Source organism: Mustelus asterias, chromosome 21 (genome assembly GCF_964213995.1).
Source record: "Mustelus asterias chromosome 21, sMusAst1.hap1.1, whole genome shotgun sequence".
NCBI lineage: Eukaryota > Metazoa > Chordata > Chondrichthyes > Carcharhiniformes > Triakidae > Mustelus > Mustelus asterias.
The window spans coordinates 31,729,005-32,305,720 of NC_135821.1; the positions used below are offsets into that span (position 1 = coordinate 31,729,005).

Consider the following 576,716-nt stretch of genomic DNA (forward strand, 5'->3'; position numbering starts at 1 on the left):
GATCAGTGGTGGGGGGGTGGAGGGGTGAGGTCAGATCGTTGTCTGGTTGGGGGGCGGGTGATGGGGAGGAGGCGGGTCAGATGTATCTCTGGCGGGGGGGAGAGCTGATCGTTGCCTGGTCGGGGGGGGGGAGGAGGCGGGTCAGATGTTCTTCTGGAGGAGAGGGGGAGTGAGGTCAGACCATTCTCTGGGGGGGGGGGGGGGAGGCGGAGTGAGGCCAGATCGTTGTCTTGGGCGGGGAGGAGGGAGGTGGGTAAGATGTATCTCGGGAGGGGGGGGCAGATGTATCTCGGGAGGGGGGACAGATGGATCACTGGTGGGGGGGGCAGGGGGGTCTGCTGCCACTCTGTGGGCAATCGGTGGGGGGAGAAGGGGGCAGGGGTGGTGATCGGCCTGGGTAGTGGGGGGGTGGATAAGAGGGGCAGTGATATGTGTATGTGTCCCTTATCCACCCCCCCATTAGTGCCCCCCTTATCCACCCCCCCACTACCCAGACCGATCGCCACCCCTGCCCCCCTCCCCCCCCACCGATCACCCGTAGAGTGGCAGTAGACCCCCCTGCCCCCCCACCGGCGATCCATCTGCACCCCCCACCAGAGATCCATCTGCCCCCCCACAGATATCCATCTGCCCCCCCCCCCCCGAGATACATCTTACCCGTCTCCCTCCTCCCCACCCCCCCGCCCACCTCCCCAAGATACACCCTCGCTCCCGCTTTTCGCTCCCGGGCCGCTTTCTCGGCTTTCTGCAGCTCAGGAGCGATCTGACACGGGTGCGCTTTTTCCAATTTTTTTCTAACTGCCATGCGCGGTTCAGAGCTCCGATCGCTCCAGCCGCGCTAAGCCCCGCCCACAGCGCGAATGGGACTGGAGATGGCTGAGAGTGTATGGGGGCGCCTGAAAGCAGATTCCTTAGTCGGATCTGTACTACGCCCAAATTCGGCACTTAGAATGAAAATGGTAAAATCAGGCCCAAAGAGTAAGAATAAACAGGTCTTTTTCTGAATGGACTGGTGAATAGTGGGGTGTTACAGGTATCAGTGCTAGGACCCCAGCTGTTCACAATGTATATATTAATGATTCAGATGAGGGAACTAAATGTAATGGGGGTGATTTTCCCAGAAAGAAAATGAAGGAAAACGAGAGCTGTACCTGCCTGTTTTTTGGGTGTGCTCAGTTGAATAAATGTGTATCACAGAGTCTGCTGGGGGATTCCTGGCAGGAAGGAGGGGAGGGAGGGGCCTAATCCCACCCAAGAGGCCAGCATCAGGGCATTGAGCGGAACACTGCTCATGCGCAACTCCATCAGTCAGGAGATTGGCACATGTTCACTGGCCCCTCCCCCAACAGCAGCCTCTCCATTTCATCCCTGACTCCTCCCCCCGATTGCCAGCCTCCCCTCCCGCCCCCTCCCGCCCCCATGGCCAGCCCTGACCCCCCCCCCACCCCACCCCCTCTGATCCCTAATGCAGAGTGCACAGTGCGTCTCCCTACCATCACCAGCGCCAATTGGCCCTGCATCCCAGTAGACCCACACCCTTGGCAGTGCCCGATGGGTCTGCCCAAGGGACACATCCCCACCTCTGACCTCCTGGGGGGCCTCAATGGCCTCTGTCCCCGCCAGCGGGTGGTCACGCCTGGTCTACTTTGATGGGAACCAGCTTTAATCCCCACTGGTGGGAACCTCCCCAGCAGGTGGCGGGGGTGGGGGGAGGGGGCGTGGGGGGAACATTGGCAAGCCCGGACGATACTGTCCCAGGCTCGTTAATGATATTGAAAATGTGATTATCGGATGGGAATCAGCTTCAGTTTGATTTCTATCACAATGATTACCTTTATAAAAATGGCCTGGGAAAGTCGCGATTGGCTGGATGCCGGTTGCAAATCCCATGACAGGCCCCCCGCTGACATATCCCAGCCCGCTGCACGACACAAGGGGAAAATCACACCGAATATCTCCAAATTTGCAGATGACACAAAACTGTCTGGGAGGGTGAGCTGTGAGGAGGATGTAGACATGCTTCAGTGTGATTTGGACAGGCTGAGTGTGTGGGCAAATGCATGGCAGATGCAGAATAATGTGGATAATTGTGAGATTATCCACCTTGGTAGCAAAAACAAGAAGGCAGATTATTATCTGAATGGCTAGAGATTGGGAGAGGGGGAATTTGCAATGAGAGCTTTGGGTTTGATTTGATTTATTATTGTCACATGTATTAACATAGTGAAAAGTATTAATTCTTGTGCGCTATACAGACAAAGCATACTGTTCATAGAGAAGGAAAGGCGAGAGTGCAGAATGTAGTGTTACAGTCATAGCTAAGGTGTAGAGAAAGATCAACTTAATGCGAGGTAGGTCCTTTCAAAAGTCTGACAGCAGCAGGGAAGAAGCTGTTCTTGAGTCGGTTGGTACGTGACCTCAGACTTCTGTATCTTTTTTCCGACAGAAGAAGGTGGAAGGGAGAATGTCCGGGGTGCGTGGTGTCCTTAATTATGCTGGCTGCTTTGCCAAGGCAGCGGGAAGATTGGACAGAGTCAATGGATGGGAGGCTGATTTGCATGATGGACTGGGCTACACTCAAGACCTTGCGGTCTTGGGCAGAGCAGGAGCCATACCAAGCTGTGACACAACCAGAAAGATGCTATGGTGCATCTGTAAAGGTTGGTGAGAGCCATAGAGGTCATGCCAAATTTCCTTAGCCTTCTGAGAAAGTAGAGGTGTTGGTGGTACACAGACCATGTAAAAGCCCATTGACCTCGGGTGGGATTTTCTAGACTTGGGGTGAGTGTGGCCAGAAAATCCTGCCCAATATGTTTTCAAGAAGGAATGTGATATGGCTAATGGGGGGAAATCGGGAATAAGTTACTGAGTTGGATGATTGACCGTGATAATGAATGGTGGAGCAGGCTCCAAGAGCCAAACGGCCTGTTCCTGCACCTATATTGTTTTCTTTCTATGTTAATGCAGTGTTCATCCAGTGTGCTGTTAATAGAATGCGCCATTCATACAATGAGATATTAATACAGTGCGCCATTCATAAAGTGTGTTGCTAACACAGTATGCTGTTAACATATTATGCAGATAATAGTGTGCCGTTCACATAGTGTGCCCTTAATGCAGTGTGCAATTAATACAGTGTACCGTTAATACAGTGTGCCATGAATACAGTGTGCCATGAATACAGTGTGCCATTTATACAGTGTGCCATTAATAATGTGCCATTAATACAGTATGTCGTTAATACAGTGTTTCATTAATACAGTGTGCTACTAATACAGTGTGCCGTTAATGCAGTGTGTTGTTATTACAGTGTGCAATTAATACAGTGTGCTATTAATACAGCATGCCCTCAATGCAGAGTGCTATTAATAGTGTGTAGTTAATACAGTGTGGCATTAATACAGTGTGCCCTTAATGCAGAATGCCATTATTAGTGTGCAGTTAATACAATGTGTCGCTAATACAGTGTGGCATTAAGAGTGTGGCATTAGTACAGTGTGCTGCGTATACAGTGTGCCGCTTATACAGTGTGTCATTCATACAGTGAGCTGTTCATACATTGTGGCAACAATACATTGTACCATGAAGACAATGTGCCGTTAATAGTATGCTGTTAATACAGAGTTCCGTTAATACAATGTGTCATTAATACAGTGTTCTGTTGTAAAAGTTGGTGAGAGCCGTAGAGGGCATACAAAATTTCCTTAGTCTTCTGAGAAAGTAGAGGCGTTGGTGGTACACGGATCATGCAAAAGTCCATTGACCTCGGGTGGGATTTCCGGACTTGGGGTGAGTGTGGCCAGAAAATCCTGCCCAATATGTTTTCAAGAAGGAATATGATATGGCCAATGAAGGGGAAATTGGGAATAGGTAACTGAGTTGGAAGATCAACCATGATCATAATGAATGGTGGAGCAGGCTCAAAGGGCTCCTTCTCCTCCTACATTGTTTTGTTTTGATGTTAATACAGTGTTTTTTTAATAGTTTGCTGTTCATCCAGTGTGCTGTTAATAGAATGTGCCATTCATGCAGTGAGATGCTAATACAGTGTGCCATTAATATAGTGTGCTGTTAATACAGTGTATTGTTAATACAGTGTTCCGTTAATACAGTGTTCCATTAATATAGTGTGCCGCTAACACAATGTGCCATTAATGCAACGTGCCGTTAATACAGTGTGCCATGAAAATAGTGTGCCTTTAATACAGTGTTCTGTTAATACAGTATGTCGCTAATACAGTGTTTTATTAAGTGTTTCATTAATACAGTGTTCTGTTAATACATTGTGCCATTAATACAGTGTGCTGTGAATACAGTGTTTTATGTTAATATAGTGTGTCGCTAATACAGTGTGTCGTTAATACAGTGTTTTGTTAATACAGTGTGCCATTAATAGTGTGTCGCTAATACAGTGTGTCGTTAATACAGTGTTTTGTTAATAGTGTTTTGCTAATACAGTGTGTCATTAATACAGTGTGTCGTTAATACAGTGTGCCATTAGTACAGTGTGCTGAGAATACAGTGTTTTATGTTAATACAGTCTGTGGTTAATAGTGTTTCGCTAATGCAGTGTGTCGCTAATACAGTATGCCATTTATACAGTGTTTTCTGATAATACAGTGTGCCCTTAATACAGTGTGTCACTAATACAGTGTGTTGCTAACACAGTGTTCCATTAATACAGTGTGCTGTTCATAACATGTTCTGTTGATACCATGTGCCGAGAATACAGTGTGTCGCTAATACAGTGTTCTGGTAATACAGTGTGTCATTAATACAGTGTGCCGTTAATACAGTGTGTCACTAATACAGTGTGCAGCGAATATAGTGTGATGTTAATACAGTGTGCAGTGAATACAGTGTGCCATTAATGCACTGTGCTGTTAATAGTGTGCATCAATACGTGTACCATCAATTCAGTGTGTCGCCAGTAGAGTGTATCACTAATACACTGTTATTTTAATTCAGTGTGCAGTGAATAGCATGTGTCATTAATACAATGTGCCATTAATACAGTGTGCTGTTAATGCACTGTGCTGTTAATACTGTGTGCCGTTAATATCGTGTGTCGTTAATAGAGTGTGTCGCTAATACAGTGTTCCTTTAATAGTGTGTCGTTAATACAGTGTACCATGAGTACAGTGTGCCATTAATACACTGTGCTATTAATACAGTGTGTCATTGATACAGTGTGCCATCAATACAGCGTGCCGTCCATACAGTATGTCACCAGTACAGTGTGTCGCTAATACACTATGCTGTTAATACAGTGTGCAATGAATACAGTGTGCCATTAATACAGTGGGCCATTAATACAGTGTGCCGTTAATACAGTGTGCTGTTAATATAGTGTGTCGCTCTTACAGTGTTCCATTAATACAGTGTGCCGTTAATAGAGAGTGCAGTGAATACAGTATGCCATTAATACAGTGTGCTGTTAAGGCAATGTGCGACTAATACAGTGTGCCATCAATACAGTGTTCCGTTAATACAGTGTGCCATGAATACAGTGTTCCGTTAATAGTGTGCAGTGAATGTAGTGTGCCATTAACACAATGTATCATTAATACAGCGTGCAGTGAATACAGCATGCCGTTAATAGTGTGCCATCAATACAGTGTACCGTTAATACAGTGTGCCACTAATAGTATGCCGCTAATACAGTGTACAGTAAATACAGTGTGCAGTGAATACAGTGTGCCATTAACACAGTGTGCCATTAACACAGTGTGTCATTAATACAGTGTGCAGTAAATAGTGTGTCATTAATACAGTGCACAGTGAATACAGTTTGCCATTAATACAGTGTGCCGTCAACACAATGTGCCATTAATACGGTGTGCCATCAATACACTGTGCCGTCAATACAGTGTGCCATGAATACAGTGTGCAATGAATACAGTGTGCCATTAATACAGTATGCAAACAAACAAAGAACAGTACAGCACAGGAACAGGCCCTTCAGCCTTCCAAGCCCGTGCCGCTCCCTGGTCCAAACTAGACCATTCTTTTGTATCCCTCCATTCCCACTCCGTTCATGTGGCTATCTAGATAAGTCTTAAACGTTCCCAGTGTGTCCGCCTCCACCACCTTGCCTGGCAGCGCATTCCAGGCCCCCACCACCCTCTGTGTAAAATATGTCCTTCTGATATCCGTGTTAAATCTCCCCCCACCCCCCCTCACCTTGAACCTATGACCCCTCGTGAACGTCACCACCGACCTGGGAAAAAGCTTCCCACCGTTCACCCTATCTATGCCTTTCATAATTTTATACACCTCTGTTAGGTCACCCCTCATCCTCCGTCTTTCCAGTGAGAACAACCCCAGTTTACCCAATCTCTCCTCATAACTAAGCCCCTCCATACCAGGCAACATCCTGGTAAACCTCCTCTGCACTCTCTCTAAAGCCTCCACGTCCTTCTGGTAGTGTGGCGACCAGGACTGGACGCAGTATTCCAAATGCGGCCGAACCAACGTTCTATACAACTGCAACATCAGACCCCAACTTTTATACTCTAGGCCCCATCCTATAAAGGCAAGCATTCCATATGCCTTATTCACTACCTTCTCCACCTGTGACGTCACCTTCAAGGATCTGTGGACTTGCACACCCGGGTCCATCTGCGTATCTACACCCTTTATGGTTCTGCCATTTATCGTATAGCTCCCCCCTACGTTAGTTCTACCAAAATGCATCACTTCGCATTTATCGGGATTGAACTCCATCTGCCATTTCTTTGCCCAAATTTCCAGCCTATCTATATCCTTCTGTAGCCTCTGACAATGTTCCTCACTATCTGCAAGTCCAGCCATTTTCGTGTCATCCGCAAACTTACTGATCACCCCAGTTACACCTTCTTCCAGATCGTTTATATAAATCACAAACAGCAGAGGTCCCAATACAGAGCCCTGCGGAACACCACTAGTCACAGGCATCCAGCCGGAAAAAGACCCTTCCACCACCACCCTCTGTCTTCTGTGACCAGTTCTCCACCCATCTAGCCACCTCCCCCTTTATCCCATGAGATCCAACCTTTTGCACCAACCTACCATGAGGGACTTTGTCAAATGCTTTACTAAAGTCCATATAGACGACATCCACAGCCCTTCCCTTGTCAACCATTCTAGTCACTTCTTCAAAAAACTCCACCAGGTTAGTGAGGCATGACCTCCCTCTCACAAAACCATGCTGACTATTGTGAATAAGTTTATTCCCTTCTAAATGTGCGTACATCCTATCTCTAAGAATCCTCTCCAACAACTTCCCTACCACGGACGTGAAGCTCACCGGCCTATAATTTCCCAGGTTATCCTTCCTACCCTTCTTAAATAACGGGACCACATTAGCTATCCTCCAATCCTCTGGGACCTCACCTGTTTACCTTTCTGTTTGTGAACAGAATTCCCACTCACCTGAAGAAGGGGCTTAGAGCTCCGAAAGCTTGTGTGGCTTTTGCTACCAAATAAACCTGTTGGACTTTAACCTGGTGTTGTTAAACTTCGTACTGTGTTTACCCCAGTCCAACGCCGGCATCTCCACATCATGACCTCACCTGTGTCCAGTGACGAGACAAAGATTTGCATCAGAGGCCCAGCGATTTCATCTCTCGTCTCCCTGAGTAGCCTTGCAGTGAATACAGTGTGCAGTGAATACAGTGTGCAGTGAATACAGTGTGCAGTGAATACAGTGTGCAGTGAATATAGTGTGCCATTAATGGAGTGTGCCATTAATGCTGTGGACTCTCGCACACTGGGAATCTGACTGTGGGGCTTGCAATGAATTTTCAGGGAATCTCTGTCCTGCCAACAGAATGCAGTTTCCAGCCTAACTCTCTGAGCTGCAATAGAACCCAGTTCTTTGCTTTGAAAGGGTAGTGTTTCTTAGACAATGTGACTCTATGGCCCCATCCAGCTCACCCTCACCTCTCTCGTCAGCTCTCTTTCATCTCTGATTGAGAATCAGGACATGAAGAAAACCAAGGGTTAGTTTCTCAGATTCTGCCTCTGTTAGTCTGCTGGAACAAACCAGTTACAGTTATGATGCCACTTGGATCAGAGTGTCGAGCATGTGTACAATACAGGGACGCTGTACCAACTGAAACTCTCCCAGATGCACATTGCACATTCCCATCCGGACTCCAGAGACTTGGTTCACATTAACACAGCGCTAGGTGTCCTCTGTGTTACACACCTTCCTCTCATTAACTCTGTCCCATTGTTTTAAAAGACATTCCTTTTCTCCTGAATGGCTTGTCTGAATCCAATCCTCCATGTAATACTGTCTCACACTCACTCACACACACTCACAGAGCAGGAACTAGCTGATCAAAGCCAGGCTGACTGTGACAACAGGCCTCAATACCTCTGCACTGATAAATAGACAAAATCAGCTGAGATTTCTGCCCCGATCAGCACGGACCCCTGATGGATTGTGTGTGTGTGTGTGATTGCGTGTATGAGTGAGTGAGTGTGAGTATGTGTAAGAGTGTGTAAGTGTGTGTGAGCGAGTATGAGTGAGTGTGTGTGTGTGAGTATGAGTGTGAGTATGAGTGTGTGTGTATAAGTGTATGAGTGTGTGTGTGAGTGAGTGAGTATGAATGTGTGAGTGTGTGAGTGAGTATGATTAAGTGAGTGTGAGTGAGTGTGAGTGTGAGTGTGTGTGTGTGAGTATGAGTGTGTGTGTGTGTGTGTTAGTGAGTGTGTGAGTGTAAGTGAGTGTGTGTGTGAGTATGAGTGTGTGAGTGAGTGTGTGTTAGTGAGTGTGTGAGTGTGACTGAGTGTGAGTGTGTGTGACTGAGTGAGAGTGAGTGAGTGTATGTGACTGAGTGAGAGTGTGAGTGTGTGTTGTGTGTGTGACTGAGTGAGAGTGTGAGTGTGAGTGAGTGTGTGTGTGTGACTGAGTGAGAGTGAGTCTGTGTGTGAGTGTGTAAGCGAGAGAATGTGAGTGTGTGTGTGTGCATAACAGCTTGGAGGCAAGTTTAACCATTGGAAAACTGATTAAATTCATTTTCACCCTGACCATTTTTATTTTCCATCAGAGTCAAGGTAGGCAAGAGAAAAACTTTCTGAAACTTGATCAGAAAGAAGAAAGATTTGCATTTATATAGCAACTTTCACATCCTCAGGACATAGCAAAACACTAAACCTGAGCTTTTGGAAAATTGTACCATCCTGAGGCTGGTTCATCTACACTGTGGTGTTAACTGAGCCACACTGGCTTCTATTCCAGCAAAACCACCAAATCCTAATCTTCCTTTTCACATTCTCCCATGACCTCACTGCCAGTGAACCTCCCCATCCATCATCTCTGCAACCTCGACAAATCCTACAAACAGCTGCAGCAACCTCCGAGAACCCGCTGACCCTCCGAGCGTCCTGTGTATTGCTGATTTTAATTACAGCAAGTGACAGTCACACCTTCAGTTGTCTAAGCCCTAACCCTCTCCCTCCATCTGACGGCTGCGTTCTCACTCTTTATGAAGCTCCTTTAAACCTACTGTCAACAAGCTCTTGGCCACCTGGTCTCGATAGGGATGGGCGGGGGGGAGGGCTTGGCGGGGAGTGGGGGGGTGGAATTTTCCAGCCCTTTCCGCCAGCAGGATCTTCCAGTCACACCGAAGTCGACCCCCAGCGTGGGTTCCCTGGTGGTCAGACGGGCAAGAAACACGAATTGCCATCGACATCTATGGGACCGGAAAAGTCCACTGGCAGCCAATGATGAGCTGCCTCCGCGGCGGGAAAACACACTGGGAGGGGAGGGGGAGCACAGCTGTAAAATTCTGGCCAATATTTCGGTGACCCTGTGTCAAACTGTGCTTGATAATCGATACCGTGAAGTGCCTGTTGGACGTTTTACTGTTACAAGTGTTGTACAGACACAGGCTGTTATTTACAGTCAGGCTGCTCGGGTACAACATGGAATAGAACAAGTTAATCTGCAGCCGTGTATCAAATCAAACCACAACTGCCTGTTCAGCCACAAGCTGGCAATGGGCAGCTTCAGGATTGGAATCAGATCCTCTCGCAGTGACTGCTGCTTTCCACGGAACGCTCATGCTCTTTAATATCGATTTTTGTCATTTAAACCTTGTTAAAAAACTGGTCTTTGTATTAGCCACTGCCTGCATTCTGTCCCAGTCTTGTCAACCTTGTGAAGTGCTGTCAGAGCCACTGTTATGGAGAGCTGTGCTTTCATCTGATTACAGATCACTCTTAGAACAAACCACGCCACAAATAGACACAACTCACAGGTCAACAACCGAAACAATGCATTCATTTTCAAATTCACACAACTTTGGTCAGACACAGCCTGAAGAAACAGAGACACCCATATTCCTGTCTGCCTCAGAGATGGGATATTTTCTAAACATGAACCTGGATGGGGAGAATGTCTCTCTGCACCTGTAATTTTGGTTATTTTTAAATCCAGGGACTAAGCAGGAGCTTGCAAATAATGTAGTAAAACAGACTGCCTTTACATTCTTACCCAGAGCAACCCCATCAAACACTCCCAGGACAGGTACAGCACAGGGTTAGATACAGAGTAAAGCTCCCTCGACACTGTACCCCATCAAACACTCCCAGGACAGGTACAGCACGGGGTTAGATACAGAGTAAAGCTCCCTCTACACTGTCCCCATCAAACACTCCCAGGACAGGTACAGCACGGGGTTAGATACAGAGTAAAGCTCCCTCTACACTGTCCCCATCGAACACTCCCAGGACAGGTACAGCACGGGGTTAGATACAGAGTAAAGCTCCCTCTACACTGTCCCCATCAAACACTCCCAGGACAGGTACAGCACGGGGTTAGATACAGAGTAAAGCTCCCTCTACACTGTCCCCATCAAACACTCCCAGGACAGGTACAGCACGGGGTTAGATACAGAGTAAAGCTCCAGCTGTTTTCTGTGTCAGACCTAACCACAGATTCTCACTGTGAGTTCTGGCCATTTTGGATGAGATGTCCTCTTCCTATTGAATCATGAGCAGCATTAATATGAGTGTGCAGTTCCAGGGGGAGTTGGTATGAGTCTGATTCCAGTTTAGTCTTCCTATGTCCCTTAAAGCCAATAACACATACATACACATTAGATTTGATTTATTATTGCCACATTATTAGTATACAGTGAAACGTATTGTTTCTTGCTCAATATACAGACAAAGCATACTGTTCATAGAGAAGGAAACGAGACAGTGCAGAATGTAGTGTTACAGTCATAGCTAGGGTGTAGAGAAAGGTCAACTTAATGCAAGGTAGGTCCATTCAAAAGTCTGACAGCAGCAGGGAAGAAGCTGTTCTTGAGTCGGTTGATATGTGACCTCAGACTTTTATATCTTTTTCCTGACGGAAGAAGGCGGAGGAGAGAATGTCCGGGGTGCGTGGGGTCCTTAATTATGCTAGCAGCTTTGCTGAGGCATCAGGAAGTGTAGACAGAGTCAATGGATGGGAGGCTGGTTTGCGTGATGGATTGGGCTACACGACCTTTTGTCGTTTCTTGCAGTCTTGGGCAGAACAGGAGCCATACCAAGCTGTGATACAACCAGAAAGAATGCTTTCTATGGTGCATCTGTAAAAGTTGGTGAGAGTCGTAGCTGACATGCCAAATTTCCTTAGTCTTCTGAGAAAGTAGAGGTGTTGGTGGGCTTTCTTAACTATAGCGTCGGCATGGGGGGACCAGGACAGGTTGTTGGTGATCTGGACACCTAAAAACTTGAAGCTCTCGACCCTTTCTACTTCATTCCCAATGATGTAGACAGGGGCATGTCCTCCTTTACACTTCCTGAAGTCGATGACAATCTCCTTTGTTTTGTTGACGTTGAGGGAGAGATTATTGTTGCTGTACCAGTTCACCAGATTCTCTATCTCATTGCTGTACTTTGTCTCGTCGTTGTTTGAGATCCGACCCACTACGGTGGTGTCGGCAGCAAACTTGAAAATCGAATTGGAGGGGAATTTGGCCGCACAGTCATAGGTGTATAAGGAGTATGGCAGAGGGCTGAGAACACAGCCTTGTGGGGCACCGGTGTTGAGGATGATCGTGGAGGAGGTGTTGTTGCTTATCCTTACTGATTGTGGTCTGTGAGTTAGGAAGTTCAGGATCTAGTCGCAGAGGGAGGTGCCGAGGCCCAGGCCACGGAGTTTGGAGATGAGTTTCATCGGAATAATGGTGTTGAAGGCTGAGCTGTAGTCAATAAATAGGAGTCTGACATAGGTGTCCTTGTTATCTAGGTGTTCCAGAGTTGAGTGCAGGGCCAGGGAGATGGCGTCTGCTGTGGACCTGTTGCGGCAGTAGGTGAACTGTAGTGGATCCAGGTAGTCTAGGAGGCTGGAATTGATTTGTGCCATGACTAACTTTTCGAAGCACTTCATAATGATACACTTCATAATAATATCAAAGGGAAAGATCACTGTCTAATCCACAATAACAGCCAATCCACAAAACACGACTTTCCGAGAGTTTTCAGGTATTGTCGGAGAGTGTTCCAACTCTCTGAGAGTGCTCTGTCTCTCCTTCCCCAGTTCCTCACACTCCAGTAAATCAAGCATCAGTAACTATACTTCCTGCGCACTTGGAATTTTTAGAACATTTCAGTTTGTTTCAGACAGGGCAGCACGGTGGCACAGTGGTTAGCACCGCTGCCTCACAGCACCAGCGACTCGGGCTGAATTCCCGGCTTGGGTCACTGTCTGTGTGGAGTTTGCACATTCTCCCTGTGTCTGCGTGGGTTTCCTCCGGGTGCTCCGGTTTCCTCCCACAGTCCAAAAGTGTGCAGGTTAGGTGGATTGGCCATGCTAAATTGCCCCTTTGTGTCAGGGGGATTAGCGGGGTAAATATGTGGGGTTACAGGAATAGGGGCTGGGTGGGCATGTTGTTGGTGCAGACTCGATGGGCCGAATGGCCTCCTCCTGCACTGTAGGGATTCGATGATTCGATGCAGGAGAGAGGCAAGCTGAACTCCTTTATTTTCCTCGCTGTTTGTGAGTCGAGGTTTTAATATTTGAAATAGACTTTGGTGTTTCCCTAAGCCTTCTGTTTGTGAAGTCAATCTCACAGTGACTCAGAGCAAGCTCTTTATCGGGTCAATTCAGAAATTTTGGGGGCAATCGCACCGGAATTTGGTAGCGTGTTGGTTCAGGTGGGAATAACGGTGAAACAGCTGGTTTTCCCATCAGACCTGACCATACTCTGTCACAAACCAACAGCTGGGCAAGTGTCACACTGTCGTGGAGGGGGGGAGGGGCGTCAACACCCCGGTAACGCCTGGCCGCACTGAGACCAAGCACCCCGATCAGAACAGGAATAAACTTCTCCCAGCCCACCCTGGGGGTCTCAGGTTCCCCCGCCCCCTCACCCCGTACCCTAACCAGAGTCAGCACTTTCCCACCATTGGAACCGACACCTCTCCCCACCCCTACACAGTCAGTGCCAGCATCCCACGAACATCGGACCCCCTTCCCCCTCAACACACAGTCAGTGCTGGCAACTCCCCCCCCCCCTCCAAAGCATTGGACCCCTTTGCCCCTCCAACTCCCCACCTGCATAGTCAATGCTAGCACCCACCCCATCTCCAAATGGCCATCGCCAGCATCCCTTGCTCCCACGTCTACTCCCAGCCACCACCACCTACAAATGAATCTCCTCACCATGAAGTTCCAACTGGGGTATGCAACTAACACAACCCCTTGACACAGCTTGGCACTGCCAGGATGGCATGGCCATTTTCACCTCTATACTCCTGGGCAATCCCATGACAGGTTCACGTCTGGATGAAACCTGTTGTAAACTGTGCTGATGTGATGTCATGTGGCATGGTGTGAATAATCGGGGGGGGGGGGGGGGGGGGTTGGAGGGGGGCTCAATATCTGGTGGGGTGAGTGTGATTAATATGTAAATGATTTAAATGAATGTAAATCAGGCAAAGGCTGGCCAGATCCATGACTTCCGGGTTTCGCCCACACCGGCAATCTCCCAGACTGCGAGAGTGGTCTCAAGATCCCACCCATCATTCATTCATTCATTCAAATTCAGAGGATGGCCATCGCAACCTTCCATGCACACACATGCACACGCACATGCACACGCACACGTACCCTCACACACACATGCACATGCACACACACACATGCACCCTCACACACATGCACATGCACGCACACACATGCACACGCACATGCACACGTACCCCCACACACACATGTGCATGCACGCACACACACATCCACATATGACGTGCATGCTTATGTGCACACATGCATGTACATACATGCACGCGTGCACGCACACGCATGTGCATACGCATACACAGTCCTGCATGCACACACACACGCATGCACACACATACACACGTGTACACCCACACATGCACACACACATATATACTCACACATACATATGTGCACACACACACACACATACACACACTCTCACACACACACTCTCACACCAACACACACTCAGAAAGAAAGAATAACAAAAAATCTGAAGATATAGATAGTAATTCACATGAATGTCAGAGTCCTGTGATGGGTCTTTTGTCTGATAGTTAATGTTCAGGCAGGTTCAGCTAGCTAAAAGCAGGAGTGTCGAATTCTTTCAAAGTTGGTGATGATGCATCAAGATGAGATTGCTGTACAGAGACTTGGTCAGCTCTGATGACGGCAAAAACCTTCCAGAGAAGAAAGCTTTGTGGTTGTTTAGACTTGAGGTAGGCTTGTCGTCAGCCTGAAGTCCTGCTTTGGTGTTGACAGGCTGGATGTTTAACGGGAGACTGCCCTGGGAGTTCAGGAATGTAACATTTAAACTTTCCAAAGACCAAAGGAGCTTAGGTCATGTGGTATTGCTCATTGATAAGTCAGTTTTGGGTTAACAATCAATTTTGATATTTCTGATCAGAATCCATTGTTCAGCTTTGGAGGTTGATGGTGGCTATAGTGCCTCTGCAGGTATATGGATTTTGATGGCTCTTCCTTTATTATAAGTCCAGGCTGGGAAGACGGATCATCCGCTGTCCCCTTGTTTTATTGACTGTAATGTGTCCACACATTGATAGTGTGACGATGGCCATGGGGGATCATTAACAGATCTCCCAGTGGGCCTCGTAGAATATGATTTCCCCTATTAGACGAGTGGAGGCTCGCCCAATAGAGAAGGAGCAGCGGGGGTTTTGAATCCAGCAGGCTCCACTCAGGCCGGCAGTCGATAGAATTGGGGGTTGAGCTGCACTCTGTAGCCACTGAACAGCAGTCCCGGCACACTGTAAATAAAGGGTGATTGGTGATGGAAGACCAGTCTCGGTTAGATTAATACAGATAGGTGTGAGAGTCCACAAGGATGACGGTTGAGTTTTATGCTGTAATTACTGTTGGAAATTTCTATAACTGTAACCAACTTGTGAATCAGGTGACCTGTAGCAGACAATTTTCTTTGGTACAGCAAAGAAAGTCCATTTTTGAATAAGCAGAAAGTAAGGAGCTTGAGTTAAACAGTTTGTGATCTCTTTCATGTTATATGGACATGACGATTATTTGTGAGAAACATGCATTGAAACAATTTGTTCTTCCTTATTTGAACAGTATTACTGAATAGTCGCAGAGAGAATTCGCACAGTGGAGAGACCAACTTCAGAAAACAACCAAAATGTACAACGGGGCCACGAGTAAGGCAGCGCGGAGTGTGTTACGGAGTTCGAGTATAAGCGGGGAGATGTATGACATGGAGAAGAGCAGCGGCAGCCAGCAGGAACCGGTGGCAGATAATGCCATTAAGAAGAGGCGGTCCAGTCTTGGTGCCAAAATGGTCGCGATTGTCGGACTGTCGCAATGGAGCAAAAGTACAACTCAACTTAACCAGACCGGTAAGTTAAAGATTAAGCTGGTTTAAGAAGGTGATTGGGAAAGGGTGTACTGGCTAATTAAAGATTACCACACTCTGACCTACTGTACGATCCAGGTACAAAGCGCACTAATGTACAAAGCTCAGATTGGTGAGCTGAATGATGCAGCAGCCTGTACAGGAGGTAGGGAGGTTTGTAGAGGATGCTGGCTCCTCTTTCTTTGCTGGTGGAGCCTAGAGCAGGCCAGGGATGTATTGGCCAATTTCAGCTGGGTCGGCAATACAGGTGAGCCAACTGGATCCAACATCCCAAAGGGAAAAATGGGAAATCATCCCCAATTCCGATTCCAGGATCATTGTCCTGCTGACATGTACACATGGGTAAGCGTCAAACAAGGTCAACCTCACTCTGCCCAGCTCTGCAGAGTGAGGTTGACTGCCGCAGTCATTTTAAAGATTCATATAGAAACGTAAGGATGAGCATGAGGCCAGCGGAGGAGAAGTAAATCAGGAGGGAGAAGGCTACAAAGAGTTTTAGCAATTGTTGTCAACAAAGTCCTCCAGACTTGGAAGATATTTCTATAGTTTCAGAAGATGAAATGCTTTGAGAGCAGTTTGTGAATGGAATAAATTGTACGTTTGAATAATTTGAATAAACTGGGCCTTTGAAAGGATAGTGCTGATGACTTTGTTCATGGTGTTATTCCACTCCTTTCTCTGTGAAAGATATCAGCTGTGGTTCAGTGAAAGCACACCCCCCTCTGACTCTCAATGTTAAAGGTGCAAGTCCCACTCTCAGGGCACTCAGCCTATAATTCCCAGCACTAAAGGAGTGCTGCACTGTCAGAGATGCTTCTTTATCGATGTGACATTAAATTGAGGGCCATCTTCTCTCTCAGGTGAATGTAAAACAATGTGATATTGTTTATAGAGAAGAGTACTTGTGTTTATATAAATATATAACATTCCTGGACATTCTTATGTTTATATGAATCTAGAGTATAAAAGTAGAAGTGTTATTGCAATTGTATAGGGTGTTGGTGAGACCACATCTGGAGTATTGTGTCCAGTTTTGGTCTCCTTATTTGAGGAAGGATGTTGCGGCATTGGAGGCAGTTCAGAGGAGGTTCACCAGATTGATTCCGGGGATGAAAGGGGTTGATGTATGAGGAGAGATTAAAGTTTGGGCTTATACACGTTGGAGTTTAGAAGAATGAGAGGGGATTTGATCGAGGTATATAAAATTTTAAAAGGGATTGAAAAAGTAAATGTAGATCAAATGTTTCCTCTTGTGGGGCAAACTCGAACACAAGGTCACAGGTATCGGCTGAGAGGCGGTAGATTTAAAACTGAGATGAGGAGGAACTACTTCTCACAGAGGGTGGTGAGTTTATGGAACTCGCTGCCCCATCGCGCGGGGGAGTCTGAATCATTGAATCAAGAAGGAGATGGATATATTTCTAATAGAAAATGGAATAAAGGGCTGTGGGGAACAGGTGGGGAAGGTGGATTTGAGACCAGGAAGAGATCAGCCATGATCTGATTGAATGGCAGAGCAGGCTCGAAGGGCTGAATTTGCCTACTTCTGCTCCCAATTCCTATGTTCCTATATTCATACATGCCTTGCTCAGCACATTCAGTCTCCTGGGCCATCTCTACTGCTTTCTGCAGCAAAATCTGGGTTTCAGCGTTTTCTTTTGGATGTTGGGGTTGTTGATCCCACAAACCAAACGGTCCCTCAACATGTCTCCCAATGAAGGCCCAAATCTGTGCTCAACCAGCTGTCAAAGTCTGGCCACAAAGCCGGAGACTATCTCTCCTGCCTCCCCAACAGCAGAATTTGTACCTCTGCATGATAACAGAAGGTTAGGAGTTATAGCAATCCTTAACTCAATTGACTAACTGGTCGAAGGTTTTTGTGCCTGGAGCTTTGGGTGATGTGACATCCTCAGCAGATTGTAAGTCTATGGGCCACAGACTGTGAGCAGAATCACCTTCTGTTTCTCCTCAGCTACTAGTTCCTTCACCATGGAAAAATACTGCAGCCTCTCAATTTCCTGCCCCCAGTTCTTGATCTCGGGGTCAGATGGTGCTATTTTCCTGATTAGCAGCATTTTAAAAATTGAGTTTGTATCTTGTATACTTTGAACTCTGAGTGATCGCTCTCCTCCCCCTTTAATACTCCATTGTGGCTTTCAGCAACTGGTCCAGTTCGTCCTCGAGGCAACACAACGTGGCAAATAACAAAATAAAAGATTTGTTGACTGAGTGGAACTATTTGCAACTAATACCTGTCTACTCCCGACAACACCCCGACTCTAACTGAAATACTCCGGCCCCCAGGGATGCACACCCTCACTCCCTATTGGCCCAGGTTTGCACACTCGCGTTCCATTGGTTTTGGCCCGCTCACGTGGGCATGGAGGATCGTTCATCAAAGGGTCACACTAACATAACTTCCTTACTTAGAAAGCAGTGGTCCAAAGATGTGCGGGTTAGGTTGATTGGCCATGCTAAAATTGCCCCTTAGTATCCTGAGATGTGTAGATTAGCGGGTAAATATGTAGGGATATGGGGGTAGGGCCTGGGTGGGATTGTGGTTGGTGCAGACTCGATGGGCCGAATGGCCTCCTTCTGCACTGAAGGGTTTCTATGATTCTAAGAAGGGGTCATGAGATGTCCTTGGCAAAAATGTCCTTGGTTATCGTTTTTCTAGAGCCTTTCAAATATATCTTTTTTGAGAATGATGAAATCATAAAATCACAAAATGGTTATAGATCAGACGTAGGCAAAGAATACGAAGAACAAAGAGGAGGTGATGGCCTAGTGGTATTATCGCTAGACTATTAATCCAGAAACTCAGCTAATGTTCTGGGGACCCGGGTTCAAATCCCAGCATGGCGGATAGTGGAATTTGAATTCAATAAAAAAAATCTGGAATTAAGAGTCTATTGATGACTATGAAATCATTGTCGCTTGTTGGAAAAACCCATCTGGTTCACTCATGTCCTTTAGGGGAGGAAATCTGGCGTCCTTACCCCACCTGACCTACATGTGACTCCAGAGCTGCAGCAATGTGGTTGACTTTCAATTGCCCTCCAAGGGCAACTAGGGATGGGCAATAAATGTTGGCCAGCCAGCGACGCCCACGTCCCACAAATTAATTTTTAAAAAGTACAGCACAGGCCCTTCGGCCCACCAAGCCTGTGCCGACATATGCGCCTTTCTAAGCTAAAGACCTTCTGCCTCTCCACGCTCCGTATTCCTCTATTCCCTGCCTATTCATATATCTGTCAAGATGCCTCTTAAACATCGCTTCTACCACCTCCTCCGGCAGCGCATTCCAGGCATTTACCATCCTGTGTAAAAAAAACTTGATGTGGTGATGCCGGCGTTGGACTGGGGTAAACACAGTAAGAAGTTTAACAACACCAGGTTAAAGTCCAACAGGTTTATTTGGTAGCAAAAGCCACACAAGCTTTCGGAGTTTCAAGCCCCTTCTTCAGGTGAGTGGGAATTCTGTTCACAAACAGAGCATATAAAGACACAGACTCAATTTACATGAATAATGGTTGGAATGTGAATACTTACAACTAATCAAGTCTTTAAGATATAAACAATGTGAGTGGAGAGAGCATCAAGACAGGCTAAAGAGATGTGTATTGTCTCCAGACAAGACTTATATCTTAAAGACTTGATTAGCTGTAAGTATTCGCATTCCAACCATTATTCATGTAAATTGAGTCTGTGTCTTTATCTGCCCTGTTTGTGAACAGAATTCCCACTCACCTGAAGAAGGGGCTTGGAGCTCCGAAAGCTTGTGAGGCTTTTGCTACCAAATAAACCTGTTGGACTTTAACCTGGTGTTGTTAAACTTCTTACTAAAAAAAACTTGCCACTCACATCTCCTTTAAACTTTCCCCCTTTTACCTTAAACCTATGACCCCCTAGTAACTGACATTTCTACCCTGGGTTAAAGACTGTGACTATCCATTCTATCCACGCCTCTCATCGTTTTGTAAGCTTATATCAGGTCACCCCTCAGCATCTGAATTTCAAGTAAAAACAAACCAGGTTTGTCCAATCTCTCCTCATAGTTAATACCCTCCAAACCAGGCAACATATTGATAAGTCTTTTTGTACCCGCTCCAAAACCTCCACCTCTTTCTGGTAATGTAGTGAGATGCTGCGTCTTTGTAACAGTAACTCCAGCTGCCCACCCTTTTCTCTCAGCCAGCTAATTTGTTTTTCTTCAAATATTTCTCTAATTCCTTTTTGACAGCCTGGTTTGACTCTGCCTCCAGCACACTATCAGGCAATGCATGCCAAATTGTAACCATTGCCACGGAATAAAGATTTTCCTCGTGTTGCTTTTGCTAAATTTACTGTTCGTCATAAATCTATGCCCTCTGGTTTTTGACCCTTTCACCAATAGAAACAGTTTCTCCCTCTCTACCCTGTCTCGTCCCCTCATGATTTTGAATATCTTTATCAAGTCTCCTCTCAGCCTTCTCTTAAGGAAAGCAGTCCAAGTTCCTCCAATCCAGATAATTGAAGTCCCTCCTCACGGGGACTTTTCTCCTGAATCTTTTCTGCACTCTCTCCAACGTCTTCACGGTGACACAGTGGTTAACACTGCGCCAAAGATCCAGGTTCAATTCCGGCCTTGGGTGACTGTCTGTGTGGAGTTCGCATTTCCAGCCTGTGGGTGCCTGTGTGGGTGTCTGTGGCTGTCTGTGTGGGTTTCCTCCGGGTGCTCTGGTTTCCTCCCACAGTGCAAAGATGTGCAGACTAGGTGGATTGGCCATGCTAAATTGCCCCTTAGTGTCAGGGGGATTCGCAGGGTAAATACGTGGGGTTACGGGAATGGGACTGTTGCCAGTGCAGGCTCGATGGGCCGAATGGCCTCCTTCTGCACTGTCGTGATTCTTTGAAAGTCGTGCTGGTTAGGTGCATTGGCCATGCTGAATTCTCCCTCAGTGTACCTGAACAGGTGCTGGAGTGTGGCATCTAGGGGATTTTCACAGTAACTTCATTGCAGTGTTAATGTAAGCCGACTTGTGACATTAATAAATAAACTTAAACTTTATCCTTCCGAGAGTGTGGTGCCCTTTGACTCACCGCTCCAGTTGTAGGTGAATCAGTGACCAGCATTTACCGACTGCTCCAAAGCGGGACCCCCCACCCACACCTCCACCCCAGGGAGAATTTGGCCAACCAAAAATCTATTGATTTTCAGAGGGATCGGAAGATTCCAGTGATGGGTCTTAAAGTTAAAGTTTTATTTATTAGTCACAAGTAGGCTTATATTAACACTGCGATGAAGTTACTGTGAAAATCCCCTCATCACCACACTCCGGCACCTGTTCGGGTACACTGAGGGAGAATTCGGCATGGCCAATTCACCTAACCAGCACGTCTCTCAGACTGTGGGAGGAAACGGGAGCACCCGGAGGAAACCCACGCAGACATGTGCAGTCTCCGTACAGACAGTGACACAAGCTGGGAATACAGGTTTATCATAGATCACTTGTTTTTGAAGTCCAGGATTCCACCTGCCTTTTCAACAGCTTTCTTAACCTGCTCTACCATCTTTCCTTTGAGGTTATTTGTACCCCCAAGCCTCTCTGTTCCTGCATCCCTTTTAGAATTGTACCATTTAGGTTAGAAAGCCTTTTCTCATTCTTTTGACAAAAATGTAGCACTTCAATTCTCTGCATTAAACTTATGGATCTGTTGGTGATTGAGTTTGCCAAAGGTGCTATAAGAATGGGAATTCTTCCTTCTTGTCTTCCACAGAGATCTTCAATGGAACTAGGAAACCACAAATTTGACTATAACTTTACTCTTGAGAGTGGTGTAGAGTAAGGGTGTGTGTAAACTGTCTGTCGCAACAAGTTACAACCCAACCACTAGACAGCATCTCTGACTGTAGCAGTGTGTCATTTCCTAATTCCTCACTAACCTACCTATAATGAGTTGATGAGTGATAAAAATTTCTTTCTTGGGATGTGGACATGGTAGGAGCATTAATTCCTGCTTCCTAGTGCAGCTGCTTTGTGGATGGCTTGTGTTCTGTGGATGGTTTGTGTTCTGTGGATGGTTTGTGTTTTGTGGATGGTTTGTGTTTTGTGGATGGCTTGTGTTTTTTGTGGATGGTTGGATGGTTTGTGGATGGTTTGTGTGCTGAACGTATTGCCACGGTGCTGTTAGATCGGGAGTTTGAGGATTTTGCCCCGGTGATGATGAAGAAACAAAGACTGGATGGTGTGTGACTTGGAGAGGAAATCGAAGATGGTGGTGCTTCCTTGCACCCTTATCCTCCCAGGTGGTGGTCACGGGGTTTGGGAGATGCTGTTGCAGTGAGGGATAAAGCAGGTAGTAGTTTTGTGGTGGAGATTTGAACCATTGGTGGCCGGACTAAGGGTACCAAATACTGGTGAGCATGTGGAAGTCATGATGTGGAGATGCCGGTGTTGGACTGGGGTGAACACAGTAAGAGTTTTAACAACACCAGGTTAAAGTCCAACAGGTTTATTTGGTAGCTAATGGTATTTGCTACCAAATAAACCTGTTGGACTTTAACCTGGTGTTGTTAAAACTCTTACTGTGAGCATGTGGAATCCATGGAGTGACTGAGCCAAAGAGGGAGATCCATTAAAGGTGACACTACTACATTAGGGAGAGAGGAATAGAAGAATATAATTAGAGTTAGATGGAATTAGGTGAGAGGCTCATGTGGGGCATAAACACTGACATAGACCAATTAGGCTGACTGGCCTGTTCCTGTGCTGTAAATTTCATGTCAAGTTAAACATGAATTGTCACTGTCAGATAGTCTTTGCTGGGCTTGAACCCAGATACCAGAATGGAAAGGTTAAAGTGGAAATCACTGAAATACCCAGTACTCAGTAGATATGTTTAAAGGAGAACGACTGTTTTGAACATTAACTTTTCAAGTAAGGAGAACCTGTTAACATTCAAACTGTGAGCCCAGAGACTGTGAAGGTAATAAACCTCATCTGTTTTCCATGTCGAAAGCCTTCTCTACAGTTGCTTAATTAATTATAATGGGTATAGTTTATTTAAAATTCATTTACAACATGTGGCTGTCTGGCTGGCCAGCTTTTATTGCCCATCCCTGGTTGCCCCTGAGAAGGTGGTGGTGAGCTGCCATCTTGAACCGCCGCAGTCCATGAAGTGTAGGTACACCCACAGTGCTGTTAGGGATGGGACTCCAGGATTTTGACCCAGCGACAGTGAAGGAACAGCAAGATATTTCCAAGTCAGGATGGTGAATGACTTGGAAGGGAACTTGTAGGTGGTGGTGTTGCCATATATATGCTGCTCTTGTCCTTCTAGATGGTAGTGGTCATGGGTTTGGTAGGTGTCAAGCTTCTTGAGTGTTGTTGGAGCTGCACTCATCCAGGTAAGTGGAGAGTATTCCATTACTCTGCTGACTTGTCCCTTGTAATTGGTGGAGAGACCTTGGGAGAGAGAAGGTAACTTACTCGCCACAGTATTCCTAGCCTCTGACCTGCTCTGGTAGCCACAGTATTTAACTTGCTAGTCCAGTTCAGTTTCTGGTCAATGTTAAGTCCCTCAGGATGTTGATTCAGTGCTGGTAACACCATTGAATGTCAAGGCATGATGGTTAGATCCCCTCCGTTGGAGATGGTCATTGCCTCACACTTGTGTGGCGTAAATGTTACTTGCCGTTTGTCAGCCCAAGCCTGGATATTGTCCAGACATCGCTGCATTTGGAGATAGGCTGCTTCAGTATCTGAAGAGTTGCAAATGGTGCTGAACATTGTGCAAACATCAGTGAATGTCCGCACTTCTGACCTTATGATGGAAGGAAGGTTGTTTGATGAAGCAGCTGAAGATGGTTGGACACTCAGGGTAGTGTCCTAGGCCCAGATGAAATGATAACCTCCAACCACCACAACCATCTTCCTCTGTGCCAGGTATGATTCCTACCAATGGAGTGTTTGCCCCGAGTCCCATTTTGGCTAGGGCTCCTTGATGCCACACTCGGTCGAATGCGGCCTTGATGATTTGGGCTGTCACTCTCACCTCACCTCTGGAATTCAGCTCTTTTGTCCATGTTTGAACCAAGGCTGTAATGAGGTCAGGAGCTGAGTGACCCTGGCAAAACCCAAACTGGGCGTCACTGAGCAGGTTATTGCTGAGCTGGTGCTGCTTGATAGCACTGTTGATAACCCCTTCCATCACTTTACTGATGATTGAGAGTAGCAAAGGGCCCTCAGGTCTATCCTCAAAGGGCTGAGGCCTGTGGATTCCTGTCTTCAGTCCGTGTTTAGATAGAAAGGAAAGTCTTTGTTATTTTCAGATACTGAAGCATGTTTTTTGTTTATTCATTCAGGGGGTGTGGGTGTCACGGTTAAGATCAGCATTTATTGTTTATCAGAATCTCATTGTGAAGAATGTGTTCCGTTCATTTATGTCTGCAATGTAAATAAATTACTTTGTGGTTTGAAGTCTGTGTGACATCCTCCGACAGCACTCACTCTGTGTTATAAAAATAGTTTCATGTTAATAAATTTGATATCACAATACTCAGTGTACAGGGCACGTTACAATCTGGAATCGTACTATTTTTTAACTAGGTATTGGGCAGCAGTGGGTGCACTCCAGATTATAGAGATGTGAGGTTCGCTTACACGAGTGACTGCTTCACTGAACCATAGATAGGTCCTGGTCAATATTTATCTCATAACTAACATCATTACAATAAGTTCTCTGGTCATTACACCGTTGCTATTAATGGAACTCTGCTATGCACAAACTGACTGCACAATTGTTACATTACAATGCTGGATCCACTTGAATCTATTTCATTGACTTGTTCTCCCTTTGTTTGGTTTGGGAGTGAAGGGTTCAGATTCCTGATGGGCAAGGGATCTGGGAGTGAGGGATCTGAGGGCAAGGGATCTGGGAGCGAGGGATCTGGGAGCGAGGGATCTGGGAGTGAGGGATCTGGGAGCGAGGTATTTCGGAGCGAGGGATCTGGGAGTGAGGGATCTGAGGGCAAGGGATCTGGGAGTGAGGGATCTGGGGGCAAGGGATCTGGGGGCAAGGGATCTGGGAGCGAGGGATCTGGGAGCGAGGGATCTGGGAGCGAGGGATCTTGGAGTGAGGGATCTGGGAGCGAGGGATTTGAGAACTATGGATTTGGGAGCGATGTCCTTGCTGGGAGACCAGTTGGTGAAGTGGAGCAAATTTTAATCTAATCTAGAAGTAAAAGGGAGAAAATCCAAATAAACAAACAGAATGCACAGCAAGAGGGAAAAGTAGCAGCAGGTGAGATGGAGGACAAAGTAAAATGACTCTGATTGCCAAACAGATGCGATTTGGATTATATATACCTTACAGTATTGTGAATAAGATCAGTAGACAACAGGTACAAATGGGAGTGTGAACAGTCTCTTTCTACTCGGCAAACTCGTAGATCAGGAATTGAAAGCTGCTTTGGAAACATCATTGATTCTATAGGCTGTTTGGGATCATTATCACATTGATTGGAATATAATGACACTGGTATGATTCTGAATAGCCAGATGAGGATCAGTGCTGGGGCCTGGGCTGTTTACAATCTCTATCGGTGACTTAGATGAAGGCACTGAATGTATGGTTGCTAAATTTGCTGATGCACCAAGATAGGTTGGAAAGTAAATTGTAATGAGGAGGTAGAGAGTCCACGAAGGAACATGAACAGGTGAAGTGCATGGCAGAAATTTGTCAGACGGAGTACAATGTGGAAAATGTGAACTTGTGGCAGGAAGAATAAGAAAAGCAGCAGTTTATTTAAGTGGAGAGTTTGCAAAACTCAAAGGTCTCGAGTATAAGGTACAGAAGTCTGCTTACATGATTTACAAAATGTTGGTATGCAGGAATAGCAAGTGATTAGGAAAGCAAATGGAAAGTTGTCATTTATTGCAAAGGGAAAGGAATTTAAGGTAGGAAGGTTTTACTGCAGTTATGCAAGGCCTTGGTGAGACCACATCTGGAGCATTGTGTGCAGTTTTTGTCTCTTTATTTGAAAAAAAGATGTAATTGCATTAGAAGTAGTTCAAAGAAGGTTTGCTTGACTCATTCCTGGGATGAGGATCTGATCCAATGAAGAGAGTTTGAACAGGTTGGGCCGTATCCTTTGTAGGTTAGTAGAATGAGAGGTGATGTTATTGAAAGATATCAGATTCCAAAGGGAGTTAAGAGGCAGCTATCTGGAGAAACTAGGGGGACACAGTTTGAAATTGGAAGGAGATGAGAAGGATTTTTTTTCTCAGAGGATCTTTATTCTGTGGAATTCTCTTCCCTGGATGGGAATGGAGGCTGGGTCATTAAATTTAGAACATAGAACATTACAGCGCAGTACAGGCCCTTCGGCCCTCGATGTTGCACCGACCTGTGAAACCAATCTAAAGCCCATCTAACGTACGCTATTCCAATATCATCCATATGTTTATCCAATGACCCTTTAAATGCCCTTAATGTTGACGAGTCCACTACTGCTGCAGGCAGGGCATTCCACGCCCTTACTACTCTCTGAGTAAAGAACCTACCTCTGACATCTGTCCTATATCTATCACCCCTTAATTTAAAGCTATGTCCCCTCGTGCTAGCCATCACCATCCGAGGAAAAAGGCTCTCACTATCCACCCTATCTAATCCTCTGATCATCTTGTATACCTCTATTAAGTCACCTTTTAACCTTCTCTCTAACGAAAACAGCCTCAAGTCACTCAGCCTTTCCTCATAAGACCTTCCCACCATTACCAGGCAACATCCTGGTAAATCTCCTCTGCACCCTTTCCAATGCTTCCACATCCTCCCTATAATGCGGCGACCAGAACTGTACGCAATACTCCAAGTGCGGCCGCACCAGAGTTTTGTACAGCTGCAGCATGACATCATGGCTCCGAAACTCAATCCCCCTACCAATAAAAGCTAACACACAGTACACCTTCTTAACAACCCTATCAACCTGGGTGCCAACTTTCAGGGATCTATGCACATGGACACCGAGATCTCTCTGCTCATCCACACTACCAAGTATCTTACCATTAGCCCAGTATTCTGTATTCCTGTTACTCCTTCCAAAATGAATCACCTCACACTTTTCCGCATTAAACTCCATTTGCCACCTCTCAGCCCAGCTCTGCAGCTTATCTATGTCCCTCTGTAACCTGCCACTTCTCTCCGCACTGTCTACAACTCTACCGACTTTAGTGTCATCCGCAAATTTACTAACCCAGCCTTCTGCGCCCTCATCCAGGTCATTTATAAAAATGACAAACAGCAGTGGCCCCAAAACAGATCCTTGTGGTACACCACTAGTAACTGAACTCCAGGATGAACATTTCCCATCAACCACCACCCTCTGTCTTCTTACAGCTGGCCAATTTCTGATCCAAACCACAAAATCACCCTCAATCCCATGCCTCCGTATTTTCTGCAATAGCCTACCATGGGGAACCTTATCAAACGCTTTACTGAAATCCATATACACCACATCAACTGCTTTACCCTCATCCACCTCTTTGGTCACCTTCTCAAAGAACTCAATAAGGTTTGTGAGGCATGACTTACCTTTCACAAAACCGCATTGACTATCCCTAATCAAATTGTTCCTTTCTAGATGATTATAAATCCTATCTCTTATAATCCTTTCCAAAACTTTGCCCACAACAGAAGTAAGGCTCACTGGTCTATAATTACCAGGGTGGTCTCTACTCCCCTTCTTGAACAAGGAGACAACATTTGCTATCCTCCAGTCTTCTGGCACTATTCCTGTAGACAATGACGACATGAAGATCAAAGCCAAAGGCTCTGCAATCTCCTCCCTAGCTTCCCAGAGAATCCTAGGATAAAACCCATCCGGCCCACAGGACTTATCTATTTTCACACTTTCCAGAATTGCTAACACCTCCTCCTTATGAACCTCAATCCCGTCTAGTCCAATAGCCTGTATCTCAGTATTCTCCTCGACAACATTGTCTTTTTCCTGTGTGAATACTGACGAAAAATATTCATTTAGCGCCTCTCCTATCTCTTCGGACTCCACGCACAACTTCCCACTACTGTCCTTGACTGGCCCTAATCTTACCCTAGTCATTCTTTTATTCCTGACATACCTATAGAAAGCTTTAGGGTTTCCTTGATCCTACCTGCCAAAGACTTCTCATGTCCCCTCCTGGCTCTTCTTAGCTCTCTCTTCAGGTCCTTCCTGGCTAACGTGTAACTCTCAAGCGCCCTAACTGAGCCTTCCTGTCTCATCTTTACATAAGTCTCCTTCTTCCTCTTCACAAGAGATTCAACTTCTTTAGTAAACCACGGTTCCCTCGCTCGACCACTTCCTCCCTGTTATCAAGGACACGCAGTAGCTGTTCATTGAACAAGCTCCACATTTCAATTGTGCCCATCCCCTGCAGATTTCTTCCCCATCCTATGCATCCTAAATCTCGCCTAATTGCATCATAATTTCCTTTCCACCAGCTATAACTCTTGCCCTGCAGTATATACCTATCCCTTTCCATCACTAAAGTAAACATAACCGAATTGTGGTCACTATCACCAAAGTGCTCACTTACCTCCAAATCTAACACCTGGCCTGGTTCATTACCCAGTACCAAATCCAATGTGGCCTTGCCTCTTGTTGGCCTATCTACATACTATGTCAGGAAACCCTCCTGCACGCATTGGACAAAAACTGACCCATCTAAAGTACTCAAACTATAGCGTTTCCAGTCAATATTTGTAAAGTTCAAGTCCCCCATAAAAACTACCCTGTTACTTTCACTCCTATCCAGAATCATCTTTGCAATCCTTTCCTCTACATCTCTGGAACTTTTCGGAGACCTATAGAAAACTCCCAACAGGGTGACCTCTCCTTTCCTGTTTCTAACCTCAGCCCATACTACCTCAGTCGATGAGTCCTCATCAAATGTCCTTTCTGCCACAGTAATACTGTCCTTGACTAACAATGCCACACCTCCCCCTCTTTTACCACCTTCCCTGATCTTACTGAAACATCTAAACCCCGGAACCTGCAACGACCATTCCTGTCCCTGCTCTATCCATGTCTCCGGAATGGCCACAACATCGAAGTCCCAGGTACCAACCCATGCTGCAAGTTCACCCACCTTATTCCGGATGCTCCTGGCGTTGAAGTAGACACACTTCAAACCACCTTCCTGCCTGCCGGTACACTCCTGCGACCTTATTCATGACCTCACCACTCACATCCTCCTGTACACTGGAGCAACAATTCAGGTTCCCATCCCCCTGCTGAATTAGTTTAAACCCTCCCGAAGAGCATTAGCAAATATCCCCCCCAGGATATTGGTACCCCTCTGGTCCAGGTGAAGACCATCCCGTTTGTAGAGGTCCCACCTACCCCAGAATGAGCCCCAATTATCCAGGTATCTGAATTCTTTCCTCCTGCACCATTCCTGTAGCCACGTGTTCAACTGTTCTCTCTCTCTATTCCTCTCCTCGCTCGCACGTGGCACGGGTAACAAACTAGAGATAACAACTCTATTTGTTCCACCCTAACTTCCTGAATTTCTGCCTTACATCCCCATTTCTTTTCCTACCTATGCCTTTGGTGCCTATGTGGACCACAACTTGGGGCTGGTCCCCCTCCCCCTTAAGGATCCCGAAAACACGATCCGAGACATCTCGGACCCCGGCAACTGGGAGGCAACACACTAACCGCGAGCCCCTCTCGTTCCCACAGAATCTCCTATCTGTCCCCCTAACTATGGAGTCCCCAATGACTAATGCTCTACTCCTCTCCCCCCTTCCCTTCTGAGCAACAGGGACAGACTCTGTGCCAGAGACCTGTACCCCATGGCTTACCCCTGGCAAGTCGTCCTCCCCAACAGTATCCAAAACGGTATACTTGTTATACAGAGGAACGGCCACAGGGGATCGCTGCACTGACTGCTTCTTGCCCCTTCTAACAGTCACCCAAGTATCCTCATTCCTAGGAGTATGAACCAAATATAAATATATATTTATTCAAAGCTGAGTTGGACAGAGTTTTAATAAACAGGAGTTGGGGATGGTGGAATGTCTGGCAGAAAGCCAGAGAATCATACGGTGCAGAAAAGGCCCATTGGGTCTGCGCCAACAATAACTACCACTAAAGTCGCACTAATCCCATTTTCCTGCACTTGTCCCATATCCTTGAATGTTATGATGTTTCAAGTGCTTATCCAAATACTTTTTAAAGGTTGTAAGGTTTCCAGCCCCCACTACCTTCCCAGGCAGCGCATTCCAGATTCCCGCCACCCTCTGGCTGAATTTTGTTTTCTCAAATCCCTTCTGAATCTCCTGTCTCTTACCCTAAAACTATGTCCCTTTCTGATTGACCCCTCAACCAAGGGAACAGCTGCTGCCTATTCATCCTGTCCATACCCCTCAATCTTATACACCTTAATCATGTCCCCCTCAGCCCTCTCTGCTCTAAAGAAAACAATCCAAGCCTATCCAGTCTCTCCTTATAGCTCAAATGTTCCATCCCAGGCAACATCCTGGTGAATCTCCTCTGTACCCCCTCTAGCACAATCACATCCTTCCTATAGTGAGGTGACCAGAACTGTACACGGTACTCCAGCTGTGGTCCAACCAGTGTTTTGTACAGCTCCAACATTATCTCCTTGCTCTTATACTCTATGCCATGACTGATGAAAACAACTGTCCCATATGCCTTCCTAACTCTCCTATTCCCTGCTCTGCCACCTTCAGGGATCTGTGAATAAGTATCCCAAGATCCCGCTGTTCCTCTGAACTTCCTAGTGTCCTGCTAGGAACTAGTATTCATTGAATACTCCTTTGTCTTGTTACTTCTTCCAAAGTGCATCATCTTTCACAAAACAGTGTTTTGCGGCACGGTAGCACAGTGGTTAGCACTGCTGCTTCACAGCTCCAGGGACCTGGGTTCGATTCCCGGCTTGGGTCACTGTCTGTGTGGAGTTTGCACATTCTCCTCGTGTCTGCGTGGGTTTCCTCCGGGTGCTCCGGTTTCCTCCCACAGTCCAAAGATGTGCGGGTTAGGTTGATTGGCTATGCTAAAATTGCCCCTTAGTGTCCTGAGATGCATAGGTTAGAGGGATTAGCGGGTAAATATGTAGGGATATGGGGGTAGGGCCTGGGTGGGATTGTGGTCGGTGTAGACTCGATGGGCCGAATGGCCTCTTTCTACACTGTAGGGTTTCTATGATTTCTATGATAGTGTTAAATATAATCTGCCACTGCTCTGCCCATCTGACCAACCCACCTATATCTTCCTGTAACCTATGACCTTCTTCTTCACTATTAAACACCTGACCAATCTTGGTGTCATCTACAAACTTGCTTACCATTCCCCCACATTATCATCGATATGATTTTTGTATATAGCAAACAATAAGGGACCCAGCACTGAACCTTGTGGTCCGCCACTGGACACCAGCTTCCAGTCACTCAAACAACCTTCTACCACCACCCTATAGCAGGAATCTGGCAGAACAGGTGAGGGTTGGGGGGCATAAAATGCGCATGTGTTAACTTGGAAGAGTAATCAAACAAGCCAGTTTCTGATCCATCTCACCAAGTTTCCCTGAATTCCATGTTTCAACCTTCTCAATTAGTCTCCCATGTGAAACTTTGTCAAAGGTTTTTCTAAAATCCATATAAACTACATCAACTGCACTTTCCTCATCCACACACTCGATCACATTTTCAAAAGAATTCAATCAAATTTGCCCTCCCTCTGACAAAGCCATGCTGACTATCCCTAATTAACCCATACCTTTCCAAGTGGAGATTAATTCTCTCCTTCAAAATTTTTTCCAATAGTTTCCCAACCACTGACGTGAGACTCACGGGTTTGTAAAGATGGTAAAGTGGAGATGAGACAACATGAGCCATGATCTTATCGAATGGTGGACAGCTTGAAGGGCTGAATGGCCTTCTCCTGCTCTTAAGTCTTAGGTTCCTATTTTCCAACAAATGTTGTAATCACTAATCACTGACCCGCTAGTAAGTAGCCTGAAGGAGGAGTTGGAATCTGGAATATCCTACTTGAGGTGTTTTATGTATAAGCATATATTTCCGAATATGCACAGCAGGCACATACACAGAAAGGTTTAATCTACCCTAACTCACCAGGTGAGAACCTCATTGGATCAGGATTCCAATGTAAAATTGGGTAGGGTGTAAAGACCAACAATGCATTGAATTGCATCAATTCTCCAACTGGTGGAATAGTTTAAATTGGTCTTGATTGTCCTGCCTCTGTTGGGCAGGCAGGACATGATTCCAGGATCCTCACGCCCATTCCCATTACCAGCAATGTTTGGCGAGCATGGGTAGCAAATCTGAATGCAGCATTCCCTACCCCTGCCAGCTCCATTGCGGTGGCTCCCGATGGAGTCAGGCTGGGATTTGCAGGAGAGGTGGCTCACGGCCCCTCACAGAAGTCATCAACCGGGGAGGATCCTATTCTGGAGTCAGAAACTAAAACAAAACCATTAGGCATTCAACATGCCCTTTCCAAAAAAATCCCTCTCTGAACTTCTCCTAAAACATAATCAGACACATCGAGAGAAAATTCCTTGAAGAAACTTTTATTCCAGACCAAGTAAACTCATTGGCATTGAAAAAAAAACACTTGAAAGATCAAGATAACATTCAAACAAACCTAACAGTCCTCTTTGCAATTGAATAACCTGCCTCCCACAGAGCTGAATCGGCTTGTTCTTTAGAGATCAGACAAATAATCATAATGAGGCCATCTGGCAACTGTATTGAGAGCACCAGAGTAAAAAAGTGGCCATGGAGGTCACATGGGGATAGACCGAGCATGTCCAGAGCATATAACATGTTTGAGAGTTGCGGAGGGAGATGAGGGCGAGAGGGTGTTTAGAATAAACCACAAAACGCAAACATGCTTATTTGAGAGTTATTGAGGCGGATTCTCTTGGGAATCTGGACTATATTACAATCTTCTCAGATTTTCTAATTCCAGTTTCTCACTATTAGAACCCAAGAGGTCTGAGACCCATCTGTCTGAATGCGCTTGCTAGGAAGAGTAATCGAACAAATTAATTTTGTTAAAATATGCATATTTTATGCCCCCAACCCCTCACCTGTTCTGCCAGATTCCTGCTATAGGTTTTGGCAGCAGTTCACTGAAATAGCTATAAATTGGAGGCACCTCTGTTACATCTCTGGCTGCTGTTAGTAATAGGTTTACCTTCCCATGTGTTTGAATTGGTGTTTGCTGTTCATATTGCCCCAGTTCAGTCAGTAGTGTGAACTCCCCTCTCAATCACCACATATCGAGGTTGAGGAACCCAAATCTCTCCCCTCTTAATGCAGTTGCTCTGATTGGCTTCTCTCGAAGTGCTCACATGCTTTTTGTTTTGGTTTCAGTAGTTGTAGGAAATTGATGATAAAGGGACTGTTTGTGATGGCAACAAAACAACATGGACAAAGCTTGAGGGACCTCACAGTAGAAGCAGATTGTCTCCTCAGACCCGTGTATTTAAATCAGTAAGAGAGTCAGCAGCAATGGCAATTCTATCTTCTTTGTTTCTCTTGCTCTCTGCAGGCAGGGACAATGATACCAATTTTAGCATCTCCAACTGTGCCAGCTGAACCCAGGCTGGTAGAATCCAGACTGAATCCTGCGCATTGTCCACGGCTCAGTGCCACAGCAGGTCGATATCACTTTTTATCAGAATTGGAAAGACAGCTTGCTCAATGAGGGTCAGACTTCCCATTGGGACTGTTTCTTTTATGGGTGGATTGTGTAGGGGGGGGTGTTACACAACCAGAATGGAAAATCTCCAAAAATCCACGTCACATTTATCACAAATACAGAAAATATTGTGGTGGGGCAGTGGGATGCTCTTTCACCACATTCCTCCCTGCTTACAACCTCTTTAGTCACCAAGTTTAGACAACTCAACAATACCCACAAAGAAGCAAAATACTGCGGATGCTGGAAATCTGAAATAAAAACAGAAAATGCTGGAAAGACTCAGCAGGTCTGGCAGCATCTGTGGAGAGAGAAAAGCAGAGTTAACATTTTGAATCTGGATGACTCTTCCAAGTGAAAGAAGAGTCCTACTGACTTGAAACATTAACGCTGTTTGTCTCTCCACAGATGCTGCCAGACTGCTGAGTCTTTCCAGCATTTTCTGTTTTTCTCCCAACAATACCCATCACAAGAATAAAGACATCAAAGTCTTGATCACTGGTTGTAAGGGGAGAAAGATCAGTGCAGTTCCTCTCCTCCAATGTCAGCAAGATACCACAGACCAGCTATCTCCTTGTGGTGACTGCCTTTCAATTCTGAGATGGAGTGTGACCAATTTATTTCATGATTTTTCTTAAGCAATATATGTTTCATGCAGTCACACTATGATATCGTGGGACTGCTCTATAGAGTCAGAGACTTTGGAAAAGTTTCCTGTTAAAAATAAAAGCATAGTTTTGAATGAAGCTTTGTTACGATTGTGAGCAAGGGCTTTTCATCTCAAACCTTAAGGTTCTCGAAGTTACTTTTGCTTTCAGAATCTATTCCGCAAATTGCTAAATATTTGGATTATGCAGAAAAGTTACCTCCGAATCTTTTCTGAGACTGTTCTGTACAATGTTCAGACAAGAATGGAAAGGCAAAAAATTATGACTCAACTTTAACTCTGAATGAATGGGATTTTTGGTACCTTGTCAGTTTGAGAGAAGTTGCTTTCCATCAGCAGGACCAGCTCAGCAGCAAGACGCTCATTGCCCATTCAATACTGCCCAGAGAGTCCTCCGGAAAACAGCAGGGGAAAAGGTTGTTTTCCATTAGCCACCTGGCAGGATGCTGGTGGGAGTTTGTTCACTGCTCAAAGAGGCACAACCTGCAAAGGTTCAAGGATTTCCCCGAAGGAATTGTCTTTGCTGCCAAAAGTCAGTTTGGGGGTTCTCAGACTGAGGGAAATTACTCTTGATGGACACTAGATGCTATGACTCGGAAAAGCTGGGAAAAGCAAGCCCGTTGGAAGCTGGGAATGACTTTTGACAGAAAAGACTTTTTTGTGTATGGGACGTGGGCGTCGCTGTCTGGGACAGCATTTATCGCCCAAACCTGAGGGCATTTAAGAGTCAACCACATTGCTCTGGAGTCACGTGTAGGCCAGACCAGGTAAGGACAGCAGATTTCCTTCCCTAAAGGACATTAGTGAACCAGATGGGTTTTTACGACAATGGTTTCCATGGCCATCATTAGACTTTTTAATTCCAGATTTTTATTCAATTCGGTCTGCTGTGCTGGGATTCCATCCCAGCTCCCCAAAGCATCACCTGGCTCTCAGGATTACTAATCCAGTGAAAATAACACTAGGCCACTGCTTACCCACAATGGACATAATTTTCCCGCCCGTGGCAAGAGCAGAGAATATAGCGGGAGCAAAAAATTCAGAACATTGCAATTCTCCCAATGGTGGGTTAATGGTGGGTCGGTCCTCCACTGGCTGGTGGCACAAACACCATTTACATTCATTGGCATCTCATGAATCTTCATTAAAACAGCTGCTCACCTGCATCCTGTCGGACCATTCAACCTTGCATCATGCCAGCAGCAAATTACGTTGGTCTGAAACCCAATTGTTAAGGAGTAGCGTGCCGGAGGCACAAGAGACATTGAGGTTAACCTTTCTGCCACGGTGATGCACTGCTCCTGATGCGCTGTTCACCACTCTGCCGGGGCAGACCGGTTCCTGCCTCCATCTCCATGCCAAGCTGCTCTTCATGGACAGCACCGTGCTGCTGGACCCATGGACCCCTCCTGTGTTACTGAGTCAGATCAGTACAATGCCTGGGGTTAGTCCATAAGACTTTAAGAAATAGGAACAGGAGTAAGCCATTCTGCCCTTCAAGCCTGTGCTTCCATTTAATAATGGCTGATAATGGCCGATGTAAGACTCACTAAGTCCACTTTCCTGCTTTATCTTCATAACCCTTTATGTCCGTAACCACTGATTCCCCAACTGATTAAAAACCTATCGGTCTCAGCCTTGAAAACATTCAAGGACTCAACCTTACAGCTTCCCGGGGTAAAGAATTCCAAAGATTCATCACTCATTCAGAGAAGAAATTCTTCCGCAAATCCCTCTTAAATTAGCACCCCCTGTGCATGGAGAAGGAGGGGGAGGAGGTAGGGCTCACAATGGCAGGCAGAGGAGCAAGGAGGTGGATGAACGAGATGAACAATGGAAGGCAGAGGGAAGACCGAGAGGAGGGAAGCTGGACCCCGACGAGCTGCGTGAGGGTCAAAGGAATACCAACTTGTTTGGTGAGGCCACAACTGGAGCACTGTGTGCAGCTCTGGTCACCACATTACAGGAAGGATGTAACTGCTCTGGAGAGAGTGCAGAGGAGGTTTACAATAATGTTGCCAGGGCTGGAAACGTGTAGCTGTGAGGAGAGATTGGATAGGTTGGGGTTATTTTCCTTGGAACAAAGAAGGCTGAGAGGCGACTTGATTGAGGTGTAGAAAATTATGAGGGGAAGAGATAGAGTGGACAGAATAAAATTGTTTCCCTTGGCGGAGAATTCTAGAACCAGGGGACATAGATTCAAGATAATTGGCAGAAGGTGTAGAGGGGACACGAGGAAGAATTTTTTTACGCAAAGGATGGTGGGTGTCTGGAATTCACTGCCTGAGTTGGTGGTGGAGGCAGAGACCCTAAACACTATTAAAAAGTACCTGGATCTGTGCTGTAAGCTACAGGGCTACGGGCTGGGTGCAGGAAGGTGGGATTAAAATCATAAAATCCATAGAATCCCCACAGTGCAGAAGGAGGCCATTCGGCTCATTGAGTTTACACTGACTACAATCCCACCCAAGTCCTATCTCCGTAACCTCTGACACTAGGGGCAATTTAGCATGGCCAATCATCCTAACCTGCACATCTTTGGACTGTGGGAGGAAACCGGAGCACTCGGAGGAAACCCACGCAGACACGGAGAGATCGTGCAAATTCCACACAGGCGCAGTGACCTGAGGCAGGAATTGAACCCTGGTGCTGTGAGGCAGCAGTGCTAACCATTGTGCCACCGTGCCGCCCTTGACGCCGAGAAAGGACACCTGATAGTCCTCGGGCTGGCATAGACAAGATGGACTGAATGGCCTCCTTCTGTGCTGTAACTTTCCTATGATTCTATGGTTTACTGGAAGGAGAGGCACGAAAACTCCAGATGTGGTAGGTAGAGGTCCAAGTGGGGCATGGACACCTTGCAGGTGATGACCTCGAGGGGAGAGTAATGGAGCAAGGAACATATTTCCACTTGAGGCTGCTAGCCTTTCCCTCTGGGTTACTAACATCCTGCACAGTCTGGTGGAGACAGTGATCTGAGTGTGCTGGACTGGTGTTTAAATATAGCACCGGGACCTTTGGGGAGGCGATGGCCTAGTGGTATTATCGCTAGTCTAATAATCCAGAAACTCAGCTAACATTCCGGGGACCCGGGTTCGAATCCTGCCCACAGCAGATGGTGGAATTTGAATTCAATAAAAGATATCTGGAATTAAGAATCTACTGATGACCATGAAATCATCGTCAATTGTTGGAAAATCCTATCTGGTTCACTCATGGCCTTGAGGGAAGGAAACCTGCCGTCCTTACCTGGTCTGGCCTACATGTGACTCCAGAGTCACAGCAATGTGGTTGACTTTCAACTGCCTCTGAAATGTCTGAGCAAGCCACTCAAGGGCAACTAGGGATGGGCAAAAATGCTGACTAGCCAGCAATGCCCGTGTCCCATGAATGAATAAATTTTTAAAAAGCTTATGACGGGCAGATGAATCATTTACATCTAATTGAATATGTTGGATTGTCCATTCACATTGGCATCGGGACACGCTGATGTGAAACACAGCAGGACCCTCATGATATGCACCTGGCAAACAGAACCCAACAGAGCGCACAGCCCATAAGGGGAGAGGGTTATGTCCTGGCAGTGCCCCCGGCACTGTCCCCTGGCATTGCCCCGGCACTGTCCCTTGGTATTCTCCTCGTGTCTGCGTGGGTTTCCTCCGGGTGCTCCGGTTTCCTCCCACAGTCCAAAGATGTGCGGGTTAGGTTGATTGGCCATGCTAAAAGTTGCCCCTTAGTGTCCTGAGATGCGTAGATTAGAGGGATTAGCGGGTAAATATGTAGGGATATGGGGGTAAGGCCTGGGTGGGATTGTGGTCGGTGCAGACTCGATGGGCCGAATGGCCTCTTTCTGCACTGTAGGGTTTCTATGATTCTATGGTATTGCCTCCTGGCACTGTTCCCTGGCACTGCCCCCTGGCACTGTCCTTTGGCACAGCCCCCGGCACGGCCCCGGCACTGTTCCCTGGTACTGTCCCGGCACTGCCCCCGGAACTCAATGCCCACAATTCTACTTTGATATCTAGATACTTTAGTTAGTAACTATGTCAATGCCTACATTATGAATCTTCACAGAAATAATATAATTAATTCGCTTTTTCATAAAGTCTAGAACTAGTTCTTTGGTCTTGTTTTCGTTCAGATTAAGAGAATTGTTATTGTCCAGTTTTCCAAATCCAGCAAGTTCCATAGTTTCCTTCATTGTTCCTGATGAGAGCCACAAGTCCTGCTTCATCAGCTTACTTCAGGATTGTTATACCGTTGTACTCTGATCAACAATCATTTGCACAGAGAATGAAACGTAAACTGAAAAGCAGACAGCCTGAGGGGATCCACTGTGGTTAACATGGACTCTGAGTAAATCCTGCAGACAAACAGCCTGTAACTGACCAAAATGTGAAACAAAAGGATCTAAAAGACATTCTCACACAATTGCTTAGCTGGTTGGACTCAGTCAACTCATCAAACTGCATCGTCTTACCAGAACCACGATGAATGATTTCCAACAGCAAGGAACTGTATTTCATGACGAGTGATTTCCAAAAAAACCAGAGAGGAAAGATTACCGGCTGATGAGCACATTCTTTAAGAATGTTTCTGATCTGGGCGCTCTCTGTAGATTCACTCACTTCAATTTGTTTCCTATTAATGCTTCGAAATTATGGAGCAAAGTCAGCTGCAGAATCACATGCTCCTTAAATTCATCAATTTCAAACTGGCTCAAAAAATCTGATGTGGAGATGCCGGCGTTGGACTGGGGTAAACACAGTAAACACAGTAATGGCATTCACCTGAAGAAGGGGGTTAAGGCTCTGAAAGCTTGTGTGGCTTTTGCTACCAAACAAACCTGTTGGACTTTAACCTGGTGTTGTTAGACTTCTTACTAAAAAAATCTGCTCAGTTTATTCGCAGCATCACAAGGACTGACCGTGAGGACCATTGTGAAACCTGACATTTCATGCACACACTTCCTGGAGCTATAAAATTATTTGTCCAAGAACAGTTATGCAGCTTTTCTCTAATGGCATCTTTCACATCCTCAATTCCCTCTCTTACTTTTTGAGTTTTCATTCATACACTTTATCTTGGCCACTACACTAAACGCAATTTCTCTTTCCTTCATTATTGCTTCAAGTTCTTTGTAAATCAGGGTTTCTCATTTGGCTGAATCTTGATTGTTTTAGTTTGGGTGCAAAGCTGTTTCAAAATACAATATAATCATTTATAATACCTGGGTTCCTACCCTCCATAATAATTTCCCAATTCATGTTATCAAAGCAGATTTACAGATCACAGCTATATTACCCCAAACTTTAACCACCTTCCTGCTGGGTTTTACAGTTTAATTTTGTCAATCTTTAGGAAGGAGGTCCACAATGTTATGGTCAGAATCCCCAATTACTGCTCAGATCAAAGACTTGCCTGGGTCAGGGATAGAGCCAATGTCTTATCTTCACAAGTTGGTTTGCCAACACCCCGTGTTGGTGACAGAGAATGCCCCTCAGAGCCAAGTCACACTGATTGATGTCTGATTGACTCTGGTACGCCAAGCTTGGCTAATCATAAAGTACTGCAGCAGGAATGGCAAACACCTGTCACTAATACAACCAATACCGCTCCTTTATGATCCTACCTCACTCGCAACATCCTCTCACTTACGTGACATAACAAAAAGAAAAGGAAAGCGCACACTTTCATTTAGCACATTTAGGAGAGAACTGTATATAAAGTATTGGTTAGGCCACAGCTAGAGTACTGCGTACTCCTCTGGACACCACATTATAAGAAGGTTGTGATCATACTAGAGAGTACAGAGGAGATTTATGAGAATGTCACCAGGAATGGTGAATTCTAATAAGGAAAGAGAGGACAGGCTGGAATAGTTTCCTTCAGCACAGAGGAGGCTGAAGGGAGATTTAACTGAGATGTGTTAAGATTGGACAGGAAGGAGCTATTTCCAGTTTAGAGAGATCGATAACCATGGGGCAGAAAGTTAAAATCACTGGATTAGAGAGAAGTTGAGAAATCTTTTCACACGGAGGCAATATGTCTGAAGCTCACATGGTAGAGGTAGAAACAGTTAAGGGCCAGAATTCTACCGCGCCCCCCCCCCCCCACCCCCGCCCCCCCACCCCACCCGCCACAGAATCGGAGCAAGCGAGGGCGGGCAACAGAAATGTCCGTTGACCTCGGGAGGGATTTTATGGTTTTGGGACGAGCGAGGCCGTAAAACCCCGTCCAAGGTGCCGAAAAATTATTTGGATTTGGAAATGCTGAAACCTACAGGGCTATGGATTGCAAGTCAGGTTGGGTAGCTCTTTGATGACTAGCACAGATTGAATGGGCTGATTGACCCCATTTTGCAACATAAATTTCTGTGATTCTATTTAAGGCTTCAGAGCATCCCTAGAGCACTTCACAGCCAATGAATTATCTTTGAACTGTACACGCTGCTGTAAGGAAGGAAACAGTGCAGAAAATGTATGGACAGACAGATTCCAAACCACCCAAACTGGAGTTGTTGGTGATAAACATTGACCAGGAGTGTCCAACCTTTCTTCAAATAAAGCCATATGTCATTCCTAAACAGCATCTCTGACAGTGAAGCACTCCCTCAGTACTGCTCTGAAGTGTTAGTCTGGGTTATTTGCTCAAGTGGGACTTGGACCCACAACCTCCTGACCCTGCGGGAAAAGGATTGCAATTGAGAAGCTCTGCTGAGATTGCTGCTTTCCTGCCCAGTGTAAACTCTCCACACCACTGATACTTCCACAACACCAACATTATCTTACAGTTGTGTGTGAGTCAGAGTTGTTTTGAATGTTACTTTGCAAGGAAACAGGATTGGAGAATATTGATTCAGAGTGAGCAGACTATCGATTAAACCACTCAACTCCAGCTAATGCTACAAGAAACACGGGGCAGCAGGCCAGCAATTTGACCAATGGTGCCCTCGGAATCCAGGGTTTGGCTTGTTCTCCCATCCCCAGCTATTGGTGAACCGTTAAAGCACCTGAGCCACGCGGCACAGATTAGGACGAGACAACTTTTCCTTTGTGACTCAAACATAAAGAGGGCACAGAGCAGAGAGAGGCAGGAGATTTTCTCTGGAGTACAGATGGAATGCTGAAGAAAACATCCGCTGTTAAACTCTTACCACCTTATTAAAAATCCCCAGGAGCATGTGCAGGGGTCCTCCCTTACAACAGTGAATGGTAACATTCATTGGAAAACAGGTAAATCCTAAAGAAACCTCAACTAGACCCCAAAACCAATATGAAACATGGTGGCAGCTGGTAGTTTATGTTGACTGGTAGAGACCCAAAAAACGAATAGAGAAGACTGCGGAACTGAAAGGCATACCATTCCTTAGGAAAAGGACAGGACAGAATACTCAGCTGAGAATGGGGCATCATATTGCTGCAGATACAGACAGACATACAAACCCAGAGTCCAGCCAACAGCAGGTAAGATCACAGTCAAAAAACCAAACTACTAAAGCAGCAACAGATCCAAGGTTTTGGACAAGTATGAATATACACTGCCACTCGCAAGACTATTTAGAAGCATTGAGGCTCATAACAGACTCAACACCACGACATTTGGAGGAAGAGATTCTCCAGATTCAGTATAGCTTCAGGCTTGGTAAGAAGGAATAGAAGGATCGGGTCAGTACTTTACTCTACACACTAGGGGCCATAGCAGATGGTGTTGTTGAAAGACAGGGTATCGATGAGGCTTCGAGCTCATATAAAGAAGTCCTCCAGGCATTTTAGTCATATTTCAGTGTTTGAAAATATTTGATCATTGAGCAAGAGAAATGTAATAGGATGAGGCAAAATTCAGGTGAGTCACTGGACTCATTTGTAAAGGACCGACTTGCAGAGAATTGTGATCATGGGAATGAAAGTATCAGAGGTTCATTAATATGTGATTATATCGTGGTTGGTGTCTTAGATGAAATTATATCAGACCTGTCGCAACCAAGGGAAGCTGTAATTCTCACCAAATAGTGCTAATAATGTGACAGACCAAACGTTAACAGAACGATTGTTCATGGGGTAAGGTGATATCCCTTGGAAATAAATCAGTGAAGCCATTTAATATGTTGGACAAAGGGGATAAAGCCCAGTGAAGCAACAGCCCATGAAATCAGGAAAAAGGGTGCTAACCACCATGTTCCCAGTGTGGCAGGAAGCCCCTGAACAAGCAGAAAGAATGTCCAGCAGGGGGAGAAAGTGCCACAACTGTGGGAAGATGAGACGCTTTAAAAATGCCCACAGATCCAAAGTTCCTGTCGGTCAGAGGAAAAAAAGAGACAACAAGTGCTGTGGCCATTACTGAACACCACTTTGTTGCTATGGTTACTGGAGAGATGACCTCATGTTGGAACATGTGCTCAATCTCACTTGTCTGAGAGTGGATGAGGGACCTTCCTCGCTGTGAAGAGACAGATAACTTAGCATCTGCCTTAAGATTATGTCCTTAAGGAGATAATCCAAGAAGTGGAAGAGCTACAGGAAAAAAACCAAATAACCTTCCTAGAAGAAGTTAACAAAACAGAAAATAATTATTGGAGCATTAAATTAGAAACTGATGGCCACCCCACAGAATTCAAACTAGAAACTGGTGCACATGTTTCAGTATTATCTGATTAATTTAAATACCTTAAAATATCACATTGCAACTGGTTAGAGGATGGCTGTAATGTCCAAAAGGGACAAAACTAAAAATAATCGGCCAGCACCTGTTGAAATTATTGAGCCACTGTATGTTACAGAGCACCAGGAGACATCAATATTGAGCAGAAAAACATGCTGACACTGGACGCTCATTCACAAGATTGATGAAGTTGCTGAGCCTTTGAGATATTCAGGAATGAATTTCCATCCCTATTGGCAGGCTTAAGCAACATGAAATCAGAATACTACCGTAAGACCATAAGATATAGGAGCAGAATTAGGCCATGCGGCCCATCGAGTCTGCTCTGCCATTCAATAATGTCTGATATGGTTCTCATCCCCATTCTCCTACCTTCTCCCTGTAACACCTGATTCCCTTATTGATCAAGAACCTACCTATCTCTGTCTTAAAGACACTCAATGACCTGGCCTCCACAGCCCTCTGTGGCAATGAGTTCCACAGATACACCACCCTCTGGCTGAAGAAATTCCATCTCATCTCAGTTTTAAAGGAGCGCCCCTTCACTCTAAGATTGTGCCCTCGAGTTCTAGTCTCTCCCACTAGTGGAAACATCCTCTTCCCCATCCAGTCTATCTAGGCCTCTCAATATTCTGTAAGTTATAAGGACATAATCTTAAGGCAGATGCTAAGCTATCTGTCTCTTCACAGCAAGGAAGGTCCCTCATCCACTCTCAGACAAGTGAGATTGAGCACATGTTCCAACAAGAGGTCATCTCTCCAGTAACCATAGCAACAAAGTGGTGTTCAGTAATGGTCACAGCACCAAAGCCCAATGGTCCAATTGGAATTTGTGTGGATTTGACTCAATTAAACACGCCAGTCAGACATGAGGTCCAGCCCGTGGCATCAATAGATGAAATTCTCACCAAATTTGCAAAAACAATCCTCTTCACAAAATGAGATGTGTACAGCAGTAGTTGCTGCTGGATGAGGAATCCAGATTGCTAACTACATTTATCACCCCATATGGTCGTTATTGTTTAACAGTTTACCATTTGGAAATGGTTCTACACCTGAGATATTCTCAAATCCTGGAAGGCATGGAAGAATGCCTTGATAGGCTGAATGGCCTCTTGAATGGCTGAATGGACAACATTCTGCTACATACTTCATCAAAGGAAGAATATTGCCATTGGGTGAGAACACTCCCCAAAGTCCTCCAAGAAGCAGGTTTGACATTAAACGATAAATGGGAATTTGAAAAGCCTACGATAAAATTCTCGATCCACAGTGTGCAAGCTTCAGTGATTACAGTCAGCCCACAGAAAACCAAGGTCATTAGAGAGTTCCCGCCGCCCACAAACATCACAGAATGACAGTGATTCCTTGGCATGGTCAATCAAGTTCCTACTTAACCTGGAGTAAGGAAATGAGCTGTTATGGCTGCTGGTGAGACATAGTCACGGTGCTGGAATATGGAGCAGCAAAATGCTTTTGACTAGATCAAAAATCACCTAATTTCACCAGAAATTCTAACGTACTGTGATCCATAGTTTCCATAAACGTCAGCAATGGACCCATCATTTACAAGCTTAAGCACACAGCATCAGGGCAAGAGCAATCAATACTTTACTAAGAAGAATCGTCACAACAATATGGCATCCGGGTCAGTGTGGTGTCAGACAACGGTCCTGAGTCCATGAATGAAGTATTTCATAACTTTGTGCAGGAACATGGCCAGATGAGTGTGACTAGTTCACCTAGATATCCTCAGCTGAATGGAGAAGTAGAAACAGGAGCTCAAACAATCAAAGAATTGGTGAAAAAGAACAAAGATATTAACTCAGCTTTTCTTAATTACGGAACCTTCCCGCTAAATGGTTTTGCACCATCAGAAGTATTGATGGGAAGACAGCTGCAAACACAGCTTCCCGCGCCGCAACACACTATGACCGAACATTACCTCAGACAATCAGGAGAAAGTGAGGAGCAACAAAGTGACAGGAAAGCTCATACTTCAGGCACAGAGCACGAGACTGGAAAGTTCCTCAGCTCGGGGAGGGAGTGTGGATACAAAATCAACAGAAAGACGACAGGGATAGGACGGGGGAGAGGACCTGAGTAAGGTACTCTGTCAGAGAGTTGGTGCAGACTCGATGGGCCGAATGGCCTCCTTCTGCACTGCAGGGATTCTATTCTATGAACAAGTCACTCTGCAATTTACCAGCTCCAAAGTGCCTTTAAATAATGGTTAATGTTTTTACGATGTGGAGATGCCGGCATTGGACTGGGGTAAACACACTAAGAGTTTTAACAACACTAGGTTAAAGTCCAACAGGTTTATTTGGTAGCAAATGCCATTAGCTTTCGGAGTGCTGCCCCTTCGTCAGATGGAGTGGAAATGTGCTCTCAAACAGGGCACAGAGACACAAAATCAAGATTCGCATTCTAATCAGTATTCTGTAACTTGATTTTGTGTCTCTGTGCCCTGTTTGAGAGCAGATTTCCACTCCATCTGACGAAGGAGCAGCGCTCCGGAAGCTAATGGCATTTGCTACCAAATAAACCTGTTGGACTTTAACCTGGTGTTGTTAAAAGTCTAATAATGTTTTTACGCCAGTGAGCTTTAACTCTGGGCGAGTTTGAGCAGGGAACTTGTGCTTAGTATTGGGAATGCAGAAATCTAGGATAACACACATACAAAAGCAAAATGCTGAGAATGCTACAACTCTAAAATAAATGTAAATTTCCAACAGTAAATGTTGGAAATAATGAAGAGGCACCCCTGGTGGCATCTGTAGCGGTCGAAGCAGAACTAACATTTCAGGTCAATGACCTTTTATCAGAACTGGAAGGAAGTTCGAGATGTGCCAGATTTTAAGTAAGGTAAAACAAGAGATGAAGAATCAAAAAGAAGGTGGATGATGGGATGGAAATCTGGAGAGACTGCATGAGGATAGTGCAAGGAGTTCATAGAATTCCACTGTGCAGGAGAAGGACATTTGGCCTATCAGGTCTGCACTGACCATATCCCCATAACCCCATGCGTTTAACCTAGATAATCCCCCTGACACTAGAATCAATTTAGCATGGCCAATCCTCCTAACCTACACATCTTTGGACTGTGGGAGGAAACTGGAGCACCCGGAGAAAACCCACACAGAAACAGGGAGAATGTGCAAACTCCACATCGACAGTGACCCGAGGCCGGAATTGAACCCAGGTACCTGGAGCTGTGAGGCAGCAGTGCTAACCACTGTGCCACCGTGAAGCTGTTACTCGAACAGGTAAAGAAATAGATAATGGATCTGGAGAAAGTGCAAATGAAAAATCATTACCAGCACCTGTCATCCAGAAGCAAAGAGAAAAGCGCTACCACAAGCAGACATTCTGATCTGGCAGAGGGTGTAAACAGTGAGTTTCAGATGTCCGAGTGAGCCCCACATGGAACGGCACATTCCTGGACAAGCTGTACTGATAGATACATTCTGTACTGAGGGTGCAGCCAAATCCTGATAAACAAGTTGCTCTGTTTCGAAGAAATGGATTTCTGCAGCTCTCAGATCCAATTTGCCAGAGTTTGCGGTCTGGCCAATGTAATCAGTGACATTAGTGATCCAGACAGGGAAAAAAAAACATAAATGTTCCACAAAAGATATATTTGCTCTATTTGAGAGCAATTTGGCAAAGGAACATCCGTGCTGAGTGAGCTAAGCATCAAATGCAGGCTATTAGAGAACATTTTCTCTTGGATCAGACATTCTATATTCTAGGAATCACTGTGACAACCTGCAAACCAATCTTTGTTGTTATCCACAGGCAGCCCCAGAGCCAAGTCCCAGGAGAAGCTGTTAAACCACAGCAAGATCCTTCCTGCTGCAAAATTCAGTAGCAGTTTGATTTCACGATACCGGTCATTGCATCAGAGTCTGCGCAATGAGTAGCTTTGGATTTTAAACAGGCTAGCACCTCGATTAAAGTAGACCACCATGCCATGTGTATGAACTGTAACATCATTTCTAAAGGTGTGTGCCATCCTTTTATCTTTGTGACCAACAACAGCCAACATGTGCAGAGCACGCCTGACCAATAGCAATGTGACAATGACTCGGTAATCTGTTTCTGTGATGGTGACAGAGGGATAACTGCTGGTCAGGACTTTGGGGAAAATTCCCCTGCTGTCCTTAGTGCTATCGGATCTGTTACATCCACCCAGGAGGGAAGGCAGGTTCCTGCTCTAATTGGTACAAAAGGTGGCACCTCCGGCAATGCAGCAGTCCCTCGGTACTGCATTGGAGTATCAGCTTCGATTACACACATTGATCCCTTGTGATGGATGTGAACCCAGTGCTCTCTGATTCAGAATGTTGCTCACTGCATCCCAGGTGACCAAAGTCATGCAATAAAAGATGAATCTGCCTCATTTTGACATCTCTATAATGGTAGCTCAGTGATTAAAAGGGTCAGTTTAACTCCCCCTAATACTTGACTTGGTCAGTGGGGATGGCCACAAATATCCTGATAACAGCAGTTCCTCTCCCCCATTCCTGCACTCTGGATTGTCAGCTTGCTTCCCTGACATCCAGGCTCATGGTTCCATCCAGATAAACCTTGAGGCTCTCAAACTAGTTGTTAAACAACGCCCCCCCCCCGTCCCCGACCATTGTTTCAGGCTGAATTAGACTTTTCATGCCCTCAGCATCTTAATTGATCCTGTGAAGAGTTTCCCAGCATTCTCACCAAGACAGCTTTCCTCCAGCTCAGTAATAGCTCTGCTCCTGCCCTGAGTCCACATGCCAATGAAACCTTCATCCATGCCTTTGCAAGCTCTGGACTCGACTATTAGGTTGGCCTCCCATCCTGCATTCTGCGTAACCCTCAGCTCAGCTCAGACCCTGCTGCCTTTCTGCACCATGAGATACTCACTCACCTACAGAAACTTCAAACCTCCCAATGCTTCAGCTTTAACATGATCAGTCATGGAGTGAAATCTCCTGGTGATCCCACCACTCTTTGTCCCTGTAATCTCCGTCAGCACTCAGCCGTCGCCTCCCTTACTCTGGAATATTATCCTAAATCCCTTTATTTCTCCAGTTATTTCTCCGCCTTTAATACCCTGCTTAAAATCACGTTTTTGACGAATGTTTTGGTCCCTTCCTTTTGGCATTTGGTTTTGCCACTTCACACACGTAAAATCTTTGAAACTGGCAAAAGAGGTTGATAGGGTTGTTAAGATGGGATCCCTGGCTTTAGTGGTAGAGAGGGGCATGGAGGACAAAAGAAAGGAGCTTCACCTAAATCTTTATAACTCATTGGTTGGCTTCAGCTGGAGTATTTGATTCTTGACACTACGCTGTAGGAGGGATGTCAAGGAGAAGGTGCAGGGGAGTTTGATGAGACTAATGGAGAGATGGTCATGCCACAGTAATGTCGCTGGATGATAATAAAAAGAATTAAAGCAAAATACTGGGGATGCTGGAAATCTGAAATAAAAACAGAAAATGCCGGATAGACTGAGCAGGTCTGGCAGCATCTGTGGAGAGAGAACCAGGATTAACATTGTGAGTCCGATGTGGCTTTCCCATGAAATAATAAAAAAATATAGCACCAGTGATGTGGAACTCCAGTTACGTGGAGAGACTTAGAGCAGAGTAGGTTACGGGTGATTAATTTATAGCTGGATTTGATAGGGCAAGCAGGGAGAAATTGTTTTAACTGGTAGAAGGACAATTAACCAGAGCACTCAGATTGAAGGTAATTGGTAGGGAACCAGAGGGAAGATGAGGAGAAATTTATTTTACACAATTAGTCGTCATGATCTTGAAAGCACTACAACAGGATGGTGAAAGCAGATTCAATGGTAATCTTTAAAAAGGAATAGGATAAGTATTTGAATGGGAGAAATTTATATTTCTGTGGGGAATGAGCAGGGCAGTGGGATGAACAGAGGTTCTTTCAAAGAGCTAGGAGAGATGGGCTGAGTGGTCTCCTACGGTCCTGTATGATTCACTTTGAGCTGTTTATCTGCATTAAAATGTTACACTGACCCAGGTTGTTGAATCATACACTGAACAGCATTGGCCAGGGGCAAGCCAGGTGCCACTTCCATGTGGGACAATTGACCTCAGTGCCCAGGCCCCAGAGAGGGGATAGAAAGTTGCAATATAGTGACCTCTGCTGGAAAGTGAGTGCCTGTGCATGAATTCTGATTTGGTGTGAACGTGAGACCTGCCATAATTGAACAACGTGCATGTATTTGGTGCTCAGACTGACTGACTGGGCAAGCTGGGCAGAGGTGGCATCCTTTACTGACAGATAACCCGGAGAGAACCAATTTCGTCAGAGGGGCACGGTTTATTTATTTTTGCTCTTTGGGGCTTATCCATTTTCTGGATATTAATGAGATATGGTTTAGGCCAATAGAGTGAGCGATATTTACATTGAATCATTCAAATGGATAATATAAAGTTTATTTATTAGTGCCACAAGTAGGCTTACACTAACACTGCAATGAAGTTACTGTGAAATCCCCTAGTCAGCGCACTCCTACGCTGTTCGGCTACAATGAGGGAGAATTTAGAATACACCTAACCAGCACGTCTTTTGGACTGTGGGAAGAAACCCATACAGACACTGGGAGAACATGCAAACTCCACATAGACAGTGACCTAAGCCAGGAATCGAACCTGAGTCCCTGGCACTGTAAGGCAGCAGTGCTAACCGCTATGCCACCATGCAAAGAGTGGAGCCACCTTCTCTCTCCCAAGGTGAGTAGTTCTAATCTGGAACTGTCCCAACCTGGCAGACTTGCCTGAGTTTAAGGCATCCATTACACCCAATTTTCAGTCTTGGGGGGTGGGGGAGTCAGGCACACCGAGCCTAGAAGCAGACCGCAGCTGAACATGTTGGTAGGCGAGTGTTGAGGTGGATTGGTTTGAAGGCATGCTTCAGTCATCTGGGGTGTCATGTTTGACAATCTATTAGAGGTTTTCGAGGAGGTTACCAGGAAAGTGGATGAAGGGAAGGCGGTGGATGTGGTCTACCCGGATTTCAGCAAGGCCTTTGATAAGGTCCCTCATGGGAGGTTAGTTAGGAAGGTTCAGTCGCTGGGTATACATGGGGAGGTAGTAAATTGGATTAGACACTGGCTCAATGGAAGAACACAGTAAGACGTTTAACAGAAACTTGATGTCTGTGTCGATATGCGCGATCTTCTTGGAGATCCTCTCCACTTGGAGCCGGCAGTTTGCGGTGTCGATGGTAGTCATGATGTGGAGATGCCGGCGCTGGACTGGGGTAAACACAGTAAGAAGTTTAACACAGTAAGAAGTGTTAAACTTCTTACTGTGTTTACCCCAGTCCAACACCGGCATCTCCACATCAATGGAAGAAGCCAGAGAGTGGTTGTGGAGGATTGCTTCTCTGAGTGGAGGCCTGTGACTAGTGGTGTGCCGCAGGGATCAGTGTTGGGTCCATTGTTGTTTGTCATCTATATCAATGATCTGGATGATAATGTGGTAAATTGGATCAGCAAATTTGCTGATGATACAAAGATTGGAGGTGTAGTGGACAGTGAGGAAGGTTTTCAAAGCTTGCAGAGGGATTTGGACCAACTAGAAAAATGGGCTGAAAAATGGCAAATGGAATTTAACGCAGACAAGTGTGAGATATTGCACTTTGGAAGGACAAACCAAAGTAGAACGTACAGGGTAAATGGTGGGACTCTGAAGAGTGCAGTTGAACAGAGGGATCTGGGAATACAGGTACAGAATTCCCTAAAAGTGACGTCACAGGTGGATAGGGTCGTAAAGAGTGCCTTTGGTACATTGGCCTTTATAAATCGGAGTATCGAGTATAAAAGTTGGAGTGTTATGGTAAGGTTATATAAGGCATTGGTGAGGCCGAATTTGGAGTATTGTGTACAGTTTTGGTCAGGAAGGATGTAAATAAGGTTGAAAGAGTGCAGAGAAGGTTCACAAGGATGTTGCCGGGACTTGAGAAGCTGAGTTACAGAGCGAGATTGAATAGGTTGGGACTTTATTCCCTGGAATGTAGAAGAATGAGGGGAGATTTAATAGAGGTGTATAAGATTTTGATGGGTATAGATAGAGTGAATGCAAGCAGGCTTTTTCCACTGAGGCTAGGGGAGAAAAAAAACCAGAGGGCATGGGTTAAGGGTGAAAGGAGAAAAGTTTAAAGGGAATATTAGGAGGGGCTTCTTCACGCAGAGAGTGGTGGGAGTGTGAAATGAGCTGCCGGATAAAGTGGTAAATGCGGGGTCACTTTTAACATTTAAGAAAAACTTGGATGGGTTCATGGATGAGAGGGGTGTGGAGGGATATGGTCCAAGTGCAGGTCAGTGGGACTAGGCAAAAAATGGTTTGGCACAGACAAGGAGGGCCAAAAGGCCTGTTTCTGAGCTGTAATTTTCTATGGTTCTATCTCAGTTGATTTAGAAGCTGAGAGGCCCGTTAGCCCACACCTCTCATTTCCTTGCACTCCCCATGCCCTCCTCCATGCCAACTAATGTGCACCGCTCACCCCTACCCCTCATACCCTCTCCAAGCCCCATGCCATCTCCATAGCCACTTACCAAATAACCACTTTGGACAGACATCATGTGGAGATTAAATCAATGAAACTTCTGACAATCTCATAGAGCTCTCCCTCAAACACACTTAATTCCGAAAACAACTCGCATTCATAAAAACCATTCAAAGATGTTAAATCTCAAGTATTCAATCTGTTATGAAAACAAAGTATTATTCAACAGCCATATCAAAGGCAGCTAATCCTTTACTGTGCTCTTTAAACTGCCAATCAAAATGTGAACCCAGCCCACACCCTGCTGAAATAGGTGCTTTGGTAACTTTCGATTCTCCACCAAGCATTTACAATGATCTCAACTATAGTAGGAGCCCTTTATGTCAACAAAAGTTTCTATTAAAACTCCAGGAACAGGTGGAAATATGGGCCGCGAATCTCCCATTGCAAACTGCAATTTTTCTATTGGGTTGCAGTGGGAGACACGCGTCTCCGGCCTTAAGCAGGGATTTGCGCATGCGCCGAGAACGCATGCACATCTCCCAGAGCAGGCGAACAGTTGCCGGTCAGACCACGCTGGAAACCGGCGGGAAGGCAGGTAAGTCATTTAAACCTTTTTTGCATGTATTTGAAATATGTTTATTAGCTTATTATCAGGACCTTTCAGGTCCCGAATGAATCTCCCACCCCACCAGGAGTGCTTCATTCTGGCGGGATTCAGACGAGCTCCCCATGTTCGGGGAACTAGCGGAAGATCCCGCCAGAATGAAGGGGGGGCAACCAGAGATTGGGCAGCGGGGGGGGGGGCGGGATGCCCCCTGGGCCTGAGCCCATTGGCCCTGCCCAATGTGCAAAGTGCCCATGCCCAGGGGCCATCCTAGCACTGCCGATTGGGCATCGGGCAGTGCCAAGGGGGTGGGGCCTATTATGGGCAGGGCCTAGGGACAATCGGTGGAGGTGGGGGGTTCCCGCTGCCACTCTGCAGACAGGATTGGTCTGGGGTGGAGGGAGAGCAGTGATTGGGGCAGGCTGGGGGGGTTGGTCTGCCAGGGGGAGGCTGCCTCCGCAGGGGGTGGGGTCAGTTGGGGGGGGGGGTCTGCTGGGGTGAGGGGGGTGGGGGGGATTGCCACTGCTGGAGGGGTGGGCTGTACATCGGGGTGCTCCGGGATGGAGGGGGTCAGGGCTGGCCCGGGAATTGCTGTGGGGACCGCGATCGGGCCATGCGGGGGAGAGGGGGGGGCTGGAGGGGCAGCACTGCGGGGGTCCTGGGCTGACCAGCAATCGGGCTGGCCAGCAAATGGGGAGTCTGATAGATCGGGGCCACTGCGTGTGCGCAAAGTTCCAGAACTGTCAGACTCCGGCGGGAATAGGCCCCGCCCCCCAAACGGTTTTTAATGAGATTCACGATTGTGCCCTCTGCAGTGCACAGAGTCCAGAGATTCAGGTGAGAAACTGAACTGACAAAACAGTTGGGATTTAGAACAGTTCTCCCACCAATTCAGCACTTTTGGGAGAATCGTGGCCATGTTTTCTAATCTACACCAGATGGTCTGTCAATCAAAGCATTCCAGCAGAGGGTGCTATTTTAGCTATAATGGACAACAGCAGTCTTTTTATTCATGTTTAAAGGCCTGGGGAACTTAAAAAAAACCTCAGATCATGACACTTAAACAGAATGTATCTACCCTTGAACATCATCTATGTTTATGTTCTCAGTTTATGACTCCTGCACTCAAACAGCAAAAGCGGGCTTTCATCATAGAATCGTAGAATCCCTACAGAACTGAAGGAGACCATTTGGCCCATCGAGCCTGCACTCAGGCTCTATCCCCGTAATCCTGCTAATACCCCTGACATTATGGGGCAATTTTTTAGCATGGCCTATCCTCCACAGGGACAACGTGCAAACTCCACACAGACCGTCACCCGAGGCTGGGATTGAACCCGGGTCTTTGTTTGAAATCACAATGAATTTCTAATGGCCCCGCAGGTTTCAGGTTTCGCACCTGTGTGTGATTCACTCCCTGCCGCCTTTCCCCGCTGGCAAAAATGGAATCTATGGTAAATGGGGGTGTGGCCTCTGCAGCCAATTCCTGTCTGCCAATTTTAAAGGTCTCCAAAGTCGACCCAGCTCCATGGAAATTTAGCCCGAGGTGACAAGGCTGTGAAATTGCATTGACCATTGCTGTGTACGCTTAATTAATGGATGAGGTCATCATACCTCCCACTCTTTTTGTGCAATATTGAATACTAACAGCAATAGAATAGTGGCGGCACGGTGGCACAGTGGTTAGCACTGCTGCCTCACAGCGCCAGGGACCCGGGTTTGATTCCCAACTTGGGTCACTGTCTGTGCTGAGTCTGTATGTTCTCCCCGTGTCTGTGTGGGTTTCCTCCCACAGTCTGAAAGACGTGCCGGTTAGGTGCATTGACCATGCTAAATTCTCCCTCAGTGTACCCGAACAGGAGTCGGAGTGTGGCGACTAGGGGATTTTCACAGTAACTTCATTGCAGTGTTAATGTTAGCCTACTTGTGACACTAATAAATAAAGTTTAAACTCCTGTTCGGGTACACTGAGGGAGAATTTAGCATGGTCAATGCTAAAGATAGAGTGTTATAGGTAAGCCTAGTAGGTAGGGACATGTTCGGCGCAACTTGTGGGCCGAAGGGCCTGTTTGTGCTGTAGCTTTTCTATGTTCTATGTTCTATGTTCAATGCACCTAACCAGTGCGTCTTTCAGACTGTGGAAGGAAACCCACACAGACATGGGGAGAACATGCAGACTCAGCACAGACAGTGACCCAAGTTGGGAATCAAACCCGGGTCTCTGGCGCTGTGGGGCAGCAGTGCTAACCACTGTGCCACCATGCCGCCACTATTCAATGAACGATGTTATTATGGTGGGAAATGGTTGGAAGGACAAACTGAGAGGGAGAGTTTAGGTTTTTGAAGTGGCCAAAGCAATGGTATAGTAAGACTGTTCACAGCGACCATTTGAATGGTGCTCATGCCCCATCTTTGGTTAGTATGTTGGAGGTGAGCTCACAATCTCCATTGCTACATCATTCATAAATGCATCCATAGGCCATTGTCAAGAAGTAGCTGGATCACCCAGCTTGTCTCGAATATTAAATCTTCCCCAATTCGGCTAACCAACTTTAACTCTTTCCAGAGCAGCAGATCTTACCCTGCTACATTGTTGGTGATTGGTCAATCAACCAGGCACACCCCCTTGGAATATGACCATGCCCTCTAATCCAATCAATGGCCAGGGCTGAAGCTTGAGCAGTATCGACGATGTACATCTGACGTTTACCTTCTTCATTAGGAACTCCACCCCAAACACTCCCTCCCCTCAGTTTGGTTTGGTACATAAAGTGAACAGAGGGGGATGATGGTTGGATATCCCATTGTTGACATTTATGGATCTGTTTTTGCACATTCTCCCCGTGTCTGCGTGGGTTTCCTCCGGGTGCTCCAGTTTCCTCCCACAGTCCAAAGATATGCGAGTTAGGTTGATTGGTCATGCTAAATTGACTCTTAGTGTTAGGGTATTAACAGGGTAAATGTGTGGGGTTATGGGAATGGGTCCTGGGTGGGATTGTGGTTGGTGCAGACTCAAAGGGCTGAATGGCCTCCTTCTGCACTGTAGAGATTCTATAAAAAAATGTATTTGTTCTATAGATCTACTTTTAACTGTGTGTGTGAGAGTGTGTGTGTAAATGTGTGCGCAGGTGAGTGAGAAAGAGAAAGAGAGAGAGAGGCTTGAGGGGATAATGGGTTAAATAGTCTCTATCAGTTCACTGATGGTAAACCTTTGCTGTTGCGGAGTAGATGCTGTCTCAATGTAACACAGTTTCTCCCAGTCATTTAAGAACTGTTTCTATCTGACCAACCAGCAAGATTCAGCTGAGAAAAGCTCTTTGATCTCAGCACCAATTTTAAAATCAATTTAGATTTATTAAAAACACAAATGGGGTTAAATCCATGGCTTCAAGTTCAGCTGCTCCAGATATTAAGGAGAATTTGTCCTCATTACTGTTTTCTTTCCGATATAAACAAGCTGTTGTGTCTGGCAAAGCTCTGCCATTGATGCAGAGTGGCTGAGGTGGCCTTTTACGAGAGCAGTCATGAAAGATTCACAGTGTGAGCTCCTCCAGCCTCTTATAGACACTGTTGCCATGGTAACTTTGTGAATGGAAGACAATAAGGGATTGCAAGTAGGCAGCGATATCTGGCAACATAGCCTTCAGCTGGAGAGCTTTCTCTGTTTGAGAAATTGAATAAATGCTGAGTATTGTTTTCAAACTGTAAAGGGAGATGGATTATCTAAATGTTTCAAAGAGCTCACTGATGCACCAGTGGGTTGGGCACGATCTGCCGAGCTGCCACTCATTCTCTGTCAGCTAATGATCAGAGCACAAGGTGGCAAGGAGCAAGCAGAAAATATCCCAAGGGAGTAGAGCAACAATGAAAGGACAAGTTGCCTCAAGGCCTCCCTTCACACCCACGGAAATGATGCTAGTTACAGATTAACACATTGGTCAGTCGATTCATGTCAAACACAGCATATGAACCCACCTCCACTCACCTGGTGAAGGGGCAGCGCTCCGAAAGCTCGTGATTCCAAATAAACCTGTTGGACTTTAACCTGGTGTTGTGAGACTTCTTACCGTTTCCACCCCAGTCCAACGCCAGCATCTCCACATCAATGAAGACATGAAGAGAGGAAGGAGGCAGGAACCAGGATGAGAAAAGGGATTTGCTCTCAGTATTAATCTTCTAATCTTGCTGAAGATCTCAATCCCGTCACCTTCTTGAGCTTTAACTTCTCAAATCTCTGCAACAACCCAACATCACAACATTTCAGTGAATCTGCAATGCACCATTTATCTTTTACCTATAATGTGGTGCCCAAAACTGCACAATAAAGTTCATTCTGCAATGCTCTGATAAGACATGGTAGGGCGAATTTCCCGCTTTGCCCACCACGGGAATCGAAGCAGGTGAGGGGCGGACCATGGAAAGGTTGACCTCGGGCGGGATTTTCTGATTTCAGGGAGGGCACGGCCAAAATGGCCCTCCCAATATAAGCTAAGCAAATACACCCAAGGCCCAAATTACCACATGACAGAGAGACTCTCCATTCTGGCAAAAATCCCGGGGATGGCTGGAAATTTGACGTCCCACCCCAGAACATGAAATGTTCCACTTTTACGGGGGAGGGCGGGGAGCGGAATTGGACAGGGGCTCATACATGTGTGGTTTACAGATACAACTGGCCATTTAAGTCACCATATGTCACCATTGAAGTGGGGCTTTGGTAGGCCAGCAGTGTGAAACCCAGCGTGTGCAGGCTAGAGCAGGCAAGAGGAGGTCTAAGCTTGGTGGATTCATTTGGAAAACCAAGGTATCCCTTAGGAGAGGGAAGGCACCCCTTTGGCTATGGTTCTGGTGCACCTTAGGGAGAGGCAAGGCACCTCTTTGGACTTGTTAGAAGTGAACATAATCATGCATGCTTTACACACAAAATTATTGGAGCTGTTCAGCTATCAATGAACTGTCAAATGGTCAAAGCTGTCAAAGAATTGTCAAGAGATGCGAGGTGAGTTGGAGTGGAGGGCAAAGGGTAGTGGGCAGGGAACATGAGTTGACATTAAGTCAGCACTAAGTTGGTATAGGAGCTATAAAGGGCCATGGGGATGTGGTGGGCATGCAATATGAGGGGTCCATGGTTATGGGCAGTGGGCCATAGGTTGGCATGGGCAGTATAAGGATCATGAGAGTGGGTAGATCATAAGGTGAATCGGTTGGCATGATGGGGCTTAGAGAGTTCAAATGCTTGGCAGCTAACTGTCACTCATCCTCAACTGGTACATTCTCTATGGCAAAACCTCTACCGATCAGAGTCTACTTTTCAACCAGTCAGCACTGTCGTCTCAAACAGAGGAGTGCAGATGTATCAGAGGGCAGTGGAATTGGAGGATATTACAGAAAAAAGTAGGGGGTAAGACCATGAGGCAATTGAAAACAAGGGTGTGAAGATATTATACAGCATTGAGAATGAGGGGTTTTAATTATAAGAGCGTAAAAACATAAGAACTAGGAGCAGGAGTGGACCATCTGGCCCCTCGAGCCTGCTCCGCCATTCAATAAGATCATAGAACATAGAACATTGAAAAGCTACAGCACAAACAGGCCCTTAGACCCACAAGTTGCGCCGAACATGTCCCTACCTACTAGGCTTACCTATAACCCTCTATCTTACTAACTTCCATGAACTGATCCAAAAGTCTCTTAAAAAACCCTATCGAATCCACCTCCACCACCACTACTGGCAGCCGATTCCACACACCCACCACCCTCTGAGTGAAAAACTTACCCCTAATATCGCCTCTGTACCTACTCCCCAGCACCCTAAACCTGTGACCTCTTGTGGCAACCATTCCAGCCCTGGGTAAAAGCCTCTGAGAATCCACTCTATCAATACCTCTCAATATCTTATACCCCTCTATCAGGTCACCTCTCATCCTTCGCCTCTCCAAGGAGAAAAGACCTAGCTCTCTCAACCTATCCTCATAAGGCATGCCATCTAATCCAGGCAACATCCTTGAAAATCTCCTCTGCACCCTTTCTATGGGCTCCACATCCTTTCTGTAATGAGGCGACCAGAACTGGGCACAGTACTCCAGGTGGAGTCTGACCAGGGTCCTATACAGCTGCAGCATTATCTCCCGATTTCTAAACTCAATTCCTCTATTGATGAAGGCCAGTATTCCATACGCCCTCTTAATTACAGCCTCTACCTGCGACGCTGCTTTGAGTGTCCTCTGAACCCGGACCCCAAGATCCTTCTGATCTTCCACACTGCCAAGCGTCTTACCCTTAATATTATATTCTTTCATCCTATTCAACCTGCCAAAATGAACTACCACACACTTATCTGGGTTGAAGTCCATCTGCCACTTCTCCGCCCAGTCTTGCATCTCGTTGCAACTGCTGACATCCCTCTACACTACCCACAACACCACCAACCTTTGTGTCATCAGCAAACTTGCCAACCCATCCTTCCACTTCTTCATCCAGGTCATTTATAAAAATCACAAAGAGCAAGGGTCCCAGAACAGATCCCTGGGGCACTCCACTGGTGACCGACCTCCATGTTGAAAAAGACCCATCTACAACCACTCTTTGCCTTCTGTGGGCAAGCCAGTTCTGAATCCACAAAGCAATGTCCCCTTGTATCCCATGCCCCTTCACTTTCTCAATAAGCCTTGCATGGGGCACCTTATCAAACGATATTGTCAAAATCATGGCTGATCTTTTTGTGGACTCAGCTCCACTTATTCGCCCACTCACCATAACCCTTAATTCCTTTACTGTTCAAAAATGTATCTATCTTTGCCTTAAAAACATTCAATGAGGCAGCCTCAACTGCTTCAATGGGCAGGGAATTCCACAAATTCACAACCCTTTGTGTGAAGAAGTTCCTCCTCAACTCAGTCCTAAATCTGCTTCCCCTTATTTTGAGGCCATGCCCCCTAGTTCTAGTTTCACCCGCCAGTGGAAACAACTTCCCTGCTTCTATCTTATCGATTCCCTTCATAATCTTATATGTTTCTATAAGATCTCCCCTCATTCTTCTGAATTCCAATGAGTAAAGCCCCAGTCTACTCAGTCTCTCCTCATAAGCCAACCTTCTCAACTCCGGAATCAACCTAATGAATCTCCTCTGCACCCCCTCCAGTGCCAGTATATCCTTTCTCAAGGAATTATCCTAATGTAGACAAGGATAAGGATATTGTCAAGGGCAGAGAGGGGGAGAATTTTCTTGATCAGGTTGGCCCAATGAGGAGGGCAACATTGGGTCTGAGTTTAATGAATGACATGGAATCAAGTGAATCAAGTGTCAGTGGGGGAATATTTAGGGATCTGTGATCGTTATATCATAAGGTTTAAGTTAGCTATGGAAAAGGACAAGTAGCAATCCAGGATAAAGCTACAATTCGGAGAAGGACCAACATTATGGGGGTGGAAACAGGTCTGGCCCAGGTAAATTGGAATCAGAGATTGGCAGGCAAGACTTTAATGCAACAATCGACTGACTTTAGAGAGAAGATAGGTTGGGTAAAGTTGAGGTATTTTCCCATGAGTGGGAAAGGTGGTCAAACAAATCAAAGGCTCGGTGGATTATACTTTTCCAAGTCAGAGTGGTGAGTGGCTTGGAGGGGAACTTCCAGGTAGTGGTGTTCCAATGTGTCTACTGACATTGTCCTTCTAGATCGGTGGTGGGAAGCCTTGGAGGCCATGCGGCCCGTCTGGGTTCTGAGTGAGGCCCATGAGACATTTTGTTGACTGTCATCCACACACAGGATTGCCACACTCCACTGGTTTCCATCCACGTAGCCTTTTTCCCACCAGTGTGACTGAAACAATATGCATAAAGCAAGGACAAGTGAAGTGAGGTGCGTGCTGATTGCTCACAATGTTGACTGTGAGAGCCGCGTGCTCCCTCTGTGTCCAAAGTGTAAATATTTCTTTTATTTCAACCACTTGAAGTTGATGACAGTTCTATTAATATATAAATGATTAAACTATAACTTGTGAAATATTTGGCGCATAATAAATTATTCAATTTTATTCAAGGATCAGTTAGTGAACAAGCCCATTTTCAATCTTGCAGTTCATTGAGATGAAAGAGAGGGTCACTCATGCGGCCCACTCACCAGACTAGGTTGCCCATCTCTGTTCTAGATGGTAGAGGTCATGGATTTGGTAGGTGCTGCCAAATGAGTCTTGGTGAGTTGCTGCAGTGCATCTTGTAGATGGTACACATGGCTGCCACTGTTCATCAGTGGTGGGGGGTGTGAATGCTTGTGGATGTGGTGTCAATCAAGTAGGATGCTTTTCGCTGGGTGGTGTTACGCTTCTTGAGTGTTGCTGGAGCTGCACTATTCAGGCAGGTAGAAAGTATAGCATCACACTCCTGCTTTGTGCCTTGTAGATGGTGGACAGGCTTTGGGGAGTCAGGAGGTGAGTTACTCAACATGGGATTCCTCGCTTCTGACTTTCTCTGGCAGCTACAGTATTTATCCGGCTGGTCCAATTCAATTTCTGATCATGGAGAGTGTGGTGGAGAGATTCACACAGCGAGTGGCTAGGATCTGCAATGCACTGTCTGAGTGTGTGGTGGAGACAGATTCACACAGCGAGTGGCTAGGATCTGCAATGCACTGTCTGAGTGTGTGGTGGAGACAGATTCACACAGCGAGTGATTAGGAGCTGGAATGCACTGTCTGAGAGTGTGGTGGCGACAGATTCACACAGCGAGTGGTTAGGAGCTGGAATGCACTGTCTGAGAGTGTGGTGGTGATGGTCTCAATCATGGCTTTTAAGGAGAAATTGGTTCAGCACTTTGTCAAGAATGTGTGAATAGGAAAGCTATTCTTGCAGAGAGCTGGGATCAATATGATGGGCTGATTGGCCTCCATCTCTGCAGTAACCATCCTATGGTTTTATTCCATGATTGTAAAATCAAAGTGTTGCTGAGCAGAAGCCATTGTGGGTGAATGAGTGTAGGAATAAGAACCGGACTTAGTGTGAGTTAATACATGGACAACAGAGTTTTAGATGGCTTCAGATTTACAAAGGGTAGAATGTGAGAGAGTGGCCAGAATGCAATGATATAATTGAGACTTAAGGGTAAAAAAAGGCAGGAATGAGGGTTTCAGCAGCTGAGACAGGCTGAAGAAGCGGAACATTACATACCTTTGATCAACAAATAAGCTCTGTCAAAAGGATTTAAATTCATACTTTGCTTCAGTCTTCGCAAAGGAAGACATGAATAATGTACCAGAAGTGCTGAGAGAAACATGTTTTAGTGAGGAGCTGAAGGAAATCAACATTAGTAGAGAAATGGTTTTAGAGAAATTGATGGGATTGAAGGTGGTTAAATCTCCAGGTCCTGGTAATCTTTATCCCAGAGTACCTAAGGAAGTGGCCCTGGAAATAGTAGATCCATTAGTGGTTATTTTCCAAAACCCTTTGGACTCTGGACTGGTTCCTACAGATTGGAGGGTAGATAATGTAAGCCCGCTATTCAAAAGGAAGTAGAGAGAAAACAGGGAACTGTAGACCAGTGAGCCTGGGGAAGTTGCTGGAGTCTATTATCAAGGATTCCATATCACAGCATTTGCAAGGCAGTGGTATAATCAGATAAAGTCAGCATGGATTTACAAAAGGGAAATCATGCTTGGCGCATCCATTGGAATTCTTTGAGGATGTAACTAGTAGAGTTGACCGAGGAGAACCAGTGGATGTGGTTTATTCAGACTTTCTGAAGGCTTTGACAAGGTCTCAAGTAACAGACTACTATGCAAAGTTAAAGCACATGGGATTGCAGGTAATGTCTTGAGATGGATAGAAAGCTGGTTAGCAGATACGAAGCAAAGAGTTAGCATAAATGATTAGCAGTCAGTGGGGTTCCGCAGGGATCTGTGCTAGGACCCCAACTGTTCACATTATATATTAATGATTTGGAAGAGGGAACTGAATGTATTATCTCCAAATTTGCAGATGATATAAAGTTGGGTGGGAGGGTGAGCTGTGAGGAGGATGCAGAGATGCTTCAGCGTGATTTGGACAGGCTGAGTGTGTGGGCATCTGCATGGCAGATGCAGAATAATGTGGATAAATGTGAGGTTATCCACTTCGGTAGCAATAATAGGAAGATAGATTATTACTTGAATGGGCTTAAATTGAGAGAGGTGGATAACTTGGAGTCCTCATGCATCAGTCGCTGAAAGTAAGCGCGCAGGTACAGCAGACAGTAAAGAAGGCAAATGTTATGTTGGCCTTCATAGCGAGAGGATTTGAGTATAGGGACAGGAATGTTTTGCTGCAACTGTGTAGGGCATTGGTGAGGCCACACCTGGAGTGTTGTGTGCAGTTTTGGTGTCCCTATCTGAGGAAGGATGTCCTTGCATAGAGGGAGTACAGCGAAGATGAGATGGTCAAATGGGTGGATAAATGGCAGATAGAATTCAACTCCGAAAAGTGTGAGGTGATGCACTTTGGAAGGAGCAATCTGACAAGGAAGTATACTATGAAAGGTCTGACACTGGGGAGTTCCAAAGAACAAAGGGACCTTGGCGTGTTTGTCCATAGATCTCTGAAGGCTGAAAGGCAGGTTAATCGGGTGGTGAAAAAGGCATATGGCACACTCGCCTTTATCAATCGTGGCATAGATTACAAAAGCAGAGAGGTCATGATGGAGTTGTGTAGAAATTTGGTGAGGCCACAGCAGGAATACTATGTGCAGTTTTGGTCGCCACGTTATAGGAAGGACGTGAATGCACTGGAGGGGGTGCAGAGGAGATTCACCAGCATGCTGTCTGGGATGGAGCATTTAAGTTATGACGAGAGGTTGGATAAGCTTGGGTTGTTTTCTCTGGAGCAGAGAAGACTGAGAGGCGACCTGATTGAGGTGTTCAAGATTATGAGGGGCATGAACAGGGTGGATAGGGAGCAGTTGTTCCCCTTAGTTGAAGGGTCAGTTACGAGGGGACACAAGTTAAAAGTGAGAAGTGGGAAGTTTAGGGGGGATTTGAGGAAAAACCTATTTACTCAGAGGGTGGTGCCGGTCTGGAATGCGCTGCCTGGGAGGGTGGTGGAGGCGGGATGCATCACATCCTTTAAAAAGTCCCTGGATGAGTACTTGGCACGCCATAACATTCAAGACTGTGGACCAAGTGTTGGCAAGTGGGATTTGGTGGGCAGGTCAGGGCATTTCATGCGTCGGTGTAGACTCGATGGGCCGAAGGGCCTCTTCTGCATTGTAGTATTCTGTGATTCTGTGAAGGTTTACCAGGCTGCTTCCTGGGACGGAAGGTCTGTCATATGTGGAGAGACTAAGTCGGTTAGGATTATATTTACTGGAGTTTAGAAGAGTGAGAGGGGATCTCATAGAAACGTATAAAATTCTAACAGGGTTAGACAGGGTAGATTCAGAAAGAATGTTCCCTATGGAGGGAAAGTCCAAAACTAGGGGTCATAGTTTGAGGATAAGAGATAAACCTTTTAGAATTGAGGTGAGGAGAAATTTTTTTACCCAGAGAGTGGTGAATGTGTGGAATTCACTATCACCAGATGTAGTTGAGGCCAAAACATTGTGTAATTTCAAGAAGAAATTAGATATAGCTCTAGGGGGTTAAAGGTATCAAGGGATATGGGGGAAGGAGGGATCAGAATATTAAATTCGATGATCAGCCATGATCAAAATGAATGGGGAGCAGACTTGAGGGGCCAAATGGCCTACTCCTGCTTCTAGTTTCTATGTTGCTATGATAGATTCTTGATGAGCAGAGGGGCAGAAAGATGCATTCTTGTCAGAATCCTGACGAATGTGTTGTCTTTTCTACTAAGAAAGGGACTGATGTTTGTCAAATGCATGGTCTCTTGTAGACGGTATCGATTGGTTTTGGACAGATTCTTGATGAATGAAGCGACTGTTGTCAATGAGATGGAATCTTGTCAATGGGCGGTATGGTGGCACAGTGGTTAGCACTGCTGCCTCACAGCGCCAGGGACCCGGATTCAATTCCCAGCTTGGGTCACTGTCTGTGTGGAGTTTGCACATTCTCCCTGTGTCTGCATGGGTTTCTTCCGGGTTCCTCCAACATTGTGGGTTAGGTGGATTGGTATACCAAATTGCCCCTTAGTGTCAGGGGGACTAGCTAGGGTAAATACATGGGGTTATGGGGATAGGGCCTGGGTGGGATTGTGGTTGGTGCAGACTTGATGGGCCAAATGGCCTCCTTCTGCACTGTAGGGATTCTATGATTCTGTGATGAACATGAATAATGTTGCAATTGTGTCACAATGAAGCACAATCTCTAGCTGTAAGTGAGAGCAGCCGCAACCAGCTGGGGAAAGCACATTATTCTTAGGTATATATAACAACGGGCTTCTAGCTGGAGGGAGGAGAAGGTAAAGGGAGTCTGTATTTATGTTCTTGGGGTTTTGTGAATAAACCTATGGCCCCAGCTACCTCCTTTTCTCAGTGAAAGAGCGTGAATGATAACAAATAGGAATGTCAGTTTTACAAGTGGATGGACTCTGAATGAATAGACAGTCTCAAGGAGCTAACTATTATTACAGGTATACAACCTGTCCAACAAAATGGATTTTTTCATCAATGGATACTTGTGAAAATGATGGACTATTTTTGAATGGAATGCAATGTTGTCAAAAGGATAAAGTGTTGTTGGAGGTATTAAGCTTATCAAAGAGTCGCTATCTTGTCGAATTATGGACTCTTGTTGAAGGGACAGAGAACAGGTGAATGTTGGTGAAAGACGACAACTCTTTTTGAAAGGACAGACTCTTTTTAAAGGAACCAGTTCCTGTGAAATGGAAAGATTCTTGTCAAAGGGGCAGATTTCTGTAGAAGGGATAATATCCCACCCCGGCCCTATTCCTGTGGGATAGGCCTGGGTGGGATTGTTGTCGGTGCAGGCTCGATGGGTTGAACGGCCTCCTTTGGTACTGTAGGGATTCTATGATTCTATAGAATTGTAAAATGGTTACAACACTGGAGGGGGCCATTCAGTCCATTGTGCCCATGCTGGCCTTCTACAAGGGCAACTCAACTGGACCTACTTTCCTGCATTTTCCCTAGAGTCATGTCATTTCTTTCTCCTGGGGGACTTATGCACCCCCAGTTGAAAGCTACAATTGAATCTGCCATTGCCACACTCTCACACAGCGCGTTCCTGACCCTAATCACTCATTGCATAAACATGTTTTTCTTGACTTTGCTTTTGCTTCCTTCATCAACTATCTTAAATCCGAGTTCTCTGATTCTCAGTCTTTCTGCCGATGGGAACTGTTTTTCCCTCTCTACTCTGTGCAGATCCTTTATGATTTTGAATATCTCCATCAGCTCTTCTTTCCACCATCCCTTCTGCAAGGAAAACAGTCCCAGTTCCTCCAATATATCTGGGTAGCTGAGGTTACTCATCCTTGGAACCAACCTCAGGAACTCTCTCTAATGTTCTCGCATCCGTCTGAAATGTTGGTGCTCAGAATGGGGCAGCAAGGTGGTCCGCTCCATCAGCTAGCAGATGGGTTATGAATTCCCTGTTTTAATGAGGATAGGACATTAGCCTCTGACTTGGGGAACCTAACTAGATGTGATTCGCGTTGGCCAGAAAGAGAACTCTGCTGGATATGAATCCAGTGTTCAGAGACTTCACTCCACAGGGCCGTCAGGAGTGGGGCTGCAGATCATTCAGATAAAAACTCAAAACCAAATAATTTGACTTCATCTGGGTCACTCAACACTTTGGTGGAAAACTTTGCAGTTGTGTTTGTCTCCTTTAGATAGTTCGCTGGTTTGCTCGTGCTTGCTGTTTGTGTCAGAAACAACACTGAATTATTAAGGGTGAAAGAACTGAGTGTTCACTTTATGCAGCACTTTACACGTAGACCATTTCCAGCCTTAAAGTGGAAAAAAACTGCAGTTGTTCAGAGCCAAGTCCAGTTCCTTATCTGTGCGTCAGTTACTGTGTCCAGAATGGCTGAAGCAACCAAAATATTCTTTACATAATAACAGTGCATTATACACCAGAGAAATGTTTTTAAATACAGACTGGTGTCAGTCACAGCTTGGCTTCCCTGATACCCCTGAAGTTACTGTATTGATCCTCTGTTATTAACAATAACAGCCCCCAGTGACTCTGTGGCTCAGGGTTCACCTCATGTCAGCTACATTAGTGCACATCGATTTCACACCAGGAGTGTGAGAAAAGAAGGACTCTCTTTCCTATACTGAAGTTGAATTTGATGTTTCCGTTCCCCATCCCACCTACCCCCATTCTCATCTCAAAGATGCCGACTGTCTCGCAGTGATAGCACTCCCATCACCACGTCAGAAAGTCATGGCTTCAACTCTCATTTGACAGGCTTGAGTACATAATCTAGGCTGACACTGCAGTTGTAGTACTGAAGGAGCGCTGCAGTGTTGGAGGTGCCGTCTTTCAGTCGAGATGATCAAACACGGTCCTGTGTCTTCACTCACATCTGGAAAGTCCCATGGAACTATCCCAAGAAAGCCAGATGTTTTGGTGTTTTGACTAATAGTCCACTCCAGTCCTTGTGACCAAAAGAAAACCTATGAACTGGCCAATCATCTTATTGCTGTTTGTGGAACCTTTCTATACATTGAAACATAGGATAGTAGGAAATAGAAGCAGGGGTAGGCCATTTGGCCCCTCAAGCCTGCTTCGCCTTTCTAGTAGATCTTACCTGATCTTCTCAACACCAATATCCCTTGATGTATTTAATATCCAGAAATCTATCGACCTCTGTCATGAACATACTCAGTGACTGAGTTTCCACAGTCCTCCGGGGTAGAGAATTCCACCTCATCTCAGTGTGAAGTGGCCTGTCCCTCAATCTAAGACTGACTGTGTCCCCTGATTCTAGAGACCATTCCCCCCCCCCCGCCCACCCCTCCCCGCCCCCCTCCCCCCACCCACCCACCAATGGCAGAATGGCAATTTCATTCCGAATTGAGCTGAGGTGTGACTCAAAGAAAAAGTTGACGGAATTCCTGAAAACCAGTCTCTGTTCATAATGCCCTTAGTGATGATACCGAGTCATGTGATAAGGTGCTAAACAAAACGTGCTAAATAATATGAGTGCAGTATGATATTCAGACTGTTCCCCCTTGCGAAACTGATCACTTCATTCGCAGTGAAGAAACTGCAGGAGCCCCTTTCATGTGCTCAGATCCCAATGTAACAACTTGTCTGTCTGCTTTCTTTTAGCTCCCAAGAATATCTCTGCTGTCCTGTGCCAAGGGATCGTAGGACACTGGCTTGCGCCCATGATTGCCCCACGCGGTGAGTTCCCCATTTTGGCTGATAGATTAAAGGGGGAATGAGAAGTGACATGAGAAGGGACATTGATGGGATTACTGTTGCCTTAGGGGATGAGTGCACTGCCCACACTAGTGGTGAGTTAATGCCCACCTCTGGGCCTCACTCACCAACGCTGGTATTAACCATGGACGCACACATACCTGTGTGGGGTTGCTTGCCTGATCAAGGTACTCAACATTGGCAAAGTGGGGGTCCTGCTGAGAATCACCCCCCTTCCCTTGCCACCCTTGCCCTCCTCCCCCCTTTCCCTGCAAGCCCCCTTCCATCATCCCTCATCTACAGACTGGGATGCAGTGATGATACTAGGCCTCAGGTGGGTGCCGTACCAGTAACAGACACCGCCTTCCCCATTGGCGTTGCCGTTCAATCGAGTGTCGGCTTCTGATTGGACTGACACCCCTGAGGTCCTTGATCCTAGGGGAAGGCCCACTGCTGCCCTGTCAGATGCCTGAGTAGTGGATGGCACGGTGGGCTTTCCTGAACATGCGGGGGTCTCGCTGGCTGTCATGCTGCCAGACACGGTCCCCATTAAATACTGCCCAGTAATGGTGAACACTGAGCAACCCATCTCCCAACCTATTAAAACCAGCCAACCCTGAAAAAAGTCATTAACCCGACATTAACAAATACATTTTAATTATGCACATTTAATGTTGAGAGTAAAGTTCAGTTACCTAAATACAACCAATGAAGTACTTTCTTGAAGTGTAGTCACCGTTGTAATGTAGGAAAGGCAGCAGGAAATTTGCACACAGCAAGATCCCACAAGGAGCAATATGGTACCCGCCAGATAATCTATGTTTCAACTGATAAGGCAGACAAAGTCTTGGCCTAACATTTCATCCAAGGAAAGGCACCTCTGACAACACAGCACTCCCTTATTACTGCACTCGACTGTCAGACAGGTAACTGGAGTGGGATTTGAACCTGCAAAGTCTGATGCAGCGCTCAGTGAGAGTGCTACCATCCCGGGCACAGCTGACCCTTTTCAGAAAGGGAAGGAAGAGAACATGTTTTAAATTCTTCAAGAATGGACTTAAAAACAAGGCCTTAACAACTTCAGGATCATGAACGCACCTGAAGTGTGCCTGTTGTTACAGCACTGTGTTACTTAAATCAGGAATAAATAATCAGCCAGTGACAGTCACCTTAGGGCTTAAGTGTCTGGACCGCTTGTTTCCATGGGAACAAGCAGAAATAGTTCTGGGCTGCTGATCCCAGGAGTTAAATAAATCTTGTCACCACTTGGAGAACTTATTCAAAATGGTTTCAAGTTTTAAAAAAAAATCATGCCAATCACATCAGAAGAGAAACTAATAACTCGAGGTGACTCAATGTGGCAAGGAACAAGCTAAAGGAGTTATTGATTGAGAGGAAGTGTACACCGTGAAGGGTTTAACAGATACAGATACAGGGGCGGCACGGTAGCACAGTGGTTAGCACTGCTGCTTCACAGCTCCAGGGACCTGGGTTCGATTCCCGGCTTGGGTCACTGTCTGTGCGGAGTTTGCACATTCTCCTCGTGTCTGCGTGGGTTTCCTCCGGGTGCTCCGGTTTCCTCCCACAGTCCAAAGATGTGCGGGTTAGGTTGATTGGCCAGGTTAAAAATTGCCCCTTAGAGTCCTGAGATGTGTAGGTTAGTGGGATTAGCGGGTAAATATGTGGGGGTAGGGCCTGGGTGGGATTGTGGTCGGTGCAGACTCGATGGGCCGAATGGCCTCCTTCTGCACTGTAGGGTTTCTATGATTTCTATGAGGTCTGCACCGAACAACACCCTGACTCCCACTGCAGCCTCACAGCTCCAGGGACACACACCCTCACTCCCTGTCGGCCCAAGTTTGCACACTCACACTCCATTGACTCCGGCCTGGTCCATTGGCCTACAAAGCATCATTCATTAAAGGGGCCACACCGCCTCAGGAACAATTGGAGCTGTTGCCACGTGTGTAACCTCCTGTAACATTCCTCGTGCTAAAGACAAAAATCTGTCATCTGCAGGAGACCCTCCCCCCCCCCCGGATTGGAAGGTTGTGGGTCCAAGGCCCACACCAGGACTTAAACATAATCCATTTGATTTGATTTATTATTGTCACATGTATTAACATGCAGTGAAAAGTATTGTTTCTTGCGCGCTATACAGACAGAGCATACCATTCATAGAGAAGGAAACGAGAGAGTGCAGAATGTAGTGTTACAGTCATAGCTAGGGTGCAGAGAAAGATCAACTTAATACAAAGTAAGTCCATTCAAAATTCTGACGGCAGCAGGGAAGAAGCTGTTCTTGAGTCGGTTGGTACGTGACCTCAGAATTTTGTATCTTTTTCCCAAAGGAAGAAGGTGGAGGAGAGAATGTCCGGGGTGCGTGGGGTCCTTAATTATGCTGGCTGCTTTGCCGAGGCAGCGGGAAGATTGGAGAGAGTCAATGGATGGGAGGCTGGTTTGCGCGATGGATTGGGCTACATTCACGACCTTTTGTAGTTTCTTGCAGTCTTGGGCAGAGCAGGAGCCATACCAAGCTGTGATACAACCAGAAAGAATGCTTTCTATGGTGCATCTGTAAAAGTTGGTGAGAGTCGTAGCTGACATGCCAGATTTCCTTAGTCTTCTGAGAAAGTAGAGGCCCGTTGCTGGGCTTTCTTAACTATAGTGTTCGCATGGAGGGACCAGGACAGGTAAAAACTTGAACCTCTCATAGAAATCACAGAAATCATAGAAACCCTACAGTACAGAAATAGGTCATTCGGCCCATCGAATCTGCACCGACCATAATCCCACCCAGGCCCTACCCCCATTTCCCTACATATTTTACCCGCTAATCCCTCTAATCTACGCATCCCAGGACACTAAGGGCAATTTTTAGCATGACCAATCAACCTAACCTGCACATCTTTGGACTTTCAACCCTTTCTATTTTGTCCAGGCCAGAAGTGTAGTCCAATCTGATCAAGGGAAGTGCAGCCTTACAGAAATCCTGTCTGTCTGTTCAGCTGAGTGTCTGAGAGTCTGTAACACCAGTTAAAGAAAAGTAACAACTTTGTCAATGCATTGGAAATCATTCTTCACTCAATCCACACCACTGTACTTGATTAATCGTGATGTGGTGTAGCAGCAAAATGGCCACCGGGTTTGCCTATACAACCATAGTCAAAACGTCATTGAAACAAATCTAGATACGTATGAAAAATAATGGAACGGTTTGCAAAATGGCCACCTTTATCTTCAAGGGGGTCAATATTATGCTCCAGTTGTAGAAAGCTCTATTAGAGTCTAGCTGGAGTGCTGCATTCAGTTCTAGACATTGTCTCAGATGTATTAGCCTTGGAGAGGGTATGGTACACATTTACCGAACGATGCCAGGACAATAAGGTTAAATTATGACGGCAGGTTGCATTAATCAAACATGAGCTTCCTTGAGTATTCCTCGATTAAGGGGTGCTCCAATAGCTGTTTGAAGATGATTGAAGGATTTGATTGGGGTGATGGAGGCAAATCCTTTCCCCAAGTTGGGTGAGTCCACTCTAGGGGGCAGGATGTTAAAACTGGCACCAGGTCATTCCAGGCTGACGTCGGAAAACATTTCCTCTCACAAAGCTTTGGGGAAATCCGGAACTCTCCATCAGATTCCTGTTGAAGCTGGGAGTTAATTCATTATTTCAAAGCTGAGATAGGGGCGGCACGGTAGCACAGTGGTTAGCACTGCTGCTTCACAGCTCCAGGGTCCCGGGTTCGATTCCTGGCTCGGATCACTGTCTGTGTGGAGTTTGCACATTCTCCCCGTGTCTGCGTGGGTTTCCTCCGGGTGCTCCGGTTTCCTCCCACAGTCCAAAGATGTGCGGGTTAGGTTGATTGGCCAGGTTAAAAATTGCCCCTTAGAGTCCTCAGATGCGTAGGTTAGCGGGATTAGCGGGTAAATATATGTGGGGTTGTGGTCAGTGCAGACTCGATGGGCCGAATGGCCTCCTTCTGCACTGTAGGGTTTCTATGATTTCTTTGAGGTAGATTTTTATTCAGATAAGTAGGTGGAGTGAAAATACAGATCCAATAGAATGATGGAACAGGCTGAATGGCCTCCTGTTCCTGTGTAACAGGCTTGAGGGGCTGAATGGCCTCCTCCTGTTCCTGTGTAACAGGCTTGAGGGGCTGAATGGCCTCCTCCTGTTCCTGTGTAACAGGTTTGAGGGGCTGAATGGCCTCCTTCTGTTCCTGTGTAACAGGCTTGAGGGGCTGAATGGCCTCCTTCTGTTCCTGTGTAACAGGCTTGAGGGGCTGAATGGCCTCCTCCTGTTCCTGTGTAACAGGCTTGAGGGGCTGAATGGCCTCCTCCTGTTCCTTTGTGCCTCATGGGTATAAATGAATTTCCAAAAATGAAAATAATGAGCAGCGCTGTCCAAACACATTCTCATTTTATTGTGTAAGAAGGAATAACAGCCCAATGCCGTGAAATCCCAGCACTCTGTGGCATTGTAGATTCAGGATTTTGAGAATTCCAGGGGCCACATGTTACAGAGGAGTGGGTCGACATGCAGAGAAGCAAAGTCAGTGTGAAGCCGGCTCACTGCACATCGCCCACTCCCGTGGCTATGATGCCGTGTGGCCGGCTGAATGAGGACTCTCCCCCTTCCTGGGGAAGAAGGCCTTCCCTCAGCAGCTACTGGCCAATCAGATTGGCCGACTGCTCCAGGAGTGCCAGGAGAACATTAGTGGGCACTACCAGGGCTCAGGCCCCAGCAGAAGACCCACAGATCCCCTGCCAGGTAAGTCTGGGGACCTGAGCAGCGAGAGTTTGGGTGGTTTAGAGAGGGGGGCCAGGATGGGGGTGGTCTGTTTTATAAAGCAGGTGGGTAGGAAAAAAGGCAGGGGTATTATCTCGGGGGTGGGGGGGGGGGGGGGGGCTGCCCCTCTGATCCACAAAGGACAACCCCAAAGATAGCACCTCCCCTTCCTCCCCTCCCCTTTAAATAAAATGTTTTAAAACAGCCTGCCTTCTCCGGCCCATGTCACCCGCTTTATTCTTTTCACATCTCTCTCCTTCTGGCACAAGCCTCGCTGGAGTGCCCGGTTTTCTTGGGCAGCAGCACGGCCTGGACATTGGGCAGGACCGCACCCTGGCGATGGTGACTCCTGCCAGCAGCATGTTGAGCTCCTCGTCACTGTGGATGGTGAGCTGCAGGTGGTGGGGGCGGGTGGTGGGGGGTGGGGGGGGGGGGGGGGGGTGATGCGGGGGTCCTGTTGTCCAAGCTGTGTTGCCAGCCAGCTCGGGAATCTCAGTGGTCAGTTACTCCAGGACGACAGGATTGACACGCTCCGCTGACCATTACACAGCAGCCAGTGGGTACGGCCAGTGGGGCTCTGGTGGAATGGTCTTGGCCTTGGCATGCTCTTTGCCTGCGGTTTTACCGCGAGCAGACATACAGTTGTTGCCCGCTGAAAACCTTCACCAAGCGTTTAAAGGTTTGGGCAGCATATTATTGGGGTCAATTAGCTTGTCAACAAACTCAATTGACCCTTGATTCTTCATTGAAATATGTCAGGCAGGCTGTTGATTCCAGTACCCTGCTTCTGAATACAGGCCCAGCGGCGGGGAGGGGGCGGGGGGGGGCACATAAAATTCAGCCAAAGCTGCCTTTGCACTGTCTCGAATAAAGGAATTAAGGGTTATGGTGAGCGGGCGGGTAAGTGGAGCTGAGTCCATGAAAAGATCAGCCATGACCTTGTTGAATGGTGGAGCAGGCTCGAGGGGCCAGATGGCCTACTTCTGCTCCTAGTTCTTATCATAGAATCCCTACAGTGCAGAAAGAGGCCATTCAACCCATCGAGTCTGTAGCAACCACAATCCCACCCAGGCCCTAATCCCGTAACTCCACATACTTACCCTGCTACTCTCCTGACACTAGGGCTAATTTAGCATGGCCAATCAACCTAACCCACACATCTTTGGGAGGAAACCGGAGCACTCGGAGGAAACCCATGCAGACACGGGGAGAATGTGCAAACTCCACACAGAGAGTGACCTGAGGCCGGAATTGAAACTGGATCCCTGGTACTGTGAGGCAGCAGCGCTAACCACTGTGCCATCGTGCCGCCCCGTGTCCTTGGCACTGTGAGGCAGCAGCGCTAACCACTGTGCCACCGTGCTGCCCCGGCTCCTTGGCGCTGTGAGGCAGCAGCGCTAACCACTGTGCCACCGTGCCGCCCCGTGTCCTTGGCGCTGTGAGGCAGCAGCGCTAACCACTGTGCCACCGTGCTGCCCCGGCTCCTTGGCACTGTGAGGCAGCAGCGCTAACCACTGTGCCACCGTGCCGCCCCGGCTCCTTGGCGCTGTGAGGCAGCAGCGCTAACCACTGTGCCACCGTGCTGCCCCGGCTCCTTGGTGCTGTGAGGCAGCAGCGCTAACCACTGTGCCACCGTGCTGCCCTGGCTCCTTGGCGCTGTGAGGCAGCAGCGCTAACCACTGTGCCATCGTGCCGCCCCGTGTCCTTGGCGCTGTGAGGCAGCAGCGCTAACCACTGTGCCACCGTGCTGCCCCGGCTCCTTGGTGCTGTGAGGCAGCAGCGCTAACCACTGTGCCACCGTGCCGCCCAAGTAAAGTACGAGAAGCATTTCTGTATTAAGAGGAACTTTGATTTCTGAAAGGCTTGAGAAAAAGATGCCCTTTATCAGCAGTTAGTGTGCCTCAGCGCTTACTAAAAATCTGCTTCATCTCAGGGAAAGACAGAATGAGTTAAATCTTCACACTTGCCATCCTGTTACCTATCAGCAGTGCTATTTGCAGGATAAGCTTGCTTTAAAGCTTTGCCAGATCCTGTGTGTCTCCACAGACCTGCTGACTGTAGGGAGTCTGGTGCAATGCAGAAGAAATTACCATGGCAACAGGCAGGGCCAGGCTTGTTTACCTACAAGGTAAAACGGAGTGAAGCTCAGGCCAAGGGAAGGGTACAGCGGCGGCAGTGGAGTCAGGCGAATAATCCCAGCATCTCTCTGAGATTAAAGGGGGTTCTTGTCTCTCAGCCTGTCATACACTCATTCAGAGAAAGACAGCCACACTGTTTTGGGTTAAGTCAAGTGGGAAGGATGAGGACGGGAAGGGAGATGGGGGGGAACCCTTTCCCCAGGGAAATCAAAAACATTCAAACCCACCCTTGGGATCCAATATTGTCCAGGAGATTCCTGACAGATGCATTATTGACAATGGCTTATCGTCCTGGATTTTATTTAACAGCCAGCTGAAAGATCGCAGTCATACTGGGCTGATCATTCTATTTTTAGCTTGCACACTGTGCTGAATATGAACCAATATAAGACTGAGTTCAGACCAGCGACAGGGCCAGTTTATAATATTGCAAAAAATAACTAAAATATACCTTCAAAACAACAACTTTCACCACACATAGAAAACCTCAAACACTTTCGTTCTGCGAACCATCCTGACTCCATTTTCTCACACCATCTGCTCATCTTCCCATCTCATTCCCTTTTCTACCTAATCTAACAGATCTATCAGACCATTTCCCTAACCACTGTGTGTAAACCTTCTTTCGAATCTGGTGCTGCTCAGGATCCGGTTGGTTTTGAAAGAATGGGTCGCCGGTGCCCAAACAGATGTTTCAAGGACTGGATTTCTGCCAAACAAAATCTCAGACTTGTGGGGAGATACTGTGCCTTTAAGGAATGTATTTATATCAGCGATTTCTTGTAAGGGGTATGTGTAAAATTCACTTCTGCCTCCCATATGGTGCCAACTTGTCTGGGCACCAAGCAGCTCACATGTGGAGAATGCAAGATAATGATTGATTTTAGTTTGGGATGTGTTTGGTTTAATTGGAGTTAATGCATTTTTCTTTATTTTGGTTTCTCCTCTGGGGAGTGGGGTTTTCATCAGGTTGATTTGCAGAGTCACGTGAATGCACAGAGCTAAGCTTGCAGGGAAAACACACAGTTTGCTTTCAGAATCATATGGCGAGAAGAGGCTCTTCAGTCCATTTTATTTTGAAACAGTCAGTTTTCTGCCTGGTCCTGAAAGAAGCGAGAAGCGTCTTTCTGTCTGTCTGTCTCTCTCTCTGGAGGCTGCTGTTTTGGCTGTCAGAAGACAGGTGTTTCTCTCTCTCTCACTCTCTCCCCAGAGATGTTCAAATGGCTCGAGGACTGTTGATCAGTTAAAACACGAAAACCTGTGTTGTTTGCTAACTGATTGTGAAGAGGACTTTAAGTCTATAAGAGGAATATTGCTTGAATTGGAACTAATAGAGATAGGTTAACAGTTAAGAATTATAATTTGCCATGTTTCAATATTTCAATTGGTAAAAGTTAAGATAATTCATTTGTTATAGTTAATCTGTATTGTTAAATGAAGTTCGTTTTGATAAAAGCTTCGTATTGTGTCAATAGGATCACACTTGGAGTGAAACACCTTCCCCTCACACTAATGCCAAAATAGAGAGACTATTGGGGTCTAGTCAGACTTCACTGGGGTTTCTGCTCTGGTGCCCTATCGCTTGACATGTCGATATGACAGGACAGCAGCGAACCCTTTATTTAGCACGCCAGGCCAGGAGAGACCCTGACTGGACAGCCACCAGCTCCAGGGAGTTGAGAGGTAAAAAGGTTCAGACTGTCCCAGTAGACAAGTGGTCAGTTTAAGTTGTGGTGCACTATTTAGGACATACCTTTTAAATCTTTCTGGGCGAGTTTAGTTTTGAAACTCAGGGTATCACAAGCCACAAATTAACATAGAATAACAGGATATACTCATATAATTCACCTTCTACCACCCTGGGAGTCACATGATAGATAATAGAGCTGTTATGGTAATTAATTTCTATTGGTTAGGCTGCAGCAGAGTGTGACTGGAGCTGGGGAAATCCCCAGTGGTGGGAATCTTTGGAAATCACTGCCTGATGGAATGACTGGACCATGACACAGGAATGAACTGAGAGTCAGCACACACTGAATTAAACACTTACATTTATGAATCACCTTTCACCAGGTATGCGAGTTGGGAATGGTTTTTATGGAGATCCATGAGGGATACCGGAGAGTGATTGAGAGGAATGGGTGTGAGAGGGAAATAGGATAAGGATGAGTATAAGTGCTGCTCAGCTGGGGAGGAATTTCTGGGTGTCGTTGGCTGGGCCAGCATTTATTGACCATCCCTAATTGCCCTTGAACTTGGTGGGTCATTTCAGAGGGCATTTAAGAGTCACATGAAGGCCAGGTCAGGTAAGGATGACAGATTTCCTTCCCTAAAGGACATCAGTGAATCAGATGAGTTTTTACAATGATGGTCATTGACTTTTAATTCCAGATTTTTTATTGAATTCAAATTTCACCATCTGCCGTGGTGGAATTCAAACCCAGATTGCCAGGCCATTCGTCTGGGCCTCTGGATTACTCATCCAGTGGCAATGCCACGGCACCATCACCTGAGTGGCATGCTCTGCAAGAGGCTGCTGGGGAAGCCAGAGTGTGTGGTTGGGCAGCTGAGTGTTATGCCACTCACCTCTCATGCCCTCTCGAGGTCCTGGATCCTCTTGCTGCATTCCTGCAGGATGGGAGGACCACATACTGACCTCTTTGGCCGCTTGCCTGTGTGATTGGAAAGGTTGTTCTCTTCCTCCTGTCCTTCACCTCACCACAGTCCCTCAGATCCTGCGGCAGTAAGCGTGAGATACTTTACAAACAGCCTTCCCAGGTTTCCCCTGCTTTTCTCTGGATTCTGCATGCTCAAAAATGCAAATTCCTGTGAGCTCCAATTGCCATGGCCCATTCATTGGGAGCCATTCACCCATCCACCATGATTGGTCCAGGAATCTGGGTCCTGAAGGCAGGCTGCCAATCTAAAGGAAGCCTCAGTAAAACCCATCCATTGGGAAACTGGATTCCTGACCTGAAAACTGTCTGCCCATTCCAGGAGGAAAGATAAGGGAAATTCCTCCCAAAGTACTTGTTTAATGTCTCTGCCATTTCCTTATCCCATATTAGATTCTTACTGACCTCTGTCTCTGATTGGCCCACATTCACCATCACTGAGCTGTTGGTTTTTACATTTTTGAGAAACACTTACAATCTGTCTCTTCCTAGTTTATTCTCACATTCCATTTCCTTGTTCTTGGTGCTCCTTTGTTGAAAGTCCTCCCAATCCTCAGGCTTCTTACTCGTTTTGGGAATGTCATGAACCACCCTTGTCAGCCATTTTGTACTTTACGCAAAGGGACTGTTTTGGAATTGAATTGTTTTAATTACTTTTCTTTTAATGAAAGAGATGTGGTTTTGAGATTGAAGGTCTTTGAGGCAGGCAACTATCATCATTTTGATTACAGATGGTAGCTTTTGATGTGTAAATATACACAACTGTCAGAAATATAATGAGCAGAGAAGATCTTGCAGACATTTAGGCTGGAATGTTACCACCGTTCATGCAGTGAGATTTTCCCATCCCGCTGCAGTGAACGGGGATTTGGCTGGGCGCCAAATTCTCCGATCTCGTTGCAGTGGGAGTGTGGCATGAGTGGCCAGTAAGATCACGCCCATTGACTCTTCCATTGCTTACACTGTTCCATAAAAGGGGCTGAGCTGCACAGTTACCAAGTACGATCCCACTTCACTAGTCTCAGACACAATGACTGGCCGCCCTCCCTTCCTCCCCTCACCCCAGTTTACATTTGCCTGTGAGAACAGTGAATAATTGAGAAGATTGCTGTAACTTGGCTCCACCAGTTATTAACGAACAAAGGACATTCATTCACACCAACAACTATATACAGAGCATTGCAGATTTGATGCTGACAGTCATGTCTCCAGGATCTTTCAGGGTTCCCCTTTATCCATGTTGCCAGTTACTTTCTCTAATAAATTAGTCAAAAATTACCTTCCTTTCTTAAAACCATATTGACTGCCTGCTGGAATTTAATTGTTCTAAGAACCCTGTAATAACCTCATTAATGCAGTACTGCATTTCAGCGTTTTCCCTCTGATAGATGTGAAGCTAACTGGCCTGTCAGAGGGAAATTGCTGGAATTTGTTGGAAGGAGTTGTAGAGGGGCATTTAGAAATCCTCTTGCTAATGATCCTAATAAGGTCACAGTTAGTCTATTCCAATTGTAACTTGATTAGATTGGGGAATTCTTCACTCAGCCAGGACCCCATTGTCCAAGTGACCATATCTAATGGATTGGCTCCACCCAATTGATTGTTAATGGGGTAGGAATTGACCACTATTCATCCTCTTCAAGGCTTGCAGGTGAGTCTTGGTGCAGATTTTCAGACAGGTTGACTCCATTTGAATGGTTTTTGCAGTGATGCAAATGTACAGCCAAATTTATGGTTCCAAGTCATACGTTTTTAAAATCATCAATTAGGCTTTCCAGCCAGTAAGCACAAATTCATTTATTTATTTGTTTGTTTATATCATGGTTTCACAGCAGAATGCTTGGCTGAGCTCCAAGAATTAAGAGGTCTGAAGAGGCTAAAAGCTTTTTGAAATTGACACTATGAATGGTTATGTTTGATAGCTTTATGGAAAGGTAAGAGAAGCAATGTAATTTAAAGGATTGTTGAATGTTTATTTTATTTTGGTTGCTGAACTGGGACTTCTGGGATGTCCCCTGAGAAGCCATCAACCAGGTCAACATGCCACACTGCACTTCATCGACTGTGAAGCATTTTGGAATATCCTGAGGTTGTGAAAGACAAATACCCCTCCTCTTTATCCAATCGCGCCCTGGCGTCTACCCAAGGGGGGCAGTCAGGTTTAACAAATCACCCAAAAGGTGGCAACACTGACAGTGCCATGCTCCCACAGTGCTGCAGTGCCGTGCCCCCCCAGTGCTGCAGTGCCATGCTTCCCCAGTGCTGCAGTGCCGTGCTCCCCCAATGCTGCAGTGCCGTGCTCCCCCAGTGCTGCAGTGCCGTGCTCCCCCAGTGCTGCAGTGCCGTGCCCCCCCAGTGCTGCAGTGCCATGCTCCCCCAGTGCTGCAGTGCCATGCTCCCCCAGTGCTGCAGTGCCATGCTCCCCCAGTGCTGCAGTGCCGTGCTCCTCCAGTGCTGCAGTGCCGTGCCCCCCCAGTGCTGCAGTGCTGTGCTGCCCCAGTGCTGCAGTGCTGTGCTGCCCCAGTGCTGCAGTGCTGTGCTCCCCCAGTGCTGCAGTGCCGTGCTCCCCCAGTACTGCAGTGCCGTGCTCCCCCAGTGCTGCAGTGCCGTGCTCCCCCAGTGCTGCAGTGCCGTGCTCCCCCAGTGCTGCAGTGCTGTGCCCCCCAGTGCTGCAGTGCTGTGCTCCCCCAGTGCTGCAGTGCCGTGCTCCCCCAGTGCTGCAGTGCTGTGCTCCCTCAGTGCTACAGTGCCATGCTCCCCCAGTGCTGCAGTGCCCCTAGTGCTGCAGTGCCCCCAGTGCTGCAGTGCTGTGCTCCCCAGTGCTGCAGTGCCGTGCTCCCCCAGTGCTGCAGTGCCCTTAGTGCTGCAGTACCCCAGTGCTGCAGTGTCATGCTCCCCCAGTGCTGCAGGCCCCAGTGCTGCAGTGCCGTGCTCCCCCAGTGCTGCAGTGCTGTGCTCCCCCAGTGCTGCAATGCCGTGCTCCCCCAGTGCTGCAATGCCGTGCTCCCCCAGTGCTGCAGTGCTGTGCTCCCCTGTGCTGCAGTGCCATGCACCCTCAGTGCTGCAGTGCCGTGCTCCCCCAGTGCTGCAGTGCCGTGCTCCCCCAGTGCTGCAGTGCCGTGCTCCCCCAATGCTGCAGTGTCGTGCTCCCCCAGTGCTGCAGTGCCGTGCTCCCCCAGTGCTGCAGTGCCGTGCTCCCCCAATGCTGCAGTGTCGTGCTCCCCCAGTGCTGCAGTGCCGTGCTCCCCCAGTGCTGCAGTGCCGTGCTCCTCCAGTGCTGCAGTGCCGTGCTCCCCCAGTGCTGCAGTGCCGTGCTCCCCCAGTGCTGCAGTGCCGTGCTCCCCCAGTGCTGCAGTGCCGTGCTCCCCCAGTGCTGCAGTGCCGTGCTCCCCCAGTGCTGCAGTGCCGTGCTCCCCCAGTGCTGCAGTGCCGTGCTCCCCCAGTACTGCAGTGCCGTGCTCCCCCAGTGCTGCAGTGCCGTGCTGCCCCAGTGCTGCAGGCCCCAGTGCTGCAGTGCTGTGCTCCCCCAGTGCTGCAGGCCCCAGTGCTGCAGTGCTGTGCTCCCCCAGTGCTGCAGTGCTGTGCTCCCCCAGTGCTACAGTGCTGTGCTCCCTCAGTGCTACAGTGCCATGCTCCCTCAGTGCTACAGTGCCATGCTCCCCCAGTGCTGCAGTGCCCCCAGTGCTGCAGTTCTCCCAGTGCTGCAGTGCCCCCAGTGCTGCAGTTCTCCCAGTGCTGCAGTTCTCCCAGTGCTGCAGTGCCGTGCTCCCCAGTGCTGCAGTTCTCCCAGTGCTGCAGTGCCCCCAGTGCTGCAGTTCTCCCAGTGCTGCAGTTCTCCCAGTGCTGCAGTGCCGTGCTCCCCAGTGCTGCAGTTCTCCCAGTGCTGCAGTTCTCCCAGTGCAGCAGTGCCGTGCTCCCCAGCGCTGCAGTTCTCCCAGTGCTGCAGTTCTCCCAGTGCTGCAGTGCCCCCAGTGCTGCAGTTCTCCCAGTGCTGCAGTTCTCCCAGTGCAGCAGTGCCGTGCTCCCCAGCGCTGCAGTTCTCCCAGTGCTGCAGTTCTCCCAGTGCTGCAGTGCCCCCAGTGCTGCAGTTCTCCCAGTGCTGCAGTTCTCCCAGTGCTGCAGTGCCCCCAGTGCTGCAGTTCTCCCAGTGCTGCAGTGCCGTGGTCAGTCTGGATTTTGTGCTGAAGTTTCCAGAATGGGACTTGAACGACAGTCCTCTGACTAAAGAGGTACGAGTCGCAGTTGAACTCTGCACTTTCCAAATACAAAGGTTTCCTTTCTCTTTCTCAGTAAGTAACAGACGGGATGGATTTCATGCTCAGTGCATCGAACAGCCTGAAAGAAAATATGAACAAGATTTGCAAGTTTCTACAAACATATCTATGTAGCTTATTATAGAACAATTCACCCAGTGAATGCTCCTGGGTCTGAGACGAGTGTATCTATTGCAGTGTGTGAATCTTTAATTCATTTGACAGGTTACAGCAATATTCTGACACAAATTGTTAATATTCATTTGCATCACTTCATTTATCAACCTGACCCTGTAATCCTCAATCCCTCCCACCCAGCCTCTCCCCACATCCCTCACTCCCACCCACTGTCCCCCCATATCCCTCAATCCCATCCACCCAGCCTCTCACCACATCCCTCACTCCCACCCACTGTCTCACCATACCCCTCAATCCCACCCACCCTCTCCCCATATCCCTCACTCACACCCACTGTCCCCCCATATCCCTCAATCCCATCCACCCACCCTCTCCCCGTATCCCTCAATCCCACCCACCCTCTCCCCACATCCCTCAATCCCACCCACTGTCTCACCATATCCCTCAATCTCACCCACTGTCTCACCATATCCCTCAATCCCACCCACCGTCTCCCACATCCCTCAATCCCATCCACACACCCTCTCCCCGTATTCCGCAATCCCACCCACCCTCTCTCCATATCCCTCAATCCCACCCACTGTCTTCCCATATCCCTCAATCCCACCCACCCTCTCCCCATATCCCTCAATCCCACCCACCCTCTCTCCATATCCCTCAATCCCACCCACTGTCTTCCCATATCCCTCAATCCCACCCACCCTCTCCCCATATCCCTCAATCCCACCCACCCTCTCCCCATATCCCTCAATCCCACCCACCCTCTCCCCATATCCCTCAATCCCACCCACCCTCTCCCCATATCCCTCAATCCCACCCACCCTCTCCCCATATCCCTCAATCCCACCCACCCTCTCCCCATATCCCTCAATCCCACCCACCCTCTTCCCATATCCCTCAATTTCACCCACCGTCTCCCCATATCCCTCAATCCCACCCACCGTCTCCCCATATCCCTCAATCTCACCCACCCTCTTCCCATATCCCTCACTCTCACCCACCCTCTCCCCATATCCCTCAATCCTACCCACCCTCTCTCCATATCCCTCAATCCCACCCACTGTCTTCCCATATCCCTCAATCCCACCCACCCTCTCTCCATATCCCTCAATCCCACCCACCGTCTTCCCATATCCCTCAATCCCACCCACCGTCTTCCCATATCCCTCAATCCCACCCACCCTCTCCCCATATCCCTCAATCCCACCCACCCTCTCCCCATATCCCTCAATCTCATCCACCCTCTCCTCATATCCCTCAATCCCACCCGCTTTCTCCCCATATCCCTCAATCCCACCCACCCCCTCTCCATATCCCTCAATCCCACCCACCCTCTCCCCATATCCCTCAATCCCACCCACCCCCTCTCCATATCCCTCAATCCCACCCACCTTCTCCCAATATTCATTGGTAACATCATTACTGCAACCTCAGTGTTTCCAAAGCCATCACAAAGCATGGTTCAGCTGGGTGCTGTGGGAATTCACTAAGTTGTTGTCGCCAGGCAAGAGAAGTAACTGAGTGACTATCCAAGTGTAACAGAAAACTAATCACCTCTTGGAAAAATGTTCCAACCAAGTGCGGATGGTGAAGTGTCTCTCCTACTCTCCCACTCCAGATTTGACTGTTGCAGGGTTTTTTTTAAGACAGGATATACTTTGCTGTTTCTGTCGGAGTCTCAATAATTACACTTTGAGATTGGAAAGAATTATTCAGACAGGTTTCCTTACGTTAAACAAAGAATAAGATAAATGTATTGAAGCTATTTTCTGAGCTAAAACAAAACTAGGTAAATTGCAGCCACCATTCATACGTCACACTCATTGATCTGGGCCCTCACACACACCAGTACAGGTAGCAGAGTATGAGGATAGGCTTCTGGGATTGTGACAATTGATGAAAAGTAAAACAAAGAAGTATACAGTTAGCTATTCCTTGACTGCTTTTGATGCGATGGTTCACTGTTGTGCTGTTTTGTTGAGTTGTTCTCCAGGACAATGTTTTATGGAGCAGACTTCCATGTTTTTTTTTTAAAAGATCCAAGTTCGCATTGAGTTTTTTTTCTCAGGATGGTTACATTGCAAACCGAGCACCACACCCCAAAACAGGGAGGGAGCATATAGCTTCAACCTGTCTGTGTCCAATACACGTGTGGCTTTTGCTACCAAATAAACCTGTTGGACTTTAACCTGGTGTTGTTAAACTCCTTAGTGTGTTTACCCCAGTCCAACGCCGGCATCTCCACATCATGTGTCCAATACAGCATTGGTTGTTTCTCCTCTCACTCGGCAAGGGCCATTCAATTATATCGCTTGAAGTATCTTGCATATGCCAGAGAAATTCTATTTGTTCATGTCTGCTGCAGTGATTGCTTCAGAACTGCAAATTGCATTTTAATGTCTCATATCAGAAACGTTTGAAAAGTCTCAGGGTGGTGCGGCTCGACAGGGGATGGGGTCTTTGAGGTTCCCCAGGGGGTTGAGTGTCTGTTTTCACCCCACTCGGCGGATTGTGAAATTGTATTGCATTGCAGCAGACAGGGCAGTTTTCCCAGTGTCCTGTACCGGGTCCCAGTGTTTTAAACTCCAGACAGAAAAAGACAAATTAGAAATTGTAACTTCAAAAAGCGCAGCCTGGTGACAAAAATCAAAGTTCAAAGTCGAGTTGCCAGCCATGCAGATTACCCTGGGGTTTGCAGGAATTAGAGATTTATCCCCAGGACACAGCTGGAGAGGAAGATCACCAAGGCATTCAAACAAATTGTATTTCTTTTTAATATTTTGAATACTTTCATTGATGGGTTTGAGAAGTAAAGCTGAGTAGTTTAGTGGGAGGCACTGTTGGTGTTGGGACCCAAGTCAGAAATTCCAAGGTGCTTTATGAAGTCAGCCTAAACCATAGGTTTTGCACTTTGAATTTGGCACGGGTCAGCATAGGTTGTTTCACTCCAGGTATGATTCAAGTGACCCACTAGGAAGCTTTTATCAAACAAAGTTTATTTAAGAACACAGTTAAACTATAATAAGAAAATCAGCATAACTTTTACCAATTACAAAAGAACAACCATAATATTGTATAAACCTTCACAGCTAAATCTACTGTTCCAAATCAAATAACCCCCTCAAACATACACCCATCTCTGGGCTTGGCCAGGAAGTAAGTATGCTGACATGATGCTGGATTTGCAGCTTTTTAACGCCTCCTGTGAATTAGTCCTTTGGATGTTGGATTGAAACTCTTGGGGCTTCCCAGCCCTGGTACTTTCAGTCACCTCTGGAAAGACAGAGACACACTGCCTCCTTCAGTAACTTCAAGCACCAACCCAGAGACAGCAGAATTTTTACTCCAGAGACAAGAAACACTGTTTTCTGTCTCAAGTCCAAACAGCTTCTGACATAATGAAACTGAAACCTCGGAATTTTCCTGTGGGGGAATAAAGGTCCAAAGGCAGCACCTGACCTGTCAATCATTGTCCACCCAACAATTCCAAAAGGGTCATAAAATTCCAAAGACCAGCACACGCTCCGAATGCCCACACACATTCCAGATACCCACACACACTCCCAATACCAGCACATATGAACACTCCAAATACCAGCACACACACACTCTCCAAATACCAGCATTCACACACTCCCCAAATACCAGCACACACACTCTGAATACCAGCACACAAACTTCAAATACCAGCGCACACACACACACACTCCCAATACCCGCACGCACACACACTCCATATACCAGCACACACAGACACGCCAAATACCAGCACACACAGACACGCCAAATACCAGCACACACAGACACTCCAAATACCAGCACACACACACACACTCCAACTACCAGCGCACACACTCCAAATGCCAGCACATACACACACACTCCAAATACCAGCACACACTCTAAATACCAGCGCGCACACACACTCCAAATACCAGCACACACACACACACTCCAGATACCCACACACACTATGAATACCAGCACACACACACACTCCAAATACCAGCACACACACACTTCAAATACCAACACCCACCCCGAATACCAACACACACCCACCGCGAATGCCAACACGCACACACACACCGCGAATGCCAACACGCACACACCCCGAATACCAACACGCACACACACCGAATACCAACACAAACACACACCGAATACCAGCACACTCACATTCCGAATACCTACACACACATCCCCAATACCAACACACACACACCCCGAAAACCGACACACACACACCCCGAATACCTACACACACACACCCCAAATACCAACACACAGACACTCCGAATACCAGCACACACACACTCCGAATACCAACACAGACACACTCCGAATAGCAACACACACACACTACGAATACCAACACACACACACCCCGAATACCAACACACACAGACCCCGAATAACAACACACACACACTCCGAATACCAACATACACACACTCCGAATACCAACACACACACACTCCGAATACCAACACACACACACACTCCGAATACCAACATACACACACTCTGAATACCAACACACACACACACTCCGAATACCAACATACACACACTCCGAATACCAACACAAACACACACCGAATGCCAGCACACACACAGTCCGAATACCAACACGCGCATACTCCGAATACCAACACACACACACCCCGAATACCAACACAAACACACACCGAATGCCAGCAGAAACACACTCCGAATACCAACACACACACACTCCGAATACCAACATGCACACATACACTCCGAGTACCAGCACACACACACTCCGAAGACCAACACACACACACTCCGAAGACCAACACGCACACACCCCGAATACCAACACACACACACCCCGAATACCTACACATACACACTCCGAAAACCAGCACACACACACTCCGACTACCAACACACACACACACACCCCGAATACCAACACACACACACCCCGAATACCAACACACACACACCCCGAATACCAACACACACACACTCCGAATACCAACACACACACACTCCAAATACCAACACACACACACCCCGAATACCAAAACACAGACACCCAAAATACCAACACACACATACTCCGAATACTATCACACACACCCTGAATACCAGCACACACACTCCCTGAATACCTACACACACACCCCGAATACCGACACAGACACACTCCGAATACCAGCACACACACACTCCGAATACCAGCACACACACACTCCGAATACCAACACTCACACCCCGAATACCAACACACACACCCCGAATACCAACGCACACACACTCTGAATACGAACACACACACTCCAAATACCTGCAAACACACACCCCGAATACCAGCACACACACACACCCCGAATACCAACACACTCACACCCCGAATACCAACACACACACACTCTGAATACGAACACACACACTCCAAATACCTGCAAACACACACCCCGAATACCAGCACACACACACACACTCCAAATACCAGCACACACAGACACACTCACCCCGAATACCAACACACACACACTCTGAATATGAACACACACACTCCAAATACCTGCAAACACACACCCCGAATACCAGCACACACACACACCCCGAATACCAACACACACACACTCCGCATAACAGCACACACACACTCCGAATACCAACACAAACACACACCGAATGCCAGCACACACACAGTCCGAATGCCAACACACACACACCCCGAATACCAACACAAACACACACCGAATGCCTGCAGATACACACACTCCGAATATCAACATACACACACTCCGAACACCAGCACACACACACTCCGAATACCAGCACACACACACTCCGAATACCAACACACACACACTCCGAATACCAGCACACACACACTCCGAATACCAGCACACACACACTCCGAATACCAACACACACACACTCCGAATACCAACACACACACACTCCGAATACCAACACACACACACTCCGAATACCAGCACACATACACTCCGAATACGAGCACACACACACTCCGAATACCAGCACACACACACTCCGAATACCAACACACACACACTCCGAATACCAACACACACACACTCCGAATACCAACACACACACACACTCCGAATACCAGCACACATACACTCCGAATACCAGCACACACACACTCCGAATACCAGCACACACACACTCCGAATACCAACACACACACACCCTGAATACCAACACGCACACACCCCGAATACCAACACACACACACCCCGAATACCAACACACACACACCCCGAATACCAACACATACACACTCCGAATACCAGCACACACACACTCCGACTACCAACACACGCCCACCCTGAATACCAACACACACCCACCGCGAATGCCAACACGCACACACCCCGAATACCAACACACACACACCCCGAATACCAACACACACACACTCCGAATACCAACACAAACACACACCGAATACCAGCACACTCACATTCCGAATACCTACACACACATCCCCAATACCGACACACACACACCCCGAATACCGACACACACACACCCCGAATACCTACAGACACACACCCCAAATACCAACACACAGACACTCCGAATACCAGCACACACACACCCCGAATACCAACACAGACACACTCCGGATACCAACACAAACACACACCGAATGCCAGCAGATACACACTCCGAATACCAACACACACACTCCGAATACCAACATGCACACATACACTCCGAATACCAGCACACACACACTCCGAATACCAGCACACACACACTCTGAAGACCAACACACACACACTCCGAAGACCAACACACACACACCACGAATACCAACACACGCACACCCTGAATACCTACACATACACACTCCGAATACCAGCACACACACACTCCGAATACCAACACACACACACACACTCCGAATACCAGCACACACACACTCCGAATACCAACACACACACACACACTCCGAATACCAACACACACACACACACCCCGAATACCAACACACGCACACCCCGAATACCTACACATACACACTCCGAATACCAGCACACACACACTCCGACTACCAACACACACACACACACCCCGAATACCAACACACACACACCCCGAATACCAACACACAGACACCCAAAACACCAACACACACATACTCCGAATACTATCACACACACCCTGTATACCAGCACACACACACCCCGAATACCAACACACACACACCCTGAATACCAACACGCACACACCCCGAATACCAACACACACACACCCCGAATACCAACACACACACACCCCGAATACCAACACATACACACTCCGAATACCAGCACACACACACTCCGACTACCAACACACACCCACCCTGAATACCAACACACACCCACCGCGAATGCCAACACGCACACACCCCGAATACCAACACACACACACCCCGAATACCAACACACACACACTCCGAATACCAACACAAACACACACCGAATACCAGCACACTCACATTCCGAATACCTACACACACATCCCCAATACCGACACACACACACCCCGAATACCTACACACACACACCCCGAATACCTACAGACACACACCCCAAATACCAACACACAGACACTCCGAATACCAGCACACACACACCCCGAATACCAACACAGACACACTCCGAATACCAACACAAACACACACCGAATGCCAGCAGATACACACTCCGAATACCAACACACACACTCCGAATACCAACATGCACACATACACTCCGAATACCAGCACACACACACTCCGAATACCAGCACACACACACTCTGAAGACCAACACACACACACTCCGAAGACCAACACACACACACCACGAATACCAACACACGCACACCCTGAATACCTACACATACACACTCCGAATACCAGCACACACACACTCCGAATACCAACACACACACACACACTCCGAATACCAGCACACACACACTCCGAATACCAACACACACACACACACTCCGAATACCAACACACACACACACACCCCGAATACCAACACACGCACACCCCGAATACCTACACATACACACTCCGAATACCAGCACACACACACTCCGACTACCAACACACACACACACACCCCGAATACCAACACACACACACCCCGAATACCAACACACACAAAATACCAACACACACACACTCCGAATACTATCACACACACCCCGAATACCAACACACACACACACAAAATACCAACACACACCGAATACTATCACACACACCCCGAATACCAACACACAGACACCCAAAATACCAACACACACATACTCCGAATACTATCACACGCACCCTGAATACCAGCACACACACACCCCGAATACCAACACAGACACACTCCGAATACCAACACACACGCACTCCGAATACCAGCACACACACACTCCGAATACCAGCACACACACACTCCGAATACCAACACTCACACCCCGAATACCTACACAGACACACTCCGAATACCAACACACACGCACTCCGAATACCAGCACACACACACTCCGAATACCAGCACACACACACTCCGAATACCAACACTCACACCCCGAATACCAACACGCACACACTCTGAATACGAACACACACACTCCAAATACCTGCAAACACACACCCCGAATACCAACACACACACACCCCGAATACCAACACACACATACTCCGAATACTATCACACACACCCTGAATACCAGCACACACACACCCCGAATACCTACACACACACCCCGAATACCTACACACACACTCCGAATACCAACACACACGCACTCCGAATACCAGCACACACACACTCCGAATACCAGCACACACACACTCCGAATACCAACACTCACACCCCGAATACCAACACACACACACTCTGAATACGAACACACACACTCCAAATACCTGCAAACACACACCCCGAATACCAGCACACACACACACCCCGAATACCAACACACACACACTCTGAATACGAACACACACACACACTCCGAATACCAACACACACACACCCCGAATACCAACACACACACACCCCGAATACCAACACACACACACTCTGAATACGAACACACACACACACTCCGAATACCAACACACACACACCCCGAATACCAGCACAAACACACACTCCGAATACCAACACACACACACTCCAAATACCAACACACACACACACTCCGAATACCAACACACACACACCCGAAATACCAACACACACACACTCTGAATACGAACACACACACTCCAAATACCTGCAAACACACACCCCGAATACCAGCACACACACACACACCCCGAATACCAGCACACACACACCCCGAATACCAACACACACACACACAAAATACCAACACACACACTCCAAATACCTGCAAACACACACCCCGAATACCAGCACACACACACACCCCGAATACCAACACAAGCACACACCGAATGCCTGCAGATACACACACTCCGAATATCAACATACACACACTCCGAATACCAGCACACACACACTCCGAATACCAACACACACACACCCTGAATACCAACACACACACACCCCGAATACCTACACATACACACTCCGAATACCAGCACACACACACTCCGACTGCCAACACACACCCACCCCGAATACCAACACACACCCACCGCGAATGCCAACACGCACACACCCCGAATACCAACACACACACACCCCGAATACCAACACACACACACTCCGAATACCAACACAAACACACACCGAATACCAGCACACTCACATTCCGAATACCTACACACACATCCCCAATACCAACACACACACACCCCGAATACCAACACACACACACCCCGAATACCTACACACACACACCCCGAATACCTACTCACACACACCCCAAATACCAACACACAGACACTCCGAATACCAGCACACACACACTCCGAATACCAAGACAGACACAATCCGAAGACCAACACACACACATTCCGAATACCTACACACACATCCCCAATACCGACACACACACACCCCGAATACCTACACACACACACCCCGAATACCTACAGACACACACCTCAAATACCAACACACAGACACTCCGAATACCAGCACACACACACCCCGAATACCAACACAGACACACTCCGAATACCAACACAAACACACACCGAATGCCAGCAGATACACACTCCGAATACCAACACACACACTCCGAATACCAACATGCACACATACACTCCGAATACCAGCACACACACACTCCGAATACCAGCACACACACACTCTGAAGACCAACACACACACACTCCGAAGACCAACACACACACACCACGAATACCAACACACGCACACCCTGAATACCTACACATACACACTCCGAATACCAGCACACACACACTCCGAATACCAACACACACACACTCCGAATACCAGCACACACACACTCCGAATACCAACACACACACACACACTCCGAATACCAACACACACACACACACCCCGAATACCAACACACGCACACCCCGAATACCTACACATACACACTCCGAATACCAGCACACACACACTCCGACTACCAACACACACACACACACCCCGAATACCAACACACACACACCCCGAATACCAACACACAGACACCCAAAACACCAACACACACATACTCCGAATACTATCACACACACCCTGTATACCAGCACACACACACCCCGAATACCAACACACACACACCCTGAATACCAACACGCACACACCCCGAATACCAACACACACACACCCCGAATACCAACACACACACACCCCGAATACCAACACATACACACTCCGAATACCAGCACACACACACTCCGACTACCAACACACACCCACCCTGAATACCAACACACACCCACCGCGAATGCCAACACGCACACACCCCGAATACCAACACACACACACCCCGAATACCAACACACACACACTCCGAATACCAACACAAACACACACCGAATACCAGCACACTCACATTCCGAATACCTACACACACATCCCCAATACCGACACACACACACCCCGAATACCTACACACACACACCCCGAATACCTACAGACACACACCCCAAATACCAACACACAGACACTCCGAATACCAGCACACACACACCCCGAATACCAACACAGACACACTCCGAATACCAACACAAACACACACCGAATGCCAGCAGATACACACTCCGAATACCAACACACACACTCCGAATACCAACATGCACACATACACTCCGAATACCAGCACACACACACTCCGAATACCAGCACACACACACTCTGAAGACCAACACACACACACTCCGAAGACCAACACACACACACCACGAATACCAACACACGCACACCCTGAATACCTACACATACACACTCCGAATACCAGCACACACACACTCCGAATACCAACACATACACACACACTCCGAATACCAGCACACACACACTCCGAATACCAACACACACACACACACTCCGAATACCAACACACACACACACACCCCGAATACCAACACACGCACACCCCGAATACCTACTCATACACACTCCGAATACCAGCACACACACACTCCGACTACCAACACACACACACACACCCCGAATACCAACACACACACACCCCGAATACCAACACACACACACACAAAATACCAACACACACACACTCCGAATACTATCACACACACCCCGAATACCAACACACACACACACAAAATACCAACACACACCGAATACTATCACACACACCCCGAATACCAACACACAGACACCCAAAATACCAACACACACATACTCCGAATACTATCACACGCACCCTGAATACCAGCACACACACACCCCGAATAGCTACACAGACACACTCCGAATAACAACACACACGCACTCCGAATACCAGCACACACACACTCCGAATACCAGCACACACACACTCCGAATACCAACACTCACACCCCGAATACCTACACAGACACACTCCGAATACCAACACACACGCACTCCGAATACCAGCACACACACACTCCGAATACCAGCACACACACACTCCGAATACCAACACTCACACCCCGAATACCAACACGCACACACTCTGAATACGAACACACACACTCCAAATACCTGCAAACACACACCCCGAATACCAACACACACACACCCCGAATACCAACACACACATACTCCGAATACTATCACACACACCCTGAATACCAGCACACACACACCCCGAATACCTACACACACACCCCGAATAGCTACACAGACACACTCCGAATACCAACACACACGCACTCCGAATACCAGCACACACACACTCTCCGAATACCAGCACACACACACCCCGAATACCTACACACACACTCCGAATACCAACACACACGCACTCCGAATACCAGCACACACACACTCCGAATACCAGCACACACACACTCCGAATACCAACACTCACACCCCGAATACCAACACACACACACTCTGAATACGAACACACACACTCCAAATACCTGCAAACACACACCCCGAATACCAGCACACACACACACCCCGAATACCAACACACACACACTCTGAATACGAACACACACACACACTCCGAATACCAACACACACACACCCCGAATACCAACACACACACACCCCGAATACCAACACACACACACTCTGAATACGAACACACACACACACTCCGAATACCAACACACACACACCCCGAATACCAGCACAAACACACACTCCGAATACCAACACACACACACTCCAAATACCAACACACACACACTCTCCGAATACCAACACACACACACCCCGAATACCAACACACACACACTCTGAATACGAACACACACACTCCAAATACCTGCAAACACACACCCCGAATACCAGCACACACACACACACCCCGAATACCAGCACACACACACCCCGAATACCAGCACACACACACACCCCGAATACCAACACAAGCACACACCGAATGCCTGCAGATACACACACTCCGAATATCAACATACACACACTCCGAATACCAGCACACACACACTCCGAATACCAACACACACACACCCTGAATACCAACACACACACACCCCGAATACCTACACATACACACTCCGAATACCAGCACACACACACTCCGACTGCCAACACACACCCACCCCGAATACCAACACACACCCACCGCGAATGCCAACACGCACACACCCCGAATACCAACACACACACACCCCGAATACCAACACACACACACTCCGAATACCAACACAAACACACACCGAATACCAGCACACTCACATTCCGAATACCTACACACACATCCCCAATACCAACACACACACACCCCGAATACCAACACACACACACCCCGAATACCTACACACACACACCCCGAATACCTACTCACACACACCCCAAATACCAACACACAGACACTCCGAATACCAGCACACACACACTCCGAATACCAAGACAGACACAATCCGAATACCAACACACACACACTCCGAATACCAACACACACACACTCTGAATACCAACACACACACACCCCGAAAACCAACACACACACACTCCGAATACCAACGCACACACACCCCGAATACCAACACACACACACTCCGAATACCAACACACACACACTCCGAATACCAACACACACACACTCCGAATACCAACACACACACACTCTGCATACCAACACACACACACCCCGAAAACCAACACACACACACTCCGAATACCAACACACACACACCCCGAATACCAACACACACACTCCAAATACCAACACACACACACCCCGAATACCAACACACACACACTCCGAATACCAACACACACACACTCCGAATACCAACACACACACACTCCGAATACCAACACACACACACTCTGAATACCAACACACACACACCCCAAAAACCAACACACACACACTCCGAATACCAACACACACACACCCCGAATACCAACACACACACGCCCCGAATACCAACACACACACACTCCGAATACCAACACACACACACCCCGAATAACAACACACACACACTCCGAATACCAACATACACACACTCCGAATACCAACACACACACACACTCCGAATACCAACATACACACACTCCGAATACCAACACACACACACCCCGAATACCAACACACACACTCCAAATACCAACACACACACACCCCGAATAACAACACACACACACTCCGAATACCAACATACACACACTCCGAATACGAACACACACACTCCAAATACCTGCAAACACACAGCCCGAATACCAGCACACACACACACACCCCGAATACCAGCACACACACACACACCCCGAATACCAACACACACACACTCTGAATACGAACACACACACTCCAAATACCAACACACACACACTCTGAATACGAACACACACACTCCAAATACCTGCAAACACACACCCCGAATACCAGCACACACACACACACCCCGAATACCAGCACACACACACCCCGAATACCAGCACACACACACACACCCCGAATACCAACACACACACACTCTGAATACGAACACACACACTCCAAATACCAACACACACACACTCTGAATACGAACACACACACTCCAAATACCTGCAAACACACACCCCGAATACCAGCACACACACACACACCCCGAATACCAGCACACACACACACACCCCGAATACCAACACACACACACTCTGAATACGAACACACACACTCCAAATACCAGCACATACACACCCCGATTACCAACACACACACACTCCAAATACCTGCACACACACACCCCGAATACCAGCACACACACACTCCGAATACCAACACACACACACTCCGAATACCAACACACACACACTCTGAATACGAACACACACACTCCAAATACCTGCAAACACACACCCCGAATACCAGCACACACACACCCCGAATACCAGCACACACACACACGCCGAATACCAGCACACACACACCCCGAATACCAACACACTCACACCCCGAATACGAACACTCACACCCCGAATACCAACACACACACACCCCGAATACCAGCACACACACACACCCCGAATACCAACACACACACACTCTGAATACGAACACACACACCCCGAATACCAGCACACACACACACACACACCCCGAATACCAGCACACACACACACCCCGAATACCAACACACACACACTCTGAATACGAACACACACACTCCAAATACCTGCAAACACACACCCCGAATACCAACACACACACACTCCGAATACCAACACACACACACACCGAATACCAACACACACACACTCCGAATACCAACACACACACACTCCGAATACCAACACACACACACTCCGAATACCAACACACACACACTCCGAATACCGGCACACATACACTCCGAATACCAGCACACACACACTCCGAATACCAGCACACACACACTCCGAATACCAACACACACACACCCTGAATACCAACACGCACACACCCCGAATACCAACACACACACACCCCGAATACCAACACACACACACCCCGAATACCAACACATACACACTCCGAATACCAGCACACACACACTCCGACTACCAACACACACCCACCCTGAATACCAACACACACCCACCGCGAATGCCAACACGCACACACCCCGAATACCAACACACACACACCCCGAATACCAACACACACACACTCCGAATACCAACACAAACACACACCGAATACCAGCACACTCACATTCCGAATACCTACACACACATCCCCAATACCGACACACACACACCCCGAATACCTACACACACACACCCCGAATACCTACAGACACACACCCCAAATACCAACACACAGACACTCCGAATACCAGCACACACACACCCCGAATACCAACACAGACACACTCCGAATACCAACACAAACACACACCGAATGCCAGCAGATACACACTCCGAATACCAACACACACACTCCGAATACCAACATGCACACATACACTCCGAATACCAGCACACACACACTCCGAATACCAGCACACACACACTCTGAAGACCAACACACACACACTCCGAAGACCAACACACACACACCACGAATACCAACACACGCACACCCTGAATACCTACACATACACACTCCGAATACCAGCACACACACACTCCGAATACCAACACACACACACACACTCCGAATACCAGCACACACACACTCCGAATACCAACACACACACACACACTCCGAATACCAACACACACACACACACCCCGAATACCAACACACGCACACCCCGAATACCTACACATACACACTCCGAATACCAGCACACACACACTCCGACTACCAACACACACACACACACCCCGAATACCAACACACACACACTCCGAATACCAACACACACACACCCCGAATACCAGCACAAACACACACTCCGAATACCAACACACACACACTCCAAATACCAACACACACACACACTCCGAATACCAACACACACACACCCCGAATACCAACACACACACACTCTGAATACGAACACACACACTCCAAATACCTGCAAACACACACCCCGAATACCAGCACACACACACACTCCCCGAATACCAGCACACACACACCCCGAATACCAACACACACACACACAAAATACCAACACACACACTCCAAATACCTGCAAACACACACCCCGAATACCAGCACACACACACACCCCGAATACCAACACAAGCACACACCGAATGCCTGCAGATACACACACTCCGAATATCAACATACACACACTCCGAATACCAGCACACACACACTCCGAATACCAACACACACACACCCTGAATACCAACACACACACACCCCGAATACCTACACATACACACTCCGAATACCAGCACACACACACTCCGACTGCCAACACACACCCACCCCGAATACCAACACACACCCACCGCGAATGCCAACACGCACACACCCCGAATACCAACACACACACACCCCGAATACCAACACACACACACTCCGAATACCAACACAAACACACACCGAATACCAGCACACTCACATTCCGAATACCTACACACACATCCCCAATACCAACACACACACACCCCGAATACCAACACACACACACCCCGAATACCTACACACACACACCCCGAATACCTACTCACACACACCCCAAATACCAACACACAGACAATCCGAATACCAGCACACACACACTCCGAATACCAAGACAGACACAATCCGAATACCAACACACACACACTCCGAATACCAACACACACACACTCCGAATACCAACGCACACACACCCCGAATACCAACACACACACACTCCGAATACCAACACACACACACTCCGAATACCAACACACACACACTCCGAATACCAACACACACACACTCTGCATACCAACACACACACACCCCGAAAACCAACACACACACACTCCGAATACCAACACACACACACCCCGAATACCAACACACACACTCCAAATACCAACACACACACACCCCGAATACCAACACACACACACTCCGAATACCAACACACACACACTCCGAATACCAACACACACACACTCCGAATACCAACACACACACACTCTGAATACCAACACACACACACCCCGAAAACCAACACACACACACTCCGAATACCAACACACACACACCCCGAATACCAACACACACACGCCCCGAATACCAACACACACACACTCCGAATACCAACACACACACACCCCGAATAACAACACACACACACTCCGAATACCAACATACACACACTCCGAATACCAACACACACACACACACTCCGAATACCAACATACACACACTCCGAATACCAACACACACACACCCCGAATACCAACACACACACTCCAAATACCAACACACACACACCCCGAATAACAACACACACACACTCCGAATACCAACATACACACACTCCGAATACGAACACACACACTCCAAATACCTGCAAACACACAGCCCGAATACCAGCACACACACACACACCCCGAATACCAGCACACACACACACACCCCGAATACCAACACACACACACTCTGAATACGAACACACACACTCCAAATACCAACACACACACACTCTGAATACGAACACACACACTCCAAATACCTGCAAACTCACACCCCGAATACCAGCACACACACACACACCCCGAATACCAGCACACACACACCCCGAATACCAGCACACACACACACACCCCGAATACCAACACACACACACTCTGAATACGAACACACACACTCCAAATAACAACACACACACTCTGAATACGAACACACACACTCCAAATACCTGCAAACACACACCCCGAATACCAGCACACACACACACACCCCGAATACCAGCACACACACACACACCCCGAATACCAACACACACACACTCTGAATACGAACACACACACTCCAAATACCAGCACATACACACCCCGATTACCAACACACACACACTCCAAATACCTGCACACACACACCCCGAATACCAGCACACACACACTCCGAATACCAACACACACACACTCCGAATACCAACACACACACACTCTGAATACGAACACACACACTCCAAATACCTGCAAACACACACCCCGAATACCAGCACACACACACCCCGAATACCAGCACACACACACACGCCGAATACCAGCACACACACACCCCGAATACCAACACACTCACACCCCGAATACGAACACTCACACCCCGAATACCAACACACACACACCCCGAATACCAGCACACACACACACCCCGAATACCAACACACACACACTCTGAATACGAACACACACACCCCGAATACCAGCACACACACACACACACCCCGAATACCAGCACACACACACACCCCGAATACCAACACACACACACTCTGAATACGAACACACACACTCCAAATACCTGCAAACACACACCCCGAATACCAACACACACACACTCCGAATACCAACACACACACACACCGAATACCAACACACACACACTCCGAATACCAACACACACACACTCCGAATACCAACACACACACACTCCGAATACCAACACACACACACTCCGAATACCAGCACACACACACTCCGAATACCAGCACACACACACTCCGAATACCAACACACACACACCCTGAATACCAACACGCACACACCCCGAATACCAACACACACACACCCCGAATACCAACACACACACACCCCGAATACCAACACATACACACTCCGAATACCAGCACACACACACTCCGACTACCAACACACACCCACCCTGAATACCAACACACACCCACCGCGAATGCCAACACGCACACACCCCGAATACCAACACACACACACCCCGAATACCAACACACACACACTCCGAATACCAACACAAACACACACCGAATACCAGCACACTCACATTCCGAATACCTACACACACATCCCCAATACCGACACACACACACCCCGAATACCTACACACACACACCCCGAATACCTACAGACACACACCCCAAATACCAACACACAGACACTCCGAATACCAGCACACACACACCCCGAATACCAACACAGACACACTCCGAATACCAACACAAACACACACCGAATGCCAGCAGATACACACTCCGAATACCAACACACACACTCCGAATACCAACATGCACACATACACTCCGAATACCAGCACACACACACTCCGAATACCAGCACACACACACTCTGAAGACCAACACACACTCCGAAGACCAACACACACACACCACGAATACCAACACACGCACACCCTGAATACCTACACATACACACTCCGAATACCAGCACACACACACTCCGAATACCAACACACACACACACACTCCGAATACCAGCACACACACACTCCGAATACCAACACACACACACACACTCCGAATACCAACACACACACACACACCCCGAATACCAACACACGCACACCCCGAATACCTACACACACACACTCCGAATACCAACACACACACACACACTCCGAATACCAGCACACACACACTCCGAATACCAACACACACACACACACTCCGAATACCAACACACACACACACACCCCGAATACCAACACACGCACACCCCGAATACCTACACATACACACTCCGAATACCAGCACACACACACTCCGACTACCAACACACACACACACACCCCGAATACCAACACACACACACCCCGAATACCAACACACAGACACCCAAAACACCAACACACACATACTCCGAATACTATCACACACACCCTGTATACCAGCACACACACACCCCGAATACCAACACACACACACCCTGAATACCAACACGCACACACCCCGAATACCAACACACACACACCCCGAATACCAACACACACACACCCCGAATACCAACACATACACACTCCGAATACCAGCACACACACACTCCGACTACCAACACACACCCACCCTGAATACCAACACACACCCACCGCGAATGCCAACACGCACACACCCCGAATACCAACACACACACACCCCGAATACCAACACACACACACTCCGAATACCAACACAAACACACACCGAATACCAGCACACTCACATTCCGAATACCTACACACACATCCCCAATACCGACACACACACACCCCGAATACCTACACACACACACCCCGAATACCTACAGACACACACCCCAAATACCAACACACAGACACTCCGAATACCAGCACACACACACCCCGAATACCAACACAGACACACTCCGAATACCAACACAAACACACACCAAATGCCAGCAGATACACACTCCGAATACCAACACACACACTCCGAATACCAACATGCACACATACACTCCGAATACCAGCACACACACACTCCGAATACCAGCACACACACACTCTGAAGACCAACACACACACACTCCGAAGACCAACACACACACACCACGAATACCAACACACGCACACCCTGAATACCTACACATACACACTCCGAATACCAGCACACACACACTCCGAATACCAACACACACACACACACTCCGAATACCAGCACACACACACTCCGAATACCAACACACACACACACACTCCGAATACCAACACACACACACACACCCCGAATACCAACACACGCACACCCCGAATACCTACACATACACACTCCGAATACCAGCACACACACACCCCGAATAACAACACACACACACTCCGAATACCAACATACACACACTCCGAATACGAACACACACACTCCAAATACCTGCAAACACACAGCCCGAATACCAGCACACACACACACACCCCGAATACCAGCACACACACACACACCCCGAATACCAACACACACACACTCTGAATACGAACACACACACTCCAAATACCAACACACACACACTCTGAATACGAACACACACACTCCAAATACCTGCAAACACACACCCCGAATACCAGCACACACACACACACCCCGAATACCAGCACACACACACCCCGAATACCAGCACACACACACACACCCCGAATACCAACACACACACACTCTGAATACGAACACACACACTCCAAATACCAACACACACACTCTGAATACGAACACACACACTCCAAATACCTGCAAACACACACCCCGAATACCAGCACACACACACACCCCGAATACCAGCACACACACACACACCCCGAATACCAACACACACACACTCTGAATACGAACACACACACTCCAAATACCAGCACACACACACCCCGATTACCAACACACACACACTCCAAATACCTGCACACACACACCCCGAATACCAGCACACACACACTCCGAATACCAACACACGCACACCCCGAATACCTACACATACACACTCCGAATACCAGCACACACACACTCCGACTACCTGCACACACACACCCCGAATACCAGCACACACACACCCCGAATACCAACACACGCACACCCCGAATACCTACACATACACACTCCGAATACCAGCACACACACACTCCGACTACCAACACACACACACACACCCCGAATACCAACACACACACACCCCGAATACCAACACACAGACACCCAAAACACCAACACACACATACTCCGAATACTATCACACACACCCTGTATACCAGCACACACACACCCCGAATACCAACACACACACACCCTGAATACCAACACGCACACACCCCGAATACCAACACACACACACCCCGAATACCAACACACACACACCCCGAATACCAACACATACACACTCCGAATACCAGCACACACACACTCCGACTACCAACACACACCCACCCTGAATACCAACACACACCCACCGCGAATGCCAACACGCACACACCCCGAATACCAACACACACACACCCCGAATACCAACACACACACACTCCGAATACCAACACAAACACACACCGAATACCAGCACACTCACATTCCGAATACCTACACACACATCCCCAATACCGACACACACACACCCCGAATACCTACACACACACACCCCGAATACCTACAGACACACACCCCAAATACCAACACACAGACACTCCGAATACCAGCACACACACACCCCGAATACCAACACAGACACACTCCGAATACCAACACAAACACACACCGAATGCCAGCAGATACACACTCCGAATACCAACACACACACTCCGAATACCAACATGCACACATACACTCCGAATACCAGCACACACACACTCCGAATACCAGCACACACACACTCTGAAGACCAACACACACACACTCCGAAGACCAACACACACACACCACGAATACCAACACACGCACACCCTGAATACCTACACATACACACTCCGAATACCAGCACACACACACTCCGAATACCAACACACACACACACACTCCGAATACCAGCACACACACACTCCGAATACCAACACACACACACACACTCCGAATACCAACACACACACACACACCCCGAATACCAACACACGCACACCCCGAATACCTACACATACACACTCCGAATACCAGCACACACACACTCCGACTACCAACACACACACACACACCCCGAATACCAACACACACACACCCCGAATACCAACACACAGACACCCAAAACACCAACACACACATACTCCGAATACTATCACACACACCCTGTATACCAGCACACACACACCCCGAATACCAACACACACACACCCTGAATACCAACACGCACACACCCCGAATACCAACACACACACACCCCGAATACCAACACACACACACCCCGAATACCAACACATACACACTCCGAATACCAGCACACACACACTCCGACTACCAACACACACCCACCCTGAATACCAACACACACCCACCGCGAATGCCAACACGCACACACCCCGAATACCAACACACACACACCCCGAATACCAACACACACACACTCCGAATACCAACACAAACACACACCGAATACCAGCACACTCACATTCCGAATACCTACACACACATCCCCAATACCGACACACACACACCCCGAATACCTACACACACACACCCCGAATACCTACAGACACACACCCCAAATACCAACACACAGACACTCCGAATACCAGCACACACACACCCCGAATACCAACACAGACACACTCCGAATACCAACACAAACACACACCAAATGCCAGCAGATACACACTCCGAATACCAACACACACACTCCGAATACCAACATGCACACATACACTCCGAATACCAGCACACACACACTCCGAATACCGGCACACACACACTCTGAAGACCAACACACACACACTCCGAAGACCAACACACACACACCACGAATACCAACACACGCACACCCTGAATACCTACACATACACACTCCGAATACCAGCACACACACACTCCGAATACCAACACACACACACACACTCCGAATACCAGCACACACACACTCCGAATACCAACACACACACACACACTCCGAATACCAACACACACACACACACCCCGAATACCAACACACGCACACCCCGAATACCTACACATACACACTCCGAATACCAGCACACACACACTCCGACTACCAACACACACACACACACCCCGAATACCAACACACACACACCCCGAATACCAACACACAGACACCCAAAACACCAACACACACATACTCCGAATACTATCACACACACCCTGTATACCAGCACACACACACCCCGAATACCAACACACACACACCCTGAATACCAACACGCACACACCCCGAATACCAACACACACACACCCCGAATACCAACACACACACACCCCGAATACCAACACATACACACTCCGAATACCAGCACACACACACTCCGACTACCAACACACACCCACCCTGAATACCAACACACACCCACCGCGAATGCCAACACGCACACACCCCGAATACCAACACACACACACCCCGAATACCAACACACACACACTCCGAATACCAACACAAACACACACCGAATACCAGCACACTCACATTCCGAATACCTACACACACATCCCCAATACCGACACACACACACCCCGAATACCTACACACACACACCCCGAATACCTACAGACACACACCCCAAATACCAACACACAGACACTCCGAATACCAGCACACACACACCCCGAATACCAACACAGACACACTCCGAATACCAACACAAACACACACCGAATGCCAGCAGATACACACTCCGAATACCAACACACACACTCCGAATACCAACATGCACACATACACTCCGAATACCAGCACACACACACTCCGAATACCAGCACACACACACTCTGAAGACCAACACACACACACTCCGAAGACCAACACACACACACCACGAATACCAACACACGCACACCCTGAATACCTACACATACACACTCCGAATACCAGCACACACACACTCCGAATACCAACACACACACACACACTCCGAATACCAGCACACACACACTCCGAATACCAACACACACACACACACTCCGAATACCAACACACACACACACACCCCGAATACCAACACACGCACACCCCGAATACGTACACATACACACTCCGAATACCAGCACACACACACTCCGACTACCAACACACACACACACACCCCGAATACCAACACACACACACCCCGAATACCAACACACACACACACAAAATACCAACACACACACACTCCGAATACTATCACACACACCCCGAATACCAACACACACACACCCCGAATACCAACACACACACACACAAAATACCAACACACACACACTCCAAATACCAACACACACACACACACCCCGAATACCAACACACACACACCCCGAATACCAACACACACACACACAAAATACCAACACACACACACTCCGAATACTATCACACACACCCCGAATACCAACACACACACACACAAAATACCAACACACACACACACAAAATACCAACACACACACACTCCAAATACCAACACACACACACTCTGAATACGAACACACACACTCCAAATACCTGCAAACACACACCCCGAATACCAGCACACACACACACACCCCGAATACCTACACATACACACTCCGAATACCAGCACACACACACTCCGACTACCAACACACACACACACACCCCGAATACCAACACACACACACCCCGAATACCAACACACACAAAATACCAACACACACACACTCCGAATACTATCACACACACCCCGAATACCAACACACACACACACAAAATACCAACACACACCGAATACTATCACACACACCCCGAATACCAACACACAGACACCCAAAATACCAACACACACATACTCCGAATACTATCACACGCACCCTGAATACCAGCACACACACACCCCGAATACCTACACAGACACACTCCGAATACCAACACACACGCACTCCGAATACCAGTACACAGACACTCGGAATACCAGCACACACACACTCCGAATACCAAAACTCACACCCCGAATACCAACACGCACACACTGTGAATACGAACACACACACTCCAAATACCTGCAAACACACACCCCGAATACCAACACACACACACCCCGAATACCAACACACACATACTCCGAATACTATCACACACACCCTGAATACCAGCACACACACACCCCGAATACCTACACACACACCCCGAATAGCTACACAGACACACTCCGAATACCAACACACACGCACTCCGAATACCAGCACACACACACTCCGAATACCAGCACACACACACCCCGAATACCTACACACACACTCCGAATACCAACACACACGCACTCCGAATACCAGCACACACACACTCCGAATACCAGCACACACACACTCCGAATACCAACACTCACACCCCGAATACCAACACACACACACTCTGAATACGAACACACACACTCCAAATACCTGCAAACACACACCCCGAATACCAGCACACACACACACCCCGAATACCAACACACACACACTCTGAATACGAACACACACACACACTCCAAATACCAACACACACACACCCCGAATACCAACACACACACACCCCGAATACCAACACACACACACTCTGAATACGAACACACACACACACTCCGAATACCAACACACACACACCCCGAATACCAGCACAAACACACACTCCGAATACCAACACACACACACTCCAAATACCAACACACACACACACTCCGAATACCAACACACACACACCCCGAATACCAACACACACACACTCTGAATACGAACACACACACTCCAAATACCTGCAAACACACACCCCGAATACCAGCACACACACACACACCCCGAATACCAGCACACACACACCCCGAATACCAACACACACACACACAAAATAACAACACACACACTCCAAATACCTGCAAACACACACCCCGAATACCAGCACACACACACCCCGAATACCAACACAAGCACACACCGAATGCCTGCAGATACACACACTCCGAATATCAACATACACACACCCTGAATACCAACACACACACACCCCGAATACCTACACAGACACACTCCGAATACCAGCACACACACACTCCGACTGCCAACACACACCCACCCCGAATACCAACACACACCCACCGCGAATGCCAACACGCACACACCCCGAATACCAACACACACACACCCCGAATACCAACACACACACACTCCGAATACCAACACAAACACACACCGAATACCAGCACACTCACATTCCGAATACCTACACACACATCCCCAATACCAACACACACACCCCCCGAATACCAACACACACACATCCCGAATACCTACACACACACACCCCGAATACCTACTCACACACACCCCAAATACCAACACACAGACACTCCGAATACCAGCACACACACACTCTGAATACCAAGACAGACACACTCCGAATACCAACACACACACACTCCGAATACCAACACACACACACTCTGAATACCAACACACACACACCCCGAAAACCAACACACACACACTCCGAATACCAACACACACACACCCCGAATACCAACACACACACACTCCGAATACCAACACACACACACTCCGAATACCAACACACACACACTCCGAATACCAACACACACACACTCTGCATACCAACACACACACACCCCGAAAACCAACACACACACACTCCGAATACCAACACACACACACCCCGAATACCAACACACACACTCCAAATACCAACACACACACACCCCGAATACCAACACACACACACTCCGAATACCAACACACACACACTCCGAATACCAACACACAAACACTCCGAATACCAACACACACACACTCTGAATACCAACACACACACACCCCGAAAACCAACACACACACACTCCGAATACCAACACACACACACCCCGAATACCAACACACACACGCCCCGAATACCAACACACACACACTCCGAATACCAACACACACACACCCCGAATAACAACACACACACACTCCGAATACCAACATACACACACTCCGAATACCAACACACACACACACTCCGAATACCAACACACACACACTCCGAATACCAACACACACACACCCCGAATACCAACACACACACTCCAAATACCAACACACACACACCCCGAATAACAACACACACACACTCCGAATACCAACATACACACACTCCGAATACGAACACACACACTCCAAATACCTGCAAACACACACCCCGAATACCAGCACACACACCCCGAATACCAACACACACACACTCTGAATACGAACACACACACTCCAAATACCAACACACACACACTCTGAATACGAACACACACACTCCAAATACCTGCAAACACACACCCCGAATACCAGCACACACACACACACCCCGAATACCAGCACACACACACACACCCCGAATACCAACACACACACACTCTGAATACGAACACACACACTCCAAATACCAGCACACACACACCCCGATTACCAACACACACACACTCCAAATACCTGCACACACACACCCCGAATACCAGCACACACACACTCCGAATACCAACACACACACACTCCGAATACCAACACACACACACTCTGAATACGAACACACACACTCCAAATACCTGCAAACACACACCCCGAATACCAGCACACACACACCCCGAATACCAGCACACACACACACCCCGAATACCAGCACACACACACCCCGAATACCAACACACTCACCCCCCCAATACGAACACTCACACCCCGAATACCAACACACACACACCCCGAATACCAGCACACACACACACCCCGAATACCAACACACACACACTCTGAATACGAACACACACACCCCGAATACCAGCACACACACACACACACCCCGAATACCAGCACACACACACACCCCGAATACCAACACATACACACTCTGAATACGAACACACACACTCCAAATACCTGCAAACACACACCCCGAATACCAACACACACACACTCTGAATACGAACACACACACCCCGAATACCAGCACACACACACACACACCCCGAATACCAGCACACACACACACCCCGAATACCAACACACACACACTCTGAATACGAACACACACACTCCAAATACCTGCAAACACACACCCCGAATACCAACACACACACACACCCCGAATACCAACACACAGACACTCCGCATAACAGCACACACACACTCCGCATAACAGCACACACACACTCCGAATACCAACACAAACACACACCGAATGCCAGCACACACACAGTCCGAATGCCAACACGCGCATACTCCGAATACCAACACACACGCACTCCGAATACCAACACACACACACACCGAATGCCTGCAGATACACACACTCCGAATATCAACATACACACACTCCGAATACCAGCACACATACACTCCGAATACCAGCACACACACCCTGAATACCAACACGCACACACCCCGAATACCAACACACACACATCCCGAATACCAACACACACACACCCCGAATACCTACACATACACACTCCGAATACCAGCACACACACACTCCGACTACCAACACACACCCACCCCGAATACCAACACACACCCACCGCGAATGCCAACACGCACACACCCCGAATACCAACACACACACACTCCGAATACCAACACAAACACACACCGAATACCAGCACACTCACATTCCGAATACCTACACACACATCCCCAATACCAACACACACACACCCCGAATACCAACACACACACACCTCAAATACCAACACACAGACACTCCCAATACCAGCACACACACACTCCGAATACCAACACAGACACACTCCGAATACCAACACACACACACTCCGAATACCAACACACACACACTCTGAATACCAACACACACACACCCCGAAAACCAACACACACACACTACGAATACCAACACACACACACCCCGAATACCAACACACACAGACCCCGAATAACAACACACACACACTCCGAATACCAACATACACACACTCCGAATACCAACACACACACACTCCGAGTACCAACACGCACACACTCCGAATACCAACATACACACACTCCGAATACCAACACACACACACACTCCGAATACCAACATACACACACTCCGAATACCAACACAAACACACACCGAATGCCAGCACACACACAGTCCGAATACCAACACGCGCATACTCCGAATACCAACACACACACACCCCGAATACCAACACAAACACACACCGAATGCCAGCAGATACACACTCCGAATACCAACACACACACACTCCGAATACCAACATGCACACATACACTCCGAATACCAGCACACACACACTCCGAATACCAGCACACACACACTCCGAAGACCAACACACACACACTCCGAAGACCAACACGCACACAGCCCGAATACCAACACACACACACCCCGAATACCTACACATACACACTCCGAATACCAGCACACACACACTCCGACTACCAACACACACACACACACCCCGAATACCAACACACACACACCCCGAATACCAACACACACACACCCAAAATACCAACACACACACACTCCGAATACTATCACACACACCCCGAATACCAACACAGAGACACCCAAAATACCAACACACACATACTCCGAATACTATCACACACACCCTGAATAACAGCACACACACACCCCGAATACCTACACACACACCCTGAATACCGACACAGACACACTCCGAATACCAGCACGCACACACTCCGAATACCAACATACACACACTCCGAATTCCAACACACACACACTCCGAATACCAACATACACACAGTCCGAATGCCAACACGCGCATACTCCGAATACCAACACACACACACCCCGAATACCAACACAAACACACACCGAATGCCTGCAGATACCCACACTCCGAATATCAACACACACTCCGAATACCAGCACACACACACTCCGAATATCAACACACATACACTCCGAATACCAGCACACACACACTCCGAATACCAACACACACACACTCCGAATACCAGCACACACACACTCCGAATACCAACACACACACACTCCGAATTCCGACACATACACACTCCGAATACCAGCACACACACACTCCGACTACCAGCACACACACACACTCCAAATACCAACACACACACACCCTGAATACCAACACACACACACCCTGAATACCAACACACACACACCCTGAATACCAACACGCACACACCCCGAATTCCAACACACACACACCCCGAATTCCTACACATACACACACCGAATACCAGCACACACACACTCCGACTACCAGCACACACACACACTCCAAATACCAACACACACACACCCTGAATACCAACACACACACACCCTGAATACCAACACACACACACCCTGAATACCAACACGCACACACCCCGAATTCCAACACACACACACCCCGAATTCCTACACATACACACACCGAATACCAGCACACACACACTCCGACTACCAACACACACCCACCCCGAATTCCAACACACACCCACCGCGAATGCCAACACGCACACACCTCGAATACCAACACGCACACACCTCGAATACCAACACGCACACACCTCGAATACCAACACACACACACCCCGAATACCAACACACACACACCCTGAATACCAACACACACACACACACTCCGAATACCAACACAAACACACACCGAATACCAGCACACTCACATTCCGAATACCTACACACACATCCCCAATACCAACACACACACACCCCGAATACCTACACACACACACCCCGAATACCTACACACACACACCCCGAATACCTACACACACACACCCCGAATACCAGCACACACACAGCCCAAATACCAACACACAGACACTCCGAATACCAGCACACACACACTCCGAATACCAACACAGACACACTCTGAATACCAACACACACACACTCCGAATACCAACACGCACACACTCTGAATAATAACACACACACATTCCGAAAACCAACACACACACACTCCGAATACCAACACACACACACCCCGAATACCAACACACACAGACCCCGAATAACAACACACACACACTCCGAATACCAACATACACACACTCCGAATACCAACACACACACACTCCGAATACCAACACACACACACTCCGAATACCAACATACACACACTCCGAATACCAACACACACACACACTCCGTATACCAACATACACACACTCCGAATACCAACACAAACACACACCGAATGCCAGCACACACACAGTCCGAATACCAACACGCGCATACTCCGAATACCAACACACACACACCCCGAATACCAACATGCACACATACACTCCGAATACCAGCACACACACACTCCGAATACCAGCACACACACACACCGAAGACCAACACACACACACTCCGAAGACCAACACGCACACACCCCGAATACCAACACACACACACCCCGAATACCTACACATAAACACTCCGAATACCAGCACACACACACTCCGACTACCAACACACACACACACACCCCGAATACCAACACACACACACCCCGAATACCAACACACAGACACCCAAAATACCAACACACACATACTCCGAATACTATCACACACACCCTGTATACCAGCACACACACACCCCGAATACCTACACACACACCCCGAATACCTACACACACACACTCCGAATACCAACATACACACACTCCGAATACCAACATACACACACTGCGAATTCCAACACACACACACCCCGAATACCAACACACACACACACACACCCGAAAACCAACACACACACACACCCCGGATACCAACACACACACACACCCCGAATACCAACACACACAGACCCCGAATACCAACACAGAAACACTCCGAATACCAACATACACACACTCCGAATACCAACACACACACACCCCGAATACCAACACACACACACCCCGAATACCAACACACACACACCCGAAAACAAACACACACACACCCCGAAGACCAACACACACACACACCCCGAATACCAGCACACACACACCCCGAATACCAACACAAACACACACCGAATGCCAGCAGGTACACACTCCGAATACCAACACACACACACTCCGAATACCAACATGTCCACATACACTCCGAATACCAGCACACACACACTCCGAATACCAGCACACACACACTCCGCATACCAACACACAGACACTCCGAAGACCAACACACACACACCCCGAATACCTACACATACACACTCCGAATACCAGCACACACACACTCCGACTACCAACACACACACACACACCCCGAATACCAACACACACACACCCCAAATACCAACACACAGACACCCAAAATACCAACCCACACACACTCCGAATACTATCACACACACCCTGAATACCAACAGACACACACCCCGAATACCAGCACACACACACACCGAAGACCAACACACACACACTCCGAAGACCAACACGCACACACCCCGAATACCAACACACACACACCCCGAATACCTACACATAAACACTCCGAATACCAGCACACACACACTCCGACTACCAACACACACACACACACCCCGAATACCAGCACACACACAGCCCAAATACCAACACACAGACACTCCGAATACCAGCACACACACACTCCGAATACCAACACAGACACACTCTGAATACCAACACACACACACTCCGAATACCAACACGCACACACTCTGAATAATAACACACACACATTCCGAAAACCAACACACACACACTCCGAATACCAACACACACACACCCCGAATACCAACACACACAGACCCCGAATAACAACACACACACACTCCGAATACCAACATACACACACTCCGAATACCAACACACACACACTCCGAATACCAACACACACACACTCCGAATACCAACATACACACACTCCGAATACCAACACACACACACACTCCGTATACCAACATACACACACTCCGAATACCAACACAAACACACACCGAATGCCAGCACACACACAGTCCGAATACCAACACGCGCATACTCCGAATACCAACACACACACACCCCGAATACCAACATGCACACATACACTCCGAATACCAGCACACACACACTCCGAATACCAGCACACACACACACCGAAGACCAACACACACACACTCCGAAGACCAACACGCACACACCCCGAATACCAACACACACACACCCCGAATACCTACACATAAACACTCCGAATACCAGCACACACACTCCGACTACCAACACACACACACACACCCCGAATACCAACACACACACACCCCGAATACCAACACACAGACACCCAAAATACCAACACACACATACTCCGAATACTATCACACACACCCTGTATACCAGCACACACACACCCCGAATACCTACACACACACCCCGAATACCTACACACACACACTCCGAATACCAACATACACACACTCCGAATACCAACATACACACACTGCGAATTCCAACACACACACACCCCGAATACCAACACACACACACACACACCCGAAAACCAACACACACACACACCCCGGATACCAACACACACACACACCCCGAATACCAACACACACAGACCCCGAATACCAACACAGAAACACTCCGAATACCAACATACACACACTCCGAATACCAACACACACACACCCGGAATACCAACACACACACACCCCGAATACCAACACACACACACCCGAAAACAAACACACACACACCCCGAAGACCAACACACACACACACCCCGAATACCAGCACACACACACCCCGAATACCAACACAAACACACACCGAATGCCAGCAGGTACACACTCCGAATACCAACACACACACACTCCGAATACCAACATGTCCACATACACTCCGAATACCAGCACACACACACTCCGAATACCAGCACACACACACTCCGCATACCAACACACAGACACTCCGAAGACCAACACACACACACCCCGAATACCTACACATACACACTCCGAATACCAGCACACACACACTCCGACTACCAACACACACACACACACACCCCGAATACCAACACACACACACCCCAAATACCAACACACACACACCCAAAATACCAACCCACACACACTCCGAATACTATCACACACACCCCGAATACCAACACACAGACACCCAAAATACCAACACACACATACTCCGAATACTATCACACACACCCTGAATACCAACAGACACACACCCCGAATACCAGCACACACACCCTCCGAATACCTACACATACACACTCCGAATACCAACACATACACACTCCGAATACCAACACACACACACACACCCCGAATACCTACACACACACCCCAAATACCTACACAGACACACTCCGAATACCAACACACACACACTCCGAATACCAGCACACACACACTCCGAATTCCAACACAAACACACTCCGAATACCAACTCACACACACTCCGAATTCCAACACACACACACTCCAAATACCAACACACACCCACCCCGAATACCAACACACACAAACTCCGAATACCAACACAGACACACCCCGAATGCCAACACGCACACACTCCGAATACCAACACACACACACCCCGAATGCCAACACGCACACACCACGAATGCCAACACGCACACACCCCGAATACCAACACACACACACCCCGAATGCCAACACGCACACACCCCGAATCCCAACACACAGACACCCAAAATACCAACACACACATACTCCGAATACTATCACACACACCCTGAATACCAACACACACACACCCCGAATACCTACACACACACCCCGAATACCTACACAGACACACTCCGAATACCAACACACACACACTACGAATACCAGCACACACACACTCCGAATTCCAACACACACACACTCCGAATACCAACTCACACACACTCCGAATTCCAACACACACACACTCCGAATTCCAACACACACCCACCCCGAATACCAACACACACAAACTCCGAATACCAACACAGACACACCCCGAATGCCAACACGCACACACTCCGAATACCAACACACACACACCCCGAATGCCTACACGCACACACCACGAATGCCAACACGCACACACCCCGAATACCAACACACACACACCCCGAATGCCAACACGCACACACCCCGAATCCCAACACACGCGCACTCCGAATACCAACACACACCCACCCCGAATACCAACACACACACACTCCGAATAACAACACAAACACACACCGAATACCAGCACACACACACTCCGAATACCTACACACACACCCTGAATACCAACACACACACACACTCCGAATGCCAACACACACACACCCCGAATACAAACACACACACACCCCGAATACCAACACACACACACTCCGAATACCAACACACACACACTCCGAATACCAACACACACACACTCTGAATACCAGCACACTCACATTCCGAATACCTACACACACACACTCCGAATACCAACACACATACACTCCGAATACCAGCACACACACACTCCGAATACCAGCACACACACACTCCGAATACCAACTCACACACACTCCGAAGACCAACACGCACACACCCCGAATACCAACACACACACACCCCGAATACCTACACATACACACTCCGAATACCAACACACACACACTCCGACTACCAACACACACACATCCAAAATACCAACACACACACACTCCGAATACTATCACACACACCCCGAATACCAACACACAGACACCCAAAATACCAACACACACATACTCCGAATACTATCACACACACCCTGAATACCAACAGACACACACCCCGAATACCAGCACACACACACTCCGAATACCAACACACACACACTCCGACTACCAACACACACACATCCAAAATACCAACACACACACACTCCGAATACTATCACACACACCCCGAATACCAACACACAGACACCCAAAATACCAACACACACATACTCCGAATACTATCACACACACCCTGAATACCAACAGACACACACCCCAAATACCAGCACACACACACTCCGAATACCTACACATACACACTCCGAATACCAACACATACACACACACACCCGAAAACCAACACACACACACCCCGGATACCAACACACACACACACCCCGAATACCAACACACACAGACCCCGAATACCAACACAGAAACACTCCGAATACCAACACACACACACCCCGAATACCAGCACACACACACTCCGAATACCTGCACATACACACTCCGAATACCAACACATACACACACACACCCGAAAACCAACACACACACACCCCGAATACCAACACACACAGACCCCGAATACCAACACAGAAACACTCCGAATACCAACACACACACACCCGGAATACCAACACACACACCCGAAAACAAACACACACACACCCCGAATACCAACACAAACACACACCGAATGCCAGCAGGTACACACTCCGAATACCAACACACACACACTCCGAATACCAACATGTACACATACACTCCGAATACCAGCACACACACACTCCGAATACCTACACATACACACTCCGAATACCAGCACACACACACTCCGACTACCAACACACACACACACACCCCGAATACCAACACACACACACCCCAAATACCAACCCACACACACTCCGAATACTATCACACACACCCCGAATACCAACACACAGACACCCAAAATACCAACACACACATACTCCGAATACTATCACACACACCCCGAATACCAACACACACACACCCCGAATACCTACACACACACCCCGAATACCTACACAGACACACTCCGAATACCAACACACACACACCCCGAATACCTACACAGACACACTCCGAATACCAACACACACACACTCCGAATACCAACACACACACACCCCAAATACCAACACACACACACCCAAAATACCAACCCACACACACTCCGAATACTATCACACACACCCCGAATACCAACACACAGACACCCAAAATACCAACACACACATACTCCGAATACTATCACACACACCCTGAATACCAACAGACACACACCCCGAATACCAGCACACACACCCTCCGAATACCTACACATACACACTCCGAATACCAACACATACACACTCCGAATACCAACACACACACACACACCCCGAATACCTACACACACACCCCGAATACCTACACAGACACACTCCGAATACCAACACACACACACTCCGAATACCAGCACACACACACTCCGAATTCCAACACAAACACACTCCGAATACCAACTCACACACACTCCGAATTCCAACACACACACACTCCAAATACCAACACACACCCACCCCGAATACCAACACACACAAACTCCGAATACCAACACAGACACACCCCGAATGCCAACACGCACACACTCCGAATACCAACACACACACACCCCGAATGCCAACACGCACACACCACGAATGCCAACACGCACACACCCCGAATACCAACACACACACACCCCGAATGCCAACACGCACACACCCCGAATCCCAACACACAGACACCCAAAATACCAACACACACATACTCCGAATACTATCACACACACCCTGAATACCAACACACACACACCCCGAATACCTACACACACACCCCGAATACCTACACAGACACACTCCGAATACCAACACACACACACTCCGAATACCAGCACACACACACTCCGAATTCCAACACACACACACTCCGAATACCAACTCACACACACTCCGAATTCCAACACACACACACTCCGAATTCCAACACACACCCACCCCGAATACCAACACACACAAACTCCGAATACCAACACAGACACACCCCGAATGCCAACACGCACACACTCCGAATACCAACACACACACACCCCGAATGCCTACACGCACACACCACGAATGCCAACACGCACACACCCCGAATACCAACACACACACACCCCGAATGCCAACACGCACACACCCCGAATCCCAACACACGCGCACTCCGAATACCAACACACACCCACCCCGAATACCAACACACACACACTCCGAATAACAACACAAACACACACCGAATACCAGCACACACACACTCCGAATACCTACACACACACCCTGAATACCAACACACACACACACTCCGAATGCCAACACACACACACCCCGAATACAAACACACACACACCCCGAATACCAACACACACACACTCCGAATACCAACACACACACACTCCGAATACCAACACACACACACTCTGAATACCAGCACACTCACATTCCGAATACCTACACACACACACTCCGAATACCAACACACATACACTCCGAATACCAGCACACACACACTCCGAATACCAGCACACACACACTCCGAATACCAACACACACACACTCCGAAGACCAACACGCACACACCCCGAATACCAACACACACACACCCCGAATACCTACACATACACACTCCGAATACCAACACACACACACTCCGACTACCAACACACACACATCCAAAATACCAACACACACACACTCCGAATACTATCACACACACCCCGAATACCAACACACAGACACCCAAAATACCAACACACACATACTCCGAATACTATCACACACACCCTGAATACCAACAGACACACACCCCGAATACCAGCACACACACACTCCGAATACCAACACACACACACTCCGACTACCAACACACACACATCCAAAATACCAACACACACACACTCCGAATACTATCACACACACCCCGAATACCAACACACAGACACCCAAAATACCAACACACACATACTCCGAATACTATCACACACACCCTGAATACCAACAGACACACACCCCAAATACCAGCACACACACACTCCGAATACCTACACATACACACTCCGAATACCAACACATACACACACACACCCGAAAACCAACACACACACACCCCGGATACCAACACACACACACACCCCGAATACCAACACACACAGACCCCGAATACCAACACAGAAACACTCCGAATACCAACACACACACACCCCGAATACCAGCACACACACACTCCGAATACCTGCACATACACACTCCGAATACCAACACATACACACACACACCCGAAAACCAACACACACACACCCCGAATACCAACACACACAGACCCCGAATACCAACACAGAAACACTCCGAATACCAACACACACACACCCGGAATACCAACACACACACCCGAAAACAAACACACACACACCCCGAATACCAACACAAACACACACCGAATGCCAGCAGGTACACACTCCGAATACCAACACACACACACTCCGAATACCAACATGTACACATACACTCCGAATACCAGCACACACACACTCCGAATACCTACACATACACACTCCGAATACCAGCACACACACACTCCGACTACCAACACACACACACACACCCCGAATACCAACACACACACACCCCAAATACCAACCCACACACACTCCGAATACTATCACACACACCCCGAATACCAACACACAGACACCCAAAATACCAACACACACATACTCCGAATACTATCACACACACCCCGAATACCAACACACACACACCCCGAATACCTACACACACACCCCGAATACCTACACAGACACACTCCGAATACCAACACACACACACCCCGAATACCTACACAGACACACTCCGAATACCAACACACACACACTCCGAATACCAGCACACACACACTCCGAATTCCAACACAAACACACTCCGAATACCAACTCACACACACTCCGAATTCCAACACACACACACTCCAAATACCAACACACACCCACCCCGAATACCAACACACACAAACTCCGAATACCAACACAGACACACCCCGAATGCCAACACGCACACACTCCGAATACCAACACACACACACCCCGAATGCCAACACGCACACACCACGAATGCCAACACGCACACACCCCGAATACCAACACACACACACCCCGAATGCCAACACGCACACACCCCGAATCCCAACACACAGACACCCAAAATACCAACACACACATACTCCGAATACTATCACACACACCCTGAATACCAACACACACACACCCCGAATACCTACACACACACCCCGAATACCTACACAGACACACTCCGAATACCAACACACACACATTCCGAATACCAGCACACACACACTCCGAATTCCAACACACACACACTCCGAATACCAACTCACACACACTCCGAATTCCAACACACACACACTCCGAATTCCAACACACACCCACCCCGAATACCAACACACACAAACGCCGAATACCAACACAGACACACCCCGAATGCCAACACGCACACACTCCGAATACCAACACACACACACCCCGAATGCCTACACGCACACACCACGAATGCCAACACGCACACACCCCGAGTACCAACACACACACACCCCGAATGCCAACACGCACACACCCCGAATCCCAACACACGCGCACTCCGAATACCAACACACACCCACCCCGAATACCAACACACACACACTCCGAATAACAACACAAACACACACCGAATACCAGCACACACACACTCCGAATACCTACACACACACCCTGAATACCAACACACACACACACTCCGAATGCCAACACACACACACCCCGAATACAAACACACACACACCCCGAATACCAACACACACACACTCCGAATACCAACACACACACACTCCGAATACCAACACACACACACTCCGAATACTATCACACACACCCCGAATACCAACACACAGACACCCAAAATACCAACACACACATACTCCGAATACTATCACACACACCCTGAATACCAACAGACACACACCCCGAATACCAGCACACACACACTCCGAATACCAACACACACACACTCCGACTACCAACACACACACATCCAAAATACCAACACACACACACTCCGAATACTATCACACACACCCCGAATACCAACACACAGACACCCAAAATACCAACACACACATACTCCGAATACTATCACACACACCCTGAATACCAACAGACACACACCCCAAATACCAGCACACACACACTCCGAATACCTACACATACACACTCCGAATACCAACACATACACACACACACCCGAAAACCAACACACACACACCCCGGATACCAACACACACACACACCCCGAATACCAACACACACAGACCCCGAATACCAACACAGAAACACTCCGAATACCAACACACACACACCCCGAATACCAGCACACACACACTCCGAATACCTACACATACACACTCCGAATACCAACACATACACACACACACCCGAAAACCAACACACACACACCCCGAATACCAACACACACAGACCCCGAATACCAACACAGGAACACTCCGAATACCAACACACACACACCCGGAATACCAACACACACACCCGAAAACAAACACACACACACCCCGAATACCAACACAAACACACACCGAATGCCAGCAGGTACACACTCCGAATACCAACACACACACACTCCGAATACCAACATGTACACATACACTCCGAATACCAGCACACACACACTCCGAATACCTACACATACACACTCCGAATACCAGCACACACACACTCCGACTACCAACACACACACACACACCCCGAATACCAACACACACACACCCCAAATACCAACCCACACACACTCCGAATACTATCACACACACCCCGAATACCAACACACAGACACCCAAAATACCAACACACACATACTCCGAATACTATCACACACACCCCGAATACCAACACACACACACCCCGAATACCTACACACACACCCCGAATACCTACACAGACACACTCCGAATACCAACACACACACACCCCGAATACCTACACAGACACACTCCGAATACCAACACACACACACTCCGAATACCAGCACACACACACTCCGAATTCCAACACAAACACACTCCGAATACCAACTCACACACACTCCGAATTCCAACACACACACACTCCAAATACCAACACACACACACCCCGAATGCCAACACGCACACACCCCGAATCCCAACACACAGACACCCAAAATACCAACACACACATACTCCGAATACTATCACACACACCCTGAATACCAACACACACACACCCCGAATACCTACACACACACCCCGAATACCTACACAGACACACTCCGAATACCAACACACACACACTCCGAATACCAGCACACACACACTCCGAATTCCAACACACACACACTCCGAATACCAACTCACACACACTCCGAATTCCAACACACACACACTCCGAATTCCAACACACACCCACCCCGAATACCAACACACACAAACTCCGAATACCAACACAGACACACCCCGAATGCCAACACGCACACACTCCGAATACCAACACACACACACCCCGAATGCCTACACGCACACACCACGAATGCCAACACGCACACACCCCGAATACCAACACACACACACCCCGAATGCCAACACGCACACACCCCGAATCCCAACACACGCGCACTCCGAATACCAACACACACCCACCCCGAATACCAACACACACACACTCCGAATAACAACACAAACACACACCGAATACCAGCACACACACACTCCGAATACCTACACACACACCCTGAATACCAACACACACACACACTCCGAATGCCAACACACACACACCCCGAATACAAACACACACACACCCCGAATACCAACACACACACACTCCGAATACCAACACACACACACTCCGAATACCAACACACACACACTCTGAATACCAGCACACTCACATTCCGAATACCTACACACACACACTCCGAATACCAACACACATACACTCCGAATACCAGCACACACACACTCCGAATACCAGCACACACACACTCCGAATACCAACACACACACACTCCGAAGACCAACACGCACACACCCCGAATACCAACACACACACACCCCGAATACCTACACATACACACTCCGAATACCAACACACACACACTCCGACTACCAACACACACACATCCAAAATACCAACACACACACACTCCGAATACTATCACACACACCCCGAATACCAACACACAGACACCCAAAATACCAACACACACATACTCCGAATACTATCACACACACCCTGAATACCAACAGACACACACCCCGAATACCAGCACACACACACTCCGAATACCAACACACACACACTCCGACTACCAACACACACACATCCAAAATACCAACACACACACACTCCGAATACTATCACACACACCCCGAATACCAACACACAGACACCCAAAATACCAACACACACATACTCCGAATACTATCACACACACCCTGAATACCAACAGACACACACCCCAAATACCAGCACACACACACTCCGAATACCTACACATACACACTCCGAATACCAACACATACACACACACACCCGAAAACCAACACACACACACCCCGGATACCAACACACACACACACCCCGAATACCAACACACACAGACCCCGAATACCAACACAGAAACACTCCGAATACCAACACACACACACCCCGAATACCAGCACACACACACTCCGAATACCTGCACATACACACTCCGAATACCAACACATACACACACACACCCGAAAACCAACACACACACACCCCGAATACCAACACACACAGACCCCGAATACCAACACAGAAACACTCCGAATACCAACACACACACACCCGGAATACCAACACACACACCCGAAAACAAACACACACACACCCCGAATACCAACACAAACACACACCGAATGCCAGCAGGTACACACTCCGAATACCAACACACACACACTCCGAATACCAACATGTACACATACACTCCGAATACCAGCACACACACACTCCGAATACCTACACATACACACTCCGAATACCAGCACACACACACTCCGACTACCAACACACACACACACACCCCGAATACCAACACACACACACCCCAAATACCAACCCACACACACTCCGAATACTATCACACACACCCCGAATACCAACACACAGACACCCAAAATACCAACACACACATACTCCGAATACTATCACACACACCCCGAATACCAACACACACACACCCCGAATACCTACACACACACCCCGAATACCTACACAGACACACTCCGAATACCAACACACACACACCCCGAATACCTACACAGACACACTCCGAATACCAACACACACACACTCCGAATACCAGCACACACACACTCCGAATTCCAACACAAACACACTCCGAATACCAACTCACACACACTCCGAATTCCAACACACACACACTCCAAATACCAACACACACCCACCCCGAATACCAACACACACAAACTCCGAATACCAACACAGACACACCCCGAATGCCAACACGCACACACTCCGAATACCAACACACACACACCCCGAATGCCAACACGCACACACCACGAATGCCAACACGCACACACCCCGAATACCAACACACACACACCCCGAATGCCAACACGCACACACCCCGAATCCCAACACACAGACACCCAAAATACCAACACACACATACTCCGAATACTATCACACACACCCTGAATACCAACACACACACACCCCGAATACCTACACACACACCCCGAATACCTACACAGACACACTCCGAATACCAACACACACACATTCCGAATACCAGCACACACACACTCCGAATTCCAACACACACACACTCCGAATACCAACTCACACACACTCCGAATTCCAACACACACACACTCCGAATTCCAACACACACCCACCCCGAATACCAACACACACAAACGCCGAATACCAACACAGACACACCCCGAATGCCAACACGCACACACTCCGAATACCAACACACACACACCCCGAATGCCTACACGCACACACCACGAATGCCAACACGCACACACCCCGAGTACCAACACACACACACCCCGAATGCCAACACGCACACACCCCGAATCCCAACACACGCGCACTCCGAATACCAACACACACCCACCCCGAATACCAACACACACACACTCCGAATAACAACACAAACACACACCGAATACCAGCACACACACACTCCGAATACCTACACACACACCCTGAATACCAACACACACACACACTCCGAATGCCAACACACACACACCCCGAATACAAACACACACACACCCCGAATACCAACACACACACACTCCGAATACCAACACACACACACTCCGAATACCAACACACACACACTCCGAATACTATCACACACACCCCGAATACCAACACACAGACACCCAAAATACCAACACACACATACTCCGAATACTATCACACACACCCTGAATACCAACAGACACACACCCCGAATACCAGCACACACACACTCCGAATACCAACACACACACACTCCGACTACCAACACACACACATCCAAAATACCAACACACACACACTCCGAATACTATCACACACACCCCGAATACCAACACACAGACACCCAAAATACCAACACACACATACTCCGAATACTATCACACACACCCTGAATACCAACAGACACACACCCCAAATACCAGCACACACACACTCCGAATACCTACACATACACACTCCGAATACCAACACATACACACACACACCCGAAAACCAACACACACACACCCCGGATACCAACACACACACACACCCCGAATACCAACACACACAGACCCCGAATACCAACACAGAAACACTCCGAATACCAACACACACACACCCCGAATACCAGCACACACACACTCCGAATACCTACACATACACACTCCGAATACCAACACATACACACACACACCCGAAAACCAACACACACACACCCCGAATACCAACACACACAGACCCCGAATACCAACACAGGAACACTCCGAATACCAACACACACACACCCGGAATACCAACACACACACCCGAAAACAAACACACACACACCCCGAATACCAACACAAACACACACCGAATGCCAGCAGGTACACACTCCGAATACCAACACACACACACTCCGAATACCAACATGTACACATACACTCCGAATACCAGCACACACACACTCCGAATACCTACACATACACACTCCGAATACCAGCACACACACACTCCGACTACCAACACACACACACACACCCCGAATACCAACACACACACACCCCAAATACCAACCCACACACACTCCGAATACTATCACACACACCCCGAATACCAACACACAGACACCCAAAATACCAACACACACATACTCCGAATACTATCACACACACCCCGAATACCAACACACACACACCCCGAATACCTACACACACACCCCGAATACCTACACAGACACACTCCGAATACCAACACACACACACCCCGAATACCTACACAGACACACTCCGAATACCAACACACACACACTCCGAATACCAGCACACACACACTCCGAATTCCAACACAAACACACTCCGAATACCAACTCACACACACTCCGAATTCCAACACACACACACTCCAAATACCAACACACACCCACCCCGAATACCAACACACACAAACTCCGAATACCAACACAGACACACCCCGAATGCCAACACGCACACACTCCGAATACCAACACACACACACCCCGAATGCCAACACGCACACACCACGAATGCCAACACGCACACACCCCGAATACCAACACACACACACCCCGAATGCCAACACGCACACACCCCGAATCCCAACACACAGACACCCAAAATACCAACACACACATACTCCGAATACTATCACACACACCCTGAATACCAACACACACACACCCCGAATACCTACACACACACCCCGAATACCTACACAGACACACTCCGAATACCAACACACACACATTCCGAATACCAGCACACACACACTCCGAATTCCAACACACACACACTCCGAATACCAACTCACACACACTCCGAATTCCAACACACACACACTCCGAATTCCAACACACACCCACCCCGAATACCAACACACACAAACTCCGAATACCAACACAGACACACCCCGAATGCCAACACGCACACACTCCGAATACCAACACACACACACCCCGAATGCCTACACGCACACACCACGAATGCCAACACGCACACACCCCGAGTACCAACACACACACACCCCGAATGCCAACACGCACACACCCCGAATCCCAACACACGCGCACTCCGAATACCAACACACACCCACCCCGAATACCAACACACACACACTCCGAATAACAACACAAACACACACCGAATACCAGCACACACACACTCCGAATACCTACACACACACCCTGAATACCAACACACACACACACTCCGAATGCCAACACACACACACCCCGAATACAAACACACACACACCCCGAATACCAACACACACACACTCCGAATACCAACACACACACACTCCGAATACCAACACACACACACTCTGAATACCAGCACACTCACATTCCGAATACCTACACACACACACTCCGAATACCAACACACACACACTCCGAATACCAACATGCACACACTCTGAATACCAACACACACACACTCCGAAGACCAACACGCACACACCCCGAATACCAACACACACACACCCCGAATACCAGCACACACACACTCCGAATACCAACACACACACACTCCGAATACCAACATGCACACACTCTGAATACCAACACACACACACTCCGAAGACCAACACGCACACACCCCGAATACCAACACACACACACCCCGAATACCAACACACACACACTCCGAAGACCAACACGCACACACCCCGAATACCAACACACATACACTCCGAATACCAGCACACACACGCTCCGAATACCAGCACACACACACTCCGAATACCAACACACACACACTCCGAAGACCAACACGCACACACCCCGAATACCAACACACACACACCCCGAATACCTACACATACACACTCCGAATACCAACACACACACACTCCGACTACCAACACACACACATCCAAAATACCAACACACACACACTCCGAATACTATCACACACACCCCGAATACCAACACACAGACACCCTAAATACCAACACACACATCCTCAGAATACTATCACACACACCCTGAATACCAACAGACACACACCCCGAATACCAGCACACACACACTCCGAATACCAACACACACACACTCCGACTACCAACACACACACATCCAAAATACCAACACACACACACTCCGAATACTATCACACACACCCCGAATACCAACACACAGACACCCAAAATACCAACACACACATACTCCGAATACTATCACACACACCCTGAATACCAACAGACACACACCCCGAATACCAGCACACACACACTCCGAATATCTACACATACACACTCCGAATACCAACACATACACACTCCGAATACCAACACACACACACCCCGAATACCAACACACACACATCCAAAATACCAACACACACACACTCCGAATACTATCACACACACCCCGAATACCAACAGACACACACCCCGAATACCAGCACACACACACACCGAAGACCAACACACACACACTCCGAAGACCAACACACACACACTCCGAATACCAACATGCACACACTCTGAATACCAACACACACACACTCCGAAGACCAACACGCACACACCCCGAATACCAACACACACACACCCCGAATACCAACACACACACACTCCGAAGACCAACACGCACACACCCCGAATACCAACACACATACACTCCGAATACCAGCACACACACGCTCCGAATACCAGCACACACACACTCCGAATACCAACACACACACACTCCGAAGACCAACACGCACACACCCCGAATACCAACACACACACACCCCGAATACCTACACACACACACATCCAAAATACCAACACACACACACTCCGAATACTATCACACACACCCCGAATACCAACACACAGACACCCTAAATACCAACACACACATCCTCCGAATACTATCACACACACCCTGAATAGCAACAGACACACACCCCGAATACCAGCACACACACACTCCGAATACCAACACACACACACTCCGACTACCAACACACACACATCCAAAATACCAACACACACACACTCCGAATACTATCACACACACCCCGAATACCAACACACAGACACCCAAAATACCAACACACACATACTCCGAATACTATCACACACACCCTGAATACCAACAGACACACACCCCGAATACCAGCACACACACACTCCGAATATCTACACATACACACTCCGAATACCAACACATACACACTCCGAATACCAACACACACACACCCCGAATACCAACACACACACATCCAAAATACCAACACACACACACTCCGAATACTATCACACACACCCCGAATACCAACACACAGACACCCAAAATACCAACACACACATACTCCGAATACTATCACACACACCCTGAATACCAACAGACACACACTCCGAATACCGACACACACACATCCGAATTCCAACACACACACACACTCCGAATACCAACACACACCCACCCCGAATACCAACACAGACACACTCCGAATACCAACACGCACACACCCCGAATGCCAACACACACACACCCCGAATACCTACACACACGCACTCCGAATACCTACACACACACTCCGAATACCAACACACAGACACTCTGAAGACCAACACACACACACCCCGAATACCTACACATACACACTCCGAATACCAGCACACACACACCCCGAATACCAACACACACACACCCCAAATACCAACACACACACACCCAAAATACCAACCCACACACACTCCGAATACTATCACACACACCCCGAATACCAACACACAGACACCCAAAATACCAACACACACATACTCCGAATACTATCACACACACCCCGAATACCTACACAGACACACTCCGAATACCAACACACACACACTCCGAATACCAGCACACACACACTCCGAATTCCAACACAAACACACTCCGAATACCAACTCACACACACTCCGAATTCCAACACACACACACTCCGAATACCAACACACACCCACCCCGAATACCAACACACACAAACTCCGAATACCAACACAGACACACCCCGAATGCCAACACGCACACACTCCGAATACCAACACACACACACCCCGAATGCCAACACGCACACACCACGAATGCCAACACGCACACACCCCGAATACCAACACACACACACCCCGAATGCCAACACGCACACACCCCGAATCCCAACACACGCGCACTCCGAATACCAACACACACCCACCCCGAATACCAACACACACACACTCCGAATAACAACACAAACACACACCGAATACCAGCACACACACACTCCGAATACCTACACACACACCCTGAATACCAACACACACACACACTCCGAATGCCAACACACACACACCCCGAATACAAACACACACACACCCCGAATACCAACACACACACACTCCGAATACCAACACACACACACTCCGAATACCAACACACACACACTCTGAATACCAGCACACTCACATTCCGAATACCTACACACACACACTCCGAATACCAACACACACACACTCCGAATACCAACATGCACACACTCTGAATACCAACACACACACACTCCGAAGACCAACACGCACACACCCCGAATACCAACACACACACACCCCGAATACCAGCACACACACACTCCGAATACCAACACACACACACTCCGAATACCAACATGCACACACTCTGAATACCAACACACACACACTCCGAAGACCAACACGCACACACCCCGAATACCAACACACACACACCCCGAATACCAACACACACACACTCCGAAGACCAACACGCACACACCCCGAATACCAACACACATACACTCCGAATACCAGCACACACACACTCCGAATACCAGCACACACACACTCCGAATACCAACACACACACACTCCGAAGACCAACACGCACACACCCCGAATACCAACACACACACACCCCGAATACCTACACATACACACTCCGAATACCAACACACACACACTCCGACTACCAACACACACACATCCAAAATACCAACACACACACACTCCGAATACTATCACACACACCCCGAATACCAACACACAGACACCCTAAATACCAACACACACATCCTCCGAATACTATCACACACACCCTGAATACCAACAGACACACACCCCGAATACCAGCACACACACACTCCGAATACCAACACACACACACTCCGACTACCAACACACACACATCCAAAATACCAACACACACACACTCCGAATACTATCACACACACCCCGAATACCAACACACAGACACCCAAAATACCAACACACACATACTCCGAATACTATCACACACACCCTGAATACCAACAGACACACACCCCGAATACCAGCACACACACACTCCGAATATCTACACATACACACTCCGAATACCAACACATACACACTCCGAATACCAACACACACACACCCCGAATACCAACACACACACATCCAAAATACCAACACACACACACTCCGAATACTATCACACACACCCCGAATACCAACACACAGACACCCAAAATACCAACACACACATACTCCGAATACTATCACACACACCCTGAATACCAACAGACACACACCCCGAATACCAGCACACACACACTCCGAATTCCAACACACACACACTCCGAATACCGACACACACACATCCGAATTCCAACACACACACACACTCCGAATACCAACACACACCCACCCCGAATACCAACACAGACACACTCCGAATACCAACACGCACACACCCCGAATGCCAACACACACACACCCCGAATACCTACACACACGCACTCCGAATACCTACACACACACTCCGAATACCAACACACAGACACTCTGAAGACCAACACACACACACCCCGAATACCTACACATACACACTCCGAATACCAGCACACACACACCCCGAATACCAACACACACACACCCCAAATACCAACACACACACACCCAAAATACCAACCCACACACACTCCGAATACTATCACACACACCCCGAATACCAACACACAGATACCCAAAATACCAACACACACATACTCCGAATACTATCACACACACCCCGAATACCTACACAGACACACTCCGAATACCAACACACACACACTCCGAATACCAGCACACACACACTCCGAATACCAACACACACACACTCCGAATACCAACATGCACACACTCTGAATACCAACACACACACACTCCGAAGACCAACACGCACACACCCCGAATACCAACACACACACACCCCGAATACCAACACACACACACTCCGAAGACCAACACGCACACACCCCGAATACCAACACACATACACTCCGAATACCAGCACACACACACTCCGAATACCAGCACACACACACTCCGAATACCAACACACACACACTCCGAAGACCAACACGCACACACCCCGAATACCAACACACACACACCCCGAATACCTACACATACACACTCCGAATACCAACACACACACACTCCGACTACCAACACACACACATCCAAAATACCAACACACACACACTCCGAATACTATCACACACACCCCGAATACCAACACACAGACACCCTAAATACCAACACACACATCCTCCGAATACTATCACACACACCCTGAATACCAACAGACACACACCCCGAATACCAGCACACACACACTCCGAATACCAACACACACACACTCCGACTACCAACACACACACATCCAAAATACCAACACACACACACTCCGAATACTATCACACACACCCCGAATACCAACACACAGACACCCAAAATACCAACACACACATACTCCGAATACTATCACACACACCCTGAATACCAACAGACACACACCCCGAATACCAGCACACACACACTCCCAATATCTACACATACACACTCCGAATACCAACACATACACACTCCGAATACCAACACACACACACCCCGAATACCAACACACACACATCCAAAATACCAACACACACACACTCCGAATACTATCACACACACCCCGAATACCAACACACAGACACCCAAAATACCAACACACACATACTCCGAATACTATCACACACACCCTGAATACCAACAGACACACACCCCGAATACCAGCACACACACACTCCGAATTCCAACACACACACACTCCGAATACCGACACAGACACATCCGAATTCCAACACACACACACACTCCGAATACCAACACACACCCACCCCGAATACCAACACAGACACACTCCGAATACCAACACGCACACACCCCGAATGCCAACACACACACACCCCGAATACCTACACACACGCACTCCGAATACCTACACACACACTCCGAATACCAACACACAGACACTCTGAAGACCAACACACACACACCCCGAATACCTACACATACACACTCCGAATACCAGCACACACACACCCCGAATACCAACACACACACACCCCAAATACCAACACACACACACCCAAAATACCAACCCACACACACTCCGAATACTATCACACACACCCCGAATACCAACACACAGACACCCAAAATACCAACACACACATACTCCGAATACTATCACACACACCCCGAATACCTACACAGACACACTCCGAATACCAACACACACACACTCCGAATACCAGCACACACACACTCCGAATTCCAACACAAACACACTCCGAATACCAACTCACACACACTCCGAATTCCAACACACACACACTCCGAATACCAACACACACCCACCCCGAATACCAACACACACAAACTCCGAATACCAACACAGACACACCCCGAATGCCAACACGCACACACTCCGAATACCAACACACACACACCCCGAATGCCAACACGCACACACCACGAATGCCAACACGCACACACCCCGAATACCAACACACACACACCCCGAATGCCAACACGCACACACCCCGAATCCCAACACACGCGCACTCCGAATACCAACACACACCCACCCCGAATACCAACACACACACACTCCGAATAACAACACAAACACACACCGAATACCAGCACACACACACTCCGAATACCTACACACACACCCTGAATACCAACACACACACACACTCCGAATGCCAACACACACACACCCCGAATACAAACACACACACACCCCGAATACCAACACACACACACTCCGAATAGCAACACACACACACTCCGAATACCAACACACACACACTCTGAATACCAGCACACTCACATTCCGAATACCTACACACACACACTCCGAATACCAACACACACACACTCACAATACCAACATGCACACACTCTGAATACCAACACACACACACTCCGAAGACCAACACGCACACACCCCGAATACCAACACACACACACCCCGAATACCAGCACACACACACTCCGAATACCAACACACGCACACTCCGAATACCAACATGCACACACTCTGAATACCAACACACACACACTCCGAAGACCAACACGCACACACCCCGAATACCAACACACACACACCCCGAATACCAACACACACACACTCCGAAGACCAACACGCACACACCCCGAATACCAACACACATACACTCCGAATACCAGCACACACACACTCCGAATACCAGCATACACACACTCCGAATACCAACACACACACACTCCGAAGACCAACACGCACACACCCCGAATACCAACACACACACACCCCGAATACCTACACATACACACTCCGAATACCAACACACACACACTCCGAATACCAACACACACACATCCAAAATACCAACACACACACACTCCGAATACTATCACACACACCCCGAATACCAACACACAGACACCCTAAATACCAACACACACATCCTCCGAATACTATCACACACACCCTGAATACCAACAGACACACACCCCGAATACCAGCACACACACACTCCGAATACCAACACACACACACTCCGACTACCAACACACACACATCCAAAATACCAACACACACACACTCCGAATACTATCACACACACCCCGAATACCAACACACAGACACCCAAAATACCAACACACACATACTCCGAATACTATCACACACACCCTGAATACCAACAGACACACACCCCGAATACCAGCACACACACACTCCGAATACCTACACATACACACTCCGAATACCAACACATACACACTCCGAATACCAACACACACACACCCCGAATACCAACACACACACACCCCGAATACCAGCACACACACACTCCGAATTCCAACACACACACACTCCGAATACCGACACACACACATCCGAATTCCAACACACACACACACTCCGAATACCAACACACACCCACCCCGAATACCAACACAGACACACTCCGAATACCAACACGCACACACCCCGAATGCCAACACACACACACCCCGAATACCTACACACACGCACTCCGAATACCTACACACACACTCCGAATACCAACACACAGACACTCTGAAGACCAACACACACACACCCCGAATACCTACACATACACACTCCGAATACCAGCACACACACACCCCGAATACCAACACACACACACCCCAAATACCAACACACACACACCCAAAATACCAACCCACACACACTCCGAATACCAACACACAGACACCCAAAATACCAACACACACATACTCCGAATACTATCACACACACCCCGAATACCTACACAGACACACTCCGAATACCAACACACACACACTCCGAATACCAACACACAGACACCCAAAATACCAACACACACATACTCCGAATACTATCACACACACTCCGAATACCAGCACACACACTCCGAATTCCAACACAAACACACTCCGAATACCAACTCACACACACTCCGAATTCCAACACACACACACTCCGAATACCAACACACACCCACCCCGAATACCAACACACACAAACTCCGAATACCAACACAGACACACCCCGAATGCCAACACGCACACACTCCGAATACCAACACACACACACCCCGAATGCCAACACGCACACACCACGAATGCCAACACGCACACACCCCGAATACCAACACACACACACCCCGAATGCCAACACGCACACACCCCGAATCCCAACACACGCGCACTCCGAATACCAACACACACCCACCCCGAATACCAACACACACACACTCCGAATAACAACACAAACACACACCGAATACCAGCACACACACACTCCGAATACCTACACACACACCCTGAATACCAACACACACACCCCGAATACCAACACACACACACACTCCGAATGCCAACACACACACACCCCGAATACAAACACACACACACCCCGAATACCAACACACACACACTCCGAATACCAACACACACACTCCGAATACCAACACACACACACTCCGAATACCAGCACACTCACATTCCGAATACCTACACACACACACTCCGAATACCAACACACACACACTCCGAATACCAACACACACACTCCGAATACCAACACACACACACCCCGAATACCAGCACACTCACATTCCGAATACCTACACACACACACTCCGAAGACCAACACGCACACACCCCGAATACCAACACACACACACCCCGAAGACCTACACATACACACTCCGATTACCAGCACACACACACTCCGACTACCAACACACACACACACACCCCGAATACCAACACACACACACCCCGAATACCAACACACACACATCCAAAATACCAACACACACACACTCCGAATACTATCACACACACCCCGAATACCAACACACAGAAACCCAAAATACCAACACACACATACTCCGAATACTATCACACACACCCTGAATACCAACAGACACACACCCCGAATACCAGCACACACACACTCCGAATTCCAACACACACACACTCCGAATACCAACACACACCCACCCCGAATGCCAACACACACACACCCCGAATACCTACACACACGCACTCCGAATACCTACACACACACCATGAATACCAGCACACACACACTCCGAATACCAACACAGACATACTCCGAATACCAACACACACACACTCCGAATACCAGCACACACACACTCCGAATACCAACACAGACATACTCCGAATACCAACACACACACACTCCGAATACCAACACACACCCCGAATACCTACACACACGCACTCCGAATACCTACACACACACCATGAATACCAGCACACACACACTCCGAATACCAACACAGACATACTCCGAATACCAACACACACACACTCCGAATACCAGCACACACACACTCCGAATACCTACACAGACATACTCCGAATACCAACACACACACACTCCGAATACCAACACACACACACCCCGAATACGAACACACACAGACCCCGAATAACAACACACACACACTCCGAATGCCAACATACACACACTCCAAATACCAACATACACACACTCCGAATACCAACACACACACACTCCGAATACCAACACACACACACTCCGAATACCAACATACACACACTCCGAATACCAACACACGCACACACTCCGAATACCAACATACACACACTCCGAATACCAACACAAACACACACCGAATGCCAGCACACACACAGTCCGAATACCAACACGCGCATACTCCGAATACCAACACACACACACCCCGAATACCAACACAAACGCACACCGAATGCCAGCAGATACACACTCCGAATACCAGCACACACACACTCCGAAGACCAACACACACACACTCCGAAGACCAACACGCACACACCCCGAATACCAACACACACACACCCCGAATACCGACACATACACACTCCGAATACCAGCACACACACACTCCGACTACCAACACACACACACACACACCCCGAATACCAACACACACACACCCCGAATACCAACGCACTCACACCCAAAATACCAACACACTCACACTCCGAATACTATCACACACACCCCGAATACCAACACACAGACACTCTGAATACCAACACACACACACCCCGAAAACGAACACACACACACTCCGAATACCAACACACACACACCCCGAATACCAACACACACACACTCCGAATACCAACACACACACACACCCCGAAAACCAACACACACACACTCCGAATACCAACACACACAGACCCCGAATAACAACACACACACACTCCGAATACCAACATACACACACTCCGAATACCAACACACACACACTCCGAATACCAACACACACACACTCCGAATCCCAACATACACACACTCCGAATACCAACACACACACACTCCGAATACCAACATACACACACTCCGAATACCAACACAAACACACACCGAATGCCAGCACACACACAGTCCGAATACCAACACGCGCATACTCCGAATACCAACACACACACACCCCGAATACCAACATGCACACATACACTCTGAATACCAGCACACACACACTCCGAATACCAGCACACACACACCCCGAAGACCAACACACACACACTCCGAAGACCAACACGCACACACCCCGAATACCAACACACACACACCCAGAATACCTACACATACACACTCCGAACACCAGCACACACACACTCCGACTACCAACACACAGACACACACCCCGAATACCAACACACACACACCCCGAATACCAACACACTCACACCCAAAATACCAACACACACACACTCCGAATACTATCACACACACCCCGAATACCAACACACACACCCCGAATACCTACACACACACACTCCGAATACCAACATACACACACTCCGAATACCAACATACACACACTCCGAATTCCAACACACACACACCCCGAATACCAACACACACACACACACCCGAAAACCAACACACACACACCCCGAATACCAACACACACACACACCCCGAATACCAACACACACAGACCCCGAATACCAACACAGACACACTCCGAATACCAACACACACACACACCGAATACCAACACACACACACCCCGAATACCAACACACACACACTCCGAAGACCAACACACACAGACCCCGAATACCAACACAGAAACACTCCGAATACCAACATACACACACTCCGAATACCAACACACACACACCCCGAATACCAACACACACACACACACCCGAAAACAAACACACACACTCCCCGAATACCAACACACACACACACCCCGAATACCAGCACACACACACCCCGAATACCAACACACACACACTCCGAATCCCAGCACACATACACTCCGAATACCAGAACACACACACACACCCCGAATACCAACACACACACACTCCGAATACCAGCACACATACACTCCGAATACCAGAACACACACACACACTCCGAATACCAACACACACACACTCCGAAGACCAACACGCACACACCCCGAATACCAACACACACACACCCCAAATACCTACACATACACACTCCGAATACCAGCACACACACACTCCGACTACCAGCACACACACACACACCCCGAATACCAACACACACACACCCCAAATACCAACACACACACACCCAAAATACCAACACACACACACTCCGAATACTATCACACACACCCCGAATACCAACACACACACACCCCAAATACCAACACACAGACACCCAAAATACCAACACACACATACTCCGAATACTATCACACACACCCTGAATACCAACACACACACACCCCGAATACCTACACACACACCCCGAATACCAACACAGACACACTCCGAGTACCAACACACACACACTCCGAATACCAGCACACACACACTCCGAATTCCAACACACACACACTCCGAATACCAACACACACACACTCCGAATACCAACACACACCCACCCCGAATACCAACACATACAAACTCCGAATACCAACACAGACACACCCCGAATGCCAACACGCACACACTCCGAATACCAACACACACCCACCCCGAATACCAACACACACACACTCCGAATACCAACACAAACACACCCCGAATACCAACACACACAGACCCCGAATACCAACACAGAAACACTCCGAATACCAACATACACACACTCCGAATACCAACACACACACACACCCGAAAACAAACACACACACACCCCGAAGACCAACACACACACACACACCCCGAATACCAGCACACACACACCCCGAATACCAACACACACACACTCCGAATACCAACATGCACACATACACTCCGAATACCAGCACACACACACTCCGAATACCAGCACACACACACTCCGAATACCAATACACAGACACTCCGAAGACCAACACGCACACACCCCGAATACCAACACACACACACCCCGAATACCTACACATACACACTCCGAATACCAGCACACACACACTCCGACTACCAGCACACACACACACACCCCGAATACCAACACACACACACCCCAAATACCAACACACACACACCCAAAATACCAACACACACACACTCCGAATACTATCACACACACCCCGAATACCAACACACAGACACCCAAAATACCAACACACACACACTCCGAATACCAGCACACACACACTCCGAATTCCAACACACACACACTCCGAATACCAACTCACACACACTCCGAATTCCAACACACACACACTCCGAATACCAACACACACCCACCCCGAATACCAACACACACAAACTCCGAATACCAACACAGACACACCCCGAATGCCAACACGCACACACTCCGAATACCAACACACACCCACCCCGAATACCAACACACACACACTCCGAATACCAACACAAACACACACCGAATACCAGCACACACACACTCCGAATACCTACACACACACCCTGAATACCAACACACACACCCCGAATACCAACACACACACACACTCCGAATGCCAACACACACACACCCCGAATACAAACACACACGCACACACCCCGAATACCAACACACACACACACTCCGAATACCAACACACACACACTCCGAATACCAACACTCACACACTCCGAATACCAACACACACACACACTCCGAAAACCAACACACACACACTCCGAATACCAACACTCACATTCCGAATACCTACACACACACACTCCAAATACCAACATACACACACTCCGAATACCAACACACGCACACTCCGAATACCAACACACACAATCCGAATACCAACATACACACACTCCGAATACCAACACACACACACACTCCGAATACCAACATACACACACTCCGAATACCAACACAAACACACACCGAATGCCAGCACACACACAGTCCGAATACCAGCACACACACACTCCGAATACCAACACACACACACTCCGAAGACCAACACGCACACACCCCGAATACCAACACACACACACCCCGAATACCTACACATACACACTCCGAATACCAACACACACACACTCCGACTACCAACACACACACATCCAAAATACCAACACACACACACTCCGAATACTATCACACACACCCCGAATACCAACACACAGACACCCTAAATACCAACACACACATCCTCCGAATACTATCACACACACCCTGAATACCAACAGACACACACCCCGAATACTAGCACACACACACTCCGAATACCAACACACACACACTCCGACTACCAACACACACACATCCAAAATACCAACACACACACACTCCGAATACTATCACACACACCCCGAATACCAACACACAGACACCCAAAATACCAACACACACATACTCCGAATACTATCACACACACCCTGAATACCAACAGACACACACCCCGAATACCAGCACACACGCACTCCGAATACCTACACATACACACTCCGAATACCAACACATACACACTCCGAATACCAACACACACACACCCCGAATACCAACACACACACACCCCGAATACCAGCACACACACACTCCGAATTCCAACACACACACACTCCGAATACCGACACACACACATCCGAATTCCAACACACACACACACTCCGAATACCAACACACACCCACCCCGAATACCAACACAGACACACTCCGAATACCAACACGCACACACCCCGAATGCCAACACACACACACCCCGAATACCTACACACACGCACTCCGAATACCTACACACACACTCCGAATACCAACACACAGACACTCTGAAGACCAACACACACACACCCCGAATACCTACACATACACACTCCGAATACCAGCACACACACACCCCGAATACCAACACACACACACCCCAAATACCAACACACACACACCCAAAATACCAACCCACACACACTCCGAATACCAACACACAGACACCCAAAATACCAACACACACATACTCCGAATAATATCACACACACCCCGAATACCTACACAGACACACTCCGAATACCAACACACACACACTCCGAATACCAACACACAGACACCCAAAATACCAACACACACATACTCCGAATACTATCACACACACCCCGAATACCTACACAGACACACTCCGAATACCAACACACACACACTCCGAATACCAGCACACACACACTCCGAATTCCAACACAAACACACTCCGAATACCAACTCACACACACTCCGAATTCCAACACACACACACTCCGAATACCAACACACACCCACCCCGAATACCAACACACACAAACTCCGAATACCAACACAGACACACCCCGAATGCCAACACGCACACACTCCGAATACCAACACACACACACCCCGAATGCCAACACGCACACACCACGAATGCCAACACGCACACACCCCGAATACCAACACACACACACCCCGAATGCCAACACGCACACACCCCGAATCCCAACACACGCGCACTCCGAATACCAACACACACCCACCCCGAATACCAACACACACACACTCCGAATAACAACACAAACACACACCGAATACCAGCACACACACACTCCAAATACCTACACACACACCCTGAATACCAACACACACACCCCGAATACCAACACACACACACACTCCGAATGCCAACACACACACACCCCGAATACAAACACACACACACCCCGAATACCAACACACACACACTCCGAATACCAACACACACACTCCGAATACCAACACACACACACTCCGAATACCAGCACACTCACATTCCGAATACCTACACACACACACTCCGAATACCAACACACACACACTCCGAATACCAACACACACACTCCGAATACCAACACACACACACCCCGAATACCAGCACACTCACATTCCGAATACCTACACACACACACTCCGAAGACCAACACGCACACACCCCGAATACCAACACACACACACCCCGAAGACCTACACATACACACTCCGATTACCAGCACACACACACTCCGACTACCAACACACACACACACACCCCGAATACCAACACACACACACCCCGAATACCAACACACACACATCCAAAATACCAACACACACACACTCCGAATACTATCACACACACCCCGAATACCAACACACAGAAACCCAAAATACCAACACACACATACTCCGAATACTATCACACACACCCTGAATACCAACAGACACACACCCCGAATACCAGCACACACACACTCCGAATTCCAACACACACACACTCCGAATACCAACACACACCCACCCCGAATGCCAACACACACACACCCCGAATACCTACACACACGCACTCCGAATACCTACACACACACCATGAATACCAGCACACACACACTCCGAATACCAACACAGACATACTCCGAATACCAACACACACACACTCCGAATACCAGCACACACACACTCCGAATACCAACACAGACATACTCCGAATACCAACACACACACACTCCGAATACCAACACACACACAGCCCGAATACCTACACACACGCACTCCGAATACCTACACACACACCATGAATACCAGCACACACACACTCCGAATACCAACACAGACATACTCCGAATACCAACACACACACACTCCGAATACCAGCACACACACACTCCGAATACCAACACAGACATACTCCGAATACCAACACACACACACTCCGAATACCAACACACACACACCCCGAATACGAACACACACAGACCCCGAATAACAACACACACACACTCCGAATGCTAACATACACACACTCCAAATACCAACATACACACACTCCGAATACCAACACACACACACTCCGAATACCAACACACACACACTCCGAATACCAACATACACACACTCCGAATACCAACACACACACACACTCCGAATACCAACATACACACACTCCGAATACCAACACAAACACACACCGAATGCCAGCACACACACAGTCCGAATACCAACACGCGCATACTCCGAATACCAACACACACACACCCCGAATACCAACACAAACGCACACCGAATGCCAGCAGATACACACTCCGAATACCAGCACACACACACTCCGAAGACCAACACACACACACTCCGAAGACCAACACGCACACACCCCGAATACCAACACACACACACCCCGAATACCGACACATACACACTCCGAATACCAGCACACACACACTCCGACTACCAACACGCACACACACACCCCGAATACCAACACACACACACCCCGAATACCAACGCACTCACACCCAAAATACCAACACACTCACACTCCGAATACTATCACACACACCCCGAATACCAACACACAGACACTCTGAATACCAACACACACACACCCCGAAAACGAACACACACACACTCCGAATACCAACACACACACACCCCGAATACCAACACACACACACTCCGAATACCAACACACACACACCCCGAAAACCAACACACACACACTCCGAATACCAACACACACAGACCCCGAATAACAACACACACACACTCCGAATACCAACATACACACACTCCGAATACCAACACACACACACTCCGAATACCAACACACACACACTCCGAATCCCAACATACACACACTCCGAATACCAACACACACACACTCCGAATACCAACATACACACACTCCGAATACCAACACAAACACACACCGAATGCCAGCACACACACAGTCCGAATACCAACACGCGCATACTCCGAATACCAACACACACACACCCCGAATACCAACATGCACACATACACTCCGAATACCAGCACACACACACTCCGAATACCAGCACACACACACCCCGAAGACCAACACACACACACTCCGAAGACCAACACGCACACACCCCGAATACCAACACACACACACCCAGAATACCTACACATACACACTCCGAACACCAGCACACACACACTCCGACTACCAACACACACACACACACCCCGAATACCAACACACACACACCCCGAATACCAACACACTCACACCCAAAATACCAACACACACACACTCCGAATACTATCACACACACCCCGAATACCAACACACACACCCCGAATACCTACACACACACACTCCGAATACCAACATACACACACTCCGAATACCAACATACACACACTCCGAATTCCAACACACACACACCCCGAATACCAACACACACACACACACCCGAAAACCAACACACACACACCCCGAATACCAACACACACACCCCGAATACCAACACACACAGACCCCGAATACCAACACAGACACACTCCGAATACCAACACACACACACACCGAATACCAACACACACACACCCCGAATACCAACACACACACACTCCGAAGACCAACACACACAGACCCCGAATACCAACACAGAAACACTCCGAATACCAACATACACACACTCCGAATACCAACACACACACACCCCGAATACCAACACACACACACACACCCGAAAACAAACACACACACTCCCCGAATACCAACACACACACACACCCCGAATACCAGCACACACACACCCCGAATACCAACACACACACACTCCGAATCCCAGCACACATACACTCCGAATACCAGAACACACACACACACCCCGAATACCAACACACACACACTCCGAATACCAGCACACATACACTCCGAATACCAGAACACACACACACACTCCGAATACCAACACACACACACTCCGAAGACCAACACGCACACACCCCGAATACCAACACACACACACCCCAAATACCTACACATACACACTCCGAATACCAGCACACACACACTCCGACTACCAGCACACACACACACACCCCGAATACCAACACACACACACCCCAAATACCAACACACACACACCCAAAATACCAACACACACACACTCCGAATACTATCACACACACCCCGAATACCAACACACAGACACCCAAAATACCAACACACACATACTCCGAATACTGTCACACACACCCTGAATACCAACACACACACACTCCGAATTCCAACACACACACACTCCGAATACCAACTCACACACACTCCGAATTCCAACACACACACACTCCGAATACCAACACACACCCACCCCGAATACCAACACACACAAACTCCGAATACCAACACAGACACACCCCGAATGCCAACACGCACACACTCCGAATACCAACACACACCCACCCCGAATACCAACACACACACACTCCGAATACCAACACAAACACACACCGAATACCAGCACACACACACTCCGAATACCTACACACACACCCTGAATACCAACACACACACCCCGAATACCAACACACACACACACTCCGAATGCCAACACACACACACCCCGAATACAAACACACACGCACACACCCCGAATACCAACACACACACACGCTCCGAATACCAACACACACACACTCCGAATACCAACACTCACACACTCCGAATACCAACACACACACACACTCCGAATACCAACACACACACACTCCGAATACCAACACTCACATTCCGAATACCTACACACACACACTCCAAATACCAACATACACACACTCCGAATACCAACACACGCACACTCCGAATACCAACACACACAATCCGAATACCAACATACACACACTCCGAATACCAACACACACACACACTCCGAATACCAACATACACACACTCCGAATACCAACACAAACACACACCGAATGCCAGCACACACACAGTCCGAATACCAACACGCGCATACTCCGAATACCAACACACACACACCCCGAATACCAACACAAACGCACACCGAATGCCAGCAGATACACACTCCGAATACCAACACACACACTCCGAATACCAACATGCACACATACACTCCGAATACCAGCACACACACACTCCGAATACCAGCACACACACACTCCGAATACCAACACACAGACACTCCGAAGACCAACACACACACACCCCGAATACCTACACATACACACTCCGAATACCAGCACACACACACTCCGACTACCAACACACACACACACATCCCGAATACAAACACACACACACCCCAAATACCAACACACACACACCCAAAATACCAACCCACACACACTCCGAATACTATCACACACACCCCGAATACCAACACACAGACACCCAAAATACCAACACACACATACTCTGAATACTATCACACACACCCTGAATACCAACACACACACACCCCGAATACCTACACACACACCCCGAATACCTACACAGACACACTCCGAATACCAACACACACACACTCCGAATACCAGCACACACACACTCCGAATTCCAACACACACACACTCCGAATACCAACACACACCCACCCCGAATACCAACACACACAAACTCCGAATACCAACACACACACACCCCGAATGCCAACACGCACACACCACGAATGCCAACACGCACACACCCCGAATACCAACACACACACCCCCCGAATGCCAACACGCACACACCCTGAATCCCAACACACGCGCACTCCGAATACCAACACACACCCACCCCGAATACCAACACACACACACTCCGAATACCAACACAAACACACACCGAATACCAGCACACACACACTCCAAATACCTACACACACACACTGAATACCAAAACACACACCCCGAATACCAGCACACACACACACTCCGAATACCAACACACACACACACTCCGAATACCAACATACACACACTCCGAATACCAACACAAACACACACCGAATGCCAGCACACACACAGTCCGAATACCAACACGCGCATACTCCGAATACCAACACACACACACCCCGAATACCAACACAAACGCACACCGAATACCAGCACACACACACCCCGAATACCAACACACACACACCCCAAATACCAACACACACACACCCAAAATACCAACCCACACACACTCCGAATACCAACACACAGACACCCAAAATACCAACACACACATACTCCGAATACTATCACACACACCCCGAATACCTACACAGACACACTCCGAATACCAACACACACACACTCCGAATACCAACACACAGACACCCAAAATACCAACACACACATACTCCGAATACTATCACACACACCCCGAATACCTACACAGACACACTCCGAATACCAACACACACACACTCCGAATACCAGCACACACACACTCCGAATTCCAACACAAACACACTCCGAATACCAACTCACACACACTCCGAATTCCAACACACACACACTCCGAATACCAACACACACCCACCCCGAATACCAACACACACAAACTCCGAATACCAACACAGACACACCCCGAATGCCAACACGCACACACTCCGAATACCAACACACACACACCCCGAATGCCAACACGCACACACCACGAATGCCAACACGCACACACCCCGAATACCAACACACACACACCCCGAATGCCAACACGCACACACCCCGAATCCCAACACACGCGCACTCCGAATACCAACACACACCCACCCCGAATACCAACACACACACACTCCGAATAACAACACAAACACACACCGAATACCAGCACACACACACTCCAAATACCTACACACACACCCTGAATACCAACACACACACCCCGAATACCAACACACACACACACTCCGAATGCCAACACACACACACCCCGAATACAAACACACACACACCCCGAATACCAACACACACACACTCCGAATACCAACACACACACTCCGAATACCAACACACACACACTCCGAATACCAGCACACTCACATTCCGAATACCTACACACACACACTCCGAATACCAACACACACACACTCCGAATACCAACACACACACTCCGAATACCAACACACACACACCCCGAATACCAGCACACTCACATTCCGAATACCTACACACACACACTCCGAAGACCAACACGCACACACCCCGAATACCAACACACACACACCCCGAAGACCTACACATACACACTCCGATTACCAGCGCACACACACTCCGACTACCAACACACACACACACACCCCGAATACCAACACACACACACCCCGAATACCAACACACACACATCCAAAATACCAACACACACACACTCCGAATACTATCACACACACCCCGAATACCAACACACAGAAACCCAAAATACCAACACACACATACTCCGAATACTATCACACACACCCTGAATACCAACAGACACACACCCCGAATACCAGCACACACACACTCCGAATTCCAACACACACACACTCCGAATACCAACACACACCCACCCCGAATGCCAACACACACACACCCCGAATACCTACACACACGCACTCCGAATACCTACACACACACCATGAATACCAGCACACACACACTCCGAATACCAACACAGACATACTCCGAATACCAACACACACACACTCCGAATACCAGCACACACACACTCCGAATACCAACACAGACATACTCCGAATAGCAACACACACACACTCCGAATACCAACACACACACACCCCGAATACCTACACACACGCACTCCGAATACCTACACACACACCATGAATACCAGCACACACACACTCCGAATACCAACACAGACATACTCCGAATACCAACACACACACACTCCGAATACCAGCACACACACACTCCGAATACCAACACAGACATACTCCGAATACCAACACACACACACTCCGAATACCAACACACACACACCCCGAATACGAACACACACAGACCCCGAATAACAACACACACACACTCCGAATGCTAACATACACACACTCCAAATACCAACATACACACACTCCGAATACCAACACACACACACTCCGAATACCAACACACACACACTCCGAATACCAACATACACACACTCCGAATACCAACACACACACACACTCCGAATACCAACATACACACACTCCGAATACCAACACAAACACACACCGAATGCCAGCACACACACAGTCCGAATACCAACACGCGCATACTCCGAATACCAACACACACACACCCCGAATACCAACACAAACGCACACCGAATGCCAGCAGATACACACTCCGAATACCAGCACACACACACTCCGAAGACCAACACACACACACTCCGAAGACCAACACGCACACACCCCGAATACCAACACACACACACCCCGAATACCGACACATACACACTCCGAATACCAGCACACACACACTCCGACTACCAACACGCACACACACACCCCGAATACCAACACACACACACCCCGAATACCAACGCACTCACACCCAAAATACCAACACACTCACACTCCGAATACTATCACACACACCCCGAATACCAACACACAGACACTCTGAATACCAACACACACACACCCCGAAAACGAACACACACACACTCCGAATACCAACACACACACACCCCGAATACCAACACACACACACTCCGAATACCAACACACACACACCCCGAAAACCAACACACACACACTCCGAATACCAACACACACAGACCCCGAATAACAACACACACACACTCCGAATACCAACATACACACACTCCGAATACCAACACACACACACTCCGAATACCAACACACACACACTCCGAATCCCAACATACACACACTCCGAATACCAACACACACACACTCCGAATACCAACATACACACACTCCGAATACCAACACAAACACACACCGAATGCCAGCACACACACAGTCCGAATACCAACACGCGCATACTCCGAATACCAACACACACACACCCCGAATACCAACATGCACACATACACTCCGAATACCAGCACACACACACTCCGAATACCAGCACACACACACCCCGAAGACCAACACACACACACTCCGAAGACCAACACGCACACACCCCGAATACCAACACACACACACCCAGAATACCTACACATACACACTCCGAACACCAGCACACACACACTCCGACTACCAACACACACACACACACCCCGAATACCAACACACACACACCCCGAATACCAACACACTCACACCCAAAATACCAACACACACACACTCCGAATACTATCACACACACCCCGAATACCAACACACACACCCCGAATACCTACACACACACACTCCGAATACCAACATACACACACTCCGAATACCAACATACACACACTCCGAATTCCAACACACACACACCCCGAATACCAACACACACACACACACCCGAAAACCAACACACACACACCCCGAATACCAACACACACACACACCCCGAATACCAACACACACAGACCCCGAATACCAACACAGACACACTCCGAATACCAACACACACACACACCGAATACCAACACACACACACCCCGAATACCAACACACACACACTCCGAAGACCAACACACACAGACCCCGAATACCAACACAGAAACACTCCGAATACCAACATACACACACTCCGAATACCAACACACACACACCCCGAATACCAACACACACACACACACCCGAAAACAAACACACACACTCCCCGAATACCAACACACACACACACCCCGAATACCAGCACACACACACCCCGAATACCAACACACACACACTCCGAATCCCAGCACACATACACTCCGAATACCAGAACACACACACACACCCCGAATACCAACACACACACACTCCGAATACCAGCACACATACACTCCGAATACCAGAACACACACACACACTCCGAATACCAACACACACACACTCCGAAGACCAACACGCACACACCCCGAATACCAACACACACACACCCCAAATACCTACACATACACACTCCGAATACCAGCACACACACACTCCGACTACCAGCACACACACACACACCCCGAATACCAACACACACACACCCCAAATACCAACACACACACACCCAAAATACCAACACACACACACTCCGAATACTATCACACACACCCCGAATACCAACACACAGACACCCAAAATACCAACACACACATACTCCGAATACTGTCACACACACCCTGAATACCAACACACACACACTCCGAATTCCAACACACACACACTCCGAATACCAACTCACACACACTCCGAATTCCAACACACACACACTCCGAATACCAACACACACCCACCCCGAATACCAACACACACAAACTCCGAATACCAACACAGACACACCCCGAATGCCAACACGCACACACTCCGAATACCAACACACACCCACCCCGAATACCAACACACACACACTCCGAATACCAACACAAACACACACCGAATACCAGCACACACACACTCCGAATACCTACACACACACCCTGAATACCAACACACACACCCCGAATACCAACACACACACACACTCCGAATGCCAACACACACACACCCCGAATACAAACACACACGCACACACCCCGAATACCAACACACACACACGCTCCGAATACCAACACACACACACTCCGAATACCAACACTCACACACTCCGAATACCAACACACACACACACTCCGAATACCAACACACACACACTCCGAATACCAACACTCACATTCCGAATACCTACACACACACACTCCAAATACCAACATACACACACTCCGAATACCAACACACGCACACTCCGAATACCAACACACACAATCCGAATACCAACATACACACACTCCGAATACCAACACACACACACACTCCGAATACCAACATACACACACTCCGAATACCAACACAAACACACACCGAATGCCAGCACACACACAGTCCGAATACCAACACGCGCATACTCCGAATACCAACACACACACACCCCGAATACCAACACAAACGCACACCGAATGCCAGCAGATACACACTCCGAATACCAACACACACACTCCGAATACCAACATGCACACATACACTCCGAATACCAGCACACACACACTCCGAATACCAGCACACACACACTCCGAATACCAACACACAGACACTCCGAAGACCAACACACACACACCCCGAATACCTACACATACACACTCCGAATACCAGCACACACACACTCCGACTACCAACACACACACACACATCCCGAATACAAACACACACACACCCCAAATACCAACACACACACACCCAAAATACCAACCCACACACACTCCGAATACTATCACACACACCCCGAATACCAACACACAGACACCCAAAATACCAACACACACATACTCTGAATACTATCACACACACCCTGAATACCAACACACACACACCCCGAATACCTACACACACACCCCGAATACCTACACAGACACACTCCGAATACCAACACACACACACTCCGAATACCAGCACACACACACTCCGAATTCCAACACACACACACTCCGAATACCAACACACACCCACCCCGAATACCAACACACACAAACTCCGAATACCAACACACACACACCCCGAATGCCAACACGCACACACCACGAATGCCAACACGCACACACCCCGAATACCAACACACACACCCCCCGAATGCCAACACGCACACACCCTGAATCCCAACACACGCGCACTCCGAATACCAACACACACCCACCCCGAATACCAACACACACACACTCCGAATACCAACACAAACACACACCGAATACCAGCACACACACACTCCAAATACCTACACACACACACTGAATACCAAAACACAAACCCCGAATACCAGCACACACACACACTCCGAATACCAACACACACACACACTCCGAATACCAACATACACACACTCCGAATACCAACACAAACACACACCGAATGCCAGCACACACACAGTCCGAATACCAACACGCGCATACTCCGAATACCAACACACACACACCCCGAATACCAACACAAACGCACACCGAATACCAGCACACACACACCCCGAATACCAACACACACACACCCCAAATACCAACACACACACACCCAAAATACCAACCCACACACACTCCGAATACCAACACACAGACACCCAAAATACCAACACACACATACTCCGAATACTATCACACACACCCCGAATACCTACACAGACACACTCCGAATACCAACACACACACACTCCGAATACCAACACACAGACACCCAAAATACCAACACACACATACTCCGAATACTATCACACACACCCCGAATACCTACACAGACACACTCCGAATACCAACACACACACACTCCGAATACCAGCACACACACACTCCGAATTCCAACACAAACACACTCCGAATACCAACTCACACACACTCCGAATTCCAACACACACACACTCCGAATACCAACACACACCCACCCCGAATACCAACACACACAAACTCCGAATACCAACACAGACACACCCCGAATGCCAACACGCACACACTCCGAATACCAACACACACACACCCCGAATGCCAACACGCACACACCACGAATGCCAACACGCACACACCCCGAATACCAACACACACACACCCCGAATGCCAACACGCACACACCCCGAATCCCAACACACGCGCACTCCGAATACCAACACACACCCACCCCGAATACCAACACACACACACTCCGAATAACAACACAAACACACACCGAATACCAGCACACACACACTCCAAATACCTACACACACACCCTGAATACCAACACACACACCCCGAATACCAACACACACACACACTCCGAATGCCAACACACACACACCCCGAATACAAACACACACACACCCCGAATACCAACACACACACACTCCGAATACCAACACACACACTCCGAATACCAACACACACACACTCCGAATACCAGCACACTCACATTCCGAATACCTACACACACACACTCCGAATACCAACACACACACACTCCGAATACCAACACACACACTCCGAATACCAACACACACACACCCCGAATACCAGCACACTCACATTCCGAATACCTACACACACACACTCCGAAGACCAACACGCACACACCCCGAATACCAACACACACACACCCCGAAGACCTACACATACACACTCCGATTACCAGCACACACACACTCCGACTACCAACACACACACACACACCCCGAATACCAACACACACACACCCCGAATACCAACACACACACATCCAAAATACCAACACACACACACTCCGAATACTATCACACACACCCCGAATACCAACACACAGAAACCCAAAATACCAACACACACATACTCCGAATACTATCACACACACCCTGAATACCAACAGACACACACCCCGAATACCAGCACACACACACTCCGAATTCCAACACACACACACTCCGAATACCAACACACACCCACCCCGAATGCCAACACACACACACCCCGAATACCTACACACACGCACTCCGAATACCTACACACACACCATGAATACCAGCACACACACACTCCGAATACCAACACAGACATACTCCGAATACCAACACACACACACTCCGAATACCAGCACACACACACTCCGAATACCAACACAGACATACTCCGAATACCAACACACACACACTCCGAATACCAACACACACACACCCCGAATACCTACACACACGCACTCCGAATACCTACACACACACCATGAATACCAGCACACACACACTCCGAATACCAACACAGACATACTCCGAATACCAACACACACACACTCCGAATACCAGCACACACACACTCCGAATACCAACACAGACATACTCCGAATACCAACACACACACACTCCGAATACCAACACACACACACCCCGAATACGAACACACACAGACCCCGAATAACAACACACACACACTCCGAATGCTAACATACACACACTCCAAATACCAACATACACACACTCCGAATACCAACACACACACACTCCGAATACCAACACACACACACTCCGAATACCAACATACACACACTCCGAATACCAACACACACACACACTCCGAATACCAACATACACACACTCCGAATACCAACACAAACACACACCGAATGCCAGCACACACACAGTCCGAATACCAACACGCGCATACTCCGAATACCAACACACACACACCCCGAATACCAACACAAACGCACACCGAATGCCAGCAGATACACACTCCGAATACCAGCACACACACACTCCGAAGACCAACACACACACACTCCGAAGACCAACACGCACACACCCCGAATACCAACACACACACACCCCGAATACCGACACATACACACTCCGAATACCAGCACACACACACTCCGACTACCAACACGCACACACACACCCCGAATACCAACACACACACACCCCGAATACCAACGCACTCACACCCAAAATACCAACACACTCACACTCCGAATACTATCACACACACCCCGAATACCAACACACAGACACTCTGAATACCAACACACACACACCCCGAAAACGAACACACACACACTCCGAATACCAACACACACACACCCCGAATACCAACACACACACACTCCGAATACCAACACACACACACCCCGAAAACCAACACACACACACTCCGAATACCAACACACACAGACCCCGAATAACAACACACACACACTCCGAATACCAACATACACACACTCCGAATACCAACACACACACACTCCGAATACCAACACACACACACTCCGAATCCCAACATACACACACTCCGAATACCAACACACACACACTCCGAATACCAACATACACACACTCCGAATACCAACACAAACACACACCGAATGCCAGCACACACACAGTCCGAATACCAACACGCGCATACTCCGAATACCAACACACACACACCCCGAATACCAACATGCACACATACACTCCGAATACCAGCACACACACACTCCGAATACCAGCACACACACACCCCGAAGACCAACACACACACACTCCGAAGACCAACACGCACACACCCCGAATACCAACACACACACACCCAGAATACCTACACATACACACTCCGAACACCAGCACACACACACTCCGACTACCAACACACACACACACACCCCGAATACCAACACACACACACCCCGAATACCAACACACTCACACCCAAAATACCAACACACACACACTCCGAATACTATCACACACACCCCGAATACCAACACACACACCCCGAATACCTACACACACACACTCCGAATACCAACATACACACACTCCGAATACCAACATACACACACTCCGAATTCCAACACACACACACCCCGAATACCAACACACACACACACACCCGAAAACCAACACACACACACCCCGAATACCAACACACACACACACCCCGAATACCAACACACACAGACCCCGAATACCAACACAGACACACTCCGAATACCAACACACACACACACACCGAATACCAACACACACACACCCCGAATACCAACACACACACATTCCGAAGACCAACACACACAGACCCCGAATACCAACACAGAAACACTCCGAATACCAACATACACACACTCCGAATACCAACACACACACACCCCGAATACCAACACACACACACACACCCGAAAACAAACACACACACTCCCCGAATACCAACACACACACACACCCCGAATACCAGCACACACACACCCCGAATACCAACACACACACACTCCGAATCCCAGCACACATACACTCCGAATACCAGAACACACACACACACCCCGAATACCAACACACACACACTCCGAATACCAGCACACATACACTCCGAATACCAGAACACACACACACACTCCGAATACCAACACACACACACTCCGAAGACCAACACGCACACACCCCGAATACCAACACACACACACCCCAAATACCTACACATACACACTCCGAATACCAGCACACACACACTCCGACTACCAGCACACACACACACCCCGAATACCAACACACACACACCCCAAATACCAACACACACACACCCAAAATACCAACACACACACACTCCGAATACTATCACACACACCCCGAATACCAACACACAGACACCCAAAATACCAACACACACATACTCCGAATACTGTCACACACACCCTGAATACCAACACACACACACTCCGAATTCCAACACACACACACTCCGAATACCAACTCACACACACTCCGAATTCCAACACACACACACTCCGAATACCAACACACACCCACCCCGAATACCAACACACACAAACTCCGAATACCAACACAGACACACCCCGAATGCCAACACGCACACACTCCGAATACCAACACACACCCACCCCGAATACCAACACACACACACTCCGAATACCAACACAAACACACACCGAATACCAGCACACACACACTCCGAATACCTACACACACACCCTGAATACCAACACACACACCCCGAATACCAACACACACACACACTCCGAATGCCAACACACACACACCCCGAATACAAACACACACGCACACACCCCGAATACCAACACACACACACGCTCCGAATACCAACACACACACACTCCGAATACCAACACTCACACACTCCGAATACCAACACACACACACACTCCGAATACCAACACACACACACTCCGAATACCAACACTCACATTCCGAATACCTACACACACACACTCCAAATACCAACATACACACACTCCGAATACCAACACACGCACACTCCGAATACCAACACACACAATCCGAATACCAACATACACACACTCCGAATACCAACACACACACACACTCCGAATACCAACATACACACACTCCGAATACCAACACAAACACACACCGAATGCCAGCACACACACAGTCCGAATACCAACACGCGCATACTCCGAATACCAACACACACACACCCCGAATACCAACACAAACGCACACCGAATGCCAGCAGATACACACTCCGAATACCAACACACACACTCCGAATACCAACATGCACACATACACTCCGAATACCAGCACACACACACTCCGAATACCAGCACACACACACTCCGAATACCAACACACAGACACTCCGAAGACCAACACACACACACCCCGAATACCTACACATACACACTCCGAATACCAGCACACACACACTCCGACTACCAACACACACACACACATCCCGAATACAAACACACACACACCCCAAATACCAACACACACACACCCAAAATACCAACCCACACACACTCCGAATACTATCACACACACCCCGAATACCAACACACAGACACCCAAAATACCAACACACACATACTCTGAATACTATCACACACACCCTGAATACCAACACACACACACCCCGAATACCTACACACACACCCCGAATACCTACACAGACACACTCCGAATACCAACACACACACACTCCGAATACCAGCACACACACACTCCGAATTCCAACACACACACACTCCGAATACCAACACACACCCACCCCGAATACCAACACACACAAACTCCGAATACCAACACACACACACCCCGAATGCCAACACGCACACACCACGAATGCCAACACGCACACACCCCGAATACCAACACACACACCCCCCGAATGCCAACACGCACACACCCTGAATCCCAACACACGCGCACTCCGAATACCAACACACACCCACCCCGAATACCAACACACACACACTCCGAATACCAACACAAACACACACCGAATACCAGCACACACACACTCCAAATACCTACACACACACACTGAATACCAAAACACACACCCCGAATACCAGCACACACACACACTCCGAATACCAACACACACACACACTCCGAATACCAACATACACACACTCCGAATACCAACACAAACACACACCGAATGCCAGCACACACACAGTCCGAATACCAACACGCGCATACTCCGAATACCAACACACACACACCCCGAATACCAACACAAACGCACACCGAATGCCAGCAGATACACACTCCGAATACCAACACACACACTCCGAATACCAACATGCACACATACACTCCGAATACCAGCACACACACACTCCGAATACCAGCACACACACACTCCGAATACCAACACACAGACACTCCGAAGACCAACACACACACACCCCGAATACCTACACATACACACTCCGACTACCAACACACACACACACATCCCGAATACAAACACACACACCCCGAATACCAACACACACACACCCCAAATACCAACACACACACACCCAAAATACCAACCCACACACACTCCGAATACTATCACACACACCCCGAATACCAACACACAGACACCCAAAATACCAACACACACATACTCCGAATACTATCACACACACCCCGAATACCTACACAGACACACTCCGAATACCAACACACACACACTCCGAATACCAGCGCACACACACTCCGAATTCCAACACAAACACACTCCGAATACCAACTCACACACACTCCGAATTCCAACACACACACACTCCGAATACCAACACACACCCACCCCGAATACCAACACACACAAACTCCGAATACCAACACAGACACACCCCGAATGCCAACACGCACACACTCCGAATACCAACACACACACACCCCGAATGCCAACACGCACACACCACGAATGCCAACACGCACACACCCCGAATACCAACACACACACACCCCGAATGCCAACACGCACACACCCCGAATCCCAACACACGCGCACTCCGAATACCAACAAACACCCACCCCGAATACCAACACACACACACTCCGAATAACAACACAAACACACACCGAATACCAGCACACACACACTCCGAATACCTACACACACACCCTGAATACCAACACACACACCCCGAATACCAACACACACACACACTCCGAATGCCAACACACACACACCCCGAATACAAACACACACACACCCCGAATACCAACACACACACACTCCGAATACCAACACACACACTCCGAATACCAACACACACACACTCCGAATACCAGCACACTCACATTCCGAATACCGACACACACACACTCCGAATACCAACATACACACACTCCGAATACCAACATACACACACTCCGAATTCCAACACACACACACCCCGAATACCAACACACACACACACACCCGAATACCAACATACACACACTCCGAATTCCAACACACACACACCCCGAATACCAACACACACACACACACCCGAAAACCAACACACACACACCCTGAATACCAACACACACACACACCCCGAATACCAACATACACACACTCCGAATACCAACACACACACACCCCGAATACCAACACACACACACACACCCGAAAACAAACACACACACTCCCCGAATACCAACACACACACACCCCGAATACCAGCACACACACACCCCGAATACCAACACACACACACTCCGAATCCCAGCACACATACACTCCGAATACCAGAACACACACACACACCCCGAATACCAACACACACACACTCCGAATACCAGCACACATACACTCCGAATACCAGAACACACACACACACTCCGAATACCAACACACACACACTCCAAAGACCAACACGCACACACCCCGAATACCAACACACACACACCCCAAATACCAACACATACACACTCCGAATACCAGCACACACACACTCCGACTACCAGCACACACACACACACCCCGAATACCAACACACACACACCCCAAATACCAACACACACACACCCAAAATACCAACACACACACACTCCGAATACTATCACACACACCCCGAATACCAACACACACACACCCCAAATACCAACACACAGACACCCAAAATACCAACACACACATACTCCGAATACTATCACACACACCCTGAATACCAACACACACACACCCCAAATACCAACACACAGACACCCAAAATACCAACACACACATACTCCGAATACTATCACACACACCCCGAATACCTACACACACACCCCGAATACCAACACAGACACACTCCGAGTACCAACACACACACACTCCGAATACCAGCACACACACACTCCGAATTCCAACACACGCACGCTCCGAATACCAACACACAGACACTCCGAATACCAACACACACCCACCCCGAATACCAACACATACAAACTCCGAATACCAACACAGACACACCCCGAATGCCAACACGCACACACTCCGAATACCAACACACACCCACCCCGAATACCAACACACACACACTCCGAATACCAACACAAACACACCCCGAATACCAACACACACAGACCCCGAATACCAACACAGAAACACTCCGAATACCAACATACACACACTCCGAATACCAACACACACACACACCCGAAAACAAACACACACACACCCCGAAGACCAACACACACACACACCCCGAATACCAGCACACACACACCCCGAATACCAACACACACACACTCCGAATACCAACGTGCACACATACACTCCGAATACCAGCACACACACACTCCGAATACCAGCACATACACACTCCGAATACCAACACACAGACACTCCGAAGACCAACACGCACACACCCCGAATACCAACACACACACACCCCGAATACCTACACATACACACTCCGAACACCAGCACACACACACTCCGACTACCAACACACACACACACACACACACCCCGAATACCAACACACACACACCCCGAATACCAACACACTCACACCCAACATACCAACACACACACACTCCGAATACTATCACACACACCCCGAATACCAACACACACACACTCCGAATACCAACACACACACACCCCGAATACCAACACACACACACTCCGAATACCAACACACACACACCCCGAATACCTACACACACACACTCCGAATACCAACACACACACACCCCGAATACCAACACACACACACTCCGAATACCAACACACACACACCCCGAATACCAACACACACACACTCCGAATACCAACACACACACACCCCGAATACCTACACACACACACTCCGAATACCAACATACACACACTCCGAATACCAACATACACACACTCCAAATTCCAACACACACACACCCCGAATACCAACACACACACACACACCCGAAAACCAACACACACACACCCCGAATACCAACACACACACACACCCCGAATACCAACACACACAGACCCCGAATACCAACACAGAAAGACTCCGAATACCAACATACACACACTCCGAATACCAACACACACACTCCCCGAATACCAACACACACACACACCCCGAATACCAGCACACACACACCCCGAATACCAACACACACACACTCCGAATCCCAGCACACATACACTCCGAATACCAGAACACACACACACACCCCGAATACCAACACACACACACTCCGAATACCAGCACACATACACTCCGAATACCAGAACACACACACACACTCCGAATACCAACACACACATACTCCAAAGACCAACACGCACACACCCCGAATACCAACACACACACACCCCAAATACCTACACATACACACTCCGAATACCAGCACACACACACTCCGACTACCAGCACACACACACACACCCCGAATACCAACACACACACACCCCAAATACCAACACACACACACCCAAAATACCAACACACACAGACTCCGAATACTATCACACACACCCCGAATACCAACACACACACACCCCAAATACCAACACACAGACACCCAAAATACCAACACACACATACTCCGAATACTATCACACACACCGTGAATACCAACACACACACACCCCAAATACCAACACACAGACACCCAAAATACCAACACACACATACTCCGAATACTATCACACACACCCCGAATACCTACACACACACCCCGAATACCAACACAGACACACTCCGAGTACCAACACACACACACTCCGAATACCAGCACACACACACTCCGAATTCCAACACACACACACTCCGAATACCAACACACACACACTCCGAATACCAACACACACCCACCCCGAATACCAACACATACAAACTCCGAATACCAACACAGACACACCCCGAATGCCAACACGCACACACTCCGAATACCAACACACACCCACCCCGAATACCAACACACACACACTCCGAATACCAACGCACACACACTCCGAATACCAACACACACACACTCCGAATACCAACACACACACACTCCGAATACCAACACACACACACTCCGAATACCAACACACACACACCCCAAATACCAGCACACCCACTCTCCGAATACCAATAGACACACAACTCGAATACCAGCACACACACACCCCGAATACCAGCAGACACACAGCCCGAATACCGACACAAACACACTCCGAATACCAGCACGCACACACTCTGAATACCAACACACACACACACCCCGAATACCAACACACATATACTCCGAATACCAACACACATACACTATGAATACCAAGACACACACACCCCGAATACCAACACACACACTCCGAATACCAACATACACACACTCTGAATACCAGCACACACACACACCGAATACCAACACAAACACACACCGAATACCAGCACACTCACATTCCGAATACCTACACACACACCCCGAATACCAACACGCACACACTCCGAATACCAGCACACTCACATTCCGATTACCTACACATGCACCCCCTATACCAACACACACACACGCCGACTACCAACACACACACTCCGAATACCTACACACACACGCCCCAAATACCAACACACACACACTCCAAATCCCAGCACACACACACCCCGAATACCAACACACACACCTCGAATACCAACACACACACACTCCGAATACCAAAACACACACACACACCGAATACCAACACACACAACCCGAATACCAACACACACACACACCGAATACCAACACACACAACCCGAATACCAACACACACACACTCTGAATACCAGCACACACACACCCCGAATACCAGCACGCACACACTCCGAATACCAGCACACTCACATTCCGATTACCTACACACACACCCCCGATACCTACACACACCCCAAATACCAACACACACACTCCGTAAACCAGCACACACGCACTCCGAATACCAACACACACACACCCCGAATACCAACACACACACACTCTGAATACGAACCCACACACTCCAAATACCTTCACAGACACACCCCGAATACCAGCACACACACACACACCCCGAATACCAACACACACACACTCCGAATATCAGCACACACATTCCAAATACCAACACACACACACACCGAATACCTTAAAATACACACTCCGAATACGAACACACACACTCCAAATACCTTCACAGACACACCCCGAATACCAGCACACACACACACACCCCGAATACCAACACACACACACTCCGAATATCAGCACACACATTCCAAATACCCACACACACACACACCGAATACCTTAACATACACACTCCAAATACCAACACACACACTCCAAATACCTACACACACCCCGAATACCAACACACACACACTCCCAATACCAACACACACACACTCCGAATACCAGCAAACACACACCCAAAATACCAACACACACACATTCCAAATACCTGAACATATACACTCCAAATACGAACACACAGACACTCCGAATACCAACACACACACCCCAAAATACCAACACACACACACTCCAACTACCACCAAACACACACCCAAAATACCAACACACACACACTCCAAATACCTGAACATACACACTCCGAATACGAACACACACACACTCCAAATACCTGAAAACACACACCCCGAATACGAACACACACACTCCGAATACCAACACAGGCACACTCCAAATACCAGCAAACACTCTCCGAATACCAGCGCACACACTCCCCGAATACAAATACACTCACACTCCAAATACCTGAACATACACACTCTGAATATGAACACACACACACACTCCAAATACCAACACACACACACCCCGAATAACAACACACACACACTCCGAATACCAACACACACACACTCCAAATATCACCAAACACACACCCAAAATACCAACACACACACACTCCAAATACCATCACACACACACCCCGAATACCCACACACACGCACTCCGAATACCAACATACACACACCCCGAATACCAACACACACACACCCCGAATACCAACACACACTCACTCCGAATACCAACACACACACACCCCGAATACCAACACACACACACACCCCGAATACCAACACACACAGACCCCGAATACCAACACAGAAAGACTCCGAATACCAACATACACACACTCCGAATACCAACACACACACTCCCCGAATACCAACACACACACACACCCCGAATACCAGCACACACACACCCCGAATACCAACACACACACACTCCGAATCCCAGCACACATACACTCCGAATACCAGAACACACACACACACCCCGAATACCAACACACACACTCCGAATACCAGCACACATACACTCCGAATACCAGAACACACACACACACTCCGAATACCAACACACACATACTCCAAAGACCAACACGCACACACCCCGAATACCAACACACACACACCCCAAATACCTACACATACACACTCCGAATACCAGCACACACACACTCCGACTACCAGCACACACACACACACCCCGAATACCAACACACACACACCCCAAATACCAACACACACACACCCAAAATACCAACACACACACACTCCGAATACTATCACACACACCCCGAATACCAACACACACACACCCCAAATACCAACACACAGACACCCAAAATACCAACACACACATACTCCGAATACTATCACACACACCCTGAATACCAACACACACACACCCCAAATACCAACACACAGACACCCAAAATACCAACACACACATACTCCGAATACTATCACACACACCCCGAATACCTACACACACACCCCGAATACCAACACAGACACACTCCGAGTACCAACACACACACACTCCGAATACCAGCACACACACACTCCGAATTCCAACACACGCACGCTCCGAATACCAACACACAGACACTCCGAATACCAACACACACCCACCCCGAATACCAACACATACAAACTCCGAATACCAACACAGACACACCCCGAATGCCAACACGCACACACTCCGAATACCAACACACACCCACCCCGAATACCAACACACACACACTCCGAATACCAACACAAACACACCCCGAATACCAACACACACAGACCCCGAATACCAACACAGAAACACTCCGAATACCAACATACACACACTCCGAATACCAACACACACACACACCCGAAAACAAACACACACACACCCCGAAGACCAACACACACACACACCCCGAATACCAGCACACACACACCCCGAATACCAACACACACACACTCCGAATACCAACGTGCACACATACACTCCGAATACCAGCACACACACACTCCGAATACCAGCACATACACACTCCGAATACCAACACACAGACACTCCGAAGACCAACACGCACACACCCCGAATACCAACACACACACACCCCGAATACCTACACATACACACTCCGAACACCAGCACACACACACTCCGACTACCAACACACACACACACACACACACCCCGAATACCAACACACACACACCCCGAATACCAACACACTCACACCCAACATACCAACACACACACACTCCGAATACTATCACACACACCCCGAATACCAACACACACACACTCCGAATACCAACACACACACACCCCGAATACCAACACACACACACTCCGAATACCAACACACACACACCCCGAATACCTACACACACACACTCCGAATACCAACACACACACACCCCGAATACCAACACACACACACTCCGAATACCAACACACACACACCCCGAATACCAACACACACACACTCCGAATACCAACACACACACACCCCGAATACCTACACACACACACTCCGAATACCAACATACACACACTCCGAATACCAACATACACACACTCCAAATTCCAACACACACACACCCCGAATACCAACACACACACACACACCCGAAAACCAACACACACACACCCCGAATACCAACACACACACACACCCCGAATACCAACACACACAGACCCCGAATACCAACACAGAAAGACTCCGAATACCAACATACACACACTCCGAATACCAACACACACACTCCCCGAATACCAACACACACACACACCCCGAATACCAGCACACACACACCCCGAATACCAACACACACACACTCCGAATCCCAGCACACATACACTCCGAATACCAGAACACACACACACACCCCGAATACCAACACACACACACTCCGAATACCAGCACACATACACTCCGAATACCAGAACACACACACACACTCCGAATACCAACACACACATACTCCAAAGACCAACACGCACACACCCCGAATACCAACACACACACACCCCAAATACCTACACATACACACTCCGAATACCAGCACACACACACTCCGACTACCAGCACACACACACACACCCCGAATACCAACACACACACACCCCAAATACCAACACACACACACCCAAAATACCAACACACACACACTCCGAATACTATCACACACACCCCGAATACCAACACACACACACCCCAAATACCAACACACAGACACCCAAAATACCAACACACACATACTCCGAATACTATCACACACACCGTGAATACCAACACACACACACCCCAAATACCAACACACAGACACCCAAAATACCAACACACACATACTCCGAATACTATCACACACACCCCGAATACCTACACACACACCCCGAATACCAACACAGACACACTCCGAGTACCAACACACACACACTCCGAATACCAGCACACACACACTCCGAATATCAGCACACACATTGCAAATACCCACACACACACACACCGAATACCTTAACATACACACTCCAAATACCAACACACACACTCCAAATACCTACACACACCCCGAATACCAACACACACACACTCCCAGTACCAACACACACACACTCCGAATACCAGCAAACACACACCCAAAATACCAACACACACACATTCCAAATACCTGAACATATACACTCCAAATACGAACACACAGACACTCCGAATACCAACACACACACCCCAAAATACCAACACACACACACTCCAACTACCACCAAACACACACCCAAAATACCAACACACACACACTCCAAATACCTGAACATACACACTCCGAATACGAACACACACACACTCCAAATACCTGAAAACACACACCCCGAATACGAACACACACACTCCGAATACCAACACAGGCACACTCCAAATACCAGCAAACACACTCCGAATACCAGCGCACACACTCCCCGAATACAAATACACTCACACTCCAAATACCTGAACATACACACTCTGAATATGAACACACACACACACTCCAAATACCAACACACACACACCCCGAATAACAACACACACACACTCCGAATACCAACACACACACACTCCAAATATCACCAAACACACACCCAAAATACCAACACACACACACTCCAAATACCATCACACACACACCGCGAATACCCACACACACGCACTCCGAATACCAACATACACACACCCCGAATACCAACACACACACACCCCGAATACCAACACACACTCACTCCGAATACCAACACACACACACCCCGAATACCAACACACACACACACCCCGAATACCAACACACACAGACCCCGAATACCAACACAGAAAGACTCCGAATACCAACATACACACACTCCGAATACCAACACACACACTCCCCGAATACCAACACACACACACACCCCGAATACCAGCACACACACACCCCGAATACCAACACACACACACTCCGAATCCCAGCACACATACACTCCGAATACCAGAACACACACACACACCCCGAATACCAACACACACACACTCCGAATACCAGCACACATACACTCCGAATACCAGAACACACACACACACTCCGAATACCAACACACACATACTCCAAAGACCAACACGCACACACCCCGAATACCAACACACACACACCCCAAATACCTACACATACACACTCCGAATACCAGCACACACACACTCCGACTACCAGCACACACACACACACCCCGAATACCAACACACACACACCCCAAATACCAACACACACACACCCAAAATACCAACACACACACACTCCGAATACTATCACACACACCCCGAATACCAACACACACACACCCCAAATACCAACACACAGACACCCAAAATACCAACACACACATACTCCGAATACTATCACACACACCCTGAATACCAACACACACACACCCCAAATACCAACACACAGACACCCAAAATACCAACACACACATACTCCGAATACTATCACACACACCCCGAATACCTACACACACACCCCGAATACCAACACAGACACACTCCGAGTACCAACACACACACACTCCGAATACCAGCACACACACACTCCGAATTCCAACACACGCACGCTCCGAATACCAACACACAGACACTCCGAATACCAACACACACCCACCCCGAATACCAACACATACAAACTCCGAATACCAACACAGACACACCCCGAATGCCAACACGCACACACTCCGAATACCAACACACACCCACCCCGAATACCAACACACACACACTCCGAATACCAACACAAACACACCCCGAATACCAACACACACAGACCCCGAATACCAACACAGAAACACTCCGAATACCAACATACACACACTCCGAATACCAACACACACACACACCCGAAAACAAACACACACACACCCCGAAGACCAACACACACACACACCCCGAATACCAGCACACACACACCCCGAATACCAACACACACACACTCCGAATACCAACGTGCACACATACACTCCGAATACCAGCACACACACACTCCGAATACCAGCACATACACACTCCGAATACCAACACACAGACACTCCGAAGACCAACACGCACACACCCCGAATACCAACACACACACACCCCGAATACCTACACATACACACTCCGAACACCAGCACACACACACTCCGACTACCAACACACACACACACACACACCCCGAATACCAACACACACACACCCCGAATACCAACACACTCACACCCAACATACCAACACACACACACTCCGAATACTATCACACACACCCCGAATACCAACACACACACACTCCGAATACCAACACACACACACCCCGAATACCAACACACACACACTCCGAATACCAACACACACACACCCCGAATACCTACACACACACACTCCGAATACCAACACACACACACCCCGAATACCAACACACACACACTCCGAATACCAACACACACACACCCCGAATACCAACACACACACACTCCGAATACCAACACACACACACCCCGAATACCTACACACACACACTCCGAATACCAACATACACACACTCCGAATACCAACATACACACACTCCAAATTCCAACACACACACACCCCGAATACCAACACACACACACACACCCGAAAACCAACACACACACACCCCGAATACCAACACACACACACACCCCGAATACCAACACACACAGACCCCGAATACCAACACAGAAAGACTCCGAATACCAACATACACACACTCCGAATACCAACACACACACTCCCCGAATACCAACACACACACACACCCCGAATACCAGCACACACACACCCCGAATACCAACACACACACACTCCGAATCCCAGCACACATACACTCCGAATACCAGAACACACACACACACCCCGAATACCAACACACACACACTCCGAATACCAGCACACATACACTCCGAATACCAGAACACACACACACACTCCGAATACCAACACACACATACTCCAAAGACCAACACGCACACACCCCGAATACCAACACACACACACCCCAAATACCTACACATACACACTCCGAATACCAGCACACACACACTCCGACTACCAGCACACACACACACACCCCGAATACCAACACACACACACCCCAAATACCAACACACACACACCCAAAATACCAACACACACAGACTCCGAATACTATCACACACACCCCGAATACCAACACACACACACCCCAAATACCAACACACAGACACCCAAAATACCAACACACACATACTCCGAATACTATCACACACACCGTGAATACCAACACACACACACCCCAAATACCAACACACAGACACCCAAAATACCAACACACACATACTCCGAATACTATCACACACACCCCGAATACCTACACACACACCCCGAATACCAACACAGACACACTCCGAGTACCAACACACACACACTCCGAATACCAGCACACACACACTCCGAATTCCAACACACACACACTCCGAATACCAACACACACACACTCCGAATACCAACACACACCCACCCCGAATACCAACACATACAAACTCCGAATACCAACACAGACACACCCCGAATGCCAACACGCACACACTCCGAATACCAACACACACCCACCCCGAATACCAACACACACACACTCCGAATACCAACGCACACACACTCCGAATACCAACACACACACACTCCGAATACCAACACACACACACTCCGAATACCAACACACACACACTCCGAATACCAACACACACACACCCCAAATACCAGCACACCCACTCTCCGAATACCAATAGACACACAACTCGAATACCAGCACACACACACCCCGAATACCAGCAGACACACAGCCCGAATACCGACACAAACACACTCCGAATACCAGCACGCACACACTCTGAATACCAACACACACACACACCCCGAATACCAACACACATATACTCCGAATACCAACACACATACACTATGAATACCAAGACACACACACCCCGAATACCAACACACACACTCCGAATACCAACATACACACACTCTGAATACCAGCACACACACACACCGAATACCAACACAAACACACACCGAATACCAGCACACTCACATTCCGAATACCTACACACACACCCCGAATACCAACACGCACACACTCCGAATACCAGCACACTCACATTCCGATTACCTACACATGCACCCCCTATACCAACACACACACACGCCGACTACCAACACACACACTCCGAATACCTACACACACACGCCCCAAATACCAACACACACACACTCCAAATCCCAGCACACACACACCCCGAATACCAACACACACACCTCGAATACCAACACACACACACTCCGAATACCAAAACACACACACACACCGAATACCAACACACACAACCCGAATACCAACACACACACACACCGAATACCAACACACACAACCCGAATACCAACACACACACACTCTGAATACCAGCACACACACACCCCGAATACCAGCACGCACACACTCCGAATACCAGCACACTCACATTCCGATTACCTACACACACAGCCCCGATACCTACACACACCCCAAATACCAACACACACACTCCGTAAACCAGCACACACGCACTCCGAATACCAACACACACACACCCCGAATACCAACACACACACACTCTGAATACGAACCCACACACTCCAAATACCTTCACAGACACACCCCGAATACCAGCACACACACACACACCCCGAATACCAACACACACACACTCCGAATATCAGCACACACATTCCAAATACCAACACACACACACACCGAATACCTTAAAATACACACTCCGAATACGAACACACACACTCCAAATACCTTCACAGACACACCCCGAATACCAGCACACACACACACACCCCGAATACCAACACACACACACTCCGAATATCAGCACACACATTCCAAATACCAACACACACACACACCGAATACCTTAACATACACACTCCAAATACCAACACACACACTCCAAATACCTACACACACCCCGAATACCAACACACACACACTCCCAATACCAACACACACACACTCCGAATACCAGCAAACACACACCCAAAATACCAACACACACACATTCCAAATACCTGAACATATACACTCCAAATACGAACACACAGACACTCCGAATACCAACACACACACCCCAAAATACCAACACACACACACTCCAACTACCACCAAACACACACCCAAAATACCAACACACACACACTCCAAATACCTGAACATACACACTCCGAATACGAACACACACACACTCCAAATACCTGAAAACACACACCCCGAATACGAACACACACACTCCGAATACCAACACAGGCACACTCCAAATACCAGCAAACACACTCCGAATACCAGCGCACACACTCCCCGAATACAAATACACTCACACTCCAAATACCTGAACATACACACTCTGAATATGAACACACACACACACTCCAAATACCAACACACACACACCCCGAATAACAACACACACACACTCCGAATACCAACACACACACACTCCAAATATCACCAAACACACACCCAAAATACCAACACACACACACTCCAAATACCATCACACACACACCCCGAATACCCACACACACGCACTCCGAATACCAACATACACACACCCCGAATACCAACACACACACACCCCGAATACCAACACACACTCACTCCGAATACCAACACACACACACTCCAAATACCACCAAACACACACCCAAAATACCAAGACACACACACTCCAAATACCAACACACACACACCCCGAATACCAACACACACACTCCCCGAATACCAACACATACACACCCCGAATACCAACACACACACACCCCGAATACCAACACACACACACCCCGAATACCAACACACACACACTCCGAATACCAACACGCACACACCCAAAATACCAACACACACACACACCCCGAATACCAACACACACACACTCCGAATACCAACACGCACACACTCCGAATACCAACACACACACACACAAAATACCAACACACACTCACCCCGAATACCAACAGACACACACTCCGAATACCAGCACACACACACTCCGAATACCAACAGACACACGCTCCGAATACCAGCACACACACACTCCGAATACCAACACACACACACACCCCGAATACCAACACACACAGACCCCGAATACCAACACACACACACACTCCGAATACCAACACACACACACCCCGAATACCAACACACACCCACCCAAAATACCAACAGACACACACTCCGAATACTATCACACACACCCCGAATACCAACACACACACACACACACTCTGAATACCTACACACACACACCCCGAATACCAAGACACACACACTCCGAATACCAACAGACACACACTCCGAATACCAGCACACACACACCCCGAATCCCAGCACACACACACCCCGAATACCAATACACACACACCCAAAATACCAACACACACACACTCCGAATACTATCACACACACCCCGAATACCAACACACACACTCCCAAAATACCAACACACACACACTCCGAATACTATCACACACACCCTGAATACAACACACACACACCCTGAACACCTACACACACATACCCCGAATACCTACACACACACACTCCGAATACCAACACACACACACTCCGAATACCAGCACACACACTCCGAATTCCAACACACACACACTCCGAATACCAACACACACACACTCCGAATTCCAACACACACACACTCCGAAAACCAACACACACACACTCCGAATTCCAACACACACACACTCCGAATACCAACACACACCCACCCCGAATACCAACACACACAAACTCCGAATACCACGACACACACACTCCGAATACCAAGACACACACACTCCGAATACCAATACACACACACTCCGAATACCAGCACGCACACACCCCGAATGCCAACATGCACATACCCCGAATACCAACACACACACACCCCGAATGCCAACATGCACACACCCCGAATACCAACACACCCGCACTCCGAATACCAACACACACCCACCCCGAATACCAACACACACACACTCCGAATACCAACACAAACACACACCGAATACCAGCACACAGACACTCCGAATACCAACACACACACACTCCGAATACCTACACCCACACCCCGAATACCAACACACACACCCCGAATACCAGCACACACACACTCCGAATGCCAACACACACACACCCCGAATACCAACACACACACACTCTAAATACGAACACACACACTCCAAATACCTGCAAACACACACCCCGAACACCAGCACACACACACACACTCCGCATAATAGCGCACACACACTCCAAGTACCAACACAAACACACACCGAATACCAACACACACACTCCGCGTACCAACACACACACACCCCGAATACCAGCACACACACACTCCGAATGCCAACACACACACACCCCCAATACCAACACACACACACTCTAAATACGAACACACACACTCCAAATACCTGCAAACACACACCCCGAATACCAGCACACACACACACACTCCGCATAACAGCGCACACACACTCCAAGTACCAACACAAACACACACCGAATACCAACACACACACCCCGAATACCAACACACACACACTCCGAATACCAACACACACACACCCTGAATACCAGCACACACACACCCCGAATACCAACACACACACACTCCGCACAACAGCACACACACACTCCGAATACCAACACAAACACACACCGAATACCAACACACACACACTCCGAATACCAACACACACACACCCCGAATACCAACACACACACACTCCGAATACCAACACACACACACCCCAAATACCAACACACACACACTCCGAATACCAACACACACACACTCCGAATACCCACACACACACACTCCGAATACCAATACACACACACCCAAAATACCAACACACACACACACCCCGAATACCAATACACACACACTCCGAATACCAACACACACACACTCCGAATACCAACAGACACATAACTCGAATACCAGCACACACACACCCCGAATACCAGCAGACACACAGCCCGAATACCGACACAAACACACTCCGAATACCGACACGCACACACTCCGAATACCAACACACACACACTCCGAATACGTACACACACCCCGAATACCAACACACGCACACCCTGAATACCAACACACACCCACCCCGAATACCAACACACACACACACCGGATACCAGCACACAAACACCCCGAATACCAACACACACACCCCGAATACCAGCACACACACACTCCGAATGCCAACACACATACACCGCGAATAACAACACACACACACTCTAAATACGAACACACACACTCCAAATACCTGCAAACACACACCCCGAATACCAGCACACACACACACACTCCGCATAACAGCGCAGACACACTCCAAATACCAACACAAACACACACCGAATACCAACACACACACTCCGCATACCAACACACACACCCCGAATACCAACACACACTCCGAATACCAACACACACACACCGCAAATACCAGCACACACACACTCCGAATAGCAACAGACACACAACTCGAATACCAGCACACACACACCCCGAATACCAGCAAACGCACAGCCCGAATACCGACACAAACACACTCCGAATACCAGCACGCACACACTCCGAATACCAACACACACACACTCCGAATACGGACACACACACACCCCGAATACCAACACACGCACACCCTGAATACCAACACACACACACTCCAAATACGTACACACACACACTCCGAATACCAACACACACACACACACTCCGAATACCAGCACACACACACTCTGAATGCGAACACACACACTCCAAACACCTGCAAACACACCCCGAATACCTGCACACACACACCCCGAATACCAACACACACACACTCCGCATAACAGCACACACACACTCCGAATACCAACACACACACACTCCGAATACCAACACACACACACTCCGAATACCAACACACACACACTCCGAATACCAACACACACACACCCCAAATACCAGCACACCCACACTCCGAATACCAATAGACACACAACTCGAATACCAGCACACACACACCCCGAATACCAGCAGACACACAGCCCGAATACCGACACAAACACACTCCGAATACCAACACACACACACACCGAATACCAACACAAACACACACCGAATACCAACACACACACACCCCGAATACCAACACACACACACTCCGAATATCAACACACACACACTCCGAATACCAACACACACACACCCCAAATACCAGCACACGCACACTCCGAATACCAATAGACACACAACTCGAATACCAGCACACACACACCCCGAATACCAGCAGACACACAGCCCGAATACCGACACAAACACACTCCGAATACCAGCACGCACACACTCTGAATACCAACACACACACACTCCGAATACGTACACACACACACCCCGAATACCAACACACGCACACCCTGAATACCAACACACACACACTCCGACTACCAACACACACACACCCCGAATACCAACACACACACACTCTAAATACGAACACACACACTCCAAATACCTGCAAACACACCCCCCGAATACCAGCACACACACACACACTCCGCATAACAGCGCACACACACTCCAAATACCAACACAAACACACACCGAATACCAACACACACACTCCGCATACCAACACACACACCCCGAATACCAACACACACACACCCCAAATACCAGCACACACACACTCCGAATAGCAACAGACACACAACTCGAATACCAGCACACACACCCCGAATACCAGCAGACACACAGCCCGAATACCGACACAAACACACTCCGAATACCAGCACGCACACACTCCGAATACCAATACACACACACTCCGAATACGTACGCACACACACCCCGAATACCAACACACGCACACCCTGAATACCAACACACACACACTCCGAATACTTGCACACACACACCCCGAATACCAGCACACACACACTCCAAACACCTGCAAACACACACCCCGAATACCAGCACACACACACCCCGAATACCAACACACACACACTCCGAATCCCAGCACACATACACTCCGAATACCAGAACACACACACACACCCCGAATACCAACACACACACACTCCGAATACCAGCACACATACACTCCGAATACCAGAACACACACACACACTCCGAATACCAACACACACATACTCCAAAGACCAACACGCACACACCCCGAATACCAACACACACACACCCCAAATACCTACACATACACACTCCGAATACCAGCACACACACACTCCGACTACCAGCACACACACACACACCCCGAATACCAACACACACACACCCCAAATACCAACACACACACACCCAAAATACCAACACACACAGACTCCGAATACTATCACACACACCCCGAATACCAACACACACACACCCCAAATACCAACACACAGACACCCAAAATACCAACACACACATACTCCGAATACTATCACACACACCGTGAATACCAACACACACACACCCCAAATACCAACACACAGACACCCAAAATACCAACACACACATACTCCGAATACTATCACACACACCCCGAATACCTACACACACACCCCGAATACCAACACAGACACACTCCGAGTACCAACACACACACACTCCGAATACCAGCACACACACACTCCGAATTCCAACACACACACACTCCGAATACCAACACACACACACTCCGAATACCAACACACACCCACCCCGAATACCAACACATACAAACTCCGAATACCAACACAGACACACCCCGAATGCCAACACGCACACACTCCGAATACCAACACACACCCACCCCGAATACCAACACACACACACTCCGAATACCAACGCACACACACTCCGAATACCAACACACACACACTCCGAATACCAACACACACACACTCCGAATACCAACACACACACACTCCGAATACCAACACACACACACCCCAAATACCAGCACACCCACTCTCCGAATACCAATAGACACACAACTCGAATACCAGCACACACACACCCCGAATACCAGCAGACACACAGCCCGAATACCGACACAAACACACTCCGAATACCAGCACGCACACACTCTGAATACCAACACACACACACACCCCGAATACCAACACACATATACTCCGAATACCAACACACATACACTATGAATACCAAGACACACACACCCCGAATACCAACACACACACTCCGAATACCAACATACACACACTCTGAATACCAGCACACACACACACCGAATACCAACACAAACACACACCGAATACCAGCACACTCACATTCCGAATACCTACACACACACCCCGAATACCAACACGCACACACTCCGAATACCAGCACACTCACATTCCGATTACCTACACATGCACCCCCTATACCAACACACACACACGCCGACTACCAACACACACACTCCGAATACCTACACACACACGCCCCAAATACCAACACACACACACTCCAAATCCCAGCACACACACACCCCGAATACCAACACACACACCTCGAATACCAACACACACACACTCCGAATACCAAAACACACACACACACCGAATACCAACACACACAACCCGAATACCAACACACACACACACCGAATACCAACACACACAACCCGAATACCAACACACACACACTCTGAATACCAGCACACACACACCCCGAATACCAGCACGCACACACTCCGAATACCAGCACACTCACATTCCGATTACCTACACACACAGCCCCGATACCTACACACACCCCAAATACCAACACACACACTCCGTAAACCAGCACACACGCACTCCGAATACCAACACACACACACCCCGAATACCAACACACACACACTCTGAATACGAACCCACACACTCCAAATACCTTCACAGACACACCCCGAATACCAGCACACACACACACACCCCGAATACCAACACACACACACTCCGAATATCAGCACACACATTCCAAATACCAACACACACACACACCGAATACCTTAAAATACACACTCCGAATACGAACACACACACTCCAAATACCTTCACAGACACACCCCGAATACCAGCACACACACACACACCCCGAATACCAACACACACACACTCCGAATATCAGCACACACATTCCAAATACCAACACACACACACACCGAATACCTTAACATACACACTCCAAATACCAACACACACACTCCAAATACCTACACACACCCCGAATACCAACACACACACACTCCCAATACCAACACACACACACTCCGAATACCAGCAAACACACACCCAAAATACCAACACACACACATTCCAAATACCTGAACATATACACTCCAAATACGAACACACAGACACTCCGAATACCAACACACACACCCCAAAATACCAACACACACACACTCCAACTACCACCAAACACACACCCAAAATACCAACACACACACACTCCAAATACCTGAACATACACACTCCGAATACGAACACACACACACTCCAAATACCTGAAAACACACACCCCGAATACGAACACACACACTCCGAATACCAACACAGGCACACTCCAAATACCAGCAAACACACTCCGAATACCAGCGCACACACTCCCCGAATACAAATACACTCACACTCCAAATACCTGAACATACACACTCTGAATATGAACACACACACACACTCCAAATACCAACACACACACACCCCGAATAACAACACACACACACTCCGAATACCAACACACACACACTCCAAATATCACCAAACACACACCCAAAATACCAACACACACACACTCCAAATACCATCACACACACACCCCGAATACCCACACACACGCACTCCGAATACCAACATACACACACCCCGAATACCAACACACACACACCCCGAATACCAACACACACTCACTCCGAATACCAACACACACACACTCCAAATACCACCAAACACACACCCAAAATACCAAGACACACACACTCCAAATACCAACACACACACACCCCGAATACCAACACACACACTCCCCGAATACCAACACATACACACCCCGAATACCAACACACACACACCCCGAATACCAACACACACACACCCCGAATACCAACACACACACACTCCGAATACCAACACGCACACACCCAAAATACCAACACACACACACACCCCGAATACCAACACACACACACTCCGAATACCAACACGCACACACTCCGAATACCAACACACACACACACAAAATACCAACACACACTCACCCCGAATACCAACAGACACACACTCCGAATACCAGCACACACACACTCCGAATACCAACAGACACACGCTCCGAATACCAGCACACACACACTCCGAATACCAACACACACACACACCCCGAATACCAACACACACAGACCCCGAATACCAACACACACACACACTCCGAATACCAACACACACACACCCCGAATACCAACACACACCCACCCAAAATACCAACAGACACACACTCCGAATACTATCACACACACCCCGAATACCAACACACACACACACACACTCTGAATACCTACACACACACACCCCGAATACCAAGACACACACACTCCGAATACCAACAGACACACACTCCGAATACCAGCACACACACACCCCGAATCCCAGCACACACACACCCCGAATACCAATACACACACACCCAAAATACCAACACACACACACTCCGAATACTATCACACACACCCCGAATACCAACACACACACTCCCAAAATACCAACACACACACACTCCGAATACTATCACACACACCCTGAATACAACACACACACACCCTGAACACCTACACACACATACCCCGAATACCTACACACACACACTCCGAATACCAACACACACACACTCCGAATACCAGCACACACACTCCGAATTCCAACACACACACACTCCGAATACCAACACACACACACTCCGAATTCCAACACACACACACTCCGAAAACCAACACACACACACTCCGAATTCCAACACACACACACTCCGAATACCAACACACACCCACCCCGAATACCAACACACACAAACTCCGAATACCACGACACACACACTCCGAATACCAAGACACACACACTCCGAATACCAATACACACACACTCCGAATACCAGCACGCACACACCCCGAATGCCAACATGCACATACCCCGAATACCAACACACACACACCCCGAATGCCAACATGCACACACCCCGAATACCAACACACCCGCACTCCGAATACCAACACACACCCACCCCGAATACCAACACACACACACTCCGAATACCAACACAAACACACACCGAATACCAGCACACAGACACTCCGAATACCAACACACACACACTCCGAATACCTACACCCACACCCCGAATACCAACACACACACCCCGAATACCAGCACACACACACTCCGAATGCCAACACACACACACCCCGAATACCAACACACACACACTCTAAATACGAACACACACACTCCAAATACCTGCAAACACACACCCCGAACACCAGCACACACACACACACTCCGCATAATAGCGCACACACACTCCAAGTACCAACACAAACACACACCGAATACCAACACACACACTCCGCGTACCAACACACACACACCCCGAATACCAGCACACACACACTCCGAATGCCAACACACACACACCCCCAATACCAACACACACACACTCTAAATACGAACACACACACTCCAAATACCTGCAAACACACACCCCGAATACCAGCACACACACACACACTCCGCATAACAGCGCACACACACTCCAAGTACCAACACAAACACACACCGAATACCAACACACACACCCCGAATACCAACACACACACACTCCGAATACCAACACACACACACCCTGAATACCAGCACACACACACCCCGAATACCAACACACACACACTCCGCACAACAGCACACACACACTCCGAATACCAACACAAACACACACCGAATACCAACACACACACACTCCGAATACCAACACACACACACCCCGAATACCAACACACACACACTCCGAATACCAACACACACACACCCCAAATACCAACACACACACACTCCGAATACCAACACACACACACTCCGAATACCCACACACACACACTCCGAATACCAATACACACACACCCAAAATACCAACACACACACACACCCCGAATACCAATACACACACACTCCGAATACCAACACACACACACTCCGAATACCAACAGACACATAACTCGAATACCAGCACACACACACCCCGAATACCAGCAGACACACAGCCCGAATACCGACACAAACACACTCCGAATACCGACACGCACACACTCCGAATACCAACACACACACACTCCGAATACGTACACACACCCCGAATACCAACACACGCACACCCTGAATACCAACACACACCCACCCCGAATACCAACACACACACACACCGGATACCAGCACACAAACACCCCGAATACCAACACACACACCCCGAATACCAGCACACACACACTCCGAATGCCAACACACATACACCGCGAATAACAACACACACACACTCTAAATACGAACACACACACTCCAAATACCTGCAAACACACACCCCGAATACCAGCACACACACACACACTCCGCATAACAGCGCAGACACACTCCAAATACCAACACAAACACACACCGAATACCAACACACACACTCCGCATACCAACACACACACCCCGAATACCAACACACACTCCGAATACCAACACACACACACCGCAAATACCAGCACACACACACTCCGAATAGCAACAGACACACAACTCGAATACCAGCACACACACACCCCGAATACCAGCAAACGCACAGCCCGAATACCGACACAAACACACTCCGAATACCAGCACGCACACACTCCGAATACCAACACACACACACTCCGAATACGGACACACACACACCCCGAATACCAACACACGCACACCCTGAATACCAACACACACACACTCCAAATACGTACACACACACACTCCGAATACCAACACACACACACACACTCCGAATACCAGCACACACACACTCTGAATGCGAACACACACACTCCAAACACCTGCAAACACACCCCGAATACCTGCACACACACACCCCGAATACCAACACACACACACTCCGCATAACAGCACACACACACTCCGAATACCAACACACACACACTCCGAATACCAACACACACACACTCCGAATACCAACACACACACACTCCGAATACCAACACACACACACCCCAAATACCAGCACACCCACACTCCGAATACCAATAGACACACAACTCGAATACCAGCACACACACACCCCGAATACCAGCAGACACACAGCCCGAATACCGACACAAACACACTCCGAATACCAACACACACACACACCGAATACCAACACAAACACACACCGAATACCAACACACACACACCCCGAATACCAACACACACACACTCCGAATATCAACACACACACACTCCGAATACCAACACACACACACCCCAAATACCAGCACACGCACACTCCGAATACCAATAGACACACAACTCGAATACCAGCACACACACACCCCGAATACCAGCAGACACACAGCCCGAATACCGACACAAACACACTCCGAATACCAGCACGCACACACTCTGAATACCAACACACACACACTCCGAATACGTACACACACACACCCCGAATACCAACACACGCACACCCTGAATACCAACACACACACACTCCGACTACCAACACACACACACCCCGAATACCAACACACACACACTCTAAATACGAACACACACACTCCAAATACCTGCAAACACACCCCCCGAATACCAGCACACACACACACACTCCGCATAACAGCGCACACACACTCCAAATACCAACACAAACACACACCGAATACCAACACACACACTCCGCATACCAACACACACACCCCGAATACCAACACACACACACCCCAAATACCAGCACACACACACTCCGAATAGCAACAGACACACAACTCGAATACCAGCACACACACCCCGAATACCAGCAGACACACAGCCCGAATACCGACACAAACACACTCCGAATACCAGCACGCACACACTCCGAATACCAATACACACACACTCCGAATACGTACGCACACACACCCCGAATACCAACACACGCACACCCTGAATACCAACACACACACACTCCGAATACTTGCACACACACACCCCGAATACCAGCACACACACACTCCAAACACCTGCAAACACACACCCCGAATACCAGCACACACACACCCCGAATACCAACACACACACACTCCGCATAACAGCACACACACACTCCGAATGCCAACACAAACACACACCGAATACCAACACACACACACTCCGAATACCAACACACACACACCCCGAATACCAACACACACACACCCCGAATACCAACACACACACACTCCGCATAACAGCACACACACATTCCGAATACCAACACACACACACCCCGAATACCAACACACACACACTCCGCATAACAGCACACACACACTCCGAATACCAACACACACACACCCCAAATACCAACACACACACACTCCGAATACCAGCACGCACACACTCTGAATACCAACACACACACACTCCGAATACGTACACACACACACCCCGAATACCAACACACGCACACCCTGAATACCAACACACACACACTCCGACTACCAACACACACACACCCCGAATACCAACACACACACACTCCGAATACCAACACACACACACTCCGAATACCAACACAAACACACACCGAATACCAACACACACACACTCCGAATACCAATACAAACACACACCGAATACCAACACACACACACTCCGAATACCAACACACACACACCCCGAATACCAACACACACCCCGAATACCAACACACACACACTCCGCATAACAGCACACACACACTCCGAATACCAACACACACACACCCCAAATACCAACACACACACACTCCGAATACCAGCACGCACACACTCCGAATACCAACACACACACACCCCAAATACCAACACACACACACTCCGAATACCAGCACGCACACACCCTGAATACCAACACACACACACTCCGAATACGTACACACACACACCCCGAATACCAACACACACACACTCTAAATACGAACACACACACTCCAAATACCTGCAAACACACCCCCCGAATACCAGCACACACACACACACTCCGCATAACAGCGCACACACACTCCAAATACCAACACAAACACACACCGAATACCAACACACACACTCCGCATACCAACACACACACCCCGAATACCAACACACACACACCCCAAATACCAGCACACACACACTCCGAATAGCAACAGACACACAACTCGAATACCAGCACACACACACCCCGAATACCAGCAGACACACAGCCCGAATACCGACACAAACACACTCCGAATACCAGCACGCACACACTCCGAATACCAATACACACACACTCCGAATACGTACGCACACACACCCCGAATACCAACACACGCACACCCTGAATACCAACACACACACACTCCGAATACTTGCACACACACACCCCGAATACCAGCACACACACACTCCAAACACCTGCAAACACACACCCCGAATACCAGCACACACACACCCCGAATACCAACACACACACACTCCGCATAACAGCACACACACACTCCAAATACCTGAACATACACACTCCGAATACGAACACACACACACTCCAAATACCTGAACTTACACGCTCCGAATACGAACACACACACACTCCGAATACCAACACACACACACTCCAAATACCAGCAAACACACTCCGAATACCAGCGCACACACTCCCCGAATACAAATACACACACACTCCAAATACCTGAACATACACACTCTGAATACGAACACACACACACTCCAAATACCAACACACACACACCCCGAATACCAACACACACACTCCGAATACCAACACACACACACCCCGAATACCAACACACACACACCCCGAATACCAACACACACACACTCCGAATACCAACACACACACACCCCGAATACCAACACACACACACCCCGAATACAAACACACACACTCTCCGAATACCACCAAACACACACCCAAAATACCAACACACACACACTCCAAATACCAACACACACACCCCGAATACCAACACACACACCCCGAATACCAACACACACACACTCCGAATACCAACACACACACACCCCGAATACCAACACACACACACCCCGAATACCAACACACACACTCACCGAATACCAACACACACACACCCAAAATACCAACACACACACACACCCCGAATACCAACACACACACACTCCGAATACCAACACACACACACTCCGAATACCAACACACACACACACCCAAAATACCAAAACACACACACCCCTAATACCAACAGACACACACTCCGAATACCAGCACACACACACTCCGAATACCAACAGACACATACTCCGAATACCAGCACACACACACTCCGAATACCAACACACACACACACCCCGAATACCAACACACACACACCCCGAATACCAACACACACACTCCGAATACCAACACACACACACCCCGAATACCAACACACACACACACTCCGAATACCAACACACACACACACTCCGAGTACCAGCACACACACACCCCGAATCCCAGCACACACACACCCCGAATACCAATACACACACACCCCGAATACCAACACACACACACTCCGAATACTATCACATACACCCCGAATACCAACACACACACCCAAAATACCAACACACACACACACACACTCCGAATACTATCACACACACCCTGAATACCAACACACACACACGAATACCAATACACACACACCCCGAATCCCAACACACACACACCCTGAATACCAACACACACACACCCCGAATACCTACACACACATACCCCGAATACCTAGACACACACACTCCGAATACCAGCACACACACACACTCCGAATGCCAACACACACACACACCCCGAATACCAACACACACACACCCCGAATACCAACACACACACACACTCCGAATACCAACACACACACACCCCGAATACCAACACACACACACACGCTGAATACCTACACACACACACCCCGAATACCAACACACACACACTCCGAATACCAACAGACACACACTCCGAATATCAGCACACACCCCGAGTCCCAGCACACACACACCCCGAATACCAATACACACACACCCCGAATACCAACACACACACACCCAAAATACCAACACACACACACTCCGAATACTATCACACACACCCCGAATACCAACACACACACACCCAAAATACCAACACACACACACTCCGAATACTATCACACACACCTCGAATCCCAACACACACACACCCAAGATACCAACACACACACACACCCCGAATACCTACACACACACACTCCGAATACCAGCACACACACACTCCGAATACCAGCACGTACACTCCGAATTCCAACACACACCCACCCCGAATACCAACATACACAAACTCCGAATACCAACACAGACACACTCCGAATACCAACACGCACACACTCCGAATACCAATACACACACACACCGAATACCAATACGCACACACCCCGAATGCCAACACGCACACACCCCGAATACCAACACACACACACTCCGAATACCAACACACACCCACCCCGAATACCAACATACACAAACTCCGAATACCAACACAGACACACTCCGAATACCAACACACACACACTCCGAATACCAATACACACACACTCCGAATACCAACACGCACACACCCCGAATGCCAACACGCACACACCCCGAATACCAACACACACACACTCCGAATACCAACACAAACACACACCAAATACCAGCACACAGACACCCCGAATACCAGCACACACACACTCCGAATACCAACACACACCCACCCCGAATACCAACACACACAAACTCCGAATACCAACACAGACACACTCCGAATACCAATACACACACACTCCGAATACCAACACACACACACCCCGAATGCCAACACGCACACACCCCGAATACCAACACACACACACTCCGAATACCAACACACACACACCCCGAATGCCAACACGCACACACCCCGAATACCAACACACACACACTCCGAATACCAACACAAACACACACCGAATACCAGCACACAGACACCCCGAATACCAACACACACCCACCCCGAATACGAACACACACAAACTCCGAATACCAACACAGACACACTCCGAATACCAACACAAACACACACCGAATACCAGCACACTGACACTCTGAGTACCAACACACACACACTCCGAATACCTACACCCACACCCCGAATACCAGCACACACACACCCCGAATACCAGCACACACACACTCCGACTACCAACACACACACACCCCGAATACCAACACACACACACTCTAAATACGAACACACACACTCCAAATACCTGCAAACACACCCCCCGAATACCAGCACACACACACACACTCCGCATAACAGCGCACACACACTCCAAATACCAACACAAACACACACCGAATACCAACACACACACTCCGCATACCAACACACACACCCCGAATACCAACACACACACACCCCAAATACCAGCACACACACACTCCGAATAGCAACAGACACACAACTCGAATACCAGCACACACACACCCCGAATACCAGCAGACACACAGCCCGAATACCGACACAAACACACTCCGAATACCAGCACGCACACACTCCGAATACCAATACACACACACTCCGAATACGTACGCACACACACCCCGAATACCAACACACGCACACCCTGAATACCAACACACACACACTCCGAATACTTGCACACACACACCCCGAATACCAGCACACACACACTCCAAACACCTGCAAACACACACCCCGAATACCAGCACACACACACCCCGAATACCAACACACACACACTCCGCATAACAGCACACACACACTCCGAATGCCAACACAAACACACACCGAATACCAACACACACACACTCCGAATACCAACACACACACACCCCGAATACCAACACACACACACCCCGAATACCAACACACACACACTCCGCAGAACAGCACACACACATTCCGAATACCAACACACACACACCCCAAATACCAACACACACACACTCCGAATACCAACACACACACACTCCGAATACCAACACACACACACTCCGAATACCAACACAAACACACACCGAATACCAACACACACACACTCCGAATACCAACACAAACACACACCGAATACCAACACACACACACTCCGAATACCAACACACACACACCCCGAATACCAACACACACACACCCCGAATACCAACACACACACACTCCGCATAACAGCACACACACACTCCGAATACCAACACACACACACCCCAAATACCAACACACACACACTCCGAATACCAACACACACACACTCCGAATACCAACACACACACACTCCGAATACCAACACACACACACCCCAAATACCAGCACACCCACTCTCCGAATACCAATAGACACACAACTCGAATACCAGCCCACACACACCCCGAATACCAGCAGACACACAGCCCGAATACCGACACAAACACACTCCGAATACCAGCACGCACACACTCTGAATACCAACACACACACACACCCCGAATACCAGCACACACACACTCCGAATAGCAACACACACACACACTCCGAATACCACCAAACACACACCCAAAATACCAACACACACACACTCCAAATACCTGAACATACACACTCCGAATACGAACACACACACACTCCAAATACCTGAACATACACGCTCCGAATACGAACACACACACACTCCGAATACCAACACACACACACTCCAAATACCAGCAAACACACTCCGAATACCAGCGCACACACTCCCCGAATTCAAATACACACACACTCCAAATACCTGAACATACACACTCTGAATACGAACACACACACACTCCAAATACCAACACACACACACCCCGAATACCAACACACACACACTCCGAATACTATCACATACACCCCGAATACCAACACACACACACCCAAAATACCAACACACACACACACACTCCGAATACTATCACACACACCCTGAATACCAATACACACACACGAATACCAATACACACACACCCCGAATCCCAACACACACACACTCCGAATACTATCACATACACCCCGAATACCAACACACACACACCCTGAATACCAACACACACACACCCTGAATACCTACACACACATACCCCGAATACCTAGACACACACACTCCGAATACCAGCACACACACACACTCCGAATGCCAACACACACACACACCCCGAATACCAACACACACACACCCCGAATACCAACACACACACACACTCCGAATACCAACACACACACACCCCGAATACCAACACACACACACACGCTGAATACCTACACACACACACCCCGAATACCAACACACACACACTCCGAATACCAACAGACACACACTCCGAATATCAGCACACACCCCGAATCCCAGCACACACACACCCCGAATACCAATACACACACACCCCGAATACCAACACACACACACCCAAAATACCAACACACACACACTCCGAATACTATCACACACACCCCGAATCCCAACACACACACACCCAAAATACCAACACACACACACTCCGAATACTATCACACACACCTCGAATCCCAACACACACACACCCAAGATACCAACACACACACACACCCCGAATACCTACACACACACACTCCGAATACCAGCACACACACACTCCGAATACCAGCACGTACACTCCGAATTCCAACACACACCCACCCCGAATACCAACATACACAAACTCCGAATACCAACACAGACACACTCCGAATACCAACACGCACACACTCCGAATACCAATACACACACACACCGAATACCAATACGCACACACCCCGAATGCCAACACGCACACACCCCGAATACCAACACACACACACTCCGAATACCAACACACACCCACCCCGAATACCAACAGACACAAACTCCGAATACCAACACAGACACACTCCGAATACCAACACACACACACTCCGAATACCAATACACACACACTCCGAATACCAACACGCACACACCCCGAATGCCAACACGCACACACCCCGAATACCAACACACACACACTCCGAATACCAACACAAACACACACCAAATACCAGCACACAGACACCCCGAATACCAGCACACACACACTCCGAATACCAACACACACCCACCCCGAATACCAACACACACAAACTCCGAATACCAATACACACACACTCCGAATACCAATACACACACACTCCGAATACCAACACACACACACCCCGAATGCCAACACGCACACACCCCGAATACCAACACACACACACTCCGAATACCAACACACACACACCCCGAATGCCAACACGCACACACCCCGAATACCAACACACACACACTCCGAATACCAACACAAACACACACCGAATACCAGCACACAGACACCCCGAATACCAACACACACCCACCCCGAATACGAACACACACACACTCCGAATACCAACACACACACACTCCGAATACCAACACACACACACCCCAAATACCAGCACACCCACTCTCCGAATACCAATAGACACACAACTCGAATACCAGCCCACACACACCCCGAATACCAGCAGACACACAGCCCGAATACCGACACAAACACACTCCGAATACCAGCACGCACACACTCTGAATACCAACACACACACACACCCCGAATACCAGCACACACACACTCCGAATAGCAACACACACACACACTCCGAATACCACCAAACACACACCCAAAATACCAACACACACACACTCCAAATACCTGAACATACACACTCCGAATACGAACACACACACACTCCAAATACCTGAACATACACGCTCCGAATACGAACACACACACACTCCGAATACCAACACACACACACTCCAAATACCAGCAAACACACTCCGAATACCAGCGCACACACTCCCCGAATTCAAATACACACACACTCCAAATACCTGAACATACACACTCTGAATACGAACACACACACACTCCAAATACCAACACACACACACCCCGATTACCAACACACACACACTCCGAATACTATCACATACACCCCGAATACCAACACACACACACCCAAAATACCAACACACACACACACACTCCGAATACTATCACACACACCCTGAATACCAATACACACACACGAATACCAATACACACACACCCCGAATCCCAACACACACACACTCCGAATACTATCACATACACCCCGAATACCAACACACACACACCCTGAATACCAACACACACACACCCTGAATACCTACACACACATACCCCGAATACCTAGACACACACACTCCGAATACCAGCACACACACACACTCCGAATGCCAACACACACACACACCCCGAATACCAACACACACACACCCCGAATACCAACACACACACACACTCCGAATACCAACACACACACACCCCGAATACCAACACACACACACACGCTGAATACCTACACACACACACCCCGAATACCAACACACACACACTCCGAATACCAACAGACACACACTCCGAATATCAGCACACACCCCGAATCCCAGCACACACACACCCCGAATACCAATACACACACACCCCGAATACCAACACACACACACCCAAAATACCAACACACACACACTCCGAATACTATCACACACACCCCGAATACCAACACACACACACCCAAAATACCAACACACACACACTCCGAATACTATCACACACACCTCGAATCCCAACACACACACACCCAAGATACCAACACACACACACACCCCGAATACCTACACACACACACTCCGAATACCAGCACACACACACTCCGAATACCAGCACGTACACTCCGAATTCCAACACACACCCACCCCGAATACCAACATACACAAACTCCGAATACCAACACAGACACACTCCGAATACCAACACGCACACACTCCGAATACCAATACACACACACACCGAATACCAATACGCACACACCCCGAATGCCAACACGCACACACCCCGAATACCAACACACACACACTCCGAATACCAACACACACCCACCCCGAATACCAACAGACACAAACTCCGAATACCAACACAGACACACTCCGAATACCAACACACACACACTCCGAATACCAATACACACACACTCCGAATACCAACACGCACACACCCCGAATGCCAACATGCACACACCCCGAATACCAACACACACACACTCCGAATACCAACACAAACACACACCAAATACCAGCACACAGACACCCCGAATACCAGCACACACACACTCCGAATACCAACACACACCCACCCCGAATACCAACACACACAAACTCCGAATACCAATACACACACACTCCGAATACCAATACACACACACTCCGAATACCAACACACACACACCCCGAATGCCAACACGCACACACCCCGAATACCAACACACACACACTCCGAATACCAACACACACACACCCCGAATGCCAACACGCACACACCCCGAATACCAACACACACACACTCCGAATACCAACACAAACACACACCGAATACCAGCACACAGACACCCCGAATACCAGCACACTGACACTCTGAGTACCAACACACACACACTCCGAATACCTACACCCACACCCCGAATACCAGCACACACACACCCCGAATACCAGCACACACACACTCCGACTACCAACACACACACACCCCGAATACCAACACACACACACTCTAAATACGAACACACACACTCCAAATACCTGCAAACACACCCCCCGAATACCAGCACACACACACACACTCCGCATAACAGCGCACACACACTCCAAATACCAACACAAACACACACCGAATACCAACACACACACTCCGCATACCAACACACACACCCCGAATACCAACACACACACACCCCAAATACCAGCACACACACACTCCGAATAGCAACAGACACACAACTCGAATACCAGCACACACACACCCCGAATACCAGCAGACACACAGCCCGAATACCGACACAAACACACTCCGAATACCAGCACGCACACACTCCGAATACCAATACACACACACTCCGAATACGTACGCACACACACCCCGAATATCAACACACGCACACCCTGAATACCAACACACACACACTCCGAATACTTGCACACACACACCCCGAATACCAGCACACACACACTCCAAACACCTGCAAACACACACCCCGAATACCAGCACACACACACCCCGAATACCAACACACACACATTCCGCATAACAGCACACACACACTCCGAATGCCAACACAAACACACACCGAATACCAACACACACACACTCCGAATACCAACACACACACACCCCGAATACCAACACACACACACCCCGAATACCAACACACACACTCCGCATAACAGCACACACACATTCCGAATACCAACACACACACACCCCAAAGACCAACACACACACACTCCGAATACCAACACACACACACTCCGAATACCAACACACACATACTCCGAATACCAACACAAACACACACCGAATACCAACACACACACACTCCGAATACCAACACAAACACACACCGAATACCAACACACACACACTCCGAATACCAACACACACACACCCCGAATACCAACACACACACACCCCGAATACCAACACACACACACTCCGCATAACAGCACACACACACTCCGAATACCAACACACACACACCCCAAATACCAACACACACACACTCCGAATACCAACACACACACACTCCGAATACCAACACACACACACTCCGAATACCAACACACACACACCCCAAATACCAGCACACCCACTCTCCGAATACCAATAGACACACAACTCGAATACCAGCACACACACACCCCGAATACCAGCAGACACACAGCCCGAATACTGACACAAACACACTCCGAATACCAGCACGCACACACTCTGAATACCAACACACACACACACCCCGAATACCAGCACACACACACTCCGAATACCAACACACACACACACTCCGAATACCACCAAACACACACCCAAAATACCAACACACACACACTCCAAATACCTGAACATACACACTCCGAATACGAACACACACACACTCCAAATACCTGAACATACACGCTCCGAATACGAACACACACACACTCCAAATACCAACACACACACACCCCGAATACCAACACACACACACACTCCGAATACCAACACACACACACCCCGAATACCAACACACACACACCCCGAATACCAACACACACACACTCCGAATACCAACACACACACACCCCGAATACCAACACACACACACCCCGAATACAAACACACACACTCTCCGAATACCACCAAACACACACCCAAAATACCAACACACACACACTCCAAATACCAACACACACACCCCGAATACCAACACACACACCCCGAATACCAACACACACACACTCCGAATACCAACACACACACACCCCGAATACCAACACACACACACCCCGAATACCAACACACACACACCCCGAATACCAACACACACACTCACCGAATACCAACACACACACACCCAAAATACCAACACACACACCCCGAATACCAACACACACACACTCCGAATACCAACACACACACACTCCGAATACCAACACACACACACACCCAAAATACCAAAACACACACACCCCTAATACCAACAGACACACACTCCGAATACCAGCACACACACACTCCGAATACCAACAGACACACACTCCGAATACCAGCACACACACACTCCGAATACCAACACACACACACACCCCGAATACCAACACACACACACCCCGAATACCAACACACACACTCCGAATACCAACACACACACACCCCGAATACCAACACACACACACACTCCGAATACCAACACACACACACACTCCGAGTACCAGCACACACACACCCCGAATCCCAGCACACACACACCCCGAATACCAATACACACACACCCCGAATACCAACACACACACACTCCGAATACTATCACATACACCCCGAATACCAACACACACACACCCAAAATACCAACACACACACACACACACTCCGAATACTATCACACACACCCTGAATACCAACACACACACACGAATACCAATACACACACACCCCGAATCCCAACACACACACACTCCGAATACTATCACATACACCCCGAATACCAACACACACACACCCTGAATACCAACACACACACACCCCGAATACCTACACACACATACCCCGAATACCTAGACACACACACTCCGAATACCAGCACACACACACACTCCGAATGCCAACACACACACACACCCCGAATACCAACACACACACACCCCGAATACCAACACACACACACACTCCGAATACCAACACACACACACCCCGAATACCAACACACACACGCTGAATACCTACACACACACACCCCGAATACCAACACACACACACTCCGAATACCAACAGACACACACTCCGAATATCAGCACACACCCCGAATCCCAGCACACACACACCCCGAATACCAATACACACACACCCCGAATACCAACACACACACACCCAAAATACCAACACACACACACTCCGAATACTATCACACACACCCCGAATACCAACACACACACACCCAAAATACCAACACACACACACTCCGAATACTATCACACACACCTCGAATCCCAACACACACACACCCAAGATACCAACACACACACCCCGAATACCTACACACACACACTCTCAATACCAGCACACACACACTCCGAATACCAGCACGTACACTCCGAATTCCAACACACACCCACCCCGAATACCAACATACACAAACTCCGAATACCAACACAGACACACTCCGAATACCAACACGCACACACTCCGAATACCAATACACACACACACCGAATACCAATACGCACACACCCCGAATGCCAACACGCACACACCCCGAATACCAACACACACACACTCCGAATACCAACACACACCCACCCCGAATACCAACATACACAAACTCCGAATACCAACACAGACACACTCCGAATACCAACACACACACACTCCGAATACCAATACACACACACTCCGAATACCAACACGCACATACCCCGAATGCCAACACGCACACACCCCGAATGCCAACACACACACACTCCGAATACCAACACAAACACACACCAAATACCAGCACACAGACACCCCGAATACCAGCACACACACACTCCGAATACCAACACACACCCACCCCGAATACCAACACACACAAACTCCGAATACCAACACAGACACACTCCGAATACCAATACACACACACTCCGAATACCAACACACACACACCCCGAATGCCAACACGCACACACCCCGAATACCAACACACACACACTCCGAATACCAACACACACACACCCCGAATGCCAACACGCACACACCCCGAATACCAACACACACACACTCCGAATACCAACACAAACACACACCGAATACCAGCACACAGACACCCCGAATACCAACACACACCCACCCCGAATACGAACACACACAAACTCCGAATACCAACACAAACACACACCGAATACCAGCACACTGACACTCTGAGTACCAACACACACACACTCCGAATACCTACACCCACACCCCGAATACCAGCACACACACACCCCGAATACCAGCACACACACACTCCGACTACCAACACACACACACCCCGAATACCAACACACACACACTCTAAATACGAACACACACACTCCAAATACCTGCAAACACACCCCCCGAATACCAGCACACACACACACACTCCGCATAACAGCGCACACACACTCCAAATACCAACACAAACACACACCGAATACCAACACACACACTCCGCATACCAACACACACACCCCGAATACCAACACACACACACCCCAAATACCAGCACACACACACTCCGAATAGCAACAGACACACAACTCGAATACCAGCACACACACACCCCGAATACCAGCAGACACACAGCCCGAATACCGACACAAACACACTCCGAATACCAGCACGCACACACTCCGAATACCAATACACACACACTCCGAATACGTACGCACACACACCCCGAATATCAACACACGCACACCCTGAATACCAACACACACACACTCCGAATACTTGCACACACACACCCCGAATACCAGCACACACACACTCCAAACACCTGCAAACACACACCCCGAATACCAGCACACACACACCCCGAATACCAACACACACACATTCCGCATAACAGCACACACACACTCCGAATGCCAACACAAACACACACCGAATACCAACACACACACACTCCGAATACCAACACACACACACCCCGAATACCAACACACACACACCCCGAATACCAACACACACACACTCCGCATAACAGCACACACACATTCCGAATACCAACACACACACACCCCAAATACCAACACACACACACTCCGAATACCAACACACACACACTCCGAATACCAACACACACACACTCCGAATACCAACACAAACACACACCGAATACCAACACACACACACTCCGAATACCAACACAAACACACACCGAATACCAACACACACACACTCCGAATACCAACACACACACACCCCGAATACCAACACACACACACCCCGAATACCAACACACACACACTCCGCATAACAGCACACACACACTCCGAATACCAACACACACACACCCCAAATACCAACACACACACACTCCGAATACCAACACACACACACTCCGAATACCAACACACACACACTCCGAATACCAACACACACACACCCCAAATACCAGCACACCCACTCTCCGAATACCAATAGACACACAACTCGAATACCAGCACACACACACCCCGAATACCAGCAGACACACAGCCCGAATACTGACACAAACACACTCCGAATACCAGCACGCACACACTCTGAATACCAACACACACACACACCCCGAATACCAGCACACACACACACTCCGAATACCACCAAACACACACCCAAAATACCAACACACACACACTCCAAATACCTGAACATACACGCTCCGAATACGAACACACACACACTCCAAATACCAACACACACACACCCCGAATACCAACACACACACACACTCCGAATACCAACACACACACACCCCGAATACCAACACACACACACCCCGAATACCAACACACACTCCGAATACCAACACACACACACCCCGAATACCAACACACACACACCCCGAATACAAACACACACACTCTCCGAATACCACCAAACACACACCCAAAATACCAACACACACACACTCCAAATACCAACACACACACCCCGAATACCAACACACACACCCCGAATACCAACACACACACACTCCGAATACCAACACACACACACCCCGAATACCAACACACACACACCCCGAATACCAACACACACACACCCCGAATACCAACACACACACTCACCGAATACCAACACACACACACCCAAAATACCAACACACACACACACCCCGAATACCAACACACACACACTCCGAATACCAACACACACACACTCCGAATACCAACACACACACACACCCAAAATACCAAAACACACACACCCCTAATACCAACAGACACACACTCCGAATACCAGCACACACACACTCCGAATACCAACAGACACACACTCCGAATACCAGCACACACACACTCCGAATACCAACACACACACACACCCCGAATACCAACACACACACACCCCGAATACCAACACACACACACACTCCGAATACCAACACACACACACCCCGAATACCAACACACACACACACTCCGAATACCAACACACACACACACTCCGAGTACCAGCAAACACACACCCCGAATCCCAGCACACACACACCCCGAATACCAATACACACACACCCCGAATACCAACACACACACACTCCGAATACTATCACATACACCCCGAATACCAACACACACACCCAAAATACCAACACACACACACACACACTCCGAATACTATCACACACACCCTGAATACCAACACACACACACGAATACCAATACACATACACCCCGAATCCCAACACACACACACTCCGAATACTATCACATACACCCCGAATACCAACACACACACACCCTGAATACCAACACACACACACCCCGAATACCTACACACACATACCCCGAATACCTAGACACACACACTCCGAATACCAGCACACACACACACTCCGAATGCCAACACACACACACACCCCGAATACCAACACACACACACCCCGAATACCAACACACACACACACTCCGAATACCAACACACACACACCCCGAATACCAACACACACACGCTGAATACCTACACACACACACCCCGAATACCAACACACACACACTCCGAATACCAACAGACACACACTCCGAATATCAGCACACACCCCGAATCCCAGCACACACACACCCCGAATACCAATACACACACACCCCGAATACCAACACACACACACCCAAAATACCAACACACACACACTCCGAATACTATCACACACACCCCGAATCCCAACACACACACACCCAAAATACCAACACACACACACTCCGAATACTATCACACACACCTCGAATCCCAACACACACACACCCAAGATACCAACACACACACACACCCCGAATACCTACACACACACACTCCGAATACCAGCACACACACACTCCGAATACCAGCACGTACACTCCGAATTCCAACACACACCCACCCCGAATACCAACATACACAAACTCCGAATACCAACACAGACACACTCCGAATACCAACACGCACACACTCCGAATACCAATACACACACACACCGAATACCAATACGCACACACCCCGAATGCCAACACACACACACTCCGAATACCAACACACACCCACCCCGAATACCAACATACACAAACTCCGAATACCAACACAGACACACTCCGAATACCAACACACACACACTCCGAATACCAATACACACACACTCCGAATACCAACACGCACACACCCCGAATGCCAACACGCACACACCCCGAATACCAACACACACACACTCCGAATACCAACACAAACACACACCAAATACCAGCACACAGACACCCCGAATACCAGCACACACACACTCCGAATACCAACACACACCCACCCCGAATACCAACACACACAAACTCCGAATACCAACACAGACACACTCCGAATACCAATACACACACACTCCGAATACCAACACACACACACCCCGAATGCCAACACGCACACACCCCGAATACCAACACACACACACTCCGAATACCAACACACACACACCCCGAATGCCAACACGCACACACCCCGAATACCAACACACACACACTCCGAATACCAACACAAACACACACCGAATACCAGCACACAGACACCCCGAATACCAACACACACCCACCCCGAATATGAACACACACAAACTCCGAATACCAACACAGACACACTCCGAATACCAACACAAACACACACCGAATACCAGCACACTGACACTCTGAGTACCAACACACACACACTCCGAATACCTACACAAACACCCCGAATACCAACACACACACCCCGAATACCAGCACACACACACTCCGAATGCCAACACACACACACCGCGAATAACAACACACACACACTCTAAATACGAACACACACACTCCAAATACCTGCAAACACACACCTCGAATACCAGCACACACACACACACCCCGAATACCAACACACACAAACTCCGCATAACAGCACACACACACTCCGAATACCAACACAAACACACACCGAATACCAACACACACACACTCCGAACCCAACACACCCACACCCCGAATACCAACACACACACACTCCGAATACCAACACACAAACACCCCAAATACCAACAGACACACACTCCGAATACCAACACACACACACTCCGAATACCAACACACTCACACTCCGAATACCAACACACACAGACACTCCCCAAATAGCAGCACACACACACTCCGAATACCAACAGACACACAACTCGAATACCAGCACACACACACCCCGAATACCAGCAGACACACAACCCGAATACCAGCAGACACACAGCCCGAATACCGACACAAACACACTCCGAATACCAGCACGCACACACTCCGAATACCAACACACACACACTCCAAATACCAACACACACACACCCCGAATACCAACACACGCACACCCTGAATACCAACACACACACACACGGAATACGTACACACACACACCCCGAATACCAACACACACACACTCCGAATACGTACACACACACACACTCCGAATACCAACATTCACACACTCCGAATACCACCAAACACACACCCAAAATACCAACACACACACACTCCAAATACCTGAACATACACACTCCGAATACGAACACACACACACTCCAAATACCTGAACATACACACTCCGAATACGAACACACACACTCTCCAAATACCTGAACATACACGCTCCGAATACGAACACACACACACTCCGAATGCCAACACACACACACTCCAAATACCAGCGAACACACTCCGAATACCAGCGCACACACTCCCCAAATACAAATACACACACACTCCAAATACCTGAACATACACACTCTGAATATGAACACACACACACACTCCGAATACCAACACACACACACACTCCGAATACCAACACACACACACTCCGAATACCAACATACACACACTCCGAATACCAATACACACACACTCCGAATACCAACACAAACACACACCGAATACCAGCACACAGACACCCCGAATACCAACACACACCCACCCCGAATACGAACACACACAAACTCCGAATACCAACACAGACACACTCCGAATACCAACACAAACACACACCGAATACCAGCACACTGACACTCTGAATACCAACACACACACACTCCGAATACCTACACAAACACCCCGAATACCAACACACACACCCCGAATACCAGCACACACACACTCCGAATGCCAACACACACACACCGTGAATAACAACACACACACACTCTAAATACGAACACACACACTCCAAATACCTGCAAACACACACCTCGAATACCAACACACACACACTCCGCATAACAGCACACACACACTCCGAATACCAACACAAACACACACCGAATACCAACACACACACACTCCGAATACCAACACACCCACACCCCGAATACCAACACACACACACTCCGAATACCAACACACAAACACCCCAAATACCAACAGACACACACTCCGAATACCAACACACACACACTCCGAATACCAACACACTCACACTCCGAATACCAACACACACAGACACTCCCCAAATACCAGCACACACACACTCCGAATACCAACAGACACACAACTCGAATACCAGCACACACACACCCCGAATACCAGCAGACACACAGCCCGAATACCGACACAAACACACTCCGAATACCAGCACGCACACACTCCGAATACCAACACACACACACTCCAAATACGTACACACACACACCCCGAATACCAACACACGCACACCCTGAATACCAACACACACACACACGGAATACGTACACACACACACTCCGAATACCAACATTCACACACTCCGAATACCACCAAACACACACCCAAAATACCAACACACACACACTCCAAATACCTGAACATACACACTCCGAATACGAACACACACACACTCCAAATACCTGAACATACACACTCCGAATACGAACACACACACTCTCCAAATACCTGAACATACACGCTCCGAATACGAACACACACACACTCCGAATACCAACACACACACACTCCAAATACCAGCAAACACACTCCGAATACCAGCGCACACACACCCCAAATACAAATACACACACACTCCAAATACCTGAACATACACACTCTGAATACGAACACACACACACTCCAAATACCAACACACACACACCCCGAATACCAACACACACACACTCCGAATACCAACACACACACACTCCAAATACCACCAAACACACACCCAAAATACCAACACACACTCACTCCAAATACCAACACACACACACCCCGAATACCAACACACACACACTCCGAATACCAACACACACACCCCCGGAATACCAACACACACACCCCCCGAATACCAACACACACACACCCCGAATACCAACACACACACACCCCGAATACCAACACACACACACTCCGAATACCAACACACACACACCCACAATACAAACACACACACCCCGAATACCAACACACACACACTCCGAATACCAACACGCACACACTCCGAATACCAACAGACACACACTCCGAATACCAGCACACACACACTCCGAATACCAACAGACACACACTCCGAATACCAACACACACACACTCCGAATACCAACACACACACACCCACAATACAAACACACACACCCCGAATACCAACACGCACACACTCCGAATACCAACAGACACACACTCCGAATTCCAGCACACACACACTCCGAATACCAACAGACACACACTCCGATTACCAACACACACACCCCGAATACCAACACACACAGACCCCGAATACCAACACACACACACACTCCGAATACCAACACACACACACCACGAATACCAACACACACACACCCAAAATACCAACACACACACACTCCTAATACTATCACACACACCCCGAATACCAACACACACACACTCTCTGAATACCTACACACACACACCCCGAATACCAACACACACACACTCCGAATACCAACAGACACACACTCCGAATACCAGCACACACACACCCCGAATCCCAGCACACACACACCCCGAATACCAATACACACACACCCCGAATACCAACACACACACACCCAAAATACCAACACACACACACTCCGAATACTATCACACACACCCTGAACACCAACACACACACACCCCGAATACCGACACACACATACCCCGAATACCTACACACACACACACCGAACACCAACACACACACACTCCGAATGCCAGCACACACACACTCCGAATTCCAACACACACACACTCCGTTTACCAACACACACACACTCCGAATTCCAGCACACACACACTCCGAAAACCAACACACACACACTCCGAATACCAACACACGCCCAGCCCGAATACCAACACACTCAAACTCCGAATACCAACACACACACACCCCGAATACCAATACACACACACCCCGAATGCCAACATGCACACACCCCGAATACCAACACACACACACCCCGAATGCCAACACGCACACACCCCGAATACCAACACACACCCACCCCGAATACCAACACACACACACTCCGAATACCAACACAAACACACCCCGAATACCAGCACACACACACCCCGAATACCAGCACACACACACTCCGAATACCAACACACACACACACTCCGAATACCAACACAGACACACTCCGAATACCAACACGCACACACTCCGAATACCAATACACACACACACCGAATACCAATACGCACACACCCCGAATGCCAACACACACACACTCCGAATACCAACACACACCCACCCCGAATACCAACATACACAAACTCCGAATACCAACACAGACACACTCCGAATACCAACACACACACACTCCGAATACCAATACACACACACTCCGAATACCAACACGCACACACCCCGAATGCCAACACGCACACACCCCGAATACCAACACACACACACTCCGAATACCAACACAAACACACACCAAATACCAGCACACAGACACCCCGAATACCAGCACACACACACTCCGAATACCAACACACACCCACCCCGAATACCAACACACACAAACTCCGAATACCAACACAGACACACTCCGAATACCAATACACACACACTCCGAATACCAACACACACACACCCCGAATGCCAACACGCACACACCCCGAATACCAACACACACACACTCCGAATACCAACACACACACACCCCGAATGCCAACACGCACACACCCCGAATACCAACACACACACACTCCGAATACCAACACAAACACACACCGAATACCAGCACACAGACACCCCGAATACCAACACACACCCACCCCGAATATGAACACACACAAACTCCGAATACCAACACAGACACACTCCGAATACCAACACAAACACACACCGAATACCAGCACACTGACACTCTGAGTACCAACACACACACACTCCGAATACCTACACAAACACCCCGAATACCAACACACACACCCCGAATACCAGCACACACACACTCCGAATGCCAACACACACACACCGCGAATAACAACACACACACACTCTAAATACGAACACACACACTCCAAATACCTGCAAACACACACCTCGAATACCAGCACACACACACACACCCCGAATACCAACACACACAAACTCCGCATAACAGCACACACACACTCCGAATACCAACACAAACACACACCGAATACCAACACACACACACTCCGAACCCAACACACCCACACCCCGAATACCAACACACACACACTCCGAATACCAACACACAAACACCCCAAATACCAACAGACACACACTCCGAATACCAACACACACACACTCCGAATACCAACACACTCACACTCCGAATACCAACACACACAGACACTCCCCAAATAGCAGCACACACACACTCCGAATACCAACAGACACACAACTCGAATACCAGCACACACACACCCCGAATACCAGCAGACACACAACCCGAATACCAGCAGACACACAGCCCGAATACCGACACAAACACACTCCGAATACCAGCACGCACACACTCCGAATACCAACACACACACACTCCAAATACCAACACACACACACCCCGAATACCAACACACGCACACCCTGAATACCAACACACACACACACGGAATACGTACACACACACACCCCGAATACCAACACACACACACTCCGAATACGTACACACACACACACTCCGAATACCAACATTCACACACTCCGAATACCACCAAACACACACCCAAAATACCAACACACACACACTCCAAATACCTGAACATACACACTCCGAATACGAACACACACACACTCCAAATACCTGAACATACACACTCCGAATACGAACACACACACTCTCCAAATACCTGAACATACACGCTCCGAATACGAACACACACACACTCCGAATGCCAACACACACACACTCCAAATACCAGCGAACACACTCCGAATACCAGCGCACACACTCCCCAAATACAAATACACACACACTCCAAATACCTGAACATACACACTCTGAATATGAACACACACACACACTCCGAATACCAACACACACACACACTCCGAATACCAACACACACACACTCCGAATACCAACATACACACACTCCGAATACCAATACACACACACTCCGAATACCAACACAAACACACACCGAATACCAGCACACAGACACCCCGAATACCAACACACACCCACCCCGAATACGAACACACACAAACTCCGAATACCAACACAGACACACTCCGAATACCAACACAAACACACACCGAATACCAGCACACTGACACTCTGAATACCAACACACACACACTCCGAATACCTACACAAACACCCCGAATACCAACACACACACCCCGAATACCAGCACACACACACTCCGAATGCCAACACACACACACCGTGAATAACAACACACACACACTCTAAATACGAACACACACACTCCAAATACCTGCAAACACACACCTCGAATACCAACACACACACACTCCGCATAACAGCACACACACACTCCGAATACCAACACAAACACACACCGAATACCAACACACACACACTCCGAATACCAACACACCCACACCCCGAATACCAACACACACACACTCCGAATACCAACACACAAACACCCCAAATACCAACAGACACACACTCCGAATACCAACACACACACACTCCGAATACCAACACACTCACACTCCGAATACCAACACACACAGACACTCCCCAAATACCAGCACACACACACTCCGAATACCAACAGACACACAACTCGAATACCAGCACACACACACCCCGAATACCAGCAGACACACAGCCCGAATACCGACACAAACACACTCCGAATACCAGCACGCACACACTCCGAATACCAACACACACACACTCCAAATACGTACACACACACACCCCGAATACCAACACACGCACACCCTGAATACCAACACACACACACACGGAATACGTACACACACACACTCCGAATACCAACATTCACACACTCCGAATACCACCAAACACACACCCAAAATACCAACACACACACACTCCAAATACCTGAACATACACACTCCGAATACGAACACACACACACTCCAAATACCTGAACATACACACTCCGAATACGAACACACACACTCTCCAAATACCTGAACATACACGCTCCGAATACGAACACACACACACTCCGAATACCAACACACACACACTCCAAATACCAGCAAACACACTCCGAATACCAGCGCACACACACCCCAAATACAAATACACACACACTCCAAATACCTGAACATACACACTCTGAATACGAACACACACACACTCCAAATACCAACACACACACACCCCGAATACCAACACACACACACTCCGAATACCAACACACACACACTCCAAATACCACCAAACACACACCCAAAATACCAACACACACTCACTCCAAATACCAACACACACACACCCCGAATACCAACACACACACACTCCGAATACCAACACACACACCCCCGGAATACCAACACACACACCCCCCGAATACCAACACACACACACCCCGAATACCAACACACACACACCCCGAATACCAACACACACACACTCCGAATACCAACACACACACACCCACAATACAAACACACACACCCCGAATACCAACACACACACACTCCGAATACCAACACGCACACACTCCGAATACCAACAGACACACACTCCGAATACCAGCACACACACACTCCGAATACCAACAGACACACACTCCGAATACCAACACACACACACTCCGAATACCAACACACACACACCCACAATACAAACACACACACCCCGAATACCAACACGCACACACTCCGAATACCAACAGACACACACTCCGAATTCCAGCACACACACACTCCGAATACCAACAGACACACACTCCGATTACCAACACACACACCCCGAATACCAACACACACAGACCCCGAATACCAACACACACACACACTCCGAATACCAACACACACACACCACGAATACCAACACACACACACCCAAAATACCAACACACACACACTCCTAATACTATCACACACACCCCGAATACCAACACACACACACTCTCTGAATACCTACACACACACACCCCGAATACCAACACACACACACTCCGAATACCAACAGACACACACTCCGAATACCAGCACACACACACCCCGAATCCCAGCACACACACACCCCGAATACCAATACACACACACCCCGAATACCAACACACACACACCCAAAATACCAACACACACACACTCCGAATACTATCACACACACCCTGAACACCAACACACACACACCCCGAATACCGACACACACATACCCCGAATACCTACACACACACACACCGAATACCAACACACACACACTCCGAATGCCAGCACACACACACTCCGAATTCCAACACACACACACTCCGTTTACCAACACACACACACTCCGAATTCCAGCACACACACACTCCGAAAACCAACACACACACACTCCGAATACCAACACACGCCCAGCCCGAATACCAACACACTCAAACTCCGAATACCAACACACACACACCCCGAATACCAATACACACACACCCCGAATGCCAACATGCACACACCCCGAATACCAACACACACACACCCCGAATGCCAACACGCACACACCCCGAATACCAACACACCCGCACTCCGAATACCAACACACACCCACCCCGAATACCAACACACACACACTCCGAATACCAACACAAACACACCCCGAATACCAGCACACACACACCCCGAATACCAGCACACACACACTCCGAATACCAACACACACACACACTCCGAATACCAACACACGCACACTCCGAATACCTACACACACACACTCCGAACACCAACACACACACACTCCGAATACCAACACACACACACTCCGAATACCAACACACACACACCCAAAATACCAACACACACACACTCCTAATACTATCACACACACCCCGAATACCAACACACACACACTCTCTGAATACCTACACACACACCCCGAATACCAACACACACACACTCCGAATACCAACAGACACACACTCCGAATACCAGCACACACACACCCCGAATCCCAGCACACACACACCCCGAATACCAATACACACACACCCCGAATACCAACACACACACACCCAAAATACCAACACACACACACTCCGAATACTATCACACACACCCTGAATACCAACACACACACACCCCGAATACCAATACACACACACCCCGAATGCCAACATGCACACACCCCGAATACCAACACACACACACCCCGAATGCCAACACGCACACACCCCGAATACCAACACACCCGCACTCCGAATACCAACACACACCCACCCCGAATACCAACACACACACACTCCGAATACCAACACAAACACACCCCGAATACCAGCACACACACACCCCGAATACCAGCACACACACACTCCGAATACCAACACACACACACACTCCGAATACCAACACACACACACTCCGAATACCTACACACACACACTCCGAACACCAACACACACACACTCCGAATACCAACACACACACACTCCGAATACCAACACACACACACTCCGAATACCAACACGCACACACCCCGAATGCCAACATGCACACACCCCGAATACCAACACACACACCCCGAATACCAACACACACACCCCGAATACCAGCACACACACACACCCCGAATACCAGCACACACACACTCCGAATACCAACACACACACCCCGAATACCAACACACACACCCCGAATACCAAAACACACACACTCCGAATGCCAACACACACACCGCGAATAACAACACACACACACTCTAAATACGAACACACACACTCCAAATACCTGCAAACACACACCCCGAATACCAGCACACACACATACTATGCATAACAGCGCACACACACTCCAAATACCAACACAAACACACACCGAATACCAACACACACACTCCGCATACCAACACACACACACCCCGAATACCAACACACACACACTCCGAATACCAACACACACACACCCCAAATACCAGCACACACACACTCCGAATAGCAACAGACACACACTCCGAATACCAGCGCACACAGTCCCCAAATACAAATACACACACACTCCAAATACCTGAACATACACACTCTGAATATGAACACACACACACTCCAAATACCAACACACACACACCCCGAATACCAACACACACACACCCCGAATACCAACACACACACACTCCAAATACCAACACACACACACCCCGAATACCAACACACACACTCCGAATACCAACACACACACCCCCCGAATACCAACACACACACCCCACGAATACCAACACACACACCCCGAATGCCAACACACACACACCCCGAATACCAACACACACACACTCCGAATACCAACACACACACACCCACAATACAAACACACACACCCCGAATACCAACACACACACACTCTGAATACCAACACACACACCCCCCGAATACCAACACACACACCCCGAATACCAACACACACACACTCCGAATACCAACACACACACACTCCAAATACCACCAAACACACACCCAAAGTACCAACACACACACACTCCGAATACCAACACACACACCCCCCGAATACCAACACACACAACCCCGAATACCAACACACACACCCCGAATACCAACACACACACACCCCGAATACCAACACACACACACTCCGAATACCAACACACACACACCCACAATACAATCACACACACCCCGAATACCAACACACACACACTCCGAATACCAACACGCACACACTCCGAATACCAACACACACACACCCCGAATACCAACACACACACACTCCGAATACCAACACACACACCCCCCGAATACCAACACACACACCCCCGAATACCAACACACACACCCCGAATACCAACACACACACACCCCGAATACCAACACACACACACTCCGAATACCAACACACACACACCCACAATACAAACACACACACCCCGAATACCAACACGCACACACTCCGAATACCAGCACACACACACTCCGAATACCAAGAGACACACACTCCGAATACCAGCACACACACACTCCGAATACCAACACACACACACACCCCGAATACCAACACACACAGACCCCGAATACCAACACACACACACACTCCGAATACCAACACACACACACCCCGAATACCAACACACACACACCCAAAATACCAACACACACACACTCCTAATACTATCACACACACCCCGAATACCAACACACACACACACTCTGAATACCTACACACACACACCCCGAATACAAACACACACACACTCCGAATACCAACAGACACACACTCCGAATACCAGCACACACACACCCCGAATCCCAGCACACACACACACCGAATTCCAATACACACACACCCCGAATACCAACACACACACACCCAAAATACCAACACACACACTCCGAATACTATCACACACACCCCGAATACCAACACACACACACACCCAAAATACAAACACACACACACTCCGAATACTCTCACACACACTCTGAATACCAACACACACACACCCCGAATACCGACACACACATACCCCGAATACCGACACACACACACACCGAATACCAACACACACACTCCGCATACCAACACACACACACCCCGAATACCAACACACACACACTCCGAATACCAACACACACACACCCCAAATACCAGCACACACACACTCCGAATACCAGCACACACACGCTCCGAATTCCAAAAAACACACACACTCTCCGAATACCAACACACACACACTCCGAATTCCAGCACACACACACTCCGAAAACCTACACACACACACTCCGAATACCAACACACACCCACCCCGAATACCAACACACACAAACTCCGAATACCAACACACACACACTCCGAATACCAATACACACACACTCCGAATACCAACACGCACACACCCCGAATGCCAACATGCACACACCCCGAATGCCAACATGCACACACCCCGAATACCAACACACCCGCACTCCGAATACCAACACACACACACCCCGAATGCCAACATGCACACACCCCGAATACCAACACACCCGCACTCCGAATACCAACACACACCCACCCCGAATACCAACACACACATACACCCCGAATACCAACACACACACACCCCGAATGCCAACACGCACACACCCCGAATACCAACACACACACACCCCGAATGCCAACACACACACACTCCGAATACCAACACACACACACTCCAAATACCAACACACCCGCACTCCGAATACCAACACACACCCACCCCGAATACCAACACACACACACTCCGAATACCAACACAAACACACACCGAATACCAGCACACAGACACTCCGAATACCAACACACACACACTCCGAATACCTACACCCACACCCCGAATACCAGCACACACACACCCCGAATACCAGCACACACACACTCCGAATGCCAACACACACACACCCCGAATACCAACACACACACACTCTAAATACGAACACACACACTCCAAATACCTGCAAACACACACCCCGAATACCAGCACACACACACACCCCGAATACCAACACACACACACACCGCATAACAGCGCACACACACTCCAAATACCAACACAAACACACACCGAATACCAACACACACACTCCGCATACCAACACACACACACCCCGAATACCAACACACACACACTCCAAATACCAACACACACACCCCCCGAATACCAACACACACACACCCCGAATACCAACACACACACACTCCGAATACCAACACACACACACCCCCAATACAAACACACACACCCCGAATACCAACACACACACACTCCGAATACCAACACGCACACACTCCGAATACAAACAGACACACACTCCGAATACCAGCACACACACACTCCGAATACCAACAGACACACACTCCGAATACCAGCACACACACACTCCGAATACCAACACACACACACACCCCGAATACCAACACACACAGACCCCGAATACCAACACACACACACACTCCGAATACCAACACACACACACCACGAATACCAACACACACACACACCCCGAATACCGACACACACATACCCCGAATACCTACACACACACACACACCGAATACCAACACACACACACTCCGAATGCCAGCACACACGCACCCCGAATACCAGCACACACACACACTCCGCATAACAGCGCACACACACTCCAAATACCAACACAAACACACACCGAATACCAACACACACACTCCGCATACCAACACACACACACCCCGAATACCAACACACACACACTCCGAATACCAACACACACACACCCCAAATACCAGCACACACACACTCCGAATAGCAACAGACACACACTCCGAATACCAGCGCACACACTCCCCAAATACAAATACACACACACTCCAAATACCTGAACATACACACTCTGAATACGAACACACACACACTCCAAATACCAACACACACACACTCCAAATACCACCAAACACACACCCAAAGTACCAACACACACACACTCCAAATACCAACACACACACCCCCCGAATACCAACACACACCCCCCCCGAATACCAACACACACACCCCGAATACCAACACACACACACCCCGAATACCAACACACACACACTCCGAATACCAACACACACACACCCACAATACAAACACACACACCCCGAATACCAACACACACACACTCCGAATACCAACACGCACACACTCCGAATACCAACAGACACACACTCCGAATACCAGCACACACACACTCCGAATACCAAGAGACACACACTCCGAATACCAGCACACACACACTCCGAATACCAACACACACACACACCCCGAATACCAACACACACAGACCCCGAATACCAACACACACACACCCAAAATACCAACACACTCACACTCCTAATACTATCACACACACCCCGAATACCAACACACACACACACCCCGAATACCAACACACACAGAATCCGAATACCAACAGACACACACTCCGAATACCAGCACACACACACCCCGAATCCCAGCACACACACACCCCGAATACCAATACACACCCCGAATACCAACACACACCCAAAATACCAACACACACACACTCCGAATACTATCACACACACCCCGAATACCAACACACACACACCCAAAATACGAACACACACACACTCCGAATACTATCACACACACCCTGAATACCAACACACACACACCCCGAATACCGACACACATATACCCCGAATACCTACACACACACACACCGAATACCAACACACACACACTCCGAATACCAGCACACACACACTCCGAATTCCAACACACACACATTCCGAATACCAACACACACACACTCCGAATACCAACACACACCCACCCCGAATACCAACACACACAAACTCCGAATACCAACACACACACACTCCGAATACCAATACACACACACTCCGAATACCAACACACACACACTCCGAATACCAATACACACACACTCCGAATACCAACACGCACACACTCCAAATACCAACACGCACACACCCCGAATGCCAACATGCACACACCCCGAATACCAACACACACACACCCCGAATGCCAACACGCACACACCCCGAATACCAGCACACCCGCACTCCGAATACCAACACACACACACCCTGAATACCAACACACACACACTCCGAATACCAACACAAACACACACCGAATACCAGCACACAGACACTCTGAATACCAACACACACTCCGAATACCTACACCCACACCCCGAATACCAGCACACACACACCCCGAATACGAGCACACACACTCCGAATGCCAACACACACACACCCCGAATACCAACACACACACACTCTAAATACAAACACACACACTCCAAATACCTGCAAACACACACCCCGAATACCAGCACACACACACACACTCCGCATAACAGCGCACACACACTCCAAATACCAACACAAACACACACCGAATACCAACACACACACTCCGCATACCAACACACACACACCCCGAATACCAACACACACACACTCCGAATACCAACACACACACACCACAAATACCAGCACACACACACTCCGAATAGCAACAGACACACAACTCGAATACCAGCACACACACATCCCGAATACCAGCAGACACACAGCCCGAATACCGACACAAACACACTCCGAATACCAGCACGCACACACTCCGAATACCAACACACACACACTCCGAATACGTACACACACCCCGAATACCAACACATTCACACCCTGAATACCAACACACACACACTCCAAATACGTACACACACACACCCCGAATACCAACACACACACACACACCCCGAATACCAGAACACACACACTCTAAATACGAACACACACACTCCAAATACCTGCAAACACACACCCCGAATACCAGCACACACACACACCCCGAATACCAACACACACACACTCCGAATACCAACACAAACACACACCGAATACCAGCACACACACACTCCGAATACCAACACACACACACCCCGAATACCAACACACACAGACCCCGAATACCAACACACACACTCCGAATACCAACACACACACACCCCGAATACCAACACACACCCACCCAAAATACCAACACACACACACTCCTAATACTATCACACACACCCCGAATACCAACACACACACACTCCGAATACCAACGGACACACACTCCGGATACCAGCAGACACACACCCCGAATCCCAGCACACACACACCCCGAATACCAACACACACACACTCCGAATGCCAACACACACACACTCCGAATACCAACACACACACACCCCAAATACCAGCACACCCACACTCCGAATACCAACAGACACACAACTCGAATACCAGCACACACACACGATGAATACCAGCAGACACACACCCCGAATACCAACACACACACACTCCGAATGCCAACACACACACACTCCGAATACCAACACACACACACCCCAAATACCAGCACACCCACACTCCGAATACCAACAGACACACAACTCGAATACCAGCACACACACACCCTGAATACCAGCAGACACACAGCCCGAATACCGACACAAACACACTCCGAATACCAGCACGCACACACTCCGAATACCAACACACACACACTCCGAATTCCAGCACACACACACTCCGAAAACCAACACACACACACTCCGAATACCAACACACACCCACCCCGAATACCAACACACACAAACGCCAAATACAAACACACACACACTCCGAATACCAATACACACACACTCCGAATGCCAACAATCACACACCCAGAATACCAACACACACACACACCCCGAATGCCAACACGCACACACCCCGAATACCAACACACCCGCACTCCGAATACCAACACACACCCACCCCGAATACCAACACACACACACTCCGAATACCAACACAAACACACACCGAATACCAGCACACAGACACTCCGAATACCAACACACACACACTCCGAATACCTACACCCACACCCCGAAAACCAGCACACACACACCCCGAATACCAGCACACACACACTCCGAATGCCAACACACACACACCCCGAATACCAACACACACACACTCTAAATACGAACACACACACTCCAAATACCTGCAAACACACACCCCGAATACCAGCACACACACACACTCCGCATAACAGCGCACACACACTCCGAATACCAACACACACACACTCCAAATACCAACACAAACACACACCGAATACCAACACACACACTCCGCATACCAACACACACACACCCCGAATACCAACACACACACACTCCGAATACCAACACACACACACCCCAAATACCAGCACACACACACTCCGAATAGCAACAGACACACAACTCGAATACCAGCACACACACACCTCGAATACCAGCAGACACACAGCCCGAATACCGACACAAACACACTCCGAATACCAGCACGCACACACTCCGAATACCAACACACACACACTCCGAATACGTACACACACACACCCCGAATACCAACTCACGCACACCCTGAATACCAACACACACACACTCCGAATACGTACGCACACACGCACTCCGAATACCAACATTCACACACTCCGAATACCACCAAACACACACCCAAAATACCAACACACACACACTCCAAATACCTGAACATACACACTCCGAATACGAACACACACACACTCCAAATACCTGAACATACACACTCCGAATACGAACACACACACTCTCCAAATACCTGAACATACACCCTACGAATACGAACACACACACACTCCGAATACCAACACACACACACTCCAAATACCAGCAAACCCACTCCGAATACCAGCGCACACACTCCCCGAATAGAAATACACACACACTCCAAATACCTGAACATACACACTCTGAATACGAACACACACACACTCCAAATACCAACATACACACACCCCGAATACCAACACACACACACTCCGAATACCAACACAAACAAACACTCCAAATACCACCAAACACACACCCAAAATACCAACACACACACACTCCAAATACCAACACACACACCCCGAATACCAACACACACACCCCGAATACCAACACACACACACTCCGAATACCAACACACACACACCCCGAATACCAACACACACACACCCCGAATACCAACAAGCACACACACCCCGAATACCAACACACACACACTCCGAATACCAACACACAAACACTCCGAATACCAACACACACACACTCCGAATACCAACACACACACACCCAAAATACCAAAACACACACACCCCGAATACCAACACACACACACTCCGAATACCAACACACACACACTCCGAATACCAACACACACGCACCCAAAATACCAAAACACACACACCCCGAATACCAACAGACACACACTCCGAATACCAGCCCACACACACTCCGAATACCAACAGACACACACTCCGAATACCAACACACACACAACCCGAATACCAACACAGACACACACTGCGAATACCAACACACACACACCCCGAAGACCAACACACACACACACTCCGAATGCCAACACACACACACCCCGAATACCAACACACACACACACCCCGAATACCAATACACACACACCCCGAATACCAACACACACACACCCAAAATACCAACACACACACACTCCGACTACTATCACACGCACCCCGAATACCAACACACACACACCCAAAATACGAACACACACGCACTCCGAATACTATCACACACACCCTGAATACCAACACACACACACCCCGAATACCGACACACACGTACCCCGAATACCTCCACACACACACACCGAATAACAACACACACACACTCCGAATACCAGCACACACACACTCCGAATTCCAACACACACACACTCCGAATACCAACACACACACACTCCGAATTCCAGCACACACACACTCCGAAAACCTACACACACACACTCCGAATACCAACACACACCCACCCCGAATACCAACACACACAAACTCCGAATACCAACACACACACACTCCGAATACCAATACAAACACACTCCGAATACCAACACGCACACACCCCGAATGCCAACATGCACACACCCCGAATACCAACACACACACACCCCGAATGCCAACACGCACACACCCCGAATACCAACACACCCGCACTCCGAATACCAACACACACCCACCACGAATACCAACACACACACACTCCGAATACCAACACAAACACACACCGAATACCAGCACACAGACACTCCGAATACCAACACACACACACTCCGAATACCTACACCCACACCCCGAATACCAGCACACACACACCCCGAATACCAGCACACACACACTCCGAATGCCAACACACACACACCCCGAATACCAACACACACACACTCTAAATACGAACAGACACACTCCAAATACCTGCAAACACACACCCCGAATACCAGCACACACACACACACACTCCGCATAACAGCGCACACACACTCCAAATACCAACACAAACACACACCGAATACCAACACACACACTCCGCATACCAACACACACACACCCCGAATACCAACACACACACACTCCGAATACCAACACACACACACCCCAAATACCAGCACACACACACTCCGAATAGCAACAGACACACAACTCGAATACCAGCACACACACACCCCGAATACCAGCAGACACACAGCCCGAATACCGACACAAACACACTCCGAATACCAGCACGCACACACTCCGAATACCAACACACACACACTCCGAATACCAACACACACACACACACTCCGAATACTTGCACACACACCCCGAATACCAGCACACACACACACACCCCGAATACCAACACACACACACTCCGCATAACAGCACACACACACTCCGAATACCAACACAAACACACACCGAATACCAACACACACACACTCCGAATACCAACAAACACACACCCCGAATACCAACACACACACACTCCGAATACCAACACACACACACCCCAAATACCAACACACACACACTCCGAATACCAACACACACACACTCCGAATTGCAACACACACACACACTCCGAATACCAACACACACACACCCCGAATACCAACACGCACACACTCCGAATACCAACATACACACACTCCGAATACCAACACACACACACTCCGAATACCAACACACACACACTCCGAATACCAACACACACACACCCCGAATACCAGCACACCCACACTCCGAATACCAACAGACACACAACTTGAATACCAGCACACACACCCCGAATACCAGCAGACACACAGCCCGAATACCGACACAAACACACTCCGAATACCAGCACGCACACACTCCGAATACCAACACACACACACTCCGAATTCCAGCACACACACACTCCGAAAACCAACACACACACACTCCGAATACCAACACACACCCACCCCGAATACCAACACACACAAACTCCGAATACCAACACACACACACTCCGAATACCAATACACACACACTCCAAATACCAACACGCACACACCCCGAATGCCAACATGCACACACCCCGAATACCAACACACACACCCCGAATGCCAACACACACACACCCCGAATACCAACACACCCGCACTCCGAATACCAACACACACCCACCCCGACTACCAACACACACACACTCCGAATACCAACACAAACACACACCGAATACCAGCACACAGACACTCCGAATACCAACACACACACACTCCGAATACCTACACCCACACCCCGAATACCAGCACACACACACCCCGAATACCAGCACACACACACTCCGAATGCCAACACACACACACCCCGAATACCAACACACACACACTCTAAATACGAACACACACACTCCAAATACCTGCAAACACACACCCCGAATACCAGCACACACACACACTCCGCATCACAGCGCACACACACTCCAAATACCAACACAAACACACACCGAATACCAACACACACACTCCGCATACCAACACACACACACCCCGAATACCAACACACAAACACTCCGAATACCAACACACACACAGCCCAAATACCAGCACACACACACTCCGAATAGCAACAGACACACAACTCGAATACCAGCACACACACACCCCGAATACCAGCAGACACACAGCCCGAATACCGACACAAACACACTCCGAATACCAGCACGCACACACTCCGAATACCAACACACACACACTCCGAATACCAACACACACACACTCCAAATACCAACACACACACACTCCGAATACCAACACACACCCACCCCGAATACCAACACACACAAACTCCGAATACCAATACACACACACTCCGAATACCAACACGCACACACCCCGAATGCCAACATGCACACTCCCCGAATACCAACACACACACACCCCGAATGCCAACACGCACACACCCCGAATACCAACACACCCGCACTCCGAATACCAACACACACCCACCACGAATACCAACACACACACACTCCGAATACCAACACAAACACACACCGAATACCAGCACACAGACACTCCGAATACCAACACACACACACTCCGAATACCTACACCCACACCCCGAATACCAGCACACACACACCCCGAATACCAGCACACACACACTCCGAATGCCAACACACACACACCCCGAATACCAACACACACACACTCTAAATACGAACAGACACACTCCAAATACCTGCAAACACACACCCCGAATACCAGCACACACACACACACCCCGAATACCAGCACACACACACACACACTCCGCATAACAGCGCACACACACTCCAAATACCAACACAAACACACACCAAATACCAACACACACACTCCGCATACCAACACACACACACTCCGAATACCAACAGACACACAACTCGAATACCAGCACACACACACCCCGAATACCAGCAGACACACAGCCCGAATACCGACACAAACACACTCCGAATACCAGCACGCACACACTCCGAATACAAACACACACACACTCCGAATACGTACACACACCCCGAATACCAACACATGCACACCCTGAATACCAACACACACACACTCCAAATACGTACACACACACACCCCGAATACCAACACACACACACACACTCCGAATACTTGCACACACACCCCGAATACCAGAACACACACACACACTCTAAATACGAACACACACACTCCAAATACCTGCAAACACACACCCCGAATACCAGCACACACACACACACCCCGAATACCAACACACACACACTCCGCATAACAGCACACACACACTCCGAATACCAACACAAACACACACCGAATACCAACACACACACACTCCGAATACCAACACACACACACCCCGAATACCAACACACACGCACTCCGAATACCAACACACACACACCCCAAATACCAACACACACACACTCCGAATACCAACACACACACACTCCGAATACCAACACACACACACTCCGAATACCAACACACACACACCCCAAATACCAGCACACCCACACTCCGAATACCAACAGACACACAACTCGAATACCAGCACACACACACCCCGAATACCAGCAGACACACAGCCCGAATACCGACACACACACACTCCGAATACCAGCACGCACACACTCCGAATACCAACACACACACACTCCGAATTCCAGCACACACACACTCCGAATACCAACACACACACACTCCGAAAACCAACACACACACACTCCGAATACCAACACACACCCACCCCGAATACCAACACACACAAACTACGAATACCAACACACACACACTCCGAATACCAATACACACACACTCCGAATACCAACACGCACACACCCCGAATGCCAACATGCACACACCCCGAATACCAACACACACACACCCCGAATGCCAACAGACACACAACTTGAATACCAGCACACACACCCCGAATACCAGCAGACACACAGCCCGAATACCGACACAAACACACTCCGAATACCAGCACGCACACACTCCGAATACCAACACACACACACTCCGAATTCCAGCACACACACACTCCGAAAACCAACACACACACACTCCGAATACCAACACCCACCCACCCCGAATACCAACACACACAAACTCCGAATACCAACACACACACACTCCGAATACCAATACACACACACTCCAAATACCAACACGCACACACCCCGAATGCCAACATGCACACACCCCGAATACCAACACACACACACCCCGAATGCCAACACGCACACACCCCGAATACCAACACACCCGCACTCCGAATACCAACACACACCCACCCCGAATACCAACACACACACACTCCGAATACCAACACAAACACGCACCGAATACCAGCACACAGACACTCCGAATACCAACACACACACACTCCGAATACCTACACCCACACCCCGAATACCAGCACACACACACCCCGAATTCCAGCACACACACACTCCGAATGCCAACACACACACACCCCGAATACCAACACACACACACTCTAAATACGAACACACACACTCCAAATACCTGCAAACACACACCCCGAATACCAGCACACACACACACTCCGCATCACAGCGCACACACACTCCAAATACCAACACAAACACACACCGAATACCAACACACACACTCCGCATACCAACACACACACACCCCGAATACCAACACACAAACACTCCGAATACCAACACACACACAGCCCAAATACCAGCACACACACACTCCGAATAGCAACAGACACACAACTCGAATACCAGCACACACACACCCCGAATACCAGCAGACACACAGCCCGAATACCGACACAAACACACTCCGAATACCAGCACGCACACACTCCGAATACCAACACACACACACTCCAAATACCAACACACACACACTCCGAATACCAACACACACCCACCCCGAATACCAACACACACAAACTCCGAATACCAATACACACACACTCCGAATACCAACACACACACCCCGAATGCCAACATGCACACACCCCGAATACCAACACACACACACCCCAAATTCCAACACGCACACACCCCGAATACCAACACACCCGCACTCCGAATACCAACACACACCCACCACGAATACCAACACACACACACTCCGAATACCAACACAAACACACACCGAATACCAGCACACAGACACTCCGAATACCAACACACACACACTCCGAATACCAACACAAACAAACACTCCAAATACCACCAAACACACACCCAAAATACCAACACACACACACTCCAAATACCAACACACACACCCCGAATACCAACACACACACCCCGAATACCAACACACACACACTCCGAATACCAACACACACACACCCCGAATACCAACACACACACACCCCGAATACCAACAAGCACACACACCCCGAATACCAACACACACACACTCCGAATACCAACACACAAACACTCCGAATACCAACACACACACACTCCGAATACCAACACACACACACCCAAAATACCAAAACACACACACCCCGAATACCAACACACACACACTCCGAATACCAACACACACACACTCCGAATACCAACACACACGCACCCAAAATACCAAAACACACACACCCCGAATACCAACAGACACACACTCCGAATACCAGCCCACACACACTCCGAATACCAACAGACACACACTCCGAATACCAACACACACACAACCCGAATACCAACACAGACACACACTGCGAATACCAACACACACACACCCCGAATACCAACACACACACACACTCCGAATGCCAACACACACACACCCCGAATACCAACACACACACACACCCCGAATACCAATACACACACACCCCGAATACCAACACACACACACCCAAAATACCAACACACACACACTCCGACTACTATCACACGCACCCCGAATACCAACACACACACACCCAAAATACGAACACACACGCACTCCGAATACTATCACACACACCCTGAATACCAACACACACACACCCCGAATACCGACACACACGTACCCCGAATACCTCCACACACACACACCGAATAACAACACACACACACTCCGAATACCAGCACACACACACTCCGAATTCCAACACACACACACTCCGAATACCAACACACACACACTCCGAATTCCAGCACACACACACTCCGAAAACCTACACACACACACTCCGAATACCAACACACACCCACCCCGAATACCAACACACACAAACTCCGAATACCAACACACACACACTCCGAATACCAATACACACACACTCCGAATACCAACACGCACACACCCCGAATGCCAACATGCACACACCCCGAATACCAACACACACACACCCCGAATGCCAACACGCACACACCCCGAATACCAACACACCCGCACTCCGAATACCAACACACACCCACCACGAATACCAACACACACACACTCCGAATACCAACACAAACACACACCGAATACCAGCACACAGACACTCCGAATACCAACACACACACACTCCGAATACCTACACCCACACCCCGAATACCAGCACACACACACCCCGAATACCAGCACACACACACTCCGAATGCCAACACACACACACCCCGAATACCAACACACACACACTCTAAATACGAACAGACACACTCCAAATACCTGCAAACACACACCCCGAATACCAGCACACACACACACACACTCCGCATAACAGCGCACACACACTCCAAATACCAACACAAACACACACCGAATACCAACACACACACTCCGCATACCAACACACACACACCCCGAATACCAACACACACACACTCCGAATACCAACACACACACACCCCAAATACCAGCACACACACACTCCGAATAGCAACAGACACACAACTCGAATACCAGCACACACACACCCCGAATACCAGCAGACACACAGCCCGAATACCGACACAAACACACTCCGAATACCAGCACGCACACACTCCGAATACCAACACACACACACTCCGAATACCAACACACACACACACACTCCGAATACTTGCACACACACCCCGAATACCAGCACACACACACACACCCCGAATACCAACACACACACACTCCGCATAACAGCACACACACACTCCGAATACCAACACAAACACACACCGAATACCAACACACACACACTCCGAATACCAACAAACACACACCCCGAATACCAACACACACACACTCCGAATACCAACACACACACACCCCAAATACCAACACACACACACTCCGAATACCAACACACACACACTCCGAATTGCAACACACACACACACTCCGAATACCAACACACACACACCCCGAATACCAACACGCACACACTCCGAATACCAACATACACACACTCCGAATACCAACACACACACACTCCGAATACCAACACACACACACTCCGAATACCAACACACACACACCCCGAATACCAGCACACCCACACTCCGAATACCAACAGACACACAACTTGAATACCAGCACACACACCCCGAATACCAGCAGACACACAGCCCGAATACCGACACAAACACACTCCGAATACCAGCACGCACACACTCCGAATACCAACACACACACACTCCGAATTCCAGCACACACACACTCCGAAAACCAACACACACACACTCCGAATACCAACACACACCCACCCCGAATACCAACACACACAAACTCCGAATACCAACACACACACACTCCGAATACCAATACACACACACTCCAAATACCAACACGCACACACCCCGAATGCCAACATGCACACACCCCGAATACCAACACACACACCCCGAATGCCAACACACACACACCCCGAATACCAACACACCCGCACTCCGAATACCAACACACACCCACCCCGACTACCAACACACACACACTCCGAATACCAACACAAACACACACCGAATACCAGCACACAGACACTCCGAATACCAACACACACACACTCCGAATACCTACACCCACACCCCGAATACCAGCACACACACACCCCGAATACCAGCACACACACACTCCGAATGCCAACACACACACACCCCGAATACCAACACACACACACTCTAAATACGAACACACACACTCCAAATACCTGCAAACACACACCCCGAATACCAGCACACACACACACTCCGCATCACAGCGCACACACACTCCAAATACCAACACAAACACACACCGAATACCAACACACACACTCCGCATACCAACACACACACACCCCGAATACCAACACACAAACACTCCGAATACCAACACACACACAGCCCAAATACCAGCACACACACACTCCGAATAGCAACAGACACACAACTCGAATACCAGCACACACACACCCCGAATACCAGCAGACACACAGCCCGAATACCGACACAAACACACTCCGAATACCAGCACGCACACACTCCGAATACCAACACACACACACTCCAAATACCAACACACACACACTCCGAATACCAACACACACCCACCCCGAATACCAACACACACAAACTCCGAATACCAATACACACACACTCCGAATACCAACACGCACACACCCCGAATGCCAACATGCACACTCCCCGAATACCAACACACACACACCCCGAATGCCAACACGCACACACCCCGAATACCAACACACCCGCACTCCGAATACCAACACACACCCACCACGAATACCAACACACACACACTCCGAATACCAACACAAACACACACCGAATACCAGCACACAGACACTCCGAATACCAACACACACACACTCCGAATACCTACACCCACACCCCGAATACCAGCACACACACACCCCGAATACCAGCACACACACACTCCGAATGCCAACACACACACACCCCGAATACCAACACACACACACTCTAAATACGAACAGACACACTCCAAATACCTGCAAACACACACCCCGAATACCAGCACACACACACACACCCCGAATACCAGCACACACACACACACACTCCGCATAACAGCGCACACACACTCCAAATACCAACACAAACACACACCAAATACCAACACACACACTCCGCATACCAACACACACACACTCCGAATACCAACAGACACACAACTCGAATACCAGCACACACACACCCCGAATACCAGCAGACACACAGCCCGAATACCGACACAAACACACTCCGAATACCAGCACGCACACACTCCGAATACAAACACACACACACTCCGAATACGTACACACACCCCGAATACCAACACATGCACACCCTGAATACCAACACACACACACTCCAAATACGTACACACACACACCCCGAATACCAACACACACACACACACTCCGAATACTTGCACACACACCCCGAATACCAGAACACACACACACACTCTAAATACGAACACACACACTCCAAATACCTGCAAACACACACCCCGAATACCAGCACACACACACACACCCCGAATACCAACACACACACACTCCGCATAACAGCACACACACACTCCGAATACCAACACAAACACACACCGAATACCAACACACACACACTCCGAATACCAACACACACACACCCCGAATACCAACACACACGCACTCCGAATACCAACACACACACACCCCAAATACCAACACACACACACTCCGAATACCAACACACACACACTCCGAATACCAACACACACACACTCCGAATACCAACACACACACACCCCAAATACCAGCACACCCACACTCCGAATACCAACAGACACACAACTCGAATACCAGCACACACACACCCCGAATACCAGCAGACACACAGCCCGAATACCGACACACACACACTCCGAATACCAGCACGCACACACTCCGAATACCAACACACACACACTCCGAATTCCAGCACACACACACTCCGAATACCAACACACACACACTCCGAAAACCAACACACACACACTCCGAATACCAACACACACCCACCCCGAATACCAACACACACAAACTACGAATACCAACACACACACACTCCGAATACCAATACACACACACTCCGAATACCAACACGCACACACCCCGAATGCCAACATGCACACACCCCGAATACCAACACACACACACCCCGAATGCCAACAGACACACAACTTGAATACCAGCACACACACCCCGAATACCAGCAGACACACAGCCCGAATACCGACACAAACACACTCCGAATACCAGCACGCACACACTCCGAATACCAACACACACACACTCCGAATTCCAGCACACACACACTCCGAAAACCAACACACACACACTCCGAATACCAACACCCACCCACCCCGAATACCAACACACACAAACTCCGAATACCAACACACACACACTCCGAATACCAATACACACACACTCCAAATACCAACACGCACACACCCCGAATGCCAACATGCACACACCCCGAATACCAACACACACACACCCCGAATGCCAACACGCACACACCCCGAATACCAACACACCCGCACTCCGAATACCAACACACACCCACCCCGAATACCAACACACACACACTCCGAATACCAACACAAACACGCACCGAATACCAGCACACAGACACTCCGAATACCAACACACACACACTCCGAATACCTACACCCACACCCCGAATACCAGCACACACACACCCCGAATTCCAGCACACACACACTCCGAATGCCAACACACACACACCCCGAATACCAACACACACACACTCTAAATACGAACACACACACTCCAAATACCTGCAAACACACACCCCGAATACCAGCACACACACACACTCCGCATCACAGCGCACACACACTCCAAATACCAACACAAACACACACCGAATACCAACACACACACTCCGCATACCAACACACACACACCCCGAATACCAACACACAAACACTCCGAATACCAACACACACACAGCCCAAATACCAGCACACACACACTCCGAATAGCAACAGACACACAACTCGAATACCAGCACACACACACCCCGAATACCAGCAGACACACAGCCCGAATACCGACACAAACACACTCCGAATACCAGCACGCACACACTCCGAATACCAACACACACACACTCCGAATACCAACACACACCCACCCCGAATACCAACACACACAAACTCCGAATACCAATACACACACACTCCGAATACCAACACACACACCCCGAATGCCAACATGCACACACCCCGAATACCAACACACACACACCCCAAATTCCAACACGCACACACCCCGAATACCAACACACCCGCACTCCGAATACCAACACACACCCACCACGAATACCAACACACACACACTCCGAATACCAACACAAACACACACCGAATACCAGCACACAGACACTCCGAATACCAACACACACACACTCCGAATACCTACACCCACACCCCGAATACCAGCACACACACACCCCGAATACCAGCACACACACACTCCGAATGCCAACACACACACACCCCGAATACCAACACACACACACTCTAAATACGAACAGACACACTCCAAATACCTGCAAACACACACCCCGAATACCAGCACACACACACACACCCCGAATACCAGCACACACACACACACACTCCGCATAACAGCGCACACACACTCCAAATACCAACACAAACACACACCAAATACCAACACACACACTCCGCATACCAACACACACACCCTCCGAATACCAACAGACACACAACTCGAATACCAGCACACACACACCCCGAATACCAGCAGACACACAGCCCGAATACCGACACAAACACACTCCGAATACCAGCACGCACACACTCCGAATACAAACACACACACACTCCGAATACGTACACACACCCCGAATACCAACACATGCACACCCTGAATACCAACACACACACACTCCAAATACGTACACACACACACCCCGAATACCAACACACACACACACACTCCGAATACTTGCACACACACCCCGAATACCAGAACACACACACACACTCTAAATACGAACACACACACTCCAAATACCTGCAAACACACACCCCGAATACCAGCACACACACACACACCCCGAATACCAACACACACACACTCCGCATAACAGCACACACACACTCCGAATACCAACACAAACACACACCGAATACCAACACACACACACTCCGAATACCAACACACACACACCCCGAATACCAACACACACGAACTCCGAATACCAACACACACACACCCCAAATACCAACACACACACACTCCGAATACCAACACACACACACTCCGAATACCAACACACACACTCCGAATACCAACACACACACACCCCAAATACCAGCACACCCACACTGCGAATACCAACAGACACACAACTCAAATACCAGCACACACACACCCCGAATACCAGCAGACACACAGCCCGAATACCGACACACACACACTCCGAATACCAGCACGCACACACTCCGAATACCAACACACACACACTCCGAATTCCAGCACACACACACTCCGCATACCAACACACACACACTCCGAAAACCAACACACACACACTCCGAATACCAACACACACCCACCCCGAATACCAACACACACAAACTACGAATACCAACACACACACACTCCGAATACCAATACACACACACTCCGAATACCAACACGCACACACCCCGAATGCCAACATGCACACACCCCGAATACCAACACACACACACCCCGAATGCCAACACGCACACACCCCGAATACCAACACACCCGCACTCCGAATACCAACACACACCCACCCCGAATACCAACACACACACACTCCGGATACCAACACAAACACACACCGAATACCAGCACACAGACACTCCGAATACCAACACACACACACTCCGAATACCTACACCCACACCCCGAATACCAGCACACACACACCCCGAATACCAGCACACACACACTCCGAATGCCAACACACACACACCCCGAATACCAACACACACACACTCTAAATACGAACAGACACACTCCAAATACCTGCAAACACACACCCCGAATACCAGCACACACACACACACACTCCGCATAACAGCGCACACACACTCCAAATACCAACACACACACACCCCGAATACCAACACACACACACTCCGAATACCAACACACACACACCCCAAATACCAGCACACACACACTCCGAATAGCAACAGACACACAACTCGAATACCAGCACACACACACCCCGAATACCAGCAGACACACAGCCCGAATACCGACACAAACACACTCCGAATACCAGCACGCACACACTCCGAATACCAACACACACACACTCCGAATACCAACACACACACACACACTCCGAATACTTGCACACACACCCCGAATACCAGCACACACACACACACCCCGAATACCAACACACACACACTCCGCATAACAGCACACACACACTCCGAATACCAACACAAACACACACCGAATACCAACACACACACACTCCGAATACCAACACACACACACCCCGAATACCAACACACACACACTCCGAATACCAACACACACACACCCCAAATACCAACACACACACACTCCGAATACCAACACACACACACTCCGAATTCCAACACACACACACACTCCGAATACCAACACACACACACCCCGAATACCAACACGCACACACTCCGAATACCAACATACACACACTCCGAATACCAACACACACACACTCCGAATACCAACACACACACACTCCGAATACCAACACACACACACCCCGAATACCAGCACACCCACACTCCGAATACCAACAGACACACAACTTGAATACCAGCACACACACCCCGAATACCAGCAGACACACAGCCCGAATACCGACACAAACACACTCCGAATACCAGCACGCACACACTCCGAATACCAACACACACACACTCCGAATTCCAGCACACACACACTCCGAAAACCAACACACACACACTCCGAATACCAACACACACCCACCCCGAATACCAACACACACAAACTCCGAATACCAACACACACACACTCCGAATACCAATACACACACACTCCAAATACCAACACGCACACACCCCGAATGCCAACATGCACACACCCCGAATACCAACACACACACCCCGAATGCCAACACACACCCCGAATACCAACACACCCGCACTCCGAATACCAACACACACCCACCCCGAATACCAACACACACACACTCCGAATACCAACACAAACACACACCGAATACCAGCACACAGACGCTCCGAATACCAACACACACACACTCCGAATACCTACACCCACACCCCGAATACCAGCACACACACACCCCGAATACCAGCACACACACACTCCGAATGCCAACACACACACACCCCGAATACCAACACACACACACTCTAAATACGAACACACACACTCCAAATTCCTGCAAACACACACCCCGAATACCAGCACACACACACACTCCGCATCACAGCGCACACACACTCCAAATACCAACACAAACACACACCGAATACCAACACACACACTCCGCATACCAACACACACACACCCCGAATACCAACACACAAACACTCCGAATACCAACACACACACAGCCCAAATACCAGCACACACACACTCCGAATTGCAACAGACACACAACTCGAATACCAGCACACACACACCCCGAATACCAGCAGACACACAGCCCGAATACCGACACAAACACACTCCGAATACCAGCACGCACACACTCCGAATACCAACACACACACACTCCAAATACCAACACACACACACTCCGAATACCAACACACACCCACCCCGAATACCAACACACACAAACTCCGAATACCAATACACACACACTCCGAATACCAACACGCACACCCCGAATGCCAACATGCACACTCCCCGAATACCAACACACACACACCCCGAATGCCAACACGCACACACCCCGAATACCAACACACCCGCACTCCGAATACCAACACACACCCACCACGAATACCAACACACACACACTCCGAATACCAACACAAACACACACCGAATACCAGCACACAGACACTCCGAATACCAACACACACACACTCCGAATACCTACACCCACACCCCGAATACCAGCACACACACACCCCGAATACCAGCACACACACACTCCGAATGCCAACACACACACACCCCGAATACCAACACACACACACTCTAAATACGAACAGACACACTCCAAATACCTGCAAACACACACCCCGAATACCAGCACACACACACACACCCCGAATACCAGCACACACACACACACACTCCGCATAACAGCGCACACACACTCCAAATACCAACACAAACACACACCAAATACCAACACACACACTCCGCATACCAACACACACACACTCCGAATACCAACAGACACACAACTCGAATACCAGCACACACACACCCCGAATACCAGCAGACACACAGCCCGAATACCGACACAAACACACTCCGAATACCAGCACGCACACACTCCGAATACAAACACACACACACTCCGAATACGTACACACACCCCGAATACCAACACATGCACACCCTGAATACCAACACACACACACTCCAAATACGTACACACACACACCCCGAATACCAACACACACACACACACTCCGAATACTTGCACACACACCCCGAATACCAGAACACACACACACACTCTAAATACGAACACACACACTCCAAATACCTGCAAACACACACCCCGAATACCAGCACACACACACACACCCCGAATACCAACACACACACACTCCGCATAACAGCACACACACACTCCGAATACCAACACAAACACACACCGAATACCAACACACACACACTCCGAATACCAACACACACACACCCCGAATACCAACACACACGCACTCCGAATACCAACACACACACACCCCAAATACCAACACACACACACTCCGAATACCAACACACACACACTCCGAATACCAACACACACACACTCCGAATACCAACACACACACACCCCAAATACCAGCACACCCACACTCCGAATACCAACAGACACACAACTCGAATACCAGCACACACACACCCCGAATACCAGCAGACACACAGCCCGAATACCGACACACACACACTCCGAATACCAGCACGCACACACTCCGAATACCAACACACACACACTCCGAATTCCAGCACACACACACTCCGAATACCAACACACACACACTCCGAAAACCAACACACACACACTCCGAACACCAACACACACCCACCCCGAATACCAACACACACAAACTACGAATACCAACACACACACACTCCGAATACCAATACACACACACTCCGAATACCAACACGCACACACCCCGAATGCCAACATGCACACACCCCGAATACCAACACACACACACCCCGAATGCCAACAGACACACAACTTGAATACCAGCACACACACCCCGAATACCAGCAGACACACAGCCCGAATACCGACACAAACACACTCCGAATACCAGCACGCACACACTCCGAATACCAACACACACACACTCCGAATTCCAGCACACACACACTCCGAAAACCAACACACACACACTCCGAATACCAACACCCACCCACCCCGAATACCAACACACACAAACTCCGAATACCAACACACACACACTCCGAATACCAATACACACACACTCCAAATACCAACACGCACACACCCCGAATGCCAACATGCACACACCCCGAATACCAACACACACACACCCCGAATGCCAACACGCACACACCCCGAATACCAACACACCCGCACTCCGAATACCAGCACACACCCACCCCGAATACCAACACACACACACTCCGAATACCAACACAAACACACACCGAATACCAGCACACAGACACTCCGAATACCAACACACACACACTCCGAATACCTACACCCACACCCCGAATACCAGCACACACACACCCCGAATTCCAGCACACACACACTCCGAATGCCAACACACACACACCCCGAATACCAACACACACACACTCTAAATACGAACACACACACTCCAAATACCTGCAAACACACACCCCGAATACCAGCACACACACACACTCCGCATCACAGCGCACACACACTCCAAATACCAACACAAACACACACCGAATACCAACACACACACTCCGCATACCAACACACACACACCCCGAATACCAACACACAAACACTCCGAATACCAACACACACACAGCCCAAATACCAGCACACACACACTCCGAATAGCAACAGACACACAACTCGAATACCAGCACACACACACCCCGAATACCAGCAGACACACAGCCCGAATACCGACACAAACACACTCCGAATACCAGCACGCACACACTCCGAATACCAACACACACACACTCCAAATACCAACACACACACACTCCGAATACCAACACACACCCACCCCGAATACCAACACACACAAACTCCGAATACCAATACACACACACTCCGAATACCAACACACACACCCCGAATGCCAACATGCACACACCCCGAATACCAACACACACACACCCCAAATTCCAACACGCACACACCCCGAATACCAACACACCCGCACTCCGAATACCAACACACACCCACCACGAATACCAACACACACACACTCCGAATACCAACACAAACACACACCGAATACCAGCACACAGACACTCCGAATACCAACACACACACACTCCGAATACCTACACCCACACCCCGAATACCAGCACACACACACCCCGAATACCAGCACACACACACTCCGAATGCCAACACACACACACCCCGAATACCAACACACACACACTCTAAATACGAACAGACACACTCCAAATACCTGCAAACACACACCCCGAATACCAGCACACACACACACACCCCGAATACCAGCACACACACACACACACTCCGCATAACAGCGCACACACACTCCAAATACCAACACAAACACACACCAAATACCAACACACACACTCCGCATACCAACACACACACCCTCCGAATACCAACAGACACACAACTCGAATACCAGCACACACACACCCCGAATACCAGCAGACACACAGCCCGAATACCGACACAAACACACTCCGAATACCAGCACGCACACACTCCGAATACAAACACACACACACTCCGAATACGTACACACACCCCGAATACCAACACATGCACACCCTGAATACCAACACACACACACTCCAAATACGTACACACACACACCCCGAATACCAACACACACACACACACTCCGAATACTTGCACACACACCCCGAATACCAGAACACACACACACACTCTAAATACGAACACACACACTCCAAATACCTGCAAACACACACCCCGAATACCAGCACACACACACACACCCCGAATACCAACACACACACACTCCGCATAACAGCACACACACACTCCGAATACCAACACAAACACACACCGAATACCAACACACACACACTCCGAATACCAACACACACACACCCCGAATACCAACACACACGAACTCCGAATACCAACACACACACACCCCAAATACCAACACACACACACTCCGAATACCAACACACACACACTCCGAATACCAACACACACACACACTCCGAATACCAACACACACACACCCCAAATACCAGCACACCCACACTCCGAATACCAACAGACACACAACTCAAATACCAGCACACACACACCCCGAATACCAGCAGACACACAGCCCGAATACCGACACACACACACTCCGAATACCAGCACGCACACACTCCGAATACCAACACACACACACTCCGAATTCCAGCACACACACACTCCGCATACCAACACACACACACTCCGAAAACCAACACACACACACTCCGAATACCAACACACACCCACCCCGAATACCAACACACACAAACTACGAATACCAACACACACACACTCCGAATACCAATACACACACACTCCGAATACCAACACGCACACACCCCGAATGCCAACATGCACACACCCCGAATACCAACACACACACACCCCGAATGCCAACACGCACACACCCCGAATACCAACACACCCGCACTCCGAATACCAACACACACCCACCCCAAATACCAACACACACACACTCCGGATACCAACACAAACACACACCGAATACCAGCACACAGACACTCCGAATACCAACACACACACACTCCGAATACCTACACCCACACCCCGAATACCAGCACACACACACCTCGAATACCAGCACACACACACTCCGAATGCCAACACACACACACCCCGAATACCAACACACACACACACTCCAAATACCTGCAAACACACACCCCGAATACCAGCACACACACACACTCCGCATCACAGCGCACACACACTCCAAATACCAACACAAACACACACCGAATACCAACACACACACTCCGCATACCAACACACACACACCCCGAATACCAACACACACACACACTCCGAATACCAACACACACACAGCCCAAATACCAGCACACACACACTCCGAATAGCAACAGACACACAACTCGAATACCAGCACACACACACCCCGAATACCAGCAGACACACAGCCCGAATACCGACACAAACACACTCCGAATACCAGCACGCACACACTCCGAATACCAACACACACACACTCCAAATACCAACACACACACACTCCGAATACCAACACACACCCACCCCGAATACCAACACACACAAACTCCGAATACCAACACACACACACTCCGAATACCAATACACACACACTCCGAATACCAACACGCACACACCCCGAATGCCAACATGCACACACCCCGAATACCAACACACACACACCCCGAATGCCAACACGCACACACTCCGAATACCAACACACACCCACCCCGAATACCAACACACACACACTCCGAATACCAACACAAACACACACAGAATACCAGCACACAGACACTCCGAATACCAACACACACACACTCCGAATACCTACACCCACACCCTGAATACCAGCACACACACACCCCGAATACCAGCACACACACACTCCGAATGCCAACACACACACACCCCGAATTCCAACACACACACACTCTAAATACGAACACACACACTCCAAATACCTGCAAACACACACCCCGAATACCAGCACACACACACACTCCGCATAACAGCGCACACACACTCCAAATACCAACACAAACACACACCTAATACCAACACACACACTCCGCATACCAACACACACACACCCCGAATACCAACACACACACACTCCGAATACCAACACACACACACCACAAATACCAGCACACACACACTCCGAATAGCAACAGACACACAACTCGAATACCAGCACACACACACCCCGAATACCAGCAGACAGACAGCCCGAATACCGACACAAACACACTCCGAATACCAGCACGCACACACTCCGAATACCAACACACACACACTCCAAATACCAACACACACACCCCGAATACCAACACACACACCCCGAATACCAACACACACACACTCCGAATACCAACACACCCCCCGAATACCAACACACACACACCCCGAATACCAACAAACACACACACCCCGAATACCAACACACACACACTCCGAATACCAACACACACACACCCAAAATACCAACACACACACACACCCCGAATACCAACACACACACACTCCGAATACCAACACACAAACACTCCGAATACCCACACACACACACTCCGAATACCAACACACACACACCCAAAATACCAACACACACACACACCCCGAATACCAACACACACACACTCCGAATACCAACACACACACACTCCGAATACCAACACACACGCACCCAAAATACCAAAACACACACACCCCGAATACCAACAGACACACACTCCGAATTCCAGCCCACACACACTCCGAATACAAACAGACACACACTCCGAATACCAACACACACACAACCCGAATACCAACACACACACACACTCCGAATACCAGCACACACACACTCCGAATACCAACACACACACACCCCGAATACCCACACACACAGACCCCGAATACCAACACACACACACACTCCGAATACCAACACACACACACCCCGAATACCAACACACACACACCCAAAATACCAACACACACACACTCCTAATACTATCACACACACCCCGAATACCAACACACACACACTCCGAATACCAACGGACACACACTCCGGATACCAGCACACACACAGCCCGAATCCCAGCACACACACACCCCGAATACCAATACACACACACCCCGAATACCAACACACACACACCCAAAATACCAACACACACACACTCCGAATACTATCACACACACCCCGAACACCAACACACACACACCCAAAATACCAACACACACACACTCCGAATACTATCACACACACCCTGAATACCAACACACACACACCCCGAATACCTACACACACATACCCCGAATACCTACACACACACACTCCGAATACCAACACACACACTCCGAATTCCAACACACACATACTCCGAATTCCAGCACACACACACTCCGAAAACCAACACACACACACTCCGAATACCAACACACACACTCCGAATACCAACACACATACACTCCGAATTCCAGCACACACACACTCCGAAAACCAACACACACACACTCCGAATTCCAACACACACACACTCCGAATACCAACACACACACACTCCGAATACCAACACACATACACTCCGAATTCCAGCACACACACACTCCGAAAACCAACACTCACACACTCCGAATTCCAACACACACAAACTCCGAATACCAACACACACACACCCCGAATACCAACACACACACACTCCGAATACCAACACACACACACCCAAAATACCAACACACACACACACCCCGCATACCAACACACACACACTCCGAATACCAACACACACACACTCCGAATACCAACACACACGCACCCAAAATACCAAAACACTCACACCCCGAATACCAACAGACACACACTCCGAATACCAGCACACACACACTCCGAATACCAACAGACACACACTCCGAATACCAACACACACACACCCCGAATACCAACACACACACTCACTCCGAATACCAGCACACACACACCCCGAATACCAACACACACAGACCCCGAATACCAACACACACACACACTCCGAATACCAACACGCACACACCCAAAATACCAACACACACACACTCCTAATACTATCACACACACCCCGAATACCAACACACACACACTCCGAATACCAACAGACACACACTCCGAATACCAGCACACACACACCCCGAATCCCAGCACACACACACCCCGAATACCAATACACACACACCCCGAATACCAACACACACACACACCCCGAATACCAACACACACACACCCAAAATACCAACACACACACACTCCTAATACTATCACACACACCCCGAATACCAACACACACACACTCCGAATACCAACAGACACACACTCCGAATACCAGCACACACACACCCCGAATCCCAGCACACACACACCCCGAATACCAATACACACACACCCGAATACCAACACACACACACCCAAAATACCAACACACACACATTCCGAATACTAGCACACACACCCCGAATACCAACACACACACACCCAAAATACCAACACACACACACTCCGAATACTATCACACACACCCTGAATACCAAAACACACACACCCCGAATACCAACACACACAAACTCCGAATACCAACACACACACACCCCAAATACCAACACACACACACTCCGAATACCAACACACACACTCCGAATACCAGCACACACATACTCCGAATTCCAACACACACACACTCCGAATACCAACACACACACACTCCGAATTCCAGCACACACACACTCCGAAAACCAACACACACACACTCTGAATTCCAACACACACACACTCCGAATACCAACACACACCCACCCGGAATACCAACACACACAAACTCCGAATACCAACACACACACACTCCGAATACCAATACACACACACTCCGAATACCAACACGCACACACCCCGAATGCCAACATGCACACACCCCGAATACCAACACACACACACCCCGAATGCCAACACGCACACACCCCGAATACCAACACACACACACCCCGAATACCAACACACACAACTCGAATACCAGCACACACACACCCCGAATACCAGGAGACACACAGCCCGAATACCGACACAAACACACTCCGAATACCAGCACACACACACTCCGAATACCAACACACACACACTCCGAATACGTACACACACACACCCCGAATACCAACACACGCACACCCTGAATACCAACACACACACACTCCGAATACCAACACACACACACACACTCCGAATACTTGCACACACACACCCCGAATACCAGAACACACACACCCCGAATACCAGAACAAACACACCCCGAATACCAACACACACACACTCCGAATTCCAGCACACACACACTCCGAAAACCAACACACACACCCCGAATACCAATACACACCCACCCCGAATACCAACACACACACACTCCGAATACCAACACAAACACACACCGAATACCAGCACACAGACACTCCGAATACCAACACACACACACTCCGAATACCTACACCAACACCCCGAATACCAGCACACACACACACCGAATACCAGCACACACACACTCCGAATGCCAACACACACACACTCTAAATACGAACACACACACTCCAATTACCTGCAAACACACACCCCGAATACCAGCACACACACACACTCCGCATAACAGCGCACACACACTCCAAATACCAACACAAACACACACCGAATACCAACACACACACTCCGCATACCAACACACACACACCCCGAATACCAACACACACACACTCCGAATACCAACACACACACACCCCAAATACCAGCACACACACACTCCGAATAGCAACAGACACACAACTCGAATACCAGCACACACACACCCCGAATACCAGCAGACACACAGCCCGAATACCGACACAAACACACTCCGAATACCAGCACGCACACACTCCGAATACCAACACACACACACTCCAAATACCAACACACACACCCCGAATACCAACACACACACCCCGAATAGCAACACACACACACCCCGAATACCAACAAACACACACACCCCGAATACCAACACGCACACACTCCGAATACCAACACACACACACCCAAAATACCAACACACACACACACCCCGAATACCAACACACACACACTCCGAATACCAACACACACACACTCCGAATACCAACACACACACACCCAAAATACCAACACACACACACTCCGAATACCAACACACACACTCCGAATACCAGCACACACATACTCCGAATTCCAACACACACACACTCCGAATACCAACACACACACACTCCGAATTCCAGCACACACACACTCCGAAAACCAACACACACACACTCTGAATTCCAACACACACACACTCCGAATACCAACACACACCCACCCGGAATACCAACACACACAAACTCCGAATACCAACACACACACACTCCGAATACCAATACACACACACCCCGAATACCAACACACACACACCCCGAATACCAACACACACAACTCGAATACCAGCACACACACACCCCGAATACCAGCAGACACACAGCCCGAATACCGACACAAACACACTCCGAATACCAGCACACACACACTCCGAATACCAACACACACACACTCCGAATACGTACACACACACACCCCGAATACCAACACACGCACACCCTGAATACCAACACACACACACTCCGAATACCAACACACACACACACACTCCGAATACTTGCACACACACCTCGAATACCAGAACACACACACCCCGAATACCAACACACACACACTCCGAATTCCAGCACACACACACTCCGAAAACCAACACACACACCCCGAATACCAATACACACCCACCCCGAATACCAACACACACACACTCCGAATACCAACACAAACACACACCGAATACCAGCACACAGACACTCCGAATACCAACACACACACACTCCGAATACCTACACCAACACCCCGAATACCAGCACACACACACCCCGAATACCAGCACACACACACTCCGAATGCCAACACACACACACTCTAAATACGAACACACACACTCCAATTACCTGCAAACACACACCCCGAATACCAGCACACACACACACTCCGCATAACAGCGCACACACACTCCAAATACCAACACAAACACACACCGAATACCAACACACACACTCCGCATACCAACACACACACACCCCGAATACCAACACACACACACTCCGAATACCAACACACACACACCCCAAATACCAGCACACACACACACCGAATAGCAACAGACACACAACTCGAATACCAGCACACACACACCCCGAATACCAGCAGACACACAGCCCGAATACCGACACAAACACACTCCGAATACCAGCACGCACACACTCCGAATACCAACACACACACACTCCAAATACCAACACACACACCCCGAATACCAACACACACACCCCGAATAGCAACACACACACACCCCGAATACCAACAAACACACACACCCCGAATACCAACACGCACACACTCCGAATACCAACACACACACACCCAAAATACCAACACACACACACACCCCGAATACCAACACACACACACTCCGAATACCAACACACACACACTCCGAATACCAACACACACACACCCAAAATACCAACACACACACACTCCGAATACCAACACACACACTCCGAATACCAGCACACACATACTCCGAATTCCAACACACACACACTCCGAATACCAACACACACACACTCCGAATTCCAGCACACACACACTCCGAAAACCAACACACACACACTCTGAATTCCAACACACACACACTCCGAATACCAACACACACCCACCCGGAATACCAACACACACAAACTCCGAATACCAACACACACACACTCCGAATACCAATACACACACACCCCGAATACCAACACACACACACCCCGAATACCAACACACACAACTCGAATACCAGCACACACACACCCCGAATACCAGCAGACACACAGCCCGAATACCGACACAAACACACTGCGAATACCAGCACACACACACTCCGAATACCAACACACACACACTCCGAATACGTACACACACACACCCCGAATACCAACACACGCACACCCTGAATACCAACACACACACACTCCGAATACCAACACACACACACACACTCCGAATACTTGCACACACACCCCGAATACCAGAACACACACACCCCGAATACCAACACACACACACTCCGAATTCCAGCACACACACACTCCGAAAACCAACACACACACCCCGAATACCAATACACACCCACCCCGAATACCAACACACACACACTCCGAATACCAACACAAACACACTCCGAATACCAACACACACACACTCCGAATACCTACACCAACACCCCGAATACCAGCACACACACACCCCGAATACCAGCACACACACACTCCGAATGCCAACACACACACACTCTAAATACGAACACACACACTCCAATTACCTGCAAACACACACCCCGAATACCAGCACACACACACACTCCGCATAACAGCGCACACACACTCCAAATACCAACACAAACACACACCGAATACCAACACACACACTCCGCATACCAACACACACACACCCCGAATACCAACACACACACACTCCGAATACCAACACACACACACCCCAAATACCAGCACACACACACTCCGAATAGCAACAGACACACAACTCGAATACCAGCACACACACACCCCGAATACCAGCAGACACACAGCCCGAATACCGACACAAACACACTCCGAATACCAGCACGCACACACTCCGAATACCAACACACACACACTCCAAATACCAACACACACACCCCGAATACCAACACACACACCCCGAATAGCAACACACGCACACCCCGAATACCAACAAACACACACACCCCGAATACCAACACGCACGCACTCCGAATACCAACACACACACACCCAAAATACCAACACACACACACACCCCGAATACCAACACACACACACTCCGAATACCAACACACACACACTCCGAATACCAACACACACGCACCCAAAATACCAAAACACACACACCCCGAATACGAACAGACACACACTCCGAATACCAGCCCACACACACTCCGAATACCAACAGACACACACTCCGAATACCAACACACACACACTCCGAATACCAACACACACACAACCCGAATACCAACACACACACACTCCGAATACCAACACACACACACCCCGAATACCAACACACACACACACTCCGAATACCAACACACACACACCCCGAATACCAACACACACACACCCCGAATACCAACACACACACACCCCGAATACCAACACCCACACACCCCGAATAACAACACACACACACTCCGAATACCAACACACACACACCCCGAATAACAACACACACACACCCCGAATACCAACACACACAGACCCCGAATACCAACACACACACACACTCCGAATACCAACACACACACACCCCGAATACCAACACACACACACCCAAAATACCAACACGCACACACTCCTAATACTATCACACACACCCCGAATACCAACACACACACACTCCGAATACCAACGGACACACACCCCGAATACCTACACCCACACACCCCGAATAACAACACACACACACTCCGAATACCAACACACACACCCCCCGAATAACAACACACCCACACCCCGAATACCAACACACACAGACCCCGAATACCAACACACACACACTCCGAATACCAACACAAACACACACCGAATACCAGCACACAGACACTCCGAATACCAACACACACACACTCCGAATACCTACACCAACACCCCGAATACCAGCACACACACACCCCGAATACCAGCACACACACACTCCGAATGCCAACACACACACACTCTAAATACGAACACACACACTCCAATTACCTGCAAACACACACCCCGAATACCAGCACACACACACACTCCGCATAACAGCGCACACACACTCCAAATACCAACACAAACACACACCGAATACCAACACACACACTCCGCATACCAACACACACACACCCCGAATACCAACACACACACACTCCGAATACCAACACACACACACCCCAAATACCAGCACACACACACTCCGAATAGCAACAGACACACAACTCGAATACCAGCACACACACACCCCGAATACCAGCAGACACACAGCCCGAATACCGACACAAACACACTCCGAATACCAGCACGCACACACTCCGAATACCAACACACACACACTCCAAATACCAACACACACACCCCGAATACCAACACACACACCCCGAATAGCAACACACGCACACCCCGAATACCAACAAACACACACACCCCGAATACCAACACGCACGCACTCCGAATACCAACACACACACACCCAAAATACCAACACACACACACACCCCGAATACCAACACACACACACTCCGAATACCAACACACACACACTCCGAATACCAACACACACGCACCCAAAATACCAAAACACACACACCCCGAATACCAACAGACACACACTCCGAATACCAGCCCACACACACTCCGAATACCAACAGACACACACTCCGAATACCAACACACACACACTCCGAATACCAACACACACACAACCCGAATACCAACACACACACACTCCGAATACCAACACACACACACCCCGAATACCAACACACACACACACTCCGAGTACCAACACACACACACCCCGAATACCAACACACACACACCCCGAATACCAACACACACACACCCCGAATACCAACACCCACACACCCCGAATAACAACACACACACACTCCGAATACCAACACACACACACCCCGAATAACAACACACACACACCCCGAATACCAACACACACAGACCCCGAATACCAACACACACACACACTCCGAATACCAACACACACACACCCCGAATACCAACACACACACACCCAAAATACCAACACGCACACACTCCTAATACTATCACACACACCCCGAATACCAACACACACACACTCCGAATACCAACGGACACACACTCCGGATACCAGCACACACACACCCCGAATCCCAGCACACACACACCCCGAATACCAATACACACACACCCCGAATACCAACACACACACACCCAAAATACCAACACACACACACTCCGAATACTATCACACACACCCTGAATACCAACACACACACACCCCGAATACCGACACACACACATCCAAAATACCAACACACACACACTCCGAATACTATCACACACACCCTGAATTCCAACACACACACACCCCGAATACCAACACACACACACCCAAAATACCAACACACACACACTCCGAATACTATCACACACACCCTGAATACCAACACACACATACCCCGAATACCTACACACACACACTCCGAATACCAACACACACACTCCGAATACCAGCACACACACACTCCGAATTCCAACACACACACACTCCGAATACCAACACACATACACTCCGAATTCCAGCACACACACACTCCGAAAACCAACACACACACACTCCGAATTCCAACACACACACACTCCGAATACCAACACACACCCACCCGGAATACCAACACACACAAACTCCGAATACCAACACACACACACCCCGAATACCAGCACACACACACTCCGAATACCAACACACACACACCCAAAATACCAACACACACACACACCCCGCATACCAACACACACACACTCCGAATACCAACACACACACACTCCGAATACCAACACACACGCACCCAAAATACCAAAACACACATACCCCGAATACCAACAGACACACACTCCGAATACCAGCACACACACACTCCGAATACCAACAGACACACCCTCCGAATACCAACACACACACACCCCGAATACCAACACACACACTCCGAATACCAGCACACACACACTCCGAATACCAACACACACACACACCCCGAATACCAACACACACAGACCCCGAATACCAGCACACACACACTCCGAATACCAGCACACACACACTCCGAATACCAACACACACACACACTCCGAATACCAACACACACACACCCAAAATACCAACACACACACACCCCGAATACCAACACACACACACTCCGAATACCAACACACACACACTCCTAATACTATCACACACACCCCGAATACCAACACACACACACTCCGAATACCAACAGACACACACTCCGAATACCAGCACACACACACCCCGAATGCCAGCACACACACACCCCGAACACCAATACACACACACCCCGAATACCAACACACACACACACCCAAAATACCAACACACACACACTCCGAATACTATCACACACACCCCGAATACCGACACACACACACCCCGAATACCAACACACACAAACTCCGAATACCAACACACACACACCCCAAATACCAACACACACACACTCCGAATACCAACACACACACACCCAAAATACCAACACACACACACTCCGAATACTATCACACACACCCTGAATACCAACACACACACACCCCGAATACCAACACACACACACCCAAAATACCAACACACACACACTCCGAATACTATCACACACACCCTGAATACCAACACACACATACCCCGAATACCTACACACACACACTCCGAATACCAACACACACACTCCGAATACCAACACACATACACTCCGAATTCCAGCACACACACGCTCCGAAAACCAACACACACACACTCCGAATTCCAACACACACACACTCCGAATACCAACACACACCCACCCGGAATACCAACACACACAAACTCCGAATACCAACACACACACACCCCGAATACCAACACACACACACTCCGAATACCAACGCACACACACCCAAAATACCAACACACACACACACCCCGCATACCAACACACACACACTCCGAATACCAACACACACACACTCCGAATACCAACACACACGCACCCAAAATACCAAAACACACATACCCCGAATACCAACAGACACACACTCCGAATACCAGCACACACACACTCCGAATACCAACAGACACACCCTCCGAATACCAACACACACACACCCCGAATACCAACACACACACTCCGAATACCAGCACACACACACTCCGAATACCAACACACACACACACCCCGAATACCAACACACAAAGACCCCGAATACCAGCACACACACACTCCGAATACCAGCACACACACACTCCGAATACCAACACACACACACACTCCGAATACCAACACACACACAGCCAAAATACCAACACACACACACCCCGAGTACCAACACACACACACTCCGAATACCAACACACACACACTCCTAATACTATCACACACACCCCGAATACCAACACACACACACTCCGAATACCAGCAGACACACACTCCGAATACCAGCACACACACACCCCGAATGCCAGCACACACACACCCCGAACACCAATACACACACACCCCGAATACCAACACACACACACACCCAAAATACCAACACACACACACTCCGAATACTATCACACACACCCCGAATACCAACACACACACACCCCGAATACCAACACACACAAACTCCGAATACCAACACACACACACCCCAAATACCAACACACACACACTCCGAATACCAACACACACACACCCAAAATACCAACACACACACACTCCGAATACTATCACACACACCCTGAATACCAAAACACACACACCCCGAATACCAACACACACAAACTCCGAATACCAACACACACACACCCCAAATACCAACACACACACACTCCGAATACCAACACACACACACCCAAAATACCAACACACACACACTCCGAATACCAACACACACACTCCGAATACCAGCACACACATACTCCGCATTCCAACACACACACACTCCGAATACCAACACACACACACTCCGAATTCCAGCACACACACACTCCGAAAACCAACACACACACACTCCGAATTCCAACACACACAAACTCCGAATACCAACACACACACACTCCGAATACCAATTCACACACACCCCGAATACCACCAAACACACACCCAAAATACCAACACACACACACTCCAAATACCTGAACATACACACTCCGAATACGAACACACACACACTCCAAATACCTGAACATACACACTCCGAATACGAACACACACACTCCCAAAATACCAACACACACACACTCCGAATACTATCACACACACCCTGAATACCAACACACACACACCCCGAATACCTACATACACACACTCCGAATACTATCACACACACCCCGAATACCAACACACACACACCCAAAATACCAACACACACACACTCCGAATACTATCACACACACCCTGAATACCAACACACACACACCCCGAATACCTACATACACACACTCCGAATACCGACACACACACACTCCGAATACCAACACACACACACTCCGAATACCAGCACACACACACTCCGAATTCCAACACACACACACTCCGAATACCAACACACACACACTCCGAATTCCAGCACACACACACTCCGAAAACCAACACACACACACTCCGAATTCCAACACACACACACTCCGAATACCAACACACACTCAGCCCGAATACCAACACACACTCACCCCGAATACCAACACACACACACTCCGAATACCAATACACACACACTCCGAATACCAACACGCACACACCCCGAATGCCAACATGCACACACCCCGAATACCAACACACACACACCCCGAATGCCAACACGCACACACCCCGAATACCAACACACCCGCACTCCGAATACCAACACACACCCACCACGAATACCAACACACACACACTCCGAATACCAACACAAACACACACCGAATACCAGCACACAGACACTCCGAATACCAACACACACACACTCCGAATACCTACACCCACACCCCGAATACCAGCACACACACACCGAATACCAGCACACACACACTCCGAATGCCAACACACACACACCCCGAATACCAACACACACACACTCCGCATAACAGCACACACACACTCCGAATACCAACACAAACACACCCCGAATACCAACACACACACACTCCGAATACCAACACACACACACTCCGAATACCAACACACACACACTCCGAATACCACCACGCACACACCCCAAATACCAGCACACTCACACTCCGAATACCAACAGACACACAACTCGAATACCAGCAAACACACACCCTGAATACCAGCAGACACACAGCCCGAATACCGACACTAACATACTCCGAATACCAGCACGCACACACTCCGAATACCAACACACACACACTCCGAATACGTACACACACACACACCCCGAATACCAACACACGCACACCCTGAATACGTACACACACACACACTCCGAATACCAACATTCACACACTCCGAATACTTGCACACACACACCCCGAATACCAGCACACACACACTCCGAATACGTACACACACACACACTCCGAATACCAACATTCACACACTCCGAATACCACCAAACACACACCCAAAATACCAACACACACACACTCCAAATACCTGAACATACACACTCCGAATACGAACACACACACACTCCAAATACCTGAACATACACACTCCGAATACGAACACACACACACTCCAAATACCTGAACATACACGCTCCGAATACGAACACACACACACTCCGAATACCAACACACACACACTCCAAATACCAGCAAACCCACTTCGAATACCAGCGCACACACTCCCCGAATACAAATACACACACACTCCAAATACCTGAACATACACACTCTGAATACGAACACACACACACTCCAAATACCAACACACACACACTTCAAATACCAACACACACACACCCCGAATACCAACACACACACACTCCGAATACCAACACACACACACTCCAAATACCACCAAACACACACCCAAAATACCAACACACACACACTCCAAATACCAACACACACACCCCGAATACCAACACACACACCCCAAATACCAACACACACACACTCCGGATACCAACACACACACACCCCGAATACCAACACACACACACACACCCCGAATACCAACACACACACACCCCGAATACCAACACACACACACCCCGAATACCAACACACACACACCCCGAATACCAACACACACACACTCCGAATACCAACACACACACACCCCGAATACCAACACACACACACTCCGAATACCAATACACACACACCCAAAATCCCAAAACACACACACACCCCGAATACCAACAGACACACACTCCGAATACCAGCACACACACACTCCGAATACCAACAGACACACGCTCCGAATACCAACACACACACACCCCGAATACCAACACACACACACACCCCGAATACCAACACACACACACTCCGAATACCAACATACACACACCCCGAATACCAACACACACACCCCGAATACCAACACACACACACCCCGAATACCAACACACACACACACTCCGAATACCTACACACACACACCCCGAATACCAACACACACACACCCCGAATACCAACACAGACACACCCAAAATACCAAGACTCTCACACTCCGAATACTATCACACACACCCCGAATACCAACACACACACACCCAAAATACCAAGACACACACACTCCGAATACTATCACACACACCCCGAACACCAACACACACACACCCCGAATACCTACACACACATACCCTGAATACCTACACACACACACTCCGAATACCAACACACACACACTCCGAATACCAGCACACACACAATCCGAATTCCAACACACACATACTCCGAATACCAACACAGACACACTCCGAATACCAACACACACACACTCCGAATACCAATACACACGCACTCCGAATACCAACACACACACACACCGAATTCCAACACACACAAACTCCGAATACCAACACAGACACACTCCGAATACCAACACACACACACTCCGAATACCAATACACACGCACTCCGAATACCAACACGCACACACCCCGAATGCCAACATGCACACACCCCGAATACCAACACACACACCCCGAATACCAACACACACACCCCGAATACCAGCACGCACACACACCCCGAATACCAGCACACACACACTCCGAATGCCAACACACACACACCCCGAATACCAACACACACACACTCTAAATACGAACACACACACTCCAAATACCTGCAAACACACACCCCGAATACCAGCACACACACACACACCCCGAATACCAACACACACACACTCCGCATACCAACACAGACACACTCCGAATACCAACACAAACACGCACCGAATACCAACACACACACACCCCAAATACCAGCACACACACACTCCGAATACCAACAGACACACACCCAAAATACCAAAACACACACACCCCGAATACCAACAGACACACACTCCGAATACCAGCACACACACACTCCGAATACCAACAGACACACACTCCGAATACCAGCACACACACACACTCCGAATACCAACACACACACACACCCCGAATACCAACACACACAGACCCCGAATACCAACACACACACACACTCCGAATACCAACACACACACACCCCGAATACCAACACACACACACCCAAAATACCAACACACACACACTCCTAATACTATCACACACACCCCGAATACCAACACACACACACTCCGAATACCAACAGACACACACTCCGAATCCCAGCACACACACACCCCGAATCCCAGCACACACACACCCCGAATACCAATACACACACACCCCGAATACCAACACACACACACCCAAAATACCAACACACACACACTCCGAATACTATCACACACACCCTGAATACCAACACACACACACCCCGAATACCTACATACACATACCCCGAATACCTGCACACACACACTCCGAATACCAACACACACACACTCCGAATACCAGCACACACACACCCCGAATTCCAGCACACACACACTCCGAAAACCAACACACACACACTCCGAATTCCAACACACACACACTCCGAATTCCAGCACACACACACTCCGAAACCCAACACACACACACTCCGAATTCCAACACACACACACTCCGAATCCCAACACACACACACTCCGAATTCCAGCACACACATACTCCGAATACCAACACACACTCACCCCGAATACCAACACACACTCACCCCGAATACCAACACACACACACTCCGAATTCCAACACACACACACTCCGAATACCAACACACACACACTCCGAATTCCAGCACACACACACTCCGAATTCCAACACACACACACTCCGAATACCAACACACACACACTCCGAATTCCAGCACACACACACACCGAATACCAACACGCACACACCCCGAATGCCAACATGCACACACTCCGAATACCAACACAAACACACACCGAACACCAGCACACACACCCCGAATACCAGCACACACACACCCCGAATGCCAATACGCACACACTCCGAATACCAACACAAACACACACCGAATACCAGCACACACACCCCGAATACCAGCACACACACACTCCGAATGCCAACACACACACACCCCGAATACCAACACACACACACTCTAAATACGAACACACACACTCCAAATACCTGCAAACACATACCCCGAATACCAGCACACACACACACACTCCGCATAACAGCGCACACACACTCCAAATACCAACACAAACACACACCGAATACCAACACACACACTCCGCATACCAACACACACACACCCCGAATACCAACACACACACACACACTCCGAATACTTGCACATACACACCCTGAATACCAGAACACACACACTCTAAATACGAACACACACACTCCAAATACCTGCAAACACACACTCCGCATCACAGCGCACACACACTCCGAATACCAACACAAACACACACCGAATACCAACACACACACACTCCGAATACCAACACACACACACCCCGAATACCAGCACACACACACCCCGAATACCAACACACACACACCCCAAATACCAACACACACACACTCCGAATACCAACACACACACACTCCGAATACCAACACACACACACTCCGAATACCAACACACACACACCCCAAATACCAGCACACTCACACTCCGAATACCAACAGACACACAACTCGAATACCAGCCCACACACACCCCGAATACCAGCAGACACACAGCCCGAATACCGACACAAACACACTCCGAATACCAGCACGCACACACTCCGAATACCAACACACACACACTCCGAATACGTACACACACACACCCCGAATACCAACACACGCACACCCTGAATACCAACACACACACACTCCGAATACCAACACACACACACACACCCCGAATACCAGCACACACACACACTCCGAATACGTACACACACACACTCCGAATACCAACATTCACACACTCCGAATACCACCAAACACCCACCCAAAATACCAACACACACACACTCCAAGTACCTGAACATACACACTCCGAATACGAACACACACACACTCCAAATACCTGAACATACACACTCCGAATACGAACACACACACTCTCCAAATACCTGAACATACACGCTCCGAATACGAACACACACTCCAAATACCAGCAAACCCACTCCGAATACCAGCGCGCGCACTCCCCGAATACAAATACACACACACTCCAAATACCTGAACATACACACTCTGAATACGAACACACACACACTCCAAATACCAACACACACACACCCCGAATACCAACACACACACACTCCAAATACCAACACACACACACCCTGAATACCAACACACACACACTCCAAATACCAACACACACGCACTCCGAATACCAACACACACACACTCCAGATACCACCAAACACACACCCAAAATACCAACACACACACACTCCAAATACCAACACACACACACCCCGAATACCAACACACACACACTCCGAATACCAACACACACACACCCCGAATACCAACACACACACACTCCAAATACCAACACACACGCACTCCGAATACCAACACACACACACTCCAGATACCACCAAACACACACCCAAAATACCAACACACACACACTCCAAATACCAACACACACACCCCGAATACCAACACACACATCCCGAATACCAACACACACACACTCCGGATACCAACACACACACACTCCAAATACCAACACACACACCCCGAATACCAACACACACACACCCCGAATACCAACACACACACACCCCGAATACCAACACACACACACTCCGAATACCAACACACACACACTCCGAATACCAACACACACACACTCCGAATACCAACACACACACACCCCAAATACCAACACACACACACACCCCGAATACCAATACACACACACCCAAAATACCAACACACACACACACCCCGAATACCAACACACACACACTCCGAATACCAACAGACACACACCCCGAATACCAACACACCCGCACTCCGAATACCAACACACACCCACCACGAATACCAGCACACAGACACTCCGAATACCAACACACACACACTCCGAATACCTACACCCACACCCCGAATACCAGCACACACACACCCCGAATACCTGCAGACACGCACTCCGAATGCCAACACACACACACCCCGAATACCAACACACACACACTCTAAATACGAACACACACACTCCAAATACCTGCAAACACACACCCCGAATACCAGCACACACACACACTCCGCATAACAGCGCACACACACTCCGAATACCAACACACACACACTCCAAATACCAACACAAACACACACCGAATACCAACACACACACTCCGCATACCAACACACACACACCCCGAATACCAACACACACACACTCCGAATACCAGCACACACACACTCCGAATTCCAACACACACACACTCCGAATACCAACACACACACACTCCGAATACCAACACACACAAACTCCGAATACCAACACAGACACACTCCGAATACCAACACACACACACTCCGAATACCAATACACACGCACTCCGAATACCAACACGCACACACCCCGAATGCCAACATGCACACACCCCGAATACCAACACACACACCCCGAATACCAACACACACACCCCGAATACCAGCACACACACACTCCGAATGCCAACACACACACACTCTAAATACGAACACACACACTCCACATACCTGCAAACACACACCCCGAATACCAGCACACACACACTCTAAATACGAACACACACACTCCAAATACCTGCAAACACACACCCCGAATACCAGCACACACACACTCTAAATACGAACACACACACTCCAAATACCTGCAAACACACACCCCGAATACCAGCACACACACTCCGAATGCCAACACACACACACCCCGAATACCAACACACACACACTCTAAATACGAACACACACACTCCAAATACCTGCAAACACACACCCCGAATACCAGCACACACACACACACTCCGAATACCAACACACACACACTCCGAATACCAACACACACACACCCCAAATACCAGCACACTCACACTCCGAATACCAACAGACACACAACTCGAATACCAGCCCACACACACCCCGAATACCAGCAGACACACAGCCCGAATACCGACACAAACACACTCCGAATACCAGCACGCACACACTCCGAATACCAACACACACACACTCCGAATACGTACACACACACACCCCGAATACCAACACACGCACACCCTGAATACCAACACACACACACTCCGAATACCAACACACACACACACACACCCCGAATACCAGCACACACACACACTCCGAATACGTACACACACACACTCCGAATACCAACATTCACACACTCCGAATACCACCAAACACCCACCCAAAATACCAACACACACACACTCCAAATACCTGAACATACACACTCCGAATACGAACACACACACACTCCAAATACCTGAACATACACACTCCGAATACGAACACACACACTCTCCAAATACCTGAACATACACGCTCCGAATACGAACACACACTCCAAATACCAGCAAACCCACTCCGAATACCAGCGCGCGCACTCCCCGAATACAAATACACACACACTCCAAATACCTGAACATACACACTCTGAATACGAACACACACACACTCCAAATACCAACACACACACACCCCGAATACCAACACACACACACTCCAAATACCAACACACACACACCCTGAATACCAACACACACACACTCCAAATACCAACACACACGCACTCCGAATACCAACACACACACACTCCAGATACCACCAAACACACACCCAAAATACCAACACACACACACTCCAAATACCAACACACACACACCCCGAATACCAACACACACACACTCCGAATACCAACACACACACACCCCGAATACCAACACACACACACTCCAAATACCAACACACACGCACTCCGAATACCAACACACACACACTCCAGATACCACCAAACACACACCCAAAATACCAACACACACACACTCCAAATACCAACACACACACCCCGAATACCAACACACACATCCCGAATACCAACACACACACACTCCGGATACCAACACACACACACTCCAAATACCAACACACACACCCCGAATACCAACACACACACACCCCGAATACCAACACACACACACCCCGAATACCAACACACACACACTCCGAATACCAACACACACACACTCCGAATACCAACACACACACACTCCGAATACCAACACACACACACCCCAAATACCAACACACACACACACCCCGAATACCAATACACACACACCCAAAATACCAACACACACACACACCCCGAATACCAACACACACACACTCCGAATACCAACAGACACACACCCCGAATACCAACACACCCGCACTCCGAATACCAACACACACCCACCACGAATACCAGCACACAGACACTCCGAATACCAACACACACACACTCCGAATACCTACACCCACACCCCGAATACCAGCACACACACACCCCGAATACCTGCAGACACGCACTCCGAATGCCAACACACACACACCCCGAATACCAACACACACACACTCTAAATACGAACACACACACTCCAAATACCTGCAAACACACACCCCGAATACCAGCACACACACACACTCCGCATAACAGCGCACACACACTCCGAATACCAACACACACACACTCCAAATACCAACACAAACACACACCGAATACCAACACACACACTCCGCATACCAACACACACACACCCCGAATACCAACACACACACACTCCGAATACCAGCACACACACACTCCGAATTCCAACACACACACACTCCGAATACCAACACACACACACTCCGAATACCAACACACACAAACTCCGAATACCAACACAGACACACTCCGAATACCAACACACACACACTCCGAATACCAATACACACGCACTCCGAATACCAACACGCACACACCCCGAATGCCAACATGCACACACCCCGAATACCAACACACACACCCCGAATACCAACACACACACCCCGAATACCAGCACACACACACTCCGAATGCCAACACACACACACTCTAAATACGAACACACACACTCCACATACCTGCAAACACACACCCCGAATACCAGCACACACACACTCTAAATACGAACACACACACTCCAAATACCTGCAAACACACACCCCGAATACCAGCACACACACACTCTAAATACGAACACACACACTCCAAATACCTGCAAACACACACCCCGAATACCAGCACACACACTCCGAATGCCAACACACACACACCCCGAATACCAACACACACACACTCTAAATACGAACACACACACTCCAAATACCTGCAAACACACACCCCGAATACCAGCACACACACACACAACCCGAATACCAACACACACACACTCCGCATACCAACACAGACACACTCCGAATACCAACACAAACACGCACCGAATACCAACACACACACACCCCAAATACCAGCACACACACACTCCGAATACCAACTGACACACACCCAAAATACCAAAACACACACACCCCGAATACCAACAGACACACACTCCGAATACCAGCACACACACACTCCGAATACCAACAGACACACACTCCGAATACCAGCACACACACACACTCCGAATACCAACACACACACACACCCCGAATACCAACACACACAGACCCCGAATACCAACACACACACACACACTCCGAATACCAACACACACACACCCCGAATACCAACACACACACACCCAAAATACCAACACACACACACTCCTAATACTATCACACACACCCCGAATACCAACACACACACACTCCGAATACCAACAGACACACACTCCGAATCCCAGCACACACACACCCCGAATCCCAGCACACACACACCCCGAATACCAATACACACACACCCCGAATACCAACACACACACACCCAAAATACCAACACACACACACTCCGAATACTATCACACACACCCTGAATACCAACACACACCCCGAATACCTACATACACATACCCCGAATACCTGCACACACACACTCCGAATACCAGCACACACACACCCCGAATTCCAGCACACACACACTCCGAAAACCAACACACACACACTCCGAATTCCAACACACACACACTCCGAATTCCAGCACACACACACTCCGAAATAAACACAAACACACTCCGAATTCCAACACACACACACTCCGAATCCCAACACACACACACTCCGAATTCCAGCACACACACACTCCGAATACCAACAGACACTCACCCCGAATACCAACACACACTCACCCCGAATACCAACACACACACACTCCGAATTCCAACACACACACACTCCGAATACCAACACACACACACTCCGAATTCCAGCACACGCACACTCCGAATTCCAACACACACACACTCCGAATACCAACACACACACACTCCGAATTCCAGCACACACACACACCGAATACCAACACGCACACACCCCGAATGCCAACATGCACACACTCCGAATACCAACACAAACACACACCGAACACCAGCACACACACCCCGAATACCAGCACACACACACCCCGAATGCCAACACGCACACACTCCGAATACCAACACAAACACACACCGAATACCAGCACACACACCCCGAATACCAGCACACACACACTCCGAATGCCAACACACACACACCCCGAATACCAACACACACACACTCTAAATATGAACACACACACTCCAAATACCTGCAAACACATACCCCGAATACCAGCACACACACACACACTCTGCATAACAGCGCACACACACTCCAAATACCAACACAAACACACACCGAATACCAACACACACACTCCGCATACCAACACACACACACCCCGAATACCAACACACACACACACACTCCGAATACTTGCACATACACACCCTGAATACCAGAACACACACACTCTAAATACGAACACACACACTCCAAATACCTGCAAACACACACTCCGCATCACAGCGCACACACACTCCGAATACCAACACAAACACACACCGAATACCAACACACACACACTCCGAATACCAACACACACACACCCCGAATACCAGCACACACACACCCCGAATACCAACACACACACACCCCAAATACCAACACACACACACTCCGAATACCAACACACACACACTCCGAATACCAACACACACACACTCCGAATACCAACACACACACACCCCAAATACCAGCACACTCACACTCCGAATACCAACAGACACACAACGCGAATACCAGCCCACACACACCCCGAATACCAGCAGACACACAGCCCGAATACCGACACAAACACACTCCGAATACCAGCACGCACACACTCCGAATACCAACACACACACACTCCGAATACGTACACACACACACCCCGAATACCAACACACGCACACCCTGAATACCAACACACACACACTCCGAATACCAACACACACACACACACCCCGAATACCAGCACACACACACACTCCGAATACGTACACACACACACTCCGAATACCAACATTCACACACTCCGAATACCACCAAACACCCACCCAAAATACCAACACACACACACTCCAAATACCTGAACATACACACTCCGAATACGAACACACACACACTCCAAATACCTGAACATACACACTCCGAATACGAACACACACACTCTCCAAATACCTGAACATACACGCTCCGAATACGAACACACACACACACTCCAAATACCAGCAAACCCACTCCGAATACCAGCGCGCGCACTCCCCGAATACAAATACACACACACTCCAAATACCTGAACATACACACTCTGAATACGAACACACACACACTCCAAATACCAACACACACACACCCCGAATACCAACACACACACACTCCAAATACCAACACACACACACCCTGAATACCAACACACACACACTCCAAATACCAACACACACGCACTCCGAATACCAACACACACACACTCCAGATACCACCAAACACACACCCAAAATACCAACACACACACACTCCAAATACCAACACACACACACCCCGAATACCAACACACACACACTCCGAATACCAACACACACACACCCCGAATACCAACACACACACACTCCAAATACCAACACACACGCACTCCGAATACCAACACACACACACTCCAGATACCACCAAACACACACCCAAAATACCAACACACACACACTCCAAATACCAACACACACACCCCGAATACCAACACACACACCCCGAATACCAACACACACACACTCCGGATACCAACACACACACACTCCAAATACCAACACACACACCCCGAATACCAACACACACACACCCCGAATACCAACACACACACACCCCGAATACCAACACACACACACTCCGAATACCAACACACACACACTCCGAATACCAACACACACACACTCCGAATACCAACACACACACACCCCAAATACCAACACACACACACACCCCGAATACCAATACACACACACCCAAAATACCAACACACACACACACCCCGAATACCAACACACACACACTCCGAATACCAACAGACACACACCCCGAATACCAACACACCCGCACTCCGAATACCAACACACACCCACCACGAATACCAACACACACACACTCCGAATACCAACACAAACACACACCGAATACCAGCACACAGACACTCCGAATACCAACACACACACACTCCGAATACCTACACCCACACCCCGAATACCAGCACACACACACCCCGAATACCTGCACACACACACTCCGAATGCCAACACACACACACCCCGAATACCAATACACACACACTCTAAATACGAACACACACACTCCAAATACCTGCAAACACACACCCCGAATACCAGCACACACACACACTCCGCATAACAGCGCACACACACTCCAAATACCAACACAAACACACACCGAATACCAACACACACACACCCCGAATACCAACACACACACACTCCGAATACCAACACACACACACCCCAAATACCAGCACACACACACTCCGAATAGCAACAGACACACAACTCGAATACCAGCACACACACACCCCGAATACCAGCAGACACACAGCCCGAATACCGACACAAACACACTCCGAATACCAGCACGCACACACTCCGAATACCAACACACACACACTCCGAATATGTACACACACACACCCCGAATACCAACACACGCACACCCTGAATACCAACACACACACACTCCAAATACGCACACACACACACCCCGAATACCAACACACACACACACACTCCGAATACTTGCACATACACACCCCGAATACCAGAACACACACACTCTAAATACGTACACACACACACCCCGAATACCAACACACACACACACACTCCAAATACCAGCAAACACACACCCCGAATACCAGCACACACACACACCCCAAATACCAACACACACACACACCGCATAACAGCACACACACACTCCGAATACCAACACAAACACACACCGAATACCAACACACACACACTCCGAATACCAACACACACACACCCCGAATACCAACACACACACACTCCGAATACCAACACACACACACTCCGAATACCAACACACACACACTCCGAATACCACCACACACACACCCCAAATACCAGCACACTCACACTCCGAATACCAACAGACACACAGCCCGAATACCGACACTAACACACTCCGAATACCAGCACGCACACACTCCGAATACCAACACACACACACTCCGAATATGTACACACACACACCCCGAATACCAACACACGCACACCCTGAATACCAACACACACACACACACTCCGAATACCAACACACACACACACACTCCGAATACTTGCACACACACACCCCGAATACCAACACACACACACACACTCCGAATACCAACATTCACACACTCCGAATACCACCAAACACACACCCAAAATACCAACACACACACACTCCAAATACCTGAACATACACACTCCGAATACGAACACACACACACTCCAAATACCTGAACATACACACTCCGAATACGAACACACACACACTCCAAATACCTGAACATACACACTCCGAATACGAACACACACACTCTCCAAATACCTGAACATACACGCTCCGAATACGAACACACACACTCCGAATACCAACACACACACACTCCAAATACCAGCAAACCCACTCCGAATACCAGCGCACACACTCCCCGAATACGAACACACACACACTCCAAATACCAACACACACACACCCCGAATACCAACACACACACACTCCAAATACCACCAAACACACACCCAAAATACCAACACACACACACTCCAAATACCAACACACACACCCCGAATACCAACACACACACCCCGAATACCAACACACACACACTCCGGATACCAACACACACACATCCCGAATACCAACACACACACACACCGAATACCAACACACACACACCCCGAATACCAACACACACACACTCCGAATACCAACTCACACACACTCGGAATACCAACACACACACACTCCGAATACCAACACACACCCACCCCGAATACCAACACACACACACTCCGAATACCAACACACACACACTCCGAATACCAACAGACACACACCCAAAATACCAAAACACACACACCCAGAATACCAACAGACACACACCCAAAATTCCAAAACACACACACCCAGAATACCAACAGACACACACTCCGAATACCAGCACACACACACCCAGAATACCAACAGACACACACTCCGAATACCAGCACACACGCACTCCGAATACCAACAGACACACACTCCGAATACCAACACACACACACCCCGAATACCAACACACACACACACCCCAAATACCAACACACACACACCCCGAATACCAACACACACACACCCCGAATACCAACACACACACACACTCCGAATACCAACACACACACACACTCCGAATACCAACACACACACACTCCGAATACCAACTCACACACACTCGGAATACCAACACACACACACTCCGAATACCAACACACACCCACCCCGAATACCAACACACACACACTCCGAATACCAACACACACACACTCCGAATACCAACAGACACACACCCAAAATACCAAAACACACACACCCCGAATACCAACAGACACACACTCCGAATACCAGCACACACACACTCCGAATACCAACAGACACACACTCCGAATACCAACACACACACACCCCGAATACCAACACACACACACACCCCAAATACCAACACACACACACCCCGAATACCAACACACACACACCCCGAATACCAACACACACACACTCCGAATACTATCACACACACCCCGAATACCAACACACAGACACCCAAAATACCAACACACACATACTCCGAATACTATCACACACACCCTGAATACCAACACACACACACCCCGAATACCTACACACACATACCCCGAATACCTACACACACACACTCCGAATACCAACACACACACTCCGAATACCAGCACACACACACTCCGAATTCCAACACACACACACTCCGAATTCCAAAACACACACACTCCGAATTCCAACACACACACACTCAGAAAACCAACACACACACACTCCGAATTCCAACACACACACACTCCGAATACCAACACACACCCACACCGAATACCAACACACACAAACTCCGAATACCAACACAGACACACTCCGAATACCAACACACACACACTCCGAATAAGAATACACACGCACTCCGAATACCAACACGCACACACCCCGAATGCCAACATGCACACACCCCGAATACCAACACACACACCCCGAATACCAACACACACACCCCGAATACCAGCACACACACACACCCCGAATACCAGCACACACACACTCCGAATGCCAACACACACACACCCCGAATACCAACACACACACACTCTAAATACGAACACACACACTCCATATACCTGCAAACACACACCCCGAATACCAGCACACACACACACACCCCTGTTAGCGCGAGTGAACAGATACCACACCACTCGCACCCAGAGCCAAGATCGATAGCAGCACAGTTTATTATAGTGTTTTACGTCGACGGAGGTACAATCAGGACACAGACAAGACAGTCCCGTAAAGTACTCTGCTTGCCTGCCAAAACGGAGTACAGTTATAGTAACGATCTGTTTTGATATGTAAATGGTTTGTGAGTGGTTTCCTGATATAATCATCCTGTTTCAATAGGTTTGTGGGTGTGGAGTTTGATGTGTAAATGGTTTTCTTTTATAGTTATCCCGTTAATGGGTTTTCTGGTCTAGAGTTTTAATATGTAAAGTTTGGTTTAAGAGTGTGATAATTGCTTTATGTCTCTGAATTCCTTTGGACAATGGGTGTTTGATGGGATGTCAGGAAGTTTTCCAGGTCTCAAGATATTTTCTGAATAGCATATTGATGCGAGTTCCTGAGTCTTTGTCAACCTGGTTTCTGTGTTTAAAAGATGTCTGCTTGCCTTACTCACACCTTTCTGGCTGAATGCTGTCCTGTTTTGCTTCATTTATCGAGTTATAGTTTAAGAAATATTCTAATCCTAATACCCACAAAATTTATGCCCGCCTACAGTCCCCTCTGTCGGTCAAAAGTGAATTTTTGTTGTTTATTTCCTTTTCACTTTTCTAACCGATCTTTCTCCCCTTTATTATATTTTGTGTCCGGTGCTTCCTGCCTCCGTACGCTGCAGTCGTACAGTTTAGGGGAGTCCCGGAGTTTGTCAAATCATGTGTAGGCGGGAGTAATCATCCCGCTTGGCTACCTGCCCCATCATACCAATTGTTCTAACTAAGTTCTTATGTGCTTTCATTCTCTTCCGCTGGCGGTAGGTATAACATGTAGCCAATCCCCAGGAAAGGGCTAAGATGAGTTGGATGACCACCAGTGTGTGCGATGTAATTCGGACCCAGGGGTGGATGTTTACATTTAGACCCCAGTCCCACACCTTCTGTACCCATGTTTGACTTCGTAACGCCGTCTCGGTATCTTGTTCCAAGGTTTTGATGTGTGACTGTAACCGGTGGTATAATCGGACGGAGTGTCCTACTTTAAGTCGGAGCTCCCTTAGGACTTCGGTCAGGTGTGGGATGGGGGCTTGCTCGGGTTCTTGGTAGTCTCTTAGGTTGTCTTTTAGGGGGTCTGTGGCATTAAAGGCTATGGTCTGCCTATTTCGGATATTGGTGATGTGAGCTTGACCTATAGTGACTGGCTTGCGAGGGGTAAAACAGAAGTTAGGGTCGGGGATTGGGCATGTTAATCCGTTATATGTGAATGATGTACGTGTGGTGGCTACACAGTATCTACCCCGCCCCCCGTATCCTGCCCGGGCGAAATGTGGGTCTACGGGTATAATCTCTAAGGTGCAGTCCTGTGTTCGGTTAAACCCACATTCTGCTGCCTCTCCTTGTCTCAGTGGGTGAGGACAGATGGTGACCTCTCCCCTCTGCTTGCACCCTGCGAGAGAAACACTGGACATTATGCCATGTTTGGAGATGGCCATGTTTTCGGTTATGTGGTAGCGGAGGGAAGCATTGCCCCTAACAACACCAATATTTTCAATTCGGAAGATGGGGAATGGTCCAGCGTCCTGTGTGACCGTTGGAATTAGCAGAACCATTCCTATCCCGGTGCCCTCACTAACCTCGCAGTCGGGGATTACTGGATATACTCGTGTCATCCCCTTCAGGGTCCGGTCATCCAGCACCCCCTTCTGATCTGCGAGTTGCGCTAGTTGGGCGCTGTCGATCCAATCGGGCACTTCCCCCCTGTGTACCTGGTCCAAATTGTGTCGTATTTGTGCCACCATCCACTGACCATATGCATGGCATAACTGTCCCTGTTGTACCGGGGCAGTGTCTTCCCTTTCCCTGTCTATGAGGCGATTGATAGTTCGGGCATGTGCTTCTAACACTGCAATCCCATCTAGTTGGATATGGGCGCCCGCTTCCCCTAAGAATGCTTGTTCCGCCTGCTGGTCTAATGACCGCTGTAATATGTTTTTCATTACCCCTTTCAGCTGTTCAATTTTACTGTTGAGGCCCTGGATGTCAATGGAGTTAATCATTGTGTCTCCTGTATTCAGCCCTGTGAGCATATCATTGATAATACCCCGTTTGCTTCGGTATGTGTTGGTGTTTATGTTTCCCCTGTAGTGTGTGGCCCCCATTGCGTCAATGGCCCGTTTTATGGTCTCTCTCTCTAACATCTGATACAAGTTCTGTACCTGTTCTGAGCAATGCCTGGGTACCTGGATTCCTGAAATGTCGATCAGGACAGGTACCACCTCATGTTTTACGTTGTCGTACACAATTTCCCCCTCGTTCCACAACACCAGTCCTCCCTCCGGTCCCCTGCTTTGCAAGGGACAGGGTAAGATTTCGGGCCTTGTGGTCGTGGGGGCCCGCGTTGGAAGCGGTGCAAAACATACATACAATGAGACTGCGGGAGCCTCAACAAGTCCGTAATAGCCGCAAATGTCCATGTTTGAATTCAAAGTGTCCTGTGGTCGGGCCTCTTGTGGGTTGTCGGGGAGGGCGCAGAGAGTCCCAAAAACGCACTGGTCTCTGTTCTGGAGGTCCCGCTGTTGAATGCATGTTCGGAGTCCTTCTAAAGTGCAAGTGAAGCAGATCTCGTTGATACCTGGGTAAACTTGTAGCCATGCGTTAAGATAAGTTCTACTGTTCATAGGGTCCGGTCCAGCTGGCACACATAGTGCCTCGGATGTGTTGAAGGCTACCCCGTGGAATCGCGGGTAGATGGGGTGTTCTTCGGGTGCCACACTCGTCAGGAAGGTCGCCGCGAGGATCATCCTCCAAGTGGTCCACATGGTTCTGGAGAGGGGTTGGGGGAGGATATATAAAACCTGGTGGCCGCCAGTCGTTAGGTTCATATTAGGTGATGAACTTGTCTTACTTATCTTATTCTTATTTCTATCTACATATATACATTCATGCCTCGGTTGGCATATAGTTCCTTTAGTGTTGGAAAATAAAGGTTGTTATTTCGATTTCCGCTGTAAGGACAAAGATGGTTAAGGGCCAATACGTGGAGTGGACGGAGCATCCTCTGTCCTTTCAGTCAGTCTGCTCTGTCCTCTTTCCCCGTGGTGATAGGATTTTAATTGCGACCAATGTTTCCATCGGCCTTTTCCTTTCACATCGACACACGCACATGTATCGCTGGTAAGGATAACCTCGTGGGGTCCCATCCATTTCGGTGCAAACCCGGGTCGGTCTGGGGCAATCCGAATCAAAACCCTATCCCCTACTCGAGGGAGGGTGGGGGTATGACTGACATTTTCCTTTTTAGCCTGGTCTCTAATGGCTTGCTGGTCCCTGGCTGTGTGGTGCAGGTCTCGGAGCTGTGAATCTAAGTGTTGCACATATCGTTTGAGCTTGTCCCGGAGGGGTGTCATTTCTTCCCCTCCCACGGCGATGTTTTCGGGGAGTCGCATTGCTCTCCCGGTCATTAGTTCGAACGGGGTGAGCCCTATGGTTCGACCTGGGGTGGCCCGTAGGCGCATCAGGATACAGGGAAGGACATCTACCCACCCCTGACCTGTTTCTGCGATAGTTTTTGCTATCGTGTTCTTGAGGGTGCGATTCATTCTCTCTACCATTCCAGCACTCTGGGGGTGGTATGGTATATGGAACCGCTGTCGGATCCCTAAGGTTTTACATGCGTGTTTCATTACCTTGCCTGTGAAGTGTGTCCCCTGGTCAGAGTCCAGTTGTAACGGGACTCCCCATCTGGGTATTATCTCATATGCTAAGATGTGGGCTACAGTGGTTGCCCCGCAATCCCGGGTTGGGAAGGCTTCTACCCATCGGGTGAACTGGTCAATGAGGACCAGGCAGTACTTCTTTCCACGACTGGTGGGTAGAGGGCCGATGAAGTCAATTTGGAGGTTTTCCCAAGGTCCCTTTGGCCTGGGTTGGTTTGCTAGTTTAACCTTCAGGGGCCGGCCAGGGTTATGCTGTGCGCATATGATGCATCTTTGGCAGTGCTTAGCTACATCCCGCCCCATCCCTGGCCACCACCAATCTCCTGATAAACGAGCTAGGGTCCCATCCCGTCCGGAGTGGTTTGGTTCGTGGTGGAGTCGAAGTAGTTCCGCCTGTATGAATGAGGGGGCGACTACTTGATGTCCTTTCCTCCATATACCATCTTCGTCTAAGGACGCCCCGGTCTGTTTCCATCGCGCCACCTCGTCTGGGTCAGCGCTACCCTGTAGTTTATGAACATCCATCTCTTCCATGGGGGAAGAGGTGATGGCAGCTACCTGTGGGAGGGCTTCCCCTGCTGCAGCTTTAGCAGCGGCATCTGCTAGTTGGTTCCCCTTCTGCTCTACAGTCCTTGTCTTTTGATGGGCTTTTATTTTAATTACGGCTGCTTCTGAGGGTAGTCTGGATGCTGTGGCCAGGTCTCGAATTATATTTTCATGTTTTATGTGTCCCCCCGCTGCGGTAATGAATCCGCGCCTATTCCATGCTATCATATAGTCGTGAACCACCCCGAACGCATATTGACTGTCCGTGTATATGTTTACCCTTTTGTCCCTTCCTGCGCTAAGGGCCTTTGTTAATGCTATAAGCTCGGCCACTTGAGCAGAGGTCTCCCCCCCCATGGTGCCCTTTGCTATTAGTGTTCCTTCCTGATCTACCACTGCCCATCCTGTGCGGTACTGTCCCTCCACCTGCCTTCGGGACCCGTCTACGTATAGTATTATATCGGGGTTCTCCAGTGGCTGATCACTAATCCCATCCTCTGTATCCATGTCTGGGTTAATCGGACAGTGATGTGGACTGCCGTCTGGAAGGAACCCCTCTGCTGGGTTTCTTCCGGTATCTCGTACGATTTTAATAGATTGGTCCTGAGGAAGGAGCACTGCCTCCCAAGTTGCCCTTCGAGCATCTGAAACAGTTCGGAGTCGACCTGTGTTTAATAATTCTACTATTGTATGTTTTGTGTGCAGGATGATCTGTCCTAACATAGTAATGGGTTCGCACACCCTGACTGCCCATGCGGCACAGTCCAGGGCTGCCACACATTTGTGTAGTCCTTTGGCTATCGGGGACTGCCGCACCGAATAATATGCTACAGGTCTCATGGTGCCCCCACTTTCTTGAGTCACAACGGAGCTATAGAATCCGTCCTCCGCATTATAAAAAAGATGGAACGGTTTCGCTATGTTGGGCAGGCATAAGGCTGGGGCCGCTAATAATTCTGATTTCAGGTGGGAGTATGCTGTTTCTTGTTCGGGTCCCCATTCAATGATTTCTGCCCCCGGCCTCCCCCCTTTTACCAATCGCTGGATAGGTTCTGCTATGGATGCAAACTGATCGATGAAATTCCGACAGTAATTAAAGAGTCCCATTACCCTACGCACCCCCCTAACTGTGTTCGGACGGGTCATGTTGGCAATTGCTGTTTTTCGGTCCGTGGGAAGGGTTTTCTTTCCCTGACTTATGTAATGCCCCAGATATCGGACCTCTGGTTTTGCGAGTTGTGCTTTGGTTGGGTTAACCTTAAATCCTGCTGTTTGTAAGCCCCGCAGGATTACTGACAGGGCTCCCAAATGCCCCGTCGGGTTAGTGGAGGCGATCAAGATGTCATCCACATATTGGAGAAAAGCGCTCTCATAGGGGGATAAGTTACAATTTTCGAGGGCTTTGCTCATAACCCGGTGGAATATGTTGGGGCTATTGTGGAATCCCTGGGGGAGACGGGTCCAGGTGTACTGTCTACCTCCACAGGTGAAGGCAAACTTCTCCTGGGAGTCTGGGTGGAGTGGAATTGACCAGAATCCGTTTGCTATGTCTAGCACGGAGAAGATACAATATTCAGGTCGCAGTCCGTTAAATATAGTGGCCGGGCTCGCAACGATAGGGTGTTCCTTTGGGGTGACCTTATTCAGGGCGGTATAGTCGATGGTTAGTCGGTAGTTCCCGTCTGGCTTACGGACGGGCCACATCGGGGAATTTGTGTGGGACACGGTGGGTCTCAGGATGCCCCGTTTAACCAAAGCCTGGACGATTGTTTCGGTTGCCTGTAACGCCTCGGGTTTTATGGGATATTGTTTTTGAGGGGCATGGGCTGGTCCTTGTATTTGTAAAGGAAGGATTGTGACGAGACCGCAGTCTTGCTTGCCTGTAGCCCAGACCCGGGGTAGTGCTTGACATAAGAGTCCCACTAGTCCCTCCTTCTTCCAGTCTCGGGCCGTCGGAGCCGGAGCCCCCATGCCTATGGCTGCTACGTTCTTATTAGGGACCCAGTATCCTTGGATCCCGCTCTTGTGTTCTTTCCTTGCCGTCCACAGCAGGCGCTTATTGAAAGCGTCCACCACTGCTCCTAACTCTCCCAGGAGGTCTATTCCCAAAATTGTCCCTTCTTCATTTGGGCCCACCCAGAAGTGTACGGGGAGTATGATCCCCTCTACCTCAAGTAACACTGCTTCGCTCTGATATGCTATAGTCCTATCCCCCCCTATTCCTACTACTACTATGGAACGGTGGGTGGTGGGTAGTGCCATGTTGGTGAGGGATATCGAAGCCCCCGTATCTATTAATATTTTGCATCGCCGGCCCCCTAACGATGCATTCACCCAGATACGGGGGTCCGTTCCCGGGGCGGGGGCCGATGCCACTCATGCAGATTTTTGTGCCGCCAAGGTTTGTATAATGTCCAGCAGCTGCTGGTGGCTGAGGTGCGCTGGGTCCGAAACCACCTCGTTCTCCCTTATATCTGGGGCGCTTGCCGGGGTTTTCTCCAGTCTCTTCGGGGGCGCTCCCTTTCTCCTTGGGATCCTTCTGTCTTTGCAGGTAGATTCGGTGTGTCCGATTCTGCCGCACTTATTACATGTATTAGGAGGGTGCGGGATTATAGCTCGGCATTCCCTTTTGAAATGGCCTAATTCCCCGCACCTGTAGCAATGTCCTCCTTCAGTTCCTACCGCTGATATCCCTGCTCTGGCGCCCTGTGTTTTCCTTTGCTGGTTGTCTACAGTGACAGCCCAGTTTTCTAATTCATCGAAGGTGTTAAAGTTTACCAATCCTGTCTTTAGGATAGCTTGGTGTGCTGGGCTCAGCCCATCCCTATATAACTGGAGGAATGCCGGGTTCTGTCTATCTGCATCTGGCATTCCTCCGTGGGCTACAAAGGCATCGAATTTTCGTCGCCCGTATTCCTGAGCCCCTTCCTCCTTTTTCTGCGTTACTCCTACTATTACACTCCAACTCACGGGGACCTCCCCCATGGTCAGGATGATATCGTTTTTAAAGCCTGTCAGAGCCTGTTCCTGCTCCCGGCGGCTCCCGTCTAGGTCTGCACACCAAGTCCCATTCTGGTGTTCTGCCCGGAGCCGAGCCCAGTGATTCTCGGGCATCTTGGCTCTTACTAACCCTGCTATATCTCGGTTGTGTAAGTTGTGGCACAGTTGCATCTCTTTCATCTTTTGCCAAAAAATTGCGTTACTGTGCCTGGGCTGCAGGGTTGGGAGCTTTTCTAGTAATTTCATTGTGTCCCCTGGCGAGAGTGACACATAAGTCATTTTAATTTGGGCCTGCCTTCCTCGCCCGTCTCTCCCTTGTCCCCCTGGGATACATTCGATCTTAAGAGGTGCTGCTTTGGCGTTTGGGGGATCGGTGGTTACCGGGGGACTCCCCCCTGTTGGGCACCGAGGACTTGTCTCGTCTATTAAGCACTCCCAATCGGGACATTCCTCGTATGGGGCTTCACGGGAGAAGTCGGTCAGTGCCGGCAACACGGGGTTAATAGCCATCACAGCAGCATGCTTTTTCTGTTCAGCCTTTTCTTGTTTATCCTGAACGTATTTATGGACTCGCCCTGCTAGGGTGAGGTGTGCCTTTAGTATGAGGATCCAAGCCTTATCATCCTTGTTCCTCTTTTCCGTTGCCCACCATTCCCGTTGGCTCTCAAGGGGGTCTTGGGGTTTCCACCCTGTTTTAATCATGCTTTTAATTAGGTTCTTGTTTTTATCTGCTAGATAGCGGGTGAGGGACCCTTCCGGCCCCCATTCAAAAATGGTCTCAATGCTATCCATGTCGAATCTCTTAGCTAAGATCAGTGGTGTACTAATCCTGGTTTGGTGCTTCCCACAGATACTTGTGTAGGTATCCCTGGGGTTCCTGGTTTGGTGTTTCCACTGTCAGTACCTTTAAACCTTCAGCAGTAACACGCAGAGCCCGTCCTGCATGTAACGGGGAGATCACCGCTCACAGAGACAGGGGGGGGGGCTCTGACCACGACTACAGGGGCCGGGGGCCACTCTTTCCTGACCAAATCCTACCGCTAAATCAATCCACAGAGGCTCGCCGTTTCCCTATCTCCCCGGGAATCACCCTGACCTGGGTGCGGACAAGCGTGGGATTGACCGCAGGTAGGAGTTCCCCCGGCGTGTAGCCGTTCTTTCGCGCTACCAGAGGTCTCCTGCTTGTAGTGCCCGAAGCACTCACAGAGGCTCCAGACTTAGTAGCGCCCGGACATGTAGCAGACTCCTCGCGGATCTGTTTCCAGTGGCCCAGACTTTCGCGCCTGCAGAGGTCCTACCCGACTTGCAGCGCCCGGACTTAAACCGAACTTCGTGAGTCCGCGTTCATTGGCCCTAACCCTGGACGTCCTCCCGGCCTCCCGGCCACTTAACCCTTGTCTTCCTTAGGTACCTTTTGGGTCAGCTAATGTCTGGTCGGGTCCGCTGTCAGGGATACACGGAATGCAACAGTACACAATCAATTACAATTCGCGACCCCGCTCACCCGCCCAAAGAAGAACCTACCCCGCTGTGCAGCTCTCGATCGGGCTCTGTTCACAAGTTCAGATCGCGGCAGCCGTGGAACACCGCTGGCACTGGGAATTCCCGCGGACTTTAAATGAGTAAAGATACTCACCCAGTGTTTGAGAGGCGATGTTCCAGCGGCGGTCACGATCCCGGACGAGCCCCCAATTGTTAGCGCGAGTGAACAGATACCACACCACTCGCACCCAGAGCCAAGATCGATAGCAGCACAGTTTATTATAGTGTTTTACGTCGACGGAGGTACAATCAGGACACAGACAAGACAGTCCCGTAAAGTACTCTGCTTGCCTGCCAAAACGGAGTACAGTTATAGTAACGATCTGTTTTGATATGTAAATGGTTTGTGAGTGGTTTCCTGATATAATCATCCTGTTTCAATAGGTTTGTGGGTGTGGAGTTTGATGCGTAAATGGTTTTCTTTTATAGTTATCCCGTTAATGGGTTTTCTGGTCAAGAGTTTTAATATGTAAAGTTTGGTTTAAGAGTGTGATAATTGCTTTATGTCTCTGAATTCCTTTGGACAATGGGTGTTTGATGGGATGTCAGGAAGTTTTCCAGGTCTCAAGATATTTTCTGAATAGCATATTGATGCGAGTTCCTGAGTCTTTGTCAACCTGGTTTCTGTGTTTAAAAGATGTCTGCTTGCCTTACTCACACCTTTCTGGCTGAATGCTGTCCTGTTTTGCTTCATTTATCGAGTTATAGTTTAAGAAATATTCTAATCCTAATACCCACAAAATTTATGCCCGCCTACACCCCGAATACCAACACACACACACTCCGCATACCAACAGAGACACACTCCGAATACCAACACAAACACGCACCGAATACCAACACACACACACCCCAAATACCAGCACACACACACTCCGAATACCAACAGACACACACCCAAAATACCAAAACACACACACCCCGAATACCAACAGACACACACTCCGAATACCAGCACACACACACTCCGAATACCAACAGACACACACTCCGAATACCAGCACACACACACACTCCGAATACCAACACACACACACACCCCGAATACCAACACACACAGACCCCGAATACCAACACACACACACACTCCGAATACCAACACACACACACCCCGAATACCAACACACACACACCCAAAATACCAACACACACACACTCCTAATACCATCACACACACCGCAAATACCAACACACACACACTCCGAATACCAACAGACACACACTCCGAATCCCAGCACACACACACCCCGAATCCCAGCACACACACACCCCGAATACCAATACACACACACCCCGAATACCAACACACACACACCCAAAATACCAACACACACACACTCCGAATACTATCACACACACACTGAATACCAATACACACACACCCCGAATACCTACATACACATATCCCGAATACCTACACACACACACTCCGAATACCAACACACACACACTCCGAATACCAGCACACACACACTCCGAATTCCAACACACACACACTCCGAATACCAACACACACACACTCCGAATTCCAGCACACACACACTCCGAAAACCAACACACACACACTCCGAATTCCAACACACACACAATCCGAATACCAACACACACTCACCCCGAATACCAACACACACACACTCCGAATACCAACACGCACACACCCCGAATGCCAACATGCACACACCCCGAATACCAACACACACACACCCCGAATGCCAACACGCACACACTCCGAATACCAACACAAACACACACCGAATACCAGCACACAGACACTCCGAATACCAACACACACACACTCCGAATACCTACACCCAGTCCCCGAATACCAGCACACACACACCCCGAATACCAGCACACACACACTCCGAATGCCAACACACACACACCCCGAATACCAACACACACACACTCTAAATACGAACACACACACTCCAAATACCTGCAAACACATACCCCGAATACCAGCACACACACACACTCCGCATAACAGCGCACACACACTCCAAATACCAACACAAACACACACCGAATACCAACACACACACTCCGCATACCAACACACACACACCCCGAATACCAACACACACACACTCCGAATACCAACACACACACACCACAAATACCAGCACACACGCACTCCGAATAGCAACAGACACACAACTCGAATACCAGCACACACACACCCCGAATACCAGCAGACACACAGCCCGAATACCGACACAAACACACTCCGAATACCAGCACGCACACACTCCGAATACCAACACACACACACTCCGAATACCAACACACACACACCCCGAATACCAACACATGCACACCCTGAATACCAACACACACACACACCGAATACCAACACACACACACTCCAAATACCAACACACACACACTCCAAATACGTACACACACACACCCCCCGAATACCAACACATGCACACCCTGAATACCAACACGCACACACTCCGAATACCAACACACACACACTCCGAATACCAACACACACACACTCCGAATACCAACACACACACACTCCGAATACCAACACACACACACTCCAAATACGTACACACACACACCCCGAATACCAACACACACACACACACTCCGAATACTTGCACATACACACCCCTAATACCAGAACACACACACTCTAAATACGAACACACACACTCCAAATACCTGCAAACACACACCCCGAATACCAGCACACACACACACACCCCGAATACCAACACACACACACTCCGCATAACAGCACACACACACTCCGAATACCAACACACACACACCCCGAATACCAACACACACACACCCCGAATACCAACACACACACACCCCGAATACCAACACACACACACCCCGAATACCAACACACACACACTCCGAATACCAACACACACACACTCCGAATACCAACACACACACACTCCGAATACCAATACACACACACCCAAAATACCAACACACACACACACCCCGAATACCAACACACACACACTCCGAATACCAACAGACACACACTCCGAATACCAACACACACACACCCAAAATACCAAAACACACACACCCCGAATACCAACAGACACACACTCCGAATATCAGCACACACACACTCCGAATACCAGCACACACACACCCCGAATACCAACACACACACACTCCGAATACCAACACACACACACCACAAATACCAGCACACACGCACTCCGAATAGCAACAGACACACAACTCGAATACCAGCACACACACACCCCGAATACCAGCAGACACACAGCCCGAATACCGACACAAACACACTCCGAATACCAGCACGCACACACTCCGAATACCAACACACACACACTCCGAATACCAACACACACACACCCCGAATACCAACACATGCACACCCTGAATACCAACACACACACACACCGAATACCAACACACACACACTCCAAATACCAACACACACACACTCCAAATACGTACACACACACACCCCCCGAATACCAACACATGCACACCCTGAATACCAACACGCACACACTCCGAATACCAACACACACACACTCCGAATACCAACACACACACACTCCGAATACCAACACACACACACTCCGAATACCAACACACACACACTCCAAATACGTACACACACACACCCCGAATACCAACACACACACACACACTCCGAATACTTGCACATACACACCCCTAATACCAGAACACACACACTCTAAATACGAACACACACACTCCAAATACCTGCAAACACACACCCCGAATACCAGCACACACACACACACCCCGAATACCAACACACACACACTCCGCATAACAGCACACACACACTCCGAATACCAACACACACACACCCCGAATACCAACACACACACACCCCGAATACCAACACACACACACCCCGAATACCAACACACACACACCCCGAATACCAACACACACACACTCCGAATACCAACACACACACACTCCGAATACCAACACACACACACTCCGAATACCAATACACACACACCCAAAATACCAACACACACACACACCCCGAATACCAACACACACACACTCCGAATACCAACAGACACACACTCCGAATACCAACACACACACACCCAAAATACCAAAACACACACACCCCGAATACCAACAGACACACACTCCGAATATCAGCACACACACACTCCGAATACCAGCACACACACACCCCGAACACCTACACACACACACCCCGAATACCAAAACACACACACCCAAAATACCAAAACACACACACCCCGAATACCAACAGACACACACTCCGAATATCAGCACACACACACTCCGAATACCAACACACACACACTCCGAACACCTACACACACACACCCCGAATACCAGCACACAGACACCCCGAATACCAACACACACACCCCGAATACCAACACACACACACACCCCGAATACCAAAACACACACACACTCCGAATACCAACACACACACACTCCGAATACCAAAACACACACACACCCCGAATACCAAAACACACACACACTCCGAATACCAACACACACACACACTCCAAATACCACCAAACACACACCCAAAATACCAACACACACACACTCCAAATACCAACACACACACCCCGAATACCAACACACACACTCTGAATACCAGCACACACACACACCGAATACCAACACAAACACACTCCGAATACCAGCACACACACACTCCGAATACCAACATACACACACTCTGAATACCAGCACACACACACACCGAATACCAACACACACACACCGAATACCAACACACACACACTCCGAATACCAGCACACTCACATTACGATTACCAACACACAAACCCCCAATATCAAAACACACCCCGACTACCAACACACACACACTCCGAACACCAACACACACACACTCCGAATACCAGCACACACACACTCCGAACACCTACACACACACACCCCAAATACCAGCACACACACACCCCGAATACCAACACACACACCCCGAATACCAATACACACACACTCCGAATACCAAAAAACACACACACCCCGAATACCAAAACACACACACACTCCGAATACCAACACACGCACACTCCAATTACCACCAAACACACACCCAAAATACCAACACACACACACTCCAAATACCAACACACACACCCCGAATACCAACACACACACCCCGAATACCAACACACACACACTCTGAATACCAACACACACACACCCCGAATACCAACACACACACACCCCGAATACCAACACACACACACCCCGAATACCAACACACACACACTCTGAATACCAACACACACACACCCCGAATACCAACACACACACACCCCGAATACCAACACACACACACTCCGAATACCAGCACGCACACACTCCGAATACCAACACACACACACTCCGAATACGTACACACACACACACTCCGCATACCAACACACACACACTCCAAATACCTGAACATACACACTCCGAATACGAACACACACACACTCCGAATACCAACACACACACACGCTCCAAATACCAGCAAACCCACTCCGAATACCAGCGCGCGCACTCCCCGAATACAAATACACACACACTCCAAATACCTGAACATACACACTCTGAATACGAACACACACACACTCCAAATACCAACACACACACACTCCAGATACCAGCAAACCCACTCCGAATACCAGCGCGCGCACTCCCCGAATACAAATACACACACACTCCAAATACCTGAACATACACACCCTGAATACCAACACACACACACTCCGAATACCAACACACACACACTCCAGATACCACCAAACACACACCCAAAATACCAACACACACACCCCGAATACCAACACACACACCCCGAATACCAACACACACACACCCCGAATACCAACACACACACACCCCGAATACCAACACACACACACCCCGAATACCAACACACACACACCCCGAATACCAACACACACACACCCCGAATACCAACACACACACACTCCGAATACCAACACACACACACTCCGAATACCAACACACACACACTCCGAATACCAATACACACACACCCAAAATACCAACACACACACACACCCCGAATACCAACACACACACACTCCGAATACCAACAGACACACACTCCGAATACCAACACACACACACCCAAAATACCAAAACACACACACCCCGAATACCAACAGACACACACTCCGAATATCAGCACACACACACTCCGAATACCAGCACACACACACCCCGAACACCTACACACACACACCCCGAATACCAAAACACACACACCCAAAATACCAAAACACACACACCCCGAATACCAACAGACACACACTCCGAATATCAGCACACACACACTCCGAATACCAACACACACACACTCCGAACACCTACACACACACACCCCGAATACCAGCACACAGACACCCCGAATACCAACACACACACCCCGAATACCAACACACACACACACCCCGAATACCAAAACACACACACACTCCGAATACCAACACACACACACTCCGAATACCAAAACACACACACACCCCGAATACCAAAACACAAACACACTCCGAATACCAACACACACACACTCCAAATACCACCAAACACACACCCAAAATACCAACACACACACACTCCAAATACCAACACACACACCCCGAATACCAACACACACACTCTGAATACCAGCACACACACACACCGAATACCAACACAAACACACTCCGAATACCAGCACACACACACTCCGAATACCAACATACACACACTCTGAATACCAGCACACACACACACCGAATACCAACACACACACACCGAATACCAACACACACACACTCCGAATACCAGCACACTCACATTACGATTACCAACACACAAACCCCCAATATCAAAACACACCCCGACTACCAACACACACACACTCCGAACACCAACACACACACACTCCGAATACCAGCACACACACACTCCGAACACCTACACACACACACCCCAAATACCAGCACACACACACCCCGAATACCAACACACACACCCCGAATACCAACACACACACACTCCGAATACCAAAAAACACACACACCCCGAATACCAAAACACACACACACTCCGAATACCAACACACGCACACTCCAATTACCACCAAACACACACCCAAAATACCAACACACACACACTCCAAATACCAACACACACACCCCGAATACCAACACACACACCCCGAATACCAACACACACACACTCTGAATACCAACACACACACACCCCGAATACCAACACACACACACCCCGAATACCAACACACACACACCCCGAATACCAACACACACACACTCCGAATACCAACACACACACACCCAAAATACCAACACACACACACTCCGAATACCAACACACACACACTCCGAATACCAACACACACACACTCCGAATACCAATACACACACACCCAAAATACCAACACACACACACACCCCGAATACCAATACACACACACTCCGAATACCAACACACACACACTCCGAATACCAACACACACACACCCAAAATACCAAAACACACACACCCCGAATACCAACAGACACACACTCCGAATGCCAGCACACACACACTCCGAATACCAACAGACACACACTCCGAGTACCAACACACACACCCCGAATACCAACACACACACACACCCCGAATACCAACACACACACACCCCGAATACCAACACACACACACCCCGAATACCAACACACACACACACACTCCGAATACCTACACACACACACCCCGAATACCAACACACACACAACCCGAATACCAACACACACACACCCCGAATACCAACACACACACACCCAAAATACCAACACACACACACTCCGAATACTATCACACACACCCCGAATACCAACACACAGACACCCAAAATACCAACACACACACACTCCGAATACCAACACACACACACTCCGAACACCAACACGCACACACTCCGAATACCAGCACACTCACATTCCGATTACCAACACACAAACCCCCAATACCAACACACACCCCGACTACCAACACACACACACTCCGAATACCTACACGCACACACTCCGAATACCTACACACACACACTCCGAACACCAACACACACACACTCCGAATACCAACACACACACACTCCGAATACCAACACACACACACTCCGAATACCAACACGCACACACCCCGAATGCCAACATGCACACACCCCGAATACCAACACACACACCCCGAATACCAACACACACACCCCGAATACCAGCACACACACACACCCCGAATACCAGCACACACACACTCCGAATGCCAACACACACACACCCCGAATACCAACACACACACTCTAAATACGAACACACACACTCCAAATACCTGCAAACACCCACCCCGAATACCAGCACACACACACACACACCCCGAATACCAACACACACACACTCCGCATACCAACACAGACACACTCCGAATACCAACGCAAACACACACCGAATACCAACACACACACACCCCAAATACCAGCACACACACACTCCGAATACCAACAGACACACAACCCGAATACCAGCACACACAGACCCCAAATACCAGCACACACACACCCCGAATACCAACACACACACACTCCGCCTAACAGCACACACACACTCCGAATACCAACACAAACACACACCGAATACCAACACACACACCCCAAATACCTACACACATACACCCCGAATACCAACACGCACACACGCCGAATACCTACACACACACACCCCAAATACCAGCACACACACAGCCCGAATACAAACATACACACACTCCAAATACCAACACACACACACACTCCGAACAGCAATACACACACACTCCAAATACCAACACACACTCCGAACAGCAATACACACACACTCAAAATACTGGCACCCACACACCCCGAATACCTACACACACACACTCCGATTACCAACACGCACACACCCCGAATACCAACACACACACACCCCGAATACCAACACACACACACACACTCCGAATACCTACACACACACACCCCGAATACCAACACACACACACCCCGAATACCAACACACACACACCCCGAATACCAACACACACACACCCCGAATACCAACACACACACACACACTCCGAATACCTACACACACACACCCCGAATACCAACACACACACACCCCGAATACCAACACACACACACCCCGAATACCAACACACACACACCCAAAATACCAACACACACACACTCCGAATACTATCACACACACCCCGAATACCAACACACAGACACCCAAAATACCAACACACACACACTCCGAATACTATCACACACACCCTGAATACCAACACACACAAACCCCGAATACCTACACACACATACCCCGAATACCTACACACACACACTCCGAATACCAACACACACACACTCCGAAAACCAACACACACACACCCAAAATACCAAAACACACACACTCCGAATTCCAACACACACACACTCCGAATACCAACACACACCCACCCCGAATACCAACACACACACCCCGAATACCAACACACACACCCCGAATACCAACACACACACCCCGAATTCCAGCACACACACACACCCCGAATACCAGCACACACACACTCCGAATGCCAACACACACACACCCCGAATACCAACACACACACACCCCGAATACCAACACACACACACCCCGAATACCGAACACACACACTCCGCATACCAACACACACACACCCCAAATACCAGCACACACACACTCCGAATACCAACAGACACACAACTCGAATACCAGCACACACAGACCCCAAATACCAGCACACACACACCCCGAATACCAACACACACACTCCGCATAACAGCACACACACACTCCGAATACCAACACAAACACACACCGAATACCAACACACACACACCCCAAATACCAACACACATACACCCCAAATACCAACACGCACACACGCCGAATACCTACACACACACACCCCAAATACCAGCACACACACAGCCCGAATACAAACATACACACACTCCAAATACCAACACACACACACACTCCGAACAGCAATACACACACACTCAAAATACTGGCACCCACACACCCCGAATACCAACACACACACACTCCGAATACCAACACACACACACTCCGAATACCAACACACACACACTCCGAATACCAACATACACACACTCTGAATACCAGCACACACACACACCGAATACCAACACAAACAGACACCGAATCCCATCACTCACACACCCCGAATACCAACACGCACACACTCCGAATACCAGCACACTCACATTCCGATTACCTACACACACACACTCCGAATACCAACATACACACACTCTGAATACCAGCACACACACACACCCAATACCAACACAAACAGACACCGAATCCCATCACTCACACACCCCGAATACCAACACGCACACACTCCGAATACCAGCACACTCACATTGCGATTACCAACACACAAACCCCCAATACCAACACACACCCCGACTACCAACACACACACACTCCGAATACCTACACGCACACACTCCGAATACCTACACACACACACTCCGAACACCAACACACACACACTCCGAATACCAGCACACACACACTCCGAACACCAACACACACACACTCCGAATACCAACACACACACACTCCGAATACCAACACACACACACTCCGAATACCAACACGCACACACTCCGAATACCAGCACACTCACATTCCGATTACCAACTCACAAACCCCCAATACCAACACACACCCCGACTACCAACACACACACACTCCGAATACCTACACGCACACACTCCGAATACCTACACACACACACTCCGACTACCAACACACACACACTCCGAATACCTACACGCACACACTCCGAATACCTACACACACACACTCCGAACACCAACACACACACACTCCGAATACCAACACACACACACTCCGAATACCAACACACACACACTCCGAATACCAACACGCACACACCCCGAATGCCAACATGCACACACCCCGAATACCAACACACACACCCCGAATACCAACACACACACCCCGAATACCAGCACACACACACACCCCGAATACCAGCACACACACACTCCGAATGCCAACACACACACACCCCGAATACCAACACACACACTCTAAATACGAACACACACACTCCAAATACCTGCAAACACCCACCCCGAATACCAGCACACACACACACACACCCCGAATACCAACACACACACACTCCGCATACCAACACACACACACTCCGAATTCCAGCACACACACACTCCGAAAACCAACACACACACACTCCGAATTCCAACACACACACACTCCGAATACCAGCACACACACACTCCGAACACCAACACACACACACTCCGAATACCAACACACACACACTCCGAATACCAACACACACACACTCCGAATACCAACACGCACACACTCCGAATACCAGCACACTCACATTCCGATTACCAACACACAAACCCCCAATACCAACACACACCCCGACTACCAACACACACACACTCCGAATACCTACACGCACACACTCCGAATACCTACACACACACACTCCGACTACCAACACACACACACTCCGAATACCTACACGCACACACTCCGAATACCTACACACACACACTCCGAACACCAACACACACACACTCCGAATACCAACACACACACACTCCGAATACCAACACACACACACTCCGAATACCAACACGCACACACCCCGAATGCCAACATGCACACACCCCGAATACCAACACACACACCCCGAATACCAACACACACACCCCGAATACCAGCACACACACACACCCCGAATACCAGCACACACACACTCCGAATGCCAACACACACACACCCCGAATACCAACACACACACTCTAAATACGAACACACACACTCCAAATACCTGCAAACACCCACCCCGAATACCAGCACACACACACACACACCCCGAATACCAACACACACACACTCCGCATACCAACACACACACACTCCGAATTCCAGCACACACACACTCCGAAAACCAACACACACACACTCCGAATTCCAACACACACACAATCCGAATACCAACACACACTCACCCCGAATACCAACACACACACACTCCGAATACCAACACGCACACACCCCGAATGCCAACATGCACACACCCCGAATACCAACACACACACACCCCGAATGCCAACACGCACACACTCCGAATACCAACACAAACACACACCGAATACCAGCACACAGACACTCCGAATACCAACACACACACACTCCGAATACCTACACCCACTCCCCGAATACCAGCACACACACACCCCGAATACCAGCACACACACACTCCGAATGCCAACACACACACACCCCGAATACCAACACACACACACTCTAAATACGAACACACACACTCCAAATACCTGCAAACACATACCCCGAATACCAGCACACACACACACTCCGCATAACAGCGCACACACACTCCAAATACCAACACAAACACACACCGAATACCAACACACACACTCCGCATACCAACACACACACACCCCGAATACCAACACACACACACTCCGAATACCAACACACACACACCACAAATACCAGCACACACGCACTCCGAATAGCAACAGACACACAACTCGAATACCAGCACACACACACCCCGAATACCAGCAGACACACAGCCCGAATACCGACACAAACACACTCCGAATACCAGCACGCACACACTCCGAATACCAACACACACACACTCCGAATACCAACACACACACACCCCGAATACCAACACATGCACACCCTGAATACCAACACACACACACACCGAATACCAACACACACACACTCCGAATACCAACACACACACACTCCAAATACGTACACACACACACCCCGAATACCAACACATGCACACCCTGAATACCAACACGCACACACTCCGAATACCAACACACACACACTCCGAATACCAACACACACACACTCCGAATACCAACACACACACACTCCGAATACCAACACACACACACTCCAAATACGTACACACACACACCCCGAATACCAACACACACACACACACTCCGAATACCAACACACACACACCCCGAATACCAACACACACACACCCCGAATACCAACACACACACACCCCGAATACCAACACACACACACCCAAAATACCAACACACACACACTCCGAATACTATCACACACACCCTGAATACCAACACACACACACCCCGAATACCTACACACACATACCCCGAATACCTACACACACACACTCCGAATACCAACACACACACACTCCGAAAACCAACACACACACACCCAAAATACCAAAACACACACACTCCGAATTCCAACACACACACACTCCGAATACCAACACACACCCACCCCGAATACCAACACACACACCCCGAATACCAACACACACACCCCGAATACCAACACACACACCCCGAATTCCAGCACACACACACACCCCGAATACCAGCACACACACACTCCGAATGCCAACACACACACACCCCGAATACCAACACACACACACCCCGAATACCAACACACACACACACACCCCGAATACCGAACACACACACTCCGCATACCAACACACACACACCCCAAATACCAGCACACACACACTCCGAATACCAACAGACACACAACTCGAATACCAGCACACACAGACCCCAAATACCAGCACACACACACCCCGAATACCAACACACACACACTCCGCATAACAGCACACACACACTCCGAATACCAACACAAACACACACCGAATACCAACACACACACACCCCAAATACCAACACACATACACCCCAAATACCAACACGCACACACGCCGAATACCTACACACACACACCCCAAATACCAGCACACACACAGCCCGAATACAAACATACACACACTCCAAATACCAACACACACACACACTCCGAACAGCAATACACACACACTCAAAATACTGGCACCCACACACCCCGAATACCAACACACACACACTCCGAATACCAACACACACACACTCCGAATACCAACACACACACACTCCGAATACCAACATACACACACTCTGAATACCAGCACACACACACACCGAATACCAACACAAACAGACACCGAATCCCATCACTCACACACCCCGAATACCAACACGCACACACTCCGAATACCAGCACACTCACATTCCGATTACCTACACACACACACTCCGAATACCAACATACACACACTCTGAATACCAGCACACACACACACCGAATACCAACACAAACAGACACCGAATCCCATCACTCACACACCCCGAATACCAACACGCACACACTCCGAATACCAGCACACTCACATTCCGATTACCAACACACAAACCCCCAATACCAACACACACCCCGACTACCAACACACACACACTCCGAATACCTACACGCACACACTCCGAATACCTACACACACACACTCCGAACACCAACACACACACACTCCGAATACCAGCACACACACACTCCGAACACCAACACACACACACTCCGAATACCAACACACACACACTCCGAATACCAACACACACACACTCCGAATACCAACACGCACACACTCCGAATACCAGCACACTCACATTCCGATTACCAACACACAAACCCCCAATACCAACACACACACACACCCCGAATACCAACACACACACACTCCGAATACCAACACGCACACACCCCGAATGCCAACATGCACACACCCCGAATACCAACACACACACCCCGAATACCAACACACACACCCCGAATACCAGCACACACACACACCCCGAATACCAGCACACACACACTCCGAATGCCAACACACACACACCCCGAATACCAACACACACACTCTAAATACGAACACACACACTCCAAATACCTGCAAACACCCACCCCGAATACCAGCACACACACACACACACCCCGAATACCAACACACACACACTCCGCATACCAACACACACACACTCCGAATTCCAGCACACACACACTCCGAAAACCAACACACACACACTCCGAATTCCAACACACACACAATCCGAATACCAACACACACTCACCCCGAATACCAACACACACACACTCCGAATACCAACACGCACACACCCCGAATGCCAACATGCACACACCCCGAATACCAACACACACACACCCCGAATGCCAACACGCACACACTCCGAATACCAACACAAACACACACCGAATACCAGCACACAGACACTCCGAATACCAACACACACACACTCCGAATACCTACACCCAGTCCCCGAATACCAGCACACACACACCCCGAATACCAGCACACACACACTCCGAATGCCAACACACACACACCCCGAATACCAACACACACACACTCTAAATACGAACACACACACTCCAAATACCTGCAAACACATACCCCGAATACCAGCACACACACACACCGAATACCAACACGCACACACTCCGAATACCAGCACACTCACATTCCGATTACCAACACACAAACCCCCAATACCAACACACACCCCGACTACCAACACACACACACTCCGAATACCTACACGCACACACTCCGAATACCTACACACACACACTCCGAACACCAACACACACACACTCCGAATACCAACACACACACACTCCGAATACCAACACACACACACTCCGAATACCAACACGCACACACCCCGAATGCCAACATGCACACACCCCGAATACCAACACACACACACTCCGAATACCTACACCCAGTCCCCGAATACCAGCACACACACACCCCGAATACCAGCACACACACACTCCGAATGCCAACACACACACACCCCGAATACCAACACACACACACTCTAAATACGAACACACACACTCCAAATACCTGCAAACACATACCCCGAATACCAGCACACACACACACCGAATACCAACACGCACACACTCCGAATACCAGCACACTCACATTCCGATTACCAACACACAAACCCCCAATACCAACACACACCCCGACTACCAACACACACACACTCCGAATACCTACACGCACACACTCCGAATACCTACACACACACACTCCGAACACCAACACACACACACTCCGAATACCAACACACACACACTCCGAATACCAACACACACACACTCCGAATACCAACACGCACACACCCCGAATGCCAACATGCACACACCCCGAATACCAACACACACACCCCGAATACCAACACACACACCCCGAATACCAGCACACACACACACCCCGAATACCAGCACACACACACTCCGAATGCCAACACACACACACCCCGAATACCAACACACACACTCTAAATACGAACACACACACTCCAAATACCTGCAAACACCCACCCCGAATACCAGCACACACACACACACCCCGAATACCAACACACACACACTCCGCATACCAACACACACACACTCCGAATTCCAGCACACACACACTCCGAAAACCAATACACACACACTCCGAATTCCAACACACACACAATCCGAATACCAACACACACTCACCCCGAATACCAACACACACACACTCCGAATACCAACACGCACACACCCCGAATGCCAACATGCACACACCCCGAATACCAACACACACACACCCCGAATGCCAACACGCACACACTCCGAATACCAACACAAACACACATCGAATACCAGCACACAGACACTCCGAATACCAACACACACACACTCCGAATACCTACACCCAGTCCCCGAATACCAGCACACACACACCCCGAATACCAGCACACACACACTCCGAATGCCAACACACACACACCCCGAATACCAACACACACACACTCTAAATACGAACACACACACTCCAAATACCTGCAAACACATACCCCGAATACCAGCACACACACACACTCCGCATAACAGCGCACACACACTCCAAATACCAACACAAACACACACCGAATACCAACACACACACTCCGCATACCAACACACACACACCCCGAATACCAACACACACACACTCCGAATACCAACACACACACACCACAAATACCAGCACACACGCACTCCGAATAGCAACAGACACACAACTCGAATACCAGCACACACACTCCCCGAATACCAGCAGACACACAGCCCGAATACCGACACAAAGACACTCCGAATACCAGCACGCACACACTCCGAATACCAACACACACACACTCCGAATACCAACACACACACACCCCGAATACCAACACATGCACACCCTGAATACCAACACACACACACACCGAATACCAACACACACACACTCCGAATACCAACACACACACACTCCAAATACGTACACACACACACCCCGAATACCAACACATGCACACCCTGAATACCAACACGCACACACTCCGAATACCAACACACACACACTCCGAATACCAACACACACACACTCCGAATACCAACACACACACACTCCGAATACCAACACACACACACTCCAAATACGTACACACACACACCCCGAATACCAACACACACACACACACTCCGAATACCAACACACACACACTCTGAATACCAACACACACACACTCCAAATACGTACACACACACACCCCGAATACCAACACACACACACACACTCCGAATACTTGCACATACACACCCCTAATACCAGAACACACACACTCTAAATACGAACACACACACTCCAAATACCTGCAAACACACACCCCGAAAACCAGCACACACACACACACCCCGAATACCAACACACACACACTCCGCATAACAGCACACACACACTCCGAATACCAACACACACACACCCCAAATACCAACACACACACACCCCGAATACCAACACACACACACCCCAAATACCAACACACACACACTCCGAATACCAACACACACACACTCCGAATACCAACACACACACACTCCGAATACCAACACACACACACCCCAAATACCAGCACACTCACACTCCGAATACCAACAGACACACAACTCGAATACCAGCACACACACACCCCGAATACCAGCAGACACACAGCCCGAATACCGACCCAAACACACTTTGAATACCAGCACGCACACACTCCGAATACCAACACACACACACTCCGAATACGTACACACACACACACTCCGCATACCAACACACACACACTCCAAATACCTGAACATACACACTCCGAATACGAACACACACACACTCCGAATACCAACACACACACACGCTCCAAATACCAGCAAACCCACTCCGAATACCAGCGCGCGCACTCCCCGAATACAAATACACACACACTCCAAATACCTGAACATACACACTCTGAATACGAACACACACACACTCCAAATACCAACACACACACACTCCAGATACCAGCAAACCCACTCCGAATACCAGCGCGCGCACTCCCCGAATACAAATACACACACACTCCAAATACCTGAACATACACACCCTGAATACCAACACACACACACTCCGAATACCAACACACACACACTCCAGATACCACCAAACACACACCCAAAATACCAACACACACACACTCCAAATACCAACACACACACCCCGAATACCAACACACACACCCTGAATACCAACACACACACACTCCGGATACCAACACACACACACCCCGAATACCAACACACACACACCCCGAATACCAACACACACACACCCCGAATACCAACACACACACACCCCGAATACCAACACACACACACCCCGAATACCAACACACACACACTCCGAATACCAACACACACACACTCCGAATACCAACACACACACACTCCGAATACCAATGCACACACACCCAAAATACCAACACACACACACACCCCGAATACCAACACACACACACTCCGAATACCAACAGACACACACTCCGAATACCAACACACACACACCCAAAATACCAAAACACACACACCCCGAATACCAACAGACACACACTCCGAATATCAGCACACACACACTCCGAATACCAGCACACACACACCCCGAACACCTACACACACACACCCCGAATACCAAAACACACACACCCAAAATACCAAAACACACACACCCCGAATACCAACAGACACACACTCCGAATATCAGCACACACACACTCCGAATACCAACACACACACACTCCGAACACCTACACACACACACCCCGAATACCAGCACACAGACACCCCGAATACCAACACACACACCCCGAATACCAACACACACACACACCCCGAATACCAAAACACACACACACTCCGAATACCAACACACACACACTCCGAATACCAAAACACACACACACCCCGAATACCAAAACACACACACACTCCGAATACCAACACACACACACTCCAAATACCACCAAACACACACCCAAAATACCAACACACACACACTCCAAATACCAACACACACACCCCGAATACCAACACACACACTCTGAATACCAGCACACACACACACCGAATACCAACACAAACACACTCCGAATACCAGCACACACACACTCCGAATACCAACATACACACACTCTGAATACCAGCACACACACACACCGAATACCAACACACACACACCGAATACCAACACACACACACTCCGAATACCAGCACACTCACATATATACGATTACCAACACACAAACCCCCAATACCAAAACACACCCCGACTACCAACACACACACACTCCGAACACCAACACACACACACTCCGAATACCAGCACACACGCACTCCGAACACCTACACACACACACCCCAAATACCAGCACACACACACCCCGAATACCAACACACACACCCCGAATACCAACACACACACACTCCGAATACCAAAAAACACACACACCCCGAATACCAAAACACACACACACTCCGAATACCAACACACGCACACTCCAATTACCACCAAACACACACCCAAAATACCAACACACACACACTCCAAATACCAACACACACACCCCGAATACCAACACACACACCCCGAATACCAACACACACACACTCTGAATACCAACACACACACACCCCGAATACCAACACACACACACCCCGAATACCAACACACACACACCCCGAATACCAACACACACACACTCCGAATACCAACACACACACACCCAAAATACCAACACACACACACTCCGAATACCAACACACACACACTCCGAATACCAACACACACACACTCCGAATACCAATACACACACACCCAAAATACCAACACACACACACACCCCGAATACCAATACACACACACTCCGAATACCAACACACACACACCCAAAATACCAAAACACACACACCCCGAATACCAACAGACACACACTCCGAATGCCAGCACACACACACTCCGAATACCAACAGACACACACTCCGAGTACCAACACACACACCCCGAATACCAACACACACACACACCCCGAATACCAACACACACACACCCCGAATACCAACACACACACACCCCGAATACCAACACACACACACACACTCCGAATACCTACACACACACACCCCGAATACCAACACACACACACCCCGAATACCAACACACACACACCCAAAATACCAACACACACACACTCCGAATACTATCACACACACCCCGAATACCAACACACAGACACCCAAAATACCAACACACACACACTCCGAATACCAACACACACACACTCCGAATACCAACACGCACACACTCCGAATACCAGCACACTCACATTCCGATTACCAACACACAAACCCCCAATACCAACACACACCCCGACTACCAACACACACACACTCCGAATACCTACACGCACACACTCCGAATACCTACACACACACACTCCGAACACCAACACACACACACTCCGAATACCAACACACACACACTCCGAATACCAACACACACACACTCCGAACACCAACACACACACACTCCGAATACCAACACACACACACTCCGAATACCAACACACACACACTCCGAATACCAACACACACACACTCCGAATACCAACACACACACACTCCGAATACCAACACGCACACACCCCGAATGCCAACATGCACACACCCCGAATACCAACACACACACCCCGAATACCAACACACACACCCCGAATACCAGCACACACACACACCCCGAATACCAGCACACACACACTCCGAATGCCAACACACACACACCCCGAATACCAACACACACACTCTAAATACGAACACACACACTCCAAATACCTGCAAACACACACCCCGAATACCAACACACACACACTCCGCATACCAACACAGACACACTCCGAATACCAACGCAAACACACACCGAATACCAACACACACACACCCCAAATACCAGCACACACACACTCCGAATACCAACAGACACACAACTCGAATACCAGCACACACAGACCCCAAATACCAGCACACACACACCCCGAATACCAACACACACACACTCCGCCTAACAGCACACACACACTCCGAATACCAACACAAGCACACACCGAATACCAACACACACACCCCAAATACCAACACACATACACCCCGAATACCAACACGCACACACGCCGAATACCTACACACACACACCCCAAATACCAGCACACACACAGCCCGAATACAAACATACACACACTCCAAATACCAACACACACACACACTCCGAACAGCAATACACACACACTCCAAATACCAACACACACACACACTCCGAACAGCAATACACACACACTCAAAATACTGGCACCCACACACCCCGAATACCTACACACACACACTCCGATTACCAACACGCACACACCCCGAATACCAACACACACACACCCCGAATACCAACACACACACACACACTCCGAATACCTACACACACACACCCCGAATACCAACACACACACACCCCGAATACCAACACACACACACCCCGAATACCAACACACACACACCCCGAATACCAACACACACACACACACTCCGAATACCTACACACACACACCCCGAATACCAACACACACAAACCCCGAATACCAACACACACACACCCCGAATACCAACACACACACACCCAAAATACCAACACACACACACTCCGAATACTATCACACACACCCCGAATACCAACACACAGACACCCAAAATACCAACACACACACACTCCGAATACTATCACACACACCCTGAATACCAACACACACACACCCCGAATACCTACACACACATACCCCGAATACCTACACACACACACTCCGAATACCAACACACACACACTCCGAAAACCAACACACACACACTCCGAATACTATCACACACACCCTGAATACCAACACACACACACCCCGAATACCTACACACACATACCCCGAATACCTACACACGCACACTCCGAATACCAACACACACACACTCCGAAAACCAACACACACACGCCCAAAATACCAAAACACACACACTCCGAATTCCAACACACACACACTCCGAATACCAACACACACCCACCCCGAATACCAACACACACACCCCGAATACCAACACACACACCCCGAATACCAACACACACACACCCCGAATACCAACACACACACACCCAAAATACCAACACACACACACCCCGAATACCAACACACACACACCCCGAATACCAACACACACACACCCAAAATACCAACACACACACACTCCGAATACTATCACACACACCCCGAATACCAACACACAGACACCCAAAATACCAACACACACACACTCCGAATACTATCACACACACCCTGAATACCAACACACACACCCCGAATACCTACACACACATACCCCGAATACCTACACACACACACTCCGAATACCAACACACACACACTCCGAATACCAGCACACACACTCCGAATTCCAACACACACACACTCCGAATTCCAGCACACACACACTCCGAAAACCAACACACACACACTCCGAATTCCAACACACACACAATCCGAATACCAACACACACTCACCCCGAATACCAACACACACACACTCCGAATACCAACACGCACACACCCCGAATGCCAACATGCACACACCCCGAATACCAACACACACACACCCCGAATGCCAACACGCACACACTCCGAATACCAACACAAACACACACCGAATACCAGCACACAGACACTCCGAATACCAACACACACACACTCCGAATACCTACACCCAGTCCCCGAATACCAGCACACACACACCCCGAATACCAGCACACACACACTCCGAATGCCAACACACACACACCCCGAATACCAACACACACACACTCTAAATACGAACACACACACTCCAAATACCTGCAAACACATACCCCGAATACCAGCACACACACACACTCCGCATAACAGCGCACACACACTCCAAATACCAACACAAACACACACCGAATACCAACACACACACTCCGCATACCAACACACACACACCCCGAATACCAACACACACACACTCCGAATACCAACACACACACACCACAAATACCAGCACACACGCACTCCGAATAGCAACAGACACACAACTCGAATACCAGCACACACACTCCCCGAATACCAGCAGACACACAGCCCGAATACCGACACAAAGACACTCCGAATACCAGCACGCACACACTCCGAATACCAACACACACACACTCCGAATACCAACACACACACACCCCGAATACCAACACATGCACACCCTGAATACCAACACACACACACACCGAATACCAACACACACACACTCCGAATACCAACACACACACACTCCAAATACGTACACACACACACCCCGAATACCAACACATGCACACCCTGAATACCAACACGCACACACTCCGAATACCAACACACACACACTCCGAATACCAACACACACACACTCCGAATACCAACACACACACACTCCGAATACCAACACACACACACTCCAAATACGTACACACACACACCCCGAATACCAACACACACACACACACTCCGAATACCAACACACACACACTCTGAATACCAACACACACACACTCCAAATACGTACACACACACACCCCGAATACCAACACACACACACACACTCCGAATACTTGCACATACACACCCCTAATACCAGAACACACACACTCTAAATACGAACACACACACTCCAAATACCTGCAAACACACACCCCGAATACCAGCACACACACACACACCCCGAATACCAACACACACACACTCCGCATAACAGCACACACACACCCCAAATACCAACACACACCCCGAATACCAACACACACACACCCCAAATACCAACACACACACACTCCGAATACCAACACACACACACTCCGAATACCAACACACACACACTCCGAATACCAACACACACACACCCCAAATACCAGCACACTCACACTCCGAATACCAACAGACACACAACTCGAATACCAGCACACACACACCCCGAATACCAGCAGACACACAGCCCAAATACCGACCCAAACACACTTTGAATACCAGCACGCACACACTCCGAATACCAACACACACACACTCCGAATACGTACACACACACACACTCCGCATACCAACACACACACACTCCAAATACCTGAACATACACACTCCGAATACGAACACACACACACTCCGAATACCAACACACACACACGCTCCAAAAACCAGCAAACCCACTCCGAATACCAGCGCGCGCACTCCCCGAATACAAATACACACACACTCCAAATACCTGAACATACACACTCTGAATACGAACACACACACACTCCAAATACCAACACACACACACTCCAGATACCAGCAAACCCACTCCGAATACCAGCGCGCGCACTCCCCGAATACAAATACACACACACTCCAAATACCTGAACATACACACCCTGAATACCAACACACACACACTCCGAATACCAACACACACACACTCCAGATACCACCAAACACACACCCAAAATACCAACACACACACACTCCAAATACCAACACACACACCCCGAATACCAACACACACACCCCGAATACCAACACACACACACTCCGGATACCAACACACACACACCCCGAATACCAACACACACACACCCCGAATACCAACACACACACACCCCGAATACCAACACACACACACCCCGAATACCAACACACACACACCCCGAATACCAACACACACACACTCCGAATACCAACACACACACACTCCGAATACCAACACACACACACTCCGAATACCAATACACACACACCCAAAATACCAACACACACACACACCCCGAATACCAACACACACACACTCCGAATACCAACAGACACACACTCCGAATACCAACACACACACACCCAAAATACCAAAACACACACACCCCGAATACCAACAGACACACACTCCGAATATCAGCACACACACACTCCGAATACCAGCACACACACACCCCGAACACCTACACACACACACCCCGAATACCAAAACACACACACCCAAAATACCAAAACACACACACCCCGAATACCAACAGACACACACTCCGAATATCAGCACACACACACTCCGAATACCAACACACACACACTCCGAACACCTACACACACACACCCCGAATACCAGCACACAGACACCCCGAATACCAACACACACACACCCCAAATACCAACACACATACACCCCAAATACCAACACGCACACACGCCGAATACCTACACACACACACCCCAAATACCAGCACACACACAGCCCGAATACAAACATACACACACTCCAAATACCAACACACACACACACTCCGAACAGCAATACACACACACTCAAAATACTGGCACCCACACACCCCGAATACCAACACACACACACTCCGAATACCAACACACACACACTCCGAATACCAACACACACACACTCCGAATACCAACATACACACACTCTGAATACCAGCACACACACACACCGAATACCAACACAAACAGACACCGAATCCCATCACTCACACACCCCGAATACCAACACGCACACACTCCGAATACCAGCACACTCACATTCCGATTACCAACACACAAACCCCCAATACCAACACACACCCCGACTACCAACACACACACACTCCGAATACCTACACGCACACACTCCGAATACCTACACACACACACTCCGAATACCAGCACACACACACTCCGAACACCAACACACACACACTCCGAATACCAACACACACACACTCCGAATACCAACACACACACTCCGAATACCAACACGCACACACTCCGAATACCAGCACACTCACATTCCGATTACCAACACACAAACCCCCAATACCAACACACACCCCGACTACCAACACACACACACTCCGAATACCTACACGCACACACTCCGAATACCTACACACACACACTCCGAACACCAACACACACACACTCCGAATACCAACACACACACACTCCGAATACCAACACACACACACTCCGAATACCAACACGCACACACCCCGAATGCCAACATGCACACACCCCGAATACCAACACACACACCCCGAATACCAACACACACACCCCGAATACCAGCACACACACACACCCCGAATACCAGCACACACACACTCCGAATGCCAACACACACACACCCCGAATACCAACACACACACTCTAAATACGAACACACACACTCCAAATACCTGCAAACACCCACCCCGAATACCAGCACACACACACACACACCCCGAATACCAACACACACACACTCCGCATACCAACACAGACACACTCCGAATACCAACGCAAACACACACCGAATACCAACACACACACACCCCAAATACCAACACACATACACCCCAAATACCAACACGCACACACGCCGAATACCTACACACACACACCCCAAATACCAGCACACACACAGCCCGAATACAAACATACACACACTCCAAATACCAACACACACACACACTCCGAACAGCAATACACACACACTCAAAATACTGGCACCCACACACCCCGAATACCAACACACACACACTCCGAATACCAACACACACACACTCCGAATACCAACACACACACACTCCGAATTCCAACATACACACACTCTGAATACCAGCACACACACACACCGAATACCAACACAAACAGACACCGAATCCCATCACTCACACACCCCGAATACCAACACGCACACACTCCGAATACCAGCACACTCACATTCCGATTACCTACACACACACACTCCGAATACCAACATACACACACTCTGAATACCAGCACACACACACACCGAATACCAACACAAACAGACACCGAATCCCATCACTCACACACCCCAAATACCAACACGCACACACTCCGAATACCAGCACACTCACATTCCGATTACCAACACACAAACCCCCAATACCAACACACACCCCGACTACCAACACACACACACTCCGAATACCTACACGCACACACTCCGAATACCTACACACACACACTCCGAACACCAACACACACACACTCCGAATACCAGCACACACACACTCCGAACACCAACACACACACACTCCGAATACCAGCACACACACACTCCGAATACCTACACGCACACACTCCGAATACCTACACACACACACTCCGAACACCAACACACACACACTCCGAATACCAGCACACACACACTCCGAACACCAACACACACACACTCCGAATACCAACACACACACACTCCGAATACCAACACACACACACTCCGAATACCAACACGCACACACTCCGAATACCAGCACACTCACATTCCGATTACCAACACACAAACCCCCAATACCAACACACACCCCGACTACCAACACACACACACTCCGAATACCTACACGCACACACTCCGAATACCTACACACACACACTCCGAATACCAACACACACACACTCCGAATACCAACACGCACACACCCCGAATGCCAACATGCACACACCCCGAATACCAACACACACACCCCGAATACCAACACACACACCCCGAATACCAGCACACACACACACCCCGAATACCAGCACACACACACTCCGAATGCCAACACACACACACCCCGAATACCAACACACACACTCTAAATACGAACACACACACTCCAAATACCTGCAAACACCCACCCCGAATACCAGCACACACACACACACACCCCGAATACCAACACACACACACTCCGCATACCAACACAGACACACTCCGAATACCAACGCAAACACACACCGAATACCAACACACACACACCCCAAATACCAGCACACACACACTCCGAATACCAACAGACACACAACTCGAATACCAGCACACACAGACCCCAAATACCAGCACACACGCACCCCGAATACCAACACACACACACTCCGCCTAACAGCACACACACTCCGAATACCAACACAAACACACACCGAATACCAACACACACACCCCAAATACCAACACACATACACCCCGAATACCAACACGCACACACGCCGAATACCTACACACACACACCCCAAATACCAGCACACACACAGCCCGAATACAAACATACACACACTCCAAATACCAACACACACACACACTCCGAACAGCAATACACACACACTCCAAATACCAACACACACACACACTCCGAACAGCAATACACACACACTCAAAATACTGGCACCCACACACCCCGAATACCAACACACACACACTCCGAATACCAACACACACACACTCCGAATACCAACATGCACACAGTCTGAATACCAGCACACACACCGAATACCAACACAAACAGACACCGAATCCCAACACTCACACACCCCGAATACCAACACGCACACACTCCGAATACCAGCACACTCACATTCCGATTACCAACACACAAACCCCCAATAGCAACACACACACACCCCGACTACCAACACACACACACTCCGAATACCTACACTCACACACTCCGAACACCAACACACACACACTCCGAATACCAGCACACACACACTCCGAACACCTACACACACACACTCCGAATACCAACACACACACACTCCGAACACCAACACACACACACTCCGAATACCAACACACACACACCCCGAATACCAACACACACACACCCCGAATACCAACACACACACACCCCGAATACCAACACACACACACTCCGAATACCAAAACACACACACACCCCGAATACCAAAACACACACACCCCGAATACCAACACACACACACTCCGAATACCAACACACCCACACACTCCGAATAACTACACACACACACCCCGAATACCAACACACACACACCCCGAATACCAACACACACACACCCCGAATACCAACACACACACACCCCGAATACCAACACACACACACACACTCCGAATACCTACACACACACACCCCGAATACCAACACACACACACTCCGAATACCAACACACACACACACACTCCGAATACCTACACACACACACCCCGAATACCAACACACACACACCCCGAATACCAACACACACACACCCCGAATACCAACACACACACACCCAAAATACCAACACACACACACTCCGAATACTATCACACACACCCCGAATACCAACACACAGACACCCAAAATACCAACACACACACACTCCGAATACTACCACACACACCCTGAATACCAACACACACACACCCCGAATACCTACACACACATACCCCGAATACCTACACACACACACTCCGAATACCAACACACACACACTCCGAAAACCAACACACACACACCCAAAATACCAAAACACACACACTCCGAATTCCAACACACACACACTCCGAATACCAACACACACCCACCCCGAATACCAACACACACACCCCGAATACCAACACACACACCCCGAATACCAACACACACACCCCGAATTCCAGCACACACACACACCCCGAATACCAGCACACACACACTCCGAATGCCAACACACACACACCCCGAATACCAACACACACACACCCCGAATACCAACACACACACACACACCCCGAATACCGAACACACACACTCCGCATACCAACACACACACACCCCAAATACCAGCACACACACACTCCGAATACCAACAGACACACAACTCGAATACCAGCACACACAGACCCCAAATACCAGCACACACACACCCCGAATACCAACACACACACACTCTGCATAACAGCACACACACACTCCGAATACCAACACAAACACACACCGAATACCAACACACACACACCCCAAATACCAACACACATACACCCCAAATACCAACACGCACACACGCCGAATACCTACACACACACACCCCAAATACCAGCACACACACAGCCCGAATACAAACATACACACACTCCAAATACCAACACACACACACACTCCGAACAGCAATACACACACACTCAAAATACTGGCACCCACACACCCCGAATACCAACACACACACACTCCGAATACCAACACACACACACTCCGAATACCAACATACACACACTCTGAATACCAGCACACACACACCCCGAATACCAACACACACACACACCGAATACCAACACAAACAGACACCGAATCCCATCACTCACACACCCCGAATACCAACACGCAGACACTCCGAATACCAGCACACTCACATTCCGATTACCTACACACACACACTCCGAATACCAGCACACACACACTCCGAACACCAACACACACACACTCCGAATACCAACACACACACACTCCGAATACCAACACACACACACTCCGAATACCAACACGCACACACTCCGAATACCAGCACACTCACATTCCGATTACCAACACACAAACCCCCAATACCAACACACACCCCGACTACCAACACACACACACTCCGAATACCTACACGCACACACTCCGAATACCTACACACACACACTCCGAACACCAACACACACACACTCCGAATACCAACACACACACACTCCGAATACCAACACACACACACTCCGAATACCAACACGCACACACCCCGAATGCCAACATGCACACACCCCGAATACCAACACACACACCCCGAATACCAACACACACACCCCGAATACCAGCACACACACACACCCCGAATACCAGCACACACACACTCCGAATGCCAACACACACACACCCCGAATACCAACACACACACTCTAAATACGAACACACACACTCCAAATACCTGCAAACACCCACCCCGAATACCAGCACACACACACACACACCCCGAATACCAACACACACACACTCCGCATACCAACACAGACACACTCCGAATACCAACGCAAACACACACCGAATACCAACACACACACACCCCAAATACCAGCACACACACACTCCGAATACCAACAGACACACAACTCGAATACCAGCACACACAGACCCCAAATACCAGCACACACACACCCCGAATACCAACACACACACACTCCGCCTAACAGCACACACACACTCCGAATACCAACACAAACACACACCGAATACCAACACACACACCCCAAATACCAACACGCACACACGCCGAATACCTACACACACACACCCCAAATACCAGCACACACACAGCCCGAATACAAACATACACACACTCCAAATACCAACACACACACACACTCCGAACAGCAATACACACACACTCCAAATACCAACACACACACACACTCCGAACAGCAATACACACACACTCAAAATACTGGCACCCACACACCCCGAATACCAACACACACACACTCCGAATACCAACACACACACACTCCGAATACCAACATGCACACAGTCTGAATACCAGCACACACACCGAATACCAACACAAACAGACACCGAATCCCAACACTCACACACCCCGAATACCAACACGCACACACTCCGAATACCAGCACACTCACATTCCGATTACCAACACACAAACCCCCAATACCAACACACACACACCCCGACTACCAACACACACACACTCCGAATACCTACACACACACACTCCGAACACCAACACACACACACTCCGAATACCGGCACACACACACTCCGAACACCTACACACACACACTCCGAATACCAACACACACACACCCCGAATACCAACACACACACACCCCGAATACCAACACACACACACCCCGAATACCAACACACACACACCCCGAATACCAACACACACACACTCCGAACACCAACACACACACACTCCGAATACCAACACACACACACCCCGAATACCAACACACACACACCCCGAATACCAACACACACACACCCCGAATACCAACACACACACACTCCGAATACCAAAACACACACACACCCCGAATACCAAAACACACACACCCCGAATACCAACACACACACACTCTGAATACGAACACACACACTCCAAATACCTGCACACACACACCGCGAATACCAGCGCACACACACACACTACAAATACCAGCACACACAGACACACACACCCCGAATACCAACACACACACACTCCGAATATCAGCACACATATTCCGAATACCAACACACACACACTCCGAATACGAACACACACACACTCCGAATACCAACACACACACACTCCAAATACCAACACACACACACTCCGAATACCGCCAAACACACACCCAAAATACCAACACACACACACTCCAAATACCTGAACATGCACACTCCGAATACGAACACACACACACTCCAAATACCAACACACACACTCCCAAAATACCAACACACACACACTCCAAATACCACCAAACACGCACCCCGAAAACCAACACACACACACACTCCGAATACCTACACACACACACCCCGAATACCAACACGCCCACACTCCGAATACCAACACACATACACCCCGAATACCAACACACACACACACCCCGAATACCAACACGCACACACGCCGAATACCTACACACACACACCCCAAATACCAGCACACACACAGCCCGAATACAAAGATACACACACTCCAAATACCAACACACACACACTGCGAATACCAGCACACACACACCCCGAATACCAACACACACACACCCCGAATACCAACACACACACACTCCGAATACCAACACACACACACTCCGAATACCAACATACACACACTCTGAATACCAACACACACACACACCGAATACCAACACACACACACCCTGAATACCAACAGACACACACCCCGAATACCAGCACGCACACACTCCGAATACCAACACACACACACTCCAAATACCAACACACACACACTCCGAATACCAACACACACACACCCCGAATACCAACACACACACACTCCGAATACCAACACACACACACTCCGAATACCAACACACACACTCCCCGAATACCAACATACACACACTCTGAATACGAACACACACACTCCAAATACCTGCACACACACACTGCGAATACCAGCACACACACACCCCGAATACCAACACACACACACTCTGAATACGAACACACACACTCCAAATACCTGCACACACACACCGCGAATACCAGCGCACACAAACACACTCCAAATACCAGCACACACACACACACACCCCGAATACCAACACACACACATTCCGAATACCAACACACACACGCTCCGAATACCTTAACGTACACACTCCGAATACGAACACACACACACTCCGAATACGAACACACACACACTCCGAATACGAACACACACACACTCCGAATACCAACACACACACACTCCAAATACCTGCACACACACACTCCAAATACCAACACACACACTCCGAATACCAGCAAACACACACCCAAAATGCCAACACACACACACTCCAAATACCTGAACATACACACTCCGAATACCAACACACACACACTCCGAATACCAACACGCACACAAGCCGAATACCTACACACACACACCCCAAATACCAGCACACACACAGCCCGAATACAAACATACACACACTCCAAATACCAACACACACACACACTCCGAACAGCAATACACACACACTCCAAATACCAACACACACACACACTCCGAACAGCAATACACACGCACTCAAAATACTGGCTCTCACACACCCCGAATACCACCACACACACACTCCGAATACCAACACACACACACCGAATACCAACACAAACACACCCCGAATACCAACACACACACACTCCGAATACCAACACACACACACACTCCGAACAGCAATACACACGCACTCAAAATACTGGCTCTCACACACCCCGAATACCAACACACACACACTCCGAATACCAACACACACACACTCCGAATACCAACATACACACACTCTGAATACCAGCACACACACACACCGAATACCAACACAAACACACCCCGAATACCAGCACACACACACTCCGAATACCAACACACACACACTCCGAATACCAACATACACACACTCTGAATACCAGCACACACACACACCGAATACCAACATAAACACACACCGAATACCAACACACACACACCCCGAATACCAACACGCACGCACTCCGAATACCAGCACACTCACATTCCGATTACCTACACACAAACCCACAATACCAAAACACACCCCGACTACCAACACACACACACTCCGAATACCTACACACACACACTCCGAACACCAACACACACACACTCCGAATACCAGCACACACACACTCCGAACACCTACACACACACCCCAAATACCAGCACACACACACCCTGAATACCAACACACACACCCCGAATACCAACATACACACACTCCGAATACCAAAACACACACACACCCCGAATACCAAAACACGCACACACCCTGAATACCAACACACACACCCCGAATACCAACATACACACACTCCGAATACCAAAACACACACACACCCCGAATACCAAAACACACACACACCGCGAATACCAGCGCACACAAACACACTCCAAATACCAGCACACACACACACACACACCCCGAATACCAACACACACACACTCCGAATATCAGCACACGCATTCCGAATACCAACACACACACGCTCCGAATACCTTAACATACACACTCCGAATACGAACACACACACACTCCGAATACCAACACACACACACTCCAAATACCTGCACACACACACTCCAAATACCAACACACACACTCCGAATACCAGCAAACACACACCCAGAATACCAACACACACACACTCCAAATACCTGAACATACACACTCCGAATACCAACACACACACACTCCGAATACCAACACACACACACCCCGAATACCAACACACACACAAACTCCGAATTCCTACACACACACACCCCGAATACCAACACGCACACACTCCGAATACCTACACACACACACCCCAAATACCAGCACACACACACCCTGAATACCAACACACACACCCCGAATACCAACATGCACACACTCCGAATACCAAAACACACACACACCCCGAATACCAAAACACACACACTCTGAATACGAACACACACACTCCAAATACCTGCACACACACACTGCGAATACCAGCACACACACACACACCCCGAATGCCAACACACACACACTCTGAATACGAACACACACACTCCAAATACCTGCACACACACACCGCGAATACCAGCGCACACAAACACACTCCAAATACCAGCACACACACACACACCCCGAATACCAACACACACACATTCCGAATACCAACACACACACGCTCCGAATACCTTAACGTACACACTCCGAATACGAACACACACACACTCCGAATACGAACACATACACACTCCGAATACGAACACACACACACTCCGAATACCAACACACACACACTCCAAATACCTGCACACACACACTCCAAATACCAACACACACACTCCGAATACCAGCAAACACACACCCAAAATACCAACACACACACACTCCAAATACCTGAACATACACACTCCGAATACCAACACACACACACTCCGAATACCAACACGCACACAAGCCGAATACCTACACACACACACCCCAAATACCAGCACACACACAGCCCGAATACAAACATACACACACTCCAAATACCAACACACACACACACTCCGAACAGCAATACACACGCACTCAAAATACTGGCTCTCACACACCCTGAATACCACCACACACACACTCCGAATACCAACACACACACACACCGAATACCAACACAAACACACCCCGAATACCAACACACACACACTCCGAATACCAACACACACACACACTCCGAACAGCAATACACACGCACTCAAAATACTGGCTCTCACACACCCCGAATACCAACACACACACACTCCGAATACCAACACACACACACTCCGAATACCAACATACACACACTCCGAATACCAACATACACACACTCTGAATACCAGCACACACACACACCGAATACCAACACAAACACACCCCGAATACCAACACACACACACCCCGAATACCAACACGCACGCACTCCGAATACCAGCACACTCACATTCCGATTACCTACACACAAACCCACAATACCAAAACACACCCCGACTACCAACACACACACACTCCGAATACCTACACACACACACTCCGAACACCAACACACACACACTCCGAATACCAGCACACACACACTCCGAACACCTACACACACACCCCAAATACCAGCACACACACACCCTGAATACCAACACACACACCCCGAATACCAACATACACACACTCCGAATACCAAAACACACACACACCCCGAATACCAAAACACGCACACACCCTGAATACCAACACACACACCCCGAATACCAACATACACACACTCCGAATACCAAAACACACACACACCCCGAATACCAAAACACACACACACCGCGAATACCAGCGCACACAAACACACTCCAAATACCAGCACACACACACACACCCCGAATACCAACACACACACACTCCGAATATCAGCACACGCATTCCGAATACCAACACACACACGCTCCGAATACCTTAACATACACACTCCGAATACGAACACACACACACTCCGAATACCAACACACACACACTCCAAATACCTGCACACACACACTCCAAATACCAACACACACACTCCGAATACCAGCAAACACACACCCAAAATACCAACACACACACACTCCAAATACCTGAACATACACACTCCGAATACCAACACACACACACTCCGAATACCAACACACACACACCCCGAATACCAACACACACACAAACTCCAAATTCCTACACACACACCCCCCGAATACCAACACGCACACACTCCGAATACCTACACACACACACCCCAAATACCAGCACACACACAGCCCGAATACAAACATACACACACTCCAAATACCAACACACACACACACTCCGAACACCAACACACACACACTCCGAACACCAACACACACACACTCCGAATACCAACACACACACACCCCAAATACCAACACACACACAGCCCGAATACAAAGATACACACACTCCAAATACCAACACACACACACACTCCGAACAGCAATACACACGCACTCAAAATACTGGCTCTCACACACCCCGAATACCAACATACACACACTCCGAATACCAACACACACACACTCCGAATACCAACATACACACACTCTGAATACCAGCACACACACACACCGAATACCAACACACACACACACCCCGAATACCAACACGCACACACGCCGAATACCTACACACACACACCCCAAATACCAGCACACACACACCCTGAATACCAACACACACACCCCGAATACCAACATACACACACTCCGAATACCAAAACACACACACACCCCGAATACCAAAACACACACACTCTGAATACGAACACACACACTCCAAATACCTGCACACACACACTGCGAATACCAGCGCACACACACCCCGAATACCAACACACACACACTCTGAATACGAACACACACACTCCAAATACCTGCACACACACACCGCGAATACCAGCGCACACAAACACACTCCAAATACCAGCACACACACACACACACCCCGAATACCAACACACACACATTCCGAATACCAACACACACACGCTCCGAATACCTTAACGTACACACTCCGAATACGAACACACACACACTCCGAATACGAACACACACACACTCCGAATACGAACACACACACACTCCGAATACCAACACACACACACTCCAAATACCTGCACACACACACTCCAAATACCAACACACACACTCCGAATACCAGCAAACACACACCCAAAATACCAACACACACACACACTCCAAATACCTGAACATACACACTCCGAATACCAACACACACACACCCCAAATACCAGCACACACACAGCCCGAATACAAACATACACACACTCCAAATACCAACACACACACACACTCCGAACAGCAATACACACACACTCCAAATACCAACACACGCACACACTCCGAACAGCAATACACACGCACTCAAAATACTGGCTCTCACACACCCCGAATACCACCACACACACACTCCGAATACCAACACACACACACACACCGAATACCAACACAAACACACCCCGAATACCAACACACACACACTCCGAATACCAACACACACACACACTCCGAACAGCAATACACACGCACTCAAAATACTGGCTCTCACACACCCCGAATACCAACACACACACACTCCGAATACCAACACACACACACTCCGAGTACCAACATACACACACTCCGAATACCAACATACACACACTCTGAATACCAGCACACACACACACCGAATACCAACACAAACACACCCCGAATACCAGCGCACACACACTCCGATACCAACACACACACACTCCGAATACCAACATACACACACTCTGAATACCAGCACACACACACACCGAATACCAACACAAACACACACCGAATACCAACACACACACACCCCGAATACCAACACGCACGCACTCCGAATACCAGCACACTCACATTCCGATTACCTACACACAAACCCACAATACCAAAACACACCCCGACTACCAACACACACACACTCCGAATACCTACACACACACACTCCGAACACCAACACACACACACTCCGAATACCAGCACACACACACTCCGAACACCTACACACACACCCCAAATACCAGCACACACACACCCTGAATACCAACACACACACCCCGAATACCAACATACACACACTCCGAATACCAAAACACACACACACCCCGAATACCAAATCACACACACACCGCGAATACCAGCGCACACAAACACACTCCAAATACCAGCACACACACACACACACACCCCGAATACCAACACACACACACTCCGAATATCAGCACACGCATTCCGAATACCAACACACACACGCTCCGAATACCTTAACATACACACTCCGAATACGAACACACACACACTCCAAATACCAACACACACACACTCCAAATACCTGCACACACACACTCCAAATACCAACACACACACTCCGAATACCAGCAAACACACACCCAAAATACCAACACACACACACTCCAAATACCTGAACATACACACTCCGAATACCAACACACACACACTCCGAATACCAACACACACACTCCCAAAATACCAACACACACACACTCCGAATACCAACACACACACACCCCGAATACCAACACACACACAAACTCCGAATTCCTACACACACACACCCCGAATACCAACACGCACACACTCCGAATACCTACACACACACACCCCAAATACCAGCACACACACAGCCCGAATACAAACATACACACACTCCAAATACCAACACACACACACACTCTGAACACCAACACACACACACTCCGAACACCAACACACACACACTCCGAATACCAACACACACACACCCCAAATACCAACACACACACACTCCGCATACCAGCTCACACACCCCGTATACCAACACACACACATGCTCCGAATACCTACACGCACATACCCCGAATACCAACAGACTCACACGCCAAATACCAACACACACACACCCCAAATACCAACATACACACACTCCGAATACCAACACACACACACACTCCTAATACGAACACACACACACACTCCGAATACCAACACACACACACACACCCCGAATACCAACACACACGTACTCCGAATACCAACACACATACACCCCGAATACCAACACACACACACACCCCGAATACCAACACGCACACACGCCGAATACCTACACACACACACCCCAAATACCAGCACACACACAGCCCGAATACAAAATACACACACTCCAAATACCAACACACACACACTCCGAATACCAGCAAACACACACCCAAAATACCAACACACACACACTCCAAATACCTGAACATACACACTCCAAATACCAACACACCCACACTCCAGATACCAGCAAACCCACTCCGAATACCAGCGCGCGCACTCCCCGAATACAAATACACACACACTCCAAATACCTGAACATACACACCCTGAATACCAACACACACACACTCCGAATACCAACACACACACACTCCAGATACCACCAAACACACACCCAAAATACCAACACACACACACTCCAAATACCAACACACACACCCCGAATACCAACACACACACCCTGAATACCAACACACACACACTCCGGATACCAACACACACACACCCCGAATACCAACACACACACACCCCGAATAGCAACACACACACACCCCGAATACCAACACACACACACCCCGAATACCAACACACACACACCCCGAATACCAACACACACACACTCCGAATACCAACACACACACACTCCGAATACCAACACACACACACTCCGAATACCAATGCACACACACCCAAAATACCAACACACACACACACCCCGAATACCAACACACACACACTCCGAATACCAACAGACACACACTCCGAATACCAACACACACACACCCAAAATACCAAAACACACACACCCCGAATACCAACAGACACACACTCCGAATATCAGCACACACACACTCCGAATACCAGCACACACACACCCCGAACACCTACACACACACACCCCGAATACCAAAACACACACACCCAAAATACCAAAACACACACACCCCGAATACCAACAGACACACACTCCGAATATCAGCACACACACACTCCGAATACCAACACACACACACTCCGAACACCTACACACACACACCCCGAATACCAGCACACAGACACCCCGAATACCAACACACACACCCCGAATACCAACACACACACACACCCCGAATACCAAAACACACACACACTCCGAATACCAACACACACACACTCCGAATACCAAAACACACACACACCCCGAATACCAAAACACACACACACTCCGAATACCAACACACACACACTCCAAATACCACCAAACACACACCCAAAATACCAACACACACACACTCCAAATACCAACACACACACCCCGAATACCAACACACACACTCTGAATACCAGCACACACACACACCGAATACCAACACAAACACACTCCGAATACCAGCACACACACACTCCGAATACCAACATACACACACTCTGAATACCAGCACACACACACACCGAATACCAACACACACACACCGAATACCAACACACACACACTCCGAATACCAGCACACTCACATTACGATTACCAACACACAAACCCCCAATACCAAAACACACCCCGACTACCAACACACACACACTCCGAACACCAACACACACACACTCCGAATACCAGCACACACACACTCCGAACACCTACACACACACACCCCAAATACCAGCACACACAAACCCCGAATACCAACACACACACCCCGAATACCAACACACACACACTCCGAATACCAAAAAACACACACACCCCGAATACCAAAACACACACACACTCCGAATACCAACACACGCACACTCCAATTACCACCAAACACACACCCAAAATACCAACACACACACACTCCAAATACCAACACACACACCCCGAATACCAACACACACACCCCGAATACCAACACACACACACTCTGAATACCAACACACACACACCCCGAATACCAACACACACACACCCCGAATACCAACACACACACACCCCGAATACCAACACACACACACTCCGAATACCAACACACACACACCCAAAATACCAACACACACACACTCCGAATACCAACACACACACACTCCGAATACCAACACACACACACTCCGAATACCAATACACACACACCCAAAATACCAACACACACACACACCCCGAATACCAATACACACACACTCCGAATACCAACACACACACACCCAAAATACCAAAACACACACACCCCGAATACCAACAGACACACACTCCGAATGCCAGCACACACACACTCCGAATACCAACAGACACACACTCCGAGTACCAACACACACACCCCGAATACCAACACACACACACACCCCGAATACCAACACACACACACCCCGAATACCAACACACACACACCCCGAATACCAACACACACACACACACTCCGAATACCTACACACACACACCCCGAATACCAACACACACACACCCCGAATACCAACACACACACACCCAAAATACCAACACACACACACTCCGAATACTATCACACACACCCCGAATACCAACACACAGACACCCAAAATACCAACACACACACACTCCGAATACCAACACACACACACTCCGAATACCAACACGCACACACTCCGAATACCAGCACACTCACATTCCGATTACCAACACACAAACCCCCAATACCAACACACACCCCGACTACCAACACACACACACTCCGAATACCTACACGCACACACTCCGAATACCTACACACACACACTCCGAACACCAACACACACACACTCCGAATACCAACACACACACACTCCGAATACCAACACACACACACTCCGAACACCAACACACACACACTCCGAATACCAACACACACACACTCCGAATACCAACACACACACACTCCGAATACCAACACACACACACTCCGAATACCAACACACACACACTCCGAATACCAACACGCACACACCCCGAATGCCAACATGCACACACCCCGAATACCAACACACACACCCCGAATACCAACACACACACCCCGAATACCAGCACACACACACACCCCGAATACCAGCACACACACACTCCGAATGCCAACACACACACACCCCGAATACCAACACACACACTCTAAATACGAACACACACACTCCAAATACCTGCAAACACACACCCCGAATACCAACACACACACACTCCGCATACCAACACAGACACACTCCGAATACCAACGCAAACACACACCGAATACCAACACACACACACCCCAAATACCAGCACACACACACTCCGAATACCAACAGACACACAACTCGAATACCAGCACACACAGACCCCAAATACCAGCACACACACACCCCGAATACCAACACACACACACTCCGCCTAACAGCACACACACACTCCGAATACCAACACAAGCACACACCGAATACCAACACATACACCCCAAATACCAACACACATACACCCCGAATACCAACACGCACACACGCCGAATACCTACACACACACACCCCAAATACCAGCACACACACAGCCCGAATACAAACATACACACACTCCAAATACCAACACACACACACACTCCGAACAGCAATACACACACACTCCAAATACCAACACACACACACACTCCGAACAGCAATACACACACACTCAAAATACTGGCACCCACACACCCCGAATACCTACACACACACACTCCGATTACCAACACGCACACACCCCGAATACCAACACACACACACCCCGAATACCAACACACACACACACACTCCGAATACCTACACACACACACCCCGAATACCAACACACACACACCCCGAATACCAACACACACACACCCCGAATACCAACACACACACACCCCGAATACCAACACACACACACACACTCCGAATACCTACACACACACACCCCGAATACCAACACACACACACCCCGAATACCAACACACACACACCCCGAATACCAACACACACACACCCAAAATACCAACACACACACACTCCGAATACTATCACACACACCCCGAATACCAACACACAGACACCCAAAATACCAACACACACACACTCCGAATACTATCACACACACCCTGAATACCAACACACACACACCCCGAATACCTACACACACATACCCCGAATACCTACACACACACACTCCGAATACCAACACACACACACTCCGAAAACCAACACACACACACTCCGAATACTATCACACACACCCTGAATACCAACACACACACACCCCGAATACCTACACACACATACCCCGAATACCTACACACGCACACTCCGAATACCAACACACACACACTCCGAAAACCAACACACACACGCCCAAAATACCAAAACACACACACTCCGAATTCCAACACACACACACTCCGAATACCAACACACACCCACCCCGAATACCAACACACACACCCCGAATACCAACACACACACCCCGAATACCAACACACACACACCCCGAATACCAACACACACACACCCAAAATACCAACACACACACACCCCGAATACCAACACACACACACCCCGAATACCAACACACACACACCCAAAATACCAACACACACACACTCCGAATACTATCACACACACCCCGAATACCAACACACAGACACCCAAAATACCAACACACACACACTCCGAATACTATCACACACACCCTGAATACCAACACACACACCCCGAATACCTACACACACATACCCCGAATACCTACACACACACACTCCGAATACCAACACACACACACTCCGAATACCAGCACACACACTCCGAATTCCAACACACACACACTCCGAATTCCAGCACACACACACTCCGAAAACCAACACACACACACTCCGAATTCCAACACACACACAATCCGAATACCAACACACACTCACCCCGAATACCAACACACACACACTCCGAATACCAACACGCACACACCCCGAATGCCAACATGCACACACCCCGAATACCAACACACACACACCCCGAATGCCAACACGCACACACTCCGAATACCAACACAAACACACACCGAATACCAGCACACAGACACTCCGAATACCAACACACACACACTCCGAATACCTACACCCAGTCCCCGAATACCAGCACACACACACCCCGAATACCAGCACACACACACTCCGAATGCCAACACACACACACCCCGAATACCAACACACACACACTCTAAATACGAACACACACACTCCAAATACCTGCAAACACATACCCCGAATACCAGCACACACACACACTCCGCATAACAGCGCACACACACTCCAAATACCAACACAAACACACACCGAATACCAACACACACACTCCGCATACCAACACACACACACCCCGAATACCAACACACACACACTCCGAATACCAACACACACACACCACAAATACCAGCACACACGCACTCCGAATAGCAACAGACACACAACTCGAATACCAGCACACACACTCCCCGAATACCAGCAGACACACAGCCCGAATACCGACACAAAGACACTCCGAATACCAGCACGCACACACTCCGAATACCAACACACACACACTCCGAATACCAACACACACACACCCCGAATACCAACACATGCACACCCTGAATACCAACACACACACACACCGAATACCAACACACACACACTCCGAATACCAACACACACACACTCCAAATACGTACACACACACACCCCGAATACCAACACATGCACACCCTGAATACCAACACGCACACACTCCGAATACCAACACACACACACTCCGAATACCAACACACACACACTCCGAATACCAACACACACACACTCCGAATACCAACACACACACACTCCAAATACGTACACACACACACCCCGAATACCAACACACACACACACACTCCGAATACCAACACACACACACTCTGAATACCAACACACACACACTCCAAATACGTACACACACACACCCCGAATACCAACACACACACACACACTCCGAATACTTGCACATACACACCCCTAATACCAGAACACACACACTCTAAATACGAACACACACACTCCAAATACCTGCAAACACACACCCCGAATACCAGCACACACACACACACCCCGAATACCAACACACACACACTCCGCATAACAGCACACACACACTCCGAATACCAACACACACACACCCCAAATACCAACACACACACACCCCGAATACCAACACACACACACCCCAAATACCAACACACACACACTCCGAATACCAACACACACACACTCCGAATACCAACACACACACACTCCGAATACCAACACACACACACCCCAAATACCAGCACACTCACACTCCGAATACCAACAGACACACAACTCGAATACCAGCACACACACACCCCGAATACCAGCAGACACACAGCCCGAATACCGACCCAAACACACTTTGAATACCAGCACGCACACACTCCGAATACCAACACACACACACTCCGAATACGTACACACACACACACTCCGCATACCAACACACACACACTCCAAATACCTGAACATACACACTCCGAATACGAACACACACACACTCCGAATACCAACACACACACACGCTCCAAATACCAGCAAACCCACTCCGAATACCAGCGCGCGCACTCCCCGAATACAAATACACACACACTCCAAATACCTGAACATACACACTCTGAATACGAACACACACACACTCCAAATACCAACACACACACACTCCAGATACCAGCAAACCCACTCCGAATACCAGCGCGCGCACTCCCCGAATACAAATACACACACACTCCAAATACCTGAACATACACACCCTGAATACCAACACACACACACTCCGAATACCAACACACACACACTCCAGATACCACCAAACACACACCCAAAATACCAACACACACACACTCCAAATACCAACACACACACCCCGAATACCAACACACACACCCCGAATACCAACACACACACACTCCGGATACCAACACACACACACCCCGAATACCAACACACACACACCCCGAATACCAACACACACACACCCCGAATACCAACACACACACACCCCGAATACCAACACACACACACCCCGAATACCAACACACACACACTCCGAATACCAACACACACACACTCCGAATACCAACACACACACACTCCGAATACCAATACACACACACCCAAAATACCAACACACACACACACCCCGAATACCAACACACACACACTCCGAATACCAACAGACACACACTCCGAATACCAACACACACACACCCAAAATACCAAAACACACACACCCCGAATACCAACAGACACACACTCCGAATATCAGCACACACACACTCCGAATACCAGCACACACACACCCCGAACACCTACACACACACACCCCGAATACCAAAACACACACACCCAAAATACCAAAACACACACACCCCGAATACCAACAGACACACACTCCGAATATCAGCACACACACACTCCGAATACCAACACACACACACTCCGAACACCTACACACACACACCCCGAATACCAGCACACAGACACCCCGAATACCAACACACACACACCCCAAATACCAACACACATACACCCCAAATACCAACACTCACACACCCCGAATACCAACACGCACACACTCCGAATACCAGCACACTCACATTCCGATTACCTACACACACACACTCCGAATACCAACATACACACACTCTGAATACCAGCACACACACACACCGAATACCAACACAAACAGACACCGAATCCCATCACTCACACACCCCGAATACCAACACGCACACACTCCGAATACCAGCACACTCACATTCCGATTACCAACACACAAACCCCAATACCAACACACACCCCGAATACCAACACACACACACTCCGAATACCTACACGCACACATTCCGAATACCTACACACACACACTCCGAATACCAGCACACACACACTCCGAACACCAACACACACACACTCCGAATACCAACACACACACACTCCGAATACCAACACACACACTCCGAATACCAACACGCACACACTCCGAATACCAGCACACTCACATTCCGATTACCAACACACAAACCCCCAATACCAACACACACCCCGACTACCAACACACACACACTCCGAATACCTACACGCACACACTCCGAATACCTACACACACACACTCCGAACACCAACACACACACACTCCGAATACCAACACACACACACTCCGAATACCAACACACACACACTCCGAATACCAACACGCACACACCCCGAATGCCAACATGCACACACCCCGAATACCAACACACACACCCCGAATACCAACACACACACCCCGAATACCAGCACACACACACACCCCGAATACCAGCACACACACACTCCGAATGCCAACACACACACACCCCGAATACCAACACACACACTCTAAATACGAACACACACACTCCAAATACCTGCAAACACCCACCCCGAATACCAGCACACACACACCCCAAATACCAACACACATACACCCCAAATACCAACACGCACACACGCCGAATACCTACACACACACACCCCAAATACCAGCACACACACAGCCCGAATACAAACATACACACACTCCAAATACCAACACACACACACTCCGAACAGCAATACACACACACTCAAAATACTGGCACCCACACACCCCGAATACCAACACACACACACTCCGAATACCAACACACACACACTCCGAATACCAACACACACACACTCCGAATACCAACATACACACACTCTGAATACCAGCACACACACACACCGAATACCAACACAAACAGACACCGAATCCCATCACTCACACACCCCGAATACCAACACGCACACACTCCGAATACCAGCACACTCACATTCCGATTACCTACACACACACACTCCGAATACCAACATACACACACTCTGAATACCAGCACACACACACACCGAATACCAACACAAACAGACACCGAATCCCATCACTCACACACCCCGAATACCAACACGCACACACTCCGAATACCAGCACACTCACATTCCGATTACCAACACACAAACCCCCAATACCAACACACACCCCGACTACCAACACACACACACTCCGAATACCTACACGCACACATTCCGAATACCTACACACACACACTCCGAATACCAGCACACACACACTCCGAACACCAACACACACACACTCCGAATACCAACACACACACACTCCCAATACCAACACACACACTCCGAATACCAACACGCACACACTCCGAATACCAGCACACTCACATTCCGATTACCAACACACAAACCCCCAATACCAACACACACCCCGACTACCAACACACACACACTCCGAATACCTACACGCACACACTCCGAATACCTACACACACACACTCCGAACACCAACACACACACACTCCGAATACCAACACACACACACTCCGAATACCAACACACACACACTCCGAATACCAACACGCACACACCCCGAATGCCAACATGCACACACCCCGAATACCAACACACACACCCCGAATACCAACACACACACCCCGAATACCAGCACACACACACACCCCGAATACCAGCACACACACACTCCGAATGCCAACACACACACACCCCGAATACCAACACACACACTCTAAATACGAACACACACACTCCAAATACCTGCAAACACCCACCCCGAATACCAGCACACACACACCCCAAATACCAACACACATACACCCCAAATACCAACACGCACACACGCCGAATACCTACACACACACACCCCAAATACCAGCACACACACAGCCCGAATACAAACATACACACACTCCAAATACCAACACACACACACACTCCGAACAGCAATACACACACACTCAAAATACTGGCACCCACACACCCCGAATACCAACACACACACACTCCGAATACCAACACACACACACTCCGAATACCAACACACACACACTCCGAATTCCAACATACACACACTCTGAATACCAGCACACACACACACCGAATACCAACACAAACAGACACCGAATCCCATCACTCACACACCCCGAATACCAACACGCACACACTCCGAATACCAGCACACTCACATTCCGATTACCTACACACACACACTCCGAATACCAACATACACACACTCTGAATACCAGCACACACACACACCGAATACCAACACAAACAGACACCGAATCCCATCACTCACACACCCCAAATACCAACACGCACACACTCCGAATACCAGCACACTCACATTCCGATTACCAACACACAAACCCCCAATACCAACACACACCCCGACTACCAACACACACACACTCCGAATACCTACACGCACACACTCCGAATACCTACACACACACACTCCGAACACCAACACACACACACTCCGAATACCAGCACACACACACTCCGAACACCAACACACACACACTCCGAATACCAGCACACACACACTCCGAATACCTACACACACACACTCCGAACACCAACACACACACACTCCGAATACCAGCACACACACACTCCGAACACCAACACACACACACTCCGAATACCAGCACACACACACTCCGAACACCAACACACACACACTCCGAATACCAGCACACACACACTCCGAACACCAACACGCACACACTCCGAATACCTACACACACACACTCCGAACACCAACACACACACACTCCGAATACCAGCACACACACACTCCGAACACCAACACACACACACTCCGAATACCAACACACACACACTCCGAATACCAACACACACACACTCCGAATACCAACACGCACACACTCCGAATACCAGCACACTCACATTCCGATTACCAACACACAAACCCCCAATACCAACACACACCCCGACTACCAACACACACACACTCCGAATACCTACACGCACACACTCCGAATACCTACACACACACACTCCGAATACCAACACACACACACTCCGAATACCAACACGCACACACCCCGAATGCCAACATGCACACACCCCGAATACCAACACACACACCCCGAATACCAACACACACACCCCGAATACCAGCACACACACACACCCCGAATACCAGCACACACACACTCCGAATGCCAACACACACACACCCCGAATACCAACACACACACTCTAAATACGAACACACACACTCCAAATACCTGCAAACACCCACCCCGAATACCAGCACACACACACACACACCCCGAATACCAACACACACACACTCCGCATACCAACACAGACACACTCCGAATACCAACGCAAACACACACCGAATACCAACACACACACACCCCAAATACCAGCACACACACACTCCGAATACCAACAGACACACAACTCGAATACCAGCACACACAGACCCCAAATACCAGCACACACGCACCCCGAATACCAACACACACACACTCCGCCTAACAGCACACACACTCCGAATACCAACACAAACACACACCGAATACCAACACACACACCCCAAATACCAACACACATACACCCCGAATACCAACACGCACACACGCCGAATACCTACACACACACACCCCAAATACCAGCACACACACAGCCCGAATACAAACATACACACACTCCAAATACCAACACACACACACACTCCGAACAGCAATACACACACACTCCAAATACCAACACACACACACACTCCGAACAGCAATACACACACACTCAAAATACTGGCACCCACACACCCCGAATACCAACACACACACACTCCGAATACCAACACACACACACTCCGAATACCAACATGCACACAGTCTGAATACCAGCACACACACCGAATACCAACACAAACAGACACCGAATCCCAACACTCACACACCCCGAATACCAACACGCACACACTCCGAATACCAGCACACTCACATTCCGATTACCAACACACAAACCCCCAATACCAACACACACACACCCCGACTACCAACACACACACACTCCGAATACCTACACACACACACTCCGAACACCAACACACACACACTCCGAATACCAGCACACACACACTCCGAACACCTACACACACACACTCCGAATACCAACACACACACACTCCGAACACCAACACACACACACTCCGAATACCAACACACACACACCCCGAATACCAACACACACACACCCCGAATACCAACACACACACACCCCGAATACCAACACACACACACTCCGAATACCAAAACACACACACACCCCGAATACCAAAACACACACACCCCGAATACCAACACACACACACTCCGAATACCAACACACCCACACACTCCGAATAACTACACACACACACCCCGAATACCAACACACACACACCCCGAATACCAACACACACACACCCCGAATACCAACACACACACACCCCGAATACCAACACACACACACACACTCCGAATACCTACACACACACACCCCGAATACCAACACACACACACTCCGAATACCAACACACACACACACACTCCGAATACCTACACACACACACCCCGAATACCAACACACACACACCCCGAATACCAACACACACACACCCCGAATACCAACACACACACACCCAAAATACCAACACACACACACTCCGAATACTATCACACACACCCCGAATACCAACACACAGACACCCAAAATACCAACACACACACACTCCGAATACTACCACACACACCCTGAATACCAACACACACACACCCCGAATACCTACACACACATACCCCGAATACCTACACACACACACTCCGAATACCAACACACACACACTCCGAAAACCAACACACACACACCCAAAATACCAAAACACACACACTCCGAATTCCAACACACACACACTCCGAATACCAACACACACCCACCCCGAATACCAACACACACACCCCGAATACCAACACACACACCCCGAATACCAACACACACACCCCGAATTCCAGCACACACACACACCCCGAATACCAGCACACACACACTCCGAATGCCAACACACACACACCCCGAATACCAACACACACACACCCCGAATACCAACACACACACACACACCCCGAATACCGAACACACACACTCCGCATTCCAACACACACACACCCCAAATACCAGCACACACACACTCCGAATACCAACAGACACACAACTCGAATACCAGCACACACAGACCCCAAATACCAGCACACACACACCCCGAATACCAACACACACACACTCTGCATAACAGCACACACACACTCCGAATACCAACACAAACACACACCGAATACCAACACACACACACCCCAAATACCAACACACATACACCCCAAATACCAACACGCACACACGCCGAATACCTACACACACACACCCCAAATACCAGCACACACACAGCCCGAATACAAACATACACACACTCCAAATACCAACACACACACACACTCCGAACAGCAATACACACACACTCAAAATACTGGCACCCACACACCCCGAATACCAACACACACACACTCCGAATACCAACACACACACACTCCGAATACCAACATACACACACTCTGAATACCAGCACACACACACCCCGAATACCAACACACACACACACCGAATACCAACACAAACAGACACCGAATCCCATCACTCACACACCCCGAATACCAACACGCAGACACTCCGAATACCAGCACACTCACATTCCGATTACCTACACACACACACTCCGAATACCAGCACACACACACTCCGAACACCAACACACACACACTCCGAATACCAACACACACACACTCCGAATACCAACACACACACACTCCGAATACCAACACGCACACACTCCGAATACCAGCACACTCACATTCCGATTACCAACACACAAACCCCCAATACCAACACACACCCCGACTACCAACACACACACACTCCGAATACCTACACGCACACACTCCGAATACCTACACACACACACTCCGAACACCAACACACACACACTCCGAATACCAACACACACACACTCCGAATACCAACACACACACACTCCGAATACCAACACGCACACACCCCGAATGCCAACATGCACACACCCCGAATACCAACACACACACCCCGAATACCAACACACACACCCCGAATACCAGCACACACACACACCCCGAATACCAGCACACACACACTCCGAATGCCAACACACACACACCCCAAATACCAACACACACACTCTAAATACGAACACACACACTCCAAATACCTGCAAACACCCACCCCGAATACCAGCACACACACACACACACCCCGAATACCAACACACACACACTCCGCATACCAACACAGACACACTCCGAATACCAACGCAAACACACACCGAATACCAACACACACACACCCCAAATACCAGCACACACACACTCCGAATACCAACAGACACACAACTCGAATACCAGCACACACAGACCCCAAATACCAGCACACACACACCCCGAATACCAACACACACACACTCCGCCTAACAGCACACACACACTCCGAATACCAACACAAACACACACCGAATACCAACACACACACCCCAAATACCAACACGCACACACGCCGAATACCTACACACACACACCCCAAATACCAGCACACACACAGCCCGAATACAAACATACACACACTCCAAATACCAACACACACACACACTCCGAACAGCAATACACACACACTCCAAATACCAACACACACACACACTCCGAACAGCAATACACACACACTCAAAATACTGGCACCCACACACCCCGAATACCAACACACACACACTCCGAATACCAACACACACACACTCCGAATACCAACATGCACACAGTCTGAATACCAGCACACACACCGAATACCAACACAAACAGACACCGAATCCCAACACTCACACACCCCGAATACCAACACGCACACACTCCGAATACCAGCACACTCACATTCCGATTACCAACACACAAACCCCCAATACCAACACACACACACCCCGACTACCAACACACACACACTCCGAATACCTACACACACACACTCCGAACACCAACACACACACACTCCGAATACCGGCACACACACACTCCGAACACCTACACACACACACTCCGAATACCAACACACACACACCCCGAATACCAACACACACACACCCCGAATACCAACACACACACACCCCGAATACCAACACACACACACCCCGAATACCAACACACACACACTCCGAACACCAACACACACACACTCCGAATACCAACACACACACACCCCGAATACCAACACACACACACCCCGAATACCAACACACACACACCCCGAATACCAACACACACACACTCCGAATACCAAAACACACACACACCCCGAATACCAAAACACACACACCCCGAATACCAACACACACACACTCTGAATACGAACACACACACTCCAAATACCTGCACACACACACCGCGAATACCAGCGCACACACACACACTCCAAATACCAGCACACACAGACACACACACCCCGAATACCAACACACACACACTCCGAATATCAGCACACATATTCCGAATACCAACACACACACACTCCGAATACGAACACACACACACTCCGAATACCAACACACACACACTCCAAATACCAACACACACACACTCCGAATACCGCCAAACACACACCCAAAATACCAGCACACACACACTCCGAATACCAACAGACACACAACTCGAATACCAGCACACACAGACCCCAAATACCAGCACACACACACCCCGAATACCAACACACACACACTCTGCATAACAGCACACACACACTCCGAATACCAACACAAACACACACCGAATACCAACACACACACACCCCAAATACCAACACACATACACCCCAAATACCAACATGCACACACGCCGAATACCTACACACACACACCCCAAATACCAGCACACACACAGCCCGAATACAAACATACACACACTCCAAATACCAACACACACACACACTCCGAACAGCAATACACACACACTCAAAATACTGGCACCCACACACCCCGAATACCAACACACACACACTCCGAATACCAACACACACACACTCCGAATACCAACATACACACACTCTGAATACCAGCACACACACACCCCGAATACCAACACACACACACACCGAATACCAACACAAACAGACACCGAATCCCATCACTCACACACCCCGAATACCAACACGCAGACACTCCGAGTACCAGCACACTCACATTCCGATTACCTACACACACACACTCCGAATACCAGCACACACACACTCCGAACACCAACACACACACACTCCGAATACCAACACACACACTCCGAATACCAACACACACACACTCCGAATACCAACACGCACACACTCCGAATACCAGCACACTCACATTCCGATTACCAACACACAAACCCCCAATACCAACACACACCCCGACTACCAACACACACACACTCCGAATACCTACACGCACACACTCCGAATACCTACACACACACACTCCGAACACCAACACACACACACTCCGAATACCAACACACACACACTCCGAATACCAACACACACACACTCCGAATACCAACACGCACACACCCCGAATGCCAACATGCACACACCCCGAATACCAACACACACACCCCGAATACCAACACACACACCCCGAATACCAGCACACACACACACCCCGAATACCAGCACACACACACTCCGAATGCCAACACACACACACCCCGAATACCAACACACACACTCTAAATACGAACACACACACTCCAAATACCTGCAAACACCCACCCCGAATACCAGCACACACACACACACACCCCGAATACCAACACACACACACTCCGCATACCAACACAGACACACTCCGAATACCAACGCAAACACACACCGAATACCAACACACACACACCCCAAATACCAGCATACACACACTCCGAATACCAACAGACACACAACTCGAATACCAGCACACACAGACCCCAAATACCAGCACACACACACCCCGAATACCAACACACACACACTCCGCCTAACAGCACACACACACTCCGAATACCAACACAAACACACACCGAATACCAACACACACACCCCAAATACCAACACGCACACACGCCGAATACCTACACACACACACCCCAAATACCAGCACACACACAGCCCGAATACAAACATACACACACTCCAAATACCAACACACACACACACTCCGAACAGCAATACACACACACTCCAAATACCAACACACACACACACTCCGAACAGCAATACACACACACTCAAAATACTGGCACCCACACACCCCGAATACCAACACACACACACTCCGAATACCAACACACACACACTCCGAATACCAACATGCACACAGTCTGAATACCAGCACACACACCGAATACCAACACAAACAGACACCGAATCCCAACACTCACACACCCCGAATACCAACACGCACACACTCCGAATACCAGCACACACACACTCCGAATACCTACACACACACACTCCGAACACCAACACACACACACTCCGAATACCGGCACACACACACTCCGAACACCTACACACACACACTCCGAATACCAACACACACACACCCCGAATACCAACACACACACACCCCGAATACCAACACACACACACCCCGAATACCAACACACACACACCCCGAATACCAACACACACACACTCCGAACACCAACACACACACACTCCGAATACCAACACACACACACCCCGAATACCAACACACACACACCCCGAATACCAACACACACACACCCCGAATACCAACACACACACACTCCGAATACCAAAACACACACACACCCCGAATACCAAAACACACACACCCCGAATACCAACACACACACACTCTGAATACGAACACACACACTCCAAATACCTGCACACACACACCGCGAATACCAGCGCACACACACACACTCCAAATACCAGCACACACAGACACACACACCCCGAATACCAACACACACACACTCCGAATATCAGCACACATATTCCGAATACCAACACACACACACTCCGAATACGAACACACACACACTCCGAATACCAACACACACACACTCCAAATACCAACACACACACACTCCGAATACCGCCAAACACACACCCAAAATACCAACACACACACACTCCAAATACCTGAACATGCACACTCCGAATACGAACACACACACACTCCAAATACCAACACACACACTCCCAAAATACCAACACACACACACTCCAAATACCACCAAACACGCACCCCGAAAACCAACACACACACACACTCCGAATACCTACACACACACACCCCGAATACCAACACGCCCACACTCCGAATACCAACACACATACACCCCGAATACCAACACACACACACACCCCGAATACCAACACGCACACACGCCGAATACCTACACACACACACCCCAAATACCAGCACACACACAGCCCGAATACAAAGATACACACACTCCAAATACCAACACACACACACTGCGAATACCAGCACACACACACCCCGAATACCAACACACACACACCCCGAATACCAACACACACACACTCCGAATACCAACACACACACACTCCGAATACCAACATACACACACTCTGAATACCAACACACACACACACCGAATACCAACACACACACACCCTGAATACCAACAGACACACACCCCGAATACCAGCACGCACACACTCCGAATACCAACACACACACACTCCAAATACCAACACACACACACTCCGAATACCAACACACACACACCCCGAATACCAACACACACACACTCCGAATACCAACACACACACACTCCGAATACCAACACACACACACCCCGAATACCAACATACACACACTCTGAATACGAACACACACACTCCAAATACCTGCACACACACACTGCGAATACCAGCACACACACACCCCGAATACCAACACACACACACTCTGAATACGAACACACACACTCCAAATACCTGCACACACACACCGCGAATACCAGCGCACACAAACACACTCCAAATACCAGCACACACACACACACACACCCCGAATACCAACACACACACATTCCGAATACCAACACACACACGCTCCGAATACCTTAACGTACACACTCCGAATACGAACACACACACACTCCGAATACGAACACACACACACTCCGAATACGAACACACACACACTCCGAATACCAACACACACACACTCCAAATACCTGCACACACACACTCCAAATACCAACACACACACTCCGAATACCAGCAAACACACACCCAAAATACCAACACACACACACTCCAAATACCTGAACATACACACTCCGAATACCAACACACACACACTCCGAATACCAACACGCACACAAGCCGAATACCTACACACACACACCCCAAATACCAGCACACACACAGCCCGAATACAAACATACACACACTCCAAATACCAACACACACACACACTCCGAACAGCAATACACACACACTCCAAATACCAACACACACACACACTCCGAACAGCAATACACACGCACTCAAAATACTGGCTCTCACACACCCCGAATACCACCACACACACACTCCGAATACCAACACACCCACACCGAATACCAACACAAACACACCCCGAATACCAACACACACACACTCCGAATACCAACACACACACACACTCCGAACAGCAATACACACGCACTCAAAATACTGGCTCTCACACACCCCGAATACCAACACACACACACTCCGAATACCAACACACACACACTCCGAATACCAACATACACACACTCTGAATACCAGCACACACACACACCGAATACCAACACAAACACACCCCGAATACCAGCACACACACACTCCGAATACCAACACACACACACTCCGAATACCAACATACACACACTCTGAATACCAGCACACACACACACCGAATACCAACATAAACACACACCGAATACCAACACACACACACCCCGAATACCAACACGCACGCACTCCGAATACCAGCACACTCACATTCCGATTACCTACACACAAACCCACAATACCAAAACACACCCCGACTACCAACACACACACACTCCGAATACCTACACACACACACTCCGAACACCAACACACACACACTCCGAATACCAGCACACACACACTCCGAACACCTACACACACACCCCAAATACCAGCACACACACACCCTGAATACCAACACACACACCCCGAATACCAACATACATACACTCCGAATACCAAAACACACACACACCCCGAATACCAAAACACGCACACACCCTGAATACCAACACACACACCCCGAATACCAACATACACACACTCCGAATACCAAAACACACACACACCCCGAATACCAAAACACACACACACCGCGAATACCAGCGCACACAAACACACTCCAAATACCAGCACACACACACACACACACCCCGAATACCAACACACACACACTCCGAATATCAGCACACGCATTCCGAATACCAACACACACACGCTCCGAATACCTTAACATACACACTCCGAATACGAACACACACACACTCCGAATACCAACACACACACACTCCAAATACCTGCACACACACACTCCAAATACCAACACACACACTCCGAATACCAGCAAACACACACCCAAAATACCAACACACACACACTCCAAATACCTGAACATACACACTCCGAATACCAACACACACACACTCCGAATACCAACACACACACACCCCGAATACCAACACACACACAAACTCCGAATTCCTACACACACACACCCCGAATACCAACACGCACACACTCCGAATACCTACACACACACACCCCAAATACCAGCACACACACACCCTGAATACCAACACACACACCCCGAATACCAACATGCACACACTCCGAATACCAAAACACACACACACCCCGAATACCAAAACACACACACTCTGAATACGAACACACACACTCCAAATACCTGCACACACACACTGCGAATACCAGCACACACACACACACCCCGAATACCAACACACACACACTCTGAATACGAACACACACACTCCAAATACCTGCACACACACACCGCGAATACCAGCGCACACAAACACACTCCAAATACCAGCACACACACACACACACACCCCGAATACCAACACACACACATTCCGAATACCAACACACACACGCTCCGAATACCTTAACGTACACACTCCGAATACGAACACACACACACTCCGAATACGAACACACACACACTCCGAATACGAACACACACACACTCCGAATACCAACACACACACACTCCAAATACCTGCACACACACACTCCAAATACCAACACACACACTCCGAATACCAGCAAACACACACCCAAAATACCAACACACACACACTCCAAATACCTGAACATACACACTCCGAATACCAACACACACACACTCCGAATACCAACACGCACACAAGCCGAATACCTACACACACACACCCCAAATACCAGCACACACACAGCCCGAATACAAACATACACACACTCCAAATACCAACACACACACACACTCCGAACAGCAATACACACGCACTCAAAATACTGGCTCTCACACACCCTGAATACCACCACACACACACTCCGAATACCAACACACACACACACCGAATACCAACACAAACACACCCCGAATACCAACACACACACACTCCGAATACCAACACACACACACACTCCGAACAGCAATACACACGCACTCAAAATACTGGCTCTCACACACCCCGAATACCAACACACACACACTCCGAATACCAACACACACACACTCCGAATACCAACATACACACACTCCGAATACCAACATACACACACTCTGAATACCAGCACACACACACACCGAATACCAACACAAACACACCCCGAATACCAACACACACACACCCCGAATACCAACACGCACGCACTCCGAATACCAGCACACTCACATTCCGATTACCTACACACAAACCCACAATACCAAAACACACCCCGACTACCAACACACACACACTCCGAATACCTACACACACACACTCCGAACACCAACACACACACACTCCGAATACCAGCACACACACACTCCGAACACCTACACACACACCCCAAATACCAGCACACACACACCCTGAATACCAACACACACACCCCGAATACCAACATACACACACTCCGAATACCAAAACACACACACACCCCGAATACCAAAACACGCACACACCCTGAATACCAACACACACACCCCGAATACCAACATACACACACTCCGAATACCAAAACACACACACACCCCGAATACCAAAACACACACACACCGCGAATACCAGCGCACACAAACACACTCCAAGTACCAGCACACACACACACACCCCGAATACCAACACACACACACTCCGAATATCAGCACACGCATTCCGAATACCAACACACACACGCTCCGAATACCTTAACATACACACTCCGAATACGAACACACACACACTCCGAATACCAACACACACACACTCCAAATACCTGCACACACACACTCCAAATACCAACACACACACTCCGAATACCAGCAAACACACACCCAAAATACCAACACACACACACTCCAAATACCTGAACATACACACTCCGAATACCAACACACACACACTCCGAATACCAACACACACACACCCCGAATACCAACACACACACAAACTCCGAATTCCTACACACACACCCCCCGAATACCAACACGCACACACTCCGAATACCTACACACACACACCCCAAATACCAGCACACACACAGCCCGAATACAAACATACACACACTCCAAATACCAACACACACACACACTCCGAACACCAACACACACACACTCCGAACACCAACACACACACACTCCGAATACCAACACACACACACCCCAAATACCAACACACACACAGCCCGAATACAAAGATACACACACTCCAAATACCAACACACACACACACTCCGAACAGCAATACACACGCACTCAAAATACTGGCTCTCACACACCCCGAATACCAACATACACACACTCCGAATACCAACACACACACACTCCGAATACCAACATACACACACTCTGAATACCAGCACACACACACACCGAATACCAACACACACACACACCCCGAATACCAACACGCACACACGCCGAATACCTACACACACACACCCCAAATACCAGCACACACACACCCTGAATACCAACACACACACCCCGAATACCAACATACACACACTCCGAATACCAAAACACACACACACCCCGAATACCAAAACACACACACTCTGAATACGAACACACACACTCCAAATACCTGCACACACACACTGCGAATACCAGCGCACACACACCCCGAATACCAACACACACACACTCTGAATACGAACACACACACTCCAAATACCTGCACACACACACCGCGAATACCAGCGCACACAAACACACTCCAAATACCAGCACACACACACACACACCCCGAATACCAACACACACACATTCCGAATACCAACACACACACGCTCCGAATACCTTAACGTACACACTCCGAATACGAACACACACACACTCCGAATACGAACACACACACACTCCGAATACGAACACACACACACTCCGAATACCAACACACACACACTCCAAATACCTGCACACACACACTCCAAATACCAACACACACACTCCGAATACCAGCAAACACACATCCAAAATACCAACACACACACACACTCCAAATACCTGAACATACACACTCCGAATACCAACACACACACACCCCAAATACCAGCACACACACAGCCCGAATACAAACATACACACACTCCAAATACCAACACACACACACACTCCGAACAGCAATACACACACACTCCAAATACCAACACACGCACACACTCCGAACAGCAATACACACGCACTCAAAATACTGGCTCTCACACACCCCGAATACCACCACACACACACTCCGAATACCAACACACACACACACACCGAATACCAACACAAACACACCCCGAATACCAACACACACACACTCCGAATACCAACACACACACACACTCCGAACAGCAATACACACGCACTCAAAATACTGGCTCTCACACACCCCGAATACCAACACACACACACTCCGAATACCAACACACACACACTCCGAATACCAACATACACACACTCCGAATACCAACATACACACACTCTGAATACCAGCACACACACACACCGAATACCAACACAAACACACCCCGAATACCAGCACACACACACTCCGATACCAACACACACACACTCCGAATACCAACATACACACACTCTGAATACCAGCACACACACACACCGAATACCAACACAAACACACACCGAATACCAACACACACACACCCCGAATACCAACACGCACGCACTCCGAATACCAGCACACTCACATTCCGATTACCTACACACAAACCCACAATACCAAAACACACCCCGACTACCAACACACACACACTCCGAATACCTACACACACACACTCCGAACACCAACACACACACACTCCGAATACCAGCACACACACACTCCGAACACCTACACACACACCCCAAATACCAGCACACACACACCCTGAATACCAACACACACACCCCGAATACCAACATACACACACTCCGAATACCAAAACACACACACACCCCGAATACCAAATCACACACACACCGCGAATACCAGCGCACACAAACACACTCCAAATACCAGCACACACACACACACACACCCCGAATACCAACACACACACACTCCGAATATCAGCACACGCATTCCGAATACCAACACACACACGCTCCGAATACCTTAACATACACACTCCGAATACGAACACACACACACTCCAAATACCAACACACACACACTCCAAATACCTGCACACACACACTCCAAATACCAACACACACACTCCGAATACCAGCAAACACACACCCAAAATACCAACACACACACACTCCAAATACCTGAACATACACACTCCGAATACCAACACACACACACTCCGAATACCAACACACACACTCCCAAAATACCAACACACACACACTCCGAATACCAACACACACACACCCCGAATACCAACACACACACAAACTCCGAATTCCTACACACACACACCCCGAATACCAACACGCACACACTCCGAATACCTACACACACACACCCCAAATACCAGCACACACACAGCCCGAATACAAACATACACACACTCCAAATACCAACACACACACACACTCTGAACACCAACACACACACACTCCGAACACCAACACACACACACTCCGAATACCAACACACACACACCCCAAAAACCAACACACACACACTCCGCATACCAGCACACACACCCCGTATACCAACACACACACATGCTCCGAATACCTACACGCACATACCCCGAATACCAACAGACTCACACGCCAAATACCAACACACACACACCCCAAATACCAACATACACACACTCCGAATACCAACACACACACACACTCCTAATACGAACACACACACACACTCCGAATACCAACACACACACACACACCCCGAATACCAACACACACGTACTCCGAATACCAACACACATACACCCCGAATACCAACACACACACACACCCCGAATACCAACACGCACACACGCCGAATACCTACACACACACACCCCAAATACCAGCACACACACAGCCCGAATACAAAATACACACACTCCAAATACCAACACACACACACACTCCGAACAGCAATACACACACACTCCAATTACCAACACACACACACACTCCGAACAGCAATACACACACACTCAAAATACTGGCACTCACACACCCCGAATACCAACACACACACACTCCGAATACCAACACACACACACTCCGAATACCTTAACATACACACTCCGAATACGAACACACACACACTCCAAATACCTGAACATACACACTCCGAATACGAACACACACACACTCCAAATACCAACACACACACACTCCGAATACCAGCAAACACACACCCAAAATACCAACACACACACACTCCAAATACCTGAACATACACACTCCGAATACGAACACACACACACTCCAAATACCTGAACATACACACTCCGAATACGAACACACACACACTCCAAATACCAACACACACACTCCCAAAATACCAACACACACACACTCCGAATACCAGCAAACACACACCCAAAATACCAACACACACACACTCCAAATACCTTAACATACACACTCCGAATACGAACACACACACACTCCAAACACCTGAACATACACACTCCGAATACGAACACACACACACTCCAAATACCAACACACACACTCCCAAAATACCAACACACACACACTCCAAATACCACCAAACACACACCCCGAAAACCAACACACACACACACTCCGAATACCTACACACACACACCCCGAATACCAACACGCCCACACTCCGAATACCAACACACATACACCCCGAATACCAACACACACACACACCCCGATTACCAACACGCACACACGCCGAATACCTACACACACACACCCCAAATACCAGCACACACACAGCCCGAATACAAACATACACACACTCCAAATACCAACACACACACACTCCGAACAGCAATACACACGCACTCAAAATACTGGGTCTCACACACCCCGAATACCAACATACACACATTCCGAATACCAACATACACACACTCCAAATACCAACACACACACACTCCGAATACCAACATACACACACTCTGAATACCAGCACACACACACACCGAATACCAACACACACACACCCCGAATACCAACACGCACACACTCTGAATACCAGCACACTCACATTCCGATTACCTACACACAAACCCCCAATACCAACACACACCCCGACTACCAACACACACACACTCCGAATACCTACACACACACACTCCGAACCACAACACACACACACTCCGAACACCTACACACACACACCCCAAATACCAGCACACACACACCCCGAATACCAACACACACACCCCGGATATCAACACACACACACCCCGAATACCAACACACACACATTCCGAATACCAACACACACACACTCCGAATACCTTAACATACACACTATGAATACGAACACACACACACTCCGAATACCAGCACACACACACCCCGAATACCAGCACACACACACACTCCGAATACCTACACACACACCCCGAATACCAACACACACACACTCCGAATACCAACACACACACACCCCAAATACCAACACACACACAAACTCCGAATACATACACACACACACTCCGAATACCAACACACACACACCCCAAATACCAACACACACACAAACTCCGAATACATACACACATACACCCTGAATACCAACACACACACACCCTGCATACCAACATGCACACACTCCGCATACCTACACACACACACCCCGAATACCAACACACACGCACTCCGAATACCAGCACACACGCACTCCGAATACCAGCACACACGCACTCTAAATACCAGCACACACACACTCCGAATACCAGCACACACACACTCTAAATACCAGCACACACTCCGAATACCAGCACACACACTCTCTGAATACCAGCACACACACTCCCCGAATACCAGCACAGACACACTCCGAATACCAGCACACACACACTCCGAATACCAGCACACACACCGAATACCAGCACACACACACTCCGAATACCCGCATAGACACTCCGAATACCAGCACACACACACTCCGAATACCAGCACACACACACTCCAAATACCAGCACACACACACTCCAAATACCAACACACACACTCTCCGAATACCAGCGCACACACACACCCCGAATACCAACACACACCCCGAATACCAACACACACACACACTCCGAATACCAACACACACACACTCCGAATACCAGCACACACACACTCCGAATACCAACACACACACACTCCGAATATCAACACACACACACTCCGAATACCAGCACACACGCACTCCGAATACCAGCACACACGCACCCCGAATACCAGCTCACACACACACTCCGAATACCAGCACATGCACACACTCCGAATACCAGCACATACACACCCCGAATACCAGCTCGCACACACCCCGAATACCAGCACACACACTCCGAATACCAGCACACACACCGAATACCAGCACACACACATACTCCGAATACCAGCACACACACTCCGAATACCAGCACTCACACACACTCCGAATACCAACACACACACACTCCGAATACCAGCACACACGCACTCCGAATACCAGCACACATGCACTCTAAATACCAGCACACACACACTCCGAATACCAGCACTCACACACACTCCGAATACCAACACACACTCACTCCGAATACCAGCACATACACACCCCGAATACCAGCTCACACACACACTCCGAATACCAGCACATGCACACACTCCGAATACCAGCACATACACACCCCGAATACCAGCTCGCACACACCCCGAATACCAGCACACACACTCCGAATACCAGCACACACACCGAATACCAGCACACACACATACTCCGAATACCAGCACATACACTCCGAATACCAGCACTCACACACACTCCGAATACCAACACACACACACTCCGAATACCAACACACACTCACTCCGAATACCAGCACATACACACCCCGAATACCAGCTCACACACACACTCCGAATACCAGCACATGCACACACTCCGAATACCAACACACACACACTCCGAATACCAACACACACACACTCCGAATACCAGCACATACACACCCCGAATACCAGCTCACACACACACTCCGAATACCAACACACACACACTCCGAATACCAGCACACACACACTCCGAATACCAACACACACACACTCCGAATATCAACACACACACACTCCAAATACCAGCACACACGCACTCCGAATACCAGCACACACGCACCCCGAATACCAGCTCACACACACACTCCGAATACCAGCACATGCACACACTCCGAATACCAGCACATACACACCCCGAATACCAGCTCGCACACACCCCGAATACCAGCACACACACTCCGAATACCAGCACACACACCGAATACCAGCACACACACATACTCCGAATACCAACACACACACTCCGAATACCAGCACTCACACACACTCCGAATACCAACACACACACACTCCGAATACCAGCACACACGCACTCCGAATACCAGCACACATGCACTCTAAATACCAGCACACACACACTCCGAATACCAGCACTCACACACACTCCGAATACCAACACACACTCACTCCGAATACCAGCACATACACACCCCGAATACCAGCTCACACACACACTCCGAATACCAGCACATGCACACACTCCGAATACCAGCACATACACACCCCGAATACCAGCTCGCACACACCCCGAATACCAGCACACACACTCCGAATACCAGCACACACACCGAATACCAGCACACACACATACTCCGAATACCAGCACACACACTCCGAATACCAGCACTCACACACACTCCGAATACCAACACACACACACTCCGAATACCAACACACACTCACTCCGAATACCAGCACATACACACCCCGAATACCAGCTCACACACACACTCCGAATACCAGCACATGCACACACTCCGAATACCAACACACACACACTCCGAATACCAACACACACACACTCCGAATACCAGCACATACACACCCCGAATACCAGCTCACACACACACTCCGAATACCAGCACATACACTCACTCCGAATACCAGCACATACACACCCCGAATACCAGCTCACACACACACTCCGAATACCAGCACATACACACACTCCGAATACCAGCACATACACACCCCGAATACCAGCTCGCACACACCCCGAATACCAGCACACACACACTCCGCATACCAGCACACACACCGAATACCAGCACACACACATACTCCGAATACCAGCACACACACTCCGAATGCAAGCACACACACACTCCGAATACCAGCACACATACACTCCGAATACCAGCACACATACACTCCGAATACCAGCACACACACACTCCGAATACCAGCACACATACACTCCGAATACCAACACACACACACTCCGAATACCAACACACACACACCCTGAATACCAGCACACGCACACCCTGAATACCTGCACACACACACCCTGAATACCAGCACACACACACCCCGAATACCAGCACACACACACCCCGATTACCAGCACACACATACCCTGAATACCAGCACACACACACCCCGATTACCAGCACACACATACCCTGAATACCAGCACACACACTCCAAATACCAGCACACACACACCCCGTTTACCAGCACACAGACACTCCAAATACCAGCACACACACCGAATACCAGCAGCTACATTCTGTGGTGAGCTTCTATGGATATGACTGCCTTTGTTATCCTGGACGGTTACATTAACGCTTCACATTACCAGATGTTTGATTGCCTGTTTTCAGACCAGGCAACTCAGAGCTAGGTCTGAGGATTATTGCCAATTTCTGTAAAATGGACTCTCTCAGTTTCCCTATATTGCCTCAGGGAGCTGCCCCTAATCCCGGGAGCCTGCCCCTATTTCCGGGAGCCTGCCCCTAATCCCGGGAGCCTGCCCCTAATCCCGGGAGCCTGCCCCTAATCCCGGGAGCCTGCCCCTAATCACGGGCGCCTGCCCTAATCCCGGGAGCCTGCCCTAATCCCGGGAGCCTGCCCTAATCACGGGCGCCTGCCCTAATCCCGGGAGCCTGCCCTCACCCCGGGAGCCTGCCCCTAATCCCGGGAGCCTGCCCTCACCCCGGGAGCCTGCCCCTAATCCCGGGAGCCTGCCCTAATCACGGGAGCCTGCCCCTAATCCCGGGAGCCTGCCCCTAATCCCGGGAGCCTGCCCCTAATCCCGGGAGCCTGCCCTCACCCCGGGAGCGTGCCCCTCACCCCGGGAGCCTGCCCCTCACCCCGGGAGCCTGCCCCTAATCCCGGGAGCCTGCCCCTAATCCCGGGAGCCTGCCCCTAATCCCGGGAGCCTGCCCCTAATCCCGGGACTCTGCATTTGTCAGAAGTGAAATCTGGAACTCTCTTCCTGACGGTTGTTGAGTGTCAATTGGAAACGTCACAAGTTTGATCGATTTTGGTTCGATAATGGAGAATGGAAGCAATGCGGGTAAATCAGTTTGGTCCAGCTGAAAGCTGGAAACACTGTCAGGCATGGAGGCAGACACAACATTTTGTGTGACTGGAGCCAGACACTCGGCTGCATCCCGGGCCCATTTTCCCAGTGGCAAGGTCTTGACCAGACTTCCCCAGCGTTTCCTGCCCTTCCACTGCTGCAAGTGAGGTCTGGGAATCTGACCTCAGCCAAATCTCCGTTCACTGCAGCGGGAGCAGAGAATTCCAGCCATGGTGTTTGAGGGCTGGGGGTGCTCTCTAGGGAACAGACAGGGAGGGTGAGCCGTGTTCCAGGCAGGCCTAGAGACTCTCCCTGTCTGCTGGGGTTCAGCTACAGCCACCGGCTGCCCTGTGGAGGCTTTTCTACTTTAAATGTTTAAAAAAAGTTGAAGTCTGGCCATTAATTAACCAATTAGGGGAAAGCTACAAGTGAGGAATTGATTCCCAGACAGTGCAGGCTTCTGACCCACACGTGAGCCTGTTGACAGGGGAAACCCACTGTGATAAGCTCACCCAGGCTCTGGGCACTGAATAACCTATGTTTGGTCAAGTGTCCCTATTCCACTCGGAAGGTGTGCGTGCAGGGGAGCGAGTGGAAGGGAGGGATAAAAGGAAAGCATGGCTGTTGTGTCCAGGACTGAGTGACCTGATCTACTAAGAAAACAGCCATAACACTATTTATGTTGGTCTCTCTTTCCCAGTGGGCTTGTTCCAATAGTGAAGTCCATTCCCCCTTATCCTCCCTCCCAAATTACCCAACAACACTTTCAGGCCAACCGATCATTAGTGGGCATTCCAACAAAGGTGCAGTCAGAATGTGCACTAATCTTGATTGCTGAAATCTTCACCGTTGTACAAGCAAGGCTGACCAGTAATCCCACAACCTTCACCAGAAATGTTTAATTCAGCCAATGTGTTGGTGGCATCCGCGACATATCGAGGGGTCCTAGACGTCAAACAGTTCAAGGGATTTGGCAAAATGACTGTCTCATTTTCAACCAGTCATCTAAATGTGAAGACCAACTGTTTGAAAAGTTGGTTAGTTGTCCAAACATCGAATAACCTTGGATCTGTCTTAAAGTCAGAGCTTTAAGAGAACTATAATTCAGCACATGAGATGAGACGTTACTGAGTGAATAGCAACTACATCTCCTGCTCACTAGTGTGGAGAGGTCATAATATCAGCTACATTGTGCTGAATAGTTGTGTCCTGAGGTCTCCCCATTGAGTTAGGGACATGCATTGAACAATGTGCTTATGGTATAGCCAAAGAATCCCAGCTTCACCCTCCTGTCAGCACCAAGAGTTGATCATTCAGGACTATCTGAATGCCTGCCTTCTTCCAGCCTTCCTCCAGTTCTGGCTTCTCACACTCCCCAATATCAATGATTCCACCATTGGCAGCCGTGCCCCAAGCTCTGGGACCCCCACCCGAAACCACACCCCCTTCCTCCTCTTCCTCTTCAAGTTTTTTTTTAAGTTTATGTATTTGTTTCACAAGTAGGCTTATATTAACACTGCAATGAAGTTACTGTGAAAATCCCCTAGTTGCCACACTCTGGTGCCTGTTCGGGTTACACTGAGGGAGAAGTTAGCATGGCCAATGCACCCTAACCAGCACGTCTTTCGGACTGTGGGAGGAAACCGGAGCACCAAAGATGTGCGGGTTAGGTTGATTGGCCAGGTTAAAAATTGCCCCTGAGAGTCCTGTGATGTGTAGGTTAGCGGGATTAGCGGGTAAATATGTGGGGGTAGGGCCTGGGTGGGATTGTGGTCGGTGCAGACTCGATGGGCCGAATGGCCTCCTTCTGCACTGTAGGGTTTCTGTGATTTCTATGATTTCACCCGGAGGAAACCCACGCAGACACGAGGAGAATGTGCAAACTCCACACAGACAGTGACCCAAGCCGGGAATTGAACCCAGGTCCCTGGCGCTGTGAGGCAGCAGTGCTAACCACTGTGCACTCCCCTCCTCCTACTTTTCCACCCTGCTCTTCCTCCTTCCTCCCTCCTCCCCTTCCTATTACTCTTCTTCCTCCCTCACTATCTTTCCCCCCCACTCTAAAGATCATAGAATCATAGAAACCCTACAGTACAGAAAGAGGCCATTCGGCCCATCGAGTCTGCACCGACCACAATCCCACCCAGGCCCTACCCCCATATCCCTACATATTTACCCACTAATCCCTCTAACCTACACATCCCAGGACACTAAGGGCAATTTTTAGCATGGCCAATCAACCTAACCTGCACATCTTTGGACTGTGGGAAGAAACCGGAGCACCCGGAGGAAACCCACGCAGACACGAGGAGAATGTGCAAACTCCACACAGACAGTGACCCAAGCCGGGAATCGAACCCAGGACCCTGGAGCTGTGAAGCAGCAGTGCTAACCACTGTGCTACCGTGCTACTTAAAACCTGCCAGTTTGACCATGTTTCAGTTATCTATCTCCACTATCTCTTTATCCAGTTCAGTGGTAAATTTTATTTTATTATACTTGACTTCAATGGAATTTTACAACATTAAAGGTGCTCTATAGATGCAGCTTGTTGTTGCACCTCTGTCTGTTGCCAGACATTTCACTGGTGGATTGGTCTTTTATGACACAGCGGAAAAATATATACTTTCTGTTTGATAAAGGAGTGAATAAAATAACCTTAGTTCAACAGAAGAGAGCTCAAAGGAGAGGAATATCAAGAGCTCATTTCACACAGATGAAAACCATCCACCTTACCTGAATACAAAGTTAACACATTAATTAATTAAAATTAATTAAAATTAAGAGAACTATAATTCAGCACATGAGATGAGACGTTACTGAGTGAATAGCAACTGTTTAATGATCTGTTTATATTTGTCTGTGACTGTCACTCAACATAACTATCCCTTTTAATTCAGCTGTCCTGTGTGAGGTTTCTGCTAAACTTGGGAGGTGTAATTACTTCAGTGTACTCCCCAGTGCTCTCAGAGTGTGTCAGGAATTTTAACAGCAGCCTCCTTCAGAGCTGCTGGCTATTTTAAGCAGATTTCAAAGGTATCTGGAGACCTGTATCTGACTGCTGTTGTTTTGTGAATTTATATAACACTGCAGTGCTCCAACCAGAAGTTCTCTGCAGCAAACTAACGCAGAAGTACCGAGCACTACCAGTAAAAACATAATGTGGAGATGCCGGCGCTGGACTGGGGTAAACACAGTAAGAAGTCTCACAACACCAGGTTAAAGTCCAACAGGTTTATTTGGTAGCAAAAGCCACTAGCTTTCGGAGCGCTCACTGCTCCTTCGTCAGGTGAGTAGGATAAGAACATAAGAAATAGGAGCAGGAGTAGGCCATCTAGCCCCTTGAGCCTGCCCCGCCATTCAGTAAGATCATGGCTGATCTGAAGTGAATCATTTCCACTTACCCGCCTGCTCCCCATATCCCTTAATTCCCTTACCGATCAGAAATCCATTTATCCGTGACTTAAACATATTCAACGAGGTAGCCTCCACCACTTCAATGGGCAGAGAATTCCAGAGATTCACTACCCTCTGAGAGAAGAAGTTCCTCCTCAACTCTGTCCTAAACTGACCCCCCTTTATTTTGAGGCTGTGCCCTCTTGTTCTAGTTTCCTTTCTAAGTGGAAAGAATCTCTCCACTTCTACCCTATCCAGCCCCTTCATTATCTTATATGCCTCTATAAGATCACCCCTCAGCCTTCGAAACTCCCACGAGTACAAACCTAATCTGCTCAATCTCTCCTCATAATCTACACCCCTCATCTCCGGTATCAACATGGTGAACCTTCTCTGTGCTCCCTCCAAGGCCAATATATCCTTTCGCAAGTAAGGGGACCAATACTGCACACAGTATTCCAGCTGCAGCCTCATCAATGCCTTGTACAGTTGCAGCAAGACTTAAGACCATAAGACCATAAGACATAGGAGCGGAAGTAAGGCCATTCGGCCCATCGAGTCCACTCCACCATTCAATCATGGTTGATTTCAACTCCATTTACCCGCTCTCTCCCCATAGCCCTTAATTCCTCGAGAAATCAAGAATTTATCAATTTCTGTCTTGAAGACGCTCAACGTCTCGGCCTCCACAGCCCTCTGTGGCAATGAATTCCACAGACCCACCACTCTCTGGCTGAAGAAATTTCTCCTCATCCCTGTTCTAAAGTGACTCCCTTTTATTCTAAGGCTGTGCCCCTGCGTCCTAGTCTCCCCTGTTAATGGAAACAACTTCCCTACGTCCATCCTATCTAAGCCGTTCATTATCTTGTACGTTTCTATCAGATCTCCCCTCAACCTCCTAAACTCCAATGAATATAATCCCACGATCCTCAGACGTTCATCGTATGTCAGGCCTACCATTCCTGGGATCATCCGTGTGAATCTCCGCTGGACCCGCTCCAGTGCCAGTATGTCCTTCCTGAGGTGTGGGGCCCAAAATTGCTCACAGTACTCCAAATGGGGCCTAACCAGTGCTTTATAAAGCCTCAGAAGTACATCCCTGCTTTTGTATTCCAAGCCTCTTGAGATAAATGACAACATTACATTTGCTTTCTTAATTACGGACTCAACCTGCAAGTTTACCTTTAGAGAATCCTGGACTAGGACTCCCAAGTCCCTTTGCACTTTAGCATTATGAATTTTGTCACCGTTTAGAAAATAGTCCATGCCTCTATTCTTTTTTCCAAAGTGTACGACCTCGCACTTGCCCACGTTGAATTTCATCAGCCACTTCTTGGACCACTCTCCTAAACTGTCTAAATCTTTCTGCAGCCTCCCCACCTCCTCAATACTACCTGCCCCTCCACCTATCTTTGTATCATCGGCAAACTTGGCCAGAATGCTCCCAGTCCCGTCATCTAGATCGTTAATATATAAAGAGAACAGCTGTGGCCCCAACACTGAACCCTGCGGGACACCACTTGTCACCGGTTGCCATTCTGAGAAAGAACCTTTTATCCCAACTCTCTGCCTTCTGTCTGACAGCCAATCGTCAATCCATGTTAGTACCTTGCCTCGAATACCATGGGCCCTTATTTTACTCAGCAGTCTCCCGTGAGGCACCTTGTCAAAGGCCTTTTGGAAGTCAAGATAGATAACATCCATTGGCTCTCCTTGGTCTAACCTATTTGTTATCTCTTCAAAGAACTCTAACAGGTTTGTCAGGCACGACCTCCCCTTACTAAATCCATGCTGACTTGTCTTAATCCGACCCTGCACTTCCAAGAATTTAGAAATCTCATCCTTAACGATGGATTCTAGAATTTTGCCAACAACTGAGGTTAGGCTAATTGACCTATAATTTTCCATCTTTTTTCTTGTTCCCTTCTTGAACAGTGGGGTTACAACAGCGATTTTCCAATCCTCTGGGACTTTCCCTGACTCCAGTGACTTTTGAAAGATCATAACTAACGCCTCCACTATTTCTTCAGCTATCTCCTTTAGAACTCTAGGATGTAGCCCATCTGGGCCCGGAGATTTATCAATTTCTCTGCTTTTATATTCTATCCCCCTCGCGATAAATGCCAACATCCCATTTGCCTTCTTGATCACCTGTTGCACCTGCAGACTGAGTTTTTGTGACTCATGCACAAGGACCCCCAGGTCCCTCTGCACAGTAGCATGTTGTAATTTTTTTCCATTTAAATAATAATCCAATTTGCTATTATTTCTTCCAAAGTGAATAACCTCACATTTGCCAACATTATACTCCATCTGCCAGATCCTCGTCCACTCACTCAGCCTATTCAAATCTCTCTGCAGACCTTCCGCTTCCTCCACGCAATTCACTTTCCCACTTATCTTCGTGTCATCAGCAAACTTTGTTACCCTACACTCAGTCCCCTCCTCCAGATCATCTATGTAAATAGTAAACAGTTGAGGCCCCAGTACCGATCCCTGCGCACGCCACTAGTCACCATCTGCCAACCAGAAAAGCACACAATTATTCCAACGCTCTGCTTCCTGTTGGATAGCCAATCCCCAATCCACGCTAACACCCTACCCCCAACTCCGTGTATCCCAATCTTCTGCAGCAACCTTGTGTGAGGCACCTTATCGAATGCCTTTTGGAAATCCAAAAACACCTCATCCACCGGTTCCCCTCCATCAACCGCACTAGTCACATCTTCATAAAAATCTAGTAGGTTCGTCAAACACGACTTTCCTCTCATGAATCCATGCTGCGTCTGCTTAATCGAACCATTCTTATCCAGATGGCCTGCTATTTCTTCTTTAATGATGGATTCCAGCATTTTCCCAACTACGGACGTTAAGCTAACCGGCCTGTAGTTACCCGCCTTTTGTCTACTTCCTTTTTTAAACAGCGGCGTAACAGTAGCCGTTTTCCAATCAGCTGGCACTACCCCAGAGTCCAGTGAATTTTGATAAATAACCACTAACGCATCCGCTATTACCTCTGACATTTCTTTCAGTACCCTGGGATGCATTCCATCCGGGCCCGGGGACTTGTCCACCTTCAGTCCCGTTAGTCTACCAAGCACTGCCTCCCTGATAACATTAATTGTATTGAGTACCTCTCCTCCTACCAAGCCTCTATCGTTAATATTCAGTAAACTATTTGTGTCTTCCACCGTGAAGACAGGTAATCTCACTAACTGTCCTGTCTGGAGACAATACACATCTCTTTAACCTGTGCTTAACCCTCTCTCCACTCACATTGTCTGTACCTTTAAGACTTGATTACCTGTAAAGACTCGCATTCCAACCATTATTTTGTAAATTGAGTTTGTGTCTTTATATGCCCTGTTTGTGAACAGAATCCCCACTCACCTGATGAAGGAGCAGCGCTCCGAAAGCTAGTGGCTTTTGCTACTAAGTAAAAACATACCCATGGCTTCCAATAAGAGGATAGGTAAGGTTTCATAAAGATTGAATCGGGTCAAAACTCTGATTCTGTGCCCCAACGCGCAGACTGAAGCTGGAGTGAAAGATCACAGGATTAGTTTCTCAATCCCATTAACTAATAGCAACATAGGAATTAGGAGCAGAAGGAGGCAAATTCAGCCCTTCGAGCCTGCTCCATCATTCCATCAGATCATGGCTGATCTCTCCCTGGTCTCAAATCCAGCTCCCCACCTGTTCCCTATATCCCTCTTTCCCTTTTTTTATTTGAAATATCTCAATCTCCCTCTTAAAACCATTCAATCTCAGCCAAGGTGGCAAACCCTGTATCCTGGGACAGGGACCGGGAATCTAATTATCACCTCTTGTCCCTAATGTGTAAGCAATAGGATCAGCCCACTCAGCCCCTCCATGTTTAAATATCCCACTGAAGCACCTTCCAGGAATGAGGATGACGGATTGCCACTTAATGATGTGGTTGCACTGGAAAGGGAGCAGAGGAGATTCACCAGGATGTTGCCTGGGCTGATGTGTTTCAGCTATGAAGAGAGGCTGGATAGGCTGGGGTTGCTTTCCTTAGAACAGGGAAGGTTGAGGGGGACCTGATTGAGGTGTTCAAAATGATGAAGGATGTAGATAGGGTAGACTGAAATGTTTCTCTTTGGTAACCAGGGGGCACAGATTTAAGTTAAGGAACAGGAGATTCAGAGAGGATTTGAGGAAAAACTTTTTCACTCAATGGGTGGTGGGAATCTGGAACCTACTGCCTGAAAGGGTGGTAGAGGCAGGAACCCTCACAACATTTCAGAAGCATTTTGATGAGCATTTGAAACGCCACAGCATACAATGCTATGGACCAAGTGCTGGAAAATAGGATTAGAATAGATAGATATTAGAATAGAATTGAAGGCCGGCACAGACAGGATGGGCTGAAGGGCCTCTTGCTGTGCTGTAAAATCTATGACTCTATGACTTCAGGACAGGATCAGAGGGCAGCTGGTGCCGGCTGCGTGAGGGTTTAAAGGTCATCCGGGACCGACCTTGCGCATTCTTGCTGGCTAAATGTGAACAGATGCAGGTGACGGTAATACTGACAACAAGCTTTTAGTCCCCATGATGTACTTCACAATAGAACATAGAAAAACTACAGCACAAACAGGCCCTTCGGCCCACAAGTTGCGCCGGTCATGTCCCTACCTACCTTGGCCTATATATAGGCTTACCTATAACCCTCAATCCTATTTAGTCCCATGTACTCATCCAGAAGTCTCTGAAAAGACCCTATCGAGTTTGCCTCCACCACCACTGACGGCAGCCGATTCCACTCACCCACCACCCTCTGTGTGAAAAACTTACCCCTGAACAATGCCGTGGCTTTTCTGTAATTGTAATATTCAAACAATCTCTAAATCAAGTCACTTTTGTTTTACTTTCCCCTCGATTGAATCATAAAACTGCGCTTGTGCTGTTCACCAAACTGACAATAGCTGTCTGAAGAAATATCACTGATATCCTTCGTCCCGAAACAGCCGTGTTTTATATTTAAACACAGGATCCTGTTCACTGTCAACATGCACTGTTTTGTATCATGTAACACGCACGATATTTCACTAAATTGCAGCAGTGTTGAAACATTCGAGGTCCCTTTAAATCCTCACGGTCTAATTGTTGTGCCCCTCTGGGTCACCGAGAGGCGAATGGTTCGAAAGTAGTTCATCAGGTCAGTCGGAGGCTAATTGTTCTTTGGGACATTCTACCCATGGGATGAATGATGAATTTCTGTTGCTGGGAGAAAGCTTTTCAGAGAGTTGATTTTCTCTCTCTTCCTATTGTGCCTTTTAATACAGAAATTAGCATTTTCAAATGTTACAATTACATAGGCTGGTATATAACATTCATAGAACGGACAGACACTATTCTTGTGTAATCTACGAACAGACTCACTGGAGAGATGATGGAAGCAATTAATGTTGAGTTATTCCAAAGCAAAATGAATAGCTTTTGTTTCAAAAGCAATATTTTGGGATACAGTGTCTGAGTAATTTGAGAGATGACGTGTGTAATTGAGGAATGTGTGGGAGGCACGACTGACTTTGGACCGGTGCTTCCCAGTGCTTTCCAGCATTTGGGATTTCTCCCTGTCATGTCTGGGTCTGTTACACACTAAGTGAGAGAAACTGCTTGCTGTGGTTAGCCAGGATCTCCAAGCTCATTTCAGGATGTGACTGGCAGCAACAGGGTAAGGAGCAGGAAAGAGATAGAGAAGGAGAGGATGGTGTTGGAATGTACGTGTGTTAATGCAAAGGGGGTTCCAACTGGGGACCAAGATTGATCCGTAGATCAAGTTTGGGATTAGGGAGAATGATTTTAACAGAAACCTGGCTTAAACATGGGCAGGAGTGGGAGCTAAAGATTCCTGGTACCAATAAATTCAGGAAAGACAGAGAAGGGTACTGGAGGAGGAGAGGTGGCAGCAAGGATCATAGAAACTAGAAGAAGATATCATAGAATCCCTATAGTGCAGAAGGAGGCCATTTGGATCATCGAGTCTCTGCACCGACCATAATCCCTCCAGGCCGTATCCCCATCGCCCCATGCATTTACCCTACTCGTTCCACTGACACTAAGGGACAATTTAGCATGGTCAATCCACCTAACCTGCACATCTTTGGACTGTGGGAGGAAACCAGAGCACCCGGAGGAAACCCATGCAGACACGAGGAGAATGTGCAAACTCCACATGCACAGTGACTCAAGCCGGGAATCGAACCCAGGCCCCTGGCGCTGTGAGGCAGCAGTCCTAACGACTGTGCCGCCCTGGGGAAATGTCAGCAGAGTGAGTTAAACCCACGCTCTTAGACAAGGACCAGAATTCACCAGGCTTACACAAGCTAAGAAATCACACTCCTTGTGTCTTGTGCCTTAGACCACTCAGCCATCCTGACAGCTTGCGAGTAGGAGTAGGCCATTCGGCGCTTCGAGCCTGCTCTGACCTTCATTTTGATCATTGCTGATCATCAAATTCAATATCCTGATCCCCCTCCATATTGCTTAATCCCTTTAGCCCCGAGAGCTATATCTAATTTCTTCTTGAAATCAGACAATGTTTTGGCTTGAACTACCTTCTGTGGTAGTGAATTCCACACATTCAGCACCCTCTGGGTGAAGAAATTTCTCCTCACCTCGGTTTTAAAAGGGTCACCTCTTGCTCTCAAATATGACCCTTAGTTCTGGACTGCCCTATCATTGGGAGCATCCTTTCTGAATCTCCTCTGTCTAACCCTATTACAATTTTATAAGTTTCTATGAGATCCCCTCTCACTCTTCTAAACTCCAGTGAATATAATCCTAACCGACTTAGTCTCTCCTCATATGACAGACCTGCCATCCTAGGAATCCGCCTGGTAAACCTTTGCTATACTCCCTCTATAGCAAGGACATCCTTCCTCAGATAAGGACACCAAAACTGCACACACTAGTCCAGTGTTACTCCAGTAACTCCACAGTTACTCCAGTTAACACCCTATACAATTGCAGCAAAACATCCCTGTTCCTGTACTCAAATCCTCTCGCTATGAAGGCAAACCTACAATTTGCCTTCTTTACTGCCTGCTGTACCTGCGCGCTTACTTTCAGCGACTGATGCTCGAGCAAAGTCAAGGAAAATACAGTTTTTCAGAGGGTTCAAAGACTGAAACAACTTATCAGAGTTAAGGAGCAGGGACGGGGCTGTAACATTGCTGGGTGTTTACTATAGAGTGAGAGGAGCAAATCTATCAGCAAACCTCAGAGAAATTTACAAAATAATAGGCCAGAACTTCACTGACTGTAAAAGAGACTGGTTGAGGTGCGGGGCTGGAATAATGTGAAGGGGCAAAGGTTCCTAAAAGATGCACAGATGAACTTTCTTCATCAGTATGTTTCCAGTCGACAAGCAAAGAAACTGGTGCAGGCTCTGGTTCTGAGAACGGAGTGAGGATGTTCAGAATGCTGCAATGTAACAACATCTGGGTAACAGTTTTTAACAATTTACTCATGGGATGTCACTCACTGGCTGGACCTGCATTGTGTCCATCCATCATTGACCTTGAGAATGAAGTGCTAGTGTAGTGTCTTCTTGAATTGCTGTAGTTCAGCTACTGTAGGTGTTGCAGGTGGTGGTGTTCCCATGTATCTGCTGACCTTGTGCTCCTAGGTGGTAGAGGTCACAGCTTTGGAAGGTACTGTTGAAGCAAACCTGGTGAGTTGCTGCAGTGCATCTTGTAGATGGTACACTCAGCTGCTACTGTGTGTTGGAGGTAGAGGATGTAAAAGTTGTAGGTGGTGGATGGGATGTCAATCAAGCGGGGCTGCTTTGTCCTGGATGGTGTCAAGCTTCTTGAGTGTTGTTGGAGCTGCACCCATCCACGCAAGGGGAGAATATTCCATCACACTCCTGACCTGTGCCTTGTTGATGGTGGACAGGCTTTTGGGAGTCAGGAGGTGAGTTACTCGCCACAGTATTCCTAGCCTCTGACCTGCTCTGATAGCCACAGTGACTGGTTCAGTTCAGTTTCTGGTCAATGGTAACCCCCAGGATGTTGATGGTGGAGGTTTCAACGATGGTAGTGATGTTGAAAAGTAACAAAACAACTTAATAAATAGGAGCAGGAGTAGAACATAGGCCCCTTGAACCAGCTCCAACATTCACAAGATAGCTGATCTAATCCTGACCTCAACTTCACTGTCCTGCTTGTTCCCCTATAGTCCAAGAATCTATCTATCTCAGCCATGAATATCTTCAATGGCTGAAGCTCCGCAGCACAGTGGCACAGCGGTTAGCACTGCTGCCTCACAGCGCCATGGACCCGAGTTCAATTCCGGCCTTGGGCGACTGCCTGTGTGAGGTTTGCACATTCTCCCCGTGTCTGCGTGGGTTTCCTCCGGATGCTCCGGTTTCTTCCCACAGTCCAAAGATGTGCAGGTTAGGTGGATTGGCCATGGTAAATTCATGTGGTTACACGGATAGAGGGGGGGGGGGGGGGGGGTGAGGAGGCAGGCACTGAATGCACTCCACTCAGAACAGGCATCAAACCCTACGCTGTGGTGTTAATTTGATCCACATACTGTCAGTACAGCCAATCCAGCTAACCGGTAACACCAGTGTCATTATATCTCTGCTTAAATAAGGAGACCTGTAAGCAGTGTTTAGGTTTGGTCTCCATTGCACTGTGCAGTTGCAGCAAGACTGCCCTACTCCAACCCTCTTGTGATAAAGGCCAACATTCCATTTGTCTTCCTAATTACCTGCTGCATCTGCATGCGGACTTTTTGTGATTAATATACAGCCAGATCCCTCTGTACCATAACATTGTGCAGTTTCCCTCTACCTCCGCTTGCCCAATTGGATAACCTCCCATTTTAGGACTCTTCTAATCAACAATATACCTGAGCTCTGACCTCAGAGGACTGCTACCCATCCTGAACCTGGGAACACTCTATTCCAACCCCCACATTAATCATCGCCACCATTGTCTGAGTGACATTTAAAAGCAGTTTTGTGCTGTAGGCCCAAGCCTGAGCCTATCCAAATTTGTATCAGGTGGGACCCTTCCAGCCAATCAATAGAGTAGAATGGTGATGCACTGGATTAGTAACCCAGAGGTTCTGGTTAATGCTCTGGGGTCACAGGTTCAAATCCCACCATGGCAGTTGGTGGAACTTAAAAATTCAATTAACAATTGAAAGCTGGTCTCAGTAATGGTGACCATGAAACTGCATCGATTGTCGGGGAAAAAAATCCTGATTCATTAACATCCTTTAGGGAAGGAAATCTGCTGTCCTTACCTGGTCTGACCTACATGTGACTCCAGACCCACAGCAATGGCCGAGCGAGACACTCAGTTCAAGGGGCAATTAGGGATGGGCAACAACTTCTGCAAGGCCCACATCCCACGAATGAATAAATTTTAAAATGTTTCAACCCGTCATTTTGGAGTTGGCCTGGATCACATTTTAAACTCACTGCTCCATCCGGCACTGGAGTTTACACTGCGTCTGGGGATGGTGCTGCACAACTCAGATCATTAAAGTCAATGTTTCCAGGTCACCATCTCTGGAAATCATAGAAATCCTACAGTGCAGAAGGAGGCCATTCGGCCCATCGAGTCTGCACCGACCACAATCCCACCCAGGCCCTACCCCCACATATTTACCCACTAATCCCTCTAACCTACGCATCTCAGGACTCTAAGGGGCAATTTTTAACCTGGCCAATCAACCTAACCCGCACATCTTTGGACTGTGGGAGGAAACCGGAGCACCCAGAGGAAACCCACGCAGACACGAGGAGAATGTGCAAACTCCACACAGACAGTGACCCAAGCCGGGAATCGAACCTGGGACCCTGGAGCTGTGAAGCAGCAGTGCTAACCACTGTGCTACCACGCCGTCCCAACAATCTAATAGGAGGGTGAAGAGAATGATCTAATGCAGTAAGATCGTATCGGAAGGTTGATGTTACATCAATGAAGCCAAATAAAAATAAATCATTTGTGTTGTTATTGTGGTCCTCTTTTCAGTGTTGTCTGCAGGGTTAAAGAAAGAGTTTGAATAGTGAAATCTCGGCCTATGGAAGACTCTTTCTGAGATGTGATACCATGGCAGCACTGTCTCCAGAGCAGATTGCTTACAGCTAACACTTCCATAAAAAATCAAATTTGCACATTCCGAATGTTCATTAACCTGTGTGAAGCAGAACTCTGACTGTGACCGTCTGTCTCTGTGTCCGCATCTTGAAGTTCCATTGCTTGCTTCTCCGGAACTATTGAAAACAAAGTGGGAAATGATCATTCTGTTCTCGGGGATTGGGACTGGCCGATGTTCCAGATTTTATTTTTACATTTTGACAATTCTATTCATAGAACTTGGCTGTTAAATTCCTCAACTCCAGATCCAACTGGGAAATTCTGTTTCCCATCTGCTCTGGGTGAATTAATTACTGTACAAGTGGAGCAACGTGGTCAGTGAAGCAGCCTGTCCCTGTACCCCACCTCAGTCTGCCATTTAAGGCAGGGTTAAAGAACACTTGCGTTTTAAAACTTTTCCCTTAGATCGTCCCAAAACACTTTACAGCCAATGAAATATTTATGAAGTGTAGTCACTGTTGTTAAGCAGGAAACACGGCAGCCAATTTGCGCGCAGCAAGCCCCCTAACAGCAGTGTGATAATGACCAATCTGTTCTGGTGATGCTGAATGGTAAGCATTGGCAGCACACCAGTGATAACTCTGCTGCTCTTCTTCTGATCTTTTACATCCACCTGAGAGGGCAGGTGGAGCCTCAATAAAACATCTCATCAAAAGACGGCATCTCCAACCATGCAGCACTCCCTCAGTACGATATTGGGTCTGTCCGCCTAGATTATGTGCTCAAGTCTCTGGAGTGAGACTCGAACCTATAACCTTCTGACGTGAAGATGAGAATCTTTTCCAGCCAAAATGGATAACCTCTCACTTACTGATGTTAAACTTCATCTGCCAGATTTTGGCCCATTTACCTAATCTATCCATATCCATTTGTAAATTGCTTATTTCTTTTTCGCTACTTACTATCCCACCTATTTTGGTGTCACCTGCATATTTGGTTATGTTACCTTCTATCCCTGCATCCATGTCATTAATATAGATTGTAAATAGTTGGGGCCCGAGGACTGAACCCTGTGGCACCCCATTAATTACAGCTTGCCAATCTGAGAAAGACCCATCCATCCCAACTCTCTGCTTTCTATTGGTTAATCAGTCCTCTATCCAAGCTAATAAATGACCCCTAACACCATGGGACCTTACCTTGTTTATTAACCTTACATGCGGCACCTTTTAAAATGCCTTCTGGAAGTCCAGATACACCACGTCTACAGGATCCCCATTATCCATTTTACTTATTACATCTTCGAAGAACTCTAGCGAATTAGTCAAACATGATTTACCATTCATAAAACCATGCTGCCTCTGATGGATTGTGTTTTGACTTTCTGAATGTGCTATTATTACTTCCTTAATAATGGATTCTAACAAGTTCCCAACAACATGTTAAATTAGCTGGTCTATAGTTTCCTATTTTCTGCCTCCCTCCCTTTTTGAATAAGGCTGTTATTTTAGCATTTTTCCAATCCACTGGAACCATTCCCATATCCAGGAAATTTTGGAATATTATAACCAATGGATCCACTATCTCTGCTGCCACTTCCTTTAAGACCCTAGGATGTAGGCCATCAAGCCCTGGGGACTTGCCTGCCTTCAATCCTAATAGTTTGCTCAGTACTTTTCCCTATTGATGATGATTGTTCTCAGTTCCTCCCTTTCTATTTCTCAGCATTATGTGTTACTATGGGGATGGTCTAGTGTCCTCCATCTTGAAAACACAGGCAAAATATTGATTTAATGTCTCAGCCATTTCTGTGTTCCCCACTATTAACTCCCTGGTCTCATCCTCCAAGGGTGCAACATTCACTTTAGGTATTCTCTTCCCTTTTATATACTTACAGAAACTTTTCTATCTTTTTAAATATTTTGTACTAGTTTTCTTTCATAATTTACCTTTGTTCTTTTTATTACGTTTTAACATAGAAACATAGAAACCCTACAGTACAGAAAGAGGCCATTCGGCCCATCGAGTCTGCACCGACCACAATCCCACCCAGGCCCTACCCCCATATATTTTACCCGCTAATCCCTCTAATCTACACATCCCAGGACACTAAGGGGCAATTTTAGCAGGGCCAATGAACCTAACCTGCACATCTTTGGATTGTGGGAGGAAACCGGAGCACTCGGAGGAAACCCACGCAGACACGAGGAGAATGTGCAAACTCCACACAGACAGTGACCCAAAACGGGAATCGAACCCAGGTCCCTGGAGCTGTGAAGCAGCAGTGCTAACCACTGTGCTACTGTGCCGCACAAGGGTTTTTTGTAACCCTTTGTTGATGCTTAAAAGTTCCACAATCTTCCAGCCTGTCACTGAGAGAGATATCACCCGGAGCTCCAGGCATTGATATCTCTGGAAACTTCTACTTTTGGATGTTGATGCCATGGGTGCTAGAGGCCCTGGGTGTTGGTGCCCCTGGCAATGTTGGAGCCCCTGAATGGTGGAATCAGAGGGCACTGGTAAAGCTGTGTGCTGGAACCTCAGCACATTGTTCATCTGGGCACTGCTACCATTGCACACTGGTGCCACATATAATCACAGCTATTGGCAATATTTGAGTTCATTGTCATTTTGTCTTGACAGTAGATGGGTGTGCTGGCATTTCCAACCTCCGATAAATGTCATTCAGCAGGAATAGGGGCCGTCCAATGGGATGAATATCACACTGATTGATTTGTACAGCCTCGCTCCACTTGTGATCTCGGCCAACACCTCAAAGACCGCTCACTGCCCAACAAGTTCACCACCAAAATGTGCATTAACAGTGGGGAACACAGAAATGGCAGAGACACTAAGTCAGTATGCAGCACAGTCACAATGTCAGGGGGAATGATGGTGAGGGGGCGGGCGGTGAGAACATGGAGTGAGTACAGCCACCAGCAAGAGATGGAACAGGATTATAAAAGTTGGCAAATTATGTTACAGTTATATAAAATGTTGGTTTGGCCACATTTGGAATATTGTGTCCAATTCTGGTCGCCACACTACCAGAAGGACATGAAGGTTTTGGAGGGAATACAGAAGAGGTTTACCAGGATGTTGCCTGGTTTGGGGGGTATTAGCTATGAGGAGAGATTGAATAAAGAACAAAGAACAGTACAGCACAGGAACAGGCCCTTCGGCCCTCCAAGCCTGTGCCGATCATGATGCTGCCTAAACTAAAACCGTATGCACTTACGGAGTCCGTATCCTCCCATTCCCATCCTATTCATGTATTCGTCTAGATGCCCCTTAAATGCCGCTATCGTACCTGCTTCCACCACCTCCCCAGGCAGCGTGTTCCAGACATTCACCACCCTCTCTCCTCTAAACTTTTCCCCACATATCTTAAACCTATGTCCCCTACTACTTGATCTTTCTACCCAAGGAAAGAACATCTGACTATCCACTGTCCATGCCACTCATAATCTTATAGACCTCTATCAGGTCACCGCTCAACCTCTATCATTCCAGTGAGGACAAACCGAGTTTATCCAACCTCTCCTCATAGCTAATACCCTCCAGAATAAACTGGGATTGTTCTCCCTGGAAAGTCGAAGGCTGAGGGGGACCTGTTGGAAGTGTATAAAATTATGAGTGACATAGATAAGGTGAACAGTTGAAATCTTTTTCCCAGGGCAGAGATGGCAATTACAAGGCGGCACAAGTTCAAGGTAAGGGGGGAAAGGTTCAGTAGGGATGTCGAGGGTGGTGGGGGCCTGGAATGCGCTGCCAAGTGAGGTGGTTGAGGCAGACACGTCAGCGACATTTAAGACTTATCTGGATAGACACATGAACAGGCGGGGAATAGAGGGATACAGACGGCTGGTCCAGATGGGACAACGTGATCGGCGCAGACTTGGTGGGCCGAAGGGCCTGTTCATGTGCTGTACTGTTCTTTGTTTGTTTGTGATTTCTATTCAGCACAAAGAAAGCCATTCTGTCCATGGAAGCGGGGTCTAACAGAGCAATGCAATTAATACCACTCCCCCACTTACCCCATAGCAATGAGAAACACAAGTAAGATGCAGCTAAAGATTCATTCTTCATTATTCAGAGTGGCACAGAGAGAAGGGCACAGACTCGGAATTAATGGGGCAGTGAGGCTGGGTATTAATGGAGTGAAATCTTAAAACAAGATTTTATTCCATCTCTGTATATAATTAGATAATGGTTGCAACAACTCTTAATTCAGAATGAAAACTGTTGAGACTTTGGTGATAAAGAAAGACTGGGTGTTAATGGGGGTGAATAGGGCAGTGAGACTGGGTAATAATGGGGGTGAATGGGGCAGTGAGACTGGGTGTTAATGCGGGTGAATGGGGCAGTGAGACTGGGTGTTAATGGAGGTGAATGGGGCAGAGAGATTGGGTGTTAATGGGGGTGAATGGGGAGGTGAGACTGGGTGTTAATGCGGGTGAATGGGGCAGAGAGACTGGGTGTTAATGGAGGTGAATGGGGCAGAGAGACTGGGTGTTAATGGGGGTGAATGGGGAGGTGAGACTGGGTGTTAATGGGAGCGAATGGGGTAGTGAGACTGGGTGTTAATGGGGGTAAATGGGGCAGTGAGACTGGGTATTAATGCGGGTGAATGGGGCAGTGAGACTGGTGTTAATGGGGGTGAATGGGGTAGTGAGACTGGGTGTTAATGGGGGTAAATGGGGCAGTGAGACTGGGTATTAATGCGGGTGAATGGGGCAGTGAGACTGGGTGTTAATGCGGGTGAATGGGGCAGTGAGACTGGGTGTTAATGCGGGTGAATGGGGCAGTGAGACTGGGTGTTAATGGGGGTGAATGGGGCAGTGATTCTGGCTATTAATGGGAGTGAATGGGGCAGTGAGGCTGGGTGTTAATGGGGGTGAATGGGGCAGTGAGACTGGGTGTTAATGGGGGTGAATGGGGTATTGAGACTGGTGTTAATGGGGGGGAATGGGGTAGTGAGACTGGGTATTAATGCGGGTGAATGGGGTAGTGAGACTGGTGTTAATGGGGGTGAATGGGGTAGTGAGGCTGGGTGTTAATGGGGGTGAATGGGGTAGTGAGGCTGGGTGTTAATGGGAGTGAATGGGGTAGTGAGACTGGTGTTAATGGGGGTGAATGGGGTAGTGAGGCTGGGTGTTAATGCGGGTGAATGGGGCAGTGAGACTGGGTATTAATGCGGGTGAATGGGGCAGTGAGACTGGTGTTAATGGAGGTGAATGGGGCAGCGAGACTGGGTGTTAATGGGGATGAATGGGGCAGTGAGGCTGGGTATCAATGGGGGTGAATGGGGCAGTGAGACTGGTGTTAATGGAGGTGAATGGGGCAGTGAGGCTGGGTGTTAATGGGGGTGAATGGGGCAGTGAGGCTGGGTGTTAATGGGGGTGAATGGGGCAGTGAGGCTGGGTGTTAATGGGGGTGAATGGGGCAGAGAGACTGGGTGTTAATGGGGGTGAATGGGACAGGGTGAGACGGGGTGTTAATGGGGGTGAATGGGGCAGTGAGACTGGGTGTTAATGGGGGTGAATAGGGCAGTGAGACTGGGTGTTAATGGGGGTGAATGGGGCAGTGAGACTGGGTGTTAATGGGGGTGAATGGGACAGTGAGACTGGGTGTTAATGGGGGTGAATGGGACAGGGTGAGACGGGGTGTTAATGTGGGTGAATGGGGCAGTGAGACTGGGTGTTAATGGGGGTGAATGGGGCAGTGAGACTGGGTGTTAATGGGGGTGAATGGGGCAGTGAGACTGGGTGTTAATGGGGGTGAATGGGGCAGGGTGAGACGGGGTGTTAATGGGGGTGAATGGGGCAGTGAGACTGGGTGTTAATGGGGGTGAATGGGACAGGGTGAGACGGGGTGTTAATGGGAGTGAATGGGGCAGTGAGACTGGGTGTTAATGGGGGTGAATGGGGCAGTGAGACTGGGTGTTAATGCGGGTGCATGGGGCAGTGAGACTGGGTAATAATGGGGGTGAATGGGGCAGTGAGACTGGGTGTTAATGGGGGTGAATGGGGCAGTGAGACTGGGTGTTAATGGGGGTGAATGGGGCAGTGAGACTGGTGTTAATGGGGGTGAATGGGGTAGTGAGACTGGGTGTTAATGGGAGCGAATGGGGCAGTGAGACTGGGTGTTAATGGGGGTGAATGGGGCAGTGAGACTGGGTGTTAATGGGGGTGAATGGGGCAGTGAGACTGGTGTTAATGGGGGTGAATGGGGCAGTGAGACTGGGTGTTAATGGGGGTGAATGGGGCAGTGAGACTGGGTGTTAATGGGGGTGAATGGAGCAGTGAGACTGGGTGTTACTTGGCCACTGACAGAATGAATCTTTGCGATGGAGCTAAACTGAGTTTTTTGTTGTTCCTCCAGAGGCAGCCACAAAGAAATTACGAAGCAACATTCGGAGAAGCACCGAGACTGGGATCGCGGTGGAAATGAGAAACCGAGTGACTCGACAGGGCAGCAGAGAGTCGACAGATGGCAGCACGAACAGTAACAGCTCGGATGGCAAGTGAGTATCTGGCAGTGGAAAGCACTCACAAACAGTGCCGGCGGGATGTGCCCATTTTTAGCAAATCATTCCGTTGCCACATCCATTCGGGATGTTTGTCCTTTCACATCGCTGTCCTTGCAGAGTGTCCTGTGATCCAAATCTCACCAGCAGTGTTCTATTTCCTCACTGCAACACGTGGATAATTTCAGGTTACAACAAGTACATTTATGTAGTTACATTAAAGAAATAAAGCACAATGTAATTAATCAAACTGTAAATATTAAATATGTGAAGTGGAGAGCTTCCCCTTTGTAAGAATGATATTACAATGGTAAATAAATATTTATTACCTGCAGCAGAAACTGAGGTAATCTGTATTTCCCAAACATGGGATTTAATCCAGCTCATCTCGGCAGGAAACACGTTCACCAGCTCCTCTGAATCCTGGCGGGAGCCATATATCCATCTCCTGGCAGCGGGAAAACCTCCTGCGATTAGTTTGGAGACAGGAAGCTTGCCCGCTGATGGCTGATGTCAATTAGACTCATTATTGAACCAGTTGGCAGCAATTATCCAGAGTTTAGTGATGGTTCAGGAATTGAACAGGAGTTGCACAGTTTCCCTGTGCTTTCCAGAGGCCATGCGCAATCGGGTTTGCCAGTGGCCTACCAGGGGGTTGGGAATCCCTCGTGGGGAACCCAACATCGGGTAATGGGGGGGGGCTCCTAAATAACAACCACCTGCCCATGCCTCCAACCCCCTTTCCCACTCATTCCATGACCCCCTCTTTGCAACCCGCATCCCACCCTCACTGACCTGAGTCCAGTGGGAATCCCTGTTGGAATCCCTGGAGCATTACTGATAGCACCTCCCAATGGCACGGCTGGCAATGCAGCACTGCCGACCTCTGGTCAACAGCACTCGGGAGGCAGTATTTCCACCACTGGCAGCCTGAGTCTCAGGGAAGGCCTGGGTCTGGCCTATTGGATACCATGATGTGGAGATGCCGGCGTTGGACTGGGGTAAACACAGTAAGAAGTCTCACAACACCAGGTTAAAGTCCAACAGGTTTATTTGGTAGCACAAGCCACGAGCTTTCGGAGCGCTGCTCCTTCGTCAGGTGAGTGGGAGTTCTGTTCACAAACAGGGGATATAAAGACACAAACTCAATTTACAAAATAATGGTTGGAATGTGAGTCTTTACAGGTAATCAAGTCTTAAAGGTACAGACAATGTGAGTGGAGAGAGGGTTAAGCACAGGTTAAAGAGACATGTATTGTCTCCAGACAGGACAGTTAGTGAGATTTTGCAAGCCCAGGCAAGCTGTGGGGGTTACAGATAGTGTGACATGAACCCAAGATCCCGGTTGAGGCCGTCCTCATGTGTGCGGAACTTGGCTATCAGTCTCTGCTCAGCGACTCTGCGCTGTCGTGTGTCATGAAGGCCGCCTTTGAGAACGCTTACCCGAAGATTAGAGGCTGAATGCCCGCGACCGCTGAAGCGTTCCCCAACAGGAAGAGAACAGTCTTGCCTGGTGATTGTCAAGCGGTGTTCATTCATCTGTTGTCATAGCGTCTGCATGGTTTCCCCAATGTACCATGCCTCGGGACATCCTTTCCTGCAGCGTATCAGGTAGACAACATCTCAAGAGTGTTCTCTAACTATTGGATACCCACAGAAGCAACAGAGATTTCCCATTAGTTTTCCCTGTCGTTGATCTTTCCAACATGTCTTCAAGTGGTCAGAGTGATTTTGGTAAAGACACCCTCACCCTGTGAAATGCCCACGAGCATTAGATATGAAAGTAACTGAGGAAATGGAGAAGGCAGACAATTACATCTCCGATACAATTCAAATCTACCTTTTGGATCAGATCACACGAGGTTTATTGGCGAATTCAGGTCAGGAATTCTAATAGGAACTGAATCAGGGTTCTTATGGAATTTCCAACACATTGTACACCACAACAGCCAACCAGCCCAATGCCACTCCCACCCACCGTGTCACTTCAACCACCAGTGTCACTCAGACCCCAGTGTCACTCAGACCCCAGTGTCACTCATGCCCCCATTGTCACTCTCACCCCCAGAGTCACTCTCACCCCCGGGGCACTCATGTCCTCAGTGTCACTCTCGCCCCCAGTGTCACTCACGCCCCCAGTGTCACTCTCGCCCCCAGTGTCACTCTCGCCCCCAGTGTCACTCACGCCCCCAGTGTCACTCTCGCTCCCAGTGTCACTCTCGCCCCCAGAGTCACTCACACCCCCAGAGTCACTCACACCCCCAGTGTCACTCTCGCCCCCGTGTCACTCTCGCCCCCAGTGTCACTCTCGCCCCCAGAGTCACTCACACCCCCAGAGTCACTCACGCTCCCAGTGTCACTCCCACCCCCAGTCTCACTCACACCCCCAGAGTCACTCTCACCCCAGTGTCACTCCCACCCCCAGTCTCACTCATGCCCCCAGTGTCACTCATGCCCCCAGTGTCACTCACGCCCCCAGTGTCACTCCCACCCCCAGTCTCACTCCCACCCCCAGTCTCACTCATGCCCCCAGTGTCACTCTCACCCCCAGTATCACTCTCACCCACAGCATCGCTCTCACCCCCTGCGTCACTCTCACCCACAGCGTCGTTCTCACCCCCTGCGTCACTCTCACCCACAGTGTCACTCTCGCCCCCAGTGTCACTCTCGCCCCCAGTGTCACTCTCGCCCCCAGTATCACTCTCACCCCCAGTGTCACTCTCACCCACAGTGTCACTCTCGCCCCCAGTGTCACTCACACCCCCAGTGTCACTCTCACCCCCTGCGTCACTCTCACCCCCTGCGTCACTCTCACCCACAGTGTCACTCTCGCCCCCAGTGTCACTCTCGCCCCCAGTATCACTCTCACCCCCAGTGTCACTCTCACCCACAGTGTCACTCTCGCCCCAGTGTCACTCAGTCCCCAGTGCCTGCAGATTCCTTCTCAGTGAGATCACTAAAGCAGAGCATCAAAACCACACAGAATCCAAGATTTCATGAATAGAGAAGGACCAATCCAGCAGAAGCTCTGTAAAGCCTCAGTAAACTCTCAATAATCTCCTTTTAAGCTCCCTATAACCTCTCTCTTACGTCTCTCTAACCTCCGTCTAACCTCCCCCTAACCTCCCTCTGACCTCTCTCTAACCTCTCAGTGAATGTACGCTGGGTTTGGGTCTTCAATATCCATCAGTAAGAACAGTTCAGTGATACTAAGCTGGCCAAGTCCTGAAGAGAATATCTATCATTCTGAGCCTGCAGCGGGTATTGAGAAAGTTAACAAGAGGGAGAAACCTCCGTGACCTCATCCTCACCAATCTACCTGCCACCCTTACACCGTCCAGTACAGTATTGGTGGAATCATAACGTCACAGTCTTTCTGGAAACAAATTCCACTTTTCGCATTGAGGACATTGTGTTGTGTCGCACCCACACCATACAACAATTGGATGGATTCAGAACAGATCGAGCAACTCAAAACTGGGCATCCGTGAGGCACTGAGGGCCATCAGCGGCAACAGAATTGTACTCGACCACAATCTGTAACCTCATGGCCCGGCATATCCCCCACTCTGTTATTACCATCAAGCCTGGTTCAATGAAGAGTGCAGGAGGGCATGCCGGGAGCAACAGGAGGCATACCTCAAAAATGAGGTATTAACCTGGTGAAGCTGCAATGCAGGACGACCTGCATGCCAAACAGTGGAAACACTGCAAAAGATAGAGCTAAATGATTCCACAACCAATGGATCAGATCTAAGCTCTGCAGTCCTGCACATCCACCAGGTACACAGTACCTACTTTTGCAACTCGGCCAATGTTGTTTACCTGACACGCTGCAGGAAAGGATGTCCCGAGGCATGGTACATTGGGGAAACCATGCAGACACTACGACAACGGATGAATGAACACCGCTCGACAATCACCAGGCAAGACTGTTCTCTTCCTGTTGGGGAGCACTTCAGCAGTCACGGGCATTCAGCCTCGGATCTTCGGGTAAGCGTTCTCCAAGGCGGCCTTCACGACACACGACAGCGCAGAGTCGTCGAGCAGAAACTGATAGCCAAGTTCCGCACACATGAGGACGGCCTAAACCGGGATCTTGGGTTTATGTCACACTATCAGTAACCCTCACAGCTTGCCTGCTGGACTTGCAGAATCTCACTGGCTGTCCTGTCTGGAGACAATGCACATCTCTTTAACCTGTGCCTAATGCTCCCTCCACTCACATTGTCTGTATCTTTAAGACTTGATTAGCTGTAAAGATTCGCACTCTAATCAGTATTCTGTAACTTGATTTTGTGTCTCTGTATGCCTTGTTTGAGAGCAGATTTCCACTCCACCTGACGAAGGAGCAGGGCTCCGAAAGCTAATGGCATTTGCGACCAAATAAACCTGTTGGACTTTAACCTGGTGTTGTTAAAACTCTTACTGTGTTTATCCCAGTCCAATGCCGGCATCTCCACATCATGGCTACAAGAGCAGGTCAGAGGCTTGGAATTCTGCAATGAGTAACTCACCTCCCGACTCCCCAAAGCCTATCCACCATTTACAAGGCACAAGTCAGGAGTGTGATGGATACTCTCCACTTGCCTGGATGAGTACAGCTCAAACAACACTGAAGAAGCTCAACACCTTCCAGGACAAACCAGCTTAATTTACACCCCAACCAACACCGACGCTCAGTAGCAGCAGTGTTTACCATCTACAAGATGCATTGCAGCAATTCACCAAAGCTCCTTCAACGGCATCTTCCAAATCCTCAATCTTTACCAACGAGGAGGACAAGGGCGGCAGACACATGGGAACACCATCACCTGGAGATTCCCCGCCAAGTCACTTACCATCCTGACTTGGAAATCCATCGCTGTTCCTTCACTGGATCAAAATCCTGGAACTCTCTTCCTAACAGCACTGTGGGTGTACCTACACCACATGAACTGCATAGGTTCAAGAAGGCAGCTCACCCCCAGCACCTTCTCAAGGACAATGAGGGATGGGCAGTAAATACCAGTGACAACTCTCACCCTATGAACAAACAAAATAATTCTCAATAAACTTCCAAAAGATTCTCAGTAAACTCTGTAAATTTCCAGTGAAATCTGAGTAAACTTAGTTATCTCTCCATAAACCTTCCGAAAGCTCTTAGGAAACCATTTCCAAATTTGCAGTGAACAAAGAACAAAGAACAATACAGCACAGGAACAGGCCCTTCGACCCTCCAAGCCTGCACCAATCATGTGTTCCTAACTAGACCATCCGTTTGTATCCCTCTATTCCCAGTCTGTTCATGTGGCTATCTAGATAAGTCTTAAATGATCCTAGCGTGTCTGCCTCAGCCACCTTGCTTGGGAGTGCATTCCAGGCCCCCACCACCCTCTGTGTAAAATACGTCCCCCCGCATATCTGTATTGAACCTTGCCCCCCTTACCTTGAACTTGTGACCCCTTGTGTTTGTCACTTCTGACCTGAGAAAAAGCTTCCAATTGTTCACCCTATCTATGTCCTTCATAGTTTTATAAACTTCTATTAGGTCGCCCCTCAACCTCTGTCTTTCCAGGGAGAACAACCCTAGTTTACTCAATCTCACCTCATAGCTAATACCCACCATACCAGGCAACATCCTGGTAAACCTTTTCTGCACTCTCTCCAAAGCCTCCACGTCATTCTGGTAATGTGGCGACCAGAACTGGACACAGTATTCCAAATGTGGCCTAACCAACGTTCTATATAACTGCAACATTATATGCCAACTGTTACACTCTATGCCCTGTCCAATAAAGGCAAGCATGCCATATGACCATAAGACCATAAGACATAGGAGCGGAAGTAAGGCCATTCGGCCCATCGAGTCCACTCCACCATTCAATCATGGTTGATTTCAACTCCATTTACCCGCTCTCTCCCCATAGCCCTTAATTCCTCGAGAAATCAAGAATTTATCAATTTCTGTCTTGAAGACGCTCAACGTCTCGGCCTCCACAGCCCTCTGTGGCAATGAATTCCACAGACCCACCACTCTCTGGCTGAAGAAATTTCTCCTCATCTCTGTTCTAAAGTGACTCCCTTTTATTCTAAGGCTGTGCCCCCGCGTCCTAGTCTCCCCTGTTAATGGAAACAACTTCCCTACGTCCATCCTATCTAAGCCGTTCATTATCTTGTAAGTTTCTATCAGATCTCCCCTCAACCTCCTAAACTCCAATGAATATAATCCCACGATCCTCAGACGTTCATCGTATGTCAGGCCTACCATTCCTGGGATCATCCGTGTGCCTTCTTCACCACCTTTTCCACCTGTGCTGCCACCTTTAAGGATCTGTGGACTTGCACACCCAGATCCCTCTGTGTGTCTATACTCCTGATGGTTCTGCCATTTATTGTATAGCTCCCCCCTGCATTAGATCTATCAAAATGCATCACTTCGCATTTATCTGGATTAAATTCCATCTGCCATTTCTCCACCCAATTTTCCAGCCTATCTATATCCTGCTATATTCTCTGACAATGTTCATCACTATCCGCAACTCCAGCAATCTTTGTGTCGTCCACAAACTTACTAATCAGACCAGCTACATCTTCTTCCAAATCATTTATATATATCACAAACAGCAGAGGTCCCAGTACAGAGCCCTGTGGAACACCAACCGGGATGTTGGATTTATGTCACATTATCAGTAACCCCCACAGCTTGCCTCCTGGGCTTGCAGAATCTCACGAGCTGTTCTGTCTGGAGACAATACACATCTCTTTAACCTGTGTTTAATGTTCCCTCCACCCACATTGTCTGTACCTTTAAGATCTGGGGCGGCACGGTAGCACAGTGGTTAGCACTGCTGCTTCACAGCTCCAGGGTCCCGGGTTCGATTCCCGGCTCGGGTCACTGTCTGTGTGGAGTTTGCACATTCTCCTTGTGTCTGCGTGGGTTTCCTCCGGGTGCTCCGGTTTCCTCCCACAGTCCAAAGATGTGCAGGTTAGGTTGATTGGCCAGGTTAAAAATTGCCCCTTAGAGTCCTGGGATGCGTAGGTTAGAGGGATTAGTGGGTAAATATGTGGGGGTAGGGCCTGGGTGGGATTGTGGTCGGTGCAGACTCGATGGGCTGAATGGCCTCCTTCTGCGCTGTAGGGTTTCTATGATTTCTATGATCTGGCTGGCTGTAGGATTCGCATTCTAGTCAGTATTCTGCAACTTGATTTTGTCTGTTTGCACTGTTTGAGAGCACATTTCCACTCCATCTGACAGTGCTCCGAAAGCTTATGGTATTTGCTACCAAATAAACCTGTTGGACTTTAACCTGGTGTTGTGAGACTTCTTACTGTGAACACCACTAGTCACAGACCTCCAATCAGAAAAAGACCCTTCCACTGCTACCCTCTGTCTTCTATGGCCAAGCCAGTTCTGTACCCATCTAGCTAGTTCACCTTTGATCCCATGAGATTTAACCTTTTGCATCAGCCTGCCATGAGGGACCTTGTCAAATGCTTTACTAAAATCCATGTAGACGACATCCACGGCCCTTCCCTCATCAATCATTTTTGTCATCAACTCAAAAAACTGAACCAAATTTGTGAGGCATGACCTCCACAGTAAACATGTGGGGCTCCTGCTTACTCTCTGGTTGCAGTTGCTGAGGACTGTTTGCAGCAGATATTAACCATAGTTCTTCTTTTCCCAGTTTGGTTTTCCCCACAGCAAGGTTGGGAGCAGATGGTCAGTTCAGCGACTTTTTGGATGGAATCGGCCCTGCACAGCTCGTGGGACGACAAACATTGGCAGCTCCTTCCATGGGTAAGTCCTTTACTCTACCTGGCTCGGAGCAGTTCACTCCATTCTGCTAAACGCTTAACTTCTGCTCTTTGTTAGAAGAATGTCTCATGACATTGAAATTCTGATGTACATTTGACTTTCTCCAGCCGTTCCCAAACCCAATGGCCTGAGCTTTTGGGATGGCTGGAGCTTGGCAGAGATCACATCCAGCAGCCCCGATGCTATACGATATTCTAATGAGTGTTAATTGGCATTGGGGCAGGAAATCCACCCTCACTCGCGAGAAAATCCCATCTTCGAAAGCTGCCAGCCAATCAGATCCCCCTCCTCCAAGTCATTTTATTAGAACTGAGGTGAGGAGAAATTTCTTCACCCAAAGAGTGTGAATGTGTGGAATTCACTACCCCAGAATGCAGTTGAGGCCAAAACGTTGTGTGATTTCAAGAAGAAATTAGATATAGCTCTTGGGGCTAAAGGGATCAAGGGATATGGGGAGAAAGGGGGATCAGGATATTGAATTTGATGATCATCCTTGATCAAAATGAATGGTGGAGCAGGCTCGAAGGGCCAAATGGCATCCTCCTGCTTCTAGTTTCTATGTTTCTATGCCCCAGGACCCGCAGGACAGGTAAGTGGCAGGGTGCCAGGGAGGGGAGGGGGTCTGGGGGGGTCGTCAGGAGGGTGATTGGGGTCTCATGTTACAGGTTGGGGCTGGGGGGTAGGGAGGGATGTTTGGAGGTCACTGGGCCTGCTGATGGAGGTGACTCCTATCCACTCAGCCTCCCCCTCCCCCCCATTCCCCCTTCCCTCCCGAACTGTCATCTGCCCACCAGCCTAAAAACTGAGGCTGTGTGGGAAAAGGTCCTCAGATGGCCACTGAAGGGGCTTATTTGGGGCAAGGGCAATGTTCCCACCCCAGCATAAAATCACAGCCAAGTCGGGGGGCTGACGGGAAACTGGAGGGAAAACCCCTCCGTTCAAACTCCCCACTCCCGCTCACCCACCGAGGCGGAGCGGGGTGGGGGGGAGATCATAAAATTCCAGCCAGTGGGCCCAATCAGCCCCGCAGAGCACAGTGTTTAACAATCTGATGGAGCGCCCCTCTCCGTTTGGAAAATTACACGCGTCATTCTGCTGTTTAGGAAAAGGGAGAATGTGGAACCTGGGAATTCTAGACCGGTTAACTTCACATCTGTCATCAGGAAATGGCTGAGTGTATAATTAAAGATAGAGTGACTGAGCATCTTGGAAAGTTTCCGTCAAGCAGAGAGAATCAGTGAGGATTAATTAAGTCATATTGATAAATCTGACCAAAGTGATGGACAGGGGAATGTTTATATCATTTGTACTCTTTGAGAAAACAATAACCAATAGTCACTCCAGGTGACTGTCTGTGTGGAGTTTGCATGTTCTCCCCGTGTCTGCGTGGGTGTCCTCTGGGTGCTCTGGTATCCTCCCACAGTCCAAAGATGTGCGGGTTAGGTTGATTGGCCATGATAAATTGCCCCTTAGTGTCAGGAGGATTAGGAGGGTAACTATGTGAGGTGAAGGGTAAAGGATCTGTGTGGTATTGTTGTCGGTGCAGGCTCGATGGGCCAAATGGCCTCCTTCTGCACTGTAGATTCTATGATATGATGATTTGAGTAAATCTTTCCAGTGGCTGTTTCCGCTGCAAAGAGACATAGATAGGATGCAAAGCTGGGCTGAAAAATGGCAAATGGAGTTTAACCCTGATAAATGTGAGGTGATTCATTTTGGTAGGACTCATTTAAATGTGGATTACAGGGTCAAAGGTAGGGTTCTGAAGACGGTGGAGGAACAGAGAGATCTTGGGGTTCATATCCACAGATCGCTAAATGTTGCCACTCAAGTGGATAGAGCTGTGAAGAAGGCCTATAGTGTGTTAGCTTTTATTAACAGGGGTTTGGAGTTTAAGAGCCGTTTAAGACCACATTTGGAATATTGTGTGCAGTTCTGGTCACCTCACTATAAGAAGGATGTGGAAGCGCTTGGAAAGAGTGCAGAGGAGATTTACCAGGATGCTGCCTGGTTTGGAGGGTAGGTCTTATGAGGAAAGGTTGAGGGAGCTAGGGCTGTTCTCTCTGGAGCGGAGGAGGCTGAGGGGAGACTTAATAGAGGTTTATAAAATGATGTAGGGGATAGATAGAGTGAACGTTCAAAGACTATTTCCTCGGGTGGATGGAGCTATTACAAGGGGGCATAACTATAGGGTTCGTGGTGGGAGATACAGGAAGGATATCAGAGGTAGGTTCTTTACGCAGAGAGTGGTTGGGGTGTGGAATGGACTGCCTGCAGTGATAGTGGAATCAGACACTTTAGGAACATTTAAGCGGTTATTGGATAGGCACATGGAGCACACCAGGATGATAGGGAGTGGGATAGCTTAATCTTGGTTTCAGATAAAGCTCGGCACAACATCGTGGGCCGAAGGGCCTGTTCTGTGCTGTACTGTTCTATGTTCTGTATAGAATAACAGATCCCCAGGAGTGAGTTACAGACTGGAATCTAACTGAGGGGTTCGGGTGGCTTATATATAGAATAACAGATACCCGAGAGCGAGTTACAGACTGGAATCTAATCAAGGGGTTCGGGGTGGTTTATATATAGAATAGCATACCCAGGAGTGAGTTACAGACTGGAATCTAATCGAGGGGTTCAAGTTCGTTTATATATAAAATAACAGATACCCGGGAGTGAGTTACAGACTGGAATCTAATCATGGGGTTCGGGTGGTTTATATATTGAATAACAGACACCCCGGAGTGAGTTACAGACTGGAAGCTAATCGAGGGGTTTGGGTGGTTTATATATAGAATAACAGATACCCAGGAGTGAGGTACAGACTGGAATCTAATCGAGGGGTTCAGGGTGGTTTATATATAGAATAACAGATACCCGGGAACGAGTTACAGACTGGAATCTAATCAAGGGGTTCGGGGTGGTTTATATATAGAATAACAGATACCCAGGAACGGGTTACGGACTGGAAACTAATCAAGGGGTTCGGGGTGGTTTATATATAGAATAACAGATACCCGGGAACGAGTTACAGACTGGAATCTAATCAAGGGGTTCGGGGTGGTTTATATATAGAATAACAGATACCCGGGAGTGAGTTACAGGCTGGAATCGAATCGAGGGGTTCAGGGTGGTTTATATATAGAATAACAGATACCCGGGAACGAGTTACAGACTGGAATCTAATCAAGGGGTTCGGGGTGGTTTATATATAGAATAACAGATACCCAGGAACGGGTTACGGACTGGAAACTAATCAAGGGGTTCGGGGTGGTTTATATATAGAATAACAGATACCCGGGAACGAGTTACAGACTGGAATCTAATCAAGGGGTTCGGGGTGGTTTATATATAGAATAACAGATACCCGGGAGTGAGTTACAGGCTGGAATCGAATCGAGGGGTTCAGGGTGGTTTATATATAGAATAACAGATACCTGGGAGTGAGTTACAGACTGGAATCTAATCAAGGGGTTCGGGGTGGTTTATATATAGAATAACAGATACCCGGGAACGAGTTCCAGACTGGAATCTAATCAAGGGGTTCGGGGTGGTTTATATATAGAATAACAGATACCCGGGAACGAGTTACGGACTGGAATCTAATCAAGGGGTTCGGGGTGGTTTATATATAGAATAACAGATACCCGGGAGTGAGTTACAGGCTGGAATCGAATCGAGGGGTTCAGGGTGGTTTATATATAGAATAAGAGATACCCGGAAGTGAGTTACAGACTGGAATCTAATCAAGAGGTTCAAGGTGGTTTATATATAGAGTAACAGATACCTGGGAGTGAGTCACAGACTGGAATCTAATCGAGGGGTTGAGGGTGATTTATATATAGAATAACAGATACCCAGGAGTGATTTACAGACTGGGATCTAATCGAGGGGTTCGGGGTGGTTTATATATAGAATAACAGATACCCAGGAGTGAGTTACAGACTGGGATCTAATCGTGGGATTCAGGGTGGTTTATGTATAGAATAACAGATACCCGGGAGTGAGTTACAGACTGGAATCTAATCATGGGGTTCGGGTGGTTTATATATTGAATAACAGACACCCCGGAGTGAGTTACAGACTGGAAGCTAATCGAGGGGTTTGGGTGGTTTATATATAGAATAACAGATACTCAGGAGTGAGGTACAGACTGGAATCTAATCGAGGGGTTCAGGGTGGTTTATATATAGAATAACACATAGCGGGAGTGATGCACAGACTGGAATCTAATCAAGAGGTTCGGGGTGATTTATATAGGGAATAACAGATACCTGGGAGTGAGTTACAGACTGGAATCTAATCGAGGGGTTCAGGGTGGTTTATATATAGAATAACAGATACCCGGGAACGAGTTACAGACTGGAATCTAATCAAGGGGTTCGGGGTGGTTTATATATAGAATAACAGATACCCAGGAACGGGTTACGGACTGGAATCTAATCAAGGGGTTCGGGTTGGTTTATATATAGAATAACAGATACCCGGGAACGAGTTACGGACTGGAATCTAATCAAGGGGTTCGGGGTGGTTTATGTATAGAATAACAGATACCCGGGAGTGAGTTACAGGCTGGAATCGAATCGAGGGGTTCAGGGTGGTTTATATATAGAATAACAGATACCCGGGAGTGAGTTACAGACTGGAATCTAATCAAGGGGTTCGGGGTGGTTTATATATAGAATAACAGATACCCGGGAACGAGTTACAGACTGGAATCTAATCAAGGGGTTCGGGGTGGTTTATATATAGAATAACAGATACCCGGGAGTGAGTTACAGGCTGGAATCGAATCGAGGGGTTCAGGGTGGTTTATATATAGAATAACAGATACCCGGGAGTGAGTTACAGACTGGAATCTAATCAAGAGGTTCAAGATGGTTTATATATAGAGTAACAGATACCCGGGAGTGAGTCACAGACTGGAATCTAATCGAGGGGTTGAGGGTGATTTATATATAGAATAACAGATACCCAGGAGTGAGTTACAGACTGGGATCTAATCGGGGGGTTCGGGGTGGTTTATATATAGAATAACAGATACCCAGGAGTGAGTTACAGACTGGGATCTAATCGTGGGATTCAGGGTGGTTTATATATAGAATAACAGATACCCGGGAGTGAGTTACAGACTGGAATCTAATCGAGGGGTTCGGGGTGATTTATATGTAGAATAATAGATACCCAGGAGTGAGTTGCAGACTGGGATCTAATCAAAGTGTTCAGGGTGGTTTATATATAGAATAACAGATACCCGGGAGTGAGTTACAGGCTGGAATCGAATCGAGGGGTTCAGGGTGGTTTATATATAGAATAACAGATACCCGGGAGTGAGTTACAGACTGGAATCTAATCAAGAGGTTCAGGGTGGTTTATATATAGAGTAACAGATACCCGGGAGTGAGTTACAGACTGGAATCTAATCGAGGGGTTAATTCCCGGCTCAGGTCACTGTCTGTGTGGAGTTTGCACATTCTCCTTGTGTCTGCGTGGGTTTCCTCCGAGTGCTCCGGTTTCCTCCCACAGTCCAAAGATGTGCGGGTTAGGTTGATTGGCCAGGTTAAAAAATTGCCCCTTAGAGTCCTGGGATGTGTAGGTTAGAGGGATTAGCGGGTAAAATATGTGGGGGTAGGGCCTGGGTGGGATTGTGGTCGGTGCAGACTCGATGGGCCGAATGGCCTCCTTCTGCATTGTAGGGTGTCTATGATTTCTATGATTCTATGAATAACAGATGCCCGGTGATGAAGTACAGACTGGAATCTAATCAAGAGGTTCAGGGTGGTTTATATATAGAATAATAGATATCCTGTCTATCATTTTTTTGTAACAGATATCCTGGAATGAGTTACAGGCTGGAATCTAATTGACGGGTTTATTTATAGAATAACAAATACCTGGGAATGAGTTAGACTGGAATCTTATCGAGGGGCTCGGGGTTGCTTATATATAGAATAACAGATACCCAAGAGTGAGTTACAAACTGGATTCTAATCGAGGTGTTTGAGATGGTTTATCTACAGAATAACAGATATCGAGAGTGAGTTACAGATTGAGGTCTAATCGAGGGGTTCGGGGTGGTTTATATGTAGAATAACAGATATCCTGGATATCCTCTTTTGGTAACAGATATCCTGGAATGAGTTACAGACTGGAATTTAATTGAAAGGTTTATTTATAGAATAACAAATACCTGGGAGTGAGTTACAGACTGAAATCTTATCGAGGGGATTGGGATGGTTTATATATAGAATAACAGATACCCAGGAGTGAGTTACAGACTGGAATCTAATTGAAGGGTTTGGGGTGGTTCAAATTGTGGGAGGAAACTGGAGCACCTGGAGCAAACATGGGGAGAACGTGCAAACTCCACACAGACAGTGACCCAAACCAGGAATCGAATCCGGGTTCCTGGCGCTGTGAAGCAGAAGTGCGAACCACTGTGCTACCATGCCGCCCCGTATTTTATTTATAGAATAACAGATACCCAGGAGTGAGTTACAGACTGGGATCTAATCAAGGGGTTCGGGGTGGTTTATATATAGAATAGCAGATACCCGGGAGTAAGTTACAGACTGGAATCTAATCGAGGGGTTTTTGGGGTTGGTTTCCATACTCAGTGATGCTCATGATGAACTAATCGGTTTTACTGTTTTATTGCAGGTGATATTCACGTTGGAATGGCTGATCGCAGCGGACAACTGGAGGTAGAAATTATTCAGGCCAGAGGGCTGACCCCTAAGCCTGGTACCAAAGCTTTGCCAGGTCAGTGCTCGGAATAGAATTACACACCAGTGTTTTAAATGCAATGCCCCTTCCCACTCACTCCCATTGAACACAATGCCAATGGATCAAACCCTTTCCCATTCACTCCCATTGTACACAGTCCCAATGGATCAAACCCCTTCCCACTCACTCCCATTGAACACAATGCCAATGGATCAAACCCTTTCCCATTCACTCCCATTGTACACAGTCCCAATGGATCAAACCCCTTCTCACTCACTCCCATTGTACACAGTCCCAATGGAAACCCATCAGACTAACATCTCATAGTTATCTTAATTCTTTCAAAGAGGTCTCACAGGCACGCAGGCCAAATGTCTTCCATCTATAACTATACGTTTCTATGCTCTGACAACCACAGCATCAGGTAATGAGTGCACTGCTCCATCCAGGGCAGGGGTGGAGGCAGCTTTTACACATTCTTTTTCTCTGGCATGTTTTTGTGCTCAGAATTGCACACCAGTGTTTTAAATGCAATGCCCCTTCCCACTCACTCCCATTGTACACAATCCCAATGGATCAAACCCCTTCCCATTTTGCTGCATTTTGTTCAACCAGCGAGTGCACTGAGTGTATGAAAGAAAGACTTGTGTGTATATATATATATATATATACAGTGTAGAATATATATATATATGTATATATATATCACCTGTCACAAGCTTTGGGTGCCCCAAAAGTGCTCCAGAGTCTATTCAGTATTTCTGCACCGAGCTCTTAAAAAAGCAGGAAACAATGGCCAGGTAATATGTTTTAGCAGATACTGAGGGATAAAGTGACCATTAATGTGCATCAGACAGAGGTTCACTCTGGGCACTCACACTGACTATCTAATTACATTCACAGTCTGCACTTGATAAAGTGTCAATCTTAAAGTGTCACAGGTAAAGATTACAGCTCGATGCTCCAATTATAGAATCACCACAAACAGTATTTGACTTGCACTTAATTGGGTCAAATATCAACTCAATGGCCAGGAATCAGCCAATGAATAGCCAGCGCCTTCGAAAATCTGTATGAAAAAGATAAAAATCTGGTTAGTTCCTGTTTTTTTTCTGTTCTGTCCTGAGGCCGGAGACAGGAATTTAGAAATGATTGCAAATCTATAGAAACATTCCTCAATAGTATCATATAGCCTCTATATTTTTCTAAATGTACTCATTTATGAGATGTGGGTGCCGCTGGCTGGCCAACATTTATTGCCCATTCCTAATTGTCCTTGAGAAGGTGGTGGTGAGCTGCCTTCTTGAACCGCTGCAGTCCATGTGGTGTAGGTACACCCACAGTGCTGTTAGGGAGGGAGCTCCAGGATTTTACCTCAGTGATGGTGAAGGAATGGTGTGAATGGCATAGGGGGGACTTGCAGCCCAGAAGGAAAAAACAGTTCGGAACAGTATTCTTACTTCCTTGTTTACTAGTCTTCCACTTTAAAGTATACAAGACCAGTTCAGACCAGTATTCGTATTTCCCTATTTTACTGTTTTTTCCTTCTGGGAGGTGCTGGTGGTCCCACACATCTGCTGCCTTTGTCCTTCTAGATGGTTGAAGTTGTGGGTTTGAAAGGTGCCGTTGAAGGAGCCTTGGCGAGTTGCTGCAGTGCATCTAATAGATAGTACACACTGCTGCCACTGTACATGGGTGGTGGAAGGAATGGATTGTGAAGATGGTGCTTATCAAGCGGCTCGCTTTGTCCTGGATGCTGTTGAGCTTCTTGGGCTTTGTTTGAGCCGCACCCATTCAGGCAGGTGGAGAGTATTCCATCACACTCCTGACGCTATTTCCTACAGATTATTTCTCTTGAAGTGGTCTTGAATGACCAAGTCAAGTGAAGACTTTGAAGCCACCTCAGGAGCAAAGCATCCCATCATTGGTCCACATTACCCATGAGCAACCCCATGGGAACTTCTTTCAATGTCAATTATCTGAGAAGGTGTTTGAACAAATTTCATCTGCTGCAGAACTGAGTTACTCTGCTTTAAAAATGAAGATTTGGCAGCAATAGGATTGTCCAATCAACCAAACTTAAAATAAAGTCACTTTCCAACCACTTTGCAGTCCCAGTGGGTCCCGGTAGATGTCTCATACAGTAAACGCTGTGCCCAGCATTCCACCGACTGGAATGCGCATTGGAAACCATTCACAAGTTATCCAGAATCCAAAGTTATCCGTGGACTGGTGGGTCACGTGGGTCAGCCAGCCAGCCCGGTTCCCTGCACAGACGCTGGTGGCCTTTGCTCCAGTCACTGTGAACAGAGCTTCAGAGTACTTTACAAAAACGTGGGGTTGGATAAAAATACAGCTGTGGGTTGAAAGCATCGCCAACCAGAGACGATTTTTCGTTTTGGAAATCAGGAAAGCTGGGGATGTGTTACATAATCCGTATTAATTGAAGCAACAATAACTCTCGACCACATTTTGACTGCAGAGAAATGTAGACGTTAATATTTAATCATTGCTCTCAGTAGCTGAATCAGGAGGTGCATTTACACTGAGTCAACTTGTCTGCTAGACCGAGCTTTCAAAGTTCCTGTTATGCATCAGATCTCCCCAGGTTCTGATCTTGTGATAATCAGCTTTCTGAAATGCAAATCTAGCGACATTTGATTTTAAAAATACTTTGACCAACCTCAATGCCTGTTAGCTGACAGTTTTAATGAAGCAACAGCTTCCATACCTGGCAATTCCAGATAATTAAAAGAAATACTTCATTGCTATCCAATCTCATCGGCAGCAGAGGGCGGACTGACACCAATTATTCTCCATCCTGTCTGACCCTTCCAAAGATAGTAAGAAGTTTAACAACACCAGGTTAAAGTCCAACAGGTTTATTTGGTAGCAAAAGCCACAAGCTTTCGGAGCCTTAAGCTCCTTCTTCAGGTGAGTGGGAATTCTGTTCACAAACAGGGCATATAAAGACACAAACTCAATTTACAGAATAATGGTTGGAATGCGAATACTTACAGCTAACCAAGTCTTAAAGGTACAAACAATGTGAGTGGAGAGAGCATTAAGACAGGTTAAAGAGATGTGTATTGTCTCCAGACAGGACAGCCAGTGAGACTCTGCAAGTCCAGGCAAGCTGTGGGGATTACAGATAGTGTGACTTGAACCCAATATCCCGGTTGAAGCCGTCCTCATGTGTGCGGAACTTAGCTATCAGTTGACTATCAGACTTGGCTATCAGACACATGGCGGCGCAGAGTCGCTGCGCAGAAATTGAGGCTCCGAAAGCTTGTGGCTTTTGCTACCAAATAAACCTGTTGGACTTTAACCTGGTGTTGTTAAATTTCTTACTCTGTTTACCCCAGTCCAACGCCGGCATCTCCACATCATGCCTTCCAAAGATTCCAGTTTCATTCCTATTTACCGTGGAGCAGAGAAAATGCCAGAATCGAGGCGCTTCCTTGATATTACATCTGCCCCCTCTCAAAGTCTCTCAGTGGCTCAAACAGAAATTTCTCGAATAAAACCACAAAAAAACAATCATTTTGCTTTAGTCTTCCCACTTTCACTCTGCTTCATCACAACTAAGTATAAATTTAGGCTTTTAATCACAACATTAGCCCCACTCCTCTCTGCTTTACCTCCCCACCACTGAGCCACATCTGGTTTTATTATGGGACAGTCTGGTTTTTCGCCAGACTAGATGGCTTTGCATCAGTTATTTTGACCCTTTGTTTTTTTTAAATTCTTTCATGGGATGTGGGTATCGCTGGTTGGGCCAGCATTTATTACCCATTCCTAATTGAGTGGCTTGCTAGGCCTGGAGTCACACGTAGGCCAGATCAGGTAAGGATGGCAGATTTCCTTCCCGCGAACCATTATGGCAATCAAGAATGGTTTCATCGTTAGACTTTTAATTCCAGATTTTTAAAATTGAAATCAAATTTCACCATCTGCTGTGGTGGGATTCGAACACAAACTCCCAGAGCATTACCCTGGCTCCCTGGATTACTAGTCCAATGGCAATGCCACAACGCCATTGCCTCCCCATTGTCTACTTCCCCAGTAAAATGTGTCTGTGGCCCTACATTTCCCCATCTTCAATTTAATTTAGATAAATGCGAGGTGATGCATTTTGATAGATTGAGCCAGGACAGGACTTATTCAGTTAATGGTACGGCGTTGGGGGGAGCTACAGAACAAAAGGATCTAGGGGTACAGGTTCATAGCTCCTTGAAAGTGGTGTCACAGGCGGACAGAGTAGTGAAGAAGACATTCAGCATGTTTGGTTTCATTGGTCAGAACATTGAATACAGGAGTTGGGACGCCTTGTCAAAGTTGTACAAGACATTGGTAAGGCCACACTTGGAATACTGTGTACAGTTCTGGTCACCCAATTATATAAAGAATATTATTAAAGAACAAAGAACAAAGAAAATTACAGCACAGGAACAGGCCCTTCGGCCCTCCAAGCCTGAACCGACCATGCTGCCCGACTGAACTAAAATCCCCTACCCTTCCGGGGACCATATCCCTCTATTCCCATCCCTATTCATGTATTTGTCAAGATGCCCCTTAAAAGTCACTACCGTATCCGCTTCCACTACCTCCCCGGCAATGAGTTCCAGGCACCCACCACTCTCTGTGTAAAAAATCTGCCTCGTACATCTCCTTTAAACCTTGCCCCTCGCACCTTAAACCTGTGCCCCCTAGTAATTGACTCTTCCACCCTGGGAAAAAGCTTCTGACTATCCACTCTGTCTGTGCCTCTCATAATCTTGAAGACTTCTATCAGGTCGCCCCTCAACCTCCGTCATTCCAGTGAGAACAAACCAAGTTTCTCCAACCTCTCCTCATAGCTCATGCCCTCCATACCAGGCAACATCCTGGTAAATCTTTTCTGTACCCTCTCCAAAGCCTCCACATCCTTCTGGTAGTGTGGTGACCAGAATTGAACACTACATTCCAAGTGCAGCCTAACTAAGGTACTATAAACTAGAAAGAGTGCAGAAAAGATTTACTAGGATGCTACCGGGACTTAATGGTTTGAGTTACAAGGAGAGGCTGGATAGACTGGGACTTTTTTCTCTGGAGCGTAGGAGGCTGAGGGGTGATCTCCTAGAGGTCTATAAAATAATGAGGGGCACAGATCAGCGCGATAGTCAATATCTTTTCCCAAAGGTAGAGGAGTCTAAAACTAGAGGGCATAGGGGACTAGAGGGGAGAGATAAAAAGAGTCCAGAGGGGCAATTTGTTCACACAGAGGGTGGTGAGTGTCTGGAACAAGCTGCCAGAGGTAGTGGTGGAGACAATTTTGTCTTTTAAAAAGCGTTTAGACAGTTACATGGGTATGATGGGTATAGAGGGATATGGGCCAAACGCAGGCAATTGGAACTAGCTTAGGGGTTTAAAAAAAAAGGGCGGCATGGACAAGTTGGGCCGAAGGGCCTATTTTCATGCTGTAAACCTTTATGACTCTATCTGCAGCAGTCTCCATGTGGCAGAGATGAAGAGGTTGGGTTTATTTTGAGACTGTTTTTGATCCCTATCCCACCCCTACCCACTGCACCCCCAACCACCCCCACACATCACTATCCCCACCCATCACAATCGCCACCCACAATCTCCCCATCCACCCACTCTGATCCTTCACAACCAAGTTCACCTGCAACATCTCCACAACTAACTCCCGCTACCTTCCTACCACTGCCCCCCACAACCAACCCCATCCACAGCCTCCCCACCACCCCTGCGCCACTACACCCTGACCCCTCCCCCCACCCACCACCGCACTACACCCTGACCCCTCCCCCACCCACCACCGCACTACACCCTGACCCCTCCCCCCACCCACCACCGCACTACACCCTGACCCCTCCCCCCACCCACCACCGCACTACACCCTGACCCCTCCCCCCACCCACCACCGCTGCACCACTACACCCTGACCCCACCACCGCACTACACCCTGAGCCCCCTCGCCCCCCACCCACCACCGCACTACACCCTGATCTCCCTCGCCCCCCACCCACCATCACCCCTGCACCACTACACCCTGACCCCCTCTCCCCACCCACCACCCCTGCACCACTACACCCCTAACCCCCTACCCACCACCCCTGCACCGCTACACCCCTAACCCCCTACCCACCACCCCTGCACCGCTACACCCCTAACCCCCTACCCACCACCCTTGCACCACTACACCCCTAACCCCCCCACCACCCACCACCACCCTGCATGTGGTAATGTCAGCCTCACGCATGGTGATGTCATCCTGTACATGTTGGTCTGGTTTGGGTGACTTCCAGCCCTGGCCGCTGAGTCACAGCCCCTGTCCCCGCTGCTATACTAACGTATTGTTGAGGGAGTGCTGCACTGTCAAATGTGCCATCTCTTAGATATTAAACCACATCTCTGTGTTTCGTGGGCATAATAGACCTCAGAGCAATTTTCAACAAAGAACAAGGAAGCTTTTCCCAGTGTCCTGGCCAATATCCATCGACAAACATCCCTAAGACAGATGCCGTGGTCATCCCCATTTTCCTTCCTGAAGGAGCTTGCTGTGTGCAAATTGGTTACTGTGCTTCTGAAATTACCACTTCAAAAGTAGATCATCGGCTGTGAGGTGAGATGTCCTATTTTCTGATAGGTGCTATATAAATGCAAATCTTTCTTTCCCTTTTTTGAAATGAGATTTGTCACCTTTCAGCTGCTTTGTGTTAAATGTTGGTTTTCTGTTAATAGTTTGAACCTTGTATCCTGCAGCCCCGTATATTAAGGTGTATCTGCTGGAGAACGGTGTGTGTATAGCCAAGAGGAAAACCAAGTTATCAAAGAAGTCTCTGGACCCTGTATACCAACAAGCCTTGCTGTTTGATGAGGGCCCACAAGGAAAGGTTTTACAGGTGAGTGCCTAAAGTCATTCACATTGTCCAGTCATTCACTGGAGCCAGGTGCTGTCAGGTAGCATTCTATCCTAATGGACTAATAATCCAAAGAGCACAAGTTCAAATCCCATCATGGCGTTTGGAGAATTTGAAGTCAGTGTAAAAAATTTGGCAATCAAAAAGCTGGTATTAATAAAAGTGACCTGGAATCTGTCAGATTATCATAAAAACCCATCCCTAATGTCCAGTAGGGGAGGAGATAAGGAGTGGAATTCGCCAAGCTTGCCTGCATGCGGGATTCTCCAGTTCCGCAGCAGTGAACGGAGATTTGGCTGAGCGCCAAATTCTCCATCCTTGTTGGCAGCAGTGATGGGGCATGAACAACCAGAGAATTCCGGCTAAGCTCCCCTTACCTGGTCCGGGCCTACATGTCATTCCAGTCCCACACCAGAGTGGCTGTCTTTTCATTGCCCTCTGAAGTGACCTAGCGAAACATTCAATCATGTGAGTAAAAAGTTTAAGAAGAAGGTCCAATCATCCCAGGGTAATTAGATTTGGGCAGACTGCTGCCAGTGTCGCCAACACCCTGGGAATGATTTTCAAAAATGTTCTTTGCAATCTCCCTCATAAATGGACCTCCCATCCCCTATCACCAGGAGTCCACCTTTATTGCCCAAATTGGGTTACTTATGTTTTTTTTTATTCATTTGTGTGACATGGGTGTCACTGGCTGGCCAGCATTTATTGCCCATCCCTAGTTGCCCAGGGGCAGTTGAGAGTTAACCAATTACCATGGCTCTGAAGTGACATGTAGGCCAGACCGGGTAAGGATGGCAGATTTCCTTCCCTAAAGGACATTAGTGAACCAGATGGGTTTTTCTGACAATCGACAATGGTTTCATGGTCATCAGTAGATTCTTAATTCCAGATATATTTTATTGAATTCAAATTCCACCATCTGCTGTGGTGGGATTTGAACCCGGGTCCCCAGGACATTAGCTGAGTTTCTGGATTAATAGTGCAGTGATCATACCACCCGGTCATCACCTCCCCTGTTTCATGAAGGTTAAAAGCATCAATGTATTTAAGGAGAAGCTAGATACAAACATGAAAGGGAAAGGAATTGGAGAATTGTTATGTTGATAGGGACTGATGATGTGTGGGTGAAAGGAAGTTCATGTGCAGCATGGCCTGTTCAGAGTTGATGGCCTGTTTCTGGATTGTAAAAGCAAGACTTCTTTACTCCTCTACTGAAATCCTTCTGAAATAAAGGCCAATATATGTCATTCTAACTGCTAGCTGTACCTGCCTGCTAGCTTTCAGTGACTCGTGCACCCAGGTCCCTTTGGACATCAGCGCTTCCCAACCTCTCCCCATTTAAGAAATACTTTGTCTTTCTGTTTTTCCCACCAAAGTGGATAACTTCACATCTTTCCACATTATATACCATCCGCACTTGTTTTGCCCACTCACTTAAATTTCCTTGAAGCCTCTTTGCGTTCTCCACACAACTCACATTCCCATCTAATTTTGACTTATCAGCAAACTTGGAAATATTACATTTAATCCCCACATTTGAATCATTGTTGTAGATTGTGATAGCTGGGGCCCAAGCACTGACCCTCGTGGGACCCCGCTCGTCATGCGCACCAAATGAGAAAGATCCATCTATCCTACTTGGTTTCCTGCTTATTGACCAATTCTCAATCCATGCCTGTATATATATCCCCCGTATCCCATGTACTCTAATTTTGCTTATTAATCTCCTATGTAGGACCTTACTCAAAAGGGCGGCACGTGGCGCAGTGGTTAGCACTGCTGCTTCACAGCTCCAGGGTCCCGGGTTCGATTCCCGGCTCGGGTCACTGTCTGTGTGGAGTTTGCACATTCTCCTCGTGTCTGCGTGGGTTTCCTCCGGGTGCTCCGGTTTCCTCCCACAGTCCAAAAATGTGCGGGTTAGGTTGATTGGCCAGGTTAAAAATTGCCCCTTAGAGTCCTGGGATGCGTAGGTTAGAGGGATTAACGGGTAAATATGTGGGGGTAGGGCCTGGGTGGGATTGTGGTCGGTGCAGACTCGATGGGCCGAATGGCCTCCTTCTGCACTGTAGGGATTCTATGATTTCTATGATATGAAAAGTCTTCTCAAAATCCAAGTACACCACTTCCACTTAATTTAGATAAACGCGAGGTGATGCATTTTGGTCGATCAAACCAGTGCAGGACTTATTCAGTTAATGGTAAGGCGTTGGAGAGTGCTATAGAACAAAGAGATCGAGGGGTACATGTTCATAGCTCCTTGAAAGTGGAGTCACAGGTGGACAGAATGGTATAGAAGGCATTCGGCATGCTTGGTTTCATTGGTCAGAACATTGAATACAGGAATTGGGACATCTTGTTGAAGTTGTACAAGGCATTATTAAGGCCACACTTGGAATACTGTGTACAGTTCTGGTCACCCTATTATAGAAAGGATATTATTAAACTAGAAAGAATGCAGAAAGGTTTACTAGGATGCTACCGGGACTTGATGGTTTGAGTTATGAGAGGCTGGATAGACTGGGACTTTTTTCCCTGGAACATAGAAGGCTGAGGAGTGATCTTATAGAGGTCTATAAAATAATGAGGGGCATAGGTCAGCTAGATAGTCAACATCTTTTCCCAAAGGTAGGAGAGTCTGAAACTAGAGGGCATAGGTTTAAAGTGAGAAGGGAGAGATGCAAAAGGGTCCAGAGGGGCAATTGTTTTCACACAGTGGGTGGTGAGTGTCTGGAATAAGCTGCCAGAGGCAGTTGAGAGACAGGTACAATTTTGTCTTTTAAAAAGCATTTAGACAGTTACATGGGTACGATGGGTATAGAGAGATATGGGCCAAACGTGGGTAATTGGGACTAGCTTAATGGTTTAAAAAAAAAGGGCAGCATGGACAAGTTGGGCCGAAGGGCCTGTTTCCATGCTGTAAACCGCTGTGACTCTATCTATGACTCGATGACTCTCTGGTTCTCGTTTATCTAGTCTGCAAATAACATCCTCAGTTTTGTCAAGCTCAATTTTCAATTCATGAATTCATGTCAACCCTGCCTAATCGTACCATTATTTTCTAAGTGTCCAGTTATCACATCCTTTAAAATTGATTCTGGCATTTTCCCTATTGCTGATGTCAGGCTAACAAGTCTAGTTTATCTCTATCTTTTCTTAAACACTGGAGTCATATTTCCAATCTGCAGGAGCCAGTACAGAGTCGAGAGAAGTTTGAAAGATGATCACTAATGCATCTACTATCTCTATAGATGTACCTTCTCCAACTCTCTCAGATGTAGATCATCAGGTCCAGGGGTTTCTCATCTTTCAGTCCCAATCATTCCTCCAGTACGACTTTTGCACAAATCTTAATTTCTTTCAGTTCTTCTTTCTCACCTTCCCCTTGGCTCTCTAACATTTCTGGGGAGTTATTTGTATCTTCCTCTGTGAAGGCAGACACAAAGTATTTGTTTAGTTTCTCTGCCATTTCATTATTCCCCATTATATATTCTCTTGTCTCTGCCTGTAATGGGCCTGCATTTGTTTTTGTTGATCTTTTCCTTTTTTTAACATATCTGTTGTACATTCTACAGTCTGTTTTTATGTTTCTCATTAGTTGCCTTTCCTACTCTATTTTTCCTTTCTTTATCAATTTCTTGATTCTCCTTTTGCTGAACTCAGTTGCCAATCTGTGTGCTGATACCACCATCTTGGGCAGGGCCCAACCTCCACCACCCCCCACCCCTGACAACCCACTCCCCACACCTCCCCCCCCCCCTCCAAAACCTCTGGGTTCAGGTAAATGAAACCATCCATTAATGTGCGTGAGTTTCACCAGAATGTACTGACTTTCTCCATTGTCTCAAGTGGATATGAGATGGGAAGTATCATATAGGGCGGCACAGTGTTGTCTGAGAGCTGGTGCAGACTCAATGGGCCGAATGGCCTCTTCTGCACCATAGGGATTCTATGATTCTAAGTATACTAATCAGCCGGTCTGCAGGTCTAACCTCAGTCACTGAGATGGATATGCTTCAGATTAACTTGTATAAGAAGTTTATCTTCGTACAAACATTATAATTTCATAGAATCATAGAATCTTACAGTGCAGAAGGAGGCCATTCAGCCCATTGAGTCTGCACTGACTACAATCCCACCAATTTAAATCAGTGTAAAATTTCCTGGATTCAAAATAGATGTAAATTTGGATGTGTGTCACATGCAGTCAGAGAGATTAATGTGGCTTTTACCCCTGATAGCAGAGTGCATTCAGTAGCTGAGGGATTATGTTATGTTCACAATCTGTAACTGTGCTCTTTGAACCCAAGTTCAGGGACTGGTCAGTGTAGGTCGACCATGTCCAGAGTACATAATGAACATGGCTGGCTGATTGGATGTACTGGCACCTTTCACCATGCCAACACTCTTGTGGGCTAGAATCATAGAATCCCTACAGTGTGGAAGGAGGCCATTCAGCCCATCAAGTCTGCACGGATCACAATCCCACCCAGGCCCTATTCCCATAACCCCACATATTTACACTGCTAATCCCCCTGACACTAGGGTCAATTTAGCACGGCCAATCCACCTAACCCGCACATCCTTGGACTGTGGGAGGAAACCGGAGCACCCGGAGGAAACCCACGCAGACACGGGGAGAACGTGCAAACTCTGCACAGACAGTGACCCGAGATTGGAGTTGAATCCGGGTCCCTGGTGCTGTGAAGCAGCAGTGCTAACCGCTGTGCCACCGTGCCACCCCGTTGTAGACCTTCAGTGATGCCAGTTAAGGACGGAGGGCATGGAGGTTTTTAACCCAACTATTTGAAGAATGGTCTCTCACCTCTGGCTACACTGGTCATGTGAGTAGCATGGTTAATTCACATCTGTTTAACCAATCAGAAGTCAGGTTCTCATTGTCCAGCTAGATATTTTAAACTATTCAGTCACACAGCACATTCTGTGCTGCTGAGTGTCTATGCAAGAACATGCTTGCCTTCCCTCTTGTTTTTTGAGGGACCCTCAAGCATCCATGGGTGTTGGGTGACAATCTTCTCTCTGACTCACCTGAGCGCAGATTGATTAAAAATCCTGCACTGATCGAGAGTCCCACAGACGCTTCTCTCCGGTATAGGATCACGACAAAAGGTCAAAGGTAAATAACCCTCCCTGAGGACAGTACAGACACATGGGCTCAATGTCATTGGGCAATGAGGGGAAACCAAGGATGCTGACTGTATCTGTAGTAGTAGGATCTGGCACATACGGGGTTAATGCGGGACTGAGTACAGTAACACCCACACAGTGATGTAAGAAGGCACATAACCCAGAGCCAAAGTCAGTTCGGAAATGTGTAAAGAACTGGGATGGATCTGTATTCTCGACTATGTATATAATTATAAGTTGTTAATAAAGGCTTGCTAATAATATCAAGATAATGAAGCCTATTTCTTGGTGTCTGAAACAGGATTCTTCAGTATCGATCTTGTAATGAACCCGTCCTAGGAGTGTTTAATGGAAACAGTGTAGAGGGAGCTTTACTCTGTATCTAACCTCTTGCTGTACCTGTCCTGGGAGTGTTTGATGGGGACAGTGTAGAGGGAGCTTTACTCTGTATCTAACCCCTTGCTGTTCCTGTCCTGGGAGTGTTTGATGGGGCCAGTGTAGAGGGAGCTTTACTCTGTATCTAACCCCGTGCTGTACCTGTCTTGGGAGTGTTTGATGGGGACAGTGTAGAGGGAGCTTTACTCTGTATCTAACCCCGTGCTGTACTTGTCCTGGGAGTGTTTGATGGGGACAGTGTAGTGGGAGCTTTACTCTGTATCTAACCCCATGCTGTACCTGTCTTGGGAGTGTTTGATGGGACAGTGTACAAAGAACAAAGAGCATTACAGCACAGGAACAGGCCCTTCGGCCCTCCAAGCCTGCACTGACTATGCTGCCCAACTGAACTAAATCCCCTACCCTTCTGGGGACCATATCCCTCTATTCCCATCTTATTCATGTATTTGTCAAGACGCCCCTTAAAAGTCACTATCATATCAGATTTCACGACCTCCCCCAGTAGCAAGTTCCAGGCACTCACCACCCTCTGTGCAAAAAAAACTTGTATAAACGGATATATCTCCTCTAAACCTTGCCCCTCGCACCTTAAACCTATGCCCCCTAGTAATTGACTCTTCCACCCTCTGAAAAAGCTTCTGACTATCCACTCTGTCCATGCCTCTTTTAATCTTGTGGACTTCTATCAGGTCGCCCCTCAACCTCCGTTGTTCCAGTGAAAACAAACCAAATATCTCCAACCTCTCCTTATAGCCCTCCATACCAGGCAACATCCCGGTAAATCTTTTTATTTATCCTCTCTAAAGCCTCCACATCCTTCTGGTAGTGTGGCGACCAGAATTGAACATTATATTCCAAGTGCGGCCTAACTAAGGTTCTATAAAGTTGCAACATGACTTGCCAATTTTTAAACTCAATGTCCCGACCGAAGAAGGCAAGCATGCCGTATGCCCTCTTGACTACCTTCTCCACCTGCATTGCCACTTTCAGTGACCTGTGTACCTGTACACCCAAATCTCTCTGCCTATCAATATGCTTAAGGGTTCTGCCATTTACTGTATATTTCCTATCTGTATTAGACCTTCCAAAATGCATTACCTCACATTTGTCCGGATTAAACTCCATCTGCCATCTCTCTGCCCAAGTCTCCAACTGATTGTACCTTTAAGACTTGATTTCCTGTAAAGACTCGCATACCAACCATTATTTTGTAACTTGAGTTTGTGTCTTTATGTGCCCTGTTTGTAAACAGAACTCCCACTCACCTGACGAAGGAGCAGCGCTTTGAAAGCTAGTGGCTTTTGCTACCAAATAAACCTGTTGGACTTTAACCTGGTGTTGTGAGACTTCTTACAGTTTTTGATGGGGACAGTGTAGAGGGAGCTTTATTCTGTATCTAACCCCGTGCTGTACCTGTTCTGGGAGTGTTTGATGGGGACAGTGTAGAGGGAACTTTACTCTGTATCTAACCCCGTGCTGTACCTGTTCTCGGAGTGTTTGATGGGGACAGTGCAGAATGAGCTTTACTCTGTATCTAACCCCGTGCTGTACCTGTTCTCGGAGTGTTTGATGGAGACAGTGTAGAGGGAGCTTTACTCTGTATCTAACCCCGCGCTGTACCTGTCCTGGGAGTGTTTGATGGGGGACAGTGTAGAGGGAACTTTACTCTGTATCTAATCCCGTGCTGTACCTGTCCTGGGAGTGTTTGATGGCGACAGTGTAGAGGGAGCTTTACTCTGTATCTAACCCCGTGCTGTACCTGTACAGGGGGTGTTTGATGGGGACAGTGTAGAGGGAGCTTTACTCTATATCTAATCCCGTGCTGTACCTGTCCTGGGAGTGTTTGATGGGGACAGTGTAGAGGGAGCTTTACTCTGTATCTAACCCTGTGCTGTACCTGTACAGGGGGTGTTTGATGGCGACAGTGTAGAGGGAGCTTTACTCTGTATCTAACCCCGTGCTGTACCTGTACAGGGGGTGTTTGATGGGGACAGTGCAGAGGGAGCTTTCTTCCTTTAAGCACCATTATGGGACTATGTTTTTTTCTCTATCAGTGACCTTCCTTGACTTATTGAACAAAAAATTCACAGGATCGGTCCCCAAACCATTGTTTAAAAATAAAATGTTCCCTTGTTTTACTGTCCCTGCTGATGAAATTGTTGCTCCTGATGTACTTCCAGGTCATAGTGTGGGGTGATTACGGTCGCATGGACCACAAGTATTTCATGGGAATGGCCCAAATCCTATTGGAGGAGCTCGACCTCTCAACCCTGATTACTGGCTGGTACAAACTCTTCCCGTCTTCATCTCTTGTGGACTCGACAGTGGCTCCCATCACTCGCCGTCTCTCTCAGTCGTCGCTGGACAGCAGCACAGGGCCCGCTGTTCATTAAATACTTCAGATGATAGGACCAGGACGAGTGCATATCATAAGAATGCCAAGAGGTGGCTGTAAATACTGTCTGTGCAATTCAATCAACTGCTGCTATTGCTAGTGTCTGTTCTTTTATTTATTTTCATTTAACTTGGAAGTGTGGGCAAACTCTGCAAATATGTGCCCTCATTCAAGTATCTGGGGAAATTGCTTTTGTATGTACAAGGGATATCGTGCAATAGAGGGAGAACCTTACACCATCACAGTGTGAAGAGAAACCTTCCTGTTTCTGATAGCACTGTACACACAAGATAGCAACTAAACCCACAAAAGAAATGATGGGCTTGGCACCAATTGGTGTAAACAATCAAATGGATTGCCAAGAAAGCCATGAGATTCAAGCTGTAGAGAACCCAATGCTGGGAGTAGATTGATAGATAGATATCGCTATGCACTCTGTCATCATTGCTATCCACTTTTCTTGTCAAGGAGCCCCAACCAGTCAGAATTCATTTGGCTTTTCCCCTAAGACTTTGCTTCAGTTTAATGCATTTGGAATGTAGTTGTAAAGGTTCTCTCTCAGAAGTGGTGGAAGATATTGGCACTTAGACCACTTGGCAAGTGTGTTTGACCCTTTTGTACCAGGACAATGTTCCTTCCTGACCCCTGCTTGTTTAATGTAACAATTCCATTATCCTCCCTGAGCCTTACCAAATGTCTCTGAGCATGAATGCCCTCCTACGAATGAGATTGAGAAGGCATGCTGAATATCTTTATATCCTTTGCACTGGTATAGGCACCCCCATACTATAGCGTTCTGAACCCCATAACCAGCTACCTTTCATCCTTCTACAGACTTCCCAACAGGTAACTGAGGTTAGGTCTCAGGCGTGACATTATAGACAGCTTTTTCCATGACTTGTACTCTCAGTGAAGTTGCCCTGGTCTGACTGAGATCTAATGCACAGTCCCAGCCAAACCAATCCCTTCTCACTTCCACCACTTCACAAATGTATCTCACTGCATCCTAGACAATACAAATGATGAACTTTTGCATGTTCTTTCCATCTTGAACTTTGTCAACTCCGAGGAATGCACGCTGCAATAGTGTGTGTTCCAGAAATCTGGAACTCTAACCAATGGAGTTTGGTGTTAGGCAGCAAAGGAATCAGAAGGGCTATTGTTTTATTTTACTTCAATTAGCTGCACTATGAACCTTAGACCCAGAAAATCTCCCAAACTGTCAATCACGGTGATAACACTCAATGCTGTCTGTTCAAACATCATTGAAAACAGTCTGGTTCCAAGTAACATTCAACTTCCAGGAGAGTGAAAGCATCTCTCGTGCTTGGATCAGGCCCAGTCATGAACTCTGCCCTTGTGCCGTTGGCACAGAAGGAGGGCCCAAAGATGAGCTATTCCAAACGCCAACCAGCCAACGACAAAGCCGACTTGGTGTCATTCTGATCCCCAAGAAAAAATTAAAAGTTCACAGTAAATTGTTAAAAATATTCTAAATCAACAGAGGATTCACCAAGACCTGGAGAAATAACACAATCTGCACCAGAGGACACACCATCGGCGAAGGATTTCACAGTACCCGGAACAATGAGAAATCAGGCCTTACGTACTACCTGATACCTTTCAGGAAGATGTGTGTCTAACCCTGGCCAATGGCCATTAACCTTCACCATCTGCAGATTTTAAAATGATAAGGACAATAATGATTATTGGTGGATTTCTGAGAATCGTGACGTAAAACTAAAGGCGACTTGGAGACCACCAATTATCAAAAAGTAACTGGAAAGAGACAGAAAATCTTAGAGGTAAGCACTTTATGGTTTTATAGATGCTCACAGAGATCTCCTGAGGAAATCCATACAGAACGTGAATGGCATCGTTGATGAGGAACTCAAAGATCTAAAGTTCTCTTCCTTCATCTTCACCTTCAAGATTCTATGGACCCGGAGATGTGACAATGAGCCAACTGATAAGATATAATTAAATGTGATATTTTGTGCATTTATGGCAGAAATGTAGCACTGTCACTCATGTAGCTGTGATCTCACTCTGTTTCACATCACTGCAAAAGAGCAGGGCCAACCCAGTGTTTGGCTCTTGAATATATGAAGAGTAAAGGTTGACTATGCTAGGTTCTGGCCAAGACATGATGGACCATTGGCTGCAGTCTAAAACAGACCAGCTATGAACTGAAGTCGCAAGTGTTTGGACAATTGGATAAACGGCAGGGGAGGTGGGGAATGGTTACCGTCATCTGGCCTGCCGCTGTTGAGGTGTGTTCCAACGCAGCAGAGTAGAAGACCCAATCATCAAAGGAAAATTGCATCTCTTGTTTCAAAAGATGTCGGTGGTATTCACAAGTTGATGGGAATCACACTTCACCTCGTGTAAGGAAGCTGCTTTGCAGATTCAAGGCTGAAACTGAAAACCAATTTTGTATCAGCGCTGAGATGGTGTTTTTATCAAGAACTTTATGCAGTTTTACCATCAAATTAAGATCCAACTCATCAGATGACTAACTGTTAAAAGGGCATTTTCTTCTTGTATAAGTAATGTGGTTTTCTTATCAAACTGTCAGATGTCCCAACATTGGTTTGATATAATAATTAATGACTGTCTTGTAAAGTTTGTTCAGAATATGATGCACTTATTGTTAGCTTTGATTGCACTGTCTTTGTGGAGTACTAAGTGCATTAAGCATCTCTAGATTGTATATAAACGTGACATTTTCACTCAGAATTGTAACAGATAACAAGAGAAAGACCACCTGTTAGGGGCTTCCATCCGTGTTTGATAAAGATTTGCTGCCGTGAGGGGATATTTCACTTTTCAATTTCCATCTTAATCTTCTCAGCCTCAATTTCTGAAAAGTAATGCCCACACATTCCCCCTGTCGCTGAGGCTTAGATAAAATTTCCATATGAATCCACAAAGATGGTTGTCCCAGCTGATCCAATTCCCCCCTGTACCTAATCTGAGCACACTGATATACTTTCTGGATTGGAGTCAAATGGGAGCAGGAACCTTGGGTGATAACAAAGAACAGTACAGCACAGGAAGAGGCCCTTTGGCCCACCAAGTCTGTGCCGACAGAGATGTCTCTCTCATCTAATATTTTCTTGCCTTTACGTGGTCCATATTCCTCTATTCCCCGCCTATTCATGTATCTATCCAGACGCCTCTTGAATGTTGTTATAACATCTTCTTCCAGCATCTCCTCCAGCAGCATGTTCCAGGCATTCACCACCCTCTCTGTGAAAAACCTGCCCCTTACGTCTCTCTTAAACTTTCCCCCTCTCACTTTCAACCTATTCCCCCGAGTAATTGACCCTTTGACCCTGGAAAAAAGACTCTGACTATCCACTCTATCCAAGCCTGTCATAATCTTGTAAACCTCTATCAGGTCCCCCCTCATCCTCTGACGCTCCGATGAAAACAGTGATATATTCCCTGCCTTCCTTTCTTGGGAACATGGAAACTGGTTGGCATGTCAACCACTGTGAGATCCCATGAGATCAAGCAGCTTAGGTCAGGTCCCAAATCTGTCACCTCCTTGGTCGAGTTGCTTTAAGCAATCCAATGATTCGCTGCTGTACAGTGGGGTTTAAATTCAGCAAGGTAAGGACCGTTATTAATGGAATGAGCCTGAACACAGAAATGGAGCGGATTAAAGGAACTATTTCCACCGGTTGGGGAATCTAGGATTAGGGAACTCGGTCTAAAAATTAAATCCACACCTCTCCAGAGTGTAATTAAGAAACACTTCAACTTTGAAAGGGTGATAGAAGTTTGGAACTCACTTGGCTCAATCAATTATAAATTTTAAATCTGAGATCTATAGATTTTTATTAGCCAAAGGTATTAAGGGACATGGAGCAAATGCAGGTAAACAGAACTAGGTTGCAGATCATTTGTGATCTTGAAGTTAAAGGGGCTCCCTTCTTACCTGTTCTTACAGAAAAGGCCTCACCAAATGGAATGGGCACAGCCTGACATTGGAGCTGGGATTGCCCACAGCATTTCCCCCCCCCGCCCCCCCTCCACCCCCCGCCGCCCCACCTGGCCCTGCCCTGGCTAAAAGGTTGGCAAGAGGATCCCGCCATGGGAACCACCTACTGGGTCATGACGTTCCACCTCCCAGAGGTGCTGCCCAATCAGAGATTGGCAGCTCTGCAGCATTTTGTGTCAGAGGCACGGGACACTGGATTGGGATTTGGGTCAGTGTACGGAGTCTCACTGGCTGCTAGGTCTGGGAAAAGGTTGGGGGATGGGGGCAGTTAGAACTGGGGGGTGTTGAGGGTGTGGGGGAGGAGGGGGTGGTGATGGCATTTGACAAGCCAGATGGGGAGGGAAACTTGGTGGGTCCAGGGAACCCATTGGAGAGGGATACCTCCTGCCCACCACCAGCCCATACAGGGTTATGTGCTGAGCTGGGTGCTTGAATGGGCCTTGCCCAGCGCTGGTTAAATCCCATTGGTGGTGGGATGAGGTCCTGAGGTGCACATTAATTGCCCTTTTAAGGTCCTCAATTAGCCCAATGCCAGCCCCAGCACGGGTGTAATTTTGGTGGGCAGGAGTGGGTGAGTAGGCTGCTGACGTTAATGAGCGTTCAGTGGGGGAAATGTTTATCCAGCCCAGGAGCTTCAGGTGTGTTTGTCCCCATTGCCTTGTTGTCCAGAGCAGATCTTGAACGGAGCTCTCTACAGTAAATCCCTGTTTTCATTGTCCCCTTTTAAAGTGTTTTAAAGCGTTTTATTTTATATGTTTGGCTTTCAGTTAAAGTGTGGTATTTTAAATTGTGCGAGCAGTGGAATGATGTCATTATGCACCAAAGCAATGACCAGACTCAGTGAACCTGTGTGGAGTCTAGCTTGTGATAGGCGGCATTTTGTCCTTAATGTACATTGGAAGAACATTAAAGAGTTTCAGCTCAATATCAACTTGGCAACAAAAACTCTCAGGACAGTTATTACAACATTATTGTAATAACTAACCAGGGTCAAATCAATAATGTTGTAATTATTGGCCCGGAGGTCTGTAACAAGCATACCCACCAGGGCTGAGACCATGAAAACTACTAAAGTACAGACCCCTTGGCCAGTTATTACAACATTACTGATCTGAGCCTACATTAATATGTAAGAGGAAAGTCGGGTGGTCAGAGTCTAAAATACTTAGATACGACACTCAAGAAGAAATCACAGAATCTTTACAGTGCAGAATGAGGCCATTCAGCCCATCGAGTCTGCACTGGTTCTCTGAAAGAACATTCTACCCAGTCCCACTTTCTGCCTTATTCCCGTAACCTTGCATATTCTCTCTTCAAATTGCAATCCAATTCTCTTTTCAATACCTCAGTGAAAGACAAAAGCGAACAGTCAAATTTCAGAGGCTCAGGTTCCAATACTAAACAGAAGAGTGATCAATGTTCCCTTTACACTGTGTGGGTGCATAGCTGTGCAACAATCTCAAACATACCTCAGAGGAAATACACAACCAATTAAAATGGTAGCCAGACGTTAAGATGGGCAAATGCACCACTGCACAACAATCTTACAGGACCATGCAGTGCCAACAACCAGACCCTGTAGAACTAAGAGAAATTAGAGGGAATATTGATGCTCGGCTTCATCTCTTCTCCTTCTGGGATTAAGCATCTCATAGGAAAGCAGTTTTCATGGTCTCAGCCCTGGTGGGTAGGCTTGTTTGTAAGGTTCAAATCTTGCTATAAATTGGCACTGGGTAGATGATAACATAAAGGCCATAAGGGAAGCTGGCATTCGCGAGTAACTCTGAGGAAATATTGAGGGGCAAACGGAGCTTCACTCAGTACCAGGACACGCTCTATCTGGTCTAGGGTTACTTGCTGGTGACACAAGGCATGAAATTGGGAACAAAAGTATAATTTTGCGACTGTCCCACAGGTCAGCTATGAGATATTAACATTCCAGGTGAGGGTCCTTTGTCAAAAATGGCAAAAAGTGAAAGGTGAACACATATTGAATAGAATCAGTGGATGGGAAGGAGAAGAGAGTCAGTCTCAGTGGGGTGATCTGTAACCTGCTTAAACAATGGTAGATTATTTCATTGGAACATCAGAGAAGGAATTGGATACAATAGAGAGAAGTGATTCTTCGGGGCCACGAGAAGATCAGTTGGAAGCCTGTTGATCAGACCTTCACTTGAAAGTGGATCAGCAAAGGGGCAGCAGTCCTTAAACGGCAAAAAAAGGCAAACACTGAGGCTACAGAACAGTGTAGAGATCTTATAGAATGCCAGAGCAGGCTCGAGGGGCCAAATGGCCTACTCCTGCTCCTGGTTTTATGTTCTTATGTTTTCATTAGAGCAACACTGAACTTCTCAATACCTAATGAACAGGCCAAACCTGAGAGTACTCTCTCTCTCAATCTCTTCATCCTAAAGATGTGTAGGTTAGGAGGATTAGCAGGGCAAATGTGTGGGGTTACGGGGACAGGGCAGCCGGTGGGCCTTGGTAAGATGCTCTGTTAGAGAGTTTGGTGCAGACTCGATGGGCCAAATATCCACCTTCTGCCCAGTAGGTGTTTTATGGATTCTATGAATGAAAACATTAACTTTTCACCTCTCACCCCCCATCTTAAGACAATGCTAGGTTCATCCCTACTGCCCTTCCTGTAAATAAATGGAAACCTAAAGGCGAGAAATCACAAAAGTGAATATTTGAGCCAGAGAATGTCAGAGAGTCAGGACAAAGTTATGGACTTTTTCTGGAGATTTCCTAACCTACATTCCCAGGTACTTTGCAGAGTATGTACAATTAAAAACTGACACACAACATAAAGAGCAGATAAAAGAAACTTTCTTCAGGAGATGAACTGATTTGGATAGAGAGTGGTTGACATGGTTAGCACAAGGAACTGACTTCACGTGGGATTTTCAATGCTTTTTGTGTTCTTCACTCTTTTGATTTTCCCCCCTCTATCCCAAGACCATTATTGTTTTGCGAATATCCACCACATGGACTGCAGTGGTTTAAAATGGCGGCACATCTCCTTCTTAAGAGCGATTAGGAATGGGTGACAAATGCTGGTCTTGCCGGTCTCAAAATTTCTGAATTAACTTTTTAAAAAAGTCCAATTGAATTAAACAAGCAAGGAGCCAATCCTCTGTTGCTAAAAGTCATTGTTTTACTGTCGGCCGTCTCTGCAACACAGCGACACATAGTCAACAATCTCGTTCAACTGTTAGAATTTGTGATTGAAGCATGGCTTTGACTGACCTGTGTGTGATCTCCATTTCGCTGACACTAGCCTCCTTATTGGAGCTTTTGATGCCAACATTGCAATTGCTTAGTTGATTGGCAAGGATACACTCTTGGCTGATGACAAAATTAACTTCTCAAAAGCCTCTGCTCCTTCTTGCTTCCTCACCATCCAGTACTCCTTAGTCCCTCCTCTAGATGGTCAACTGACATTGCCAATGATGACATTACCAAATGTTGAGCCTGGCATTTGAGATCAATACTTGCAAGAAACTCCAACTCATTGTGAAAACATTTCTAATAACTGATTGAAATACCTACCCTAATGGAAAGGTCTATACACTGGGGTCAGAAGATGGTCTAAACTTGTGAGGAATCTTGGGAGCAAGCATTGTTGTTTATGTGACTAAAATACCTGATAGAATTTAACACTCATCAGTAAATGCAACAGTGATGCAACTTTAGACGGGAATCTATGTTCTAATTAAAACAGACACTTGAGTCAAATCCCAAATCATTAGCACAAGGAACCAATTTAAACAGGCTCTCTGCAGGTAATTTAAGGTGCATATAAGTCAGGTTTCAATGAAGCTATTCAGTGTTGTTTGGGGAGTTTCAGAGAGGCATTGACTCTTGGAGAAAGGTGATCTGGGCGTGGGGATGATGTCTACCTCCAGCACATATTCGCAATCCATCAAAGAGAGAAAAAAACAGCAAGGGTAAATCAAGATACAACTTCCACTAAACTGTGATGATTAGGAAAATTCACCCGGAAAAGAATAGCCACCATCTAAATTGGGGCTCTGGAGATAGTAGTAGGGACTAGACTCGCATAAGAAACAGTTGGATATTGTGATTAAATAGACTGTATATACATGTGCTGAGAAAGCACTTGTGACCTTTCTTATCCAAATCTTTGTTTGTAGCAGGAGCTCACTGCTAATCTTGGCTGGAAGGACACCGTCCTGACCAGGGTACAAATCTATCTATAAATATATCACAGTATAGATATCTAGTACAGTGGTGAATCTGGAAAAGGGGACTTCTCTCCAAAGTATTGGGTCATAGTTGCTTTTCACTCTCCCATGTCTGCGCCACACTCTTTCCCACGGGGCAACCCTGAAACCTGCTCTCAAACTCAATTCCGCTAGGAAACGGCATGAGTGTTTCAGTGCTGCATATAGTTCCGTATGACTCCCATCGACAAGAACATTCAGCACACAGACAACATTCCCCAACGCCACTGAATCATTGCAAAAACCATCTTTAAAATAACAACCAGATGACAAGAAATGTGTTTCTCTCCTGAGATAATTAAACAAGATATTGAAAGGTGATGAAATAGACCTCTCATCGCAGTTAGTGCCTGTTGCTGGTCTTTGGGTGGTTTTAAACTGTGATTATGATAGGTTGAAAAATGGATACTGTCTCTTACAGGGAATGGCCATTTTTATACCTGTGCTGTTCAATCATTTTATACCTGTGGCCTTTAACAGGCCTCACTGTACCTGTCTATTATTGTAACTGTTCATGTTGTTTCTAAGCAGCAGGACTCTGCAGATGAGAAGAATGCACACGGTAATTTTGTAAAAAAAAAGCACCTAGCAAATTTACTAAGAAATGAATGGCACAGACACAGCTTGTACTTGCATGGACTTGTAAAGATCAAATATTAAACATATCGGCAGCAAAAGCCTGTTCGTTCTCCAGCAAGCATGCTCACATTATTCCAAATCGTCCCATCTGATCAATTTCAAATCTGTTTTCAAGTTGTCTCTCGTTTCTCCTTCACTGTTTGATTATTTTGTTACACAAATTATTCCCTGGAGAGCAAATGGATCCCAGCTTCCTGTGTAAATAGACAAAAGGAATTGGAGGGTTGGGCTAAGAGAACACGATGAGAAGTGTCACACCATAAAGTTTAAAGTTTCATTTCTTGGTCACAAATATGTTTACATTACCACTGCAATGAAGTTATTGTGAAATTCCCCTCGTCGCTACACTCCGGTGTCTGTTCAGGTTAATGCACCTGACCAGCACATCTTTCGGACTGTGGGAGGAAACCGGAGCACCCGGAGGAAATCCACACAGGCACCGAGGAGAATGTGCAAATTCCACACGGACAGTGACCCAAGCCGGGAATCGAAACCAGGTCCCTGGCATTGTGAGGCAGCAGTGCTAACCACTGTGCCACCTCTTAGAAGCTTAGAGGCTCCTTAGAAGCTTAAATAACCTTCAAACACAGGAACTCAGCAAACTACACTCAGAAACCCACATATCTGTATCAAATGTAGTCCACTTCAATAGTTCACTTCCTTCATCATGACAAACTCAATGCATACTTTCAATTCATGAGTCAAAAAATTACATTTTTGAAAGTCACAATTCAATTCCTTGTGAAATCCAGAAGCCAGCTTTGTTGACCCATCAAGTTGATGTTCCCACTTGGTGTGGTCACATAGCGCAGAGTAAAGGTAAATTTACTCTGTATCTAACCCCGTGCTGTACCTGTCCTGGGAGTGTTTGATGGGGACAGTGTAGAGGGAGCTTTTCTCTGTTTGATGGGCATGATGTGGAGATACTGGCGTTGGACTGGGGTAACACAGTAAGAGTTTTATCATCACCAGGTTAAAGTCCAACAGGTTTATTTGGTAGCAAATAAACCAAATTGGTAGTAAATATACCAAATAAACCTGTTGGACTTTAACCTGGTGTTGTTAAAACTCTTACAGTGTTTGATGGGGACAGTGTAAAGGGAGTTTTACTCTGTATCTAACCCCGTGTTGTATCTATCCTGGGAGTGTTTAATAGGAATGGGGACAGTGTGGAGAGAGCTTTACTCTGTATCTAACCCCGTGCTGTACCTGGCCTGGGAGTGTTTGGTGGGGACAGTGTAGAGGGAGCTTTACTCTGTATCTAACCCCGTGTTGTATCTATCCTGGGAGTGTTTAATGGGGACAGTGTAGAGAGAGTTTTACTCTGTATCTAACCCCGTGTTGTATCTGTCTTGGGAGTGTTTAGTGGGGACAGTGTAGAGGGAGCATTACTCTGTATCTAATCCCGTGCTGTACCTGTCCTGGGAGTGTTTGATGGGGGACATGTAGAGGGAGCTTTTCTCTGTATCTAACCCCGTGCTGTACCTGTCCTGGGAGTGTTTGATGGGGACAGTGTAAAAGGAGATTTACTCTGTATCTAACCCCGTACTTTACCTGTCCTGGGAGTGTTTGATGGGGACAGTGTGGAGGGATTTTTACTCTGTATCTGACTCATGCTGTATCTCCCCATTGAGTAAGAACATCATAAACCAGGGTAAAGTAGGCCTACGACCTCTCAGGTTTGCACACCATTCAATAAAATCTCAGTTGATTTTTGACATCAACTTCACTTCCTTGCCTGATCCTGAGACTAGGAACCTGAATCTTAATAAAGGAGATTACGATGGTATGAGGTGCAAGTTGGATGTGATACATTGGGAACCGTTACTCAAAGAGATGACAGTGGATAGGCAATGGCAAACATTCAAAGAGCATATGGGTGAACTGCAACAATTATTTATTCCTGTCCAGCGCAAAAATAAAACAGGAAAGTTGGCCAAACCATGGCTTACAAGGGAAAGTAGAAATAGTATTAGATCCAAGGAAGACATATACAAATTGGCCAAAAAAAACAAGGATGGTGAGTAGTTTAGAATTCAGCAAAGGAGGATAAAGGGACTGATTAAGAAGGGGACAATAGAGTATGAAAGTAAGCTTGCAAGAAGCATAAAAACTGACTGTATATATTTCTATAGATAGAAGAGAAAAGGATTGGTGAAGACAAATGTAGATCCTTTACAGTCAGAAACGGGAATTTATAATGGGGAACAAAGAAATGGCTGACCAACTAAATACATACTTTGGTTCTGTCTTCACAAAGGAGGAAACAAATAAGACACTAGAAATGTTGGGGAACACAGGGTTTAGTGAGAGAGAGGAACTGAAGGAAATCTGTAATTGTAGAGAAATGGTGTTGGGGAAATTGATGGGATTGAAAGCGGATAAATCCTGAGGGCCTGATTATCTACATTCCAGAGTACTTAAAGAAGTGGCCCTAGAAATAGTAGATGCATTGGTGGTTATCTTCCAAAGTTCTATAGACTCTGGAACAGATTGGAGGGTAGCTAATATAACCCACTATTTAAAAAGGGAGAAAGAGCGAAAACAAGGAATTATAGACCAGACAGCCTGGTGTTGGTGTTGGGGAAAATTCTAGAATCCATTATCAAGATAAGATGGATACAAAACTGGCTTGGGCATAGAATAAGAAGTCTCACAACACCAGGTTAAAGTCCAACAGGTTTATTTGGTAGCAAATACCATAAGCTTTCGGAGCACTGCTCCTTCGTCAGATGGAGTGGATATGTGCTCTCAAACAGTGCAAACAGACACAAAATCAAGTTGCAGTCAACTGATTCAACGTAGGAATTGAAAATCATGTTGCAGTATTCTGCAACTTGATTTTGTGTCTTTGCACTGTTTGAGAGCACATTTCCACTCCATCTGACGAAGGAGCAGTGCTCTGAAAGCTTATGGTATTTGCTACCAAATAAACCTGTTGGACTTTAACCTGGTGTTGTGAGACTTCTTACTGTGTTCACCCCAGTCCAAAGCCGGCATCTCCACATCTTGGGCATAGAAAACAGAGAGTAGCGGTGGAAGGGTACTTTTCTAACTGGAGGCCTGTGACAAGCGGTTCCACAAGGATCAGTGCTGGGGCATTTTTGTTTGTAATATAAATGATTTGGAGGAAGATGTAGGTGGTCTGATTAGTAAGTTTGCAGATTATTCAAAAATTGGGGGAGCAGCAGATAATGAGGAGGATTGTCAGATGATACAGCAGGATATAAATCAGCTGGAGACCTGGGCCGATAGATGGCAGATGGAATTTAACCCGGACAAATGTGAGGTGATGTGATTTGGAAGGTGCACTGTAGAAGGAAAGTATACAGTTAATGGTAGAGCCCTTAAAAATATTAGCATACAGCGGGATCTAGGCATGCAGATCCACAGTTCCCTGAAGGTGACAACTCAAGTGGACAAGGTGGTTAAGAGGGCTTATGTCATACTGGTCTTTATCGGTTGGAGCGTTGAATATAGGAATTGGAAATCATGTTACAGCTGTATAAGACTTTGGTTCGGCCGCATTTAGAGTATTGTGTACAATTCTGGTCACCACACTACCAGAAGGATGTTGATGCATTGGAAAGGGTGCAGAAGAGATTTACCAGGATGTTGCCTGGTTTGCAGGATATGGACTATGAAGAAAGGTTGAACAAACTTGGATTGTTTTCACTGGAGCATCAGAGGATGTGGGGGGACCTGATAGAGGTTTACAAGATTATGACAGGCTTGGATAGAGTGGATAGTCAGAGTCCTTTTCCCAGGGCTGAAAGGGCAATTACTCGGGGCGCATAAGTTGAAAGTGAGAGGGGGAAAGTTGAAAAGAGATGTAAGGGGCAAGTCTTTCACACAGAGGGTGGTGAATGCCTGGAACGCGCTGCTGGAGGAGGTGGTAGAAGCAGATTCTATAACAATGTTCAAGGGGCACCTGGATAGATACATAAGTAGGCAGGGAATAGAGGGATATGGACCAGGTAGAGTCAAGAAAATATTAGAGAGGCATCTGTGTCGGCACAGACTTGGTGGGCTGAAGGGCCTGTTCCTGTGCTGTACTGTTCTTTGTTCAAAGGATTTGTAGCAAGACGCTTGGAAAATAATTTGATTTATTATTATCACGTATTGGGATACAGTGAAAAATACAGTGGCAGGATTGGACAGAATTAGCATGGATTTATGAAAGGGAAATCATGCTTGACAAATCTACTGGAATTCTTCACAGATGTAACTAGGAGAGTTGATTAGGAGGAGCCAGTGGATATGGTTTATTTGGACTTTTAGAAGGCTTTCAACATAAGAGATCAGTGTGTAAAATTAAAGCTCATGGGATTGAGGGTCGTGTATTGAGATGGACAGAAAACTGGTTAGAGTCATAGAGGTTTTCAGCATGAAAACAGGCCCTTCGGCCCAACTTGTCCATGCCTCCCTTTTTTTAACAATTAAGCTAGCCCCAATTGCCTGCGTTTGGCCCATATCCCTCTATACCCATCGTACCCATGTAACTATCTAAATGCTTTTTAAAAGACAAAATTGTACCCACCTCTACTACTACCTCTGGCAGCTTGTTCCAGACACTCACCGCCCTCTGTGTGAAAGAATTGCCCCCCTGGACCCTTTTGTATCTCTACCCTCTCACCTTAAACCTATGCCCTCTAGTTTTAAACTCCCCTACCTTTGGGAAAAGATATTGACTATCTAGCTGATCTATGCCCCTCATTATTTTATAGACCTCTATAAGATCACCCCTAAGCCTCCTACGCTCCAGAGAAAAATGTCCTAGTCTATCCAGCCTCTCCTTATAACTCAAACAATGAAATCCTGGTAGCATCCGAGTCAATCTTTTCTGCACTCTTTCTAGTTTAATAATATCCTTTCTACGATAGGGTGACCAGAATTGTACACAGTATTCCAAGTGTGGCCTTACCAATGTCGTGTACAACTTCAACAAGATGTCCCAACTCCTGTATCCAATGTTCTGACAAATGAAACCAAGAATGCTGAGTGCCTTCTTCACCACCCTGTCCACTTGTGACTCCACTGTGGCTGTCGATGATTCAAATATCTCGGCTAGGGGACTTGCAATTTCCTTCCTAGCCCCGCACAACGTCCTGGGATACACTTCATCAGGTCCCGGAGATTTATCTACCTTGATGCACTTTAAGACTCCCAGTACCTCCTTCTCTGTTATATGTACACTCCTCAAGACATCACTATTTATTTCCCCAAGTTCCTTAACATCCATGCCTTTCTTAACAGTAAATACTGATGAGAAACATTCATTTAGGATCTCACCCATCTCTTGTGGATCCGCACATAGGTGACCTTGTTGATCTTTAAGAGGCCCCACCCTTTCCCTAGTTACTCTTTTGCCCTTTATGTATTTGTAGAATCTTTTTGGATTCTCCTTTACCTTATCTGCCGAAGCAGACAGGAAACAAAGAGTAGGAATAAACGGGTCCTTTCCTGAATGGCAGGCAGTGACTTGTGGGGTACCGCACGGATCAGTGCTGGGACCCCAGCTATTCACAATATATATTAATGATTTAGACGAGGGAACTAAATGTAATATCTCCAAATTTGCAGATGACTCAAAGCTGGGTGGGAGGGTGAGCTGTGAGGAGGATGCAGAGATGCTTCAGTGTGATTTGGACAAGCTGAGTGAATGGGCAAATGCATCGCAGATGCTGCATAATTTGGGTAAATGTAAGGTAGCAAAAAATGGGAAGGCAGATTCTTATCTGAATGATTCCTGGGATGGCAGGACTGATGTATGAGGAGAGAGAGATTGAGTCAAGTAGGAGTATATTGGGTGGCGTTCAGAAGAATGAGGGGGGAATCTAAAGAACAAAGCAAAGTACAGCACAGGAACAGGCCCTTCGGTCCTCCAAGCCTGTGCTGATCATGATGCCCCAACTAAAAGAAAATCCTTCTATCCTTACTCGGTCTTTCTCCCCCTGTTTCCTCCCTATTCATGTACACATCCAGAAGCCTCTTAAATGTTGCTAACATGCCTGCTTCCACCATACCCTCTGGCAGTATGTTCCAGGCATCCACCACTCTCTGCGTGAAAAACTTCCTCTGCACATCTCCCTTAAACTTTCCCCCTCTCACCTTGAACCTGTGCCCCCCTTGTAACTGACACTTGCACCCTGGGAAAAAGCCTCTGACTATCCACTTTATCTATGCCTCATCATTTTGTAGACCTCTGTCAGGTCTCCCCTCAGCCTCTGTCTTTCCAGTGAAAACAATCCTAGTTGATTCAACCTCTCCTCATAGCCACACCCTCGAGACCAGGCAGCATCCTGATGAACCTTCTTTGCATTCTCTCCAAAGCTTCCAAATCCTTCTGATAGTGTGGTGACGCAATACTCCAAATGTGGTCTAACCAAGGTTTCATAAAACTGCAACAAGGTTTCCCAACTCCTGTACTCAGTGCCCCGGCCGATGAAGGCAAGCATGCCATATACCTTCTTAATCACCTTGGCTACCTGTGTTGCCACTTTTAGGGAACTGTGGACCTACAGCCCAGATCCCTCTGTATGTTAAAGTTCTTAAGAGTTCTGCCGTTTACAGTATAATTCACACCTAAATTTGATCCTCCAAAATGCATCACTTTGCATTTGTCTGGGTTAAACTCCATCTGCCATTTCTGTGCCCAAGTCTCCAATCTATCTATATCCTGTTGTCTCCTCTGACAATCCTCGGCACTGTCAGCAACTCCGCCAATCTTCATGTCATCTGCAAACTTACTAATCAGACCACCCATATTTTCCTCCAGATCATTTATATATATTACAACACTGATCCCTGCAGAACTCCACTAGCTACAGATCTCCATTCTGAAAAACTCCCTTCCACCACTACTCTCTGTCTTCTATGACCAAGATGTGGAGATGCCGGCGTTGGACTGGGGTAAACACAGTAAGAAGTTTAACAACACCAGGTTAAAGTCCAACAGGTTTATTTGGTAGCAAAAGCCACACAAGCTTTCGGAGCTGCAAGCCCCTTCTTCAGGTGAACATAGAACATAGAACAGTACAGCACAGAACAGGCCCTTCGGCCCACGATGTTGTGCCGAGCTTTATCTGAAACCAAGATCAAGCTATCCTACTCCCTATCATCCTTGGTTAAAGATTGGTTAAAGATCAGAAAACACAGAGCAGGCATAAATGGGTTATTTTAAGGTTCGCAGGAGTTACTCGTGTGGGACCTTTGGGGCCTTAGCTATTAATAACTTACACGAGTGGACCAAGTGTAATAGATCCAAGGTTACTGATGCTTTAATGTTAGATGGTAATGTAAACTACGAGGAGGATGCAAAGAGACATAGATAAGTTAAATAACTGGGCAATAAGCTGGTAGATAGAGTATAATGTAGGAAAACATATGGTTATTTACAATAGAAAAGTAACAGCCAGGATTCTCCCAAAGCAAAACTAATTGCCCAACAGGTGGGAAAATAGAAGAATTTCCTGCCTGTTTTTTTGGGCGTACTTACCTGAACGAATATTCAACATTCTGTGCATGCAGAGTGCTTCAGACTGATCCACGCTGGGAGGTGGGGGGGGGGGGGGGGGCGGTGGGGGGGGGGGGAGGGGGCCTGAAGAATCTCACCTGAAGAAGGGGCTTGCAGCTCCGAAAGCTTGTGTGGCTTTTGCTACCAAATAAACCTGTTGGACTTTAACCTGGTGTTGTTAAACTTCTTTCTATGACCAAGCCAGTTCTGGATCCATCCAGCCAGCCCACCCCGAATCCCAATGTGATTTTAGTTTCATAGAAACCTATAAAATTCTAACAGGTGGAGGGCTGTGTGCCGATCTCCGCACTGACAGATTGGCGCATGTGCAGTGGACCGCTCAGCACCATGCTGCCAGCCTCTCCGGCAGGATGAGGCCCCCCCCCTCCCCCCAACCCCCCCACCCCCCCCCCCCCACCCCCTCCACCTCCACCTCCCATCGTGGATCAGTCTGAGGCACTCTGCATGCACAGAACGTTGAAGATTCGTTCAGGTAAGTACGCCCAAAAAAACAGGCAGGAAATTCTTCTATTTTCCCACCTGTTGGGCAATTAGTTTTGCTTTGGGAGAATCCTGGCTGTTACTTTTCTATTGTAAATAACCATATGTTTTCCTACATTATACTCTATCTACCAGCTTATTGCCCAGTTATTTAACTTATCTATGTCTCTTTGCATCCTCCTCGTAGTTTACATTACCATCTAACATTAAAGCATCAGTAACCTTGGATCTATTACACTTGGTCCACTCGTGTAAGTTATTAATAGCTAAGGCCCCAAAGGTCCCACACGAGTAACTCCTGCGAACCTTAAAATAACCCATTTATGCCTGCTCTGTGTTTTCTGATCTTTAACCAATCTTTAACCAAGGATGATAGGGAGTAGGATAGCTTGATCTTGGTTTCAGATAAAGCTCGGCACAACATCGTGGGCCGAAGGGCCTGTTCTGTGCTGTACTGTTCTATGTTCTATGTTCCTCGAGCCAATACGTTTCCCCCAATTCTAGGTGACCTTATCTCGTGCATCAGCCTTACAAGTGTCATCATATCAATTGCTTTTTAAAACTACATCCACTGGTTCTCCTTGATCTAGACGGATCATGGGCGGCACGGTAGCACAGTGGTTAGCACTGCTGCTTCACAGCTCCAGGGACCTGGGTTTGATTCCCGGCTTGAGTCACTGTCTGTGTGGAGTTTGCACATTCTCCTTGTGTCTGCGTGGGTTTCCTCCGGGTGCTCTGGTTTCCTCCCACAGTCCAAAGATGTGCGGGTTAGGTTGATTGGCCAAGCTAAAAATTGCCCTTAGTGTCCTGGGATGTGTAGGTTGGAGGGATTAGTGGGTAAAATATGTGGGGATATGGGGGTAGGGCCTGGGTGGGATTGTGGTTGGTGCAGACTCAATGGGCCGAATGGCCTCTTTCTGTGCTGTAGGGATTCTAAGATTCTAGACTGCAGTTACTTCCTCCATAATCTCACATAGATTATTTCCCTTTTCTAAAACTAAGTTGACGCTGCCTAACTATATCATGATTCTCTAAGTGCTCTGTTACACACACAAGAATTAGAAACAGGAGTGGGCCACCAGGCCATTCAAGCCTGCCCCGTCATTCAATACGACCATGGCTGATCTATGCCGGCCTCAGCTCCTTTTCTGTCTCATTTCCCCATCGCCCTCTATCCCTCGATCTATCAAATATTTATCCACCTCTACTTTAAATATTTCTAATGATCCAGCCCCCACTGCCCTTGGGGCAGAGAATTCCAGAGATTCGCCACCCCCTGTGAGAAGAAATTTCTACGTACATCAGTTTTAAATGACCGTTATCTTGCAGGTATGTCCCCTTATTCGAGACTCTCCCACTTGTGACACCACCTCACCATTCACCCTATCAAGCTCCCTCAGGATCTTATATGGCTGAATAAGGTCACCCCTCACTCTTCTAAACTCCAACGAATACAGACCCCGACTATTTAGTCTCTCTTGATAGGACAACCCTCTCATCCCAGGAATTAGCCTGGTGAATCTCCTTTGTGCTGCCTCCAAAGTTACTATATAATTTATTAGCTAAGGGGACCAAAACTGTACGCAGTATTCCAGCTGAGGCCTCACTAACACCCTGCACAATTGCAACAAAACCTCCCTATTTTTAAACTCCAACCCCTTTGCAATAAAGGCTAAGAGGCCGTTTGCCTTCTGAACTACTTGGACCTGCCTGCTAGCTGTTTGTGATTCATACACTGGAACGCCCAGATCCCTCTGTACTTCACTCACCTGCAGTCTCTCTCCATTTAGATAATAATCTGCCTTTTGATTCCTCCTACCAATGTGTATGACCTCACACTTCCCCACGTTAACTCCATTTGCCAGGTTTTTGCCCAGTCACTCAATCTATATTCTTTTGCAGAATCATAATACTCTCATCATAACCTGCCCTTCCACCTATCTTTGTATCATCAGCAAATTTGGAAACCTTACTGTTCCTTCTTCTAGGTCATTAATATAAATAGTGAATAATTGTGGGCCAAGAATTGATCCTTGTGGTACTCCACTAGTTATATCTTTCCACTCTGAAAAGGACTCATTTATACCAACTCTGTTTTCTATCTGGCAGCCAGTTTTCAATCCATGCTGAGACACTTCCTGCAATTCCATGAGCTTTTACTTTATGCACCAGCCTCTTATGCGGCACCTTGTCAAATGCCTTTTGGAAATCTAAATACATTATCTCTACAGGTTCCCCTCTATCTAATCTCTCTGTTACATCCTCAAAGAATTAGAGCAGATTTGTCAAACACGAGTTACCTTTCATAAAACCATGTTAACTATGTTACCATTTCCTTAGTCATGGATTCCAGCATTTTCCCTGTCGACTGATGTCAGGTTAACTTGCCCGTGGGTTTCTAGTTTCATTTCTCTTTTCTGAATATGTTTGCAATGCACTGGGACTGTTCCGGAACCTTCGGAATGTTGGAAGATCATAACCAATGCATTCACTATCTTTACAGCCACCTGTATTTGAACCCTAGAATATCATGCATTTTGGTAGAATTAATGTAGGGGGGAGCTATACGATAAATAGCAGAACCATAAAGGGTGTAGATACGCAGAGGGACCTGGGTGTGCAAGTCCACAGATCCTTGAAGGTGACGTCACAGGTGGAGAAGGTAGTGAAGAAGGCATATGACATGCTTGCCTTTATAGGACGGGGCATTGAGTATAAAAGTTGGGGTCTGATGTTGCAGATGTATAGAACGTTGGTTCGGCCACATTTGGAATACTGCGTCCAGTTCTGGTCGCCACACTACCAGAAGGACGTGGAGGCTTTAGAGAGAGTGCAGAGGAGGTTTACCAGGATGTTGTCTGGTATGGAAGGGCTTAGTTATGAGGAGAGATTGGGTAAACTGGGGTTGTTCTCACTGGAAAGACGGAGGATGAGGGGTGACCTAATAGAGGTGTATAAAATTATGAAAGGCATAGATAGGGTTAACGGTGGGAAGCTTTTTCCCAGGTCGGTGGTGACGTTCATGAGGGGTCATAGGTTCAAGGTGAGGGGGGGGAGGTTTAACACAGATATCAGAAGGACGTATTTTACAGAGGGTGGTGGGGGCCTGGAATGCGCTGCCGGACAAGGTGGTGGAGGCGGACACACTCGGAACGTTTAAGACTTATCTAGATAGCCACATGAACGGAGTGGGAATGGAGGGATACAAAAGAATGGTCTAGTTTGGACCAGCGCAGGCTTGGAGGGCCGAAGGGCCTGTTCCTGTGCTGTATTGTTCTTTGTTCTTTGTTATCAGGTCCGAGGGATTTGTCAGCTTTTAGTTCCATTAAACTCTGCAGTATATTTTCTTTACTAACATTAATTACTTTAATTTCTCTCTCCCGAAGATTCATGATTCATCACTCATCCGAAACGTTTTTGCGTTTTCTCTTGTGAAAGATGGATATAATGCCCCAAACATCCAAGGTGTCGTAACCCCTTCGGAAATTCCCCCACCAGATGTCCCCAGGTAAGGAGTGCGGCATGGTGGCACAGTGGTTAGCATTGCTGCCTCACAGTGCCAGGGACTTGGGTTTGATTCCCGGCTTGGGTGACGGTGGGAGTTTGCACATTCTCCCCATGTCTGCGTGGGTTTCCTCCAGGTGCTCGGGTTTCCTCCCGCAGTCCAAAGATGTGCAGGTTAAGTGGATTGGCCATGCTAAATTGCCCCTTAGTTTCAGGAGGATTAGCTAGGGTAAATGCATGGGGTTATGTGGATAGGGCCTGAGTGAGATACTGGTCGGTGCAGACTCGATGGGCTGAATGGCCTCCTTCTGCACTATAGGATATATGCCCGGGAAGTTCAAACTTTTTTTGGGCAATTACTCTGCAAATTGATTTAAATAATGAACTTTGGATAATTCCAACATTCTTCCACCAATAATTACCCAGGAAAAGTTAGAATTAGAACCACTTCTAACTCCTGGGTAACCATAGTGTAGATGCCCTCCCCCCCCACTGACCTCCCCCTGACCACACTCCCCACTAACCACCCTCCAACTGACCCCCTCCACCTGCCTCACCCCACTAACAAATATCTCCCCCCACTGACCACCTGACCGAGACTCTCTCCCCAACTCACCATTCTCCAGGCCAACCAACACTCCCCCACCCCCGTCCCCCCTCCCCCCATTCCCTGACCACCAGAACCTCCCACCCCCTTACTGACCATCTGACCACCCGCCCCCCCCCAACGCTCCCTTCTGAAAGTGACTAGACGTTTAAACTTATTGTAGCTAGCACTGTAAACACTGTATGGCTTCCTTATCACCAGCCTTGGACGACACGCTGCCTGATGCAAGTCTCACAGCCTGAGTCGGGAGGTTAGACGAGAAAGGAGCAGCTGGATTTCCAGGCAAGTAACTCGGAGTGAAGTGGCAATTGGATTCTAAGTGCTGCTCTGAAGACGTTCAGGTGTTTAATGTCTGCCATTTCCTCACTCCCCAATCTCTCCACCTCTGCCTTTGAAGGGGCAATGCTTACTTGCACCATTCCCTTCCTTTTTCCCCCACATGAAATCCCATCTTTCAATTGCTCACTCAAGTAACCTATCAATATCCCCTGGTAGACTTTGTATCCTCCTCACAATTTGCTTTCCTTTGTATCGTCAGCAAATTTGGCTACATTACTGTCAGCTCTGACGAAGGGTCATCCAGACTCAAAATGCTGGCTCTATTCTCTCTCCACAGATGCTGTCAGACCTGCTGACATTTTGTAGCATTTTCTGTTTTTGTTTCAGATTTCAGCACCCGTAATATTGTGCTTTTACATTACAGGCCACCCCTTCCGAGTCATTCATGAATGCTTGTCCATTTTGGCAGGAAGAAATGCAGAATATTATTTAAATGGAGAGACTGTAGAATGCTGCGGTAGAGGGACCTGGGTGTCGTTTTATACGAATCACAAGAAATCAGGCTGCAGGTGCAGCAAATAATTAGATGCCTCACAGGGCCAAGGACCCGGGTTCAATTCCTGGCTTGGGTCACATGTTCTCCCCATGTCCCTGCGTGGGTTTCCTCCCACATTCTGAAAGACGTGCTGGTTAGGTGCATTAACCTGAACAGGCAAACGAAGTGTGGCGACTAGGGGAATTTCACAGTAACTTCATTGCAGTGTTAATGTAAGCCTATTTGTGACTAATAAACAAACTTTACTTTAGGAAGGCCAATGGAATGTTGGCCTTTATTCCAAGGGTGATGGAGTATAAAAGAAGGGAGGCCCTGCTGCAACTGGGCAGGGCATTGGTGAGATCACACCTGGAACACTGTATAGTGGGAGGGACATACTGGCATTGGAAGAGGAAGGGTTGAACAGATGGAGTCTATTCATTGGAGTAGAATGTGAGGTGATCTTATTGAAACATAAAGAAGGGAGTGGGCAGGGCTGAACAGGGAAGAGTTTGATGGGAAGGAAGGAAAGTGGAGTTAAAGCCACAATCGTATTGAATGGATAGCTGGCTCAAGGGGCCAAATGGCCTACTCCTGCTGCTATTTCACTCATTCGTACAATCTTCAAGGGAGTTCTGATTCCAACACAAAGGACAGTGCATTTTCAGTAAGAGGTGAGTTCCAGTAGACAGAAATGCTGAAGAACTGTCTTCCAAAATTTAGTTTATACGCAAATCTTTTGACTGATACATTTTCTTGCAATAAATTTGCCTTTTTAAAGATGAGACGGGAAAATGTATAAAAATGTCATAATTAGGCATCATGCTTTTTGAATAATGAAATCACAACCACCGTTCATTGTCTGTTGGGTTTCCTGACTTTGAAATAACTTTACCTAAAGGGACGGCAAGGATCATTCATCTGGGAGAAACTGTCCGCTTAGCAGTTTCTCACATCACCTACATCCGAAGCAGCAGCAGCAACAGGTCCACAGCAACCTCGGCTTTTGGCTAAGATAAAGTGTAGTTTGTTGATCCTACACACTTGATAGAAATCAATGAGGTTACACTGAGGCTTCATTTGAAGCAATTTTTAAAAACGCCATCTCGGCCATTTTGCTAAGCTGGAGCTCAGATCAAGCCCAGGAGGGGGTGTAATATCTGTGTAGATCAAGCCCAAGACAGGAAAAGTGGGGCCTGTCTTGTCAGCTTGGATCTGTAATGTCTCTCTTATATGGACTTTGATTGGACCAATTTGATTTAAATAAAAATCAGGTCTACAGCAAGCAGTTGTTCAGAGGTAGCACATCTGAGTGACAGTTTTCAAAAACAGGCCAAAGTTGTAACTCCATTTCAAATCCCAGGCTACACGAGTGCCCGGGGCTGGTTGCTGGTGCATACATGGAAGATGCAGCATAGGAAAGAAAGGTTTCAGAAATGGGGCAGAGAATGTTTACACCGGAATGAGTGACATTAGAGACTTCAAACTAGAACACAGCTCCTTTCAGTATACAAAGTAAAACTTTAATAAAATCTTTATTTTCCCCACAAGCTTTATATTACAATGAGAATATACTTATTTATATATATTGTACAGGACAGAGCTGAAAGCAGTAAACCAGGAAATGGAAACACATTCACAGATAAGTTACTCCATTGCTGGCATGCTTACATCAGTGAATGAAATTGTGCACTTTAGTATAGCGAGTTTTCACACAGATTAGGGGGGGGGGTGGAAAGAGGAGAAACACAAAGCATCACTTTGCCTCACACTGAATGTTGAGTTGGTCCCAGGCAGTTCAGTAAACAAACATTGCAAAAGATTACAATAGCTCTGCATGAGTGCCACTGCACAGGAATAACATTGAGCTTAATAAAGGTTCAGAATCGAATGCAGGCGAAGCACTGCGTGACAATGGGAATTAGCAGCTGAGTGATGGTGGGGCTGAAATGAAAGCAGCACAACGGTTCAGGATATTCCCCCAGTCTTGCACTCCAGTCAACCGTGACCCCCGACACAAACCACAACCTCTGCCTCAGCCCAGCAAGCCCGGAGAGTGAGCAGACCTCGGGAACAAACACTGCTGGAAATCAAAACATTCTTCAATCTGGTGACCCGATGGAACAGCAATCAGAAAAATTGTGTACTGGAAAAATAGCTTCTGTGTATTCAAAAAATAATTTTCTATCTCCAATCTAGCACAAGGCCAAAATCCAGTAATATAAACGAGTGAGTAATTTGGGGTGGGGCAAAATATCCTCTAGTAACCCAGTGTTCCTCAATCAGCCACCATGTGCAGTGTGTGCTAAGAGCCTTGCATCAAATTTTAGAAATAAAACCTTTACCCGCTGAGCTCTGTCTAACTCCATCTATTATCCATTCATTAGCTCATCATACAACTTCCATTTTCTGATTTGGTGCAATGTCCCAGTTACGCACTGAAGACAAATATTACACTACAGCCCCTCTTCACCGGTCACACATAAGCTGACTGTACTAAGATATATAAAAAGGTATTAATTTTTTGCAGCTCTATTTTATACATGCCGTAATTTCTTTATAAACAAAACAGCCTCTTAAAAATACCACAAATCAGCTTTATATTAATATATTCGTATATCCATAAATACAACACATTAAAGCTTCATTCAGGAGCTCTTCTGAGCATCAATATCCAGAAAACAGGGATCTTAATTCCCCAGCCCAGATACATCATGGTTACAAGCTAATATTCAGCCACTGGTGGGGTAGGATAGAAACCGACTTGCTTCTACATCAATGCCATTTCAATCCACATTATAGGGACACCAATCTTTTGTCAATCGCTCCAGGGTTTACATTGTTAATTCAAACCTGGATTCAAACGATGCATCAATATAAAAGCAGCTCTGGATTTTGAAGTTTGTATGCAGTTTAAGTGCATCGTCATACTACAGATGGAGCAGCACACACCAGCTCACTCCAGTGAACACAGAAATCAGGGTCCAGGCTGCCCGAACAGCCGTTCAGGCACAGCTGGCAGGGGACTCACACCCATCAAGGAGCACGAAGCAGAGAGGGCAGAGGGGACGGACTGAAACACACATCAGCGTGCTCTGGAGATGGGGCAAACAACTTCCTGACACTTCACTAGTGCTGCTGACTGCTCGACAAACAGTGAGTGAGAAAAGTATCGATTTAAAAGGTGGTAAACAGTGACTTCTGTGAAATTTGTTCACCTCCCACCAAAATGTTAGCATTGGAACAGCAAAAACAGGTAGAAGCTCAGTGGAGAATTATCTGTGGAAATGATGTGGGGAGAAGCAGATTTATATTTATATTGCAACCTCAGTGCAAGAGGAATATTCCACTCCTTAAACAGTATTCACAGTCGCAGCTCAATCTGTGTCTTGCACTGCAGATTCTTGCCTTTTAATACATTCTCTTTGTACCTGAACTGGCAAGATTTTAACACATTCATGGACACAGTTAATAAAAAGGGTGAATGAATATCTATAGACACACAATACAGAGCTGAATACAGACAATGTGTCTTATGGTACTTGTACCCTCTGCTCCTTGTCCAAACTATGATGCTAAGCAGTTTTGGATGCATGTGATTCCCACAGTTTGTGCACAAAGGATTACATACAAAACCAGTCTCAGGCACATCACAGCAGTCAGTAGCTGCAAACTCTTGCTCTTTAATTTTTTATGTGCTGGCTCCCACAGAGGAACAATTCATTTTGAGTACAGTGAGTACCCTGTTTAAGACTTCCCCTTCAGTGTCAGACCCATATAACAGCAAGACCACATTGCCTGCCCAAGTACTGCAGTGAACCAAACCTGCAATGCTCATCGTCAGGCTGACTGCAGTTTGTGTTTTGACACTTCCGATTGCTATTCTACATACAAGCTTCACATGAGGACGTTATTAAACTTTAGATTTAAATACAGGATTTAACCTCTGGTCACCCTCACTCCAAAAAAAAGTTTTTTTTGTTTTAAATTCCATTTGACTTATTTTCCTGAGCAGTTTAAACAGGACGCAAATCACAGGGAAAATAACTGGCGATAATGGCGATTAGAACTTCAGTCTCACTCCTCTGGGTAATTCTGCAAATGCAGTCATTTCCAACAATTCTCCTGTGCCAGGTCCAAACTTTACAGGTCGAAGATATTCATTCAACCGCAATTAGAAACAAAATTAACGCAAAAGCCAATCTTAGCCATCTTTTGAAAAGACAACCCAAGATTGACATTCTCCCACTAATTCATATGGTTTTCCCCTTTAATGGGGTACAGGTTTCCAGTTATTTTGCACTGTGCGTTAACTGATCAGCATGTTGGCAGACAACTATTCAGACCGGGGAAAGGAGACATCAGAAATTTTACCAGGTTTAGTGAAACCCCCAAAGTGTCACATTTCATGTCAGGCAGTGTGGGACTGTGCACCCCTCACTACTGGGGTTGGCAACATCAGCTGGACTAATCAGGGGCTGCTCGCTTGTTCCAAATCACTCAAGACCGTTTTAGGGTCAGGTGGTTAGATACAGACTTTACCAGTCAGACTGTACCAGGCGGTAAGAGTTTTGCTCACTGCCTTAGCAGGTCAATATTTCTCTTAAGTGATAAAACAAACATTAAAAACCCAAGGCTGAGCTGCACCCATCAGTCCCCCCAGCCCCCCAGGTGGAATTCTGCTCAGATAACTGCTCTGACCTATTTAGAACCTTAACTATGGACCTCGACATTCAGGTCCACTGTGGTACATACTAGCCTTCTAGGAGTTAAACATTTTTAGAATTCCCTATTCAGGTGAAATGACCCAGCAAAAATCCAGGTTTCTAAAATAGTCGATGTCATTTGCCCCGTATCTAATTAGGCTACTGATGCATGAAAAATCCCATGAGAAGTGCTGAAGTGGATCTTAAGCCTTTACACCGCAGTATCTCCCTATTACCTAACTTTCGAAAGCTAGCTGAAGCAGCACTGTGCGAAGTGCTAAAGGAGTTCTTCTCTTCCCCCATCCCTCAGAAAATAAAAGTCAGATACAAAATGTTAAAACCCTTGTTGGTGAAATGTCCAGTTGCGCTCTCTCCAGGTGGAATTCAAAGGCACTCTCCGATCTCACAGGTCAGACAATAGCACAGCGACAGGCAGTACTTTACTCCCCAACACTGTCTCCAATTGTTTCACAGTATCTAGTCAAAACCCTGCTACTGCTTTTCTGCAATCAGACTCAAAGGTTGGTGTTTATCTGTGGTCTAACATATCGCTTACAGATGGGTTGGGGGGAGGGGGGAAGAAAGGAACAGAAATGAGCAACTTCTGGGGAAGATCTCAGCAGCTGCAGCCTCTGCAGCTAACACTGCATTTTATACCCTGCACACGTAATGCCAGGTGTTAATTATTCAAGTATGCGTCAATCCAGACTCAAGTACACCAATCTGGCAATACAGGATCTTTCACCTGCCCCAGTATTGATGCAAGGAGAAACGCGGCTTTATCATGTACATTGTGAAGACCGCCCCAACTCCCCTGTCCTCAGCCAGACTATACGATTAGGGAACAGTGGTTATAAACAGCAAGAAAACACAGAGCCAAACTAGATCAAAGGCTTCACTCTACCGCTCAATGACAAAGTGGTTTGACCAATGATATGAGTGGATGTCATCCCTCTTGTACCACATTCTAGTCCAACTGTGAAACCTTGCACCCACAGTTCAAATACCAGTCTCAAACACTCACTGACCTCTCACTCCTTTATCCCTCCGGTGTCTCACACGAACGCTGGAACCCCATTTAAAAACAACTTTGTTTGGAGCTTATAAACAGTGCACTTTTGTGTTGGAATGTGATGACTCAGATAATGAAGCTGGATGGTTGGTTCATGTACTGTGTGTGACATCTCACCCTGAGAGGGGGACAGGTCTCGGCTAACCCGTTTTATGCCTTGTGCTAGATATTTTGGTATGCACGTTTTGGAATAACAGAGTTCTCCAACTCACTTGTGCTCAGTCCTCCAACCAGGACGTGTAAATCCCTAACTAAATCCCATGCCAGTGTGGCAGTCCAGGTATAGTGCCAGGACAATCAACAGAACAGACATTGTTGAAGGATTAGTAAACTGCTGCCAACAACACAGTAAGAGTTTTAACAACACCAGGTTAAAGTCCAACAGGGTTATTTGGTAGCAAATGCCATTAGCTTTCGGAGCGCTGCTCCTTCGTCAGATGGAGTGGAAATCTGCTCTCAAACAGGGCACAGAGACACAAAATCAAGTTACAGAATACTGATTAGAATGCGAATCTCTACAGCCAACCAGGTCTTAAAGATACAGACAATGTGAGTGGAGGGAGCATTAAACACAGGTTAACGAGATGTGTATTGTCTCCAGACAGGAGAGCCAGTGACATTCTGCAAGTCCAGGAGGCAAGCTGTGGGGGTTACTGATAGTGTGACAAAAACCCAACATCCGATGGCTGTAGAGATTCGCATTCTAATCAGTATTCTGTAACTTGATTTTGTGTCTCTGTGCCCTGTTTGAGAGCACATTTCCACTCCATCTGACGAAGGAGCAGCGCTCCGAAAGCTAATGGCATTTGCTACCAAATAAACCTGTTGGACTTTAACCTGTTGTTGTTAAAACTCTTACTGTGTTTACCCCAGTCCAACGCCGGCATCTCCACATCATGGCCAACAACACCACCAGTTATCTCATCGTTATCAGCAAATCAATTAACCCATGGGGACAGTTTGAAGGGGTGGGCATTTACCAAATATTCCTGTCGGGGACAGAGCTCCCTGCAGGATGGAGACACATACATGCTTCAGTTGGTACATTTTCTTGCTGTGCACGGGGCTCAGGGTTGATTAACTGGTCACACACAATTATCATTTTCCCCAGTGTTGCTGCCACCCTTCCCAAAGCTGAAGAGCTCTCCTGCTCACCTCCTCACTGAGCCTAATCTTATCAATTCTAAATCAGCATGAGTAACAAGGCATCCTGTGATGTGCTGGCATTGCGTCACAACCAAATTTGCAAATAAATTTAAACAAAAAGAGGCCAAAGCTGCACTGAGCACAAAGTTGAGGATTACACACCCCTCCCTCCCACATTCTTCTTGTGAAGGAATCAAACTCCCAAAGAATCTCTCTTTGGGAGAAAAATATTTGTTTTAAAAATTGACTTTGGTAATGATGGCTGCCATTTTGATGGTGAATTCTCGCCAAGTCTGTGTAGGATCTATAGGCAAAATGGAGTTGAGATCGCACACTGCAAACTGGCTGGAGTAGAGAAGAAGCCACAATCTTCTGCGTGGTTTCGAAACATTGAGCAATTGCTGTTTCTTGTTTTACTTCTGTTCCGGTTATTTCCACATCTGGGTGCCGAGGGATTGACCAGCAAGTGGTGCGGCTCCTGCTCCCATGGGAACTGATGACTGTCCATAATTCACCATCCCATTGGCACCATAGAAATTAATTCCTGCCATCTGCTGGGTCATCTGAAAAAGAAAGAAAGTCAATTGGGGCTCAGAACACAATCATTTTACACAAGCTCTTTACCCAACCAGACAGACCCCTTTTACTAAAGAACTGACGTAAAGGTGATCATAGAAAAATCATCATAGAATCCCTACAGTGCAGAAGGTGGCCATTCGGCCCATCGAGCCTCTACCTACAACAATGCCACCCAGATCCTACCCCCATAACCCCACATATTTACCCTGCTAGTCCCCCTGACACTAAGGGACAATTTAGTACGGCCAATCAACCTAAAACACACATCTTTGGACTGGGAGGAAACGGGAGCACCTAGAGGAGGCCCACACACACAGAACATGCAAATTCCACACAGTCACTCAAGGCTGGGATTTAACCCAGGTCAAAATGTTTTAAACCAGGTGAGAGAAACAGGGGAGAGAGAGAGAGACACAGGGGAGAGAGAGAGAGACACAGGGGAGAGAGAGAGACAGGGAGAGAGAGAGAGACAGGGAGAGAGAGAGAGACAGGGAGAGAGAGAGAGACAGGGAGAGAGAGAGAGACAGGGAGAGAGAGAGAGACAGGGAGAGAGAGAGACACAGGGAGAGAGAGAGACACAGGGAGAGAGAGAGACACAGGGAGAGAGAGAGACACAGGGAGAGAGAGAGACACAGGGAGAGAGAGAGACACAGGGAGAGAGAGAGACACAGGGAGAGAGAGAGACACAGGGAGAGAGAGAGACACAGGGAGAGAGAGAGACACAGGGAGAGAGAGAGACACAGGGAGAGAGAGAGACACAGGGAGAGAGAGAGACACAGGGAGAGAGAGAGACACAGGGAGAGAGAGAGACACAGGGAGAGAGAGAGACACAGGGAGAGAGAGAGACACAGGGAGAGAGAGAGACACAGGGAGAGAGAGAGACACAGGGAGAGAGAGAGACACAGGGAGAGAGAGAGACACAGGGAGAGAGAGAGAGACACAGGGAGAGAGAGAGACACAGGGAGAGAGAGAGACACAGGGAGAGAGAGAGACACAGGGAGAGAGAGAGACACAGGGAGAGAGAGAGACACAGGGAGAGAGAGAGACACAGGGAGAGAGAGAGACACAGGGAGAGAGAGAGACACAGGGAGAGAGAGAGACACAGGGAGAGAGAGAGACACAGGGAGAGAGAGAGACACAGGGAGAGAGAGAGACACAGGGAGAGAGAGAGACACAGGGAGAGAGAGAGACACAGGGAGAGAGAGAGACACAGGGAGAGAGAGACACAGGGAGAGAGAGAGACACAGGGAGAGAGAGAGACACAGGGAGAGAGAGAGACACAGGGAGAGAGAGAGACACAGGGAGAGAGAGAGACACAGGGAGAGAGAGAGACACAGGGAGAGAGAGAGACACAGGGAGAGAGAGAGAGACACAGGGAGAGAGAGAGACACAGGGAGGGAGAGAGAGACAGGGAGAGAGAGAGAGACAGGGAGAGAGAGAGAGACAGGGAGAGAGAGAGAGACAGGGAGAGAGAGAGAGACAGGGAGAGAGAGAGAGACAGGGAGAGAGAGAGACAGGGAGAGAGAGAGACAGGGAGAGAGAGAGACAGGGAGAGAGAGAGGTACAGGGAGAGAGCGAGACACGGAGAGAGAGAGAGACAGAACAGAGGACAGATACAGAGGACAGAACTGAAATCATGTTAAAAGAAGCGCGTCAAACGGGTAATTTCAGATCTGATCTTTGATGGGGAGCTGAACTACCAGCTTGTCCCACGTTCCCCTGTTAAAGGAGCAGAACACCACACAGCTAAAGACACTAAAGGATTTCCACACAGGATCAGTTCATTCCCAGTGTATAATCATTCAAACCAGAAGGTGCCAAGCTCAGTCTCCATGAGAGCCAACGTCAGCTGACACTGGATCATAGAATCTTACAGCACGGGAGGCCATTCAGCCCATCATGCTTGTGCTGGCACTTTGAAAGCTAGTCAATTGGTCCTCTTCCACCAAAGCCCTACAAACATATCCATACCATTCAGCTATTTATCCTATACCCTGTCGATAGGTACTATTGAACCTGCTTCTGCCTCCTTTCTTTCAGATCATTCATTCACCATCAGTTGTGTAAACGCCCCCCCGCCCCTTCTACTGGAGGGTGAGATACACTCAGACTGGGGAATGGGCACTGAGGCAGGACCTGATACTTGCTGGAAACTATCCAGGAGGCAGGAAGGACTGGGCTGCTCCATGACATGCTCACTATTGTCGAATAGTCACTCTCACTGCAGGCTCCCAATCAGAGGCAGCTCCACTTGTACGTTGTGAAATTGAAGGCAGAGATCTGATTAGTCAATGGTGACCACATGACCCAACATCAAGCAATTGGAATGGTTCAAACAAGATGTCTGCTCATCTAGACACCCTCCACACCCCCCCCACCCCGGGCAGGCAGACAGACGTCAACACAGCCAACAGACTTTCACAGTTAAAGTATTAACTTAAGGTGAAAGTGCAGAGCAGCACAGACAGAGAGAGACGGCGAGAGTGGCACAGAGAGAGAGAGACGGCGAGAGCGGCACAGAGAGAGAGAGACGGCGAGAGCGGGACAGACAGAGAGAGAGACGGCGAGAGAGAGACGGCGAGAGCGGCACAGAGAGAGAGAGACGGCGAGAGCGGGACAGACAGAGAGAGGGACGGCGAGAGCGGCACAGAGAGAGAGAGACGGCGAGAGCGGCACAGAGAGAGAGAGAGACGGCGAGAGCGGGACAGAGAGAGAGAGAGAGAGACGGCGAGAGCGGGAGAGAGAGAGAGAGAGAGAGACGGCGAGAGCGGGAGAGAGAGAGAGAGAGAGAGAGGGCGAGAGCGGGACAGACAGAGAGAGACAGCGACAGCGGGACAGACAGAGAGAGAGAGACGGCGAGAGCGGGACAGACAGAGAGAGACAGCGAGAGCAGGACAGACAGAGAGAGAGAGAGACGGCGAGAGCAGGACAGACAGAGAGAGAGACGGCGAGAGCGGGACAGACAGAGAGAGAGAGAGACGGCGAGAGCGGGACAGACAGAGAGAGAGACTGCGAGAGCGGGACAGACAGAGCGAGAGAGACTGCGAGAGCGGGACAGACAGAGAGAGAGACGGCGAGAGCGGGACAGACAGAGAGAGACAGCGACAGCGGGACAGACAGAGAGAGAGAGACGGCGAGAGCGGGACAGACAGAGAGAGAGACGGCGAGAGCGGGACAGACAGAGAGAGAGACGGTGAGAGCGGGACAGACAGAGAGAGAGAGAGACTGCGAGAGCGGGACAGACAGAGAGAGAGAGACTGCGAGAGCGGGACAGACAGAGAGAGAGACGGCGAGAGCGGGACAGACAGAGAGAGACAGCGACAGCGGGACAGACAGAGAGAGAGAGACGGCGAGAGCGGGACAGACAGAGAGAGAGACGGCGAGAGCGGGACAGAGAGAAAGAGAGACGGCGAGAGCGGGTCAGACAGAGAGAGAGAGACGGCGAGAGCGGGACAGACAGAGAGAGAGACGGCGAGAGCGGCACAGACAGAGAGAGAGACGGCGAGAGCGGCACAGACAGAGAGAGAGAGAGACGGCGAGAGTGGGACAGACAGAGAGAGAGAGACTGCGAGAGCGGGACAGACAGAGAGAGAGACTGCGAGAGCGGGACAGACAGAGAGAGAGACGGCGAGAGCACCACAGACGGAGAGAGAGAGACGGCGAGAGTGGGACAGACAGAGAGAGAGAGAGACGGCGAGAGTGGGACAGACAGAGAGAGAGAGAGACGGCGAGAGTGGGACAGACAGAGAGAGAGAGAGACGGCGAGAGCAGGACAGACAGAGAGAGAGAGAGACGGCGAGAGTGGGACAGACAGAGAGAGAGAGAGACAGCGAGAGCAGCACAGACAGAGAGAGAGAGAGAGACGGCGAGAGCGGGACAGACAGAGATGGAGAGAGCGGGACAGAGAGAGAGAGAGAGACGGCGAGAGCAGCACAGAGAGAGAGAGAGAGAGACGGCGAGAGCGGGACAGACAGAGACGGAGAGAGCAGGACAGAGAGAGAGAGAGACGGCGAGAGTGGGACAGAGAGAGAGAGAGAGACGGAGAGAGCAGCACAGACAGAGAGAGAGAGACGGCGAGAGCGGGACAGAGAGAGAGAGAGACGGAGAGAGCGGGACAGAGAGAGAGACGGCGAGAGCGGGACAGAGAGAGAGACGGAGAGAGCGGGACAGAGAGAGAGAGAGACGGCGAGAGCGGCACAGACAGAGAGAGAGACTGCGAGAGTGGGACAGACAGAGAGAGAGAGACTGCGAGAGCGGGACAGACAGAGACGGCGAGAGCGGGACAGACAGAGACGGCGAGAGCGGGACAGACAGAGACGGCGAGAGCGGGACAGACAGAGACGGCGAGAGCGGGACAGACAGAGACGGCGAGAGCGGGACAGACAGAGACGGAGAGAGCAGGACAGAGAGAGAGAGAGAGAGACGGCGAGAGTGGGACAGAGAGAGAGAGAGAGACGGCGAGAGCAGCACAGACAGAGAGAGAGAGACGGCGAGAGCGGGACAGAGAGAGAGAGAGACGGAGAGAGCGGGACAGAGAGAGAGAGAGAGAGACGGAGAGAGCGGGACAGAGAGAGAGACGGCGAGAGCGGGACAGAGAGAGAGAGAGAGAGACGGAGAGAGCGGGACAGAGAGAGAGAGAGACGGCGAGAGCGGCACAGACAGAGAGAGAGACTGCGAGAGTGGGACAGACAGAGACGGCGAGAGTGGGACAGACAGAGACGGCGAGAGCGGGACAGACAGAGACGGCGAGAGCGGGACAGACAGAGACGGCGAGAGCGGGACAGACAGAGATGGCGAGAGCGGGACAGACAGAGACGGCGAGAGCGGGACAGACAGAGACGGCGAGAGCGGGACAGACAGAGACGGCGAGAGCGGGACAGACAGAGACGGCGAGAGCGGGACAGACAGAGACGGCGAGAGCGGGACAGACAGAGACGGCGAGAGCGGGACAGACAGAGACGGCGAGAGCGGGACAGAGAGAGACGGAGAGAGCGGGACAGACAGAGACGGAGAGAGCGGGACAGACAGAGACGGAGAGAGCGGGACAGACAGAGACGGAGAGAGCGGGACAGACAGAGACGGAGAGAGCGGGACAGACAGAGAGAGAGAGACGGCGAGAGCGGGACAGACAGAGACGGCGAGAGCGGGACAGACAGAGACGGCGAGAGCGGGACAGACAGACGGCGAGAGCAGGACAGACAGAGACGGCGAGAGCGGGACAGACAGAGACGGCGAGAGCGGGACAGACAGAGACGGCGAGAGCGGGACAGACAGAGACGGCGAGAGCGGGACAGACAGAGACGGCGAGAGCGGGACAGACAGAGACGGCGAGAGCGGGACAGACAGAGACGGCGAGAGCGGGACAGACAGAGACGGCGAGAGCGGGACAGACAGAGACGGCGAGAGCGGGACAGACAGAGACGGCGAGAGCGGGACAGACAGAGACGGCGAGAGCGGGACAGACAGAGACGGCGAGAGCGGGACAGACAGAGACGGCGAGAGCGGGACAGACAGAGACGGAGAGAGCGGGACAGACAGAGACGGAGAGAGCGGGACAGACAGAGACGGAGAGAGCGGGACAGACAGAGACGGAGAGAGCGGGACAGACAGAGACGGAGAGAGCGGGACAGACAGAGACGGAGAGAGCGGGACAGACAGAGACGGAGAAAGCGGGACAGACAGAGACGGAGAGAGCGGGACAGACAGAGACGGAGAGAGCGGGACAGACAGAGACGGAGAGAGCGGGACAGACAGAGACGGAGAGAGCGGGACAGACAGAGACGGAGAGAGCGGGACAGACAGAGACGGAGAGAGCGGGACAGACAGAGACGGAGAGAGCGGGACAGACAGAGACGGAGAGAGCGGGACAGACAGAGACGGAGAGAGCGGGACAGACAGAGACGGAGAGAGCGGGACAGACAGAGACGGAGAGAGCGGGACAGACAGAGACGGAGAGAGCGGGACAGACAGAGACGGAGAGAGCGGGACAGACAGAGACGGAGAGAGCGGGACAGACAGAGACGGAGAGAGCGGGACAGACAGAGACGGAGAGAGCGGGACAGACAGAGACGGAGAGAGCGGGACAGACAGAGACGGAGAGAGCGGGACAGACAGAGACGGAGAGAGCGGGACAGACAGAGACGGAGAGAGCGGGACAGACAGAGACGGAGAGAGCGGGACAGACAGAGACGGAGAGAGCGGGACAGACAGAGACGGAGAGAGCGGGACAGACAGAGACGGAGAGAGCGGGACAGACAGAGACGGAGAGAGCGGGACAGACAGAGACGGAGAGAGCGGGACAGACAGAGACGGAGAGAGCGGGACAGACAGAGACGGAGAGAGCGGGACGGACAGAGACGGAGAGAGCGGGACGGACAGAGACGGAGAGAGCGGGACGGACAGAGACGGAGAGAGCGGGACGGACCGAGACGGAGAGAGCGGGACGGACCGAGACGGAGAGAGCGGGACGGACCGAGACGGAGAGAGCGGGACGGACCGAGACGGAGAGAGCGGGACGGACCGAGACGGAGAGAGCGGGACGGACCGAGACGGAGAGAGCGGGACGGACCGAGACGGAGAGAGCGGGACGGACAGAGACGGTGAGAGCGGGACGGACATAGACGGAGAGAGCGGGACGGACACAGACGGTGAGAGCGGGACGGACACAGACGGAGAGAGCGGGACAGACACAGACGGAGAGAGCGGGACAGACACAGACGGAGAGAGCGGGACAGACACAGACGGAGAGAGCGGGACAGACACAGACGGAGAGAGCGGGACAGACACAGACGGAGAGAGCGGGACAGACACAGACGGAGAGAGCGGGACAGACACAGACGGAGAGAGCGGGACAGACACAGACGGAGAGAGCGGGACAGACACAGACGGAGAGAGCGGGACAGACACAGACGGAGAGAGCGGGACAGACACAGACGGAGAGAGCTGGACAGACACAGACGGAGAGAGCGGTACAGACACAGACGGAGAGAGCGGGACAGACACAGAGGGAGAGAGCGGGACAGACACAGACGGAGAGAGCGGGACAGACACAGACGGAGAGAGCGGGACAGACACAGACGGAGAGAGCGGGACAGACACAGACGGAGAGAGCGGGACAGACACAGACGGAGAGAGCGGGACAGACACAGACGGAGAGAGCGGGACAGACACAGACGGAGAGAGCGGGACAGACACAGACGGAGAGAGCGGGACAGACACAGACGGAGAGAGCGGGACAGACACAGACGGAGAGAGCGGGACAGACACAGACGGAGAGAGCGGGACAGACACAGACGGAGACGGCCAGAGCAACGCAGACACAGACGGAGATGGCCAGAGCAGCCCAGACACAGACGGAGACGGCCAGAGCAGCGCAGACACAGACGGAGACGGCCAGAGCAGCGCAGACACAGACGGCCAGAGCAGCGCAGACACAGACGGCCAGAGCAGCGCAGACACAGACGGAGACGGCCAGAGCAGCGCAGACACAGACGGAGACGGCCAGAGCAGCGCAGACACAGACGGAGACGGCCAGAGCAGCGCAGACACAGACGGAGACGGCCAGAGCAGCGCAGACACAGACGGAGACGGCCAGAGCAGCGCAGTCACAGACGGAGACGGCCAGAGCAGCGCAGACACAGACGGAGACGGCCAGAGCAGCGCAGACACAGACGGAGACGGCCAGAGCAGCGCAGACACAGACGGAGACGGCCAGAGCAGCGCAGACACAGACGGAGACGGCCAGAGCAGCGCAGACACAGACGGAGACGGCCAGAGCAGCGCAGACACAGACGGAGACGGCCAGAGCAGCGCAGACACAGACGGAGACGGCCAGAGCAGCGCAGACACAGACGGAGACGGCCAGAGCAGCGCAGACACAGACGGAGACGGCCAGAGCAGCGCAGACACAGACGGAGACGGCCAGAGCAGCGCAGACACAGACGGAGACGGCCAGAGCAGCGCAGACACAGACGGAGACGGCCAGAGCAGCGCAGACACAGACGGAGACGGCCAGAGCAGCGCAGACACAGACGGAGACGGCCAGAGCAGCGCAGACACAGACGGAGACGGCCAGAGCAGCGCAGACACAGACGGAGACGGCCAGAGCAGCGCAGACACAGACGGAGACGGCCAGAGCAGCGCAGACACAGACGGAGACGGCCAGAGCAGCGCAGACACAGACGGAGACGGCCAGAGCAGCACAGACACTGATTTCTCCTTGTGTATTTGGTGTTCGGGGGTAATTCAGTTTCTTCTTGAAATCTAGATGTTGAGGTTGGGAATGAAGGTATGATTGTAAAATTGTTTGCCAGTGCAATTGTGATATTATGAGACAGCAACTGGTAAAAGTGACCATGAAGCTGGTTTCTGTGAAAAACCAACTTGTTCAATGATGTTCTTTCAGGAAAGACACTGCAACCCTTATCTGATCTGGCCTGTGTAGCCCATGCCAATGTGTCTGACTTCTCATTGCTCTCTGAGGTGGTCCTGATAGTCACTAAGTTCTGTCAATGTTCGAAGATGGCCCACCACCACCTTAGGACAACTAGGGAGAGATAATGAATGCCAGCCTTGCTCGCAAAACACACATAAAAAAACCCGTGATAAGCTCAGCTATCTGAATTATGTTTTGTGAAGAAGAACTGCAACCCAACAGTGTCCCCTCGGAGCTGCACAATGGCGCAAAAGGCTAGTATGCAAATATAGTGCAGAATTAGGAAATCCAATAGAATGTTATCACTTATTGTGAGGGGAACTGATTACAAAAGGAAGGAGGTTATGCTTCAGTTATACAGGGCACTGCTAACAACACATATGGAATACGGTACTGGTCTCCTAATTTAAGGAAGGATGTAAATGCATTGGAAGCAGTTCAGAGGTTTACTAGACTAATAACTGAAATGGGTGTATTGTTTTATGAAGGTTGGAGAGGTTAGGTTTGTATCCGCTCATGTTTAGAAGACCAAGAGGTGGCTGGATCTAAACCTTTAAGATGCTGAGGGGTAGTGACAGGGCGGATGTGGAGAGGATGCTTCTTTTTGTCAGATAATCCAGAACTAGAGGTCACTGTTTATAAATAAGGGCTCACCTATTTAAGACAGAGATTAGGAGAATTCTTCTCTCCGAGAGTGGTGAGTCCTTGGAACTCTCTTCCTCAAAAGGCAGTGGAAGCAGAGTCTTTGAATATTTTGAAGGCAGAGCTAGATGGATTCTTGATTGACAAGGGGGTTGAAAGGATATTGGGGGTGGGCAGGAATGTGGGGTTGAGGTTATAATCAGATCAGCCATGATCTTATTGAATGGCAGAGCAGGCACGAGGGGTGAGCGGCCGACTCTTGCTCCTAATTTGTATATTTGTATTAATGGCCAGTGGACAGATACTGCACAGACTGTTCAGAACACTCTCCTGTTAAGATACCATGTGTCCATGGTTAAAAAATGTAAAGGTACCACACATTAAATAAACAGGCTGCGTGTACAAAATACTTGAGAGGAATATTGCCCCCAGTGCAGTTTCTGGATGGACAAGGGGCTGAGTTCTCATCCTCTCTTATACAACATGCTGGACAGCTCATTGCAGCAGCTTTGACCAGGCTATCAGGTGTTTGATTGTAGTGAGCATATTGTGCTAAGACACTAAAGAGCCGGCAGGAATGCTGCTTACCTGTGTGATGTTCCACTGCAGCTGCTGTGCCTGCTGGACTCCGTACACTGGCTGAGGCATCGCTAACCCACCCACATAGGCACCCTGTTGTGCCATCATCCCACTGGGCATGCCCATTACTCCAGCTTGCATGCCTCCCATGATTCCTCCTGGCAGTACCATTGGGCCCATCATGCCCATCGATTGCCCCACATTATTCATCATGCCGCTGGTCGGTGTCACTGCGCCACCCATAGGAGGGAAATTCCCGTAGCCAGATGGCACACAGGGAGCATAAGGCACCTGTGCAGAGGCCATGAACATTGTGCCTGTGAAACACAGAGAGGAGACAGTCACTCATTCACTTTCTGAATTGGCTGTCCTTAACCACCTTACATCATGCAGGATTAAAAAGAAAACATTTGCAAAATCATTGAGCAAAACGCCCCTCAGACTCTCCAAAGACAGAAGATGTGTGGCAGGCAGTAAAAGTGTGAGGGGATGTAGTTGGGAGCATGGTCTGTAACTGCTAGAGATCAAATTAAAATAGAAAATACTGGAATGACAAAGCATCTAAATCATAGAATCCTACAGTGCAGAAGGCCATTCGGCCCATCGAGTCTGCACCAACCACAATCCCACCCAGGCCCTATCCCCATAACCCCACATATTTACCCTGCTAATCCCCTGACACTAGGGTCAATTTAGCATGGCTAATCAACCTAACCCGCACATCTTTGGACTGTGGGAGGAAACCGGAGCACCCGGAGGAAACCCTCGCAGACACGAGGAGAACGTGCAAACTCCACACAGTTACCCGAGGCCAGAAATGAACCTGGGTCCCTGGTGCTGAGAGATTGCAAGAGAAAGGCAGCTGGTTGAAGGTGGGACTGGCTGCTCAGTGCCTCCTCTGAATGACTGCAGGGATTATTACCCAGTTATGTTAATGTTCCTCATCCACTTGGAAACTGGAAAAGCCTATCCTCATTTCCAGCTGATATCTTGTTCACAAGTTGAGTGTTCCAAAGCTGTGCTGCTTTAACGTACACACAGTACACTGGAAGAGAGCTTCCTTTACCAAACATGGACCATACGGGTCCTCTATGTGTTGAACATCCCCCAAGACCAACTTGGACTCAGCACAGTTGGCTGGCAGAGCTATGTGGAATGGATAGGATCGGCTAATATCAGAAAGCAAATTCCTTAATAGACAGAATAAACACTTTAGCAACGTAGGAATTAGGAGCAGAATTAGGCAAATTCAGCCCTTCGAGCCTGCTCCGCCATTCAATCAGATCATGGCTGATCTCTCCGCGGTCTCAAAACTACCTCCCCACCTGTTCCCCAGATCCCTTTAACCCATTCTTTTTAAAAAATCAGAAATATATTTATCTCCTTCTTGAAAACATTTAATGATTCAGACTTCACCGCGCTATGGGGCAGCGAGTTCCACAAATTCACCACCCTCTGCAAGTAGTAGTTCCTCCTCATCTCAGTTTTAAATCTACCGCCTCTCAACCTATCTCTGTCAGCTCTAGCTCTGGATTGCCCCACACAAGGGGAAAGACTTGGTCTACGTTTACTTTTTCAATCCCTTTTAGTATTTTATATACCTCGATCAGATCCCCTCTCATCCTTCTAAACTCCAGCGTGTATAAGCCCAAACTGTTTAATCTCTCCTCATACATCAACCCTTTCACCCCTGGAATCAATCTGGTGAACCTCCTCTGAACTGCCTCCAATGCCGCAACATCCTTCCTCAAATAAGGAGACCAAAACTGGACACAATACTCCAGATGTGGTCTCACCAACACCCTATACAATTGCAACAACACACCTCTACTTTTATACTCCAGTCCCTTTGCAATAAATGCCAACATCCCATTTGCCTTTTTTATATGTGCTGTACCTGCATACCGATTAATGCAATAGTAAGGAAGAACATTAGCCTGGGCGATGTGGAATCTGTATGGGTGGAGCTGCGGACATCAAAAGACAAAAAACGCTAGTGGGAGTTGTGTACAGACCAAACAGTAGTGGTGAGGTTGGGGATGACATCAAGCAGGAAATTAGAGATGCGTGCAGCAAGGGTACAGCAGTTATTATGGGTGACTTCAATCTGCATATTGATTGGGCTCACCAAACTGGTATCAATGCGATGGAGGAGGATTTCTTGGAATGTATAAAGAATGGTTTTCTCAACCAATGTCGAGGAACCAACTAGAGAGCAGGCTATCGTAGACTGGTATCAATGCGATGGAGGAGGATTTCTTGGAATGTATAAAGAATGGTTTTCTCAACCAATGTCGAGGAACCAACTAGAGAGCAGGCTATCGTAGACTGGGTATTGTGTAATGAGAGAGAATTAATTAGCAATCTTGTGTGAGAGTGACCATAAAATGGTAGAATTCTTCGTTAAGTTGGGGAGTGACACAGTTAAGTCTGAGACTGGGGTCCTGAACTTGAAGAAAGCTAACTTTGATGGTATGAGACATGCATTGGCTAGGATACTTAAGGGGTTGACAATGAATAGGCAATGGCAGATATTTAAAGAACACATGGATGAGAGGGGTGTGGAGGGATATGGTCCAAGTGCAGGTCAGTGGGACTAGGCATAAAATGGTTCGGCACAGACAAGAAGGGCCAAAAGGCCTGTTTCTGAGCTGTAATTTTCTATGGTTCTATGAACTTCAACAACTATAGATCCCTGTCTGGGGTAAGAATAAAACAGGGAAGATGGCTCATCCATGGCTAACAAGGGAAATCAGGGATAGTGTTAAAGCCAAAGAGGAGGCATAGAAATTAGCCGAGGACTGGGGGAAATTTAAAATCCATAGAGGACGACAATTTGGAATATGAGTGTAAGCTTGCAGAAAACTGACTGCAAAAGCTTCTATAGATATGTGAAGAGAAAAAGAGGGTGAAGACAAATGTAGGTCCCTTACAGTTAGAATCAGGTGAATTTAGAAGAATGAGAGAGGATCTCATAGAAACATATGAAATCATGATGGGACTGGACATGCTAGATGCGGGAAGAATGCTCCCAATGTTGCAGAAGTCTAGAACTAAGGGTCACAATCTAAGAATAAGGGGTAAGCCATTCAGGACTGAGATGAGGAAGAACTTCTTCACTCAGAGTTGTGAACCTGTGGAATTCTCTACCACAGAAAGCTGTTGGGGCCAGTTCTTTAAATATGTTCAAGAGGGAGCTGGACGTGGCCCGTGTGGCTGAAGGATTGAGGGGTATGGAAAGAAAGCGGCAGTGGGATACTGACAGTGCATGATCAGCCATGATCATATTGAATGGTAGAACAGTCTCAAAGGGCCGAATGGCCTACTCCTGCACCTATTTTCTATGTTTCTATAACCAGGACATTTCAGTAAATGAGATTCCCAACTTCCAATTAACAAACTGTAGAGAATTAATTGTAATATTTAGTTCAAGGACATTTAAAAAAAAACCTATACACAATAAAAAAAATGTACTTTGAATAAAATATTTAAGAAAACAATTCATCACCCAATGTGAGTCCCAAAAGCAGGACCCTAGATTTAAGAATTCCATTATCTACTAACTGGGCTAACTGACTGCGTAAGAATTCCCTACACAAAGCCTTTCCAACTTGTTCACAATACAGACTACAACATGTATCCCAGTACATTAAAAATAAAGTATTGGTAAGTGATTGAAATGTACCTTTCTGCAGCATTAAACTAGCTCCTGCGAGCAATCTGGAATGGAGGAACAGGCTACAAGTGGCAGGGGCCTTCCAGCCAACAGGAGTAACAATGATTAAAAATGGCATGATATTGCAAAGTGTAAGTGAGCAGGGAGACCTGATGTCCAAATCCTTAAAGGTGAAACAGCAAATTGAGGTTAAAAAGACTACTTGGGTTTTTAAACAAGGGAATAGAATCTATAAACAAAAAAGGCCATGTAGAACTTTCTTGTACATCACTGGTTAGTGAGAGCATCGCGGACAATTCACACACATCAGGCAAGGTCTAAACACTTTACAAAGAGCATGGAGAGGTTTACCAGGATTTTACTAGTGAGGAGGAACTTCAGCCCTGTGAAGAGTTTGGGAAGGTTGGAACAGAGAAAGTGAAAAGGTAGAGGTTTTCAGATGATGGGAGTTTAGGCAAGAGTGGACAGAGAAAAACTATTCCCTCTGGTCAATGAATTCAAAACCATTAGCAAACAATCTCAAGGGAAGATGAGGAGAAATGTTTCAGGGAGTTGTCGGGATCTGGAACATACTACCTGGAGAGGTGATGGAAGCTGATTCCATAAATAATTTAAAAGGTCAAGTGTACATTTCTATATTCTAAATGAACCCCCTTTAGCTTGAAGGAGAAGCAGGATTCTTACACACAGACAGCAAGTCTGTTCTATCTAATCACCAATCGGCTAAGGCACAGTAACTGCTTACTGCAACAGAATATTTACCCCTGATGATTCTTATATTGAATTAAAAATTCCCTTAACCTGCCACATCTCAAATCACAGCAGACTGTGTGGCACAGATGTTAAGGAGGTTGTGTCATTCACTCCAGTAACTGCCATCACAGCTCATGTTTACCAATAAAGCTGTGCTAAGATTATCAGTGGATATACATAGTACTGGAGAGAGAGCAATAGACAGGAGGGAATGGATACAAAAGCCTGCTTTTCTCCAGGACGTGGAGATGCTGGCGTTGGACTGGGGTAAGCACAGTAAGAAGTCTGTGAGACCACTCCATCTGACGAAGGAGCAGCAAGCTCCGAAAGCTTATGGTATTTGCTACCAAATAAACCTGTTTGACTTTAACCTGGTGTTGTGAGACTTCTTACTGTGCTTTCTCCAGGACCACAGAGAGCTGTGGAGGCCAAGTCAATGAATGCCTTTACGACAGAGATAGAAAGGTTATTGATCAATAAGGGGACCAAGGGTTACGGGAAGAAAGCAGGAGAATGGGGATGAGAATATCAGCCATGATTGAATGGTGGAGCAGACACGATGGGCCGAATGACCTAATTCTGCTCCTACATGGTCTTATGGGATGAGTATGAAACTTCACATCTACATGGCATAGCACAGATTTCAACCCCAATGTTGAGGTGAGAGGGAGGTGGGGCTGGGGGGGGGGGGGGGGGGGGGGAGGGGAGAATGGGGGGAAATAAGTCAAAAAAAATTCTATATCATACAAGTCTGTTAGCTCATTTAACACTTAATGACTGCAATATAAGTTTCCATTATCTGCCTAAATGTTTCAGAGAATGGGGAACCAGCAGGAATCAGGTTTGGGAGAAGAGTGCAGACAAAACTTGCCATCTGGGAGTGATCACTCGTTTCTACCTAGTGTTTTATAGCCTTATTTTGAGTTTTCTCAGTTAATTTGACATGTAAGCTTCAGTTATATAATCCAAGAATAACTGCTAAATGCAGGGACTGATTATTATAAAGTACTGGTTATAAAATATTTCCAGATGACATCCTTTTGTACGGATTATGGTGATGTTAGTTTTGGGGTTTCTAAAGTTAAGCTAGGTTTCCCGTAGCTTTCTCCTTGTCTCAAGGCCATGGGTGGACTGAATGAGCGATAATGCACAGGGAGGAGAGTGATATAATTACCAAAACTATAAAAAATGGTGCTGATCCAGGCAAATATTTCAGCAGAACTTGTTTCAAAGCAGTGGGGAAAGGCCATTTCCTATCTGTTGGGAATAATCAATATTTGCCAGCTTTTAGGAAGGCGATTTCTTCACAGCTACTTGCTTACCATGACAAGCATGGTCAGAGGGCCCTCAGTCTGGCTACAACACTGGAATCTTCTGCAAATTCTTTGGTGCTCTCACCATTTAACTTCACTTCTCGCATTGATACACAGCTCCATGGAGTTATAGTGCCTGTGCCACACATATCAAGGGCTTAACCAAGGATTAAGATTTCAAATGCTTCTGACATTGCAGTCATTTGTAAATAACTCAGTCTGTTGGAGCTCCGTTATCCCCAACCTACCCTTCAGCAAACATTCAGCCACCCAATCCTGGCTCCTGCGATCAGCCAACCACCCCCCACACCACCAAGTGCCAATCTTTCCAATTGCCAGTCCCCGGTTGTGGCCTCATGTTAATGGCTTGCCTGCCCAGAAGTCACTAGTCTATCAGAATAAAATGATAACGTCTTTGGCCTTTCAGCGTTTTACTCTCATCCAAAGTCTGGTCACTTACTTTGAGTAGGTACTTGGTGCGATTGTGATCCATAAAGTGACAGAATGGAGTCCTTCGAAAGTTGCTTTTTTCCAGAGTCCTCCATTTTCAGGTTGGGATCAGCAAAGAGGTTCAGGTTTTCAGCTCCATCCTGTGGAGTGGAAACCAAAGCCTGTGAAACAAAATGTTAACACAATGATGTTCTCAAACACACTCACTGAAAACCTTCCTCCTTATGTTACAGTCAGAGACAGAATTCCTTTGCTTACATTCAAACTCTCTACCCGAACTATGTAGACAAAAGTATTCACGAGAATGGGTGGAACACTGTCACTTGTCATGTTGATGACACAACAGGCACTGTAACCCCGTCACTTGTACGTGGACACATACACAAATACTGAGAGACACATGCGCGGGCGCGTGTGCACAGGCAAAGACAGACATGTGTGTGTGCGTGCACAGGCAAAGACAGACATGTGCGTGTGCGTGCACAGGCAAAGACAGACATGTGCGTGTGCGTGCACAGGCAAAGACAGACGTGCGTGTGCGTGCACAGGCAAAGACAGAGACACGTGTGCATGCACACAGGCAAAGATAGACACGTGTGTGCACACACAGGCAAAGGCATGAGACACGTGCGCGCGCACACAGGCAAAGACAGAGACATGTGTGTGCACACACAGGCAAAGGCATGAGACACGTGCGCGCGCACACAGGCAAAGACAGAGACATGTGTGTGCGCACACAGGCAACGACAGAGACACGTGTGTGCACACACAGGCAAAGGCATGAGACACGTGCGCGCGCACACAGGCAAAGACAGAGACATGTGTGTGCACACACAGGCAAAGGCATGAGACACGTGCGCGCGCACACAGGCAAAGACAGAGACATGTGTGTGCGCACACTGGCAAAGACAGAGACATGTGTGTGCGCACACGGCAAAGACAGAGACATGTGTGTGCGCACACAGGCAAAGACAGAGACACGTGTGCACGCACACAGAAGCAAAGACAGAGACACGTGCGTGCACAGAAAGGCAGACAAGACATGTACACATGCACAAAGACAGGCACACATGACGACATCCCGACACACACCCCCCACGTCCCCAGTGGAGATTATTTTCCTATTCTTTTGCTGGATGTGGGTGTCACTGGCAAGGCCAGCATTTGTTCCCATCCCTAATTACTTTCAAGGTGGTAGTGGTGAACTGCTTTCTTGTGCTGCTGCAGTCCATTTGGTGCAGGGAGAAACAGAGAATAGAAGCAGCAGTAGGTCGTTCCATCCTTCCAGCATGCTCCGTCACTCAATATCATCATACCTGATTTTCCTTCTCAACATCATATTCACACCCTCTCCCGAAAGCCATTGACACCTTTAGAATCTAGAAGTCAATCTATTCCCTTCTTAAATATATTCAGTGACCTGGCCTCCACGGCCTCTGTGGTAGAGAATTCCTCAGGTTCACTATCCTCTGAGTGAAGAAGCTACCTGCACAGTTCCAGGATCTTGACAGTGAAAGAATGGTGATATAGTTCCAATTGAGGATGCTGTGTGTCTTGGAGGGACAGCTGCAGGTGGTGGTGTCCCCTTGCATTTGCTCTCCTTGTTCTTCCTGGTGGTGGGGATTGTGGATAAAAATGGAAGGTTGGTCCCTCGAGCCTGCTCCGCCATTTAATACGATCATCGCTGATCTGATTGTAACCTGAACTCCATATTCTCACCTACTCCCAATAGCTTTCAATCCGTTGCTGATCAAGAATCAATCTAGCTCTGCCTCAAAAATATTCAAAGTCTCTCTTGCTTCCTCTAAAGGTGGTGGAAGCAGAGTTCCAAAGATTCACATCTCTATCCTAAATGGGTGCCCCTTATTTTTAAACAGTGAGTTCTAATACTAGATTCTCCCATAAAAGGATCTAAGTAAAATCTAAAGTAGTGCAGAGCTCGAGTATTGCTGAAAAAAAGGAGACAACTTTTGTCGAAGATTTTCATCTTGGGCTCATCAGGACAATTCACGAAATGTCCTGTTGAGTGCATGATGAAAAGCTTTGACAAAAATGTCTCTTTTTCAGCAATACTGAAATACAGGGGCACAGGACGGAGGGAATGATGCATGTCTGTTGTGGTTGAGTCACCCCCTCATGCTGGCCCAGAACTCCTAAATTGCAGGTTCTGAATAATTCTTCCAATATCCAAGGATGCAGCACCAGTTCCGTGTTTGGGAAATGTCAATACATACCGTGCTTGGGAAAGGGCTGGAATCAGGTAGTGGGTTGGACACCATGGGTCCAAAGAGGTCCAGGTCACTGGTTGGTGCCGTGTTTGGATTCGAGGTCCCATTGGAGGCAGGAGCTACAGCGGGGGCATCTTGGAAAAAAACAAAAGATTCAGAATATCAGCCAGGCAACAGCTTCTGGACTGAAACCCCGTCATACAGGGCAAACTTTACTCAAGCAAAACCACAGAAAAAAGTTTATACAAGTCACAAAAGAGAGAGCATTAGGTACCTTAGACTTGATAGAAAGCATGGGCAGCTACACAGATATCATTGCACAAATTGTTGCTGATTCTCACCTCCAACTCAAAGCAAGGCAAACTCACAATTTTACAAAATGCACCAATCTACCAACTGACCTTGGCACTGTTCTCACCAGTTGTGGTGTCCAGGCTTATGTCGTGGCTCAGTTGGAAACATTCTCGCCAAGTCAGGAAGTTGAGGGTTCAAATCCCACTCCAGGACTTGAACACAACAGTCAAGGTTGCAACTCCATTGCAATACTGGGGGAGTGCTAAACTATCGGAAGTAGTGTCTTTTGGATGAGGTGTTAAACTAAGGCCCCACATGTCCCCTCAGGTGTGTGTAAGAAATCCCATGGTACTATTAACCTGGCCAATATTTATCCCTCAAACATCATCACAAAAACAGATTATTTGGTCACTATTGCATTGTTTGTGGGAGCTTGCTGTGTGTAAATTGCCTTTGTGTTTGCTACATTAAAACAGTGACTACATTTCAAGAGGATTGAATTGGCTGGAAAGCACTGAGATGGTTGCTGGTTGCGAAAGGCAATGCAAAGCTCTCTAATTTCCTTTCACTTTAAGCTAACCTAACCAGCTGATGATCTAGTATTTCACGTGTCTGTGGTGTCACATCTATTGTTTATCCCACTTTCCTTAAACAAGCCAAGTAAAGTACTTTGGCTTTGTTTTAGAAAGGACTTTGCATTTTCTTAAAACTTCTTGAAAATGTGTAATAAATGCGGAGGAAAATAGAGACACACAGAGCTTTGCGTGACCAGCACCAGAACGGATGAGGGAAAGAGGCCAGAATCTTGGTTGAAGTATGTTATTGTCCTAAGAATGTTTACCATGAGTATTAAGGAAAGGCCAGTCACCAGCAATGCGTACAATCGCTCTAACACCTTGCGTGGCATTTGCTGCAACTAATTCTCCCCAGTATTGTGTACAGTTTTGGTCACCTAGTTACAGGAAGGATGTAAATAAGATTGAAAGAGTGCAGAGAAGGTTCACAAGGATGTTGCCGGGACTTGAGAAGCTGAGTTACAGAGAGAGATTGAATAGGTTGGGACTTTATTCCCTGGAGCGTAGAAGATTGAGGGGAGATTTGATAGAGGTGTATAAGATTTTGATGGGTATAGATAGAGTGAATGCAAGCAGGCTTTTTCCGCTGAGGCTAGGGGAGAAAAAAACCAGAGGGCATGGGTTAAGGGTGAAAGGAGAAAAGTTTAAAGGGAATATTAGGGGGGGCTTCTTCACGCAGAGAGTGGTGGGAGTGTGGAATGAGCTGCCGGATAAAGTGGTAAATGCGGGGTCACTTTTAACATTTAAGAAAAACTTGGACGGGTTCATGGATGAGAGGGGTGTGGAGGGATATGGTCCAAGTGCAGGTCAGTGGGACTAGGCAAAAAATGGTTCGGCACAGACAAGAAGGGCCAAAAGGCCTGTTTCTGAGCTGTAATTTTCTATGGTTCTAGAAGTACAATTTGCTCATTTGTACAGGGCCTCTTTAAACATAGGGCAGCTTGTTTGATCAGGGCGAGGTAAACAATAAACAGGGAATAGGCCAAGGTGCAGCAAATTACTCTGACTGGCCACTGAAGTAACAGATATAATAACCAGGATGCTGTTTCTCAACCAATGAAAACAGATCAGGAAAATATAAAGTCATTAAAAAAACACTTCAGAATGAAACTTAAACTAAGCCCCTCAGCACATCCTCTGACATTTTATTAGTAATTCATTTACCCTAATCCACCAAAAAGCTCTTACTTCAGAACTCCTAGCCTTCTCACTCAGCATTGATAAACTATGAACTCCTTGAGCTCTCCATTGAAGGGAATTAAACAAGGGTCCTCAGTTTAAGGTTGACATTTAAAGATCTGAGATATAAAGAAGATATAAGGAACTGTTGAATGTGCACTCTGCTCAGGATCTTCACTTGAAGACCATACCAGCAAATTAAGGAAAACATGGCTAGGAACTCGAGAAGCATAGGCAATGACTGCTGTACAACTGAGAGGAACAGTGTGTTGAGAGAGCAGGGATAGTCGTTCTTACCTAGTCCCAGCAGATCAACAGTCGGGCCAGCAGGTGTCGAAGGGCTCATTTTCAATTGCTGCTGTTCATCTTTCTTTGGTGGCTTAACGGGAAAAAGAATTTAAAACAGTTCACTAAGTGTCACCAAAAGACAGGTTTCATCCAGCATAATCTGGAAGGCCTCGCGAGGCGAGCGGGAATTGTTAACCCTGAACAGACACAACACAAAGGCCAAATAACTCGTCCAGATGAACAGTCACTGAAATCAAGCCTTAACTCTCTGTCTACAGATGCTGTGGAGATGCCGGCGTTGGAATGGGGTAAACACAGTAAGATGTTTTAACAACACCAGGTTAAAGTCCAACAGGTTTATTTGGTAGCAAAAGCCACACAAGCTTTCGGAGCCCCAGGGGCTACCAAATAAACCTGTTAGACTTTAACCTGGTGTTGAGACTTCTTACTGTGTTCACCCCAGTCCAACGCCGGCATCTCCACATCATGTCTACAGATGCTGCCAGGGTGCTGAGTATTGCCACTAGTTTCTATTTTTATGCCAAATAACTCATTTCAGAGCCGAGAGGGAAAGTGCAGTGAGTGGAAGCTGCGCATTTGTTCCAATAATTGTTAGTGATCCGAGTTACTTTGCTGCCCCAGTGATGTTTCCACGGACACCTTAGTGAGACAAATTTACTCAAATGCTCCCATTTACAACAATTTCAAGTTTCTTCTCCTTGTCTCATCATTTTGTTTCTGATTATAGGATTAGATTTTATAATCCTTCATCCAAAGGTTTGGAAATTTTGCCACAACTATCCAACGGGCCTCCACCAGATCCGCAGTATTTTCAGTGAAGACACTGCTTCCCAATCAAGAATAAAATCTAGTTGTTGCACTTGCAGTTTGATCACTCTCACTCGCTCACTAACTAACTCCCCTCAGTCTGAGCCTGGGGTACAGACAAACCATGCACTCACCACTTTAACTTTCTCAAAGATAATTGACGGAGTTTTGCTCTCCTTTTCTTCACTCTCTTTCTTCCATTTGCTGTTTTCTTTCTGGAAGAGAAAAGCTGCAGCTTTAAGCAGACTGTGGGGTGGCAGAGTGTGGAACAGAAGCTCTGTCAGAATGATAACCCCATGTGGCAGGCAGCAGCCCAGCAGAAACCTCTCGACGCACATCTTCACAAATCTCGTGGGGGATGCAAAAATGCCAATTTCTGTATGGATATTGTATTTATTTGAACAGCATTCCAGTGGGATCTTATTTTATTTGGTATGTTACTTGTTTAGTTAAAGTTCCCTGTTGGTTAAATAAATAAATTGTTAAGGGTTCATTTTAAAGTGAGTGTCAGGTACTTCTGTTAGTTACCTGCTAGGTGTTACTGAAGAACAGTTCACACCTTCCCACACACTTAACAGATTACGAGGTGAGGTGTTCCTCTTTGGGGGGATTTGGCGTTACTTCTCAAAAGGGGCCAACCTCTGCATCGTAACACGTACAAGGCCAGAGAAGATTGTGAAAGAGCTGGATATTCTGCCCGAGCCTTCCATTCTGACCCAGTGCACTCATGATTTGTAGAATTTCCATCACAGTTACTGAAGGAAGTCTCACTCACCCTGAATGCAGCGATGTCAATACTTCTATCCAAATACTTCTTCTTTTCATATTTGTCTCTTATGAAGCTCTCCACAGCTCTGAGCAACAAGTTAAAGGTAAAATTAAAAGAGAAGTGGATTTCAATACGCTAGGCAATACGCTGACCTGGCTCCACACCAAGAGGCTGCTGAATAATCCGGAATGAATTTGCCAAGGGATTCCGAAGTGAGCTACCAGTCCATTTCTGGCTCCAAAACCAGATAATGCTGCAGCTTTATAGGACCCTGGTTAGACCCCACTTGGAGTACTGCGCGCAGTTCTGGTCACCTCATTACAGGAAAGATGTTGAAGCCATTGAAAGGGTGCAGAGGAGATTTACAAGGATGTTGCCTGGATTGGGGGGCATGCCTTATGAGGATAGGTTGAGGGAGCTTGGTCTCTTCTCCCTGGAGAGACGAAGGATGAGAGGTGACCTGATAGAGGTTTACAAGATGTTGAGAGGTCTGGATAGGGTAGACTCTCAGAGGCTATTTCCAAGGGCTGAAATGGTTGCTACGAGAGGACACAGGTTTAAGGTGCTGGGGGGTAGGTACAGAGGAGATGTCAGGGGTAAGTTTTTAACTCAGAGGGTGGTGGGTGAGTGGAATCGGCTGACGTCGGTGGTGGTGGAGGCAAACTCGTTGGGGTCTTCTAAGAGACTTCTGGATGAGTACATGGGATTTAATGGGATTGAGGGCTATAGATAGGCCTAGAGGTAGGGATATGATCGGCGCAACTTGTGGGCCGAAGGGCCTGTTTGTGCTGTGGCTTTCTATGTTCTATGTTCCACCTTTATTGGCATGCCCATCAGCTGCTGAAACCCTCCTCCATAAATATGTCAGCTCTAAGCTAAACTGCACCAAATACTGTCCAGGCCACTCTCCCATCTTTCATTCTCCTTAAACGTGAACTCACCCAAAACCCTCCTGTCTGTGTCCTAACTCAGTATGGTGTGCTGGCCTTTATCAATCGAGGGATTGAGTTTAGGAGTCGGGAGATAATGATGCAGCTTTATAAGACCCTCGTCAGACCCCACTTGGAGTACTGTGCTCAGTTCTGGTCGCCTCATTACAGGAAGGATGTGGAAAAGATTGAAAGGGTGCAGAGGAGATTTACAAGGATGTTGCCTGGATTGAGTGGCATGCCTTATGAGGATAGGCTGAGGGAGCTTGGTCTTTTCTCCTTGGAGAGACGAAGGATGAGAGGAGACCTAATAGAGGTGTATAAGATGTTGAGAGGCATAGATCGGGTGGACTCTCAGAGGCTTTTTCCCAGGGTGGAAATGGCTGCTACGAGAGGACACAGGTTTAAGGTGCTGGGGGGTAGGTACAGGGGAAATGTTAGGGGGAAGTTTTTCACACAGAGGGTGGTGGGCGAGTGGAATCGGCTGCCGTCAGTGGTGGTGGAGGCAAACTCAATAGGGTCTTTTAAGAGACTCCTGGATGAGTATATGGGACTTAATAGGATGGAGGGTTATAGGTAGGCCTAAAAGGTAGTGATATGTTCGGCACAACGTGTGGGGCCGAAGGGCCTGTTTTGTGCTGTAGTTTTTCTATGTTTCTATGTTTCAAAGCCTCCACATCCTTCTTGTAGTGTGGCGACCAGAATTGAACACTATATTCCAAGTGCGGCCTAATTAAGGTTCCACAAAGCTGCAACATGACTTGCCAATTTTTAAACTCAATACCCCGGCTGATGAAGGCAAGCATGCTATATGCCTTTCTGACTATCTTCTCCACCTGCATTGCCACTTTCAGTGACCTGTGTACCTGTACACCCAGATCCCTTTGCCTATCAATACTCTGAAGGGTTCTGCTATTTACTGTATATTTTCTCTCTGTATTAGACCTTCCAAAATGCATAACCTCACATTTGTCCGGATTAAACTCCATCTGCCATCTCTCTGCCCAAGTCTCCAACTGATCTATATCCTGCTGTATCCTCCGATGATCCTCATCGCTATCCCCAAATCCACCAACCATTGTGTCGTCCGCAAACTTACTAATCAATCCAGTTACATTTTCCTCCAAATCATTTATATATATTACAAACAACAAAGATCCCAGCACTGATCCTGAGGAACACCACTTGTCACAGCCCTCCATTCAGAAACACACCCTTCCACTGCTACCCTCTGTCTTCTTTGACCGAGCCAGTTTTGTACCCATTTTGCTAGCTCACCTCTGATCCCATGCGACTTCACCTTCTGCACCAGTCTGCCATGAGGGACCTTGTCAAAGGCCTTACTGAAGTCCATGTAGACAACAGCCACTGCCCTACCCTCATCAATCATCTTCGTCACTTCCTCGAAAAACTCAATCAAGTTCGTGAGACACGACCTCCCCTTCACAAAACCATGTTGCCTCTCACTAATACGTCTACTTATTTCCAAGTGGGAATAAAGCCTGTCTCGAAGAATCCTCTCCAATAATTTCCCTACCACTGATGTAAGGCTCACCGGCCTGTAATTACCTGGATTATTCTTGCTGCCCTTCTTAAACGAAGGAACAACATTGGCTATTCTTCAATCCTCTGGGACCTCCCCTGTAGCCAGTGAGGATACAAAGATTTCTCTGAGGGCCCCAGCAATTTCCTCCCTTGCCTCTCTCAGTATCTGGGGTATATCCCATTAGGCCCTGCGGACTTGTCTACCTCAATGTTTCTCAAGAACCCCAATACCTCCTCCTTTTTGATCTCAACATGACTCAAACTGTCTACACATCCTTTCCCAGACTCATCATCCACCAAGTCCTTCTCCTTGGTGAATACTGACGCAAAGTACTCATTTAATACCTCGTCCATTTCCTCTGGCTCCACGCATAGATTCCCTCCCTTGTCCTTGAGTGGGCCAACCTTCTCCCTGGCTACCCTGTTTCTCTTTATACATGTATAAAAAGCCTTGGGATTTTCCTTAATCCTGCTGGCCAATGCTTTTTCATGACCCTTTTTAGCCCTTCTTACTCCTTGCTTAAGTTTCTTTCTACTTTCCTTGTATTCCACACTTGCTTCGTGTGTTCCCAGCCTCCTAGCTTTGATAAATGCTTCCTTTTTCTCTTTGACTAGGCTCACAATATCTCTCGTTATCCAAGGTTCCCAAAACTTGCCATACTTATCCTTCATCCTTACAGGAATGTGCCTGTCCTGAATCCCTATCAACTTACACTTGAAAGCCTCCCACATGCCAGATGTTGATTTGTCCTCAAACATCTGCCCCCAATCTACATTCTTCAGTTCCTGCCTAATATTGTTGTAATTAGCTTTCCCCCAATTTAGCACCTTAACTTGAGGACTACTCTTATCTTTATCCATCAGTATCTTAAAGCTTACTGAATTGTGGTCACTGTTCCCAAACTGCTCCCCTACTGAAACATCGACCACCTGGCCGGGCTCTTTCCCCAATACCAGGTCCAGTATGGCCCGTTCCCTAGTTGGACTATCTACATACTGTTTCAGGAAGCCCTCCTGGATGCTCCTTACAAACTCTGCCCCATCCACGCCTCTCGCACTAAGTGAGTCCCAGTCAATATAGGGGAAATTAAAATCTCCCACCACAACAACCCTGTTACTTTTACACCGTGCCAAAATCTGCCTACATATCTGTTGCTCAATCTCCCGCTGGCAGTTGGGTGGGTAAACCCCCAACATTGTGACTACGCCTTTCCTATTCCTGAGCTCTACTCATATTGCCTCGCAGTATGAGCCCTCCGAGGTGTCCTCCCGGAGTACAGCTGTGATATTCTCCTTAACCAGTAATGCAACTCCCCCACCCCTTTTACATCCCCCTCTATCCTGCCTGAAACATCTGTATCCTGGAATGTTAAGCTGCCAATCCTGTCCTTCCCTTAACCAAGTCTCTGTAATGGCAACAACATCGTAGTTCCTAGTACTAATCCAAGCTCTAAGTTCATCTGCCTTACCTGTTACACTTCTCGCATTGAAACAAATGCACTTCAGTCCACCAGACCCTCTGATTAGCAATCCCAACCTGCCTGCTGCATACTGGCCCTATTCTCTGGTTCCCCTTCAGCTAATTCACTTTTGCTTTGGTTCCCACCCCCTGCCAAACTAGTTTAAATCCTCCCATGTGACACTAGCAAACCTCCCGGCCTGAATATTTATGCCCTTCCAGTTTAGATGCAACCCGTCCTTCTTGTACAGATCCCATTTGCCCCGGAAGAGACCCCAATGATCCAGATATCTGAAACCCTCCCTCCTACACCAGCCGTTTAGCCACGTGCTGAGCTGCACTATCTTCCTATTCCTAGCCTCACTAGCACATGGCACAGGGAGTAATCCTGAGATTACAACCCTCGAGGTCCTGCTTTTTAACTTTCTACCTAACTCCCTAAACTGCTGCTGCAGGACCTCATCACTCTTCCTGCCTATGTCGTTAGCACCAATATGTACCATGATTGTGGTACATATTGTCCTACCATTATACTCCAGCTCCCTTGCAATAAAGGTCTACATTCCATTTGCATCATAATTATTTGCTGCACTTGCATGCTAAGTTTGTGTGATTCTTGTACAAGAACACCCAGATCCCTCTGTAGTCTCTTTCTGAAGTTGTGCCTATAGAAAACAGCTCCGTGGATTCAATCTCAGCGTGAGCTTTGTAAAGGATACTGGTCCACTTGTGGCCGCTTGAAGTTTGGAGGGAGGTAGGCTTCGTACAATGTCCTGGCCTTTGAGTTTCCCATTTCTCGAATGCACTATTGTAGACAAAAGCACAAGAATTCAGGAGTTATTGGAACATTCCACCAGCTCCATCAGCATGGTGTTAATCCCAGTCAGCATTATGCTGCACCGAGCATCCTGTCACACCAGGGCAGAGGGGTTTTCTTAGAATGCTCTTGACACCCAATTCCTGACTGGGTTTAGCACTGTGTTAGCATTTTATGACAGTTACACGCACAGACACATGCACCTACCCCACACATGCACCCGCACATGGGCAGGCACGTCCCCCATACGTACGCCTGCCCGCACATGCACTTTAGTCTCAAACTCTCATTAATCCTCGAGTGGAAACCTAGCTCAAGATATTCAACAGGTTCTATTGAATTCAGACCAAATCTAGCAGAGTTCAAACGAGTGGCATCATAGAAAATCATAGAAACCCTCCAGTGCAGAAGGAGGCCATTCGGCCCATCGAGTCTGCACCGACCACAATCCCATCCAGGCCCTGCCCCCATATCCCTACATATTTTACCCGCTAATCCCTCTAACCAACGCATCTCAGGACTCTAAGGGGCAATTTTTAGCATGGCCAATCAACCTAACCCGCACATCTTTGGACTGTGGGAGGAAACCGGAGCACCCGGAGGAAACCCACGCAGACACGAGGAGAATGTGCAAACTCCACACAGACAGATGACCCAAGCCGGGAATCGAACCCAGGTCCCTGGAGCTGTGAAGCAGCAGTGCTAACCACTGTGCTACCGTGCCACCCATAACAATCAGTGGTACAACAATCAAAAATACGCACCAGTTTCAGTCAGCAACAGTGCTCAAGGTCATCGAGCCATCGAGGTTTACAGCATGGAAACAGGCCCTTCGCCCTTTTTTTAAAAAAAACCGCTAAGCTAATCCCAATTGCGCGCATTTGGCCCATATCCCTCTATACCCATCGTACCCATGTAACTATCTAAATGCTTTTTAAAAGATAAAATTGTACCCACCTCTACTACTACCTCTGGCAGCTTGTTCCAGACACTCACCACCCTGTGTGTGAAATAATTGCCCCTCTGGACACTTTTGTATCTCTCCCCTCTCACCTTAAACCTATGCCCTCTAGTTTTAGACTCCCCTACTTTGGGAAAAGATATTGACTATCTACCCTATGCCCCTCATTATTTTATAGACCTCTATAAGGTCACCCCTCAGTCTCCTACGCTCCAGAGAAGAAAGTCCCTGTCTATCCAGCCTCTCCCTATAACTCAATCCATCAAGTCCCGGTAGCATCCTAGTAAATCTTTTCTGCACTCTTTCTAGCTTAATAATATCCTTTCTATAATAGGGTGACCAGAACTGTACACAGTATTCCAAGTGTGGCCTTACCAATGTCTTGTACAACTTCAACAAGATGTCCCAACTCCTGTATTCAATGTTCTGACCGATGAATCGAAGCATGCTGAATGCCTTCTTCACCACTCTGTCCACCTGTGACTCCACTTTCAAGGAGCTATGAACATGTACCCCTCAATCTCTTTGTTCTATAACTCTCCCCAACGCCCTAACATTAACTGAGTAAGTCCTGCCCTGGTTCAATCTACCAAAATGCATCACCTCGCATTTGTCTAAATTCAACTCCATCTGCCATTCGTCAGGTGAAATGGCCCCACATTTGTCGGGAGAGGGGAGCAGGGTTTGTTCAGATGGACATGGGGAGATACAGACAGCAAAGTGGTTGCTTCAAGTGTTCCATTGTCAGCAGTAACTCGGTTAACAGCTGTTGAACAGAACCCACTCAGATTACTAGACCATGCAAACTCAACACCCACAGGGATCAGCTTCATTGCGTTTTTCTCAGCAGACACCAGTCGGTATTAAATTTCACTTCTCATTTATTATCCAGAAATTCTATTTCTGTGGAAGAGAAGTACTCTTTCGGTGATTTCCCTTCAGCACACTCTCCATAGAACCATAGAAAATTACAGCTCAGAAACAGGCCTTTTGGCCCTTCTTGTCTGTGCCGAACCATTTTTTGCCTCGTCCCACTGACCTGCACTTGGACCATATCCCAACACACCCCTCTCATCCATGACTCCATCCAAGTTTTTCTTAAATGTTAAAAGTGACCCCGCATTTACCACTTTATCCGGCAGCTCATTCCACACTCCCACCACTCTCTGCGTGAAGAAGCCCCCTCTAATATTCCCTTTAAACTTTTCTCCTTTCACCCTTAACCCATGCCCTCTGGTTTTTTTCTCCCCTAGCCTCAGCGGAAAAAGCCTGCTTGCATTCACTCTATCTATACCCATCAAAATCTTATACACCTCTATCAAATCACCCCTCAATCTTCTACGCTCCAGGGAATAAAGTCCCAACCTATTCAATCTCTCTCTGTAACTCAGCTTCTTAAGTCCCGGCAACATCCTTGTGAACCTTCTCTGCACTCTTTCAACCTTATTTACATCCTTCCTGTAACTAGGTGACCAAAACTGTACACAATACTCCAAATTCGGCCTCACCAATGCCTTATATAACCTTACCATTACACTCCAACTTTTATACTCGATACTCCGATTTATAAAGGCCAATGTACCAAAGGCACTCTTTACAACCCTATCCACCTGTGACGTCACTTTTAGGGAATTCTGTACCTGTATTCCCAGATCCCTCTGTTCAACTGCACTCTTCAGAGTCCTACCATTTACCCTGTACGTTCTTCTTTGGTTTGTCCTTCCAAAGTGCAATATCTCACACTTGTCTGTGTTAAATTCCATTTGCCATTTTTCAGCCCATTTTTCTAGTTGGCCCAAATCCCTCTGCAAGCTTTGAAAACCTTCCTCACTGTCCACGACACCTCCAATCTTTGTATCATCAGCAAACTTGCTGATCCAATTTACCACATTATCATCCAGATCATTGATATAGATGACAAACAACAATGGACCCAACACCGATCCCTGCGGCACACCACTAGTCACAGGCCTCCACTCAGAGAAGCAATCCTCCACAACCACTCTCTGGCTTCATCCATTGAGCCAGTGTCTAATCCAAGGTACTACCTCCCCATGTATACCTAGCGACTGAACCTTCCTAACTAACCTCCCATGAGGGACCTTGTCAAAGGCCTTGCTGAAATCCAGGTAGACAACATCCACCGCCTTCCCTTCATCCACTTTCCTGGTAACCTCCTCGAAAAACTCTAATAGATCAGTCAAACATGACCTACCACGCACAAAGCCATGTTGACTCTCCCTAATAAGTCCCTGTCTATCCAAATATTTGTAGATCCTATCCCTTATCACACCTTCCAATAACTTGCCCACCACTGACGTCAAACTTACTGGCCTATAATTTCCTCGTCTTTTAGTTCCGTGGGATCTTTTCAATCTGCCCTGGACATTAACTTTAACGTATTGTACAAGAGAGAGGAGTCACAATGTCACACCGTGACTCAACACTGCACTCAAGAGCCAGGCTAGATTGTGTGTTCCAGTCCTATAATGGAACGTGAGCCCAGAATTTTCCAAATTGGAATGTGTGTGAGATACTGAGCGAAGAGTATTGGATGACAATTGCTGCCTTATCCACATTAACTACTCACCCCCTGCCCCTCACTCTGCTCCATCCCCCGGCCCTGCTCCGTCACTCACCCTGCTCTGCCCTCCGCACCCAGCACCCTCCCTGCCCTGCGCCATTCCCTCGCACCATTGTGTGCAGTACCTGTATCTGTTCTGGTGTCCATTGGTCCAGATTGACGGATTTCACCTTGGAGATGTGCACTCCAAGGTTTCTGTGAATTCCAGCACAGCGAATGCACACAAACACTCCCAGGTTCCACGAGGCCCATCTTGGTCCTACAGAAGGAACAGAGAAGTTTAGAACCAAAAACCTTAGGTCAAAAACAGCAGGTGCAAATGACAGCAAAAAACCTGGGGGTCAAGGAAACAAGTTACTCTTATATAGAAACAGAGAATGCTGGAAATATAGCTGTGTGGGCAGCAACAGTGTTAGTGCTTCAGGTTGGTGACTTTTCATCAGAACCGGACAAAGTGAGAGAGCTTATTCACGGGAAAGAGAAAGGAGGGGAGAAGAACAGCATCTGATAGGGTGGAAGGTGGGAGACATTAAATGACAAAAGGGATAGCAGGTACAAGGCAAAAAAAGAGGTAAAGAAACAAATTAAAGCGATGGCTATGATTTGAAATCTCTGTTGACTTTGGAATAGCCTCCGTCCATGATGCACTGTACGATTGTCTGATCAGTGAATGCCACAGTATCAGATCAACGGTGTAAAAAGCAATCAATCCAAGTGCCTCAGCCACTGGCAATGCTGTTTCCTGTTGCATACTTGGATTTCCCTTCAACACTGTTCAGTTTGTTTTTACTGATTCCTGCCCTGAATATAACAATAATTATATATATTCATAATTCAAGCCCCCCATTCAGCACTCCTCCTCTAGCCTCCTGTCCTCACAAACATCACTCTCTCGCACATCACCGGCAAACAAAAACCCACCTGAAATCATCTGTGCTGAACCTCACTTACCACTTCACAATGATATACAAACATCCAAATTAAAAGGAGAAATAGGCAATTCTGCCCCTCGCGCCTGCTCCACCATACAAAAAATAATGGCTGATCTGTTTGTGTTTCAAATTCTGCATTCCCATCTACCCCGATAACTTTTGTTTCCCTTGGCCAACAAGAATCTACCTACCTCTGCTTTAAAAATATTCAGTCACCCTGCCTCCACCCCCTCTGAGGCAGAGACTTCCAAAATCTCACAATACTCAGGTAAAATGGCTCCTCACCTGTGTCCAGAAAGGGCACCTCCTACTTCTGGATTCACCCACAAGAGGAAATGTCCTTTATTCGGTGAAGGAGCAGCGCTCCGAAAGCTCATGATTCCAAATAAACATGTTGGGACTTTAACCTGATGTTGTGAGACTTTTTACTGTGCCCACCCCAGTCCAATGCCAGTATCTCCATCTCACTCCAAAGATGGATTGGCTATGCTAAATTGCCCCTTAGTGTCCAAAAATGTGCAGGTTAGGTGGATTAGCCATTGGAAATGCATGGGGTTACGGGGATAGGGCGGACGGGTGGGCCTGGTTGGATGCTTTTTTGGAGCGACAGTGCAGATTTGATAGGCCACATGGTCTCTTTCTGCACTGTAGTGATTTTATGTTCAACTCCTCTTGTACAAACGATAGTATTCCATGAACCTTTGCTGCAACTTCACACTAACTTTTAACGACCCATGCATGAGAACGCCCAGATCCCTCTGCACCGCGATAATCTGCACTCTCTCCATTTAAGAAATACGCTGCATTTTTATTATGACCTGTTCAACTCAGCTACAGCTTTCTATCTCAGTGCCTCATATGGGACATCCTTCCTGAACAAGATCTACCAGCTGACATCCTTTGGAACAAGGAATGGAAACCACCGAAGTCACAAGTTCCTTGTGACAAAGCCATCTGACGAATGGCAGGTTTTGAACTACCACAGTGACTGTGGTCCTTGCTAAACAGGTTCAGGATAGGCCTGAGCCCCAGCGCAGGTAACCTCCGTCGCTGAGGTGTCAGTACGATGCACTTGTGGAGAGACACAAACAATGCTGTACATTACTGAGGACGGTTCCCCTACAGAATAAGGGGTGAATTAATCAACTTAAACTCTGCAAGCTATCACTTATTTTCAGGGATTTGCATTCGCTAAAGAAATAATACTGGTCTGAAGCAGGCTCGGAGTTTTTGCACTGAATAGATTCATTGATCAGAGAAGTTAGGGAGGATCACATCAGAGTTCACAATGCTGAACGAGTGGAGTAGTCAGTGTGGGAATCCTCAGAATGAGAGATTTCATATTCTAGTTTACCAGGATCAATGCCAGCCATGTGCTCACTCCTCTCACCTTGTGCCCACTGTGCACCCTGTCCCGAGTCTGCCCCAGCTGCGTACCCTGTCTACCTTGAGTCTATCCCAGTAGTATATTCTGTCTTGAGGCTATCCCAGCGGTGTACTCTCTCTATCTTGAGTCGACCCCAGCGGTGTACTCTATCTTAAGTTATCCCAGCAGCATACTCTATCTATCTTGAGTTTATCCCAATAAGAACATAAGAACATAAGAAATAGGAGCAGGAGTAGGCCATCTAGCCCCTCGAGCCTGCCCCGCCATTCAATAAGATCATGGCTGATCTGACATGGATCAGTACCACTTACCCGCCTGATCCCCATAACCCTTAATTCCCTTACCGATCAGGAATCCATCCATCCGGGCTTTAAACATATTCAGCGAGGTAGCCTCCACCACCTCAGTGGGCAGAGAATTCCAGAAATTCACCACCCTCTGGGAGAAGAAGTTCCTCCTCAACTCTGTCTTAAACCGACCCCCCTTTAATTTGAGGCTGTGTCCTCTAGTTTTAACTTCCTTACTAAGTGGAAAGAATCTCTCCGCCTCCACCCTATCCAGCCCCCGCATTATCTTATAAGTCTCCATAAGATCCCCCCTCATCCTTCTAAACTCCAACGAGTACAAACCCAATCTCCTCAGCCTCTCCTCATAATCCAAACCCCTCATCTCCGGTATCAACCTGGTGAACCTTCTCTGCACTCCCTCCAATGCCAATATATCCTTCCTCATATAAGGGGACCAATACTGCACACAGTATTCCAGCTGCGGCCTCACCAATGCCCTGTACAGGTGCATCAAGACATCCCTGCTTTTATATTCTATCCCCCTCGCGATATAGGCCAACATCCCATTTGCCTTCTTGATCACCTGTTGTACCTGCAGACTGGGCTTTTGCGTCTCATGCAGTAGTGTACCTTATCCTGAGTCTATCCCAGCGGTGTACCCTGTCCTCCTGGGTGAGCACTCAGAACGTTTTCTTTCTTTACGAACAGACATGTCTGGCATTTCTGTGACTTTAGTCTGTTTGGCCACCCTCTAATACTGGCCTGTTTTAACTACGCCCCCACAGGTTGATAGCTGTCTGGACCTGAAGCGCTGGAATTCCCTCCCTAAACACCTCTGATTCCTTCAAATAGGCCTCTTCGAGAACGCCTTTGGTCATCTCAACAAATATCTCCTCGTGTTAAATTCTGTCTGACAACTGCTCCTTGGGATATTTTACTGCATTAAACGTGTTATATAAATGCATGTTGTTGTCACTGTACAATAAGGAAAATGGCACTGACTCGATTTTCTTAAATTCCCTTTGCCATTCCCCTATCTGTAAAGGTGAACCTGTGTCGCCATGTGACAGACCAAGCTTAAACACAGAACCAATACTGGCCAGTGCGTGCACACAAAATCACACGCACAATCATAACTACACATATATGCACAAACATGCACGCACACATTCACAAAAACTACATTCGTTTAGATTAATTTGAAACTGGTACATATGTTCACAAGTAGCATTCAGGAGCAACTATTCCTGAATCTCCCGGGGAGAAGCTTTCACACAACTCCCCATTTCTGCAGCCACAAAAATTCAACTGTTGGTGAGTGTCCCTGCTACATGCATGGCCTATTTAAATGAAAACCATTCTTCATTCAAAATGATACTCTGCACCCATCCACCCCAATTGATCAGAGAGCCTGGAGGTGAGTCTGAATTGGTGCCTTCCAGAAAGAGTAACCAGAAGGCCAACGTTTGAGTTGCTGCCACAAAAATGATCCTGATGCGCCAGTAAGGCTGTAGGATTCTGTTCAGGACACCTGATGCTGCTGTGCATCCATTAGCTTTCTCTGGACCAAAATTGTGACTGACAGTTGGAATGTTTCCCATAGCCAAAAATAACTAATATAGCACCTGTAACATAATGAAACGTCTCAAGTGTAGTAGTAAGGGCTCCAGTCTGATTCCGGGTCTGTGTGGCAGATTTTAATTGCGACATTATGTTAGACATTACAATTGGTACGAGCACCCTGGGTTAAAAGAAAATTAAGCTACATTAACCCCCCCCCCCCCCAAGTGTTATACATTAACATCCGTCCCCACCAGTACTGTACCCCAGTGTTATACATTAACATCCGTCCCCAGCAGTACTGTACCCCAGTGTTATACATTAACAGACCCGTCCCCACCAGTACTGTACCCCAGTGTTATACAGTGATAGACCCAACCCCACCAGTACTGTACCCTAGTGTTATACAGTGACAGACCCGTCCCCACCAGTACTGTACCCCAGTGTTATACAGTGACAGATCTGTCCACACCAGTACTGTACCCGTGTTATACAGTGATGTTATACAGTGACGGACCGGCCCCACCAGAGCTGTACGCCAGTGGTAGAGTGATAGACCTGTCTCTTCCCGTACTGTACCCATGTTATACAGTAACAGACCCGCCCCAGAGCTGTACCCCAGTGTTATACAGTGATAGACCTGTCCCCACCAGTACTGCACCCCAGTGTTATAGTGACAGATCTGTCCCCACCAGTACTGTACCACAGTGTTATACAGTGATAGACCCGTCCCCACCAGTACTGCACCCCAGTGTTATACAGTGACAGATCTGTCCCCAACAGTACTGTACCCCAGTGTTATACAGTGACAGATCTGTCCCCACCAGTACTGTACCCCAGTGTTATACAGTGACAGACCCGTCCCCACCAGTACTGTACCCCAGTGTTATACAGTGACAGATCTGTCCCCACCAGTACTGTACCCCAGTGTTATACAGTGACAGACCCGTCCCCACCAATACTGTACCGCAGTGTTATACAGTGACAGACCCATCCCCACCAGTACTGTACCACAGTGTTATACAGTGACAGATCCATCCCCACCAGTACTGTACCACAGTGTTATACAGTGACAGATCTGTCCCCACCAGTACTGCACCCCAGTGTTATACAGTGACAGACCCGTCCCCACCAGTACTGTACCACAGTGTTATACAGTGACAGATCTGTCCCCACCAGTACTGTACCCCAGTGTTATGCTGTGATGGTTGAGATCTGCCATATAGACCAAGAACCTATTTAGAGTCCTGGCTAGAAAACCTTGTGATATTCGAGTAATGCCCTGAACAGTGGGGCAGGTAGAGACAGGGAACTTTCACAAACATACAGCGTGACTCATGCTGACTGTGTACTGACGCAAGCGATAACTCGTTACATCAGAACTGACTCACGATCTGTGTACAAAGGAGATCCTGATCAGAACCACTCAACATTCCAGCAAGAGTCAGATGTCAAAGGAACACAGCAATCTGGTGAAAATGAGAACATGAACGAACCGTGGAAGACAACAGGAAACACAAAGAACAATCCCACTGCTGTGGGTCTGGAATCACATGTAGGTCAGACCTAAGGATTTCCTTCCCTCAAGGATATTAGTCAAGTCAGATAGATTTTTACAACACTTGATAATGGTTTCTTGGTCATCGTTAAGAGTTTTTTTTTTAAGAGATGCAGAGAGAGAGTTTGGTGTGACCCAACAGAGCAGGCAGCTTAGTTAGTGTAACCTGGCTGGCTGATACCTGCAGAGCAGCAGACAGTTATTGTCATGTGGAGAATAGTAAGAGTTTTGTTTTTGGATGATGCACTTAATAGACATTTGGACCTTCAATTTAACAACGATAATCTGAAAGCATAGTAGGGATTAAATAGCAATAGGGAGACAGAGGAGTTTGCCCTCACTTTCATTTCTTCAATATAAGCCAGTCACGAATCCTCTGTAATGTTCTCAGGGGTCGGGACAGTCCAATTGCACTATGCTGTTTAGGGACTGCACAGGGAATTCCATTCCATTGGAAAAGGAAACATATTCTGGAAGCTACTGCATTTTGTGTGAAAGGAACCAGTTGAGAGAGCCAAGTCATGGAGTAAAGTACAGACCAAGGAGGGTGGGGAGCACCTGAACTGATATCAGAGTGAAGCAGAAACACGGCCTTCCTGGGGGAATTTCACTTCAAGCTGATGTCAGTTAGTCCCCACACCAGATTCCAGTGACGTATTAAATATCCATGTAAAGTTAAACCACTTCACACCAACGTCACAGCTGCAGTATAATACACCCTCAGCTTCCTTTACAAGGACTTATTTCAGTCCTCCCTCCTAAAGCTGGAGCGGTGTGCTTTGCGATTCACTTTGTCGTTTCTTCTGTTGTTCTGGCTGCGGTGTTTTGGTGACCCTATACTAAACTCTCGTTATAAATACTGCCACCTCACTAAAACTTTCACTTCCTCAATCTTGGTTTCAGTCTAAATGGCTTCCTCTTGCCTTGCTTAAAAACCTCATACATTTGCATAACAACACTGAATCGACGACTGAAAACCGAGTGGCTACAAATAGTGACAGGCTAATTTTCAAACACACCAAAACAAAATCTGTCAAAGGAATTTACACCACAGCTCCTTAAACTGCTACACCAAGCATCACACATCTCCACGGTGCCAATTCACCTCCCCATAAGTGGAGCAACTGAGAAAAAAGCTAGCAAGTTCAGCAGCAATTAGGGAAGGCAAATTAAATGTTGGTCTCTATTTCAAAGGGAATGGAGTATAAAAAATGGGGAAGTCTTGCTAAAACTATACAAGGCATTAGTTGGACTGTACCTGGAATATTGTGAATAGTTTTGGGTCCCTTATCTCTGGAAAGATTTACTGGCATTGGAGGCAGTCCAGAGAAGGTTAACTAGATTGATCACAGAATCTCGACAGTGCAGGAGGCCATTCAGCCCATCGGGTCGACACGAGCTCTCTGACAGAGCATCTGATCCAGGCCCACTCCCTACCTTAACCCCGTAACCCCCTCACATGCACATCTTGGAACACTAAGGGACAATTTAGCGTGGCCAATCCACCTAACCTGCACATCTTTGGACAGTAAGAAGTCTCACAACACCAGGTTAAAGTCCAACAGGGTTATTTGGTAGCACAAGCCACTAGCTTTCGGAACGCTGCTCCTTCGTCAGGTAAGTGGGAGTTCTGTTCACAAACAGGGCACATAAAGACACAAACTCAATTTAATGGTTGGAATGCGAGTCTTTACAGGTAATCAAGTCTTAAAGGTACAGACAATGTGAGTGAAGAGAGGGTTAAGCACAGATTAAAGAGATGTGTATTGTCTCCAGCGAGAACAGTTAGTGGGGTTTTGCAAGCCCAGGCAAGTCGTGGATGTGACAGATGGTGTGACATGAACCCAAGATCCCGTTCGAGGCCGTCCCCATGCGTGCGGAACCCAGCTATCAGTTTCTGCTCAGCGATTCTGCGTTCTCCGCCTTGGAGAACACTTACCCGAAGATCAGAGGTCGAATGCCCGTGACCGCTGAAGAGAACACTCCTGCCTGGTGATTGTCGAGCGGTGTTCATTCATCCGTTGTCATAGCATCTGCATGGTCTCCCCAATGTACCATGCCTCGGGACATCCTTTCCTGCAACGTATCAGGTAGACAACGTTGGCCGAGTTGCAAGAGTATGTACCGTGTACCTGGTGCACGGCGCTCCCACGCGAGATGACGACATCCGTGTCGATGATCCGGCACGTCTTGCAGAGGTTTCTGTGGCAGGGTTGTGTGGTGTCGTGGTCACTGTTCTCCTGAAGGCTGGGTAGTTTGCTGTGCTGGAAGCTGGAGAAGTGAAGCATCGTGAGGTTATCCGTGGGCTTGCGGTATAGTGAGGTGCTGAGGTGACCGTCCTTGGTGGAAATGCGTGTGTCCAAGAATGCAACCGATTCCGGAGAGTAGTCCATGGTGAGTCTGATGGTGGGATGGAACTTGTTGATGTCATCTTGCATGGGAGTGGCGTCCACCAGGTACACGGTACATACTCTTGCAACTCAGCCAGCGTTGTCTACCTGATACGCTGCAAGAAAGGATGTCCCGAGGCAAGGGACATTGGGGAGACCATGCAGATGCTACGGCAACGGATGAATGAACACCGCTCGATAATCACCAGGCAAGAGTGTTCTCTTCCTGTTGGGGAACACTTCAGCAGTCACGGGCATTCGGCCTCTGATCTTTGGGTAAGCGTCCTCCAAGGCAGCCTTCATGACACACAACAGTGCAGAGTCGTTGAGCAGAGACTGATAGCCAAGTTCCGCACACGAGGACGGCCTCAACCGGGATCTTGGGTTCATGTCACACTATCTGTAACCCCCACGACTTGCCTGGGCTTGCAAAATCTCACTAACTGTCCTGGCTGGAGACAATACACATCTCTTTAACCTGTGCTTAACCCTCTCTCCACTCACATTGTTTGTACCTTTAAGACTTGATTACCTGTAAAGACTCACATTCCAACCATTATTTTGTAAATTGAGTTTGTGTCTTTATATGCCCTGTTTGTGAACAGAACTCCCAGTCACCTGATGAAGGAGCAGCGCTCTGAAAGCTTGTGGCTTGTGCTACCAAATAAACCCGTTGGACTTTAACCTGTTGTGAGACGTCTTACTGTGCTTACCCCAGTCCAACGCCGTCATCTCCACATCATCTTTGGACTGCCAGAGCACACCCACGCAGACACTGGGAGAACGTACAAACTCCACACAGGTATGGGTATGGAGTGATTTTCTTATGAGGAGAGGTTAAGAAGGTTGGGCTTGTACTCATTGGAGTTTAGAAGAATGAGAGTTGACCTTATTGAGACAAGTGGGATTCTCAGGGGGGTTGACACGGTAGATGCTGGGAGGATGTTTCCCTTTGTGGGAGTGTCCAGGGCTGGAGAGTATAATCCCAGAATAAGAGGTTGCCCATTTAAGACAGAGATGAGGAGGAACAGCTTCTTTCGGTAAATCTGTGGAATTCCTAACCGCAGAGGGCTGCAGAGGCTGGGTCGTGAGGTATGATTAACGCTGAGATAGGCAGACTTTGATCAGTAAGGGAATCCAGATTTATGGGGATAAAGTGAGAAAGTGGAGTTGAGAATTATATCAGGTCAGTCATGATCGCATTGAATGGCAGAGAAGATTCAATGGGCCAAATGGCCTACTTCTGCTCCTATGTCTTATGGTCTCAAACATTCTTGGAGCCTGCAATATTCTGCAGAAAGGTCACTGACCTGAAACTCTTATCTTTCTCCACAGAAACTGCCTAGTCTGCTGAGTATTTCCAGCATTTAAAGAAGAACAAAACAGCACAGGAACAGGCCCTTCGGCCCTCCAAGCCCTCGCTGCTCCCTGGTCCAAACTAGACCATTCTTTTGTATCCCTCCATTCCCACTCTGTTCATGTGGCTATCTAGATAAGTCTTAAATGTTCCCAGTGTGTCCGCCTCCACCACCTTGCCCAGCAGCGCATTCCAGGCCCCCACCACCCTCTGCGTAAAATACGTCCTTCTGATATCCGTGTTAAACCTCCCCCCCTCACCTTGAACCTATGACCTCTCGTGAACGTCACCACCGACCTGGGAAAAAGCTTCCCACCGTTCACCCTATCTATGCCTTTCATAATTTTATACACCTCTATTAGGTCACCCCTCATCCTCCGTCTTTCCAGTGAGAACAACCCCAGTTTACCCAATCTCTCCTCATAACTAAGCCCTTCCATACCAGGCAACATCCTGGTAAACCTCCTCTGCACTCTCTCTAAAGCCTCCACGTCCTTCCGGTAATGTGGCGACCAGAACTGGACGCAGTATTCCAAATGCGGCCGAACGTTCCATACAACTGCAACATCAGACCCCAACTTTTATACTCTATGCCCCGTCCTATAAAGGCAAGCATGCCATATGCCTTATTCACTACCTTCTCCACCTGTGACGTCACCTTCAAGGATCTGTGGACTTGCACACCCAGGTCCCTCTGCATATCTACACCCTTTATGGTTCTGCCATTTATCGTATAGCTCCCCCCTACGTTAGTTCTACCAAAATGCATCACTTCACATTTATCTGGATTGAACTCCATCTGCCATTTCTTTGCCCAAATTTCCAGCCTATCTATATCCTTCTGTAGCCTCTGACAATGTTCCTCACTATCTGCAAGTCCAGCCATTTTCGTGCCGTCTGCAAACTTACTGATCACCCCAGTTACACCTTCTTCCAGATCGCTTATATATTTTGTTTTAGATTTCCAGGACCGGCAGTATTTTTCTTTTCTTCTACAAAGCACAGCATTTAAACAACATAAATGAATTTAGGTAATGTAGAAAAGAAACAAAGTGTTGGAAATACCCAACAGGTCTGGAAGCATCTGTAGAGACAAAGTTAATGTTTCAAAGTGAAACCCATCAAGTAGCAACACGAACACAGACTGTCTAGACATTATCGCACTGCTATTTGTGGGAGCTTGCCATGTGTGTTTTCCTATGTGATAACAGTGACTACACATCAGTGAAGGTTGTAAATTGCTCTGGAGTGTCTGAGACATATGTGTGGCTGTTTTTCTCAAACTAGTTAGCAGCCAGCTAGCATGCAGGAACTGACTCCCTATTGGAAAGGAGCCAATCTTGTCCTCTGGGATTTCCAGAATCATTTTCAGCTCACTTTAAAACATCAATTCTCAATGTTTAATACTTGTACTGGAGGGATACAAGTAACACCTCAGATGAAACTTCAAGTAACCCACACTTCCTGACTCCCCAAAGCCCATCCACCATCAACAAGACACAAGTCAGGAGTGATAGAATACTCTCCACTTGCCTGGATTAGTGCAGCTCCAACCCTCAAAAAGTCCAACACCATCCAGAACAAAGCAGTCCATCCAACAAATTAAACATTCACTTCCTCCACCAACAGTGCACCATGGCAGCAGTGTGTACCATCGACAAGATGTACTGAAGAAACTCGCCAAGGTCCCTCTAACAGTGCCTTCCAAACCTATGACCTCTACCACCTAGAAGGTCAAGAGCAACAGACGCATGGGAACACCACCACCTGCAAGTTCCCTTCTAACCCACACACCACTTGTTCACTGTTGTTGGATCAAAATCCTGGAACTCTCTTCCTAACAACATTGTGGGTGTACCTACACCACATGGACAGCAGTGGGTCAAGGCGGCAACTCACCACGCAATTAGGGACGGGCAATAAATGCCAGCTTCGTCAGTGATGTCCACATCCCAAGTTCATCAAACTCCCACTACCAATTCTTCACCCACCTGCAGGATACAGATGCCTATTGGATTGCTGCAATCTGGTCGGTGTGTTTGGAGCTGGGTGTTAAAATGTGAGAGCTATCAGGCTACCAGAAAGCACACTCGTTCATATCCAATAGGAGGTATAATCAGTCAACAAGTTCTCAATCCCAGTTCAGCAAGGATTTGCAGTCTCATTTACAGTCAATACTCCCATTAGAGAGAAACATAAGACAACACAATCTTGCTCACAACCCAGAAGGATCTATTACTCTCATAAATAATTGCTCAACACCCTTTGATGTCGCTGAGATAGGATGTTTCCCCTGGCATGGGCGCAAGTCTCAGAATAATAAATTTGTATCTTGACTTGGTTTTAAAAGCCCTAAGCCATCGAGCAAAAAGGGCAGCAATGCTGATGTACTGGCCTGCTTGAGCCCAGAGGGGAAGAGACTGTCCAGAAGTTGCTGTAACAACATGGATCTGGATAAGAGTCATGGTCATTGGGCTGCAGGGAAATCCAATGCTAAGAGGGATTGAGGAATACAGTGAAACTGAGACTCTAATCTGGAGGATGGAGCGAGTGGGTCTGTGTAAGGAGATAGTGTGGCCCAAGAGTTCACCTCTCAATGCAGGCCTGAGCCTGGGCTTGTTAGTGCCTCAGCAGCACTTTGTGGGGGAATTTGCACTGAGAGTGGCCAAGCATGAGAACCCTAACCTGAGATTGAGAGCAGAGAGCCAAGCAGCATTGCAGAGGTCCAAAGCAAAGAGTTATACAGAACCACTGCAAGGAATGGAGCCCCAGCAATCCGGTTAGGGTTCACTGAGATAAGTGGAACTGGAACACAGACAGGGGGCAAAGCAGAATCCAGGTCAATTACATCACATAGCCGGGGGAAGGGGGTGAGACAGCATGCAGACCATAAACCTTTCTCCACCAATCCCACTGTCTCATGGTCTCATGTTTCCGGACAATTCTGTACCAATGCTCGACTGTATAAAATCAAAACAGTCAATGCTGGATCCAGTGTTCTCTGTTTTTCTCTCAGATTTATAGCACCTAATAGTGTACAGACTCCCAGCTGAGAGAGCAGACGTTTCATCAATCAAGGCAACACCTTCCAAAGTGCAGCACTCTCCAAATACTGCACTCGCGCCAGTTTAAGATTATGTGCTCAGGCCTTTGAAACAGGTCCTGACTCAGGGCAATGTTAAGAGAATAAAATCACTTTTGCCTGCATTGCAGCAAAGGTACAAGTACACTTTCACACAGGTATGGATTTTGAAAATACAGGGCTGCTTGGGAGTCTTGTAACACTAAAAACTCCTGGGACAACAGCATTCCTTCTGCACGACCAAAATATAGGAGATGCTGGAAATCTGAAACAAAAACAAAGTGCAGGAAACACTCAGCAAGTCAGGCAGCATCAAGGGGAGAGGAATCGAGTTAATGTTTTAAGTCTGATATTTCACATGAACTGCCCCTCTCTCATCCTGAACCTGGTTTATGGTTTGTTAGACCAGAAAAACATAAAAACATAAAAGATAGGAGGAGGCCATTTGGCCCTTCGAGCCTCCTCCACCATTCATTACGATCATGGCTGATCCAACTCAATAGCCGAATCCTGCTTTTCACCCATAACCTTTGATCCCATTTGCCCACATTGCAGGTTCCAAGAGCATTCAAAACAGGCACTGAACGGCAACAAAAACAGAAAATGCTGGACAATCTCAGCAGGTCTGACAGCATCTGCAGAGAGAGAATATAGCCAACGTTTCAAGTCTTGATGATCCTTTGCTTTGCTGGCTCTATTCTCTCCCAATGTGGAGATGCCGGTGTTGGACTGGGGTAAACACAGTAAGAAGTCTCACAACACCAGGTTAAAGTCCAACAGGTTTATTTGGTAGCAAAAGCCACTAGCTTTCGGAGCGCTCGCTGCTCTTTCGTCAGGTGAGTGGGAGTTCTGTTCACAAACAGGGCATATAAAGACACAAACTCAATTTACAAAATCATGGTTGGAATGCGAGTCTTTACTGGTAATCAAGTCTCAAAGGTACAGACAATGTGAGTGGAGAGAGCGTTAAGCACAGGTTAAAGAGACATGTATTGTCTCCAGACAGAACAGTTAGTGAGATTTTGCAAGCCCAGGCAAGTCGTGGGGGTTACAGATAGTGTGACATGAACCCAAGATCCCAGTTGAAGCCGTCCTCATGTGTGCGGAACTTGGCTATCAGTCTCTGCTCAGTGACTCTGCGCTGTCGTGTGTCGTGAAGGCCGCCTTGGAGAACGCTTACCCGAAGATCAGAGGCTGAATGCCCGTGACCGCTGAAGCGTTCCCCAACAGGAAGAGAACATTCTTGCCTGGTGATTGTCGAGCGGTGTTCATTCATCCGTTGTCGTAGCGTCTGCATGGTCTCCCCAATGTACCATGCCTCGGGACATCCTTTCCTGCAGCGTATCAGGTAGACAACGTTGGCCAAGTTGCAAGAGTATGTACCATGTACCTGGTGGATGGTGTTCTCACGTGAGATGATGGCATCCGTGTCGAAGATCTGGCACGTCTTGCAGAGGTTGCTGTGGCAGGGTTGTGTGTTGTCGTGGTCACTGTTCTCCTGAAGGCTGGATAGTTTGCTGTGGACAATGGCTGTTTGAGGTTGTGCGGTTGTTTGAAAGCAAGAAGTGGGGGTGTGGGGATGGCCTTGGCGAGACGTTCGTCTTCATCAATGACATGTTGAAGGCTCCGGAGAAGATGTCGTAGCTTCTCCGCTCCAGGGAAGTACTGGATGACGAAGGGTACTCTGTCCGCCGAGTCCCGTGTTTGTCTTCGGAGGAGGTCGGTGCGGTTTTTCACTGTGGCGCGTCGGAACTGTCGATCGATGAGTCAGGCGCCATATCCTGTTCTTATGAGAGCATCTTTCAGCATCTGGAGGTGTCTGTTGCGATCCTCCTCATCCGAGCAGATCCTGTGTATACGGAGGGCTTGTCCGTAGGGGATGGTTTCTTTAACATGTTTAGGATGGAAGCTGGAGAAGTGGAGCATCGTGAGGTTATCCTTGGGCTTGCGGTACAGTGAAGTGCTGAGGTGACCGTCCTTGATGGAGATGCATGTGTCCAAGAGTGCAACCGATTCCGGAGAGTAGTCCATGGTGAGTCTGATGGTGGGATGGAACTTGTTGATGTCATCATATAGTTGTTTCAATGATTGTTCACCATGAGTCCAAAGGAAGAAAATGTCATCGATGTATCTAGTGTATAGCATCGGTTGAAGGTCCTGTGCGGTGAAGTGGTCTTGTTCGAACCTGTGCATGAAGATGTTGGCATATTGAGGTGCGAATGTGGTCCCCATGGCTGTTACGTGTGTCTGGATGAAGAACTGCGTGTTGAAGGTGAAGACACTGTCACACCCGTCAACTCAACAGACTGATCAAGACCGTTGACCCGGACCTTCAGAGCAGCCTCCGTGCTCATTCCACGTACTCCCCGCATTGGGAGATCTCTACTGCCTCCCGAAGATACACAAGGCAAACACACCCAGCCATCCCATCGTATCGGGCAATGGGACCCTGTGCAAGAACCTTTCCGGCTTCGTCGAGGGCATCCTGAAACCCATTGTACAAAGAACCCCCAGCTTTTGTCGCGACACTACGGACTTCCTACAGAAACTCAACACACATGGAGCAGTTGAACCAGGAGCACTCCTTGTCACAATGGATGTCTCAGCATTCTACACCAGCATCCCCCACAATGATGGCATTGCTGCAACGGCCTCAGTACTCAACGCCAACAATTGCCAGTCTCCAGATGCAATTTTACAACTCATCCGCTTCATCCTGGACCACAATGTCTTCACCTTCAACAACCAGTTCTTCATCCGTTCTTCACGGAATGGAGACCAAATTCGCACTTCAATATGCCAACATCTTCATGCACAGGTTCGAACAAGACCTCTTCACCGCACAGGACCTTCAACCGATGCTATACACTAGATACATCGATGACATTTTCTTCCTTTGGACCCATGGTGAACAATCACTGAAACAACTATATGATGACATCAACAAGTTCCATCCCACCATCAGACTCACCATGGACTACTCTCCGGAATCGGTTGCATTCTTGGACACATGCATCTCCATCAAGGACGGTCACCTCAGCACCTCACTGTACCGCAAGCCCACGGATAACCTCACGATGCTCCACTTCTCCAACTTCCACCCTAAACACGTTAAAGAAGCCATCCCCTACGGACAAGCCCTCCGTATACACAGGATCTGCTCGGATGAGGAAGATTGAAACAGACACCTCCAGACGCTGAAAGATGCCCTCATAAAAACAGGATATGGCGCTCGACTCATCGATCGACAGTTCCGATGCACCACAGCGAAAAACCGCACCGACCTCCTCAGAAGACAAACACGGGACACGGCGGACAGAGTACCCTTCGTCGTCCAGTACTTCCCCAGAGCGGCGAAGCTACAACATCTTCTCCGGAGCCTTCAACATGTCATTGATGAAGACGAACATCTCACCAAGGCCATCCCCACACCTCCACTTCTTGCCTTCAAACAACCGCACAACCTCAAACAGACCATTGTCTGCAGCAAACTACCCAGCCTTCAGGAGAACAGTGACCACGACACCACACAACCCTGCCACGGCAAACTCTGCAAGACATGCCGGATCATCGACACGGATGCCATCATCTGATGTGAGAACACCATCCACCAGGTATACGGTACATACTCTTGCAATTCGGCCAACGTTGTCTACCTGATACGCTGCAGGAAAGGATGTCCCGAGGCATGGTACATTGGGGAGACCATGCAGACAATACGACAACGGATGAATGAACACCGCTCGACAATCACCAGGCAAGAATGTTCTCTTCCTGTTGGGGAACACTTCAGCGGTCACGGGCATTCAGCCTCTGATCTTCGGGTAAGCGTTCTCCAAGGCGGCCTTCACGACACATGACAACGCAGAGTCGCTGAGCAGAGACTGATAGCCAAGTTCCGCACACATGAGGACGGCCTCAACCGGGATCTTGGGTTCATGTCACACTATCTGTAACCCCCACGACTTGCCTGGGCTTGCAAAATCTCACTAACTGTTCTGGCTGGAAATAATACACATCTCTTTAACCTGTGCTTAACGCTCTCTCCACTCACATTGTCTGTACCTTTAAGACTTGATTACCTGTAAAGACTCGCATTCCAACCATGATTTTGTAAATTGAGTTTGTGTCTTTATATGCCCTGTTTGTGAACAGAACTCCCACTCACCTGACGAAGGAGCAGCAAGCACTCCAAAAGCTCATGGCTTTTGCGAGCAAATAAACCTGTTGGACTTTAACCTGGTGTTGTGAGACTTCTTACTCTATTCTCTCCCCACAGATACCATCAGGCCTGCTGAGATTTTCCAGCATTTCCTGTTTTTGTTTCAGATTCCAGCATCTGCAGCATTTTGCTTTTAATTGAACTGCAACAATGGGCTTCTGCTCAGAAACGCAGCAAATTATTACGTACTAAATTACAAAGTAGTAAGCTTAATATTAAGCTTAATATTGGACTTCAGGTCTGGTTACAATACCTAAATGTACCAACACAATATATCATGAGGTGGCCCTGTTCCTAAACATCCAAACCTGTCAGCGAGCACATTCTACTCCCTTTTTCGAATGAGAGGATCAGAATTGCAAAGCAGCAAGTTCAGCCACTCAGCGTAGGACTGGCGTTGGTGTGGGGGCTGGGGAAGCACTTGCCCTAGATTTTGGCTGGCAGAGTTTACGGCTGTTTTTACATAATCACAGTACCATTGGATTAAACTGAGGAATCCTTAAAAATCTAAGAATCTATGCTTCCACGGATTTCTTTGCCGCTTGGTTTTTTTTAGAGCTCTCTCTCAATGAGGAATGCAGAAAGGTTATGAAATGTTTATGCTCCTATTCTATCTTTACATCTATAACCTGTTTTACAAGCTGTGCAGTGTGAAGTCAAGCCACATGTCACCTCTGGTCTCAACGTGTGCTAGCATTTTATACACCGCAGCCGGATAAGGAGAGGCATGCTGTATTACTGTGAGGAAACAGCTACAGGAAATAACAGGACAACAGCAAAATCACAAGAATGCAACACATCTGCAGGCTCAGAATGCAGAGGGAACTATGCTTATCGGTGCATCACAGCAAGAACCTACTGACAGCTTAGAAACCAAGTGTCAACTCACTCAAACCTGAAAACAGCCCACATTACTGATCAGTGATTAAAAAACAGACTCTTGTGACAAGTTAGAGTGCATTTAATGTAATAAAACACCCCTCGGTGCTTCACAAGAGCATTATGAAACAAAAATAATTATTTGTGAAGAAAACAGCAGTAAAATATTGTAATGGTTCATCCTGCAATTCCAGCATCAGGTTTGAGGAGAGTGCACTGTTGGCCTACTCAACAATGGCCTCGTCAGAGCCCAGTCTGATGCTGCCCTCATGTGAAGGTTGGCCAGTTGGGCGAGGTCTTGGGAGCTGGGTGGCAGTAAGCAATGTATCCAGGAAGGAAACAGTACCCTGCGGTCACGAGACAGACAAATTGAGAAGAAACATCAGCTGCACCAGGGGAACAGAAATACATCAGATGAATGCTTGCACTGTATGTTAGAGCAGAGCAGCTGTGTGAAAGTTTTTTTCTTCCTCCTTCAATCACTTATTGGGTAAGGACATCAGAAACATGGAGAAAAGGTGTATAAATGGAATTGAAGTGCAGATCAGCCATATTCTCCAAAACAAGATGGCTGACTAAGCTAGAGTGATCTCCTTCTGTGTCCCTCAGTGAAGCTGAGAAATCTCCATCATGTCAGTGACAAGGGGTGAACCTTAATAATCTATAGGGTCCCTACAGTGCAGGAGGCTGACAATTGGCCCATCAAGTCTGCACTGACTCTCCAAAAGAGCATCTCACCACCCCTGTAACCCCACGCATTTACCATGGCCAATCCACCTAACCTGCACATTGGGACTGTAGGAGGAAACTGGAGCACCCGGAGAAAACCCACGCAGACACGGGGAGAACATGCAAAGTCCACACAGATCCAAGGCCAGAATCGAACCTGGGTCCCTAGCACTGAGGCAGCAGTGCTAACCACTATGTCACCATGCCACCAAGTTACTTCTGCAACTGTGCAGCAGACAACCTTTTCTCCCACCATTTTGAATGGTCAGAAATTAATGGGAGAACAAGTCCTTTCTATGTACAATGTTGACATCTTCCAGTATTTCCAGAGAACTCAATCGAAAATGAATCCTGGCTGATCTTGCTCTGTTCTGACCTGATGACATACAGCCCAACAGTAGCATTTATGTTGCTTCGTTGGCTAAAAGCTGTTAACCTGGCCCAGCCCTATAAAAACTTATTCCATGTCTAACAAGGCTCCAACAGAAGAACTCAGCTGGAGAATGCTGCCTTTTAGTCCCACATATGCTTATTTTTTTTAAGTAGAACACATCACTAGAATTCTAATTATGTACAGATATCAACATCAATGGGAGAGCACAGCAGCTGCCTACACTAACCACCAAATACAAAGTACATAACCAACTGATCGATAAACACAGACAGAGCACTGAACAACATTCATTCAGCTGGAGCGCGTGGGTTCGCTATCAAACACGATGCCAACAAAATGTAGACAACAGCTGGGAAAATATATAGTCCAAGCTTCTGGCCAGCACATATCAATAGAGAGCTGGAAGAAGTTAAAATGGAGGGCAGCACAGACATGAACGAGAACAGCTCCACTTGCTCAGCAGCCCATTTTTACCAACTTACACTGGCTCCATGATACTCAATACTTAAAATATAAAATCCCTTCTTAACTTCATCTCTCTAACCCTCTGTAGCCTGGCACTTCCTTTCCACTCACTCTGGTATCATGGCTAACATCCCCTCAACCTTGCTCAGCATTGGTAGATGTGCATTCAAGTGCCTGAATTCCAGACTTCGGAATTCCCCCCTCTCCAGAACCTCCCCACCACTCCAACATTCTCCACAAACCTGTCTCTGACGTAGTGTTTGATCATCCAAGGCATGGTGGCAGAGTGGTTAGCGCTGCTACCTCACAGCTCCAGTGACATGGGTTCAATTTGGCCTCAGGTCACTGTCTGTGTGGAGTTTGCTCGTTCTCCCTGTTTCCGCGTGGGTTTCCTCCGGGTGCTCTGGCTTCCTCCCACACTCCAAAGATGTGCGGGTTAGGTTGATTGGCCATGCTAAATTAACCCCAGTGTCAGGGGGATTAGCAGGGTCAATATGAGGGGGTTACGGGAATAGGGCCTGGTTGGATTGTGGTTGGTGCAGACTCGATGGGCTGATTGGCCTCCTTCTGCACAGTAGGGATTCTATGATTCTGTTCCTTTGAGAGTTGTTTTTCCTCCTGTTTTGAGGAAGTTTGAAAGTGCATGGGGGAACGGCAGTGGTGTTTCTGCATTTACAGTGTATTTAATGCAACTGTAAATACAGAACCACTACATTTTTTCCCAGCTGCTTACCTCCAGTTTCCTGATTATGGCCCAAGTGCATCTCCAAGGATAGAGGAGAACACACTGACAATCCACAATCAAACAAGATTGAAATAATCAAGTGTCTTACATTCAACTAAAGCTTCCAAGGTGAAGCTTGGAATTCAGCCAAGCAGTGATGCAGCAGAAATGGTTAACAATTAATGCAGGGACAGACTCCTTCAGGCACAGCCTGAGCAGTCAGATAGTGACAGACCCTGCAGACAGATACAGTGTCCACCATGTCAGTGCTACCAAATAAACCTGTTGGACTTTAACCTGGTGTTGTGAGACTTCTTACACCATGTCAGTCACAGACCTCTCAGAGTGTGCCCAACCCTGCAATCCAAACACCCCACGGATAGAGTGTAAACAGTGGATGGCGGGTGAAATCGTGAAAAATGTGAAACATTTTCTGTATTTTGGGAGCCTCAATGAATACAGATGTTGATAATGAAATTCTTCCTCACCTCCACTGTGCCCACTCAGCCTTTTGCGGAAAAGGGGATTTGAGGACCAGGGTTGCAAACTCAAGAGGATGACCACGATTTACTGGGCACAGGCATCCCTGTGCTTCTTATGCTCAGAGACTCAGACACCTTCAGCTGTCACCTCAAAGTACTAAAGAAGTACCATCAGCGCTTTCTTTGTAAAATCCACCAAATCCAGTGGCAGGACAGGTGGTCCAACAGCAGTGTCCTCTCCCAAGCCAACGTGCTCAGCATGTAGGCACTGATCACTTCAAACCAGCTCTGCTGGGCGGGACGTCATTCCCATGTCTGACACCAGCAAAGCAACTGCTCTACTCAGACCTCTGACACGGCAGGAAACTCCCAGGAGGACCGAGGAAATACTTTAGTGATATCCCCAAAGATTCCCTGAAGATGCTAAACATACTCAAAGGAGACCCTGGCTTGTGATCAGCAAAAATAGAGAAAGCTCAGTTGAGAATACACGAAACACATCCACAAGAGTCTGCCCCCTCGACATGGAGCAGAGTGTGCAGACTGCGTGATGGACTTAACGATTATCTCAGAAACCAGCAAAGTTGAGAGGGAGCAAGTCATCCTTGATCCTGAGGAACGACAACTGAAGGGGTGACATGGTGGCACAGTGGTTAGCACTGCTGCCTCAGCGCCAGGGACCTGGGTTTGATTGCCATCTTGGGTCCGTGTGTGTGCAGTGTCTGAACATTCTCCCCATATCTGCGTGGGTTTCCTCTGGGTGCTCCGGTTTCCTCCCACAGTCTGAAAGACGTGCTGTTTAGGTGCATTGGCTAAATTCTCCCTCAGTGTACCCAAACAGGCGCCAGAGTATGGAGATGAGGCGATTTTCACAGTATCATTGCAGTAAGCCTACTTGTTACACTAATAAACTAACCTACCTAAGACAAAGGATAGACAGTGCCCACCTGACCACTCAGAGACCATGAACATGCCCACTGTGAATTAATCAGCTCTCCATTACTGTCAAGCCAAAATGAGGAACTTTGGTTCACTCATCATCCATCCAACACACCCTCACTGAGTTCACCACATATACCCAGGAGCATGCTTTAAGACAAACAAAAGCAATAAATAGGAAAAAATAATTTTGAAAATAAAATCCAACTTACAGCTGTTACAGGTAAACATGGTGCAGTGGACTGGTCCGTGTGCTGTTTCTGTTACAGAACACAATCGAAGGATTAGCGGGCAGTGAGCCGTGTAGATGCTCAGGGAGAGACGCAATGGTGCCACCCTCAACCACCCCCTGCACTCCCCTTACACTAAGCCTCGAGGCAGAAATTAGACAACAACTTGTATTTATAAAGCAACTCTGATCACTTCACCGGAACATGATCAAACCCAAAAGAGGGCCATCAGGATCAGTGATCCAGAGCCTGTTCAAAGAGAAAGCTTTTAACTGAATGTAACAGCAAGGCAGATATGTCAAGGGAGAAAAAAGCAGAGACAACTGGGCCTGGGGGCTGTCAATAGCGGTGTGAGGGAGTGAGGGATATATCAAACTGAGTTGGAGGAAATCAGAACCCTCAGAGTCTGGAGGAAGTTCCTGATATAGAGAGGAGCAAAGTCATGGAGGGGTCTGAACATGAGGATGAGAATTTTAAAATTGAGGCATTGTTTAACTGGGAGTCAATGTAAGTTAGTGAGCACAGGGATGATGAGTGAACAGGACTTGGTACGAGTTATACTTTGAAATTTATTGTCTTCTAAAGTATCCAAATCTCTTATGTTACAGGATGTCTCTAGTTCCAGTGAGGACAAGTCTGTAAGGAAAGAACCAAAACCTCTGGGCTTAATGAAAATAAAAAGGTGGTGTGCTGCTATCATCGTTGGTCTGGACAGACTATACATTCCTCTGTCTCTAAATCACCCTCAAACCAAAAGGGCGGCATGGTGGCACAGTGGTTAGCACTGCTGCCTCACAGCACCAGAGACCTGGGTTTGATTCTGGCCTTGGGTGACTGTGTGGAGTTTGCACATTCTGTGTCTGCGAGGGTTTCCTCTCATAGTCCAAAGACATGCAGGTTTGGTAGATTGGCCATGGGAAATGTATGGGGGTACGGGGTTAGAGCCTGGATAAGAGACTCAGCGAGACTCGATGGGTCGGGTGGCTTCTTTCCGCATTGTAGGGATTCAGTAATGAACTAGGAGTTGCTGCCCCAGCGCTACAATAGTGGATTCACTTTTCCATGGAATACAGAGAATTATTTCAGTCAGTATCATGTTGCCCTTCACTAATGAGGTGGGAAAGAGTTTCTTTTTTTTTATACTTTTCCAATTCAATCAAATCAAATCCAATTCAGAGTCTCAACAAGTTGAGACATTTCAGATCCAGGCTGACAAGACAGGACGGGAGACCAAAACCACCCTGTCCTGGGCCTGATCTACATGTGTCAAGCTGATTGGAGAAGGGGGAGGATCCTCCTCCAAGACTTGAGCTCATTTGCATCTTAGCCAAAAGGCCGAGATGCCGCTTTTAAAAATTGCTTCATATGAAACACATGAAGCCTCAGTGTAACCTAATGACCTCAACCAAGTGCAGGCGATCCATACTACACTTGATCTTAGCCAAAAGGCCGAGAAGCGATAACAGAACGGGCGGCACGGTAGCACAGTGGTTAGCACTGCTGCTTCACAGCTCCAGGGTCCTGGGTTCGATTCCCGACTCGGGTCACTGTCTGTGTGGAGTTTGCACATTCTCCTTGTGTCTGCGTGGGTTTCCTCCGGGTGCTCCGGTTTCCTCCCACAGTCCAAAGATGTGCGGGTTAGGTTGATTGGCCAGGTTAAAAATTGCCCCTTAGAGTCCTGAGATGCGTAGGTTAGAGGGATTAGCGGGTAAAATATGTGGGGGTAGGGCCTGGGTGGGATTGTGGTCGGTGCAGACTCGATGGGCCGAATGGCCTCCTTCTGCACTGTAGGGATTCTATGATTCTTCTATGATTCTAGAACAAACATGGGAATAGGGTGGGAGGGCATGGACTCGATGGGCCAAATAGACTCCTTTTGCAGTGTAGGGATTCTATGGTCCTTTGCTCAAATGAACCAAGAATTCCAAAATCCTCACAACTGAGCTATTCAGGAACTCTCCATTTCTAACCTTCAACTTCTTAAGTCTGTGTGACCTGCACAATCATTGCACAATATTGCTGGCAGTGCGTAAGGAAGGTTTCACAAAGATTAAAGAGAACACAAAACAAATAGATACACATCTTATAAACAAGTTCACACAGGACCAGTCAAATAGTGATATTACAGCACACATTGTGTAGATATGTATCTTAGAGCATTCATAGTGCTGAGCCAGAGATGAAGAGGTTCGAAAGGGAAGAACATTTAAAATGCAGTTGGAGATTTAGGATTGTGGAAAGAAGGGAGCAGGATAGCAAAGGGATGGAGTTTAGGAAAAGTGGCCAGGCGAGTAAGCTTAGAGAGTAAATGAGTGGACTCCACAGAGGTCAGAGTGCAAGCTGGAGCTTACAATGGAAGAGAAAGACTCTGATTTTATTGATTCACAGGGTGTGTCTCACACTGGGTAGGCCAGCATTTACTGCCCATCCCTAATTGCCCTTTATAAGGTAGTGGTGAGCTGCCTTCTCGAGCCACGCAGTCCATGTGTGGTAGGTACATCCACAGTGCTGTTAGGGAGGGAGTGCAAGGATTTTGACCCAGTGACAGTGAAGGAGAGGCAATATATTTCAAAGTGAGGATGGATTTTGGCTTGGAGGGGAACTTGCAGGTGATGATGTTCTGCTGCCCTTGTTCCTGTATTTGATAAAGGTGGTGGGTTTGGAAGGTGCTGTCGAAGGAGCCTTGGTGTGCTCCTAGAGTACATCTTGCAGATGGTACGCTCTGCAGTCATTGGGCATCAGGGGTGGAGAAAGTGGATGTTTGTAGATGGGCTGCCAATCAAGCGGGTTGCTTTGTCCTGGATGTTGTCAAGTTTGAGTGCTGTTGGAGCTGCACTCATTGAGGCAAGCTGAGAGTGTTCTCTCACACTCCTGACTTGTGCCTTGTAGATGGTGGACAGGCTTCGAGAAGTCAAGAGGTGAGTTACTCACCACAGGACTCCGTCTGACCTGCTCTTGTAGCCGCAGTAGCAGGTTCCGTTTCTGGTCTACGGTAACTCCCAGGATGTTGACAGTGGGGGATTCAGTGATGGTAATGCCAGTGAATGTCATGGGGTGATGGTTAGATTCACTTTCATTGGAGATGTTCATGGTGGTGTGAATGTGACTTGCCACTTGTCAGCTTAAGCCTAGATATTGTCCAGGTCTTTCTGCATTTGAACATGGACTGCTTCAGTATCTGAGGTGAAGAAGGTGGGGCCCTTGTAGACGAAATATTTGGCAACCAAGAGCCAGTGGAATCTGTCCAGTGTGGAGCAATGGGGATGTGGGAATTGGTGATAGAGGGAGAACAGGCAAAGTGTTCCGGATTAACCTTATTGTGGAGAGGAATCGATTTAGGTGGTGGAAAAGACATGGAAAGAAGAGTTTTGATCAGGCAGAAAGGGATGGGGTAGTCATGAGCAATGCTGCAGAGACTGGGGAAAATACAGAAGGAAGGACAGTGCAGAATCAGGAAGAAAGCCGAAGTTACCGAGCTGGCTCAGTCTGAGGTTGTTCACATAGGTGGTATATATGGATTTTAGTAAGGCGTTTGATAAGGTTCACCATGGTAGGCTTCTGCAGAAAATGCAGATGTATGGGATTGGGGGTGATCTAGGAAATTGGATCAGGAATTGGCTAGCGGATAGGAAACAGAGGGTGGTGGTTGATAGTAAATATTCATCATGGAGTGCGGTTACAAGTGGTGTACCTCAGGGATCTGTTTTGGGGCCACTGCTGTTTGTAATATTTATTAATGATCTGGATGAGGGTATAGTTGGGTGGATTAGCAAATTTGCTGATGACACCAAAGTCGGTGGTGTGGTAGACAGTGAGGAAGGGTGTCGTAGTTTGCAGGAAGACTTAGACAGGTTGCAAAGTTGGGCCGAGAGGTGGCGGATGGAGTTTAATGCGGAGAAGTGTGAGGTAATTCACTTTGGTAGGAATAACAGATGTGTTGAGTATAGGGCTAACGGGAGGACTTTGAATAGTGTGGAGGAGCAGAGGGATCTAGGTGTATGTGTGCATAGATCCCTGAAAGTTGGGAATCAAGTAGATAAGGTTGTTAAGAAGGCATATGGTGTCTTGGCGTTTATTGGTAGGGGGATTGAATTTAGGAGTCGTAGCGTTATGTTGCAACTGTACACAACTCTGGTGCGGCCGCACTTGGAGTACTGTGTGCTGTTCTGGTCCCCACATTACAGGAAGGATGTGGAGGCTTTGGAGAGGGTGCAGAGGAGGTTTACCAGGATGTTGCCTGGTATGGAGGGGAGATCCTATGAGGAGAGGCTGAGGGATTTGGGATTGTTTTCGCTGGAAAGGCGGCGGCTAAGAGGGGATCTCATTGAAACATATAAGATGATTAGAGGTTTAGATAGGGTGGATAGAGATAGCCTTTTTCCTCTGATGGAGAAATCCAGCACGAGGGGGCATGGCTTTAAATTGAGGGGGGGTAGTTATAGAACCGATGTCAGGGGTAGGTTCTTTACCCAGAGGGTGGTGAGGGATTGGAATGCCCTGCCAGCATCAGTTGTAAATGCGCCTAGTTTGGGGGCGTTTAAGAGATCCGTAGATAGGTTCATGGACGAAAAGAAATTGGTTTAGGTTGGAGGGTCACAGTTTTTTTTTTATTTTTAACTGGTCGGTGCAACATCGTGGGCCGAAGGGCCTGTTCTGCGCTGTAATGTTCTATGTTCTATGTATCTGGTTGGTGCGTAGGGCCCAGAGGGTGCTGGAAGGTATTAGATTAATGGGCTTCGGGTTTATTGACGTTGGAAATACAGCGTGTCCATGTCAATCCTGGAAAATATCCAAACTATCTCAGAATCAGAGGGAATGAGTCAAAAGAGCCACAACGTACTAGCGTGATGTTTGCTGTGGATGTGCAGAGCTGGCGAGTATCCACTCCTGAAAGGCTGAACTGCATTCTCAAGTATCTCTGGCTCACCATCACAATTTACAAAGAGCATTATGTGGGAGACAGAATAAATCAGATGCTTTCAATATATGGTCAATTGCAACACCTTTAGCTCAAACCACAAGGCTCTCGAGAGACTACATTTGTAAATCTATTGATTGGACTTCTCGAAAAGATCCCAACTGATGGCCAGGTGCCAACAATCAGCCAGTGTAATGTTCAGTGAAATCATTGCAATTGCTTTTTGCATCATGTTTCAGCACACCCCGTGGCACATTGCAATACGTGGCCAATTTCATTTACAACTTTTCCAGAAAACCACTCCTCTAAAAATAAATGGACCAGGGGAAACATAGACATCTAGTGTGGGGGCTGCAGTACTGGCAACAATTTCCCTCCACAAATCTTTTTGAAAGAAAAAAAGACTTTGATTTATACAACACATGTCACAACCTCAGAATGTCCCATAGTGCTGTACAACTCAACTCAAAACAGCTCACACGAACATACGATATCGGAGCAGTGGGCCTACAAAACAGCGCCAACATTCAATCAGATCATGCCAGATCTGCCTGTGTTTTGAATTCCACATTCCCATCTACTCCCAATAATGTTCAATTCCCTTATCTAACAAAAATCAACCCTTCCAACCCTTCTGAGGAAGAAAGTTCCAGAATCCACAATGTCAGGGGCAACCAGGAATGGGTAATAAATGCTGGCCTTGCCAGCGACTGTCACATCCCACGGAAGGATAAGGCCATTTCATTCAACAGCACCAGAATTGTGATCAACCACAACCTATAACCTCGTAGCCTGGCATATCCCCCACTCTACTATTACCACCAAGCCTGGTTCAATGAAGAGTGCAGAAGGGAATGTCAGGAGCAATACTACGCATACCAAAAAAATGAGGTGTCACCGTGGCAAAGCTATAAAACAGGTCTGCTTGCATGCCAAAAGGCTGAAGCAGCAAGTAATAGACAGAGCTAAACTATTGCCCAACAAACAGATCAGATCAAAGCTCTGCAGTCCTGTCACATTCAGCATTAAATGGTGGTGGACAATTAAATAACTGGGACTGCACAAACATCCACATTCTCAACGATGGAGGGGCAGAGCACATCAGTGCAAAAGATAAGGCTGAAACATTTGTAACAATCTTCAGTCAAAAATGCCAAGTGGATGATCCATCTTGGCCTCCTCCGGAGGTCCCCAGCATCACAGATGCCAGTCTTCAGCCAGTTCAATTCACTCCAAGTGATATTACCAAATGGCTAAAAGATCAGGATACTGCAAAGACTTTAGGCCCTGAAAACATTCTGACAATAGTCCTGAAGACTTGTGCTCCAGAACTCGCTGCACCCTGAGCCAAGCTGTTCCAGTACAGCTACACCACTGGCATCTACCCAGCAATGTGGAAAATTGCTCAGGTACATCCTGTCCACAAAAAGCAGGACATTGATTGCACCATTAGTCTATTCCTGATCATCAGCAAACTGAAGGCCAATCACCTCAGACACAGACATCATTGCAGGCGTTCCTTAGGGAGGTGTCCGAGGCTCAATCATCTTCAGCTGCTTCATCAATGATCTTCCCTCCAGCATTAGGTCACAAGTGGGAAAGTTCGCAAATAATTGTACAATGTTCAGCACCATTCAGCTCCTCAGATACTGAAGCAATGTATCCACACGCTGCAAGTCTTGGACAACATTCAGGCTTGAACTGACAAGAGGCAAGTAATATTCATGACACACAAGTACCAGGAAATGAATATCTTCAACAAGAGAGAATCTAACCATCTCCCCATGATGTTTAACATTACCATTGCTGAATCCCCTACTATCACGACCCCGAGGGGTTACCATTGATCAGAAACTGGACTAGCCACATAAATACTGTGCCACAAGAGCTGGTCAGAGGCTGGGAATCCTGCGGGGAGTAAATCATCTCCTGGCTCCCCAAAGCCTGTCCAGCATCGACAAGGCACAAGTCAGGAGTGTGATGGAATACTCACTCTCCGCTTGTCTGGAAGAGTACAGCGCCAACAGCACTCAAGAAGGTTGACACCATCCAAGACAAAGCAACCCGCTTGATTGGCACCCTATCCCCCACCTTAACCATTCATCTCTCCAACACCCTCACATAGTGGCAACCATGTGTACTATCTGGACCTCGGCAACTTGCCAAGCTTCCTTCGGCAGCACCTTCCAAACCTATGGCCACTACCACCTAGAAGGACAAGGGCATCAGACACTTTGGAACACCACCATCTGAAAGTTCCCCTCCAAGTCACTCACCACCCTAACTTGGAAATCTATCACTGTTTCAGCTGAATTTCACAGCAGGGGAAGTTTGCAGTAACTTCATTACTGTTAATGTAAGCCTTACTTGTGACTAATAAATAAAACTTTTTAACTTTTGACTTTTGTTTCTCCACTGTCACTGGGTCAAAATCCTGGAACTCCCTTCCCACAGCAGTGTGGATGTACCCACACCACATGGAGTGCATTGACTCAAAAACACAGCTCACAACCATAATCTCGAGGGCAACCAGGAATGGGTAAGAAATGCTTGGCTTGCCAGCGACATTCACATCCCCTGAAAGGATAAAAAGATCCCATTCAAAACCCAGCAATTGCTCTGTTACGCGAGGTCCAGTCTCAGTTTTAACAGGATCACAAGCACTGCCTTCAGTGGTCCTGAAGCAGCAAGTTTCGGATCCATTTCCTGGCACCAGACCCCAAAGGAATTTCAGGTCTAATCATGACTGACAGACAGAATATTGACCTCACTCCCACATTTCAGACTGGCTTCTGACTAAACCATGTTAGAAACATAGGAACTGCTGGACAAGGAACAGGCCCATAGTCCATCTGGCTCACCATTTATCAATCTGGTAATCACATTATATAACAATAAAGGAGATGTTGGCAAATGCTCGCAATCAATTTCGATTGATTAGTCTACAGCAGATCCAGAAATAAGGAGAAAATCCTTCCAGTGGGGAGAACTTTGAGAATCATAGGTTGAAAGTGAACTGATCCCTCCAAACCATTACGCTGACCACAATGTTTGTAATTACTCATTCTCTGTATCTCACACTGTTATCTGAAAGAAATCCACTGGATTTGGTATTTGAATGAATTGCTGACTGTTTGCACAGATTAACACCTCACTCGCTGAAATAGTATTTCCTTGGATTAGTTTTGAATTTTTCTCATTCAAACTTAGGTCCTGTCCTTCCGTCCTATTTTGGAACATAGGAGGAGTAGGCCATTTGGCCCATCGAGCCTATTCCACCATTCAAACAGATCATGACTGATCATCTATCTCCACGCCATTTCCACATTCTCCCCAAATCCCTTCATGTCATTAGTGTCTAGAAATCTATTGATTTCTTTCTTGAACATGCTCAATGATGGAGCTTCCATAGCTCTCTGGGGTAGAGAATTCCAAAGATTCATCACTCAGTGAAGAAATTCCTCCTCCTCTCAGTCCTCAGTGACCTACCCCTTATTCTAAGACTGTGCGAGACTCACAAGCCAGGGGAACATTCTACCTCAGCAACATCATAGGGTGTTGAGCAATTATTTATGAGAGTAATGGATCCTTCTGGGTTGTGAGTGAGATTGTGTTGTCTTATGTTTCTTTCTAATAAGAGCAATGACTGACACTCTCAGTGTTTGCCACTGGCTGAAAGATTGGGGTGGGGAGGGTTGCTTCATTGTCAACAGCAGGGTGAGGAGACACGCGATTACTGCACTGGGAGCAGAATGATATTAACTGGGACCACAGTTTGGGTTCTTGGAACAAGCACAGTGCTGGTGTGTGCAGTGAATCCATTGTACAGTAATCCGGGAGGAAGCTTTCCATAAAAGTGATCACCAAGAATTATATACACTGCATTGTATTAACATACAGTCTTGAATCCAATTATAGAAAGGGTTTCAAATTTCCTCAAAGAGCTCCACATTTTACTGAGGCAACACATCTCGTAATCAGCCATATGGCCTTTAGGAACTTCCTTGTCTCATATCTTTAATTATCACTGATAGTCCAGTGCAGTATTGAGGGAATGTTGTGAGACAAATCAAAACCCTGTCCGGCCCTATCATATAAGAACACAAGAAGCAGAAGCAGGAGTGGCCACCAGGCCCTTCAAGCCTGCCCCGCCATTCAATCCGATCATGGTTGCGCTGGCCTCAGCTCCTTTTGTGTGCCATTTCCCCAATCTATCAAATATTTATCCACCTCCACTTTAAATACTTCCAATGATCCAGCCTCCACTACCCTTCGGGGCAGAGAATGCCAGAGATTCACCACCTTCTGCGAAACGAACTTTCTACACACCTCAGTTTAAAATGACCGGCCATTTATCTTGTAGCTATGTCCTGGGACAACGCCTCAACCAAAATCACAAAAAAAATCTGTTAATGATCACATCACTCTGTTTGGGAGTTTGCTGTACACAAGTTGTCGAAGGGTTCTGTTGGGAAAAGGAGACATTGAGGGAGGACTGACCAAGTTCACCAAGCTCATGGTTAACTAGCCTGTCAACTCACTGCCTAGACTAGCATTGTTTCAGTGACTGAGGGGGTCAATTCGTGGGATAGACTCCTCAGGAAGATGGTGAAATTAATAAGCGTTGATTCATTCAAATACAGATTAGATTCAACAATTTGAGATACAGTATATGAATAACTAGAAACATTATGTGGTTCAGCCTTCAACATGTCATCGATGAAGACGAACATCTCGCCAAGGCCATCCCTACACTACTTGTCTTCAAACAACTACACAACCTCAACCTCAAACCTCCGCAGCAAACTATCCAGCCTTCAGGGGAATAGTGACCACGACACCACACAACCCTGCCACAGCAACCTCTGCAAGACGTGCCGGATCATCGACACGGATGCCATCATCTCACGTGAGAACACCATCTGCCAGGTACACGATATATACTCTTACGACTCGGCCAACGTTGTCTACCTGATACGCTGCAGGAAAGGATGTCCCGAGGCAAGGGACACTGGGGAGACCATGCAGACGCTATGTCAACAGATGAATGGATACCCCTCGACACTCACCAGGCAGGAGTGTTCCCTTCCTGTTGGGGAACACTTCAGCGGTCACGGGCATTCAGCCTCTGATCTTTGGGTAAGCATTCTCCAAGGCGGCCTTCACGACACACGACAACGCAGAGTCGCTGAGCAGAGACTGATAGCCAAGTTCTGCACACATGAGGACGGCCTAAACCGGGATCTTGGGTTCATGTCACACTATCTGTAACCCCCACGACTTGCCTGGGCTTGCAAAATCTCACTAACTGTCCTGGCTTGAGACAATTCACATTTCTTTAACCTGTGCTTAGCCCTCTCTCCACTCGCATTGTCTGTACCTGTAAAGACTTGATTATCTGTAAAGACTCGCATTCCAACCATTATCTTGTAAATTGAGTCTGTGTCTATGGATGCCCCGTTTGTGAACCAACTCCTGCACTCACCTGACGAAGGGGCAACGCTCCTCGTGCTACCAAATAATCCTGTTGGACTTTAACCTGGTGTTGTGAGACTTCTTACTGTGTTTACCCCAGTCCAACGCCGGCATCTCCACATCATGGTTCAGGTGAGATGTTAAACCAAGGCCCCATCTACCCTCTCAGGTGGATGTAAAAGATTCAATTGCACTCTCTCCTGACTAATATTTACCCTTCATTCAACGTCACTAAAACAGGCTATCAGGCCGTCATCATCACACTCTGGCAGTTCACTATGTGGAAATTGGCTGCTGAATTCTGAAACACCGGAGTATACTTGAGAATGCGAACGGTTCTATACAAGTGCAACTTCATTCCCACTTCCAATATAACGTACACACCCTCATACACACGTATGCTTCGTTTTAAAGGTGAATAACCTCAAAAAGGTCATACTGAGAACATACTGAGGCACTTGAGACCTGAGCAGCACATACCCTCATTCTTTCTACCCAGTCACTGCCTAGATCTGTCAACACTTACGTTATTAATGATCATTTACTCTCCACAGTGAAGGTACTGCTCTTGAATTTTGGTTTGGACACATGAAGAATAATCCTCAGCTTGGCCTTACTCCATTCCCCTGACAGCCTCTATTATCAAATACACCCGAGCTTTCTCTCTGTCCCTTGCCCAGCTTTTCATTCTATTTCCTCCTCTCAATTCACCTTGGGATGCATTTCCACAGGCCCTCCACTATCTCACTCAAGTTGATATCCTTCATGTACGAATCTAAGGTGTGACCACTGATGGGCTATTTAACGAAGGATGGCATCACAGTGAGTCCGCTTGGGCCTCCTTCGATGTCCATACTTCATTTAACCAGCTGATTCTCAGACAGTAATGAGAAACCAAGGTGCCTGCTGGCTTTCCCTTCTCTCCAGCCAGAGCCACAGCCAAAACGCAGCTCAGGGAATGCAACCAGGGCTGCAGCTGGACAAAGTACTGACCTACTGGAACATATGGAAAGTTCTAGCGTGAGTCTGCATTGGTTTGTCGTCATCATGCACCAGGCTGTCAATTTAGATTAAGAGTGTATGAGGTCAGGTTACACCACCAAGGGTAGTGAGTCTGTGGAATTTCCTTCCCCAGACAGTGGTGGGGGCAGGATCAAGTTGAGTTAGGTAGATTCTTGATTGCCAAGGGAGTCAAAGGGGTCGGAAGGAAAATGGAGTTGAGGCCTCAATTAGCTCAACTATGATCAACAGGCGGCACGGTAGCACAGTGGTTAGCACTGCTGCTTCACAGCTCCAGGGACCTGGGTTCGATTCCCGGCTTGGGTCACTGTCTGTGTGGAGTCTGCACATTCTCCTCGTGTCTGCGTGGGTTTCCTCCGGGTGCTCCGGTTTCCTCCCACAGTCCAAAAGATGTGCGGTTTAGGTTGACTGGCCATGCTAAAATTGCCCCTTAGTGTCCTGAGATGCGTAGGTTAGAGGGATTAGCGGATAAATGTGTAGGGATATGGGGAGTAGGGCCTGGGTGGGATTGTGGTCGGTGCAGACTCGATGGGCTGAATGGCCTCTTTCTGCACTGTAGGGTTTCTATGATTTCTATGATCTTAAGTGGAGGAGCAGGTTTGAGAGGCCGAATGGCCTATTCCTGCTCCTAATTCAAATGTATGTCAGGGGAAAGCACTAACATTCTGAACCTGCTGCATATTCAGCATTTACCGTTACTCTCACAGGATGGTCAGTGAATATGCTAATCAGAATAATATTCCACATCACCTTCCAAACCCACCATCTCAACGGACAAGGGCAGCGGACACACAGGGACACCACCTGCAAGTTCCCCTCTGAGCCACTCACCACCCTGACTTGGAAATATATTGCTGTTCCTTCACTGTCACTGGGTCTAAATCCTGGAACTCTCTCCCCAACAGCACTGTGGGTGTATCATGCCGATACATGGACTCCACCTTCTCAAGGACAATTAGGAATGGGGCAACAAATGCTGGCCCAAAGCCAGCAATGCTTCCGTTCTGAGGATGGAGAATATCCCACAGGAAAGCACTGCTAAGCCTCAAAACCACTGCCTCTTTGTTTGAAAAACAGTGAATAAAATGATTCCACACACAACCTATTCAGAAGGGAAACAGAAAAGGGAAGTGAGAGACAGAGCATTGTGCTGCTTGTTAAAGAGAGGTTAAAGGGCACAGCTGCAGGAATTCAGGAAATGGTTACTATTCCAGTTTGTACAAATTACAAAGCTTCACAGAACTCAGGTTGCAGAATCAAATCTACTGCTTTTATCAGTCAAGTCTCAGTGAAGCTAACACGCTGTCTCCATTGCTCACTCATGGGAATCATGGCTTTAAACTGAGCCTGGGTGCTGGCAGGCTGACCTCCTACACTTGCGCAATCTCACTGACTGAGTTCCTGAAATCCTTCTCAGCAGCGATGACATATCACTGCTCACTTCCAAGAAACAGACAAAAAAAACCCCCCCACTATTGCAACGTTTCGTCCTGTTGCTATCTGGTGCAGTTTTTTTTAGATGGCTGCGTGCAGGCTGTACAAAATGGCCCAACAACTAACTTCATACAAGCCTTAGAATATTGTTTATTACAGATAACCCTGGGCTTCTGACATCCACAAACACTGTTGCGTCAATCCTGACCTCATCAAACCATGTGACCTGAATGGCTACATGGTTAAGGGTGTGTATTCCTGACAAGATTGTTCCAGTAACACTGGGCATGGATTCTCCTGGAATTCACTGATTCCTGAAACTGTCCACATCCAGAAAGGCCAACATCAAACTCGGATGTGATGCATGTCACAGTCCAATAGCCCACCTGATACTCTCATTCCAGTGATACAAATGAAGTATTTGAGAAAGGCACCTCATGTCAGGGAAAGGGAAGATATAATTGGGGATTACAAAAAAAAACAAGGAAATAAAATAAAATTACTTCACTCGCCAAATATTACAGATCCATCCAGGGTCCATTCACAGAGGTATGTAACAAATCTACATTACTGAGTCTAACTGGACAAGCAGCCTGAGGTACAGGTTGTGATCAGAGCAGGGCATTCCTGATTATACAGCTCACAAACCCACTTCCTTGAGAAAGCAAACACAAAAAAAGACTAAAAATGTTCCAGCATTCTAACACCAGCAAACTTCCACAACAGTAGAACAGCGGAAAAGGTGAATGCTGACTGCTGCAAGACTCAAAAGCTGATCAAACTCACAATTATCTGAAGTACACACACTGGGATAAGCCGCACAGACTGGGTTACACTGACAGCTCATTTATTGAAGGCAGATTCCAGAACTGGTCCCATCAGGGAAAAGATATTTAACAGGGCCTGGGAAGCACTCATCATCTGCTCATTGTGCAGACTGACACCGGGAGTACCCTGTCCCCCTGTCCCTATCCAGACTGACACCGGGAGTACCCAGTCCCCCTGTCCCTATCCAGACTGACACCGGGAGTACCCAGTCCCCCTGTCCCTATTCAGACTGACACCGGGAGTACCCTGTCCCCCTGTCTCTGTCCAGACTGACACCGGGAGTACCCAGTCCCCCTGTCCCTATCCAGACTGACACCGGGAGTACCAGTCCCCCTGTCCCTATCCAGACTGACACCGGGAGTACCCAGTCCCCCTGTCCAGACTGACACCGGGAGTACCCAGTCCCCCTGTCCAGACTGACACCGGGAGTACCCAGACCCCCTGTCCAGACTGACACCGGGAGTACCCAGTCCCTCTGTCCCTATCCAGACTGACACCGGGAGTACCCAGTCCCCCTGTCCCTATCCAGACTGACACCGGGAGTACCCAGTCCCCCTGTCCCTATCCAGACTGACACCGGGAGTACCCAGTCCCCCTGTCCCTATCCAGACTGACACCGGGAGTACCCAGTCCCCCTGTCCAGACTGACACCGGGAGTACCCAGTCCCCCTGTCCCTATCCAGACTGACACCGGGAGTACCCAGTCCCCCTGTCCAGACTGACACCGGGAGTACCCAGTCCCCCGGCTCTCTCCCCGCTGTGGTGCCGGACATTCGGCAAAGGAAGGCAGCACTGCCCCCGGTACCTCTGCTGCCGCAGTCCGCACACTCCCTGCTGTCCTGCAGCATCTCCCGCAGCAGCTCATGGTGCCGCTCGTTCTGCCGCTGCTGCCGCTCCCGCTCCGCCCGGGTCGCCATCTGCCGCTGTGAGAGAGAGAGAGAGCGCGGCACCGGAAACCGGAGACTGCTTCCGGCGGCACACGGAGCACTTCCGGAACATGCCGCTTCCGGGGTGGAGTCAGGTGCATTGACCCTCCCCCTCCCTCTCCCCCCTCCCCTCCCCCACCCCTCCCCTCCCCCTCCCTCCCCACCCCTCCCCTCCATCCCCTCCCTCCGCCCCACCCCTCCCCCTCCCCTATCCCCTCCCCCTCCGCCCCATCCCCTCCCCCTCCCCTCCGCCCCATCCCCTCCCCCACCCCTCCCCTCCCCCTCCATCCCCTCCCTCCGCCCCATCCCCTCCCCCTCCCCTCCGCTCCATCCCCTCCCCCTCCCCTCCACCCCATCCCCTCCCCTATCCCCTACCCCTATCCCCTCCAAATCCCCCTATTCCACCCACCCTCTTTCCCCCCATCCTCGTCCCCGGGGGGGGGCTTCTATGGCCCCCGGTCCCACTGGCAAGGCCACCATGCCAGTTCCCCATTGGGAAGGACCATACCTGACCCTCACCGACGAGGCCACTAAGGTAAGTGAGCAGGGACGACTGCATCCCGGGCTCACGAATAATATGAAAATTCAGATTTAGATATTAAAATCAGCCTCATGCCCTTCCTGAGTGGATGGCCGATAACACCGCTGGATCAGGGTCGGCAATATCGCAAGGGGCCCAAACCCGGTTTTTCCGCCTTTCGCGCAAAGATCAAAGAAGAACAAAGAAAAGTACCGGACAGGAACAGGCCCTTCGGCTCTCCAAGCCTGCGCCGATCATGATGGCTCCCTAAACTAAAACCATATGCACTTACGGAGTTCGTCTCCTTCCATTCCCATTGTATTCATGTATTCGTCTAGTTGCCCTTTAAACGCTGCAATCGTACGTACCTGTTCCCACCACCTCCCCCGGTAGCACTTTCCAGACATTCACCACCCTCTGTGTAAAAAGCTTGCCTCACGCACCCTCTAAACTTTTCCCCACGCACTTTAAACCTATGTCCCCAAGTACTTGCCCTTTCTACCCTAGGAAAGAGCATCTGACTATCCATTCTGTCCATGCCACTCATAATCTTGTCGACTTCTATCAGATCACCCCTCAACATCCGTTGTTCCAGTGAGAACAAACAGAGTTTATCCAACTCTCCTCATAGCTCATACCCTCTAGACCAGGGAACATCCTGGTAAACCTCTTCTGTGCCCTTTCCAAAGCATCCACATCCTTCAGGCGACCAGAATTGTACACAATATTCTAAATGAGGCCTAACCAAGGTTCTGTACAGCTGCAACATGACCAGCCAATTTTTATACTCAATGCCCCGACCGATGAGGGCAAGCATGCCGTATGCTTTCTTGACTACCTTATCCACCTGCGTTGTCACTTTCAGTGACCGGTGGACATGAACGGCTAGATCTCTCTGCCTGTCAATACTCCTAAGGGTTCTGCCATTTACTGTATAATTCCTACATGCATTGGACCTTCCAAAATGCTTAATCTCACACTTGTCTGGATTAAACTCCATCTGTTCACAAACAGGGCATATAAAGACACAAACTCAATTGAGTTTGTGTCTTTATATGCCCTGTTTGTGAACAGAATTCCCACTCACCTGAAGAAGGAGCTTAAGGCTCCGAAAGCTTGTGGCTTTTGCTACCAAATAAACCTGTTGGACTTTAACCTGGTGTTGTTAAACTTCTTACTGTATTCTATGGCCAAGCCAGTTCTGTATCCCTCTTGCCAGCTCTCCTTTGATCCCGTGTGACTTCACCTTTCATACCAGTCTACCATGAGGTATCTTGTCAAAGGCTTTACTGAAGTCCATGTATACAACATCCACTGCCTTTCCCTCATCTATCATCTTTGTCATTTCCTTGAAAAGCTCAATCAAGTTAATGAGGCACGACCTCCCCTTCACCAGCAGGCCAAGCCAGTCAGATTGCCCCCAATGTTTAACCCCCTCCAATCGGATTCAACCCCACTCTTATCAAAACCACAGGTTATATTTTAATTGGTGGTGTTTGATAGTTACCCCATATGGTGATTAGGGGAGTGGCATTTAACTGGCATGGTATGAACCCCACCACCTTCTTATTTCCACCCTGACTAAGCCTGTGGTGGGATGTCCCCTGGACACCCTTCCTGCCTCACCGCCAATTTTGACTCTTAATTGGCCAGATAAAGGCCTCATCCCGCCACTGCTGTGTTTAACCCAGTAATGGGCCCTACTCGGAGTCAGAGAAACAGACGTGTGTGGGGTGCTTCTGGGCTCCCAGGGAGGCTCCCCTGTCTGAAGGTACTCGGTGCCTGATCGAGTAATCCAGCATTGGGAGGGCGTGGGCCTGAGAACCACCAGCCCCCCCCGACCCACTCATATTGCTCAGAAACATAGAATCCCCACAGTGCAGAAGAGGCCTTTCAGTCTATCAAGTCTGCACCAACAGAGTACCTTACCCAGGCCCTATCCCCGTGGCCCCACCTATTTACCCTGTTAATCCACCTAACGTGCACATCTTTGGACTGTGGGAGGAAACTGGAGTACCCAGAGGAAACCCCCACTGACACAGGGAAAACCCACACAGACACAGAGGAGGAAATTCAGCTGGAAATAGCTTAATGCTGACCTCCTTCCACCCCATCTCCTGTGACTCCCACCCCATAGTGTTTCGTCCAATATCACTCACCTCTGACCAAAGAAACAGTGACAATCTCAGACCTGAGGTGTGAGTGGCAGCCACTGCTTCCATGGTAGGGCTGCTGGTTAATAGAGCTTCAGGCCTGTGCTTGGCTGGCCACTTCAACTTCTGTCAAGTTAAGTGCTGGAGTGGCATTGTGAGAAACGAAGCTCACTCTTTAATCATTTTACACGAGTCAAATTCTGAAGAAGCGTCTTTTAATCGATCTTGCAAGAAAGGGTGTCGCTGAGCAGGCACACTTTAACATAATTACAGCATGTATTTTATACAGTTTCTCCAGAGCCCCCGGTACCTCCCCACCCCTGCTCTTGATTATGTCATGTGATTATGTTTCCTTTGTCAATGTTATGTGATTATGTTTCTTTTGTCAACGTTATGTGACTATGTCTCCTATTTCTTGCCTATGTGGTAGTTTCTTAACTGCTGCTATGTTCAGATAAGCCACTTTCTTTGTTCCTTCTTGTTTCGGTCCCATGTTGTGTATCTTCGGTGGTTTCTGTGTTAAGACTGATGTTTGCACACTATAACCTGCTTTAAAGCCTGCTTATGGTTCTACAATTCAGCTTCATGTAGAAGCAACATTATGCCATATCTCACAATTCCCCCTTTTCTTCTTTTCACCATTGTTGTCTTCTACATTCTACCAGAAGGTTTATTGTGTGTCCTCGAATCCTTTAAGCATTATTTCAGCTTCCTTGTCAACATCCGTCTCTCCATCCATATTATCCATCTCTCCCTCATCTAGTAAATACACATCCTCGCTGTTTCCTTTTTTCTTTTCCATTGATATCTGTCTTGTCAAGGCCATTTCAATTAATCGTTGGGTCAATCCTCTTACACATGGAATGATACAACACCCAATTGCCACCAATATGCCGAACACTGTTATTAGGGAGGTGAAAATTGATATAATCATTCCCTTCCATTTTCCAAACCAGGAGGCCAGCCATCCTGTTAGGGATGTACCTACTCCAGCATTTTCCGCCAGTTCTTCCGCTAAGGTCCTTAATCCTTGCAGGGCCCGAGTGATGAACCCGTCAGGTGCCGTATTGTTTGGGATGAAGGTACAACACCTTCCTCCCAACATCACACACACACCTTTTTCTGCCAAAATCATGTCGAGTGCTAGTCTGTTTTCCCAAGACATTCTACTGGTGGCATCCAATTGCTCGGCTATTCCTCTCACTGCATCCCTGGTATAGTTTACAAATCTCTGTTGGTTGTAGTAGATATAATTTATCCAGTCCACATTCTTGTTAATGGTAGCCCACCAAAAGAGGGTCGATTCAAAACCGGCCCCGATCTGATTGCGGGCCTTAAATTCATCTGGCACCCCCCTCGGTATTCCTATAGAGTCTAAGTATATCCAGTCATCAAAGGAGGTCTCTATGACTGATCGTTTGCTTCTTCCTCTTTTCACCACCCTCTCTCAAATGCCAGGGTAAATAGGATAGCCAATTGAACAATTGCGCAAGTCCCCTTCCATTTTGGGGGCAGGATCGCCCTTAGGGTTTTCCCTCCACAATACCACCACAAATCCACTCTGGGAACACTCAGTGAAGAGTAGTTTCCCTCCCCATTCGTCTCGATTACATTCTCAACCTCGGTACATGTTTCCAATTTTCCCAGGCTCTTGGCTAGGCCCTTACCCTGTCGGTGTACACACGAGGTGTGGTTCCCAACAGTGGCGGTGAATGCAGGAGGTATCTTCAAATCCTTTGCCTTGAGGGGAGGGAACACCAGGGACAATGACGTGCAGCTGTCATTGTTCCAAGCCGTCTTATCCTGATATAGGGCAATCATGCACTCCATGTCCCGTCGGTCTCGTTCTCACCCGAGCGGAAAGGGCACCACTTGGGTTATCGGTCTGCCGGAGGCACAAGCATAGCAATTGCTTTTGTTCAAACTTTTTACAGTGTACTTTACCCATTCTACCCAGGCATTTGTATCTCCATATCCTGTTTCTACTTCAAAAGTTTGTCTTAAATCTTCTATTTTTCTATTACCCTAACCACCTTCGGGTCATTAGGAGGTGTGAATGGTTGTATCTGTGGCGTTTGAGTATTCTGATCTGTCTCCTCTGGTACCCTCTTATTTTGTTCCACTCTAACCTGGAAGCAACAGCCTAAGGGATCCTTGCCATTCACACTTATTCCCATTCTGAAGATCCTACCGTCCATTTTTAATTCATATGTTTTCCCGTTTACTTCCTGCCACCATTTAGTTTGTTTTACTGTTATATATACTGGGTTACAATTTTTATCCTGACAATTTGGTCTGAAAGGGCCTTGAAAAATGGAAATTTGGTCTTTTATACGCTGACGTGTGCTAGCTGTCCATCCCCTTGCTTCAGTGGTCCACAATACATCATTCCAGTAGGGACAGTATCTATCCTCACACATATATTTATTTAACCCACTATATTGTCGCTGTGTTTCCAGATCCCCACAGTCCACTAGGTTACAAACATCTAACTCAATCACTTGTGGGCGCACACTTTCGAGAATAGTCACTACAAACTTTGTGGGTCCCCCATAGTCGGGTTCCTTTCCTCGCCACGCTGGAGTGTGCATCCCTAGGGAAAAGGGAATGGAAATGGCCAACAATATTGTGCAAAACATGGGGTGACACATATCAGTTTTTACCCTCCCCCTGTGTGGGTAGGAGACGAATCCTTTCAGTGGTTACCACTACCCGCGCTCCCGCGCCAGCGTCGCAACTGTACAGTCAAACACTTATAGTTCAGAGTCTTTTTAGTTTCAACTTCAAGGGTTCCTTTGTTGGCTCGGCTGTCCAGGTCCCCCTTCTGGCCGATGTTTCCACAGGTCCCTTGATTCTTGTGTAATGAGTCCAGCCCTTTTCCGCCGTTCTTATAGCGGTCTCTGTAGTCAGAAGGGCCTGGTATGGTCCGTCCCAATCCGGTTGCAATTTGGCCTCTTTCCACCATTTTACCAATACCCAGTCTCCAGGTTTGATCTGATGAGCTGGGAACTCGAGCGGCGGAGTTTGTGCTAACAGCCCTTGTTTCCTGAAGAACGACAAGGAGGAGGACAGCACCAGAATATATTTCTTTACATACAAATCCTTAAGTTCTACCATAGGTAGTTCTCCCACCGTTCCCCAGGTTCGGTAATCCAAATAACATTTCATACGGGGACAATCCTAGATCTTTCCTGGGACTCGTTCGGATGCGCAATAAAGCGATCGGGAGACATTTAGTCCAGGGTAGTCTGGTTTCTAATACCAGTTTGGAGATGTGTTTCTTCAATGTTTGATTCATTCTTTCTACCTTTCCTGAGGAGGGAGGGTGCCACGGGGTATGGAAGTCCCACTGGATTTCCAACACCCTAATTATTTCCTGTAATACCTTGGAGGTAAAGTGCGACCCCTGATCAGAATCTATGTGTTCCACAATCCCGTATCTGGGGATTATGTTTTCAAGAATTATTTTGGACACCTGGCTCGAGGTCGCAGCGACCGTGGGGTAGGCTTCCACCCACCCCGTCAAGTGATCGACTAACACTAGAATATACTTCAACCTCCCCACTTGGGGAAGTTCAGTCTAATCAACTTGTATACTCTGGAAGGGTCTTAGGGCAGGAATTCTCCCCCCTAGATTCCTCTTCCTCAGTCCTTGTTTGTTAATCTTTTTGCACGTGAGGCAACCCTCACATACCTGTTTGGCAATTGTGTATATTCCCTAACACCCGTATTTCCTGAGAACCAAATCACACACAGCTTGGGTACCCCAATGTCCTCCCTGGTGTAAGTGTGTCAATATTTGTCTCCTTATAGGTCTGCTGACCATCTCTCGTCCGTCCGGTAACCTCCATCTCCCATGTTCGTCTGGCTCCACCCATAACCCCTGGAGTTCCGTCATTTCCTCAGTCGTGAACACCGGTGGGACAGTAGTGTCCATCACCGTGGGTGTCAGTATTTGCATCCTAATCATCTCCTCCTCAACTGCCGCCTTTTTAGCTTGTTCATCCGCCAAATTATTTCCTCGTTCTTACAGTTTCCCCCCTTTCTGATGTCCCTTAACATGGACTACTGCAATCTCTCGAGGCAGCAGTAGGTTCTCAAGGACTTCCTTTACCAATTCCTCATGGACCAATTCTTTCCCCCTACTGTTTATTAATCCCCTCTCTTGCCAAATTTTTCCAAATGTATGTACTACTCCAAAAGCGTATTTTGAGTCCGTGTACACGGTCCCATCGGTCCCCTGTAGAATCTTTAGAGCCTGATTTAGAGCGTACAATTCGCAGGTTTGGGCGGACCAGGAATTGGGGAGTCTCCCCCTTTCTATTGTTGAGGTGTTCTGACCGTCCACTACCGCATACCCATTATGTCTTTTTCCCGGTATTACTCGGGAGGATCCATTTATAAAAATCCTCCGTCCCGTATGCAAGGGCAGGTCACCTAGATCCTCTCTTACTTTGGTTTGATAGTCTATTATATCTAGACAATGCTGACTCAGATCTTCTTCTGCCTCTTCCTCACCATTTTTCCACAAGAAATTGGCGGGATTTAAGCAGGAGTCTACTTCAATAGTCAGGTCGTCCCGTTCTAATAGGATGGCCTCGTATTTCAGGATTCTCGAGTCGGTTAACCATCTCCCTGCCCTTTGGTTGAGGATAGTTCGCACGTGATGGGGGGTACTTACTACCAATTTCCCCCCAAAGGTTAATTTCCTACTTTCCTCTACCAAGAGGGCGGTTGCCGCCACCGCCTGGACACATTCTCGCCAGCCTCTGCTAACGGGGTCCAGGACTTTGGACAGGAATGCTATGGGCTTTCTTTTTCCCCCTTCCTCCTGTGTCAATACTCCTAGGGCGGTTCCCTTCTTAACTGTGACAAATAAGTGGAATGGTTTGGTCAAGCAGGGTAGTGCCAGTACTGGGGCTCGTATCAGGGTCTCTTTTAGTTTTTCTATTAGATCTTTTTCTTCGTCTGTCCATTGCAAAAGGTTGGGTTCCTCCTCTAATAATTTCAGATATTGTCCCTTTGTGAGGGGGGCATAGTCATTCATCCAGAGTCTACAATACCCAACCAAACCCAAGAACTTCCGAAGCTCTCTCTTGGTCTTGGGTAACCCTAATTCTACTATTCCCTGTATCCGTTCTGGGTTAATACGGCGTTTACCTTGACTTATTAGATGACCCAGATACCTCACTTCCTTCTCAACATATTGCAATTTGCTTTTTGATACTCCGAGTCCCCTTTCGGCTAGGAAGTTCAGGAGATTGTTGGTTTCCTCTTCAACCTCTCTTTTGGTGGGTCCTGAGACCAGCAAGTCGTCTACATATTGTATAGTGGTGGTCCCCGGGGAATGGTATAAGTCAGATAATACTTGTTCGAACACTTGTCCAAATAAATTGGGAGATTCTGTAAAACCCTGGGGAAGTACTGTCCATCTGTACTGTTGTTTTCTTCCGGTAAGGGGGTCCTCCCATTCAAAAGCCAACAAGTCCCTGCTTTCCTTCGCTAGTGGACATGCCCAAAAGGCATCTTTCAAATCTACTACGCGAAACCAAGTATCCTTGGGTGGAATTTTACTCAAGAGGGTGTAGGGATTGGGCACTACGGGGTGTCTCACTTTCACCATTTTGTTCAGAGCTCGTAAATCCTGGACAAGGCGAAAGCTTCCATCGGTCTTTCTAACTGGGAGGATAGGTGTATTAAATTGCGACATGCAGGGTTCGATGAGACCATCGTCCACCAATCCTGTAATCACTTTCCTCAGTCCCTTCCTGCCCTCCAATGATATCGGGTATTGTTTAATTCTCACTGTCTCATCCTTATTTTTCAACTCTATTTTTAGTGGCTGCACTTTTAGCCCCCCTCTATTTCCTTCAGAGACCCACACTCTGGGGTCTATTTGTTGTTCTTGTTCGTCCGTTAATACTCCCATCGATACGGTCAACTGATTCTCTTTTACCTGTATCCTAACCCCACATTTAATGATTAGATCCCGACCCATCAAATTACTACCTATTTCGGGGATATATAGTAGTTCAGACCGAACTGTGTCGTCATCACACGTTATCTTCATTTCCTCGAAAATGGGGACTTTAAATCCTTCCCCTTTTACTCCTGAAACTATTAATGACTTTTCTTGGAATTTTGTGTTTTTGGGCCTAAAATTCAGAGAGGATCTAGTTGCTCCAGTATCGACCAAAAATACAGCCTCCTCCCCCAGCAGACCCACCTTTAAAGTTATCAAGGGCTCCCGGTGACTCCTAATTTCTTGGAGCCCCTGACCTCCCTATTCGTCATCAATATTCATCTGTTCAATTCCCCTCCTTTCTCGGCGTAATTCTGGACATTCACGTTTGAAATGGCCAATTCGTCCGCAATGGTAACATCCTGCCTGTGGAGTATTTTCTCGATATGGACCCTGACCTCTTCCTCGTCCTCCCCTGATTCCCCGGAGACTCCCTCTCCCCCTTCCGAAGTATCCCCTTCCTCTGTTTCCTGAACTAGACGGTTGCCAGTCCTCAGTTCTCTTTTTGACTACGGTATCAATGGTCTGAATCATCATTTTGGCCTTTTGTTTTTCTCTAGTATTCTCCCAATTTACGTATACCTTCTGCACCTCTTTTAGTAATTCATCCAATGGTTTTTCACCCCATCCCTCAATCTTCTGTAATTTCTTTAATATGTCTGGCCATGACTTTGTGACAAAGTGTATCTTTAATAATCCCTGGGCTATTTGTTCGTCTGGATTCAATCCTGCATATTTTCTCATGGCTTCCCTTAATCTCTCGAGAAACGCTGTCGGCGTTTCGTTTTTGTCCTGTCTTATCTCAAATGCTTTATTAAAGTTTTGGGACTTGGGAACACATTCTTTGATTCCTCTAATTATTAAATTCCGCATGTCTTCCATATTGCGTCTATAATTTAAGTCACCATTGTCCCAGTTAGGGTCTTGGAGGGGGTACTTAACGTCCCCCTGTTGACCCGCATGTTCTCTTTCCCACACGGCCATTCCTGCTCTTCTAATCATGCCGCGTTCTTCGTTACTAAATAAAATGTTTAAAATCGACTGTAGTTCCAGCCAGGTATATAAATTGGGACCCAAAAATTGATTGACCTGGTCAGCCAAGCCGTTAGGATCCTCAACAAGAGCTTTCATTTCTTTCTTAAAGGTCCTCACTTCAGTCGATGTAAGGGGAGCCGAGACAAATCCAATTTGACCAACCCCTATTGGGACCTCTCTCAGGGGCAACATTTCCTGTGGGTTCCTGTCTGAGTCAGTTTCAGAATCAGACTTGTTCTTTTGTTGTTGTTGTTTTAATGACTTCTTAAGTGCCAATCTCTGAGAATTTCGAGTTCTCGGGTTGGAGTCTGGTAACCCAGGATAAATAGATGTTCCACCTCCGAGTGCCTGTGTCAGACCGGCCTCAGTTGTGCCAGTCAGAGGGGGTTGTTGGGGTGGTGGAGCTATTGCGAGAGAGGCCTGTGGTCCCCCATAGGGCGGTGGAAGATGTTCTAGAGGGTCCCAGGATTTATCTAGTGTTCCCTTATACGGTGGCGTTGTTGGACTATCATTTAATTTGAGGGGATAAAGTTTACTTTCTCCCTGCCAACACATTGCATAAGTATGTTCTTCTGGATTAAACGGTTTCTTATCGTTCACATAGATATTTAATATTTGGCAGACCCAATCTTCATCCGATCCATCTTTTGGCCAGAAAACGGATGGACTTTTGATTGGTTCTTTCGTCCATGTAAAACAACAATATTTTATCATTTTCTTTTTATCTTTGTCTTTTGTCTTACTTTCAAATTCCCAATTTGCTAACATCCGACCCAAAGGACTTTCTGGAGGGATGTCCCTTGGGACTTTTCGCTTGGGGTTTCCCTTGTTTTTGGAACTTTTACCTCCCATTGTAATTTTTCTCAACTTTCGCTTAATTTTAAGTAGTGTCTAGTTCAACATCAATATTCAGTTAAACAATTACAACAAAGTGATGATATCATCAATCCGTCATCTTAGGAGATTTCTAGATATATATCACACTGGTCATCAAGGTAATACTTAAAAGTCTGTTTTCTTACCTTGATCCGTGCACGGAGTTGCCTGACCGTTCTTTATGCCTACCCCAAGGTCCCGACTAACTCGTTCAGAATGACTCCCCTAGGATTCCTATCAGTCCACCGAAAGAGAGCTCGCCGATGAGAGCATGAGACCGTTTAAATAAACGGGACGCGTCTTCCCGGCTGTCGACGGCGATCACTCTGTCGGTGATGACACGATCCCGGACGAGCCCCCAATTGTGAGAAACGAAGCTCACTCTTTAATAATTTTACACGAGTCAAATTCTGAAGAAGCGTCTTTTAATCGATCTTGCAAGAAAGGGTGTCGCTGAGCAGGCACACTTTAACATAATTACAGCATGTATTTTATACAGTTTCTCCAAAGCCCCCGGTACCCACCCCCCCGCCGCTCTTGATTATGTCATGTGATTATGTTTCCTTTGTCAACGTTATGTGACTATGTCTCCTATTTCTTGCCTATGTGGTAGTTTCTTAACTGCTGCTATGTTCAGATAAGCCACTTTCTTTGTTCCTTCTTGTTTCGGTCCCATGTTGTGTATCTTCGGTGGTTTCTGTGTTAAGACTGATGTTTGCACACTATAACCTGCTTTAAAGCCTGCTTATGGTTCTACAATTCAGCTTCATGTAGAAGCAACATTATGCCATATCTCACAGCATTTAATTCAGCAAGCCCTCCCACAAAGAGGCAACACAGTGCTCTTGCTGGCTCTCCGGCATTGCCATGGATCCCCATTGCGTTCATTAAATATTGCCCAACATGGCTGTGACAAAGGTAAGTCTTCCCTTCCAGTCCTCCTCAATTTAACTGCAGCCCTTGACACAGTAGACCATGATGTGGAGATGCCGGCGTTGGACTGGGGTAAACACAGTAAGAAGTCTCACAACACCAGGTTAATGTGCAACAGGTTTATTTGGGAGCAAAAGCCACTAGCTTTCGGAGCACTGCTCCTTCGTCAGGTGAGTGGGAGTTCTGTTCACAAACAGGGCATATAAAGACACAAACTCAATTTACAAAATAATGATTGGAATGCGAGTCTTTACAGGTAATCAAGTCTTAAAGATACAGACAGTGTGAGTGGAGAGAGGGTTAAGCACAGGTTAAAGAGATGTGTATTGTCTTCAGACAGGATAGTTAGTGAGATTTTGCAAGCCCAGGCAAGTCGTGGGGGTTACAGATAGTGTGACATGAACCCAAGATCCCGCCCGGTTGAGGCCGTCCTCATGTGTGCGGAACTTGGCTATCAGTCTCTGCTCAGCGACTCTGCGCTGTCGTGTGTCGTGAAGGCCGCCTTGGAGAACGCTTACCCGAAGATCAGAGGACGAATGCCCGTGACTGCTGAAGTGTTCCCCAACAGGAAGAGAACACTCTTGCCTGGTGTTTGTCGAGCGGTGTTCATTCATCCGTTGTCGTAGCGTCTGCATGGTTTCCCCAATGTACCATGCCTCGGGACATCCTTTCCTGCAGCGTATCAGGTAGACAACGTCGGCCAAGTTGCAAGAGTATGTACCATGTACCTGGTGGATGATGTTCTCACGTGAGATGATGGCATCCTTATCGATGATCCAGCACCTCTTGCAGAGGTTGCTGTGGCAGGGTTGTGTGATGTCGTGATCACTGTTCTCCTGAAGGCTGGGTAGTTTGCTGCGGACAATGGTCTGTTTAAGGTTGTGCAGTTGTTTGAAAGCAAGAAGCTCTACCCCCAGCTTGTCAGACACTGTTCCCTACAGGGAGACGCCCACTGGGGTCGACAAGTTTCCCTTCTAGGGTCCCCCCGCCCCCTCAGCATCACCACCTACAGATAGAGGCCCCTCTACACCTGCTTGAAAGTTGACATCCTGGCAACTCAACATGCCACATGGTGACCATTTACTGAGCAACTGTGTGATAAGTTGAGCGACGACAGCGAACAGATTCCAGTCCGCATTGGTAGCAGCATTCCCTTTACCACTGATCTGTGTAAGTACACAGGTCCCTAAAGGTAGATAAGGTTGTAAAGAACAATATGAAATGCTCTCCTTCATTGGCAGAAGTATAGAATACAAAAGTAGAGATATAATGATGAAATTGTATAAGACACTGGTGAGGCCACAACTGGAATATTGTGTGCAGCTCTGGTCACCATGTTACAGGAAGGATGTAACTGCTCTGGAGAGAGTGTAGAGGGGGTTTACAAGAATGTTGCCAGGGCTGGAGAATTGTAGTTATGAGAAGAAATTGGAGAGGATTATAGTCATAGAATCGTCTAGTGCAGAAAAGGCCCTTCATCCCATACCGACAAAAACTACCACTAAAGTTGTGCTAATCCCATTTTCCAGCCCTTGTCCCTTATCCTTGAATGTTATGATGTTTCAAGTTCTCATCAAATACTTTTTAAAGATTGTAAGGTTTCCAGCCTCCACTGGCAGTGAATTCCAGATTCCCACCATCCTCTGAGTGGAAAAAATGTTTTTTCAAATCCCCTCTGAATCTCCTGCCTCTTACCCTTAAACTACATGATCAGAGGCCGAATGCCCGTGACTGCTGAAGTGTTCCCCAACAGGAAGAGAACACTCTTGCCTGGTGTTTGTCGAGCGGTGTTCATTCATCCGTTGTCGTAGCGTCTGCATGGTCTCCCCAATGTTCCATGCCTCGGGACATCCTTTCCTGCAGCGTATCAGGTAGACAACGTCGGCCGAGTTGCAAGAGTATGTACCATGTACCTGGTGGATGATGTTCTCACATGAGATGATGGCACAGTAGCACAGTGGTTAGCACTGCTGCTTCACAGCTCCAGGGTCCCGGGTTCGATTCCCGGCTCGGGTCACTGTCTGTGTGGAGTTTGCACATTCTCCTCGTGTCTGCGTGGGTTTCCTCCAGGTGCTCTGGTTTCCTCCCACAGTCCAAAGATGTGCGGGTTAGGTTGATTGGCCAGGTTAAAAAAAAATTGCCCCTTAGAGTCCTGGGATGTGTAGGTTAGAGGGATTAGCGGGTAAATATGTGGGGGTAGGGCCTGGGTGGGATTGTGGTCGGTGCAGACTCGATGGGCCAAATGGCCTCCTTCTGCACTGTAGGGTTTCTATGATTCTATGATTTCTACACCCCCTCATAATTGACCCCTCAACCAATGGGAACAGTTGCTCCCTACTCATTCAGTCCATACCCATCATAATTTTATACATCTGAATCATGTCTCCCCCACTTCCTTCTCTGCTCTAAAGAAAACTATCCAAGCCTATCCAGTCTCTCTTTATAGCTCAAATGCTCCATGCCCCTGTCTACATCAATGGGGACGAGTCAAGGGCTCCAAGTTTTTCGGTGTCCAGATCACCAACAACCTGTCCTGGTCCTCCCACGCCGACGCTATAGTTAAGAAAGCCCACCAACATCTCTACTTTCTCAGAAGGCTAAGGAAATTTGGCATGTCAGTTATGATTCTTACCAACTTTTACTGATGTACCATAGACAGCATTCTTTCTGGTTGTATCACAACTTGGTATAGCCCCTGCTCTGTCCAAGACAGCAAGAAACTACAGGGTCATGAACGAAGCCCAATCCATCACTCAAACCAGCCTTCCAACTGTCTACACATCCTGCTGCCTCTGAAAAACAGCCAGCTTAATTAAGGACCCCATGCACCCCGGACATACTCTCTTCCATCTTATTCCGTCGGGAAAATGATACAAAAGAACAAAGAACAAAGAAAATGACAGCACAAAAACAGACCCTTCGGCCCTCCAAGCCTGCACTGACCATGCTGCCTGACTGAACTAAAACCTCCTACCCTTCCGGGGACCATATCCCTCCATTCCCATCCGATTCATGTATTTGTCAAGACAAATTTGAAAATTCTGAGGACATTCTTTGTTGGTTAAAAAGAAAAAGGAGGCTTATGTTCGGATGAGACGTGAGCACTCGGGTAGTGCACTAGAAAGCTTTAGATTGGCTAAGAGGGAGTTGAAGAGCGAGCTTAGAAGGGCTAAAAGGGGACATGAGAAGACTTTGGCGGATAGGGTTAAAGAGAATCCTAAGGCGTTCTATAGGTATGTCAAGAACAGAAGGTTGGTTAGGGCAAGTTTAGGGCCAGTTATAGATGGCAGAGGGAAGTTATGTGTGGAACCGGAGGAGATTGGTGAAGCATTGAACCAATATTTCTCTTCGGTGTTCACGCAAGGGGACATGAATATAGCTGAGGAGGACACTGGGTTGCAGGGGAGTAGAATAGACAGTATTACAGTTGATAAGGAGGATGTGCAGGATATTCTGGAGGGTCTGAAAATAGATAAATCCCCTGGTCCGGATGGGATTTATCCAAGGATTCTCTGGGAGGCAAGAGAAGTGATTGCAGAGCCTCTGGCTCTGATCTTCAGGTCGTCGTTGGCCTCTGGTATAGTACCAGAAGATTGGAGGTTAGCGAATGTTGTCCCATTGTTTAAGAAGGGGAACAGAGACTTCCCCGGGAATTATAGACCGGTGAGTCTCACTTCTGTTGTCGGCAAGATGTTGGAAAAAATTATAAGGGATAGGATTTATAGTTATTTGGAGAGTAATGAATTGATAGGTGATAGTCAGCATGGTTTTGTGGCAGGTAGGTCGTGCCTTACTAACCTTATTGAGTTTTTTGAGAAAGTGACCAAGGAGGTGGATGGGGGCAAGGCAGTGGACGTGGTATATATGGATTTTAGTAAGGCGTTTGATAAGGTTCACCATGGTAGGCTTCTGCAGAAAATGCAGATGTATGGGATTGGGGGTGATCTAGGAAATTGGATCAGGAATTGGCTAGCGGATAGGAAACAGAGGGTGGTGGTTGATAGTAAATATTCATCATGGAGTGCGGTTACAAGTGGTGTACCTCAGGGATCTGTTTTGGGGCCACTGCTGTTTGTAATATTTATTAATGATCTGGATGAGGGTATAGTTGGGTGGATTAGCAAATTTGCTGATGACACCAAAGTCGGTGGTGTGGTAGACAGTGAGGAAGGGTGTCGTAGTTTGCAGGAAGACTTAGACAGGTTGCAAAGTTGGGCCGAGAGGTGGCGGATGGAGTTTAATGCGGAGAAGTGTGAGGTAATTCACTTTGGTAGGAATAACAGATGTGTTGAGTATAGGGCTAACGGGAGGACTTTGAATAGTGTGGAGGAGCAGAGGGATCTAGGTGTATGTGTGCATAGATCCCTGAAAGTTGGGAATCAAGTAGATAAGGTTGTTAAGAAGGCATATGGTGTCTTGGCGTTTATTGGTAGGGGGATTGAATTTAGGAGTCGTAGCGTTATGTTGCAACTGTACACAACTCTGGTGCGGCCGCACTTGGAGTACTGTGTGCAGTTCTGGTCCCCACATTACAGGAAGGATGTGGAGGCTTTGGAGAGGGTGCAGAGGAGGTTTACCAGGATGTTGCCTGGTATGGAGGGGAGATCCTATGAGGAGAGGCTGAGGGATTTGGGATTGTTTTCGCTGGAAAGGCGGCGGCTAAGAGGGGATCTTATTGAAACATATAAGATGATTAGAGGTTTAGATAGGGTGGATAGTGATAGCCTTTTTCCTCTGATGGAGAAATCCAGCACGAGGGGGCATGGCTTTAAATTGAGGGGGGGTAGTTATAGAACGGATGTCAGGGGTAGGTTCTTTACCCAGAGGGTGGTGAGGGATTGGAATGCCCTGCCAGCATCAGTTGTAAATGCGCCTAGTTTGGGGGCGTTTAAGAGATCCGTAGATAGGTTCATGGACGAAAAGAAATTGGTTTAGGTTGGAGGGTCACATTTTTTTTTTTTTTTTTTTAACTGGTCGGTGCAACATCGTGGGCCGAAGGGCCTGTTCTGCGCTGTAATGTTCTATGTTCTATGTACCAGCTGACTCAAGAACAGCTTTTTCCCTGCTGCCATCAGATCTTTGAATGGACCTACCTCGCATTAAGTTGAACTTTCTGTACACCCTAGCTATGGCTGTAACACTACATTCTGCACTCTCTCCTTTCCTTCCCTATGTACGGTATGCTTTATCTGTATAGCGCGCAAGAAACAATATTTTTCACTGTACACTAATACATGTGACAATAATAAATAAAATCAAAATCTAATCCTGGTGAATCTCCTCTGTACCCCCTCTAGTGTAATCACATCCTTCCTATAGTGAGGTGACCAGAACTGCAAACACTCCAGCTGTGGTCTAACCACGTTCTGTACAGCTCCAACATTACCTTCTTGCTCTTATCCTCTATGCCACAATTGATAAAAGCAAGTGTCCTCATGCCTTATTAATTATCCTGTTCACCTCCCTTGAACAGGTGAACAAGGTGTCTTGCCATTCATTAAATATTCCCTTGTTACTTCTTCCAAAGTGCATCACCTTGCACTTATCAGGGTTAAGTACCATCTGCCACTGCTCTGCCCATCTGACCAAGCCATCTATATCTTCATGTAAACTATGATCTCCTTCTTCACTATTAAACACCTGACCAGTCTTGGTGTCATCTACAAACTTGCTTATCATTCCCCCACATTATCATCGATATGATTTTTGTATATAGCAAACAATAAAGGTCCCAGCACTGAACCTTGTGGTCCACCACTGGACACCGGCCTTCAGTCACTCAAACAGTCTTTTGTGTCCTATTACTAAGTCAGTTTGGGATAGTTCTCACCAGGTTTCCCTGAATTCCACGTGCTTCAACCTTTTCAATTAGTCTCCCATGTGGGACCTTGTCAAAAGCTTTGCTAAAATCCATATAAACTACAACAACTGCATTTTCCTCATCCACACAACTCAATTACATTTTCAAAAAATTCTATCAAATTTGTTAGGCATGACCTCCCTCTGACAAAGTCATGCTGACTGTCCCGAATTAACTCGTGCCTTTCCCATGCTAAGTGGAGGTTGGGATTGTTTCCCTTGGAACAGAGAAGGCTGGGGGGGTGGGGTGACAAGATTGAGGTATACAAATTTGTGAGGAGTAGAAAGTGAGGAGACAAGAAGGAACTCTTTCCCCTGGCAGAGAGTTCAAAAACCAGGAGTGGTAGATTCAAGCTAAGTGGCAGCAGATGTAGAGGGGACATGAGGGAAAACCTTTTTACGCAGAGGTTGTGGGTGCCTGGAATTCGCTGCCTGAGTTGGTGGTGGAGGCAGAGACCCTAAATGCATTTAAAAAGTACCTGTAGCTGCACCTAAAGAGCTGTAAATTGCAGGGCTGTGGGCAGTGTACAGGAAGATGGGATTAGAAAGACACCTGGGTGCCTTTGGGTTAGCATGGCCAAGATGGGCTGAATGGTCCTCTTCTGTGTTTTATCAGTTCTGTGGTTCTAACAGGCTTGTTCAGTTTGGTTCTGTTGCTTAGCTCCTGGCTACAGAGCTGTCCTCTTACTCCCTCTCTCATGAGACTTCTCAGACTCATGTAGCTCGCTGTTTGACACGATTTCCACATCCCTTCCTGGCTTCTTTTCCACCTTCAGGAGCTTCAAGTTGCCCTCGGCAATGCCAAACTGCCACACGCAAACCTTGTTTTTTCCAGGTTTTCCCCTTGCTGCTTTCTCTTTCACCTCACTGCATCTGGCACCACCGCTCAGCTTGACAGCTGCCTTTAGGGAGGGTCCACGAGGGTCAACCAGTTTTCCTGCTCGGTGCTCTACCTCAACATCACCAGATGCTTCCGGAGGCTCCACTGCACTTGATATAGCAACAATGGAGGAGCGCAAAGCTGGTGGTGAAATGAAGCTAGGTGTTGGCAGAGCACATACAAAACTAACGTTTTGTTTTTGGATGGTGTTACATAGGATTCCATAGGATATATGGCATAGAAACAGGCCATTCGGCCCAGCCAGTCCATTCCAGTGTTTATTCTTCATTCAGGCCTCCTCCTATCTTTCCTCATCTAAATCTACCATAATTACTCTCCAGTCCCTTTCCCTTCATGTTTGTCTAGTTTCCCCTTATATGTATCTAAACTATTCACTTCAGCCATTCGCTGTGGTAGTGAGTTCCACATTCCCACCACTCTCTGGGTAAAGAAGTTTCTTCTGAACTCCCTATTGGATTTCTTGTTGACTATCTTATATTGATGGCCTCTAGTTATGCTCTTCCCCACAAGAGGAAACATTCTCTCTGTATCCACCCTATCAAAACCTTGCATAATTTTAAAGACCTTGATTTGATCACACATCAAGTATCAAGAGAAAGAAGCCCCAGCCCATCAATCCTCTCCTGATATGTAAACCCACACATTTCTGGTATGATCCTTGTAAATGTTCTCTGCATCTTCTCCACTGTCTCTATTATCCTTTTTATAATATGGAGACCAGAGCTGCACACAGTGTTCTGATTGTGGTCTACCAAGGTTCAATACAGGTTTAACTTCAGTATTGACCATTTCCTGAATTTGGTGCCATCAGCAAATTTAGAAATTGTGATTTGATTCCAAAGTCGAAATGGTTAATATAAATTGTGAAGAGCAGTGATTCCAGCTCCGATCCTTGGAGAAAACCACTTCCCACCTTCTTCCACTCTGAATAACCACCCTTTACTCCCACTCTCTGCTTTCTGTATTGAAGATGTGGAGATGCCGGCGTTGGACTGGGGTGAACACAGTAAGGGTTTTAACAACACCAGGTTAAAGTCCAACAGGTTTATTTGGTAGCAAATACCATTAGCTTTCGGAGCGCTGCTCCTTCGTCAGATGGAGTGGAAATCTGCTCTCAAAATTTCCACTCCATCTGACGAAGGAGCAGCGCTCTAAAAGCTAATGGTATTTGCTACCAAATAAACCTGTTGGACTTTAACCTGGTGTTGTTAAAACTCTTATTCTGTATTGAAGCCAGTTCGCAATCCAGTCTGCTACTTGTCTGCTGACTCCACATTCTCCGACTTTGTTCATTTGTCTATTATGGGAACCTTATCAAAGGCCTTTTGAAAATCCAGATAAATGACATCTACTACATTTCCATTGTCTACTCTCTCTGTTACCAACTCAAGAATTCAACAGGTGGGATTATCCAGCCCCTCCCACCTTCGGGGTCTACTGAAGGCCACAGCCATGCAGTGGATTCCCTGGCAGAGGGTTGGGTCAGGCATGCAAAATGCTGCAGGTTTCAGCGGGGCTGGAAGATCCCATCGGCGACCAATCACAAGCCTCATCTGCAAATGCAAAAAGTATAATTATTCCTTATATTTCTCATTTCTGGATATTCTACTATTCTCTCCTTTAGTGATGATTCCATTGATTTTCCTGCCACTGGTGTTAAGTAGACTGAGCTATAATTCCCTGGAGATCCTCTGTCTCCTTTCTTAAACATAGGAATTAGCCATTCCCCAGTTCTTTCTGTAATAGTGACTTCTAATGGATTATTGAGTTGTAATGCTCCGCTAGCTCTTCCCCAATTGCCATGTTGCCTCTTTTCATGCTGTAACCATTATATTATAATGTGTGATTTACGCAGATGGACTGTACAGAGGTTATGAAAGAAGGTTCATTCATTCCACTGGCATCAAGACAAAGTATGAACCCTCATGGGAAAGCCTAACTAAAGGCCTTCACGACACACGACAATGCAGAGTCACTGAGCAGAGACTGATAACCAAGTTCCACACACATGAGGACGGCCTCAACCGGGATCTTGGGTTCATGTCATACTATCTGTAACCCCCACGACTTGCCTGGGATTGCAAAATCTCACTAACTGTCCTGGCTGGAGACAATACACATCTCTTTAACCTGTGCTTAACCCTCTCTCCACTCACATTGTCTGTACCTTTAAGACTTGATTACCTGTAAAGACTCACATTCCAACCATTATTTTGTAAATTGAGTTTGTGTCTTTATATGCCCTATTTGTGAACAGAACTCCCACTTACCTGACGAAGGAGCAGCGCTCTGAAAGCTGAATAAGCTTGGTGAGTACTGTATTTAAAAGCTATGGCCCCAAAATAGATCTGGAGCATTGGTAATGAATATTTTCTATCAGTAGTTATGTTTCTTGGAGTTAGGCTTTCCCATGAGGGTTCATACTTTGTCTTGATGCCAGTGGAATGAATTAACCTTCTTTCATAACCTCTGTACAGTGCATCTGCTTAAATCACACATTATAATATAATGGTTACTGCATGAAAGGAAGCCATTCAGTCAATCTTGTAGTTGCTAGCCCTCTGGGGGAACAATTCACCTTGTGCCACTCCCCTGCCTTTTCCCTGTGACCCTGCAATTTTGTCCCTTTCACGTAATGGTCAATTCTGTTTGGAAACCATGATTGTATCTGTCTCCACCACACTCTCAGGGAATGTATTCTAGATCCTAACCACTCGCTGCGTGAAAAATGTTTTCCTCACATTTCCATTGCTTCTTTTGCCAATTACTTTAAATCTGCGCCCTCTGGTTCTGGACCCTTCCACAAATGGTCACAGTTTCTCCCTATCTACTCTGTCCAGTCCCCTCGTAATTTTGAATACTTCTATCAAAACTCCTCTCAACCTCCTCTTCTCCAAGGAAAAGAACTCCAGTTTCTCTAATCAATTCACATAACTGAAATTCCTCATTCCCGGAACCATGCTTGTGAATCTTTGCCTCATCCTCGCTAATGCCTTCACACCCTCCCTGAAGTGTAGTGTTGAAGAACTGGACACTATATTCTAGCTGAGTTTGATTTTATACATAACTTGTAGTTAAAGCCCAGAATACTGCATGCTGCATTTACCACTCTCTCAAACTGTCCTACCACCTTCGATGATTTCTGTACATATACATCCAGGTCTCACTGCTGTAATCCATTTAGAGTTGTACCCTTTATTTATATTGTCTCTCCATGTTCTCCCTACCTAAACGAATCACTTCACACTTTTTTTGCATTAGATTTTACCTGCCACTTGTCCGTCCCTTCCACCAACTTGTCGATGTTCTTTTGAAGTTCTACACTGTCCTAGAAGAATCATAGAATCCCTATAGTGCAGAAGGAGGCCATTCAGCCTACCAAGCCTGAATCAACAACAATCCCACCAATGCCCCATCGCCGTAGCCCTACGTATTTACCCTAGCTAGTTCCAAAACTGGAGAACATACAACAGAACTAGCACTCCTGGGAGCTTACTGCTCGGGCAGGCTGAGAGACTGACACATCTGCTTTAAATAGGGAGCATGAGGTACATGATTGGACCATCAATTAGGACTCTAATTAGGGGGGGCTGAGAGACGGGATGGGGGGTTGAGAGTGGGCATGGGGGGGGTCAAAAGGGGGTGTGTGGGGGCAAGAGGGGGTGTGGGGGGGGGGCCGGAGGGAGCGTGGGGGGGCAAGAGAGGCCGTGGGGGGGTGAGAGGGGGCGTTGGGGGGCATGGGGGGGTGAGAGGGGGTGTGGGGGGAGCGAGGGGGGGCTTGAGGGGGGTCATGGGGTGGACGAGGGGCGGCATGGGGGGGTGGGGGGGGCAATGGGGGGCGTGGAGGGATGTGGGGGGTGAGGGGGTGTGGAGGGCATGGTGGGGCTTGGGGGGGCGAGAGTAGGCATGGGGGGGTCAAGAGGGGGCGAGAAGGGGTGTGGGGGGTGTGAGGGGGCGTGGAGTGGGCGTGGGGGGGTGAGGGGTGTGGGGGGGGCAAGAGTGGGCATGGGGGTCAAGGGGGGGTGTGGGGGTGTGTGGGGGGTGCAGGGGTGTGTGGGGGGGGCAGGGGGGTGTGGGGGGGCAGGGGGGTTTGGGGGGCAAGGGGGGCATGGGGGTGGTGAGAGAGGGTGTGGGGGGGTGAGGGGGGCGTGGGTGGGCGTGGAGGGGGTCCCCTAATTACCTTCGCTAGTCCCCCTGACACGAAGGGGCAATTTAGCATGGCCGATCAAACCTGAGCCGCACAGCTTTGAACTGTGGGAGGAAACCGGAGCACCCAGGGGAAACCGGAGCACCCAGGGGAAGCCGGAGCACCCAGGGGAAACCGGAGCACCCAGGGGAAACCGGAGCACCCAGGGGAAACCGGGGCACCCAGGGGAAACCGGAGCACCCAGGGGAAACCGGGGCACCCAGGGGAAACCGGGGCACCCAGGGGAAACCGGAGCACCCAGGGGAAACCGGGGCACCCAGGGGAAACCGGGGCACCCAGGGGAAACCCATGCTGACATGGGGAGAACGTGCAAACTCCACACAGAAAGTGACCCAAGGTCAGAATTGAAACTGCAGTACTGACCACTGTGCCACCGTGCTGCCCATCCTCCTCACAGTCCACAATGCTTCCAAGTTTCATGTTGTCCGCAAATTTTGAAATTGTTCCCTGTACTCCAAAGTCTAGGTCATTAATATAAATCAGAAAGAGCAAGGGTTCCGGCCCCTGAGAAACACTACTTTAAACCTTCCTCCTGTCCAAAGAACACCCATTCATCTCTACTCTGAATCTATCACTCAGCCAATTTTGTATTCATGTTGCTACTTTCTCTTTAATCCCATGAGCTCTAACTGTGCTCACAAGTCTGCTGTGTGGCACAGTCTCAAATGTCTTTGGGAAGTCCATGTACACCACCTCATTTTGTTACCTCATCAAAAACTCTAGCAAGTTAGTTAAACACGATTTACCCTGAACAAATTCCTGCGGTTTTCACCTGTATTTGTCCAAGTGATTATTAATAAATTTTCTCCTGAATCATCATTTCAAAAAGCTTCTCCACCACCAAGGTTAAACTGCCTGGCCTGGAGCTGATGGTTTTTTTTTGAAGGGTGCAATGTTTGCAATTCTCCAATCCTCTGGCATCATCTCTGAGTCTGAGGAAGATTGGAAAATTTTGATCAGTGCCTCCATAATTTCCACTCTCATTCTCCTCCATATCCTTTGATGCATCTCATTAGGTACTGCTGCCTTATCAACTTTTCTGTGCAGTCAGCACATCTAATAGCTTCTTACTATCTATTTTAAACCGTTCTAATGTCTGAATTATCTACTCTTTCACCATGATCTGGCGAGCAGCTTCTTCCTGATTAAGTATTAATTTAATACCTCAGCTGTGCCCTCTGTCTCTACACACAAATCTCCTTTGTAGTTCAGATTCAGCCCCACTCCTTTTACCATTCTTTCACTATTTATATGCCGATAGGATTCTCTTTTCTATTAGTTACCAGTCTCTTTTCAAACTCTCATAAATGATCAGATTTCTTGCCCAACATCCAGTACTGGATGAGCAAAAATTTACTCCAACTAAATATTGGAAAGACTGAAGCCATTCTGATAAATCTCCTCTGTACTCCCTTTAGTGCCACACATCCTTCCCATAGTGAGGTGACCAGACATACACACAGTCCTCCGGCTGTGGCTTAACCAATGCTCTATACAACTCCAACATTACCTCTATAACCAGTTGATCTTTCTCTACACCCTAGCTATGACTGTAACACTACATTCTGCACTCTCTTGTTTCCTTCTCTATGAACAGTATGCTTTGTCTGTATAGCACGCAAGAAACAATACTTTTCACAGTATACTAATACATGTGACAATAATAAATCAAATCAAACCATGACTGATGAAAGCAAGTGTTCCATATGCCTTCTTAACTATCCTATTCACGTGCTCTGCCAACTTATGAACAATTATCCCAAGATCCCTCTGTTCCTCTGAACTTCCTAGTGTCCTGCCATTCATTAAATACTCACTCGTCTTGTTACTTCTTCCAAGTGCATCACCTCACACTTATCAGGGTTAAATACCATCTGCCACTGCTCTGCCCATCTGACCAACCTATCGATATCTTCCTGTAACCTATGACCTTCTTCTTCACTATTAACCACCCTACCAATCTTGTCATCTGCAAACTTGCTTACCAGACCCCCCACATTTTCATCGATATGATTTTTGTATATAACAAACAATAAGGGACCCAGCACTGAACCTTGTGGTACACCACTGAACACCAGCCTCCAGTCACTCAAACAACCTTCTACTACTACCCTTTGTGTCTTATTACTAAGCCAATTGTGATCCATCTTGCTAAGTTTCTCTGAATTCCATGTGCTACAACCTTCTCAATCAGTTTCCCCTGTGGAACCTTGCCAAAGACTTTACTAAAATCCATATAAACTACATCAAACTGAACTTCCCTCATCCACACATTTGGTCACATTTTCGATGAATTCTAATAAATCTGTTAGGCCTAACCTCCTGCTGACAAAGATATGCTGACTATCCCTAATTAAGATGTGGAGATGCCGGCGTTGGACTGGGGTAAACACAGTAAGAAGTTTAACAACACCAGGTTAAAGTCCAACAGGTTTATTTGGTAGCAAAAGCCACACAAGCTTTCGGAGCTGCAAGCCCCTTCTTCAGGTGAGTGGGAATTCTGTTCACAAACAGAGCATATAAAGACACAAACTCAATTTACATGAATAATGGTAGATTAGAGATGTTAGGATCGTTTCTGTCAAAGAAGTAGTAGAAGGCGCAGAGTCGCTGAGCAGAAACTGATAGCCAAGTTCCGCACACACGAGGATGGCCTCAACCGGGATATTGGGTTCATGTCCCACTATTTGTAACCCCCACAGAGTTTCACTGGCTGTCTTGTCTGGAGACAATACACATCTTTTTAGCCTGTCTTGATGCTCTCTCCACTCATGCTGTTTTGTTTCTTAAAGACTTGATTAGTTGTAAGTATTCGCATTCCAACCATTATTCATGTAAATTGAGTTTGTGTCTTTATATGCTCTGTTTGTGAACAGAATTCCCACTCACCTGAAGAAGGGGCTTGCAGCTCCGAAAGCTTGTGTGGCTTTTGCTACCAAATAAACCTGTTGGACTTTAACCTGGTGTTGTTAAACTTCTTACTGTGTTTATCCCTAATTAACCCATGCCTTTCAACATGGATATTAATTTATCTCCTTTTGGTGGGAGATTAATATCCATGTCGAAAGGTATGGGTTAATTAGGGATGAGGGGTAAACCTTTTAGGACTGAGGTGAGGAGAAATTTCTTCACCCAGAGAGTGGTAAACATGTGGAATTCACTACCACAAAAAGTAGTTGAGGCCAAAACATTGTGTGATTTCAAGATGAAATTAGATGTAACTCTTGGGGCTAAAGGAATCAAGGGATAGGGGGGGAAGGTGGGATCAGGATATTGAATTCAATGATCAGCCTGCTTCTATTTTCTATGTTTCTATGGGAACAGTTATCCATAACTACTCTCTCAGGACAATGATTTTGAATACCTCTATCAGATCACCTTTTCTTTGACAGAAACGATCCTAACATCTCTAACATCTCTAATCTACCTTTATAACTGACGTTCCTCATCCCTGGAATCATTCTCGTGAAACTTATCTTACCAGGAGAGATAGAGAATAAGACATAGAGAGGCAAAACAACATGAAAAATGAGGAAACAATAAGAGAGAGGGAAACTTGAGAGAAGATGCAAAACTCACACACACATAAATAGAGAAACTTCATCTGCTTCTCTTGATGCCTCCATGATGATGTGTATTGCTTGAAACCATGAAACAGTCTGGTTGAAGTTACAAAGAAGTCTTTATTAACATTACTGAACAATGTATATATTCACAGTTAGAGTAAAGGTATGGAAAGGACCTCATCCTAGATCCTTACACGTTGCAACCTATCTCCAGACTGCGCTCAGCTCAAGGTCATGTGCCTTCTTACACCACAATGTAGGCGGTACTGGACTCAGCCCCATGTTAACCCTTTAGGTACCCAACCCTACTACAAAACTGATAGGCAATGGTAGACAGACAGAAAATGAGAGAGAAGGGAACAGAAGAGGGAGTTAGAGCTACATGGAGATAAACACAGTAAGGAGTCTAACAACACCAGGTTAAAGTCCAACAGGTTTATTTGGTAGCAAACGCCACTAGCTTTCGGAGCGCTGCTCCTTCGTCAGGTGAGTGGGAGATCTGCTCTCAAACAGCAAACAGGGCATATAAAGACACAAACTCAATTTACAGAATAATGAATAATGATTGGAATGCGAGTCTTTACAGCTAATCAAGTCTTAAAGATACAGACAATGTGAGTGGAGGGAGCATTAAGCACAGGTTAAAGAGATGTGTATTGTCTCCAGACAGGACAGCCAGTGAGATTTTGCAAGTCCAGGCAAGTTGTGGGGGTTACCGATAGTGTGACATAAACCCAAGATCCCGGTTGAGGCCGTCCTCATGTGTGCGGAACCTGGCTATCAGTCTCTGCTCAGCGACTCAATCTCCACATCATGATAGAGATAAAAACAGGGAAAAACAGAAAGAGATACAGAATCAGAGACAGAAACAGAGCCAAAGACTGAGAAAGACACAAAGAGAGGTAGAGAGTTAGAGGAAGAGAGAGAGCAGGAGAGACAAATATAAAGCAACAAAGTGAGATGGAGAAACAACAGAGAAGGAGGTGCTGGAAGTCTTAAAGCGCATCGAGGTAGATAAATCCCCAGGACCTGATGAAGTGTATCCCAGGACATTGTGGGTGGCTAGGGAGGAAATTGCGAGTCCCCTATCATCGATAGTCACAGGTGAGGTGCCTGAAGATTGGAGGGTGGCAAATGTTGTGTCTTTGTTGAAAACTTTTGTTTAAACTTTGTTTAAAAAGAGCAGATATCCACTCCATCTGACGAAGGAGCAGCACTCAGAAAGCTAATGGCATTTGTTACCAAATAAACCTGTTGGACTTTAACCTGGTGTTAAAACTCTTACTGTGTTTAAAAAGAGCTGCAGGGAAAAGCCTGGGAACTACAGGCTGGTGAGCCTCACATCTGTGGTGGATAAGTTGTTGAAAGGTATTTTGAGAGACAGGATCTACAGGCATTTAGAGACGCAAGGACTGACTAGGGACAGTCCGCATGGCTTTGTGAGTGGAAAATCATGTCTCACAAATTTGATTGAGTTTTTTGAAGGGGTAACCAAGAAGGTAGATGAGGGCAGTACAGTTGATGTTGTCTACATGGACTTTAGCAAGGCCTTTAATGAGGTACCACATGGTAGGTTGTTGCAGAAGGTTAAATCTCATGGGATCCCGGGTGAGGTAGCTAAATGGATACAAAATTGGTTTGATGATAGAATAAGTAAGAGTTTTACCAACAACAGGTTAAAGTCCAACAGGTTTATTTGGTAGCTAATGGCATTTGCTACCAAATAAACCTGTTGGACTTTAACCTGGTGTTGTTAAAACTCTTACTGTGTTTACCCCAGTCCAACACCGGCATCTCCACACCACTTGATGATAGAAGCCAGAGGGTGGTTGTAGAGAGTTGCTTTTCAAACTGGAGGCCTGTGACCAGTGGTGTGTCTCAGGGATCAGTGCTGGGCCCACTGTTATTTGTCATTTATATTAGTGATTTGGATGAGAATATAGGAAGCATGGTTAGTAAGTTTGCAGATTATACCAAGATTGGTGGCATAATGGACAGTGAAGAAAGTTATCTCGGATTGCAATGGGGTCTTGATCAATTGGGCCAGTGGGCTGACGAATGATGGAGATGGAGTTTAATTTAGATAAATGCAAGGTGATGCATTTTAGTAGATTGAACCAGGGCAGGACTTACTCAGATAATGGTAGGGCGTTGGGGAGAGTTAAAGAACAAAAAGACCGAGGGGTACATGTTCATAGCTCCTTGAAAGTGGAGTCAGAGGTGGACAGAGTGGTGAAGAAGGCATTCAGCATGCTAGGTTTCATTGGTCAGAACATTGAATATAGGAGTTGGGACATCTTGTTGAAGTTGTACACGACATTGGTGAGGCCACATTTGGAATACTGTGTACAGTTTTGGCCACCCGATTATAGAAAGGATATTATTAAACTAGAAAGAGTGCAGAAAAGATTTACGAGGATGCTACCGGGACTTGATGGTTTGAGTTATAAAGAGAGGCTGAATAGACGGGGACTTTTTTCTCTGGAGCATAGAAGGCTGAGGGGTGATCTTACAGAGGTCTATAAAATAATGAGGGGCATAGATCAGCTAGATAGTCAATATCTTTTCCCAAAGGTAGGGGAGTCTAAAACTAGAGGGCATAGGTTTAAGGTGAGAGGGGAGAGATACAAGAGGGTCCAGAGGGGCAATTTTTTCACACAGAGGGTGGTGAGTGTCTGGAACAAGCTGCCAGAGGTAGTAGTAGAGGCGGGTACAATTTTGTCTTTTAAAAAGCATTTAGACAGTTACATGGGTAAGATGGGTATAGAGGGATATGGGCCAAATGCGGGCAATTGGGACTAGCTTCAGGGTTTAAAAAAACAGGCGGCATGGACAGGTTGGGCCAAAGGGCCTATTTCCATGCTGGAAACCTCTATGAGGTAGAGAGCACGATCCAATGGGAGAATTATATAGAGGGAAAGTTAGAAAAATAGAGAAACAGAGAGAAGAAAACAGAGCAGGAGATAGAGAAATAGAAACAGAGACACAGAAAGAAACAGTGAAGATGGAAAAGTAGAGTTTGCGTAGAGACAGAGAGAGAAAAGCAAAGTTGGATAGTGAGGGAACGAGTGTGAGAGACATTGAAAGGGATAGAGGGAACTAGAGGGATGAGAGAAAAAAGCTGGAGGGAATCAGGGAAAGAAAGAGTAGGAGACAGAGTAAGAGTCGTGAAGACAAAGAGCAAAGCAGAGCCAGAGTAGCGGAGAGAGAGCAAATCAGACACAGTGTCAGAGACAGAGATGGGCAAAGAGATAGTACAGTAAGAAGTCTCACAACACCAGGTTAAAGTCCAACAGGTTTATTTGGTAGCAAATACCATTAGCTTTCGGAGCACTGCTCCTTCGTCAGATGGAGTGGTCTCTGTTCTCCAACAGTGCACAGACACAGAAATCAAGTTACAGAATACTAATTAGAATGCAAATCTCTACAGCCAGCCAGGTCTTAAAAGGTACAGATAATGTGGTTGGAGGGAACATTAAACACAGGTTAAAGAGATGTGTATTGTCTCCAGACAGAACAGCTGGTGAGATTATAAAAGACCAGGGGTAAGCTGTGGGGGTTACTGATAATGTGACATAAATCCAACATCCCGGTTTAGGCCGTCCTCATGTGTGCGGAACTTGGCTATCAGTTTCTGCTCAGCGACTCTGCGCTGTCGTGTGTCGTGAAGGCCGCCTTGGAGAACGCTTACCTGAAGATCCAAGGCTGAATGCCCGTGACTGCTGAAGTGCTCCCCCACAGGAAGAGAACAGTCTTGTCTGGTGATTGTCGAGCGGTGTTCATTCATCTGTTGTCGTAGCGTCTGCATGGTTTCCCCAATGTACCATGCCTCGGGACATCCTTTCCTGCAGCGTATCAGGTAGACAACGTTGGCCGAGTTGCAAGAGTATGTACCGTGTACCTGGTAGATGGTGTTCTCACGTGAGATGATGGCATCCGTGTTGATGATCCGGCACGTCTTTGGCCCAACTTGTCCTGAGGAGAACAGTGACCATGACACCACACAACCCTGCCACAGCAACCTCTGCAAGACGTGCCGGATCATCGATACGGATGCCATCATCTCACGTGAGAACACCATCTACCAGGTACACGGGACATACTCTTGCAACTCGGCCAACGTTGTCTACCTGATACGCTGCAGGAAAGGATGTCCCGAGGCATGGTACATTGGGGAAACCATGCAGATGCTACGACAACGGATGAATGAACACCGCTCGACAATCACCAGGCAAGACTGTTCTCTTCCTGTGGGGGAGCACTTCAGCAGTCACAGGCATTCAGCCTTGGATCTTCAGGTAAGCATTCTCCAAGGCGGCCTTCACGACACACGACAGCGCAGAGTCGCTGAGCAGAAACTGATAGCCAAGTTCCGCACACATGAGGACGGCCTAAACCGGGATGTTGGATTTATGTCACATTATCAGTAACCCCCACAGCTTGCCACTGGTCTTGCATAATCTCACCAGCTGTTCTGTCTGGAGACAATACACATCTCTTTAACCTGTGTTTAATGTTCCCTCCAACCACATTATCTGTACCTTTTAAGACCTGGCTGGCTGTAGAGATTTGCATTCTAATTAGTATTCTGTAACTTGATTTCTGTGTCTGTGCACTGTTGGAGAACAGAGACCACTCCATCTGGCGAAGGAGCAGCAAGCTCCGAAAGCTTATGGTATTTGCTACCAAATAAACCTGTTGGACTTTAACCTGGTGTTGTGAGACTTCTTACTGTGCTTACCCCAGTCCAATGCCGGCATCTCCACATCAAAGAGATCGTGGCAGAGAGAGGAAGACAAAGTGTGAGAGAGGTAGAGTGACAGAGTGAAAGTGAGAGAGGTGGATTGACAGTGTCAGAGAGAGAAAGAAACAGAGAAAGACAGGCGATACAATGAAAAGCAAATGTAGAAAGATCAGAAAAAGAAATAGGGATTGATGGAGAAAAATAGAGAAGAGAGAAAGATGAAAAAGAGTAAGTTAGCGACACATAGAGATGGAGATAAACAGATAGATAGAGACAAAGCTGTGGAGACAGCAAAAACACAGAGGGTTAGAGAGGAAACAAATGTGAGAGAAAAAGCACCAGATAGACAGAGCACCGGAGAGAAAGTAAGAGCAAGTAAAATAGAGAATGAAATAAAAAGAGATGTGGAATGATGTACAAAGATAAACCATGAGGAGAACAGAGTGGAGAGAAAAAAATAGAAAACTAAATAGAAGAAGAGAAAGGTAGAAATGGAAATAGGGAGAGAAAGACAGAGAAACAGAGAGAGACAGGAATGGAGAGAAAGATATTGAAATAAAGAAAGAAAAATGGGAGAGGGAGATATACATAGGTCACGAGATTTTTACAAAGAGTTGGAGCGAGAAAGTGAGTCCGAAGGAATGCAGATGAGAGGAGACAAAAAGAACAAAATGGGCCTGCAAAGAGACAGAGAGGAAAGAGACATAGAAAGACACAAAGTGATGGTATGAGGGACAAGAGAGAAATACAAAGTGAAAGTGACACAGATACAGATAAAAAGAGAGAATCAGAGTCAGAAAGATAGGCACAAGAGTGAGATTGACAGTACGAGCAACTGAGGAAGACAGAGTGAAAAAGTAGGAGTTAACAACAGAGAAGGCTAGCAGGGAGAGGCTATCTGATAGACACAGTGAGAGTGGGAAAATGAGATTAAAACAAAGTGGCTGACACTGTTTCAGGTGTATGGAAATACTTACTCAGTGTCTTGTCTCACTGAGAGGCTTTATTGAACTGGTCTTAGGATGTTTGCTTCCAAAGGCAGCCTTATGGCATAGTGATAGTGGAAAACTAGATGTGCCAATCAGACTGGTTATATTTAAGAACCCAAACATCCCCCTTCTCCCAGCTAACAAAAGGCACATTTGCATGCATGATCCTGTGTGACTGTGAGTTACCCAAGTTCCCCACCACACACTGTTCTCATGTGTTACCATCTGTTTGTTCGACTAGTCAGTTTCTGCACATACAATGCAACTTTAAATTCTGCTGGTCTCTTAATGATCCATGTGCACATTGACATTGGCTTGTCCGTCTGGGTGATGTTCTTTGTCTGGAGAGTGTCGTTCCTGTGGAACCTGTTGCCTTGGTCACTGTTACTGTTCCTTTGAAATTGTTGAGGGCATGTGGACCTCTGGGATTAATGGTAGTTCTGTACTCAGTACAGATGGTGAGATCCCTTCTCCTGACCATCCGTTTGCAGTGAGGGAGCAGCTTTGCCAGTTAAGCCTCATTGCCTACAGTTCGCTTGTAAATCTGGTTGAGTTTTTTAACTCCCATTTTGAGTTGCGAACTGTGGGTCATTCTTTCTTCCTGGTAGTTTTGTGTCGTCTCTGCAATTTGTTTGTCCTGATTTCGTACAGCTTGGTTCATTGAGGATTTTCAAACTGTTTCACCGATATATAATGAGCTGGAATTCTACCCTTCAAACCTTAAAGTTCAGCTCCGATGCAAATATTTTCCAGTAGAAATTGCCATTTACCTTCAGCTCATACACTTCATTGTAATGAGGTGATCGGCAACTGATGCGCTATTCAGACACGAGGCTTGAAGCTCAGTAAATGAAAGGCTTTTATTTACTGTTAACGAAGCTACCAGAACTTATATACACTATCCCAGACTGAAGGGGTCCCAGCCAGAGCAGGGACTCTTATACCTCTCCCAGGAGGCGGAGCCCGACTGGGATGTGCCATAACACTACAGTACAAAGGTGTAACAACCCCACCCTAACCCCAACAGCAACAATAGCACAATCCAACAGTAACATATGTACATCCTTGTAGTACTGGCCAGCCCCAGGCTCAGCACTATCCAGTGGGAACCAACGATGGTTCACCACATTCACCCCTCCTTTGAGAACAAAGGCCGGCGGGGTACAAAAAAACAGAATAAAGTGTCAGCAGTCTATAAGTTCAGACGGTCAGGGGGACCGCACCGTCGTTGTGACCTCCTCAATACCGGCGGTGACACCGGAGTAGGCACTTGCGGTGGCGTTCTCCCCAAAGCGGCATCCAGCTGTTCTTCCACGGACTCACAGGCCGGTTGACCCTGAGGTGACGGTAGTCCAGGGGATCCTGACACGCCCTGCGGTGGCGACCATCTTCTGGGCTCAGGCAAGCTGTACATAGGAGTAAAATGGTTAAGCAATGGTCCCGATGCTGCCCGCGCCGTGTCCGGGGAAGAAACAAGAGATAAAGGGTTTGTTACAGGGGGTATGGGAGCGACAGGGGTTGCTACGTCCCCTACTGGCGCCAGGTCTCGGATCGAGACCGTGTCCTCTCGCCCGTCAGGGTATGCCACATAGGCATACTGAGGGTTGGCGTGGAGGAGATGGACCTGTTCGACCAACGGGTTGGACTTGCGGGCCCTTACATGTCGTCGCAGGAGGACGGGTCCTGAGTACGTCAACCAAGATGGTAATGAGGTCCCCGAGGAAGACTTCCGAGGGAATGAGAACATCCTCTCGTGGGGAGTAGCATTGGTTGCCATACACAGGAGGGAGCGAATAGAATGGAGCGCATCAGGGAGCACCTCTGGCCAACGGGAGACTGGAAGACCTTTTGACTTCAACGCCAGTAAGACAGCCTTCCAGACTGTAGCATTCTCGCGTTCCACCTGTCCATTACCCCTAGGGTTGTAGCTCGTGGTCCTACTAGAGGCAATCCCGTATGAGAGCAGGAATTGCCTCAAGTCATCGCTCATGAACGATGAGCCCCTGTCGCTATGGATGTAGCCGGGGTACCCGAACAGGGTAAAGAGATCACGGAATGTCTTGATAACCGTGGCAGCGGATGTATCAGAGCAGGGAGCAACAAAAGGGAACCGAGAGTACTCATCAATGATATTGAGGAAGTACACATTCCGATCTGTTGAGGGAAGGGGGCCCTTAAAATCGACACTCAGTCTCTCGAAGGGACGAGTGGCCGTGACTAAATGTGCCCGGTCAGGTCGGTAAAAGTGCGGTTTCCATTCCGCGCAAACCCGACAGCTCCTTGTTACTGACCTGACGTCCTCCACCGAGTAAGGCAGGTTGCGGGCTTTTATAAAGTGGTAGAGCCGAGTGACCCCAGGATGGCACAGGTCATTATGGAGGGTGTGCAAACGGTCCTCCTGTATACTAGCGCATGTTCCACGCGAGAGGGCATCCGAGGGCTCATTGAGTTTCCCTGGACGATACATGATGTTGTAGTTATAGGTGGAGAGTTCAATTCTCCACCGCAAGATCTTGTCATTCTTGATCTTGCCCCTCTGCGTGTTGTTAAACATGAACGCCACGGACCGCTGGTCCGTGATCAGGGTGAACCGTTTTCCCGCCAAGTAATGGCGCCAGTGCCTGACGGCCTCCACAATGGCCTGGGCCTCCTTTTCCACCGCTGAATGCCGTATTTCGGGGCCTTGGAGGGTGCGGGAAAAAAATGCGACGGGCCTGCCCGCCTGGTTAAGTGTGGCAGCCAGGGCGAAATCAGATGCATCGCTCTCCACCTGAAAGGGGATGGACTCGTCTACAGCGTGCATTGTAGCTTTCGCGATGTCGGCTTTCAATTTATCGAAGGCCAATCGGGCCTCTGGCATTAAGGGAAAAGTCGTGGACTTAATGAGCGGACGGGCTTTATCCGCGTAGTTGGGAACTCACTGCGCATAATAAGAGAAGAAGCCTAAGCATCTTCTCAGTGCTTTTGCACTAGCAGGTAAGGGAAGTTCAGAAAGGGGGTGCATACGGTCTGGATCAGGGCCAATGACCCCGTTTTCCACCACGTATCCTAGGATGGCTAAACGGCGCGTACGAAACACACACTTCTCCCTGTTGTAGGTCAAGTTCAGGCGAGATGCAGTGCGTAAGAAGCTCAGGAGGTTTGTGTCGTGGTCCTGCTGGTCATGGCCGCAGATGGTGACATTATCCAGGTACGGGAAGGTAGCCCGCAGCCCGTTCTGGTCCACCATTCGGTCCATAGCACGCTGGAAGACCGAGACCCCATTGGTGACACCAAAGGGAACCCTGAGAAAGTGATACAAGCGACCACCCGCCTCAAAAGCCGTGTATTGTCGGTCCTCTGGGCGAATGGGGAGTTGGTGGTAAGCAGACTTGAGGCCTATGGTGGAGAACACCCGGTACTGCGCAATCTGATTGACCATATCAGATATGCACGGGAGGGGATACGCATCCAGCTGCGTATATCGGTTAATGGTCTGACTGTAGTCAATGACTATCCGGGGTTTGTTCCCGCTCTTGACCACCACGACCTGCGCTCTCCACGGACTAGCACTGGGTTGTATGACCCTTTCTTTGAGGAGCCGCTGAACCTCAGATCTAATGAAGATCCGATCCTCAGTGCTGTAACGCCTACTTTTAGTCGCGATGGGCTTGCAGCCTGGCACAAGATTCTGGAACAAGGAGGGTGTGGTGATCTTCAGCGTCGAGAGGCTGCAGGCGGGGCGCGTTGGGCAATTTGGAGGCTGCTGCTGTTTTCCCACTGCCAGTGAAGGGAGTGGCCCACCGTACTGTAGGATTACACTCCTCAAGTGGACCATGAAGTTTAGTCCGAGAAGTATTGGCGCGCAAAGATACGGCAACACAAGGAGCTTGAAACGCTCGTAAACTGTGCCTTGCACCTTCAAGGTTACCACGCAACTCCCTAGCACGGTGACAGACCGGGACCTCGATGCCATAGAGATTGTCTGTTTGGCAGGTTGAATCCGGAGTCCACACCGCTTCACAGTGTCTGGGTGGATAAAGCTCTCAGTGCTCCCGCTGTCAAACAGACAATAAATCACGTGGTCATTTACCTGGATATTCATCATAGATTTGTCAAGTCTATGAGGCTTGGCCTGGTCCAGGATGATCGACGCCACCGTTGGTTCATGAGCGCCACTGCAGGCAGCTGAAGTCGATGAGGAGGACCCCTGCTGGTCGTTCGTGGTCAGTGTCGACCAACATGGCTGCCCCCATGAATCGCACGTGGGTGAGGGCGCCAAACTCAGCGACCCCTGGTGGTCATACTCCTCCGACTCCGTCGACCGTAATGGCGTCGTCCTGGTCTCGCACGTGGACGAACCCTGCGACGACTTCGACGACAAAGACCAGAGCTCTGAAGAATCGCAGGCCGCACTGCCGTTCCTGGGTTTAGATCGGCACACTTTTGAGTAATGCCCTTTTTTACCGCATGCGGTGCACAACACAGCTTTAGCGGAACACTTTTGCCGAGTATGCTTCGCTCCTCCACAGAAATAGCACCGCGGGCCACCCGGGGCTGCTGCTGTCGTCTGGCCCGAATGGGAGCACGCCATTACACAGCATTTCGAACCCGAGGGACAAGGAGGGATTTGCGACTGCTCCTGCCACGTTGTCTCCACATGGTCCTCCGGATATAAAACTAAGCTTTTGGAGGCCGACTCGAGCATCTCTGCTAACTCGATGGCCTGGGTAAGATTAAGGTTACCCTTCTCCAACAGTTTAAGTTGAATGTACGACGATCCGACCCCGGCCACAAACGCATCTCGGGCGAGGTCGTACATGCTCTGCTCAGCCGACACAGCTTTGCAGTCACAGCCCCTGGCTAGCTGTAGGAACTCGTTCGCATAGTCCTCCATCGTTTCGCCAGACTGCCGTCGTCGAGTGGCTAGGAGGTAACGAGCGTGTATCTCATTAGGTGGTTTGGTATACCGCTTCTTTAGAAGCTCGAGGGACTTAGGATAATTGGTGGCCGCACGGATCGCGAGGTAGACAGTGTCGCTTACCCACGCATGGAGGACCCGGAGTCTGTCATCATCTGTGGTGACCGCTGCGGAGGCTGCCAGGTAGTCTTCGAAACACTTCAGCCAGTGGTCGAAGGTGTTAGAAGCGCCCACCGCACGTGGATCTAGCGTAAGGCGTTCCGGCTTCAGAATTTGCTCCATACTCTCTCTTTTTTTTTCTCGACGAGAGTTTAACGACAGTAAATAAAATTGATGCGCTATTCAGACACGAGGCTTGAAGCTCAGTAAATGAAAGGCTTTTATTTACTGTTAACGAAGCTACCAGAACTTATATACACTATCCCAGACTGAAGGGGTCCCGGCCAGAGCAGGGACTCTTATACCTCTCCCAGGAGGCGGAGCCCGACTGGGATGTGCCACAACACTACAGTACAAAGGTGTAACAACCCCACCCTAACCCCAACAGCAACAATAGCACAATCCAACAGTAACATATGTACATCCTTGTAGTACTGGCCAGCCCCAGGCTCAGCACTATCCAGTGGGAACCAACGATGGTTCACCACAGCAACATCTTGTGGTTTACTTAAATATTATCTCCCTTCTCTGTCTGTCTCATCTTGGAGTCTTTTGTTTCCTTCTCTCTGGATTCTTTCTCTGCCCTTTCTTTGTGGTCCTTTTTGTCCTTTCTCTGTTGACATATCAAGCGTTACCAGTGCAAGCTTTAGACTTGCTCCAGCCGTAATGAGTGACTGTGATCTATGATCTGGAACGCGAGATCTTCCTTCTTGCCATTGCACTGGGCTGGCAGACTAATCTGTCCTCTCAGTATCGTGCCACTATATAAATACAAATCTTACTTTTGAGGGTTTCATTTTCAACCACTTTGCACAGATCTGTGATAGTCATTATGTTGCATGATGCACCTGTGTCTAACTGACATTTCTTGCTCTAGCTTATGTTTCACAAGTTCTGCATTTCGGCACATGTCTATCACTCTTTCTTTAGCATCAGTTCCTAATTTTTCAGTAGACTTATTCTCACTGAGGGGCCTCTCACTCCCCTCGGTTTAACCAACTTAGCTATCCAAATTCACATGATGCGGCCAGCTGTGTTGCAGCTGTCACGTACTGTTTAATGGGCTCTGAACTCTGTGTTGAATACATATTGTTCATACGTAACATTAATCCAAGGTTCAAAATGTGTATTCAAGATATCCAAAATCTCTGACATCTGCTTTACCTGCTCGCCAGTTAGATTTAAGGTGGTATGCACTTTCTAACAATCCCTCTGCAGCAGTGTTAGGAGTGTGGCTACTCTTATGGGTTCAGGTTTGTTAATTAAATGTGTTGCAACCTTATACTTTTGCCACTATAAGTGAACAAACTGCCAGTTTGCATCATTTTGAATTCCAACTGGAGATGGGAATAGAAAATTTACTGTCGCTATTTTACTCGTGCAGTAATTTATTGCAGCCATTGTCTGTTTTCCTTTGTCCTTTTCAGCAGCATTTTGTTTGCAAATTTTAACTTTTTTGTGTTTCCTGCATTACCACTGTCTTCTCTGCATCATTTCCAGGGTTCAAAAAAATATTTGTTCTTCACTTCCTGAAACCATGTATAAGGATATCTGTACGTGGGAAGTATCTTGTCTCAGTTAGAGGCTTCGTTGACCTGGTCTTAAAATGTCTGCCTCCAGAGGGAGCCTCGGGGCAAAATCACATAATTATAGAAACGATAGAAATGATTGCTCCCAATCAGACTTGTTATATTTAAAATGTCAACTGACAGTGTCATAGTGGAAGAGAGAACATTCCAGAAAGGCAGAGACTGAGCTAGTGACAGATAAAAATTCACATTCCCCTCACACTGTCACACTCCCCCCCCTCACACTGTCACACTCCCCCCCCTCACACTGTCACACTCCCCCTCACACTGTCACACTCCCCCCTCACACTGTCACACTCCCCCCCCTCACACTGTCACACTCCCCCCCCTCACACTGTCACACTCCCCCTCACACTGTCACACTCCCCCCTCACACTGTCACACTCCCCCCTCACACTGTCACACTCCCCCCCCTCACACTGTCACACTCCCCCCTCACACTGTCACACTCCCCCCCCTCACACTGTCACACTCCCCCTCACACTGTCACACTCCCCCCTCACACTGTCACACTCCCCCCTCACACTGTCACACTCCCCCCCCTCACACTGTCACACTCCCCCCCCTCACACTGTCACACTCCCCCTCACACTGTCACACTCCCCCCTCACACTGTCACACTCCCCCTTCACACTGTCACACTCCCTCCCCTCACACTGTCACACTCCCCCCTCACACTGTCACACTCCCTCCCCTCACACTGTCACACTCCCCCCTCACACTGTCACACTCCCCCCTCACACTGTCACACTCCCCCTCACACTGTCACACTCACCCCTCACACTGTCACACTCCCCCCTCACACTGTCACACTCCCCCCTCACACTGTCACACTCCCTCCCCTCACACTGTCACACTCCCCCTCACACTGTCACACTCCCCCCTCACACTGTCACACTCACCCCTCACACTGTCACACTCCCCCCTCACACTGTCACACTCCCCCTCACACTGTCACACTCCCCCCTCACACTGTCACACTCCCTCCCCTCACACTGTCACACTCCCCCTCACACTGTCACACTCCTCCCTCACACTGTCACACTCCCCCCTCACACTGTCACACTCCCCCTCACACTCTCAAACCCACTTCACACTGTCACATTCCCCCCTCACTCTGTCACACTCCTCCCTCACACTGTCACACTCCTCCCTCACACTGTCACACTCCTCCCTCACACTGTCACACTCCCCGCTCACACTGTCACACTCCCCTCACACTGTCTCACTCCCCTCACACTCTCACACCCCCCCTCACACTGTCACACTCCCCCCTCACACTGTCACACTCCCCTCACACTCTCACACCCCCCCTCACACTGTCACACTCCCCCCTCACACTGTCACACTCCCCTCACACTGTCACACTCCCCTCACACTCTCACACCCCCCCTCACACTGTCACACTCCCTCCCCTCACACTGTCACACTCCCCCTCACACTGTCACACTCCCCCCTCACACTGTCACACTCCCCTCACACTCTCACACCCCCCCTCACACTGTCACACTCCCTCCCCTCACACTGTCACACTCCCCCCTCACACTGTCACACTCCCCCCTCACACTGTCACACTCCCCCCTCACACTGTCACACTCCCCCCTCACACTGTCACACTCCCTCCCCTCACACTGTCACACTCCCCCTCACACTGTCACACTCCCCCCTCACACTGTCACACTCCCCCCTCACACTGTCACACTCCCCCCTCACACTGTCACACTCCCCCTCACACTGTCACACTCCCCTCACACTGTCACACTCCCCCCTCACACTGTCACACTCCCCCTCACACTGTCACACTCCCCCCTCACACTGTCACACTCCCCCCTCACACTGTCACACTCCCCCCTCACACTGTCACACTCCCTCCCCTCACACTGTCACACTCCCCCTCACACTGTCACACTCACCCCTCACACTGTCACACTCCCCCCTCACACTGTCACACTCCCCCCTCACACTGTCACACTCCCCCCTCACACTGTCACACTCCCCCCTCACACTCTCACACCCCCCCTCACACTGTCACACTCCCCTCACACTCTCACACCCCCCCTCACACTGTCACACTCCCCCTCACACTGTCACACTCCCCCCTCACACTGTCACACTCCCCCCTCACACTGTCACACTCCCCCCTCACACTGTCACACTCCCCCCTCACACTCTCACACCCCCCCTCACACTGTCACACTCCCCCTCACACTGTCACACTCCCCCCTCACACTGTCACACTCCCCCCTCACACTGTCACACTCCCCCTCACACTCTCAAACCCACTTCACACTGTCACATTCCCCCCTCACACTCTCACACCCCCCCTCACACTGTCACACTCCCCTCACACTCTCACACTCCCCCCTCACACTGTCACACTCACCCCTCACACTGTCACACTCACCCCTCACACTGTCACACTCCCCGCTCACACTGTCACACTCCCCGCTCACACTGTCACACTCCCCCCTCACACTGTCACACTCTCCCCTCACACTGTCACACTCACCCCTCACACTGTCACACTCCCCCCTCACACTGTCACACTCCCCCCTCACACTGTCACACTCACCCCTCACACTGTCACACTCACCCCTCACACTGTCACACTCACCCCTCACACTGTCACACTCACCCCTCACACTGTCACACTCACCCCTCACACTGTCACACTCACCCCTCACACTGTCACACTCACCCCTCACACTGTCACACTCACCCCTCACACTGTCACACTCCCCGCTCACACTGTCACACTCCCCGCTCACACTGTCACACTCCCCCCTCACACTGTCACACTCCCCTCACACTGTCACACTCCCCCCTCACACTGTCACACTCCCCTCACACTGTCACACTCCCTTCACACTGTCACTCTCCCCTCTCACACTGTCACATTCCCCTCACACTGTCACACTCCCCCCTCACACTGTCACACTCCCCCCTCACACTGTCACACTCCCCCCTCACACTGTTACACTCCCCCTCACACTGTCACACTCCCCCCTCACGCTGTCACACCCCCGTCACACTCCCCCTCACAGTGTCACATTCCCCCTCACTCTGTCACACTCCCCCCTCACTCTGTCAAACTCCCCCCTCACACTGTCACACCCCCGTCACACTCCCCCTCACAGTGTCACATTCCCCCTCACTCTGTCACATTCCCCCCTCACACTGTCACACTCCCCCCTCACACTGTCACATTCCCCCCTCACACTGTCACACTCCCCTCACACTGTCACACTCCCCCCTCACACTGTCACATTCCCCCCTCACACTGTCACACTCCCCTCACACTGTCACACTCCCCCCTCACACTGTCACATTCCCCCCTCACACTGTGACACTCCCCCCTCACACTGTCACCTCCCCCCTCTCACTGTCACACTCCTCCCTCACACTGTCACATTCCCCCCTCACACTGTGACACTCCCCCCTCACACTGTCACCTCCCCCCTCTCACTGTCACACTCCTCCCTCACTCTGTCACATTCCCCCCTCACACTGTCACACTCTCCCCTCACACTGTCACACTCCCCCTCTCACTGTCACACTCCTCCCTCACACTCTCACACTCCTCCCTCACTCTGTCACATTCCCCCCTCACACTGTCACACTCTCCCCTCACACTGTCACACTCCCCCTCTCACTGTCACACTCCTCCCTCACACTGTCACACTCCCCCTCACACTGTCACACTTCCCTCACACTGTCACACTCCCCCTCACACTGTCACACCCTCCCCTCACACTGTCACACTCCCCCCGTCACACTGTCACAGATCTTTATGGTTAGCTTAAGGATCAGGTAAATATTCATATTCCTTCTTGTACTTTGCCCTATGGGTGGTAGGCAAACATGGACCTCCACTGAGTTGGTCCATGGGGCAGCACGGTGGCACAGTGGTTCGTCCTCCTGCCTCACATCACCATGGATCCGGGTTCAATTCTGGCCTCGGGTGACTGTCTGTGTGGAGTTTGCACATTCTCCCCATGTCTGTGTGGATTGGCCATCCTAAATTGCCTCTTTGTATTTCAGGATGTGTAGGTTAGATGGATTAGCCATGGTAAATGCTTATGTCTACAGGGCTGGGTAGGGATAGGGCCTGGATAAGATGCTCTTTCAATTCCCGGCTTGGGTCACTGTCTGTGTGGACTTTGCACATTCTCCCTGTGCCTGCGTGGGTTTCCTCCGGGTGCTCTGGTTTCCTCCCACAGTCCAAAGCTGTGCGGGTTAGAACATAGAACATTCCAGCGCAGTACAGGCCCTTCAGCCCTCGATGTTGCGCCGACCTGTTAGGTTGATTGGCCATGCTAAATTGACCCTAGTTTCGAGCGGATTATCAGGGTAAAAATGTGGGGTACGGGGATAGGGTGGGATTGTTGTCGGTGCAGACTCAATGGGCCAAATGGCCTCCTTCTGTACTGTAGGAATTCTATGATTCTGTGAAAAAGAGGAATAGAGAAAATAATGATTTGCAGGCAAAGCCCACAGTGAAAAGAATTCTTATTTCATGTGAGTCCAGAATCAGTGTCCAATGAGGCATCCTTTTATGGAAGTCTGCAGGTTGAAAACCAATGCTGGATAATTCACTTTTCCAGTGAAGTTGACTTCACACAAGAAGATAGACACACGGGGAAGAACCATTCCTGTAGGCAATGGTACAGAGGTTCCACTCGAAACAGGGTCGATGGGCCATGCATTGTAGCTGGTCAGAGTCCTTTCTTGTGTTGCTCCTTGTGTGCAGTAAAATGGCAGCCTGGGTTTTGCAGTTCCACAAGGCCCTGGAGGAAATTTTGAGTTCACGTTTGCCGTGAACAGCAACGTGGGCCCAGAATACCATGGGAACCGGAAAACACAATTCTCCCCAGTGATGTAATGTGGGAATCTAATTTAAACATATTTTAATATAATTAGCAGGCTTCCCCACCATTTGTTCCTCCTGGATTAAAGAATTCCCTTGTCGCTGATGTGACGTCACGCCAGTGAGGTTCACGACATAGAATCATAGAAACCCTACAGCACAGAAAGAGGCCATTCGGCCCATCGAGTCCGCACCGACCACAATCCCACCCAGGCCCTACCCCCATATCCCTACATATTTACCCACTAATCCCTCTAACCTACGCATCTCAGGACACTAAGGGCAATTTTAGCATGGCCAATCAACCTAACCCGCAGTGGTTAGCACTGCTGCTTCACAGCTCCAGGGACCTGGGTTCGATTCCCGGCTCGGGTCACTGTCTGTGTGGAGTTTGCACATTCTCCCCGTGTCTGCATGGGTTTCCTCCGGGTGCTCCGGTTTCCTCCCACACTCCAAAGATCTGCGGGTTAGGTTGATTGGCCATGCTAAAATTGCCCCTTAGTGTCCTGAGATGCGTAGGTTAGAGGGATTAGTGGGTAAATATGTAGGAATATGGGGGTAGAGCCTGGGTGGGATTGTGGTCGGTGCAGACTCGATGGGCTGAATGGCCTCTTTCTGTACTGTAGGTTTCTATGATTTCTATGATCTTTGGACTGTGGGAGGAAACCAGAGCACCCGGAGGAAACCCACGCAGACATGAGGAGAACGTGCAAACTCCACACAGACAGTGACCCGAGCCCGTAATCGAACCTAGGTCCCTGGAGCTGTGAAGCAGCAGTGCTAACCACTGTGCTAACGTGCCGCCCACCTCCAACAGCTTCAACAGTCGAGGGGGAAGAAAGGTAAGTTCAGCCCCAGGGAAGAGGGGCGTGCCCGGGCAACCTGGCTGTGCAAGGGTGGCAGGGACGGGCCGTCTGGGGAGCTCGATTGGGCGGGGGGGGTCCCCATATGTGTGGGGTTGGTTGACCCAGTGCCACTGGGGCCGGGTTCTCCTTTTCTGTGGTTGGGGGAAGGGGGTTGTAGGGAAGTTCTGCCTTAATGCAGATCAGGGCACCCTTTAAAAGTTGGCTGGCTCTATTGTTCTGTGTCACAGACAGACATAGTTTCAGCCATATTTAAAGGTCATTGTCCAGTTTTTAAAATTTAAGAAATTAGCCATGAGAATATCTATATATATTTTATTGAAATATATCATGTGAGATCTTAATTCCCTGATACATCTGAATTTTTGTAGCTGTGCTGTAAGGCTGTGTTTTGTTGGAGCTGATATTCTGGTGCTTGTGTATATGTAAATAGGCATGACGAAATTCATTTTCATTCACTTCACTCATCACTTTGGAATGATGTTCAAAATTCTGATGGGAAACAATTTTGCCTTCTTAATCATCCATTCTACCAACATCTCTATCACTGATTAAACGTATTAGTAAATTGACTTTTGCAATTATCATATTCCCACAAGGTCTGAGCTCATACATATGTATGAGTGGTTACACCTTACCTCTCTCTCTGAGATGTTCTGGGAATCTGTGAAGTTTGACCAGTTCCTGACCTGTTTCATATTCAGGAGCTGCCTCACCTTCTCCCCGCCCCTCTGGTTGGGCCACACCTCCACTCAGCTCTGTAGAAGGAATTGGGTTTATGAGTGCTTCGGGCTGGTCTGATCTTCCTCCAGGGTTCTCCAGCTGTTCGTCTCAGCCAGTGAGAGACGTGTGGATTTAATTTTGCCTGGTCCAGCCTGAGTAACTCAACATGGCTCGCCCGAATGGAGCCTGGCCCCATCCTGGACTCCTCCAGCTCGCGGTCTTGCTGCAAGTCATCTGCTTGTGTTTAACTCAGGTAAGTTCAGGGAGACAGCAGTTGAGAGCAAAGTGATTTGCTGCAAAGTTTGGTTTGGCCGAATTATTTCTTTCATAAAATGCCTTTCAGTTTTTGATTAATGGAATCTCTTTCATAATCTCTGTCGTTTGTCGATCTTTACTTACTTTCTGCTGTTTCCTTCATATCCACCCCTCTGTGGTCACTTTACAGTCAGTCACAGTAGGGAGAAGACTTGACAGAACCCTAAAGTGATCACGAAGGGCCAGGCTCTATGTTTGGACTGTAAATTTGTCCTGAACTAACAGGAGCAGGATCCATTATGTACCCCCAGCTGTTAAGAAATTCCTTCAGTGTTAGGAGAAAATTTAAATCTTACAGAAAATAATTCATCCTCACTGAGCTCCCAGTGTGAATTCCTTAAAACTCCCTCACCAACTCTGCACTAGTTTAAATGAAGAGTAACCAGAATGCTGGATCAGGTGAAAGTGGTTCAGAAGCTATTGAATGTGTGTGCCTGTGCTGTGAGGATGTGGATGGCTGGTAGGTCCAATATAAGATTGCACTGTGAGCTGTGAAATCCTCAGCCTGGAACACTGAGTGTCTGCACACAGTACTGGCAGAGCCACTGCCACACATTTAGTTTAGGAATCGGTGCCACAATAAAACAAACTCAGCTGAAGTTCCAAATCACTGCCTGGAACCCACGAACAAGATTGTGGGAAAGTCTCCTGCTGTACATCAGAACATTCCCAAAGTGTCAAACTAATTATTCTATACTGCTGTCGCTCTGATTGTTTATCAATTTAAAAAGTAATCCTTGGATAACATTTCATAAAGTATAATTGTCAATTTCTCTGCCCCACTCCTGAGTCGTTTTCTGTTTGCAAAGCTATCAGTGTAATCTAGTTTCTCCACTGTTTAATACTTTCTGTCTTTTACTTGCCAGGGTCCAATAGGTGAACAGCGTGTAGTGGGTTCGCCGGGCCCAGCTGGGGTTCCTGGATCAGACGGGATAGATGTGAGTGTGGATATGTTTCCAGGAGGGGGTTTAGACAAAGAGCCACATTGTCCCAGGTAGCAGACTGCAATGGCTGACGACAGAGGGAGCTGCTGTACCAGCTCACTCTACATCTGACTGTCTCAGTGATTCGGGAAAATTCATTTACATTTTATCCATTAATATTTAATAAAAATCAACAAATTTAAGCAAATTCCATTTGCATTTTCTTTTAGTACAATGCCTGTTTGAACAGAAAACTAAGTGGCAAACTCTGTCAACGGCACGGTGGCACAGTGGTTAGCACTGCTGTCTCACAGCGCCGAGGACCCGGGTTCAATTCCCGGCTTGGGTCACTGTCTGTGTGGAATTTACACATTCTCCTCATGTCTGCGTGGGTCTGTTCCGGGTTCTCCGGTTTCCTTCCGCAGTCCAAAGATGTGCGGGTTAGGTGGATTGGCCGTGATAAATTGTTCGTTAGTGTCAGGGGGACTAGCTAGGGTAAATATGTGGGGTTACGGGAATAGGGCCTGGGTGGGATTGTTGTCGGTGCAGGCTCGATGGGTCGAATGGCCTCCTTCTGCATTGTAGGATTCTATGATTCTATGAACACTCTGGGAGGCAAGTGGTTCAGAGAGTGAGATGGCGAGGATTGTCATTGCGAAAGTTTGAGGGTTTTCACTTTAAACCACAAAGCATACGGATTAAAACCAGGAAAAGGGGCAACCTAGATATTCATAATTAATCTAATTAAGGCAAAACGAGTTGGATGGAAAAGATACAGTTGTTCAGTAGCTTTAGGAGGTGTCATTGCATTAAATTAATCAATAAAATGCAAATCATTGCATTCAGGGATTCATCAAAACCTGAATCTTGTTCATAGTTTAACTGGTTTGTAATTCCTGGGCCTCAAAGTGACCGGTTAAAAGGTATCTTGAGAGTTTAACTGCACCACAGTGTAATTCCATGTTAGAGCTGGAAACTTAAAGAGTTAGGAAAGTGTACAATGGAGAGAAGATTATACTTGAACTGATCCTGAAGCAAAGTTTTTCTAAGGGTTCTCCTGATGTAGTAACAGGATGTCTATCCTTTTTCTAGGGAGATCGTGGACCCGCTGGGCTCCCTGGACCAGCAGTAAGTGACTCTCTTCAATTCATTTGAAATCTGTGTCTTCAACATTATTGGAGAAAGATTATTTTATCATTTCCATTGCAAATTAACAAGAGCGTTAATTTTCACTGTATTTAGGGAGTAAAAGGTGTTCCTGGTGACCCTGGACCAGATGGACCTCAAGGTGACCCAGGATATGATGTGAGTACTTTCTGGAGAAGTGGCATTGCGATAGTTTTTAGTTGGACAGTGACTGTATTTATGAACGACTGCACTGCTTGCTTCTCAGGACAGTTCAGGTGCTGTTAAATATATTCTGCGTGTGAGTCTCTGTGCCCCTCACTTTGCCTATGAAAGCAGCCAGAGTCTAGAAAAGTGCTGGAGCAAGAGACATTCTCAGGGTGAAAGATTCCGAGTTCTTGGATTACAAAATTTAACCTGATCTCTAACTAATTCAACCCTGTATTTGAGAACTTATTCTGCAAACATCCCCAAACTTGGGATAGACGTCTGAACTGCGTACATTCCATGTACTGAAATCTGCATTGTGTATACTCCACACACTGAGAATGAGGATCTGCATTGTGTATACTCCATATACTGAGAATGAGGATCTGCATTGTGTATACTCCACACACTGAGAATGAGGATCTGCATTGTGTATACTCCATATACTGAGAATGAGGATCTGCATTGTGTATACTCCATATACTGAAAATGAGGATCTGCATTGTGTATACTCCATATACTGAGAATGAGGATCTGCATTGTGTATACTGCACAGACTGAGAATGAGGAGCTGCATTGTGTATACTCCATATACTGAGAATGAGGAGCTGCATTATGTATACTCCATATACTGAGAATGAGGATCTGCATTGTGTATACTCCATATACTGAGAATGAGGATCTGCATTGTGTATACTCCATATACTGAGAATGAGGATCTGCATTGTGTATACTGCACAGACTGAGAATGAGGAGCTGCATTGTGTATACTGCACAGACTGAGAATGAGGAGCTGCATTGTGTATACTGCACAGACTGAGAATGAGGAGCTGCATTGTGTATACTGCACAGACTGAGAATGAGGATCTACATTGTGTATACTGCACAGACTGAGAATGAGGAGCTGCATTGTGTATACTGCACAGACTGAGAATGAGGAGCTGCATTGTGTATACTGCATATACTGAGAATGAGGATCTGCATTGTGTATACTCCATACACTGAGAATGAGGAGCTGCATTGTGTATACTCCATACACTGAGAATGAGGAGCTGCATTGTGTATACTCCATATACTGAGAATGAGGATCTGCATTGTGTATACTGCACAGACTGAGAATGAGGAGCTGCATTATGTATACTCCATACACTGAGAATGAGGAGCTGCATTGTGTATACTCCATATACTGAGAATGAGGATCTGCATTGTGTACACTCCATATAGTGAGAATGAGGAGCTGCATTGTGTATACTCCATATACTGAGAATGAGGATCTGCATTGTGTATACTCCATATACTGAGAATGAGGAGCTGCATTATGTATACTCCATATACTGAGAATGAGGATCTGCATTGTGTATACTGCACAGACTGAGAATGAGGAGCTGCATTGTGTATACTCCATATACTGAGAATGAGGATCTGCATTGTGTATACTCCATATACTGAGAATGAGGATCTGCATTGTGTATACTCCATATACTGAGAATGAGGATCTGCATTGTGTATACTCCATATACTGAGGATGAGGGGCTGCATTGTGTATAGTCTACAAATGTTGGAGATCATTCTGGGAAATGACCTTCATCCCCCCCACCCCCCACTCCCCGCTTCCCGCCAATATCCAACAGCCAGATGGTCACTGAACACCTCATCTCATTTCGTGCAGAGAAGATGGACCTACCTCAATGTGATGGATGAAGTACTATTTCTATTCCAAATTAGGGGTCTTTCTTCTTTTGAATTTGGAATTCCACCTCTACATTTCATGTCAAATAGAGGTGAACATTAGTCAGGATGCTAGTCCTGATGGGTCGTGCTTGTGTATTTGCAGTTCACCAATCTCACCCTTATCCAGCTTGTCACATCTTGGGAGTACAGCTAGTAATGTGAACACTTTGACCAAGGGCAAACCACCTGGTCCCTGGGGATCTTTATTTCGCTGAACATAAACAATTAAGTGCAGTCTACATTCTTAAACTTGGATGAATTCAAGGGACACAATTATGTTTACAGTCCCAATCATTATGGGATTATTACATAGTTTGACACAGTGGGTAAGAATGTGAAAAGTTGGATTCTTGAACTTTTCAGTTCAGGCTCTGAAACTACAAGTTGATTGAGGACCACATATGCAGAATCCAAGAGTTGACCTGCAGGATTATGGGGAAAGAGTGGGGGATTGTGGATGAATTGGCAGCCTTTCCAGAGTCATTGAAAGCAAGATGGATAGAATGGCCTTCTTCCATGCTGTATGATTCGAATGAAAGGGAAAATGATTGGTCAGCTTTCAGTAATCTTCACCATTGTGAATGTGATGCAGCATATCAACAGAGCAACCAGTTTTGTTTCCATTGGACACTTATTTGGTGTATTGCTGGCATTGGCAGAATGCTAGTTTTGGCACTGGACTTGTCCCAAGGAGAAGTTTAACCTTCAGTGTATTGATTGAAGGCCACATTGAAAGCTGAGGATGGGCAGTGGTGAATGAAGCTGCTTGTCTCCTGGCTGCTGTGGGAGGTTTGAATATATGAAAAATGACGAACAGGAGCAGCCTGTCCACACTGTTGTGATACGTTACACATCACGACTCACTTCATAGCTCACCTGAATGAGACTGAGTCATTTCCTAAGAGAGATGAAAACACAATTAAGAACACAAATTAAGTGGGAAGAAAGAAACCTGGCAATCCCTCTCCGACTCCTAAAACAATGCAACCTCTAACTAATTTAAACTGTGACCCCTTTGATGAAAGGCCCCAGTACTGGACACCACCAGTTAAAAAGAGTGGGGGAGAAGATGAGGTCAACAGAGACAGATTAATGGGCGGGATTTTACGGCCTTGCTCGGGCGAGGCCAACAGAGATTTCCGTTCTGGGAACCTCGCCCGCCCTGATTCCGGAGTGGGTGAGGTGGTAGAGTTTCAATGTTTAGATGACCCCAAGGTTGATGTAACTCCAATGATTGTAGGATGGAGATAAGGGAATCTTATCCACAATAAGTCTTATCCACAATCTTGATTGAAGTTCCTGAGGATGAATGAATTGGGAATAGGACACAGCGTAATGAGTTTCAACACCAAAAATGTGAAGAAATGAGGAAGAGTGTTTCGGATGGCATATATGAGACTTGAGAGATACAAGAATCCAGAGTAAATCTATTAAAAGGCAGGTAAAAAAAAGAGTTTTTGTTTGTGAATGTTTCAGTAAGATGTAATAAATTCTCAGTGAAAAATAAACCAGATGACATTCTTCACTCACTCTGTAAGGATAGACTGGATTCAGTGGCAATCTGTCGGAGTGAGCAGACTCTGACACGGTGACTCAACATTTCACATGTGCTGTTGCTAAAATCGAGACAGCAGCCACAAAAGCTTTCAGTGCTCTGGGAGGAATCACAAATAAACCGAAGAGTGAAGACAAAGAATGTAAGAGATTCCACTGCAACAGAAAGATCTTGTGGCCTGGACAATCCAGAAAGGGTGGAAGGGAACCTGTTTTTCAGCAGCTTCACCCATCTCAGAGAAGTAGTTCTGAGTTAATTTGGCAATTGTCATTTATATATTGAAATCATTACTGGGAACAACGTTTTAGAATTGGCAGCTTCAACATTTCAATGATGCGACTTTTGTTGATAATGACTCAGTATGAACATAGCCAAGGCTAATAATTCTGTATTTCTATAAGTGATCAAAGGGGAGTAGAGATACTGGGTAAGATGAAAATAAATAGAAAAGAGATGCTAAATAATTTGGTATCACTCCAAGTTAACAAGGTCCAGATGAGAATATGTCCTAGATTGCTGAGGAAAGCTGAGGTGCAGGTAGAAGAAGCTTTGGCTGTAATCTTCCCATACTCCTTGGGTATGGGACTGGACTTAGAGGCCTGGTGGACTGAAAATGTTATATTTGTGCAAAAAGAGGCAGAGTGATAAAGCTGACAACTAAAGACCAATCCTGTTAGGGATTAGAGAACTTGCAGCTGGTATTGTTTTCATACAGCTGCTGCCATTGTCCAGCTAGGTGGTTGCGGTTGTGGGTTTGGAAGGTTCTGGCATTTGACTAGGTAGGTGCTTGCTGGCCAGCTCGACATGCTGGGCTGAAGGGCTTCTTTTTGTGCTATAAAACTTTATGGATGGGATTTTCTGGCCTCGCTTGCCCCAAAATGGGAAATCCTGCCTGAGGTCAATGGACCATTCCATGGCCTGCCCTTTACCTGCTCCGATTCCCATGGTGGGCGGGATGGTAAAATTCACCCCTATGACTCTAATCAGTCTATTATCAGTTGTGGGAAAACAACTCAAGACCATTGTCAAGTCCAAATTAATTTTCACTTGGAGAAGCAGTGGGTAAATAAGGAAAAGGCAATTTGAAATTGTTAAAGGCAAATCATGTCTTCTGACCTGAGTTGAGTTCTTTGAGGAAATAGCAGAGAGGGCTGATGAGGGTAATGATGAGGGTAGTAGATGTATATGTGGAGGCATTTGATAAACAACTGCATAAGTAGAATTATTCAAAAATACCTCGAATTAAAGGCTTGGTGGAACTTGTGTAGGCAATTAGCTCAGGGTAGAAAGGCAGAGAGTGGTGATGAATGAATGATTTTCTGACTGGAGAGAAGTTTGCAATGGAGGCTCCAGAATCAGTATCAAGACCATTGTTGTTCTTGTTATATGTAAATGACGTGGATTTGCGTATACGGGGAATACACATTCAAACCTTGTGGATGATACAAAACCTGCCAGCCTAGTGAACAGATTTCAGGAGAATACAGATAATCCAATGAAATGGATAGACACATGGCAGATGAGACTTATTGTGGATAAGTGTGATATGCCAGGGGCAGAGCAATGTGCAGAGGTTGGATAATCTACATGCTGTTACAAGAGCAGAAAGACCTCAGGGTGCATATTCAGAAATTGTTGGTCGGCCAGTTAAGAAAGAATATGGGAAGTTTGACTTTGTAAATAGAAAGATTAAATACAAAATCAAGGGAGTCATGCTAAACCCTTAGAAAACACTGGTTAGTTCTCAACTGGGGCATCGAGTCTAATTCCAGGCACCGCACTTTTAGGAAAAATGTTAAGGCCTTGAAGAGGATACAGAGATTTCCCAGGATGATACCAGGGATGAGGGATTTCAGTAATGTGGAGAGAATGGAGAAATTGGGATTGTTCACTTTAGAACAGAGAAGGTTCAGGGGAGATCAAGCACTGGGCTTTATTTCTAGAGGGACAGAATTATGTTAAACTGGTATCAAACCTTGGTTAGACCATAAGAGTACCGTGTGCAGCTCTGGTCTCCATGGATACAGAGGCATTGGAGAAAGCACAGAGAAAATCTAGAAGGATGATATCAGAAATGTCTGGGTATAGTTATCAGAAGAGGATTGACAGGCTTTTCTCTTGAAAAAGAGAGATCTTTCTAATCCTGAAAGGTTTTGATTGAATGGATACAGAGATTGTGTTTCCTCTTGTGGGAAGAGCATAACTAGAGGCCATCAATGTAAGATAGTCACCAAGAAGCCTGATGGGGCCCTCAGAAGAAACTTCTTTACCCAGAGAGTGATCAGAATGTGGAACTCACTGCCACAGGGAGTGGCTGAAGTGAGCAATTTTCACCCTAGCACCTGGGTTTGAGACCTGGGTTTGAGACCGGGGTTTGAGTCCTGGGTTTGAGACCTGGGTTTGAGACCGGGGTTTGAGACCTGGGTTTGAGACCGGGGTTTGAGTCCTGGGTTTGAGACCTGGGTTTGAGTCCGGGGTTTGAGACCGGGGTTTGAGACCTGGGTTTGAGACCAGGGTTTGAGACCGGGGTTTGAGACCTGGGTTTGAGTCCTGGGTTTGAGACCGGGGTTTGAGACCTGGGTTTGAGACCGGGGTTTGAGACTGGGGTTTGAGACCTGGGTTTGAGACCGGGGTTTGAGACCTGGGTTTGAGACCTGGGTTTGAGACCTGGGTTTGAGACCGGGGTTTGAGACCGGGGTTTGAGACCTGGGTTTGAGTCCTGGGTTTGAGACCGGGGTTTGAGACCTGGGTTTGAGACCGGGGTTTGAGACCGGGGTTTGAGACCGGGGTTTGAGACCTGGGTTTGAGTCCTGGGTTTGAGACCGGGGTTTGAGACCTGGGTTTGAGACCGGGGTTTGAGACCGGGGTTTGAGACCTGGGTTTGAGTCCTGGGTTTGAGACCGGGGTTTGAGACCTGGGTTTGAGACCAGGGTTTGAGACCGGGGTTTGAGACCTGGGTTTGAGTCCTGGGTTTGAGACCTGGGTTTGAGACCAGGGTTTGAGACCGGGGTTTGAGACCTGGGTTTGAGTCCTGGGTTTGAGACCGGGGTTTGAGACCTGGGTTTGAGACCTGGGTTTGAGACCGGGGTTTGAGACCTGGGTTTGAGTCCTGGGTTTGAGACCTGGGTTTGAGACCGGGGTTTGAGACCGGGGTTTGAGACCTGGGTTTGAGTCCTGGGTTTGAGTCCTGGGTTTGAGACCGGGGTTTGAGACCTGGGTTTGAGTCCTGGGTTTGAGTCCTGGGTTTGAGACCGGGGTTTGAGACCTGGGTTTGAGACCGGGGTTTGAGACCTGGGTTTGAGACCTGGGTTTGAGACCTGGGTTTGAGACCTGGGTTTGAGACCGGGGTTTGAGTCCTGGGTTTGAGACCGGGGTTTGAGACCTGGGTTTGAGACCAGGGTTTGAAACCGGGGTTTGAGACCTGGGTTTGAGACCGGGGTTTGAGACCGGGGTTTGAGACCTGGGTTTGAGACCTGGGTTTGAGACCTGGGTTTGAGACCGGGGTTTGAGACCGGGGTTTGAGACCGGGGTTTGAGACCGGGGTTTGAGACCGGGGTTTGAGACCTGGGTTTGAGACCTGGGTTTGAGACCGGGGTTTGAGACCTGGGTTTGAGACCGGGATTTGAGACCGGGGTTTGAGTCCTGGGTTTGAGACCGGGGTTTGAGACCGGGGTTTGAGTCCTGGGTTTGAGACCGGGGTTTGAGACCGGGGTTTGAGACCGGGGTTTGAGACCGGGGTTTGAGACCTGGGTTTGAGACCGGGGTTTGAGACCGGGGTTTGAGTCCTGGGTTTGAGACCTGGGTTTGAGACCGGGGTTTGAGACCGGGGTTTGAGACCGGTGTTTGAGACCGGTGTTTGAGACCGGGGTTTGAGACCTGGGTTTGAGACCGGGGTTTGAGACCGGGGTTTGAGACCTGGGTTTGAGACCGGGGTTTGAGACCGGGGTTTGAGACCTGGGTTTGAGACCGGGGTTTGAGACCTGGGTTTGAGACCGGGGTTTGAGACCGGGGTTTGAGACCTGGGTTTGAGACCGGGGTTTGAGACCTGGGTTTGAGACCGGGGTTTGAGACCGGGGTTTGAGACCTGGGTTTGAGACCGGGGTTTGAGTCCTGGGTTTGAGACCGGGGTTTGAGACCTGGGTTTGAGACCGGGGTTTGAGTCCTGGGTTTGAGACCGGGGTTTGAGACCGGGGTTTGAGTCCTGGGTTTGAGACCTGGGTTTGAGACCTGGGTTTGAGACCGGGGTTTGAGACCGGGGTTTGAGACCGGGGTTTGAGACCGGGGTTTGAGACCTGGGTTTGAGACCGGGGTTTGAGACCGGGGTTTGAGACCTGGGTTTGAGACCTGGGTTTGAGACCGGGGTTTGAGACCGGGGTTTGAGACCTGGGTTTGAGACCGGGGTTTGAGACCTGGGTTTGAGACCGGGGTTTGAGACCTGGGTTTGAGACCTGGGTTTGAGACCGGGGTTTGAGACCTGGGTTTGAGTCCTGGGTTTGAGACCGGGGTTTGAGACCTGGGTTTGAGACCGGGGTTTGAGACCTGGGTTTGAGACCTGGGTTTGAGACCGGGGTTTGAGACCTGGGTTTGAGACCTGGGTTTGAGACCTGGGTTTGAGACCTGGGTTTGAGACCGGGGTTTGAGACCTGGGTTTGAGATCTGGGTTTGAGACCGGGGTTTGAGACCGGGGTTTGAGACCTGGGTTTGAGACCGGGGTTTGAGTCCTGGGTTTGAGACCTGGGTTTGAGACCGGGGTTTGAGACCTGGGTTTGAGTCCTGGGTTTGAGTCCTGGGTTTGAGACCGGGGTTTGAGACCGGGGTTTGAGACCTGGGTTTGAGACCGGGGTTTGAGTCCTGGGTTTGAGACCGGGGTTTGAGTCCTGGGTTTGAGACCTGGGTTTGAGTCTTGGGTTTGAGACCGGGGTTTGAGACCGGGGTTTGAGACCGGGGTTTGAGACCTGGGTTTGAGACCGGGGTTTGAGTCCTGGGTTTGAGACCGGGGTTTGAGTCCTGGGTTTGAGACCTGGGTTTGAGTCTTGGGTTTGAGACCGGGGTTTGAGACCTGGGTTTGAGTCCTGGGTTTGAGTCCTGGGTTTGAGACCGGGGTTTGAGACCGGGGTTTGAGTCCTGGGTTTGAGTCCTGGGTTTGAGACCGGGGTTTGAGACCGGGGTTTGAGTCCTGGGTTTGAGTCCTGGGTTTGAGACCGGGGTTTGAGACCGGGGTTTGAGACCTGGGTTTGAGACCGGGGTTTGAGACCGGGGTTTGAGACCTGGGTTTGAGTCCTGGGTTTGAGACCGGGGTTTGAGACCTGGGTTTGAGACCGGGGTTTGAGACTGGGGTTTGAGACCGGGGTTTGAGACCGGGGTTTGAGACCTGGGTTTGAGACCGGGGTTTGAGACCGGGGTTTGAGACCTGGGTTTGAGTCCTGGGTTTGAGACCGGGGTTTGAGTCCTGGGTTTGAGTCCTGGGTTTGAGACTGGGGTTTGAGACCGGGGTTTGAGTCCTGGGTTTGAGACCTGCGTTTGAGACCGGGGTTTGAGACCGGGGTTTGAGACCTGGGTTTGAGACCTGGGTTTGAGACCGGGGTTTGAGACCAGGGTTTGAGACCGGGGTTTGAGACCTGGGTTTGAGTCCTGGGTTTGAGACCGGGGTTTGAGTCCTGGGTTTGAGACCTGGGTTTGAGACCGGGGTTTGAGTCCTGGGTTTGAGACCGGGGTTTGAGACCTGGGTTTGAGTCCTGGGTTTGAGACCGGGGTTTGAGTCCTGGGTTTGAGTCCTGGGTTTGAGACTGGGGTTTGAGACCGGGGTTTGAGTCCTGGGTTTGAGACCTGCGTTTGAGACCGGGGTTTGAGACCGGGGTTTGAGACCTGGGTTTGAGACCTGGGTTTGAGACCGGGGTTTGAGACCAGGGTTTGAGACCGGGGTTTGAGACCGGGGTTTGAGACCGGGGTTTGAGACCGGGGTTTGAGACCGGGGTTTGAGACCGGGGTTTGAGACCTGGGTTTGAGACCTGGGTTTGAGACCGGGGTTTGAGTCCTGGGTTTGAGACCTGGGTTTGAGACCGGGGTTTGAGTCCTGGGTTTGAGACCGGGGTTTGAGACCTGGGTTTGAGTCCTGGGTTTGAGACCGGGGTTTGAGTCCTGGGTTTGAGTCCTGGGTTTGAGACTGGGGTTTGAGACCGGGGTTTGAGTCCTGGGTTTGAGACCTGCGTTTGAGACCGGGGTTTGAGACCGGGGTTTGAGACCTGGGTTTGAGACCTGGGTTTGAGACCGGGGTTTGAGACCAGGGTTTGAGACCGGGGTTTGAGACCGGGGTTTGAGACCTGGGTTTGAGACCAGGGTTTGAGACCGGGGTTTGAGACCGGGGTTTGAGACCGGGGTTTGAGACCAGGGTTTGAGACCGGGGTTTGAGACCTGGGTTTGAGTCCTGGGTTTGAGACCGGGGTTTGAGACCAGGGTTTGAGACCGGGGTTTGAGACCTGGGTTTGAGTCCTGGGTTTGAGACCGGGGTTTGAGTCCTGGGTTTGAGACCTGGGTTTGAGACCGGGGTTTGAGTCCTGGGTTTGAGACCGGGGTTTGAGACCGGGGTTTGAGACCTGGGTTTGAGACCGGGGTTTGAGACCTGGGTTTGAGACCGGGGTTTGAGACCGGGGTTTGAGACCGGGGTTTGAGACCAGGGTTTGAGACCGGGGTTTGAGACCTGGGTTTGAGTCCTGGGTTTGAGACCGGGGTTTGAGTCCTGGGTTTGAGACCTGGGTTTGAGACCGGGGTTTGAGTCCGGGGTTTGAGACCTGGGTTTGAGACCGGGGTTTGAGACCTGGGTTTGAGACCAGGGTTTGAGACTGGGGTTTGAGACCGGGTTTGAGACCTGGGTTTGAGACCGGGGTTTGAGACCTGGGTTTGAGACCAGGGTTTGAGACCGGGGTTTGAGTCCTGGGTTTGAGACCTGGGTTTGAGACCGGGGTTTGAGACCGGGGTTTGAGACCGGGGTTTGAGACCGGGGTTTGAGACCGGGGTTTGAGACCGGGGTTTGAGACCGGGGTTTGAGACCGGGGTTTGAGACCGGGGTTTGAGACCGGGGTTTGAGACTGGGGTTTGAACGGATTCTGCCCAAGTCATTTCAGCAACTTATTAAACAGAATTGTCAAATTAAACAGTTGGTCAAAATTTGGTTGTTTCTGGAACACTGGGTTTGACAGTGAAGAATCCAATAGTGGACTCCTGAACCTTGGAGTTGGGGTGGGGTCTCCAGGAATTTGCTTTCTATTTACTAATTGTGGAATAGTGACAAAAGATCATTGAACATTGAACAGATCTCATCTGAAATACTTCCATCTAACTATAGTCAATACAACTGAAGAAGTCAATGCTGAGTGCAATAAGATTCAGGTATATCATTTTTCAAATCATTTTTCTCTGTTTAAGAAACTTGCTCCTTGAGAGTGCAGGAAAAAAGGTCATAATCCAATACTGATTATCCCACATTTTAGTCAACACACATGGAAAACACAAAGGTGGATAATGGGGGAAGTGGAAATGTTGGACTAGAGAAATGGGAATAATGTCACACTGGGAGAAATGGGAATAATGTCACACTGGGAGAAATGGGATAATGTGACACTGGGAGAAATGGGATAATGTGACACTGGGAGAAATGGGAATAATGTCACACTGGGAGAAATGGGATAATGTGACACTGGGAGAAATGGGATAATGTGACACTGGGAGAAATGGGAATAATGTCACACTGGGAGAAATGGGATAATGTGACACTGGGAGAAATGGGATAATGTGACACTGGGAGAAATGGGAATAATGTCACACTGGGAGAAATGGGATAATGTGACACTGGGAGAAATGGGGGTAATGTCACACTGGGAGAAATGGAAATGTCGCACCTGGGAAAAAGGAATACAAAAGCAAATATCTGGAATAAATACAGCAATACTGGAACTGCTGAGCAGGTCTGGCAGAATCGATGGAAAGAAAATGTTTCAGGTTGATGACCTTTCATCAGAATTGGAAATAGTTTGAGATGTAACAGATTTTAGCCAGGCAGGGATGTTTTATAGGTGGATATCCATTTACTGAATCAGGCAGCAGAAGACATTCTGTGATTGCTATTGTGATATGAGAGTTCAATACAAGTACCAGTTTCCATTCCTCCCTTCTGGAGGCAAGAATACTTCAGTTACGTGTATAGGTTGGTGAAGTTAGAGCTATTCTCCTGAGAGAAGTGAAGGTTGAGAGATGATTTTATAGAATTATTCAATATCATGAGAGCATGACAAGAGTAGATAGAGAGAAACTTTTCGTGTTGGCAAGAAATTAGCAAGTATATAAAAACGAACAGTAAGAGTTTATTTGAATATAGAAAAAGGATGAAAGAGGCCCCTTAGAGAATGAGACTGGGGAAATAATAATGGGGAACCAGGAAATGGCAGAGGAGCTGAGTAAGTACTTTGCATCAGTCTTCACTGTGGAAAACATTAATAGCATTTTAGAAAATGCTAAATAATCAAGGGGGAAAAAGCAGGATGAATAACTATCACTAAACAAAAAGTACTAGGGAAACTAATGAGGCTAAATGCTGATAAATCCTCTGGGCCTGATGGATTGTACCCTAGGATATTAAAGGAAATAGCTACAGAGATAGTGGATGCACTGCTGGTAATCTTCCAAATATCCTTAAATTCTGGAAAAGTACCAGACAATTGGAAAACTGTCAATATAACACCCTCATTCAAAAAGGAGGGGAGACCAAAAACAAGTAACTATAACCCAGTTAGCTTAACTTCTGTCATTGGGAAAATGTTAGAGTCCATTATAAAGGATGTAATAGCAGAGCATTTAGAAATACATAATATAATCAGAGTCAGCATGGCTTTATGCAGGGGAAATTATGTCTGACAGATTTATTAAAACTCTGAGGTGGTAACAAGCAGGGATATATAAAGGGGAACTTGTCGGTATAATTTCCTTGGATTTCCAAAAAGCATTCAATAAGGTTCTGCACAAAAGGCTACTTAAGAAGATTAGAGCCCATGGCATTGGGGGTAGTACATTCACATGGATTGAGGATTAGCTAACTGAAGACAAGAGAGTTTAGATAAGAGAGGCTTTTTTAGGATGGCAACCTGTAACTGGTAGAGTGCCAAAGTGATCAGTCCTGAGGCCACAATTATTGACAATATATATTAATGACAAGGATGAGGGAAGTGAATATACTATTGCCAAGTTTGTGGATGACACAAAAATAGGTGGGAAGGCAAGTGGTGAGGATGACACAGACTCTACAGAGGAATATAGACATTTTAAGTGAGTGGGCAAAAACTTGGTAGACGGAATATAATGTAAGAAAATGTGAAGCTATGCACTTTGGTGGGAAGAATAAAGGAGCTGAACATTATTTAAATGGAGAAGGACTGCAGAAAGCTGCAGCTCAGAGGGATTTGGGGATCCTCGTGCATAAATCACAAAAAGCTAGCGGGCAAGTTCAGCAGGTAATAGGGAAGGCACATGGAATGTTGGCCTTTATTTCAAAAGGAATGGAATATAAAAATAGGGAAGTCTTGTTAAAACTATACAAGGCACCAGTTGGACCACACCTGGAATACTGTGAACAGTTTTGGTCCCCTTATCTAAGGAAAGATATATTGGCATTGGAAGCAGTTCAGAGAAGGTTCACCTGGTTGATCCCGAATATGGAAGGATTTTCTTATGAGGAGAGCTTGAGTAGGTTGGGCCTGTTCTCACTGGAGTTTAGAGGAATGAGAGGCGACCTTATTGAGACATGTAGAATTCTCAGGGGGCTTGACAGGGTAAATGCTGAGAGGTTAATTTGTCTTGTGGGAGTGTCTAGAACCAGAGGGCAAAATCTCAGAGAAAGGGGATGCCCATTTAAGGCAGAGATGAGGAGGAATTTCTTCTCTCAAAGGGTAGTGAATCTTATTTATTGATTTATTAGTGTCACAAGTAGGCTTACATAAACACTGCTATGAAGTTACTATGAAAATCCCTTAGTTTCCACACTCCGGTGCCTGTTCGGGTACACTGAGGGAGAATTTAGCACGGCAATGCATCTAACCAGCATGTCTTTCAGACTGTGGGAGGAAACCTGAGCACTCAGAGGAAACCCATGCAGACATGGGGAGAACATGCAGACTCTGCACAGGCAGTGATCCAAGCCAGGAATGGCACTCGGGTCCCTGGTGCTGTGAGAAAGCAGTGCTAACCACTGTGCCGCCCCTGTGGAATTCCTTACTGCAGAGGGCAGTAGCAGCTGAGTCGTTAAGTATGTTCAAGGCTAAGATAGGCAGATTTTTAATAAGTAGGGGAATCAAGGGTTATGGGGATAAGGCGGGAAAGTCGAGTTGTTGATTATCATATCAGTTCAGTCATAGCAGAGCAGACCTGATGGGCTGAATGGCCTATTTCTACTCCTATATTTTATGGTCTAAACAGGGGACACCAAATTAAGGTAATTAGCAAAAGAACCAAGGGAAAACTGAGGAAAGACTTTTTTCTGGATCTGGGATGCACCCCTGACAGTAAAAAGGGATTTGGATAATTATCTAAAGAGGGAAGAAATTGCAGGGTTTCTGGGAAAAGGCAGGGAGTGGGACTAGTTGAGTTTTTCTAGTAGAGCACTAGCATGGGTCCGATGGGCCAAATAACCTCCTTTTGCCCTGTCACCATTCTATGATAAAAAGTCTGCGATTGCCATTCATACCTCCTCTCGATCCACCTTTTGTTTCTTTTCTCGTCCCGTTACCAAACCCTTCAGCCTTTCACCATCCTGCCTTATCATTTAATCTCTCCTGTCTTCCATCCAATCACATACCTTCCCTTTGCTTCCTCACCCCACCTCCTCCTCATCTTGCCGGCCTTTGTGCTTGTAGACAATTTGTTACATCGCCAACATTTTCCTGGTCTGGCGAAAGGTCGTTGATCTGAAACGTTAACTCTGTTTCTCTCTGTATAGATGCTGCCAGACCTCTGGAGTGTTTCCAGCATTTTTTTGTTCCTATTGGAGAAATAGGAATGTCAGACTGTGGGATTGGGAATGATTTTCTGAGTTTGGATTCAGGCACATTTCAGGGATTTGGGTAGATTTGTGAACCGCAGCTAACACCACGCTGATTTCAGTCCCATCAACCAGCATCAAAATTGCGACAAGCAACACCGGATATGTTAGATTTAAATGTTATATTCATATTCAGTTACCCAGTTGGACTGAAAAACCTTCTGATAAATTGAAAAGAAATATCTTAACCACGGCTTTCTTTTGTTTATCACACAGGGTCTGCAAGGTCCAAAAGGAGAGCCAGGGGTTCCTGGAAGGCCTGGTCCTAAAGTGAGTACAATGTGTTACAGTTTACCCTGAAGCAGCTTGCTGGGTTAGAGAGGTGCTGTCTGTGGTGATCTTTCAGAAACACTGAAACACCACATTGGGAGCAGTGCTTATGGAGGATAGAGAGTACAATTGTAAACACGACAGCTCTTGTTCTGGATTGTCGGAAGCTGGTGCTTTTGTTGTTTGCTCAAAATGTTGCTGAGTGAGGAACGATGGTGTTTCTTTTGAGTTGCAGTGAAGACTATCTGCTCATTAAGATTTGATCCAATATTGATCCAATATTGAGGAAGTTCATTTCACAATGTCTGGTGGGTGGTATATGTCCTCTGGTGTAGGCCTCATGTAAGCCTCAACTGAAAGTGTTAACTGGAGAGATGGGGCAGTGGTGAGCCTGCGAAAGTTCACAGAGTCACAGAATTGTTACAGTGCAGAAGGAGGCCATTTGGCCCATCGTGTCTACACCAGCTTTCAGAATGAGCAATTCTCCCAGTGCCATTCTCCCGCCTTCTCTCTGTAACCCTGCACATTCTTCCTTTTCAAATCACTCAAAATCCTTTTTGAACACGCTATTTGAACCTGCCTCCACCACACCGTCAGGCAGAGCATTCCAGTTCCTGACTGCTCACTGTGTAAAGACGTTTTTCCTCAAGTTGCTTCTGCTTCTTTTACTAATTACTTTAAATCTGTATCCTCTAGTTTTTGATCCTTTCAACAATAGATCAGTTCCTCGCTGTCTACCCTGTCTAGACACATGATTTTGAATACCTCTATCAAATCCCCTTTCAGCCTTTTTTTCTCAAAGAGAAACAGTCCCAACTCCTCCAATCTACCTTCAATAAAGTTCCTCATTCCTTCTCATCAATCTTTTCTGCACCCTCTCTAATGCCTTCACATCTGTGGTGCTCAGAACTGGATGCAATACTCCAGCTGAGGCCAAACTAGTGTCTTATACAAATTCAACATGACCTCCTTACTCTTCAATTCTATGCACCTATTGATCAAGCTTACGATGTCATATTCTTTGTCAACCATTCTCTCAACCTGCTACCTTCAATGTCTTGTTTTTTTACACAGAGGGTGGTAAGTGCCTGCAATGCGCTGCTAGAGGAGGCGGTGGAAGTAGATACAATAGCAACGGTTAAGAAGCATCTTGACAGATGAGTAGGGAGAGAATAGAGGGATATGGAGCACGTAGAGGGGTCTTTAATTTAGAAAGGCATAATTTGTTGGCACAAACTTGATGGGCTGAAGGGCCTGTTTCTGTGCTGTCCTTTGTTCTTTGTGAACATATACATCCATGTCCCTCTGCTCCTGCATCTCCTTCAGAATCATACCATTTATTTTATATTGTCTCTCCTTGTTCTTCCTGCCAAAATGAATCACTTCACATATTTTCTGCATTGAACTTCATCTGCCATCTCTCTGCCCACTCCACCAACCTGTCTATGTCCTTTTGAAATTCTAACTATCCTATTTACAGTTTACAATAATTCCTAGTTTCGTATCATTCACAAATTTTGAAATTGTATCCTGGACACCAGGTTCTCGGTCATTAATATACGTCAGGAAAAGCAAAGATTTCTCGGAACTCCACTACAAACCTTCCTCCAGCCTGAAAAACGTACATTATGGGCGGCACGATGGCACAGTGGTTAGCACTGCTGACTCACAGCACCAGGATCCTAGGTTCGATTCCCAGCTTGGGTCACTGTCTGTGTGGAGTTTGCACATTCTCCCCGTGTCTGCGTGGGTTTCCTCCGGGTGCTCCGGTTTCCTCCCACAGTCCAAAGATGTGCGGGTTGGGTGGATTGGCCATGCTAGATTACCCCTTAGTGGCAGGGGGACTAGCTCGGGTAAATGCATGGGGTTATGGGGATAGGGCCTGGGTGGCATTGTGGTTGCTGGACACTCGATGGGCCAAATAGCCTCCTTCTGCACTGTAGGATTCTATGATTAGCCATGATTCTGTTTCTCATCATTCAGCCAATTTTGTATCCCTTTTATTCCATGAACAAAGGCGTAATTCTCTCCTTCCTCCGCTGGCAGATTCTATGTCAGGGACTATGGGGGGAGCTGGGGTTGGGGGGGTGCAATTGAGCAGCAGGCCCAAAGCTTGGTTTCACGCCGTAATTAATTTCCCGCCACGGCAAATTGGGAAACCTGCTAAGATAAAAGCAAAATACTGCGGATGCTGGAATCTGAAACAAAAACAGAAAATGCTGTAAAATCTCAGCAGGTCTGACAGCATCTGTGGGAAGAGAATAGAGCCAACGCTTCGAGTCTGGATGACCCTTCGTCTGACTCGAAACATTGGCTCTATTCTCTCTTCACAGATGCTGTCAGACCTGCTGCGATTTTACAACATTTTCTGTTTGTGTTCGGGAAACCTGCTGGTGGCCAGAATGAAACTGATTTGCATCCTGTGAATGGGATGCAGATGAAGGCCTTACCCCCCACTCTCCGCAATGCCAATGGGAAAACACGTCAGTCCAGAACATGTCTAGGACAATGTGGCATGCAGAAGTTGGGACTTACCTGAAGAATGCTTGGACTGCCTCCAGAGTTCAGGATAGGGACTGCCAGCAACCCTGGACCCTGGAATAGCAGTGGGGGCAGCATCGATCATCTTCTCCCCCATTGAGAAGGTCCATCTACCAGCCTCAGTGTGTTCCTGGAGATCCATCTTCTTTCTTCAGGAATTCAGTCTTCTTCCTTCAATGTTGGTTGGTGGTGTTGGGCACCTTTAATATATGGCACCCAGATATGATGGTGGAATGCTTGCAATCCTGGTATCATGTCAACATTAAGTATGGACAATCTAGCCAATACCTCCTCCTTATCAATTTTAAACTCTTCTGTGCATTTGAATTACCGCCTCTTTCACCATGGCCTGGGCAGCATCTTTCTCGGTAAAGACAGATGCAAAATATTAATTTAATGCCTCAGCCTCCATTGTCCCTCTCCTTTTAACACCACTTACTTTTTTTATGCATATATGCCTACTGGTCTCTTTGCATATTCCCTCTTTACTTATTTGCTTTTTCACATCCATTCTGAATCTTCTATAATTGGCATGGTTTTTTAACTTTATTTTCTACTGACATCTGTTATCGGTGTTGCAATATGCCTTTCAGGGATACCAGCATGATATCATGAGAAGGGAAATCTGAGCCAGTCCTTGTTTCACTTTTGCTTTGAGTAGAGCACACACACGCAGCTCTGATGTCTTCAAGATTTATACTTACGTATAGCTGTTCACTACCCTTAATAAATGCACCCACAACATGTTTCCCCACTCCCTTGGGAGTGATTGGTGCCCTGTGGATTATACATAAATAAGCCCAAGGTTTATTTCAACATAATAACACGACGGTAACCACATTGTTTTCTTCTTTATCTTCATTTCTATCCCTTATCCAGCAAGTTTTGAATTGGTTTTCCCTCCCTTTCCCTTTCGGGGAACATACCCTGACTCTGCCAGAATTACCACTGCTTTGAAGTTAGCCTATTGTTCAGGGACCATTTTCTTGCCAAACTTTGATTCCAATTTATTCGGTCCAGATCCATCCTTATCCCATTGATGTTAGCTTACCCCCAGTTAAGTATTCCTACTCAGGATTTTTCCACTAACCTTTTCTAGAGCCAGCCTAAACCTTAAGGTACAATGATCACTGTTTCCTAAATGTTCTCTGACTGACATTTCATTGACTTGGCTCATCTCATTTCCAAGAACGAGTTCTAGCACTGCCTCCTTCCCCATTGGACTGGACACATACTGCCAAAGAAAGTTTTCCTGGACACATTCTAGAAACTCTTGTCTCTCTCTGCCATTTACTCAACTACTATCCCAGTCCAATCTTGGATAATTAAAGTTCCCCCATTACAACCACCCTATAATTCTTGCACCACCTTGCAAGGTTTTTTTCTTCTACATCCTTCTCACTAAAGTCATAGAGTTATAGAGGTTTACAACATAGAAACAGGCCCTTCAGCCCAACTTGTCCATGCCACCCTTTTTTTTAACCACTAAGCTAGTCCCAATTGCCTGCGTTTGGCCCATGTCCCCCTATACCCATTTACCCATGTAATTTTCTAAATGCTTTTTAAAAGACAAAATTGTACCCATCTCTACTACTACCTCTGGCAGTTCGTTCCAGACACTCACCACCCTCTGTGTGGAAAAGATTGACCCTCTGGACCCTTTTGTATTTCTCCCCTCTCACCTTAAACCTATGCCCTCTAGTTTTAGACTCCTCTACCTTTGGAAAAAGATGTTGGCGGTCTACAGACTACATCGAGCAATGTCACTGCACTTTTATTGTTCCTTAGTTCTAGCCAAATAGATTCCATCCTTGACCACTCTGGAATATTCTCTATCTCCAACTCTGCCATGTTCTCCCTAATCAATATCAGCACCGTTCCTAACTTACCTAAGCACCTTGTATCCGGGAATATTTAATACCCAGTCCTGCCCTTCAGTGAACCAGGTCCTTGTTATCACCAAAACATCATATTTTCACATCGCAATCTGTGCCTGTAACTCCCCAGTCTAATTTACCGTGCTCCATGCATTCACATGCAAGCATGCTAACCTTTATTTAGACATCACACAAAACCAAAAGCATATCCAAATGAACTTTGTTTGGTTCAATTATAGTATCAAAAGAATTGCCTCGTTCTCTGGTGGTCCAGTGGTTAGGATTTGGCGCTTTCATCGCCGTGGCACTGGTTCGATTCCCGGTCCAGGAAATGTATTCTATTGATTCCGGGGATGAAAGGGGTTGATGTATGAGGAGCGATTAAACAATTTGGGCTTATACTCGCTGGAGTTTAGAAGGATGAGAGGGGATCTGATCGAGGTAGATAAAATACTAAAAAGGGATTGATAAAGTAAACGTAGACCAAATGTTTCTTCTTGTGGGGCAAACTCGAACAAGGGGTTAAGGTATAGGTTGAGAGGCGGTAGATTTAAAACTGAATTGAGGTGGAACTGTATCTCGCAGAGGGTGGTGAATTTCGTTGCCCCATAGCGCGGTGGAGTCTGAATTGTTGAATGGTTTCAAGTAGGAGATAGATATATTTCTGAGAGAAAACGCGTTAAAGGGATATGGGGAACAGGTGGAAAGGTGGATTTGAGACCAGGAAGAGATCGGCCGTGATCTGATTGAATGGGGGAGCAGGCTCGAAGGGCTGAATTTGCCGACTTCTGCTCCTAATTCCAATGTTCCTATATTACCTTCTCCCTTACTCTGACCACACCTACTAACTTATTATTCCCTATTGCAGTGCCATCTATCTCTTATAATATTCTATATATCACTGTAGTCCTCTCTGGTGTTTTACCTGGTTCTCACACCTCTACTTAGTTAGTTTAAGCCTTCTCTAACAGCACAAGTAAAACACCCTGTGAGGAACTCAGTGTCAGCTCTGACCAAGTGCAACCCGTTCAGCCTGTAGAGGTCCCATTTCCCCAGAGTCAGTCCTAATATCTTCAGAATCTAAATCCTTCTCTCCTGCACGATCTGTCCAGCCATTCAATCATCTGCTTTATCCTCCTATTTCTATGCTCACTTGTGTGTGGTACTGGGAGTAATCCAGCGATAATGGGCGACATCTTCCGGCTGTTCACACTGGCAGGATCTTCCAGTTCCGCTGCCGGAGCGCCAGGTTTCCCATCGGCGAGGCAGCATTCAAAGGAAAACCCTTTTAACAACAGTGGGACCAGAAGATCCTACCACTAGCTGATGATAAGTCACTGCAGCAAAACACATAGCGAGTTGTGGGGAGAATCCCGCCAAATGACCTTTGAGGTCCACTTGTTAATTTCCCGCTTGGCTCCCTAAATCCTGAAGGCAGGATCACATCCTTCTGCCTATCTATGTTGTTGATACCGACGTGGACTATGACTGCTGCTGGTCACCCTCCCTCTCTCAGAATGCTCTGCAGCTATTCAGTGGCATCTTTGACCCTGGCATCAGGTAGAAACATAGAAAGTAGGAACAGGAGGGAGGCCATTCAGCCCTTTGAGCCTGCTTCGCCATTCAATATGATCATAGCAGCTGATCCTCTATCTCAACATTATACTCCTGCTCTCTCCCATATCCCTAGAGTCTAGAAATGTATCTATTTCCTTCTTAAATATATTAATATAATGCAAATAGTCTCAATGCTAATTTCCTTCAATTCCCCATTCTCATTCCTCCCTTGATTCCTTAGCATTTCTGGGAAGTTATTTGTGTCTTCCTATGTGAAGTCTTGACTTGGGTTAAATCCCACAGGATAAAGGTGTTTAGTTATTGAAGATGAGAAAAACCGGGATTGTTCTTCTAACAGAGTCTCTAATAGAGACTCTAAAGTTATGAAGGATTTTGTGAGAATCGTTTGGGTGAAACTGTTCCCACTGGCAGGAGGGAAGGCAACTAATGAATTATTGAACACAGATTTCAGATAATTGGCAAAAGCACCAATGGGGAAATGAGAATTTTCCTTGTGCGGGTAAATGGGATTGAGGATTGGCCATGATATAACTGATATAATTAAAACCAAGATGAGGAAGAATTTCTTCAGCCAGAGGGTGATGAATCTGTGGATCTCATTGCCACAGAAAGCTGCGGAGGCCATGTCATTGTGTGTCTTTAAGACAGTGATAGATAGGTTCTTGATTAATATGGGGATCAAGGGTTATGAGGAGAAGGCAAGAGAATGGGGATGAGAATCATATCAGCCATGATTGAGTGGCGGAGCAGATTCAATGGGCCAAATGGCATAATTCTGCTCCTATATCTTATGGTCTTATGGTCTAATAGCAGGAAAGATTCCTTAAGGGATTGAATAGCCTTTTCCTCTTCCTATGTGCTACCATTAACTTTGGAGCCTGGCAAAGGTGAGAGCAAGAGCAGCATGGGCAATCCAACTGAGCTGCAGGTCAGGAGTCACGAAGTGGGAGCTTCCATATCACATTTTGAGGTCTTGTTGCCGACAGAGGGACACTATCTGAATTTTAAATGTCAATCATCTGGAGGCTGTGCCATTCCAGCAGGGACCCCCTCCTCTCCTGGCGTTGGGCTCTATGTCCCACTGTGACATCAGTGGTCTTCCTCTCAATGACCAAGATTCATGGTTAGTGAGCCCACCCTGACTGATTTAAAAGACCCCAGGGTAAGAATGTGGGCCAAGGGCCTGGTGGGGTGGAAAGAATGTCCAGGCTCGACTGGGTGCAAGGAAACATAGACGTTAGCATCATAGAGGATGAAGGATGGAATGGAGATTGAGTTTTCAAGATGCACAGGCACGGGGAGAACAGGGGAAATGATTGAGGGGAAACATTGAGTGTTACACTCTGTGAACTTTAAGAACTCCTCACCACTTTTAGACATTTTAACAGATTCATCCCTGGGACTGGAAATGAGACAGATAATTTTTGTTTATTCATTCATGGGACATGGGTGTCGCTGGCTGGCCAGTATTTATTGCCCATCCCTAGTTGCCCAAGGGCAGTTGAGAGTCAACCACATTGCTGTGGCTCTGGAATCACATGTAGGCCAGACTAGGTAAGGATGGCAGATTTCCTTCCCTAAAGGACGTTTGTGAACCAGATGGGTTTTTCCGACAATCAACAATGTCATCGTCATCAGTAGATTGTTAATTCCAGACATTTTTTATTGAATTCAAATTCCACCATCTGTCGTGATGGGATTCGAACCCGGGTCCCCACAACATTAGCTGAGTTTCTGGATTAATAGCCTAGCGATAATACCACTCGGCCATCGCCTCCCCTTATATAGATGATATTTAATAAAAATGGCAGAGGGGTGATAATTAGTTTGGTAATTTGTTAAAGGAGGTTATTCCATAGTGGGTGCACTGCCCTGTGTGCTTTAGAATTAATCCCAGTGTTGAGTGAGGGTGAAAGCTTGCTCTCTCAAGGCTGTTGGAGTTTAGGGAATGAGTGTGGAGTATCTCACCTTTGTTTCTGCTGGGCATGAACCCGCAGCAGCAGCGTTCTCTAATCTGCTTCCAGTCAAAACTCCATTGACAATCCCTTAGATTACAGATGATTAAAAGACAGGTCGACGTATTTCTGAGATTCCTTAGTCCAGTATCTTAACAAACACAAGAGGCAGCTGCCAAGTGAAAATCTCTCAGCGATGCCCTTGAGGTTAAGGTGCCACTGTAGCTTTGGGCAAAAGTAGTCTGCAGCCTGAACCCAAAGCTAAACTGAGTGAAAATCTCTGAAGGGAAGAATCTCACTCTAATTTTTATGGCAAGCACCTTTCTTCCTTTCTTATTTGAATTGAAGCACAGGAATTGGTCATCCAGCCCCTTGAGCTTGTCCTGCTATTCGGTTAGGTCCTGGCTGGTAGTTCTCTGAACTCCATTTAACCTCCTTTACTCTGTATCCAACACCCTTGCCTGACAAAAATCTATTGAATTTGGTTTTGAAATATTCATTTGTTGCAGCGTCCATAGCTTCTAGAGAAGAGAGCTCCTGATTTCCACTACCCTTTCTAGAAGAAGTGCTTCCAGATTCACCTTCTGAAAGGCTTGGCCTAATTTATGCATGTTTTACGCCCGTTCTATTCTTGATTTCCCCCACCAGACAGGAATCCTTCTAACATTTCAAACACCTCAGTCATCTGTACTCGAGGGACTGGAAACCAAGTTCACGCAGCTGTATTTAAATCCCTCTAGGCCCTAATTTATCCTGATTCCAAGAACATGATCAGTCCATTCAGGCTCTCAAACTTCGTGGTTAGCTCAGTTGGCTGGATGGCTGGTTCGTGATACAGAGTGATGCCAACAGCGTGGGTTCAATTCCCGTAGCGGCTGAGGTTCTTCATGAAGGCCCCACCTTATCAACCTTGCCCCTCGCCTGAGGTATGGTGACCCTGAGATTTCAGTCAGCTCTCCCCCCTCAGAGGACAGAGCAGCCTATGGTCATCTGGGACTGTGGCGACATTTACATGACATGGAATCAAAGAAGATTACAGCATTTAGGAAGGCCCTTTGGGCCTCTTTGAAAGAACCATCCATTTAGTCCCATTTTCCTGCTCTCTACCCATAGTTCTGTAGTTTCTTTCCTTTTCAATTATTTATCCAAATTCTTTTTGAATTTTATAATTGAATCTGCTTCTACTGCCCTTGCAGGCAATGCAGATTTGTAACATTCAGCTGCACAAAAAATTCTCCTCACCTCCCTATTTTTGTGTGGTAATTATCTTAAATCAGCATCTTTGATCGTGCTGCTGGTGGAAACAGTTTCCTTTTACCAACTTGATCAAAATGTCTCTCATTTAGAACATTCGATTAAGTCTTGCCTTAACCTTCTCTGCTCCAAAGAGAACTTTCCCAGCTTCTCTAATCTCTCCAAGTTTCTGAAGTCTCTCATCATTGGTACTGTTCTAGCAATCGCCTCTGCACCCTGTCCAAGGCCTTGGCATCTTTCCAAAAGTGTTGTGCTCAGAATTCAACACAACAATATAGTTGAGGCCTAACAGTTGATTGGTAAAGGTTTAGCCTAGCTGCCTTGCTTTTGTTCTCTTTAAAAAAAGTGAAGGCTCTTCTATGCTTTATTGAACAACCTTATTAACTTGTCTGGCCAACTGGAAAAAACCCCGGGTCTCACTAATAATAGCAGTGAGCTGCTTAAGGGCAGGTCTTCTACCCACTTCCCCACACCGCTCTTGAACTTTCTCTGTCAGTCCCAATTCCAACTTCAAATTGTCTTAATATCATCGCGTTCTGCTTCTCTCTCTTGGTCTCCAACTCTCTGTTCTTCCTTCAATCACCTCCTTCAGCAAGTTCTCGTGCTTTAGAATATGGCCAATCTAACCTGGCTGCCTTTTCTTGATGATGTTCACTAACATCTTCCCCCCACCACCATCTGGAGATGTCCTTCATTTCTCTTGTGTTTACCTGACTGACCCGCTCCATCCTTCGCAGAACCTCAATTCACAATTTCCCAGTCTTGGGACGTTCGCTTTTATTCAGTTCCAAATTTCAGCCCCATATAACGAGACACCGCATTACAATCTTGGTCATTCTTTACCTGTTCGTTCCTATGCTGAGCAGTTCTGTATGCGTCCTTTGACATTGCTATTCTCGCTCTGACAAGATGCTTTCCAGCGACTCAAATTGTGAAATTTGTTCCAGGCTGCTAGTCTCCACCGTCATTTATTTATTCCAGTTTTCACCATATTCATCTTTATGTACATTCATGCTGATTAATGTTTCTGAAAATTCACTTTGTTTCTCTCTCAGATGCTGCTTAAGCTGTTGATTATTTCCAGCATTTTGTTTTTTTACCCCCAGGTCTCTCTGTTCCTGCGTCTGCTTCAGAATTGTACCATTGAGTTGATATCATCTCTCTTCATTCTCCCTTTCACAGTGTGTCGCTTCACACTCCCCGTATCTGCCTATTTCACCCGTCTATTTGTGTTTTTCTGAAATCTGCTGCTATCCCTCACAATGTTTACTATTCCAGTGCTTTGTATCGTCTGCAAACTTTCAGATTGTGCTCTGTGTATCCAGATTCAGATCATTCATATACATATGAAAGGAGCAGTGGTCTGATAGCCACCCCGGGGGACACTAACGTATACTCCCCTCCAGTCTGATCACAGACTTTGATTGTGGTTGAGCTGTATCACGACTCCATTGACCCACTTCTGATCCATTTGCTTTGATATCCTCACTGAACAAAAATGGATTAATCTCAGCTGTGAAAGCTCCCAGAATTCGTTGTTTTTTGGAGAGTTCCAAATTTTCTGTACCTTTTCAGCAAAAGTGCTTTGTAATTTCATTTCTGACTGCTTTAACCCTCATTTTGAGGTTGTACACTCACCAGGGAAAACAGTTTCAACCTATCTACCCTATAAAATCATAATTAATTAGAATCATAGACTCCCAACAGTGGCCATTTGGCCCATCGAGTCTGCACTGACTCTCTGACAGAGTATTTTACCCAGGCCCTCTCCCCCGGCCCTATCCCTGTAACATTGCACATTTATCATGGCTAGTTCATCTAACTTTGGGACACTAAGGGGCAATTTTAGCATGGCCAATAATCAGATTCTGCCTCAATGTTCTAAACTCAAGGGAATACTAGCCAAATTATCCAAACTGTCTTTTAAGCTGTAGTGTTACTCTGTATCCTCTCCCTACACCCCCCCACCTCTCCACCCACCACCCCCGCCTCACTCCCCTACCCCACCATTAGGCTCACCAACTCTGGCTGGATGTCAGCAGAAATGGTGATGTCATGGCACACACTAGTTCAGGCGAATGGTCACATTCTGGGCTGTACGTTTGATATAATTTAAAGTAATACATGCAAGATTGGCAGAAACAAAGCAGCTTGAGGGCTCTGCTCCATCAAGCTGCTCATCTGGTCTCCTGTCACATTGGCTTGACTGTGAACACTGAGTGAGAGGGAATGAACCTGCTTTCACTAAATTCCACCACTCAGCCTGAAAGATTCTTTCATCGACCGTTGTTCTGGGGGATGAAAATCCGCAGTGCAACATGGCCCGCCCATTCACCACCCATTCAACCCGACACTAATTAATCATTCTCCCAGCATCCAGTCAATCCCAGCCGAGCCTCACCTTGGCTCATAATCAGCGGCCTTTCCTCTAGCTGTGCAGTCCGAGTGGACATCGTCTCACTGATTGGAGAACTGATCATGTGGTCTGTAGCCCATTCTGATATTTCCATCACGTGGTCTCTGCCGATGCTGAATTGGGCTTTTTCCGGGGTGGGGGTAAGTTCCTGGCAAAGGGAAGGTCAGCTGTTACGTAAATGTGGGCTGTGATTGGTGGACTGTCACTCCTTGACTCAGGGAAGGTCAGGTGGTACCCGAGCATGAGCTATGCTTGACTAGCGATTAGTCCTGGCCATCTAGAGGGTCAGGTGGTATCTGAGCGCAGTGTGGGATTGGCTGATGGCTGGTTCTGGCTGCCATTGCCGGGCACTGACATGCTCTCAGAGTGCTTTGTTTGGACACCAGGAGATTGAAGCCAAATCAGGTGGGGGGGGAGGTCTCCATACCATTCTGGGAGGGTTGGCAACCCTACTGACCAAGGTCAGTGTGTCGAGTGGAATAAGTTTGTTGAAATGTATAACTGCAGATTGGGGTCTGAGCAAGGCTCTTCCCAACTGAACTGTCCCTTCCTCACTTCTCTGCTTCAATCCTCTTGAGGTAAAGATCAAACCTGAGAGATAAAACAGGTTTAGTGTTGGTCGAATCCCTTTGCAGCAATCCTAAATAAGTGTCCACAAAGTCACACTTCAAGATTGGAGAGAATGGCGTCTGATAACTGATACACTCTGGGGGTGCTCAATTTTAAGCAGGGATTCACTGCCCCCAAGGATGGAAACCCTAACTGCAGTGGACAGAATTCCCTCTCCTCTCCCTGGAGAGAATCAGTGTCAGAGGCTTGAGAAAAATGAAACAACTCTTTAGAAGTTTATTACTGAGAATTAAACTAAAATCAGAAAGAAAGCCAGGGTGCAGGAAATGCTCAGGGTCAGAGTACAGTGTTTCAGTCACTGATCCTGAAGCCCCGTCCAATTAAAGGCTGCTTCATTGGGTGTTAGTCAATATTGAGCAGACTCGTCACAGACATATCTGTGTTTTGCCTGGAATGTTCCGTTTTCCTGTGCAGCTCTAACAGGCATTGAAGCAGAAGCTGGTGTTTGTGTTTAAACATCGCACCAACCCGAGAGTTTATAAAGGAACTTTATACTGTGAGGTACTTCCCCTGGCCCAGTCTGAAAGGGCTCATTCATCCGACAGCATTCCAAACTCCGCATCTGTGATTGAAAAGCTCATTTTGCCCAGTCCCAACTGCGATATCTGAGTATTGATAGTGGAGGTGGTGGGGGCAGGGGAGGGGAGGGGTGGGGGCAGGGGAGGGGAGGGGTGGGGGCAGGGGAGGGGAGGGGTGGGGGCAGGGGAGGGGAGGGGTGGGGGCAGGGGAGGGGAGGGGTGGGGGCAGGGGAGAGGAGGGGTGGGGGCAGGGGAGAGAAGGGGTGGGGGCAGGGGAGAGAAGGGGTGGGAGCAGGGGAGTGGTGGGGGCAGGGGAGAGAAGGGGTGGGGGCAGGGGAGAGAAGGGGTGGGGGCAGGGGAGGGGAGGGGTGGGGGCAGGGGAGAGAAGGGGTGGGGGCAGGGGAGGGGTGGGAGCAGGGAGAGAAGGGGTGGGGGCAGGGGAGGGGAGGGGTGGGGGCAGGGGAGAGAAGGGGTGGGGGGGGTGCGGGGGAGAGAGGGCTGAGGGAGGCGAGGGACTGACTGATGTAGCACAGTGAAACACAAACCCCCCAGCGAGTGCTGCCTCCCAGAAGTCTACTCAAACTTGAGGCCTGGATTTGCTGGTCCTTAATTAATAAACGAAACAATAAAAAACATAACTCCAAAGAAGTGTCAGCTTTCTCCTAATGCTTGCTTTCCTCCATCTCATTTAGTTTGTTTTCCACCTGCTCCATGAGTCACTTTGATCCTCTGCTGTGTCTCAGTGGGAAGCACGTTCACCTGAGAGCCAAAAGGTTCTGGGCTGAAATCCCAGTCCAGAGACGTGAGCACAAAGCCTGGACTGACATTTCAGCACAGCACTCAGGGAGTGCTGCATTGTAGGAAATTGCCATTTTGGGGATGGGATGTTAAACTGAACCCCTGTCTGCCCTCTCAGGAAGATGTATTTTTATTAAGAAAAATGGGGGATGTTTCTCCCCAGTGTTTGTTTATCCCTTAACCAATATCATCTCGAATTGTCAAACTTCAATGAAACTGGGAAGAGATGTCTAACAGGTAGCTGACCTGATAGTCTTACGCCGTCTCCCAGTGTCAGAATTACCCAAAGGAAGCAGTCCTAATCTTTAAAATGTCCTCACTTTAACAGTGCTCTGCGGATGACATGCTGCTTCATAAGGGCCTCTGCCTCATACTGTGTCTACCGCTAAAATATAACTCCCTTGTCACAAAGTCTAATTGTTATTCAGTAAACATTGGGTGAGTTCATAGAGAGGTCAGTAAAAGGGCTGCAGACATTCTGGCTCTGGTATTCCTGGAGTTATATATATAAAAATCAATATTATATCCAGCAACATTTCCTTCTCACTATAACAACCTTTAAAGAGAGACAGTAATTATATTTAAATTTGGTTTTTATTGGTCATATAAAATTGCTGCTTATGGAGTAAGAGATGAAAGCACCAATTAGTGAAAATAGTCCTTGGAAAGGGCTGAATTTCTGTGACAAATTAATCTGACAGTTTCACTATTTTGCTTCATACCCCCCGAGTGCATCACAGCTGTGAGCCTAGGATTATTACAGGGTATAATTTGACACTTTTCCCTGATTGACTAATTAATAACAAATGGATTAGCAGCCCCAGCAGGAACTAATACACAATCTTTCTTAACATGTTGGAGCATTAACTTCTGTGTTAACTATGTAATGGTTGGATTGCATTCACTGTGTCGAGGGATGTAATAAGGACAACATGCCTCTCACTAATGGGGTTTGAATCAACTCTGATCGGTGAAGATTGCATCTCAATCACCGGGACCTCAGTGAGGGAAACAGATCTTTTCCCAACACCCACATTCACCACTTGTGATTACTATCAGGAATTCCTCCTTCCTTCCAAAGAATCCGCCTCGCCCCCTTTTTTCACCTCCCTTCCATCTTTACTGAGCGGGTCTAAAGGCACATCACACAGTCACCCTGTTAATTTGTACATTTCCAGATTCCCCATTCTCTGTCAATCTGGAAACTCTTCAAACTCAGGATCTGTGGCACTAACCATTACCTCTGATGTAGCCTCTCTTTTACCTCAGGTGATGCCATGCACTCGAGTGTCATTTCGGTAGAAATATCCAAACCTCCACTTTAGTTCAGATCAGAATCTGAGATGGGTCTGGATAGTGGCAGTAATCAGTTCTACAATTTAATCAACTATTACAAGGCTAATAACATTCACACTTACTTCCTCATTATTCTAGAGACCACATTCGTTGCATGTGAGGTTCTCACCGTGAGATCCCTCCCCATTTTACAAATATCAATGTGACCCCACTCTCCATGATCCAGGTCTCACTGAGAGACCCCTCCCCATGATCCAGGTCTCACTGAGAGACCCCACCCCATGTTACAATCTCACTGTGAGACCCCACCCCATGTTCCAGGTCTCACTGAGAGACCACTCCCGATGTTCCAGGTCTCACTGTGAGACCCCACCCCATGTTACAATCTCATTGTAAGACCCCTCCCGATGTTCCAGGTCTCATTGTGAGACCACTCCCCATGTTCCAGGTCTCACTGAGAGGCCCTTTCCCATGTTGCAATCTCACTTTAAGACACCCCTCCCCATATTCCAGGTCTCACTGTGAGACCACTCCCCATGTTCCAGGTCTCACTGAGAGACCACTCCCGATGTTCCAAGTCTCACCGTGAGACCCCTCCCCATGCTAAAGTCTCACTGTGAGTCTGCTCCCCATGTTACAGATGCCACCGTGAGACCCCATTCGCAGAAAGCAGTGGAGGCTGGGTCTTGAACTTATTCAAGGCTGAGTTGGGTTGACTTTTGATGGACAAGGGAGGCAAGTGTTGTGGGAGGCCAGACAGGAAGGT

At 48.0% G+C, this 576,716-nt stretch overlaps 3 protein-coding genes, 1 non-coding gene and 1 pseudogene across 5 annotated transcripts in view; 3 read left to right on the top strand and 2 right to left on the bottom strand.

The window, feature by feature from the left end:
• Window positions 1–15,641: 15,641 nt before the first annotated feature.
• rims3 (regulating synaptic membrane exocytosis 3) lies at window positions 15,642–403,109 on the top strand. The gene is made up of 6 exons (XM_078238435.1): window positions 15,642–15,858; window positions 373,575–373,716; window positions 381,390–381,502; window positions 388,181–388,282; window positions 395,015–395,154; window positions 402,897–403,109. The coding sequence occupies exons 1-6, from the start codon at window positions 15,642–15,644 to the stop codon at window positions 403,107–403,109; spliced, it is 927 nt and encodes a 308-aa protein (XP_078094561.1).
• Window positions 403,110–426,466: 23,357 nt separating this feature from the next.
• Window positions 426,467–498,998, bottom strand: LOC144509212 (stromal membrane-associated protein 2-like). Of its 2 annotated transcripts, none has more exons than XM_078237708.1 (10): window positions 498,852–498,998; window positions 462,880–463,013; window positions 459,112–459,197; window positions 454,466–454,544; window positions 453,825–453,905; window positions 452,872–452,953; window positions 450,533–450,660; window positions 448,309–448,438; window positions 442,116–442,423; window positions 426,467–432,435 (listed from the first exon to the last, which is right to left on the bottom strand). In XM_078237708.1, exons 1-10 carry the CDS (start codon window positions 498,961–498,963, stop codon window positions 432,301–432,303), a joined length of 1,275 nt encoding a protein of 424 aa, XP_078093834.1. In that variant the 5' UTR covers window positions 498,964–498,998; the 3' UTR covers window positions 426,467–432,300. The 2 variants fall into 2 exon arrangements, with proteins under 2 accessions (XP_078093834.1, XP_078093833.1); XM_078237707.1 differs by having other exon boundaries at window positions 448,309–448,459.
• On the bottom strand, window positions 485,653–485,832 carry LOC144509621 (U2 spliceosomal RNA; annotated as a pseudogene).
• A 44,919-nt stretch (window positions 498,999–543,917) lies between the features above and the next one.
• Window positions 543,918–576,716, top strand: part of col9a2 (procollagen, type IX, alpha 2) — a 203,448-nt gene continuing 170,649 nt past the window's right edge. Inside the window, exons 1-5 of the mRNA XM_078237704.1 lie at window positions 543,918–544,131; window positions 545,060–545,131; window positions 546,209–546,244; window positions 546,359–546,421; window positions 561,034–561,087. Coding sequence (XP_078093830.1) covers window positions 544,045–544,131; window positions 545,060–545,131; window positions 546,209–546,244; window positions 546,359–546,421; window positions 561,034–561,087 — 312 coding nt within the window. The 5' untranslated portion in view covers window positions 543,918–544,044. The remainder of the gene's footprint in view (window positions 544,132–545,059; window positions 545,132–546,208; window positions 546,245–546,358; window positions 546,422–561,033; window positions 561,088–576,716) is intronic.
• trnae-uuc (transfer RNA glutamic acid (anticodon UUC)) lies at window positions 565,764–565,837 on the top strand. Its single transcript has one exon. It is a non-coding gene; the product is annotated as a tRNA-Glu (tRNA).

What these genes read in the sequence shown, in the direction of transcription:
- rims3 (XM_078238435.1), top strand. Translation starts at nt 15,642, where the DNA reads ATGTACAACGGGGCCACGAGTAAGGCAGCGCGGAGTGTGTTACGGAGT. An exon ending in ATTGGCAGCTCCTTCCATGG is followed by an intron (nt 381,503 to 388,180) that starts GTAAGTCCTTTA and finishes GTTTTATTGCAG; the next exon opens with GTGATATTCACGTTGGAATG. An exon ending in CACAAGGAAAGGTTTTACAG is followed by an intron (nt 395,155 to 402,896) that starts GTGAGTGCCTAA and finishes ATGTACTTCCAG; the next exon opens with GTCATAGTGTGGGGTGATTA.
- LOC144509212 (XM_078237707.1), bottom strand. Translation starts at nt 498,963, where the DNA reads ATGGCGACCCGGGCGGAGCGGGAGCGGCAGCAGCGGCAGAACGAGCGG. An exon ending in GGACACCAGAACAGATACAG is followed by an intron (nt 459,198 to 462,879) that starts GTACTGCACACA and finishes TGTCTACAATAG; the next exon opens with TGCATTCGAGAAATGGGAAA. An exon ending in TGCAGTGGAACATCACACAG is followed by an intron (nt 432,436 to 442,115) that starts GTAAGCAGCATT and finishes TTTCTTTTTCAG; the next exon opens with ATGACCCAGCAGATGGCAGG.